This window comes from Sphaeramia orbicularis, chromosome 24 (assembly GCF_902148855.1).
Source record: "Sphaeramia orbicularis chromosome 24, fSphaOr1.1, whole genome shotgun sequence".
In the NCBI taxonomy this organism is placed as follows: domain Eukaryota; kingdom Metazoa; phylum Chordata; class Actinopteri; order Kurtiformes; family Apogonidae; genus Sphaeramia; species Sphaeramia orbicularis.
The window spans coordinates 37,357,538-37,934,253 of NC_043979.1; the positions used below are offsets into that span (position 1 = coordinate 37,357,538).

Below are 576,716 nucleotides of genomic sequence, written 5' to 3' on the forward strand. Positions count from 1 at the left end.
AGCTACCCTTCCACCAAGTTTCACAAAACTTGGTGCAGTAGTTTGTGCAGTAGATAGGGGAATGGGTGCAGCTAAGTAATAGACTAACCTCTTAAAGGAGTCATCTTTTTTTTTTTGTTTGTTTGGAAGCAGGATTACACAGAAAATACTATTTTCACAAATTTGGTGGAAGTATGAGGCCACGCCCCCTTGATGCTGATTGGTCCAGAGTGTTTTCTCATATGGCGGCTATTCACAGAAGCTTGATCTCTGGAAACTACAGGGATGTGGAGGAAAGGCTTTAGGTGTTCAGAACTTCTGTTACCACTGGCGTGAAACAATGAGCCAAAAAGATTCACTGGTGTTGCTGGTATTAGGACTGCAGAACAAGAGGTGTAAACAAACCTGCTGAGTGATGAGGATGAGGACCTAGTTATCAGAGCTCGATTCCCACACAATGTTCTAGCACAAGTGGACCAGGGCTGTGGGAACACAGAACATAGAGCTGTGGGAACATAGACAGGCTCCCCTCTAAAGTAACATGTAGAAAGTAGCTAATAACTCAGGTTTACACTGATGGACCGTCCCAAATATTACTTTTCATCTCTGCTGCGTTTGTAGTAACAGTTAATCAACAGTATATTTTTTGGGGGTGGGCCCTGGATTGTCCCCACCCCCAAAAAGAGCAGCTAAACACAGCTTCATCAACTTTAACGCCAAAACAAACCATCACCACATCCAAAGCCAATCAAAACCTTCAAACAATAAACTGACCAACAGTGTGTTATTCCTCAAATCCAGGAAATTATAGCAATTTTTTTAACAGAGCATAATATTTACTTGCAGTGGAATATTTACTACAACCGCTGCTGCTGACAAACAATTATGGCGTACTCAGAGGAATGTTCATCGTAAGTCTTGACCTTATATGTGCAAATGTCATGGCATAACTAGTTATAGACGTAACAAATTAAGCAGGAATTAAAACAGGTTGTAGAAATCCACTCGATTTTTGCCAAAATGAATATAAAGATAGCTTTGTAGCACCTGGAGGGTTCAAATTCAAACTTTTGGAACTATTAGGGTCCAAATACACAAATAAATGAACCAAAGACTAATAAAAGTGGGTTTAGCAAAATATGACCCCTTTAAAACACTGGTTGTGTATCTTTACACGGAGTGATATAACAAATAGTTTTAAAGTATTTTTGTGGTCTTTCCATTGAATCCATTACATACATACGTAGGGATTCCCACTCCCCGTCCTAGTTTTTCCACCCCATGTGAAATTATCTAGGTCCACCCCTGTCAGTTGTACTTTATGGCTTTACTCCATCAAACAGTCTAGCTTCAAGGTTCTTTGAGGTGGTTTTTCAGGCTTGTTATGTCACCTGGGTAGACCATCACTCTGTCCTTGTGTTCTCATCAATCACTTAAGGGCTCCCACGCAGCTGAGGGAATTTTAGTTTTCCAGGTCAAGGTGAAATAAAGCCAGATTTGAGTATCACTGCTGTGAAAGAGGGCAGTACAGTTTATAACCTATAGTAACGTACATATTTTACACATTCAACAGTGCAGTTTTTAACAAGAAAAATAGAAAAAGCATTCTGTAGATCACCTTTACTGACTTGATAATAATAGCCTAATAAAATATATATATATATATATATATATATATATATATATATATATATATATATATACATATAATGCAAAGAATCACCTATCTTAATCCAAAAGCAATAAAAAAACAAGGATTTTTCACACCTTCTGAACCCAACCCAAAACCCCTTTTTATTGAGAGCCATTAAAGGATCTGTAAAAGATTAGTAAATAATGTATCAGCCTTTTAAAAGCCATCACTTACAGTATATCAGCCAAAATTTTTATGAATGGTGCCTTAGGAGAAAGACATAGATTTTCACAGTCATATAGTACAGAATAAAAATGGCAGCCAGTTATGAAACTTGGTAGAAAACATGGCATTGTTATTTCTGCTGTTTCCACTCCTCCCTTCCTCTGACAGGGATCAGGAATGAAACTTTTTGTGCTACAGCCAAGGCCGTGGACATCATCTATGGTTCTTAACACACTTTGCAGATTTGGCAGCTTTCACTAAGTATAATATTTATATTTAATGGTGTCAGATCTGTCGTCGTCAAGTTTTGTGCAGTTGTGTTAAACACTTAGGCTAAGTCTTATAATGTGAACATGAATTTTGGTTTAGTTTCATAACATTTACAAGCAAACATTATGAGGACGTAGTAGATTTTACTGGTTTACAAGTTAAATGTACATTTGATTCAGTTCTTTGTTGTGATTCACCTGTAAATTTGATTCACTAATACAGAAAAATCAAGCCAAAATGCTGTTTGGCTGTAGTTTCCAAGATACAGTCTTGGGTCAAAATGTGAAATTGTGAGAATTGATGAGAGAATGGGTTTTAATCAAAAGGAATGTTTGTCTCAGAGCTACCAGATCTACTTCCAAACATTGTCTGCACATTACAATATGTTCACTTTACAGGTTCTTTCTAGTGGAAGATTTATAAATCTGTTTGCATTAATGTGCATAAACCAATATATATGTGTATTCTCTGAGACAGATAATTTGTTAAAAAAAAAAAAAAAAAAAAAAAAAAACATTTCTATACCAGTGAAAGGATATTGTGGAAGTAAATATAGTATAGTTACAGGAAGAATATTGTGTGGTAGCAATATGTTAGTATTTGGTAAAGGGAGTATAATCTACTGAACCCTTTAAGTGCCAATGTTGCAATATTGCAACAAGTAACATCACTGAATAAAACAGACAGCTCTTTGAAATACTGATGTTAAAACTGAATATTAAATTTAAAAAAAAATCCAGTGTCTATAGGGTTGAAACCTCTTTATATATATATTAGTGCTGTCAAACAATTAAAATTTTTAATCATATTAATCACAGGATTGCTGTGGATTAGTTTTGATTAATCACAATTAAATATCATTAATTCTTAATCTATATTAATCACATTTCATTTTGCATGAGCAAACAGACTCAAGAAAGAAGGGAATAAATATGTACTTAATGTGCTTATTAAACACCTTCAACAATTTCAACAAAACAACTTGAAACAAAAGAACTTGGAAAAAAAAGTTCTGTCTTTTTTTTTTTTTTATACTTAAATTTCCCATCCAGAGGGCCTATGTGCTGTTTAGTGTCTTCCATCTTTATGGGTTGGTTCTGCTGCCTGTCACTACCGGATCAACTGTCCATTTGTTTATGCGCAATGCCAACTCCACTTGGACAAACTGCCCAAAATGCGTTGCCGGAGACGTTCAGAGTCATTCTGTGCTGCAGATGGGTTAATTATGGAAAAATTTTTTGTCAGATTAATCATGATGATGGATTAATCTTCGTTAATGTGCTAATTTTGACAGCCATTATTTATTCGTTTGTTTGTTTGTTTGTATCACTTTGTATTTTTGTCATTGAATACTATTGCATTATTTACCTCCCAAAACTGATTAGCTTATAGCTCATAGATCTTGGATTCTTGCAGTTTGTCAAAATATAATACAATAGAAGAAGATGTTTTACTCTGCTGAATGAATACACGTCCTTATTAGTCCAGAGTTACAGACATGATTTTCTGTTCTGCTCCTCAAGCGTGTTCTGCCTCCTGATGGGAAGATGGTGTTCAGGTCTAAATGTTAATTGTAGGTTTAGACGTGTGTTATTTTGTTTGGAATTTTAAAACACACAAATTACAGCCCGGGCTGCTCAAGGCCAAGTTCACACAGGCCTAAAACGACTGCGGTGTAAACCAAATCAAGATGCAAATACACACACACGCCGAACAGAAAAAAACAGAGAAAAACATTAATGAGCGATGACGGCGATCAGATGTTTGGTGGTTTGTGATGAGGGAAGAATAGAAAAACCTGAGCTGAAGCGCTGACCCAAGTCTAGGACAAGTCTAGAGCTTAGACTGAGCAGACAAGGACTTACAGGAAATTACACCCTGTGGCTCCAGACCCTTAGGAGCCACAATTTATTAGACTGAGGGACATTATTGGTTTGTACTTCATACTTCGAGTTAAAACCCTGATGTAAAACTGAGTGAATTTACAGTTTGAATTTGAATTTACATCCACCTCAGTCTTTCATCTGCATGACATTTAAAGTTAATTCTCTCTATTTGCAGAAGTAACTAGGTTTGGATGTTGCACATGAATGTAATCTAATTAAGTACAAGTTAGTGTCATCATGTCCGAGTAACTTAATAGCTGAGAGTTTGCAGCTTTAGACAAATATGTGACGCGCAGTGGCACATGGACTTTCAATGTAAGGGCTGTGTGCACGGAAGTTTTTGTGTTGATGTAACAGCTGACATGAGCAGGTCTCATGTAAACAAGCAGTTCAGTGGTTACGTCTGTATCAGAGGACTTTAACTAAAGTAGCTAGAGGTCCTCGAAGTCAGCCGTCCAAATTAGTACAAACGCACATTTAGTCTTTTTAACCAGTTAAAGTACTGACATTTTTTACTGAACCAAATATAAATGTATTCAGGTTTAAAATAATATGTTTTGGTTTGACATAACTTTTTTTTTTTCTAAGCTTGTCTTGTCCAGCATCATAACAGCAGAATGGTAGCAGCTAAGGGAAACTTCATAAAGCATATGAGGCTCCCCTTGATATTCTACTGTCTTTATTTTGAGTTTCGTTGCACCACATTTCAATGCCGGACCTGACATGAAGGAACAGAGGGAAGGAGAAGAAAAGGAGGGGAAGAGAAAGAAACAGTGAAAGGGGGGAGAAAAAGGAAGGAGAGATGGTGAAAACCCTTACAAGAGAATATCAACAATACTAACAATAACAACCATGGTGATAATTAAAATGGTAACAATAACTAGAACCAGAACTGTGTAAACTGGGCGGAAAAAAAGGAAGAAATTACCATGAAATAAAATAAAAAGACCTATTAAATGAAAGATATACGAAAGGAAAACCTGAACAAACTATCATAAATAAATAATGACAGCACAAATAATACCAGCAAAAAATCCACAGTCCAGGTTTGACATGACTAAACGTTAACACAAGGCATCTGGTTTTGAACAATCCTCTTTTGTCCTGTAGATAGATTTATTTCTGTATATGGTCTACAAGTAAAGTGCCTCCAGACTAAAAGTAGTGAAACTGTACCAAGTAATAAAGAAAAACATAAACTAATATACACGATATGGACAAAAGTATCCAGACATGTTGAATTCAGTTGTCACTTTGCTAACAGGGGTCTGGTCTATAAAACAATAAAGACAAATGTCATAATGTAGTTTTATATTGTGATAAATATGACATGGCATTGGTTAGTTTTGTTTAAATTATGTTTGCTTCCAAAAATGCCTCAGAGATGGTTTTTATTAAATATTCTCTCAACATTGATTTTTTTTATCCATGTCTATGATTTTAAATGTTCTATCTCTGAATTTCTAAAATATTTTTGACATTTTAATTTTTATTTTAGTGATGCACATATTTCCTGTATATAATGGTTATGTCTTTATAGTGAAGCTGAGAATCACATGCGTGGTCATTAGAATTGAAGCAACACAGAATGGTACTTTTTTTTCTTTTTTAATTTAATTTAATTTTGTTTACAATTTTTACTTAATGGTACTGAAACAGTCCTGTACATGTGAATGGACACATGAATGTGATTTATGACATGTTTTCTACCTAAACCCAGTTGGTTTATTCTTCTCTGTTAGTAACTATTCAGGTCAAAGATGTTTTAGCTTCCTTCGAGGATGGAATGTATTTTTACTGACTGAAATTTGGAGAACTGACCCCAGATCAGTCAGTGTATATTAAACTGGTTTTAAAAACACGTCTCATGTTTAACTGATGACTCTTTCCACTGACCTCAGATCAGTAGAGGAGCCTGTGGAGCTCTGTTCTTTGGTGGGAAGTTGCTCCGTGGGCAGTAACAGGTGAGGGGTTTGAGAGGGGGTGGGGGTTACCTGTCAGACCTGAGCAGGTGTTCTGAGGTGAGTCCATGAGGAACACAAACTAAATGTTGAGCAGAGCATGAAATATTACCAAAGAATACAGGGATATACTGTAATTGAAAGTTAATTATCCACTGTCTGCGACCTCAGAACCTATGGAAGAGGATTAGTATGGAAGAGGATTAGGGCCACTGAAGAAAAAAGGTCTGATATATAGTTTTTATTTTTATTATTCTGAAGTAAAAGTCAGAATTCTGAGATTAAAATCAGAATTCTGAGTTTACTACACATAGATTGACCACAATAGAGTCCAGACCAGAACCACATGGAGAATTTTTGGGATGTGATGGAGAAGACTTGACACAGTGGCTTGACTCTCCATCAATACATCTTGGCAAAACATCAAGTGTAACTATCAACAGAAATAAATTTGACTTTGTGTAATGTTAATTAACCCTTTCATGCATGAATTATGAGAACCTTAATCAAGATTTTTTTTTCCTGAGTGTTTTTATTCCTCTTTAGGCATGAAAAAACCCCCAATGTGATTGAATTTTTTTTTTTTTTTAAATCAACCAGTTTTTCATGGAGTTACAAAAATATCCACTCAGCTACACCATGAATTTTATTCTTGAAGCAAAGAAACATGTATTTAAAACCCAATATCATAAAGTAACATGAAAACAATGAAATGAAACCATCTTTAATGCAGCTAATCTGATGTTTTCTCACATTTTAACATATTTTAATACTAGTTATTACTCACTTCATGGAGATAATATGCAAAAAATAAATATTAACAATTGATTTCCACTCAAGAACCAATCAAGAACAGCAAAGTTACAATAATGGTATGAATTGCAGTTTATGAGATGATGCATAAGTGTCCACTGTGTTGGTTGATATGGAACTAAAACAACAAAACCCATGAATATACAAGAGTAAAGCTGTAGAGTAACTGTCCACTGTAGTGACCACTATGCATGAAAGGGTTAAGTGATCCCATGGTAAACCACTGACATAATTAACCCATAAAGACTCAAACAACCACTGCTGATTAAAATCATCTGATGTTTAATAACTTCTGATCCATTAAACCTATTAATCCATGTAAATAATTGGTGTAAAATACAGGTTGTCATCTTTTCATGGTCATCAGATATGACCCATTCAGACGTTCAGAGGCTTCATAGTTACCGTGGAAACACTGTCATTTTCCACAACATTGATTCACCAGTAAAACCCATAAAGATTCATCAGTGACAGCGGATGGAGACACTTGGTTTATGTTCAGTTAATGATAAATTTTGTTGAAAAAGTCATGTTTTCTTCATTTTTCTCTGTTTCTGATATGATAATTAACTTTAATCTGAGCTTTTATGCACATCTCCATGATCAGTGAATTAAATATGGGAAAAGACCTGATTTTTATTGAGGAAACACAAAATACAGAGAATAATATTATAATAAATAGTGATAAATCATTTAAGAAAGGTTAAATAGAGAGAAAAAATCATTTGGGAACTGCTGGAAAAGTAACCCTGGGTATTTATGGGTTAATTTAGATCCACATGAAAACAGAGTAAATTGAAAGATTATTACATCAAAATAGAGAAAACTGAAGAAAAAGTGAATATTAGAGCATAAAAACAAGTGTCTTCACCCACTGTCATTTATCAAACTCACCATGTAAGAAAGGTTAAATAGCGAGAAAATTTCATTTGGGAGTAACACTGGGTCTTTATGGGTTAAAGCTAAAAACAGCCTAACAATATCTTCAAGTTTGTACCTTTTTCTTTTTTTTTTTTTTTTTTGCTGTTGAGTGAACATGACATTGACAGTGGAGTTGTGTTGAAATGCTCTGCTTCTATTTTGTAAGATTTAGGTGAAAAGGTCTAATATTATTTCTTACATAATGCGCACGCACGCACACACACACACACACACACAGAGTTTACCTTTATGACTATTCTTTTAAGTCTACATATTAATAAATAATTGAACTTCCTTGTTGCGTAAGGGACATAAGACACAAAGATTAAAATTCCTGCACCAGCAAATGCTTCCAGAAACATCATGCCTTTGTTTTTGATACTGAATTAGTGAAAATAAGACGGACACAGTGATGTTTACAGGCACTGTGAGTGAATGACCTTCAGCTCTATCAGTATATATGCTGATGTCATCTGAAAGAGCCGGGATGAAGGTGGGGGTGGGGATGGGGGGAGGGGAGGGGAGGTTCTCATTAGATTGAGAGCTTTATCGAACATGTCCAAGTCTTCGTTCAATAAAACAGTAATGTAGGCACACATTAGAAGCACATGCAGAAACACATTAAGGAGAGGAAGGACTGACGATGTTCACAGACTGTGATCTGTGGGTTTTCATTCACAGACTTATTCTTATTTTAAGGGTATCTACTCTATCTTCTTCATTATTATGAGACTAAATACTGAAATAATCTTGTAACTGAAATAAAAAATAATTTGCAACATAGACATTAGAACACAAACTAAACTTTCAGTGGAACTGTAGGTAATAACAGTCACAGAAAAAATTATTACACCATCAAAAGTCATCAAAAACAATGGTTATTCAATCAAGTACATAGTCACAAAGCTGTTTTTATGCAAAAAAAATTAGCGCTTCAGCGTTGTGACAATACAAACATATGATGATCTTAAATATTAAACTACACAGCAGGGTATAAAGTAGCCCCGATGTGCTCAACCATAAACACCCACAGCACAAAAAACAGTATAATGCAACTTTCAACGTAGCATTAAAATGAATCCCCAAACATTAACATAAGAGTTTGTTTTGGGTCTGTTTTGGTTAATAAATATATACAGTCGCGGAAAAAATTGTTAGACCATCAAAAGTCATCAGAAACAATGGTTATACAGGGTGGGGAAGCAAAATTTACAATATTTTGAGGCGGGGATTGAAAGACAGTGTATGACCACTTAGTTTATAGAAAGTCATGAGAATTTATTTGCCACAAGAAAATGTACATAATAGAAAATGTTTTTATTCTATGTGTCCTCCTTCTTTCTCAATAACTGCCTTCACACGCTTCCTGAAACTTGCGCAAGTGTTCCTCAAATATTCGGGTGACAACTTCTCCCATTCTTCTTTAATAGTATCTTCCAGACTTTCTCGTAATAGTTTTGCTCATAGTCATTCTCTTCTTTCCATTATAAACAGTCTTTATGGACACTCCAAGTATTTTTGAAATCTCCTTTGGTGCGACGAGTGCATTCAGCAAATCACACACTCTTTGACGTTTGCTTTCCTGATTACTCATATGGGCAAAAGTTTCTGAAAAGGTATGGATAATAGTGTTAGGTATGATTATGACATCAATATATGTTTGGTTTCAAAACAATTGACGTAGTGCCTGCTGAGAAAAAACAACTAAATGTTCATTGTAAATTTTGCTTCCCCACCCTGTTCCCCACCCTGTACAATCAAGTACTAACTCCTATGTGTATCATGTGACTAAAACAGACAGAAAAGAAAACATGGAATGCCTAAAAGCACTGTTTTTGGAAGTACAATGCCATAGATATAGATGTAAGAACTGAAGTGATTTTGCTATTATCAAGAAAACCATGGAAAATGGCTAGATATCAGCTCTGAAATTAAACTCTTATGAGCTATTTTTTTTTTTTTGTTATCATTATATTTATCCAAACAAATGTACCTTTAGTTGTACCAGGCATTAAAATGAACAAGAAATCAAAGAAAACAAGGGTGGTCTAATTATTTTTTGTGCGATTGTAAAAGCTGATTTCATCATTTCCTCCAATGTTAATGGTTCATGGTGCACATTATGAGAACTCTACTAAACAGTGGTTTTACAAATTATATTTCATACCCTGCAGTGAATCATCTGACCCTTATAAGCACATATAAACTGCAACATTCCTAATAACGTCAGAATACTAACAAAGAGTAAAAACTAAACTGAAACTCGTTACCAGTTACTCAAAATGAAACTGCTTATGCATTCAGAAAAAATAAACTAAAGCAAAAACTGAAAGGTTAAACAAAATCCTATTATTTGTCATCACAACAGCCAGATCCAGATGAAAAAATTTGGAGACTTTGAGTCAGTTTTGCATGGTTACAGATTTTTTGGGTTAAATGTTGTGTTCCTAGTTGAAGAATGTGGCCTGAGGGTTGGTGTCTGGCAGTGGCATCGTGCACATACCGGTACTCGCCAGGCACAACAGGTCAGCACATAAATACTTTGTTGCAAGTATAGAAAGAAGACCACTCCAAAACACAGAGACGGTGCCGTGGCACATATCCCAGGTTTACCGACTGGTGAGAAATACCAGAATGATGCTTCTCTTTCAGTAAGGAAGAAATGTGTCCAGTGTCATCTGACCACCTTCAGTTGTTTTCCTGAAGTTGGACTCACACTGACATTCAACAGGACCTGTCCTTGGTACTGAAATTAGCCAGTCTATTAAGTATGAGTGTTAAAAGATGAGCGCTTAAATAAGTGGAAGAAGGAGCAACAACAACTGGAGGCTTCAGCATAACCAGCCAAAAACTCAACATCAACAACTCCCACTTGACAGAGACGGGATTTTCCAGCACATTACAAAGACATGACGAACCCCCCGCTCATCAACACAGTGTCTTCAAATCTGTCATCAGCTCAAAACAAGAGGTTTCAACTCTCACACACACACAGTAAATATGCTGTTGGAGTACTACTGTATAAATGAGTGCATTCCTGCAGCCTTCACTGTAGTTAAAGTGCCAGATCCAGCCTGGTGAACACAGAATAACAGACTTAGCAGGTGTGGAATGCCAGCTATGACAGGCGCACACATGTGTACACATGTACGTTGGCTCCATGTTGCAAAGCCAAACACCTCATAATGACAGATACTGCACCTCGGGGTGCTGCTGGGGGCCCCGATCACGGGCTCTCAGGCATGCTTCCAATGCAGGTACCGCCCCCCTTTGGGACTAAAGCTGTACTTTGGTTGAAAAAGAGGAAAATTATGAATAATTTAAAGGTTTAGAGGGAGAAAACTTTATTTTTGCTGTCACAAAAATAGCTATATTGAGGTATCTTCACAAGAAACAGGAGGAGGAGTCAAATATTGGATGGAAGAACCCAAGCACACAGTTTTAGAGGAAGGCAGGTTTATTTTAAAATTCAGTTTCTGACAGCATTTAGTGTAAACAGCAAACAAATGTTAGATGCTTGCTATAGAAAAAAGATGGGTTTAGACTCTGAACATTAGAATATTTATTGAATGATTTCAATATTATTAAAATATTGTTAAATGAAAGGTCATGACACAACGTTAACACTGATATTAGATTATTTTAAAAAATCCTGAAGCAAAGTCCAAAGTACCATCACAAGACGTTAATAATAAGACTGTTTCTATGGCTGGAGTTGGCAGTTTTATTACACAAACCTACAGACTTGAACAAAATCAAAGAAATGGCTTAAAGGTATAACAGCAAGGTGTAACAGCAGTTTGGGCATTCAGCAGGGTCTGGTTCAACTGCACTTCAGGAAATTCCTGAATGGTTATTTGTGCATACAACAGCGAATTACTCAAGAAAAAAGACACAAACTGTGCCCTTCACATGTAAAAACAGTAATAAAACCTTTGAGTTTTAACTTTTTTCATGAATTCCAGTAAATAAAATCACATAAAAATGGTTTAAAGAGAGGTCAAAAGCATACAAACATACAGAATATTAAACATGTAAGAGGTTTCTTTTGGCTTATCACATATGTGCAAATGCAGCATCAAGCTTATGCTCAAGTATTTGGTTTTTCCAGGATATGTTATGCAGTGTTAGTGTTTCTGTTATAGAGCTGGGAATCCTGAGGACAGAGCAGAAAGGCTGAAAAAACAACAAAAAAGATGTCATTATTGTGTAGCCTCATAAACAGTACCCAGGTAATGTTCCTTCTAAGTGTAATAGAGTCATATTTTATCCATGTATGTACACAACCATACCTTTATGGAACTATCAGAAGAGCCCAGTGATCTCCTCTGTGACCGGGTCCAGGTCAATGTCGTAAAAACAGGGTCGGGTTGGAAGGCCAGGCATGGTGCTCATCTGATGGAAAAAAATTAAACAAAATTAGGCTTACTATACACACAAAAAAAAAAAGATACAGCTACAAACTTACAGACATGAATCCAACTGGAAACCTATGGAATGTGATTAAGAGGAAGATGAATGGTTACAAACTGTCCAACAAAGCCAATGTTCTTGTGTTTTTGCGTCATGAGTGGCAACAACCATGTAAAATACAAGTGGAGAGGATATCTAGGACTGAAAATCAGGGTTATTCTACCAAATATTGATTTATGAACTCTTTTTCAAAGTTAAAACATTAGTATTGTGCTATTTGAAGATGAATATTAACCTGTTTTCTTTGCATTATGTTAATTACAGACATGTTTAATGTGTTTTGAGTGTTAGAAAATGAATCAGCCTGTATTATATCTAACTAAAATTTTTATAAGCTTTTTCCTGTTCTTAACTATAATTTCATTAACCTGTAAAAATCCACTCTCTTCATACTACAGTGATAATTATATTACTGAATTTCCTCATATAGTGTCCAGGCCTGTATTTATTTTTTATGGTGCAGAAAATACAAGACCTTCATCTGAAGAAGGTTTGTACTACAATCAGGCCTTTACTTCCTAATATCCTGTATTTAATAAGTAGAAATTGGCATAATTAGCGAGTGTTGTTTGGATGCACTCTTGTTTGCAATATTAAAAGTATTATGATGCACACAAATGACGTTTTTTTAACTTATATTTTATTGTTTCACTTTTGAGATTTTACAACACAAACATTTAAAACACAGTGTCAGTTGTCATTCTGTATATTCTCCACTTTTTCCATTGATCTTCACATGTTGCTTGCTGTAGTCTTATGACATAAGCAAGTCTCTCCACGTTGTGAATTTCTTCCACAATATCTCTCCAATTATTTCGGGTAGGGGGGGTCCTCTTCACACCATTTTCATATGATGGCTTTTTTAGATGCTACCGAGAGGATTTTAATCAAGTATTTATCCTTTCTTGGCATGTCTTTTCCTGTTAAATACCCAAATATAGCACAGAACATGTCCTTGATAGTTCATATCCCAATATTTTTCCAAATTCTTTGCTGATATTATTCCAATATTGGGATAATTTTGTACACTGCCAAAAAACATGCGCATGACCCACATCCTGCTCACGGCACAACCTCCAGCAGGGCTTCATTTTGTTGTTATTAAAAATCTCATTATGTTTTTCCAACAAAATATTTTCCAATTTCTGGAATTAGATCACAAATGACACTTTTGATGAAAAAGACACACACCTGCAGTGCCTGACACTTCAGATGAGTCAAGAGTTGAAAACAGACACATTATATTGTCTAATGTATTAAATTAGACCTGTAGAAGTAAACATTGTGCTTAACATCCTGATTTTTTTTTTTTTTTAACCTGGCTTATATTTGACGACTGGCTTTTCATTAGTCAATGTAATCCTCGCCCATATTTTCATGTTTCACAACTTTTACATCTTCACGTCAACAAGTTTGTACTGATGTTTTTTGACGGTGAACACTCTAAAAAACACACAAACTCACTAACTTGTCTATCTAAACTTTACTCAACACATATCAGCATCTTCATATTTGGTCACTGAACACAAAATCAAATAAAGTACAAGCAAAATCTGGATCATAACTAAAACCTTATATTAAAGCTTTCACCATAACACAGCTGTTCTTCACCAAAACAGAATCCACTAAGACTTGGTATCAAAACTTGTGGAAATTAGACAGAGTAACGTCAGCCCCTACAAGTTCAATGACTATAATCATGAGTCATTTAACTCTGGGCAGACAGATGATCAATGTGCTGACAACCTCCACTTTAGCAGTGATGAATTTAGCCCAAGACAACGACTGCTTTGTTCCCACTTCTCTTCTCAAAATACAGATGACAAAAGGATTTCATTTTAGAACCAAAGAGGCTGGGCACAAAGCTGGTCTAATACTGTCGACTGTCTGAGATGAATCGTAATCGAAAGACTTGTTTGTATTCTATAAGTTAATATTTATACAATTTACATGATGAAGGACTCAGGACTGAGACACTGAGTTAGTTTACATGTATTAAAGGGGTCATATTTTGCTAAACCCACTGTTATTAGTCTTTGGTTCATTTATTTGTGTATTTGGACCTCAATAGTTCATGAAGTTTGAATTTGAACCCTCCAGGTGCTGCAAAGCCATCTTTGTATACATTCTGGCAAAAATCGAGTGGATTTCTACAATCCGTTTCAATTCCTGCTTAATTTGTTACGTTTTATAACTAGTTACATCATGACACTTGCAGATATAAGGCTTCATATAAGACTTCCGTCGAACATTTCCGTAATTGTTCGCCAGCAGCAGCGGTTGTTGAAAAAACTGAAAATATGTCCAAACTTTGAGCCGATTACCTAAAATGTTCAATTGTTGGCTGTATTAACGAACACAAGTGGCTGAACAGGACAGAGCAACACCCCCATCAATCTGGAGGGAGCGGGGCATGAAGTGGTGCATTTGCATTTAAAGGGCCAGCGCTCAAAACAACCTTTCTTGTGTCATTACTCAGAAATATTGTTGAAGATGGACCTGTGAAGTTTAATTAATGAAGAATTCAGACCCAAGCATAGCATTTACAGTTTATGTAGACCACAGGGAAATGTTTGAACATACATAATTCCATTTAAAAAAGCAAAATATCACTCCTTTAATATTCCACTCTTATTCATAATACTGTGAATATTCTGAATTAGGAATAAATACAAAACATATTCCGTGTGCACTTCTGAATTAGGTGGGAAATATACAGGATATGATTGTGGTTTTATGTGGATTCTTAGTTTTACTTATTCAGACTACATGCTGTATAGGTACAATACACAAGAATAACAAAAAGTAAAACTCATGAGGATGTCAAGTGTAAAATACAGCACCATCAATAGGCCACAACTGGAGGAGCATTCACAGTGAATATATTGAAAGAGAGATCTCCACAGGAAGCACTGATCTCAAGTTTGTGATTTAGATAATTTATCAGTTCTTAGAAAGCAAAAGCGCCTGTTAATTCTCTTAATTTAAAATACTACTCAGCCCAAACTCACTGTGTTATGGTTACTCTGTCATATCGCTTTATCAGTCATCCGTGAAGCATTCAGAACTCTACTTATCTGTATAGATGTTGCCAAGTCAACAAAGTCTGACTACTTTATGGAAAATAAGGCTTAATTTTCTCTTAACAACAGTAAGCTTGTGTAAAGCTTTGGTAAACAGTGGACTCATTTAAATGTAAACTGGGATATTAGTTGCAAGTTGTAAATCACCACATTTGATCATTTACTTTATTCAAGTGGAACCTTCATGTAAATAAAACCTACTGGCACTCAAGAGACAACACCAAGGTTCAAAAAATTCTTTCAAAATGGAAGCTTTCAAGCTCCAATGTAAAAAACAAACTGTTTAGAGGTGTGTTACCGCCACCAACTGTCACTCTCACACCATGGGGAGATGTATTGAGAAGCCCTGTTACCCAAAAATCACATTACTTGTGAAGTAGATGGATTAGTGAGCTCAGGAGATAAGGCAGCAGTCTAATCCTGATTTACCACTTTACCACACAAATATACAGCACAGACACTAAGGGACTGTTCCCATATTGGAAACCATATATAATCAACAGGACTGGTGGACACATGTGCAGTCATATTGTATGTACTGTCAAGAGGAGGGAGGACTTATGACACTTGCTGCGCACCTCTTCAAAGCGTGCAAGTGCAGATGCTTATGAAACCCTGTTACTGTAATCAGCTGATCAGGGAGAGCCATGTGGAGATGAGACAAATTCAATAAGAGGGAAAAAAAGAAACCGATTGGGGAAACTCTACCTAATGAAATTTGTGATGTGAGCACGAAAGACCATGTGAATGGAGGCTCACGCGTCAACAAGACGATATGTGCTGTGATCAGCAGTGCAGCTAAACACTCTCAGATCTTAGATTTTTAGTATGTGCCAAAAGTAATCTGAGTGTAAAACTTCAACCACTCGACTGATCAAAGACCAGTCTGACTCACTCACAGGGCACTTTCCCTCCTCATAGCTCAGCCACATCATCCCGTTATAAACTGAAAAGTAAATTATCTCACTCATTAAACAGGGAGTGACATTTTTTTTGCATACCTCCCTCCTTTTGACCCACAGCCAGTTTTATGAGCCAATTAGTGAAAATGAGACAAGAGGAAGTGACCGGCCAGTTTCCTGTCTGAGGAAGCATGTTCTGTAAGTGAATGACGGGACATGATGAGGAGTACATCCTAAAAGCCGAACAGAGATTCATATAAACTGCTTGCTGTTATCTGGAGTGATGTCAGCTGATGCTGCTGTTACATGAGGGGCCATCAGTAATAATGCTTTTACCATAGATGAGTCAAACTATGAGTAGATTTACTGGAATTCAATATCTCTGCATTGCATTATAATCTAATGGAATGCATTAAGAACAATGATACTGGGAGCATGACTTCATTTCTTGGGGTTCATATGTTTGTTCATGTCACTATAAAAGATGATTCAACTACATGTGTTTATGACATGACCTTACTGAGCTTAATCAACAGAACATGGGGAGATGTACTAAAGACGAGTGTGTCTGTCAATAGATTAAAACTATAATGCTTGATACATGGTTCCTACATGTTTCTACAAGTTAAACTTAAGACCTTTTTAAGACAACTTAGAACAGAATTTAATGTCCATTTCAAGGCCATACTGGCAAAAATTTGCGACTTCTACAATTTAGGAAAATGAATTTTTTTATGTCAGCAGAGATTGAATATTACATACATATTGTACACAGAACGGAATGTTTTGTGATCATTTCTCACCAGGGGTTGCAAAGTTATTAATAATTGGTTCCTACTTAAATATAAATTGTCAGGTTTGAAGGGGTTGAACTGAGTCAACTAATGTTACTGTCTTAGCAGCTTGGACATTTAACAGACACATTTTAACACAACATAGCAAACAAGTTTATGGAAACAGAACTTAAGACCTACCATATCAAATTTAATACTTTTCAAAGACTTTTTTAAGGTATTAAATGCAGATTTGTAAATTCAAGACTTTTAAGGCTCTTTTAGACCCCGTGGGAACCCTGTTGGTAGTGTACTCTTATTTTTTTTCAGCATGTTGTAATTCAGGTCATCTGATGGGAAATAAGACTCCTACTCATTTCTCTGGACTCTGTTTTCAGACAGGAAACTTGGCAGTTCCAGGTGGTTTTCAGACAGGTAAGGGGTAATATGTGAATCACAGGTGTAACCACAGATTTTAATCAGACTTGATCCTGTTTCTCAACTTCATGATTCTATACTGAAGCTTGCAGCAGCATGAAACAGGATCGGTTTGTCTATTTTTATATTTAGTCTTTTGATTGGGACAGAGTATTCTGGAGTTTTCCCCTCTGATTTTGACTTCTGCTGCTCTGAATATATTTAATAGGATGATGCTCCTTAAATAAGTCTATACTTAAATGGAGTCATCATAACTGAAATCCTGTTATCTGTATTTCATTATGCAATATCATTATGTATTGAGGTTGTTATACAGATTGAATCTGTCTTCAAAATAAATCAAAAGGAGACAAAATAATCAAATAAAAATATTGTAAGAAAATATGGCATTTCACAATCAAGTTGACATTTCCTGTTTAATATGGGCACTAGCCTTATAACTCTAAATAAGGCAACAACCAATGCCCCACAACCAAGGTTATAATAGTTTTGGATTTGTCATTATAGTTTAGTTTTATTTAGTATTGACTTTTTTTCTCTAATTCAGTTAGTTTTAATTAGTTTTTAGGGCAGGTTTCCTAGTTTTTATTAGTTTTCATTTTTTTCTAAATGCTTAGTTTTAGTTTCATCATATCTTTTATCTTCCTCGCCATCGTATTCAAATAAATCCCATACAGGACTCTGGTGCTTTCTCCCAGCTTTCGTCTCCATGTTGACAGGTAGAGTGGGGACGAGAAGCCAACTCTAAATGACAAGTGACGAGAAGTGACAGACCATGAAACGCTGTATGGTGCCGCCAGCTAAAATTGCTCGAGCGAAATAAGTCTGTTTCATATCAATCCAACATTGACAAAGACAAAAAAGGAGGGAACTTAACCATAACTTAAAATGTTTTAGTTAGTTTTGTAAACACACAATACAATTTCAGTTAGTTCTCGCTTTTTCTTTTAATTATAGTTTTTATTTATTTCAGTTAACGAAAATGTTTTTTCAATTCTAGTTTTCATCATTTCGTTAGTTTTTGTTAGCGATAATAACCTTGCCCACAACCCATCAAGACCCCAATCACTCATTGATTGCATAACTGTTAGCTTACAGGTAGATGACAATATAAACAGAAGTAAACAAAAGAAATGCACAGAGGATATAAAAGTAGCTAGATTTAGTTTTCTGCATCTCCTTAGCTTTAAGTATCAGGCTGCACATTTAAATATCAAAAGATGCTAAAATGTGAACTGCCAAGGTTGTGAGAGTAACAAAAGATGTGCTGTTCTGCCCGTCCTCCTCTCTAGCCTGAGAACATGTTGGCACTTGCAAAACAGACAACACTCCGTGGCTAAAGTTGGAAACTCCACTCGGCCAAATCAGTTCCCCCATTATACCCAAACACAATGTGCCTTTGTTGGGGAAAACCCTGGAGGAGACAATCTAACTGGATTTCTACCCCCCACTGATTTGAGAAACGAGACTCAGTCGACAAACAGCATAGTTGATAAAGAACTTTATCACGCTGAATTCAAAGGCAAAAAAACAAGCAAGATCACTAGTGGCAGGAGGACAATTAGAGGGAGGAAAATGTCAAAATTCTGTTATATGTACTAAGTATTTATTTGTATAATAAATACTACTGATCTTAGACTGCAGATGATATTTAAATAGTAAAATTAGTAATGTTTAGTACTTGGAATTATTGACATTATTCATTTCAGTTATTTTTGATTTCTAGGGAGGTCTGTACAAGGGTGCTTCAAAAAGTCTGCAGAAAAAGAACATAGCTCTGACATGGTTTAAATTGCATGGCCCTCAGTTGTACACAGATGGACCGGTATCAACGCTTCATCTAGATGGAGTATATGTTAAAAAATAAACATCATAACTTAAACTGTTTTTTCCAGCTGCCCTTTTTCTACATACTTGCTAAAGCCCCCTCACAGTGTTGCAATGTGATGTAAATCTAAAGAAGCAGGAAACCAGTTAACATACAGTGAGGCAGTGTAAGTTGTTTATCTCTACGTCAGCACTTCTTATCTAACCAATGAAGGACAGATCAGTTTTAAGGATAAAAACATGCCTGGATCACTGAGCTCTAAGCCAATTACACGACTAAATTTACCAAAAATAAATTAAGTTTTACTTTCAACGTGTGCATAAAGCTGCACTCAATGTCCCTGAGCCAATTAATGATGTGTTAAACATCAACCAGTTGTGAACATGTGGAATCCAGCAATCTGGAATCTGGGCTTTCTATAAATCTGAACTGTTTTGAGTTTAACGGGATATGAACCCTACAGAGATCTATTGTTCTGGTTGTGACCCCTCCCTCACATATCTGAAGAGTGACATCAGTCCTTTCCTGATTCTTCACCCTGTAAAGACCCTTAACCCCCTCCCCTTCTCAGGCTCCCCCTCCTTCCACACTCCCATCCTAGACGCTCTAGGTTTTTGACGGTGTGATCTCTCAACCTCTTTAGGGCTAGTTTGAACTGAGGGTTTGCGGATCTCTCGCCTGACAAGACAATCGATAGAGCAGTTCTGTTGTATTCCACCACCCTCATGCAAACTAATTCTCACAGTGAGAGTTTCTTTTATGTTCCCATCTATAAAGCTGAAATTACTCCTGGGGTTTTATGCTCATAGGCGTTTAATTACTGGTCTTGACAAGCACTAGCTGTTTGGTTTTTTACCCTTTCTACCTTTCTGAAATGAATATTTGCTTAAAACAACCTGAGCCAAACATGTAAGAGTGGTGGGACTTGAGCGTTCTACTTTTAAAACTTAGACCAATGGATCAGTCTGGCAGACGGAGACCAAGCAACAAGTTCAAAGAACTAATAGGAAACTCCCTTTGGGTTAGGAGTCACAGTTCAAGGGTTGTCAATGTGCCAGTGGCTCCGCAGGGCCGCTGCAGATCAAAGCCAGGTTTGGGAGACTGGACAGACACCACTCCAAGACACTGCCACCCCTTCCCAGCATGCCCGGTGTTTGACACCTCTGTCTCAGCCTATCAAAGCCCGGCCCTCGGGGCACACTGGTGAAATAGCAGGAGGCAAAACACTCAGGAAGCTGCTTCCTTCCTGCTCACCCCATCATCAACCAACAGGCTCCATGCAGCCCAGCTCGACTCTAACCCACTCAGAAATACGGCTGTTGGGGAACAAATAGCAGAGAGACCAAATATAAAAGTGATTAAGGATGAGGGACAGAGAGCCTGTGAGGACTTCTGGATCCTTAGTGAGTAACAAAGCTGTCAAGACCAGACCTCGTGGACATAAAGCTTTCACATATATTTCCAAACCTCTCTGAATTGGGAAGTACAGTAAATCAAGGGGGAGAATAAATTGCTCCATATGGACTTGAACTACACGGTAAAAAAACATCAAATAGCCTCAGTAGTCACTAAATATAACCAAATTAACTTTTGGATCAGGACCCATAAAGCTAAAAGTGAGCAAATGGAGATAATTGTGATGAAATACAACATTAGTATAAGGTTTTCAAGGTTTCAGATTTGGCAGGTTGTAAACAGAGAAGTTGTAAAATAACACATAAATCTCCAAACCATATGGAATTAAACTATGCTACAGAAGGGTGAGAAATTAAAACGACCCAATTCATGGTGCATTAAGGCTCACTGAGGTGTATCAAGAGTGTGAAAATGATGTGAATTATATGTTATGAATCTCAGTACAGCTGAATACCTATTGCAGATGGAACTGAACACTGAACATGCTCTCATCTTCATGTGTTGGAAGACTGGTGTTTATTGATCCAGTAAAGTTAAGGCACTCAAAGAGTCAAGATCAAGATCCACTGAAGATGGAGACACTTTATGTTGGTATGTCCTTTACTTTGTCAAATGTCTGAATTTGGAACAAAGGTTGTAACTGCAATTATCTTGAAAACTACTTACCGTTCCAACAAGAGGATAGATGAAACCAGCCCCGATGCTAGCACGAACATCTCTGATTGGCAAAATAAATCCAGTCGGTGCCCCCTTTTTGTCGGGCATGTGGGATAGGGACAGGTGGGTCTTGGCCATACAGATGGGCAATGAACCAAAGCCCTGGTTACAGGAAAAACACATGACTGAGGTTTTTGTAGGTGAAGACATGAGCTGTGTGATTCCTGTCAGTATGTGAGACAGTTGTTTTTACAGTAGATTTCAACTCACTTGTTGATTATAGTAGTCAACCTTCGCCTTGGCCTCTGGAGACAGCTCGATATCATCAGCGCCGTAAACTTTTTGGGCAATTGTTCTGATTTTCTCCACAATTGGCATCTATAGGAAAGATAATACATCAGAAATGGGTGAAACCTAGTCAGCATAGTAGTAGAAGCTACATGGGGAAATTAGATTTAGTGAATGTATGGTTTGTATGTGACCTTATCTAAAGACTTGAAAATAATCAAGTAAATTGTCCCATACGCATGACTTTTTGACTCTTTCTAGATAACTGCTCACTCAAGTCAGGGTCTCCCACATTCTGTCTCTGAAATGTACTATTTACTGCATTGTAATGTCAGAAAAAGTGCATCAAGTCTTAGATTCATGTCTGTTAACCACAGACTGACTGCAACTTCCATGTCCAAATGTATAATTCAATGAAGTAGCAACTCTTGAGCTAGAGAACTGACTGAGAACTCATTGAATGCCTGCAACTTTTAATAAAAATATCAACATTTGGCTGAAGCCTTTTAGTAATGTATTCCAAGAAGAAGCAACACAGACTACTCCAATACCTATATTTGGTTCTACTTCCACATCAGTAAGCACAATGTAGGTTATGAGTGTCCTGTGACCCGTTGTTATTCAAGACACCCTTCTTGTCATAGGTTGGAAAAGATGGGGTAGGTATGTTCTTAAAAAGCACTACTGTGTAATATTTACTGAAATCTAGTGGTGAAGTTGTAGAATGCAACCCACTAAATACCTCCCCCAACAGCAGCTGCAAATAAATGTGTTGTTTTGTCTGTTCTGAGCTTTTTAGTTGAGCACACATTCACTTTATTCAACACACACATAACATGATGATAATTAGGTAGGTGCAGCAAAAACTAATTAGTCAGTTGGTAAAAATGGTGAGCATAGTTGGCAATTGATTTTTAAGGATTGGTAGATTTCAGTTTTACATCACAGAGAAGCAGAATGAATTAATGGAATTTATTGAGTGGCGCATGTAAGTAAAGTCTGAAAAAATTGAATTTTATATTGCTGTATACCCACTTCTTGGTTGGTCAATATTTTTATTGTTATTATTTTGGTTTGTATAGAGGGCAGATGTTAAAAATGACATCACAACTAATTGACTTTCAAAAACTTAAATGCAATAAAATGGCTATTCCTATAATAACAATAATAATAATACATTGGTTTTATATAGTGCTTTCTAGGTACTCAAAGATACTTAAATTCCTTAAGGTAATACACCGTAATGTTGGATGTCATCCACTATGAAACAAAAAAAGGTGGAGGAAGTCCATTCGAAGCTACATGGATCTGCAATATGGTGACCTGCTCTATTTGTAGATATAAACAGGAACACAAACACATCGATTGTCATTTTCGCGATTAGACACTAACAAAATTATTAGTATTATAGGCCATTTCTGGAATTAGATTCTCCAAAATCTTGCACACTGGATATCTTTAAAGCTTAATAGAACAATTATACACAACTGACTTCTATTACAAAGCGTTTAACATCCACAAATGTCTCTCGCAATCTAGTTTTCCTCCTGAGACATGTTGGCTCAAATGCTTCTGGGAGCATGCCCAGTGAACTTCTGCCATGTCCTTAAATGTAGTCGGTCCTGTCTACGTAGGAGGAGCTAGTGAAGCCCGTGACAAACAACCTGTGTGTCTTTTTCTCAAAAGTTCTTCCTTATCGTTGAAGTTACCCCCTACTCCATTGCTCCACCAGGCGTCCTGTCCAAAAGCTGGCCATGCTCACTGAACTTTCTACAAACTCTGATCAACCTCTGAATGTGAAGTGGGAACAGCGATAAATAACGTTTTGAGGGGCCAATTTTACTTTGGTCCTTTAAATGTATTAAATTAGTTCTGAACCCATTGTACTCTCATTGTCGAAATCTGGGTCAGTATGCAGCCATGTGGCTACAGTAGACAGACGATCCTAACACACAAACACACGTTAGCATAACAGGATCAGTTAATTTAAGTCACAACTTCCCAACTCACTAACTCAAACCAGCTGATGTTTTTTACATCCACATTCTCTGGTTATCTCCCAAATACAAGCCCACATATTTGCCCAATCACAATGTCCAAACAACTAAAAGATGATTAAAAAGTGAGAATGGAACATGCAATCACTCGTGCAAATAATAGCCAAGAACCAAAAATGGGTCAAAATGTGGTAAGGTTATAATCAGTATATTTTCTTCTACTCCAGTTCACTGAAAATGCAAAAAATTAAATGACTGTTCTCACCTCGATGTTGTAAAGGAACTGGAAGTTGTTGGGTCTGCTGACCGCCTCCTTCACCGCCTTCGCCAGCTCCACAGACCCTCGGCCGCCCTGAGACCAGTGGTGACACGGCACTGCATCAGACGCTCCACACTCTTTTGCAATCTGACAAACAAGGTCAATCTCTGCCAGGGTGTCTGTCCTAAACACATCATCAGCAAGATTACTTTGTAAATACAACACTTTACTGTACATGGACCGATCAGCCATAACATTAGAAGAAGTGATGATAATATTGGTTTCCTTGTAATGACACCTTTCACTGGGTTGAATATATTAGGCAACAAATGAACATTTAGTCCTTGAGGTGAGGTGCTGGAAACAGCAAAATGAGCAACATAAGGAACTGAGTGACTTTGACCAGGTCCATATTGTAACGGTGATGACTCGGTCAGAGCATCTCCACAACTGCGGCTCTTGTTGGGTGTTCCTGCTCTGCAGTGGTCAGTACCCACCAAGGACTAAGAAGGACATTCTCAGGCCAACTGATAATCTGTGGGAGACGCTGGACAAATAAATCTGATCCACTGAGGCCCCACCTCTCTACATCCAGGACTTCATGGATCTGCTGCTAACACTTTGGTCCAGATACCACAGCACACCTTCAGAGGTCTGGTGGGGTCTAGGCCTTGGATCAGAGCTGGTTTGTGGAAATGGGGAACCTACACAATATTAGACAGGTGGAAATAATGTTCTGCTCCTGCAGATGCTGGATTGGTCGAGATCTGGTTGTTGTTCTTTAGATGCTTTTGGTCGGTATGAACCACTTAACAATGGAAATGAACAAGATGTGGAGATGCTCTGACCCAGTGAACACATCAATTTTGAGCTCTACATCTGCTATTACTGCCTAATGACAGGTCATGTTATAATGTGATAACCAAAATGAATACCGCATTGCCTGTCAATGGTCATAATGTTATGGATGACTGATGTACATGGAAACCAAATTAACAAGTGGTGTCAGGCACAACAAACCCCGCCCCTCACACATGTTTCGCCCATTGTAAGTAAATGGGAAAGTTTTAACAATTCATAAAAAATGTGAACTTTGACCTACTGTTCCCAAAATGTAATGAGATCCCTTCTGGGTCAATGGCAATATATAAAGTCAGTTTGGTATGAATTCAACAAGTAGTTTTGCTGCTACAGACATGTGAAATTTCGCCCATTATAAGTAAAAGCGAAAAAATTAAAAAAAAAAAAAAAAAAAATTCATAAAAAATTGGAACTTTGACCTATTGTTCCCAAATGTAATGAGATCTATTCTGGGTCACTGGCAATCTATAAACCAAATTTGGTATGAATTCAACCAATAGTTTTGCTGCTAGAGTGTTAACAAACAAACAAACAAACAAAAACTGAAAAGAACCAAAAACAATACCCCTTGCTTCCCCTTCGGGAGACAGGGTAATTAAACATAAATAGTGCTTCTGTGGGAATCTTTAGAATGGTACATGTATAATATTACAGTATGAGACTAGATGCTTTGTGATTATAACCACAGAAGCATGTATATGAAAACATCTTACTTGAACACATTGAGTGCCACAACAACAGGGACTCCAAACAGTTGCGCAATCTGGATCTGCTTCCTCAGGTTGCTGCGACACCCATCTGCAACCAGGCTTAAATTCTGATGGAGAATACACACAAAAAAAAGAAACAGAGGTGTTCATCAGTTACTGTTAATGAGTTCAAAATTAAGGTTCGGAATCAATTGCTTGTCAACGAACCACATGAGCGACAAAGTCATTCACAGCAACTTGACTTCATTCCAACAGTAAACAGCGAGTAAAGGATGAGAATCTGTCAGTGTGTGTTCATGTGTGAGGAAAGTCCGTAAGATTCTGAATGCCAAACATTTGTTTCAGTCTCAAACACTTAAAAGTGACTGAAATTACTGGCAGGGTTCTTATGCATTTTGTATTTTAAAATCCTTTACTTTTCCAGAATCGAATTGCCGGATTTCTCCAAAGATTTATCATACTACATTTGCCATCTGAGCACAAATATCTAGGGCTTATTGTGCAAGTAAGGGGTTTAAAATCAGTTAATATGTACAATATGTTACAGCCTGTCTGTGTATGCTATTATAGTTGCCAGAAGACTACAGCTAGATATTGTACTTCAGACCTGGATCCCTGAAGTGATGAATATGTGTCCAAAGCAGCAGCAGTGAAATTTGAACTTCTGCCATTTGCCTTGTGTTTTTGCTTGTTTTACTTCTAATTCTTTTTAATGTGATACATTATTAACACTTGTTCTGGTATTGTGCTTCAGAGGGGTAACATGTGGAAGTATCCAAGCTAAAGTTATTCATGATTCATTCTTTTATAGGATATCATGTCAGTTTTGCTCACAGGCAGTCCAGGTTGACCACAGTAATTCAATATTGCGCTGTGTGTTTGTGCACACACACGTGTCCAGCCCCAGGCTCAGGGCAGTACAACTAAACAGGCTCCATAAATTCATTTCCCTGGCTCTGTTTTCCTCAATACTTCTGGTTCTTGTTAAGGGCTTCACAATTAACTTACACTGCTTCATTATTTACTCAGCTGAACCTGCCTGAGAAATGGGATCCCATGTCCACTTCTCTTAGGACCACAGAACTGGAAGCCATATGTAGGTTTATCTGCACTTAACCAAATTAAGAGGATGATGTACATATGCATAGTGGTGTAAATTTAAATGCCAAATGGAATAAATTTGAAGGTTCTGCAGCAGATAGACTGAAAATAATGTAGAACTTCCTATATTATATCAAGCACAAATCAGGGTTTTCCACAAGGATATGGAGCATCAGCCTGTGGGAAACACCCACTGGCCATAAAAGTCTAAGATAACCATTCCATCATATACACAGATCTTAATTGCTGCATATTTGAGCAAATTTGTCTACCAAAGTGTAAATGTGGATTTCATTGGAGCTTATAAATAACTATAAACACAAAAAACCATATCCATTTCAGACCAGATCAGAACCACTTTACCTTCTTTGTACGGTTCATCAAGACATGACCCAAATGATGACCTAGAAACACAAATGCACTCCTATTCAATAAAAATAAAAAGGGTCATTTCAAGGGGAAGCCTTTTTCTGATCATATGTAATGTGGTATATATAATAGTAATACAATTAAATTATTTGGGAAATTACATCATAATTCATTAAAAAAAAAGAACTTGTCCTGGGACATCTGGCATTAGTTTGGGTAAAGGGCCAAATGGTGAAAAAAAAAACAACAACAACAACAAAACAATCAATGCTCTAAAGCATAGAGCAAGGCCACAACACTTGCTGTTTCCTGTTTTAGTGTGTGTTCACAATACATTCATTCATTCAATCAATCATTCATTTAGAAATAAGTAAATGATAAGCTGAGGCCTAATATTGTTAAAATTCACTAATTTTCCGGTTGTTCATGGTTGTTCAGGTTATTCACATTTTCATAGTGGAATTTTACTTTGTTGCAGAGAAAAAAAATGTTGAAGTTGTCATTTATGTGTTATTATGCAATTATTTTACTGATCTGACCCATTGTATGTGGCCCCTGAACTAAAATGAGTTTGACACCCCTGGTTTATACACTAGGCTCATAATTGCAATAATGCATGTCCATGTTGCATCTGTGCACTCACTGCACTTCTCCAATTCATTTATTTCACAAACAAGTCAAACAGTGAGGATAACACATTCATACTGAGCAGGTACAAATGCAGCCGATAAATCAGACACTGACATGCTTTCAGTGTTTTAAAGCAGAGGTTAGTGGTCTTAAAATGCATTACTGAATCTCCACTTCTTGAAAATGATTCTTGTAGAATCAAAAGGTAATATTATGAAGTAGCAGAGTGGATTTAAGAGAGTCATATTTTCCTGAACCCACATTTATTTGTGTATTTGAACCGTAATAGTTTGAATTTGAACCTTCCAGGTGCTGCAAAGCTATCTTTATACTGATTTTGGCAAAAATCGAGTGGATTTCTACAACCTGTTTTAATTTCTTCTTAATTTGTTGTGTCTATAACTAGTTACGTCATGATATTTGCACATATAAGGTCAAGACTTCCAACAAAACATTTCTCCAAGTACGCCATGATTGTCAGCAGCAGCACTTGCAGTCCATACTGAAAATATGTCCAAATTTCAAGCTAAAACATTCAGTTGTAGGTTGTATTAACAAACACAAGTGGCTGAACGGGACAGTGCAGCGTGGTCAACTACCTGGAAGGGGTGGGGCATGAAGTGGCTCATTTGGCTTTAATGGACCAGCGATCAAAAAGACCCTTCTGGTGTCATTACTCAGAAATAGGGTTGAAGATGGACCTGTGGAGTTGAATTAATGAAGAATTCAAACCCAAGCATTGCATTTACAGTTTATGTAGACCACAGGGAGATGTTTTAAAATGCATAATTCCATTTAAAAAAGCAAAATATCACTCCTTTAAGTGAGTAGTTTGTAGTTCGATCTGCAGCCAACACACACGAAAAGCTCTGACAAATTTGTATTAATATGTCAAACGAAAGCTCCAAATCCCCATCTTCATGCATCTGAGAGTGAAAACCACAGATGTCCTTAGAGAATGTCAGGGCTCTGAGGCTCCAACAGTATAACACATACGTAACTCATACCAGGGGCACTAATTAAGCCCCAGAAAGAGGATGCTGTACTGAGACTCACAGCCTGTCATTAGTTAACTCACAAACACAATGCACACGCATACCACCAAATAGTGTTATGTTAATGAGCACATGATTGTTTCATAATGGGAGTCTTGCACTGGCCAATGACTTTAAAAAGGTTTCCTGACAACATCCTGACCTTTACAATTAAATCTAACACAACCGGCTCAGTCATTTATTTTGGCCAGAGTAACAGTGATGTTGCAACCCACCAGCCCCACAGTCGGAAACATTCCTCATCTATCTTTCACAGGTTCTAAATAGGGGCTTTTTTTTATTTGTCTGTGTATGGGTGTATTCATAAAACATACATATTTCTTTGCATTAAATCAGTTCCTACCTCCTCAATGTATTCTTTGGGAAGAGGAGCACCTGCTGACACCTGCACACACAGAAAGACAACCCATTAAAAACACATCTTACCATTGTATTGGACACATTTTTCCACAGAACTATGCTGTTCTAAACGCATTCATTTGTTATGTACGACATCTCTACAGAAACTTATTTTTTAAATGTTTTTGTGGAAAGATCTGCTGCTAAATGCTGACGTAAATGTCGGTGTATCAGAATCAAATCTAGCACATATTTCTCTACTGACACAATTTTTCCTCATTTACTGTATGAAGATGTCACTCGTGTTTATTTGTTCTTCACAGAGGAATACAAACATCAGAGTTTCGTACTCAAACTAGAACTATTTATATGAGAGGATAAAAACATCAATGTACAAAAGTGAAGACGGACGGAAACAGCCAAACCACACAGAAGAGACTCTAGGTTAAGCATTACAAATAACCCTTGGTCCGACTGTGGGTTAAAGTGAATGGGAAGACTGTAGCGTATACACTGTCTGTACTGTTGACTGACTATATAAAAAGTATTGTTCATCAATGCTGATTGAGTTACCTCTCTAGAGTATTGGCAGTTCTTTTCATAGCCAGGGAAAAGCACGTTACCGTTCCTTTGGGGTAGTCACGTGCTAATTTAGCTCGTTTAAGACATTAATGCCATTGATTATTTAACACAGAACAGACTGTACATGGAAAATCTGCAAAACAAATACAAGTACTGGATGACAGGCCTGTGTGATATGAGAAAAAGCTGTGATGTGTTATAACAGTGCTCAATGTGGTTATGACGGTATGTTGTGCAATGAAGATATAAACACTGAAGTGCATAGATTAGTTATACAGGATGAAAGTGAAGCCAAATGGTGGAAATGTATAATCCAAGGATCAAGTGCTCCATCTGATTGGTCAAGTATTTGCATGCATACATGGGTGTGTATACAATTTATTTATTATATTAAACTTTATTTAACATGGACAAAAAATGACTAGTTGAAATGAAAAATCGCTTTTGCAAGAGTGTCCTGGCCAAGAAAACAGCAGAAGTTACAGAAAATAGATATTTCAGCCATATATCCACACTAAAAATAGGCATAAAACACAGTATTTATTCCAATTCAGATAGTCTTGAGATGTGTGTTGAAAATATAACTCATCAGTCATCACTAGAAGTCACCGTGATCAAGTAAAAACAGACAGTAGAATGTGAGGTGACAGAGTATATATATATATATATATATATATATATATATATATATATATATATATATATATATATATATATATACATATATATATACATATATACATACATATCTCACTGTTTTGACTATGGCTTTTTTGTTGACTTTGCCGTCTTATATAACCTGTTATGTGTTGAAATAACTTACGTTTGGGCCTCCACCGTGCATCTTCAGGGCTCGGACGGTTGCAACCAGCACCACCACATTAGGCCTCAGTCCTGAAGCCCGACATTTAATGTTAAAGAACTTCTCCATTCCGATGTCTGCTCCAAAACCAGCTTCAGTCACTGCAAGGTAAGGTTTACATTTAAGGACGTAACGGAAAGCAAAACAAAAATGATTTCAATATGCATTTAATGTTACTGATGTTTAACTGAGTATGACCTTAAGACCTTTTAATGTATGTATGCACGTTCAATGAGACGATGTTAAAGAATCATTGGAGGCAAGTTCAGCTGTGTTTCTGTGTAAACAGTAACACCGTGATGAGTAATGGGTTCACTGTAAGGGCTCTAGAAGAGACAGAGGGCCTCTAATACAGACGGTCCTACACACAGGCCTCTTGAACAGGATCCAAACAAAGCAAATAGTCCATCTGGAGTGACGGCCTTGTTAAGATAAGGTTTCCTGTTACTTGTTGTGTGTATGTGTGTGGGACTGTCCACATGTGCAGGTACAGGCCCATTCTCTGTGGCACATTTTGCATGTTGAATCCAGGTGACAAAAGAACAGAACACCACCATGCAAACTAGAAATCGACTGAAGGATAAATGTTTCCGTCTCTTGTTGCGTTTCCTTCCTGTTGCTAGTTGCCAGTCAGTATTTATCAAGAGTCCAGTTGGGACATTACATTTTGTGACTTGATGAAAAGGCCAATAAAGCACTGAAGTGCAGCGTGACCTTCTGTGAGTCACAGGAAGGGAGTTTGATCTGATTTTATCACAGTAGTCTGACTAGACATTGACATGCCATTAAAATCCTCCTCCAATAAAAATTAATTCAAAACTCAAATTGTTTTAGTATGTTATCATTAAAATGCCAAAAAAAAAAAAAAAAAAAAATCTGATGATGCTCACTAGTTACCTTTCTGCTGTTTGGGGGAAAAACATTATTCCTTGAGTCTCCACATACCATATCTTAAATGAGTGTAAAGCTACAAATATTACAGGTATTGACATAAGTATATGATTGAAAATATCAACTGAGATAAAGGACGCAGCTCATTTTCTGTGCAGCCTGCAGGTCGGACATAATCAACTGCTAACACACTTAACATTTAATTTAATTAAAAGGTTAACATGAAATAATACTAGGAAGCATGACAAGAAGCAAATATAATTAAGGTAATAAATTATGTGCCTATGTTTCATGTGTGCATGTGTGGGTGTGGGCTCAGATTTGATCTATGAACTAAAGGCAGTTAAACTGTCACAGCTATAACAATACCAATCCCTTAGCAAAAATCAATGATACTACGCTGTAGGCACATGGAAAAGTATTTAACTGTAGTTTGATGAGATATAGTGCTTGAAAAATAAATGACTAAGAAAGTCAACAGAAAAGAATTAGTAATAAGGGCATTAAGGGCTTGAGCAGATGTCTCTAAGGTTTTCTGCTTCGGCGAAGGGAAGCATTTCAATGAAGAAAAGAATCATCCTTTGTTGGTAATAGAGAATAGCCAGAAGGAGTGAAATAAAGAATGTGAAAAAGAAAGAAGAAAAAGTAAAGGGCACATAGGATTTAACAGGTTAAGGGAATAGAAAAAATAGAGAAAAGGAGAAAAGAAAACACAAATCCTGAGAGCAATGGATGATGATGATTATGATGAACATTATTTTGAACATAAGTAGGAACAAAATGCAAAGGTGAATGATATTCAGACAAAAAAAAAATCATCAAAAATACTGAAGATACTTCGCATGAAATAACAGTAAGTATGACAAGACTTCCACAACCACATTACAACGAGCAGGAGCTTGACCCCAAAGGATGTCATGAGGAAACACTTGCATACTTCCTGTTCTGTGGGACAACCTTGAACTGCCCAGAGCACAGGCTGTTTTTCAGTGAAAAGGGAGCTGGATGAGATTATTGCCAGTGAAAGCATTTGTATTGGCACCTCTGCCAATCTAAATATCAACATAAGCGGTTGAAAAGTAGGCTACATCAACACTACATACTACTTCTGTGCATACTTCTCATAATAATATATGATCTGTTTTGGAAAAAAGGTAAAAACCCTTGTTCATCAATTTCACAGTTTAATTTCACAGATAATGAAAGTGATTAACAGCAGAAAAACAGATAAATCTTCACATTTAAAGGTCTTTTTAGTTGGTGGTTAAAAAAAAAAAAAAAAAAAAACAACAACATTGTTTTACATGGTCAGTGTGTAGTCATTTCTAAGTAGCCACTTCTCTACAACAGGAATGTTTGGCTGCTCTAGTTTGGGGAGGCATTGCGGCGAAGGAAATCATATGGTAAGCTAGTATCAGGGGTTATCTGCGTTTAGTACTCCAGACTGGTAATGATACAGGAATCCCTCACATCTGGTATGTGGAATTCAGCAGCCCCTTCCAAAAGCAGCATTTCTCCATTTTGAGTCCAGATTCCAAAAACCCCACAATAATATAGAGCATGATGAAGCACGGCCATGAGTATGTTCATACACACCCTACACCCCTGGCTGAGTTCACAAAGAGTTCACTGACTTTATTTGAGCAGAGCTTGAAAAGAGAATTAAACACTATATTAATAAAAAAAGACAGTGATGTGGGGACAACAAATAAATTATAAATCAGATGACCAAAACTTTGGGGGATTGTTTAACACTTTATCATTCCTTTGAGAATACACTGGAATGAAGCCAAGTACAGCACATGCCATGTGGACGTTTATTACATATCGTAGGCCTCCCTCTCCCCTTGTTTCCTGCCTGTCGCCTATAAAAGGCAAGACTGCACAAAATTATTAAAACAGTTGTAAATTAACAAGGCAGAGCCCTAACAGCTTTCAAATAAAGCCAATTTTACATGGATGCACAGGTAACTGATGGCTGAAATTGCTATCAGCAAATAATTTATATGCTGTGTTATCTTATAGGTTGTTTCATACAGTCGCGGAGAAAATTACTAGATCTCTACTAGATTTCTTCAATTTCTTGTTCATTTTAATGCCTGGTACAATTAAAGATACATTTGTTTGGACAAATATAATGATAACAAAAATATCTCATAAGAGTTTAATTTCAGAGCTGATATCTAGGCATTTTCCATGTTTTCTTGATAACCTAAATCACTTCAGTTCTTGCAGAACATCAATATCTATGGCACTGTACTGCCAAAAACAGTGCTTTTAGGCATTCCATGTTTTCTTTTCTGTCTGTTTTAGTCACATGATACACACAGGAGTTAGTACTTGATTCCATAACCATTGTTTTTTATGACTTTGCATGGTCTAATAATTTTTTCTGTGACTGTAAGTGCTCATTCAAAGACATTATGATGAAAATTTTAAAGACTCTGAGAGAAAAGGACAAAAAATATCAAAAGGAAAATGATATTATACGGTTATTGGCCAATTTTTCCACTTTAAGCATCTGTATCAGTTCCAAATTTTGGAAATAAAAATTAGAACATTGTTAGTTACTTTGCCTTGTAAAGACATTCTCCTACTTTAGTCAGTTAGTGCATTAGGGCTGAACAATTTGCAAAAAAAAAAAAAACATATATAAAAGCAGTTACATGAGCTGTGAATAATAAGTGATGTGATCTTGGTGGGTCTGCACCAAACAACCTGTTCCCTTATGTTTGGAGAATATGATGAACCACCTCTGTGTCATCTATGCTTCTTTCATAATATGTTAAGACAAATCTAACATTAATCAAAATCACAGGTGCTGTGATTTCAATATTACATTTCACCATATTGTCATTTTGATCATATTTCTATATTAGTTGTGTAGCCCTTCTGTGCATACTCAAATTACTACATGGTTATGGAACTACATTTTTTGGTTTCAGCTCCACATAAAGCAGATCTAATAATGTCACCAAATAGCTAGTTTTCTAACCTGACTGAACTCTCCCAGCTGATTTCTTGCCAAAGAACACAGCAAACCTATGACAAGACCAGATCACACAAACAGCTGAGTTGTTGTGTCATTCTGTCAGAATTAGCTGTCATGTTTTTGCCCTTTCGACTAGTTTGGAGCAAAGCTGGTAGCATCTGGGAAAGGAGCTGAAGGGGAGCTGAGTGGTGGTGGTAGTGGTAGTGGGGGGGCAATACATGCATCCCAGCTGCTGAGGGGAGGAAAAGGAGGGAGGCTGAGTTCCTGGCATACCTGGGAGTCAGGTAACAAACACACAAGTCAAGGGAGGGAACAGACAGATGGAAAACAAGCAGGGTAGAGAGGTGAGGGAATAAAACACACATGAGCCTCTCTGTTTCTCTGCTCCGGTGTTGTGAAACCCAACTCTGCCCATGCTGCCTACACATACACCCAGGTCACAGATGTTGGCTTGTGTACATGTTCAATGTGCTCCAACATCTAACCTTTCACTTCTACTTGTTACTGCCATTAAAAGTCCCAGATCAGATTTACATTTACACAGACACACAGTGATATAAGCCAGGAAAGAACAAAAACTATGAAGGACCGCACCTGACAAGCTCCGATGAACTCGGAACACACAAAACAAAACACACACACACACAAATTCCAAACATTTTTCTGCAGGCAAAGTAAATGAAGATGGAGAGAGAGCAGCAGGATAGATAGACAGATAAAAATTGAAATACTCAAGTATGCTTTGACGTTCAGGGATTAGTGTGGTTTACTCTAAAGCATTCCAGTGGCTCTTAAGATTATCAATCTACTTCCTTCCTTTCTCCTGTGTGTTTTATGCAATACGTCTACCAGTTTTCCTAGAAAGTTACACAGTAGACTGACGCCAAAGTAGTACAGCAGCTGACCAGAGGCAGAAGTAAAACTAGGAGAAAAGTGAGCCAAAGGTTGGAAAGTAATCTTAAGATCATGACAGCAAGAAATGTAAATGAATGTTTAATGTGTCCCGAAAACGTTTAGATCCTAAATTTGTGATTCAAACTGTACACTTAATGGCTTTTCATATGCAAAGTTTTGGTGTGTGTGCATCTTTGTTGTATTGTGTGTGTGATCTGTATGCATAGGCCGGGTGCTCTTACCCACAAACCCGTCTCGTCCAACCAACTTCAAAGCCAGCTTGTCTGCTAGCACCGAGGAGTTGCCATGGGCGATGTTGGCAAAAGGCCCAGCGTGGACAAACACTGGTGTACCCTGGGACAATTAGAGGGGCACACAAAAACACAGGATGAGCTGCGAGAAGTGTGTAGCCCACAACAACTCACCCAACCGAAAATAAATGAGGGCTAAACACTTCTTTGATACTGATCCACTTTATGTAAATACAACACCTTTTATTCAACTTCCAGGGATAAATATTCAAGTGCGGTTGTTTTTGTCAAAACATTAGGAGTAAGTTAAGAGGTACTTGATGTGCGTGCCAGTCTGAACCACATGAAAAAAAAAGCACTACTGATTAAACTTTGTGCATCCCACTGACAAGTAGAACAGATTGTACACTGTATATACAAAACATGATAAATCTGACACTGAGCTCGTTTATATGACCATAAAAATCCAATAACTGGGAGGATTCAGATGTGTTTACATGGACTTCAGAAATGCGATAATCGAAAAAGCCCTGGTTTAGACATTTCGGTCCATTATTGGATTTCTTTCGAAGTATGTACGCACATAGCGATAGTGGACTCCAATGTCCTATCATCGTGTTCTACTCATGTTTGACAACATCACTTCAGCTTTCCACGATTACACTGTTTTGGCATGTGCAGATGTAAAAGAACTAAATAAATCAGATTAACAGGTCTACATGCATGAAGACGTTGGAGTTTTGGGAAGAAATCCATCCATGTCCATCTGATTTCTCATAACCAGATTACTGCTGTTATCCTATAAAAATGTATCAGATGATGCTGTTGACATGATCACTTGAATAATTTGATAACTCCAGAAATCAGATAAAGATTGGAGTATTAGTGTGCATGTAAATGGGCTCAATGAAAACACAATATTGACAACAAAAATACAGAAACAGTACGCTCAGTTAGTACAGGGTAGCTCTGAGAAGCAGGTTCATTGTTTCAGGTTTTGCTTAACTTACACTGAACTGTTCATATCTACAGAGGAAGCAGGTTGAATTCACATGTCGCCTGTGATATGCTGTTATGTTTCTACAGTAGCGCAGACCACGTCGTGGTGTCTCAATCTTAGTGTATTAAGCAATGTGATCACATCACTCAGGATGCAGGCTAATGCTAGCTCTAAACCGGGCCAAGATTATATTGGACTAAATTCAGCTGATTTTTTTCACCCCCTCAGTGGGATGAAACCGAGCTGCTCCTGCTCCGACTCCCCACTGCTGGCCTTCAAGAAGTAACGGCACTCCAACCTCAGTTATGAATTGTCCAAATATATTCTGTGGGGTGTACCCAGTTCACAAAAGACAGGAAATCAAATAATATGGTTGCCTAGGCAAGGTCTACTCCTCAAGATCACAATCCTTCCGCTGCGCTTATAACAGACTTAAAAAGGGAAATCACTGTGAAAACCGGTCAAGAAGAAAACTGGGGAAAGCAGAGCGAGCCATTGTTACGCTGCATGTGAATTCTGTGAGACGGAGGAAAAAGGAAGGATGGGAAGGCCTTGCACAATTTTCTAAGCTTTTGTTTGCATACCTCTTTCTGCCTACATAAACAACCTTCCCTCAGAGGAGTTAACAAGGTCCTGACAAATGGTGCATTGGTCTTTGTAAACTGTGATCTTAGAGATCAAGCAAAAATCTAACCGCATGTTGACATTAATTGGTTAAAACAGAAACCAACATCAAGTAAAGGAAAGGAAGACCGACTGTCACTTTGGTGGTAAAAAATGTAAGTGTCAAAAGCACTTTTACCTCCGGATTCTTATGTAAACTCCATTCACGTCACGCATTACGTGGATTAACATGGATTACGTGTGTGCTTAAACTGGGTCAAGTTGAAGTTCAAGAGTTTTCAGTTTTAACACATAAAGGAAAAGTGATTCAGGAAATAAATTAGCCACAATACGTTGACTAAAGTGGAAATAAATGAGAAGTTTGTGAAGTGAAGGAAAAGAAGTGAACAAAAACAGGAAGATGGATATCATGTCACCATTTCCTCTTTTGGTGAATCTCAAATATTATCTAATATCCCAGCTGCAAAACAGTGCTCAACCCTATATATCAGCCTAGATATTCAACCAGAATGAGGATCTAAGTCATTTTAGTTCAGGGGCCACATATAGCCCCATATGAACTCAAGTGGGTCAGACCAGTGAAAAAAAAAAAGCAAAAATACATTATGTAAATGTTTATATCTACAAAGTATCCTTCACAAAATGGGAATAACATGAACAACCATGAAAAACCTGTGATTTATTAAGTAAAATAAGACCAATTTTAACAATATTATGCCTTTGCTTATCATTTGCACATGTGCATTACAACTTAGAGATCACAGTGGCTCTACAAAGACACAAAACATTTAGTAAGAGGCAAAATATTACTAAAATTGCACTTACTTCTCTTAAGACATTCCATGTTGTTGATATTTGTTCAAGTTATTCACTTTTTTAATCAAAAGATGGTTTATAAGTGTAAACATTTTTACGTAATTTAAGTTTTTTACACTGAAACACAGTAAGAAAAATTGGAGTTATCATTATTTACAGGTTATTATCTTAGTATTTTACTGGTCTGACCCACTTGAGATTAAACTGGGATGTATGTGGCTCCTGAACTAAAATGATCTGAACACTCTTAATTGTTAATATCATCAGTGTACTTTTCGGATTTTACAAATTCATCCCACGGGCCATACTGGACCCTTTGATGGGCCAGTTTTAGTCCACAGGCCGTATGTTTGACACCCCCGATCCAAGATTTAATAAATGGAGCCACAGGTCTGTCTATGCTATGGTCTGTGTCTCTGTTCAGGAAAGATGCATGGAGTCGACTCTGTGGGACTCCACGTAGACAGGATGTCAGGAAAAACACACAGAGACTGGGGTCTGGATAATAGGCACGTACATTTCTTTTCCTCTTATGCTATGGCTCATCTAGACCTAAACCCATCTGAAACAACACAGAAATGGAAGATCTAATACAAAAACATTTCACCTTCCACATGGCAGCTTTATTCTCATGTGTATGCCTGTATTGAAAACATACAATCACAAATGAAGAGGCCACAGAGGGCACCAATGGTCAACCTTGATGGAAAATTCTCATCGAGCTCTGAGGTCTGGACAGTCCCGATACCAGCTCCCCGACCAGAATCACAGGAAAACCACACAGGAAGCAGTTTCACACAACAGGGCCACAATGTTTCCTCTGAAAAAAACTGAGAGTAACCAAATCTCTGCTGCATACAACACTCCACTCCCTCTACAACCTTAAAAACACCCAACGTGGGAGTCTGTGTTTATTTTCCCCACCCATAAACCACATAATCAAGCTTTCTGTTCTAACCAACAGAGAGCACACAAACACAAAGTATTTCTTTGAGAAAAAGAGAAACACAAAGCTCTTATCGGGAACGTGACTGCTAACATTGTGCATTTTGTAAACTTCATTCAAATCAATCCAACAAAAGGTATGCACTGAACTGTCAATGCAAATGAAGAATTTCAAGGAACTTTTCAAGAAAGTTCCAGGAAGTATGACAAAAAACATTTAAATATCTAACTGTGTTGAAATAAAACATAACCGCTCATATTTGTAGACAGAAACCACCAATTCCAGGGCAACAAAAACACAATTGGCATTTTTTGTGACTATACACCAGGGTTTCTTTTTTTTTTTTTTTTTTTGGGGGGGGGGGGGGGGGGGGGGGGGGGGGGGGCTACGTAATTCTAAAAGTAATGTGACAGATCTGTATGAGGAGGACATGGTGGGTTATATAGCTCTATAGATAGAGCTGTGAGAAAGTCAAGATCAAAGTGTGCTCCACTCACCTTGTCATTGACTACCTGTGCCCCTGCCACCCTCCCGTTAGTAACAACACTAGTCGCTAACGCAACCAGATGCACGTACGACAATGCAAACTTAATTACATAAATCTTACTCAACAGACCTTTACGTATGCATTCATGTGTATAGTTTTCCTAGTTTTATGCTTCATTGTGGTTTTGGCACAGTGTTTATTGGGTTTTTTTTAAAACATGTATTTGACATTTTCTTCTATTAACCAAGAGAACAAGTTACAAACAAATAAGGCACATAAAGAGTATATACGTATGTAAAAATACACACAAAAAAAACAACAACTAATAATATTAAAAGGAGAAAAAAAAAAACAATGTTTATTCTAGTTTTAAGAAATCTAACTATTGTAAGATGTCTTCGCTTAAGAAAAAAAATGGCTACAAGAATATTTGCCTTCATTCTCATTGAGCTATGCCTTCACTGCACAAACAACTCCGAGTGTCAAGATTAGCATCATTACCATTTAAGATAAAGCATATAATGGGTGTATTTATGTGCACGTAAGAATAGTTTATGTGCCTGTGTGATCTTATATCTCTTCGTCTTACAGTAATGCATTAAAAGCTAAATGAAAGCCAGATGTTGTGAGAGGAGAAATTATGGTAAAAGTCGTTAAACACAAATTAAACTGTTTTTTCACTGCTGTTGGCCAAGATGGTATGAATCTGGACCACACTGTTTCCTGTCAGAGCGCTCCACCTGTCCTCAACTCGCTGCTCAACTGCTATTAAGATAAAGAGCCATGGGAGGAAAAGGTCAATCTATCATGCTTTTTTAAAAGCTCTCAAAGGAGCGCTCTTTATCATTCTTTCTTTTCACTGACAGCGGAGGTAGAGGAAGGTCTAAGTGTGCAGTTTGGATGTCCCGGTGGAGATCTATTTGCTCCAGCACATATTTACACTCAGTTCAGCAGAGTAATGACGTCTTAAGAGGGGGCTGCGTTCATGTCTCACCTCAAGGGTCTGCATCAACGTAGGTTTGATGGCATCTTTCATTAACACAGCCAGAGCTCCACTCACACCCTGACAAGACAAGAGACAGAAACATTTGGGGGATTAGCAAGAAAAGGTTAACAAGAAAATAAGCCATCTTTCTAATACCGAAAACTATACTAATGCTGATCTACATTGTGGTCATCTGTTGTATTATAGATGCTAAAAAGCATTATAGTCCATTTGCAGTCCTTGCTCTTTTATACTTTACCACTACAGGGTGTGCTTCCTACAATAAGCTGTGTCAGCAATCTGGGAAAAACTAACATATAGTATATACGCGCAGTAACACACTCTATCCCCTCTGGGGCTGCCTTAAGGGGTGGTGATGTTATTGCATCCTGGCTAATCAGAAAGACTAATGTAACTTTATAGGGGATCCTCCTTTTCAGCTCTGAAACAACGCAGGCTGCAGTCCTCTGTGGGAAACCAGAGCAGCTGACCCTGCACAGGGATCAGGTGAGAGGTGCAAAATCTCTGCTTTACATCTTAATACCTGGTTACACCTCAAATAGACATGTTAAGATGAGCTGGAATGCAAACATTTCTCTGCTGCAACTCAAAGACATATCAAACCACAATATTTTTTATCTTAATGGGGTCATATTCTGCTAAAGTCACTTTTATTAGTCTTTGGTTCATTTATTTGGGTATTTAGGGCCCCTAATAGTTCCAAAAGTTTGAATTTGAACCCTCCAGGTGCTGCAAAGCTATCTTTATATTCATTTTGTCAAAAATTAAGTGGATTTCTACAACCTGTTTCAATTCCTGCTTAACTTGTTAAGTCTATAACTAGTTACGTCACGACATTTGCACATATAAGGTCAAGACTTCCAAAGAACATTTCTCCGAGTACACCAAAATTGTCAGTTTATTGTAGTCCATACTGAAAATATGTCCAAACTTCAAGCCAATTACCTAAAATGTTCAGTTGTTGGTTGAACGGGAAAGAGCAGCACAGCCAACAACCTGGAGGGGGTGGGGCATGAAGTGGCTCATTTGCATTTAAAGGACCAGCACTCAAAATGACCTTTCTGGTGTTATTATTCAGAAATAGGGTTGAAGATGGGCCTGTGGAGTTTAATTAATGAATTCAGACCCAAACATAGGATTTACAGTTTATGTAGACCACAGGGAAATGTTTTAAAATGCATAATTCCATTTTAAAAAAGCAAAATATCACTCCTTTAAGTAGCACAAAAAAAGCAGTTATCAAAAAGTCAATCTGGATGCATCCTTGATTAAAATATATCTACTCAAACCATGGGAAACACTAACTGGTTCAAAAGATGTAACCAAGATCCCAAGAACCCTGAACAGACCTGGTCCAAGAACCACAACTAATTTGGTGGAAAGGGCCTGACAGTAACACTCACCAGATCCTCTGCAGTGACAGGCTGTCCACGGCGACTGGTCCCCACCACCATACGTGCCAGTCTGTTTTTCATGTCCTCTAGACTGTCTGCCAGAGCCAGGATGGCCATGATCTCACTGGCCACCGCAATGTCAAATCCAGTCTACAAAAATCAGTCACAACATTAAGCACAATGGCAACACATTAACACTGTCATTCTATAGAGATTGAAGCTGGTGGATCTTAGGATTTTTCCAGCTGCTTCAAATACATGTCAAACATAAAATTCTTTATTACTATAGTTCATTAACCAGGAATGTTCAAGGATGCATGACCTTATTGAAAAAAGTGTTTCATTTTTCAGTTGTTTGAAATGGTGGCCAACAGAACTCAACACACTGCATCTTAAGAAAACACATAAATATCTCCATCAAATTGACAACACATGCACAACAAATACTCACTATACAAGTATTTAGGGTACACGCGCTGTCAAAATGATAAATAGGTTTTTAAAATCTGCTTCTTTCTGTCTGTTTGCATATGTTTTAAGTTGTAGTGCACTGAGATCTTTTGGTAACAATAATTTGATTTCATTTGCATAAGTATTTTGTTTTCAGAAGCTTTTAGGATGATTTTTGTAGCAAAAAAAATTTAAGACAGAATGAAATGCCTTGATCATATGATTATTGGAGCCACATGGAAAATCTATGTAAAACTTAGAAACTGTTTAGCTAATATCTATGTGTGGTAACGTAAAAGAAACAGACAGGGAGGAAGAGAGAAGGAATGAGTACGGAAACCCAAAGTAGTCTTCATTTCACGTAACAAAAAGAGAAACATATCTGAAACCGCATCAATCCACCAGGGAACACAACATTTCGATTCCCACTCCCAGTGATAATACCCTGAGGAGGTATAGTGTATCCTGCACTGGAGGAAAGTGGAGGGCAGAGAAAAGAAAGGGAAACAGAATGGATGGACTGATGGCCATAAATGTAAGCATATGCTGAATTAGCTTAGAGGCCATTCCAGGTGTGTGTGTGTGTGTGTGTGTGTGTGTGTGTGTGTATGGGTGGGTCATTTTCCCCTTTCTTTAAACATTTGCTTTCACTTAAGTCCTCTTGCTTCCCATTGAGGTGAAGTGTTTATTTACAGGATTTCATTTAGCTGTCATTACTACAGACATATGGGTGAAATACATCTGGGCTTTATCATGGACAGAGGAGAAGGGAGTGAAGGGGGGGGGGGGGTCTGTGTGTGCATGAGAAACTCAACTGCAAGAGTGACTTGGTGAGTGGGTGGGTTATACTGTCTGAGCACATAAAAACACAGGCATTACAAAAATGTTCACTCATGTAGATGACACTCCTCCCTCAGAACCTACGCAATGGAAACACTCACAAAAAACGCACAGAACAAGAAAATATTTGCACTGAATAGAAACGTGACCCATTGTGACTTGCGGATTCATCAGGTCAATACAGAAAAAAGTGCTTAAATTTTGGTAAAATATCTGAAAAGATGAAGTAAAAGGTACAAACATACCTCTCTGATCTGCCCTTTCTCAGTGCTTGCTTGGCCAACTGTGATCTTCCTCAAGAAACGGTCATTGGTATCAACAACTAGAAAAAAAAAAGTTTAATATTCAACAACAGTTTTCATATGACTTCCGACTAAATCAGACAATCATGAATGACTCTATCATTCCTATATTGACTGTCTGGAGAAATAAATTTTGTTAAATACGAGTCAGATGTCAGTCAGATGGAGCATACATTATCAAATAAACATAAACTGATACAAGCATAAACCTCCGGAAATAGCATAAATATTGTCATTTCAAGGGGATTTTCTCCCATTATAGACCATTGTGAGTCTGACCATAGCATGTGATTAATTTGTCTCATCTTTATTTTTTTCTGGCTTCTGTTTAGTTTTTATAAAGACAGCCTTAGCCCCTTTTCCACCAACATTCCCAGAAACTTTTATAACAGGAATTTATTTACCTGGATAAAAAAAATTCATGGTAATCTGTGTTGTTTGCGTTTCCACCGCATCTCAAAGTTCCAGACTCAAAGTCCCACTGAATTAATTTTAAGCATATTCGACAAATACGTTTGACAACATCCAGGCTCTTTTGAGTGTATTCAAATGGACAAATGATTGCAATGCACTTGTAGGAGCAAGAATGCACTCAGAAGAGCGTATTTGGCAAATGAACCTTGTCATCTACCCACTTGTTGTAGCTTCTCCTCTTTGGCTCCATTTTCCAAATTATCAAAACACATACGAATTGAAGCATGTTCTTAGTGGGTGAATGGAAATAGTTGCAAGTGTTTTCCACAAATCAGCATTCTTAAGCACACAGCCCCACCCCTCAAGAATTCTGGGGAATCTGAAAAGTCGTACCCCTCTACTAGGAACTTTTTCAAGGAAAGTTTGGCGTCGACTGAAAATTTTTCACCTGGGTCATTTCGGTGGTAACACATCAAGGCTTTTCAAGATCACAGGTAAAGTTAAAGTTCTCGGCAAAGTTGATGACAAACAAGAAGAAAACTCCAAGGCACTAAAATGCCTTTATTCTCACAGCATGGTCATATATAGGCCTTAAAAAACACTTCAAGCCTTCATCACTTTTTGACTTCCTACTTGAAGCTGAAACGCGTTGAAGTGTTTTGTAAGGTCTATATATGACCATGCCGTCAGAATAAAGGCATTTTAATGCTTAAAGAGAGTGCCTTGGAGTTTTCGTCCTGTTTGTCATCTACTTTATGAACCCCTTTGTCCAAAGAGCCCCTCGAACAAACACTTTTTTGGGTCCTAGAAGCATTCCTTTCCATGATTTTTCTCAGTAAAGTTATTACTGTGAAAAAGGGGCTCTGGTGTCATTTCTTGCAATTCTAAAGCCCAAACTATCAAGTGTTTTCATGCTGTTGATGAACTAAATATTTGTTCAGTTTCAACCAGTCCAAGATCAGCTCTTTTGGTTGGACATAAGACCGGCTGTTTGGTTTGAACCAGTTTCACACCTGCAAATCTGGTTCTGATAAAGTTGCAAAGTCCACAGTCCATGGTGTGAAAGCCCCTTTAACTTACTGATTGGAATTCTTGTGCTTTCAACAGCTTTAGAACGACACAAAATATGGGCATTGGGAAAGAGAGTAAGGGATTTATATGCAGTGAGCTTTGCATCTAACTAGGAGTCAAACCAGGACTCGCTGCTCAGGGCATTTGGGCCCATGTGGTATGAGCTTCTACCACTCAGCTATCAGGTCAACATAAAGAAAGATTCTAATCTCTCATTGTTAGTGAAAGTGAAAAACATAATATGTTTCATTAACAGTCACACCCACATAACATGAGCTGGAAAATGTGTTTTTAATCTTCAGGGTTGGTCTCTTAAGAATGCCCTCTGAAGCCACTGGAGTAAATATCCCATCAGTCATAGCAGCACCCAGCTGGTTGTTCTCACTGACAGCTTTTAAACCAACACAGCAACCACTGTGGTAGCTATTCACTCCTACTACTCACACATTTATTCTCCCTGATTGATGACCGCATCACTTTATGTTAGTGGTGGACGAACAAAAGGTCCAGATCTGACAGAACCAGTTTTGAGAAATGATAAACCCACTGTTCTGCAGGGAATAATACTTTTACAATTCGGTATCTTAAATAAAGGAAAACATCTTCTAATTAAAGACTTCATGTGACATACTTATGCCACAATGGAAGAGTGCATTTATACCACGGGATGTTTGTCGAAACTTCTTTCAAGAAAATTAAATTTGTGTGATAGTCAGCATATTGGGTTTAATGCTTTGCAAAAAAAAAACAAAACACTAGTTGATTTGAAACAATACTAATGTTTCTTTATGAGATATAAGTGTAAAAACAAAGTAGAAAATAAAACACTTTGTTATTTGACTTGGGAAACAGTAACATCACATTAATGCAAAATTTCACTCATATTTTCCATCATGTCAGCCAAGCTGGATGGAAAATGTAACCAGAAAAGAGGTGAAACTAATTTCCTACACTTGTAGTGATACCTCTCTGCCAGGTGATCTTTGACGGGTCAAGGTCCAGACGCACAAATCTGCTGACCTCCTGTGGTGAAAGCGATGTGGGTTCCGTTTTATTGATGCCAAGACGCTGAAATGAAAGGAAAAAAGAGGAAGAAAAAAAATTAGCCATTCCTCTGTCAATGTTTTGAAGAAGTGATGGTTGCTTGAGATTCTTGGCTTTGGCTCCATGTGTATACAGATGTTCCCTGATTGTTTCAAAAGAGACAAACACTGAGTTGACTTATGTTCCATCATCTCCCTCCTCCATTTCCATAATGTGCATTCTTTAATACGTCATAAAGTTCCATTACTCATGTCATTTAAAACATAAGGGCCTCATATGGCATTAAGACACATGATGAGGCAAAGGCAGAGAATAACCTTTCAAGACATGCTAAATGAGGACCCCTGGTGGAGAAATCTAGCTTTGAGAGCCCAAGTCAAGCCTTTTTGGCCAGTAATTGCTGTTCCCATTAGTGATTCTGTAGTGTTTAGACTTACCTGTAGCCTGGAAATCTGGATGGGGGAAAATTTCCTGACTCCATTCACAGACGGGACCAGTCTATTGAACAGGGCCTATGGAAGTATGACATAAAACTCATGAAGCACTGCTCATTGCAAGGATACTCAACTGAGTTTACATTCTGAATGGTGCACTGATCATTTTGCAATACACAGTGAACATAATTTGATTAACCCAAGGATTTTTTGGTTGAAATGTAACAAACGAATTTATAACTGCAATGCAATTAGAGTAAAACATCTGATTTCTTAGCCGTATATGAAATGTGGCAAATCTTTTCCCTAGTTAATTTTAAAACACATAAAAAATGTCAAAAAAGACAATCAGCCCATCTGTTTATTAATTTCATCTAACCAGTTTTGTATATTTACTAAATGGCCACCTTTGTCAAGTCATTTTTGCGTGGCCTCTAATTGTTTAAAAAGATTTCACTTTTCTTAAAAAACTATTTTGACACATCTGGGGTGTATCCTGTTTACATCTGTCTACACAATACAGCTCTCTTCAGACAAGTAATTTGGAGAATTAATGATGATCATATTTTCAAACTTAAAATATCATTAATTTCAAGATTTCAGCTACATACAGTACACGCATTGACATAATCTATGCTAAATTAGTACCATTAACATCTTAAAACATAGATATTCCATTATTATCAATAAATTATTACTGTGTTACATAATAAAATGGTCACCTTGTCCGACTGAGTTGCCTCATGAAGCATCCTGGCATCGACAGCTGCTGCCACCAGGTTATTCGCTGCTGTGATGGCATGAATATCACCAGTCAGATGGAGGTTGAACTGAAGGTCACAGAAATATGTGGACAAAAGAAGAAGCAGTGAAATGCTTAGATCAAACACACTAAGGTATGAGCAATCAGAGTAATGGAGTCATACTGATGGGTCAGATGAGGGTAAAGAAACAGATTCAAATGTTTAGATAATAATCCACTGACATTCTACAAAAGTCTTTAAATATATTATGACATTTATTTTCTTTCTGTATAGCACTGTTTATGTAATGTTAATGTATTAATGAGAAGAAATGGTTTTTGTTTGCTTCCTTGTGTAACCTGTGTGTTGAACTTCTATCATCCGTGTTATGCCACAGCTCCAGGGGTTGTGTGCATGTGGGAATTTTTGTGCAAACTGGTTTGAGTTTATACACCTCTAAGATCTTTGAAGCTGGAGCTCGTCCTGTTAGGACTCATTAAGCATATGTCTGTGTAGCTTACCTCCTCCATGGGGATGACCTGGGCATATCCCCCTCCAGCGGCTCCCCCTATGCACACAGAAGAGGTGGCGCAGTTAGCGGCTGACAGACACACACAGACACACAAAGGAGCAGTGCTGTGCACTGGACTCTGAGTGAACCTCTCCACCCCAACACAAAATGTAGGAGGGGTATGAAATGCTAGCCCCATGCTGACAATGACAGCAAATTACAAAGTTACTTGATACATTCCCAAGTTCTGGTTTGGTCAGTGGCCTTTGTCTTTGAATTCTTGCTCAATGTATTCAATAGGAAGCAAAACAAAATCAACATTATTATTTCAAAATAAAATGCTCCATTTGAAACACTCGGGAGTTGTCTTGCATGAAAACACGTCATCTATTACAAAAGTTATTTGGTGTCAGTTTTCTTACAAAACACTGTTTCAATGTGAAATATCAATCTTCTTCTATAAAACAAGACATCACCATGCAGTCATGGACACTTGGGACGCATGAAGAGGTTAAAAAACATAAGTAGGACACACACTTGAACATGCTGTATACAATGAACAGGTCTAAGTTAGTCATCCTGACCTTTGACCCCAAAGGTGGGTCCCTGGGAAGGCTGTCGCAGACAAGCAAAGGAGTTGAGCTTCAGATGAGCAGAGAAAGCTTGAACCAGGCCAATGGTCACGGTGCTTTTACCTTCTCCCAATGGGGTCGGAGTAATGCTAAAAGAAGAGAAGTGGAGAAAATACTTGAAGTGTTCTGTTGGCATATTTATTTCTGTCCTTAAACTAATCTCTATGGGACACATTTAAATAAACAAATGGAAAAACATGTTTAAAAGACATAAATAAAAGATTACAATCTACTCAAATCAATACATATGAAATAATATACTATTAACATCTCTAGTTTGATTTTTCTCTTGCACAATGAATACATACGAACTCTAATATACTCAATGATAGAGGTCAGTTAGATATCGTTTATGAAAATACACTTCCTATTTAGTTGGAACAATTTGTTTTCAAACACATTCTTCTTTTAATTCCAATTTATATACATTAATCATTAACTTTGACCAGGTGCAATGATTATACGCTGAGTCTACTTACACTTTATCAAGAATAAATCACATTATCACAATCATTTCATGAGAAGGGGTAAAAATATTTTTTCCAGCTTTATGGGCAACAGTGTACATTACCAATCTACACAATTCTATAGTTACATGTACTTTTCCACTGTCAAAACAATGTTGAGTGTAATGCATTTTGCATCCGAATCTCAGATCAAAATAGCAAGATAATGTCAATCACCTCAAACACTGACAAGTCGTGTTAGCAAAAGGAAGCAACACACAATCACCAACAGACACAAGAAATAAACTACTGAAAATGATAGCACGAATAAACACACCATTGAAACATTTTTTGAAAATCTGTTTTTATGTAGTTTTTACCTTTTTACATTGTAATGTAATTTTTATTGTATTGCATCTTTTAGGCCATTTTCAGGATAGGGCATCTCTTAGGTATTTTTTGTCTCACAACTCATTTTCTGTTGCTTTTGTCTTAGCTGACACCTCTCCTCAGAATTTAACATGGATTTTGTGTGAACGAAATGTGTCACTTCCTCCAGATATTTGAAACTCATTACAACTACATTTAGCAACTGGACACACTCACCCAGCGACCAGTACGTAGTTCCCATCGGGCTGTGTGTGGAGGCGGTCCAACAGGGACAGACGAACTTTGGCTTTGTTTCTGCCATAGGCTTCGAGTTCCCCTGGCAGTAAACCGATCTCCTCTGCCAGCTGTGTGACTGGTTTAGGTGTTTGAGCTCTGGAGATTTCTATATCACTGACATAGAACACACACAAATCTTTTTTTTTTTTTTTTTTGTTTTTAAACCTATGCAGTGACAAGCCACTACGGGCAGAGTTAGCCTGATCTTCAGATGCAGATCAAAGTGTCATGCAGGGTTCGTACACATTTTCAATTTGTCATTTCAAGCACTTTTAAGGGTCATTTTTAATTTTTTTACAGCACAGAACCTTATTGCTGGGGTAAAATACATATCTACATGAAGACATATACTCATAATTATTTTTTTCACTTCTTATCTTAATGATATATATTGTATTATACAATAAACATCTAAAACTATGTTTTACAATAGCAAAAAATTTAGAAATTAAAAAGGAGAACAAAAACAAACATCCAAAAAAGGGAAGCCACCTGGTGTTCTTCAGACACACTCGCACTGAGACAAAGATTAAGATAAAAATTTACCCGGAGTCTATCTCATAGCACCCGCTAATTTTCTTTTTTGACATAAAGTTTTATTTTTCAAAATGTATCACCTCTTTGTAAGTAGCTTTGGCTTGCAATCTAACCTGGCAGAGTTAATATTAAAAATTAATAAATAAAATCACATCACAGAGTTATAATTGCAAGCACTTTCAAGCACTTAAACTAAAATTCAAGCACCTTTCAGACCTTGAAAACATAGTGTTTTTAAGGATTTCAAGCACGTGTGCGAACCCTGGACATGACGGTGCAGATTTCCCGTTCAGAGATCGATTAGTACTGGTATTAGTGAGTACCTTGGTACAGGGGTGAGGGTCTGCAGTTTGAGGCTCCTCAGCTGCCAGGGTCTGTACTGCTGCTCCTGGAGCCACCGACTGCTGCTACGCACTGCATTCTAAGATAAATAGTAAGAACAAGCAGAAGAAATTGAGAAAATGCACCAACAACTTCGGCATCCAGATAATAAGAACAAATAAACAGAGACGAACCTGTATTCTGTACGCTGCAGTGAGATATCTTAAGCCCAACTTTGCGGATGTCTCCATTTCATCTTCACCTTATAAATAAATAAATAAATACATACAGTTAATATATGATGAATAAAGTGTGCATAATCAAACATTTTATGAGAGTGGAGACAGACTGATAAAGTGCATTGATCACTACTGCCTTCAAGACCGATTCAGTAGAGGAAGCCAGAAATGAATCTATAGAGACTCACAGATCTATTCTCCACTTAAAGCTTACTTACACAGCAAAGTCTTAATTAATGCACTAGAGGTCAATAGAGAGTAAAGATGGACTGATTCATCTGTATCAATAAGACATTATGCAAAATCCCTGGCTCTGATAGTGATAGATGACTAATGTTTAATATCAGAATCCACAACTGGATTTACTGACTTTGAGGGAAAGTATGAGTTCACACCTAAGACAAGCTATTCTAATTTGATTTACAGCTTTAGAGATTTATTTATTTAGGCATGTGTTACTTGAATTGGCAACTGATTGATTAATTACCCATCAGGTTTTTCTGCTCCACACTATTATTATTCTTACAGTCTTTAAAAATCCACAATTGCTAAACTGCTGATAGAGATCAGGGCTGGGATTAAATAATTATAGAAATGGAAACATTTAATATGCAAACAGCACTCCATAACAAAACAATGAAGCAATGAATCATCCATCATCTGTGCTTCACCCTCTAACATCTATACAATCTGTGACAGTCATGATATATGACATATTCATAGGACTATATACTTAGGATACATAGGTCTGCAGGGTGAGCTTACAGCGAATGACAGCAGCCCCTGGTCGAACCCAGGTGGGCGGGACATCAATATCCCCTTCTCCTAACAGCACCACAGCATTGGCTTCCATCACCTGGAAAATGAGGAAAGCATTGAACATACACTCATAAAGCAAAACAGAAAAAGAAGTGCAGATGTTGTAGCTCTACTTTTGACATTCATTATTTTTCATTAGAAATAAGCAGAGACTGCCCCCATGTGGTGAACTAATCAAACTGCATGTTTGGTAGAACTCAATAGTAATGAAATGTGATGCGACTAATGAAGACAAATTTAATAAACTGTTCAGGAAAAAAACCTCTACAGTGAATGTGTATGGTGAGAAAATAATCACCTGTCTTTGTAAGCTTGCTGAGCTCCACTGACTCTTGAGTGCTACCATTCCACTTCCCTCTATCAGGCACTGAAGGGCAAACCCCAGGGGTCCTTCAGATCCAACCAACAGCACAGTTTTCCCTTCCAAAGGAGCATCTAAAGAAACATTCAGAATTCAACATCATGACATGACACTTTATCCGTCAAGTGCCCTGTTTTAAGAGAGACCCACTGGTTACATGTTAAGACATGATCATGAATACAGTCCCAGAGTCTTCAGCTTTTTCATAGCTGCAAATGGGTAATAACAATAATATTCAAGATATGTTGTGTGTTGGAACTTTGCAAGAGGTGTTAGGGAATCTCTGGTTCCATTAGTGAAACTAGAATAGCTGTGACCTCCTGTACATCTCCCCTTTGACCCCTGCCCTCTGAACCAGAGGTTGTACCTAAAGATGGTCCCTGTTTCATCAGCCATTCTGTTGGTGTGCCTCATAGAGCCATTCACACTAAGCAAATCTTGATTTTTTTTTTTTTTTTAAATCTAAAAGCAGTGAGATTATTAGCTCCCCTTTTTCATAGAAAATGTTCTAACTTACCATAATCAAGAATCTGTGAAAAAAAAGTTTTTCTTTATTTTTATATAGCATATAAAAAATAAATATATGCATATGCAGTATATCATCTTTTGGCATTTATGCTAAAATTGTCTAGTACTATAAAAAAGTAAACCACTTTCATTTCTTGCATACTACCTGCCAAAATAATAAATTACAAAGATTATTACATGAGCTGTAGGAAATTGATAGAAATAGCGCACAAATTTCATTAACCACTGCTCTGTGAAGCTCTGTTAACAATTTACGTACAGCTTCTTAAACTTACTCAGATACAGCCATTTCCATATAAATAAAAAGACTGTCTCCATAGACATGTGACAGGATTTTCCCTGGCATTACACGTAAAGCACACGTGTTTTTGTCACAACATCTGAGCCAAATAAAAACACATTTTGCTACCATTTATGGGTGTACTGGAAATACTGCTTACTTTACCAACATCACAGATTTGTTTCCAGTTAAAGATTATTATACAGAAACCATATTTAGTTACATTTAAAACATAAATGAATTGGAATTAATCATTTTAATGGTCCAAAATGAATGGAATTTGTTGTCAAATTACAGCAAACCCAATCTCAACCAAAGCACTGAAGTCTCTCTAAAACAAGGAAAACCCAGTTTGAGTACTGCTGCAGCTGTACAATTGCATTTTCTGGAGTAACAATGATATCTGTAGTAATATCAACTTCTGTCTGATTTAATTTTCCAGAAACTCACCATGTTTCTCCAGCAGATCTACAACAGCACTGGCTACCGGAGGCACAAAGCCTTTACTAAAGTCTCCTCGTACCAGACGGCCCATGTTCAGGTCTGTTATCCTGGTGATAAAACAAAAATAGACCTGAGTAAAATTTCACCACTGGAAACAGGTTCATCACCAAAAATAAGTCAGAAATTTACATTATTACAATACATAAAGTGTAACCACAAAGAAGAAAATGTTTTGTGAATTTCTTTTAGTTGATTTGTCCTTGAATGAACTGATCCTACTTGATTAATGTTGATTATGAAGGTTGCTGCAGCAATTTGTACCTTCACGAAAAGGTCACACGATGCATTTACTTCATCCTAATTATTTCCATCTGACTTTAGCCCAAATCAGAGACAGAGAAACACGTGAGGACTTTAAATGCATTAATCTCTGATGGGGCTCCAAAGCTCTCCACAGAGCTGGGTGCTGTATATAAATGTTCTTAGATGGATGATTCATTCATTCATTCATTTTCTGAACCCGCTTTATCCTCACTAGGGTCACGGGGGTCGCTTGGAGCCTATCCCAGCTACATAGGGGCGAAGGCGGGGTACACCCTGGACAAGTCGCCAGTTCATCGCAGGGCTGAACATATAGAGACAAACAATCACTCTCACATTCACACCTATGGGCAATTTAGATTAACCAATTAACCTATTAGTGCATGTCTTTGGATGGTGGGAGGAAGCCGGAGTACCCGGAGAGAACCCACGCAGACACGGGGAGAACATGCAAACTCCACACAGAAAGGTTCCACCCCCCGTCGAATGGTGTTGGAATCGAACCCAGGACCTTCTTGCTGTGAGGCACGAGTGCTAACCACTGCACCACCGTGTCGCCCATTAGATGGATGATGTTCAGTAGAAATATTGACATTTCAGTCCAGGAACAAGCTGCATAATAAATTAATACGTGCTGTTTGGAGAGGATAAGGTCTTAACTAGTGTGTCTTTATGCGTAAAATATAAGGTCAGCAGTTTGAATTCCACTTCTGCAAGATTCCTTTTTATTTTACCCATCTACGTCTTTCTCAGGTTTGAGTGCGTTGGCCACTCGACTGGTGAGGACAGAAGAGGGGAGTTGGAGGCAAACACCATGCACCCCGGGGTCCTCATTCAGCTTCAGCACTTCCTCCACAATCTACATACAGACACAAAGACATATTAACCCGTAAAGATCCATACAGGCGCTGACGACCAAAACCATCTACTGATCTAAAATGTTTAATACCTGTTGATCCACTAATCCTATCAATACATGTTATTCATCTTTTCATGGTTATCAGATATGACCCATTTGGACGTTCAGAGGCTCCCTAGTGAACGTGGAAACACTGTCATCTTCTGCAACACTAATTCACCAGTAAAACCCATGGAGTTGGATCAATGACAGTGGATGGACATACTGGGTTTATGTTAAGTGACTGATATATTCTGCACAAAGTCTGTTTTTTTCAGTTTTCCCTGTTTCTGATATAATAACCATCAACTATAATCTGAGCTTTTATGAACATCTAGATGATCAGTGAATTAGACAGAGGAAAATACCTGATTTTTACTGTTATACTAAATGGTGAAAAATCACTTAAGAAAAGTTAAATATAGAGAAAAAAACAATTTTGGAATTGCCACATAAGTAGCACTGGGTCTTTATGAGTTAAAACAGTGGGAGACACAGATGGAAACAAACGTATGAGCTGCAAAAGATGATATGGAGATACCTAGAATTCCCAGATGAAACATGACATTGCTGTTAGCAGAGTACAAGAGAAAGAGCAGAGGTCAAAGCTTTACAAAAAAAGGGCTAAAGATGGCAGTCCCACAAGGAGAGAAAAGTGAAGGTGATTTTTTAAAAGAGGAAAGTAGAGCAGTGGATCAGTAAAGCTGCGAAGTCGCCATAAGGGACTGTAAGATGAATCATCTACTATCAGCAGAAGTGACACTTGGCTAATCCCTGAGGCTTCCCTCTTAAATATACAGGCTCAAGAGTTATATACTGGTCCATGAGATAAAGAGCCCCCCCATGAAAGATGAAGTATGGGCTTTAATCATTTAGTATAGTTCTTTAGGTTTTTTTTTTTGTTATTTATTCTTAATTTTCAACAGTCTGATTTAATTTTAATATAAAACATAAGTACTGCAATTCATTCACAAGTTCTGGCATGGCGAATGATGAGTAAAGTCCTCATATCCCTTGCGTCCTTAATAGAAATGGACAGATTTATGGTTAAGTAACATGTTAATAAAATAAAACCTTGACTCAGCTATTGACTCATTACACTATCATCACAATCCCTACACAGACAAACGGCCAAAGGGATGGTAAATCATGCACTAGCTTGCTAAACAATGCTGGGGGAGGGAGAGCTTGTGTGCATGCATTTTTTTCTACAGAGGGATCTTAACTACACTTTACTTACCTCATCTTCACTACACTCTTTTGTCAGGTAGATGTGAGTAATGTTCAAACCAACCTGTAAACACACATGAAAAGCAGAAAATAAAAGTAAATGATCATAGACGTCTCTGATAAAGCCAAGAAAAACACTGTGAAAGAAGTAGAGAATTACCATTCCAGCTACTTTTTGATTGATTTCCAATGCGCTGTCATCTTCATCTGCCTTTGAAGTAAATTATAGAATTAGCACAAGAATGTGGACTCAGCAAAAGATGATAACGTTGGGGTCAGGGGTAAAGTCAGGTAGAACAGATTACATGTCAGTGAAATGTGCAAACATCAGACTACTTCATGCTTAAAGCAATCTGCAAGCTGTTACTTTGTGTTTTGGCTTTCAATACCTGTATAATGGCCAGGACAGGTTTGATGGTTGGGTTTCTTCTAAGCAGAGTCACCATTGCCTCCCTGGTGCTCTGAACCACCTCCCTATGAGAACAAATGATCTAGTAAGCAATATTTATCAGTGAACAACAACAAGCTGTTGATGTTTTACTGCAAATTAAACTGAAGAGTAACTTTGGTCCATTTCTTCCAGGTAACAGGATACAATCCTAGCTGCAACAAGGAATTAAACAAAGCAGCAACTATTAACCAACTAAACAAACTTACTTCACAGCTAATAAATTGGTCCTTTGAATGACATTTTTAACTATTTAATTTCAGTGTTTTTTTTCTGTCTGTCTTTCATGTTTCTTGACATTTGTCTCTGCATTTCTTCTTTATGTATTGAATGCCTTGACTTGTGTGGCAGGGGTAGAAAGCCAAGGTACATTTTCCAACACTGCAGGAAAATAAAGTGAATCTCATATACAAATTAATCAGCAACTATTTTGACAACCAGTAGTTTTTGGTTTAAGACAAAAAAGTCACAATTTTCTGAATCCAGCTTCTTGAGCAGGGATATTGTCCAGTATCTTACATCTTCTGTGAGAATAAACTGAATATCTTTGTATCTTTGTGGCAAATTATGACATTTGAGGACATTATGCTAGTCTTTGCTCAAATCTATTCTCCATTGTCTGACATTTGATAGACTAAATCATTATTTGATTAATCAAAAGGCATCACTAAAGGTGAATACTATAAATTCAGACAAAGATGGTGGGGTCTTTTGGGCCCTGTTGCATACATCCGATGTGGGAGGAGCCAATGTGTCCAACACTGAACAATGAGTGGACTTAACACACTGACCTATATATTGAGACAAATGTAAACAGTGTGAATTCCATAAAAAATCCAACTCACTCAGTTAACTCTTTTAACTATAGTGGTCTGTAGTGATAAAATGGACATTATTAACTTTGACATCCCCCTCAATATACTTTAATTCATTCATATTAAATGCAGGAAATTGCATAAAAGCACATTCATGCAAAACCAGGGAGGGTACTGAAGTTATTACAGTAAATAAGTAGCATCACCAAATAAATCACTCTTAGTTCTGTTTAGTGTTCATGTAGGAACTGGCATCGTGTTTGGCAACAATGGAGAAAAGTTACATCAGCTGACAGGATTACTGAGATACACGTGCAGAACTGGCTGCTAGCCAACATCCAAATCGCCATGAGACAGGAAATACTAATAAAATAAAATAATTAAAATAAATATCATTCATTATCGGCCAAAACAGTACAAAACACAAGCTAATGCTAGCTTAAAACAGGTTATACACTTTAGCATACTGACCTCAGAGACCTATCGCACTCGGGTACATCTTCTTTAAGTGAATGTTTTCCGAAATTGGAGGCTAATTTCGGGTTGGTGCCACCGCCGGTTGTAGCGGCCGCTCCTCTGAGAAACAACCGGCCGGTGGGAGGACCGACCGGCGGAAGGCATCTCGGAGACAAGCCGGTGACCCTGCGTCCCGGACCCGCCGCTGGATGAACCCGAAGGACGCCCCACACTCCTCCGCGGAATGTACTCAACTTCATGGCTGCTGTTCGTATAGTGTTTTCGATCGTGCCTGCTGGAAGTTCTTCAGTTTTAGTTTTCTCACGGTGGGTACCGAGAAAAGTTCGTTCAACCACCGGAAAAAGAAGAAGAAGGAAAGAAAGAAAGAACAAGCGACAGGGTCCTGATGAAGGTACGATTAGTTCAAGGACTGTCGGAAATTTAGACGTCGGCGCACCTGAAGTAGACACAATCCAATCCCAATCCAATCTAACTTTATCTAATTCGTAAATAATAGCGTAGTAACGTAAAAATAATTACAGTAATAGTTATTTCTTTACTGTTATGGCCAGATATGAAATCAAATTGGGCTGTACACGGCCCCTGAACACCCTAGACTGTTGATGTATTCAGTGTAATTTTTGCAATTTGCAAATTCATCCCACTGACTATATTGAACCATTTGGTGGGACGGGTAAAGCACAAGAAAAATATCCAACAGGCGATGTCAAATCGAAGAGTTAATAAGATAGATAAGATATTGAAATTGATAATATCCGAGGAACACTGAACGCAACAGGCTCATGAAGTTTAAAAAAAAAAAAAAAAAAAAAAATCTTCCGAACTCGAGAGTTCTCATGTGCGCGTGGACCCTGAACCATGGGGAAAGGTCAGACCGGTTCAACATGAGGGATCACCCAAGGACAGGCCCACAAACACAGAAAAATAAATAAATAAATAAAGAAATAAATAACTGAGGGTATATCCACTGTGGCTTCATAAAAGATGACCAGGTCTCATATGTGACTAAACTTGAACACTAGAAACAATGAATGTTGTGTGTGAGCTTCTACAGACTTCACCTTAAACATACGGAAAACAATGGAAAAGAATAATTATATATAGCTTTTAGCACTTTATTACTCTGTACTTCCTGAAAAAAAAAAAACAACAAAACAAAACAAAACAAAAAAAACAACCCCAAAACAAAACAAAACAAACAGATTTTAAAAATACCAGTATAGCCAACACAATAACCTGGGATTCACTGGAGGTACAGGAATAATGCTTTAAAGAGTAGTGTCCAAAATAAAAATAAAAAAAAAGAAAAAAAAAAAGAAAAGAAAAGAGGCTGGGGTGAATCAATACTTACCAAATAAATAAAAGCAACAACTAGACCTATAGCAAAATGTAATATAGTAAATATATCGTTTCAACAAATAACAAATTATACTGTAACCACTTCACTTGAAAATAATCTACTGACTTGTCAAAAATGAAAAAGAGAATGTATTTTGCTAATTTAAAGTTTGCACAAATTCTGTATTTCTTAAATATTCGTTGTCCTACAAATGACTCTCCCCATTTACCGTCATTTTGACAGTAATTACTGCCACTATTATTATCATTATTATTATTATTATTATTATTATTATTATTATTATTATCATCAAATCTACAATTTATTAGATGTTTAAAGATAACAGATACATAGCCTATCCGGGGAGTTTGATTAATTATATGAATTTTTGTAAATCTCAAAAAAATGTGATTAAATTCTAACTATTTTCTACAGCCCACTTGATTAACTTGAAAAAACAAAACAAAAAAAAACAAACAAACAAACAAAAAATTCAAATCTATTTATCTATTTAATCTCCACTCAATTGCTTTTTACAAAGAGGATTAGGGCCACTGGGGGAAAAAATTCAGGTCCAATATATTTTTCATATTATTATAATATATTTTTATTATTATTATTATTATTATTATGAGAAAAAAGTCAGAATTATGAGATTACAGTCAGAATTCTGAGTTTAAAACCAGAATTCTGAGATTAAAGTTAGAATTCTGAGGGCAAAAAAGTCGGAATTCTGAGATTAAAGTCAGAATTCTAAGTTTAAAGTCAGAATTCTGAGTTTAAAGTAAGAATTCTGAGTTTAAAGTCAGAATGCTGAAATTAAAGTCAGAATTCTGAGGGGGAAAAAAAACTCAGAATTCAAAGTTTAAAGTCAGAATTCTGAGTTTAAAGTAGGAATTCTGAGTTAAAAGTCAGAATTCTGAGTTTTTTTCTCAGAATAATAAAAATAAAAACATGTATTGGACCTTTTTTTTTTTTCCCAGTGGCCCTAATCCTCTTCCGTACTCTTCTCATTCTATTGAACTGAATCCATTGTACTACTACTGCGTTGTTTGACAGTTTTATTTTGACAGTCCATTTATGCCAATAAAGTCCATCCTATTGACCTGACTGAATTCAAATTAATTGACTTGAACTGATTCGAAGGAGGGAGGAGTCGTTCTGACCTCAGATGGTCTGTCACCTCCGAAAGTTTTCAGGAAATACCATCTTCATTTCAGGGTACATACAGACACGATGATCAATAACATCATCCTACGTGTGAATTTCCCACCGTTTAAAGGTCGCTCGTGGGTGCGCACTGATCCATGTCCCAGCCTTTTTGGAAACAGGCCTTCAGACCCTCCTCACACACTCCTGACTCTCCACGTCACTTCACAGACAAACTAACCGGACTTCATTCCTGCGTGTGTCTCATCGTTGCAGGTTTATGGCGTGGCACGAACACATCCGTCTAAACTGAGTCTCTGCACATGTTTGAGCTCCAAAGATAGCAGCATTACGCACCAAGGGCCCTTTGTTTCAGCTCATAACCATCAGTCCACTCCAGAAGTGATGGTGCTGTGGCACCGTGGACAACTATCACAGGAGAAAGTTTAATATCTGAGAACTGAACAAAGGTAAGGCAATACTACTGCAAGAACACTTATTATTTTAATGATGGCATTCAGCCTATGCAGGAATAATCCATTAAAATTATTCTTAACTCACCTCTTGAGGCCTCTATGTAAAACACTGAGGCACTGAACAGTACATTTACATCTGTGGTTTCTTCTTCAAACTATCACTAAATTATATTATTTTACATTGTTTATGAGCGTACACTGAATTTACCTCCTATATGCTTGTAATCAGTTAGTCAGGTATGTTTTTACTTTCAAATGATCCAAATATTTCCTTGAATACATTAGACTTTGTAGTATTTAATTAAATATCTTGCTAAAATAAGTGCTTTGACAAAGATTCCTTTCTTTTTTTTTTTTTTTGCTTAAATCATCAAATACTCAAATTCTGGTTGAATTTTTTGTGCTTCCTTAAAAAAAAAAAAATGACGGGCAAATATTTTAGGAAGGTGATGATATTGTCACTGAGAGTAAGGGTCTTCTCCTGACTTGTGTCCGTAATAATATATCATTTTCAAAAACTTCCTGTCAATTTAATCATGGTTAAGAACAACTCTTTTGTGTGTGTGTGGTTTTTTTTTTTAAATTCTGGCAGGAATCTGGAAACCACAATTTCAGTATGCATAAGAGTTTGTGATAGTTTTGAAACTTCATTATGTAGCTGTCTAAGCACCTTCCAATGTAGACATGGACGTCTGACAATGTTCAACTTAAATTCCAAAGTGTAAGATATTCAGTTTTGGTGCATCTGATGCTCTACTTCGATTACAAGTCAACATGAATGTCTGGAAACTATACGTCAGACAGATCACAAGTTAAAAGAACTTGTTTGGTGAGCAGCTGCGCCTTCCACTATTCTCCAGAACCTGTTGTACCAGTAAAAGGTGAAGGAAGAAGGAACATGCTTTTGACCAGACGTGACATTTTCAGTCACTGGGTGTGTTTAACTTTGCAGATTAAAGGATAGTTTAGTACTGTGTGGATAGATATGAGCAGCATGTCCTGACATTTAGCTTTTTGAACCCATAAACGACCCAAACAGCCACAGCCAGAGACGACCAAAACCATCTATTACTGATCTAAAATGTTTAATAAATTCTGATCCACTCATCCTATCAATACATGTAAATAATTGGTGTAAAATGCAGTTTGTCATCTTTTCATGGTCATCAGATATGACCCATTTGGACGGTCAAAGGCTCCATAGTGAACGAGGAAACACCGTCATCTTCTACAACACTGATTCACCAGTAAAACCCATGGAGTTGGATCAATGACAGTGGATGGACACACTGGGTTTATGTTCAGTTAATGATACATTTTGCTGAATTAGCCACATTTTCTTCAGTTTTCTCCATTTCTTATATAATTACCCTCAACTTTAATCTGAGCTTTTATGAACATCTACATGATCAGGGAATTAAATATAGGAAAATACCTGATGTTCACTGAAAAAATGCAAAATACAGAGGATAATGTCAGAATAAATGGTGATGATTCACTTAAGAACAGTTAAATACAGAGAAAAAAATGTGAAACTGCCACAAAAGTAGCACTGGGTCTATATAGGTTAAGTGTTATTGCATCTCAGAGCTTCGTGTCTAACATATTCTCACTGTTTAGAAGCAACTGAGTCACCTGTACAAATACAGTAATGGGGGAAAAAGTGTTTAGGCACCCTTAATTATACACAGTCTGAAATGTTATGGAATACTTGGGGGAAAATCTTCCTTGTGTTTCAAAAGGTGTGGCTGCATCAAACAGACACAAACAAATGCAAATTATTATTAGCTTACGTAACAAGACAAAATAACAACACTAAATTCTTGACAGTTTGAACATGTTGTGCCCTGGATGTGTTTCACTATCTTACTGAGACATCCATTTTTTGTTTGTTTTTTTCTAGTTTTATTGATCATCAAGGTCAAACATTGATCACATACAATCATGAACACTCCTTGACAACAAAGTTCATTTAACAATGTTAGTTACTGTAGCAGTTAGTTTCCAAGTAGGAAAGGAAGAAAATCAAGTGCACAAGTCAAAGCTAAAGAGGGGAAGAAAAAACCCTAAACTAAACTAAAAAAACTCAAAACAAACAAAAAAACTAGACTAGAAAAGCACTTGGTGAGCGCAGACCTCCACCAAGGCACATCTGCCCCCCCCATATCGCCTCAAAATTTAATCATTTGTTCCTTGTGCCAGTATCAACATTTCCTGAAAATTTCATCAAAATCTGTCCGTCCGCTCCCCCCCAGTCATCACCAAAATTTAATCATTTATTCCTTGTGCCATTATCAACATTTCCTGAAAATTTCCTTAAAATCCTTCTATAACTTTTGCTAATAGACTGACAACCCCCCCCCCCATCACCACCAAAATTTACTCATTTGTTCCTTGTGCCAGTATCAACATTTCCTGAAAATTTCATCCAAATCTGTTCATAACTTTTTGAGTTATGTTGCTAACAGTCAAACAAACCCCAATGAAAACAAAACAAAAGGTAATAACAACAAAACAAAAACATATTGACCCCCCCCCCCACCAAAAACAAAAAAACAAAAAACAAAATCCCATCTAGATATTCTGCTGTCTCAATAGATATTGTGATATAGATGTCCATTTGCGCATAAAAATATCCTTTTTCAGCTGCAACTGTGCCGCCATTTCTTTGATTATGTACATTTGTCTCAGTCTTTCAGTCCATTGTTGTACAGGGGAGGGGGTTCTTCTTCCAAGCAACCTTTATCATTTTCTTTGCAAGCAAAGTTTATTTATGTAGCACCTTTCACAGACAAGAGAAGTCACAAAGTGTTTCACAAAAGACAGTAAAATACAAATGGAAAACACAGATAAAATTACAATCACAAAAAGGTATAAATTAATACTCTTCAAATATACAGATTGTCTCGATACAACATGTCTTTTGGTATGCCATGCGGTGTTTCCACAGTAACTACAGAGCCTCTGAACGTCCAAATGGGTCATATCTGATGACCATGAAAAGCTTAGAAACTGCATTTTACTTTAATTATTTACACGTATTGATAGGATTAATGGATCAACAGGTATTAAACATATTAGATCAGTTGATGCTTTTGGTTGGTGATGGGTGTTTGGGTCTTTATGGGTTAAAAGTGATTCTTAATGCAATATATCAGAAAGGCATGGGGTGTCCAAAAAGGTTTTTCCACCACTGTGTTTGTCAATGGAGAAACCATCCTGAGTAAATTATGACTATTTTCTAGAGCACACTAGATTAACTTAAAAAGCACTGTTAGTATCTAGCTAGCTAGCTATCAACAGTCACGGAAAATATCATTAGATCATCCTTGTTCTCTTCAGTTTCTTGTTCATTTTAATGCCTGGTACAACTCAAGGTACATTTGTTTGGACAAATATAATGCTAATAACAAAAATAGCTCATGAGAGTTTAATTTCAGAGCTGATATCTATCCATTTTCCATGGTTTACTTGATAATAACTAAAATCACTTCAGTTATTACATCAATATCTATGGCATTATACTGCCAAAAACAGTGCTTTTAGACAATCCATGTTTTCTTTTCTGTCTGTTTTAGTCACATGATACACACAGGAGTTAGTACTTGATTGCATAACCATTGTTTAACCATTGACTTTTGATGGTCTAATAATTTTGTCCGAGACTGTATCTATCTTTTCTACTCATTTGCTTTTTGCCCTCGGCGTGGGGAATTGCCATCAGTTTGTTGTTTGTCTGTCCGTCCATCCGTATGTGCAAAAACTTTGGCATGAACTGAAGGCAGAGGGTTTTCAAGTGCGGACATGTTATGGTCTTATTTTGCTTTTATTTATTTATTTATTTGTAGTGATACAGTTAACAAGACATAGTGGACAGAAAAAAAACAACAAATAACCAAAAGAAAAATCAAGCAAATGAACAAACAAAGAACAACATTCTGTCTTACTGAATTCAATGGAGAAACCATCCTGACCTCCTATTTTCCAGAGCAGCCATGAGGGACCGACTGAGCCACCTGCAGGAAATGTCCAATGGGTCCGTGGAACCGATGGAATATGCCGAGTCCACAGTGTCCGACACGTTCAGTAATGTGGACCTGGAAGAGGAGCTGCCCCATGAGGCCATCGTGTTCGACAACAGCCCCGTTCTGGCCGAGGTCTTCTCCCAGTCACAGGAGATCCACAGAGAGGTCCAGCTCATCCGCCTGGAGGTGAAGAGGCTTCGTGAGCAGAACTCCCGCATGCTCCAGGGCACTACCACCATGAGCACTATCAAAAGGGACTCCAATGCCATCGGTGCTGACATCAAGTCCAGGGCTGAGGGTGTGTTGTCTCGCCTGAAGGACATGGACGGCACCGCTCATAAGCTAGAAGAAGTCCACGGCTCTAATTCTGCCATCACACGGATCGCCAGAACCCAGTACGCTTGCCTCAGCAATGGTTTCCGCGATGCCATGTTTGACTATAATGAAGCTGAGATGAGCCACCGGGAAAACTGTAAAGCCCAGATCCAGAGGCAGATGGAGATAGTAGGGCGTGAGGTGACGGGGGAGGAGGTGGAGGAGATGATCGAAACGGGTCAGTGGAACACCTTCGCTGACAACATTACGACTGAGGGGAAAACGGCGCGATCGGCTTTGACCCAGATCGAGAAGCGGCATCAGGAGTTGCTGGACCTGGAGAACCGGATCAAAGGCATCCATGAGATCTTCCTGGACATTGCCCTGCTGGTGGAGGAGCAGGGGCCCATGCTGACCTCCATCCAAACCAACGTACAGAAAACTGACGAACACTTGCAGGACGCCCTCGTCAAACTGGGCAAGGCCAAGCGTCACGACAAGAACAACCCTTTTAAGAAGATGTTCTGCAGCTGCTTCCCCTGCTACAACTAAAGAACGCATTAATTAAACTATCGCAAAGCATGAAAGTGGACAATCCTCAGCACAGAGAACCTTTTTAGTATGTCATTGTATGTGGTTTTTAATGTGACAAAGCATCTGTAAGCACAACCTGATGAGTCAGAAACAGGCATCTCGTATCAAATTTTAGTCCCCCATGAATGATGTGTACTGTAGTTTTTGGATTTTTTTTTTCTTTTATCCAGTTGAGTTTTTACATCAGAGGGGATTTATGGAATAAACAGTGTGGTTACTGACAGAAGCATTAAACTGCAGACAGTTCTATGAAAGACGAGACACATATTTATCCTTCTAATGAGAGTAAACTGTCCTGGTAGGTATCGAAATAATACATGGTGCAATATGGAAATTTAACCATCCATTAAGTTATTTTTCAGTGTTTAATTCTAAGTCATTCTGGTAAAATAAAACACTGTCGGAGATGTCACTAAGATGAGGCTGTACAGTGTAATTCTTAGGGATAAAACTGTAAATGTTTCCTTGATGATGTTCACCGTGCCTTTGTTTTAATCATAATATTACACATGGATTATGTAGCTGATGTGTATTTTATGAGTGCATTGGATTGATAATGGCATGTTTTTGTCTTGCCTGCTGTGGTGTCATGTATATTACATAAAACAACCTAATTAAAATACAGCATGATTGTTGGTTTTTTGACACTGAATTTGAAATATACACATTAATGTGTAGAAGTAAAGATTTTAGATGTAAAAAAAAAACCCAAAACAAAACAAAAAAACAGTTAGGAAAAAGAGCATTTTAGCACTTGTAGGTATGTGTTTGAGTAAAATTATTGTTTTTGTTTATAATAGAAACCACTCAAAATCCTTCAAAATGATAAAATCAAATATATCATCATTTAGAGCACTGATTTCCCATGATGAATAATGCAAATAAGACCATATGTATTTATTTTTAACTCTTAAAGACATAGAACTAGTTTTGTGTTGCATTCCAAACTTTTAAACCTTTAAAAGATAAAAGTTTGGATTACATGAATAACCTAATTAAAATACAGCATGGGTGTTGGTTTATTGACACTGAATCAGAAATGTACACATTAATGTGTACAAGTAAAGATTTTAGATGGAAAAAAAAGTTGGAGAAAAGAGCCTTTTAGCACTTATAGGAATGTGTTTGAGTAAAATTATTGTTTTTGTGTATTATAGAAACCATTCAAAATCCTTTGAAATGACAAAATTAAATTATACATCATCATTTAGAGCATTAATTTGGTCAAAAAAAAAAAAAAAAATTTCCCATGATGAATAATGCAAATATTGTATTAATTTTTAACCCTTAAAGATATAGAGCTAGTTTTGTGTTGCATTCCAAACTTTTAACCTTTTAAGCCTTTAAAAGATTAAAGAAAAGCTTGGAATGATCATTTATTCAAATGAACAGGAAAATAGATATGTTAGAAGCTTTCAAAGGAAACAAGTTTAACTAAAATTGTTGAAATGTAATTCTTAAAGACTTAGAACTAGTTTTGTGGTGATTTCCAAATGCATTTTTCTCTACATCTAACCTTTCTTAAGTGACTTATCACTGATAACTTTTAGTATTATCCTCTGTAGTTTGTATTTTTTCAGTGAAAATCACATATTTTCTTATATTTACTGATTGTGTAGGTATTCATAAGTAGCTTAGAGTAAATTTAGAGGTTATTGTCAAAATGTATTTTTTTACATATAAAATATATCCAAACACAGAAAATGGAAGAAAAAGTGACATTTTTTCAGCAAAATATGTCATTAACTGAACATAAAACAAGTGTCTACATCCACTATCATTTATCAAACTACATAGGTTTTACTGGTGAATCAATGTTGTAGAAGATGATGGTGTTTTCATGTTCACTATGGAGCCTTTGAACGTCCAAACAGTCCATATATAGTAGTATATAATAATAATAGTCCAGATGACATTGAAAAACTGAGAAACTGCATTTTACCTGTATTATTTACATGTATTGATAGAATTAGAGGTCCAACACTTATTAAACATTTTAGGTCAGTCGATGGTGTGTAGGTCTTTGAGGATTAACCCATGAAGACATAAACATCCATCACCGACCAAAACCATCTACTGATCTAAAATGTTCAATCCCTGTTGATCCACTAATTCTATCAATACATGGAAATATTTGGTGTAAAATGCAGTTTGTCATCTTTTCATGGTCATCAGATATGACCCATTTGGACATTTAGAGGCTTCATAGTGAATGTGGAAACACCATCATCTTCTACAACATTGAATCACCAAGAAAACCCACGGAGTTTGATCAATGACAGTGGATGGAGACACTTGCATTAAATTCAGTTGATGATAAATTTGGCTGAAAAAGTTATGTTTTTCCTGTTTTCTCTGATTTTAATATAACCTTCAACTTTAATCTGAGCTTTTATGAACATCTTCATGATAGATAGATAGATAGATAGATAGATAGATAGATAGATAGATAGATAGATAGATAGATAGATAGATAGATAGATAGATAGACTTTATTAATCTCCAAGGGGAAATTCAAAATATGGTCACCGCTCCACAGAAACAGTTACTAGCACAGCAACAATAAATACAGAATGTAAATAGCTAAAAAAATAAGTTAGATCACAGAGAAAAATAAGATTAAAAAGACAAGGTATGTGTTATATCTAACACATAAAACATAAAACCCCCGAGGACAGAAGTGTTCTGGCGCTTCTGCCTGGTGCTTGATGATCAGTAAATTAAATACAGGAAAATACCTGATTTATATTGAAAAAATACAAAATACTGAGGATAATATTAAAAATAAATGGTGTTAAATCACTTAAAAAAGGTTAAATATAGAGAAAATTTAATTTGGGAATGAACATAAAAGTAGAGCTGGGTCTCTATGGGTTAAACAACACAATATTTGTGTTAACTTAAACAGTCAGTATTTGGTTGAAAAACACCATTTTTCTTTCTCATTGTAGTTGGTTACTTTATGTTAATCCTGATTTTAAAAAAAGAAATGTGTGTAATGATGTATGGCCATCCGGATTCTTCTTGAATATAATGCATTTTTTTTTTTCCATTTTTTGTAACCTGAGCTCTATAACGCATGTTTCAGATCTAAGCTTCATTCATGGCTGCTAAACACACCCACACAGACAGGTGTCATTAAGACAAACTCATGGCAGCTTGGTGTATTTAATTAGTGCAGAACTTTGTCTCTTCAGCCTGTAGTAGCATATTCCTAATGTACGTCCCATAAAAGTCAATATTTGTGCAGTAGTTATGCATTTTTACTGAACGATGAGGATTTGCTTCCTGAAATCGGACTTAAAAGCAAACAACAAGCATAGTCTTTCAAGGAAGTACTTGGTGCAGTGGGAAGGCCCATGTCCGTCAGCTGGGGCGGGGGTGGCATCCTCAGACACGCGAACAAACAGCAAAGACAGAGAATTTCCTTCAACAGAAGTAAAAGATGCTCTCAAATGCCTCGGACCCACACCTGATGCAGACTGAACTGGTTTACTGAAACTCTGATACAGTAGCAACTCATCAAAACAGGTAAGTTAGATTTTCTTGGCTGATCTTTGCAGCAGAACCACTTGATATTTTCTGGGTTTCTGTCTGCTTTATGAGTGCTGAGCTTATTTCTGTTAGAATGACTTAAGTGTTATCATGAAGACAGTGTTTGAAGATGTCTGATAGCTTTTTACATGAACTCGTGGATTTTGAATAGTGAATAACATATGAGGAAATTAACATTTTTTGTGAAGACAAAAAAAAAAAAAGAAAGTTGTATAATTTTTAGAGTTTCATGCCTTAAGTGACCCTCAAAATGAACATTCAAAAAAATACAGACGGGAACACAATCTTTTGTCATGACACTTTTCAAAGGTAATATGTTTGTTTTTTTTTTTTTTTTTTTACTAAACTATTCTTGGCCTTCCTTGTTCCTGGTTTAAATGAAGACATTCCAACATGCCACTGACACGTAAAAGCTTGCATTGTTGTTCAATGAAAAGAAAACTTCCTGACAATGAGCTGAATAGTTCCTAGTTTTATAGTAGTTTCCCAATATACAAGCTTTTGCATTGATCTTTAATTCTCTAGGTATTGGATTTGTTTCTCTTTCTGCACAAAAATATATAAATGTATGTGTTTTTCTATTTCTTAGTTAATGTATTATTAAGATACTTAAAGTTGCACTAGTAGGGCCCCACTGTAATTTTAAGTGTTCAATATTGATACCACAGTGTGTCTGTGGGGGTTAGTGACACCACAGGTTTATCTGAATGGTTAAACAAGTTACTTTTCTCATAGAATAACTATTGCTAGTTCTTGCAAATTATATATTATAATATGTGATGATTGTTGTCCTTATTTATTGCTTTAACTACAGACATTTCTAATTCTCAATTCAGCTTCCATCTATATGCAATGTTCCTTTAACCCATAAAGACCCAAACATCCACTGGAGACCAAAACCATCTACTGATTTAAACTGTTTAATACATGTTGATCCTCTAATCCTATCAATACATGAAAATGATCGGTGTAAAATGCAGTTTGTCTTTTCATGGTCATTATATGCTGAGTAGACCTCAGCCACACTGTTTACCTCTATTTATCTATTTATTACCACTGTTTTGTACATTTTGCAGATATATATTTACATATTTATACTGCCTTCTTTTCTTCTTTTGACCTATTCTTTTTAAAAATTCTTTTATGATGTTCATCTAATTGTTTTTATTGTGGCCAAATGCATCGTAATTTTGTTCTGCAGTGCACCTCTGATGTAATGTCCAAATAACAATAAAGAAATCTGAATCTGAATTTGAATCAGATATGACCCATTTGAATGTTCAGAGACTCCGTAGTGAACGTGGAAACACCATCATAAGTCACTTTTTTCTTCTATTTTTCTTTGATATTAATGTAATATCCCTCAACTTTAATCTGAGCTTTTATGAACATCTACATGATCAGTGAATGAAATATAGAAAAATACCAGATTTCACTGAAAAAAAAAAAAAAATACAGACGTTAATAGTATAATAAATGGTGATAAATCCCTTAAGAAAGGTTAAATACAGAGAAAAAAAATCATTCGGGAACTGCCACAAAAGTAGCACTGGGTCTTTATGGGTTAAGGCTATACTTCCAAAATAGTCAGGTATGTTGGTGATTTCCTTGTGTCACTGCATGCGTACGAAGTGTGTGGACATGCAGGTCTAAATTTGGTGGATTTCTGGTGATTATTGTCACTGTGAAATGTTGCCTTATGATTGACTTTTGTTAAAACTTCAGTGACGGTACACAGGTATACAGTTGTGGAAAAAATTATTAGACCACCCTTGTTTTCTTCAATTTCTTGTTCATTTTAATGTCTGGTACAACTAAAGGTACATTTGTTTGGACAAATACAATGGTAACAATAAAAATAGCTCATAAGAGTTAAATTTCAGAGTTGATATCTATCCATTTTCCATGGTTTTCTTGATAATAACCAAAATAATTTTAGTTCTTGCATCAATAGCTATGACATATTGCCAAAAACAGTGCTTTTAGGCATTCCATGTTTTCTTTTCTGTCTGTTTTAGTCACATGATACACACAGGAGTTAGTACTTGATTGCATAACCATTGTTTTTGATGACTTGATGATCTAATAATTTTTTCTGCAACTGTATGTACATTAAAGTTTAAAGCCAAAAGCTGCGGTGTACTGAAATTAATAATAATAATGATGATGATGATGATGATGATGATAATAATAATAATAATAATAATAATAATAATAATAATAATAATAATAATAATTTTTTTTTTACAATCTCAGGCAGAATGCGGGACATGCTGGAGAGGTTGCAGACCATTAGTGAAGAGCATGAGGACTTGGAGTCAGAGTTTTATGGACCTGAGTGTGACATAGACAAGATAACTTTGACCCAAGAGGCGGTGGTGTTTGAGAACTCCTCAGCCATCGACAACATCCTAAAAGAGGCCTATGCCATACGCAAGGAGATTTCTTTGCTCCACTTAGAGGTGGAGCGCCTGGGTGTCCACAATGAGCGCTTTCGCACCTCAATGCGCCGCTTTACTCTACTCAAAAAGGACTCTGACTCCATCGCCAGGGGGATCCACCAGCGTGGGGAGGCTCTGTATAGATGCCTTCAGGCCCTGGGTAATGAAAGCAGGCGGTTGGAGCAGAGTGAAGGCCCACACTCTGCTGTTAGTCGTGTTGCCAAAGTCCAGTACGACACATTGATCCTAGCCTTCCATGACACCATGAGTGATTACAATAAGGCTGAGGAGCTGCAGAGGAGCACATGCAGAGGGCGAATCCAGAGACAGGCCTCCATCATAGGGACTGAAATCACAGACGAGCAGCTGGATGTGCTGGTAGATAAAGGAGGTGAAGGATGGGCAGAGCTGTCCCAGAGCCTGCAGACAACAGGTGGGCGCACATCTCGCTATGCGCTCTGTGAGATTAAAGGCAGACACAAGGAGCTGGTGGAGCTGGAGGCCAGGCTGAAGGAGGTCCATGAACTGTTCCTGCACATGGCTGTGTTGGTGGAAGACCAGGGGTTTGTGATGAACAACATTCAGGCTAATATCCGTAGCACTCAGGAATATGTTGAGAAAATTAACGTCGACATCAAGAGGGCATTACAGTACAAGAGGAAAAATCCCTTTGGTCAGTGCTGTCCCTGTCTACCATGTTGGAAATTCAACCAAACTTTTTAGCTTTTCTGGAGTTCATTATGTTTCATAACTTTTACTTGTGTCAAATGCTAAGAACATCTTGAAGTATAATGTACTACACTCAGGTCAAGTATTAACTTTATCCTAACATCCGTGAGCACAAAGTCTCAAAGTGTTTTCACAAATAACCATATTTCTCTAAGTGATACGTAATACAATATACAGTTTTTGCACCTAAGAGTTGTATGATACACAGTAATATAGATCTTTCTGTTATTTGAACTGGAAAATGATCAGTTGCGGGTGTGTTTAGCAGATGGTGTTTACATGTAAAAATATGGTAATTTAATTTTTATTAAACATTCCAAGTACTCTGTGATATTAAAAACAAATACTGCTTAATGGAATAAATGAAAGAGAATTCATTTACTGTTGTCATTGACTGATCATTGGTAGAGGGAGTCATGTTAGTAGCTTTAAAAAAATCTGTAGTGGTAACAAATGACTGCAGTTATGCAAAGGTGAGTCACCAAAGTCACCGATAAGGTAATTTACTGTTGCATGCGATTACGCCTCTGCAGAAAATGGATTATATTGTTAGTGGTATGAGATTGATGTAAAAAAAAGAGAGTGATGCAGTCATAAGTCTTACATTTAAATATGACCGCATGTTTGGTTGATGCATTGAATGATGGATGTCTACAATTTTCTTCTGAAGAGGGAGGGATACAGAATACATAAAGTGGAACACACACATACAGTGGTGGAAAAAGGTTTTTGGACATCTGTAATATATTGCATTAAGATTCACTCTTAAGTCATTGAACTCTGCCAGGTATACAGACTTATAAACAAGGCCCTGGAGACCAGGGATCTCATACTCTAGGGGTCACCAACACGGTGCCCGCGGGCACCAGGCCGCCTGCAGGGACCACGCCAGTCACCCACAGGCCTGTTCTAAAAACAGAACTAGTCCAGGTGTCTCCAACACGTCGCTCACAATCTACCGGTGGCGCGCCAAGGGTCAATAATATAATGACACAAGTTGATACGGCATTTGGTTCAACCAATTTGGTTTCCACCCAATCAACATTTCATGCCGCCGACCCCCCCGACATGAAACGGTCAACTAGCTGTCAATCAAACTTTAGCGCTGGCTTACTCTCTGTGATTAGAGAGGGGCGGGGCCCAGGAGGAGCAGGATGAGCCAGGCATCAGGCAGGTAGTGGGTTCAGCCCAGCAACGGTGTGGGCCGAATTTGGTTAGGGAGTTATTTTCACCAACAATGAGACACGGACTCCTGTCAGACAAATGTGAATGACAAGTGTGAGTGTGTGTGTGTGTGTGTGCGTGTGTGTGTGTGTGTGTGTGTGTGTGAGAGAGACCTGTGGCGCGAGCCTGGCAGTCGGTAAAAGATGTAAAGTGGAGTGGAATTTCACCAAAGTTCACAGTAACTTTTCCGGAGATTTTGGGAATCAGCCTCCGTAAAGAGAAGGTAAGTGCTGAAAACTAAAGTCCATAAACAACAGTCTATGTTCGCTAAACTGACCAAGGCCAGCGTTTCAACTGAGGCTTCATTAAACTGGTTCACATCCTGGACAAGCGCAAACATGTGCGCTATCTGCGCATGCGCTCAGACAGCTGGAAGCAGACCTGAACTGGTGCCTTTGCGTTTGACTCCAGCGTGATGACTCTGTAGAAGTGACAGGGGGATGGTGGATTTATGTGCACAAAGTTTTGTTTTTAATTGATATGTTCTGACAGCATATGTGAATTTAGAAAAGGTCAAATTCTCCAGAAATACAGCAGCACATGCTGGTGAAGTTTTATTGTGTGAGTGTCAACGTTCCTTTTCACAATTTCGAAGTATAAAAAAAAAAAATGCACATACAGGTGTGTATTATTTGTTTTGAATAATTCTATAAAAATATGCACGATTGTTCCATTTCACAATTTTTGATATAGTATTAAAATATTTAGGAATACAGCATGCAAATGCTTGTATTTGCTTTTTTCTACTTTTGATTTTCTTAATAAAAGTAAAATAATAGTTTCATATTAACACTTTTTAAGTATTGTAAATGTTAAAACAAAGAAATATTAATAGATAAAATAATAAATAAAGAACACATTGTCACAAACATGTTATACAAAATATGTGTATGTATGAAAATTAGCTATGTAAATAAATGTTGCTAAATTAGAGTAGCCCTCCGGCAACCTAATTATGTAAAAGTAGCTCACAGAAGAGAAAAGGTTGGTGACCCCTGAAGGTAGACCAGTGGCTTTGGGGACCTGGGACTCTGGAACAATAGTAGCCTACACTGTAAGTTACATGTTGTCCTTATTATTATCCAAAAATGTATTTCTTTCAAGTGACTAGTTAAAATTAAAGACAAGCAACCTGCTGATAAAGTGAGTTGTACCAACATGCCATCTAAAGCAGGGGTATCAAAGATAAGGCCTGTGGACCACAGCCACCATGCCAAAGGGTCCAATCTGGCCCATAGGACGAATTTGAACAGTACAAAAATTACCCTTAAGATATTAACAGTCAAGAGTGTTCAGGGGCTACATGCAGCTCAATTTTGATCTCCGGCTGGACCAGTGAACTAGTAGCATAAACCTACAGGCAATTTACTGTTTTTCTCAAAATTCATACAGTAAAAATGAATAATTCTGAGTGTGTGAGTAGTCAGAGATGTACTCTACGCAGATACATCAATCATTGCCAGAAATTATGGAGCAATTTGCTTTTACAGTGTTGGAAAAATGAGAAATATAACAATTTCAAAGTACAAATATTGGACTTTTAATGTGAAATTTCTTAATGATGATACAGTAAAAATAAACAATTCTGAGTGTGTGAGTAGTCAGAGATGTCCTCTACTCATGTACATCAAGCATTGCCAGAAATTATGGAGAAATCTGGATTTACAGTATCACAAAGGTGAGAAATATAACTGTCAAAGTACACATGTAGGACTTTTAATGTGAAATTTCTCAATATTGGTACAGTAAAAATAAACACTTCTGAGTGTGTGAGTAGTCAGAGATGTCCTCTACTCATATACATCAAGCATTGCCAGAAATTATGGCGCAATCTGGATTTACAGTATCACAAAGGTGAGAAATGCAACTGTCAAAGTACACATGTAGGACTTTTAATGTGAAATTTCTCAATATTGGTACAATAAAAATAAATACTTCTGAGTGTGTGAGTAGTCAGAAATGTCATCTACCCAGATACATCAAGCATTGCCAGAAATTTTAATGACTTTTAATGTGAAATTTCTCAATATTGGTACAATAAAAATAAATACTTCTGAGTGTGTGAGTAGTCAGAAATGTCATCTACCCAGATACATCAAGCATTGCCAGAAATTATGGAGCAATTTGCTTTTACAGTGTCAGAAAAATGAGAAATGTGACTATGTCAAAGTACAAATGTGGGGCCTTTAATGTGAAATTTCTCAGTAATGATACAGTAAAAATGAATAATTCCAAGTGTGTGAGTAGCCAGAGATGTCTTCTACTCAAATACATTAAGCATTGCCAGAAATTATGGGTCAGTCACGTGTATTGTCATAACATTTGGATATCTCATATCTTCATTTACTGCTTCTAACATCTTATTTTGAAAACCGGAAGTCATACTGCCTGTTCGCTCGTTCGAGATCGTTTGAATGCATTTACCTTAATGTAGTGATGGGAATTCTGGCTCTTTTTAGAGCACCGGCTCTTTTGGCTCGGTTCACTAGTGGCTCTTAAGATTTTTTGGTGCTTAAATTAATTTATTACCAACAATAATGAAAAGTTATACGCAATATGAATTACTAATGTAAAAAAAAAAACATGCACTATATCAAATGTTTATGTAAATACAGTACACCTTTATTTATACACTCTACAGAGTGATTAAAAATAAATAAATTAGAAAGTGCAAAAAGAAATGCTTAACTATATACAAATGACCTTTACTAACTTTTGACTATTTTAAACTTTTAGCTTTCACAGTGATGCTGTAGATACTGTAGTAGCAGCAGCAGTTGCAGTAGACACAATGGCACCTTCATTAACATCACATTCACTTACTTGTCTTTTTTCTTCCAGTTGGACTGATGAATGAACAGTTCTTATATGTCTGTGCAGGTTGTTTATGGAACCAGCTCTATATGAGACTTTTGTCTTGCACACTCTACATTCTGCCTTATGCCGCGTTTGCACTACGTGGAACCAGCTCAGCTCGACTCGACTCGGCATTCCTGGAGACCGTTTCCATGACAAGATACTACCGACTTTACAGAACCTGGTCGTCATAGTGATGCGGTGCGTTACTTCCGTGTCGTCTGCTCAGAGAATCGCTGATAAACTCGCTGGTTGCGTGTTGTCTCGTCGGAATTTTTACGTCGGCCACCAAAGACTGAATCTCCTCGACCGAGCATGGTGTAGTTTTGGGCTGTTATTATGTGAATTAATGTACCGCTTTATTTACTTTCCACTTCCGCATCGGTTTTTTGTAAAACGGCGGGTCACGGAGAAAACTCTCTGACCAATCAGTGGTCTGCAGTGCTTTACGTCACGGTTTAGTACCTGGTCCCCGGTCCTGGAACCTCGGCGGAGGTGATACCATAAAAGTAGTACCGGGTACCAGATTCCACGTCCTTCTTCGTCATGGAAACGCAAAAAGGCCGAGTCGAGTCGATACCACGTAGTGGAAACGGGGCGTTAGTTTGGTAAATGTAACTGAAATGTGTCCAGATTTTGCTGCGTTTCCTGTTGTCACTCATTTTCTCAACTTTTTATTTTATTTTATTTTTTTTACTTTCCAGTCCGTTTGCGTTGTGGTCTCTCTCTCTCTCTCTCTCCTGTTCGTAGCTTGCTGTGTGTGTAACTCCGCCCCTCTCCCGTCTGGTCGGGGGGGAGAGACAAACGAACGAACGGGACAAAGCGGCTCCCAGTCAGGATCCGGCTCCCGTCGTTCACGTCAAAGAGCTGGCTCTCAGAGCCGTTTAGTTCGCGACCGACACATCACTACCGTAATGCTTCGGACACGCGGTTGCGCTAATTTTAGTGTCTGCTGGTTTGACCGCAGTGTTAGGGGACCGGGGAGTCTGGGATAATAGTATGCTGGAAGTTGTACATTATTATTATTATTATTATTATTATTATTATCCGAAAAATTATTTATACATCGCATGTTTACTTAAAATTAAGAACAAATCCCCTGCTGATAGAGTGGGTGGCACCGACATGCCATCTAAAACAGGCACAGAAACACCCATGACTATCCCTGTGACTCAGGCTGGTCTCTAAAGTTTCAGCTGACTTTATTTGGAAACTTCTTCCGCACGACTTCGTAAATGACGTTAGAAGTTCCTTTATGTGTTTTCGCTTGCACTGCTAAATCGTTTGGTCACTGTGTGTGCGTCGACCATAGCTTCAAGCTTCACCATGTGTGACTGAAATGAAAAACTTCTTATATTTCTGCTCCGCTACCGTATATTGCTAGTTGTGTGCATGCTAGCACATGCTAACATGCGTAGCCGCAGTTCAGGTTAGTTAAATTAGCTAGCGGCTAGCGGTATTTTGCGAAAGCAGAGGTCTGGAGGATAATAATAACACGTGATATGCCTCTTGTAGTGTCAGTCTACATTTTCTACTTTAATTATAGACTTGTTAACCTGCTGGGTTTGCAGTAAATCTGCTCTTAAAAACGAGCTTTGCATTAGCATGCTCATTCTAGCCTGGTGTAACGTAGTTTCAAGGAAGCCGGTAACGCTAGCTACTAACACCGCATGAGTCATGACATTACCATGTGTGGCATTAGTGGAGCTCAACTATTTTAATCTGAACATGCATTACATTATAGGTTAGTGTTTGAAACATGGTAACAAACACTTTTGTATAAGAATGTATAGTCAATTTTTGTAGTCGTGCGGTGCTCGTGTATGGTGTATACACCAGGATGGCCGAGTGGTTAAGGCGTTGGACTTAAGATCCAATGGACATATGTCCGCGTGGGTTCGAACCCCACTCCTGGTAGAAAGCCTTTTGTTGTATCATCCTTAGGTTGTACAGGATAGAACAGAGTCAAGTAAACCTTGACATTAAGCGAAAAGTGTCTGTAATTTAAATGTATCACGTTCACATAAGGGCTTTTTGTAGCCATGGATGAGGCAACAACCATGTTTCCCATCAGCTGTCCCAAACATGGCAGATCTGCCCTTAATCCACTTACATCAAACACGTGGGATGCAAAGAAATCCGAGATATTTAACTTGACCAAATGCACAGCCAATGTCTTAGATAAATACATTTTAAAGTTAAAAGTAATGCAGTGCAATGTATTTTAGTTGCAGTTACACCAATACACCAGCAGAGGGCGCTCTAAATCTTCCCATATAGTTGGGAGTGCAGTCCAGTATTTTGTCCACCCTACATCCTCTCATCCCTATAATTTCACTGCATGGGCGATGCCTTGGTGTCAGGACAACCTACTCATCTGCACCTACCGCAGAAAAATAACTCCACTAGTTCTAATTTTGTATTTTAAGAGTTTGCTGTAGTCATTTGTAGACAGTTTGTAGATGAGTTTCAAGATGAAATGAGTTTTGCAGATACAAAATGTTCATTGTTTTTTTTTCTCATCAGAAAACTGCCCACAAATATACATCTAAGTACAACTGTGTACAGGCTTTATATTGTTCCTCTATTATGCCCAGTTAATCACAATGTGTAAAAGTCTGTTGCCAACTGCATTCCTACAAATCAAAATATTTTCGAATCCAACATGTGCGAACTTGTCACTGAACTTAGGGGTGAGAACTTCTGGTTGTCCCCTCACCACCAAACAAATATGCTGTTACTTGATAGGTGTTCAAGACCTAACACAGCACTAATTTGTGAAACTGAGCTGCTTCTTTGAGCTGTGTGAGGAAGCATCCACAAAAGAGTCGTGACAACTGAGAAGAGGGAGGGAGAGGGACGGAGCTCTACAATGGGAGATCAACATCTCTGCATCCCTGAAGTAAAGAGACTTTTTCCATCCACTCTGATCCATTATTCACTTTCTTTCTGTGCTGGAAATGTGCTTTTCATCCCCATATCAGATTCAGTGTCATTAAAAGAAACACAAGAAACAGAAACTTTCTGATGCACTGATGCTGAATACATTCACTTTTATTTAATTGCAGGAGTTTTGCTCTTTCATTATTATTAAAAAGTATTCTCGCACTGACTTCTTGACGGAAATAGTCCGTTAGTTGTGCAAGAAGTTCAGATGTCAAGTAAAACCATTGACTAGACTGTAATGTAAAAACACTAAATACTGCAAATGTAAAAACAATTAACAAAAATACAGTATTCATGGAAAAATATGTGTAAAAGTGGTTGTTTGACAGGACTTTTGTGTTACAGTGTGTTAATATTGTAACTCTTGGAGGTGGAACTGATATGATCTACAGTACTTTATATGTAAAGATACCAGACAAATCTCAGGAGTCTTCACATGAAGGTCTAATGCACAGTTGTTTTCAGTTTTAAGGATTTTTTTTTTTTTTTTACCCCCTAATCTTTAATTTCCTACATTTAGTTAAATTACACTATGTGAACACTTAGAGAGAATTAATATTATTTGATAGAATCCATAGACAGTTTCAATTTGCAGTGCTTTTTGGTGGAAATTGGAAACTAAAAAGACTGGAAACCACTTGTTTAATCTTAAACATCATCTTATTAATAACTAGTAAGCAGTACTAAGAGTGGCACAGAAAATACATTATTTCCCTCTGAAAAAGTAATGTAGTGAAAGTATACAGTAACATCAACCTCAAAATTATAGCTTACTTAAGTGCAGTACTTGTACTTTCCACCAGTAGTTTCTATTACACATTTATTACAACAAAGGTTTTTGACCAAATGTAATAAAAGTCAGTGATCTACAGTCAACGTCATGTCTAAAAGATTAGATATCTTTGGCTAAATAAATTAGTTATTTGTGGTTTCAATGGGGATCACTGGTTGCTTTGGTCACGTGATAACCACCGCGCCATGTTTCCATCTCCGCGTCAGGAAAACTTTTACAGCCAGAGGCAAAACCTCCAGACCACTGTCAGCACCACAGAGTAAGAACAGAGGATCCGGTCACCACTTTCAAAATAAAACCAACAGCGTAGCACAGAGGTGACAGGTGACTACATCTGACTATATTCTACCGTGTATATGTCGGTCTACTCATAATTAATAACTCAGATAATTTATTTATTCTCAGAAATATGTTTAATCCAGCTTCAAAACCTTCTATTTCTACCCTGTAAATGTCAACGCTTTTACTTTGAAAGACAGAGTAGAGAATTTCCGGTGCACATGGCTAACTGTATCCACTTTAACATCGGTGTAAGTCGCAAGGAGAAAGAGTCAAGTAAAGCAACAGGAACAAAGTTGTGGGACCTGGTTCCACACTATCGCGGAGTTCACCCGTAATATGTATTAACCATCTCTACATTTACTTAGACAGAGCCTTTTTTTTTCGCTGGTATCTTAGTCTGCATTGCGTTGCAAAAAATCGTCTCTTTAAGCTGTTTTTTTTGCGGAGACTGGATGCGCTTTAGGACGGATCTCTAAGTTATAGCTTGAAGGAGCAGCTTTAAACTCGTTTAAAATGCCTTAAACCAACCGAACTGGTGCACTTTGTAATTTTTTAGCTTTTGTAGCGTTTTTTCCTTGACTGTTGTGGACTTGTTTTGAGGGAACACGTCTCCTGACCCCTCGGTGACAGCAGAGGTGAGTAAGTGTTGGGTTTGGGTCCATGTAATGTCTCAGGTCATCAATGAATCAATAAAAACAAACAAACAAAAGAAAAACAATACTGAAGTAGGAAGTGGTGTGTTACATCTCTAGCAGTAGATAAGATGTTAAAAATAAAAGTCATGGGGAAAAATGTGCAAAAATTCATTGTTGCAGAGATTACAAGCTGATGTCCATTCACTTTATGGAAAGTCATCCAACTCTTGTGAAACCTACAGGTAGAATATTAACCAATGTCGTGTTTAATTCAAGTCCCCATTGGTTTTCTATCATAGTTTGCATTTTTTTCCCCTCAGGAACACTAATCTCCTCAGGTTTTAAGTGATTAAACAGAAGGCACTGAGACTTTCTACTCCTGCACACATACATTGTTGAAAGCACTGCTCATACCTTCTGCAACAAACAGTTCTTCAAAGTGAGATAAAACTAACTAAATCAACCCTTTTCCTTGTTTTGTGTTGTTGTCAAAACTACTCACACCTTCAGCGGAATTGAAATTGCAAAGCCACCACTATCTTGATAGATGGGGCTGCCTTTTCCTTCATTTCCTAGTTGTTATTTTTGGCTCTTGCATCATCACTAAAGAACTGTAACTGGCCATACACCGCAAGACAAAAAAGCTCTCATAAACTCCTTTCATGGTAAAAGCAATCTATTTTAGGACTGGACATGATTTTCAAAATGAGAGAGCACCTCATTGTAAATCTTAGCAGTTTGTTAGAAAAACAATCTGTGCAACATTATACTCATGCAGCAGATGACCTGTTCGTGTAAAGGTCAAACTTAACACTTGGAGAAGGAAACTGAACACAATTATCATGCTCCATTGAGAGTTGCATGGGAAACACATAAGGAAGTAACAGTGTCTTTATTATTGTCATAACACAAGCACATGACAACATATACAGTCATTATAAGATTTAATTAATACCATGCAGGAAAGGCTTTGTAGCTGATATGATCCCAAGGGAATAAATTAAATAACTGAATGGAAATACACTCAAACAGATCAGTTTTTTCATCCCTAGGGTATTTAAACGCACATCACAGTGTTCCAATATTAGTTTTTGTCAACGTATATGTTTAATATAGATGACACTTCTAGTTTCCAGTCTAGTTTACAATTCCAGTCTAACTTAGTAACTTATTATTTACTTTCAGGTGCAGAGAGAGGGGTTTGCACTGTGTGTCTGGTACTGTTTCGCACCATTTCCCAATAAGGAAAACATTGGATTAATTGGCAACCATGGCAACACATGGTGACATCGCAGAGGGAGGGACCAATGAAGAGTTCAACGACATTATCAAGTGGAGATCTGGTATGTTTTTGATACTTTTGACACCCATTCAGCTATTGTTTGGGATGTGTGATGCATCATATGGGGGACGTAGCATGCCGAGTCTGTATACATGTGGGTAGACAGAGTTAAATCTGTGTGTTTTCAAGAAAATGACAGATTATCACATTGTTGAAAAGAGAGGACGTTTTGTTGTACGTGCATAAAAGCAGCCACAGAAAGGAAACTCTGACAGAGCCAGAAATCCTGTTGTGCATGGTTAACCTCAGTTCCCATGGAGGCAAGGGAAGGGAGACAGAGGCAAAGCAAGCAACAAAGGCATAAAGAGAACCGGAGATGGTTGATTGTAACACATTGGCTAGGAGAGAGAGAAAGTAACTGAAAAGGTGACCAATGACAGGAGAGAATGCGGAAAGACAAGAATGTAGGGATGGGTTTAAAGAGCCACACCCTGTCATCCTTTTCTCAGCAGGTCATTCCACTCAGTAGGTTAATCTTTTGTAGACACTACCCTCACAGTGAGACAAGTTGGTGATCTAGCAATTTATGACATGAGTGCTGACATTCCAGATTAGCTCAACATGAAGCGTATTTATCTTTTTTTATGATCTAAACTCTACCCAAAGATGTAGATACTTGAAGCCCTTGCAATAATTTTGGAAGCGATCGAATAGAAATGCATGGAATCGAATCAATGTGTGTGTAGGTTTTTCGAGCCTATGATATATTCAGTCCATGTGCCAGTTTTCCTTGCTCGCCCAAGCCTCAGAGAGCTGGCAGGTTCCGTGCCAGGAATTCCACTGTGCCGATGGAGTTTGTAATTTACAACGCTTGTCTCCAGACCACAATGCTTTTCTTACAAAGATCCAGGTTACCTAGCAACCCCAAAAGTAATGATTTCTTTTAAGGGGAAAATTTAGCACGTAGCTTAGCTGCACACTTAAAAACATTCAAAGAAATATAGCAGGGCATATTTATGTTGACCTAACCTGTGGGTCGTGGTTCCGCTGAGCTCACATACATGAGGCTAAATTAAGGTGTTCACTTTTATGATTTAGAGTGACTGAACTGTAGAGATTGAGAAGCTTCTAAAAACTTTATTGTCCTCCAGAGCATATGCAATATACATTTGTCCATCCCCACCCAGCAGACACTTGTGTACATGCTCTTATTTCCATCTTCACACACTTAATGGCTTTGCAAAACAAAAATGCTTTTAGGCACTGAGCCTTTTATAAACTGTAGAGATTTATTCTTAACAGCGATTCTTGGACAGCTAAACAAACCGTCTTTTGTTTACTGAGGTGTCTGGTGTCAGAAGTTGAGACAGGAAGATAGATGGCGAGAAAGAGAAAGATTTGTCGGGTACACGGAGCTGAAACGCAGGCTTTGAGAAGTGACTGAGAAGCAGGTGAATGTGTGTGTGTGGTGAGCAGGTGGAAGGATGTTTTCACAGCTGAAATGAGCCTTTTGAGAAAACCATTAGTGCGCTTGTTCATGTGATCTCTGCTGCCATGGGGGGTGAGTTTGATGGATTGAAGGATTTATTCACATCACTAGTGTGTATCGAACATAATTCTCTCTTTTTTGTCTTCATTAGGCTTCAGCAGAAACTTCTCGCTGGTTGTTGCGGAGATGCTGATGTTTTGTGTTGTTGAAGTGCGGTTGTTTCAGCTGGTGTGTGTTCCAGTTGTAAAGTCACACTACAGTGACCTGGTATGGGAGCAGAGGTGTGTGTGTTGTCGCTCTGCTTCTTGTGATGGAGTTCAGCAAGCTAAACAGCCTGTCTTTTTCACAGACATATGCGCACTCATGCCCGTTGAGTGGCATGTGTGGTTGGGGGGGGGCGTGGCTCATGTTGTCCAGCGTGTCAAGTTGTTATGTAAGCCCACAATGGACCAAGAAGGCAGAGAAAAAAATGTTGAGCAAAGGAAAGAGTGTGCAGGGTAGAGCTGGGCGAAGCTGCCAAAAGCAGACAGCACCTGGGAAAAATGACGGAGAGTTAAAGCAGTACACGTTGGCAACATCATACTCAACTTTCCAAGGCCTTAAAATGTCTTAAATAATGATTTTGACAAGTCTTTAAAGCTTGAATTGTTTTAGTGCTTGGTTGAAGCCTCTTTAACCCATGAAGACCCAAACATCCACCACTGACCACATTATCTACTAATGAAAACTGTTAATCCACTAATTATATCAATACATGTAAATAATTGTTGTAGAATGCAGTGATTCACCTTTTCATGGTCATCAGATTTGACCCATTTGGACATTCAGAGGCTCCGTAGTGAATGTAGAAACATCGTCATCTTCTACAACATTGATTCACCAGTAAAACCCATGGAGTTGGATCAATGACAGCGGATGGAGACACAATTTATGTTTAGTTAATGAGGGATTTTGCTGAAAAAGTCAGTTTTTCTTCAGTTTTCTCTGTTTCTGATATACTAACCCTCAACTATAATCTCAGCTTTTACGAACATCTACATAATTAGTGAATTAAATTTAAGAAAATACCTGATTTACACTGAGAAACGCAGAATACAGAGGATAATATTGTAATAAATGGTGATAAATCGTTTAAGAAATTTATTTAGGAACTGCCACAACAGTAGCACTGGGTCTTTATGGGTTAAAATAATGGATTTGAAGTCTGCTGCGCCTTGTGTATGGAAATGCTCAAAATTGGATAGAGTGATGGGACTAGAGGAGCAGGAGAAGTCTGAAAAAACATGGAGATTCCTTAAAAACCACCTGCATTTGCTGGTCAGTCCCCATTATTTTCATGTATTAACACTTGGAAGCATCACTGAGGTCCAGATGCAACCTGATGTACGCCTTTAAATGCATAATTTTTCCTTCCAAAATGATCATGTGTACCATACCTTCAAGAGGTTCAAGCTTAATACAACAAACACATTTTAAGATTTAGAGTTCCAATTATATGATTAAAGACATTTATGATATTACGATTGTATGACAGATGATTTTACTGTCACTTTTTCAAACCAACACTTCTTCAGTAAAGCAAAATAAGGCAAAATACTTTGTCACTTATTTCCTCACGAAACTAAAAAAATCATTGTAATGCAAGAGAGTTTAAAGGCGTCCTTTCTGTACAGAAAGAGTAATATATCTAAATTGGTTAAAAAATGAGTACTGATGAAGCTGCAACTGCATTAACAGAGGACAGAAAATCACTGAATGAAAGGCTTTGTTATTCAAAATGACTGATAGTGTCTATTATGGCACATATATGAAAAACTGTGAAAATGTATGAACAGTATTCTGTAAAAAGGTCTTTGAAAGTAAATGTTTTGGAATGTTGAATGGAAATTTGGAGAATGGGGGTGTGAAAGGTGACTTTTTAATAACATGTGATGGTTGAAACACATGTTAAGAAGTAGTGACATAGATCTGGTTGGTTGAGCTTTTATCCCCACAGCTGTATCTCCATATCTCCCCTCCCTCCTCTTATGCATTCAAGAGTAGAGACGAATGTGAAAGGTCAAATATCATCCACAGGGTTTGGGCTGTTGTTTAACAGTCGTGACACAAAAACGCACACTCACCTGACCTTTTTTCCCTCTGTGTTTATTTGTCACTTGAGAGCCCTTTCGTGGAAGAACCTTCTCGGAAACTCACTCTGGTTACCCGACCTGGCCTTATTCTTCTCCATCGTTCTACTTTCACCCTGTGACACACCTCCTTATATGAAAAATAACAGAGATTTGATATGTCTCTTATAGCTCATAGCATGTGGAACTCAGAATTGTGACATGGATGATGGTTTTCTAGGTGCTGCCTTTGATTATGTCTCATGTATAAGGATCTTTTGCTGAAGAGGTTTAGGGAAGAGGGTTGATGTTAACTCTGATGACACTGGAGAATATTGGGGCAGCACATTAAGGTGGGATGGAGTCTAGTATAGGTGGCTTGGCTAATATGTAATGGAATACATGTATATATTATATATACTGTATGTATACAAAGTAGGGCTTTCAAAATTAACACTTTAATGTGAATTAATCCATCATCATGATTAATCTGATTAAAAATTTTAACACAATTAACCCATCTTCAGGGTAGAATGACTCTGAATGTCTCTGGATGCATTCTTAATTTATTTTTATGTCCTTTGCAGTAGACGGCATTTTTGTAAGAAAAGCTGTGAAAGAAAGAAATTATCAGTACAATGAATAAGAAAAATAGAAAAAAATATATATAAATCCCTAAATATACATAAGAAAACACACTATTAAGACACATTATATGTATTGATTGATTAAGACAAATGTTGTATTAATATAGATTTAGTTTTTATGTGGTATTGTAATAAAAGGGGGGGATTAAATGAGTGTTTGCTTCTTCCCATTCTTTTTCAGATGTGCAAATGACACTAAAATTGCAGTATTTCTTTTGTATAGTAGTATTCATTCATTCATTCATTCATGCAGTAGATACATCACCATCAACCCCTCTTCATTAGGTGTGAATTGTCTGGACAATTCCCTGCACATTTTTGTTTAATCTTGAATAAATGCGCTCACTCATGCAGTGCCTGGACTTTGCACCAGGATGCGGAGACAACAGTATCTGAGTCGACTTTCGCAGACATCTCCCAGACCTGCATGTTCACACATACCATACATAGAACAGGTCCAGAAGGAGAGCATATGCGTTGTTTAGTTACACACTGACTGCTTACTCTTTGCCTTTGGGTTTGATACAGAGGCATAAATAGACATAATAGAGAAAGTTACTGCGACTTAAGAAATATCAGGAATGTGAATGTCATCAAACTGAGGGTGTGGAGGGTGGGGTGAGATTTCTCAAACGATTTGTCACCCTACAAGCTCAGCTACATGTCATTTAGCTTTAATTGAGTCTTGGCATTTTGTATTAGGGTGGACTGAATACTTGGAAATATTCCAGCTGGTGTGTTTGTGCAGATACAAAAAGAGATTAGATAGCCAGTGAAGCAATAACTGGACAAAACATGCTTGCTTAACCAACCCACGTAGACCTAAATAGCTGCCAGCAAACAAGAGCATCTGCTGATGTAAAATGTTTAATAAGTTCTAAACCTTTAATCCTATCAAAACATTTAAATAATTACCTTAAAATGCAGTTTCTCTGCTTTTTAGTGGCATCACATGTGTTTTATTTGGACGTTTTGGGCCTCTTAAGTGAACATGTAAACACTGTCTTGTAGTTTGACAAAGGATAGTGGTTGTAGACGCTTGTTTTTACATTGAGTTAATGATATATTTTGTTGAAAATGTAACTTTTTCTTAAGTTTTCGCTGTTTTTACATTTTAAACTTTGATTTTACTCTGACCTTTGGTTGACATCTACATAATCAGTCGGGATGCACCGATCCTGATACCAGTATTGAGTATCGGTCCAATACTGAGCGTGTGTGCTTCTACTCGTACTCGTAAAAGTCCTCTTATACAAACACCACTTTACAGCAGCGTGACATTCACAGTTAAGTGCGGCAGGTACGTGGCAGAGGAATAATGTCAGCAGTGTGGAGATTTTTCAAAATAAACGACGATGAGAAAACTAACGGTGACTGAAAGTTGCGTTAAAGACACAGACAGATACGGATGGAGCCTTCTGTCCGTCCTCTGCCTACATTCTGTACGTAATTCTGTCCGTTTTCCGGGTGCTCGCAGATGCGTACCCAGACGGAGAATACGGAGCAGTACCACCAGGAACTGTGGAGGTAGCGGAACTTTTCAAAGAGCGACTGTATGAGTTGGTGAAAAACTACTGACATATTTATGACAACTACCCTCATCAATATCAACAATAGCATCTACATTAGTATTACCTCCTCTGTCGTCGCCATGTTTGTTTTTACTGACTTTCTTTTTCTTCGCCTCAAAAAACTTTACTCTTCTTCGTGATATTCGTCCAGTATGGTTAATTAAGCGTGTGCCCTCTGGTGGATGGGTTGAGAAACGCTCATTCCAATGCATTAAATGTCAGTAGCAGCACTTTGTTATAGTCAGACTAATGACAACGATAATAAAGCACATTTTCAAAAGTAACTAAGAACTGTTATGGTTTTATTAAGTACTCATATTGGTACTCGGTATTGGCAAGTAATCAAATGTAAGTACTTGTACTTGTACTCGGTCTGGAAAAAAGTGGTATTGGTGCATCCCTAATTAACAGTATGTTAAATGTAGGAAAATGTACAGAAAATTACAAAAGCCAGAAGAAAATACCATAATAAATGGTGATGTATGACTAAGGAGAAGGTTAAGCGAGAGAAAAATTCATTTGGAAGTTGCCATAATAATATTTATAAGTCTTTAAGGGTTAAAGGAGTGAAATCTGCCTCTTCACGACACATGTTACTAATAATGATTGTGTATCTGCTTGTGTGTGCATCATGGAAGACAAATCAAAACAGAAGCTCTTTCACCATTACCACCACTTCATCTTGTTGTCATGACCTCAGTTTTTATTTTTTTTGCTCTGATGAAACCTTCACTGTCTTCTGCGGGCCTACAGTCAGTAAAAGTTCTCATGACTGTAGGCTATTTTGACTTTACGAAAAGGGAAATTTGTCCATAGGGAATGCAGCTGGACGTGTCTCGTACGGTAAAATATAGTATGCACAAGCGTCCGTGTGTTTGTGTTAGTCTCTTTTCTCGTTGCTGAATCTGGTCGCTCTGGGAAGTGGGAGGAAACCGGCTCTGCAAAAATCCTGGCTGGAAATTTGGGAATGGAAGCACCGGCCAAAAAACATCTCCCCTGGGTGCGGCTGTGTGTGGGACTCTTGCGTCTTAGCTCCGTGAACGTACGCGCATTGGTCCAATATAACGATACACCACCCAGCCCAGATGACATTTAAACTCCTCTCCATGCTGGAAATGGCAGAAAATGATCAGTCTCGAATGTTCCTGTGGTTGGTGAACACATACAAAACTAGGCTCCACCTTTTTTGTGAATCTCTGAATGTGAACCCTGCCAGTCTAAACCCCCCCACCCTCCTCCACCCCCTGTCTGCCCCCTCATTAAGGCTACAAAGCAATGTTGCCCAATCTGCCTTCTGACCTCTCGCATGACGGGATTTACTAAAACAAAAAATAGGCTGAGGCCCAGAAAGAGTTCAGATTAACCCTTTCAAGCTATCGTGGTATTTCACTACTAAGTAAATAACTCCAAGGGATTGGATTACACCCTAATGAAATGCCTGAAAAGTTTTTGTCCTTCGGTCATTGTTACAAGTCTGTGCTGCCTGTTAGAAATGGTGTCAGTCATATGATCATGATCATAATACCTCTCTTTTCAAAGAAATTCTGGTTATGGTACATAGGAAATGTTGCGTGTAAAAATGGATATATACAGAGAAAAACAAGAACTGATCCACTAGAACAGGGGTGTCAAATTCATTTTTTTTTAGTTCAGGGGCCACATTCAGTCCAATATGATCTCAAGTGGGCCGAACCAATTAAATAATTAAAGTGAAAAAAATAAAATTACATTATGAAAATGTTTACATCTACAAACTATCCTTTAAAAATGTGAATAACATGAAAAACCTGAAATGTCTTAAGAAAAATACATGCAATTTTAATAATATTGTATCTCAGTTTATACAACTTATAGATCACAGTAGATCTACAAATACACAAAACATTTAATAATAGGCAGAATATTCATAAAAATGCACTTAAAACATTTCAGATTGTTCATATGTATACAGGTTATTCACATTTTTTGTGAAAAGATAGTTTATAAATGTCAACATCTTCATGTAATTTTACTTTTCTTTTTTTACACTAAAACAAATTAAAAAAATGTGACATTGTCAATATTGTAGCTTATTATGATAGCATTTTACTGGTCTGATCCACTTTAGATCATATTGGTCTGTATATCCTTGATTGTTAATATCTTCATTGTAATTTTTGCATTTCACAAATTCTTTTCGCGGGCCTGATTGGACCCTTTGGCGGGCCGGTTTTGGCCCGTGGGTTGCATGTTTGGCACCTGCGCACTAGATAGTCCCTTGTTGAACTTACACTGAAGATACAGCACTTTCATTTCAAGCCCCTAAAACAGTTTATATGCTTCGACATGGGAATATGCTCTTTCCAAGGCTCTGGACAGAGGTCTGCGGCATTATGGGTAAGTGCGTTTTCCATCCCCTTCTCTTGGATGTAGGCGAGACCACCGACATGATCGCTGCTTCCTTTAAACATGAACATTGTTTGGCTTCTTCCAGTTTTATTTGGACAAATGCAGAAAAAAAAGACGGAGGCAGGAAGAGGAGAGGCAGGTTAATCTCTCGGAGAGGATGAGTCATTTTCTGAAATAAGTTAACCATGCACGTATGGTGGTGGAAAAAAAGTTTTTGGACACCCCATTCATTTGTGATATATTACATTAAGAATCACGGTTAAGTCATTGAAGTCTGCCAAGGATTGTTCCATCCTCCAAACCCACATGTTCCCTTCTGCACGTGCTCAGTTCCATCGAGGTCAAAACTGGGTGTTTCAGCAAAATAATGAAACGCATCCAGAGCATGTTGAAACTGTCAAGAATTTAGTTTTATTTTTTCTAGTTAACAATAAACTTAAAAAAAAATTGCACTTGTTTGTGTCTGCCTGATGCAGCCACACCTTTGGAAACACAAAAAAGTTGTTTTCCACAAATATTTCATGATAATATTTGAGCTTGTGGAAGATTTTAAGGGTGTTGGAAAACTCTTTTCCATTACTGTATTTGTACAGATGACTCTGTTGCTTCCAAACAGTGGGAATAGGTTAGATTCATAGCTCAGAGATGCAATAATTAAAAAAAAAAAAAAAAAAAAAAGAACTGTAAATGAAGCTAAATGTCAAGAGATGTCTCCAAATCCATTATATACACATCATTTTTTTCCTCCATCTAGAGCAGCTGCACCACCTCACGACTTCAATGTTTCTTCAGTGTTTTAATTCCATCTTAAATACACGAGAATGTTTGAAATTTATATATGAAATTTTGATAAAATAGCTAACATAGCTGAATGTTTTTAGTCTATTTGCGTTGCATTTACTTGCATTAATTTACAACATTAATACAGTTAAATGGAGATCTGAGTGACACGGATCAAATATTTGTGTCTGTTATTAAACATGTATTAATCCTCATTATTGTTCCATATCAGTATTTTGCCATTGTGCAATAGAGGTCGATGAATATGGGTTTTTCTAAGGCCGATGCCGATTTTTAGAAATTTAGTCAGCAGATGGCCGATATCCACAGCCAATTTTTTAGGCTGTTATTTAAGGGTGTTTTTTTTTTTTTTTTTTAAAAGCATATTGACCGTAAAATACAATTGAAACCCTCAGATAATTAAGATTTTTATGCAGCAATATGAATGAAATTATTAATACACATACACATAGTACTCTTAACATTTACTGAATTTCAAATGCAGTTAAGACAGGTGCCTGATCAAATATCTTATAACATTTTTACTACTGATCAAATATTGGCTTTCGAAAAACAATTAAGGCTGATGGCCGATATTGAAAAAAATCTATATATTGGCCAACCTCTATTGTGTGTTATTGATGTTCCGGTACAATTAGAAGCATGCATGGATTGTTTTATTTTTGCAAGTTTTCCTTCATACCTCGTCTGGTCTGAGCCACTGTTTATAGCCATAGTCCATTAAAAGCAGACGTGTGCATTTTTCAAGTGAACCAGAGCAGAGAAGCAGTTCCATATTAGGAAAATCTACAATGCGTCATATTGCGATTACAGTATGACATACGTGTATACAGGTCTGATTTAACAGGTCCACTGCTCAAACTGCTAACCACAACCATTTGACTTATTTTACACAGTACACTGTATTTGTATCTTCTGTAAAAGAATCCCACATAGCAGACAAAGACATGTTCTTTTTTTGTCTCCTTCCTCATTGTACTAGCTGACATCGCAGTCGCCACCAAGGTGATTAATCTGAGGGTGGTTGATAGCTGGCGGAGGTTTCATCTGACAGGTCAACTGTGTGCAAAATTAACCCTTAAAGACCCAAACAGCCACTGGCAACCAAAAGCATCCACTGATTTAAAATGTTTAATACCTGTCGATCCACTAATCCTATCAATCCATGTAAATAATTCAGATTAAATGTAGTTTCTGAGCTTTTCATGGTCATCAGATATGACCCATTTGGACAATTTTCGTGAACATGAAAACGCTGTCATTTTCTGCAACATTGATTCACCAGTACAGCATATGTATTTGACAAATGACTGCAGTCAGAGACACTTGTTTTTATATTCAGTTATTGATGTATTTGCTGAAAAAGTCAGTTTTACTTCAGTTTTCTCTGTTTTGATATAACCTTTGAATTTACTCCGAGTTTTCATGAATATTTACATGATAGTTGAATTATATATAGTAACCACATACAGTCGTGGAAAAAATATTAGACCATCAAAAGTCATCAAAAGCAATGGTTATGCAATCAAGTACTAACTCCTGTGTGTATCATGTGACTAAAACAGACAGAAAAGAAAACATGGAATGCCTAAAAGCACTGTTTTTGTCAGTACAATGCCATAGCTATTGATGCAAAAACGTAAGTGATTTTGATTATCAAAAAAAAAAAAAAAACGTGGAAAATGAATAGATATCAGCTCTGAAATTAAACCATTATGAGCTATTTTTGTTGTTATCATTATATTTGTCCAAACAAATGTACCTTTAGTTGTACCAGGCATTAAAATGAACAAGAAGTTGACGAAAACAAGGGTGGTCTAATAATTTTTTCTGCGATTGTATATATATATATATATGGCACCCATTATATATAGTTACCACTTTATTTTGTTTATGTTGCTTCTGTACATACACCACCACTTTAAGCTGTTGCTGCTAATGCATATTGTGCAATATTGTCCAGATTTAGAGGATTTTATATTTATTTTAGTGGTTTTTATGGTAGTTCACATTCTATTCCATTGTTCTTACCTAGTTTTATCCAGTTATACCTATTGCTATTTATTTATTTGTATTTATGCTGCACACAACACCTGGGAAACTGTTTTGTTCTGATCATGTCTGTGATGGAATGATAATAAAGCAGAGTCTGAGTCTAAAATGCATGATTTACACGTAAAAATGCCAAATACAGAGAATAATATTATAATAAATGGTGATAAATCACTTAAGAAAGGTTAAAAGGAGAGAAAAATTCCTTTGTGAACTGCAACAAAAGTAGCACTGGGTCTTTATGGGTTAAAAATGAAGCGTCTTTGTCATCATCTTTTGAAATAGAAATTTTAATATAGTGGCGATGATATGTACTTATCAGCACTGAGATCAGCTTGATAGATTAGTGTATGTAAGTTTGCGGAAGATATTAATAAAATATTTTCTTTTTAATGATAGGTTAGAGAGTTGGATTTGAAGATGGGATCATATGTAGGCCAAACGTGTATTTATGTCTCACGCACACGCACACGCACACACACACACACACACACACACACACACACACACACACACACACACATACACACACATACATACACACAGAGCTTTATCCTGGTGTATATGCACTTGCACAGTTTCATTCAAGCAGCTCGGTGATGGATGCTCTCTGGGTATGAGTGCACGAGTATGAAATGATAGAGGGGGACGCCTGTCTCCGGACTCATGACTGATGCGGTTCTGTGGAAAGTCCCTTCTGGTCTGTGATTCCTTCAGCCATCGCCAAGACCGGCCTCACCCAGCGTCACCCAGCGTCACCCAGCCCAGTTCATTCCTCTGAGTTGTAACTAGAGCAGCTGCACGACAGGAAGCTTCATTCACTCAGACGTTGGAAGTCAATCTCGGGTGGGCCGGGAGGGTATTCCTCCTCTACTTCCTTTATGTGAAGGAAAGGAAAAGGGGAAACAAAACACAGGAAAATTAACTTTCTCTCTCTTTCCCTTTTTTTCTGTGTGTGTGTGTGTGTGTGCGTGCGTGTGTGTGTGTGTGTGTGTGTGGGAGGATGGAATTGTTTATTCCACTGGCCGTCATTGACTGGATTTGTCAATGACCAAATGGACTGTGTTCCCATGTTCCACTGCGCTGTTGTTTGAGTCTATATATGTTTTTAGGGCAGAATTGGCTTCTTTTGCAGCAAATGTGGATCACACACATTCACGTCTTTCTATCTTTTTACATAATATGTTCCCTCGCCCTTTACCTGAACACCATTTTTCTCTGTTTAACCTTTACTTAAGTGATTTATCACCATTTATTACAATATTATCCTCTATATTTTGTACGTTTTACTGTAAATCACTTTTTTTTTTTTTTACTTTACCCATAAAGATCCAACCACTGGCGACCAAAATCACCTACCAATATAAAATGTTTAATAACTTCTGATCCATTAAACCTATCAATCCATATAAGTAATTGGTGTAAAATGCAGTTTGTCATCTTTTCATGACCATCAGATATGACCCATTTGGATGTGTAGAGGCTCTGTAGTTACCATGGAAACACCATCATCTTCTGCAACATTGATTCACCAGTAAAACCCATGGAGTTGGATCAATGACAGTGGATGGAGACGCTTGACTTATGTTCAGTTAATGATACATTTTGTTGAAAAAGTCACATTTTCTTAATTTTTCTGTTTCTGGTGTTCTGACAGTTAACTTTAATCTGAGCTTTTATGAACAGCTACATGATCAGTGAATTAAATATGGGAAAATACCTGATTTTTATTGAAGAAACGCAAAATACAGAGGATAATATAATGAATAGTGATAAATCACTTAAGAAAGGTTAAATAGAGAGAAAAATTCATTTGGGAACTGCCGGAAAAGTAACTCTGGGTCTTTATGGGTTAATTTAGATCCACATGAAAAAGAGTAAATTCAAAGATTATTACATCAGAATACATCAAAATAGAGAAAACTGAAGAAAAATTAAATTTTTGAGCATAAAAACAAGTGTTTTCACCCATTGTCATTTATCCAACTCACCATGTATGAATCACCATGTATTGTAGTATTACCTTCTGTAATTTTGCATTTTTTCAGTAAAAATCCATTATTTTCCTATATTTAATTTACTGATCATGTAGATGTTCATAAAAGTGCAGAAAAAAATCCAAACGTTATACATCAAAACAGAAAAACTAAAGAAAAAAGTGACTTTTGCAGTAAAATATAGCATTAACTGGGTGTGAAAGCAAGTGTCTACAACCAGTCATTTATTAAACTCTGTAGGTTTTACTGGTGAATCAGTGTTGTAGAAAATAGATCATATCTGATGACCGTGAAAAGATGACAAACTGCATTTTACACCAGTTCTGTTCATGTATTGATAGGATTAGTGGATCAACGGGTATTAAACATTTTAGATCAGAAGATTATTTGGGTCTTCAGCGGATGTTTGGGTCTTTATCGGTTAAACCAAGTCATGCCTCCCCCCCCCCCCCCCCCCCCCCCCGAAAAAAAAAAAAAAAAAAAAAAAAAAACTAACAAAATAAACACTTAAAGCTGTGAATAGTGTCCCAAATGCCCCCCACACACAAACCACCTGTCACTGACCTCTTAATTGATGCTGAAACAGTCAGTTTTCTCGTCCGTCACTTTTCTCACCCCCCTGCTGAGTGTGTGCATGTGCGTGACATCACAACAACACACACACACACACACACACACACACACACACACACACACACACACACACAAGCCCAGTACCCCAAATAAGCCCACACCCGGTGTAAAAACCTCTCACACCTCTTTACTTCCTCTTTATCTTTTGTGCCGCTCTCTCTCTCACTTCACCTCACCACCATCTTTTCTTCCTGTTCCGTGTTTGTTGTTTATATTTCTTTTCATTCGGTTTTTGTAAAGACTTAACTCACCATCATGAATTTGAATAAGTGGATGTCGTGGAGAAAACGTAACTTCTTTAGGAGGAAAAGGAAACAAGATAATAGTCTCGTTTTAGGTAAGTGGATGAGAACAAAGTGTGTGTACATCTGTTGAGTTTAACATTGATTGAATGTGATCATTACAGGAAATAAGCTGTTAATGTTATTTGTAAAAAGTGATGAGGCAATTCATCTTGTTTTATAGTTGAAAGGGCTGCTAAAAACCAAACTACGCATCCAGATCACGGTCTGGTAGGCCGCAATTAGTCTTAAAATCAAAACAACACAGCAGTTGACTCATTTTTGTGCCCACAGCAGTAAATCCAGACTCTTCGCTCTAGCAGACTTTATTTCAGGCAGATTTGTGCAGGACAGTGTTTTACTTTGCGTGTGTTTGTGTTGCTTTTAGACACATATTGGATGTTTGTATTGATGTGCTTTTAACATCTGCATCTGTGTGGCTCGCTGCCTCTGCTGCAACCAGTTAACCATCAAATAACTCGCATGTGTGCAGATCAAGGACTATTGTTTTGTGCTAAACTGAGCTTCCCCTAGAGTTAGTATGTCTTCTTGCATACCTAATTGGATGGTTAGTTAGTTAGTTAAGTTTTATTTCGAGCACATAAAATCTCCAGATGACAAAGAACCATACAACGTGGTCAAACAAAATTTTCGGGACTTGAAAAGGAGTAGGAAGAAGTGTAACTTATAGACTCCTCCCCCTTTTTACAAACTAATAATTAAATTAATTCCACTTCCTTTACTTTAACACACTTTTTTTTCTACATATTTTTTACAGTAACACAAAACATCCGTACAAACCATTCACATACACTTTTTTAGTCACCTCACACACAATCAGATTTGCATAATCAACCTTTTTTTAATACAAACTATAATATTTATATGCACTTCAAATATTTACTACAAATACAATCATTAATAAATGTGATATTATCTCCTAATCATGATGGTCTGTATTAATTAATTAATTACAAATAGGCAAGTAGATAGAGAGTAAGTAGACAGTATTTATTTTTTATGCATTATTGTATATTATATTATATTCACTTATTCAGATAATGTTCTATATTTTGTTATTATACTGGATTTATACATCCTCTTAAATGCACAAATTGAAGAATACATTTTAAAGTTTCGTTCCAGATTTGGTTAGGATGGTTAATGCTTAGACCAGAAGTGAGTTTACCAAAATTGAATACTGGCTCATCTAAAGGCCTTAACACACTAGGAACATGATGGAAATAAACACCACAAAAGTCAAAATTATTCATATCAGCGACGATGGGAGTATATGATAGTTGCGATACTTGTTCAATAAAAGATCTGAATATAATCGTGCCAGGCCGTTGGACAAAATGAGTAAAGATTCAACATCACCTGGAGCCTCATCTCCACCTCTGTTCTTCAGTGTCGGGGGGGAAAAAGTCGCACATGATACAAACTATATTTGATTTATATGACCTTTACGTTACAGAAACTCCTCACCAGACTGTCTGGGGTGTCAAAGATATGGAACATGGGCTAAGAACAGCCCACCAAAGGGTCCAATCCAGCCCATGGCATGAATTTATTAAATAAAATTTACACTGATGATATTAACAACAATGATGTTAAAATAGTTTTACTTCAGGGGCCACATATAGACTAATATGATCTCAACTGGACCAGATCAGTAAAATACTGTCATAATAACTTATAAATAATGACAAGTCCAAACTCTGTGTTATTGTAAAATTATATGAACATTTGTACATTTCACAAAAAATGTGAATAACCTGTACAAGTATGAACAAGCTGAAATGTCTTATGAGACGTGCAATTTTGCCAATATCCTGCCTGTTACTAAATGTATTGTGTATTTGTAGATCCACTGTGATCTGTTGTAATGTACATGTGTAAATTATAAGCTTAATAAATTGCACTTAAGAAATTTTAGGTTGTTCACGTTACTCACATTTTTTTTAGAGGATAGTTTGTAGATGTAAACATTTATGGAATGGAATGGAATTTTACTTTTATCATTCTAAAACATAGAGAAAAGTTTGAAGTTGACATTATTTATAGATTATTATGTTATTATTTTACTGGTCCAGACCACTTGAGATCATATGGACCCATATGGGTGTCTTATGGAAGCTGATCAGGTGATTGATGGAGACACATGATTGGTCCTTATGTCCGCAGCACATTAAAGGGCAGGTGCACGGGACCTGACCCAACCCCCCCCTCATGAAAAAAGAGGCCGACTCAGGGTCTTAACAGACTAATATCAAGGAGCCTTTTTATTTCACAACAACTATTTTACAGTCATGTATCTGTGTTGTGTTTCTCATCCACTGATTGATTTTTACATGTGGATTTGAATAGAAAGAGCAACAAAAACCTAAAGGATGACACATTAAAAGTCAGATTTATAACATATAACAAGAAAACACAACAAAGCGCAAGACATTTAACCTGTTAAGACCTGGGCCATTTGTTTCCAGCGGGAATCATGTCAACATAACACAAAACAATGGATTAACTGAGAGATAAATATATAAAACCAAGTTATAGTCAGAAAACAGCAAAGGTGAGGCTTATTGCAACCCTTATTTTTGCTCTTTTTAGTCTTGTGTTGTGAGTTTTTAGCAGCAGAGAAATACTGTTGGATCTGTCAAGGGTTAGCTTCAGGCTTCAAAGTGTCTCATTGTCCTGTTTTAATGAATTATTCATGATATACATTGACTGTTAGCTTGTTTTAGATATTTGCTCCTTTTAGTGCTTGTTGTTTGAGTTTTGTTCTGTTGTCTGACAGTTGGTTTCACTAGTTGCTTTTCCACTGACCCTCAAATTGTGCGAATATAACTTGTGCATAAAAATGTACCTAATGGAAAAACTACAATTTCGCCAAAACTCTCGTTTTTCCATGAAAAGTTTTTGCGCTGGCACGAGGTGGTTTTTCAGGCAAATCGCAATTGGTATATTATGCAAAACTGCAATGGAAAGACCTTTTTCCGTAAAACTAGAGTCACATGAATAAAAAAAATGGATGTTGATGGATGTTACAACAAGTAAAGAAGAAGAATTTTAAAAGACACATGGCACAGTAAGTGTGGACACACCAGGAAAATGAAATTTTTTTAATTAAATTTAGTACGAGACAGAGGGGTAATATGTAATAATAATAATGGACTGGATTTTATATAGCACTTTTCTAGACACCCAGAGCGCTTTATATTATTGATCCATTATTCATTCACTCTCACATTCTCCGTCTGGTGGTGGTAAACTAAATATGTAGCCACAGTTGCCCTGGGGCAGACTGATGGAAGCATGGCTGCCAATTTGTACCTACGGTCCTTCCGACCACCACCAAACATTCATACGCATTCATACACCAGTGTGAGTGGCACTGTAGGGAAGGAGGGTGAAGTCTCTTGCCCAAGGACACAGTGGACTGACTAGGATAGAGCGGGATTCGAACTGCCAACCCTTCGGTTATTGGACAACCCGCTCTACCATCTGAGCCATGGCCGCTCCAATAACAAATAAAGCACTGGGAGAGCGCAGACCTCCGCCAAGAGAGATGTGCCCCCCTCCCACCACCACCAAAATTTAATAATTTCTTCCTTGTGCCAGTATCAACATTTCCTGAAAATTTCATGGAAATCCATCCATAACTTTTTGAGTTATCTTGCTAACTAACAAAGAAACAAACAAACACACACACACACACACACACACACACACACACAAAACAAAGTGATCACAATACCTCCTGGCAGAGGTAATAATGAATATATCTGTAAATAAACATGATATTTATGTTTGTTGCCATGTTTATGGAATGACTTCTCATTTCGTCTCGTGATAATAAATAAACAAATCATCACATTTGTGATTTAATGGAAAAACGGACATGACGCACTTCTGTTTTTTCAACATTTAGTCAGTATTGGTAAAGTTTTGCACAGATGTCCAATGGAAAAGTGACTATTGAGATGCTATACTGATGTTCTTCTGGTTAGATGGATCTAAAGAAGGTGTATAGACACACACACACACACACACACACACACACACACACACACACACACACACACGCACACACAGAGCCACAAGTTAATTAATAAAAATAACTCTCATATAAAAAAGTTCTTTTTGCATTTAAGGGATTTTTCTTGACATTTGGAGCGTAGTATCTGATTTAGGTGGGTGTGAGAAGTTTTCAGTTGGGTGGAAGTGGGTGCACCCCCGCCTCTTCGACCCTCCCGTGTTGTGTCTGTGTTTGTGCGTTGATCTCTGACTGATATGCCCATCTCTACCATCTTACGATGTTCCTCGCATTCTGTCCTGTTGCACGCTGGGATGGCGCAGAACAGTGTTTGAGTGTTTATTGCCGCTCATCCCCTATCTGACCGTGCATTATGTCTCCACGCCCCGGTCTCGCCCTTGTCCTGTCCTGTCCCGTCCTGCTCTGCACCCACTGTGTTTTCCCTTTCACTGGCACTGTCCCTCTTTCCCTCCCCTCTCTCTGCTGCTGCATTCTTCTGATCTTTTCCTCCCGCTCTGGTCAAGGAGCCACAGAAGCAGAGGAGAGAGGAGGACGCAGGAATGTCAACTTCTGCTCTCGCTGCTCATACTCTTGGACTATTATTCTCTGCTGCTCTTTGTGCTTTTACTGTTTCCACGACTTGCAGCGTTGAAGCAGATTTGATTGAAAGATGGCAGAGTTTGGACTGAAACTCAGAGGTAGGAATGATTGACAGGTGGCTTGATAGGTGCCACAGGTGGAGCCGTAAAGTAGATGGAAATCAGTGGTGCATTTTGTTAGTTTTTATAGTTATGAAATGTGGCAAGTTTCTATTTATTAGTCTTTTGGTTTAGTTCACTTTGCCTGAGCAGCTTTAGACGTATTTTTATTTACATCTAGGGCAGTACATTGATTTCATTTGATTAATTCAGGTGAAAATTATGAAAAAAAAAAAAAAAAAATTGTAATACTGATATTGTTTCCCAGCAGACTTGACTTTCTGTGTTTTGTCATTAAAATTAATTATGAATGTTTATCTCCAGTTGTGTGTAGCATTTGGGAGCATTTCTGAATCATGTTTTGTTTTGTGTTGACATAGTCAGGAAACAAGGGGTTAAAATTGTGAATCGTTCATAACATTGAGGGAAAAAAATGTTTTGTTGAGCTCTAGATTGATGCTGATTTGAGTTTTTCAGTACTTAGTAGTAAATGGATTGTTTTGAAGTGGCCGAAGTTGGATGAAACATTACATTTACTATGATTTAAGGGTTTTGTAGTCGGAAAAGTTATTTAATACTTCATATGTTTTATGTATTAATACATCATGATTGTGTTTTTGAAGCCTTTTTTATTTTTATGACACTTAAAATGCTAGTTTTAGTCGTCTTTTTTAATACTCTATACTTTTTTTTTTGCAGTCTTTGGATAAATAAGGAACTTGTTATCAATATAAGGCAAGTGGATATAAAACTGGGTGGAAATGAAGTGTTTCTACAGAGAGATGTTGTCTACAAGGACGTGTATAACACCAGAACATGCAGGTGATACCAAAAAATGATTTTGTGAGGAGCGGCTCAGGAAGACGTGAAACTGGGGAAACTTTTTTTTTTTTGCCATAACTTTCCACTTTGATGTTCTTGCTTTTAACTCATCTCATTTACAAGCTGCAGCGGTGATTTAAAGTTAACTTGTGTCATGTCAGGTTTGCAGAGTGACCTGAGCTGAGTCGCTGCGCACCGTCCATCAGCATCAGCCTCGCTCTGACATTACTACTTTCATTACCCCTCGCTGTTTTCTTCTCAGCTAATTACAGTAATACACACACCTACAGTATGTGCACCATAGGGGTGTTTTTCATGCTGCTAAGTGGGGATGTGGGCTAATCTCTTTGGACGTTTGGAGTGTTTTCCTAACAAATTCCCAGATCTTGGCGAGCGAAGAGTGTCAACAAGGCTGTGCCGGCTGGGACAAGCTTAGACAAGTGACCGCTGGAGGGAGGAGGGAGGAATGCCTGGGAAATTATAGGAATTCTATGCATTCCTCGCAGCCTTCAAAGTGAAACAAATGCTTCTGATTGAATTAAATTTATTAAGTATCGCCGTACATGAAGGAAAGAGAGATGTGAGTTTAAATAGAAGATAATGGCTGCCTTTAATGCTCCATCATGAGTGTGGTGGTGTTGGTGTGGGTTGTGTAGTTGTGTAGTTGTAAGTGGCCTGCAGTGGGCTGTGGGTGGTGCTTTCCTTTACTGAATGACAAGACAGACAACTGCTGAGCCTCTTCCAGACCGGCCATCAAGGTGAAGTTTACCCTAGGAAAACTTTTAACAAGCACAGGCTGAGTTGTTTCATAGCTATAGACACCGTCCAGTCAGTGTGTCATCGCCAGTGAGCCGACAAAAGCAAGCGTCTCACAAAAACACTTCTTTTCTTTCGGTGACAGCTCGCAAATACACTCCCCTCTTGGTATTTACTGAGTGATCTTTTAGATATTTTACCTGATATTCAGTCTAAATTGAAGCGTCTCAAACTAAGGTGCAAAATTCAGTCCAGATTCTTTTCTATTTTACATCATTATTGCCTGTTGAGGACAAAACATGACTCTCGAGTAGTTTTATTTATCAAAACTATTCACCATGTGTAAAAGTTTCATGCCAACATTAAGTTTGTTGATTTTAAATTCTAATGACCACACATATGCATTTCTCTATTAAAATCAAATCTGGATATATGTGAAGTACACTACGAACAAAAAGTTAAGGATATTTTACATTTTTGGGCTATTTTTTTCAGTTGGGATTCTTGCACAGCACTTTTTACTTTTTTATGTGTGAATTGAATTGAAACACATTTTTTTAATGACTAGACATAGTTTACATGACGTGTTTTTTTACACGCTGGAGAGACTATGTCTCTCGGCTGGCCTGGGAATGCCTCGGGGTCCCCCCAGAAGAGCTGGAGGAAGTGTCTGGGGAGAGGGAAGTCTGGGGATCCCTGATTAGACTGTTACCCCCGCGACCCGGCCCCGGATAAGCGGTGGATAATGGATGGATGGACATAGTTTTATTTACAAATGGCAAAAATGACCAAAAAAATGACCAAAAAAATAAATTTAATATCCTTAACTTTTTGTTTGTAGTGTATGTACAACAGTAAAAATGTGTCATTGTTTAGTTTTACCTCCCTTTTTACTTAACGCTTTTATTCAGACAATAATTTTCTGATGTTTTGCACCAGATTTCTTTCAACACATGGCAGATGTTTCGAATTGTTTGTGCTGTGTCTCGTCATGGGGTCAGAGGTCACACTAAATAATGACTTTAACCTTTAGAACCTATTTAGTTCAGTTTTTTGTGTGTCTTTTAAGGCATTACACACATTTCCTACATTTTCTTGTTGTCTCTTAAGAACAGAGAATGAGAAATAAATATGTATGATCATTTTAACTTTGGAAAATCAACAAATCTAAAGGTGACCTAAGACTTTTGCACAGTACTATATCAAAAATAAGAACCGCAAACAGGTTCTATTCAATGAGCATTAGTCTTAAAGTATGTCTTAAAATTTAGCACACTAGTATAGCTGATCAAAAAATGTAATCTTATTTTTTTTTTCTTGGTTTGTTTGCCTAAAACTATACAACCCGTGTTATATAAATAAACTGCAACAAGTTACAATGAGCATTATTCGTTAAGAACGTCAATAAAATACCAAACCACTATATACATACATTTTTGCCCAGTATGAAACATTTTTGCTCATTTCACAAACAAATACGTGATTAAATGACTGATTCAGCCGACAGGTATGCATTTAATAGTCTCCGTAAAACAAGGATCAGGAGAATTTAGAGCAAAAGTTACATTTTAGCTGCTAAGTACAAGTTGGCAGAAAGTAGCTGGTGCTCAGTAGTGCGGCTAAACTTTGTAAATATCGGTGTTTGTCTAAGCGCTGAGCTCTGATGTTTACAGTGTGATGTCGCCGTGGTAACCCTCATGGTTTGTTTGCTTTTCACCTCAGTGCCTCCCCCCATTTCCCACTTGTCCCTACTGTGTGGTCACAGCCTCTCTCCACCTGTGAGAGATATATTAGGAGACCGGGGCTGTATATTTCATACGAGTGTCTGCCTTGTGTTCCCAGCTGGCTGATTCGAGTTACATGTGTGTCAGGGCTTTTTTTTTTTTCTTCCTCTGTTTTTTCATGTTCTTGGGATTATTTGCGGTTTGTTTTGCTCAGTGTTAAGTCTTGCTTATGTAATGCTGGTCAGCACCGGGTCAGGGGAACGGGAACAGCCTGGCAGTTTGGTAAATCTCGGTCAAGTTTCTGACAAATAAACTTCTGTCAGAATTTTTTTGTTTTTGTTTTTCAGATTTATTGCCCGGAGTGTTTTTCAATCCATTCATCTTTTTAAACCCTTAAGAACTACCATTATAACAGGCCGCCTAGATTTCGTAATGTTGTTTTTGCAATAAAAGTGTCAGAAGATATATTTTTGACAATTCTTTTGCACCTTTTTTCAGGAAGAACTTAACTTTCAATATCTGGCCATGAATTATCATTAGTATATGTCATAAATGCTTAAAACAGTGTCTTAGTAGTGAAGATAAAAAGCACTGATTTCTTTTTAAAAAGAATCATATTTATTATTAAAAAAACAACTATAAATGTGCGTAATGAAACTTTAGGAGATTATACCAATAAACTTTCAACTATATGTGCTCAAACATTGTTGTTTGTCTAGACCAGTGATACTCAAAGTGTGGTCTTAAAAAAAGTCAAATTTATATCAGTGTTTCTCAAATCACCCTCATCTGACTTCCAAAGCAAAGTTACAGGTGCAGATAATTGTTTTCTAAATTAAAAGCAAATCAAATGTAGCCTAAATAAGCCTAAGAGTAGACTTTAATAGAATTTGTCAATGCAAACCAACGTTTTGTGTTGCTGTCCCTATACAGTTAGGTTACTTAGGTTGCCTATTGTCATATCAAAGACCTCTCATGACTTGTGAATTGTGATGGAAATGAAGTAGAAGAGCTAACAAATCAAAAACGAAGAGTGAAATAAAACAAAACGAAGAGTGACTTGAACAGTTCTAAAATGCAACAATGGATCAGTGACTGAAGAGATAGTCTGAAGAAATGACAACTAATGTTACCAACAAGGTGCAAAGACATTCTGTTAGCGTAGAGCTGTTAGCATCATTTGTAATATACTGCAGACTTAATTTGTAATATTCAAAGTATAAGACTGTTTAAAAAAGTTATTTTTTTAGAGTGGGAGTGGGAAACTGGCTGGCTGGTTAGGTGGTCCGTGATTTAAAAAAAAAAATTGTGATAAAATGGTCCTTGGTGTGAAAAACTTTGAGAACCCCTGGTTGAGACCATTCTGTGTCCCTGTTACTGCTTCTTATTTTTTGTTATTTCTATGCATTTCCTCACTAAAATGTTGCTAAAAGTAATAACAATCTTTAACCATCTCTCTTTCACCAACTGCACTCTACTGCTCTCTGCTCTGCCCACTTCCACTCCCCCCCCTCAGCCAATGCAGACCTCTACCGTAATGCAGCAATAGCAGTCGAAAGCTCCCAATCTCAGCTTTCAGATGATGTTTCAATTCTGTCAATAGTGCAAACACTTCAGGAGTTACGGCAGTGTTTCCCAACCTTTTTTGGCTTGTGACCCCATTTTAACATCACAAATTTCTGGCGACCCCAAGACATTTTTGGCTAAAATTAATTTGTTTTTGATTATGTAATATTTTGCTATACTGTGTTGCAAATAAATGTTAATTTTAGACGACATTTAGGCTATATAATGCACCTGTTCGGTGTCTGCTTCTCAGTTTGGAGTTGTCTTAACGGGGCCAGGCGGAAATCTTTCCACTCTCCATTTGGTCCGATTTCCTGACTGCGACTGTGTCCGGGCAGGTTGAAGCGTAGTAATACACACGGTTACATGATTGGGTCAATCAAGATATGCCCTCTCAGATATTATATCCTGCATTTTATTTATACTTCATTTTTATTGGAAAAGTGTGTGGTGTTTTAATTATAATGAAATATATATTGAATCATTCAAAAATATTTTTTATTAGAATTTTTTTTTTTTTCCGTCAATTACTAGAAATTTCAGGTGACCCCATTTGAATGTCAGGTGTCCCCAAGGTGGAAAAACACTGAGTTACGGTCATTTGAATATAAAAATGTGGCACCGGAGACACAATCGTCCTAAAAGGGTTAATCCTCCCAAGTAGCTGGAGCCGATATGAACATGTTGGAAGTCGTGGCACTTTCATTTATTGACAAAAAAAAAAAAAAAAAGGATAATTCCTCCTTTGGTGCAGCACTGTAATCTTCACATAGTGGTGTGAATGCTCATATATGGATGCTTTGTGTGCTCACTGAGCTGTGAGAAGACACCAGTGGGATTACTCTTCCTGATGTAATCACAACTTCCTGTTTGGTTTTTGAGGAAGTGAAACCCATGTCTCCAGTGCACTGTACATGACTCTGCACCATCTGGACGTAAATACCTTTGTCTTCTTTCTGCTTCCACCAGTGTGTGTCACAGTTTAATCGTTTCCACTTTACTTGGCTGATAGGATATATTTATCATATGACCAAGTGACCCACAAAGTCTGCTTGCCAGTTTGTGCCGGCCTCTGTTTCCAGATCAGTCGGGCCTGGTTCTGAAAGAGCAGTGTTTTCGTTTTGATTCGTTGCAGGAAAAAAAGTGAGATTGCATGCAACTGACTTCCTTTTTAATAATCGTCGTTCCTGTTAAAGGAATTTGGGGATTTCTTTTTTTAGTGCCTCTGTTAGAAATATACACTAGGCCTTTAATAAACCAAAATAAACTGCGGTTGATGGAAAATCTTGAACTGAAATCAAATTAAGTACCAGATGGAGAAAAATATTCAGATCCTTTACATGAGCTAAAGCTGTAATAGCAGATGGAAAGTGCTGTCACAGTTGAAAATACTTCAATTATGTAAGTTACTTAAATAAAAGTATGCAAGTTTGTTAGAAAAAATTCACTTCAGTTATTAAAACTGAAAGTACTCAATGCAGAAAAAAATACTTAATATATCATCAGGTAATTATTACTTGTAAAAGCATTATTTTATTGTTGGCTGAGATGGAACCCATTTTGATCGATTTTGTATCCATGTGTAATCAATTATATTTTCTTTATGGGTTAATCACCTGATTATTTTCTCCATTAACTGATTGAGTGTTGAATTTATTGTAAAACTGATAAAAGTAGTCGCTGTTACAAAGCTCTAAATAATGAGTAGTTACCAATTTTCTGCAATTTGACTAGCTGTGGGTTAGTCTGATTTAAAACAAAAGTTCATATTTTATAAAGATTTTATGTTTTGTGTAAAGAATCCTAATTTGATCAGTAACTAGTAACTAAAGCTAATAGTATGGCAGCAAAAAGTAGTAGTAGTATGTCTTTATTTGGTGTAGTTGAGTAAAAATGGAGAGTAGCAACAAAATAGTAGAGTAAAAATATCTGTAATATCTACTTGACTACACTGTTTGAGTAAATGTACTTGTTTATTTTACCATTATTTGCTCTGGATATAACTACTTGTGCAAAATAAGGTAAAGGTGGACTAAAAGCAAACCAGAGCTGTAGATATTTAACGTGTTTTGATGGCAAATAATGACTTTTTTTTCATCACCAACTCAAAGCATAGAATTTAGACATTCAAACACATCTTTTTCCTCTATTTTTTCTCTTATCTATTGATGAGATGGCAAATATTTGGTGTAGTTGAGTAGAAATGGAGAGTAGCAACAAAAGAAAAGACTCAAATGAAGTAAAAATATCTCTAATATATATTTAATTACAACACTTGTTTATTTTACCAGTGTTAGATTATCCCTTGATATAAATAATTGCGCAAAATAGGGTAAAGGTGGGCTAATAGCAAAGAACTGTAGATATTTAGCGAACAATACCATGGTTATTGAGTTTATTTCATTGTACCTCTGCATTTCCAGTGTATTGAGATTTTGTGGAAGTTTGGTACGACCGTTCATATCTAAGTGTCTTTCAAACTTTGGAAGAAGAATCTTTATTTGTCCGTATATTGTACATATCGACATGCAACACATAATGAAACTGACCCTCTGCATTTAACCCGTCACCAGCTGAATTATGTCATCTGCATCGACCCAGTTGAAATAAATACATTCACATTCAGTCGACAGGAATTACATCATGTGGACTGGCTGAACTCATGGTGGTGTCATATTTTTGCCTTTCCTACTACAGTTTTCTAAACAGTGTTACTCTCTACCCTCATCATCATGAAGCTTATGCATTCAAGTGAAACCGAACGTGAAGCGTGAAGCGCCTTAGGTGAGCTCTGGTTATTGAAAAGCTAAGGAACACATAATACACCTCCCGCCGGTCACACAAACATGAGCGTAGGCCCGCAGCTCATTCAACGATCTGTTTACAGTGTAGGTGTGTGTATATTTTAATTTCCTTCACACAAACGTCAGTGTAAGTGGGATGTATTGCATACATAGCCGGAGTGCCCGTGTGTACAGATGTAAATAGTCATAAGTGCGCTGACATAAGAGGACATGTGTAATGGTTTGCTGAGGTGAAGGTGTTTTTGTTATTTTGCTGGTACTCCCACAGCTGTGCCACTGCTTTGATCCATCCAGCAGTAATACATTCCTGGGCTGTGGTGAGTAGGAGCAGCAGACAGATCCAGGGGGAGCAGCGTCTATGAATTAGGTGCATTGTGCTGTGGAGGTGGTAAGGTGCAGAGCCCAGGAGACCTGAGCCTACAGGGACCCTCTCCTCAGGGGCCTCAGAGGCCCTCCACAGGGTGCCGATAAGGCTGTAAGGACGGGGGGGGGGGGGGGGGGGGGTGAGCTTTTTATAAAGAGGGAAACTGATATTGTGTTGAAAGCAAACATGTACTATACCTGCCCGCCTCTTATGCTAGACCTGGAGCTGGTTTCTGAATGATTTCACCCTGCATCTATGTATCTGCACAGTTTCACCTTTATTTTCTTCATATTTTTTTTTCCATTTTTTTCATAAGGTCTGCCTGTTGTTCTGTCTTTTTCTCTTCTTTTCTGTCAAGACTTGTCCTATCATTCCACCTGTGGTTATTCACTGCTGATTGCTTTTAGTTATTTGGCCCCAGTTATAGCAGGTAGCCTTGTCAAGTGCAGTTTTTTTTTTCACCTTGAATCATCCTATAGCTCAGGTGTGTCAAACATACAGCCAGTGGGCTAAAACCAGCCCACCAAAGTGTGCAATCTGGCCCTTCAGTGCAAAAACTACCCTGAAATTATTAACAGTTAAGTGTGTTGAACTGGTTTTAGTTCAGGGGTCACATACAGCCCAATGTGATCTCAAGTGAATTAATACCTATAAATAATTACAGCTCCAAATTTTATTATTCTGCTTTGTCCAATTCAATTCAGTTCAATTCAGTTCAGTTCAATTAAATTCAAATTCTTAGTATAATGTGGAAAAAAGAAAAATACATTAGGAAAATATTTACAATTACAAACTATCTTTTCACAATAAAATGTAAATAACCAGAACAAATATGAACCACCTAAAATGTCTTAAGAATATTAAGTGCAATTTTAACAATATCACGCCTTTCATTAAATATTTCCTGCATTTGCAGATCCACTGTGATCTGTAAATTGTGTTGATATTAAGCTGAGACATAATATTGTTGAAACTTTACTTATTTTTCTTGAGACATTTCAGGTGGTACATGGTTGTTCAGGTTATTAACATTTTCATAATGTAATTTACTTTTTTCCACACTAAACAAAGAAAAAAATGGATTTTTTAATAGGTTATTATGTTATGATTTTACTTATCTGGCCCACTTGAGATCACATTGGACTGACTATGGCCCCTGAACTAAAATGAATTCGAGCTCTTTATTATTACTACATATAAAAACATATTGTACAGGACAATACTCAGATTTGAGGGAGCAATTTGAGTATTAGCTTTTTGTCAAAGAGAATGCACATGTATTTCTTCCAACTCAAACATACAAACATAAACTAGCATTAAAAAAAAAACAGAAACGTTGAAGAAATATAAATTTAGCTACTTTCATATTGTGTACTTCATACATAGCCACTGTCTGCTCAGTGTCAGTGAATCTAAAATATCAGTGGACACACACTTGTCCTGTAAATTACAGCCTTTGGTGATATAATTGCACAGGCCTACGTATGTTGCAGTTGAAATTGTGATTCCGTTGTGCAGCTCTAGTCCTTATAGTCTGCATAAAATGGCTGTGTAACTGTCTAGAAAATGTCAGGCATACTGCTGAAATGTTGCAAAAAAAGAAAATGCAAATGTGATGCGTTACTATCTAGTGATTTGGAGAAAATGAACCAGGTTGTGTGTTTTCGTAATGTGGTTGTAGATACACATGGCTGGAATAAACAGTAGAAATAGAGGGCCATGGCTGTAGAATGACCATGTGATGTTTTTCTATGGATAAGACCATATGAATTATTGCTTGTGTAATCAATCTACATGTGCATATTTTTACTGCAACTCATGCTTTCATGGGTTATGGGAAAACCCTGAAAGACGCCAGAGGATTGACTGATCATGTCACCGGTTGTGTAAGTTAAACAGAATTTATTTGGAAAAAGTGTTTCCATCCCCCATTGAGTGCATTGGCTCTCAGCCCAAGCAGGTGTAAGAACTCTATAATAATCTGACTGATTTACTCCAGGTATTGTATATTAATCAGACTATTATGCACCAACCAATTTAATATTTTGTGTTTTACATGCTTTAACTCATCACTTGGTTGATTTTTAAACTGCACAGATAAGCACAAAATAATACACTTCCAACAAGTTAAGGACAAATACTGTACAAAATGAAAGAGGTACATCTGTCATAGGAACTGAGGATGTGTGACTCAAAATACTCCTTAAAAATGTGAATATATAAAGTGATGAGCAAGTATAAAACTGATGTATGATCGCAAAGTATGTCTGTTGCATGAAATCCTTAAATATGCTGTTTTTGTATTTTCTTTTGCTCACTAATTATGAAATTGTAAAAAAGCTAGGTTTTAAATAAGTTAAAGGTGTCCCGCCACATGTATTTCACTACTTTTGTGGTAATTTCTGAAGGTCTACCATGTAGTTGAGTAGAAATAGCTATAGTAGAAAATATTAGAAAAGCTCTAAATGATAAGTAGTTACCAATTTTCTGTCAATGGACTAGCTGTGGGTTAGTCTGATTTATAACAAAATTTCATATTTTATACATTTTGTATGTTTTGTGTGAGGAATCCTAATTTGATCAATAACTAGTAGCTAAAGCTAATAATATTGCAGCAAAAAAGTAGTAGTGGTATGTCTTAATTTGATGTAGTTGAGTAGAAATGGAGAGTAGCAGCAAAACAAGACTCAAATAAAATATCTCTAATGTCTACGTAATTACAATGTTTGAGTAAATTTACTTGTTTATTTTATCATTATTTGCAATTAATATAAATTGTTATGCAGAATCTTAATTTGATCAGTGACTAGCATCTAAAGCTAATAGTATCGCTGCAAAAAGTAGTAATAGTATGTCTTAATTTGGTGTGGTTGTGTAGAAATAGAGTAGCAACAGAAGAGAAGACTCCAGTAAAGTAAAAATATCTGTAATATTTACTTAATTACAATGCTTGAATAAATGTATTGTTGTACTGTTGATATAAATTCTTGTGCAAAATGAGGTAAAGGTGGACTAATGGCAAACCAGAGTTGTAGATATTTAACATGTTTTGATGTCAAATAATGAGAATTTTTTTCGTCACAAACTCATACCATAGAATTTAGACCTTAAACACACATCTTTTCCTCTATTTTTTTTCTCTTATCTACTGATGAGATAACAAATATTTGGTGTAGTTGAGTAGAAATGGAGAGTAGCAACAAAAGTAAAGACTCAAGTGAAGTAAAAATATCTCTAATATCGACTTAATTACAATGCTTGAGTAAATTTACTTGTTTATTTTACCATTATTTGCTGTTGATGTAAATTCTTGTGCAAAATAAGGTAAAGGTGGACTAATGGAAAACCAGAGCTGTAAATATTTAACATGTTTTGATGTCAAATAATGAGAATTTTTTTCATCACAAACTCAAAGCATTGAATTTAGACCTTAAAAACACGTCTTTTCCCTCTATTTTTTTCTCTTATCTATTGTCTCATCCTCTCACCTCTTCACCTCTCTCACCCCCACCTCTGGCCTCCGCTTAGAGTACATTCTTGTTTTTATGCCCCTTCTCACCCGGCCAGCGGCTGCACATGCACATACAACATACACCCAACACACACCCCCAAACAATGCAGCAGAAGACCGCTGAGGCCGGTGATCATAACCTTTGACCTATTGTTCAGTTCATGGTGCTTTACACAGCAGTTAGTTGAATGACAGTGGCAGTTTAACATGCATACACACATATACTTTAGCGCGTCTCCGCCCCCAGACCCAAGTCGTGGTGCTTAGAAGCAGATGTGAATGCATTCATTTTTTTGACCCATTCCCTCAGGTGAACAGTTCTGACGCAGACTGACATCTTAATGAGGTGGTAATTTATGAGGCCTCAGGGGCAACAACTAAACCTGCACAATATTACTGCACTTTAGTGACTCATTGATGTACAGTATTTAGGGTGTAGGTTTTATGATTCTGCAAATAACGTTAGTATTTTACTGCGGAGGATCATAATGATGCTCAACAACGTGTTATGAACTCAATCTTTATTTTATTCACTAATCTGGAGTTTAATAAAGAATTTATTGATAATTTTTGGTTGTTTACTTGTCTTGTTACTGCCTCAAAGTCACGTCGCACTCATGATTATTAAATCATCTTCCGTTTTTAGGAAAATAACCATGAACCACCTTTAAAACTGCATAATGTGAAAACAGTTGTGAGCTTATGTTAAGTTTGTGTTTGAAGCATCTTGACTCTTTAAAAGGCACTCATTGAAATACTCTAAAATTCAAGATTTCGCCCTTAGTGTGTTAGTCTCCCTCATCTTGCCATAAAACACCCGAGCAGCACTTGCTAAAAAGTAAACACATGCAATAAAATGACTGTTAGGTCATAAATTGATAAAAATCACTTATATTCACTATTTACAGCATCAAAATGCCTATAAAATCTCTCTGAATCACTGTAGTATTATAAAAACCAAAATGCTTCTTGACCTCTCTAGTTGCTTTTCCATTGACCCTCTAATTGCATGAATATAACTTGCGCACAAAAAATTGCCTTTTGGAAAAACGACAATTTTGCCAAAACTCTTGTTTTTCGATGAAAAGTTTTTGCGCTGGCAAGAGGTGGTTTTTCAGGCGTAGTGAAATTGGTATATCTTGCAAAACTGCAATGAAAAGACCTTTTTCTGCAACTAGCTGGAGTCAGGTGAACAATAAAAACGGATGTTGACGATTGACGAATGAACAAGAGTTTTAAAAGAAAATAAATGAATAAATCCCTCTCCCACCTCTCATTTATACAACATAACACATTACTTTTGCTTGCTTAATGATAAAGTTACATCTGTTTAGAGTCCTAATAATGTAAATAACAGAGAATAAACCGATCATGACACATGGGACACTGAACTCAGTTTGTGGGAAATGTTGGAAAAATCAGAGTGAATTTTGTAGTTGGCCATATATTGATAAATTGACTACATATGTGAAGTTTTAACTATATTCTCGCCTCTGAAAATCTCAATCTAGGGTTTTATAGCTGCAGTCACACTGATGATAATGCCACAAGTGTCTATGTTGTGTTGCTATGACAACCTGTTCCGTTCAGAAAGTATTGGACCCACAGTGAAAATACAATGTTTTCATGCCAAAACAGAGTCAAAACCTGTGCTGAGTTGAGGCAAGTTGAGCTGAAACCAATGTTGGAAAAGTAGTATTATGGTATGTAGTGTATACAAATGGTAATGACTTGTCTGCCACGTTTCCACTACGTGGAACGGGCTCGGCTCAACTTGGCTCAACTTGGGTACCAGATACTATTCCTGGAGACAGTTTCCATTGCAGGATACTACTGACTTTAGGGTACCTGGACGTCATAGTGGTGCGTAACTTCCGTGATGTCTCCTCAGAGAGTTGCTGATAAACTCACTCGTGTGGTGTCCTGTCAAGCTCACGTTGAATTTTTTTGTCGGCCACCAAGGACAGAAATTCATGAACCTCCTCGACCGACTAAGGTGTAGTTTTGCGGGCTGCCATCATATGGACTAACCTACCGGAATATTTATTATAAACTTCCGAATCTGTTTTTTTAAGATGACGGGTCGCACATTGAAGACGCAATGACGCAGAGACAACTCTCTGATCAGTCAGTGGTCTGCAGTGTTTACACGTCACGTTTTAGTATCTCTTCCCCTGTTTTGGAACCTCGGCGGAACAGATACCAAAAAAAACTTGTACCAGGTACCAGATTCCAGGTCTGTTTACGTAATTGACATGCAAAAATGCCGAGTCAAGTCGAGTCGATACCACATAGTGGAAACGCGGCATTAATGTGCATGAGTCAAAGTCATATGAAAAACTTTGTGAAACCAGATCAAACTCATAGTTATGCTTTATTTAGGAAAGTACTATTACTTTTTCTAGTTTTGAGAATTCAAAACGAATGGCTCTCCTCAATATTTTTCTAAATTGTGGGCGAAGTATTTTTCCAAGTGGAGTCCAAGGCTTTTTGTTGCTACTCTGATCCATTACAGGAGCCAGGCATCGCCCTGGCACATCAAAGCTGCTGACCCTCTGCCTGACACACAATGAGGCCTTATTAGAGAGCATGTTGGAGAGAATAAAGGAGGAACAGGGAGGGATTCAAGTGGGCAGAGAATGTGAAATATTTGTACATTTGGACTCAAGGACCAGGAGAACATTATAAACTGGCGAAAAAGCTCTCGACAGTGTCTCAAGTTACCTTTAAGACTCTGATGCGGCACTTCGTTTGACAGCCATACACCCCATCTAAATGACCTCTCACTTATATTTTTGTTCATATTTGGATGATATCTGTGATTTTACGACGTTCCAGCCGCAGTAATCACGATGCTTTTAGGCTGCCGCAAACTGTAATTACCATTCTCTAGTCTGTTAGTGTGAGAGCGCGAGTTGAAACCTGAAATAAACAAACAACAATGAACTATGACTGTGTAACGCTTATGCTCAGTTCCTGTCATGAACGTGTTCATCTTTTAATCCCTCTTCTTTTTTTTTTTTTCCAATAGATGAACATGATGCAGTACAAAAGAAGACGTTCACCAAATGGTTAAATGCACAGTTCACAAAGGTACACTGCATCACACTATCTGTCTGTCTGTCTGTCTGTCTGTCTGTCTGTCTGTCTGTCTGTCTGTCTGTCTGTCTATCTATCTATCTATCTATCTATCTATCTATCTATCTATCTATCTATCTATCTATCTATCTATCTATCTATCTATCTATCTATCTATCTATCTATCTATCTATCTATCTATCTATCTATCTATCTATCTATCTATCATATTATTATTATATGTTCTTTAAATCATGATGACTTCATAGTTTTATTTTGTTGCTTTTAAACCTCTACCTCTCTTAATCTCCTTTTGTGTCAGTTCCCAAATATTTTTTCTTTATATTTAACCTTTCTTAAGTGATTTATCCCCAATTATTATAATATTCACCTCCTTATTTTGCATTTTTTAAGTGTAAATTTTGTATTTTCCTATATTTAATTCACTGATCATGTAGATGTTCATAAAAGCTCAGGTTAAAGTTGGGGATTATTGTATCAAAAACAGAGAAAACTGAAGAAAAAGTGACTTTTTCAGCAAAACATATCATTAACTGAACATAAAAACAAGTGCCCATCCACTGTCATTAATCCAACTCCATAGGTTTTACTGGTGAATCAATGTTGTAGAAGATGACGGAGTTTCCATGTTCACTATAGAGCCTCATAACATCCAAATGGGTCATATCTGATGACCATGAAAGGATGACAAACTGTATTTTACACCAATTATTTACATGGATTGATAGGATTAGTGGATCAAAAGGTATTTAACAGTTTAGATCAGTAGATGATTTTGGTCGATGTTGGATATTTGCGTCTTTATGGGTTAAATAACACTAAAATTCATCTCATGTCATAGCTGCATCTGTATATGTTAAAACATTGCATTGCATTGCATTGTTAAGTGAATGAGTTTCAATGATGACAATGAAGATTAACATACTTAGAAATGGGATGTAACACCAATTGTTGTTTGTCTCTGATACACTACATTGTAAAAGAAACTACATCTCCATTATCTGTCATACATTTTTTGATTGCAAACATCATGCCTTAAAATTCTTGACAAAACCACCCATTTTCCCCCCAATCAGACGGGAAAGACGACCATCAAAGACATGTTCTCCGATCTGAGGGATGGGAGGAAGCTGCTGGACCTGCTGGAGGGCCTCACTGGCACCGTCCTGGTCAGTATTTAAGCTTTATTTGCCTTTTTCACTTTCACTCACAGTGTCTTAATTGAGTAACAGTCTTTCCAAATGGGAACTTGAGGTTGGGTTGGCCAACATAGGTAAACACTGATTATCCATTGGATTATTATTAAATCTATCGACACTGAAGCTTGATAAGTTAAGGGCAGTTTTAATGATACCTGTAAATGTTTTACCTATGATTAACTGCATATGATCTTCGTTAGTAACTCGTAGAATTTTTATTCATCTTCAGCTGTCTTTTTTATATATTATTCCTGTTTATTTGCATCTTTATCCCTTCCCCAGACAAGTGTTTTCTAGTACTTGCCAGGCTCGCATTATTAATAAGTAACTGTTCTAACGTCTTGGCTGCTAAAATGCATAGCAATGTATGCAAATGTCATATATTTTACAAAAGCCATTGCAAGCCAAATTACATTCTCACTTAAAGGGGTAATATTTTGCTAAACCCACTTTTATTAGTCTTTGTTACATTTATTTGTGTATTTGGACCCTAATAGTTCATACAGTTTGAATTTGAACCCTCCAGGTGCTGCAAAGCTATCTTTATATTCATTTTGGCAAAAATTGACTGGATTTTTACAACCTGTTTTAATTCCTGCTTAATTTGTTACGTCTATAACTAGTTACGTCATGACATGTGCACATATAAGGTCAAGACTTCCTACGAACATTTCTCCGAGTACACCATAATTGTTTGTCAGCAGCAGCGGTTGTAGTAAAAACTGAAAATATGTCCAAACTTAGAGCTGATTACCTAAAATGTTCAGTTGTTGGTTGAACAGGACAGAGCAGCACAGTCAACAACCTGGAGGGGGCGGGATGTGAAGTGGCTCATTTACATTTAAAGGGCCTCAAAACGACCTTTCTGGTGTCATTACTCAGAAATAGGGTTGAAGATGGACCTGTGGAGTTGAATTAAAGAAGAATTCAGACCCAAGCATAGCATTTACAGTTTATGTAGACCACAGGGAAATGTTTTAAAATGTATAATTCCATTTAAAAAAAGCAAAATATCACTCCTTTAATTAGTTTTTCAAATTGTCACATCACAGGTATTGGTGTCTATTTCTTATGTTTGCATACTTTTAATAACCAGCTCCCTTAAAAGATTAGCAGGTGCATTAAGTCTCAGCTGTAACCATGAAATATATTTATCAAAATCATACTGACAGCGTGATAATGTATAGTATGTGCCACATGTACACTGTCACCCTTTCAGAAAAGTATCCGCTTTCTAGCACCTGCAGCTGTTTCTCTGCCATACATGCAAGTGTGCACATGTGAAAACTGTCCATTTGATACCAGAATACTAATCTATAATTAGGCGCTAATAAGAGGTCGAGGTATGTGAGGACTTTAAAGAGATTCACTGTTGGCAACCACTCACCCTGCCATTCTTTCCATACATTGGCCTGTGGTTTCTGCTGATAGGTTAATGGTTGTGATGAATGTAAGGTGAGAAACATTCTGTTGAGTGATAGTAAACCTATTCTTGGTGTCGCTATGACTCCCAAGAATACATTTTACTCCTTTGTACGATATGTGAGTAAGTTACAGTGTATTCAACGTTGAATAAATGAACCTGCCATAGAGTCCATTTCCCTTTTGTTAAAAACCAGCTCCACCACATAAGGGAAGCATTATGAAAGATTTAATGAACTGCTCAAACTAAAAATAAATACTGAAATATACGTCATTATCTACTTGCTGTATCCTTATGGTTGGAGAGTGAACATTGTCAGCTGTTTTACACTATGTTTTGTTTCCTGTTCCTCAGACCAAAGAGCGAGGCTCCACCAGAGTGCACGCTCTCAACAATGTCAACAAAGTGCTTCAAGTCCTGCATCAAAATAACGTGAGTACTTTGCTTTTTCTTGCTGTGTTTTTGTCGTATCAGATGCACATCCATAACCACGCACCATTAGATTCAGTGCGTGCGCATTTTAGCCACATGTTGATCATCTAACCATTGTCCGCAGAAAGGGAACTACAATGAACTTGAACAAAAACAACTACTTTTATATTGTTGTGACGTAAAAGCCTTCATATGATTGTATATTTCTGGCACAGGTTACACTGATAATACTTCCTGTAACAAGGCAGAACTACAGGGGTTGGACAAAATAATGGAAACACCTTAAAAAATCAACAAAATATAATTTAATATGGTGTAGGTCCGCCTTTTGCAGCAATTACAGCCTCAATTCTCCGAGGTATTGATTCATACAACTTGTGAATTGTTTCCAAAGGAATTTTAAGCCATTCTTCAGTTAGAATACCCTCCAACTCTTTTAGAGACGACGGCGGTGGAAATCGACGTCTTACTTGAATCTCTAAAACTGACCATAAATGCTCAATAATGTTGAGGTCTGGGGACTGTACCGGCCATACGAGATGCTCAACTTCATTAGAATGTTCCTCATGCCATTCTTTAACAATTCTAGCTGTATGGATTGGGGTATTATCATCTTGAGGTGAAGGTGTTTCCATTATTTTGTCCAACCCCTGTACATGTCCTCCCATTGCTTTCTGTCTGAATGTGTTATTTGGTTGCCGTTGTGCTCTGTATTTTCCTTCATCTGTCCTCCTCCGTTGCTCCTTCATTCTTTGTCCCTCCTCTTCTCTGTGCACAATAGTTGGTCTTAATGCCTTGACCTCAGCAGTGGGACCAAAGGGGAAGGGTCAGCTCATGGGAAATAGCTGCTACTGATGTTTTATTGCAAGAGCCGCAGTGTGTCAACTGACAGTGAGGGTCAGGGTAATTAACAGTGAGGATTTGAGAAGAGGTTTTTGACAATAGGTAAATGCAGTGTCATAAAACCACCGTTGAGTTTAAAGGTGAAGTGCAAAAAACACATTTATAATCAGAATGTGCTTCAGTCTCATGTCTTTTCTTGTTGTTTTTCTCTGAACAAAAGCAGCACAATTCAGTCACATTTGCTATGTTGGACTGTGCGATTATATAATTACCAAAAGCTACAGTTGCATTTTGTGCTTTGTGATATTGTTAATTAAGTGCCACGGTGCAGAAAGAGGTACTTTGTAAAACATACAACGTGATCATCACAATGTCGTCCATCGTAATTATACTAATCAGGACTTTTTGTATTGATTACCATGAGTCTAAGGCTTTATATAAAGGGCATGTTGTTTACACTATTGGATATCTAAAACACAAATGGACCTTCCCATTTGGAGAGCTTTACCCAGAAAAAAAAAAAAAAAAGATCAGAAGGCTTTTGTGGGCATGAAAAAAGCATTGAACATCTGTAGAACACACAACACTAATGACCATCAGATCCTACCGCTGCAGCATGCGTGTAAAGTAAATGTGCCCAGTCTCTTTTGGAGTTCGGAGATGCCAAATACTAGAGCATCTGTACGAATGTTTCTGTGAAATCCCAGATGTATTCAGTGACACATAGACTTGATTACCATCTCAGGCAAGTCTGAGACAGTAAGCCTAATACCCGAAAGGCCTGAATTACATTGATAGTAGGGCTGCACGATATTGGGAAAAACTGATATTGTGATTTTTTAAAAACCCTGCGATATATATTGCAATATGAAAAAATACACAGGAGGATATAACAGCTGTGTGGTGCCGACATAAATGGTTAAACAAATTAGTTGTGTTACCTCTCATTGTGGCACCAGGTGCAAGGCACTGTCGACGCAGAACACGTGTTTGAATATAGAATAGAATAGAATAGAATAGAATAGGCGTTATATTCATTGTACTCCAAGTTACAATGAAATTGGTTCAGGATGCCCTTACCAAAGTGCAACAATTAAAATAGCAATAAATATAAAAACAATAAATATAAAAGCACACAGTGTAAAAACAATAAAATACAGTGAAGTGGAAAACTATAAACTCTCTCTCACCTACACATCATTCATATATTATACGCATTACTGTTCAAGACCCTGGTGGACTAGAGGTAAAAAGTGTTTCTGAGTCTATTTGTTCATTGCCTCAAAACCTTGTACCTTCTGCCGGAGGGCAGCAGGTCAAAGAGGCTGTGACCAAATGTGAATATCATCCTTCTTGTAGCTGAAATAATTCCAGAATTTTCTGACGTTGCTTTTCTTTTTGGCACCAAGTCTTCGTTTTTCGTTGAGTTTCTCTTGTTTGTTGCTCATTTTTCAATGTTGTTACCAGCGACTCACTCTATGTGCAGGGGCGTGGTCTGCTTCGAAAAACTGATAAAGAGCAATTGTGATTGGATCACTGTGTGCAGTGTGTGTCAGGTGTCCTTGAAGTTAGATGAGAACACTTTGAGTTCATTTGCCTCCTACACCGCAGGACCTGTGATGTGACTATTGTGCACACATACATTGTGCTGACGATGCTGAAACAATATACTGTGCAGCTGCAATTGATAGCAATAATAGATATTTCATTGGAATGTGTCATAGATGTGAACAGCATGAATATAAATGTCATTGTGAAGAGCTCTGCATTTGTGGATCTCTGCTCATTAAAAATACACATTCTGAGGCTTTTGTGGTTATCATTATGGACTGCTGAAATGTGGAAAAACACCCGAAACACTAGAAACTCCAATGTAAAGCAAGGTTGAGTCACACCCAGATGTATAATTTGATTGTTGTGTTTTTGCGACCATATCACAAGCACAAAAACATTTGTGAATCGGCACTAAAAATTCTACATATTGCAGGTGTCAATGCTGCGTGAACTCCTCTGCAGTTAGCAGACGCAACCCATTCGTCTTACATCAAACCCTTTGTGTTCTTCTTGTATATATCTCGAGTGTTTAATGAGCAGATGTGTGGTTCATGGATGATGTACAGGGTGGGGAAGCAAAATTTACAATATTTTGAGGCAGGGATTGAAAGACAGAGTATGACCAATTAGTTTATTGAAAGTCATGAGAATTTATTTGCCACAAGAAAATGTACATAATAGAAAATGTTTTTATTCTATGTGTCCTCCTTCTTTCTCAATAACTGCCTTCACACGCTTCCTGAAACTTGCACAAGTGTTCCTCAAATATTGGGGTGACAACTTCTCCCATTCTTCTTTAATAGTATCTTCCAGACTTTCTCGTAATAGTTTTGCTCATAGTCATTCTCTTCTTTCCATTATAAACAGTCTATGGACACTCCAAGTATTTTTTAAATCTCCTTCGGTGTGACGAGTGCATTCAGCAAATCACACACTCTTTGACGTTTGCTTTCCTGATTACTCATATGGGCAAAAGTTTCTGAAAAGGTATGGATAATAGTGTTAGGTATGATTATGACATCAATATATGTTTGGTTTCAAAACAATTGACGTAGTGCCTGCTGAGAAAAAACAACTAAATGTTCGTTGTAAATTTTGCTTCCCCACCCTGTAATGATGTTGCTTTCTGTAAATACTCAAAAGTCCCAGATTACAAGAGATGGATATGAAAACACTGCATATCAAAACCAGTGTCTGCACTACAGATGCTTGTATGCTTCTGTACTAGTGTCTATGTTGGGTGTGAGAAACAGACACTGAAGGTAACAGAGACATAAGTGAGTGAGAGGATGAGGCTAATTGGAACTAGCGATGGGTCAGAGGTCACCACAGTGGAAGAAGGAAAGGTTTGACCAGACACTTGACCTCATGTTCCACTCTGTGACTTGATCCTCTAGAAAATATTTATATGTAATCAGTTCACATGTGGCCTCACCTCGTGTGTGTCTGACGCTTGAAGCCCACAGTTGCACATCAGAGTTTGCTAGAACATTGTCAGTATGATACATTGCACTGTTTTGAATATAGTCAGGTTGCAAAATGCTATATTATATACTGTAGACCAGGGGTGTCAAACTCATTTTAGTTCAGGGGCCATATTCAGCCCAATATGATCTCAAGTGGACCAGATCAGTAAAATAATAGTGAAAAAAGGAAAATTACATTATGATAATGTTTACATCTACAACGTTTTCCTTAAAAATCTGAATAACATGAACAACTTTAAATGTCTTTTGAAAAACAAGTGCAATTTTAACAATATTCTACTTCAGTTCATCAGTTTATCATTTACACATGTGCATTACAACTTACATTACAATTTCAAATACACAAAACATTTAGTAACAGGCAGAATATTGGTAAAATTGCATTTACTTCTCTTAAGACATTTTGGGTTGTTCATATTTGTTCAGGTTATTCACAATTTTTGTAAGAGGATAGTTTGTTGATATAAACATTTTCATGTAATTGTACTTTTTTTTGACACTGAAACAAAGATGAAATCTGCAGTTTTCATTATGTATAGGTTATTATGATAATATTTTACTGGTCTGACCCAATTGAGATGTAAATGTTCTGTATGTGGAACCTGAATTAAAATGATTTTTTTACAGCATTGATTGTTAATATCTTCAGTGTAATTTTTGCATTTCACATATTCATCCTACAGGCCAGATTGGACCCTTTGGTGGGCCGGAGTTGGCCCCCAGGCCTTATGTTTGACACCTGTGCTGTAGACCAAGGGTGTCAAACATACGGCCTGTGGGTCAAAACTGGCCTGCCAAAGGGTCCAGATCGGCCCATGGGATGTGTTTGTGAAATGCAAAAATTACAGAGAAGAATATATATTAAATATTATACTAATATATATATAGTTTTCAGTTCCAGATGCCTGTTACAAAATGTTTTGTGTGTTTGTAGATCCACGGTGATCTGTAAGTCGTAATGCACATGTGTAAATGATAAACTGAGGCAAAATACTGTTAAAATTACCTTACTTTTCTTAAATTTGTGTGTGAAAGGATAGTTTGTAAATGTAAGCAGTTTCACAATCTAATTCTACTGTTTTTTCACTAAAAACAAAGAGAAACACTTGATGTTGACATTATTTCTATGTTACTACACTATTATTTTACTGATCTGACCTGTTTGAGATCAGATTGGGTTGTATGTGGCCCCTAAACTAAAATGAGTTTGACACCCCTGCTGTAGATATTTGTTAAGATGTTGGGCATTTTTATTCACTCAATAAGTAAAATTATAACCAGGATGATTACTTTAAGACTGGCAATCAGTAGTAGCTTAATTTTATTATAATTACAATAAACAGAGGGCATTTTCATAGAGAAGACTTTATATTTGGTACAACTAGGATGGATTTCCAATTGAGTTACGTTCAAAACAAGCCAGTTCAACACCTCAGCCCCATGTTTTCATCACTCACAGTGTTTGCTCTGTTTTTCAGGTGGATCTGGTAAACATAGGAGGAACAGATATAGTTGATGGGAACCATAAGCTAACCTTAGGCCTCATCTGGAGTATAATCCTTCACTGGCAGGTGAGCACACATGTCCTCAAACACATAATGCACACGCTGTTTCCTTTCTTTCCACACGTATGCACATTTATGTTTGCTCTGTGAACTCATCATTCACTGGGGACAAAAATACAGGTGATGGAACATTTGCATTAGTTTTTGTTTATGTCACACTTGTTTATCTGTGTTTTTAGTTTTGTGTAGATATGTTTTTCCCTATAGCGAATCCTTTAACTTTGGTTAACATTTGAAACATCTGTTGCAGTCCCATTGGGCATGAACAAAGTACTTCTGTTAATGTGATAAGAGAACATTTAGATGTGGTGAATGCCAGATTGACCAGTTTGGTGGACACTGAAATTTGTGGATATTTCTAATGCAGTCTGTTAGAAAAATAATACGGCCTTCTGTTGATGTTCCTCTGGCATGGGCCTCTGGTAATTAGAAGGCGGAATAATGATCACTTTCCGTAGTGTTTAAACTCATTAACAACCACAATAAAGCAGTAATGCTGTAAAATCACAGCGATTGAATTCCTGGAGACAAACTGAAACTAAATCTCCAAATGTCCTTGTTTTTCATCCTGCTCATTCATTATTATTTATATATATGTTTATGTGTTTCCTCATGTACACGTGCACGTAGGTGAAAGACATCATGAAGGACATCATGTCCAACCTGCATCAGACTAACAGCGAGAAGATTTTACTGAGCTGGGTTCGCCAGTGCACCCGCTCATACCCACAAGTCAATGTGCTGAACTTTACCACCAGCTGGGCCGACGGCCTGGCTGTCAATGGCATCTTACACCACTTCAGGTAATTCCGTAATGGGATCATGAATTATAGGGGGCAGGAAGTGTGCATTTGTACTTCACTGATTTGACTGAACTGAATAGAAGATTCTAACTTACTGTGTCTCATCTTTTAATGTCTCCATCATTGAAAGTACACCGTCTGTGTCATGTGTTGATATATTGTGCTGTGAAGTTCCTCTTCAGCCTCAAGTTGACATCGCATATTTGACATCTGCCCTATGACTCCAAAAGTAAATCACTGAAAGCACAGACAAAGACCTTTAAATAATGTCAAGTAACCAAAGCCTGTAACTTAGAAATGTGTAGCAGTGTTTTTCTATGTGTGTGTGTGTGTGGGGGGGGACGGGGGGACGGGTAGGCGACTCAGGCTGTGTAAGTGGCAGGAGGTCAGGCTGACAGGTCAGGGCCTGCAGGGTGTGTGTACACTGCTTGACTTGTTCTGTTTACGCCTGCCATGTCAGTGTTTGCACACGCTCTCTGTGTGTGTGTGTGTGTGTGTGTCTGAAAGAAAAAGAGCAAGAGAAGCGTAAGGGGTGTTTCCCCCCTTTTCTGTAACCCCTGGTCCATAGCAGTGACACACACACACACATACAAGCCTGTGATCTGTGAGAAAGGCCAGTGTTGGTTTTGACTTGGGCCAGGGTTTAGGTGGATCACTGAACACACACATTCCACACCCAACCGGCTTCAGCACCCCCAGCATAGCCGAGGGGAAAGTCTTACATAGAGGCCACATATAGACCTCAAACATGTGTCATTATTTAATTTGATCCACAGACTTGGATCCCATGTGTAGTAAATGTAAGATTATAAAATGAAGATTATAATGTGAATTGAATTATAATGTGAACAAGCACACCAAAAAAAATCTGACTTTGACAAAAAATCACAATTGAGCATAAAACTCCTTCATATCTTTTTTTTGTTTTTGCCTTCATGAATGTGAATTAGATCTATGATGATTAGATCTATATTATGATTTGCAATCATAATGATCTTCAAAAGCTCTTTAGTAACTTTTTGAAACCTGCAGAAACATGGGGCATGTACAGTAATGTTGAGTATACATAAGCTTTTTTACTGTTTTCTTAACCCTTGGTATCGTCATGTTACCAGTCTCATTGCTAATTTTCTCCATCTTCAGACCAAATGCATTCAGCTGGGATCATATGGTCAAGCTGAGCCCTGTGGAGAGGCTGGACCATGCCTTCACTGTAGCCAAAGACCAGCTGGCTATCGAGAGGCTACTGGATCCTGAAGGTACACTTTAAGCACTTGTTCATACTCGGCTATATTTATGCAAACTGGAATAATTGAGGGAAGGCTTGTGAGGTCACAGCAGAAACACTATCTTTAACAGCCGTTTATAGGACTAAAAAAAATCGAAGAATGAAGTATTTTTTACTGTCCAAGATTCACACATATGAAAACACAGTCTGTGTACAGAAAGCCTCCCTTTATGTTTTGCCAGCACTTGGATGAACTCACGATGGAGCAAATACCTTGAAGTTTTCTTTGGCTGGAGATTTATAAGAAGCTGTGTTTGAACAAAATGTTTTTCCAGTTTCTGTCGAACCTGCAGATGCTCCGTGCGTCCATGCTTGAGTTGTGTATATTTAGAAAAATCTTGTTATGACATGGCTGAGGGGCAGTCACACCTGACCTGAGCCTGCCTGGTTCTTTCACTTTCCCCATTTAATCTCTTTCTGTCACCCCTTACCACTATCACACTTTATCTACCATGCTGCTTTTTTCCGTATATTCCTTTATCCCATACCCTCCTGCTGCTGGTTCTTAATGTGTACCGCTGATCTTTCTGCTCCGCGTCTCCCTCCTTTCAGATGTAGCGGTGCAGTTGCCAGATAAGAAGTCCATCATCATGTACGTGACATCGCTGTTCGCTGTACTGCCCAAAGATGTGAGCATGGAGGCAATCAGAGAAGTGGAAACCCTGCCACGCAAATACAAAGTAGAGGCTGAGGAAGCAGGTCCAGGCCTCAGTGCTCAGGTAAACATTACTCTACATCACAGTATTGAGTTATGATGGCGTTAGGAGCAAATAGGAACACTTGGTTCTATGTCCAAGTAACAACAACAACAACAACAACTTACAAGCGAAACCAGTGTGGAGATATTGTAAAGTGTAATACCACTGATGGCCACTAGGTGCTGTTTCCAAAAGGCCTTGGCTCCCATAGACTTAAATGGAATACTAAGTCAATATTTTTTCTCTCAAATTCTCCTTATTTTTTGTGGTCAGTCTTCAGTTTACTCCTCCGCTCAAAAGTTTTTTTTTTGTCGTGATACCAGTCTTTCATATCTGCTGCGTTTGGCTTTGATTGACAGCTGTAACCAACAGCTCACTACATATTGAATCAGACTCACCTCCTCAATCAAACTTTTGAAGCTTCTGTTTAATCAATAAAAGGTTTATTTCTTGACGGCCGCTTGACTGTAGATAGGATTAATAAGTTACTAAGTGCTAGCATTTAGCATTAGCTCAATCCCAACTCTACCACTTGTAGTTCCAAAAAACCAAGAATCAAAACATAAACACTACCGCTGATTGCGACTAAATGCTAACTCCAAAAAGTCATAGCTTCATTTGGGAGGGAGGAAAACCAAATTCCCTCTCAAGATTCTAAATCAGTAATACTCTGAGTGGTGGTTCTGGTTTCAAGTGGACTTTGATTAACACTTCAGTAATAAAGATCCACAGTCTTTCAGTTTGCCCCAATGAGACCTCACATAGGAAAAAATATGAATGGCGGTCAATGGGGAGAGATAAATAATTTTACAAGCCAAGAAAGTCATGATTTGTGGTAAAAATAGAAAAGAAACATGTAGTTTTGTGTTAAAGTGTTCAGTGGAATGCATTTCTCACCAAAGTGGCTGCTTCCTTGGCACATTTTACCTCAGTCTTTGAAAAAGAGGTAAAAAAAAAAAAGTAAAATGGAGTGAAAATTGTTACAATCTGTTAATGGTGAGGCTGCAGACAAATCTTCAGCAAGTCGGAGCAAAGCATGGAGGGAAACGGTTACAATGATGTCACTCCTGCAACTTTGGAATGTGTAGTCTTTTATATTTGGATATTTTTACAGTATGATAGATCAACAGTTTTACAACAACCTGTGATTTTCTGAACTTGTAGAATCATATTTTTAATAGACAAACATGATATGTGTAAATGATGCGTAATTAAAACAGAATTAAAAATTTACTTGACTCTCCCCATTGAAAGAAATATATTTTTAAGGTTTCAGGGGCCAGAACCGGAAGGGGCGGGACTTTGAATCTCCAGGCAGGCGTGATTGACAGCTTACTACATGATGAATCACATTTTCAGAACTTTCCTTTAATGTATAGAACATTTCCCACCCCAACAAATAGCTTTACTGTTGTGGTTTAGAGATTACACTAACAAGACTGTCAAAACATTTAACCACACAAATGCTTCATGAAGTTCATCCTCATCCAATACCAAAGAGTACTTAGCTGTTAGCATTAAAGGTAGGGTAGGCAATCCTGGAAAAATGGTCTGAGCAAACTACATTTTGAAAATACACAATTCAAAAGTCCAAACCCCTTTCTTCAGACTTCCCTGAAGCCACGCCTCCAGAGTACCAGATTTTACTCACAAAGGGGGGAGGGACAAATGGCAGTTGTGTTTAATAGACATATCACCATTCAATCATTTCGATGGGCTGGTTAAAATTATTGGATGTTATTTTTTGCAGTCCTGTCTGTTCCACAGGTGACTGAAATTTGTTATTTTTGTGTTAGCGCTTTTAAGTATTTGGTTGCAATTGGGGTGTGGAGGGGATTTTACGCAATATAGTAAAAAAATGCTCCAGGAAAGTATCTCCCACCCTACCTTTAATTTAGTCTTGTATTAGATATATAGTCTGTCAGCTAGCGCTAATTAGTGTGTTTATATGATACATGAAGCTGAGGTTGCTGTTGTCAAACACAGCTGTATGTGTTAACATTTAGCAAGTGGCTCAGCATTACTCAGTGGTAACATAATATTTCCTGGTTAGCAGTGTGGTTGTTGTTTTCACAGATGAAGCATTAGCATTAGCCATGCCTATGGTACAGGTGACTTAAAAAAATCTTATCAGGAGACCATGGTTGCATTACGTTTTTTAAAGAATACAGTGTACTCTTTCAGGTGCAAATGTAAAAGAAAAAAGCACAATTGAATTTCCAGGAATTCTTGGTTCAGATGTGTAGAACGCTGTATTTTCTTTAGTTCACATTCGCACTTCTGGTGATATCCAGTTTGAGGCCACCCACTCCATTACGAGCACGAGGCCTGTTGCGAAATTGTGTGTTCCCGGAGAAAATGTGTCACTCCTGCTATGAAAAAAAGCATCCCCTCCATTCTCTCCAGCTCTGCTCATGAAAAGCACAGCAGGCGCAGGCAAATAGGGAGCAGAGCTATGACTCACCCCTCTGACATTAGCCAACAGACGGAGCTGCATGCTTCTGGAAGCACATAGCTGTAAAAGGATCGAGGGAAATGAGGGAATAAATTGGTGAGCACGGGAGTGTGTGTAGAAAGTTGTCAGGCAAGGATATTTGAACAGGAAACCTATCCGTGTACTGCTGCTGGGTGAGTTTAGAACGTGACTGACTCACTCCTACTGACAGTTGTAAGTGTACATGTGATATACTTCTACACAAACACAACAATCTCTGTGTAGTGTTGTTTTGTCTTAATATTCTGTGTTTTCCTTTAATCTCATACACTCACAGGGCAAATAGTCGCAGAGTTTTTTTTTATTCTGAACTCAAAAACTCCCAAAACCACCTCTTAAGTTTTTTATTGCCCGTGGGCACATACTTCACACACCCTGGAAAGAGTGCTGGAAAAGCCTTTTTAAATAGTGCTCAGATTGGTCTAACAAGAGGTTTACTTTCCTGGCACATTTCCTCTCCCCATAGGAAGTGATGCGTAATGCTGCTGGTAGTGAGAGCGGAGGAGAAATAAAGCCTCTTTGTTTTATCCACTGTGTTTGGATTCCACTTAATTCACGCTTCAAAATATTAGGGTGCGATCTGTTCTTTCTTTTTTTTTTTTTTTTTAATTATTATTGGTTTTTTTAGCTTAATTTTTATTTAGTTTTCCTCATACAAATATACCAGACATTTTACATACATAAACATATCTAACCAAACATCCCCATATGACATATATGGGAAAAAAGGATATCTGCAGTAGATAGATAGATAGATAGATAGATAGATAGATAGATAGATAGATAGATAGATAGATAGATAGATAGATAGATAGATAGATAGATAGATAGATAGATAGATAGATAAGCTTTATTACATACTCATGGTCCACATTAAAAAGCAAACAGATAAATACAAACACAATAAAAAAAAACGTCTATACTTTCAAGAGGCAGTCATACTAGTGCTTCCATAACAGAGATGTGTAACATACAGCAATATTGATTACAATTAGTCACAAATTAAACATGAATGACACTATAAAGAGGCAAAAAAACCAAAAACAAAACATACATGTAGATGACTACTTCTGAATGCTTATTGCATTAAAAGGTTAATCATGGGACTCCATCTCTTCATGAATAGCTCTCCCTGAATTCTAAGTACAGAAGTAATTTGCTCCATCTGACAGATTTCCCTCACTTTCTCAATCCAAATGTTATATGTGGGAGGTCCAGGTTTCAGTTATTATTGTTTTTATATAATTGTTCTGTTCAATGCTGACAACTCATATCAGAATGAGATGTAACTGACCTGTATTACCATCAATCAGGTGAAAGTATCCCTGCTGATCAGTGCAAAGCTATAGGCAACACATTACATGCTCCAGAATCACACCAGCAAAAGTGATGAATGCAGGGTTTCAGCTGAGCAAATCATCTGGTGATAATAAAATGTTCTGTTGAGCCAGACCGCAGCTATTTTACAGTCATTCTAGTCAATAAATAGACCAAGACTGCAGCTCCCTCTCTCTCTCTCTGCCTCTCTCTCTCTGTCTCTCCCTCCTTTTTCCTTCTGCTACTGCCACACTTCCAGATCTAACATAATGAGCTTACAGTATTTTGTGACTTATTCCAAATTGTCCTAAAGGTCACTGAATATTTTCGGCAGGTGACCTTTTCCTGCTTTTTCTACACGAATATAACTACTGTGTAGTTTCAGGCTGGAAAACAAAGGTCCATTTGACTTGTTACTGTACCGGCCCCTACTCATTAGTATTTAATTCGTCTTTGGCCTGGCATGAGTGCCACTGCCAAGACTTTATCTCTTGTTCATTTCTCTTCTAAACAGATTCTTACAGTGCATTCTGGGAAAAGTAACTCATATACACATGTAACAACCTCAGCTTTTAATTTATCTCACTGTACACCATCATACACCCAGGACACATTTTGATAGTCAGTGCTATTTCTAGAATGAGGACTGACCTGCCAAACATGGGCACCTCCCAGCATCCCATAATAGGCCTGGAGTTGTTGTGTTTTTTTCTTAACTAAGCAGGGCAGGTCACCCTGCATACACCACAGCAGCACAGGCCCCTCCTAGATGTCTGGTTCTATTTTAGACCCAGCCAGCTGATGTGCACAAATGAAAAGCAGAGTAAAGGACAAATGGCAGATGAGATACGGCTTCATTAAAAAAAAAAAAAACATTTAGCATTGACGGAGTTGCCGCGTCTCAGTATTCTGTCAATGTTGTAATGGGGGCAATATGAATTGGATTAACCCATAAAGACCCAAACTTCCACTGTCGACCAAAAGCATCTATTGATCTCAACTGTTCATCCGCTAATCCTATCAATACATGTAAATATTTGGTGTAAAATACAGTTTGTCAGCTTTTCATAGTCATCAGTTATGACCCATTTGGACGTTCAGAGGCTAAATAACGTGGAAACACTATCATCTTCTACAACATTGATTCACCAGTAAATCACATTGAGTTGGATCAATGACAGTGGATGGAAACACTGGATTTTTGTTCAGTTAATGATATATTTTACTGAAAAAGTCACTATTTCTTAAATTTTTTTCTGTTTTGATACAATAACCTCTGACTTTTCTCTGAGCTTTTATGAAAATCTACATGATCAGTCAATTAAGTATAGGAAAATACACAATTTCCACTGGAGAATATGCAAAATTCAGGGGATGATATTATAATAAATGGTGATAAATCACTTAGGAAAGGTTAAATAGAGAGAAAAATTCATTTGGGAACTACCACAAAAGTCTCACTGGGTCCTTTTGGGTTAATCTGAGAGATCATGTTATATTTTGGTGATGTTTCTGAGAGTACAATCTGATAAATGCTTACTATCACTGATTACTGATTATTAGATAGTAGTTACTGCCAATCATCAACATAAACACTGAAAAACTGGAAACACTGATCCTACAAGCCTCTGAAGTATGGCTGTAAGGAAATAGTGATATTTTTTGAATTTGGAATTACTGTGTGGAGTTTGCATGGGTTCCCTCCAGGTACTCAGACTCAGTTTTATTGTCATTTGATCAATGGTACATGATAGAACCGAATATAGTTACCCAGGTCTTGGTTTGTGGCATAAGAAAGATAAAGAATAAAATATAAAACAGAATATATAAACATAGACGTAGACATATACAGACTTCATTTGTCATTAAGATTTGCATCAAAATGAAATTACGATTAAATGGTAAGTAGGATAGAATAAAAATAGCATATAATATGCAAATAAATAAATGAATAAAAAAAATAGTAAGACAAATTCTTAGTATGTACAACATTTCACAATATGCAGTAACAGTTAAAGTGGTGGAGCATGTAGCAGCAGCATGGGTGGCAGCAACAGTGCATAAACTGGCATTGTTCAAGGTGCATGGTAGACAGTTTATGGGGACAGTATATCCTCCTGAGACCCAGAAACGCATTTTTGTCCTCTGTAGTGGACAAGAGTTTCACAGCTTTACTTAAAAAAAAAAAAAAAAAGAAGTCCACTGAAAAGGACATTATATATATATAAGAAAATGGAAATAAAAAATGTATCTGAAAAAAACTGTTGCATCATGTTATTTCCAATTAAGACAATTATTTAATGTAAAATGTGGAAAATATTTACTTACTGGGTCTCAGGAGGATTTGGGGGGGCTGAGCAGTGAGGTACTTTGGCTTCCTCCCACTGTCTTAAATTGTCAGTATGTGTGAAAGTGAGTCAATGGTTGTTTGTCTGTGTATGTCAGCCCTGTTATGAACTGGTGACATGTTCATAACAGGGCTGTTTGTAGTCAGGATAACCCCAACCCGACCCCCGACCCTCTCAAAAACTAAGCAATTGGGAAAAAGAACGAATATATGACTTACTATGATTTTATTGAGAATCTATTGAATGCAAAAGGAGATGGTTGCATAAAAAGCAAACTAATATTTTTGCTAATTCAACACATATGATAGTGTGTTTCCTAAAGTAACTAAAAAAGCCAAACTATGTCACCTGGCCTACAACATCAGACTATGCTGAATTATAACCAACCATTGTATCATGATGTAAACAGCACTGTAACACCAGGTTCTTGCCATCACACTCTGAACTCTAAAGGAGGGATGAGCAACTTTCTTAGTAGAGATTTTCCTTCATTTGGTGTTTGATGATGGTGATAGAGAGCGCTTTCCCATGGGTTTTCAGTTCGGTTGGGAGGATGAGAGCATATGATTCACATCCATTTTTATGTACATTAAATCAGACTGTGACACTTCATATCCCTTTTGATGTGGGTATTAGACATCTCCAACATGGTTTTCCTTTAATTCGTCATCCTCGCCTCACGTTTCATGTTTTGTGTTACTCAGAATGTACAGATGGAGGAAGCAGGAAGTAGCCCCCGGCCTGAGACCCCCAGCACCCTGACGGAAGCGGAGGGGGAGATGGAGGTCAGCCTGGTGGAGGTCGACCTGGACAGCTACCAGACCACACTGGAGGAGGTTCTCACTTGGCTGCTGTCGGCTGAGGATGCCCTGCAGATTCAGGATGAGGTGTCAGATGATGTGGAAGAAGTCAAAGAGCAGTTTCACACACATGAGGTAGGATATATAAAAGTAGATCCACACTGTTAAAACTGGGTACAATACAGGGTGTCCACTAGTGATCTCCCAATCTGGATTTTTTTTGCCAATACCGATCCGATACAGGCTTTTTACAATGAAATTTTGATTTAAATTTGGAGTCATTATTTATATCTTATAATACTATTATTTTAGTTGAGATCACAACTGGGCTGAATGTAGAACATGAACTAAAACAAGTATGACACCTTTGACTCTTAATAACCTTAGTATAACTTTTGTGCTTTCCAAATTCATACTGTGGGACAAATTAGAACCTTTGGCAAGCTGGTTTTGGCAGTTTGCCACTGCTGTTGTGCATCTACGGACAGGTCCGTTCAGGTATTATATGGAGGTGTGTTCCGTGCCATGTGTTAGTGATGCGTACATCAGCGGCTTACTCGCAGGTCGGGTTGGGGCGGGTCAAAAGAATGTCAGTTTATTTGCAAGGCAGGTTGGGTCGGGCCAAGTAATTCCACAAAAGCCCCACAGGCTGAAAAAAACCTGACTCGCACATCACTCCCGGACCTTAAAGTGAAAGTGAAACTTAAAGACACTTTACTAATTCCTCTAATTCACCCGCTGTTGTTTAGCTAATTTTCCTTTTCCCTACCTTCATAAACTTTAATTTGAGGGGGCAGGACGTTTGTTTACTTTGTGGGACCTTTTGCAATCGAATCACTGGTCCATTTTTCAATTACTACAAATGTTTAACCTTTACCTTTTGACTGAATATGTGTCATCACAACTGGATGACCTTCAGCCAACTATCATTTTCCAGCAAGATGGTGCACCACCACACTGGGGACTGCCTGTTGGTGGGTTTGTATATCAAAGGCACACTGGTGGATTGGAAGGATGGCCCAATTCCCTAGCCTCCTCGTTCACTAGATATCATTCCTCTGGATTTCTTTCTATGGGGTTATGTTAAATATATCGTGTATCGAACAAAGATATAGGACATCAACGCCCTGGAACAAAAGATCACTAATGCCACTGACACCACTGATGAGGCTATGATGCAGCCAACATAGCAATAAATCGAGCATTGTCTTGATGTGCTTCATACAACAACAGTCGCAGAAAAAATTATTATAACATCTGAAGTCATCAAAAACAATGGTTATGCAATCAAGTACTAACTCCTGTGTGTATCATGTGACTAAAACAGACAGAAAAGAAAACGTGGAATGCCTAAAAGCACTGTTTTTGTCAGTACAGTGCCATAGCTATTGATGTAAGAACTGAAGTGATTTTGGTTATTATCAAGAAAACCATGGAAAATGTCTAGATATCAGCTCTGAAATTAAACTCTTACGAGCTATTTTTGTTGTTATCATTATATTTGTCCAAACAAATGTACCTTGAGTTGTACCAGGCATTAAAATGAACAAGAAATTGAAGAAAGCAAAGGTGGCCTAAAAAAATTTTCTGCGACTGTAGAGGTATATTAAATGAGGCAAAAAACGTCTTTTGTAATAATTTCCACAGATTTGTCGATTCATTTGCCTATGTATTACATTTGTTAAACTGTAAAGAGACTTTATGGACACATCCATGCAACTCCGATAGATGATGAATACATGGCCAGTTTGTACTATGATTCTTCATTGAGAGAAATTGGAAGATCACATCCCCAAGATAAATGCCTCTCACAGTTAGTAGTACATGCTCCATACATGTTGGGAATGCCAGGAATTCTTCAGAGAACAGTAGTGCACAGCATCCCACAATGTTTGGCCCAAAGCATGCTTTTTGCTTGAGAAGGCGTAGTTGCAGGGTTTGTGTCTGTGCATGTGTGTGAAGGGGCTTTGGCTGGATTCCCTTGGCTGAAATGTGAATATTTGTGAAGTCTAATGTGTGGAATCCAGGTCAAAGTAGAAAGCTGGTTGTAAGACTGAGAGCAACAAGACCCAAAGCCTCTTTAACAGCCAGGCTTTTCAGCCTCTCTGAAAAATCAATCCTGTTTGTTTCAGCCTAGTTGTTCTTCTACTTACTCCAGATTCTTCACCAAAGCCTCTTCAAACACAATGTGCTCAGAGGTGCAGTCAAAAATGCTTACTCATCCAAAGAGCTCACGAAAACAGACAATAACTCAATTCAATGGCCTTTGTAGCGCTTAGTGCAAGAACAAGCTAAAAGCACATCCTCAGAGAAGTTATAAAGCATCGAACTTATTTTAACTACCTTCAGAAGCTTTTTCTCCCTTTTTCTTTTTTCTGTTTTACAGTTGGTCTTAGTTGGTTGCTTAACAGAATTATCTCTCAAGTTTATTCTCACTGACTCCTTAGACTGTTGCTATAACAGCATTTCTGAACACAAGTGCACAGAAGTGATGTCCAGTGCATTTGAGGTTGTTATTAAGTGCTTTTCCCAGTGAAGTTGGTTAGGAGGGATATATACTGCATCCAGATGTTGGTATGTTGGTGCCAAATGCCAACATGGAAGGATGGGTTATACAGTCGTGGAAAAAATGATTAGACCACCCCTTGTTTTCTTCAATTTCTTGTTCATTTTAATGCCTGGTACAACTAAAGGTACATCTGTTTGGACAAATATAATGATAACAACAAAAATAGCTCATAAGAGTTTAATTTCAGAACTGATATCTTGCCATTTTTCATGTTTTCTTGATAATAACCAAAATTGCTTCAGTTCTTACATCAACAGCTATGGCATTGTACTACCAAAAACAGTGCTTTTAGGCATTCCATGTTTTCTTTTCTGTCTGTTTTAGTCACATGATGCACACAGGAGTTAGTACTTGATTGCATAACCATTGTTTTTTGATGACTTTTGGTGGCCTAATAATTTTTTCTGCGACTGTAGATTCAGAAAACCTTATGAAACTTCTGAAGCCTGACACAAAGTAATTCTGCTTATAAATCTAGTGTCGGTAGAAGTGTTTTATTATGGCACTCGTGTGTAAAGTGTCAGTCTTGGAATTTTAAAGCAATTACTCCTTGCGCTGTCGTTGTCTTACAGTATTTCCTGAATTGAAGCCACACATTGGGCTGTTTCTCTCTCTCTCTCTCTCTCTGCACCGGCTCCTTCGTATTAAAAGTTTCCAGCCATGCACATGCACAGTTTGACTCATGCATCTGCAATGGAAAACATGTAGTCATCGATCAAGCTCTTAACTGGAACCGGTTCTTGCCTCCCATCCCTAGTGATTATATACGATTCCTCCCTTAACTCGACACAGAAACAGCAGGTTTCACTAAGTATATTATTCCATCTGTTACTTACACACATGATTTCATCTACACACACAGCTTGAACTCAAAATTAAAAACAGTGTCAAAGATTTGCTGTTAATTTCCACGCTTCACTTCCCCTCTTTCGCTAAAGGCCTTCATGATGGAGCTGACAGCGCATCAGAGCAGCGTTGGTAATGTCCTGCAAGCGGGTAACCAACTGATCGCTCAGGGAAACCTAACAGAAGAAGAAGAAGATGAAATCCGGGAGCAGATGAGCCTCCTGAACTCACGCTGGGAGAACCTCAGAGTGGCCAGCATGGATCGCCAGGCCAGGTACATACAGAGAGGGAGATTTCAGTATTTTTGCTGTTGTTTTCTTTCTTTCTTTTTTTTTTTTCTTTTACCTTTATTTAACCAGGAAGTCCCATTGAGATTAGGAATCTCTTTTGCAAGGGAGACCTGGCCAAGGTAGCAGCCATACACAGTCCGAACAACATAAAACACATACATGATATGCAATCAACAATAAAACACAATAACAACTATTTACTGTTTATTTGTTTCCAGTATGTTTATTCAGATTTTTTATGTTGATATTGCCTTCTTTTCTTAAAAAAGTGCAATATTAGCCTCTTTTCCACCACAGGAACTTTAACCCATAAAGACCCAGTTGTGTGGCAGCTCCCAAATGCATTTTTGTTTCTATTTAACCTTTATTAAGTGATTGATCACTATTTATTGTAATATTATCTTTTTTATTTTGGTTTTTTGTCATTGTAAATCATGTATTTTACTATATTTAATTTATTGATCATGTAGATATTCATAAAAGCTCAGATGAAAGTTGAGGGTTATATCAGAAACAGAAAACAAAGTAAAAGTGACTTAATTTATTAAAGATATCAATTACTGAACATAAAAAAGTGTGTCCATCCACTGTCACTGATCAAACTCCATGGGTTTTACTGGTGAATCAGTGTTGTAGAAGATGACGGTGTTTCCATGTTCACTACGGAGCCTCTGAATGTCCAAATGGGTCATATCTGATGACCATGAAAAGATGACAAAGTGCATTTTACACCAATTATTTACATGTATTGATAGGATTAGTGGATCAGAAATATCAAACATTTTAGATCAGTGGATACTTTTAGTCAGTGTTGCATGTTTGGGTCTTTATGAGTTAATTTTACCTGGAATTTTGCAAAACCTTAGGGCATTTCCACTGAAAGTATCCAGGTAAAAAACTTTCCCTCGATCCCAAACTTTTCTTGAAAAAAGTTTTATTTTTTTTTAGATTTCCAACAATTCTTGAGGGGCGGGGCTGTGCGCTGAAGAATGCTATTTGGTAGAACACACTTGTAGCGTTTGCACTTATGTTCACCCTCTATCTTTACGTAGTGTGCGGCTGCAGACTTGTTTATTACATTTCTACAGACTTCATTTCATTTGAGTTTTGATTATTTAGAATATGGAGCAAAACAAGTGAAGTTAAGAGAAGTGAAGGGACAATGATTTCTGTTTGCTGAATACGCTCTTTTTAGTGGTTAAAGTCGCTCTTTTGAGCCTGTTCAGCTTCTACAAGTGCATTGCAATCATCTGTCTGTCCATCTGTATACACAAAAGAGCCTGGATTTTATCAAAGGTATTTGCAGAGGACACTCAACATAAATTCAGCAGCACTTAGAGTTGACAGAAACAACTGAACCCCATTTGAATAAATTTCTCAAACCTTTGCAGTGCAGTGGAAACACAAACCACACAGATTACCAGGAATTCTTTTACCCAGTTAAATAAATTACTGGTGATAAGAGATCCTGGGAATGTCAGTAGAAAAGAGGCTTTTGACAAAGTAACACCAACACTTGACATGTGAAGGTCATTTTTTCTCCCTCATTGTCACTTTGTACCTTATTTATTTACGACTTTTGCCTCTGAAGAATGTGCAAGCCTGTAAGCTGTGTGGAGTTGACGACTGATAAGTTTATGATGCTCTGGACACACATACACACACTTGTTCATAAATTGTATTCTTGATGTCTATTAGTGAATGTTTGGAATGTGGTTACCCTCACCATAGGGTATTGTCATCAGTTCATCGTTCGTCCGTCTGTCCGTCTGCATGTGCAAAAACCTTGGCGTGGACTGAAGGCCAGGATTTTCAAGTGTGGGCATGTTATGTTTTTTGACGATATATGTGGTTGTATGTGTCCTGACTTTTTACCTATGGAAATGGTTTACTGCCCAGTCAATCATTATGGTGTATATGTGTCTGTGAGGCTGTAAAATATATGAAAAATGCAATGCTAAACTACATGTTGAGCCTGTTACACTGATTCAGGTTGTTCACCTCTCTACTGTCTTTGCCTCTAGGCTGCATGAAGTTCTGATGGATCTTCAACAGCAGCAGTTACAGCAGCTTTCTGATTGGCTGACGCGGACAGAGGCACGAATCAAAAAGATAGAGACGGAGCCGTTGGCTAAAGACCTGGAGCTTTACAAGGAACAGATAGAGGAGCACAAAGTAAATACGTTATGTCCTTCCTGCATGATTAACCACGGTCACTAAAATGTGGAATCAAATATCTAATGCTAGCAGTTGAATCAAAGGTTATTGTTTAGAAAATATCTCTCTGATCTCATTCTCATACTGTTATGAGACGAATACATGAAATCTTGTGATGATTACTTTGTCACATGTTTTATCCAGTGTCATGAGTCATACATTGTCTCTGTGTCATTATAAAGGAAAAACAGTTTCTCTGCCAGCTCTGTTAATGGATAATGTAATGTGCTGAATTCTTGTTTTTTTGTCTTTGCTCAGGAGCTTCAGAATGACCTGGAGGCGGAGCAGGTGAAGGTGAACTCTCTAACTCATATGGTGGTCGTGGTGGATGAGAACAGTGGTGAGAGCGCCACCGCTGCCCTGGAGGAGCAACTACAAGTAAGGCTGAATGTCAGAATCAGAATCAGCTTTATTGGCCAAGTATGTTAACACATGCAAGGAATTTGGCTTCGGTTTTTCTTTGCTCACAACGCACAATTTCAGCATAAACCCAAACACACTTAAACATAGACCTAATTTAAACAAGCATTCAGCTAGAAACAAGGACAACAATGGGTTGAGAATAGTGTAAGATAAATATGAAAATATATGTTTATGTTTATATTATTTACAGTGAGAATTCATATTGTCAAAATGTACAGATTAGTGCAAATTAGAGTTTTATACAGTGAGTGTCTTGTGAATTAGCTACAGTACTGGAAAAAAGTTTGTGGACACCTCATGCATTTGAGATATATTACATTTAGAATCACTCTTCATCATTAAACTCTGCCAAGTATTGTCCCATTCTCCAAACCCACATGCTCCTTTCTGCACATGCTCTGTTCCATCAAGGTCAAAACTGGCAAGATAATGAAATGCATCCAGGACCTGACATGTTGAAACTAACAAGACTCTAGTTTTGTCATTTTTACCCCGCCCCCTGAAGGGGAGGGAAGGGGTATTGTTTTTGGTTCAGTTTCTTTGTTTGTTTGTTAACACTCTAGCAGCAAAGCTATGGTTGAATTCATACCAAATTTGGTTTATAGATTGCCAGTGACCCAGAATATATGACATTACATTTTGGGATAAGTAGATCAAAGTTTAAATTTTTTTATTAATTTTTAAAATCTTTTTTCTTCTCCCATTTTCTTATAATGGGCAAAATTTCAAATGTCTATAAAAAAACATCTATTTGGTTTCAATTTACTTCAAACTTGGCAAATATACAGAGGCAGCTGACATCCTGACATCACCACATGCATAGACATGATAACATCAGCTGGATCCATGCTAAAATAACCTTCAGTATGTGCAACGGGCGGGATTTGTTGTGCTTGGCACCACTTGTTTCCCTATTAACACTAAACCCCAAAAAAAAAAACATTCGTATTTGTTTGTGTTAAGTCTGATGCTGCCACACCTTTTGAAACACAAAAAAGATTTCCCCCCCAAGTATTTCATGATAATATTTGAGATTGTATAAAATTGTAAGTGTGCCTGAAAACTTTATTGCTACTGTGCATCTGTATTTTTCAGAGAATATCCAAACGTATTGTAATGGTTTTGTTTATTCTTCAGTCTTTGGGTGAACGCTGGGCAGCTGTGTGTCGCTGGACAGAGGAGAGGTGGCACAAGCTGCAGGAAGTCTTCATGGTCTGGCAGCAACTTTTATCAGATCAGGTTTGACAGTTTGCCTCCTCTGTTTCTCTCACTACATATACAGGGTGGGGAAGCAAAATTTACAATGAACATTTAGTTGTTTTTTCTCAGCAGGCACTACGTCAATTGTTTTGAAACCAAACATATATTGATGTCATAATCATACCTAACACTATTATCCATACCTTTTCAGAAACTTTTGCCCATATGAGTAATCAGGAAAGCAAACATCAAAGAGTGTGTGATTTGCTGAATGCACTCGTCACACCAAAGGAGATTTCAAAAATAGTTGGAGTGTCCATAAACACTGTTTATAATGGAAAGAAGAGAATGACTATGAGCAAAACTATTACGAGAAAGTCTGGAAGATACTATTAAAGAAGAATGGGAGAAGTTGTCACCCGAATATTTGAGGAACACTTGCGCAAGTTTCAGGAAGCGTGTGAAGGCAGTCATTGAGAAAGAAGGAGGACACATAGAATAAAAACATTTTCTATTATGTCAGTTTTCTTGTGGCAAATAAATTCTCATGACTTTCAATAAACTAATTGGTCATACACTGTCTTTCAATCCCTGCCTCAAAATATTGTAAATTTTGCTTCCCCACCCTGTGCATCCACATGAATGTGCCTTTTTTTTCCACTTTTGTTTATTTGGAAAAGCAGGTCATTACAAAACTTCTCTTTTGGGTACATTTCAGTAGCCACACATTGAACTGAATGAAAATGCTAATCCAAGTTTTGTATTAGAATATATTGAATATGCCTTTTTACTTAAAAGAGTAGAAGTACAAATGCATAGAAATGAAATATAATTTTTACAGTTTGTTTTTGCTGAAGACAGAACATTAAATTCTTCCCAATGTTTTCAATTCAGTAGCAATGTCCTTCAAAGTGTACTTTTTACGGAACCATGAATGTTTTGTTGTTTAACTCGTAAATAGGCCTGTTATTTAATGTAAGTATCTACCTCTTTGCTGATCTCACATTAAATGTTCTTAATGTGTTTACAAGGCCGTGGACACTGAGACTCTTTGTGAAATGTTTGCTAAGTAATTGAAGTTAAAGTTGTTTTCTTACCTCTTCTGCAGAGTTTGTTTAGAGTGTGGCTGGCAGAGAAAGAAGAGGCCTTGAGTGAAGTGCAGACCAGCAACTTTAAGGACCAAAGTGAAATGAATACTAATGTTCGCCAATTAGCGGTAAGTTGAAGGTTACTGCCGCAATTATAACATTTATCCAGAAATGTGACATGTTGTATATTTAAGTTTAAAACAAGGAGCTGCAAAAACAGTTTCAGTGTTTTGTTTTTTGTTTTTTTTAATTCACCCTGCACCTTCTTTGATTAGTGAGGATAATGATCGATTTGTTATGCGTAGATACTAAAAGAGGATTTAGAAAAGAAGAGGAGGACTCTGGACCAACTGTCTGATGCAGGACAGGATGTGATATCACTACTGAGGAGCCCCGAGGCCGGAGAAAAGATCGAGGCAGACACAGAAGAGCTGACCCACAGATGGGATAATCTGGTGCAGAAGCTGGAGGACTGCTCCTTCCAGGTGGGTGAAGGCGTGTTTTTGTTCAGTCTTTGCATTAAGCTTTAGTTTGCAATTATACAGTCGCAGAAAAAATGATTAGACCTCCCCTTGTTTTCTTCAATTTCTAGTTCATTTTAATTCCTGGTTCAACTAAAGGTACATTTGTTTGGACAAATATAATGATAACAACAAAAATAGCTCATAAGAGTTTACCATACATCCATATAATGTGCAATGTATGTATTATGTATTGTATGTGTTATATTTGCACATTTTCTATACTAATTTTGTGTATATTTTTTGTAATTTTATCTTGTTATATTCCTCTATTTTACACAAACTTCTATTGCAGTTGTGGAAAAAATTATTAGACCACCCCTTGTTTTCTTCGATTTCATGGCCATTTTAATGCCTGGTGCAACTAAAGGTACATTTGTTTGGACAAATATAATGATAACAACAAAAATAGCTCACAAGAGTTTAATTTAAGAGTTGATATCTATCCATTTTTCATGGTTTTCTTGATAATAACCAAAATCACTTAAGTTCTTACATCAATATCTATGGCATTGCACTGATAAAAGCAGTGCTTTTAGGCATTCCGTGTTTTCTTTTCTGTCTGTTTAAGTAACATGATACACACAGGAGTTAGTACTTGATTGCATAACCATTGTTTTTGATGACTTTTGGTGGTCTAATAATTTTTTCTGCGACTGTATACTTTGACAAAACGGCAAATTTCTGTTGAGTTTGACCATTCCATCAAAAATGTTCTGTAATTATCTCAACCTGTAGGTGTTGGTACTAGTCATGATACTTCAAAAGCTGTTGTGTATGATTATTTCTGCCAAACTTTTGCCAAAGAAAGATAAATTTTACTTTTTTTTTTTTGGGTTGAGTATCATGAGAGAAATGGAAAAAATATGAGTATCTGTTTCTATTAATTATGTAAATGCACTGTTATTTATTGTGTTCCCATGTTTTTTTTGAATGGTTAAGGTAATGGAAGCTGTGACTGATGCCAGCATGACTCAGGTGGAGGAACATGTCGTCGTGGATACAGTTGCTGTGGTTGCGGCTGCATCAATCACAGACCAAGAGGTGGCCCCACCTGCTCCCCCAAAGAAACGGCTGGTGGAAACAGACGTAGAAGTCAGACGAGTGTAAGAACCCCAACACACACACCTGGACGAATTCCACCTCCTCTCTAAAAACTAAAATGCATGAAAACACACACCAGTAAATTCATGTTTTGTTTTCTAGGTTTGAAAACAAGCTTGGTGACTTTCTGAGCTGGATGAAAACCTGGAAAACATCAGCTCAGGCACTGGCCTCCACACACCCGGAGACAACAGCTGATAACTCAGACCTGCAGGGCAAACTCACGGTAAAACAGTCCTTCACAGTGCTTCAAAATGTGTAATTTACATGAAGTTAAAGGAAAAATGAGAGAGTAAATATTCTGAAAGGCACACATTATAGCTTAGTCTACACATGTATAATTTTTTAACCCATAAAGACCCAGTGCTACTTTTGTGGCAGTTCCCAAAATCATTTTTTCTCTATTTATTTCTGCCTTAACTGATTTATCACCAATTTTTTAAATAATATTATCCTCTGTATTTTACATTTTTTTGTGTAAATCATGTATTTTCCTACATTTCATTCAGAGATCATGAAGATGTTCATGAAAACTCACAGTGAATTCAAAGTTAATTTTCTCAAAACAGAGAAAAATGAAGTAAAAGTGACTTTTTCAGAAAAGATATTGCTAATTGAGTGTAAAAACAAGTGTTTCCATCCACTGTTACTGATCCAACTCCATGGGTTTTACTGGTGAATTAATTTTGTAGAAGATGACGGTGTTTCCACGGTAACTACGGAGCTTCTGAACACCCAAATGGGTTGTAATTGATGACCATGAAAAGATGACAAACTGTATTTTACACTAATTATTTACATGTATTGATAGGATTAGTGAATCAATAGGTATTAAACAGTTTATATCTGTAGTTAGCTTGTGTCGTTTGTGGCTGTTTGTTTCTAGAGTGGTACTTCTCTGAGACATCCCCAGATTTTCTTCATTGCAACCATCGTCAAACTTAAGGCAATACAGGGGATATACCAGTGGTTCCCAACCTTTTTTGGCTCCTGACCCTATTTTAACATCAAAAATTTGTGGCAACCCCAGACATTCAAAACAGAGACTTTTTTTTTTGTTGCTAAAATTAATTTGTTTTTGATCATGTCATAGTTTGCTACACTATGTTGCAAATAAACGTTAATTTTAGAGGACATTTAGTCTATATAATGCATATTATTATGGATGGAGGCAGTAAAGCCAGGTGTAGATTACTGCACAAAGTGAGAATTTTCTTTTTCTTGGTCACGATATGTACTGTCAGCCCAGCTTGGATTTACAAGGCTGACAATTAATACTGAACAAACAACTGAAATTATGAATTATGAAAGAGCTGCAGCATCTGAAACCAACCACAATGAACATTTGACAGATAAACAGAACCATAGTTCTGCAGTTTCACAACCACAGTTTGTCATGTCTGCTATGGATTGTGATTGGCTCTGTCAACTCACCATATATTTTTTTATTAGTAAGTTTTTTTGTTTTTTTTTTTCAATTACTAGAAATTTCAGGTAACCCCATTTGAACCTCATGTGGGGTTCCGACCCCAAGGTTGAAAAACACTGGGATATACTGTATCGGAAAACAATAGACTGTGGTTGTAAAACTGGTCATGGTTCATTAGAAAAAGATGATACTGACTCACATTATGACGTTAAAAGCATTCAGCACCTGCAGGTCTGTCTTCAGTGACCGAGTTGCATGTTTCCAAGAGGTGGAAACACAGGAAAAAAAAAGTACTCATTTAGAAAATACCCGTTTGCATGTGGACTTGGCTTAAATATGTGTTTACTAACCATTTTAGAGTTTGGAGTCGGAACTTGCAGAAAAAGAAGCCCCAGTTGGTGAGACAATCCAGGAGGGGCGAGGCCTTGTGGACCAACTGGAGAGAGGTACAGAAGAACCTAAAACAGCTCAAGAAGCTCATTTTTGTCAAACATGTTTTGCCAATATTTCTTCTGGCTTCTATGTACTGTGGGAGTGCACCGTTGGCTCTAACAGAATCTTCCACTTCCTTGTTAAATGGTGTTCATCTTGTAAGATTTTACTGCTTTTCCACAGCTGCTTGGTATTTTCTGGGTATTTACAAGCCTAAATTTTTTATTGTTATTCAGTTTAAGATGCCAGTATTCTGTTTGAGTGTGTTTACTGAAAAGAGCAGTAAAAATCTGTCAGCCTGCAGGGTGGCTGACTTTATATAACTGCTCAATGAAATGAAAGAGGCTCTCAGGGTTTTAATGTGTTTGCACTGTTCTGGAGGCAGCGATGGGTAGTGAAGCACCAGCGCTAAGTTGGAGTTGATACGTTAAACACAAGACTTTCCATTAAACCTGATGTGCTTTATTTCTTCATTTTTACTTGTTTTACTCCTTCATCCATGTCGTCTTCTCCCATATTTCTTTTCCACACTTGGTTTTATTTGCGATGTGATACTATAAATTAAACACACACACACGCTAGTACGTTGTGTAAATAAAGAATACATAATTATCGGTTAAGTTGCACTCATTATTATTATCCGTACCTGCCTTTGTCTCTGCAGAGGGTGTGTGTGTTGACTTGCTGAGGGCGGATATCGACCAGATTCAGACGGAGTGGGATGTGTGTGCGCGGGAGCTGCAGGCGGCCAGAGAACGGGTTCACACCCAGAGTCGGTTTAAGGCGGTCTCTGCAGAGCTGGCAGACCTGGACCGGGTCTTGGTGGACCAGGACTGCTGGCTGGACTCGACATCAGTGGTGGAAAAGTGTGATGAGGCCAAACTCCGAAGCCTGAGTGGTGAATCTCAGGTAACGGTCTTCATCTGCCCCAGTCCTGTGTTTTACTGTAGTATTAGGTTTTACCTCTTAACAAGAACACTTCGGTCAACAGGCAGTGGCAACTTAGTCATCTCTCACACCAGATCCAAGAAAGGGGAGGCAACTTTTATTGTATATGCCCCACAAAAATGGAACACCCTGCCTGATACAATTAGACTTGCCACATCAGTAGCCATTTTTCAAAACAGGTTAAAAATGTGCCTTTTTTGGACAGCGTTCTTTTGAGTTGTGTGTGTGCATGTGTGGTTGTGTGGGTATGTGTCCATGTGTGAGTTTAAGTGTGTGTACATATGATTGTTTACTTGTACTTGCGCTCTCTTTTTTATGAATGTTTTTTATGTTATATACATGTTGTGAAGCACATTGAGTCTGCCTTGTGCATGAAATGCGCTTTATAAATAAAGTTGAATTGAATTGAATTAAGCTTAAACCTTTATAGGACACTCATAGAAATACTCTGAAATTCAACATTTCAGCCTCAGTGTGTTATTGAAGGACCTAACAAGACTTTATTACATTTGTGAAAATTTTCAACATTTTTATTGTTATGTAGAAAAATCAAGGTCAGTGAAGTTACCATATTTGGTTCCTTACCTGTAAGTGGCTGGATCAGTCTATCTATCTATCTATCTATCTATCTATCTATCTATCTATCTATCTATCTATCTATCTATCTATCTATCTATCTATCTATCTATCTATCTATCTATCTATCTAAGAAGTAAATATAAAGAATACAAGAAAAACTCATGTAAGGTGAAAGGAGCATGTATTTTAGAACATTAGAACCAACGTTTTTAGAACATTAGACCAACATAAGTGCTGATCCAGACCCCTGTCCACATCCACATTATCCCTTTGAACATCATTCCTTACATTAGTACCATGACTTCATGGTACCTAACAAAGCAGGTACACTCACCGTTCATGCAGAGGTGGACCTTACAGACCCTGTAGACCACATTGGACCTGAGATCACTGTCCTCAACTGTTGCTGTCACTAGTCACTTTTCCATTGACCCTCAAAGTGCACGAATATAACTTGTGCACAAAAATTTACCTGATGGAAAAACGAAAATTTCGCCCAAACTCTTGTTTTTCGATGAAAAGTTTTTCATCTCGTGTCATATCGTGATAATAAACAAACAAATCATCGCATTTGTGATTTATTGGGAAAACTGACATTACGCACTTCTGTTTTTTCGACATTTAGTAAATATTGGTAAAGTTTTGCCACTACTGTCTTGTAATGTATGCAGAAATTACCAAAAATAGTCACTTGCCTGATAAAGGGTTAAAGTGGTCCTCTTTGATTCAATATCTGAATAAAACATGTAGACGTTAAAACATAACACGGAACATATTGAGATCAAAACTGTTCCAGGGCAGTAGGAGTAGTAGAAAAAGTTAGATGTGGTATAAACACACAAGTGGAAGGTGAACAGAGCAACATGGTTCTAATCTTTGTGCTTGTCCTGAAGGGTAGGGTTAGGATTTTTCCATCTGAGAGTAATTCACTCCATGCATGAAGCAGAAAGAAAAGCCTTCTTTCTTTGTGTTAGAAGTTTAAGAGCATGAATCAAGTTAGATAATTCTGACTGTGTTTCATGAAACAATATAAATACAATGCAAGCAAGTAGAGCATATGTAACATAGTATTTGTGAAAATATTCCTGTTAAAGGAATGATATTTTGCTTTTTTCAATGGAATTATGCATTTTAAAACATTTCCCTGTGGTCTACATAAACTGTAAATGCTATGCTTGGGTCTGAATTCTTCATTAATTCAACAACCACAGGTCCATCTTCAAAAATATTTCTGAGTAATGACACCAGAAATGTGTTTGTTTGAAGTTTGGACATATTTTCAGTTTTTACTACAATTGCTGCTGCTGATAAACAATTATGTCGTACTTGGAGAAATGTTCGTAAGAAGTCTTGACCTTCTATGTGCAAATGTCGTGACATAACTAGCTATAGACGTAACAAATTAAGAAGGAATTAAAACAGGTTTGATTTTTACAAAAATTAATATGAAGATAACTTTGCAGCACCTGGAGGGTTCAAATTCAAACTTTTTGAACTTTTAGGGTCCAAATACACAAATAAATAAAGACTAATAAAAGTGGGCTTAGAAAAATATGATCCCTTTTACTAAACTAATAAGATTTTCCCCCCAAAAAATGACAAACTGAAGCATAGTATATTATATGTGTGTCTTCCTGCTAAATCCTACACTAAACCTTTTAAAACAAATACAAACCTAACTGAATTTAAAAGCAGAAAGTCTGAACGAAGTAAAAAAACAAAAGTAATGAAAAATGCATACTTTGATACACCTGAATGAATTAATTAAAGTGTTGTTTCTTGTATTTTCCTCAGACCCGATTGGCCCAAGTCACTGCCCTGAGTCCACAACTGGAGTGTCTGTCTACTGAGGCGGCGTCACTGGGCGCCATGTCATCTCTCAGAGATACTGTTGTGGTCGTATCTGCACATCATGCCTCCACACAGCAGCGGCTACAAAGCACAGAGCAAGTGATCAGTGAAGGTACATACGCTGAACTATATGGAAATGTTCCATTAAACTGACGAATAGCAGCAGTACGAGGTGTTCACGGCTGAATTGGGCTCCGCTTTGAGACACTTTTAAGAAGCATTGTTTTCATCAAAATTATTGGTGGTGTTCTATATGTATTTTTTAGTCTGGTGTTTTATGTATGGTTTTAGCACTGACTTTTACCATGTGTTTTATATGCGATTTTACTGGGGGTACATGGCTGAAATTTCTAGTGTCTGCAACTTATGCTGCTGCTGTCTTGATTTTAAGAGATTTCAATCCCAACAAGTATTTTTTCCTGGTTAAATAAAGGTTAAGAATAGAATAGAATAGAATAGAATAGAATAGAATAGATCCTTATTGTCACTGTTACAGGAACTATGAAAATCAGTTTAGCAGCTCTGTTTTTCTTGTTAAGCGGCAAAAACACTCAAAGTGCAAGAGACTATAAAGCTATCACACACAATTATAATCAAAATATATACTATAAACTATTGATAATATACAAAAAAATCTCTACAAGAAATACTTAGACTCAGCTTTATTTTCATTCGATTAATGGCACATGATAGAACGAAATATAGTTACCCAGGTCTTGGTTTTGTAGCTGAAGAAAGAAAGATAAAAGAATAAAATTTTAAATATGATATATAAAAGGTAAGTAGGGTAGAGTAAAACTACCATATAAAAATAAAATAATAAAATCAATTTTTTTAAAATAATCTTTTTTATTGGGACACATTTTCAGTGTACATTTTCTGTCAGTACAGGAATAAGCATGTCAAGTTTTCCAAAAACCAACTAACAAACAAAAACTTAAACTGAAAAAAAAAGAGAGCCCCCACCACCACCACCCACAATGGTACACATTCACTTAATTAGGAGTGTTATTACTATTCTATTCTGTTATGTTTTCTATAGAATAAAATAGATTCTTAATATACACAAAATTACACAGTGTGCTGCAACAGTACAATTAAAAGCGAACTCTATACTACAGATTAAAGAAATATATACAACATATAAAGATGTATAGATAATGAATAAATAAAACAGCATAGAGGCATCATTGTATTTCAGAGAGCAGCAGGTCAAGAGATTTAAGCCATTTAAGCCTTTCTGAAAACAAACAAAAAACTAAACTCCCATCTTTCTCTACATGTTCCGTCTTCAAAGCGTTGAAGTTTATTTGGAGGCTGAAGACTGATGGCTAAGCTCCGTCTTGCAGGTCTTGTGTAAATTTGACATTAGTTTTATATGAATCCTCGGCCGGCCACACGTAATGGATGATGGCCTTATACGGCCTCCAAAAGCTCGTATACGTGCACGTTCTTAAGATCATAGCTCTGCGCCAATTCCATCTTTACCTGAGGACGTGACTTGGATGTGAAACAGTCCTGAAAATCAGTCACCGTTTTACTTCTGGAATTTACGTGTGCTCCTCTCGGCCAAAAAAACGTGTCTGTAAAGGAGGATGTGAAAGCCCTCTGATCCTGACCTTAGGTGTGTATACGTGTGCGAGTGCGTGTCTGTCTTTTTCGGTGCCTCTTGGGCTTTTATGACTGTGAGGATTTGGATGAGAGCCAAGGAAAACCATTTTGTTTCTGCTTGAGGGCAGCTTGCCTCTTACTGGGGCCCCCTCTCTTCCAGTTACGCTCCATCTCTGCTCTATGTGTATATAAACATAGCTGGATTATGTAAGCAGTAAATCACCTGGTAATTAAAATACTGACGGAGACGAGAAGAGTTGAACATAAGACCACGAGGATAAGCGCAAATAAATATAGAACTCAATGTAAACAAGATATAAGCAGACCTAGATGAGTAAATGCAACAGTTGATGTCTTTATATTAGGGAGTGATGGCACTTCAACCACGATTTTTGTTTGTTCACTAATTACAGATTTGCCTGCTATGATTGAAGTGTTTAAAAGCGGCCAAAAGCACAATTAGACTTAGTCTGTTGAGCAGCCGGTCCAACATGTGGGATCCTCCCTTTGCTTGGAGACACACATGTTCTCGCATATAAACAGATGGGAAACCCCAAAACCATCTTACTGCCCCCTTGTGGTGGAAAAGAGTTAAGAGTTTTGATATCTTAATAACACATTCTACAGGGTGTCCCATAAGTCTCCATACATAGGAAAAATAAAAATGTCTTGACATAAACCATTTTTATTTATATAATATGCTCTATATGACTGCCATTTTGTCAGGAACACATTTCAATGCGTGTCCTCCACTGCTGAAGAACTATAAAGAAGAAATATAAAGAAATACATGTTAGAACCATATATGTATGGAATGTATTATGTCTCCTATGTATGGAGACTTATGGGACACCCTGTATTTAAATCCATCATATCTTCTTTTTGAGCAGTAAACTCAAGTAGATACAGTCAATAAGGTTGTTTTCGTATGTTTTGAGCACAAAGAAGTTATTTTTTTTTCTCCACTTCATCATTACACGTTTGTTTTCATGATAATAATTAATGAACCCAAAAAGACCCAGTGCTACTTATGTGTCAATTCCAATTCAAAAATATTTCACTTTCTTTAGTGATTGATCACCATTTATTACATTATTCTCTGCATTTTGTGTGATTTTTTATGTGAAAATCATATCTTTCCCGTATTTTAATTCACTGATCATGTAGACGTTCATAAAAGCTCAGATTAAAGTTTTTAAAGGTTTTTATATCAGAAACAGAGAAAACTCAAGAAAAAGTGACTTTTTCAGCAAAGATATTAGTAATTGAAAATAAAAACAGGTGTTTCCATCCACTGACATTGATCTAACTCCATGGGTTTTACTGGTGAATCAATGTTGCAGAAGATGACAGTGTTTCCATGGTAACTACAGAGCCTCTGAACGTCCAAATGGATCATATCTGATGACCATAAAAAAATGACAAACTGTATTTTACATGAATTATTTACATGAATTGGTAGGAATGGTGGATCAACAGGTATTAAACAGTTTAGGTCAGTAGATGCAGCTTTTTGGGTTTTTATGGGTTAATTTAAGGGAACTTGAAGTAAAAAACCACCTCATTTTTTGCTTTCTTATTCATTTATCATATTGTCACCTTCCTAAAATATTTGTCTAAGTCATTGTTTCACATTTTTCAGGAAAAAATAAAAAACTTGACCAGAAATTATTTGATTATTTAGGCAAAAAAATAATTTTTGTGGCAATCATTTTATTACAGTTATATAAGACTTAACCAATTATTTTAGGACGGTGACGACATATGTATTATTTGAAGCTGTTAAATGAATAACCTAATAACATGTTCTGTTCATATACTTGATAATATCCTCCAGGAAAAAAGCAAAACAAAAAAGGGAAGTAAATGTGGAGAGATAAAAGCAATTAATAATAAAAATAGAATACACTAATAAAACACAAAAAAATATAAGATTTGCAAATGTACAAATAGATGTTGAATTCACATAACCTGTACTATGTTGTCATGTCTTCCAATTGTCCACTCTTTTCAGCCCTTTTTTTGTGATCTTGTTCCAGCCTTGGCTCAGCTTGAGGTCAGTCAAATACAACCCAGCCCTGTGGAGGCTCTGGAGGCAAGGATGGCCACTCTGAAAGACGGAGTTGTGGACATCCCCACCACAGAGGCAGCAGTGGAACGGGCTCAGGTGAGGATGTCCTGGGTAGATTGTTATGAAAACCATGGTAAACTTTTCATCACACATAAGTTAAATACTTATATCCTGCAGAAAGACCAATAACAAGGACGAAAATGTCACTTTTTATGTATTTTACCTTAATTTAACCAGGAGATACTTAAAACTTTTTTTACTTAAATGTCTGTTTTAACAGAAACGGCACATAACAACGGCAGTCTCTCTGGCGCTGCACTTTGCACTTTACAGCATTCAGATTACTGCAACTCCTGAACATTTTGAGATATCCACAAAATACAAACAGCATCGGAAAGCCGAGATCCTGAGCTTTCCAACAATGTATAGCACTTTACAGCAGCAATGTGGGACTCTATTACAAGTAGAAAGGAATTGTTTCAGAGACTTCCACACAGGCTAAAAAACGCCTGGAAATAACAAAAAATACAAAGCCATAATATGGATACTGAATGTTCAGGAGCAAAAAGCATGTTTGAGCAGATGTAAAATAGTTGAAAGTTTATTTCTACAATCAGAAAAAGTTTCGTTATGGACATTTACAGTTGTTTTTGATAATCAATATGCTAAAAACTTCATGTCTGTTTTTTTCTTTTTTACTGAAACACACCGTGTTAAGCATTTATTACTTATAATAATGATAATTAATGGCCAGATATGGAAAGTTAAATTCTTCCTGAAAACAAAGGTGCAAAAGAATGAGCAAAAAAGACATTTTCTGACACTCAGAGAGTTTTCCTGTCACTGTAGCTTAACTTTAAACATTTATTCATTACTGTATTTGACAGGGACAGTGTTTATTAATGATTAAAAGAACCAAAGCTACCTAACCGGGCTAATTTTCAACTGACTTCATATGATTGTGAATTAAATTGAAACAAAACCTTATAATGAAACAGTGTCCACAGCACAGACTGGTATATTAAGTACTTTTTCAAGTCGAAAAATCAAGCCTATTTAACCATTAAAGACATAAAACTCTTTGTGTGGTGATTTCCAAATGAATAAACTTATTTATGTATGTATGTATGTTTTGTTTTTTTTTTTTTATTTTTATGATCATTTATTATTATTTTTTTTTCCTGCAAAAATCAGTTATATACATTATTTTCCTGTATTTACTGATAATGTAGATGGTCATCAAAGCTCCAAATAATTCAAAGGGTGTAACATCAAAAGTGTTGAAAAAAGTGACCTTTTCAGCAAAACATATCAGTAATGAACAAAAAGTGTCTACAACCAATAGCATTTGTCAAACTATGGGTTTTACTGGTGAATCATTATTATAGAAGATGATGATGTTAATATGTCATGTCTGATAAACTCCAGATAAACCTCAATTATTTGAATGCATTGACAAGATTAGTGGGTCCGCAGTTTTTAAACATTTTATCAGTGGATGCTTTTGGTTATTGGTGACTGTTTAGGTCTTTGAGGGTTAAATAAAACCAAATAATAATAATTAAAAGAACACAGTCACAAATATACCAACATTTTAGACACTTTTTCAGACTTAACATGTACAACACTTGTGCATAAACCATGCCTTAATCATTGCATCTGCATTTTTCTATGAAGTAAAACACAAAACTCCTCCCTTCCCCATATAAACAGTCAATAAAAAAAAACAAAAAAACAAAGCCGACTGTGCTTATCATTTCAACTAATTGACTTACTGATCTACTGATTGGTCGTGCTGGGACAATAATCAGTATAAACTGGTTTTGAATGGTTTATATGGCGACTGTGGCTGATAACAGTGGTGCCCTTTGGCCCCTAAGCCAACAGATTTACAGTTCGAACAGTCACTTTTTTGTTTGAACAATATTCCAGTGTGAGTGTTAATCTGCGTGTGCTGTCAGTTTTTTTTCCATGAGAACACAATGGGCCTTTTTTTTTTTATCAGTTGTTCACTCTCCTCTGCACTGTATCGGCCCTCGCAGTAGGAGGGAAAGGGTGTGTGTGTGTGTGTGTTGTTTTGTGATATTATATCAGTGCGATTAGTGTGTGTGTGTTGCTGTGTGTTTTTTCTCCTCGTCCTCCATCCTTGGTTGGAATGTGGCTCAGTTCAAGCTCTTGTTATTGTGGCAGATAGGGCACGGTGCCGGGGGAGGGGGCAGGGTCTTGGCACATTCTGGGCAGCGTGCCTGGACATGCAGCACGAACCTCGTAACAGCTCAGTCATTCAGCCTGACAACGACAACATACAATTCCATGACCGCATCACTGAGTCCACAGCACTCAGAGACGAACAGAGGAAACATGAGTCCATGAATCATGTGAACACAGTTGTTTAATATAGATGTGTGTCGTATCATACTGTTTATCCTAGTAATGCTAAGAATGCAATTAAGTCATGAATGAAAAGGACGCCTGCCAGACAAACAGGAATGTAAACAGGAATGCCTTAATACATATAAGTACTGTGCAAAAGTCCTTGTCCAACATAAGGTGTTTTTTTTTTTTTTTTTTGCTTAAGTTTTTATTCCACTTTAGTTTTTTTCCACCACCAGGAATGTAAAAAGGAATGCCTTAACTTAATACATATAAAAAAAAGCTACACATACAGTATTGTGCAAAAGTCCTGGTCCAACATCAGATTTGCTGTTTTTTTCACTTAAGTTTTTATTGAAATTTTATGACCACATAGTCACCAAAAACAAACAAAAACAAACAAACAAACAAACAAACAAACCTTGCTTGGGTACACGATACAACACTACCTTCACTTTATTCAGTCCTTACACCATTCTGGGTTCTGTAATCAGTCCATTTATTACCTCCTCCAGGAGGTATTGTGATCACTTTGCTTTGTGTGTTTGTTTGTTTGTTTGTTTGTTTTTTAGCACCTTTACGGGAAAACTATTACAACCATCTTTACCAAATTGTACCCACAGATAGGCCTACGCCCTGGGACCAACCCATTAAATTTTCGGCCAAGTGGGCCAAAGTTCAAGGTCACAGCAAGGTCACAAAATCTCAAATTTTCCCATCTCTCATCATTGAGCAATTTTAGAAAATTCATAAAAAATTCAAAACGACTTCGAGTAGCCTCCAATTTGATCCACCCGTAGCTTATAACAATATCTTGTATCTGTTACAAAATTGTCCACATCCACTGTGGAATGTGGACTCTGTGGACATTTCAATATAACATTGAAAATCCCATTTACGGCACATTTTTCATTATAACTCAACAAATATTGATTGGAATTTAATATAATTTGACATACACATGACTGGTACCAAGCTTCAACTTTTTCTGCTGTATGGAACAACTTTGAAACTGTTTAATTTAGAAAGAAATAGTCGATCCACACATGCACACTTTTCGGGGTGCTTGGCGGAGGTTTGCGTTCTCTGAACACTTGTTCCTTTTTTTGTCGCAGTTTGTGAGTTATTTTTTCATTGTATATATTCTTTCAATAATTGTGATCCATATGTCCTTTGTTGGTGGTTCTGTCTTTCCCCAGTTCCTTGTAATATCTTTTTTGCAAGTCACTAAAAGTGAGGTTTGTTGATGTAGTAAATTTCTAATGACCACACATATGCATTTATCAGTGTCTGTATTAGGAAAAAAAATCTGGATATATATAAAGTAAATACAGCAGGAAAAACAAAAGTTTCAGGGAAAAACAGCCTCTGTAAATCAAAGTGGTCATATTTAGTGTGACCTCTGTTTGCACTTGACATGTCTTTAACCCTTATTGCAGTAATTTTGTGAGGATTTTATAACAGGAGTAAATTAAACAAAAATAAACAAAATGAGTCACAAATAGAAAAAAAATGAAGTGAAACAAAAATGAAAAGAAAACATCAACAAAATGACCAAAAATAATCAGCAAAATGAACAAAATAATTTATTTATTTCATTTATGTACTTTTTTATTCTTCTCTCTGTGTCACCCCAGGGTCTGTGTCTTGAAATTGAACAAACTCAGCAAGCCTCGGATCCAGCAGAACTTCAGAGGTGGAGCCAACTCTCCTCCAGGGCCCGAGAGGAACTGGGGACGCTGCAGTGCATGCTGGGTAGCATGAAGGATAGTCAGGTAAAGACACAGAAGGCCTGACTTTATTTTTTTGCCCTTATTGACCCAAATCTAAATGTTAAAGGAGTGATATTTTGCTTTTTTAAATGGAATTTCGCATTTTAAAACTCTTTCCTGTGGTCTACATAAACTGTAAATGCTATGCTTTGGTCTAAATTCTTCATTAATTCAACTCTACAGGTCCATCTTCAACCCTATTTCTATGTAATGACACCAGAAAGGTTGTTTTGAGCGCTGGCCCTTTAAATAACTAGCTATAAAACGTCACAAATTAAGCAGGAATTAAAACAGGTTGTAGAAATCCACTCGATTTTTGCCAAAATGAATATAAAGATAGCTTTGCAGCACCTGGAGGGTTCAAATTCAGGTTTTGGAACTGTTAGGGTCCAAATACACAAATAAATGCACTAAAGACTAATAAAAGTGGGTTGAGCAAAATATGTCCCTTTTAATACAGTTGTTATTTTTCGGTAGGTGCATACGGTGGAAGTGGAACGTTGGTTGGATGCGGTGCAGGAGCTGTTGTCTCGTGATGCCACAGGGCCGGGAGACTCAGAGAGTTTACAGGAAGAGCTTAACCAGTGCAAGGTCAGAAAAATGCACTAGTTAAATGCTTACAGATGTAGACACTTAGTGAGTAAAGATGTAATTACAGTTACCGCTGGTGAATTGTAAGTGATGAGGTTTCTTTGACCGTCTCTTTTAAAAGGAGCATGTGAATGAGATGGAGTCTGTGGAAAGTTCACTGAAGCAGATGGGAGACGACGTGTGCGCTGTGCAGGCGGCTGCAGTTCCAGGACTGGCCAAGTGGGGGCAGGAAAAGCTGGACGAGTGCCGGAGCAGGTGGGACGCACTCAGCAAACAGGTAAGAAAACTCTTTAGGGGGGTTTTAGCTCGCTTTCTGTTTGCATTTTAGTTTAGTTTAGTTTAGTTTATTGGTTTTTAGACAATCCCAATTAATTAACTGTATCAATAACAGTAAAAAGGGGCAGCTTTAGCCGACATGGTTAGTATCCTGATGTAGTCCACGGCCTGATGACAATAGGCACCCTAAGAAAACAATATATTACAGCACATTAATTAAAAAGAGAGAGTTAAGACAGCTAAGAGACAAGATAAATCAATAAAGATCTGACTTTAGTAAACATAATCTTTGTAATTATACCTATTCATTTGATCAAGTGTCATCTCATTTAACCCGTAAAGACCCAGTGCTACTTTTTGTGGCAGATCCCAAATGAATTTTTCTGTGTACTTAATCATCCGTAAGTGATTTATCAGCATTTTTTTTAATATTATCCTCTGTATTTGTGTTTTTTAGTGAAAATCAAGTATTTTCCTATATTTAATTTTCAGATCATATAGGTGTTCATAAAAGCTCAGATTAAAGTTACTAAATACTAAATATTATTATTATGTTTTGTCACTTTAGCCACTTTAACAAACTTGTTTATATTTTTTTATCTTTTTATTTTTTTATTGTATTGATGCATACTGTCTTGTGCTGCTGTACACACTTGAAGTACAGCTTCAAGTATATCTTATCTTATCTTATCTTATGTTATCTTATCTTATCTTATCTTATCTTATCTTATCTTATATTATGTTATCTTATCTTATATTATCTTATCCCGTTGAAACCCAGCAATACATTTTTGTATTTTATGCAAGTTTCACAGCTTTACTAAAATAAAACAAAACAAAACAAAACAAAATCTGTGCATTGCTACAGACATTTTATTAAAAATCTGTTTGAAAAAACTGTACTATTGCATTATGCTGTTTCCAATCAAGACAGTTATTTAATGTAGAAAAACCAAAACCTTTAGAAGGAAGAGATCAAAAATAGAGAAAACTGAAGAAAAAGTGGCTTCTTCAGCATATATATCATTACTTGAACATAAAAAAGCATCTCCAACCACTGTCATTGATCCAACTCCATGGGTTTTATCGGTGAATCAATGTTGTAGAAGGTGACAGTGTTGCCACGGTAACTACGGAGCCTCTGAACGTCCAAATGGGTCATATCTGATGACCATGAAAAGATGAATAACTGTATTTTACCTGAATCATTTCAACATATGGATAGTTTTAGTGCTTCAGAAGTTATAAGATATTCTAGATCAGTAGATGGTTTTGGTTTCCAGTAGCTGTTTGCGTCTTTAGGGGTTAATGGCTGATGTTTAAAGCTGATAGTGTCTGTTTCCGTCCCTCCAGCTGCTGAACCATCAGGATCGTGTGGCTGAGAGTCAGGAGAAGCAGGTGAATCTGAAGAAAGACTTGGCAGAGATGCAGGAGTGGATGGCTCAAGTCGACGAGGAGTTTCTCATGAGGGACTTTGAATACAAGAGTCCTGAGGAGCTGGAGTCATCACTGGAGGAGATGAAGGTGGGAACAGAGGGGGGGCTGGTGTTTAAAACTGGGATTCCAAACTGAGGGTCGTGACCCAAAAAGGGTGATTTTATTGGGTTGCCAAGAGATAAAGGAAAGTGTATAACAAGAATATGATACAGTCATGGAATAAAATGATTAGACCACCCCTGTTTTCTTCAATTTCTTGTTCATTTTAATGCCTGGTACAACTAAAGGTACATTTGTTTGTCATTTTCTCCTGAATTATCTCTCACAGAGGGCTAAAGAGGACGTGCTACAGAAAGAGGTGAAGGTGAAGATCCTAAAAGACAGCATCAACATGTTGGTGTCCACAACATCGCCCCCTGGTGGAAACAGCAGGCAGGAGCTGACGTCAGAGCTGGAGGGAGTCCTCGCCAACTACCACAAGCTCTGTGACCGCTTCAAGAGCAAGTGTCACACCCTGGAGGTAATGTGGGGGATACTGTATCCTTTGATGGTTGTTTGCAATATATATTATATGTTTCAGTAGGTGTATTTAGAATGTTAAAAAAAAAAATGAAAAAATTAAAGAGTCACAACAATTTTTGTCACAACTTCCAAATTATTTTTTTTGGTCTTTGCTAAGTGATTTACCACCAGTTATTATAATATTATCCTTATGCATTTTTTTTTGTTTTTTTTTCAATTTTTATTTTTCAATTTTTGACAGTACAAAACAGTCTCCTCAGGTTGAGGAGTAGAAAAAAGAAAAAAAAAAAACAGATGAAAAGAACAGCCTGTGATGGTGTCAGAATATTAAGGTCCCTTAATAGATACATTTGTCTCTGAATGTCAGCCACTTTCCCCAGTTTTTCATTAAGAGATTTTCTTTTAACTTCAGTTTATATGTAAGATGTTCCATGACAAGTATATCATCTATGATTGAAATCCATTGTTTATAAGATGGAGCATCAGTCTTCAGCCAGTTCTTTGTTATGGCCTTCTTTCCGGCCACCAGAAGGATCTTGACAACATATCTGTCTTCTTTATGTACTGATTCTTCCAAATGTCCAAAGTACAGAACAAGACAAGAATTTGGGATTGCATATCCCAACACCTCACAGAGAGCTGAGTGAACCTTTCCCCAGAAGGGTTGGATATTTGAGCACTTCCAAAACATGTGTGTGATCTGAATCCCTGTGATTACATAGTCTCCAACATGGCTGTTGAGTATTCATTTGTTTACTTTTAATTTTAGGTGTGATGAAATAACGAATTAGATTTTTCCAATTAAATATCCTTATGCGTTTTTCAATGAAAACCAGGTATTTTGCTGTATGTAATTTACAGATGATGTAGATGTTCATAGAGCTCAGAGTAAATTCACCATTTATTAAATGAAATCAGAAAAAAGTTACTTTTTCTTCTTTTTTTTATCATATAAGTTTTTATTGGTTTTATTGTATTTTCAGTCATTTACAAAAAGGAATGAACAAAGTGAGAAAAACAAAACAAAAAAAGACAAAAAGGAAAACAAAAATCAACACAACCAACATCTTAAAAAGGCAGCCACGACACCCCCCTCCACCACCACCCCACAGTTCTTATACACATACATACATACACATACAGCATGTACATAAACACAAACATATACACATACTGTCAACAAGTGACTTCTTCAACAAAATATATCCTGAACTGAACATATAAACAAGCATCTACAACCACTGTCATCTGTCAAACTATATGGATTTTACTGGTGAATCAATGTTAGAGAAGATGACGGTGTTTCCACGTTGACTGTAGAGACTCTGAACGTCCAAATGGGTCATATCTGATGACCATGAGAAGCTGAGAAACTGCATTTTACCCAAATTATTTATGTTTACTGACTGGATTAGTGGATCAACAGGTATTAAACATTTTAGTGGATGCTTTTGTGGATTTTTGGGTCTGTATGGGTTAGAATCAACCTTACTTCGAAATTATGGAAGTCTCATTATGATACTATTATAAAAATATACTTAAAGGGGGTCATATTTAGCTAAACCCACTTTTATTAGTCTTTGGTTCATTTATTTGTGTATTTGGACTCTAATAGTTCAAAAAGTTTGAAGTTGAACCCTTCAGGCGCTGCAAGGCTATCTTTAACCCTTTCATGCATTGTGGTCACTACAGTGGACAGTTATTCTCCAGCTGTTCTCTTGTATATTCATAGGTTTTGTTGTTTTAGTTCCATATGAGCCAACACAGTAGACACTTATGCGGCATCACATAATCCACTGCAATTCATACCATTACTATAACTTTGCTGTTCTTGATAAACCTGATCTGCAGTAACATGTTTAAGTGTAAATCAGTTGTTATTTGTTAGGCAAAAAGAGTTGTTTTTTTGTATATTATATGAGGTAATAACTAGCATTAGAGTATGTTAAAATGTGAGAAAACATCAAATTAGCAGCCTTAAAAATGTTTTTATTTCATTGTTTTCATTTTACTTTCTGATATTGGGTTTTAAATACATATTTCTTTACTTAAAAAATGAAATGCATGGACATTTTTGTAACTCCATGAAAAAAAAAGACTCGATCGCAACTTTTTTTTTATGCCTAAGGAGGTATAAAAACACTCCAGAAAAAAAAAAAATCTTGACTAAGGTTCTCATAATTCATGCATGAAAGGATTAAATTAATTTAGGTAAAAATCGAGTGGATGTCTACAACCCATTTCAATTCCTTCTTAATTTGTCATGTTTTTTTACATCACGACATTTGCACATATAAGGTCAAGACTTCCAATGAACATTTCTCTGAGTACGCCATAATTGTTTGTCAGGAGCAGCGGTTGTAATATGTCCAAACTTTGAGTCGATTACCTAAAATGTTCAGTTGTTGGTTGAACAGGACAGAGCAGCACAGCCAACAACCTGGAATGAAGTGGCTCATTTGCATTTAAAGGGCCAGAGCTCAAAACGACCTGTCTCGTGTCATAACTCAAAAATATTGTTGAAGATGGACCTGTGGAGTTGAATAATGAAGAATTCAGACCCAAGCATAGCATTTACAGTTTATGTAGACCACAGGGAAATGTTTTAAAATGCATAATTCCATTTAAAAAAGCAAAATATCACTCCTTTAAGAGTAAAATAGAAAGAAAAACCACATTATCTTGAGGACACCATCTATTGCATTGGAGTCTTTCTTCTTACTTGCATGCACTGGCCCACTTTGGCTGTCAACTTCCAGCTTTGTGGTTCAGTGTTAAAATGTCACTTAAGTGTATGCAGTGTGTAATATCCTGGATCCATGCAAAGAGCAAAACAGGCTGGAAGCGAGTACTTGTGTTTGTGTTTTTCAGTGCTAATCTGTGAGTGTAAAGTCACAGTTTGGGGCTCTGTTTTAGATTCCTATCCCCCAGACTCTGCAGGCTAAAGGTCAGCCAAGTTAAGCCTATGCTCGTGCTTACTCTTTGCCTGAAGTATGTTAGTCACCATCCTCTTTTCTGAGTAAAAATGCCTCACTGAGCTGTATTTTCATATTGTCAAAGTAGAGCTGTCACTTCGTAGTAAAATCATTTGTGTTTTCCTGGTTGTGTACAGCTGGAGTTAAATGTTTATGACTTGTTTTTTTTTTTATGTGTTTCGTATGTGTTGTGCAGGAGGTTTGGTCCTGTTGGATGGAGCTGCTTCAGTATCTGGACATGGAGCAAAGCTGGCTGAACACTCTGGAGGAGAAAGTCCAAGCTACTGACAACCTCCCAGAGAGCACTGAAGCTGTGAATGAAGCTCTGGAGGTACACAAAAGCACACACACATCTCATTTTACTGGCTAATTTTCCCCCTGTTCTGCTTCTAACTCCATCTTTTGCATGGAAACTGCTGTAATGAGAAGTTTGTGTTGGAGTCCAGATGAATTCAGGGACATCTGTAAAACCTAGAATCACAACAAGCTTATGCAGAATGATGCGAAGCTGTTTTGTTATGTTTTTACCACCAGATAAAGGACCGCCAAAAAACAATATCTTTTTCAATGGATGCTATAAAAGGATATTTTTGCTGCTCTTTCTCACTGTTGTACAGTTTTTTCCCACCGAATCTGAAGCCCTGAAGTTCCCTTAAACAAAAAGAATTCCCAGCCTGTGTCACTGTGGTGTTTCAATACGTTTTTTTTTAGAGTCAAACCTACAAATGCTCATTAAATAGCTGTTTTTATTCTTTAAGTAAAGTAGTAGTAGATTTAAGAGGTGAATCATTACTTTCCTGCGAATCCAGTGTTTCTGAATAGAGCATTAAAAAGGCTTCAGTTCAACCTGAAGAAGCTAGAAAATGAATGAAATTCAACAGAATCTGACTAAAACACAGGTGGACTGAACACATCTGGTTAGAGGTGGTAACATTATTATAACTATTATTATGTTTAATACAAATGTCATGACTCAAAGTACAGCTCTGACATAAAATGGGTGTTGGCTCAAAAAAGGTTTTCAGATAGAGAGCAGCAAATTGAGGTTTAATCACCTACAAAATACAGATTTGTACATATGTGTCAATATTTATGTGCATTATCACTACATCACTATTGATGCTTTTTGTTGCAGTTTAGTCGTATGATTCTGTTTACAGCTCAAAAAACATTTTTCAGCATTAATATCACTTTAACTTTGACATTTTAGTCAAGTCTTTTTTATCCTGCCTTTATGTACTAGGGGAAATATCGTAAATACTAGTTAGGAAGTCAAAAATTGCACATGAACACCTCCTCGTGTCATATTTTCCCGTGGAGAACCGGGAAACAATGTTGATCCGTGAGATGATGGGATGAAAATAACTTTTGAAATTTTTAACATGGCGGAGAACAATGAGCGATTAATGGCGAATGATAAACTGTTCGTTGTTAGCTGATGATTTTGCACATTTATAGCACAATTTGCAAAAAAAAAAAAAAATCTACAAAAAAAAGTGTAGCAGATGAAATAACACATGCAAAACTGTTTAACCGAAGTAGCAGGTCACAATAAATTGCGTGTCAGCCAATTTTCATTTCGCAACAACAAAAGCACTTGAACGCAACACAATTTGAAATTCATGAGGGGAATGGAACATTTTCCCGATTGCATGTGAAGGCAGCATTAGTCTCCATTCTCCTAATGCTTCTGTGGGTATCTGTCAGACATGGATGGTGTTGATCAGGTGTTTTTACTTTGACTTGATTGACAGGAGTGGGTGGAGTTACATACAGGTGCAGGCTGCAGATCGTTAATAAATGACTCGCGTTGTTTTTGGACTTTTCTACCAGACAAATCCAACTGAAGACTGTCCATTATTCATTTTTTCTTCTGTTTTCTAAAACTGGCGGTGCCTTCCAGTCCTTTTCATCATGGCAGTGTCAACAGTTATCCTCTGTTGTCTTTTGTTTCCCATTAGAAGGTGTGTTTGTAAGTGTTGATTCAGGCTTGATTACCTCAATTACACAAAGTCACATCAGAATAGAAAAGCAAAGAATGTGCACCACCTCCTGACACGACACTGTTGTTGCACCGAACTGTTTAAAGCAGTTCATTTAAGTTGATTCGTCACATCCTTTTAAGAGCATCATGCTTATAAATGCAGGTAATGTGTATTTACTTGGAAAATATGCAAATGTTGGCACTGCTGGGTAACCTTTAGAAAAACTCTTTAAAAATGCACATTTTCATCGTCCATAGCTATAGGCACACTCTAACAGGAAGAATAATTTGTCTGATAACATCTATAGTCTTGTTTATGGTAGAAATTACCCTATGAATATGCAATTAAGAATGAATAATTCAGTAATTGCAGCTTTACATCCTTTAACCGTCATTAAAGTTGCATATGTTTCGACTGTTTGTTAACTCTTACGTACCTATATGGGAGATTTGCTACCTCACACACATTCAGACTTCCTACACAGATGGATAAATAACATCAGCGTCAACACAGAAACTTTCAAGTGTCAAAACTGAAGAGTCTGTTTAATAATAACTAAGTGACTCTGTTAATCATCTCATTGTCTTTGACTTTGTCTTCCAAATTTCTTCTGCTTTGTCTGTTGCTATATCCGTCGAGTGCCTGCAGCGTGACTGTCAAAGTCACTTTAATCACAGCGCTGCTTCTGTTCCATCGCATAGTGATGAGGGAAATTGAAGACCCTTGAAGACAAAGTTTTCCTGTCTCCTCTTTGTCCTTGTGTGTTTTTGGGTGTTTTTTTTTTTTTTTTCCTTCCTTTCTCTCCCCCACATCCTCTTCTATTCCTCCCTGTTATTTTTTTTCCTCTTGTTTTTTTTTTTTTTTACCCTCTCTTCTCACCCATCACCCCTCCAGTGCCCTAATCAGCCTCACCCTTTTGGAGGGAGGGTAGGTTGGTGTTTATGGGGTGGGGGTGGGGGGGGGTTGTCGTTCTCTCTGTCCGTTACCTCCGGGAAGGAAAAGCACATTTAATGACCCTGCATAAACAGTGGCTGTTGGATCCAAATAAGTGCCGTCACTTGGCGAGCGTCTCTCTCTCTTGTCTCTCATTTCTCTTTCAGTTATCATCGTTTTTCGTTTCTCCTGTTTCTGACACACCCAGCTCAGTGATTTCTGTATCTGCACTTCATCTGTTTTCCTTCATTTTATTTCTGGTCTCCTTAATTTTTTTTCAGTTATTTGCCGGATTTCATTTTTGTCTCTGGGGTCCTTTTTTTTTTCTTTTTTTTTTCTTTTTTTTCTTTTTTTTTTTTTGCAAGCTGTAGTTAAAAATTTTCCTCCGTCTTTCTGTTGCAAATTGTTTTGGACTTAAACACTTGCGCTGCCTTTATTTTACTGCTGATTTGTTTTGCTCTCCTGAAACCCTCCGCTTTGTGTTTTTTGGCTCCAATTTGCAGGATTAGCTCCATAACTTTACCACTTTTCTCCATCTCTGCATTCACCAATAGTCCCTGGAGAGCGTGCTTCGACACCCGGGGGAAAACCGAACGCAAATCAGAGAGCTGAGTCAGACGCTGATAGACGGAGGCATTCTGGATGAACTCATTAGCGAAAAACTAGAGGCCTTCAATTCCCGCTATGAACAACTCAATCACCAGGTCAGGACCTCGTCTTTGTGTGTAAGAAAGTGTGTTGTGTGTGGGTGTGTTGTTGTTTGTCACAGGAGATAAAAGACATCCTTGGCAAGTTGTTGAGATTTCATGTCATGTCGTTAGATGTTCAGTATCTCTGCTATAAACATACTCAACACAGTTAGAAGTCCTCTGTAGTGGACATGAGTCTCACAGCTTTACATTAAGATAAAAGAACATAACTGCTGTCCACTAAAAAGGACATTCTGTAAATAAAATGTATCTAAAAAAATTATTGCATCACGGTGTTTCCAATCAAGGCAATTATTGAATGTAAAAAAGCCTAAACTTTTACTTACTGGGTCTGAGGAGGATATAAAGTATATTTCCAACTGCACATTTTCAGTTTTTCACAGCTTAAATGTATTACTCAACACTTCTCATCTCATATGTGTTGGTGTTGATGAATTGGTGATTACAAATATACTGTTAATAGAATAGAATCTATATTATAAAAGCCAAGTGGCCTCTGTGTACGTGTGTGTGGGTGTATGGGTGTGGGTGTGTGGGGATTCACACAAATACTGGAAAGAGCTGACTAAATCTGCAGACGTATTTAGCATATTCTAGTGTATTTTAGTGTATTTCTTGTGTATTTTAGCATAATTTTGTGTATTGTAGCATAGTTTTGTATATTTTAGCCTATTTTATGTATAATTTAGCATATTGTTTATTTTAGTGTGCTATTTGCATATTTTGGTTAATTTTTATGTGTTTTTTAGTGCATTATTTGTGTATGTTGGTGTATAATAACTCCATCAGTCATTCATGGGTGGAGGGGTTCAAGTATGAGCTTTAGCAGTGTTAAACAACTGAATAGACTGCATCTCTTGTAGGCTTTATTTTCATTACACAGGTTGTGCAACAAAATTGCAGCTGGTCTCTGCCAGTGACAGTGCACTTTATGACTATTATGCAACACAATAGAATACAGAAATATATTTGAAAATAAATAAATAAATAAACAGTCACGGAAAAAATTTATTAGACCATCAAAAGGCATCAAAAACAAAGGTTATGCAATCAAGTACAAACTCCTGTGTGTGTCATGTGACTAAAACAGACAGAAAAGAAAACATGGAATGTCTAAAAGCACTGTTTTTGGCAGTACAATGAAACAACTATTGACATAAGAGCTTCAGTAATTTTGGTTATTATCAAGAAAACCATGGAAAATGGCTAGATGTCAGCTCTGAAATTAAACTTTTATGAGCTATTTTTGTTGTTATCATTATATTTGTCCAAACAAATGTACCTTTAGTTGTACCAGGCATTAAAATGAACAAGAAATTGAAAAAAACAAGGGTGGTCTAATATTTTTTTCCACGACTGTACATATATATATATATATATATATATATATATATATATATATATATATATAGTAGTTGCAATAGAAGTTAGTGCAAAATAGAGGCATATAACAAGGTAAAATGCAAAACAAAAAAAATGTAGAAAATGAGTATAGAAAATTTGCAAATATAACACATACAATACATAATACATCCATTGCTCATTATATGGAGGTATGGTGTGTGTTTACAGTCTGCATGGACCAGGGGAAGAAGCTCAGTCAATCTAATTTTATGTATATAGCACTACATTATAACAAAACTTCTCGCATCATTCTTTACATTTACAGCTGGTCTAAACCAAAATCTTAAGCCAATTTACAGAAACCCAACAGAATCCTCCAGGAGCAAACACTTGGTGACAGTGGCGAGGAAAAACTTCCTTTTAACAGGCAGAAACCCGGGGCAGACCCCGGCTCCTGGAGGATGTTCGTCTGCTTTGACCCTGTTAGTAAATCTGCTGGTGTGAGATTTAATTGACCTTAAACGCCTCCTAGAAGGCAGCAGGTCCAGCAGGTGATGGGCAGGGTGGGGGGATCTCCTGTGATGGCTTTGACTCTGCTGAGGCAGCGGGACTGAGATAACAAACATGAAAACTTATGTGAGTTGAATGCAGTGATATTCCCCACTGTGGAAGATTTAACCCTGTGACTCGTCGGCGTCCTCCTCTGCAGGCAGTGAACCGGCAAATCGGTCTGGAGCAGCAGCTGCAGAAGCTGAAGGAGAACGAACAGGCTCTTCAAACACTGCAGGAGTCCCTGAGCCAGCTGGACCACACACTCACCTCCTATCTGACCGACCGCATCGACGCCTTCCAGCTCCCACAGGAGGCGCAGGTACAACACACACCATCAAACTCAGCACTTTGTCCGTTTTCTGCTCATGGTACCAGATCAGATGGGACATGTAACAGTGAAGGAACTGCTCACACTGTGTAGCTTCAACCAACCAATGACCGTCCTTTAGACCAGGGGCAAGAATGACATTCTTTTTATTTTTTTTCCCCCACATAACAAAGTAAACACATTTTACACACTTTTTATTTTATTTTTATTTTATTCGATTAACCTTTAACCAGGAAAATAGACTTGTAGAGATTTCATCCATATATCCACACTAAAAATGTACATAAAACACATAGTAAAACTCAGCTCTAAAACCATACATAAAACACTAAACTAAAAACATGCATATAAAACAAAAAGTACTGAAAGTTTATAACAATGTCCCTTCAAAGCATCTTAAACAGAACCTGATTCAGTCAATTAGAAAAACATCTACATCTGGATTTATCCTTTTCCCATTCATTTAAAATGACTTTGAATGTATTTAAAGAGAGCATCTTGTTTTCATATAGGTATTGATTTGCTTTGAAACTTTTTATTGGGTTTTTAACTTCTTCAGACTTCTTGAAACCAGAGGTATATTTTTTCTCTTGTATCACATTCATTCTTTTATTGACCCATCTCTCTCTCATCTTTTATGTCCTGAGTGGTGGAACTTCGAGCACTTTTATTGTGTCATGTCTATAATCAACTCATGTCGTGGTTTTATCTTACATGTCATTACGTTTTGAGAAATGTCAAAAGGATGTCACCAACTAGCAGCAAAACAAATCTACCTACGGGTATAAATAGAAGAACCTGAACACATTTACATGTAACACATGTATCAAAACAAGTTGTGCCCACCACCCCCCATTTCCACTCTTTGGTTGGGGATGAATTTAAGGAGTTCTACTTTCTTTTACTCCCTTCTATAGAAATTAAAAGAGAACATTTCTGTTGTTGGTCACTGCAGAGGGTCAGTGTTTACACTTCCATCACGTGTCAAGTATATTCCTGTTACGAATTAAACCAAGGGGTCCAAGATCTGATGAAAGTTATGTTGTTGTTAATTTATTGTATAGCTAATTTTCTCTGAATGGAAACTTGCAGATAACTCGGACAACCATCTGCTTTTTCTTGGTCTTCTGATGTTTTTCCAAGAGATGGTTATTACTCTTTTTGCCAACAATATGCTTAAATCTACGAAGATTTGTTGATTCTTTCTAAGCTTCATATTATCTGGGTATAGATCTAATATAAACAGCTGTGGCACTGAGGGTAGTTTATACTGTAAAATGTTTTCGATGCAGTTTTACTTTGTGGGACAATTTTTATTTAATTTTTTTTTTTTTTTTTACACTTAGTTTTTATTAGTTATTTATCATTTTGTTGTGCAGAACGTAAATAATAATCAGCAACAGATAATAGTCACAATCTAATAGTAGTGCGATTTTTTATTTTTATTTATTTATTTATTTATTTTATTCAAGCAGGTAAGTTAGTTGAGACCTTACTCTCATTTTCAATAATGTCTTGGGTATTTTTTATATTTCAGTACAATGCTGAATATAATGGAAAATTGTTCCTTTTTCCTTCATATATTTGGAACAGGTCCTGTCATATCTGCTAGGTTTTTCTGGAGTCATGTACATTCACATCAGTCAGTTATAGTGCAGATGCGAGTTGTTCTTGATTGCGCTTTAGCTCCTGCATTGGGTTGTCTTCATTTAGGTCCTCATTCCACAGATGTCTACACATCCATTTACCAGGCATTTATATAGTTTGGAAATTAAGCCCCTCCCTAATCAATTCATGTCCATTAGTTTCTCTATGGTAGACAGTGGGGGAGGGTGCATAAATATGTTATTTTTTTACTGCAAAGTCATAATAAGGGGTCTCAGTTTGATTGTACAGTATTTACTCATTGTTTGAATAAATGTGTGTTCATCTTTAATTCTTCCTTAGACAATCGGGGCAGAGATCGCAGCCCACGAGGTGACAATAGAAGACATGAGAAGGAGGAACGTCGCCAACTTGCCTCCCCCCTCTGCTGATGGAAAAGCTGCCCGTGGTGGGACCATGCTGGACCAGCTGCAGGTAACACTGACCCCTACTGGACAACATGAAGCACTGCAAGCTGACCTGCTTCTGCTCCACTACTGTTACATAATTACACTGTACCATTATTAGTATATACTGATCAGCTACATAATCAATTAATAAGATGTCAAACCTGGATATTGACATTATATCTGCAGCTTTTCTTTCTTATACTCTTAGTAAATGTATATGACACAAGTAATACCATATACACTCGTGGAAAAAATTATTAGACCACCCTTGTTTTCTTCAATTTTGTGGTCATTTTAGTGCTTGGTACAACTAAAGGTGGATTTGTTTGGACAAATATAATGATAACAACAAAAATAGCTCATAAGAGTTTAATTTCAGAGCTGATATCTATCCATTTTCCATGTTTTCTTGATAATAACCAAAATCACTTCAGTTCTTACATCAATATCTATGGCATTGTACTGACAAAAAGAGTGCTTTTAGGCATTCCATGTTTTCTTTTCTGTCTGTTTTAGTCACATGATACACACAGGAGTTAGTACTTGATTGCATAACCATTGTTTTTCATAATTTTTGATGGTCTAATAATTTTTTCCGTGACTGTATACTGATGAGCGACATAATCAATTAATAAGACATCAAACCTGGACACTGATATTATATCTGCAGCTTCTTTTTCTTATTCTCCTAGTAAATATATATGACACAGCAATACCAAGTTATACACATGACAGGCGAACTTTTATTTTGACAGCCGTATAACTTTGTTTACCATCCCTGTCACTCGCTGCAGAGAAAACTGAGGGAGATCTCCACAAAGTATCAGCTTTTCCAGAAGCCTGCCAACTTCGAGCAGCGAATGGTGGACTGTAAGAGGGTCCTGGATGGAGCTAAAGCTGAGCTGCACATTCTGGATGTGAGGGATGTCGAACCGGAAAAAATACAGTCACATCTCAGCGGCTGCATGGTGAGAAGACGGCTCTAAATCTGATTTATATAAACAGAATTGGGTCAGGTCTTAAATCATTTAAACATAAGATTCAACATGACATGGCAAGGAAATGCAATTTATGAAAAGAGGTGATGACACATCCAGTTGCGAAAAGGTGTGCAGGATCCCGAAAGAAACAGTGGATGAAAGAATTTAGATAAAGTCTGCACAACCTGTGACCTCCCAAAAAATATTTATTCACCACAGTAGTGACGTTTCAGGTATCGGCCCTTCATCACACATGGGATAGGTCATGACACACAGCTAGTTTATTTGTATGTATTTGCATGATCTTAACCCTTAGGGGTCCACAGTCATGGCCCCATAATTGATTCACATGACATTTTCAACATGTTGTAGCATCAGACCTCAGTTACATAGACCACTGGGGATAATTGCATTCGAAAGTGCAGACTTGAAACACTCACCCACTTTTTATTTGATGTTGATAGTGCAAATACAACCGGAGATATGATGGTTTGAGTGAGAAAACCCAAGAAAATACCTATGTACAGATATGCTTTTATGTCAAATATTTGAGTATAGTTTTAATTTATTACAATTTTGATTTTATATACCTAATATTTGGAAACAATATCCACTTTTAAAGTCTTTGAAAAGGTTTGTTAAGCATCTTTGTGTTATTTATGCAATGAATTATATAAATTTTTCAAATCGGTCTTTATATTTTTTCTGTGTTTTTTGGCCTTTTGTGTTGATATAGGAGGTTAAAGTGAAAAAATAATAGGCAGATGAGATAGATGAAGTTGTGCTGAAAAAAAAAGATGCCAAACATGGGTATAGTAAACATTTCTTTATATATTATATAAAGGCAAAATCAAAAGTACTCAAAAATTGCCAAAATAGGCTCCGACCCCTAAGGGTTAAAGTAACTTGATCATTATATTTATATTAATTTAAAGAATTTTGATTATGGTACTTGTATGAATTATTATGTATTTAAAGATGCTTGTATCTATTTAAAAGTTACTGACAACATGAGATAATTTGCATGACCTTACTGTACTCTACATAAACAGCTGTGTGTTCATGTCTGATGAAAGGCCGATACCCAAAACGTCACTACTGTGGTGAATAAATATTTTTTGGGAGCTCACATGTTGTGCGGACCTGATCTGGTTCTTTCATCAACAAAAGGCAATTTATCATTGAGCCAGAAGTGCAATGCAGGAAGTACAGCATATCAATCAATCAAATTTTATTTATATATCCCAAATCATAACAAAAGTTATCTCATGACACTTTACAAATCGAGTTGGTCGAAACTACACTCTAAGCCAATGATACAGTATTAACAATAGCTACACTATGTATAATGGTATAATATATGCGGATGTAAGTGCTATGGACAAATACAGAATGAGTGCAAAGGACGTGAAGTTAAAACAACAGAATCATCATCAGTAGATGGAAGTGGAGACCCTGTGATGTGATAAAAGTGTTCTGTTTGACCTAACCCCTACTCATGTACTGATTTCTCTTTGTTTTAATGTTTAGAAACTGTACAAATTGTTGAGTGAGGTGAAGCTGGAGGTGGAGACGGTGATAAAGACAGGCCGACAGATTGTACAGAAACAACAGACAGAAAACCCCAAAGCTATGGATGAACAGCTGACCGCTCTTAAACTGCTCTACAACGACTTGGGTGCACAGGTATCTGCATTTTTTCACCCCAAAGTACCTCTGTGTTTTCTCTAAAGTATGGAATTTTCTATATTAGATGTAATGTTCATTGTCTGCGTTCATCTTTTTCACAGGTAACGGAGGGAAAACAGGATCTGGAAAAAGCTTTGTCTCTGTCGCAGAAGTTCCAGAAGGAAAGCGCCGCCCTGCAGGAGTGGCTGAACACCAACGAGGCTCAGCTCCAGCAGAAGAACAGCTCTGATGACATGCCGGCCGACATCGACGCCGAGATTGCATGGGCTAATGTGAGCAGCATAAAACATGATAATAAGAAACCAGTCACCTGGCACAGAAAACACTTTTATGTTTTACCCAATAACAATATTTCACATATCGTCACCTTCCTAAAAAATCTTTTTGTCTAAATCAAATACTCAATATCTGGATAAGTTTTTTGTGTTGTCTGAAAAAAAAATCTGACCATTATTTCACAAAGGTGATGATATTAAACAAACTATCTATAATCGGAATTACAGGAGCAAAGAAGTGCTTCTGTTTTTTGCAGACAGATGGAGCACGAAGACAAACTGGTACTTCTGATTCTCACTGAGTGCAAAACATTCTTTTTTTTTTTTTCCAAATATTTTTTATTGAAGAAAAATAGGACACTTCCAATCACAGAATTACAATTTACCTGCCTTTTTTTCTAAGTATAAACATATCTGCATATATACACACATTTACACACACACATATATATACACACACATGCATACAAAAACAACAAATGAAAGAGCAGTCAAGATCATGAAAATGTGCATTAAATTTTGTTTGTCTTTAGATTTCATCAGCACTTGAGTATGATACCATCGGATACACTTAACAAAAATATCATACTTACCCCAAAACAGTATAACTTTAACCCATAAAGACGCCAACATCCACTGTCGACTTAAAGCATCTACTGATCTAAACTGTTTAATACCTGTTGATCCATTAATCCTATCAATACATGGAAATAATTAGTGTAAAATGCAGTTTATTGTCTTTTCATGGTCATTAGATATGAACCATTTGGACGTTCAGAGGCTCCGTAGTGAACCTGGAAACACCGTCATCTTCTACAACATTGATTACCTCCGCCAAGGAGGTTATGTTTTTGCCAGGGTTTGTTTGTTTGTCTGTCTGTCTGTTTGTTTGTTTGTCTGTCCGTTAGTGGGCAACATAACTCAAAAAGTTATGGACAGATTTGGATGAAATTTTCAGGGTTTGTTGGAAATGGGATAAGGAAGAAATGATTAAATTTTGGTGGTGATCGGGGGTGGGGGGCCCACGGGGGGGGGGCGGGGGGGCAGTGATCGTTAGTGTGCAACATAACTCAAAACGTTATGGACAGATTTGGATGAAATTTTCAGGGTTTGTTGGAAATGGGATAAGGAAGAAATGATTAAATTTTGGTGGTGATCGGGGGGAGGGGGGGGGGGGGGGAGGGGGGCGCAGACCAGAAAATTTCATCAAAATCTGTCCATAACTTTTTGAGTTATGTTGCACACTAACGGACAGACAAACAGACAGACAGACAAACAAACCCTGGCAAAAACATAACCTCCTTGGCGTGGGGGGGCCCACGGGGGGGGGCCACTGATCAGCCTTGGCGGAGGTCTGCGCTCTCCGAGTGCTTCTAGTTCACCAGTAAAACCCATGGAGTTGGATCAGTGACAGTGGATGGAGGCACTTGGTTTATGTTCAGTTATTCATATCTTTGCTGAAAAAGTCACTTTTTTTCAGTTTTTGCTATTTCTAATATAATAACCCTCAATTTTAATTTGGGGTTTTATGAACACCCACAGGATCAGTGAATTAAATACAGGAAAATACATGATTTTCACTGGAAAAACGCAAAATAAAGAGGATAATAAAACAATAAATAGTGATAAATTACATAAGAAAGGTTAAATACAGAGAAAATTTATTTGGGAATTGCCACAAAAGTTGCATTGGGTCTTTATGGGTTAAAACGGACATTGCATCTTCCACACAGCTATGGTACCTAGAGTTCCTGAAGGCTTCAACTCGTATACTTCAGTGTAATTCACGCTTTACTTCTTGTGTGTGTTCCCATGAGTGTGCAGCAACACTCAGCTGTAAATATCAGAAACACGGATGTCACCAGGAGCCTGTTTGATATATACTGTGCTGTACGTGTGTTTTAGGGCCTGCTGAAGGAGTCGGAGCGTCGTAAGGCGGAGCTGTCCAGCCTGATGGAGACCAGTGCCGGTCTGCAGACTCTGGTGGAGGGGAGCGAGGCTCAGCTGGAGGACCGGCTCTGTAACCTCAACGAAGCCTGGGACCGGGTCCGTACCTGGACGGAGGACTGGCTCAGCACTGTGTTGGTGAGTGCAAGTTGGTTTGTGTGTTATTGAGCTCATTTAGTCTTCCAGGATTTGGCAGACATGTGCTACATTTTCAACACTCTTTTACTTTGTTGTGTTATACAATTTTTAAGGGGGTTTTAAAGATGTGTTCGTAGTCATTTCTCTCTCTAGCATGAATTCCTGATCTGATAACCATGTAGTGCTGGAATAATTTAAGCAGACACAGAAGTGTTTTTTTTAAGATTACAATGTTTTTTTTCTTTGTAAGATTTATAAGACAAAATAATACATATCCTGAACATACTTTTGCATGCTATAATTGTGATGTTTTATTTTTACCTGCCTAAGGACTCACTTATCCATATAGTTGTGGTAGTGTTTATTATATACTTCCGTAGGTGGTGAATGTTTCTATTATTTGTACTAACTGTTGTGGTAGTAGTAATATATCCACTGTTAATACCTGTACTTGCAGTAGTAGTATTAACAGTTATGGACATTTGTTCTGGTTATTGGTGATTATACTAGCACCAGCTGATCTAATTTTTAACAGTTCAAGTTCAGTTTGCTGTGCATCAGTTGCATCAATGTGTCTCCCCCTACTTTTCCCCCTCTCCCCCAGTCTCTCTCTCTCTTTCTCTTTCTCTTTCTCTTTCTCTTTTTCTCTTTCTTTCTCTCTTTTTCTCCTCCTTTACCCTCTCTCTTTTTTTCAGAATTCAAGACTTTATTGGAGTTTTCACTCGGTACATGACAGTCATACAATGTGGCTTAGTGTTAACAAACAGGGCTTTTATACATAAATGAAAAGTAAAGTATGGAAGTTCTTAAAAAGAAAAAATAAATAAATGAGATAGATAGATAGATAGATAGATACATACATACATACATACATACATACATACATACATACTAACTAACTAACTAACTAACTAACTAACTAACTAACTAAACTAACTAAACGGAAGTAGATCAGCTGTCATACTGCTGACTGGCAGTCATAGTTATGTAAGACCAGAATCGCTCCCAAACTGGTGCTATGGTCCCATCCCTAATGTTAAACTTACACACTCATAAACTTATACACTCATATGAAGCAGTCTTTATCATCATATTTACCCATTCTTTAAACTGTGGGTTTTTAGGGGTTTTCCAGTGTTTAAGAATAATCCTCACTGCCACTCTCTCTTTAACCCCAACTGGTCAAGGCAGATGACCATCTTCTAGGAGTCTGGGTCTGCTCCAGGTTTCTGCCTGTTAAAAGGAAGTTTTTTCTCATCGCTGTCACCAGTCACAAGTGTTTGCTCCTGGAGGATTTTGTTGGGTTTCTGTAAATTGGCTTGAGAGTCTGGTTTAAACCGGCTCTATATGTAAAGTGTCATGAGATAACTTTTGTTATGATTTGGCGCTATATAAGTAGAAGTTGATTGAATGATTGATTGACTGCAGATGCAAATTAGCATTTTCGCTATAATCCAACATATTTGCATCTGATTTTGTTCAATACACATGTTCATTAATGAGCACTGTCCCTACCAAATACACTGATAAATAAATAAATACTACACAAGTCAAGAAAAACAAAGAAATGCAAAACATCAAACAGATTAATGAATATTTCTCCTTTTATTTGCTCACATTAAAAATTGAGTGAACACTGAAATCTTTCCTTTTTGAGATTTTTGTGTATTTCTTTTTCTCTTTGTGTCTGTGCAGAGTCATCAGAATGAGGTGGAGATCTTTGATGAGAACTTGGCTCACATCAGCACTTGGCTCTACCAGACCCAGATCCACCTGGATGAAGCAGAGCGGCTCAGCCCTGCAGAGAGGGAAAAGGTGGTGAAGGTAAAGGACAGAGGGTTTTCACACCGGGACAGAGAAAGTATTAGTAGAGCTTAAGGTAAAACAGCTGTGAAACACCTGATTCATGAGTGAAGTTCACCCGTGGGGTTGTCAGTCTCCTTTTTCCTATTATTACACAGTTAGTCATGCAATTTTTCATTTCATGTCTTAAAAATATGCTGAATATTGTCCTGGCTTGGAGCAGGCCAAGCGTAGACTTCTTTAATAATGGCCTGTTATGTAAATGAATGCTTCAGGCAGCGTTATATAGTCCTTTAAAGTCTAAGAAAACCCTCCTCTTACCTTGTGGGGCAGTAAATTTTTAATGTGTTTTTATTTAGCAGAGTTTTTTCTTATTTTTTATCACCATAACTCAGCCTTAGCATGTAGCACTAAACAGAATAAAGAGTGAAAAGTAGATGATGAAGGTCAAACAAAAGAGGTTTGTTGACATCCTGGAAAGAGAAATGTTGGCTAAATGAGAATCTAGGGAAAGGGGAAATGCCACATAATTTATCTCTCAGTTCTTAAATTCTTAACTTCACCCTTCCTCCGCCTCGACACCTGAAGGTCTGCACTAAATATCAGCTGGTCCGCGGGCCCGCTAACCTTGAACAGGACATGCTGTGCTCAGCTCTCTGGTCCGATCCAAGGCTGCGCTGCCATCCTGCGCTCGAGAGGAAAATGACTGATGGCACAAAAAGGGTAAACAAAAAGATGAATAACTCCGGACTGCGTGGTCTGTTCTTAGCGCATGCTGGATGAGCTGGAGGATATCAGTCTGCGCGTGGACAGCGTCAGGGACCAGGCCATCATCCTCATGACCAGCAGGGGCCCCGCCTGTCGAGACGTGGTGGAGCCCAAACTGGCCGAACTCAACTGTAACTTCGACAAAGTCTCGCAACACATAAAAACTGCCCAGGTACAAAAGCACAAACTGAAATTAAAAGGACATCTAGGAATCGTTGTTATTTTCACCATTACTACTTACTATACTTACTTACTTACTACTATTACTTACTTATAGTCATGGAAAAAATTATTAGACCATCGAAAGCCATCAATAACAATGGTTATGCAATCAAGTACTAACTCCTGTGTGTATCATGTGACTAAAACAGACAGAAAAGAAAACATGGAATGCCTAAAAGCACTGTTTTTGTCAGTACAATGCCATAGATGTTGATGTAAGAACTGAAGTGATTTTGGTTATTATCAAGAAAACCATGGAAAATGGATAGATATCAGCTCTGAAATTAAACTACTATGAGCTATTTTTGTTGTTATTATATTTGTCCAAACAAATGTACCTTTAGTTGTACCAGACATGAAAATGAACAAGAAACTGATGAAAACAAGGGTGGTCTAATAATTTTTTCCGCAACTGTATATTACTTATTACATATAGTTATCATTGTAACGACTACTATTACAGTTGTCACTTTATCATAACTTTTATCCTATGATTATTAAATTATACAGTATACAGGGTGGGGAAGCAACATTTACAATATTTTGAGGCAGGGATTGAAAGACAGTGTATGACCAATTAGTTTATTGAAAGTCATGAGAATTTATTTGCCACAAGAAAATTTACATAATAGAAAATGTTTTTATTCTATGTGTCCTCCTTTCTCAATAACTGCCTTCACACGCTTCCTGAAACTTGCGCAAGTGTTCCTCAAATATTCGGGTGACAACTTCTCCCATTCTTCTTTAATAGTATCTTCCAGACTTTCTTGTAATAGTTTTGCTCATAGTCATTCTCTTCTTTACATTATAAACAGTCTTTATGGACACTCCAACTATTTTTGAAATCTTCTTTGGTGTGATGAGTGCATTCAGCAAATCACACACTCTTTGACGTTTGCTTTCCTGATTACTCATATGGGCAAAAGTTTCTGAAAAGGTATGGATAATAGTGTTAGGTATGATTATGACATCAGTATATGTTTGGTTTCAAAACAATTGACGTAGTGCCTGCTGAGAAAAAACAACTAAATGTTCATTGTAAATTTTGCTTCCCCACCCTGTATATATTTACACACTGCATATTATAATATAACATAATTAGATATTTATTATTGTTATTACTACTTTATTGCTACTACCCTGTTATTTGTTGTTTCTACTAGTACTTTATAATGTGAAATTTCCTGTTTTTATTGTTATTGCTACTTTCTCATAATTTTTTTTATGTGTACATTCGGTGTTGTGTTGCTATTGGAACCGAAATTTCCTGTCAGCTCTGCCCAAGGGATCAATATAGTTCAATCTAACCTAATCTACAGGGTGTCCCATAAGTCTCCATACATAGGAGACATAATACATTCCATACATATATGGTTCTAACATGTATTTCTTTATATTTCTTCTTTATAGTTCTTCAGCAGTGGAGGACACGCACTGAAATGTGTTCCCGACAAAATGGCAGTCATATAGAGCATATTATATAAATAAAAATGGTTTATGTCAAGAAACGTTTATTTTTCCTATGTATGGAGACTTATGGGACACCCTGTAGTCTGATCTAATCAAATAGTCTGAGATGTGTTAAGCAGGGTCCAGTCAGTGATTCTTGTTTTGTGTCCTTTGTTTTCTAGATGTTGACCACTCTGGAGTCCGGTGTCGTTGAGATGCACCAACAAACTCAACAGGTAGAGAAACAACAACCTACTAGAGCAAAGGGAAGAGTAGAATCAGATCTCTAACTAGCCTGATAGAAACTGCTTTGGTTAATAATGTCAAAAAGTAATGACATCACTTAATGTCAAATCAAAATAAATGAAGTTTTGTAAAATTGAGGTTCTTGGCTGGTGAGGCACTGACTCCTTCTCCTTCAGTCAGATTTACAATCATAAGAACCTAAAAGAGAATCTTATTCACTTTTCTCTTTGCCTTCCCTGACTGTACATCACTGTGCTAAACGTAAAATGAATGTTTAATCGGTGGTGGTGAATTATTCCTGATCAAATGAAACAACGGGACTGAGACAAATCGTCTTTTTATGCATCTCATCTTGACTGAACAGTACCGCGTTTCACACCAATGCACAGTTACCACAGAAACCCAACTGTCAACACTCACATATATACAGTATATGTAATGCAATATATTATAATGAATGGTGATAAATACATTTTGAAATTCTTAGTCTTAAAAGCCACAATAGTGCAAAAAAAAAAGAATAAAGCTTCTACTGAATCTCTCATTTCATAGAAACAATTTGACTAAGACGTACACATCCAGCTAGTTACAGAGACAAATCAGTTAGCTTACATTAATCATCATGTCACCGCTATTGGTCAGGAAGTAAAAAAAAAAACAAAACATAACTACATTATTTGAATATTTAAGTGCTGAATATATTGATCAGTCCCAAATATTAACAATTTTATTTTGACCACATGAGGCAAAACCAGTTAAAAATTTAATAAATTAGCAAAAAGGTTAAATATTAAACTTTTTTTATATAATCCACCACATGCTCTCAGCTCAACACCAAAAAGACAAATTTAATGTCTCCCCAGGACCAAACTTCATTATAAACTTCTCTAGAATCTTCATTTGTTTGATTCTTCCATCACCAAGTCAATGTTAAATTGAATTTTTCTAGTGCAGATTTGGAAATTCAAATCTTGAATTTCCAAATCTGCATTTAATACCTTAAAAAAGTCTTTAAAAGGTATTAAATTTAATATGATAGGTCTTCAGTTATGTTGCCATAACCTGTACCTGATCTGGGTGGTCTGTGCTGTGTTTGCTTCCTCTCACCAGGTCGTTCTCAACCAGGAGATCCGAGTTGAGGCCGAGAGCGAAGCCCGTTCTGCCGAGGCTCCGATTCCCACCGAGGTTCAGAACCTTCAGGCAGAACTCCACGACACACTCAGGGCTCTTGAACTGCGACAACAGGATGCAGCAAACACCCTGGACGATGACAAAGTACACAGCAACACCTTTATTTACTTGTTTTTTTTAAGCACCTGTCATTCGGTTTTATAATAAGATAAGCAGTGATAATGTGAACGGACTGAAAAGACATGATTATGTGTAGAATTGCCGCCTCTTTCCAGGGTTTTGATCAACATTTTCATGAACTTAACAGCCCCCTGGTAATTGTTCTAAGGAATTTAAAAACATACAGTCACAGAAAATCGTCCAGGGTTGCCTATTTTTCTCTTTTTGTCTCCTCGGGCGTGCAGTTTTATTGGATTTTCTATGATGAATTTGTTGGTCCACGGGCTATATAAAGCTGTCACTTGATAAGACCAGCTTTGATTGGGCACTTTCAAGGCCTAGCAGGTCTGGAGCTGAATCTGTGTTATCAAGGTTTATGACGTTAAACACACTGACTGAACAAACCTAACCAATCCAGAGCAAGGTCAGTGTTCGAGTTGGGAAGCCTTTTATTGTATTTTAAAACAGTATTTTCGAAGAAGTGTCTACAGCTTCTGCAATCTTGCTGCTTGTTTTGCAAAGGAGTTATTTAATCTTTCTTTTTGGTATGTAAGTTTTTCTTCAAGGTTGATTGTTCCAGTGGGATTGGAATTGCAGGATGTTGAATTCTTCTATGTTTTTACTTTGTTTTTTTGTTTTTTTTACCTGTGACCCTGCACCAGATGGATGAGGAGAAAGCCAGTGTTGAAGACTTGCTCCGAAGAGGAGAAGAACTGCAGCAGCAAACTTCAGATGAGGGTCAGAAGGAGGAGTTGAGGCTTTTATTGCTCCGACTGCAAAGCCAATACCGGGTAAGACGCATGAATACGATTTCTGAAAAGGTAATAACTCTGGCGTTCTTTCTGCACAGTCTGTGTATGTATGCACATGTGATTACTTCAAGAATGTGCAATAACCCTGTAAAATTGTAAAGTATGTCCAATAAGTCATGCAGCACTCCTCTGTTCTTACAGTAACAATATTTATTCAATACTTATTCAAATACAAGTGCACTATTTTTATAGACTTTACACACTGTTCATATTGCTGATTTTCTTAAATATGCATACTGTTAATAGTGTAAATATTGTGTCTAATCATATTTTATATCTATTTAATTTCATGTAAATTTCATGTAAATTTTATGTTTTACTTTTTTGTTTAATAATTTCATATTTGTCCTATTCTTATTTTCTAACATATGTTTTTTTATTCATTGAACACACAATTACAGTGGAGTCTATTCTATTCTGTTCTATTCTATTCTATTCTATTCTATTCTATTCTATTCTATTCTATTCTATTCTATTCTATTCTGTGCTATTCTATTCTATGCTATGCTATGCTATTCTTGTCTATGCGATGCTGTTCTAGTCTGTGTAATACTGTTCTATTGTATGTTATGCTATGTTATGCTATTCTAGTCTATGCTATTCTATGCTATGCTATGTTATGTTATTCTAGTCTATGCGGTGCTGTTGTATTCTATGTGATGCTATGCTATTCTATTCTATGCTGTGCTATTCTAGTTTATGTGTGCTGTTCTATTCTATCCTGTGTGATGCTATGCTATTCTAGTCTATTCTATTGTATTCTATGCTATGCTATTCTAGTCCATGCAATGCTATTCTATTCTATTCTGTTCTATTCTATTCTATTCTATGCGATGCTATTCTATTTTATTGTATTTTATTCTATTCTATTCTATTCTGTGCTATGCTGTTCCATTCTATTCTATTCTATGCTATACTATGCTATGCTATTCTGTTTGATTCCAAGACCAGGTCATAGTGGGGGATGTGCTTTTTTTTGACTTGTGGGAATGTATTTCTCTGGTTTGGCCAACATCTGTGTGTTTATGTTTAATTTAGGAGCTGTGGGTGCTACGCTCCAGGCAGGCCGAAGTGTGTGTGGACGCTTCAATCTCTCACACATCCATCGAGCACAGAACAGAGTTTTCAACAGAGGTGAGAGACTGACTCATGCATGAGCATGTGGATTATACACAGGAGTCACCTTCCACTCTGGGAACTTTTACCAGTAACTGCAAACCTTTGGATGAACTCAGAGCGTTTCCGCCGCAGGGAACGGGCTCTAATTTTAGATGTAGGGGATTTTATTTACACCCCCCCAAAAAAGTCTCTGCTTGGTTTGCTGTCAAGGTCCCCGTGGATCCTTGAAGTCTTAAAACCTCTTAAACTTTTTTGATATTCAAGGTCAAAAAAATGTCTGCAATTTTACGATGGGAGGAATTAAATTTTATTTTGGGGAAGAATGAATGAGCCTCACTATGTTTCATTCAGTTTTTATGTTTTATTTTACTGGTATTTTTACGTCCCACAACAACGAGCATTTCTGTTTGGCTGTAAAAATGATTTGTCGGTTGCGAATGTGTCCGCTTTGGCAAAGTCTTCAGACCTCGGTGCATGTCATCTGGTGTCATTGAGCACATTTTATCTGACAGCCATGTTGAAGCCAGTAGAGCCGGGGGTTTGGCATAGGAGTTGACATCATGTATAGACTGCAAATGATGGCATCCACACAGTCTTCAGTAGATAACTCCTGTCATCTGTTTTGTTTTGTTGCTGTAATGGTATGTTTTTTTTCCTCTTAAGGCTTTTGAAATGGAAAGTAAATTTGCACTGCACTGATAATTATTAAGTCATGAAATTAAAACTACCATCACTTTTTCACATGTTTGCACCTTCAAACATCCTCAGACCACTCTGGAAACATGGACAGTCTAAAGCAGGGGTGTCAAACATACAGCTCGTGGGCCAAAACCAGCCCTCCAAAGAGTCTAATCTGGCCCGTGGGATGAATTTGTGACGTACAGAAATGACATTGCAGATATTAACAATCGAGGATGTGAAAATCCTTGTAGTTCAGGGGCCACATACAGACCAGTTCAATCTCAAGTGGATCAGACCAGTTAAATACTATTGTAATAACCTATAAATAATGGTAACTCCAAGTTTTTCCCTTTGTTTTAATGTAAAAAAGGAAAACTACCGTACTTTCCGGGCTATAAGGCACACCGGAATATAAGCTGCACCTGACTATAAGCTGCGGCTGACTTTAAGTCCCACCTGACTATAAGCCACAGGTGTCCACATTGTGACATGAGATATTTACACAGAAAGATGTTAAACAGAAAGATTATTTAAATATTTATTTGCATACCTTAACTGCTTTTTTCCAAACAGTGCCTGTAACAAGGCAGTAAAATGGCAGGAACATAGCTTTTTAAAAAACCCAGAAAAGTCATTGATCTGTATCTTCATCTTCCTTCTGCCCATTAAACCACTGCAGTCGTCTTCTTCGGTGTTGGAGTTGAACAGCCTCAGCTCCGTCACACTCCTTTTTACGTTTCTCCTCTGTTGTTGCTCAGTGGCACTTCCGTGCTGCAGCTCTATTTCCTTCTTAGACAGACGCATCAATTGGTTTTAACTTCAAAGCTGCATCATATGCATTTCTTCGTGTGTTTTCCATGATGAGGGTTTGTGCATTGTTAAAAGTTAAGATTAAAACTTCTCCTGTCCGCATCACCTCTTCCACCTGTCTGTCTCGCTTTTGTGCTTCCTGCTAGAGCGACCCCTGGTGGTCATTAGCTCATATTAATCTATACTCGAGCTGCATCGTTGTATAAGCCGCGGGGTTCAAAACGAGAAAAAAGTAGCGGCTTATAGTCCGGAAAGTACGGTACATGAGAATGTTTGCATTTATAAACTATCTGTTTACAAAAAATGTGAATAAATTGAAATGTCTTAAAGGAGTGATGTTTTGCTTTTAAAAAAAATGGAATTGCATTTTAAAACATTTTCCTGTGGTCTACATAAACTGTAAATGCTATACTGGGGTCTGAAGTCTTCATTAATTCAACTCCACCGGTCCATCTTCAACCCTATTTCTGAGTAATGACACCAGAAAGGTCGTTTTGAGCGCTGGCCCTTTAAATGCAAATGAGCCACTTCACACCCCACTCTCTCCAGGTTGTTGGCTGTGCTGCTCTGTCCTGTTCAGCCAACAACTGAACATTTTAGGTAATCGGCGTGAAGTTTACGCATATCTTCAATATGGACTACAACCGCTGCTGCTGATAAACAATTATGCCGTACTCAGAGAAATGTTCGTTGGAAGTCTTGACCTTATGTGCAAATGTTGTGATGTAACTAGTTATAGACGTAACAAATTAAAAAGGAATTAAAACAGGTTGTAGAAATCCACTCGATTTTTGCCTAAATGAATGTGAAGATAGTTTTGCAGCACCTGGAGGGTTCAAATTCAAACTTAATGAACTATTAGGGTCCAAATACACAAATAAATGAACCAAAGACTAATAAAAGTGGGTTTAGCTAAATCTGACCCCTTTAAGAGAAGTCTGCCTGTTATTAAATGTTTTGTGTATTTGTAGATCCACTGTGATCTGTACATTGTGATGCATGTGTGTAAATGATAGTATTGTTCAAATTACACTCTGTTAAAATTATACACTCATGTTATTTACGTTTTTAAAGGACACTTTGTAGATTTAAACATTTTCATAATTGAACTTTACTTTGTTCGCTGTCATTATTTTGCTGGTCCGATCCACAAGCATTTCTATTCTTGGGAGCTCAGGACAAAATTCTTGGTCCTTTTGGTAGTAACACATCTACAAATGGAAGTCATCAGAACATCAGTGCATGCCTGGTTTAATTGATGATTATGGCGTTAGTCCAGAACAGTTTAATATTTTCTATTATTATGAGGTTTTAGTGAAATGATTGACCATTTCTCTCTTATCCTTGTACTTTTTTCCCTCAATGCAGGAGATGTCATCAGTGGAGCGTACAGTCACTCCTTCACGAAGTCCATCTGACTACCTTCTGGAGATCAACAAGGTTCTCCTCGCCATGGCCGACAACGAACTGCTATTGAACTCGTCTGAGCTCAGCGGGGGTCTCTATGAAGATTTCTCCAGCCAGGAGGACACTCTTAAGGTGACTTGATTTACTTCAAATAATCCTTCTTAAAGTAGTAGTCTTTTTTTTTTTCTTTCTTGTGCGTCTTACTTTTTGTCTTTCTCTGTAGAATATCAAAGAGAATCTGGAGCGTCTAGGTGATCAGGTGACAGCGATCCACGAGCGCCAGCCGGACGCCATCCAGAACGCATCTACTGCTGAAGTGGCCCAGATCGGAGACGCCCTCACGCAGCTCAACGCCGAGTGGGACCGACTCAACCGCATGTACAACCACCGCAAAGGGTGGGTCTATGAACATACTCAATACATAACAAACAAGTGTCATAATAAAGACCTAATGGAGTGTGAACATAATACTCAAACATACACAACATACTTAGATTACTTATGTACTACTATTACTGTTATCACTTTATTATAACTTTTATTCTGTGATTTTTAAATTATGTGTATCTATCTATCTGGGTGCTTCTATGAAACTGGTCCCTAAAAACAGGACATGGGGGGTAAAATTCAAACCAGATGTAGACTAATGTTATGAAGTAAGTTTAGAAGCACTTTGGGTCTATTTTAAAAATAAATACTTGCTGATATAAAAGAGAAACTATTTTTCAGATGAAACACATTTTTATATTTTACATTATATTTAATACAAAAATCCACATGTAACACAGTCAAAAGGACACGAAAATTATGTGCTACTATTTTTTTTAAATACCTTTTTATTCTCTCACAGGTACATTTTGGGAATTGAACTAATTATGCAAGGGAGAGTGTTTCACAAAAATGGCCACTGTTGCAAAATCATTTGCGATTTATTAGTGTTTAAGTGGGCAGGTTCTGTATGTAACGCAAGTGGACACGATGGGTTACACACAAAACTTGGAATGAGACTGAGATTCATGGAAAACCCACGTCTGGATTAGAAAAAACACCAGGATCATCAAATTTAACACTGTCTTTAGTTATAGTGGTATATAAGACCATTTCAAGCCATGTTTTCAAAATAAAACGCACTGACACCTAGGTAGTTTTTCATGTCACAATTTTGGTCCTATTTTTGGCCCTAATATTTGATAAAAAATTCATTAATTTTGGGATGGCACAGAGTCGGAGTATAATTTTTTTTTGCATTTATCTGAGGTCATCATTAGGTACATCCTGGAGGGAAATATGTCTAAATTTCTCTTTTATTATTGGGTCTAAAAAGCTGGCAAAGTGGCAGATACCAAAATAAACCCAGAAGCATCTATCTGTCTATCTATCTATCTATCTATCTATCTATCTATCTATCTATCTATCTATCTATCTATCTATCTATCTATCTATCTATCTATCTATCTATCTATCTATCTATCTATCTATCTATCTATCTATCTATCTATCTATCTATCTATCTATCTATCTATCTATCTATCTATCTATCTATCTATCTATCTCTCTATCTCATGTTATAATATTGTAACATAATTATTTATTTATTATTATTATTACTACTACTCTGTCATTTGTTGCTTCTTCTAGCACGTTTCCAATGTGCAATTGCCCATTTTATCACTAATATTTTTATAGTTATTGCTATTACTATTTTCTAACAGTATTTGTTATATGGGTACATTCTGTGTTGTGCTGCTGTTGGAACCTCAGTTTCTTGAGGGCTCTGCTCAAGGGATCAATAAAGTTCAGTCTAATCTAGTCTAGTCTAGTCTAATCTAAAAAGGTGAGTTACAGATGAGAGAAGCAAACAAGTCACTACTGTGAATGTGTTTGAGTTAGTGTCAGGATGTGTGAAGCTGCAGGAACATTAAATCCAAGCTGTCTGTTAGTTAGGAACAGATAAATAAATGGATCAGGACACACAAATCAAACACACACACACACTGACCTTGATTACAATCAAAATAATTCCGTGGGCATAAACAATCTCATGCCTGTTCACATATTCACTCACTCACATTTACACCCATACGTGGTGACCTTGATTACCATCAGCGCTAGTCCTTGGGCATAAGCAGTCTTCATTTGCTGAGTCTAGTCTGTGCACAGACCAGAATAAACTCGTAAGCTAATTTTGAAGATTGCGCACAAATGCTGAACCACTCCATCTGCAATCACTATAACCTCTGGGTATCATTAAAACCCTGTGATTGAGCATATTTGTAAAACTGCTCGTCCGAAACTCATTTCCTCACCTTGTCTCTCTGATCAGATTCATTCTGCTCGAAGCGGTACTCTGTGAGGAAATGGCCTTCATGCAGACCATCAACACGATACAGATCTGGTTTTTGTATTAGGCATTTAAAGTAATCAGCCTCTCGGTCAACGCTGATTATTCAGCCGCGTCACCGTGAACTTTTCAGTATTGTCAGGGTTCCTGTTATGACATTTTCTTATTCTTAATAGAGGTCAAACATTCCATTTTTCCTTATCACAAACTGTGGAATTTCCCAGTGAGTGAACTTGGTTCTACCCGAAGAGCAGAATTTATTCTTTTTTTTTTTTTTTTTTTAATATTCCGTTCTGTGTTAAGTTCACTCAGTTCACAATGAGACCAAAGAAGCAAAGAAAACATTTCAGAGAGTAATCAAAACTGGATTCCACCATAATTAATGCAATCTATTAACTCACTTTTAAGTTTAAAGACGTTATTATTGTGGTAATTGCTTTCCACTCGAACTAGACGTTGACCATGTAGAGCTTTGCAGTTGTATATTTGATGATTAATGGGGTTTAAAAGGCTGTTCTGTGTACAGTTGGAAGCAGAGTTATTAAACCCCCATGCAAATGTAAGACACTAAAGAACTTTTAATGATTCAAAACACTCAGAAACAGATGAAAGCCTTTATTCCAGCACATAAAACAAAACAAAAAAAAAAAATACATAAAAACTTTCGAATGACATTAGCAACTGTATCTCTAGGTACATTTAAAGTCTCTGCAATGGTCTTGTAGCCTTTCCTTTCCTTGTGGAATTCAGTTATCACTCTTCTGAACTCTAATGACACTTCCTTTGACTTAGGCATTATAGCAATATGCACCGAAATGAACTGAACTGAAGAAAGATGCTTAAATAGGGCAAGGATTAATTATGAGTTGTAAGCTATATTGGCAAACAATCGTTTAAGGCTGGCAATGTTTCAAAAAGGTCAGATATTCAGTAAATTTTTTTTTTTTTTTTCTGTTTTTTTCTGGCGGGAGGGGGTTCTATAATTCTGCAGGTGGATGATTTAGAATAATTTTAAAGAAGTTGACAAGTTTTGATGAAATACCTTGTTTCAGTACAAAGTAGTATTGGAATAAGTGGTCTTTAAATGATGGGATGATTTGAAATGGGTTTTTTATTGCTAGTCTTTGTCATTTAGTGACATTTGTTTGAGGTTCAATAATTCTGCTTCCAACCGTATATCAAGTATTTAACCTTTAAGTAGAAAATTAATACCAACATCCGCACATACAGATTATGTCATGGTTATTTTAAATACAGGACACTGGGTAACATGTCACCCTTACAGTTTTTTTTTTTATTTTAGGCATCTCACACTGTTTAATATCATGATTCCTCCCTTTTTTTTTGTAATTTTTTATTTATTTCCCATTTTTATCAGTATAATACAATCCAATCTCCTCTGGTTGAGGATCAAGAAAAGAAACACAAGTACAGAAAACAAACAAATGAAAAGAACAGCCTGCGTTTTTGTCAGAATATGTTTAGGTCCCTTAATAGACATATTTTTCCCTGAATATCAGCCATTTTCCCCAGTTTTTCATAAAGAGGTTTTCTTTCAACTTCAGTTTATGTGTAAGATGTTCCATGACAAGTAAATCATCTATGATTGAAAGCCATTGTTTGTAAGACAGAGCATCAGTCTTTGTTATGGCCTTCTTCCCGGCCACCAGGAGGATCTTGACAAGATATCTGTCTTCTTTTTGCACCGATTCTTCCAAATGCCCAAGGTAAGGAACAAGATAAGAATTTGGGATTGCATATCCCAACACATCAAACAGTGGAGTGAACCTTCCCCCAGAAGGGTTGAAAATATGTGCATTTCCAAAAAGCATGTGTATGATCTGAATCCATGCGATTACAAAGTCTCCAACATGGCTGTTGAGTATTCATCTGTTTACGTTTAATTTTAGGTGTGATGAAATAACAAATTAGATTTTTCCAATTAAATTCATAAATTATGCTTTTAATTTACTTAGGTTTATCAGAAGCACTAACTGAACTGAATATTATATTTGTGGTTCCTCTGAAGTGAGACGTGTTGTGTGTGTTTTCATGTTGTGCTACAGGAGTTTTGACCGAGCCATAGAGGAGTGGAGGCAGTTCCACTGTGACATGAATGACATGAGTCAGTGGTTGACAGACACTGAGACGCTGCTCTCTGAAAGCATTGGCCCTGAGGGACAACTGGACCTGGACTCTGCACGACAGCATCAAGGGGTCAGTGGAAGATTCATGTGGCGTTGTGTGTGTGTGTGTGTGCGTGCGTGCGTGTGTGTGTGTGTGTGTAACTAATAAACTGTAGTAGAGAATAGATACAGATGGGTGACAAATACAGGGAAAAGCATGTGAGCTGCATGAACTGCTTCAGTGTGCACTTGTGGAAAAAATGATTAGACCATCAAAAGTCACCAAAAACAATGGTTATACAATCAAGTTCTAACTCCTGTGTATATCATGTGACTAAAACAGACAGAAAAGAAAACATGGAATGCCTAAAAACACTGTTTTTGGCAGGTACGATGCCGTAGATATTGATGTAAGAACTGAAGTGATTTTGGTTATTATCAGGAAAACATGGAAAATGGATAGATATCAGCTCTGAAATTAAACTCTTATGACTTATTTTTGTTGTTATCATTATATTAGTCAAAACAAATGTACCTTTAGTTGTACCAGGCATTAAAATGAACAAGAAATTGAAGAAAACAAGGGTGGTCTAAAAATTGTTTTCACGACTGTATATTAGCATCGATTTTAAGAGTCATTTTTCTCTGCTGGAGGGATGAAGTCTCTTAGGACAATATCAGGAAATAGATGGGTTCCAACATGTTAGCATAGCAGAACATACATTCAATAAAGTGTCCAAAATGCATCAGAGTCCAAGTAAGCACATAAACATCAAACACAGCACAAATACTTTTTGTGTCTTTTGAACCATGTGCAGAATTGACACTGTACTGGATCCATTATGCTTCTGACCATATCCATTTTGGGGTTTACCCAAAATGCCTCAGTGGTGCCCATTTCTGCTCTGGTCATGTGATCCACATAACTGGTACATTCACATTACTGCACCTCAGTCACTTTCACACCTGTATGTATATAGTGTATATTTACTTCCATTTGTCCGTTTCCATTTGTAAATCTTGTATTTTTTCTGCTTTATTAGTGTATTCAGTTTATATTTATTGCGTTTATCTCTTCACACTTACTTTCCTTTTTTGCTTTTTGGCTAGTGTTTTTGTCTGCAACTGAGCTATTGTGACCAAGTAATTTCCCGTGTGGATCAGTGAAGTTTGTCTAAGTCTATACAATGAAATTAAAACACAAGGAATACATTTTAAAACCCAAAATTGTTTTACAGATTGAGAAAAAAACCTCATGTTACCAAATTTAATGTTGTCATAATGTTATTTGTGACATTAGCATGAATATTACATGACTTTATGAACTTAAAACATTAATTATAAGAAACACATAACATAACTTCATCACTAGAAACTTTTTTTATAGTCCTTCAAATCATTTTCATTACAGCCACATTGATTATTGCCAGATTTTCAGCTTTCTCACTATGTTTATTTTTATTTTTATTTTATTTTTTATTTTTTCTCTTCGTGTCTGTAGTCAACACACTGGTCTGGAGTGCTACACCCCACAGCACCGTTTGATTGATTGCATGTGACAAGTAACAACTCATCAACACTTAAATGAGACGAAGGCATCTATTTATTTATTTCCTAGAACTGCTTATTATAATCCTTCCAGCTCATCATCAAAACTCACTATAAATATTGTTGAAATATCATTTAATTGAACTTGTCAGTATAAAGCTGTAATTTGTCATGCTGGGGTAGACCACTCCCATCAGGTTTTCTCTTTAATTTGTCTCCATCATCTATATTTTTATGCAAATACCTTTAGAAATTCTAGAAACATTCACGGCATGCTGGCATATTAGGATCAGAAGCTAATTAATCAGATACAGACTTGTAATATCCTTTATGTGTCTAAGCGTTATGTTCCCAGGAAGCTGTAGTAATATGTTTAAGATATGATCAGCGAGATGGATGGAGTGTTTGACCCTAGATAATTACGTTTTTATTGCCAAGAGGGAAAAAGGCTGCATTACTGTACCTGATAAACAAAAACTCTGCACATCTGTGGATTCATTATGGAAAGCGAAATGGAGTGTTATAGACTGAAGAGAAAGATGAGTAGGGGTTTCTAATTTCACTTTGTTTCATAATTACAGCACCAATTTAATTTCCAAAGGGATTTAACTTGTCTGGAACCAGTGCATTATCACTTGCTGCTTCATCATTAACACCTCTATCTCCGTGATTTGCATCTGTCAAGAGTTTCCACTTGTTTTCACAGCTACTGAGGGTGAGACGGAGGATCAAGCAGATGGGAATTGAGAGATCAATTAGCGGACTTAAACTTTAGCCGACTTTGTAATCAGTTTCTCCACGGGTCTCTCTTGACAAGTTCAATCTCTGTTGGTCCAAGTAGAGACTTAGCAGCTTAATTCTTGATTTACCACAAATCATGGCCATGTGTCAATTTGTGATTTGTCTGGAAAGATGGACCTGAGCCGGGGATTTGGCCCTGAGTGAATCGGATTATGTTGTTTGATTGATCCAAAAGTCTTTTTTTTTTTTTCTTTCCTCTGTCCCTTACACGCTCTCATACTTTGATGTGTATTTCAGGAGCTTGAAGAAGGTCTCGCCAGCCACCAGCCGGTCCTGGTTGTACTAAATCGCACCGGGGAGCAGATAATTGAGCAGTTGTCATCCCCTGATGGATCCCTCCTCGAAGAAAAGCTACAAATCCTGGGTCAGCGTTGGAGAGCTGTCAACCGGCAAGTCCTAGACAGACAACGCAGGTAATCTGTTTACTGTAAAAGAAAAGACACGGAATCATGGTTCTTTTATTGTCATTCATCCAATGTAGCACACGAAGAACAAAATGTGTACTCAGGTAGCAGTTATAAGATAATAATGATGAAAAATAGTAAAAATATCTAAAAAAAAAACCAGCCACATAAAAACACATACTTACTTAACTGATTTTCTACTGCACAGAGACTTTGTTATAATGTTCTTGTTCCTGCTGTTGCCCCTTCTCGGAGGGCCTTGGGGTTGGTTGGAGGAAAAACGACATAAAAGGCAATGTAATGTATGCACTGTAATTCCACTTCTTTGGATGTACTGTTACATTGCTCAAAAAAAAACAACAACAAAAAAACCCCACATACTTAACCCTGTAAAGCGTGAACCAATAAATAATTGACAGAAAATTCCAGTTCTTTGAAACTGGAGCCTTTTTTGGTCCTTCAGTTTCCATGTATGAGTTTCAATTTTGTGTCATATTTGATACATTGGGTCTCAATGCTCAAATAGTATTATTTTTGGACAAGTAAAAACATGATATAACACGAACATGTCGAACAAATTGGTAATTCCTTTTCAAAATTGGCAAAGTTCTGCCTTCTTCCTCATTAATAACGATCTTATAGTGTCACTGGAAAGGCCTCCGGTGAACAAATTTCTCCCCCCGATGAATTATTTACATTAACATTTATGCATTTGTCAGATGCTTTTTTCCAAAACGACTTACAGGGGAAGATTAACAATTAAAGCTATACCTACCGATGTGGCATTTCTCACAGCACTTAGTAAAAGTTTGAACATGAACAACCCGCCTCCCTCCAAAGCCCCGCCCACTTCCCCTAGCCTGAGCTCTGATGCTCGCCTCCTCTCACCTGATGCGTGCGGAGGAAGCGGAGGGGCAGGTCCGGTCCACTTCGGTGTGTCCACAGACCCCTCCCTCAGTAATCAGATGCATCATCCACCTGCCACGGCCCGCGGCCCCTGTTCCATCAGTAGACCCTGTATTTAAGGGTCTGGTCTGTGCAGAGCTGGGTCAGTGTCTTCACTGCACCACGGAGATGAGATGCCCAGGCGACGGGGGCGCGCACTGTGAACGCGCGGCCTCCACGAATTTTCCGTGGACATTTGAGTTTTCATAGTTCATACATTTATCATCCTACATAATCCTACACTGTGTGACACTATGTACATGTACCTGTATGAGTCCCACGGTCATAAAAGCTGAGCTTTATGCAGACCTGTTCAGTCCAGTTCAGCTGACTTCCAGACTTTTATCTCCATCCTTCATTCATCGGACTCCTGTTTGTTCTCCTTAGTTGTTGTTTCTGTTAATAAATCCGTTTATTCCCTTCCACATGAGCATTTGAGTTCTATCCATACACATCCTAGAAAGACTGTGGTCAGTGACAGGAGAAGCAGCGCGAGTGATGCGTCAGATTCAGAGGTACCCGTATAGGATGTGAGACGGCGATAATGGATCGGATGCTGGACGGCCGTAATAGATGATTGACAGGAGGCTCAGCCAGGTTCGGCCAATTATTTTATTCGGACCGAATAAAATGATTGGTCAGACTTTTATCAGAAATGTACGAGAATTAAACATTTTTTGAGTTTCAATACCTGGTGGATTTCTTTTACATTTTAGTTTGACACACGCTTATTAGGAGCATTTTAAGATGGCAAAAGAAAAGTATAAAAATGCCACATCATACTGTATAGCTTTAAGCTCTCACTCTCTCTACTTCTTTTGTAAAGCACTTTAAAAATAACCACAGTGGGCCAAAGTACTGTACAGAGGAATAAATAAAAAACAAAATAAAAGAATAAAATACAAGAATAGATTAAAGACATAAAACAGCTGTACAACTAAAATTTGTGTTGTACAGAAGAATAGAAAAGCAAAATGAGACTAAAATAAATTATTCGTGTATTGCATGTATCTAATTGTGTACATCAGGTTTTTAGAGAAAAAAATATCACACTGATCATGTAGAGGACTTCAAAAGTCATTTATCAAATATGATATGTTTGGTATTATAGGGTTAAGTAAAACACTTTCACCATTTATAAGGCATTCCCTTACAGCAGAGCAGAATAAAGTGCTTATTAAAGTGCAGATGCATGTATGACAAAGTGCAGCTTAGTGATTTATTTGAGGTAGGGAGGGTGATGATGACATGATGCCATGTAAGGGAATCATTGAGCTTGTTTACATGACCATAAAAATCTGATAACTGGGAGTAAGCAGATAGTTGTAATAATCAGATCTGACGTGTTTACATGCACTTCAGAAATGCAATCATCGAAAACCCCTGCCTTACATGTTTCAGGCCAGTATCAGATTTACTTACATAACATACATACACTCAAACTTCCCATTATTATCTTCTGCTCACATTTGACTACACTGCTGTTTTCTACAGTTTTTAATTGTTTTTGTACATGTACAGATGGAAAAGAATTAAATAAATCATATTAATGGGGAATACATGCATGACATCAGAGCAGGGGTGTTAAACTTATGTCAGTTCAGGGGCCACATTCAGCCCAATACGATCTGAACTGGGCCGGACCAGTAAAATAACAGTGAAAAAAGTAACATTACATTATGGAAATGCTAACATCTACAAAGTTTGATTAAAAAAAAATGTGATTAATATAAACAACCTGAAATTTCTTAAGAAAAATAAGTGCAATTTTAACAATATTATGCCTCAGTTTAACATTTACACATGTGCATTACAACTTACAGATCACAGTAGATCTACAAATACACAAAACATTTAGTTACAGGCAGAATATTGGAAAAACAGCACTTAATTTACTTTTAACATTTTAGGTTGATATTTGTTCAGGTTATTCAGATTTTGTCTGAAAAGATTGTTTGTAAATGTGAACATTTTCATGGAATTAACTTTTTTACACTAAAACAAAAGAGAAAATTGTGTAGTTGTCATTATTTATAGGTTATTGTGAAAGAATTTTACTGGTCTGATCCACTTTAGATCATATTGTTCTGTATGTGGAACCTGAACTAAAAAGATTTTAACACCCCTGATCGTTAATGTCTTCAGTGTAATTTTTGCATTTTAAAAATTCATCCCACGGGCCAGATCAGACCCTTTGGCGGGCCAGTTTTGGCTCACAGACCGTATCTTTACCACATGTGCATCAAAGTATAGGGAGAAATCCATGTGTGTCCATTCGATTTCTGGAAAAGCACATCAGATTAAGATGTTTACATGACCACTTGAATAATCTGATAACTACAGAAATCAGATTATGATGGAAGTATTAGTGTACATGTAAATGGGCTCAGTATAGTTCAGAAATGGGTGCTTCTATGAAACTGGTCCCAAAAAACAGGACACTGGGGCTAAAAATTCAAACCAGATGTAGACTAATGTTATGAAGCACTTCGGGTCTATTTTAAAAATAAATATTTACTGAGATAAAAGAGAAACTATTTTTCAGATAAAACACATTTTTATATATTTTTTATATTATTTATGCAAAAATCCGCATCTAGCACAGTAAAAAGGACACAAACATTTTGTGCTACTCTTTTTTTAAAATATCATTTTATTCTCTCGTAGGTACATTTTGGGAATCGAACTAATTATGCAAGGCAGAGTGTTTCACAAAAATGACCAATGTTGCAAAATCACTTGCGATTTATTTGTGTTTAAATGGGCAGGTTCTGCATGTAACGCAAGTGGACACGATGGGTTACACAGGCAACCTGGAAGGAGACTGAGATTCATGGAAAACCCACATGTCTGGATTAGAAAAACCACTGGGATTGTGAAATTTAACAGTGTCTTTATTTATAGCGGTATATAAGACCATTTACAGCCATGTTTTCAGATCAAATGCGCTGACACCCAGGTAGCTTTTCATGTCCCAATTTTAGTCCTATTTTTGGCCCCAATATTTGATTAAAAATTCATTCATTCTGGGATGGTTCAGAACAAGAGTGTAATTTTTTTTTGCATTTATCTGAGGTCATCATTAGGTACATCCTGGGGGGGAAATATGTCTAAATTTCTCTTTTATTATTGGGTCTAAAAAGCTGGAAAAGTGGCAGATACCAAAATGAACCCAGTTTCATAGAAGCAACCACATATTAAAGGAACATGTCACTTGCATTTTGACCAAAAATGAGTTCTTGATGTTTTTTCATTCCATTCAATACAGTAACTGACTTTACTGTGCAGTTAAACACAGAGGTTAGCCTTCCCTCTCCATCCCTGAGACATTTTCTGTCTTTATCAGTGTCAGGCAGGTTAACATTATCAGTGTGGTCAGTCTACAGCAGTAATTTACATGTACATTTTAGGATTAGGCCTGCAACCTGGGGAAATGAAGATCCTAATCTGAGTGTACAATGTGTGTGTGTGTGTGTGTGTGTGTGTGTGTGTGTGTGTGTGTAGACTGACTGGAGGAGATCCAGCCCTGTCAGACCTGGTGAGGAGAAGCGGGGAGCTGGCTTTATGGCTGGAACAGGCCGAAAACGCAGTCAGTTCTCTATCCGTCACTGCCACGGACAAAAACCTCAAAGAACTCAAGGTACAGTGAACCCTGAAATAAGCCCATAGAAGTTTGAGACTCAGCTGATGCTTCATTTAAGGACAGATTTCTATTCTCCTTCTACTCCGTTATGGCTGAATTACTGCAAGTCGGGGTCGGCTCTCACTTGTTTTCTCTTTCTTTTATACTTTAAATCCCACCTCCTCCACCATATCCACAAGTAGATTTCTGTATAGAGCTCACTGGAATATTCTGTACCAAACTGGTCACAGAACACGCACAGAACATCAGCTTCTTTTCTAACCTTTCCCTAAAGAAAACACATTGTTTAATAGCTTGTCGGCTCATTCTACTTAAATGGAAAGACAGAAATCCACCGACATTCAACCTTTGAATTAAAGGCCTTATGATCTATCTGGCATTAGAGAAAATAAGATATACCACAAGAGACAATGCAGCCGTATTCTATGCAATTTATTTTGTTTTGTTTTGTCTCATTTTTTTTGTCTCATATATATATATATATATATATATATATATATATATATATAATATATATATAAGTATATATATATAGATATATATAATATATTGTATGGATATATATATATATATATAGTATGTATGTATGTATATATATATTATATATATGATATATATATATATATATAGTGTATGTATATATGTATTATATATATGTATATATGTATATATGTATATATATATATATGGATATATGTATATATGTAGATATATATATGTATGTATATTATATATGTATATATATGTATACATACATATATATATATATATATAATATATATATATATATATATATATATATATATATATATATGTATATATATATATCATATATGTAGATATATATATGTATATATTATATATGTGTATATAAAATATAAAAATTCAATAAAACAATTTTTGGAAGAAAAAAAAGAAACACATTGTATTAATCATTAGACATAACATAACAGACGTAACACGAACTAACAAGATCCACTGTTCTCATGCTTATATGGCAATGCTGAAATTAAATAAATAAAAGTGCAATTCAGATATAACAGAAATTTGGAGATCAAGTGTCTCAGTAAAACCACACAAAAAACTAAATACAAAAGAGTATAAGCCAAAAAAAAAAAATCTTAATTTGACCTCCTAAGACCCACTGTCCACATTTGTGGACAAGAGCTTCACAATTTTATACACAAAAAAAAAAGAAAACTGTCCACCACAAAGGACATTCCATAAAAATTTTAAAAATTGCATCTGATAAAAACTGTTGCATCATGATGTTTCCAATATAGGCACTTATTTAATCAAAAACTAAAAAGCTTGTACTTTGCTGACATGTCCTGGGTCTTAGGAGGTTAAAATACATAATACAAAAGACAATCCCCACAGCTGGGACTAGTATCACGTAGCACTTAACCTAATGTTTGCTAAGCACTAAATGATTTAATTTTTAGAGTCATTAACTCAGCAACTAAACACACTATACATTAGATTCCTTTAAACCATTTGAAAAGCATTGACTCCTGCAGTCACAAATATTCTACTCACACTATTCCACTGAGGTCTATTCAGTAATAATCTCATAGCATCATTATGGGCTACATTAGTTCTCTATAAGATAATACGATTGTAATTCAACCACATGTGTGCAATAGAGGTAAGTGTACAAGGAACACAGACCCTTCACAGTATCTGCACATGCGCAAAAACATGGCTGACAGAATTTTAGCTTGTACATACAGTTGCGTAAAAAAAATATTAGACCATCGAAAGTTATCAAAAACAATGGTTATGCAATCCAGTACTAACTCCTGTGTGTATCATGTGACTAAAACAGACAGAAAAGAAAACATGGAATGCCTAAAAGCACTGTTTTTGGCAGTACAATGCCATAGATATTGATGTACGAACTTATTGATTTTGGGATGCTCTTATTTTATTTTTATTTTTTGTCGTTTTTAACCTCAGTGAGACTTCCATGGTTAATTTTTTTTTTTTTTTCAAGAAAGAAAAAACTGTGTACAGCACTGTGCAAGTTTTTGGCCACATTTAGCTTAGATTTTTCAGGGTTGAAATGAGCATACATGTTTATTTCATTTATTTTCATTCTCTTTCTTTGTACACGACAAGAAAATACAGTAAATTTGTGCACAGCCTTAAAAAAACACAAAAACTGAACTAAATGGCTTCTAAACATTAATTTAAAAGGTTATTTAGTGTGACCTCTGACCTCATGACAAGAAGCAGCACAAATAATTAGAAACATCTGACATGTGTTGAATGAAACCTGGTGTAAAAAAATCAGAAAATTTAGGCTTTACATCTCATGTTGTCTGAACAAAAGAGTTAAAGACATGTTAAGTGCAAAGAGAGGTCACTCTAAATATGACCACTTTGATTTTTCCCTGAAACTTTTGTTTTACAGCTGTACATACCTCACATACAGTTGCAGAAAAAATTATTAGACCGTCAAAAGTCATCAGAAACAATGGTTATGCAATCAAGTACAAACTCCTGTGTGTATCATGTGACTAAAACATGCAGAAAAGAAAACATGGAATGCCTAAAAGCACTGTTTTTGTCAGTATAATACCTTAGATATTGGTGTAAGAACTGAAGTGATTTTGGTTTTTATCAAGAAAACCATGGAAAATGGACAGATATCAGCTCTGAAATTAAACTCTTATGAGCTGTGTTTTTGTTGTTATCATTATATTTGTCCAAACAAATGTACCTTTACTTGCACCAGACATTAAAATGAACAAGAAATTGAAGAAAACGAGGGCGATCTAATACTTTTTTCCATGACTGTATAACAGACAGGGACATCTAAATATCGTCATCCTCTGTCAGTTACTCTGATAAAATGTCCCAGTTATTTGACCTTATTATACACAGCGAGATTATTATCCAGCCACTAAAAATCAGTACATTTTAAATATTTATCCTCTGCCCGCTCTCTACAGATCAATACTGTATTCACACCCAGAAAATACATTTATAGCACATCCACATTTTAGAAGAATGTAGACTTCTTGCTAAAATGTGACACCCCTGTTGAGTACATTACAATTGTGATGCACTCTCAGCTCATTTCCTCAGAGAAAACAGAATTAAATGTTATCCTGCGTTCTACTTCTGAACCTCACTCTTGTTTATATTTATTTTCACATAATCAATGTTTCTTCGTGGATTTAAGGGTCACTGGTTTTTTTCCCTGCAGGCTTTAGCTGAGGAAATGGATGCACAAAACGAACGTCTCGGCTGGTTGAACAAACACGCCCCTCAGGTCCTGGCCAATCCGAGTGTGAGCCCTCAGACCAGAGACCTACATGTTTCCAAACTAAGGGCCATCAACCTCAACTGGAGCAAAGTAAGGGTCGGACCGCTTCTGCTAACAAGTCCATAATGTAGCTTTTAACAGGTTTAGTGGCCTTTTTTTTATTTCTGGAGTAGACTGTCCGTGGCTTTTTGTCTGAAAAAACACTGATCTAACATCGTCTTTTACCTCTTCCTTCTTGTCATTTATACACTTTTGTTTTATCTGTTTATATCTATTTACCGTACTTTCCGGACTATAAGCCGCACTCACCCAGTCTCCAACGTCTCTCCATCGATTCATTGATGCCAAGCTTACGTGCAGCATCTTTATTTCCTTCTTCGTCAGCCCGATCAATTGTTAGCCCAGAAAACATAAATTAGCCGCATCGTTTTAGAGCTGCGGGTTCACAGTGTGTGGGAAAAAAGTAGCGGCTTATAGACCAGAAAGTACGGTAACTGTTTTTTTTTTCTCATGACTATACTTTTTATTGCTTCCCTGCTATAATGCTTTAAATGTTTTATGTCACAGGTGTCAAACATGCGGCCCGGGGGCCAAATTTGGCCCGCCAAAGGTTCCATTCCGGCCCACAGGATGAAAGTGCAAAAATGAACCTGAACAGTCAAGGTTGTCAAAATCATTTTGGTTCAGGTTTCACATACAGACCAATGTGATCTACAGTAAAAAATAACAACACAATAACCCATAAATAATGACAACTACAAATCTTCTTTGTGAAAAATTATGTGGAAAAAATTTAAGTGAAAAAAAATAGCATTACACTATGAAAATATTTACATTACAAAAACTATTCTTTCACAATAAAACACAAATAAATACATAAATAAAAACAAAGATGAGCAACCCAAAATGTGCAATTTGAACAATATTCTGCCTGTTACTAAATGTTTTGTGCATTTATGGATCCACTGTGATCTGTAGTTGTGTTAATAATAAGAGATGGAACATTGTAGAAATTGTTCAAATTTCAGTTCCGAACTCCAAAATTTTGACAATATTCTGCCTGTTACCAAATGTTTATGTAACATTGTGTGTGAATGTACATGTATAAATAATAAGTCGAGGCATAATATTGTTAAAGTTGCACAAATTTTTCAAATGAAATTTCTGTTTTTTCAGGTTATTCACATCTTTTTTTGTAAAATGTAAATATTTTCATAATTTAATTGTTTGTTTTTTTTTTTGTACTAAAACAAAAGAAAAACTTGGATTTGTCATTATTTATAGGTTATTAAGTCATTATTTTACTGGTCTGGCCCGCTTGAGATGAGATTGGGCTTAATATGGCCCCTGGACCAAAATGAGTTTGACACCCCTGTTTTATGTAAAGCACTTTGAATGGTCTTGTATATGAAATGTGCTATATAAATAAACCTGCCTTGCCTTTATTTTTTTAATTTAATTTTATTTTTTGTTTTAATTTAGTTTATTTTGAATATGCAACAAAACAAAGTAATCTTACTTAGCCCTTATAAATTAAACAGATTATAAGAAAACAAACAAACAAAAAACAACACCTATACATAATGAAAAAGTATGTCTTCATTTGCACATCCAGAAAGGAGTGGGAGGAAATATAACTTATTTAATTCCACCCCTTCTCCCCAAAACAGTCTATCGTTTAAATTCCTATCAGCGTAATATGTGAAAAATCACGTCCTTTGTATCAGTTAACCTCACGTATCATTTTCTCATACACACCTATATTGACATACCAGAAAAGCACAAAAAAAAAAAAAAAAAAGTTCACACGGGAAGAAATACACTTAACATCTGCCTCATTTTTTAGTGCAAAAGTTTACAATTCTGGGTCAAATGACTCTACAGTAGCTCTGATTGGCACAGATAGAACATCTTTTGTGGTGCAGTCATATGATGCGCAGCATGTTAGTAACCACAGAGAATGTGAACAGGAATATTTATTGTTTTTTTATACAGTCACAAAATGTCAAACAGTTTTCTTTGTATTGTGCAAGATGCAAAATTGGCAGGACAGTGAGGTGAGAAAGCCTTTTCTAATTTGAGGAGAATCTATTGTTCCTTGTTTTTTGGCTGCTCTGTGAAACTCCGCAAAAAAACAGAAAGAAAACCTTGTATGCTGGCGTTGTGGAAGGAGTCAGTTGCTTGTTTTTAATGGGTTTATCCCTGTTGAGAAGGAACATACATAACTGTGTCTTAGGCCAACATTTGGTTTGTTATTTTGGCTGGTTGGTAATGAACATACATATTTATCAGTTGTTTTTCTTTCATATGCTACAAAAATATTCAGTAAATATGTGCACAGTATATTAAACTCACAAACAGAACTTAATGGCTTCTAAGGGGTAGAGTCAGTATTTAGTGAGGCATGCACGCTCATAACAAATAAACAAAAAAAATGAATAGAATAAATCTTTTATTGTGTAGGAAAAATAGTTAAAGATGTGTTTAGTGTAAAAAGGTTGTTGAAACTCCTGATTTTATCTTAAGACAGAAACCTAGAATTGCATATGTGTGGTCATTATAACATTACTAAAACAAATCTAAACTTATACACACTACTCTATGTGTCATTTCTGCATATAATCATCTCATTCTACTTCCCTTTTTTCCTTTAGGTGACCCATGAGTTGTTGGACAAGGTGGGGGAGGTGGAGTCTAACCTGCAGAGCCACGCCCAGTTCCAGGACAGAATGAACCGGCTGACGGACTGGGTCGTCGTTACACACCAGACAATCACCACCAGAGGCCTGAGCCCCGGCCACGCACAGGTAGACCCATACCCTAAACCAGGGGTAGGCAACCTGTGGCTCTGGGGTCACATTTGGCTCTTTGGCCCTTTTCTTGTGGCTCCGTGTGGCTTTGTCAAAAAACATATGGAAATGAATAACACTAAGGCTATATTTATTTATTGACTTTTTTTTTTAATGTATTTTGTTATTATTGTTGAGACCATAAAGTCAGTCTGATGTTATGCAGCTGTAAAAATGTTGACTGTACTCCATATTAATCTAAAAATAGAAGCAGTAGAAGAAGTAATATATATATTTTTTTTAATTTTATTTATTTGCACATCATAAACAGCAAGAGAAAAAAAAAAACATAAAAAACAACATTCAAGCAACATAATTGTGCAGGAGAGGATCAAAGCCAAAAAAGGTGTATGTGAATACCTCCCCAGAAATAAACAATACACAGGACGAAGAAAAGACAAAAACAAACAAACAAAAAAAAATTTAAAATACGATATAACTAAAATAATAATTTAAAGTAAAAGCAATAGAAATACAAATCAAATCATATACAGCCTTACATTTTTTCATAAATTAGAGTCCTTTTCAGATGCTTTTTAAATAATGATAAAGAAGATGTTGATTGAAGTTCAGGTCGTAGATTATTCCAAAGATGTGGTCCATGATATTTTAGAGAATACTGACTGACAGAAGTTTGGCAGTACAGAAGATAAAATTTGCTTGAGTGTCATGTAAGATAGAAGACAACATAAAGAAGTTCTGGGAAACTTTGGGAAGGATATGAGTTATAGTTATAGAATAGCAGAGTACTTTCTTTTTTTATAGTTTATTTTTATTGTTTGATTTATGAAGAATACAAAACAAACATAAGTGACATTTGCGATACATTGACCATAATAAACCTTTGTGACTAACAATTGGTTTTAGTAATGTGACGTTGAAAGGAAAATTTTCCATTTCTTCCATTTATCATGACACTGTTTTTCTTGAGTCCTCAGTCTATGGGTCAGAATCTCCATCTCAAATATTCCATTCACAGTTTGTATCCAATTGTTAGTTGTAGGAGGTTCTAATCTGCACCATTTTTTGATAGTAGCCTTTTTACAGGCTGCTAATACTATTTTAAACAAATATCTATCATTTTTTCTTACATTATTACCAATAATGCATCCGAAATACATTACTAAACATGTTTTAAGGATTGCATAACCCAATATCTTAACAATTGTTGAATATACATCATCCCAAAATGATGCAAGTTTAGCACATAACCAAAAGACGTGTGCACGATTTACATTGACATTTCCACATTCTCTCGAACAAGGTTGAACTCTGGACACATATTTAGCTGTAATTTTAGGTGTTATAAAAAAACAAATTATATATGTTTTATTTATTTTATTGATTTGCACATCAAAAAACAGCAAGAGAAAAAAAGCCAAAAAAAAAAAACCAAGATCATTCAAACAAGGAACATCATTGTGCAGGAGAGGATAGAAACCAAAAACGGCTTATGTGAATACCTCCCCGAAAATAAACAATACACAGGAAGAAGAAAAGAAAGACAAAAAAGAATTAAAAATACAATATAACTGAAATAATAATCTAAAGTAAAAACAATAAAAATACAAATCAAAATAGAAAATCATCAAATACAAGTCAAATTTTTCTAGCAATGTTCCTTCCATGTTTTGGAAGAAGTGATTGACTGTTGAGTTCTCCAGATATTGATCCATTCCTCCTCTGAGACACAAGTAGAGTACTTTTTATTTTATGACACTGTATCTGTATTTTCATCTGTGCTCTCCATTGCAAAGAAAGCATTCTTATACCAGTACATTTTTGCTGCAAAACACAATAATGGCATTTTCTTTAGTATAGTTCTGTAATTTCTTTGTTGTTCTGTAAATGCACCAAAACTTTGATTTATTCTCCACATATTCCATGCAAACTATTCCAAAAGAGCTTCTTTATCAGTCACCACTTTGAGGTAAAACAGTTAGGGATATGTTTTGGCTCAAGACAATTTAGTTTTTCTATTTCTCTTCGAAAATAGCTCTTTTGATAGCAAAAGTTGCCGACCTATGCCCTAAATGTATCACCACAACTCAAACACCTAAACCGGTTATAGCAGCAGTCGCCTTGTATCACAAAAATCTTGTACCTAAAATGAGTTTTTTGCGTTGCAGGCTCTGGAGGCATCCATGAGAGACCGAAAGAAGGACCTGGAGGACCTGTTGGCTCATTCCATAGAACTACAGAGACGGCAGCAGCTGTTGCCTCAGGAAAAGGTCCTGGTTTCCATTGTGATTTAATTTAATTAAGAAACACCTTGGTTTTATTTTATAATTGTTGTGTATTGCTTAAGGGCAATTCTATTACTTTAATTAATGATGAACTTGAGATGCACTGTGCATTGGCTGTTGTGTTAAACTCTGGATGCACTCGCTTCTTGTCCTCTAGTATTTTGCGCTAAGTAATCATTTGTATGCATTCGTGTGTATAGAGTAAAGTAGAGCAGCTGGCGTCCGATTGGAAGGCTCTGGATGGACGACTGAGGGAATCTCTCCAGCCACCTGTCTCTCCGTGGACACAGCACCAGCTCGTCGTCCAGCACCAGCAACTGGGTAAAAATATCTGAAGAATTAATGATTGAAAAAGAAAAAAAAAAAAAAAAAAATCAGTCTCAAGAGCATAGAGAAAGCGAGGAAGAATAAGGTCCCCCGTGAGGTATTATATTCTTAACAAGGCACAGAAATCATTCACGGGAAAGGACAAACAAATATTTATTTGCATAAAGATAATTAGTACGCAGGTGACATGTTTCAAATCCCTTATTGGCTCCTTATTATGGTGCATGAAAATGCATGATGAAATAATCAATGAGAGGGGAGCAACAAATTTCTGGTTGTGTAACGCTGAAACAAGCCCCGATGCCTCATTCATCATGATTTAGAGTGTTGCCACTATCCTCTGAGGGCCATTTGACAACGCCTCCTTTCTCGCTCTAACATCTTAAATGCTCATTGCATCATTTCCTTTTAAAGACCCTCTATATGTCAACATTACTCTCCTTGAGTTCCCTGCCTTTTTCCCGTGCCCTCCTTCAGTGTCTGCAGTCCCGTCCGCCGTGCAGATGGCCAGCCTGGTGAGCGAGGACCCCCACCACCAAACCCCACACACGCCAGAGTCCGTGGCGCCCACCGACCTGAACAAGACGGCCACTGAACTGGCAGACTGGCTTCTGCTCATTACCCAGATGCTGAAGTCTAACATTGTCACTGTGGGGGACGTGGATGAGATCAGGACCACCATGGGACGTCTACAGGTGAGAAGTCAGAAACACAGGAAGGAAGTAGTGGATTAAATAATTATTAGACAGACGGACAGACAGAGGGAACTTTATTGATCTGGTTGAATTCACTGGTCAAGGTAGCAACAGGATAGAGTGCAAGAAAATGTGAATATATAAAGTAGTGCAAAAAAAAAATACAAAAACTAACAGTAATAAGTAATAAAATTCTACAGACTAAGTAATCATTTACGTATGTCTGTAATGGGAAACTGCTAAAAAGGTTTGTCATTATATATATATTTTTTAAACTTTTATTCAGGTGTGTTATTACTGCTTGTGTTTTGTCCTGGTAGGTGACAAAGACTGACCTGGAGCAGCGTCACCCACAACTCGAGGACATTTTCACCTTGGCTCAAAACATCAAAAACAAGACCTCGAATGTGGACGTTCGCACATCCATCACTGAAAAACGTAAGTACATAACGAGATTATTTAGTACAAAAACTTACCAGCCTATGCGTGAGTGACATGACATTTGGTAGAACTATATTATCTGCTTTAAAGACGAGAGTAAAGATCAGATTTTTTTCTGGATGTGCACAGGTTGTTTTTCTTCTGTAACTGGGTTGGTTTTATGAGGCTAATTCTGAATGACAATATCACTCTTGATGTGTCTGTATGTAGTGGAGAAGGTACGCAGCCAGTGGGACAGCACTCAGTACGGTGTTGAGGCGCGGCTCCAGCAGCTGGACAACATGATTGGCCACAGCAACCAGTGGGAGGAGCAAAGAAAGGAAGTGACGGCCCTTATTGGCAGCAACGAAGGACGTTTCCACAACATGCTCCAGCAGTCCAGAGACCCTCTGACTAAACAGCTCGCTGTCAACAAGGTTAGAGAAAAGTTTCACTTCTCAACTTTGTTTCAATGTCCCCAGGGTTCCCAATGCCTGTCCTTCCTGAGGTCATTTGCGCTCATTCTGTATCCATGTCATTATAGTAGACTGGAAGGCACTCCGGGGACTTTGTTCACTTCTGTAATAGAGAGGAAAAAATCTTAGACCAAACAACTTTACTTTATAGTTAGTGTTAGAGGTCCTTTCCACAGTTTATAAGTCTGAACAAGGTGAGGCTGAATAAATCACCCACTGCAGTATCACTATGAACCTTAATAACATTCATACACCCATATCATCCATCATTTTAATTTGAGATGATGACTGAGGTGAGACTTGGGAACAAATTCACAGGCGACTGGATGCATTACCGGAGCTGAACACTAGAGGGCAACTGAGTGTAATACAATTCAGCAGGCGAGATACACACTTCGATTTATTTTGCCCAGTATGGATGAATAATTGTCCATTTAAAACTGTGCAGTGCACCTTTTGTTTAAAGAATGAAAGGCTGGGAGGTCATACATGGATGACTTGTTTGCTGATACAAAATTAAAAATAATGATACTGTTTTATGAATAACAGTAGGGTCTTATGTAACCTGCTTGATTAAGTAGAGGTTAAACTAACAACGTCAGATAGCCAGGCAGAGGAATAACAAATTTCTTTGGGTTTTTAATTCCTCAAGTTTAATTGCATTTTGTTATGTTTGGAGAACAGGTCATTAATATACCTGCACAGCAATTTGTCTTACCAAGAGCAGATATCCAACCACAGCCTTATATAGACAGCAGTGCATGCCCATACATAATATAAAAAATAGATTAGTGCCAGCAGGGATGACATTTGATTCACATCCATCAATCCACAATGTCCTAATGACCCTTTCACCGCTACGTTCATTGTTTTACAGGCTTTTCTCCAAGACCTGGGCCAAGGCCAAGCGATAGTAGCGACCTTCAATGAGCTGTCCAATCATCTTTTGCGAGAGTATTCCACTGACGACACCAGGAGGATCAAAGAGGTCACGGATAAACACAATACGGCCTGGAACAGCATCAACAATAGGTGCGTACTCCAATTGTTTACCTGGAAGTACCATGACATATAAGAGCTGACGTGCTGAAATCACACACCTTACCAGTAGCTGCATGTAAAACCCAGTCGCTCACAGTTCCATCTGTGTTGCCATGGCAATGCTATATGTGGGTTGTAGCAATATACATAATCTATACATCCAGGTAACCAATAGAACATCAGCTTAACGCACAACAAAACCAACTGTGGGATCAAACAACAAGTATCTCAAACAAGCTCTGACATTCTGAGACCAGCGTGTATTATGAATGATTTAATTAAACAACAGACCCGTGAGGCTAACTCTGCAGCGCTAAGCTAACACTAAGCAGATCCAATAGTGCAAGTATTATTTCTGTACTGCTAAAACTCACTGACTGCGACAAAGAAAAGCAAAACTAAACTCTTGCATTATGATGCGATGATTATGAATTTTGTCTCATCTTTGCTGTTTTCTGGTCCTTACTTGGTTTAACCCATAAAGACCCAAACATCCACTGGCGACCAAAATCATTTACTGCTATAAAAGGTTAAACACCTGTTGATCCACTAATCCTATCAATACATGTAAATACATGTATAATTGGTATAAAATACAGTTATTCATCTTTCCATGGTCATCAGATATGACCACATTTAGACGTTCAGAGGCTCTGTAGTTACCGTGGAAACAATGTCATCCTCTACAACATTGATTCACCAGTAAAACCCATAGAGTGGGATCAATGACAGTGGATGGAGATGCTTGGTATATGTTAAGCTAATGATATATTTTACTGAAAAAGTCACTTTTTCCTCCTTTTCCTCAACTTTCAATTTGAACTTTTGTGGATATCAATCATGATCAGTAAGTTAAATGTAGGAAAATACCTCATTTTCACTTGAGAATGCAAAATACTGAGCATAATATTAGAATAAATGATGATAAATTGCCTTTTTTATGTTCAAGTAATGATAGATATGCTGAAGAAGCCACTTTTTCTTGTATGCAACTGTCAGTGCTTTGATCTCCTTGTCCTAAAGGTTTTGGCTTTTTTACATTAAATAATTGTCTTGATTGGAAACAGCATAATACAATAGGGCAGTTTATTCAGACATTTTTTTTAAATAAAATGCCCATAGCGGTGGAAAGCTTTTTTTTTCCTTTTTTTTAAAATTTTTTTTAGTATAACTGTGAAACTCATACAAAAATGTACAAGATATAGTAACCCTCAACTTTAATCTGAGCTTGTATGAACATCTTTATGATCAGGGAATTAAGTATAGGAAAATATTTGATTTTCACTGAGAAACACAAATACAAAGGATAATATTTTAATAAACACTGATAAATCACTTAAGAATGATTAAATAGGACCAGCTCCACTCTTGTTGTCTTTTTGTTTAATTATTTATGCCTGATGAGTGCCACACCTACTGATATTATTGCCTCTATTTGTTTTCTTTCTTTATTTATTTATTTAATCTTAGATGGGAGTTTGTAGGGTGGGGGGAGGGATGGGGTGTGTATTGTGTTTTTTGTTATGTAGAAAATCCAAAAGTATTGTTTTTTTCTTGTATGACTGCCGACCTTGACTCCAATAAAAAGAATGTCGAATGATTAAATAGACAGAAAAAATCATTTGGGAACTGCCACAAAAGTAGCACTGGGTCTTTATGGTTTAAATGAATGAAGCCTCTGCTATCGGCTAATCCAATATTTTGTATTACACGGAAACAAATGGCCCAGGCTTTAACAGGTTAACGTCCATATGTTGGCCCGTGCTAACGTCTCAATACTGACTTTCAGGGCGAGTGATCGGCAGGCTCAGCTGGACACTGAGCTGAAGGGCCTGCAGATGTCCCTCCGAGAGCTCGAGTCCTTCCTGAAGTGGCTCCAGGAGGCGGAGACGACGGTCAACGTGCTGGCCGACGCCTCGCAAAGGGAAGACCTGTCTCAGGACTCTGCCCACGTGAAGGAACTGAGGCGACAACTAGAGGTAGGACAGAAAAAAGAGAGTTTGTGTAGAATCTATGTGCAGGTGTTTGGTATTATCCCAGCGTCAGCCTTCATTAACACACTTCTCTGTGTTGATGCGCCCACATGGATTCCACTGGTTAAAGGTGCACAGATGAGATGGCACCCAGAGGCGTTGTGGACGCCATTTGGCTCATATGCCTTCTTGTCCTGTGCTGCTAAGGAATTCTGTGTGTTTGCAAATCCCCGCTCACAGACTTGTCATTTACCCAGACCTTCCCTCAGGGGTCTCCTGACACACACCATCTTATGCTTGATGGAACATTTTAGAAACCAAATCGCTACTGCTGACTCTTACAACAAATAAAGTAGCTACTAAGTTTTTTTTTCCTCCCCTGATGCTGTAAAAGTTTCTCCATTTTCCAACATTAATCAGTCTGAGCTTTTGCATTTGTAACGTGCATTATTCTTTTTTAGACATGATCATTGATTCAGTGTGCGAAAAGATGTCGAAGTTTCCTCTTGATCTTACGATAAGCGTCTTGTACTTTGACAAAGGAGGCAGAAATGCTGCTGTTTCACACCTTTTCTTTTTACAACAAAAAGCTTCAGTGCAGTAATTACAGTCTTGGTTTTACTGTCTTGAATACCATAACATTATTACTCTTATTTCCAGTGCAGATTATTATCTTTTTTTTCCCTTAATGGGCCAAGGTTATAAAGCAAAGTGACACTGAATCTTTGCATGAACAGCTATAATGACATCTCAGATTCATTAACTTGGTGTTCGTGCTCTGCCTTAGACTTCTGGGGCTCATTGTGGAGTCCGGGCTGGTCTAGTAAAATTCTGTCAACTGGAGGGGAAATGGAAATGGGTATTATTATCACATTTATTTGCCCTTTCTAGTGATCTGTACTTGTTGTATCCAACACAATGCATCATGTATCTGTCGAAGACTCCGATAGGTCATAGATTTCATACTGTTGAGTCCTATTGATTAAAAACAAGGTCTAGTTATGAGGAAAACTGTGATGTGTAGGATGCAATTTGTTGAGGGGATGGGGGCGATCAACCCCCCGTCTGGTTTTTACATCCCTACTTCTGCTCAATGAATTTCATCCTCGGGGGAGGGGGGCACAACCAACCAATAAATAAAAATAACACTGATGTACAATTTTTTAGAAATGATTTGCTTCAGACATTAAATGTTCTAAATGTTACGTATTTTAATAAGATTAATTGGAAAATAAATGACAAAAGTGCCGGTTTGCTGATGTTTTCAAGGTATATGATTAAGTGTTATTACACATATATATTGGTGTATGTACATTTATATAATAGTTTTATAAATCTTCCACTAAATAGAACCTGTAAAGTGAATGCATTCTAATGTGCAGACAGTGTTTTGAAGTAGATCTTGTAGCTCTGAGACAAATATTCCTTTTGAGTCAAACCCATTCTCTCGTTAATTCTTGAATTTCACATTTTGACCCAAGGCTGTATCTTGGAAAGTTCAGCCAACCAGCATTTTTTACTTGATTTTTCTTTATCAGTGACTCTCATGTGGTAAAATTTCATTACTTTTATTCTGGAAGCATTTTCCTTGTAGACCAGTCTAACAAGCAGGTTGTGACTGAGTTTTCTTCCACCTATATCCTACATTACTGGCGCTGGCGTTCACCTGAACCAAACTGTCGGCAGTCTCAGAATTCACAAATATGTGGGGGGCCCATAGAGCGGTGGAGGGGGTCCAGTGGATACAGGTTAGAAGTTGTGAAAATTTCGTGTATAGTAGAGGAATAGAACCCGGGAGTTGGACATTGAAAGTATGTAAAGTTTCACATTTGTTTCACACCAGCGTTACGTTAGTTATGGACCTCACCTCCGCGTATATAACTGCCCCCCCCCCCCCCCCCCCCCCCGTTTTTCTGGACAAATCGCACCCTGGTGATGTGTGATGACATTCAAATTCATTCAGCATTACGATAATAATATGACGTACAATAACTAAACTAACCTTCCAATCACCATAAAATTGATGGTTACAGATGGACAGTGGCGGCTTCGTCTAATAGGTCACATTTTAAACACTGCTGCATGGTCTGTAAAAGTCATTGTAATGTCAAAAACGAAGCTGATGCACCAGTCAGATGTGATTGTCCTGAGACAGAAATACCAGGACTATCATTTCATTCCAGTTTTTAGTCTGCTGTGGTTTTTTCCAGCCCTGTGTATTCTGCTCATGTCCATCTTTGTGCCACTCAGTTGTACAGTCAAAGTCAAAACTGATGGATGGTACTCAAGTCCAGAAAGTAGGTTAATGAAACAGAAACAGACTCAGAACCTTAGAGGACGAGTGTTGTCATAGAGAGCCGTCCCCTCAGCCCTTTCATTAACTCACACTGACTGCTCTGCCACTGTCGAGTGTCGACTTACTTTAATCACAATTTGTGGCTACGGGCCATTGTCACTCTGACTGCTGATTTCATATTAGGTTCACAGTTGGTTGGTGGACAAGAGCGGCGACAAATACAAATGAAGTACATCGACCGCAATTGCCAGAAATTTCAGAGGTTGAATTTAATAGGAGTGAAGAGTAACTTAAAAGCTCTGACATGCACTAATGACACGGAAACCAGCTGAACATAGAACGGCAGAACAGTGTTATTATGTTAAAAAGTAAATTGGACATTTCTGGAAACGAGGTTATTTTCATTTTCTTCTCTTAAGTCAAACTTCTAGGTTCTGTGATATAATTGAAAGTACCAAGAAAGGCTCAGACTGTGATGGCTGTTGTTGTTTGACTGAAACCTGTGCATATTTATCTAGCAAATGAATAATGGATCAATAATGTAAAGTGCTTTTGGTGCCTTGAAAGGCGCTATAGAAATCTAATCTATTATTATTATCATTATTATTATTATTATTGGATTTATATGTGAAAAAAAATCAGTCTAATATTTAAACTTTTTTAATTACAAGGTGCATAAACACGGTATGCTATGTAGTGAAATTTAATATTTTTTGTTTTCAGTCTCTGTTAACCTTTTATAACCTAGAACTATTTTTGTGGCAACATTTAACCTCTCCTAAGTAATTTATCACTATTCATTATAATAGTATTGGCTGCATTTTGCGTTATTTTTGGTGAAAAGCAGGTATTTTCCGATAATAAACTCACGGATTCATAAAGGCTCAGTGCAAATTCAGAGGTTAGTATAACAAAACAGAGAAAACAAGAGAAAAAGTGACTTTTGCAGCAAAATATATTATTAACTTAACATAAAAGTGTCTACAACTACTGCTATTTGTGAAACTACATGGGTGTTTCTATATTTGCCGTGGAACCTCTGAACATCCAAATGCCTCATATCTGATACCGCTGAAAAGCTGAGAAACTGCATTTTGTCTGAATTATTTAAATATGGGTGCTTCTATGAAACTGGGTTCATTTTGGTACCAGCTTTTTAAACCCAATAATAAAAGAGAAATTTAGACATATTTCCCACCGGGATGTACATCATGATGACCTCAGATAAATACAAAAAAATTATACTCTTGCTCTGAGCCATCCCAAAATTAATGAATTTTTCATGAAATATTGAGGCCAAAAATAGGACCAAAATTGGGAGATGAAAAACTACCAAGGTGTCAGAGCATTTGATCTGGAAAACATGGCTTGAATTGTCTTATATACCGCTATAAATAAAGACACTGTTAAACTTGTTGATCCTAGTGGTTTTTTTAATCCAGACATGGGTTTTTTTCATGAATCGGCAGTCTCATTCAAGGTTTCGCGTGTAACTCATCGTGTCCACTCACATTACATACAGAACCTGCCCATTTAAACACAAATAAATCGTGAGTGATTTTGCAACAGCGGCCATTTTTGTGAAACACTCTGCCTTGCAAAATTGGTTCGATTCCCAAAATGTACCTGTGAGAGAATAAAAAGATATTCTAAAAAATAGTAGCACGTAATTTTCGTGTCCTTTTTACTGTGTTACATGCGAATTCTTGTATAAAAATAATATAAAGATGTGTTTTATCTGAAAAATTGTTTCTGTTTTATCTCGGTAAGCATTTATTTTTAAAATAGACCCAAAGTGCTTCCAAACTTGCTCCATAACATTAGTCTACATCTGGTTTGAATTTTTAGCCCCCATGTCCTATTTTTAGGGACCAGTTTCATCGAAGCACCCATATATTAATAGGACCGGATCAGCAGATGCTTTTAGTTGTTTTTTGAGGGTTGACATGTTTTCAGTCTTTACGCTATGCTAAGCTAATGGTCTCCTCCTCAAGGGCAGCGTGAATGCGTTTTGATTTTTATACGTTTGTGATATCCTGAACACTTCTAACCATGTAAATCAAGTCTCGTTAGCGGTTTTTCATGCGGTACTGTTTCACTGTTGGCAATGGAGCATCAGATGCGTGATAATGACCAAGCCCTTTCGGTATATTGTGATTTCACAGTTGGGAAATTTTATCGACAATATACTGTTGACTCAACGGTGCCATAAATCTGTCCTGCTTGTTTTTTATTTGTATTGCCGCCTGCATGTTAGCTCGAAAGGAAGCACAGTAATATCTCCTGCCAGATGCATTTCCTTTTTATCCCCACATCATATACTGTCACTTTGCTCAACTCTGAATAGAAGCCGGTTTGTGATGTATCACACCTCAGCACATACACACAGTACAGAAAGTGGCTTTAATAGCATCCAGGAGAGAGGAGTAAAGGGGCACACAGCTGGAACAGATGCTTTTATCACTCTCCCCCTTGGCTGTGGGTATTATAACTCTATGTGTGTGTGAATGTGTGTGTGTGTTATAGAGTTCTGGGAACATGTGGGACAGACTCTCCTGCCTTAGTATAACCTCTTAGTTACCTGGTCTTGTCAGTGCTAATAACACAGAGGCAACTAAACACTGAGTCTCCTTGTAATTCTCTGTGAAGCGGAGTCGATATTCCGTGGAATGACTGAAACGGACGTCATAGCCGGTTAAAGCTCGTCTAAACGCCAAGCTCATTACGATCCTTTCGCCGTCAACTGTCCATAAATCTGTGCAATAGCCTGTCGGTAAACTCTGATTACCTTGACTGGATGTGGAACTGAACAGCCTGTTTTAGATATGTCTGTGCCTGTTTATTTCTTGGTGTTGCATCTTCTTTCTCCTGTATAAACTGCTCAAACAAACAAACAAACAAACAAAAAAAGACTAAGTGCTGTAATGCATCTCATGGCGCTCCACTTGTATCACATCTGTGTCCGTCGGTGCTCATTCTAAACGTATGAGTCATAGTTATGGGCAGTGGTTGGCGTCTCCGATCTCCGTGCTGCTCTCGGGGCGATTCAGTGTTTTTCATCCTCACTTCAAATAAACGCCTCTTGTCTTGCGTTCGGGAGAAAGAACGTGTTCTCCAACGCACTTCAACTGAAAGTCAAAAGGAAAGAACATGAATAGGCGTCAGATACCTGTGTGGTCAGAGTGGGTTCTCTTTGATAATCTCTACTTTCTCCCAACTCTTTTTTTTTTTTTTTTTTTCCTTCTCCTGATATCGCTCTTTCCAGTACCAATGTGTTTTTTCCCATAAAGCCATTTTCTGTATCGATAAAAGATACTTAAAAGCCTTTTATCGTCTCTTGACCTTGCACTGCTGCCTTCTCTCCTCCAGCTCCACTCGCCTCCCACTTTATTTTCCCCCCTCATTCATTCCTCTTTTATCTGTTTTCCAGTAAAGCCTCCTGTTTTTTTTTTTTTCTCTCTCCCTTTCACTTAATCTTTTGAAAGCGGCATTAAGACCACACAAACACAACACACAGTAATGACAATAACGTGTTCTTCCTCTCACCCACACACACAGACACGCACAAACACAAACACACATCATCTTTGCCACCAATTTGCAAAGTAGGCGGAGGTGCTTCTGGTGCTTATTCACATTTTGTCAAGATGTTTTAGGATTAAAGTCATGATATTACAGCCAACTAAGCAAATTTAGTGACACCAAATGTGCATAAGGATCCTATAGAATAAGCTTTTTCATTGAATCTACATCACACGCTGTGGAGGACAGTGAGCTGCGAGTGAAAGCTGCAGGAAGACGATAACAAGAGGGCATATCTGAGATTTGTTTGTTAAACCTATGTTTCCGACCTGTCACTGGCAAATCGCGTTTATTTTCCTCCACGGCAGATGGCTCTAAATACGACAGCGTCCCATGAGCCTTAGCTGTCAGGAAAGATCCAGTCAAAGCAAGAGCAATTAGAAAGAAAAACACGAAAACTATCGCGCCGTGTTTGCGGAGTTTCACCAGAACTGATCCAGAATCTGAAGAGGGACTGATTTTAGACGGCGTTAACAGGTTCCTCCAAAGCCTAGTCCTCTGGGAGTTTGTCTGTTGACTCCAATCTGTTGTTTTTTATTGCACACCAGCTTGGATTTTCTTTTTTTTTTTTTTTTTTTTGTAGAATGAAATGATAAACAGACACGGTTTAATGTAGATTATGTTAGTGCTTCTCCAACAAACACTGTGCAAACATGAAAAGGAACAGTTACAGTTCAGGAACCAGGAGGCACTGAAATGAGTCCTCCTCCTTCTGTTATGTATGTGCATCTCATTTGAGGCTTGAGTTGTCGTTTTGACCGTCTCTCCATCACTCTCTCTCTCGCTCTCTCTCTCTCCTCTCTCTCTCTCTCTCTTTGTCTGCCTCGGTCTCGCTCATTGATCTGTTGGTTGCCTTGCGTAATGTCATTCTCCCTCCAACAGCGGAGCCAGTGTTTGCTGTCCCTTAACACTGCTGCTTTTGATCTCTCTCTCTCTCTCTCTCTCTCTCTCTCTCTCTCTCTCTCTCTTGCTCTTTCTCTACCTCTCTTTTTACCTTTCCTCTTTCCTCTCTCTCTCTCTGTTTCACTCACCCTCTCTCTTTTCCTCTCTCTGATTCAGTAGCGGTAAAAAAGTGGGCTGCGTACGACCGGCTTCACTTCTCGTCCAGTGCAACTCGTGCCTTTCTCTTCTCTTCTTTTTTTTTTTTTTTAATTTAAATTTTTTTGTCGTCTTTCCTCCCTGCTTGCTGGCACTTTTCTTTCGTCTTCATCATCTTCTTCTACTACTTCATTTCCTTTTACCTCCATCACCCTTCTCTGAGTCTGCAGGGTGCCGTCACAAGTGATTTGTTTGGTTCTCTTCTGGCTCTGCGGTCGGAGTGCGCGTGTGAATGTCCGCGTGGAGGAGAAAGTGAGTGTCTCGTCTTGCCCTGCTCGCCTGCATCATCACGCTTCTCCGTGTGTGTGTGTATGAGAGGGTTTGAGTGTGTGTGCATGCTCAGAGCTGTACGAGAGTGACTGTTTATAAAGAGAGAGAGAGAGCGCTCACTGAGGCTGCGCTCACTGTGTGTAGCGTGTGTGTGTGTATATGTGACGAAACGTGGGGGCATGCTGAGCTGAGTACGCTAAGTGTGTGTGTCTTTTTTTTTCTTGTTTTTTTTTTTTTTTGTTGTTGTTCTGTGTGTGCATGTGTGTGTGTGCGCGCATCACGTCAGCTTGGCTGGGGTCTGGTCGGCTGGCTAGGGAGAGGGAGAGGGAGAGGGAGAGGGAGAACAATATGAGTGGGGTAGGGCAGTGCTAGCATGCGGACCAGGAGCAGGCTGCTGCAGACTTGTAGCAGTCTTAAGATGATGGCCATGGTCCGGACCTCCCTCCAGAAAGTGGTGGTCTTCCTACACAGGCTCCAGAGGATGGCCATCTCCTCGCCGCGCTACCAGAAACTCTGCAAGGTACGTCAACTCCAGGAGAGGGAGACGGATGGAGAGTTTTTGTTTTGGTTTTCCCCTTTTTTCTTTCTTTTTTTAGTTCGGATGGAAATTTACTAAAACTTGCGTGTGAAAGTTTTTATCATCTTGTATGTTTTTTGTTTTTTTTAATATGGTTGTGATTCAATATTGTCACCTTTGTAAAATAAGTACTTTTTTGAGGAAACACAAAAAAAAGAGTATTTGATGATTTATTTTGTTTTTTTGCTTTTTTAAAGGATGTTTAGCTAAAAGCAGACAGCCACAAAACTTTATTCTGGCTATATGATTGTTATTTATTTTAATGATGGTTCACCAACTAGTAGTTTCTCCTCCACTTTCTTTACTTTTTTCATTATTATTATTATTCATGAGTCTTTTGGTAGTCGAGACATTCTGTTCCAGCCGACTGTTGTTTTGTGAATCCTGTCACAGTCACAGTATGTCGTTGGAGGGATATGTACTGTATATATGAGTTTTGGACTTTTTCCTGCACAACAAATAATGACTCCGTCTGCATCCTGTTGTGGCGTGAGTGTGTGTGCTTTATATTCTTGTGTACTGTCAGTTTTGAAGTGACTTTTTTGTGGTGCAGGCATAAACAAACTAACAAGGAGGAATGTGTTGTTGTCGAGTCAGAATGTATACCGTATTCGATGTGTGTGAGTTATTTTTTATTTTATTTTTTTTTATGAAGTTACAGAGTTGGTATATTAATGAAAAGATTTCAGTTTGTGGGATTGATGAGAGAATTTGCTTCTTGATGGCTCTTTTATGACAAATCAGCCTCACTCTATTTTTTAAGTCTGGATTTCATACAACTAAACAGAACAGTCTGTTTACCTGTTGTCACATTAAAAAACAGGCAGTTATGTACTTTAATCTTCTTATCCTGTCACATCCGTTTGTCAGTCGTATCGATTCGGGACATCATTGCTCATCGTTGATCTTCATTGCCGTCGCCATCCTGTTGCACAACGCTGACCCGCTCTCCGTCAGAGGGCAGAGGGGACCAGCTGTTGAGATTTGACAGCACTGAGCGTGCTCAGAGGGAAACACTAATGCGCCAGACCACTTTGTGATTACTTGCCAGCTTCAACCCTGCCTCATACCATGCAGCTGTTGAACTTAATCCACCCCCAATCCATAAATCCATAGCTCTTTAGTGCTCCGCCCTTTCTGCTTGCATTTGCTGGTCTGTCAGTGATTGTGAGTAAGACTATATGTAGTGTTTTGCACTTTTTGTTTGTCCAGAAGCCTACCCAATAAAAAACAAATGAGTAAAAAAAAAAACAAAAAAAACAGCCTGGGCGCAAAACAAAGCACAGAGATAAACCAAGCTCAGATGACTAATATTTGTCATGCTCTTTATATGTTGTTTATCATGCTGTGGTTGCTCGGGCTTGTTCAACCAGTTCTGAGAAAAGCAGGTGAATTCAGAGCATTTCTATAGCACATGTACAGTAAGTGCACAGCCATCGCCGGGGCTTGGACTGTGTCTCTGCCGGTGGGATGCATCAGTCATTCCACACTCAATTACGTTCCCCTGGGTTGTATCAGTCATTCCAGCTTTGTTTGGCCTTCCCTTAGGGGAATCAGTAATGCCGGGGTTGTCCTGTCTCCCCAGGGTGCGTTCACCGGCCGCTAGGCTGGAACAGTGACTTTTCTATGATGGATTTGCTCGGGGCTCATACTCTATGGCCAGCCATTTTTGTCGGTTTCAGACCAGCACTGATCCCTATGCAGCCCACCTGCCTATGAGTCAGAATTAAATCAGCACGGAAGCCTCTGCTAACCTGCCTTTAACACTTTTAAAGGGAATAATACCAAATTTGACAACTTCACAGCAGCGATAAACTGTATTCACACTATTAAATAGCTGAAAGAATTAGCATTTTACTCTTTTTCAGCTGATCTGACTGAGCAGGTAAAACATTTTCCTTGGCAGTAACATGCAGTTCCATTACACATAGACGTATGAGTGAGCTGCAAAGCAAGACTTGGCTTCTTAAAGCACACTGACCTCCATCATATTGTTGCTCTTTGACACAATTTCAGTTTTATTTCACAAGTCACAAATTTTCCTCAATTGGCTATAAATTCTCTATAATATATAACACTCTCTGTCCTCTTGATGCTCAGTTCGACTAACAAAAAAAGAGCCAAGATGAGTATTGGGTCTGCAGAAATTAGCACAAATGATATATGTACAGAAAATGCACATGTTGTACATTATGCACAGCAAATTTATACTAGGAGTGTAGGAGGAACAGTGATAAGTAGATTTCCTTTACAGTTAATAGACCAGACCTGGCCCTCACACCTTGGGCGGTGGAGACCCAGACAAATGGATGGAATTTCCAGACACCGAATATGTCCTGTAGTTGCAGGATGGATTATAGTAGCTACTACACCAGCTCACAAAATGTAGAAATAATTTGAAGTTTACAAAGCCTACTGAGTCATGACCCTTATGTCATCCTTTTCTTTTAATCATACACTGATGCTAACATTTCAGTGTTTGTATTGTGTGCTTTTTTTGTGTGTGTGTTTTGTAATGGTACTCATTATGTTGATGTATAATACTGAGATTTGCAGTCTTTGCAAACAGAATCCATTTAACTCGAACTGTTTTTAGAATAGCTTCTGTTATTTGGTGCATAAATTTTCTTTTTCCACTTCTCGATTCAGAGCAATAATGTTTAATGAGGTTGTACACTATTAAAGATATTTTACATCCATACAATGTTCTCTAAGGCTTTGTTAATGTGCTGCTGTACAGTGCATTTGTCTTTCACACAGAATTGCCCACCGTTGTGAATCTCAGCTATGTGAACTAAATGTGAATATAATCTGAACTAAATCCATAGAAGGCCCTCACTCTTTCTTTCCACTTTCCTCTGGCCTTGCTCTCTAACACTCTTTACACTCATCCTTTCTTTCATCTTTGCTTGAGAGCTTGTGGAAAAAGTATTTTATTGGTAAAGAGTACCTGTGAGTACCATGCTTGGTTAGTTTATAGTGAAGCGTTCAGAGAGACCCTGGCGGTTCATTTCAGCTCATCACTTTTGCTCTGCCCTGTCTTTGAGTGTAATCACTAACTCAGAATTGGCTGAAGGGCCCACCTCTCTCCTGAGGAGTGTCCTCCTATTCTCATTACTGTCACACTGGTTCCTACTGTGTGCGTTTTAGCCAAAGCCTGCTTCAGTAGCGAGCCTTAAAGCAGCGACGTGACGCCATGTTTCGCCCGCTGTTTGTTTGGCAAATACTTTGGCCTTTGGGCACAACGGTCCATCCACCTTTGCACCTGGCTCACTTTTACCCCAGGACAGGTGACTCAGGCGCAGGCATCGAGCCCAGCTGTCTGACCTCTCTGTCCTTGAGCTCCAGCAGGGTCCTCTGGGTCATTATCAAGTGTTAGCATTAGCAGTTACAGCCTCAGGTGTAGCAGATAACCCCCCCACCCCACCCCTCCACCCTGCCCTGCATTTCCTCCTGTGACCTGGCTCGGACTCAAGTCATGGATATTTCCTCTCATGCATGCTTAGACACGTTTAGTTTCTGGACACACACACACATGCAGTCACGGAAAAAATTGTTAGACCCTCAAAAACAATGGTTATGCAATCAAGTACTAACTCCTGTGTGTGTCATGTGACTAAAACAGACAGAAAAGAAAACATGGAATGCCTGAATGCCCTGAAACTTGTTTTTACAGCTGTACATACTTCACATTTATCAGATTGGATCTAAATACTGGAGTTGAGAAATGCATATGTGTGGTCACTAGAACTGTAATAAACCAACAAACCTAATGCTGGACTAGGACTTTTGCACAGTACTGTAAATAAACCAGATTAATGTGTTCCATATAGACGCATTATGATCAAAACCAGCCTCTAACTATTATTCTTATGATATAAACATAGACATCCTCCCAGTCCGTCGTCTTCCGTCATTCCTTTCCTTTTCTACCCTTGCACCAACACATTCTCATCTACAGTTGTGGAAAACAATATTAGACCATTAAAAGTCATCAGAATCAATGGTTACGCAATCAAGTACTAACTCCTGTGTGTATCATGTGACTAAAACAGACAGAAAAGAAAACATGGAATGCCTAAAAGCACTGTTTTTGTCAGTACAGTGCCATAGATTTTAATTTAAGAACTTAAGTCATTTTGGTTATTATCAAGAAAACCATGGAAAATGACTAGATATCAGCTCTGAAATTAAACTCTTATGAGCTATTTTTTTTTTGTTATCATTATATTTGTCCAAACAAATGTACTTTTAGTCGTACCAGGCATTAAAATGAACAAGAAATTAAAGAAAACAAGGGCGGTTTAATAATTTTTTCTGCAACTGTACACCGCACACACCGCTTTGTTTGCTGTCGCACACCAGTATACACACACCTTCACACACACTCACTGTACAGTTACCCTGAGTGATGAGACACAGGCGGGAGACTCGTATAGCAACAGATTCATAAATGCGGCTCGTTTAAATTCATCAAGATGTTATTGGGAGAGCAGGGACAATAAAAGAAAATGGAGATGGGATTCCGCTCCCAATCAGCATTACATGTAAATGACCGCAGATGGACTTCTTACTGGCAGTAGTGGTGATTTGAAAGAGCACTTAAATCACTGATACAGCCCAGAGTGGAGCCGCTCTCAGTCACTGTGACTGCATCGAGTGACCATTTGATTATGATGAGCTGAGGAACTCGCTAAGTAACTGACAAACGCCGTTCATAAACTGCATGTAATGTTATTAAATGCAAAGTAAATGGAAAAAAAAAAAGCCCGTCAACCTATTTCCCCTTCTTGTTCTCTCTGCATCTACACACTGAAAACATCCTACTTTGGCTCCCCCACTTCCCGTAAACCAATTTATTGAGCTAGTAATGCATGGCTTTGTGTTTTGTTCACTATAGCCATGGATTATGTGTGTGCATCCATTAGTGGCTTTTAGGCCAGGCTCCACAGAAAGCCAAACCTGCTGATGCCGATGTGTGGTTTATCGTTAGATGGGCTCCATGATGCAGGGAAGCTTTGTAACTACTCTCCCTGTTAACATGTGATAGTCAGGATCAAAGAAGGAAAAAGAAGAATTTGTGTCTCTTTGAAAAGTAGGTAAACATATGGTTGGTTGCTTCACTCTATTTATTCACATCTTTTGAAGACTGTGGATTGAATTTAAATTTTTTCATAAAAGTGCAAGTTTGTACCAAGATATTCCTTTTTAACTCAGATGTTAAGGAATATATGTCTTTAACCCTGTAACAACAGCAATCTCTCGGCACATTTTGCACTTTATAACATTCAAATTACTGTAACTCCTGATGTTCAAGACCAAAAAACATGTTTGAGTAGATGTGAAATAGTTGAAACTGTATTTCTGCTATCTCAAAAAGTTTCATTATGGAGATTTGCAGTTGTTTCTGATAATAAATGTATTAAAACTTCAAGTCCGTTTTTTTCTTTTTGAGAAAACACAGTAAGTGGTCAGTACTTATATAGCTCTTTTTTTGACACTTTTATGATGCCCAGAGCACGTTACAAGGCACCAAAGTCATAAAAATTTTTGGAGTTTTCATTATAGTTTTGTTTTATTTATTATTTATTATTATCATTTGTACATGTGCATTACAGATGAGATCTACAAAGACACAAAACATTTAGTAACAAGCAAAATATTGTTAAAATTCCACTTAATTTTCTTGAGACATTTCAGGTTATTCCTATTTGTTCAGGTTATTCACATTTTATTGTTAAAAGATAGTTTGTTAATGTAAACATTTTCATAATTTAATGTCTTTTGCACTAAATCAAAGAGAAAAAATTGGTGTTGTTATTATTTATAGGTTTTTATGATACTATTTTTGAGTTTGATCCCCTTACTTGCACTTGCAAATTCATCCTGCAGGCCAGATTGGAACCTTTGGCAGGCCGATTTTGGCCCCCAGGCTGCATGTTTGACACCTGTGCTATAAAGCATACAAAGCATTTATTATTTATAATAATGATAACTAATGGCCAGATATTGAAAGTTAAGATGTTCTTGAAAGCAAAGGTACAAAAGAATTGGCAATAAAGACATCTTCTGACACTTTTATTGCAAAGAAAACCTGAAGACATCTAGGTCTTAAAAGGGTTAACTCTTCTAAATATATATGTTTTTGTTCATTCAGTGAGATAAACCATTCTCCTAACACAAGCAAATGTTACGTTTTAGCAAAGTTATGCCTCAAAATGATGAGAATATAATAGAATCTGAACCCAGGATGATGCCCAGTGCTCCAGGGTATTCAAGACAGGGCTGTTTGTTTGCAGAAACAGCTTGAACACTTACCTGACATCATGATCTATGGCTGGCCAAAACTTCCCGAGCCAAATCTCACAAAGTCAGGAAACTGCAATTTACCGCAGGCTGGTGGACAAAAGGCATATGCCACATATTCAGGCATCTTCAGATGTTTGACCTTTACTTTTATCCATGCTTTGTATCATGACCGTCTCTCCCTTGAATGGCAAATGTGCCCCCCCCCCCAAAAAAAATAGTCTTTGAAATAAAGGAGTGGAAAAAGTGACAAATTGACCCGGAGGCGTTGGGAGGTAACAGGCAGGATTTTTTTGTTGCCGGCTTCAAGTCTGTGTGACCTTCGAGCTCCCGTACACCCTCCCCTCACTGTCACCCACACTGTTTGCCAGACCGAGTCAGGGTGTAATCCAACGGGGTGACCTAAGTGGAGGAAATAAAATGAGGGGTGCAATCATTTTTCCTTTGCTGCTCCTTCTATTCTTGGGCTGACAATCAATCTGCAGGGACAAGGCCTGAGCTGTGCACCCTGCCAATATCTACGGTAAGCACACACTGCTGACTCACAGTCCATATTGTGTTGTGTGTGTGTACGTGAGCCGCTTTACCTCTGTGGTGTTGACAAATATCACAGTCCCAGATTGAAGGAACGATTACACTTTGTAATCCTCACTCAGACTCAGTGGCCATAACTGACTGAAACACACACACACACACAATGGATAATATTAGACCAGACTAATGATCAGAGGCAGAGAAGTGAGCGATGCATTTTATTTATTTCTTGCTCCTTTTTTTTTTTTTTTTTTTTTTTTTACGATTGCATTCTGGTTCTTCTGTCCTTTTTTTGTCCTCTATCCATCTTTTCCCTCTTGAATGCATACTTTGTTTCTCCTCCGTGAACTTCTCCTACCTTTGACCGCGTTTGCGTCTTCTGTCAAGGGTAATTAATTCTTTAAAAACAAGTAGCGCATTTTGCAGCAAGATAACGTCTGCTTCCGCTACGTTTCGGTGAACATTCGGGGTTTTATTTTCGTGGTGCATTGAGCCCAAATGGTTTTATATTTCATCTGTTTTCAGGAAGATGCAGTGCACATAGTGATTTATCACTGTGCATCTTTTATTCACATCTGAGCGGGTGTCTCTGCTTTGCTTTCATTCCTGTTCTGAATGTTGCCCTTTCTGTAGACAAGTTTTTCTTTGATCAATTAACAAGCCGTGTAGTCTTCTCTGATAATCACAGAAAAGGGGATATATAAAGTTTTTGCTCAGCTCAGTCAAAGCAAATGAAATCTCCTATTTCATCTCCCTTTTCTTCTCCCTCTCCTGTCATCACTTCTCCACCACCAATTTCCTTAATACCACCCCTCAGTAAGCCAGAGAGGGAGCATATGCTATGCCTTATATCATCTCTGTTTCTGTTTATGCCGTCATCTGCTTTTATGCATGCCAGTCTTAAATCATTCATGCTTTCCCTCTTTTCCTCCCATCCTCCTAAAACCTCCTGCCCATCTTTTCCTCAAGTCTTAGACAGATGGCTTACATGCAACTTGAGCCGGTCTTGATACCACACTTTTCAAGGAAATCATTAACATGCTGCTAAATCATTGATCAAACGCTTTTATGTCACGGGGTCAGCTCCGTAGAGCCTCAAATGTTTAGCAAGTTTGATCCACCCAGATTTCAGTCAAGACCTTACAAGGAACGAGCTGAAAAGTTACCTTATTAAAATGTTACAGTGTCGATATGTGATGGACAGATTTCTAACCTGAGGCCACGATAAGTGAAGAGGATATGAGTTGGAAAAACAGTAGCAAGGATAAAAAGAAAGTGAAGGATGACATGTTAGCAGATAAAGCAGGAAATGGTAGAAAGCTGAAGGAAACGGCAGGTTTTTTTCAGTTGGAGGAGGATAGCGTTGTGAGTATGCCCTTAGAGGTAAACACAAAAGGCGAAAACAAAGAGCTGCTGAAAATGTTTCCCCGGTTATATCACAGGAAGATTAAAGATAAATCTTGCTATATATAGTATATAATCTGCAGCCTGCTAGAAGAGGCTGAGTCAGATGCCACTGTAAAAACACAGAGAAAAAAAAAAACATGTTAGATGAAAAAAACAGTTTGATGGGTTTTTTTTTTACAATCACTTTACAAAATTATTGAGCAGAGTTTGTTGAGATTTCTAACTCTAACCCCTCTGGAGTTTCTGCTTTTGGCATGTAGTTTCCCCACTGAGAAGCTTTTTGCTAAAACTAAAAAGAAGCATCAAATCTAAAATGTCCTTTTCACACAACGCGGTTAAAAGATTAGCAATAGGAGAGCTCCATCAAATACACAATATGCCAGAAAGTTGCGAGTGGGGATCAGAAAGTGACAGGAGAGGACCACTGCAAGAAATGGAAATGTTTGTGAGAGACAGCCCACCATAAGATTTACCTCCCCTTGAGTGGTACCTTCACACATCGGACCGTAGACATCAAAGGCGTTTCAGAGCGCTTGGCTGCAGAGAGGAATCCAATTAGATTTACTACAGTGCTGCATGTGTGGGTGTCCATCGGTTCAGCATATTTCATAGTTATCATCCAAATGTCTGAAAAGAGGGACATTTTCACTCATCATCCCTGAGGAGATGAGGCTAGTTTCCTCAAAAAGAAAGCAAGGAGGGCGACTCGAAGACGAAAAAAAACACGGAGTGATCGGGAGCAAAATGGCTGCCGAGCGAACATGCGTTATCTAGGAGGATATAGATGGGAATGTGTTGGTGCGAGGGTAGGAAAGGGAAGACGGAATAAGACGGACTGGCAGGATGTCTAATTTTATATCATAAGAATAGTAATTATGAGGCTGGTTTTGATCATAATGCGTCTACATGGAACACGGTAATCTGCTTTACAGTATTTTGCAAAAGTCCTAGTCCAGCATAAGGTTTGTTGGTTTATTAAAGTTCTAGTGACCACACATATGCATTTCACAGTTCCTGTATTTAGATCCAAGCTGATATACAGTCACGGAAAAAAATATTATTAAAAAAAACCCATATATACAGTATATAAAATTATTATATCAAACTGAGGAAAATGGAAGAAAACATGACATTTTCAGCAAAATATATCATTGACTGAACATAAAAACAAGTGTCTACATCCTGTGTAAACGTCAAGCTGTATAAGTTTTACAGGTGAATCACTGTTAGAGAATATACCATATAGCAGAATATATCCGAAACAGAAATCTGATGTTGCTGAGAAGCTGACAAACTGCATTTTACCTCAGCTTTTTACATGTATTTACTGGTTCAACAGTTATTAGCAATTTAGATGAGTAAATGATTTTGTGTGTTTAAGGGTTAAAATTCGCATACAGTTGCAGAAAAAGTCATTAGACCCCCCATTTTGTCTTCAGTTTCTTGTTCATTTTAATGCCTGGTACAACTCAAGGTACATTTGTTTGGACAAATATAATGATAACAACAAAAATAGCTCAGAATAGTTTAGTTTCAGAGCTGATATCTATCCATTTTCCATGTTTTCTTGATAATAACCAAAATGACTTAAGTTCTTAAATTAAAATCTATGGCATTGTACTGACAAAAACAGTGCTTTTAGGTGTGTTGTTTTCTTTTCTGTCTGTTTTAGTCACATGATACACACAGGAGTTAGTACTGGATTGCATAACCATTGTTTTTCATGTCTTTTATTGGTCTAATGATTTTTTCCATGACTGTAGATAGGAATGTGTTGATATAAGGGTAGAAAAGGAAAGGAATGACAGAAGAAGACGGACTGGGAGGATGTCTGTGTTTACATCATAAGAATAGTAGTTATGAGGCTGGTTTTGATCAAAATGTGTCTACATGGAACACGATGATCTGGTTTATTTATAGTACTGTGCAAAAGTCCTAGTCCAACATTGGTTTATTAAAGTTCTAGTGACCACACATATGTATTTCTCAGTTCCTGTATTTACATCCAATCTGATATACAGTTGTGGAAAAAATTGTTAGACCACCCTTGTTTTCTTCAATTTCTTGTTCATTTTAATGCCTGGTACAACTCAAGGTACATTTGTTTGGACAAATATAATGATAACAACAAAAATAGCTCATAATAGTTTAATTTCAGAGCTGATATCTGTCCGTTTTCCATGGTTTTCTTGATAATAACCAAAATCACTTCAGTTCTTACATCAATATCTATGGCATTGTACTGCCAAAAACAGTGATTTTAGGCATTCCATGTTTTCTTTTCTGTCTGTTTTAGTCACATGATACACACAGGAGTTAGCACTTGATTGCATAACCATTGTTTTTGATGACTTTTGATGGTCTAATGATTTTTTCCGCGACTGTATGTGAGGTATGTACAGCTGTAAAAACAAAAGTTTCAGGGAAAAATCAAAGCGGTCGTATTAAGTGTGACCTCACTTTGCACTTAACGTGTCTTTGACCCTTTTGTTCAGACAATATGAGATTTATAGCATTAATTTTCTGATGTTTTATACCAGGTTTCATTCAACACGTCAGATGTTTCTAATTGTTTGTGCTGCTTTTTGTCATGGGGTCACACTAAATAGTGACTTTAACCTTCGGAACCCATTTAGTTCAGTTTATTTGTGTATCTTTTAAGGCTTTTCACATATTTACTGTATTTTTTTGTTGCGTATAAAGAAAAGAGAATGAGAAATAAATATGTATGCTCATTACAAGCCTGAAAAATCAAAGCTAAATGTGGCCAAAGACCTTTGCACAGTCCTTTTTTTTCTTTTTCAATTCAACCAAGAGGTTAAAAATGTCTTTTAAAAGGGTATCCTGGCCCAGTAACAAACAGAACAACCCAACATACATGTACATAAACATCATATGAAATACAAGGAAAGTATAAAATAAGTACAAAGAGGGAAGGTTGAGTGTTAAATAAATTATGCAGATCATCTACAGCAGCGTGTTTCTTCATTTATGGTAGTTAAAATCCCTTTAAAGGTGTTCAGTGAGACCGGCTCCTTAAGTTTAAGGTCATTTTGTAATTGATTCCAAGCAGAAGGAGCAGCAGATTTAAAGGCCTATCCTCTAGTTTTCAGTGTGGAGCTTTGGAAAAGACAGACAGAATAAATCCCGAGAATGAAGACTGTCACAACCAGAGCTGTTTTGACCGATGTAGATGTTTACATTGGTGCCTGTAATGTCAACATGAACTGGCAATTTCATCTAGTGCTCTTCTGTTGGCATAAATGTACAGTGTAACAGTTGTGGTGTGTCCATGTTAGCGCCGGCAGTGATAGATGGGAATGATGGGAAATATTAACCACACACCTCATTTTGACCATAGCTTTTAGAATAGACTTCTGAACTGATTAGATCAGAATTTTAATGCTTCCTCTAAAGTACAAAGTATGTTTAATTCTTTGATTCTTTGAAGTCCATTTCTTCATCATCCCACAAGTGAGACTCTTTCGTCTCACTTACATTTTTTCTCTTTCTTGACTTGTCTGATGCTCTGCAGGTGGTCAGAAGTCAGAATGAGAACATGTGCAGTGGTCACATTCAATGTAAACGATGCAAATTAAACCAAATATGTTATGCTATGCTTTTATGCCGCGTGACTGAAAAGAAAAACATGCACGGTTCTCATTTTCTATTGCAAAGATTTCTCCATTAACATTATTTACTCTGAGTTAAGGATTCTTGGATGCACAGAGTTTATTTTTTGTGTGGATAATGCAGACTAGAAAGTCAGCTTTTTAGATCCCAGTCATTCCAATCATGAATTCTTTCCAAATAGAGGGATTTTTCTATGGAAGAGGATTAGGGCCACTGGAAAAAAAAATAAAAATAAGGTCCAATATATTTATTTTTTTATTATTATAATTCTGACATTTTTTTCTCAGAATTCTGACTTTTTTCTTAGAATTCTGACTTTAATTTCAGAATTCTGACTTGGTTTTTTTCCAGAATTCTGACTTGTTTTTCTTAGAATTCTGACTTTAATCTCAGAATTCTGATTTGTTTTTCTCAGAATTCTGACTTTTTTCCCCAGAATTCTGACTTTAAACTCAAAATTCTGCCTTTTTTTCTTAGAATTCTGGCTTTAATCTAATAGTATTAAAAAAAAATACTGGACCTTAGTTTTGTATTTTTTTTCCCAGTGGCCCTAATGCTCTTCCATATTTTTCAGTATGTGTGTGTGTGTGTGTGTATATGTATGTGTGTGTATATGTATGTGTGTGTGTATATATATATATATATATATATATATATATATATATATATATATATATTTTTTTTTTTTTTTTTAATATTGCAGGAACTTTTTTTTCTTTTTTTTTTCAGGGACTGTGCAGCCCTTGTAAACTCAAGCCATGTATTCAGTTAATGTAATTGCATATTACAAAGCTGGGATAAGGACTTGAATTCCCAGAATCTGGACATGTTTACCAACACAAATGGGTTGATATGTTAGTTAAAAACCAGATTAAAACTAGAATCCTCTGCGATTAATCAACTTAGTGGACATAATCAACCATGAAAATTAGTCGACAGCAGTTTTTTTAGTTGACGCGTCGTTTTACTAGTGACCGCCTATTTATTTTTAGAGAGAGAGAGAGAGAGATCTTATAAACACCCTAAGTTTCATTCCCCCGCTCTTATGGTTGACCTGCAGATCCATGTGTACCCGTTCACCCCCCTTGAGCTGTATTCAAAGTAAAACGGACACAACAAAATAACAAACACTTGATTTTTTAAAGAAAAATTAAGATTTGTCAATTAATCGTTAGTAAATTAGTCGTTAACTACTCAAGTCCATTTAAACACCCATAGAGGAAGGAAGAGAATGAAACACCAGAGAGAAAGAGGGCGAGGAAGTGAAGAAGACAGAAGAAAAAAAGGTCGATAGAGGACGAGTACATTGCTTTTCCCATCTTCAAGGTTTGCAGGGCCTGTTTGAGGGTCACAGGAGACACACACACACACACACACACACACACACATACACACCCTTACTCACACTGTCCAGAATCGATCTCGGTGCTCATTTTCAGTCTAAGGGATATTCTCAGATTGAGCACGGGGTGAAATTTCATTTATTGGCTCCGTATTGGAATGACTTCATTTTCACTGCCTTCCTTGCTTCCTGCTGTGGTCAACAGAGAAATACCAACAAAGCCTCTTACACATTTGTCCAGTTTACATGCCGGTAGCTGTTGTCGAGCGTCTCCCTCTTTTAGCCTGTGTCCTCTCTTCAGTGTCTGTGCCTGCATATGTGTGCGTGCCAGTTTGTGCCTGCTAAATATCATTGGGATTAGCGCCGGGGGCTTAATTAAAAAGCAATTACCTTTGGTCGCTGCGGGCAACGCTTGGCGGAGAGTAGCTCGACTAATCTGGTGAACGGTGTGAGGGACCCTGAGCATCCAACAAACACACATGTAAATGATGCAAACGTCGGCAGAATTAAAGATGGATTAAAACAATTGTTAATTAGTGACGAGGTAGAGGAGGTCCACGGTCTGCGTTCCCTTATACAGCTAATGGCTTCTGAATGTTTGTTTATGAGGTTAAAGGGGTAAACGATAGACCCTCTTGGAAAATCCTTTCGCTCTGATCGGCTACTGTTCATGCTCCATCTGTTCCTCTCTGCTTTTTCTCATCCCCTTCCCATTAGTTTTGTTCTCTTTTGCTTTCTGGAAACCCGAAAATAGGTTATCACCGTTATTGGCACAACTAATCTTTTAATTTTAAAGCTCCAATTAGATGCTGCTAATGACAGTAATTAGATCATCTCTCACAGACTCGCTGCCAGTTGCCCTTTAAGTGCTGCACACAATGGAAAAGACTCATCTTTGCCTGTGGGTCGGAAACCTTTGTGTCACGTTAAGATTTGTCCATGAGGGTTTGAGGGATTTGACCTGAGCCGATGTTCAGGTAAAGATTACAGGAGTTACATTTGTCAGTTAAAGGTAAAGGACAGGATGTTAATTGCAAGGTGCTTAGTCAGTCAGATAAATTTGCATATTTATTTAATCCATAAAGACCCAGTGCTATTTTTGTGGCAGCTCCCAAGTTAAATTTTTCTCCATATCTAAGCTTTAAGTGATATTTCACCATTTATTGTATTATTATCCTCTTTATTTTGAGTTTTTTTTCAGTGTAAATCATTTGTTTTCCTATTTTTAATTCACCGATAATGTAGATGTTCATTAAAACTCATTGTAAATTCAAAGGTTATAAGATCAGAAACAGGGAAAACAGAAGAAAAAGTGACTTTTTTGGTAAAATCTATCATTAACTGAACATAAACCAAGTGTGTCCATCCACTGTCGTTGATCCAACTCCATGGGTTTTACTGGTGAATCAATGTTGTAGAAGATGATGGTGTTTCCATAGTAACTTCGGAGCCTCTGAACATTCAAACGAGTCATATCTAATGACCATGAATTTGCATTTTTCGCCAATTATTTACATGTATTGATAGGTTTAGTGGATCAACAGGTATTAAACAGTTTAGATCAGCAGATGCTTTAGGTCACCAGTGGCTGTTTGGGTCTTTATGGGTTAAAACCGGTTAAAGACCCATTGAGATCAAGCTCTCCTTTACAAGCGCAACCTGGCCAAGACACACATCATAAATACAGTTTAAAAGACAGATTAACAACAAATTAAAATATATACACACTAACGCATGAAGACCCTGATCTATTGTTTGTGGTGACATCCAAATCAGTTTCTCTCTACATTTAAACATTACTAAGTGACATCACCACTTACTACAATATAATCCTTAGCATTTTTCAGTAAAAATCAGGTGTTTTCCAATATTTGATTTCCATTTACTGACTGTAGGTGTTATCAAAGCTCAGTAAATCCAGAGCTTATTCTATCAAATTGGATAAAGCAGAAGAAAGCATGACATTTTCAGCAAAAAATATCATTAACCGAACATAAAAACAAGTGCCTACATCCTCTGATATGTCAAACTACATGGGCTTTACAGGTGAATCGATGTTAGAGAATGTAACATATAACACAATATATCTGAAAAAGATATCTGATGTTGCTGAAAAGCTGACAAACTGCATTTTACCACAGTTATTTACATGTGTTGATAGTGGTTCGGCAGTTGTTAACATTTTAGATCAGTACAGAATTTTGTGTGTTTAAGGGTTAAAATTCACATACAGTCGCGGAAAAAATTATTAGACCCCCCTTGTTTTCTTCAATTTCTTTTTCATTTTAATGCCTGGTACAACTAAAGGTACATTCGTTTGGACAAATATGATGATAACAACAAAAATAGCTCATAAGAGTTTAATTTCAGAGCTGATATCTAGCCATTTTCCATGGTTTTCTTGATAATAACCAAAATCACTTCAGTTCTTACATCAATATCTATGGCATTGTACTGACAAAAACAGTGCTTTTAGACATTCCGTGCTTTCTTTTCTGTCTGTTTTAGTCACATGATGCACACAGATGTTAGTACTTGATTGCATAACCATTGTATTTGATGAATTTTGATGGTCTAATGATTTTTTTCTGTGACTGTACATATACACTACAAAAGGATATTTTAAATTTTTGGGCTATTTTTTTCAGTTGGGATTCTTGCACAGCTCTTTTTACTTTTTTTTATGTGTGAATTGAATTGAAACATATTTTTTTAATGACCAGACATAGTTTTATTTACAAATGGCAAAAATGACCGAAAAATGACAAAAAAGAAAAAAAGAAATATCATTAACGTTTTGTTTGTAGTGTATGTAGGCGTAGTGGTGATAAATCACACATGTGACTTCAAATCATTTTTCCTCCTGTATTGTTTGTCATTTAATTGTACATTCAGGATTGCCTCTGTGTTTTGGGTCACATCTAACAAGGTTAGGGTGAGTCCCTGAGTCTGTGGTTAGAAAATAGAGTTGGAGTCTAAATGAATTTTTGGTCCTCGTAAAGGTAGACTGACAAATTGCGCGTCTGTGTTTGTGTGTAAGCTGTGTTTGGCCTCAGGTTCGTCGATTTGCGGTAGTTCATCAAGATCTAATTTTGGATTGATGCTTTTCATTCCAGAGAGAGACCATTAATTACCCCTAACCTCTCTGGGACACACACACACACACATACCCACACATACCCACACACACACACACACACACACACACACACACACAGAGGATCACACCTCTACCCCTGGCTGATGTATCATAATTGTCCTCTGTCCTCTTTCCATCCTGCTGTGCTCTATTTATAGCCCATTGTAGGCCCCGCCTCGCCAGACGGTGCCATAGCAACTAAATGATTGACAGGGCAATTGTCCCGGATGCTAGATTCATCCGACTGGCTCCCTCCTCCTGTTGACCTTCCGTCTGACGTCGCCTCTGTCTGACTGTCTAGTTTTCACTCTCTACCGTCTGAGTGTGTGATCATAAGTCACTTTGTACGTCCGCACGTCCCGCTGCGAGACGTCCAGCTTCACGCAGAGACAAACGACCGTCTCAAAGGGGAAGGGAGGGAGCATTAAACACCAACTTTACTGTACAATCCCACTGTTTCAGCAGCAACAACAGTGTTTTATTGAATAAGTCTTTGAAAAAACAAGTACCATGATATTATAGGCAAATGTCAAGGGGAATATAACTATAATATATACTTTAAAGAGAATGTAAAAAGAGACTAAATAATAAGGATGTAACGGTTGTGAAACAGAGACTGAATGCATAGTACAAACACTTACAGCCCTGAGTTTCCACCTCTCGTTACTCCATATCAAACCTAATATATTCATGTAGTTCTTTAACATAATAGCGCATGTAAATAATGAAAATATTATTGTCTTACATTAGATCAAGCTAAAACTTAATATTACACATGCACAATAGTGGAAAAAAGTTTTCGCATACGCTTAAAATTTTACACAATCCTAAATATTATCATGAAATATTTGTGGAAAAGTCTTTTTTTGTGTTTCAGAAGATGTGGCTTTTTTGGTTTATTGTTAACAAGAAAAAAACAATAAAACTAAACTAAAAACTCAACAGTTTCAACATGTCCTGTCTTGGATGGGTTTTGTTACCTCGCTGAAACATCCAGTTTTGACCTCGATGGAACTGAGCATGTGCAGAAGGGAGCATGTGGGTTTGGAGAATGGAACAATACTTGGCAGAGTTCAACAACTTAATGGTTCTTAATGCAGTACATCACAAATGCATCACTGTATTGTTTACCTCCTGCATGGGTCATATGACTAGTTTTGGTCATGCGACACATACAACAGGTCTTAACCCTTTATAGGGCACTTGTAGAAATACTCTGAAATTCCAAAAAATTCAACCTTAGTGTGTTATTTGAGGACCTAACAAGACTAAATTACTTGGGTGAAATCTTTCAAAATGTTTTATTATTATGTAGAAAATCAAGGTTAATGATGTTACCATATTTGGTTCCTTACCCATAAGTGGCAAAAAAATAAATAAATCCAAGAAATATATTTACAAAATTCAAGAAAAATATGTGTAAGGTGAAAAGAACATGTATTTTAGAACATTAGACCAACATAAGTGCTGATCCAGACCCCTGTCCACATCCACATTCTCCCTTTGAACATCATTCCTTACATTAGTACCGTTACTTCATGGTACTTAAAAAGTAGGGACACTCACTGTTAATGCAGAGGTGGACCTTACAGACCCTGGAGACCACATTGGACCTCACTGTCCTTGCTGGAACTGTTGTTGCTGTCAGTGTCTTGTAACGTGTGCAGAAATTACCAAAAATAGTCACTTGCCTGATAAAGGGTTGAAGGTATCTATTTTTTTTTTTTGTTTTTATTAATTTAGATTGCACTTATTTATTCAGTTTGTTCATGTTATTCACATTGTTTTAAAGGATAGTTTGTAGATGTAATCATTTTCATAATGTAATTTTCCTGGTTTCGCTCTAAAACATAGAAGAAAATTTGGAGTTGACATTATTTATATATTATTATGTTATTGTTTTACTGGTTCTGCCCACTGCAGATCAAATTTAGCTGAATCTGGCCCCTGAAATAAAATGAGTTTGACACCCCTGTTCAAAGTCATAATTGTAGGCTAATTATCCAGAATTATTTCCTCGTTTTAGTTCTCTTTCCACCCTACAAAGCAAATAAACAAAAAAAAAAGTTTCAAAACTGGCTGAAAAATCAAGATCTGAACCGATTCTCGAATTAGGGGATCGTTACATCCCATGGCGGCTTCCTTTTGACAGCGTCACTGTTTTCTGTGTGACAGGAAGATGCATTAGTGCTCTGGGGTTCGGTGGCATTCACAGTTGACTCTCCTGCGATGGTTCCGCTTCTGTTCGCACTACAAAGATATTAATTCTTAACTTTATAATGTTTGATGACAGCACGGGGAGATTAATGTCTAGAGATCAGCCTAAGCACCGTCTGACAGAGTGACAAGTCCCGAATTTTGCGTCACGATTATTTCCAAGTACATGCTTTCAGAGTGGGGCTGATAAAATATACATAGTTTCTGCTTAGCTGCATCTCTGTTTTTTCTTTCAGTCATATCCAACAGCTTCCTTTCAGGGTGTTATAGTGTTTTTCTAAATGTTTTTTTTTTCCTTTTCTCTGTGCTCAGGCAGTTTAGGGCAGGCTTTGAACAACCTTTTTTTCCCATGTGGGTTAAAAAAGTATGGCTTACCAAGAAGAAAAATCCTCTATCTGTACATCCACATCTCACGTAGGTCAGATGGGATATTGTATGTAATCTTATCAAATGCAATCTGTCTGATGTCTCCTCCCAGTTGGAAATACCTCTCGGAATATGTACTAAGCCAAGGTGTGTGTTACAACCCCAATTCCAGTGAAGCTGGGGCATAAAAAAAACAAAAAAAACAAAAACAGAGTACAATGACTTTCAAATCTTTTGCCCTATTCTGTTACAGGAATCAAATACAAAATGAGTGAATTGAATATTTGCAAAAAACAAAAAAGTTTATCAGTTTGAGGATTAAACATCATGTCATTGTAGGATGTTCAATTAAATATAGGTCAAAAAAGATTTAAAAATCATTGTATTTTGTTTTTATTCACACAATTTCCCAACTTCACTGGAATTTGGGTTGTAGTTTACTTCTGTTAACACTAAAGTGGTTGTGCCCTGTCACTAATATTTTCACCAATATGAGCCAGAACTCTTCCCATAAAGACCCAGTGACACTTTTATGGCAACTTCTAAATGGATTTTTCTCTCTTTTTAACCTTTCTTGAAGGGGTCATATTTTATTAAACCCACTTTTATTAGTCTTTGGTTCATTTATTTGTGTATTTGGACCCTAATAGTTCATAAAGTTTGAATTTGAACCCTCCAGGTGCTGCAAAGCTATCTTTATATTTATTTTGGCAAAAATTGAGTAGATTTCTTTGACCTGTTTTAATTCCTGCTTAATTTGTTACATTTTGTAAGGAGTTATGTCCCAACATTTGCACATATAAGGTCAAGACTTTCGACGAACATTTCTCCAAGTACGCCATAATTGTTTATCAGCAGCAGCGGTTGTAGTCCCAGTAACCTGGAGGGGGTGGGGTGTGAGGTGGCTCATTTGCATTTAAAGGGCCAGCGCTCAAAACGACCTTTCTGGTGTCATTACTCAAAAATAGGGTTGAAGATGGACCTGTGGAGTTGAATTAATGAAGAATTCAGACCCAAGCAGAGCATTTACAGTTTATGTAGACCACAGGAAGATGTTTTAAAATGCATAATTCTATTTTTTAAAAAAAAGCAAAATTTCACTCCTTTAAGTGATTCATCACCATTTATTGTGACATTATCCTATGTATTTTACATTATTCAGTGTAAATAATGTATTTTCCCCTTTTTTTAATTAACTGATCATGTAGATGCTCATGAAAACTCAGAGCAGATTCAAAGGATATTATATAAAAACAGAAAACTGAAGAAAAAGGGACTTTTTCAGCAAAGATATCAATAACTGAATGTAAAAACAAGTGTCTCCATCCACTGTCATTGATCCAAGTCCATGGGTTTTACAGTGATTCAATGTTATAGAAGATGACAGTGTTTCCACGTTCACTACGGAGCCTCTGAACGTCCAAATGGGTCATATCTGATGGCAAACTGTATTTTACACCAATTATTTACATGTATTGATAGGATTAGTGGATCAGCAGGTATTAGACATTAGAGATGAGTAGATGCTTTTGGTCACAGGTGGCTTTGTGGGTCTTTATGGGTTAAAACAGTTCTGTTTGTCTCTGTAACTGTTAAGGTTTAGATGTAAACTCACTGAGAAGTCTGAACATAAATCGACTGTCATTAAGAAGCTTTGGCATTGAACTATTTCCGTGTGTGAGTCAGGTTTATCATCTGCGTGGCGTCGCATCTTGCCAATGAGTGAGTGAGTGAATGAGTGAGTGAGTGAGCTCACATTCACGTATCTGCCAGGGAGAAGCTGCTCTTTTTCACTGCCACATATAATATTTCATGGTTTTCTTATGAAAACGGTGCGTGGACAATGTGTAAGCTTTATTGTGTGAAGGTCACAATATTGCACAGCCAATCCGCCGATTACCGTTGCCATGACAATGACAGTAGCAGCCAATTGGAACAGGAAAGGAAACAAAATATAACGAAGAGACAGGAAATGTCAACTTAACCTGCAAATACAGCAGAAATGTATTTTAGAAGTTTGGCTACATTTAAAGACGTGCCAGAGCCAGTTTGTGTAAAGGTTACACTGTCACAACGGGCAACAGGAACACAAGTGGGCACACAAAACAGTTCTGACGCAAGCTGTGCTCCTTGTCACCTCAACACTGCTACATGACCCATGTTCACCTCCACACTCTCCTCAGGCCTCATGTCCTCACATTCTTCAGCACACTGTGTAAATTCACCTGTTTTGTTTGGGTTAACAAAGGTTACGCTCGCTTAGACACCTGCGTACTGTAAATGTCAACCAGTATGATGCACCGGGGAAAGGTCAGTATCAAAAGTGGGCAAGAAAACATCTGAAATATGTGTAAGACGAACAGCAACAGCCAAGAAGTCCAGGAAAGTAATGACCCAAGTACATAATGTCGATCAAGGGCAAGCAATTTCCAAGCTCTGATAGGAACAGTTCCATTTTTGTGACAAATGCCAGTCAAGTTAAAACGAGCCCGACTCCCTTTAAAGACTCTCAGACGTAAGAGACGGTGTTCACGCTCATTTATAGTCTGCCTTCAAGAGGCTGTTCATTGTTCATTCCCAGCGATTGAAATCTCTGCTACTGATACTTTGACGGCTTCAATTGTGATAAAACTGGCTTGCGCTTAATGGAATGCATTAGAGTAATTGAGTCTGGCACCGGTGGAACTTTCTTTGGGTGTGATCCTGAGATTTTTATGAAAAACATGCTCGTGTCAAGAGTTTTAGACAACATATTGTCTGCAGGTCCAGACTGTTGTGCACACATACACACAACAGTTGGACCTGTCTGTCTTGTGGGTTGTAAGATAAATGGCCAGAAGCTGCTTCGAGTTCGTCTTTGATCCAAATAAATAAAACAGAATTGCTTCCCTGTAATATAAATACAATAATACAAAGAGAGAAAAACAGAGCAGAGATGTAATACACTTAGCTTTGAGTGAGAATTTACACTGAATTGAAATGGCCAGACAAAGCTCTCCTGGGCATTGTGCGTTGTATTGCTGCCACAATGCCATTTCATCATATGAAACACTTGTAAGTGTGATTGGATGGCTCCCAAACTCTGAATTGTATTTTCTCTGTAGTATGAAGGGTATTGGGCCGATGTGCTGTGATGCTGAATTGCTTTCGGATACCGCATGTATAAAGGTACTGAATTGGAAGGGACAAATAGTCAAAGTAATTGAAGATGGCCTTAGGCACTGTCTGTGCAATAACTCAGTTTTTCCAGCCTAATGTGGGTTTTATTCACTTCTGTTCACCCAGTCTAGTACATCGCAATTATTGGAGAGAGTGTAGCTTCCCCCCCCCCCACGATATTTTTCTGGGGTATTGAAGTTTTACAATGAAAGGTAAATAATAATATATATAAAGAACATGAATCAAAATAACACAAACACCCATTCACACCAGTGAATAGTGAGTAATATACGAGGGCTGTTCAATAAGTTCATGGCCTCACCCAGAAATACTGGTTGTTATAATACAGGATGTTACATTCTTTCGTGATGGGATAGTGATGCTTGAACATCGATGGACCAAGTGCATTGCTGTAAATGGAGATTATGTTGAAAAATAATGTCAAAAAATGTATATGTATATATCATACAAGTGGCTGAAATCTCGCTTCATCGTGTCAGAAATGCTCATTTCTTCTAAACTGCCCCTCATCAGAGCCATTTATTTTATTCCTCTGTAGAATTTATGTAGCTCTACCCCATAAATGTCATTGCCTGTACTGTATCCAATGGTACGGCCAATAAATCAATCATGAAAGAATATGACATGCTTTTTTCATGAAGTATAAAAACAATATTTAGCTTTTATTCTTATAGACCCTATTGAAAGAGAAATTCAGGTTCTCAGGTAAATCGGCGCTTATCAATTAATCGTTAATTGATCGATAAGGTCAACCAACTAATGATTAATGAATTAATCGATAATTTGAATCCCTAATTCTTATGGACATGTATACATATACGTAGAAATGAAATTAAAATACAGCAATCATAATAATAAAAAATAAAGCTGTAATAATTTGGATGTTATGTCCCTATTTTCCAGATACCATAATGTTCGTATAAGGTTCCCATTGTTGGACAAATTCCCTCATTTTTCCTTTGGTAATAGAAGTCAGTCTTTCCAGTCCGGTGCACTCTGATAGTTCTATTATCCATTGCTTTATAGACGGTGCTCCAATGCTCTTCCAGGTCAAAACGATAACTCTCCTGGCACCCAACAGTCTAAAGTCCAACACTTTAGTTTGTTTCTTATTATGTGTAAAATCCTCAGGATATGTTCCCAGTATACAAAGTTTGGCACACAATGGAATCTTGATGTTAAATACCTAAGACATACAATTGATGACCTCCTTCCAGAATCTTTATATCTTTTAATATTCCCATACACAGTGAATAAGAGTTCCTTTATTATCTTGGCGTTTAGTACAGCAAATCATATCAAATCAAAGTTTATTTCTATAGCACTTTACAAGAACATAACGAAGCCCAAAGTGCTTTACATCTAAAAGCATGATTAAATTATAAGATAAAAACAGGTTAATCAAGTACCATAAATATGCATAAAACAATAGGATGCGACACACATTAATAAAAGAGACCACAGATTCAAACCTAATAATGTCTCACTGCTAAGGGTTAAAAGTCAGTCTCAACAGGTGAGTCTTTAACCTGAACTTGAACATGGCAACGAGTTCCACAGTTTTGGAGCAGCAACAGCAAATGAACGATCACCCCACTGTTTATATCGGGACCTGGGGACATCCAAAACCATCTGGGAGGATGATTGGAGGGCTCTGCTGGGGCGGTGAACTGTTAAAATCTCAGATAAATATGGAGGAGCCAGACCATTTAAAGCCTGTATCTGCATGTGCCTGGAATATACATCCCCTGTGCAAGGAGTGCTTCCACAGGTCATTCCTCCCCACAGCCATCAGACCGTATAACAGTACACAGTAACCCTCCACCACCCCCAAATCATATCACGTATTTGTGCTATCACTATGTAAATACTTTAAAAGAACTTTTTACTTAAATGTTTATATTTTTAATTCCCCATGGTGGGATCAGTAAAGTCTTATCTTATCTTATCTTATCTTATCTTATCTTATCTTATCTTATCTTATCTTATCTTATCTTATCTTATCTTAGCTTAGCTTAGCTTAGCTTATCTTATCTTATCTTATCTTATCTTATCTTATCTTATCTTATCTTAGCTTATCTTAGCTTAGCTTAGCTTAGCTTAGCTTATCTTATCTTATCTTATCGTCTCTTAATATGACTCAACATACAATGGAGTTTTTCAGAGGTTATATAAACCCTTGTTAACCATGAAACTGTAGCTTTTCTCTGTTTAATCTCTGTATTTTTCATTGTAGTTTTTTTTTGGACTCTACCTGATGTACTTGGGTGAACACACGCTGCTGAACCCACTTGTTTTAGTTTATACACTTAGACTGACAGGCGTGGGCCTTTAGCAGCTGGTGAATCAATGTAAGGCTCCAACCTCTCCATAGATGTGCCACTCATCACTTAATGGCTCAGTTCACCAGTTTACTTTAATTAACTAACACACACGCTCACTCCGGCTCCTATAGCAGCTGCGTCGCTCTTTTTTTGTGTTTCTGAGAGCAGCAGAGATTGATAAATGGCTTTTACACTCAAGGTGCTGACTTGTCTTTGCGATCTAACGCCGATTGGGCGAGCAGTTAAGACGTCACATGTCCTCTGTCTCTACCTCTTATTTCCATCTTTTTTCTCTCCTGCCCCCCCCCCCCCCTTCCTCCTCCTCCTCCTCAGTCTTTCTGTCTGCAGTGGACAGAGTGTACTGAGCGCCTTGTTAATGCTTGACTGACATTTATAAGTGACTGCTTCTTTCATAATGATTAAGTTGTTTCAGGCCATGATGTACTGGAAAGCCTAAATTGCCAATTACATTCTATATATCAGTGGCTTCCACTGCTTTCTACACAGTTTTCTATTCCCTTTATTTCTTCGACTGAAGTAAAATAGTGAGTAAAATGAGTAAAGCTCATTTTGTCATTGAAGTCAAGCTACTTAATGATCAAAATGTTTTCTTTTTAATGCGTGACGTCTGTTTCTCAGTGATATGCTGCATGTATTTGAAAAAAAATTCAATAAATAAATGCATCTAGAATTTAATACAGCATGCAACATGTGAGTCGTGTGTGCTTAAAAATTGCACATCGCTTTAACTTTCATGGAAATCGTTTTGGAAAGAAAGCAACACCCACAGCTACCCCACTAGCACAAATCTGAAATTAGCCCGAGGAACCAGAAAGTCGAATATTTAGCCGTATCTTCATGGTCTGACACTGCTTTGATCTCTGAAAATAGACCTGTTACAGTAGAAATACACTGGTGAAGGGAAAGATAAGCATTAATTCTTGGCTGACAAGTTTCTTTGCTGTACATCAGTTGGTTTGTGTGAGTTTTTCACTTGGCAGTAAATAGGATGACTCAGTGTTGGCTCATTGTTGCAGCACTCCTACGACAGAATGAACAAAGCACGTTTACACTATACAGGCGTACAGTGTATAACAAGACCCATTTTTCCTGCTACAGATTACAGTATTATTCTAAACGTGGCTGCCCTACTCTCCTATTCAAGGACTAACCTTCCAGCTACAGATGACGTCCCTTTCTCCTTTTTATTCTCTCCTCATTGTTTCCATGTCTGCTGCTGTAAATGTTGTATCAAAGAGGGGAGAAAAAAAATCTGAATTGATCTTGTATTGTTTTCCATTCCAGCCTTGGGCATTTCACATTTTTTTTATTGATGTTGAAGGTTGAGTCTGTTGGGATTGTTTGTCATGCTGCCTTTCTGTGGCATTTTGTTTTATTGATGCGGTCTAGTTTTATGGGACGACCTTTATGATAATATTATGTGCTGTATATTTCTGCCGGCAGGTTACTCGCTACCTTGTGATTTTCATATTTTCAGACGAATTAAAGGATCACTTGCTTACTCTTCTTCTTCTCTCATTAAACTGTTTTCTTGGTTTAATATTAATTGATTTCCAACAAGCCGATACTCGAAATATTGCAGATTTAGTTTAACGAACCTGAGAATTTAAGGCTTTGACTCAGTCCTATTAGATCCCCCAGGTGCCTTAGCCGAAGAACTTTATTTCTTAGAAACTACAAGCATTTTGCAGCACATGAAACAAACACAAAAACAAATCTGAGCTCACATTATTTACACACTCCTGTCAAAGTTCTGCACATCACCGCTGTCAGCCAGAAACCTCATAAGTCTATGGTTGGCTTTTTTTTTTTTTTTTGTCATAAAACAATTCTATTGATTTGTCTTGACAGTTTTACAAATATTTAACCAATGAAAAGTGTTGAAAACAGCTTCTGCCTACATTTCTTGACTCCATTTATTTGTTTAGAATATACATCGTTTTTCCAGTTTCCTGAAAGATAACTGTTGTGGACTTAAATGAGCAATATTTTGCTTTTTTAAATGAAACTATGCATTTTAAAACATTTCTCTATGGTCTACATAAACTGTAATTGCTATGCTTGGGTCTGAATTCTTGATTAATTCAACTCCACAGGCCCATCTTCAACCCTATTTCTGAGTAATGGCACCAGAAAGGTCGTTTTAAGCACTGGCCCTTTAAATGCACATGACCACACCCCCTCCAGGTTGTTAACTGTCCCGTTCAGCCATTTGTATTCGTTAATACAACCAACTACTGAACATTTTAGGTAATCGGCTTGAAGTTTGGACATATTTTCAGCATGGACTACAACCGCTACTGCTGACAAACAATCATGACAAATGTTCGTCGGAAGTCTTGACCTTAGATGTGCAAATGTTATGACGTAACTAGTTATAAAACGTAACAAATTAAGATGGAATTAAAACAGGTTGTAGAAATCCACTTGATTTTTAGCCAAACTGAATATGAAGATAGTTTTGCAGCACCTGGAGGGTTCAAATTCGAACTTTTTAAACTATTAGTGTCCAAATACACAAATAAATGAACCAAAGACTAATAAAAGTGGGTTTAGCAAAACATGACCCCTTTAAGAGGTTTCCGACGATATGTACTTGACAGGTTTTCTATTCTTTTAATGCAAAAGAATGCAGTGATACACGCAGATGTTATGAAAACACTGCGTCAGCGTGTCATGTGACGGGCACAGATGTTGCCCTGTCAGACATTCGACGGGCATATGCCTCGTGTCTGCACTGCAGCGCGGTGATATAACCACCAAACTTTCTCTGACCCAGGAGACTTTGTTCAGACTGCAAGCGTTTATGTGCATAAGTCACATCTGGGCTCATCTCAAAGTCTCAGTGACCGAGGGTTGTAGTGTTACACAAACTCATCTAATACTATACTCCATATATAAGAGACACTCTTTATGCATAAAGAACAGTGGATTCAGACCTTTTTTTTTTTTTGCTAATTTGCTTTACATGTTTTTTTTTTTCCCCTTGTGTTGTGTTCTTGTCTTTTGTACATGGAGGTTGTTAAGAGGTTGTGGCATCATCAGTTCCTATTCATTGAATTTTCATGTTTTCTGTATGCCACAAATGATACTGGACCTATTGTCAACCTGGACGATTAACAGATACGATATTCAGCAGTTTTACAATTAGCGAGCAAAGCCATACATGGTGTTTAATAGCCTATCAGCACTGGAAAAAGAAAAGATGGACTATTTACTGTCCCTTTGGTCCAATGTGAAGAAAGATAGATAGATAGATAGATAGATAGATAGATAGATAGATAGATAGATAGATAGATAGATAGATAGATAGATAGATAGATAGATAGATAGATAGATAGATAGATAGATAGATAGATAGATAGATTATTATTATTATTAGATAGATAGATTATTATTATTAGACCAAATTTATGTTATTTTTACCCTAAATTTGTATGTTTATATATTTACTTGGTCAAAAATACATTGCAGTACCATTAAATTACCTTGTTTGTTCAATATAAACAAAGGAGCAAGCATGTGTCTCCCAAAAACAGTAAAAGACTAGATGCTTCCAAACGTTTGAAAAGGCATTTTTTTCTGTAATTGTATTGTGTTATTTTCATATAAACACATAATAGAATTAAACCTATCTAGGGCACAAGAGGAAAAGGTAAATACAGTCATGGAAAAAATTATTAGACCATGAAAACTCATCAAAAGCAATGGTTATGCAATCAAGCACTAACTCTTGTGTGTATCATGTGACTAAAACAGACAGAAAAGAAAACATGGAATGCCTGAAAGCACTGTTTTTGTCAGTACAATGCCATAGATATTGATGTAAGAACTGAAATGATTTTGGTTATTAAGAAAACCATGGAAAATGGATAGATATCAGCTCTGACATTAAACTCTTATGAGCTATTTTTATTGTTATCATTATATTTGTCCAAACAAGTGTATCTTTTGTTGTACCAGGCATTAAAATGAACAAGAATTGGAAGAAAACAAGGGTGGTCTAATAATTTTTTCTGCGACTGTATGTGTTTCTGTTAAGTTTTGTGTCAAACTTAAACTGAGGTTTGATGTCAAGATTTTTTATTTTAATATTTACTTTGAATCTCCCTTGATTACTAATAGCTGGTATCAGTATTTAGCTTGTCACATTTTTTGCATAATCACAATGATTGGATTGCTAATTGCAGTTATTTTACTCCACTCTAATAATCGTCTCCTTTGAGTTGCATAAATGCAGCAGAATGAAAATGCTGTGTTTCATCACAATTGCCTCGTCATTTTCTATACCAGTCATTTTTTGTCTTTGAATTGGTAGCTGCAGGAACTGATATCAGAAGGAAGAAAATGAGTCACATTCAGGTCACATCTCACAGGATCTGATCAGTGATTGGTAGTTACACCTGTCAATCACTTATTTAACCACTAGCCTGGGTGAAAATGCCTGTGATATGACCAAAATCTGCAGTTGGGGTTGATTTTTCTACAGTCCTGAAACCAAACAGTAGATGCAGAAGTCTCCTGTCCTTGCAAACCACTTGAATTACAATGTGATGAGAAGCAATTGTGGAATTTTTGCCCAGTGATGCTAAAAATCTATCAAGAACCGCAGCTTTGTGCAATGAGCTTAAAGGGTCCATTCATTTAAGAGTCATGCAGGTTATAAAAGTCAAACACACTTGAAAAAAAGTCAAAATCTTACCAAGTGCATTTTTCTCATTTCTACTCCAAATATCTCATCACACTTAAAATAAGACATAATCACCTGAAGAGTAACTTTTCAGTGAGAAGTAAGAACTTAGTTTTAGACAATAGATCTTGAAAATCTTTAAGAAATATTACCAAGATAATTTTCACTTGTTCCATTGGCAGATTTTTGTTTGAATTAAGCAAAAAAATGTTGATTGTGTCTTATTTGAAGTGTGATGAGATATTTTGACTAGAAATGAGAAAAATACACTTGGTAAGATATTGATTATTTTGTAGTGCATGTCCTGCGTAGTTATTGTTTACAGAGCCTAAAAACATGCAAAAATAGTTTTTATTACCTTGCCCCCCAAAGGGGAGGCAAGAGGTATTGTTTTTGGTTCGGTTTGTTTGTTTGTTTGCTTGTTGTTAACACTCTAGCAGCAAAACTATTGGTTGAATTCATACCAAATTTGGTTTATAGATTGCCAGTGACCCAGAATAGATCTCAATGTATTTTGGGAACAGTAGGTCAAAGTTAATTTTTTATGAATTTTTAAATTATTTTTTTCCCCATTTACTTATAATGGGTGAAATTTCACATGTCTGTAGTAGCAAAACTGTTGATTGAATTCATACCAAATTTGGTTTATAGATTGCCAGTGACCCAGAATAGATGTGATGAAAGTTTGGGCGAAATAGGTCAAAGTTCAAATTTTTTATGAATTTTTTAAAATCTTTTTTCCCCCCCATTTACTCATAATGGGCGAAATTTCACAGTGTCTATAAAAAACATCAGTTTCACTTTACTTCAGACTTGACACATATATAGAGGCAATTGATAGGCTGACATCAGCACATGCATAGACATGATGACATCAGCTGGATTGATGCTAAAATAAGCGACAATATGTGTGAGGGGCAGGATTTGTTGTGCCTGGAACCACTTGTTATTTTTATGTTTAATGCCAGTAAATGACACTTCCTCTTCATTAGATGCGCTATATGTGTATAAATAAAATATCATTGGGGTTATACTGTACTAGACATGCTATACTAACTTGACAGTTGGTAAAATTTAATGTAACAGAAGAAACCCTCGAAATATGCCATCTCATTTTTTAGGGGCTCCCAACAAATATCACAAACTAAAAAAAAAACAAATGAAACAATCTTTATATCTACATTAATAACACTGGAAAACTACAACCACAACTAATAAATAATTAATCTCTAGTCATTCTGTGACAGTGAATCATCAACTTAAATGAATTTGGCCTAAAAGTCCTAATCAGTGTCTTCCTGAAAACTGATACAAAGTAATAGTGCACCATTATCTCTAAGTTTCATTGTCTGGTGGCAGAAAAGTAAACACCCACTAAAGTAAAAGACACTGACAGTGTTTACCCTGCCATCATATTTTTCTTCCAAATTTCTACCTATGGATAGAAATTGGAGGCTGTTATTTTCACCCCAGTTTGTGACAGAGCCGGATGTTTCCCTCCCCGTTTAGGACCACAATATGTAGAAACGGTATACAAGTAAACAAGTGGAGAGAGATGAGCCTCACCACGCTTGTCCTAAAGCTTTTAGAGCGCCTCTTTAGGATCCGAATCAATACTGGCTTCCCTGGCAGAGAACTTTTGTAATTCCCACAATTACTCTGGACCATTTCACATCGTACATTTAGTTTGTATAAAATGTGAGTGTTTGTTTGTGTTGTGTTCGTGTGTATAGGGAAAAGACAGCACTACTGTCATGAGCTTCCGTCGTGATATCAGTGTTTAACCCATAAAGACCCAGAGCTTCTTTTGTGTCAGTTCCTAAAAGGATTTTTCTCTCTATTTAATCTTTCTTCAATGATTTATCACCATTTATTATAATATTATCTGATGTATTTTGGATTTTTTTGTGAAAATCAAATTTTTTTTATGTTTAATTCACTGACCATGTAGATATTTTTAAAAGCTCAGATTAAAGTTGAGGGTCATTATATCAAAAACTCAGAAAACTATAGAAAAAGTGAATTTTTCAGCAAAGATATCATTAACTGAACATAAAATCAAGTGTCTCCAAGTGTAATTCCCACAATTACTCTGGACCATTTCACATCATACATTTAGTTTGTATAAAATGTGAGCATGTGTTTGTGTTGTGTTCATGTGTATAGGGAAAAGACAGCACACTTGCCATGAACTTCCATCATGATATCAATATTTAACCCTTAAAGACCTAGGGCTTCTTTTGTGTCAGTTCCCAAATGAATTTTTCTCCCTATTTAATCTTTCTTAAATGATTTGTCACCATTTATTACACTATTATCCTCTGTATTTTGTGTTTCTTTAATAAAAATGAGGTATTTTCCCATATTTAATTCACTGATCATGTAGATGTTCTCAAAAGCTAAGAATAAAAGTGAATTGTCATATTAGAAACAGAGAAAAATGAAAAAAATGTGACTTTTTCAGCAAAATATATCATTAATTGAGCATAAACCAAGTGTTTCCATCCATTGTCAATGATCCAACTCCATGGGTTTTATTGGTGAATCAATGTTGTAGAAGATGACTGTGTTTCTCCGTTCACTACAGAGCCTCTGAAAATCCAAATGGGTCATATCTGATGACCATGAAAAGATGACAAATTGTATTTGACACGAATTATTTACACGGATTGATAGGATTAATGGATGAAAAGTTATTGAATATTTTATATTGGTAGATGATTTTGGTTGCCAGTGATTGTTTGGGTCTTTATGGGTTAAAGTTGAGGATTATTATATCAAAAACAGAAAAAACTGAAGAAAAAATGACTTTTTCTGGCAAATATATCAATAACTGAATGTAAATTTGAGTGTCTCCATCCACTGTCATTGATCCAACTCCATGGATTTTCTGGTGAATCAATGTTGTAGAAGATGACTGTGTTTCTATGTTCACTACGGAACCTCTGAACATCCAAATGGGTCATATCTGATGACCATGAAAAGATGGCAAACTGCACTTTACACCAATTATTTACATGTATTGATAGGATTTATGATGCAGAATTAACTAAACACTCTAGATCAGTAGATGCTTTTGGTTGGCGGTGGATGTTTAAGTCTGTATGGGTTAAACCTCGGAGCATCCTAATGTGTCTGAAGAGTGCAGTATCATGGACAAGTGGTCACGGGGAAGGAAGAAATGATTGCGAGATTATGTGTAAATACGGTGTGTTTGTGTTTCTGTGTGTGTGTATATGTGTCTAAGACGCCTGCTACGTGATTTAGAGGTTGGGCTTCAAGTCAAGCCAATTACTACATCACGAGTCTCCCAGCCAGGGTTAAGTGGACTAACAGAGAGGCATAAGGTGTAAATCACACCCCACTGTCAGAGTCCATGTGGGTTTGATGACTGTCGCAGTGCTGCTGGAGGGGATAATGGAAAAACTAAGTGCAAAGAGTTGTAGCATCAAATTTGGTTATAAAAATATAATCCAGTAATGCACTTTTTTTCCCCGTGACGCTTCATCCAATCAGATTGAGTGCAAATAGCCTCTGTGTCAATGTTAACTCAGTTGTGTTTTGTTTTTCCTTCGCTTTTTTTTTTTTTTTCACTCCAGACTCTCACCTGGCTCTTTGTGCTTTAAACTGACTCGGACAAGGCCATCAGTACACTGAAAAAAAGTCAAAAAGTGTATGCTCGTAGCATTCAGGATGGTAAACATCTATCACCAGGATGTCCTGGATTCTTCAAAGCGTTTTATTATTTCATTATTTTTAGTCTGGGAAGAAAAAAAAAAAAGGATCTCACATCCACATACTGGCTTCAATTACACAGGTGGCTATCATCGGGGAGGGCGGCTCAGCAGTTCAGGCTTCATTAAAAACCAAGAACCATATTATTATTTTTAAGTTCTGCCAGATAGAAGCATGCATATGTTAATTTACAGTACACATTTGCACAAGGAGCTGTGCTGCTGTTTCAGCCGCATGAAAACTGACCCTTAATGAATATACAAATCCAATTAATTTTAGGTTTCACTTTATGTAATTTACATGCAATGTTTCAATTAATTTCATGCCAAGTGGATTTTAACACCTTCATTTCCTCAGCGATAGCATACAGTGGGAGGATATCTTGAGGAAACGCGCCAGTGACGGCAAATCAGCTGGTAATTTGATCAAATTTCTCCGTTTGAAACATTTCTTCCCTTCCTCCTCTACCTCGGCGATGATGTGTGTGTGATAAAATGAGTTTTAACAGGCTCCAGTTGAACCATTTCAGCCTCAGATTCATAACAGCAATGACACTTTTACATTGTTGTTATTTTCATCCTCTTTTTTACAGTATGTGCGCAGACACTATAAAATTATTCTTTCACCTTCAGCTAGTTTCTGTTGTCTTTAGACTTCTTCTTCCGGCTACTGAATCTGTCAAGTCAACAAACACAAAATAAAGTAGTTTCTAAGTTTGAAGCAGCCAATGCACACTTTTACTGTTTCACTTGTGCTGAAGGTACAGCGGGTCATATGGGGGTTAATTGGGTATCATAAGGTGAGAAACCACTGACAGCTCTCATACCAATGTGCACTAAATAGATGCAAATCACTGGCATAGAAATGGATCTTAGCGGTCATCTTGCACTTACCCCAGGCTGATAGTGGTGCCGCTTAAAGGGTCTGCATTAAACACTCTGATGCATTTCTTAGTGTGTTTGACATTAAAGAGCTTATCATCGCTGTGTGAAATGATGGGTGACATGAAAGGTTACTTCATTTATGGTGTTTTATTCCCCTAGACGAGCTCGCGCTTTATCTGACAGTATGTCTTTAAATGGAAGACACACAGTAGAATTAGAGAAAATGACAGAAGTGAATGTGCCTTTCACAGTAAAAGTAAACTATGACACATTATATGCTGCATTGATATAACAATTTAATACGTCATCACCAGGTGGACTTTGGTGGAGACTTGAGTAGAGTTTTCAGGTATATTTACACAGCAAATCCCTGTCTTATCTGTTCTTTACCATTTCAAAACATGCACATTATGTTGTTTTATGAAATTGTCTATGGTTTTCCCAACATCACAACCAACTTCAACCCATAGGGAAGGGACCATAACAAATAAAATAAAAATAGGATCTATCTGTGAATAAGATAACAAGATGTCAAAGACAAAACAGACATGAAAGGGAGACATGAGTGCAGAGAAAAGGCACATTGTTTTTCAGTTTGTTTGTTTACACGGAAAACTGATTTACATGATGATCTGAAGTTGTTGTTATTGTTGGTATTTTCTTTATTTTTAACATTAAAGCAAAGTGAGATTCAGTTAACGCAGAAATCCTTCAAGAAGTGGAATGAATACTTCTACTTTTACCATATTTTTCTTTTTGGAAATACAGTCGCAGGGAAAAAATAAATAAAAAATAAATAAAGAAAGAATAATAAAAATACATCGGTTTTATATAGTGCTTTTCTAAATACTCAAAGATGCAATTTGCATAAAAAAAACAAAAAAAAAACATTTTACCCAAAAAAGGCATATATAGTCTCCAGAAGAAATTATTAGACCATCAAAAGTCATCAGAAACAATGGTTATGCAATCAGGTACTAACTCCTGTGTGTATCATGTGACTAAAAACAGACAGAAAAGAAAACATGGAATGTCTAAAAGCACTGTTTTTGTCAGTACAATGCCATAGATATTGATGGAAGAACTGAAGTGATTTTGGTTATTATCAAGAAAACCATGGAAAATAGCTAGATATCAGCTCTGAAATTAAACTCTTATGAGCTATTTTTGTTGTTATCATTATATTTGTCCAAACAAATGTACCTTTAGTTGTACCAGGCATTAAAATGAACAAGAAATTGAAGGAAATAAGGGTGGTTTAATATTTTTTTTCCACAACTGTATTGACCTTTTCCTCTTGGCCTCAATAGGTTTAATTCTGTTTTGTGTTTATATGAAAAGAATGCCATACAATTATAGAAAAAAAAAAAACATATAGAGTGCCTTTTCAAAAGTTTGGAAACATCTAGTGTTTTGCTTTTTTGGGGAGACACATGCTTGTTTCTTTATTTGTATTGAACCAACAAGGTAATTTGAGGATATCACAATGTATTTTTGACCAAGTAAATGTATAAACATACAAATTTAGGTTAAAAAATAACAGATACTTTTAATTTCCCTCAAAAATTCCTTCCTTAATGGCAAGAGTTATACCCACTGTAACATCTGGCATCTGAACAGTCAGTTTCTCCAAACATTCCGCTCAAATTCTCTGCCATTCCTCTTGTAAAACTTGCCAGAGGTCTTCTTGTCTCGATGGATATTTCTTTCTGACCTTGCAGCCAGTTCAATAGGATTTAGGTGAGGTGACTGGGCAGGCCATTCCATGACAGATAACACTCCAGCTGAGTGTTCTCTCTATAAAATAAGCCTAGCAGAGCTTCAGTGTCTGTTTTGGGTCATTGTCTTGTTGTAGGTGAAGTTAGTGTTGATGTTTAGAGCTGTATAAACGTTGAACCATCACTGGGTTTGAACGTTTTTCTTGCATCAATGTACTCAATCACAGTCTATAGCACAGGTGTCAAACATGCAGCCTGGGGCCCAAATCCGGCCCTCCAAAGGGTCCAGTCCAGCCCCTGGGATGAATTTGTGAAATGCAAAAATTACACATTAAGATATGAACAATCCTTTCAGGTCAGTTCCACATTCAGACCAGTTCAATCTCAAGTGGGCAGGACCAGTAAAATACTATCATAATAACATATACATAATGACTTCAAATGTTTCTCTTTGTAAATGTAAATATTTTCATGTATTTACACTAAAACAAAGTACAATTTAGCAAAAAATGTGAAAAACCTGAAATGTCTTAAGAGAAGTAAGTGCAATTTTAACAATACTCTGCCTGTTATCAAATGTTTTGTGTATTTGTAGATCCACAGTGATCTGTGAGTTATAATGTACCTGTGTAAATGATAAACTGAGGCAGAATATTGTTAAAATTATACTTTGAAAGGATAGTTTGTAGATGTAAACCTTTTCATAATATAAATTAACTTTTCACTCTAAAACACAGAGAAAAGTTTGGAGTTGACATTATTTATATATTATTATGTTATTATTTTACTGGTTCGGCCCACTGCATATCAAATTTAGCTGAATCTGGTCCCTGAACTAAAATGAGTTTGACACCCCTGGTCTATAGGATATTTAACCTGCATGTATCTAATACGTCAATGTGTTCACCAAACCTGTGGTCAAAACAAACTTGGGAACACAGCCACAAGTGTTTCATCCAAAGTCTACTGTCATTGCCCGAGTTTACAGTTTTGATATGTTGAACACTGTTGTGAAATAGACAGAGATTATCATTAATGTGTCTAATATTTTTGTTGTAATATATTGTTTAGAATTTATTTTGATGTGTAGTATTTTTTTAAGGTACTTTGAGGAGCTGATATGGGACTTTGTGATCAGTAGAAAAAGATGGAGTTAGGGGGTGGGAGTATATAAGCAGTACTTCATCCTGCTCCTTTTTTTTTTGTTTTTTTTCTACTTTTTTCAAACTTTTTTTTTCTCCTTGTTTTTGACTTCTTTGATATTCAAAATAAATTAACCCATAAAGACCCAAACAGCCACCGGTGACCAAAAGCATCGACTGATCTAAAATGTTTAATAACTTCTGATCCACTAATCCTGTCAATCCATGTAAATAATTGGTGTAAAATGCAGTTTGTCGTCTTTTCATGGTCATCAGATATGACCCATTTGGACGTTCAGAGGCTCCATAGTTACCGTGGAAACACTGTCATCTTCTACAACATTGATTCCCCAGTAAAACCCATGGAGTTGGATCAATGACAGTGGATGGACACACTTTATTTATGCTCAGTTAATGATATATTTTGCTGAAAGTCACTTTTTTCTTCAGTTTTTTCTGTTTTTGATATAATAACCCTCAACTTCAATCTGAGTTTTTATGAACATCAACATTATCATTAAATTAACTATAGGAAAATACCTGATGTTCACTGAATGAACACAAAATACAGAGGATAATGTCAGAATTAATGGTGATAAATCACTTAAGAAAGGTTAAATATAGAGAAAAAGTATACTTTGGAACTGTCACAAAAGTAGCTCCGGGTCTTTATGGGTTAAATTAAAAAATAAAATCTAGTCATACTAAGTACTGTTGTTTTGGCTCCACTTAAAGTGTCAGTATGTTACAGCTGTCGTAGCAGCAGACTCGATGATTACACGAGCCACCGAAACAAAGTGTAAAATTGATGTCAAACATATGAGTAATCCAAAGAAAACCGTTCACACAAACAATGCACTCAAATTGAGCATAAAATTGACGCCACGCTTGCAAGAAAAGAACTAAGTCCAATGTACATCAGAGGCACGATTCAGTCTTTGTAAGAGGTTGTGTCTGTACATCAACATGTTCTGGTCATTTACATCGTGGCAGATATGAGTGAGCATTACCATGGAGATAAGAGATTGGTGTGTAATAACGTATATAGAGGAACACTGTTACGCCATGAAATGCTGGATCAAGCGCTTTATTTCTTTGTAAAATACTAAATTAAGATTCTTGCTCCGTATCTTTAAATCAGCTTTTTTTTTTCGCGGTCCAAACGTACTTAATGATGTGTCAGATTTCGCCCTCAACCCCATGTGAATGATGAACAGTATTAAGTTACATGTCGATGCTGTAGATGTGTTGGTGTATGTGCTTTTCGCAGCGTAACAAACTAATGTGTACAAGTGTTTATGAACAACTGCATCGCTTTAGTTCACCATAATTGGACAGCTCTTTCATCTTCCGCTCATGCTGCTTCTGAATATGCGTTTCCTCATTGAGGCAGATCAAAAGCAGCACTTACAGATTCAAAAGAAGACAGTATAAATATGTGAGTGTGTGTGTGTGTGCATCATGTATGTGTGCCGTGTCTGAATACCCATCACTGACTGAAGATCTGAGGGAAAACTGATATCAGCCCCCGCGCTGCTGTGTTTATCACTTTTTATCTGTTTGTCGTAATCCTTATCGAACTTTACAGCCAAGCAACCAACTCTATTTGTGACATTTAAAACACTCATTTTTACAATAAGCGTCGCCTTCCTTAAAGCTGGAAAAAAAAGCAATTTTTGACCTAGACGCTGCAGAAACTAGGCTCAGACGACTCGCAGCAATATCGCAACGGAATTAGCTCATCATGTTATTGCAGGAATGTATAGTCTGGCTGGCAGGAAGTCTTCTGCAGGAATAAGGGTGAATATATCTGAAGTGCAGAGTCAGGATTGTCAGTCTCCTTCCTGGGTGTAATTGCTTCAAAAGCCTGCCTCGTTACGCGAAACAGCAAAAAACTTGACCGTGAAAATGTCAAGTTTTAACAAAAGCTGTATTTGGACCGGACTTTTCCTGCCTGGTGATCTCTGGTAATTTCTAATAATAGCGGAGGTTGCCTGTGATCTTTTGCTGCCTTCACATGCTATTGGAAAGATGATTCTTTCCACTTGTAAATTCAAAATGACCAGTGCGTTGCGTTCAACGGCTTTTGTTGTCGTATCGAAATGAAAAATGACTGACGCACAATTTATGGTGACTTACAACTAGGGTAAAAGAGTTTTGGATGTGTTAATTCATCTACTACAGCATTTTTTATTTTTATTTTTTCATTAATTCATTCATTCGTCTTCTGAATTTTATCCTCGACAGGGTTGAAGGGACATACAGTTGCGGAAAAAATTTAGACCATCAAAAATCATCAAAAACAATGGTTATGCAATCAAGTACTAACTCCTGTGTGTATCATGTGACTAAAACGGACCGAAAAGAAAACATGGAATGCCTAAAACCACTGTTTTTGGCAGTACAGTGGCATAGATATTGATGTAAGAACTGAAGTGATTCTGGTTATTATCAAGAAAACATGGAAAATGGGTAGATATCAGCTCTGAAATTAAACTCTTATGAGCTATTTTTGTTATTATTATATTTGTCCAAACAAATGTACCTTTAGTCGTACCAGGCATTAAAATGAACAAGAAATTGAAGAAAACAAGGGTGGTCTGATCATTTTTCCCACCACTGTATGTACACTGACAGAGATGAACAACTAATCATTCTCACATTCACGCCTATGGGCAATTTAGCTTAAACAATTGGCCAATTAACAATCAATGTAAGGCTATTTTTCCTGATAAAAGAAGAAATTTGGATAAATTGGGTGGGTTATAAGAGAGATATTATTACAGGTAGATAAATTAGGCCTTTATCTAGTCTTTTTTTTTATCTGTTGGATGTGAAATATAGTATATACACTCACCGGCCACTTTATTAGGTACACTTTATTAGCATTGGGTGATCCTATTATAGGGGCATCATCGAACCAGTCGGGGCATTCTCCTCTGATCTCACATTAACAAGGCATTTTCTTCAAGAGAACTACAGCTCACTGACTGTTTAACCTATTCAGACCATTCTCTGTAAACATTAGAGATAGTTGTGGGTGGAAATCCCAGTAGATCAATGGTTTCTGAAATACTCAGCCCATCCTGCCAGGCACGGACAACCGTGCCATGTTCAGAGTCACTTAAATCAAGTTTCTCTCCATTCTATTACCTGGTTTGAACTTCAGCAGATCGTTTTTACCATGTCTACGTGCCTTTTTTTTTTTTGTAAAGTGTTTTTTTTTTGTGCAAATTGTGTATACTATAAATATGTGAAAATAGGAGCTAACAGCAACAGAATGATTTTTTTCCCAGCTCCCCAGTGGAAAATACCACATGAAGAGGTGTTCATGTGCAATTTTTTGAGTTCATAAGTAGTATTTACCATAATTCCCATAGCACATGAATGCACCCATGGAATCCACTATGTTTGTGATTTGTAAATTTAGAATCCCACCGTAAATGACCTACCCTATTATAGTTATATTAATCCTGTGCAGATCAACATCTCTGCGACATATTTTCTTTCCTCTGTGCACTTTTGACAGCCTATTTCCTCATCACAGACTATGGAGGTTGCGCTGGTGATAAGTGAAAGCTTGAAAAGTGTTTTAGGTGGAAATTCAGGGGGTTCATGTTGTGATAAAACATGGATATTCACTGAAAGAGGAGACATAAATCCTTCAGAAGAACAACATTCCAAAGATGAGATGGATGACATGCATGACACCTGCTGTAAGGAATATTCTTCTTTCTTTCCAGTCAATTTGAGCAAAAAATAGACTATCCCTATCTCATGCAAATACTCCTTGTGAAACACAGATGCGGGAAGTGAGTTTGCAAATCGTTTGAGGTCCACAAGTTATACCAGTCTCATGCAAACAGAGCTAAAGACACATATCTTAGTGTGTCATTTTGTTTTGTAAAGATCATGCATACTTGTTCCACCAAACAACTTCTCTTCTAACTATTTTACAAATGCACTGTCATAGCATCCTGCCAACAAACCCAGATAACTTTCACCCCTGTTCCAGAGCAGTAGTGGAGGTGCCAGATGTATCCACAGCTCTGTGCAGATGAAGTTTGGCTATGTGAGACTATGCAATTTATGACATTTATTGATGATTAATAGTCACACATAAAATGACAATTAGTGAATGATTGGTCTTTTTCTGTTCATTACACAAGTCACACATACACATACATATACACACATACAGTCATTGACTTTGAGCACTGGAGCGTGTGAATAAAACCTGCTTTCTGTTGCCTTTTAAGCTCTGGTGGAAAGAAGTGTCCATATCTGATATAAATAAGTTAAATATTCAAAGCCTTCAGGATACCGACAAAAGTAAGAGAACCAGTAACATCTCAAATGGTGGGAAATTATGTGGAACCAGTGATGCAAATATCAGATTTGTGAGTTTCATCCAGCTGTTTTTATAGAGGTAAAGGGAACAGGTTATCATGAGTTTGCACAATAATTGCAGTTAGTTTTGTGTAACACTTCATTAGCCTCATAGCGTAATTGCCTAAGTTATATTTTTAGCCCGCAGTAATGCGGACGCTAAACCAGTCTGTTGTGGTGCAGATAGAGCTAAGCCGAAAGGGCAAGCTCTCAATTTACCGGTTGATCTATGTTCCGACCCTGCACCTATGGTCATGAGTTCTGGTCATGACCGAAAGAATGAGGTTGCAGGTACAAGCAGCTGAAATGAGTTCAGCCTTAGAGATAGAGTGAGGAGCTCGGACATCCGGGAGGGACTCGGAGTAGAGCCACTGCTCCTCCACATCGAGAGGAGCCAGTTGAGGTAGTCTGGGCATCTAGTGAGGATGCCTCCTGGACGCCTCCCTGGGGTGGTGTTTCGGGCATGTCCGTCCTGGAAGAGGTCTCGGGGCCGACCCAGAATATGCTGGAGGGATTATATCTCTCGGCTGACCTGGGAACGCCTTGGTATGGACTCTATGCACAGCCCCACTACTTCCTGAACTTCAGGTGGGTCCTTTATTTCCTGTCTTTCACTATTAGACACACAATTAATCTAGGTGTGCCTGCTACTTCTTGTTGGGACTACTGATTAATTAGGCACACCTGGATTAATCAGTGTGTCTAATAATGAAAGACAGGAAATAAAGAACCCACCTGAAGTTCAGGAAGTAGTGAGGCTGTGCATAGAGTCCCCCAGAAGACCTGGTGGAGGTGGCTGGAGAGATTTCTGTCTGGGCTTCTTTGCTGAGGCTGCTGCCCCTGCGACCCGGACCCGGATAGGCAGATGAAAACAGACGGATATTTTTAGCCAAATTGTGATATCTGCATAAAATGAAGTAGCAGTGTTAGGAGAGTAAGGTTACAGTTATCACAATTTGGCCAAAAATACAGGGTTATTCAAAAAGAATGAATCGATTTCATGACACATCGCTTCGGTTCTCAAGCATCGTTATGGAATGAGTCAGTGACCATTTAAAAGAGGAGTTTTCTAAGGTGTGAATGGCTGCTTTGATGACCTTAAACGTCAAATAACAACAGTGATCAACTCAGTGGATGGTGACATGCTGATACGCGTCTGGGAGGAATTCTCTTATCGCATTGATGTTGCCCGTGCTGCAGGTGGTGGCCACATTGAACACTTGTAAGACAGGAAGTAAAAGTTGATTGTGAGTAGAATACTTGTGACTTGGTTGGAGTTTTATTAAAATATTGCGTAATGAAATTGGTGCATTCTTTTTGAATAATCCCGTATGACTTAGGCAATTATCCTTTGAGGCTAATGACTTAAAAGAGGACTAGGATCGAATCTACCCCAGACTTTTTGCTTTTTCTTTTGCATCTCTCCACTATAACTATCAAACACTACAAAGCAGAAGAAAGCCAGAAAGATCAAAGCCTTGAAAAAGACGAAAAAAAAAAAACAAACAAGATGTGTACCCATGTAGGAGTACCACTGTGTTTTTGTTGTTCATCAGCCGCTCAAGAGATTCAAGACCGCCACTCATTTCAGACCTAAGTGTCTCACAAGGACAGTCCTCCTCGTAGGTGACTCAGCACCACCAGCCCGCCTTTCACAGTAGCCTCAGCCCCAGCCTCCTCCAGTGATGAACACAGTTTAAAAGCTTCCATTCACTAGTCCTTCACTTGTAATGTGGATTTTTATAATACTCAAAATACAGGAAAAGATGAATCAAATCACAAAGGTAAAGCAAAAAAAACTATGGGAGGACTCTTGTTAGTGGAGGGATAGGTTGCTTGGTAACAGACACAGTGTTTTTTTTACACATAAATGGAGATGTAACCCCGGTACTTTAATGTGACACCAGTTTACTAGCAGAAGGAAAAACCAGTGGACCAGAGGATGTTTGAAAGGCGAAGCCCATGAAAGCGATTGTAATATTCACTGACATCTTTTGTGCTAATTGTCAGGTGTTAAGTAGAAGTGAACACTGACACTTAATAAGGCTCTGTCGCCTCTGATCTTAATTGTCTGCAGCTTTATCTAATTCTATTAGATTTCTGTAGGTTGTGGTGGATTCGCCTTTTTGTCAACACTCACAAGCTGTCCAACAGGCCGGCAATAACACAAAATCAATTTTAGTTCAGATGCAATAACGATCTCAAAGTGCCTGCTGCTGCATTTATTAGCGGATTGTTCCCAGCTTCTGGGAAACTGACCAAGAACATTAGCCTAAGCGATGACTAATGGTCAGAAGTGTGGATATGGAACATGTTAATGTTATTTTTCCTGATAAAAAAGAAATCTGGACAAATTGGGTGGGCTGTGAGAGAGATGTTATTACAGATAGACACATAAAGTCTTTATCTAGTCTATTTTTTTTCTGTTGGGTGTGAAATATAGTATATACACTCACCGGCCACTTTATTAGGTACACCTTATTAGCTCTGGCTGTTCCTAATAAAGGGGCGCAATGGAACCAGTCTGGTCATTCTCGTTATTATCAAGAAAACCATGGAAAATGGATAGATATCAGCTCTTAAATTAAACTCATATGAGCTGTTTTAGTTGTTATCATTATATTTGTCCAAACAAATGTACCTTTAGTTGTACCAGGCATTAAAAGGAGCAAGAAGTTGAAGAAAACAAGAGGGGTCTAATAATTTTTTCCATGACTGTATATACACTGACATATATAAACAACTAATCATTCTCACATTCACACCTATGGGCAACGTAGCTTAACCAATTAACTAATTAACAATCAATGTTAATGCTAAATTTCCTGATAAAAAAGAAATCTGGACTAATTAGGTGGGCTGTGAGAGAGATGTTATTACAGATAGACAAATTAGGTCTTTATCTAGTCTATTTTTTATCTGTTTAGTGTGAAATATAGTACATACACCACCCACTTTATTAGGTACATTTTATTAGCTCTCTGTGTTCCTAATAAAGGGGTGTAATTGAACCAGTCTGGTCATTCTCCTCTGATCTCACATCAACAAGGCATTTTCTTCAAGAGAACTACAGCTCACTGGTTGTTTAACCTTTTCAGACCATTCTCTTTAAACATTAGAGATAGTTGTGGGTGGAAATCCCAGTAGATCAACGGTTTCTGAAATACTCAACCCATCCTGCCAGGCACGGACAACCATGCCATGTTCAGAGTCACTTAAATCAACTTTATTCCCCATTCTATTACCTGGTTTGAACTTCACTAGACCATCTTTATTATGTCAACACACCTAAATGCATTGAGTTGCTGCTGTTTGATTGACCTGTTGGAATTGGAGTAGAAGTTCAACATTTGTACCTAATAAACTGGCCGGTCACTGAATATAGAGAGCCAAACTCCCACCCCCGCCATTTATGCTACTGGGGTTTAACTAGAAAAAAAAATTGCATTATAGCCAATTGAAAGAGGCAAGTTATTTTTGGATCCTTCATTTACATATATGATGTTTGTCAATTTAAAAGATAAGTTTACAAGTCAAGGAAGTATCAGACAATGAAAATATGTAAAAATAAAGGCTACACACCTGACAGTCGTGAAGGTGGTGTCATTTTAACTGTCTCTCTGGCTTGTGGTGATTTTCACTTGCTTTTTAATACTTTTTTTTTTTTTTGGCTCACTCTCAAGGGCTAAGGTAAAATGTGCTAAAGCAATGATGGTTTTGGTACTCTTGACATGTTTCGTATATGATGAGAGATGCAGTCCATTGCGCTCTTTACTCTTGTGCTAACTAGATGTTTCTTTACCATCTTTACCACAAACAGACTTTTTTGTAAACTTATACTTCTAAAGGAGTGATATTTTGCTTTTTTAAATGGAATTCTGCATTTTAAAACATTTCCCTGTGGTCTCCATAAACTGTAAATACTATGCTTGGGTCTGAATTCTTCATTAATTCAACTCCACAGGTCCATCTTCAACCCTATTTCTGAGTAGTGACACCAGAAAGGTCTTTTGAGCACTGGCCCTTTAAATGCAAATGAGCCACTTCATGCCCCACCCCTTTCAGGTTGTTGGCTCAAACTTTTGGAAGTATTGGGGTCCAAATACACAAATAAATGTACCAAAGACTAATAAAAGTGGAAAAAGACAAAAATCCAGGCACTCACTTGTAAAAAGTCTTTATTTCATGAGGGCCTGTAGATTAATTCTTTGGGGCTGGAGTTAAAAACATGCCAACGTGTGTCGGCATGCGCCTTCTTCAAGGTGTTACAAAGAAAGAGGAAGACATTAATTTATACTCATGGACTGCAGGTGTGGCAACAAAAAGTTTAGTAAAAGTCGATTTAGCAAAATATGACCCCTTTAAATTGATTGATGAACATCATAGGTGTAAATGATGGCACAGTGGTGGTCTCTCTCCGTTGACCGCTTGTTTTCTCATATTCTTTCCAAAGTTACTGTAAATCTTTGGCTCTTTACTACAAGACTAGAGACACTAAATTACCCCCGACAATTGACATTCTGTTTGACACTTTGCAATGGCACAGACCGACTGATTTTTTTTTTTTTTTAACACAACTTTATTGATCATTTCACCATATCAACAACATTGACATCATTAAAGCATTTCTTACAAAAGAACTTGCCACCCCCCCATCCAGGTGGCATCCCCACAAATACAAGACGGACTGATTTTAAACATTCATCTTATTTATTTATTTATTTCGAACATGCAAAGAAACAAAATAAAACGAAGCAAATTAAGACAAAAACAAAATAACATTTAAATGAACAGAATCTATCTTCAAGTACATACAAGTCTGAATTTTGCATTGTCGAAAAGGAGTAGGAAGAAGTATAAACTTATTTAATCCTACCCCTCAAGTGCTTTTACACCTTTATTACTAACTTAATACAACAATCAAACAATACATTTTTCCTCATTTTAGCATTGAACCACAACAAATACATAATACAGTAATTGAATAATTGAATAATGGCATCAAGAAAAACAATGACATTCCTCCTTCACTGCATTCTCCATGATATGTTTAAAACAACATTGACATCCTTAAAGCTCTTTTTTTTTTTTTTTTTTAATATACAAAAGTTGTGAACTTGCCCCCCCCCCCCCAAATCCAGGTGGCATCCCCACAAATAAAAGACAGACTGATTTTAAACATGAGTTCCCTCATCTGTGAATCACAAGCAGTACTTATGTAATATATGTTTCTGCTTCAGTGCTGTTGGGGTAACCTCCACAGGGCTGGCCCACTCTATGTGTGGATTCGCCGCTGTTCTCGCCCCCTACCTGCCCCGACTCATCTTCATTTGAGTTGCTGAGCCGTGGCAGACGCCGCAGAGACCCAGAAGAGCTCAGGCTTAGCTCCGTCTTTTTTCCCCTCATTTTCGTCCCACTCCTCATGCTGCTGCTCCTCGGTGACGGAGGCAGCTGTTGTTTGTTCATTAACTTCTTTAAGGTAGTGCACATATCCCTTTGTGTTGGCTTTAAGTAGCATGCCTGGCAATCGCACACTGCCAGAACACATGCTGCACAAAAGCACCTGGTTTTACTTTTAACACTCCTTCAGTCAGCGCTTTGTTTGTGCGTGTTGGTGTAATTAGACTAATTGAGTTTTCTGTGAATAGTCAAACTCCTCTCACAGCACCGCTTATGAGAATGTTGCTTTTGTCTGGAGAAGAAGAGATGGTGTAAGACGGATCAGGCTGAGGATGTACAGGCTCAAAATGATTTCCCTGTGTGTGTGAATCAATGCAAAAAAAAAAAAAAAGGAAATGTCAGGGTTTTCAGGCCACACACACTGTCTCTGATCTTTACTTCCCTCTCCACACTCCCCCTGCCCCTCTTGCAGATTCATTTGAATAACTCTCTGGTGTACTTGTAAGTGCAAGTTCAAAGCTGTGTCACCATGTCCTCTCCTGGTATATTTGATTGAAAGCGGATTGCATTTGCCCCGATTTCCACAGTGAGGTCATGTTAGTGTAATGCGTAGAGAAACAAAGTTAAAACGGGTGATGTTTCCAGCCCTTCCGCTCAGTTTGCTTGGCAGGATGTCTTCTAAAGTTCCGTGTGGATCTGCACAAAGTTGTTTTCAAATAAGAAAGGAGGTGTCTTGTCTCATTGATTGGACAGAGGGGTGTGAGCGGGGAGGTGTGGAATGGAACAGATTTTTATATCACCATTAATCTTTGTGTGCCTATACACAGAAGAGACAAAATCTATATCTGGGACTGTCAAACATTTTTTCTGAAATCTGGGGCTGTTTTCTGTGCATTCCTCACTGATGGATGTTATGAAATATACTAGTTTTAGAATTACAGTCCTGTGCATGATGGACTGTTTCACATAGAAGATAAGAAAATAGTAACAAGTGGTGCCAGGCACAACAAACCCACCCTTGTGCATATTTTAGCTTGTTTTAGCATAGATCCAGCAGATGTCATCATGTTTACACTACCAGGCAAAAGTTTGGACTCACCTGGTTTTTCTTTATTTTTAAGACTATTTTCATTGTAGATTCTCACTGAAGGCATCAAAACTATGAATGAACACATATGGAATTATGTAGTTTAAAAAGGTGTGACAAAACTCAAAGCATGTTTTATATTTTAGATTATTCAAAATAGCCACATTTTGCTTTTATTACTGCTTTGTGCATTCTTGGCATTCTCTTGATGAGCTTCATGACGTAATCACCTGAAATGTTTTCCAAAAGTCTGGAAGGAGTTCCAAATGATGCTGTGCTCTTGTTGGCCATCTGTGGTCCATCTCATGTCATTTAAATAAGAAGGTGAGTCCAAACTTTTGCCTGGTAGTGTATGTGGCGTGTGGTAATGGCAGCATATCACTTGTCTCTCTCTCTCTCTCTCTCTACACACACACACATATATATATATATATATATATATATATATATATATATATATATATATATATATATATATATATATATATATATGTATATGTATGTATATATGTATATGTATATGTATGTATATATGTATATGTATATGTATGTATATATGTATATGTATATGTATGTATATATGTATATGTATATGTATGTATGTATGTGTATGTATATGTATGTATGTATGTATATGTATATATATATATATATATATATATATATATATATATATATATATATATATATATATATATATATATATATATATATATATATATATGTATATATATATATATATATGTATATGTATGTATATATGTGTATGTATATGTATGTATGTATGTATATGTATATATATATGTATATATGTATGTGTATATATATATGTATGTGTATATATATATATATGTATATGTATATATATATATATATATATATATATATATATATATATATATATATATATGTGTGTGTGTGTGTGTGTGTGTCAAGTTTCAAGTAAATTGAAACAAAATCGATGATTTTTTTACACATATGAAATTTCACCCACTATAAGTGAATAGGGGGAAAAAAACCATTGAAAAATTCATTAAAACTTTGAACTTTGACCTACTTTCCCCAAAATGTAACCACATCTATTCTGGGTCACTTGCAATCCATAAATCAAATTTGGTTTGAATTCAACCAACAATTTTGCTGCTACAGATGTACAAAATTTTACCCATTATAAGTAAATGGGGAAAAAAAAAGATTTTAAAAATTCATAAAACATTTGAGCTTTGATCTATGTTTCCCAAAATGTAATGACATCTATTCTGTGTTAATGGCAATCTATAAACCTAATTTGGTATGAATTCTACCAATAGTTTAGCTGCTACAGACATTTGAAATTTCCCCTCATTATAAGTAAATGGGAAAAAAAAAGATTTTGAAAATTCATAAAATATTGGAACTTTGACCTACTGTTCCCAAAATGTAATGGCATGTATTCCGTGTCACAGGCAATCTATAAACCAAATTTGGTATGAATTCAACCAATAGTTTTGCTGCTACAGTCATGTGAAATTTCGCCCATTATAAGTAAATGGGGAGAAAAAAAAAAGATATAAAAAAATTCATAAAAAATTGAAACTTTGATCTACGTTTCCCAAAATGTAATTATATCTTTTCTGAGTCACTAGCAATCTATTGTCCCAATTTGGTATGAATTCAAACTAGAGTTTTGCTGCTACAGACATTTGATATTTCACCCATTATAAGTAAATGGGGAAAAAAAAAAAAATAATTTTTAGCTTGGACCTACTGTTCCCAAAATGTAATGAGATCTACTTTGGGTCTCTGGCAATCTATAAACCCAATTTGGTATGAATTCAACTAATAGTTTTGCGGCTAGAGTGTTAACAAACAAAGAAACTGAACCAAAAACAATACCCCTTGCCTCCCCTTCAGGTGGGCCTTGGTAATTATCTTAAAAAAGCGATGAGTAAATGTTGAACAAACACATATTACTTCTTCTAAAAGGTAGTTTTTTTCACTCTCAGTTTCATCACAATTATGCATCATTGCTCCTTTGTGTTTTATGACACTGGAAGTACTTTGTTTGATGTGCAATCAAAGCTGGAAACCCTTAAAAAAATCTGTTTCTTTAGGATTTCAGCGATGACAAATGGCCGTAAAGGCACCCATATCGCAGATGACATATTCTGGCAGATGCTTTTTGCACCACAGCCCATCATTTCAAGGAGTAATGTGTTGAATATATTCATGCTTTCATATTGATTTGACATCTGTTGTGTATATCTGCACCGCCCTCGTGTCCTCAGCAACTCTGAGTGACCCCACAGCAAAGAGAAGGATTTCAGTTTGATTATGACGCACGTCCACTGTCCTGTCATTGTCGGACATGACAAAGTGTCTGAGTGTGTTACAGTTGTTATATCTATGAAAGATAATATGGCAGTGTACAGAATAGTGGATGACACCTGTATATTTCCTTCAAAGCTTTCAAAGAGCAGCGGAGATGAACAGTGAAGCAGATGTGGGATGAGACAAACATTTGACCAATAAACTGATGACAGTTACATAAACCTGCAGTATATCAGCACAGATAGCAGCTGCCTCTGTCAACTTTGACATTTATGTGAAGTTTTATTTCTAATTGTACCTTGTTTCTGCCATTTCATCAATGAGTTAATGGTCTATCAAAACTGACTGATTGTCAAATTAACAATAGAGCTGTCTGAGACTTTGAGGCGGATCTTTTCCTTAATAAATCTCAGTGATCCTTAGCAATGTGCAGTACAGAGTTCTCTTCATTTCCCTGACTAGTCAGCATTAGTCACTGTGTTGACTTAATACTGAGGGTTTTTCCAGCTCGAGAAAACGTTAAAAACTGAATTTGTGCCTCTTTTAGAGTCTGACAGAATATGTCTCATTAGTAGCAGTAAGAGGCTCAACATGGACTCAACTTTATGGCTAATTGTGATGATGAATCACTACTTGAATTCCTTGTTAAAACTTATGTGAGTGTATTTGTAATAGTTACTTGCAGAAAGATATATCGGCAAGAATTGTTCATTTAATAGGGCTGCACAATATTGGAAAAAACTGATATTGCGATTTTTTTGTTTTTTTTAACCCTTCGATATGAAAAAATACTCAGGAGTATATAATAGCTGCGTGGTGCCAACGTAAATGGTCAAACTAATTAGCTGTGTTACCTCTTGTTGTGGCAACAGGTGAAAGGCACGATCGACACAGAACACATGTTTCAGTATCATCCTTCTTGTAGCCGAAATAATTCCAGATCACTGACGTTGCTTTTCTTTTTAGCACCAAGTCTTCATTCACAGTGATTTTCTTTTGTTTGTTGCTCATTTTTCAATATTGTTACCACACTGCAAAAATCAAACTCTTACCAAGTGTACTTTTCTCATTTCTAGTCAGAATATCTCATCACACTTAAAATAAGACATAATCACCTAAAGAGTATCTTTTCAGTGAGATATAAGAACTTATTTTTAGACAATAGATCTTGAAAATCTTATTTCAAGAAATCTTATCAAGATAATTTTCACTTGTTCCATTGGCACTTTTTTTTTTTTTTTTTGCTAAATTCAAGATTTTTTTTTTTTTTTTGCTTAATTCAAGCAAAAAAAGTGAAAATTATCTTGGTAAGATTTCTTGAAATAAGATTTTCAAGATCTATTCGTCTAAAAATAAGTTCTTATATCTCACTGAAAAGTTACTCTTTAGGTGATTATGGCTAAAGACGTTCATTTTGTCTTCTGTTTATGTAAATATAGTATTTTCTTTTGTTCAGACAAGGAATAGTTTTTAGATGTTACCTGCTTGACAGTTTCGACTGTGACTCCAGTCTTCCTCAGAAGAGACTACGTTAGGTGATTATGTCTTACTTTTAGTGTGATGAGATATTTAGACCAGAAATGAGAAAAATACACTGGTAAGATTTAGATTTTTGCAGTGCAGTGACTCACTCCAAACTGCTTAAGAACGATTGATTGGTGGATTGCTGCGTGCAGTGTGTGTCAGGTACCCTTGAAATTGGATAAGAACACATTGAGTTAATTTGCTACCTACAATGCAGGACCTGTGATGTGACTATTGCAAACGTACATCATGATGACGATGGTCAAAAGACATATTGTGCAGCTCTAACATTTAATATCATATGCGTCACCCTGAATCTCAGTCAGACCAAATGAAGCTCTAATAGTTTTTGCACTGAAGAATTATTGCTTTTACTAAACATAACGTACCTTAGTAAGTGGCCAGTCAGTTTAATTGACAGCTCTGGAAATCCACCATGTCGTCATATTACACTTCTACACCGCTAGTTTAGAAACACACTGTCAAAAAACATTTTGCTTGTTGGCATTTACAAATGGTGGGAGCACTGGAAAAACTGCTACGGTGCTCGCCATCGGTGACAGCACAGCCCCCAGGCAGCCGGTGCCGGTTGTTGGCTCCAGCAGAGGTGTGCAAGTTGAAAAGTGAAATGTACCAAGTGGAAAAAGTTCTTTTAAATGGTCCAGATTTCTCCTCTGGAGGGAGTTGTAGTACAAGCAAGTTTCCAGGAGGGAGCTGTCTGGACTTGTGGGTTCACCATTACAGAGCTTGGACCCGATCCCTGGAGAGGAACCTGTTAACGTCATGAAGACACAGAATATTATCTAAGCTGGCACTGTTCCCTGACTCATAGGCAGGACCCACTCCTCTATGTTCTCTCTCTGTGGCAGTCAACAGGGGACGACTGAGAGATGTTTTCCTGAAAATGGGCAAATAGATTCATTTCAGGACACGACTCATGGCGACGACAAGAGAACATTACTTTTTTGGCTGATGGAAAGAAGACGTGTGCGTCTGGAGATTAAGACCCCTGAGACAGAAACTACTGGGATAACAGGACACACTCTGTAGTTTCAATTTACTTATATTCACCTTACGCCCAGTGGAGAGGGGGGAGAAAAAAAAGAAGCTTGTCCTATAGGAGAAAAATTGCTGCGATTTAGTCCACGTCATGTGGCCCGGGGGCCAAATCCGGCCCACCAAAGGGTCCAATCCGGCCCCTGGGATGAATTTGTGAAATGCAAAAAAATCATTAATTTTGATTCAGGTTCCATATACAGACTAATAAGATGTCAATTGGGTCAGAACAGTAAAATATTATTACAATAACCTATAAACAATGACTGCAGAAAAAAGTAAAATTACATGAAAATGTTTATATTAACAAACCATCATTTTACAAAAAAATGTGAATAACTTGAATATGAACATCCTGAAATGTCCAAGAGAAGTACATGCAATTTTACCAATATTAAACCTGGTACTATATGATTCGTGTATTTGTAATTGTCATGTAAGTTGTAATATATGTGTAAATTTTAAATTGAGGCTGAATATTGTTCAAATTGCACTGTTTTTTCTTAAGACATTTCAAGTTTTTCATGTGATTCAGATTTTTAAGGAAACGTTGTAGATGTAAACATTATCATAATGTAATTTTACTTTTTTCATTGTTCTTATTTTACCGGTCAGGCCCACTCGACATCATAATGGAGTGAATGTGGCCCCTGAACTAAAATGAGTTTGACACCCCTGTGCTAAGTTGTTGCACTTTGCGAGCTATCTTCGGGGAGCAAAATGCTGGACGCTGATGAAATTCATCAAAACTCATAATGGATTCACAGCTTGAGATTGGATCAGACAGTCCAGGCTTGTTCATAAGGGTCGGATCAGTTTAAAACAGGGGAAATCTGAGCTCCTGCTGAGATGACATGAAGTGAAATCTATTCTAAATCTGATGGGTGCACTGAATATCAGGGGGGCGGTGAATTTACACACCATAAAATGAGTTATTTCAGTCAAGAATAGCAAATGCGCTCGGAAATATCGGCATGCAGCGAGTCCTAAGACAGTAACATAAATAGGGAGTAATAGATGGAGAGGCGAGCTGAAAGAAACAGTGGGGAGGAAAGGGAGGAGGACAAGTGAAGACATAGACTCAAACCAAATCCGTGCATGAGTGATGGGTAAAGTAATTTAACACAGCATGACATGGAACAGTGCAACGCTATAGGCCGAGACAGCTCCCCTACAGTAAACACTACAGGAAGTAATAAGCCGACCGATGTGGAGGCAGGCTTGGAGGGAGGGCGACCTGTGGAGGTTAGATAGCTCACTCACCTTCCCTGGGCAATAAACTAAAAAGGAGGGGGAGTCTGGGAAAAAAAAAAAGATGAGTAGGATTATATAGAGGTGCTGAAAGTGAGAGATAGAGGGGGGTGAAAGGGGAGTTGGAATTAACAGGAGCAGTGGAGGAAGACAAATATGACTAAGAGAAGGGAAGAAAGGTTTATATGAGGAGTAGGAGAGAACAGAAGCAGTGTGTGGGGAGCATACGGAGCTATATAACCACAAAACTGCAGTGCAATAAAAAGAACCCATCATACCCTTATGCGCCCACTATGTCAGTGTCATCTCTTCCTCTTCAATGCCTCATATCCTCAACACAGGTATCCCAAACTCTGCGTCGTGTATCCACAGAACATCAGCGGTTTTGTTTTCCTTCGCCGCACTAGCATGGGTGTAATAGTGTTTTTTGCAAAATAGACTTGTTGGTTTTTGTTTGAAACTCCCTGAGGTTTGACTTATAAAATAAAGAAATGATCACAGTAAAAGACTGGAACGAAGAAGAAGCCGGCGTATTTTTATTTTTATTTTTATGTTTTTTTTAAAGCAACAAACCATTACAGTGCGGTCGATTCAGACTCTTAAATACATAAACTTCAAGATGTTGTGCCGCCACCAGCAGTGTTTGAGAGTAATTCGTTACATGTAATGGAGCTACATTAATTCCCCGTCTGCAGTAAACAGAGATTTTCTTCCTTACGTTTCTTATGAAATATCGCCGTCCACATGTTAGCACAAAAACGACTACAAATCACTACGAACCCTCAGACAAGTCATTGTTTCTGCTGGACTTACAGGGGTTGGACAAAATAATGGAAACACCTTCACCTCAAGATGATAATGCCCCAATCCATACAGCTAGAATTGTTCAAGAATGGCATGAGGAACATTCTAATGAAGTTGAGCATCTCGTATGGCCGGCACAGTCCCCAGACCTCAACATTATTGAGCATTTATGGTCAGTTTTAGAGATTCAAGTAAGACGTCGATTTCCACCGCCATTGTCTCTAAAAGAGTTGGAGGGTATTCTAACTGAAGAATGGCTTAAAATTCCTTTGGAAACAATTCACAAGTTGTATGAATCAATACCTCGGAGAATTGAGGCTATAATTGCCGCAAAAGGCGGACCTACACCATATTAAATTATATTTTGTTGATGTTTTAAGGTGTTTCCATTATTTTGTCCAACCCCTGTAAGTGTGAGCGATACTGGATGCAGCAGAAACAAGACGCTTTAATTTGTCATGAAGGTGCACAACATATTCAGTTATAAACGTGTGTTTTCTTTACGTGATGTGGATTTGTCCATGCCTCCCAAAGGTATCCCTGCTGAACTCCATCTACTGCAGGTCATACACTAGAGGTGAAATGGTACAGAAAATTTTCGGTTCGGTACCTTTTTTTGGTACAGGGGTCTTCTGTTCAATACATTTTCGTTACGTTTTCGATACTGCGTGTGTGTGGTGGTGGTGGTGGTGGGGGCACGCTCTGTACCTACAAGTGGGACCCAGGACATTTCTACAAAATATTGTTCAGTCCTTTGTACATTAACAGGCACCCCACATGTTATGCACTTTTGAATGTTAGATGTTCGTTTACGGCAAACACTGTAATTTACTGAGTGTTTTTGAACACCTCACGGTATTCCCTAAGGTGCTGTGAACGTGACCTCACAGTAACACTGCAACAGAGGCACGGTGACAGAGAAGAGGAGCAGGTGCACTTGATTTTTCCAACTTGAGTTAAAAAATAAAAACCTTTTTACTATAGAGGAACCTGTGGACTCTTTTGCGCCACAAAGCTACAAAATACCGATAACCAAAAGTAACTTAACATGCTTCGAACACCCAACCCGGCTTCTGTGCCTCTGTTATACTCTCTGTTGTCATGTTTTGGGTTTTTTCACTGCTGCTGAATGTATATAGAAGAAACCCTGCACATGGGTTCTGCTTGTGGTCACCCCTTCTTCTTCTTCACATAGGCTACATGTATTTGTTTGGTACACCTCCATATTGTAGCAAAAGCCCTGAACTGAAGTGGTTTGGTACAAACAAGTGCACCATTACACCCCATCATACACTGATTTATCTATCCATCCATTTTCTCAAACGCTTAGTCCCAGTGAGGGTTGCGGGGGTGGCCGAGCCTATCCCAGCTACCAACATTTGAAGGCGGCATACATCCTGGATGCATCACCAGTTCATTACAGGGCTAACATAACCATTTCACACCTACAGGCAATTTAGATCGACCAATTAACCTTTTAAAGTGCATGTCTCCACACAAAAAGGTCCACGCCGTATGTAGTTATAGGTAATTAAAACACGCCCATACACTGATTTATTCCGCTGGATTTGATGATTAAGGGGAAAGTTCATTACATAAAGCGATAATAGATATGAGCAAAATAGGGTGTGATGCTGTCGTTTGCAATTGTTTTCCATGTCTACACGGGTACAAACAAACTGGAATTTAGAAAAAACTTAATTTTTGAATGTGTCCACTTTTGTGAACTCAAAAAAGGATGGAAAATATGAACGAAAGGAATTAAAAATGTCCACATTAGTGTCAACGGGGCATCAGTTACAAAGTAAATATTATTGTAACATAACAGAAAAATGTTAGTTATTACAAGGGGTTACAACAGAATCAGTGTATTTTCTATTATTTAAGATGATAGAAGATAAAGAAATGGTAAAACCCTCCTGAGATTTCTGCGCCACTACAAACAGAAACACTACCTCATTAGTTTGAGTAGACGGTGTTTAAAAGAATGTTTTTTTCTTGCGCCTGGCTGTCTATTATTTGCTAGATTAGATTTGTGTCTTCACTTTATCAGTAAGTACATCTGTTTCAAGTATAGTTTTCTTTCAGATTGTGAAAATACAGTTTAAAAAAGCCACCACAGCACCTGAACTCTACACAAATATAGCTTATATATAGTTATTCTTCTGTATTTTTATTTATTTATTTATTTTTTATTTAATTTTTTTTTACAGTTGTTCTATGTCTTTTAATCTATTCTTGTATTTTACTCTGCTTTTTTTTTTTTTTTTTTTTTTTTTTTTGTACAGCACTTTGGTCCACTGTGTTTGTTTTAAAGTGCTTTACAAATAAAGTTGGATTGGATTGGACCACACTTAGATTATTGCTGTAGGGGTGGAAGTACAACACTTCAACTCTAGAATCACAAAAGGGCTCTAACAATGTTGAACGTTATTGCTTTATATTAACTTTTTGGGGCTTTTACAGCTTTATTGTCCCAAAAAACAACATAGAGAAGTGCTTGAAAAGTAAATGTACTGACATACATTTGTTCTATTACTCTCAGGATTACATTTTAAGAAGCTAAACTTGTACTTTTCAAAGGTAACCTTCACAACACCGGCCTCCGGGGTATCAGTATATACAGCGCAGTGCTCCATGTGTCCTTACATACTTCTACGCCTCATCCTTCCTCCCCTTTATTGGACAGCGGCTCAGTGCACACCAAGGATTTGTGCGCTGTTTTGATTCTTATGACATCTTGTTACAGCCACTTCCTTGTACAGTAGCTCACTCGAAATTGCTTCGATCAATCAAGTCTCCGAAAGTGACTCTTCCCCTTCTTGATGCTTTTTTTTTTGCCTCGTAATCAAAACTTCAAGTATGGTGTTTCCTTCTTAAACCCATCCTCATTGCCCTTTGTGTCTCTTAAACAATAAAAACAAAACGTTAAAAAAAAAAGCAGTCAAGCAGCCAGACTTTTAATGAGCATCTTGTGCATGTCAGTCTGAGGTGACGAATATCAAAATTTCTCATTTCTACTCGTTTTGCATTCTAGACATGTAAAAAAAACACAAAAAAAACGCCCTCGACAGATTACCCAGGGTGCTGTGTGTTTGTTAAAATGATAGAAGCAGTAGTTATGGGAGTAGCTGACTGTCTGCCTCATATTTATGAAGGAAAAAGATAAGCAGCTGTAATAGTTTTTTTTTTTTATGTTATTTTCTGTTGGAACCCTCAGGTCCTTATCTCTCCCATGAAGTGCAGCAGTGTTATAGGTCCCACCCTCGGCGTCATCCCCCAGGGGCCGGACAGGAAGTGTAGCTCATCAGACACACCCTTACGCCATGTAATTTGCAGTCATGGAAATGTGCATCTGTTATCGTCACATCACCGCTGCCTGTTCCCTTGTTGTCTCTATCCAGCACTGTTTTTGTCACAGAATTGAGACTGACACAGAATGGAGTGGAGTGCGGGTTGTGGTCATCGATTCCAACAACGTCCAATCAAAGAGAACAGCATTTTATATAGATTTTTAACTGTAATGAATTATTCCCATCCAGCCATCATCACAGAATTCCAGCTGTGCTTTCTGTGAGATCGATAGTGCAGTTATTTGACGTTGCACGGGTGCTGTCAGATTATTTCATCTCTACAAGCTGGAAACAGGACCCCAACTGGCGCAGCCAATCATAGACCTCGGTTGCACTTGGGGAAAGTCTTCCTCTCCACTGAACAGTGTGAAGTCTACATAAATCGTCTCTGACAATGGAATGTAAATGTCATGCAAAAGCTTAACAGCATGGCCCCGAGCTACAGTAAAACGCTGTTAAAAACGATATGCGAAGAGTAGGTCAGTCTTTACGAGTTCACTCTGTTCCAGGTTTATCTGTGGTGTTTTTGTTTTTCTTCAGTTTAGAACTCGAAGGCAGATAATGTTTTGAAGCTGAGGGTGAGATGCAGGACAGAATTAATATTTCTATATATTTTTTCAGTCATGTATACTGTATATGGGTGCTTCTGTGAAACAGGACAGAGGGGCTAAAAATTCAAACCAGTTGTAGACTAATGTTATGAAGCAAGTTTGGAAGCACTTTGGGTCCATTTTAAAAATAAATACTTACTGAGATAAAAAACAAACTATTTTTCCAGATAAGACACATTTTTATATTATTTTACATTATTTTTTAAACAAAAATATGCACGTAACACGGTCAAAAGGACACAAAAATTACACGCCACTATTTTTTGAATATCTCTTACATTTTGAGAATTGAACTAATTATGCAAGGGAGAGTGTTTCACAAAAATGACCACTGTTGCAAAATCATTCACGATTAATACGCGTTTAAATGGGCAGGTTCTGCTTGTAACGCGAGTCGACACAATGGGTTACACACGAAACCTGGAATGAGACTGAGATTCATGAAAAACCCACATGTCTGGATTAGAAAAACCATTAGGATCAACAAATTTAACACAGTGTCTTTATTTCTAGCGGTATATAAGACCATTTCAAGCCATGTTTTCAAAATAAAACGCACTGACACCTAGGAAGTTTTTATTATTTTTATACAAAAATCTGCATGTAACACAGTCAAAAGGACACGGAAATTACACACTACTTTTTTTTAAATATGTCTTTTTATTCTCTCACAGGTACATTTTGGGAATTGAACTAATTATGCAAGGGGGAGTCTTTCACAAAAATGGCCGCTGTTGCAAAATCATTCACGATTAATATGCATTTAAATGGGCAGGTTCCGCATGTAACACAAGTGGACACGATGGGTTACATACGAAACCTGGAATGAGACTGAGATTCATGAAAAACCCACATCTGGATTAGAAAATCCACAAGGATAGACAAATTTAACACTGTGTCTTTATTTATAGCGGTGTGTAAGACCATTTACAGCCATGTTTTTCACATCAAATGCACTGACACCTAGGTAGCTTTTCATGTCCCAATTTTGGTCCTATTTTTGGCCCCAAAATTTGATAAAAAATTCATTATTTTGGGATGGCTCAGAATGAGAGTATCATTTATTTTGTATTTATCTGAGGTCATCATTAGGTACATCCTGGGGGGACATGTGTCTAAATTTCTCTTTTTGTTACTGGGTCTAAAAAGCTGGTACCAAAATAAACCCAGTTCCGTAGAAGCACCCATATAAAGCAAGTACAGTTGGTGTGGGGTTGTGCTAATGAGGATCTGGAGGTGGTTTATGTGACTATATTGGAAAGTATGATTGCTAGTTGGGTTTTGGCTTTTGTCAGAAACTTTGGAGAAATGTATTTATTTATTTTTTTTGGTGAGGACAGGTTTTCCCACGCTTCCTGTTATTCATATCTGTTATGGTTCCGGAACAAACACAGGAAATGATTGAAAAATAACCTAAGGTAATCCCGTCATGCCTTCATAACTTAATGCTCCTCATGCTGCACATTTGTCTTTATTGGTGCTTTCTTGAGGCTGTACCAATAATGCCATCTGCTCCTTCTCTGGTACCCGTGGTTTTTTTTGTTTTTTTTTCTCTTTTTGAAATTTCTTTCTTCTCACGTTTTCTTTTTGATTCATTTAACCACGTACTAATTCATCATCGTCTCCCTCCGTTTATCTCTTCTTCGCATATTTTGTCTTGCTTCGAGCCGCCCACAGGCCATGAGCCATCTGCTGTTAATATATCGTAATGATGCCAGTCATTTTTTTTTTTCCCCGCTGTAAGCCACTGGAGACTTTCGGAGTGTTTGAAACTGTCTTAGTCATTGTATATAGTAAAGTTGCATGTATAGTTTCTTTCCTTTCATGAAACTCGAAGTTGAACTCTTCCTCTCCAGCTGAGACGTCGAAGTTATGAAGGATGACGGTCCATTATTTTGACATGAGCTCCATATCTGCCCTGTGTTTTTGTTCATACAGTGATCCGTCACAACAGGGAGCAACACTTTATTAGCCAAACACACTAATTGGTCCAGTCACCTGACCTTTGGAGACTCCTTCATTCCCCTCCAAACCCAGCAGGTGTTTGCCTCTTGCATTAATTGCGCTTTCAATCTCAGCTTTACGGAGGCAACTGCACCATCAGAAGCAATCACATCTTTTTTTTTTTCTTTTTTTTTGCCGGAGCTATGTTGTCGAGAGACCACCCACTATGGTCAGATCTCAAGTTCCCAGGAGGCAGAGCACTTCAAATAGTGGCGAGTTGGAGAGAGAAAAAGTGGAAGAGATGCCTTGATGAAGCCAAGCAGCTACAAAAAAAAACCCAAAGGAATTTCAGTGCCAGCGAGAAAGAAGGTGATAAGAGGTTGAAGAGTCCTCAGTATGCCTCTGGTTTTAAAGTGCAGTCAATTCAGCCAGTTGATTTCCTTCAGAATTCGATGACTGTAAATCTCTTTGCCTGAAAAGCTCTTTTATCCCATAATAATTAGTTCACACTGTAATGGTCTGAGTTAAATGAGAGTGGATCAAACCCTGCACTGAAGGTCATGCATAAAAAAAAAAACAAAAAAAAAACTCAGTGTGTGTATGTTTTCTCCCACAGACATTCAACAGGAAGAAGTAGCAACATCGGAATTTGGTATGGGCTTTGGTTTGTATAGGTAATGAAAACTAAGACTGAGAGTAGCAGTGGTAAAATAGTTTTGTTAACTGAAAAAAGTAAAAACAGTATTTTTCAAGAACGTAAAGACGTATCATTTTATCAGTCAATAATTGCGGATATTAATTTCACCAATAGTGGCAGGTGTTTGTGCTTTTAATCCGTAAATTTGTATGAGTGAAGATAAATTCGGTTTGAGATGAAGCAATGATTGACTGAAAGACTTTAAATTTTCACAATAGCCTACTTTTATATATATATATATGATGAATATTTTTTTGTTTTTCTCGCATAAAAAGGAGGAAAATAACAACAAAAACAAAACAAACAAACCTAAAACAAGTGGTGCCAGGCACAACAAACCCCGCCCCTCACATGTATTGTAGCTTATTTTGGCATCGATCCAGCTGATGTCATCATGTCTATGCGTGTAGTGATGTCAGCATATCAATTGCCTCTATATATGTGCCAAGTTTGAAGTAAATTGAAACAAAATTGATGTTTTATAGACATTTGAAATTTCGCCCACTATAAGTAAATGGGAGAAAAATAAAGAAATTTTAAAAATCATAAATTTTAACTTTGACCTTCTTTTCCCAAAATGAAACCACATCTATCCTGGATCACTGGTAATCTATAAACCAAATTTGGTATGAATTCAACCAATAGTTTTGCTGCTACAGACATGTGAAATTTCACCCAGTGTAAGTGAATTGGAAACTAACTAACTAACTAACTAAATAACTAAATAAATAAATAAATAAAATATTTAACTTGGACCTACTTTTCCCAAAATGAAACCACTTCTATTCTGGATCACTGGCAATATATAAACCCAGTTTGGTATGAATTCAACTAGTGGTTTTGCTGCTACAGACATTTGAAATCTTGCCCATTATAAGTAACTGCGGAAAAAAAAAAGATTTCAAAAGTTCATAAAAAATTTTAACTTTTGACCTGTTGTTCCCAAAATGTCATCAGATGTATTTTGGGCCACTGGCAATCAATAAACCAAATTTGGTGTGAATTGAAGCAATAGTTTTGCTATTAGAGTGTTGATAAACATCAGCAGTCAGCCCATAATTTTGCAATCGCTTCATCCTAAAAATAAAATAAAGAATAAAATGAATAAAACACATAATATACCTTTGATACGCAGTGGTTTAACTCATATTTGAAGTCATGTAGTCTTTCATCTCACCTTTTTCAGTTTCAACACATCGTGATAACACCTACAAAAAATAAAATCACACCACTAAAACTGAAAGAAAGCGAAAAGAAAACCAATCAGTGTCTAGAACTGCTTCTGCACTCATAAACCAACTAAAACTGATCTGAAATAAAGAAAAAAACCAACTGTACTTCCCAAAACTGTGATAACTCTGATGTGGGCATAAGGTGCAGCACCCCCCACATGCACCCTCCAGCACCTCATCGCTTCTGCACTAATCGCAAACATGAGGATTAGCAGCTAAGAACCTCTACAATCTCGAGGTCATCTCCCAAGTGGCTTTCTAGACACAAAAACACAAAAGGCCCGGCGCAATCAATAGCTGATTATCAGGCAGCCGTGTGCTGCACCCCCCCCCAATCAATTTCAATTTCTCTGTTTAAGAGCTTGCGTAAGATTTCCGGGATGTCCTTTTTCTTTCTTATGACTACAAGGACGCGAGGCGAGATCCACTATCGAGTCCCTGGAATAAGTTATTAGTATTCTGTGTGACCTTTGACTCCACTTGTGTCTCTAATGGTAGCTCTCTCACATTAGCGGGGGTCAATTGAGTGGCGGACAGTGGCTTTGTAATGTGCACATTAACAGTTCACAGATTCAGGGAGACGCTTTATCACCCGACTTGGCCCTTCATTTATATTTATTTTCGGAGTTAACTTGGCTTTGATCTGGATGTTAAGTGCAGCCGTTGTACTTGACATAAGATACTGGTAATCTATACGAACAGTGCAGTGCCAAAGTCATATTCCACCTCTAGGTTTGTTGAAATGAGCAGACATATTTAGGTCTCATTCTCTGTTTTTCAGATCCAACAAGAAAATACAGAGAATATGTGAACAGCCTTAAAAAAACACACAGAAACTGAACTAAATGGGTTCTAAAGGTTAAAAATCACTATTTAATATGACCTTTGACCCCTTGATAAAAAGCAGCACATACAATTAAAAACATCTGACGTGTTGAATAAAACCTGGAATAAAACGCCAGAAAATGAATGGGATAAATCTCATATTATCTGAACAAAATGTTTGAAGATGTTAAGCGCAAATGGAGGTCACATTAAATCCTACCACTTTACTTTAGAGAAGCTGTTTTTTCTATGGAACTTGTGTTTTTACAGCTGTACATACTTCACTATATACAGATTGAATCTTAATACAGAGATTGACAAATGCAAATGTGCGGTCATGAGAACTTTACTAAACCAGTTGGACTCGGAGTTTTGTACAGTATCTATGTTGCAATTGTAATGCATGCAATAGTCAGCACCAATAGAAGCTTTTACAAACTACTGCTTAAAGGTTTTTTTTTTTTTTTTACAAGATCAGGCTTCTATGCATCAATAACTGAATGTGAAAGGAAATGATTGTCCCAAAAAGAAAGAACATAAATTATATCTACACACGCATAAACTTTTCAGTTCTAGATTATCAACCTTGATATGTTTAGGTGTTATATATGATATATATGATCACCATGTTTTTCCTGGCATGGAAAAAAATAAATAAATAAGTAATGAGAAATCCAATTTACGGTGCAACACAAAGGAAAATGAAGTAGAATTGCAGTTGAAAGTTTTGTACAACAGGAAATAAATGTTCTAGAAAAAAAATTTGCACATTTTTCACAGATTTTTCAATTCCTGACTTTAATTCAGATGTAAAGTTCAACACCTATCTAATTTATGTAAGGTTTTTTTTTTGTTTGTTTGTTTTGTTTTTTTGCAAAGATGTGTTTATTAGGTAATATACAGCATGGAAACATACTATGCATGATATCAACCCATTCCATTTTTCAGTTTTAAGACAAAAAAAGATCAATAATACTAACCACACACTCCCCCCAACACCCCTACCCAGGTAGTCACTAAATAATTCATTGAGAATCATTATATAGTAACACATGGCAATAAATCTAAATAGATGTTCTGCAAAGTAATGAAATCCAGAGGTTAAGGATTAGATTAATCATTGCAGCTCAATAATGGATAGACATTCATAGATGTTGGGGTGGGTGTTACAGAGTGATCTGCTGTTTCTGTTCTTTAGATTTCTAGTTTTTAATAATGCACAAGATAAAAAATACTTGTGATGTCATGTTCAATACGCTAAGAATCCAAATTATAGGATCAGTCAGTATCAGCCAATTAATCTGCTATTATTGGCTGTTTTTCTTTCCCAAACTACTGTTCTTATATTAAATGGTTCAGTCTGAGACGATCTCTAGTCTCCTCTGAGTCATATTAACTCAATCACAGCCTGAAAAAGAATGAAGAACTGGAGCAAAATGCAGAAAAGGAACATTTGGTTGCCAAAAACAGCAACATCAGAAACATGGAATAATGTCAGCTACAGTTTGGATGATACTAACCAAGAGCTGTTACTTTGTTCAAAGCCCTTTTATGATGCGTCAACCTGTGTATCAAACAACCTAATTTCAGAAATGGAGCTTTTTTTTTTTTTAAGCTTTTCAGATGTATTATTTTTACTTTCTAAGTAGATGCAATAGATGCTAGAGTGATTCAGTCTTTTCAAGTGTAGATATCGAAGTTCTCTGCTGAAAACTTTTTTTTTTTTTAAATATTGCTCTATATACAAGGTGTCCCAAAAAATTTGACATCATTTGAGATGTCCATATCGGAGTGACTACATGGTCAGGAGAAATGATACTTAATTCACTAGAAAAAAAATCAAAATCTTACCAAGTATATTTTTCTCATTTCTAGTCCAAATATCTCATCACACTTAAAATAAGACATAATCACCTAAAGAGTAACTTTTCAGTGAGATGTAAAAGCTTATTTTTAGACAATAGATCTTGAAAATCTTATTTCAAGAAATCTTACCAAGATCATTTTCACTTGTTCCATAGGCAGATTTTTTTTTTTTTTTTTTTTTGCTTGAATTAAGTAAAAAAATCTTGAATTAAATCTTGAATTGTTTTAACCCTTTAAGATCTGCAATCTCTCCGGCGCTGCATTTTGGACTTTACAGCATTAATGTTTCTGTAATTCCTGAACCGCTTGTGCTATCCACAAAATTCAAACAGCATTGGAAAGCTGAGATTCTGATCTTTCTGACCCTATATAACACTTTATGACAATGTGGGACTCTTATTACAAGAAGAGAGGAACTGTTTCAGACAGGCTACAAAAACTCCTGACAATAACAAAAAATATGAAGCCATAATATAGATACTGAATGTTCAAGAGCAAAAAGCATGTTTGAGCAGATGTAAAATAGTTGAAAGTTTTTCTGCAATCTCAAAAAGTTTTGTTATGGACGTTTACAGTTGTTTCTGATCAAAAATATGCTAAAAACTTTGTCAGTTTTTTTCTTTTTTTACTAAAATACACTGTTTTAAGCATTTATTATTTATAATAATTATAATTAATGGCCAGATATTGAAAGTTCAGCTCTTCCTGAAAACAAAAGTGCTAAAGAACTGGCAAAAAAGACATTTTCTGACACTTTTATTGCAAAGAAACCATGAAGACACCTAGGTGGCCTCTTATAACGGCAGTCTCCATATTCATACCTTCAATGCCTGATATTTTTTAATTAAACAGCCCACTTAAATTGTGACTTCCCTATTAAGAGATAACAAAGGCAAAGTACACTTTGATTGCCGGGGCTTTTTTAAATTTTTGTGATAACATTCTTAAAGAAAGTACAAGATTTTATTAATGAGTGTTAGAGCAATGACCTTCAAGTACAAACCTGAGTTACAGAATTAATTGTAATGATATTCAGTACATCTTCGAACCCACAGGGAGCTTCTTTTATCTTCATGAACCCTCTGACAGGTTTGTTATATAACAAATGAGAAGCGCAATAGGACTTTTTTTGTCTACCAATAACGCACTCATGTACATATACAGTAGACATACATCAGGATCTAGATGTTCCCTGATGGGTGCTGCCCTCATAACAGGAAAGACTGTCGGTGATAACCAGAACGCAGGAAGTGACCTCAGTGGAATGGGCTTATTTTCGAGCAGGGATGTCAAACTCATTTTAGTTCAGGGGCCACATTCAGCCCAATATGATCTCAAATAGGTCAGACCAGCAAAAAAAATTAACAGTGAAAAAAGTAAAATCTAGTTTTTTGTAACTCACTTTTTATTGTTTTTTCTTTCTTTTCACCCATTTAACATTTTATAGTGATTATACCAGGCTGAAATTGTAAGAAAATAAGTATAATATAGAAAAATAGGAAAATCAAGTTTAAAAAAAACAAACAAACAAAAAAACGCACACACACAAATACAAAAACAATAGAGTACTGTCAATTTTATTTTACAGGATATGTTACATTCTAAATCTTTTCAGGTGAGATAAGGCCTAGGCCAGGGTAATAAAACGTTTACCATAATACATTGTGTACAAAAATCTAGATGGAAAAAAAGTAAAATCTACAAATTATCCTTTTAAAAGTGAATAACATGAACTATGAACAATCCAAAATTTCTCAAGAAAAATAAGTGCAATTCAATAATATTATGCCATTTTTGGTCCCTGGGACACATGTTTGAGACTCTGCTGTACATATTACAATATAAATCCACTGTAAATCTCAACCCATTGTTGTCCTCGTCTCTAGTTGAATGTTCGTTGATATTAGGCCTATGTTTAAGTGTGTTTGGGTTCATGTTGAAATTGTATGTCGTGAGCAAAGAAAAAACGAAGCCAAATTCCTTGTATGTGTTAACATACTTGGCCAATAAAGCTGATTCTGATTCTATTTTACTGGTCTGACCTATTTGAGATCATATTGGTTGCATGTGGAACCTGAACTAAAATTAATTCGACACCTTTAATTGTTTGTTTCTTCAGCGTAATTGTTGCATTTCATTAATTCAGCCTATGATCCACATTGCACCCATTGGCAGGCCGGTTTTGGCTCCTGGGCCGCATGTTTGAGACTCCTGCTGTACATATTACAACTTAAATCCACTGTAAATCTCAACCCATTGTTGTCCTTGTCTCTAGTCAAAAGTTTGTTTATATTAGGCCTATGTTTAAGTGTGATTGGGTTCATGTTGAAATTGTACATCGTGAGCAAAGAAAACCAAAGCCAAATTCCTTGTTTGTATTCACAGATTTGGCCAATGAAGCTGATTCAGATTATTTTAGTGTTCTGACCCACTTGAGATCATATTGGTTGTACGTGGAACCTGAACTAAAATGAATTCAACATCTTTAATTGTTTGTTTTTTCAGCGTAATTTTTGCATTTCACTAATTCAACCTATGATCCAGATTGGACTCTTTGGCGGGCCGGTTTTTTGCCCATGGGCTGCATGTTTGAGACCCCTGTTTTACATATTATTATATAAATCCACTGTAAATCTCAACCCATTGTTGTCCTCGTCTCTAGTCGAATGTTCGTTGATATTAGGCCTATGTTTAAGTGTGATTTGGTTCATGTTGAAATTGTACGTCGTGAGCAAAGAAAACCAAAGCCAAATTCCTTGTTTGTATTCACATATTTGGCCAATAAAGCTGATTCTGATTATTTTAGTGTTCTGACCCGCTTGAGATCATATTGGTTGTATGTGGACCCTGAACTAAAATGAATTGGACGCCTTTAATTGTTTGTTTCTTCAGTGTAATTTTTGCATTCACTAATTCAACCTGTGATCCAGATTGGACCTTTTGGCAGGCCGGGTTTGGCCCACGGGCCTTATGTTTGACCCCCCCGTTTTAGTGGCTGGGAACGCTGCAGCTTTATCGATTTTTGCCTCGTGCTTTTCCATTGTAGAAGCAGAAAGCCCAGATGAGTCTTTGATGGTTGGAATGGGAGTAGCTCCTGAGCTGATCCGTGATAGAAAGGTCCGCTTCTGTTTATGTGTGTGTGTTTATGTGTGTGTTTGTTTAAGCCAATGTTGGTTTGTTCTGTCTGTGATCCGTGGATATGGTTGTCCAACTTTATTTAGTTGTTACGCCCTCAGCCCGCTTTGACATCATCTGAGAGAGCAAACTGTGCAGCTTCTGACTTCTCTCTTTTAGCAGTCGATCTTTGACTCGTTCACATTTCCCCCCTCTGGCAGTCTCTGTTCTCTCGCTTTTATTTTTAACTACACAGATTTTTAGGCAAAAATTAGCCGCATTTCTTTGAGAAGTTGATCAAAGATTTTTATATTTAATTTCATGGATGGAGTTCTAGTGATATTCAGGGCAGATAACAATGTTGTTTTCTGCTTATTTTGCTGTTTATCACCTTTTTTTTTGGCTAGGGGAATGAAGAAATCTTCCCCCGAAACCATTTCCATGATCAAATTTAATCAGAGAAATCTTATCTGCCGTGAACTATCTCTTTTGTTCTTCAAAATGTGTTTTTTTATTGTGATTTCCATTAGGTTCCCCTGCATAACATTTCCCAGAGACGTTTTTCCATCTTTTTATGATTATTTTTTTTAATCTTGACCTTAAACTCACCGGGCACCAGAAAAACCTCTTATATCTATTTTTTATTTCTATCCAGTCTGATTTTCTTTCTTTCTGTCTATCTCCTGTCTAGTTTCTCTCAAGGTTTTATTACATTATCATTATTTATTATTGTGTTTTTGTCCTCTTCCAAGTGTGTTCCTCTGAAGTTTAGTGTTTCTCATATTTTTTCAGCAAACTTTATGCCACTCCACTTTTCTTTTTGCCTTGAGAGAGCTGAAAAAGTTACGTTCTTACCCACGTAATGGTCGTAATCCGCTTAATTTAGTAACGTAGCCCAATAATAACCCCATAACCTCCTGCCTTAAGCACTATATGAGTGAATGTTTGAAAGTTTAGAGAGTTTTTTTTTCCCCAGAACATTTGGTAAGCTAAAACCGTTAAGCAGGCTTCACAAAAAAAAAAAGCTTGCCTGATCTCTCTCTTTTCCATTTAATCTCAGTTTTGACTTATTTTAGAATTCGTTCCGCTTGTCAAAAGTACCAGTCCTCACTGCTTAATTTTACATCCTTCAACTTGTACGCCCTCAACAGGATATATTCGTCGGCATACATCAAAAATGTTGTTTAGGGGCCTGGAGTCGTATATAAATATTTTTAATTAGCTAAGCACACTTCAAAGTCCCTCCCTTATGAATATGGAGCATTGCATTGTATTTTTTCTTATTTTCTACTTGACAGCCATCTGTCTGTGCGGCTTTGATGCACACCACATGTCTGCCCTTCTGTTCCAAATGCCAACACACATTCACACCAAGAGACGCTCGCACAAACAGTGTCACATCCTGGTTTAATATATGGGATGCATATATTATACCTGCGACTAGTTTACATAACTCTAAAGACTACAGCTACACTCCAAACATGTTACACTCGCACACATTTCTAGACTCCAAAGTCTTTGTTCTATATAGTAGGAGTTTCCAACCCCCTGCTGGCTGATGGTATTGAAATTGTGGGAGCTGAACTGTAACAGGTTTAATTCAGAAGTTCTATGAGTTTATATTTAAATGTGAGCAGTACAGGCAAAGTGTTGTTCATTGATTAAAATGCATGAGTAAGTTTCACTCTGAAGTTGATGATTTCGGCTCTGTACCCGCTACTCCACCTCCCCCCAGCTACCGCCGCTTTCTTGTTCTCTTGCTTTCCACACCAGCCTTCCATTGTTTCTATTTGTGCAGGTAGAAATCTCTGCCAGTGCAGCTTTGTAGCGTTTAACCCTCCTAACCATCCTCCCTCGTTTGATTCCCACAGTCATTGTGAGCTTCTTTCTTTCATACTTTCACATTTCTTAGGCTTATTCATAGTGAGAACAAATCTATGCGGCTCAAACGAAAATCCTACCTTGCTCTGAAACTCTGCTCACTCTGCCCTACTGTGTGCCCGTGGCAGGCCCACAGGAAGTGGGTGTGTGATATGTAGAGTTAGTTTAGGGGAGAGAGAGGGTGAGGTAGAGAGAGGAGGGGAAAGGGAGGATACTGATTAAAATAATAAACAGCTGTGTGAAAGAGTGGGGCCAGTGGCCAGAGAGACCAAGAGCTACAGAGGAAGAGGGAGATGGGATACCAGCTGAGGTGTTTGCATGACCCCTGAAGGAACAGGAAACAAAGAGGAAAGAAAAAGTTTGTACTTAACTTTCCTCATCCCAGAGGGGAGACATGACAAGGCGACGAGCAGATCAACCTCTCATCCTTCACCGTCTCAACTGGGAAAGAGATAATCATCAGAGCTGCGACTCAAGGAGGCCGGCAAGTTAAAGTCCTTGACTGGGATTGAGAGCCGTGAGGCAACACGTGGCCCAGAGCTCCAGAAAAAGAAGAAGGCATTCTTTGACTAAGTGGCCGAGTCATGGCAGTGATTAGGAGGGTGTGATAGAGCGAGACCAGACCAGAGCTGGAGACCCACGGGGCGGGTAGGAGGGCAGACACCGCGGTGACTCTTTGAGCCTGTGTTACCTTTCTCAAGGGACAGAGAGGGTAAACCATGCGCTTCTTTGTGCCGCTGACTTTCCTCTTCAAGTGTGTCGGGTTGTGTGACTGGCAGGGATAGAGAGCTTTTTATCGGAGTAATTGAGAGCAAACGCTCGACCCTGCCCTGGGTTTGACTGCCGGACACTCTGTAAACAGCCTCCTTCATGCCCAGAGGGTACGTGGAGAAAGAGAAACAGCAAAGTTGAAGCAAAGTGCCAAACCTGTCTGGAGTCCACTGTTTGGTTTCCATCAGCCTGCTTGTCCTTCAAGACACCGTCGGCTATCTCCATTTTGCAGACCTCCACCTAAGATTTGTTGGGGTTCATTCCCAGATTCAGCGTTCCACTTTTGGCCAGAGGAGCTGTGCCACCAGCCTTCCAGCCTCCACTTTGTCAAACCTCCAGTGGCACCATTCGTCCTGTTAATCCCAGCTCCAGCTCTGAAGCATGACTGCAGGCTAGCTGTCAGCCCCTCTCAGCCTGGCTACCTTTCCAAAGAGGATGCTACGAACATGTGGTGGGATTGGGCGAGGACACACACCGGCATGCATGCACAAGTGCAGCCTGGGGGTGTGCGAAGTGTCTAAATCGCCTGTGTTGAGACTACAACCTGGAGTCCACCCTATTGTTTGTGAGATTCTTCATAAAGTTTGGTTTTTCTGCAGTCAGATTCAAGATTGCTCAAACTTTGGATTAATTATTGACCAGCGCCTTTGCTTTGAAGGAAGCGTTTTTGACCGTAACCACTGGAGGACTTACACATCTGTCCTGAGCCCTTACCATCTTTCAAACTGTATAACAGAGAGAATGTAGGGAGGAGCAAGATCACCAAAACCCCGAATATGATTGGTCTGAATTTCAGCTTGCAGGAGCTGCTCAGAAGGTTTGAACAGGTACACAATATCTCCACTCATCTGGAAAATGTCTTTGCATGAAATCTGTTGAAGAAAAAAGCTTCTTTGCAGTATGAATACAAACACAGGCACCACTTATTGTATTTTGCCCCTTGTATTTGTAGTCGTGGGCCTAACGTAGGCAGCTTTATGAGGTCTGAGCAGTCATTATTGGACTCATTAAAATGGAATAATTGGTTCTGGCCTGCTTTGCTAGTTATTAGTGCGCGCTACCATGCAGAGCGAGAATTAGTATAGAATGAGACCCGGAGCATCGAATTGGGCGTAATTTGTCAAAGCAAACCTTTGGGTAATTGTGTTATTAAGGGCTAAAGACAACATGGCTTAACATACTAAGGGTCATTGTTGTTGATCATTGAGAAACACAGGTTTAGCTGAACTTCTCAAGCTTTCATCAGTCATAAAGTGGCTTTAACACAAGTTTCAATGAGACATTCTGCTACGTCCTGGACTCCCAACAGCCAGACGCCAGAAAATCACTACCACTTATTAGATTTCACCTGACATCCAGACACCATTAACCTTTAATTTACCTTTTTACCCACCCTTACATCTCTGGGTATGTTTGTGTGGGGTTTAAAAGTTTGATAAATAAGTTTAATCAAGATTATATATGTGATTTTACCTTGAGGACATTTTCTGCCACTGTTACTTTCTTATTTAACCTAAAACTAAAGGCTTTTATGATTGTTTGTGCACTGAAGTGTGTGTTTGTTGATGTATTGGAGTTAAAGGGCCAAATCTGAGACTTTATCCAGGACTGAAAATGCCATATTGACTTAATTTTCTTCAAGAATCCATAAATAAAAACTAAGGGATGGCAAACAGAGGGTTTTTTGTAGCTGACATGGTGACCTGCAGCACAGTAAATTTTCTGTGTATGTGTGTGTGATAGAGGGCAGTCAGTCCCATAAGGGAAGTACCTCAAGATTCATATTGACATGTGTAAACCACGGGCTCAAAGTGGTCTTTCAGTGGGTGAAATGAAGTTTAAAGGGTTCTTTTGTAAATGAATATTTGTACTTGTAGATGGCCACACAGACTGAGATGTGTGTGTGTGTGTGTGTGTGTGTATATGTGTGTGTGTGCGTGTGCGTGTGTGTGTGTGCAGTCAGTGTTGCGTCCAGTGGAAGTAAAAGTGCTAAAGAAAAATAAAAGAGAAGCACTTGGGTAATGGCTTGAATCACAGCCAGCTGGCTCAGTGACTGAATGACTCCCTGTCTTTCACTCTGTGTGTGTCTTTCATTCTTTCCCTTCACTCTGTCTTTGTTCTTCTGCCTGTCTCTCTCTGTCCGTCCGCTCATCTCTTTTGCACTTTCTCTTTTTTTATGACCTTTATGAGCCATTTGATTTGTGTCAAAAGGTGGTGGGTGATTATCCCTGCAGATCACAGTGGAGGGATTCGTCTCATCCTTTGTGAAACATCTATTGGCATTCTGTAAATTGCAGCACTCTGCCACGCATGCCTGTGCAAATTGATAGTTGTTTAGTGCATAGACTTGCAGACGGACCATATTTTGCTTGCATTGCCATGACAGCAGTTTTGAGAGTACAGTAGCTGACCTGTTGTCACATGTGCCTTTTGCCGCAACATGTGCTTTCAAGTGCACATGACACTTATCTGAATAGCATCTCCTATACATTACACGTGTTACTTATGTATGCTGGTGTGTCTATATATATATATCTCTATGCAGTATGTTTTCTACTTAAAGTATATACCTACAGTCACCTGCATACAGGAGCTGTTCTCAGTCAGAGTCCCAGTACAACCTTAGGGGGACCAGTATGTACAAGAAAACAAAGGCAAGGACCAACACAAAAGGCCAATGCATATCTGTAATTGGAGTAAAATTATGGAACAACCCAAATAAAGAATTAAAAACATGCACATCAGTCTCCACATTTAAAAGGACGTTTAAAACTAAGGTATTCAATAAATGTAAAATATTAGGATAAAGTAAGCTGATTATCAGTATGAATCTAAGATTTTGCTCATATTATATTATTTGTTTTATCTATATTATTGTTTAAAACTGTCCCATCTTGTTATCTTGTTTTGTTTGTAAATAGGGTAGGCATAAATAAGCTGTAGCTTCTGCCTATGCCTTTTCACCCATGTTTAATATAGAAATCCAAACCGTATGTATGTATATATCCTGTTATATTAAATGGACGAATAAATTACTACTACTTACTACTATGTACCTACAGTCATGGAAAAAATTATTTGACCACCCTTGTTTTCTTCAATTTCTTGTTCATTTTAATGCCTGGTACAACTAAAAATACATTTGTTTGGACAAATATAATGATAACAACAAAAATAGCTCATAAGAGTTTAATTTCAGAGCTGATATCTAGCTATTTTTTGTGTTTTCTTGATAATAACCACTTAATAATCACTTCAGTTCTTACATCAATATCTATGGCATTGTACTGACAAAAACAGTGCTTTTAGGCATTCCATGTTTTCTTTTCTGTCTGTTTTAGTCACATGATACACACAGGAATTAGTACTTGATTGCATAACCATTGTTTTTGATGACTTTTGATGGTCTAATAATTTTTTCCGCAACTATATATGCCTTTTTTTGGTAAAATGTTTTTTTTTGTGTGTGCAAATTGTGTCTTTGAGTACTTAGAAAAGCACTATATAAAACGGTTGTATTTTTATTTATTTTATTTTTTTATTTTTTTATTTTTTTTCCGTGACTGTATATCCAAAAAGAAAAATATGGTAAAAGTAGAAGTATTCATTCCACTTATTGAAGCCATTTTTCGTGTTTTCTTGATAACCACTTAATAATCACTTCAGTTCTTACATCAATAACTATCGCATTGTACTGCTAAAAACAGTGCTTTTATGCATTCCTTGTTTTCTTTTCTGTCTGTTTTAGTCACATGATACACACAGGAGTCACTACTTGATTGCATAACCATTGTTTTTGATAATTTAATCATTTGTGTATACTATAACTACATGTGACATATGATTTAGCTGTGGTCAAACTTTGAACTCAAGCACTTTTAACTTACAAAATTACAATTAATGCATCAAGAGTAATTCTATGCTCACAGCTAATAACCTATTTTTGTAATTGTTACTTTATTTCATTAATGCAATGAGTATAATCAGACACAGTACAACCACATTAATTGCATTTTCCTAGATAAGCTAGTTTACAGTAATTGTATAGTGAAACTTTTGTTAATAGCGTCATTTCCATTCTCTAATGGCACAAAGAAAGAAGAATACACAAGCAACTCGAGGCGCTGAAGATGGGTCATTTCACACTCAATGACCAAAATTATTTTTTATTACCATACTCTTGTAGGCTATAGGTCTCATTACACTTTGCTTATCTTCACTAATTTCGTCCCATTTGCAAGTCTGTCTGTACGCTGCAGGCACTTTTACAGACACCCATATGGCATTGGAGTCTCTTCTTTATCTGCAGTAGAAATTGGCTGAACTAAGGGGAGTCCCAGTAGAGTGAGAGAAAGAGAGAGAGAGAGAAGAAAATGGAGCAGTTTTACACATCTAAAAATAAAACATTTGACAGGATCCTCTGCTTGCGTCAGGCCCCCTTGTGGTTCAAGCCTCACACACTAACACACACACACACACACACACAGCCTTTGAGATGTACTTGTGTAATAGAGACGCCTTGTTAAGGACACTCACACACTTGGAAAAATTGTGCTTCGTCACAGTATTGAAGTAAAAGGCCTGTGGAAGCAACACTGGTGCTGTTGCAATAGCATGAATTACATTTGTATTGCATACTGTATGGCAGAATAAAACGGTACATCGTGCTGTGCTGTAGCCCTGGTATTACCTAATTCCGCATCAGTACGGAAGCAGACGTTGCTGAGGGAATTATTCCTGGTTGGGGTGGCTTTACAAGTCATGCAAGGGTAAAAGTTGAAATCGTTGCAGTCAAAAAGTACATTGAGGACATTAAATGAAAATCGAAACTTCTCTGCCCTCTGGAAATGTTGTGTTCGTCGTGCCGTGAACTCCCTCTAGAATACCCTTTGCGGCAAAATACAGCACTGCATTTGGTCCATAAATAATCAGCTAAAAGACCACGATGTCCATATTTTGTTGTTTGTGATATAAATGTGATTACTTTGCTTTTGTCTTTGATCCAGTTTTACTTTCCCATCAGGAGTCACCTTTACAATTTGTCTGTTTGTAGGACATCCAGGCTGAGATCGATGCCCACAATGACATCTACAAGAGTGTGGATGGAAACAAGTCGAAGATGGTCAAAGCTCTGGGCAGCTCAGACGAAGCCGTGTTCCTCCAGCACAGACTGGACGACATGAATCAACGCTGGAGCGACCTAAAGACCAAGTCAGCCAACATTCGGTGAGTAAAACTTGGAGGATTCTTTGTTTGCTTTGCTTAAAGTTGCAGTTCTTGATCCTGCTGGTGATGCAGCGACATGTCTGCCTCTGTTTACTGTGTTAATAAAACAGAGACTTGTATCTGGCAAAAGTTGGTCTCCTAGAAAATAGGATTGTCACATATGGAGGAAATAAATAAATAACATATCTACTCATGAATTCAAGGGTGTAAAAAAGTGAATCCTACACACAGATTCTAATCCGTGTATCATTCGTTGTTTTCATATTCAATTGAGAATCCACAGTCGGAAAATGAAAAAATGACTTATTTCATTATTCATGTACAAATAAAAAAACGAGTTTGTCATTCTTTTGATTGTATGCACAAATTAACTCTTTACAGGGCACTCATAGAAATACGCTGAAATTCTAAATTTCAACCTTAGTGTGTTGTTGTGAGATCTTTCAAAAATATTTTATTGTTATGTAGAGAATCAAGGCCAGTGAAGTTAACATATTTGGTTACTTACCTGTAAGTGGCAAAAAAATAAATGAAATCCAAGAACTACATATATAAAAAATAAAATATACAAATAAAATGTATTTTAGAACATTAGACCATCACTTTTAGGACATTACAACAACATAAGTGCTGATCCAGACCCCTGTCCACATCCACATTATCCCTTTGAACATCATTCCTTACATTAGTACCATTACTTCATGGTACCTAACGAAGCAGGTACACTCACTGTTCATGCAGAGGTGGACCTTACAGACCCTGGAGACCACATTGGACCTGAGATTGTTGACTCACTGTAACTGTTGCTGTCACTGTCTTCTAATGTGTGTTGGAATTACCAAAAATAGTCACTTGCCCGATAAAGGGTTAAAAATTGGAAATGTCGGGTTTCATGTTGACATTTTTGATATCCAATTTGGTGTGACTTGGAGGTTATTGATGTCTTCGTGTGTTACTTGAAGTGGCTTCTACTTAAATTGGCTACCATTGGCTGCACTATATTAGACAAAACAACAATACCTGGAAGATCCTGCTGATTTTTTTTCAGTTGTCATGTCGTCGTCCTCAAGAGTAACGTGTTTGCTGCCTTTGAATAACATGAAATTCTCCATTATCGCAGAATGCATTAGACAGCATACTAACAAACCCACGATTGTCCAGAATCTGTGTATCATTCATTCTTTTTGTATTCAATATAGAATCCATAATTGGAAAATGAAAAAATTAGTTATTTCATTATTCATGTACAAATCAAAAATTTAAAAATGAGTTGTTTTTCATTCTTTCGATTGTATGCACAAATTAAAAATTGGAAATAAGCAAATGGACCAAATATCAGGTTTCATGTTGACATTTTTGATATCCGATTTGGTATGATCCGAAAGTTACAGACTTCTTCATGTGTTACTTGAAGTGGCTTCTACTTAGACTGACTACCATTGGCTGCACTGCATCAGACAAAACAACAATACCTGGAAGATCCTGACAATTTTTTCAGTTGTCATGTCATCATCCTTGAGAATACCGCATTTGCTGCCTCTGAATAACACAAAATTCTCCATTACCACAGAATGCATTAGACAGAATACTAGCAAACCCACGATTGTCCACAATCCGTGCATCATTCATTCTTTTCGTATTCAACTGAGAATCCACAATCGGAAAATGAAAAAATTAGGCGTTATTTCATTATTCATGTACAAATCAAAAATTAAAAAATGAGTTGTTTTTCATTCTTTCGATTGTATGGACAAATTAAAAACTGGAAAGCAAATGGACCAAATGTCGGGTTTCATGTTGACGTTTTTGATATCCGATTTGGTGTGACCCGGAAGTTGCTGACTTCTCGTGTGTTGAGCTGGACAATCATGGATTTGCTAGTATTCTGGCTAATGCATTCTGTGGTAATGGAGAATGTTGTGTTATTCAGAGGCAGCAAACGCAAAAACTGTTTTGTCTAATACAGTGCGGCCATGGTAGCTTATCTAAGTAGAAGCCACTTCGCATAACACACGAAGAAGTCAGTAACTCCCGGGTCATACCAAATCAGATATCAAAGATGTCAACATGAAACCCAACATTTGGTCCATTTGTTTATTTCCATTTTTTAATTTGTGCATACAATCGAAAGAATGAAAAACAACTTGTTTTTGATTTTTCATGTGTGCATGAATAATGAAATAATGAGTCTTTTTTTTGTTCTTTTTTATTTTTTATTTCAAAGTTTGAGACAAATAAATGAACAAATAAATAAAATATAAATGTTTTTGTTTTCCCATTGTGGATTCTCAATTGAATATGAAAAGAACAAATGATACACAGGTCAATTCTCCACCAGACCGTGCCCATTTCTACTTATTGGAATTAAACTTCTTTGCCAAGGCCACTAAATTCTTTAACACTGTGCAGCTTCCTTGAAGGTGTACACATTATATTACCCACTCGACTGGGATATGAAAGGAAACGCTTTCGTATTCATGATGGAACATGAGTCACACGTCTTCAACTGATTACTAGAACATGACTCACATATGCTGCGTCGGAATCGAAAATCACATGTGACACCTGGTAAAATATGTATATGTTTGTTATCGTCTGAGGGTAAAAAGTAGGTCTTGCATTTAACATTTCTGCCATGTCAAAAGGACCCCAGAGTCACATAACTTCTGAGGACACAGACAGTGCCATGTCAGCCACAAGCCCGGCATTAATAAATAAGGCTGGGCGAATCTCTGGGGGATGAAAAGGATGAAGAAAGTAAAGGTGCAAGTGAAGCTGACAGGCCCAGATGGAGATGTTCAAAGACAAAGACGAGTAGGAACAGAGCACAGCAAAGCTCACACTGAAGGGGGGGGGGGGGGGGGGTTAGAGATGCTGAAGACGAACATTACAGCGGGGAAAATAGAAAAGGTCTAGGGAATGTTTCTACGTTGAAAAGAGCACGCATTTAGGAGAAAGGAATAAATAGGAGTGAGTTAAGGTCACGCAGTGCAGCCGTGATAAACTACACTTTTTCCACCGGTAGACATGTCGGAGAAAAATAGACGGAGAGACTGAGTGAGATGGGTCTGTGTGGGAGGGGGGGTGGTCTCTGCATGTTGATTGCATACAGCCCATTATGCCTTAATTGTAGTACATGTGTAATTAAGGCTAACTCTGTAAGCAGCGATGGGAGGTCTCTGTACACTGTGCTCAGATGCATTATGCCCACAGGAGAGCAGACAAACAAAAGTGCTTATCAACACATATTGTATGCACGCTGCCACCCACACAATTAGCAACCAACTGTCTTCCCTTTTGCAAATATTATCTGCTCCAGTCGCGCACAAACTTCTCTTCTAAGGTCAGTGATCTGCTGTTTAAGGGGTTTTCTTTTAGTAGAAACAAGTTGTTAGTCTCATGTCATACGCTATATAGATAAAAGTATTGGGACACGTTGAGTTCAGGTGTTTATTTTCCAACAGGAGTCTGGGATACGTAACAATAACGACATGTCATAATATAGTTTTATATTGTGATAAAAATTATATTACGTATTTATGTATTTATTAAATCTGTCACCACCCGCCCTCTTCGGAGGACAAATTTATCTTTAAATACAGCTTGTGTTTAAGTAACAATCTCAAACTTTATATTCACATGTTCATTCATTCCTTGCTTGTATACATACAGGGTGGGGAAGCAAAATTTACAATATTTTGAGGCAGGGATTGAAAGACAGTGTATGACCAATTAGTTTATTGAAAGTCATGAGAATTTATTTGCCACAAGAAAATTGACATAATAGAAAATGTTTTTATTCTATGTGTCCTCCTTCTTTCTCAATAACTGCCTTCACACGCTTCCTGAAACTTGTGCAAGTGTTCCTCAAATATTCAGGTGACAACTTCTCCCATTCTTCTTTAATAGTATCTTCCAGACTTTCTCGTAATAGTTTTGCTCATAGTCATTCTCTTCTTTCCATTATAAACAGTCTTTATGGACACTCCAACTATTTTTGAAATCTCCTTTGGTGTGACGAGTGCATTCAGCAAATCACACACTCTCTGACGTTTGCTTTCCTGATTACTCATATGGGCAAAAGTTTCTGAAAAGGTATGGATAATAGTGTTAGGTATCATTATGACATCAATATATGTTTGGTTTCAAAGCAATTGACGTAGTGCCTGCTGAGAAAAAACAACTAAATGTTCATTGTAAATTTTGCTTCCCCACCCTGTATACATAGAGGGAGGGCTCATATAGACAAAAGTGTGCAGGGACAGCACGAGACAAGACAGTGGGCTACAGTGGGACAATAGTTCCCAAATGATTTCTTCTTTATTTTTTTTTATCTTTTACCTTTTGATTTGTTACCATTTATTGTAATATGATGCCCTGTATTTTGCAGTTTTAAGTGAAAATTGCCTATTTCCCCATATTTAATGTATTGATCATGTAGATGTCCATTAAAACTTAGATTACACTTGAGGGTTATTATATCAGAAACAGAGAAAACTGAAGTAAAAAGTGACTAATTCAGTAAAATATATCATTAACTGAACATAAACCAAGTGTCTCCATCCACTGACATTGATCCGACTCCATGGGTTTTAATGGTGAATCGATGATGTAGAAGATGACAGTGTTTCCACGGTAACTGCTGAGCCTCTGAACGTCCAAATGGGTCATATCTGATGACCATGAAAAGACAACAAACTGCATTTTACAACAATTATTTACATGTATTGATAGAATTAGTGGATCAACAGATATTAAACACTTTATATCAGTAAATAATTTGGGACGCCAGCAGATGTTTGGGTCTTTATGGGTTAAACATAACCAACCAGTGCAATGATGTTTATCACAATATAAAACTATATTATGTCATTTGTCATTATTGTTTTGTATCCCAGACCCGTTACAAAAAAAAAACACCTGAATTCAACATGTCCCAATACTTTTGTCCATTATGCAATTACGCTATGAAGCTAACGAAACATTTGTTGCAATTTATAAAATATTTAGCTACGTTTGTGAGAGTTGACGATGCACACTGTTTCGATGACGGTACATATAGTCATGGCTAACTGAATGGTACATTTCGGCAGAGCTCATCTGGAGGCGAGTGCTGAGCGCTGGTCTCGTCTGCTGGGTCTCCTGGAGGAGCTGTGGAGGTGGATCTGCATGAAGGACGAGGAGCTGGCCAAGCAGATGCCTATTGGAGGAGATGTGCCCACCCTTCTACAGCAGCAAAACCACTGCACGGTACGTTCTGTCGCCGCAGGCTGTGTTCCCGCCACACTCGACAAGATTTATCAAACTTTGTCCTTCACCGTTCTCTTCAGCTGTCACATAAAGTTAAGTTGAGCTCAAAAGTTTATCTGTTTATGAAGCAGCGGGTAGCGACAGCCGGTAACCAATCACACCTGATGTACTGTTTTATGTCATGGCTACATGTATTCATCCATTATTTCTAGGGTTGAGAACCCTCCAGGTGCTGCAAAGCTGTTTTCATATTCATTTTGGCAAAAATCAAGTGGATTTCTACAACCTGTTTTAATTCCTGCTTAATTTGTTACATCTATAACTAGTTACATCACGACATTTGCACATATAAGGTCAAGGCTTCAGATGAACATGTTTCCAAGTACGCCATAATTATTTTTCAGCAGCAACTGTTGTAGTCCATACTGAAAATATGTCCAAAATTTGAGATGATCACCTAATGGGACAGAGAAACACAGCCAACAACCTGGAGGGGGCGGGGCCTGAAGTGGCTCATTTCTGGTGTCATTACTCAGAAATAGGGTTGAAGATGGACCTGTGGAGTTGAATTAATGAAGACTTCAGACCCAAGCATAGCATTTACAGTTTATGTAGATCACAGGGAAATGTTTGAAAATGTATAATTCCATTTTGAAAAAAGCTAAGTATCACTCCTTTAATATGAGATGCCAATGAAGTGTTCCATTCAGCACAACACTTGACATTTTGGCTTCTTTTATGTGATCTTATTATTATCTATGTTGCTTGAAGCTTGAAACATGAAGTCAAAGGAGTTACTTATAATTTTAACTCAAGCATCATCCTGAAGTATCTCTCTACCCAACATTTCAAGGATTCAAAGCGTTTTATGTACTTACTTTGCCACCCACACTGAATGGCAAGAGAATTTAATATGCCTAAAAATTTAAATAGAGTAATTTAACGAGGAAATTGAAACAAACAAAACAAAGTGTTATTTAAATATGGCATGCAAAACAAAATGAGCACAAAAAATATATATTACTATTACTAAGAGAAAAATATATATTTACATAAATGTGCAACATCTGTCAGAGGTAAATGACATTTAACATGTGCACAACTGAGATAAATATGTTAAAAACTGTCAGATAAACAATATGGCGTGTGTATACAGCCCTAGAAAAAATTATTAGACCACCCTTGTTTTCTTTAATTTCTTGTTCATTTTAAGGCCTGGTACAACTAAAGGTACATTTGTTTGGACAAATATAATGATAACAACAAAAATAGCTCATAAGAGTTTAATTTCAGAGCTGATATCTATCCATTTTCCATGGTTTTCTTGATAATAACCAAAATAACTTCAGTTCATACATCAATATCTATGGCATTGTACTGCCAAAAACAGTGCTTTTAGACATTCCATGTTTTCTTTTCTATCTGTTTTAATCAAATGATACACACAGGAGTTAGTACTTGATTGCATAACCACTGTTTTTGATGACTTGATGGTCTAATATTTTTTTCTGCGACTGTATATGTTGCACATAGGCAGAACTTCCAGGAATATCATGTATTTGACGGTCACACAGAAGGTCAACATCCTATATCTTTATAACAGAAGCACCACTCATATAGTCTTAGTAGAATATTTCCTTACAGATTAAAAAAGCCTAATTGAGAAAAAAAAAAAAAGCGCTGCTAGACTTACTTTTTTCCTCACAGAAAACTAATAAGGACTCTGTAGTGGAATCAATAAAGAATTAAACAATAAGCAAATGTGACGATGACATTTGTACCAATAATCTTATTAGTTACTATCCCTAATGACAATATACAGCTGAAAATTGGATGAATATTTGGCAGTGAAACCACAAGGAGCTCCGCTGACTGTAGCAGCAATCATTCAGATGTTATTAAGGGCCAGGCCTTTAAGCGCTGTGGCTATGGTCAGTTTATAAAAATTAGCGAATACAACAGTCAACCATAACCGCAGCATGATGTTTTATTATTGTTTTCCATCGCCTAATTACTTATTATAGTCACTCAGCTGTAAACATAAATAAGACTTGTACCCGTACAGAGTAAGAGACCAATATTAAAATTGCCACAGTGCAGTCACTATGGCCCGTCCATCTATTTCCCTCTAAGTATTATTGTTATTTGTCAGATTGTATTTATTCCAGCAAGCCATCGATACCATCATTGTGTCGACCCATTCACACCTTTTTCGTTGCAATTTGTCATCTGTGTTCTCCACTGTATTATTTATTGTAACCACTGGTTATTATGATGGCGCATCGGCATGTAATTGCTTTCAGATAGATGACTCACCCCGTGGCTACTGTTTACTCCCAGTCCATTGGCCGCCGCTGCCGTTGATGTTGCTCTTGACACCATAATGCGTTTCCACGCAGCCGGTTCACCACAACATTATTTTACTCCCCGAAACGCCTTGAGAGTAAACACGTGCAGTCATGCGTGGGTGCGGGATCACAGACACACCGAGACAGATCAACAGACGCCCTCCAGGATAAAAGACAGACACACACATAGACACATGTGTTTGAAGCTATGTATGCTTGTGTGTGCACCTGTACTTAATGGATGTAGTTTTTTGAGCAATTTTTTTTTTTTGCTTGGAATTATTATTATTATTTTTGTAGCTGTAGAAGATTCAAAAAGCTGCAGCGAGTATATAATCATGTCCTTTTTTTCAGGACACCTCTACACTCAAGATCTGGCAAGATCAGGTTTTGCTTTATTGCACTGATTTCCAACCTTTTTTGGTTCGTGACCCCATTTTAACGTCACAAATTTCTGGCGACCCCAGACATTGATCATGCAATAGTTTGCTATACTATGTTGCAAATAAACATTAATTTTTGACGATGTTTAGTCTACATAATGTGTATTATTATGGACGGAGGCAGAAAAGCCAGGTGTAGATTACTGCACTAAGTGAGAATTTTAATTTACTTGGTCAGGAAATGTACAGTCAGTCCAGCTTGGATTTACAAAGCTGACAATTAATAGTGAACAAACAAGAACTCAAACTATGAATTATGAAAGAGCTGCAGCATCTGAAACCGACCATAATGACCATTTGACAGATAAACAGTACCACATGGCCTGATCACAGTCAAGGGTACCAGAAAGGGTGCACATATAAATAAAAAATAATACTGCTCTATCAAAAAATCAGACAGGCCATTTTATTTATCTGATATTTCTCTTTTTAAATCCAAAATATTTTTGTATTATATTATGGTGTCTACAAAAAATTTCGCAGGCTTGTACCCCTGTCAAATCAGAAATTATTTGGTGTACGGACACTACAGCCTAATAGCCTCCATATTTAATGCCTCCAAAGATATACAAATGTTTCAGCACTCAGGATAATCATGCATTGTTTATTGCATAGATGTCATGTCCAAAGCATGCGTGCTGAAAAATTCCATATATTGACAGAAACAATAAAATTAGACCCACATATTTTGACATGGTGTACGGACTCTACAAGATTGGAATGAAAATCTGGCTTACCGCATGGTCGCATCTCTGTTAGGTCTTTAACTGAGTCTTACTGGTACAGGAGTAAATAAACATTTGTGAACAAGTTATAACAATATATCTATTAGGCATATACGCCATATTATTGATGGAAGTATATTGGTGTACGGACACTTCATGAATTTTGGTGAACAACGCGCCATTGAAAACATGCGGTTCGACGTAAACATCCGTTTGCCACAGTTAGCAAATTTTCTGCAGCCAGGGAGCAGACCAAAATCTGTCTAGTTGTGCATATTTAGTCATAATAATACTTAAATTACAGGTTCCCATTCTATTATTACAATTAAAGGGCTGTAAAAGAAGGGTTTTCAGAACAAAATGGTTGATTGTCTTAATACTGAAAATAAGAATTGATAATCAAACAGCTATTCAACAAAAATGATCAATAAATGAAAAGCAATGTGATGTCTGTATTTTGTAATAAAAAAGACACAGGAGTTGAGTAGTAATTATTTATTGTGTTACAAAACATTATGTACAATAATTTTGCTTTCTTATAACAATAAAATTGTGCACATTTTCATGCTCATTGGGTCACCATTTTATCAGTTTTTATCCGATTTTCTTCAAATTTGGAGGATTGCAAGATCTAGTAATAAGATGGCCAAAGAAACATTTTGGGAATGGTTTTGGGGATATCTTTTTGCAATACTGATTAATAACGGATTGCAAATATACTTGTTCACCTTGATTGTGATCAGGCCGACAGTGCTTCAGTTTCAGCTTCACAGCTTGTCATGTCTTTTATGTTTTGTGATTGTCTCTCTCAACTCACCATATATTTTTTATTAGTAAGAGTTTTTACATTTTTATCAATTACTAGAAATTTCAGGTGACACCATTTGAATTGCAGGTGACCCATGGTTGAAAAACACTGCTTTACTGTGTGTTTTAGGTGTAATAACAGTGGAATAACAGTGCAATAACAGACAAAAACAAAAAAAACATAATTTAATTTTTATAGGTTTTTACTGAATAAATCAACTTATCTTTTCTACATTGCATTATGGATCAGATCCACAAAGGCACAAAACATTTAAAAACAGGCAGAGTATTGTTAAAATTGCACTTAATTTCATTTAGACATCGCAGGTTCATATTTATTCAGGTTATTCACATTTAATTGTTTTGTTTTGATTTTTCAACTCCATATATTTTTTATTACTAAGTTGTTGGTTTTTTGAGCAACTTTTTATGTTTCCTTTACAGATGTAGTCTTAACTTTTCATATAATGAAATGAAAGAAAAAAATGCACACAGGGATTCAGTTATTTCCCAGAAACTCGGCTCGGTACTAATATATTTCCCCCTAAAAATCAAGTAATGAGAAGAAATGAGAATAAAGAAATTAAGTTACAAGGAAATGAAGAACATATGAAAAAAACTAAAAATAACATCATCATAATACTACAAAAGAACTCACTTCCTAATCCCAACAACAGCAGGGTCACTTACAGCCGCAACATGTTTGTTGCTTGTCGGGTGCAAACTTCTGGCTGTTAATTCAAAGACAAAATATGGAGAAGGGCAGATAACTGATCTACTGTAGCGATGCCATGGGACTCCACTGGCAGACAATCAATTTCCTGGCTGCTGTAATGTTTGCTAAGTGTAGTCATTTAATGATTTAATGAAGAATCATCATTCAAAAGCAGAACACACTGTGAAAGCAAGTAGGTTTCCTCAAGATTGTCACTAAAAATAGAATATTACTGGCAGAGCAAAGCAAAATCATTTACATGCGCTGATTCAAGGCCAAAAACGCATATAAAACATTGACAGATATACTGTATATTACTGCCAAGGAGTCCAGTCTTAGTTGTATAAAATTAGGAAACCACAAATTATGATTATGATTTTTGTTTCCCTCTTTTTTTTGTCATTCAGCATCTATTTCTAAATTTAGTGATAAACAACTCTACCCTCTGTCCATTTTAATAGATGGGTTCCTCTCCGCATGATAAGCTCTGATGTTATTTATGTTTCTGGGTCAACTTCTGCTTATTTGTTTCTCTGAGTCCGTAAAACCTATCCAGTTTGTCTTCCTTCCTCTTACTTTTTGATGAGATTGACAACAATACAGTCCCAGAAAAAAATATTAGACCATCAAAAGTCATCAAAAACAGTGGTTATGCAATCAAGTACTAACTCCTGTGTGTATCATGTGACTAAAACAGACAGAAAAGAAAACATGGAATGCCTAAAAAGCACTGTTTTTGTCTGTACAATGCCATAGATATTGATGGAAGAACTTAAATGATTTTGGTTATTATAAAAAAAACATGTAAAATGGATAGATATCAGCTCTGAAATCAAACTCTTATGAGCTATTTTTGTTGTTATCATTATATTTGTCCAAACAAATATACCTTTAGTTGTACCAGGCATTAAAATGAACAAGAAATTGAAGAAAACAAGGGTGGTCTAATAATTTTTTCTACGACTCTAGGTAGTCTTAAATGAATGAGTTAAAATTGTAAAACGTAAACACATTAGCTCACCAGCATTAATTCCCACTGCATCTGCCAAACCTGATCTTTATGGATTACCTTGATATAGAGCGCAACATTTATGAGGAGTTTTGCATCTTTATTTTCATTCACACCAACATTTTTCATTTGTCAGCCCTTAGTCGTGCTATCCAGTATCAGGGGAAGGAAAAATAATCTCAACACGGCCTTATTTAAGGGACAGACACAGCTGAGGATGAAGTGAAACAATCCAATTGTTAAAGGTAGGGTAGGGGAACCTGGAAACACCGTTCGAGCAAACTACAGGGTGTCCCATAAGTCTCCATACATAGGAGACATAATACATTCCATACATATATGGTTCTAACATGTATTTCTTTATATTTCTTTATAGTTCTTCAGCAGACACGCATTGAAATGTGTTCCCGACAAAATGGCAGTCATATAGAGCATATTATATAAATAAAAATGGTTTATGTCAAGAAATGTTTATTTTTCCTATGTATGGAGACTTATGGGACACCCTGTACTTTTTGAAAATACACAATTCAAAAGTCCAAACCCCTTTCTTCAGACTTACCTTTGAAGCCACACCTCTAGAATACTGGAATGCGCAATGGTTGTTCCCGAGGTTCATGAGTGCTGCACAGCATCAATTACCCCCCAGCTCTTAAAATTCACCCCCCTTTGCAGATCCTTGCGTACCTCTGAATTCAGGTCTGTTCATCAGTATGTTAGATTAGAAGTTGGACTTTTCACTTGCTGTTTTGATACGTGTTGTAAGTTATCTCGGTCTAGCAAGAACAGCTGATTGCAGTAAGACTGATGTCAAGCTAGCAGCCCACTTAAGTTTCCTTTGAACGCTGTAATCTGTACATTTCACCATTATGTTTGTCGGCAGAACAGCCCCAATACATACCTATCTGACTAACGTTACATTTCCTAGCGATTTATGTTAGTGACAAAACAGCTTACCGGTGAACTTTACATCCTAATATAGCTAATATAGCCAAGCTCTGGCTCTGGCTTTGTTTCCTGTACAAGTGCTCCAAGCCTCTGAGAACGCTTGATTTGTGCAACAAATGGCAGTTGAGTTTGATGGATATATCACCATTCAATCATTTCGATGGGCCACTTTAAATGATTGGATGGTGTTTTTTCAGGCCTGTCCGTTCCACATGTGACTAAAATTTTTAATTTTTTTATTAGATAATTTAATTAATTGGTTGCACTCAGGGTGTGAAGGGGATTTTTAGTAATATAGTAAAAAAAAAAAAAAATGCTCCAAGAAAACATCTCCTACCCTACCCTTAAGTCAGTGTTTCTCAAACTGTGGGGCGGGCCCCCCTGGGGGTGTGTGAAGGCTTTCCAGGGGGGGCATAGGATCATTCCTAGGTGTTTTGTTTTTTTTCTTCAGGTTAGAACATGTAGCAGGTGGAACTAATGTTTTAGCGTTGGAGCACCCTGGACTCATTTTAGGGACGTACAACAAACAAATCTACTGACATAGTGATCTGTCACTAGACTAGACCAAGAGTTGAGGTTTGGACAATGGACAAGGATTGGACTGGAAAAGAAAAATGTGCAATGTTTCTGGTTTTGCACAGTTTGTACAGGTTGCACTTTAATGTTCTGAGATGTGCAACGGGAACAGGCTCATTGCAGCCACGGATATTGTTAAAATGTTCATCTTTGGTACCAAAATTTGTTTGTTGTTCTACAAAAAAATTTACCTTATTGTCATAGTTGTAAGATAATTACACATTTCCTATTTTTGATTGGAAAAATAATGTCTCAGGGAGCAGTTTTGTTGAGGTCATTTATATTGTTCAATCAAAAAATCAAAGTTATTTTTAATTTGCACAACAAATTATTCAAGGAAAAGCAAAAAGTATTCTAACGATATTGATGTTTCTTTCAATAAAAGTTATAATTGCACCACAGGTACAATGTTGTTGGGGTTGAGGGGGGCTTGGAGATTTTTCGTGGTCCAAAGGGGGGCCCGGCAGAAAAAGTTTGAGAACCACTGCCTTAAGTGGAGACATCACTTCCTACTTCTGGGTCCAAACCTGTTCATTCATCTCTATTCAATCTCCTCCAGTACTGTCCATAAAACACATCCACTTTTCTTTCTACCACTTTACATTTGGTGATAAAGAGCAGGGAAAGTCAATGAAGTAAATATGTAAAGTTACAAGTCTGAATGAAGGAAAGTAAAAAGAAGTTTGGCGCTAGCTACTGTTGACGCGTCAGCAAACTAACATTATTTTCCACTGTTTCTCTCAAACCACATATTTACGGATTCTCCTGATATAGAATAAGGCTCTTATGAAGTATTTTACGTCTTCACTCTGTTTGTCAGCCCTTTATCAGTGCTCTCCAGCTCGGGGGAAGATACAGTAAATAGCTGAGCATAAAGTGAAGGCATGCACTGCTGTAAAAGGACGAGGAGATGAAACACACACTTAAGACACTTAAAAACTTGATCTGCTGCAGGTAAAGCACTGACTATGGAGAACTGCACTAATACTTGTATTTGATTTAAATAAATTATTTTAACCTCTTCTGCACCTGAATTGACGCCTCATTAAAGAAAGAAGCTATAGTAAAGGAGCACAAGGTTCTGCCGGTCATTGAATGTTTGATGTGATGTTTCGATGAATGCTCTAAGTAGTTTAAGAACTTTAACCCATTAACCGTCGACCAAATTCATCTACTGATCTAAACTGTTTAATACCTGTTGATCCACTAATCCTATCAATACATGTAAATAATTGGCGTAAAATACAATTTGTCATCTTTTCATGGTCATCAGGTATGGCTCATTTGGACGTTCAGAGGCTCCGTAGTTACCGTGGAAACACTGTCATCTTCTACAGCATTGATTTCATCAGTAAAACCCATGGAGTTTAATAAATGACAGTGGATGGAAACTCTTGGTTTATGTTCAGTTAATTATGTATTTTATTGAAAAAGTCACATTTTTCTTCAGTTTTCTCTGTTTTGATATAATAACCTTCAACTTTAATCTGAGCTTTTATGAACATCTCCATGATGTGTGAATTAAATATAGGGAAATACATTATTCACACTGAAAAAACACAAAATAAAGAGGAAAATGTAATAATAAATGGTAGTAAATCAAAAAATAAAGGTTAAACATAAGGGTCAAAACATGGTATTCAAAATCTCTGACGGGACATTTTAGAGACAGTTTGACAGATTAGTGTTGGTACATGACCCACATTTTTACTTTTAAATTCATTTTTGCTGTAGTTGGACCATAAGGAATTATCCAAAACAGGGAGCTTATTGAAATAAATGTTGGAATGGCAATCAATTAAAGTTCACTCTCTGACGGGACATTACAAGAAAAAAATACGGGTCATGGATTTAAAAAAAATAAAATCAATGTTGAGAGAAATTTAGTAAAAACTATCATGCATTTTGGATGCAAAGATAACAATTTAAACAAAACTAGCCAATGCAATGACATTTATCACAATATAAAACTACATTATGACATTTTTGATTATTGTTTTGTATCCCAGACCCCTGTTAGAAAAGAAACACCTGAATTCAATGCGTCCCAATACCTTTGTCCATCCTATATTATGAAAGGGAAGTGGACTCTGTGTGTCTCGGGCATCACACAAAATCTGGAAAAAGCTGACTGCTGCAGTTTGGCATACTTGTGTATTTTTGGCCAAAGAAGACACTAGCGAAAATGGCAAGTTAATCGGACCAATGGTTTCGGAAATATTAGTAATTTTGGAATACGATGGCCTCCCAATGGCCAATCACGTTGCTATGCCCAGAATCATAGAATCATCATTGAAGTGGGTTACCTAGCAACAGGTAAACAATAGAGCCACATTGCCATGGTGTCAAATTTCATGTGCAGAAACAGACATGCCAGCTTAGAGGTTATTCAACTGAAAATACCAGTGGAATTTATCAAGAAAGTAAAGAAATGAACTGGATTAGAGGATCTAGAACGCGCTAGTATAGTGGATATGTTATGTATAGCATTTACATAAAAAAACAAGAAAAAACAGCAAAATATCAGGCTCTTGTCCTTGTCCATGCCCTTCTTATCCACCAAGTGTCATGACGTTCAGCACAAGGACAGACAGACGCGAGTTGTCACATAACCTTGTAGGTGATCATTGGTATTATGAACAACACAGAGTGTGGATGTGTTTTCTATCTGTGCTAAGAGCTACGAGTTAGTCAACTGTTGTCCAGGTTAATACCGTGTGTCATCTTAGGTCAGACGGTGCAAAAAAAAAAAGCAGCATGTTTACCAGGGCAGCAGCTGCAGCTTTATTTTCCCATCAGTGTCTGTACCAGGCGCTTTCAGGCAGTCCTGCGTGAGGTCACCTGAGTTAATAAAAAAAACACGGCGTTCTTTTTATATGAAACTGGAGATGAGATAACAAATTTTTATTAGTAGAGTTTGTGTGCAAAATATAAATTGAAAAGCACCCTTGTTCATTGATAAGAAAAATTAATTAATCGTCGTTAATGAATAAATGAACCTTTGATCAACAAAAAATAATTACTTAATGAGGAAAATAAAGTAATCTTGAATAATATAAAATAGGAATGTTCTTAAAGTGTTGTCAAAGTTTGGGGGGGGCTCTTAGTTTTTAAAAATACTGAAATGAAATAAGGTCAGGAGTGTCAGTTTTATTATGTGAATGTATTTAATGTGCTTTCTATTTCAGCATTAACCCATAAAGACCCAAACAACCATCACTGACCAAATTCATCTACTGATCTAAAATGTTTAATACCTGTTGATCCACTAATCCTATCAGTACATGCAAATAATTGGTGTAAAATACAGTTTGTCATCTTTTCACGGTCATCAGATATGACCCATTTGGACGTTCAGAGGCTCTGTAGTTACCATGGAAACACTGTGATCTTCTACAACATTGACTCACCAGTAAAACCCATGGTGTTGGATCAATGACAGTGCATGGACACATTTGATTTATGTTCAGTTAATGCTCTATTTTACTCAAAAGGTCACCTTGTCTTCAGTTTTTTTCCGATTTGACTTCACTCTGAGCTTGTATAAACATCTTTATGATCACTCAATTAAACACTGGAAAATAGATGATTTTCACTGGGGAAAAAAGCAAAATTCAGAGGATAATATAATAATAAGTGGAGATAAATCACTTAGGAAAGGTTAAATAGAGAAAAGTATTCATTTGGGAGCTACCACAAAAGTCACACTGGGTTTTTATGGGTTAATTATCAGATTTAAGGACAATTAAGGACTTACTGTAGGACAGTCATATTTAGGGACTTTTTCAGGATCTGCGGACAACCTGTAAGAGTTTAGTCACTGACAATATTTACTAGTGCATGTTTCATCGGCATGACCAGTTAATTGTTTTGTTTAACTGTTGAGTGTTCTTAAGAAGGAAATATAAGGGTGAATCACATTGTTTTTATGCTTGGAAATGGATACTGTATGTCTGTTTGGAATGGGAGGACCCCAGGAAGAGTAGTTGATGTACTGCATCAGCTAATGGGGATCCTAATAGATAGATAGATGGATGGATGGATACAGGATGGGGAAGCAAAATTTACAATATTTTGAGGCAGGGATTGAAAGACAGTGTATGACCAATTAGTTTATTGAAAGTCATGAGAATTTATTTGCCACAAGAAAATTGACATAATAGAAAATGTTTTATTCTATGTGTCCTCCTTCTTTCTCAATAACTGCCTTCACACGCTTCCTGAAACTTGCGCAAGTGCTCCTCAAATATTCAGGTGACAACTTCTCCCATTCTTCTTTAATAGTATCTTCCAGACTTTCTCGTAATAGTTTTGCTCATAGTCATTCTCTTCTTTCCATTATAAACAGTCTTTATGGACACTCCCAACTATTTTTGAAATCTCCTTTGGTATGACGAGTGCATTCAGCAAATCACACACTCTTTGACGTTTGCTTTCCTGATTACTCATATGGGCAAAAGTTTCTGAAAAGGTATGGATAATAGTGTTAGGTATGATTATGACATCAATATATGTTTGGTTTCAAAACAATTGACGTAGTGCCTGCTGAGAAAAAACAACTAAATGTTCATTGTAAATTTTGCTTCCCCACCCTATAGATAGATAGATAGATAGATAGATAGATAGAAAGAAAGAAAGAAAGAAAGAATGAATGAATATCGGAAAATACCTGATTAACACAAAAAAAACATGAAATACAGAGGATAATATAATAAATGGTGATAAATCACCTAAGAAAGGTTCAGACAGAGAGAAAAAAATCATTTGGGAACTGCCACAAAGGTAGCGCTGGGCCTTTATGGATTATTTGTCTTTTTTTAAAATTTTGTATTCAGTACATGATGGCTTATTGATTGTATTTTACCCCCTGGGCTTCTTCCAAGTACCCCTGGGGGTGCACGTACCCCTATTTGAGAGACTAAGATAAGGGATGGGGCTGAGGACACTGTAACGGCAGTAGAATACCACCCTTCTGTATCTCTGTTTTCACCTTGCTTTCCTCATTACCTGCATTCCGCTCCTCTGTTTACCTCTTTGTCATTCTCAGAAGTATCCATCCTCCTGTCTGTTTACCATCCATGTCCTTCTCTTTTCGCCTTGTTTTCTCTTTGTCTCGACTCGCTATTTGTCACTGTATCCTCTGTTTGTTCCCTTGTTCATCCCCCGGTTTTTGGAAAACACATAGTAAAATAATATAACAGGAGCTGAAAGTGAGAAAAGCTCACTTTTCATTTTGGCTCTTATGTGTTTCCGTCCCTGCCTTCCCCTTCTGTATTCTTAATAGATTGGCCTGGAGGTCTTGGCGACCCTGAGAGGGATGAGGAGGCTGAGCAGCACAAAAAGCTGGGGCTTTGAACACGTCATGCTCTATTACTTGCTTACACTGACAAATGCACACACACTTGCAAGTCCCCTGTGTTCATGAAAGCGTACACACACTCTCCTCCTCCCAAATACACCCAGGCATGCAGTGATATGCACACACCAGCTGTTATGTCAGAGTGATAGGGCTGATGTGTACAGCTATATGGAAATAGGTGTCTGTGAGGTAGGAAGGGCTTAGAGGGGCTAAGTGGAAAAACCTGTCTTTTTCCAACCTTTTTTTCTGGTCGACTCGGAGAGATAAAAGAGGTAAGCTAAGCCACTTAGCCTAACAGAGAGCAACAGATATAAGCAGTTATTAAAGAATCAGAGGGAAGAAAAATACGAAGGAGTGGCGGTCCACAGTCGCAGAGGAAAGTGACGGACAGGAAGCGTCGCACATAAAATTAGATCAAAAGAAAATAGAGAGGATGATGATTGGAAGAGGATTACACGAAGAGGAAGGGAGTGCAGTAGAGCTACAGTGGTGTGCAAAAATATTAGAACACTTGTCAAATCTTAAAAAAACTGGAGATTTATTTGTTCCCAGAGCCTGAATTTCACTTTTTTGGCATTGGAAAAGGTAAAGACAAAGATACTGAGAATATTTCACCTACAAATTTATCAGTCCAGTCCTTGTTTTTTTACGATTACTCTAATATTTAGTGTGGCCTCCCCTTGGTAACAATCTAAGGAAACTCTAAGGCAGGGGTGTCAAACTCATTTTAGTTCAGGGGCCACATTCAGCTAAATTTGATCTGAAGTGGGCCGGACTAGTAAAATAATAATATAATATGGAAATAAGGTCAACTCCAAACTTTTCTTTTAGTTTTACAGTAAAAAAAAAAAAAAAAAAGTAAAATTACATTATGAAAAGGTTTACATCTACAAACTATCCTTTCAAACAATGTGAATAACATGAACAAACTGAAAAAAAAGGAATTTTAACACTATTCTGTCTCAGTTTATCATTTCCACATATACTTTATAACTTACAGATCACAGTGGATCTACAGATACACAAAATATTTAGTAACAGGTGGAATTTTATTAAAATTATACTTCTCTTAAGACATTTCAGGTTGTTCATATTTGTTCAGGTTATTCAGATTTTTTCCAAAATTATACTTTGTTTTAGTCTAAATACATGAAAACATTTACATTTACAAAGAGAAAATTTAAAGTTGAGAGTATTTATAGGTTATTATGAGACTGAATTGGTCTGAATGTGGAACCTGAAATAAAATGATTGTTAATATCTTAGTGTAAGTTTTGTATTTCACAAATTCATCCCAGGGGCCAGACTGGACCCTTTGGCGGGCCAGATTTGGCCCCTGGGCTGCATGTTTGACACCTGTGCTCTAAGGAAACTCTCTGGAATGAGCTTCTGAGAGCGTGGAATGACATTGGGGTTGAAACTCTCAGAAAATACATCGACACAATACCAGAAAGATACACTGCTGTGATTTTTGCCAAGGGGGGGCCACACTAAATATTAGAGTAAAATGTAAAAAAAAAAAAAAAAAAAAAGGACTGGACGGATAAATTTGTAGGTGAAATATTCTCAGTACCTTTGCCTTTACCTTTTGCAATGGCAAAAAAGTGAAATTCAGGCTCTGGGAACAAATAAACCACCAGTTTCTTCAGATTTGACAAGTGTTCCAATATTATTGCACACCACTAGGGGTGTAAGAAAATATCGGTTCAGCAATATATAGCGATATTTAATTTCACAATACTGTATTGATACTTTTAGGTATTTATTCAAATGCAGATATTGTGGAGGTTCATTTTTGTTTTTCCTTTTTTGCTTATATTTTATTCATTATTTAACTCTCTTTTATTAAATAATGTTAGTTCCTTTATTGGGATTGCACAAAAATAATGTTATGATGTTAGCTATGAACTAATAGAATATGAACATTTGAACAGGGTCTTAAACTGTAATGTCTGTAAAACATAATTTAAGTTTTAACAGGAAAATGTTGTGATATAGCATTAGATCCTGTTCTGATCAAATAAAAATGTGTTAAGTATTTGTGCATATTTCTGGTGTGATTCAATTCTTCAAGGAAATAATCAATTAAAAAAAGAAACAGACAAAAAAAATTGCCTTTTTAACAGTATCATGATATATCGTGATATATCGTATCGCGATCCTAGTATTGTGATTTGTATCATATTGCCAGATTCTTGCCAATACACACCCCTACACACCACTGTATAAAACAGTCGCAGGTTAGAAAATGAAAGTTTCTCGTGTCCCTTATCGCAACTGTTGCACTGGGCTCTTCAAAGTAGTCATTAATTTGGAAATCCACTAAAAAAAAGTGCGAGTGTAACTTGAATGACTCCCAGCTCCCTCTTCTACGTATCGATCTGCGTCTGTGTTTTCCTCCGCTAAAACAGCCATAACGGCATTTAATAATCGCGCATTCAATTATCCAATAAAAAGGCTTTCATCAGCATCCAGCTGATTAAACTCATCAGTCTGCACTATTAAATGAACAGTTTGGATCAAGGAGACGGAACAAGAGGGCAGGTGCTTGTGGGCATTTTTAATGACTCTTATCTTTCAGCACCAGTCGGCCTTTTGTCTTCAGTGGAACGACAGTCCACCGTGGTCATTTCGGGAAGTCCTCTGAATGTTTCCGATAGAGAAGACAAACGGGCAACGCTGTTCGTTATTTCAATTAAAATTCATGTAATTTGGTTTTCCCAGCAGTCCCAATATGCTAAAGTAGCACCCAATTACCCCACCCAAAGCACGGTAAATGTAATAACCCAGTACAGAACAGCATGTTAATCATCGCGTCCGCATGATTGATCAGCACCATTTGTACCTGAATGGACAGGTCATAAAGGAGACTGGAATGGATTAAAATGCTGCGCTGGACCTTACCTTATCTCTCAGGGAAGGACTTTCTTTTACAACCCACAATTGTCAATCTTAGAGTAACTTTTAATTGTTTTGTCTGCCGTCTTTGCACTTGTTGGCAGCAGTTTCCTAACAGTCAATCACACCAGTTAATACAGTTTGGCTTTAACCCTTTAACAGCAATCTCTCCGGCGCTGCATTTTACTTTGACTGTAACTCCTGAACCGTTTGCACTATCCACAAAATTCAAATGTCATCTGAAAGCTGAGATCCTGAGCTTTCCGACACTATATAACACTTTGTGGGACGCTATTACAAGTAGAAAGGAACTGTTTCAGAGACTCCCACACAGGCTAAAAACAACCACTTGGAAATAAAAAATACAAAGCTATAATATGGGTACTGAATGTTCAAGACCAAAAAGCATGATTGAGCAGATGTAAAATAGTTTGAAAGTTTATTTCTGCAATCTCAAAAAGTTTCATTATGGACATTTACAGTTGTTTCTGATAATAAATATGCTAAAAACTTCCAGTTTGCTTTTTTCTTTTTCACTAAGACCCACTTTTTTAAGCATTTATTTATTTAATAATGGTAATTAACGGCCAGATATTGAAAGTTAATTTCTTCCTGAAAACAAAGGGGCAAAAGAATTGGCAAAAAAGACATTTTCTGTCACTTTTATTGCAAAGAAAACATGAAGACACCTACGTGGCCTGTTATAGTGGCAGACTCCATATTCATACCTTCAATGTTATGCGTAGCCTCATATTTTTATAATTATATAGCCTCCTTTAATAGTGATTTCCTTCCTTATTGTTAAGTTCTTCCTGAAAATAAAGGTGCAAAAGAATTGGCAAAAAAGACGTTCTAACACTTTTATTGCAAAGAAAAGGTGACGTTTTATAATGGCAGTCTTAAAAGGGTTAATTGAGTCAACTGTGTGCCTTACAAAACAATAGAACTACAGTGATCAACCACGAAAAATGTAGTTCTACATGCAATGTTTTGTTGGATTGCCTTAAGCTTTGATTACAGGACGCGTTTATTAATCGCTTTTCCATTGGACATATGCACAAAACTTTACCGATATTTACTAAATGTCAAAATAACAAAAGTGCGTAAAGTCGGTTTGTCAATTAAATCACAAATACGATGATTTGTTTATTTATTATCACGAAATGCCATGAGAAGTCATTCCATAAACATTGCGATGAACACAAATATCTGTTGTTTTGAATCTAGAATGCTCATTACCCCTCTGCCCCGTACTAAATTATAAAATGTTTTGGTTTCCTCGTGTGTCCACAAATACCGGACCAGCCATGTTTGTTTTAAAACTCTTCTTCTTTTCTTGTTTTAACCTCCATCAACATCCTTTTTTTTTTTTTGTTCATGTTACTCTAGTTGTGCAAAAAGGTCTTTCCATTGCAGTTTTGTGTGACATACCAATTTCATTAATGCCTGAAAAACCATCTCTTGCAAGTACTAAAACTTTTCATCGAAAAACAAATTTTGGTAAAATCATTTTTCCATCAGGCAAATTTTTATGCTCAAGTTGTATTCACTTTGAGGGTCAATGGAAAAGCAACTACTGTGACATTCAACACTTATGCAGTGTCATAATAAATATCACAACGCTTTTTACTTTCAGAGTTGTGAACATTTTTCACCAAGACATTGCATTAATGATGGAGAGTCAGATCACTGTGTGAAGTCTTCTCCAGCACATCCCAAAATTCTCAGTGGGGTTCAGGTCTAGACTCTGCAACGTCCAATCCATGCGTGAAAATCGCCCCATGCTCCCTGAACCACTTTTTCACCAAGTGAGCCCCATGAATCCTGGTATTATCCCATCTTTAAGCTCTCTTTCAAATTGATGGTTATTTAAGAAATGAGAAACCACTCACTGCATCAGTTTGAGTAAAAGAACGTGTTGCAGCTAAAATATATTAATCAGTGCTCTAATTATCCAATGGAAAGCTCAAATCTATTTGCTTGGTTAAATACAGACCTTTTGTATGCACTGTTCCGACTCCAGCAAAACCTAATTTAACACTCAGACTTTAACTATCAGCTTAATTTAAGTGAGATGCATTGCTATCAAATGCATAACAGTCACTGTAATAACATTAATGTTAAGGAAAATGATAAAATACTTTGTTTACCAACCTCTGACCAAACCGTGTCTTCATTAGCTGCAAATAGTCACAAGTTACCAGTTAATCTTAACAGGGGTTTTGCGGCCTGTTGTGGATCTCTGTACTATTTTCAGAACTAAAAGTAGCAGCACATTAATTACATTACATTAAAGAATACTATTCAACAACAGCTACCTGTCAGTGGTGTTTAAATTTGCCGAGTACTAAAGACCAATTACATTTTCAGCTTCTGTCTGAATCTCTTTCATGAATCAGCTGCAAAATTTAATTTACCTCAGACACGTTCAGACTTTTTCCTTGACCAAAAACACCTCATGAATATCCACATATCATGTTGTATTTCTTCTTTGTAAGTAATGGTGAGCCATAATGAAATTTGAGAGTGAGGTTTTTATTTTGTTTTGCAAGGCCTCCTAGAGTATGTTGAGCACTTCTCTGATTTTGATTTCCCCCCCCCGAAGGGGAGGCAAGGAGTATGGTTTGTTAACACTCTAGCAACAAAACTATTTCTTGAATTCGTACCAAATTGGGTTTATTGATTGCCAGTGACCCAGAATAGATCTCATTACATTTTGGGGAAAATAGGTCAAAGTTCACATTTTTATGAATTTTTAAAATCTTTTTTTTTTCTTTTTCTCATTTACTTATAATGGGCAAAATTTCACATGTCTGTAGCAGCAAAACTATTGGTTGAATTCATACCAAATTTGTTTTATAGATTGCCAGTGACCCAGAATAGATGTCATTACATTTTGGGAACAGTAGGTCAAAGTTCACATTTTTTATGAATTTTTAAAATCTTTTTTTTCCCCATTTACTTATAATGGGTGAAATTTTAAGTGTCTGTAGCAGTAAAACTATTAGTTGGATTCCTACCAAATTTGGTTTATAGATTGCCAGTGACCCAAAGTAGATGTGATTACATTTTGGGAAAAGTAGATCAAAGTTCAAAATTTTAAAGATTTTTTTTTTACAAATTTTTTCCCCCATTTACTTATAATGGGCAAAATTTCACGTCTGCAGCAGCAAAACTATTGGTTGAATTCATACCAAATTTGGTTTATAGATTTGCCTGTGACCCAGAATAGATGCTATTGCATTTTGGGGTAGTAGGCCACAGTTCAAATTTTTTATGAATTTTTAAAATTTTATTTCTTCTCCCATTTACTTACAATGGACAAAATCAATTTAGTTTCAATTTACTTCAAACTTGGCACATATATAGAGGCAATTAATATTCTGAACATCAGCACATGCATAGACATGATGACATCAGCTGGATCAATGCCAAAATAAGCTACAATACGTGTGAGGGGCGGGGTTTGTTGTGCCTGGCACCACTTGTTTTGGTAAGTTTTTTCCTGGAAGAAGATGAGGGGTGCGGTAATATTGAAGAGGCACAGATAGCAGGGTTTTGAGAGCGGGAAGAGGGGTATTTGGCAGAGCTTTGAAAGTAGCTGTGTTGTGATGTTATCTTATCACTGATGCAGCACAGGGCACATGGTGATAAGGGTTTGCCGGGCGGCAATGGCCACACACAAAGTCAGACACAACAATCCATATACCAAAATACACATACGCACAACTGTACTGCAAGGTCACAGTCACTCATAGCTACAAGGTATACGGATTGTAAAATTGACAAGAGTTCAGTCTTTGCCCTATCTTCGCAAATCACAGAAAGCTAGATCATATTCTTATATGCTAGAGCTAGTGCTGAAAAATATTAAAAAGAATAGCTAACCACAGACCCTGAGCGTTTTATCTATGACATAGACAGCCATGTCTTATCACTCATAGGCCAGCTGGGATTCGGCTGAACCTTTTTGCTTAACCTGAAAGCACTACATTGGTTTGATATTTACCTCTCATGCTCCCCCTATCCCTTTGTGACACTCTGATAATGTGTTGGAGGTTCACCAGAAAGGCTTGTTTGAGTGTTGAGGGGGAAAAAGGTCTTTGGTTTTGTGGTCTGTCTGAAGTGCCAGTACACCCAGTGGCTCGGTGACAGGCTTTTTCCAACAAGGGACATCACTTGGCAGTACTTGTGTTGTCATCGCTACAACCTGCTGTGGTTTGGTTTGTCTCTTTGCAGCCAATTTGCATACAGGGACATGGTTGCAGGGACACGACTGGTTTACATTTCAGTGTAATTCACTTAGAATGTAGATTAGAGAGAGGTAATATTTTTTTAATCTAAACATGTTATAAAGGAATCGACAGATAAAGCCTCACCATATGATGAATGTATCCAGAACAATGGAACTGACACTCAAATGGATGAGCTTGGGCTTTAGGGAGCTGAATATTTTTCAACACAGTGATTGATGAGTTAATTTAAAAGGATTTTCGGGTGATTTGGTGACTAAAAAGTCCAAATTGTCTCATTCGTCTCCTCTTAGGCCTTTAAAGTGTCTTAAATATGATTTCTTTTTTAAAGCTGAAGCTAAAATCATGTTTAAAAAGTCAATTTGTCCTAATTCATCAACCATTAAACATATATTAAAAGATATTTACCAGTGAATATATATGACACTACTCTATATTAAAAACATGTCAGTGCATCTCATGTTGGTTTGTCTGAATTTATTAGCAAAACTAATTAGCCCCATGAAGCCTGAACCATTAAATCATTAACAGAAAATTCCAGTTCTTTAAAACTGGAGTCTTTATTGGTCCTTCTGAACAACCAAAAACGTTTTTGTTTTTTTTTTCCAAATATCAGTTTCCATGTATGAGTTTCAATTTTGTATCATATTTGATACATCGGGTCTCAATGCTCAAATATTATTATTTTTGAACAAACAAAAACATAATATAACACAAACATGTCTAACAAATTGGTAATTCCTTTTCAAAACTGTCAAAGTTCTGCCTCCTTCCTCATTAATGACAGGCTTATAGTGTCACTGGAAAGGCCTCTGGTGGACAAATTCCTCCCCCCTGGTGGATTATCTGTGTACTGCGTGTATCTAATTGTATACATCAGGTTTTAGAGAAAAAGAGTATCACACTGATCACGTAGAGGGCTTCAAAACTCATGTATCAAATATGATACGTTTAGCATTAAAGGGTTAATGTCACAATGTGATTTGAGTCAACATGGCGTCCCCTCTACTATCTACTTGTATCTAATACAATCTCTATCTAGATATCTTATATCTAATACCTGCATTTAGAAGTAATACAATAAAAAAGTAGTAGTAAAAATAAGTTCAGTTGGATCTGGGTCAAACACCACATACCAAATAAATTCAATTTACTTTGCAAAATCATTTATGGTTTGTTATTCTCATTTGAATCATGTGTACTATTCCTGTTGTGGGTAGGAAATAGTTCTTAAATTGCATTCATTATGGTCTTAAAAGAGTCTCAAGTTTAAGTTGAAGTCTGCAGAAAGCCCACTTTCATCACCCACTTGGTCATAGCCCAGTAATTCCCTGTAATTTGAAAACCAATTTTACACACAAAACACAGCCAGGCTTTGTGAAAACACGGGCCGTGTGTTTTCATCTTACATAAGCTCATAAGTAATTTGCTGTCTTACCGATCTCCTTAATTGTAAGAAATAATTACCGTACTCATACATTTAAATCGATGTTCCCTGACTATGGGAATTTGATCTCAAAGTAGAGACGACTGGCATGATTTTACATGTGCTCATTATCAGGCCTGTGTTTTATCCAATCAGGATAAAGCCACTGGGGTGTTCTGTTCACTGTGAGCTTCTCTTTGCTGCGTTACGTAACTGATTTCAGAATATGTCCCTTTTTTTGCAGCAGTATGCAAAGTGTACTTGTGAATAAACAACCTTTTCACTGTCAGCTCAATCCTTTCCAAAGCCTTTTCTGAGCCGCTACCAACTCTGCAAGCGCAAAACAAAAAAAACCAAAAAAAAAAAAAAAAAAAAAACAGATGAAGAAATACGAAGAAGTTGGATTCTACGGGTAGTTCTCATCACAGCTTAGCTCCGCACCTTCTTTTTCTTATCTCTGTTTCCCATACTCTCCTCTTTTCCGTTTCCTCAATCACCTCTCATTTAGTTTCTATCTCTCAAGGTCCCTTCTCGGAACTACCTGCCCATTATGTTTCCCCCACGCGCGCCGGGAGGAAATCATTGGAACGGAGCAAACCATTTATTAGCAGGGGTGATTTAATTTGTGTTCAGCAGGATGCTTCGTTTCCAGCATGAGGGTACATTTGTCCGCAGGAGGCAGTGTGAAATTGTCATTGCAGTGGTCTGAACTTCACTTTTACTGAAACTTATTCCTGGAAATTAGTTTTTATGTTATTGCAAAACTAGAACAAAAAAAGAAAAGCTGCACATCTCAAGGTCTGTGAGCAGAATGTTATTTCCCATCATCCCCTTTCCTTTTCAACTCTTTAAATCATCCCGCAGTTCGTTGCCACTGAGCCCAGCATGCTGTCATCTGCTGCTCAGTCAGTATCGGGCGCTGCTTGTGTGAGTGAAAAGCAGAATTTTAAGCCATCTTGTTTTATTTTATTTTATTTTATTTTATTTTATTTTATTTTTTTTACTGCACATCTCGGCTTTGATAAGTGTGATCAGGGAGAGCCTTTATCCAAACCATCCCATCTAATCAACTTGCCTCATATCGTCTTAAACTACATCGTCCCATCACAAAGTAATAACACAGTCGGATAGGCAACGGAGTCCTCCAGGGTCACACTTATATTAAAACCAGAATAATTATGCTGTTACATGTCATGCTCACTCCCTCTATCTAGTTTTATCGCTTACTGTGTGCTGTGCCGAGGATGACTAGTTGACACGAGGTTAAGGAAATGGTTCTCAAAAGGGCTTTATGTGGACAATTGTGTGTGTCTCTATGGTAACTTGTCTATCGCTTTTGTTGTAAATTCACCTCAGTATTCAATGTACATATGTTTCCGGGTTATCTCAACGTTCTTTTTATTGGAATCAAGGTTAAAAAAAATTACAATCATACAAGAAAGACGGATCCTTTTGGATTTTCCATATAATAATGATGATAGATAGATAGATAGATAGATAGATAGATAGATAGATAGATAGATAGATAGATAGATAGATAGATAGATAGATAGATAGATAGATAGATAGATAGATAGATAGATAGATAGATAGATAGATAGATAGTGCTTGATTTGATTGGCCAGTCAATTAGTTGTGGAAAAAATTATTAGACCAAATTTATGTTATTTTTACCCTAAATAGATATAAAATAAATAAAGTAAATAAAATAGATAGTTAGTTAGTTAGTTAGTTAGTTAGTTAGTTAGTTAGTTAGTTAGTTAGTTAGTTAGTTAGTTAGTTTGTTTGTTTGTTAGTTTGTTAGTTTGTTTATTGATCCCCGGGGGGAAATTCAAGTATTCAGAAGCTTACATATAACACAAAAGTGGGTTAGTACCAGGTTAACGAAAAGGTTAGTATATACACTCTATTAATAATAATAATAATAATAATAATAATAATAATAATAATAATAACTAGAAGCACTCAGAGAGCGCAGACCTCCGCCAAGGCTGATCAGTGGCCCCCCCCGTGGGCCCCCCCACCCCCGATCACCACCAAAATTTCATCATTTCTTCCTTTCCCCTTTCCAACAAACCCTGACAATTTCATCCAAATCTGTCCATAACTTTTTGAGTTATGTTGCACACTAACGGACAAACAAACAAACAGACAAACAAACAAACAAACCCTGGCAAAAACATAACCTCTTTGGCGGAGGTAATAATAATGATAATAATAATAATACAGTTTTATATAGCGCTTTTCTAGGTACTCAAAGACACTACAATAAGTAGCCAAGGGACAAACACACAACAAACAGACAAAGGCAGTTATGGAACAGATACAGATACATAAATACAATACCCACCCCATCCCACCCCCCACCCTACATAGTCCAAATAGAAGCAATAATATTAGTAGGTAAGACACTCATAAGGCATAAATAATTGATAATAATAATAATGGATTGGATTTATATAGCACCTTTCTAGACACCCAAAAGCGCTTTACATTATTGACCCATTATTCATTCGCTCTCACATTCTCCCTCTGGTGGTGGTAAACAAAAAGAGAGAGCAAATGAGGTTGTGTTGGGAAATTTCAATGAAAACTACAAACTACTGGTTGGATTCATTTCACATTGTTTATGTAGCTTCCTTGGGACAATGTCTACAAAGCTTATTCATAGTTTTGAGAAATTTTGATTTTTGATTTTTTGACAGTTTTTTTTAATATTAGAAAATCTGCATTATAATCGTATAATGAGTAAAATAATCTACATACCTGATAATTATGCCAAATAGTGTCACTAATCCACTAATCATAGGCGCCTGCAGGTGTACGTCTGTATGGCTTGTATAGAGACAGAGAGAGAGAGAGAGAGAGAGAGAGAGAGAGAGAGAGAGAGAGAGAGAACTTATGGAGAACTCTCTCCACCCACTCTTACGAATTATCCCCCACTCTCAAATATTATTTCCTCACTTTAGTCCCCCCCCCCCCCCCCTTCCCTTACGATTCTTAGAGGCTGGGGCGCTGTAAAGTTCTGGCCCCTACAGAAATTAACTATCTTCTTCATTTGTCAGACCTGTGTGTGTGTGTGTGTGTGTGTTGGGGGGGGCGTTGTACGTGGGGGTGCGGTCCATACACAATGTTACTTATGATACTGTGAAAATAAAAAGGAAACTTAACCTGCTTTCAGCGTTTTTTACACCTTTTTTATCCACTGGGCCACCTCCACTGCCCCATGAATTTGTTATGTTTACCACCCCACCCCCCACCCCCACCCTTTTCGGCACCCCAGTTCAGGGGGCCCAGTGGATATAGTTTAGAAGTTGTGAAAATTTCATGTATGCTCCGAAGTAAAAGAGAGGCAGAGAAGCCGGGATTCGGACGTCAAAAGTTCAGTTTTTCTTTCATTTTCATGCCAGTTGCGGTTGTTACGGCACTTATGAAACGCACCACTATACCTCCAGTCCTTACACTACGCCCCCCACCCCCCCACTCTGACGACACATTTCCGGTATTTTCTGAAGGGTCCACAACGTTTACCTTACATGGGGTCCACAAATCGATGCAGCGCCCCAGCTGAGAGGAATTAGTAAGTTTTACTTTTACGGTCATATGTGAGGCTCACCCCTATGTCTTATGATTCACCCCCCCACCCCCAATCAATGTGTACCTCAGAATTCAGGTCTGCAGACGCACCTGCTACTAATATGCGTCATAGTTATTATAGATGCAATGGTCAAATAAACAATCTCCACTTAATTTAGCATCCACGTCACAGCAACAACACAAATTTATATTTTTTTCTGTAATTGTAGATGCATTTAGGCGCTATGGGGATATTAACTGCTGTGCTAGACGATGAAGAAGGATATGTTCTCTTGATGGCTGGTTGTGTAATGATAGTTCCTGCAGGGTTATATCGGCAAGCGGCTCACTTTATTCTGTGGATCGTTTGGCTTATTTCACACCGACCCCGAGGAAATGCCCACTTTGACCTCATTCTCTTGCCTTCAATCACTGCTCTGCTCTCAGCGCTCTCAACTCCTGTTCTAATCGCCGCCCCCTCCTCTTCCTCTTCCTCTTTTTCCTCGCCTCTTTCCTCTTAATAAAGCGAGATCAAGCAGAGAGAGAGTTTTGTTAGGCAGAAATCACTTAATTAGCCGTTGAGAGCGCGGTTTATCTCATCCATAAGCTTAACGTAAACATCTGCTCTCGTTCCTAAGCTCGTTTGAGAGCAAGTCAAAGCACGTGTCTCGGTGTCATTTACTTTTAAGCGAATCCTTCATAACATAATGAGAGAGGCAGCTGAGTTAAACAGAGCTCAATGATTAGTGGGTGTTTCTGTGGGTGGAGTAGCAAACCTAAGACATAACCCCTTCTAAAAAAATATAGGGTTCAGTAGAAGTTCAGCGACACAGACAACATCAGGGTCATGCACATACCTGCAGGGGAAATGAATTAATTATGACTTTTTTCCCATAATTACAAAAATATGAGATGCTTTGTTCTTTATTAACCTGTGGAAAATCTTTACTGTCTTTCCACATTTAAAGGCATCGCTAAGGCAGGCTGATCACCTCCATGCCACACCACATTGATGCAGTAATTAATGTAAAAGGAGGCCCAACTAAGTCTTGAGTACATAGAAATGAACATACTTTTCAGAGGCCTGACATTTCTGTTTAAAATATCCATTTTTTATTGATTTTATGCAATAGTCAAATTTTCTGAGACACAGAATTTTGGGTTTTCATTATCTGTAAGCCATAAACATAAAAATTTCAAGAAATAAGGCTTGAAATATTTCACTCTATGTCTAATGAGTCTATATTATATATGGGTTTCATTTTCTGAAATGAGTGACCAAAAAATATTGAACTTTTTCATGATATTCAAATTTTTTGAGATGTACTTGTGTTTGCTTTAGAAATCTTCGTAAAGTGTGTTTTGCATTGCAGTATTATAGAGATGAGAGTCGGGCGGAGCCACCAGTGGTCATTCATGGGTGGACGGATGCATGTGTGAGCTTTGGCAGCTTGAATGTTCATAGCAAAAACATCAGTGATAGAGAAATGGGAATATAATGCTAGTGGAATTTGAATATGGTGGAGGAAATAACTATGAGGCCTGTTGTACTGTTGTTTTTGTGAAAGTAAGGTCTCAAATTTGACCAAAAATGCCTTGAAAATGTCTTAAGAAGTCATAAATTCAGGTTCCTCAAACTTGCAGATACCCCGTGATACTACTGTCATTCTTGACTCGACTTATATTGTATTGATTCCCTTATCATTTCCTGATCAGTTCTCTATGTACTGCCCTGCACAGGTTTTTAGCATCAATGCAACCGCTTTAGTATCTGCACATAAGCTCTATTATCTAGTCTGTAAACACTCCAAACATTGACCTTTGGCGCCGCTGATCCGTAATGAGGCTACTCCTCCCAAGTTTACACAATTAGCTTTGACTCTACAGTGTTAACACAACCTAATAGGACACGGTTTCTGCTATAGGCCTTAAATTATTCACATAAAACCTCTGCAGCTGGGTGATTAGCTTTTAGCAAGTTGGAGCAAGTTTCATTTTGTGCATATTAATGAATGCTCATATGTCATCTCCTCTGAGCTGGAGTGTAAACACTGTCGCTCACTGGTGTTTGCTAAATATGATCAACCTTGGAGTTTCACTCTGTCTCTGAGTCCTGGAAGCAGCTGGGCAGAAAGAAAGACAGACAGACCAATACATTATGTTCACACTGTAGATCTTAAAGGAGTGATATTTTGCTTTTTAAAATTGAATTATGGATTTTGAAACATTTCCCTGTGATCTACATAAACCGTAAATGCTCTGCTTGGGTCTGAATTTTTCATTAATTCAACTCCACAGGTCCATCTTCAACACTATTTCTAAGTAATGACACCAGAAAGGTTGTTTTGAGCGCTGGCCCTTTAAATGCAAATGAGCCACCTCGTACCCCACCCCCTCCAGGTTGTTGACTGTGCTTTCTGTCCCGTTCAACCACTTCTGTTCGTTAATACAACCAACAACTGAACATTTTAGGGAATCGGCTCAAAGTTTGGACATATTTTCAGTTTTTACCACAACCGCTGCTGCTGATGAACACTTATGTCGTACTCAGAGAAATGTTCATCGGAAGTCCTGACCTTATATGTGCAAATGTCATGATGTGACTAGTTATAAAATGTAACAAATTAAGCAGGAATTAAAACAGGTTGTAGAAATCTACTAAATTTTTGCCAGAATGAATATAAAGATACTTTTGCAGCACCTGGAGGGTTCAAATTCAAACTTTCTGAACTATTAGGGTCCAAATACACAAATAAATGAACCAAAGACTAATAAAAGTGGGTTTAGCTAAATATGACCCCTTTAAGGTGCAACTGTTAGACCAGAACCGTTAAACTAGGACTATTAGACCAGAACCGTTAGACCAGAACAGGTAAACCAGAACCATTAATCTAGAACCCTTAGACAGGAACCGTTAAACAAGAACGATTAGACCAGAACCAGTAGACAAGAACCATTAGACCAGAACCGTTAAGCTAGAACTGTTAGACCAGAACCATTAGACCAGAACCATTAGACAAGAACCGTTAGACCAGAACCATGAGACAAGAACCATTAGACAAGAACCGTTAGACCAGAACCATTAGACCAGAACCATTAGACCAGAACCGTTAGACAAGAACCGTTAGACCAGAAACGTTAGACAAGAACCGTTAGACCAGAACCATTAGACAAGAACCGTTAAACTAGAACTGTTAGACCAGAATCATTAGACCAGAACCATTATACAAGAACAGTTAGACCGGAACCGTTAGACCAGAACCATTAGACAAGAACCATTAAACTAGAACTGTTAGACCAGAATCATTAGACCAGAACCATTATACAAGAACCGTTAGACCAGAACCATTAGACAAGAACCGTTAGACCAGAACCGTTAAACTAGAACTGTTAGACCAGAATCATTAGACCAGAACCATTATACAAGAACCGTTAGACCAGAACCATTAGACAAGAACCGTTGGACCAGAACCATTAGACCAGAACCGTTAGACCAGAACCATTAAACAACACTGTTAAACCAGCACCGTTAAACAAGAACCATTAGACCAGAACCATTAAAAAGAAGCATTAGACCAGAAACCTTAAATCAGACCCATTAGACCAGAACCATTTGGGATCATTAAAATCTCGTCTAACCTGTTGTTCTGTTTGACCTGCAGGCGATACGGTCAGAACTAAAGGAGCGCGAACACTTGGTGATCACCACTTTGGACCAAGCCCGGACGTTTCTCGCTGACCAGCCTATCGAGGGTCCCGGAGAACCACGCAAGAACCTGCAGCCAAAGACCGGTTTGTTCACATGATCCATTAAAGTCCTCTTTTTTTAACATAAGCTGTCACTTGGGGGGGCAGTTTCAGTCCATCTGAACTTCTTACAGCTTTGGCTTCATTATTACAGATATGTCTTGCAAAGTAAGAGCTCATATTGCACTAATCCTCAGGTGGCCCAGTCTTAAGTAATAGCATATTTGAAGAGGTCTTTTAGAGGTTTCTGAGTCTACCATTATATCTTATTCTTACAGTCCCTAAGAGTCCAATTTCAAGGTAAAAAAGACATAATAAGTCTTATAACCTTTGACTCAATAGTTAGTCCATGACCGTGAGAAAATTTTGGATTTTTGGGGGTATTGTTTTGCTCATTTGCTACAGTACCAGAGGTGGCAAAAGTACGCACATTCTGCACTTAAGTAGAAGTACAGCTACTTGGGTGAAAAACTACTCTCGAAAAAGTAGAAGTACTGATTCAACTCCTTTACTTAAGTAAAAGTAAAAAAGTATAACTTCTCAATTGTAATAAAGTACAAAAGTAAAAAATAAAACTGCATTTTTTGCCATGAATGAAACAATACTTATTTAACCAGGCAAAATCATATAGAGAATCATATAATCATATAAGAATTTTCACGGGTACGAGCACAGGTAAAATTAAACAAAATGCAGGCAGGTAGCGGGCAAGGAAGTGAAAAAATTAAAAAAAATTTTAAAGGATGAAAATAATTTTCAGGACATTTAATGATGATGATCATCTAATTTGACCGTGGTTGATCCACAGCCAGTTTGTTTTATTTTGAAGTTAGTTTCACCTCTGTTTATATACGGTTAAAGGCATCATTGAGCAGCACATATTAGAGATTTAATGATTACGTGCGTTTTAGCCTAAAATAAAGCCCTTAAAAGTGAATTACTGTAGACCAGTGTTTTTTAACCTCGGGTTCGGGACCCCATGTGGGTTGCCGGAAATTCAAATGGGGTCACCTGAAATTTCTAGTAATTGTTAAAAAAAAAGTAGTAAAAACTTGCTAAAAAAAAAGAAATAGAGAGTTGAGAGAGACAATCACAATACATAAAAGACATGACAAACTCTGAGGCTGAAACTGAAGCACTATGGTACTGTTTATCTTTCAAATTTTCATTGTGGTCAGTTTAAGATGCTGCAGCTCTTTCATAATTCATAGTTTGCAGTAATCTCAACCTGGCTTTTCTGCCTCCGTCCATAATAATATACATTATATAGACTAAATGTCATCTAAAATTAACATTTATTTACAACATAATATAGCAAGCTATTACATGATCAAAAACTAATTAATTTTAGCAAAAAAAAAAAAAAGTCTCCGTTTTGAATGTCTGGGGTTGCCAGAAATTTGTGAAAATGGGTTCATGAGCCAAAAATGGTTGGGAACCACTGCTGTAGACAATGCATTTAATCATGGGTCGGGTCACTGTACTCAGCTTTGTGGGTAGGGGTGGAAAAATTTGGAAAAAGTGGACCCGTGTAGGACTCTGGTACTGACCCCATGCAGGACTCTGGTACTGACCCTGTGCAGGACTCTGGTACTGACCCCGTGCAGGACTCTAGTACTTACCCCATGCAGGACTCTGGTACTGACCCTGTGCAGGACTGATACTGATACCGCGCAGCACTCTGGTACCGACCCCGTGCAGGACTGAACTCTGGTACCGACCCCTTTGCAGGACTCTGGTACTGACCCTGTGCAGGACTGAACTCTGGTACCGACCCCTTTGCAGGACTCTGGTACTGACCCTGTGCAGGACTGAACTCTGGTATCGACCCTGTGCAGGACTCTGGTACCGACCCCTTTGCAGGACTCTGGTACCGACCCTGTGCAGGACTGAACTCTGGTACCGACCCTGTGCAGGACTCTGGTACTGACCCCTTGCAGGACTCTGGTACCGACCCCGTACAGGACTCTGGTACCGACCCCGTACAGGATGCTGGTACCAACCCTGTGCAGGACTTTGGTACCGACCCTGTGCAGGTTTCTGGTACTGATCCTGTGCAGGTTTCTGATACTGACCCTGGTCACAGCCTGTGCACCTTCTCTCCTCCACTGATTTTCCCTCTGAAGTGACGTATTTTACAGTCACATCCGTTTAGTTTGAAAAAGCAACAAGCCTATTCTGAGAATATAAGGAGTATGAAGTACAGATATTTCTGCAAAAATGTAGGGAGTAAAAGTAAAAAGTTGCCAGAAAAATGAATACTAAAGTAAAGTACAGATACCTAAAAAATCTACTAAAGTACTTATACTCTGTTACTTCCCACCTCTGTACAGTACACGTCTGACAGGTCCGATTCATTGAGGTATTTCATACAGGATGGAGTGCCTGTTCTGTTCCGTCAGAGTTAAGTGCCCTTGAAAAGCCACCCACGAACACCTAAACTGGTGGCAATAGTGATTCAACAGAGCAGCTGCGAATCAGAGAAGGACCGACTCATTCAGAATTCTTTCTCTGTGCCTCCCTTGGATGCAGCAAGGAAGTCTGGGTTATGTCAGCACATTTCCCTTCAAACTCAAACCCTACTGTGTAAATAATTAAAGCAACCCAAGGGGCTGCGCAGGGGTGTGGCAAGACTTCAGAGCACCAGCCGATAGTGTTGTTGTCTGTGATCTTTGATACGGAAATCAAAGCATGGTCTCATTGTATAAATAGATAAAAAGCTCATATAAGATCCAAGGCTGTGTTTGCTGTTTAATTATGGGAGCAGGATTTTCTCAAAGTGACACGACAGTAAGATTTTAACAGTATGAATTGTCTTGTGTCTTTTTTTTTTAAATGCTAGTAAATGATTTGATGGCTTTGTTTGTATATGACATGTTCCATCCGTTCCAAAACTCTGTAGATCTCTGCATGAAGTTCCACCTGCGGCAGGTTTCACAGATGTCTGACTTGAGCGTATGCGTAGAGGGAAGTTTTTTAAAAAAAAGCCAAAATGAAAGAGATTGCAATAGCGCAACAGGTGAAGATGGTAATTCACTTTCTACCCTTGAGATGAGACCTTCAAGTTCATAAAAGCAGTGCATATTTCTTTATACTTAAATCGAGTAGTTCAAGAGCAGGTTTTCTCCTCTGCCGTCTACTCTATTTCCTTTTTGTATGTAGTTTTCTGATATGTTAGAATTATCTTCCTAGCCTTCCTGAAACTATCACATTTCTTTCTTTTGGTCACTTACAACCTGAACTACTACTTTCCCCGTTCTTTTTTATTTCTTCCAATTTACATCCTTCTCATCTTTACCACTTGTATCTTTTCCCAGCTGCTCCATCTTCAATGAATTATACGCTATGCTCTTCTTTGTTTTTTTGCTTGCTGAGTGTTTCTCCTCTTCTTTGCTTTCAGTTTTTTACTTATTTTCTGGAGTTAAAATCAGCTACACCACATATAAACACTAGAAAAGCACTCCTTTTCAAATATGCAAATGAAGGCATACTTTGTTTTTATGTATATGTACAGGTTTTTGCTTTTTTTTAATAATCTGTTTCATTTATACACAGGAAAAATTACTGAGCTTTTTTTCCAGAGTCAAAAGTATTTTCCTCAAAAAAATACATTTTGCTCTATATTCTATATTGAGTAAATTTGGCTCTAAATTGAGTTTGGAGAGCTGTACCCAAAGAATAACTTTTATTCTTTATAGAGAGGGACCAAATGTTATCTGAGTAGAGTACAATTTTCTTCAATTTGAGTAAATTTAAATTTCCTGTATAAAGGCTAAGTAGGATTACTTTTTGTTGTATATTCGATATAAACAAACTTGAAATTAGAAAAGCACTCGGAGAGCGCAGACCTCCACCAAGGCAGATCAGTCCCCCCCCCCCACCCCTCGATCACCATCAAAATGTTATCATTTGTTCCTTGTTCCAGTATCAACATTTCCTGAAAATTTCATCAAAATCCCTCCAAAACTTTTTGAGTTATCTTGCTAACAGACAGACAGACCAACAAACTCCAATGAAAACATAACCTCCACCCTTCCTTGGCGGAGGTAACAAGCTTGCGTGAAGAGGTGGAAAGTCCAAGTGCAGATCGTTTTGAACCTCAGCTAGAATATTACAGAGCAACACACAGTTTTGTGGATAAATGAAAGTTTATGAAAGTTTTTTTCTTTTTTCCTCCCTCCAGACCTCACCCCTGAGGAGAAAGCCCGAGGGTTGGCCCGGGCCATTCGCAAACAGACCGGCGAAGTGCGGGAGCGATGGGAGCGTCTGAAGGGTCACGTGGGCGGCTGGCAGAGTCAGGTGGAGCGAGCCTTAGAGAGACTCCAGGAGCTGCAGAGCTCCATGGACCAGCTCGACCTGAGGCTGACTCAGGCGGAGGAGGCCAAGGCCACCTGGCAGCCTGTGGGAGACCTGCTGATCGACTCTCTGCAGGACCACATTGACAAGACCATGGTGAGACAGCAACTTTTAATGTTCCCTATCACTAAGAGTTGCAGTCCCCAGCACATCACATCTAGAACAGATGTTGTCTCACTGCATTTCATTATACCCCAGAATCTTTTCAGCAAGTTTAGCAAAATCTGCAATTTCTGCCATTTCCAACTTTTATGGATTTAATGATTTTGAAAAGGCATGCAAATTTGAAGCCATATAATGGGAGCTGTTTACTTTTATGGGGTAATATTTAGTGAAGTTGCAGATTTTGACCAACAGAAAACCCCCTCCACCTATGCCTAAGATGGTTAAAAAAAAAAATTGTGAGCGGCCCTCGTTCAAGACAGTGAGTCTGTTTATATGACGATAAGAATCTAATAACTGGGAATAATGATCTGTGTTTATATGCACTTTAATCTATCAAATTCAATTAAATTGTATTTATATAGCGCCAAATCAGAGCAAAAGTTATCTCATGACACTTTATATATAGAGCTTCATAAATATTATAATAAAAAAAAACGTTTAGATGTTTTAGTCCATCATTGGATTTCTTTTGGATTACATACGTAGGTAGCGATGGTAGACTCAAACTTTCTATTATTGTCTTCTGCTCACGTTTGACTACATCACTTCTGGGTTTTTTTTTTTGTTTGTTTTTGTTTTGTTTTTTTTTTACATATACACAGACATAAAAGAACTAAATAAATCAGATTAACGGCTATACATGCATGAAGACATAGGAGTATTAGAAAGCAATCTAGGTGTGTTAATCCAGTTCTTCATAATCAGATTACTGCCATTATCTGATAACGCACATCACATTATGCTGTTAACATGATCACTTAAATAATCTGATAACTCCAGAAATCGGGTAATGATTGGAGTACTAGTGTGCATGTAAATGGACTTAGTGTTCAGTTTATTTAGGGCATTTATGTTCATGGGATATTCATTCTGGTGATCTACACTACCTTAATGATGGACAAGACCTGCCAACAGAAAAAAAAGACCTCTCATGTATTGGCAAATTTGTATTCTTAAGCTTCATTTTACTTTAGTATTTCCAAACTTTAGCTGTTTTCTCTGTCAAACACACTAGTCGTGCAACCTCTGCACTTGCCATCTTTAATGAGCTAACACTAAAAAACAGAGAGAAGGCAATGCTGGGAGCAGTGTCTTGTTTGTGTGGAGACTAGAGCGGTAACAGTTTAGATTCAGGACGGATTAGCATTGAAAAATCGATATTTTTGATAACACCAGTCTAAATCCACGAGGTAATGTCAGCGAACTTTTGCACTGTTAAAAACAAAACAGTACAGTGAGTGATGCACTCCATCAGATAATGATTCTGTGTCATTTGGAAACTTGCGCGAAAGCCGAGTTGCCAAGGCAGAGGCTGGGAAACAGGCAATACATTTAATAAACAAGCAGACAAATGACAGTGTTTCCTAATTAAAAGTAAACAATAAATGAGAGAGTAATGAAGGGGAAAGGAGTGTCACCGAAATTTTAATTCAAAAAGTCATGGTTCACAAGTTTCAGGAGGAAAAGCACCACTTTCAGTATTACATCAGTTGAGCTGTCTGTTACACCACCCTCCATCCACCCACCATCTCCTCTCTGCCTCCACGCAGCGTGACTTCATGCAAACTGCCTGGCCAATTAAATCTCATGAAATCCATGTCATGTAGAGCCACTTGAGGGACAGTAATCTATAAATAGATTACATTACAGCCTCGGAAGCTCTCCTCTCTACTGTGTGACAAACATAGTATAGATATTGAGTGTTTATTGGCAGGCTCGGCGACGAATTTTAATTAAAATTCAAGCACAACAAAGCTCAATTTAAAAACTTGATTTATTTCCACTTAGAGTTTATGAGGTCAGCACAGTAAACAGGAAGGAGATAAACAGCAGTTAAGATGAAACAGAGAATAACCCATGCTCTGAGCAGCAGGAAGTCACTTATTCTTAATGAAAGTACAAACAATTAAGATTAAGCATGATTAAGTGATTATTCAATCAAAGTTTAGAATCGTATTAGCAGAACAACGTGAGTTTCTCAACCCTTCGACTGTGTGGAACTTTCCCCGCAGGCCTTCAGAGAGGAGGTTGCACCGTTGCGTCAGGATGTGAGGATCGTCAATGAGCTCTCTGCGGAGCTGACACCGCTGGACATCCAGTTGTCGTCCACTGCCTCCAGGCAACTGGACCAGCTCAACATGAGGTGGAAACTACTACAGGTACGATAAGACGAGATAAGATTTCATTTCATTTATTTCGTTCATGGTTGTGCATTTCATCAGCAGACATTCAATAATCACCAGGTGAACAAATATGTACACACCCATGCTCGAAAAGGAGCGGGATGAAGAAAATCTTATGTTTCCATTATCCTTAATGGTTAGCTAGACACAACTAGCTATAAAGTCATGCTGTATAACGTCAGACAAATCAATCAAAATACATCCAAAGATAATACAAAATGAATACAAAACCAAGTGCAAAACTACATATCCAGGAAGTACAAAACAAACAAAACACAGGTAAATATACACCTGAATAAATGATGCAAAACCATTACGATACCAGACCAAAATAAGTAAATAAACATATCACAAGATGCAAAACAAATACGAAGCAAAATATAAAAACATAACTTTTCATAGAATCTCATTGTTCTGTCTTTATACACTTTTTTTCAGATAAAGGATAGAATAAGATAAGATAAGGTAAAATAAGGTAAGGTAAAGTAAGGTTTATTGATTCCCCAAGGGAGAAATTCAAACGTACAGCAACACTAGACAATATGCATCAAATACAATAGAAAAAAGCTATAAAAATGTGTTAAAGTGACTAAAAATGACCAAAAAAATACCACTGCTGGTAATAGTAAATAAAGTAACTAGTGTGCAGTAGGTGACATTGACAGATCACCACAACCATGTTCTGTCACTGCTTACTTTCTTTTTCTATCTCTAGTATCTCGTCCACCTTGACTAACTTTGAATCTTTAATTTATTTTGGTCCTTTTGTCTCTCCTCATGCCTACCAGAGCCCGTTTTTTCTCTGTGTTTTTACTCTGTCACCTTCTCTGACGGTGCGCATGTTGATTTTAGTTCATGTCAGCCCAAAGCACACTGAGAATTGTCCCTCTATGTGTGTGTACCAGTTTTATTTGAACACACCTTTGTTCTCACTTTCCTAAATACATCAATGGGCATTTTTATGTCCTCCCAGCACACCAGTCACATTCATTTTTCCTTACTCAGTCGAATGTTTGGGTCTGATCCGCTGAGTGCTTCTCTGAATGGAGTCTTTCGTAACCCCCAGAAGCAAAGTCACACAGAAGTGTTGTATGTCTCAAGAAAGAATTATAAGAGAGAGGATTTGAAGAGTGACTAGAGGAATTTAATTCACCACTGTGGGTTTGTATGCTCAAGGAAAATATCGTCGCTGTCGGGTGGAAACCTCATTAGTTCATTTTTTGTCAATTTTGTTTTTAGTCATACAATGATTTTTGGTCAGTTTTCACATTTGGCCTGAGAGTTTTAGAAATATTTAACCAATGAAAAGTGTTGAAAACGGCTTGTGAGTACATCTCTTAACCCTTTAAAGCCTGAACCATTAAATCATCGACAGAAAATTCCAGTTCTTTAAAACTGGAGCCTTTATTGGTCCTTCTGAACAACCAAAAAATGTTGTTTTCAAATATCAATTTCCATGTATGAGTTTCAGTTTTGTATCATATTTGATACATCGGGTCTCAGTGCTCAAATATTAGTATTTTTGAACAAACAAAAACATAATATAACACAAACATGTCTAACAAATTGGTAATTCCTTTTTAAAATTGGCAAAGTTCTGCCTCCTTCCTCATTAATGACAATCTTGTAGTGTCACTGGAAAGGCCTCTGGTGAATGAATTCCTCCCCCCTGGTGGATTATATTGTACACATTTAGATAAAAAAAAATCACACTGATCATGTAGAGGGCTTCAAAACTCATGTATCAAATATGATGCGTTACAGGGTTAACTCCCTTGGATTTGTTTTTCTACGCTTCTCTAAGAACAATGAACACCTGAAAATATAGTCATTTCATCTGAAAATATATATTTTTTAAGAAAACTTTGCCAACTTTATCGGCTATCTTAAATATTAGTCTCTTATAAAACCAAGGAGAATATACAGGGTTCCCACGAGGTCTTAAAAATCTTAAATTTTTGTAATTTACAATTTTGCATTTAATACCATTAAAAAGTCTTTAAAAGGTATTAAATTTGATATGGTAGGTCTTAAGTTATGTTGCTATAAATGTGTTCACTGTATTCTGTTTAAATGTGTCTGCAAAATGCCCAAACTAGACAGAGAGTAATATTAGTCGACTCAGTTCCACTCGTTCCACCTCAGTTCCATTCGTGAAAGAATGAATGAATGGTTTATTTTTAGTTCGCACAGTCACAATCGCCACACATAGTACAACAACCACAATGCATGCAAAATCAAAAACAGGAATAGGCTAGAAGCAAAAGCTTATTTTTTGCCTATCCTCCTTGAAATCCTAGAATTATATCCTTAATATCCTTGAAATTAGGAACCAATTATTGCTAACTTTGCAGCCCCCATTAAGAAATGATTACTGAACATTCAGTTCTCTGTACTGTATGTACAGTCGTGGAAAAAATTATTTAGACCACCCTTGTTTTCTTCAATGTTTTGTTCATTTTAACGCCTGGTACAACTAAAGGTACGTCTGTTTGGACAAATATGATGATAACAACAAAAATAGCTCGTAATAGTTTAATTTCAGAGCTGATATCTGTCCATTTTCCATGGTTTTCTTGATAATAACCAAAATCACTTCAGTTCTTACATCCATATCTATGACATTGTACTGCCAAAAACAGTGCTTTTAGGCATTCCATGTTTTCTTTTCTGTCTGTTTTAGTCACATGATACACACAGGCATTTGTACTTGATTGCATAACCATTGTTTTTGATGACTTTTGATGGTCTAATACTTTTTTCCGTGACTGTATGTAATATTCAATCTCTGCTGATGTAAATAAATACATTTTCCTAAATTCTAGGAGTCACACATTTTTGCCAGTGTAGCAGTGAAATGGGCGTTAAATTCTGCTCTAAGTGGTCTTCAAAAGTCTTAAATTTAACTTGTTGAAACCTGTAGGAACACCCATACACATCATTTTTCCAATTTCCTTGGACATAAGAGGTTTCCTCCTGACAGCAGCAATATACTAGCCAGTGAATATATGAGGTCCCCTTTTTAGAGGGACAGTATTTCATACATAAAAAGGATATTTTCCCTTTGATGTCTTATTTTGACATCAGGCAGCCACATATGGACACTGATTTCCAAAACTCTTTCATGTAAACGTGTATTTTGACAAATTTATCTGCAGTCATACAGCATTGTTACTCTAGATAAATAAATGAGTTGGGGATGGCTGCCGGCAAAAAAAAATGTGTGTGGGCAGAAAAAAAAGCAGGAAAGATGTTGCTGAGAAACAGCGAAATCTAGAAACACAACCTAAAGCCATCCTTTTATAAGTGTGACACTGCTGCAGAGTGAAACTGGGAAGCTGGGCTAATTTGTAGCCTGGTGATATTTCCAGTCTACAGATACCCACTAATAGTCTTTCAGCCCGGAGAATGACCATAACTCAAATCCAGAGTCAGAGGAGTGCAGAGTTCCAGTGTACTGCACAGCTCTTTTATTTCTCTTAGTGTGCAGGAAGGTGACAGCTTCACTAATAAGCCACATCTCACTGTGCAGTTTGATGGTTTGGTTTTCATGCAGACATCTCTCATCATCGTCACAGTGGGACGCTGACCATATTATCCATTAGTTGTCCAAGAGAAACGGCGCAAGTGACCTTTCCATACCTGTTTCGAGGATCCCCCATGTAGACAGCTGGTGATCTGGTAGCTATAAAACCAGAGATATTCACGTGTGTGTGTATGTGGGTGCTTCTATGAAACTGGGTTCAGCCTTTTAGACCCAATAATAAAAGAGAAATTTAGACACATTTCCCCCCAGGATGTACCTAATGATAACCTCAGATAAAAGATGAATGTTTTGACTCTTGCAATCTAAGTTGCCGTAAAGATAAACATTTAAAGGTTTTAAGGTTTATGTGTTGAGATGAAATGCTCAGCTTGCTGATGATGACAATGAATTGTAAACTTGTTTTTATTTATGAATGTATTTTGTTACTGTATTTGTATTTTAACGGACCCCAGGAAGAATAGCAAGCAATAGGGCCGAAGCTAATGAGGATCCGTTTACACAATAAACAGTAAACCTCAGATAAATGCAAAAAGAAATTATACTCTTGCTCTGAGCCATCCGAAAATTAATACATTTTTAATAAAATACTGGGGCCAAAAATAGGACCTAAAATTGGGACATGAAAAGCTATCTAGTTGCCAGTGTATTTTATCTTTAAAACATGGCTGGAAATGGTCTTATATACCACTATAAATAAAGACGCTGTGTTAAATTTGAGGATCCTAGTGGTTTTTCTTATCCAGACATGTGGGTTTTTCATGAATCGCCAGTCTCATTCCAGGTTTCGCATGTAACCCATCGTGTCCACTTGTGTTACATGCGGAACCAGCCCATTTAACCCATAAAGACCCAAACAGCCACTGGTGACACAAAGCACCTACTGATACAAATGTTTAATACCTGTTGATCCACTAATCCTATCAATACATGGAAATATTTTGTGTAAAACACAGTTGGTCATCTTTTCATGGTCATCAGACATGACCTATTTGGACGTTCAGAGGCTCTGTAGTGAATGTGGAAACACAGTCATCTTCTACAACATTGATTCACCAGTAAAACCCAAGGAGTTGCATAAATGATAGTGGATGGAAATGGTTGTTTTATGTTCAGTTAATGATAGATTTGACTGAAAAAGTCACTTTTTCTGCCGTTTTCTCTGCTTTTGACGCAATAACCCTCAACTTTAATCTGAGCTTTAATGAACATCTTCATGATCAGTGAATTAAATACAGGAAAATAGCAGAGCTATACTGATGAAATACAAAATACAGAGAATAATACAACAGATAAATGAAAGGTTAGATATGGAGAGAATTTCATTTGGGAACTGACATAAAAGTAGCGCTGGGTCTTTATGGGTTAAACACATAAATCGGAAGTGATTTTGCAACAGTGGTCACTTCCGTGAAACACTCTGCCTTGCATAATTACTTCGATTCCCAAAATGTACCTGAGAGAATAAAAAGCTATTAGAAAAAATACTAGCGCGTAATTTTCGTGTCCTTTTTACCGTGTTACATGCAGATTTTTGTATAAAAAATAATATAAAAATGTGTTTTATCTGAAAAATTGTTTGTTTTATCTCAGTAAATAGTTCTTTTTAAAATAGACCCAAAGTGCTTCCAAACTTGCATCATAACAATAGTCTACATGTGGTTTGAATTTTTAGCCCCTTTGTCCTGTTTTTAAGTACCAGTTTCGTATATATATATATATATATATGTGTGTGTGTGTGTGTGTGTGTGTGTGTGTGTGTGTGTGTGTATATCTGTATTACGAGCTGCCAGTGCTGCTCTGGTGGAACACAGCAGCCTCGCCATTACTAGTGGCACAGGTGGACTGCCCCGAGAGGACAATAACACTTTAAAGATTGAACATGTTTGTGATTGATAACACCACTCTATCCAAAAGTGAGCAGATGCACTTTATGAGGTCCAAAAGACTGTCCCTTTTGGCTTGTTTGATTTTCAGCGCATTAATACAGTATGTGTGTGTGAGCCCCTGTCTGGGTTCTGTGGCCATACGTCACATCCCACCCACACCATTGGCTGTTGTGGTGAAGGATTAGACCAATGCAACAGTCACATGTTCCAATCTGTATTAAAAGTCGGGCTAAGGTGCCAATTAGTGCAGCTATGACTCGCAGTACCTCACTGCGTCTCTTAGTTCTGTATTCAGTCGACTGATTAGTGAAGTGAAAGTGATTAACTTTGCACATTTTGTTTGCTTGTTAGTTGTCATTAGCAAAGCACATGGAGACTAGACCAGACTGTAGGATTTATATATTTAACTTTTATTTAACCAGGAAGTCCCTTGAGATAAAATCTGTTTTTCGAGGGAGACCTGACCAAAGGCACATCAGTCCAATACAAATGAACTAACAGAGTATACAGTTAGATGCAATTAAGACAACTTACATACTATTAAGACAACATAAAATGGCTAAAAACATAAACATATTTTAAAATGTATTTTACACCACAATAGGTGTTCCTCTTTCATCAAGTTTTGACTAAATTTTCACAAAAATGAATATTGTACTTTCCGGGCTATAAGGCACACTGGAATATAAGTCGCACCTGACTATAAGCCGCAGGTGTCCACGTTGTGACATGATATATTTACACAGAAAGATGGTAAACAGAAAGATTATTTAAGTATTTATTTCCATACCTTAATTGCTTTTTTCCAAACAGTACCTGCAACACGTCAGTAAAACGGCAGGAACACGACTGGTTCAAAACCCAGAAAAGTCATTGGTCTCTATCTTCATCGTCCTTCTGCTCATTGAAACCACTGCAGTCGTCTTCTTCAGTGTTGGAGTTGAACAGCCTCAAATTCTCCGTCACACTCTTTCTCAATCTCTCCTCCGTTGTTGCTCAATGGCGCTGCAGCTGCAGCTCTATTTCCTTCTTAGACAGACGCATCGATTACTTTTAACTTAAAAGCTGCAAAATATGCATTTCTTTGTGTGTTTTCCATGATGAGGGTTTGTGCATGACACGCAAAATGACTGTTAAAAGTTAAGATTAAAACTTCTCCTCTCCGCATCACCTTTTCCACCTGTCTCTCACTTTTGCGCTTCCTGCTAGAGCGCCCCCTGGTGGTCATTAGCCTGTATAAATCTATACTCGAGCTGCATCGCTGTATAAGCCGCGGGGTTCAAAATGAGAAAAAAGTAGCGGCTTATAGTCCGGAAAGTACGGTAGACAGATCAGTGGTTCTCAGCCTTTTTTGAACAAAATGTCATCACGAGCCTCCTTGTCGCATCCACCCCCCCTCTGAAACAAGTTGTGGAGCGAGGGGGGGCATAGCTCAATAAGTGCCGTGACATAACTTACTGCGGTGGGGGGGGATTCAACAGTGACATAACATGCTGCTTGATATTGATACTGACTAACAGACTAACGCCCCCTTTTTGGTCTCATCACCCCCCCCTCTCAGCTGTCTCATTCCGAACGCCCCCTGGTGGATGGTACCACCCCCATTGAGAAACACTTAGACACTTTATTGTCTTTGCACATGATTATACAATATAAATGTCTTTGCTAGCAATCCCTGTCACATCAGATAAAAGTATAAATGCGAACAAAATAGACTCAAAGTGTAAAAATATAATTACATAAATAAGTAAAGAAAAAAAATACAAAGGATGCAACAGAACATATAGGTGTCTGGAAGTCATGCAGTACAGTATGATGTAGTATACAGTTCCAATGAGCCTATATAATACTATGTTTACACTGCAGGTATAAAGGCACAATTCCAACTTTTTGCTGAAATCCTTTTTTTTTTTTTGCTTTTTGTTAAAATCAAATTATAATTCAAATGCAATTGCTATCAGACCCAGGGGTGAACAGTCTACGGTTCTGAAGTGACCTCGCATGTACAGAAGATGTGACATCAAATGCAGCACACTGTGTTTATGGAAGTCAATAAAGATCTTGCCAGGTCCCGCCTCCTCCAGCACAGAATTGTCACATCTGTCACATTTCAATGATGTAAAAGTCGGACTGGAATGCGAGACGACCGTTCAGACTAAAGACAGTGCAAAACATGAGATATTTGTCCGATTTAGGACCACATATGAAAGTGATTTGAACAGAATGGACTGGTGCTGTTCAGGTAGAAATGAGATCTGACTCACATATGGGCAACAAATTCAGATTTAGGCCAATTTTACCTGCTTTAGTGTCACTTGTCATATAAATTTTTCATTTTCCATTCGTTCCAGTTTTTGTGAAAGTGTCCTCTTTGGTTCTCAGCATAAAAGTTAACTTCTCCAGAGCAAAAATATCTCAAACAATTTCCAGCCACTGATGCGGCTTTGGAGTGTCCTCAAACTCCGCATTGTATTTCTGATTGGATATGTCGAGCACAGGGATTGTAGTAAGTGACTTTTTTTTTTTTTTTTTTAGTTTGTCAGTTTTCGAATAAACCACAGTGTTTCTTCGGCTCTGAGTCTGGAATCCCCTTTTGGGTATATTTGTTTTGAAATAGCATCTGTTGGTTCTTTTGCTTTTCGCCTCGCTCTCTCATTCTGTTATTGATTCATTTGAACATCATACTCATTAAATAATATAACTTTGCTTGCACCAATTCTTTTATTTTATTGTTTTTATCATTTGCTAGTTCAGATCATCCTTTCTTGCAACTACAAATGAAGACATATGCTTCCACACTATTTTCTTGTTATTTTTGTTTGGGGTTGTGAGTCGTGACTATAATGTAGCACCGACTAGATCTGGTGTAGACGCTGAGGGAATTCACGTCCACCTGGCCTCTTGCAACACAGTTTGTGAAAGCAGACTTTAACCAGGATTCTGGTGTGTGTGTGTGTGTGTGTGTGTGTGTGCTGTAGAAGTTGTAGTTGGTTTATAGCAGGCATGTCCAAAGTCCGGCCCGGGGGCCAATCATGGCCCACGGTCAGATTTTAGACGGCCCACAGCTTGGGTTTTAGAATGTATTATTTATGGCCCGCTTGGACTGTTGAACTGAGTACATGAATCACAAAAGGTTCAAAATGCAGTGTCTCCTTTCGCCTCATGGTGGCAGCACCACTCTAACTCTATCTGGCTCTGTGACTTTGCCGTGAACCCTTCTCACTAATTTCTAACCATGGCGCCTGTAAATAAAAAAATGGAAGTTGACAGTGAGGGCCGCCGCTTCCAGGAGAGATGGGAATTACAATTTTTTTTTTTCACTGAAAATCGAGGCGATTGTATTTGCCTAATTTGTCAAGAGACTGTTGCCTTGTTTAAGGAATTCAATGTAAAGACACACTAGCAGACAAAACAAGCTAACACATACAACAAGCTAGCAGGGAGTGAGCGTTCCGAAAAAGTGAAGCAAATTCAAGCTGCTTTAAACTCACAACAGTGACTCTTCATGTGAACCTGGGAGTTCAATGAATTCACCACCAAGGCAAGCTACCAAGTTGCCAGGTTAGTTGCCTATAATTGCTGGTGTTATGTACTTGTAGATGTGACACAAAATATTACTTTCTGAATGATTTTGTGAAAGACAAGAGTAAAAGTCATATGTTTTCATCTGAAATGTTAACAGACTTTGCATTACTGAGTAATATATGAGTAATGATTACTTATATAAGTCATGTTTAAAATGAATGTGGGGTTAAGATTTTTTATCAACTTGGAAGTTTAAGATACTCCATACAGTTTGTTCTATGTTATCTGACTCCAGATGTGAAAGGAAGGCAGAAATTTTTTTTTTTTTGTTTTTTTTTTAAAATTGGTTCACACCTGAGTGGCTTAGATTTGGTTACATTGCCATTTAAAAAAATGATATTGTGACAATGAAAATAAAATTGTTGTAGAACAGCGCATTTATATGTAATTTTTACGGTTTAAAAAATGTCCAAAGGGACCACTGGCCCCTGGCAATGTCCACATTATCAGATCTGGCCCTCTTGAAAAAAAGTTTGGACACCCCTGGTTTATAGGATACAATCAGAAGAAAATATGTGTGGAAATTCACTTCTGGTTCGTCAGTTGTTTTTTTTGTTTTTTTGTTTTTTTTACCTCTGTTAAGGAACGCCGGAGGTTATGTTTTCATCATGGTTTGTCAGGAAATGTTGATACTGGCACAATGAACAAATTATTACATTTTGGTGGTGATTTGGGGGGGGGGGGGGGCGTTGTTTGTTTATCTGTTAGCAAGATAACTCAAAAAGTTATCGACCGATTTGGATCAAATTTTCAGGAAATGTTGATACTGGCACAAGGAACAAATGATTACATTTTGGTGGTGATTTGGGGGGGGGGGCTGATCTGCCTTGGTGGAGGTCTGCGCTCTTCAAGTGCTTTTCCAGTTTACCTTTGTTTGTTTGTTTGTTAGCAAGATAACTCAAAGAGTTATGCAAGGATTAAATGAAATTTTCAGGAAATGTTGATACTAGCACAAAGAGCAAATGATAAAATTTTGGTGTGTGGGGGGGGGGGGGTCTGCCTTGGCGGAGGTCTGTGCTCTCTGAGTGCTTTTCTAGTTTGTTTGTTTGTTTGTTTGTCTGTTAGCAAGATACCTTAAAAAGTTATGGAGGGATTTTGATGAAATTTTCAGGAAATGTTGATACTGGAACAAGGAACAAATGATTACATTTTGGTGGTGATTGGGAGGGGGGCTTATCTGCCTTGGCGGAGGTCTACGCTCTCCGAGTGCTTTTCTAGTTTTAAGTTTTATTTCGAATATGCAACAAAGCAAAGTAATCCTGCTTAGTCTTTCCACAGGAAATTTGCCTGAGTAAAATTTACTCAAATTGAAGAAAATTGTACTCTACTCAGATAACATTTGGTCCCTCTCTCAAAAGAATAAAAGTTTCTCTTTGGGTAGAGCTCTCCAAACTCAATTTAGAGCCAAATTTACTCGGTATAGAGCAAAATGTATTGTTTTTGAGGAAAATACTTTTGACTCTGGAAAAAATGCTCAGTTTATTCCTGTGTACAAATGGAACAGATTATAAGAAACAAACAAAAACCAAAAACATGTGCATAGACAGGATGTCCCATAAGTCTCCATACATAGGAAAAATAAACATTTCTTGACATAAACCATTTTTATTTATATAATATGCTCTATATGACTGCCATTTTGTCGGGAACACATTTCAATGCATGCCCTCCACTGCTGAAGAACTATAAAGAAGAAATATAAAGAAATACATGTTAGAAGCATATGTATTATGTCTCCTATGTATGGAGACTTATGGGACACCCTGTACATAAAAACCAAGTATGACTTCATTTGCACATTTGAAAAGGAGTAGGAAGAAGTATAACTTATTTAATCCTACCTCTTCTCCACAAAACAGTCTATCATTTAGCTTCCTATCAGCATATTATATTAAAAATCAAGTCCCTTGGATCATTTAACCTCATTTAGCTTCTTCACATCCACACACACCTAGACTGACATACCAGAAAGTAATTCTAAATTCTAACTCATAAGCACTGATATAGAATTTCTGAAAAGTACAATACACATGGGTGCCAGCTGGTGTTAAATTACCTCATATATTTTAACTGTATTTCCATTTCAGATGCGATACTGTGTATATTTCTATCTCTCGCTAAGAAAAGAGTTCCTCGAGCTTAGGGTTTCACAGCAAATCCACCTCTAACTTAATTGCACTGAAATTGAAATCATTCCAACCTTGACGCCGCCTTCATCCTCCTGTAAAGCTGTGTGTGTGTGTGTGTGTGTGTGTGCGTGCGTGCGTGCGTGTGTGTGTGGAAGTACAACTTCCAGGCCCACGGCTGACTGTCTGCTTTCCCCATCTGTCTGGTCATCTTGCAGGTGGCAGTGGACGATCGACTGAAGCTCCTTCAAGAAGCCCACCGAGACTTTGGCCCCTCCTCGCAACATTTCCTCTCCAGTGAGTACAGAGCCACGCACCATTCGTAGGAAATTGGAAACATTTTTAGGGAAGCTTAGTTTGTTTCCACTCAGTTACACTGATTCACACCTTTAATTTTTTTCATTTCCAATCTTCTTTTATAATCTTTTTTTATTAAGACACATTTTCAGTATACATATCTTCTCAGCACAGGTATCAGCATGTTCAGTTTTTCCGCCTAACAACAACAAACAAAAACTTAAAAAAAAAAAAAAAAAAAAAGGGAAAAGTAGTGCACCTCAATACTCACACTTACTCACAGTTTGCAGATGAGACACTTTATTCCTGAATAATACAAAGCTTAAAGGTGCGGGAGACTTTCGTGACCAATTTTTCATCAAATCTGTAAAACTTCAGTCATAGCCTAAGTATCACAAATCTGTAAGTCTTTCTGTGATTACTCACCTGAATCTCTTGCATTACAGTGAACAATTTCTTAGTGCCATCCACCATAAACAAACCATGTGTTTACAAACAGAGCCAGTAGGTCACTTGGGCATCTTTGGAATTTTGTTGCGATGTGCATTGTGGGAAATGGAGGTTCGTGCAGCTGCCTGACAGCGGCAGCGCAACCATATATTATATGGATGAAACAAACACGAGGCGGAAACGGCTGGAGGGATATGCATAGAGGGAAGGAAGCTCCTGCCGTTTCCGCGTTGTGTCTTTAGCAGCTGCGCGGAACTCCATTTCCCACAATGCACATCGCGACAAAATGCCAAAGAGGCCCAAGTTACTTCCCGGCTCTGTTTGTAAACACATGGTTTGTTTATGGTGGATGGCACTAAGAAATTGTTCACCGTAATGCAAGAGATTCAGGTGAGTAACCACAGAAAGACTTGCAGATTTGTGATACTTAGGCTATGACTGAGGTTTTACAGATTTGATGAAAAACTGGTCACGAAAGTCTCCCACACTTTTAATTACAGCTCTCTACTGACTAGAAAGAAAACCCTAAAAACAAAAATGAGCCTCTGCCATATCTACCTAAAAATATTGATACAGTACTTTTTAATATCGGTACAGTATTGTGAAATGAAATATCGCGATATATTGCAGAACCGATGTTTTCTAATTTCCTAAGCAGGACCAAAAGGTATGGGCAAGGTAGGATGGGACAGAGGCACATCTGTTACATGCCATTACTAGGGATGCACTATACCTAATACTGGTATCAGTATCGGTGTATCCCTAGCCTTTTCCCATCTTTTAATCTTCAGTTTTGGTGAAATACGCTTCACAGTGGGTGCTCCCCAATACTCAGTCTGACACACAGTTTGCAGACGAGGCACTTTATTCCTGAATAATACAAAGCTTAATTACAGCTCTCCACCGACTACATCCTCTTCTTCCACTTTAGAGTGGTCATTAGCCGAGAGAGTCGGACGGAGCATCAGAGACAAAGCTGCAGAGAAAAGACAAATGCGTGAGCTTGAACATTAAACAAAGCAGCCGGTCTGTCGCTCTCTTTCTACTGAGTCTCTCTCTTTTGTAATCATACAGCCATTAGACGTGTTTTCGGCCGCACCTGATTTGCTTTGCCGACTGTCAGACTGAGACAAAATGGGCGTCGTGTGAGTCAGAGCAGGTGGTGAACTCAAACTCCGACAGGCGTCAATTTGCCAAAGTAAACCTGCAGAGAGATCAGCAGACAAAACACCACTCTGTCTCTTCTTTCATCTTCCTAACCCTTATGACACTATCGCCTCCATCACACGTTGGCTCTCATTACACCAGTAGCTTAATATTCCCTCCGGGATCAATAAAATACTATGTTCTTATCGTGCCCTATCCATCTAGTATATCTCCCAATCTCGTTAATCTCTTTCTCTTACTGTCTTTTCATCTCTCTATCTGTGCGTAGAGCTGTGTCGAGGAGGAGGGGAAGTGGGAGGGCAATAAATCAAGCAACATTTCTGTTCCATATTGCTCTTGAGAGATTTTCACATCTTATATTCGTGCGGTTGTAACACTGCAACAGCTAGTAATCATTGAAATGTACTTTTCCATCTGTATCTACTGTAATTTTTATGGTCATAATCCATACATTATGTACATCTATATGCATCTAAAGCACAGCGCATACATATTTTTGCATCATTTCACTTCACTTTCTAGTAAAAAACAATACCAATTTCTTGATTTATTCTGGATTTTTGCCTAATTTCATGCACATACCTATGTTGACAGTGTTATTAATGAAGTGTTAGATGTTCCAATTATTTCCATCTGTATCTTCTGTCATTTTTATGGTCAAAATCCATACATTATACACATTTATATGTACCTAAAGCACAGCGCATACATATTTTGCATCATTTCACCTCATTTTCTACTAAAAAAAACATACCCATTTCCTCATTTATTAATTTTTTTTGCTCAAATTCATGTACATACCTATCTTGACAGTGCTATTCCAATTATTTCCATCTATATCTTCTGTAATTTTTATGGTCAAAATCCATACATTATATACATCTATATGTATCTAAAGAACAGAACATACACATTTTGCATCATGTATGGCCACAGGTGTTATTTCACTTAATTTTCTACTAAAAAAAACAATGACATTTTTTCATTTATTTATTATTTTTGCTTAATTTTATTCACATGCCTATCTTGACAGTGTTATTATGGAAGTGTTAGATGTTCTAATCATTTCCATCTATGTCTACTGTAATTTTTATGGTCAAAATCCATACATTATATACATCTATATGTATCTAAAGAACAGAACATACACATTTTGCATCATGTATGGCCACAGGTGTCATTTCACTTCCTTTTCTACTAAAAAAACAATGCCATTTTTTCATTTATTTACTATTTTTGCTTAATTGTATTCACATGCCTATCTTGACAGTGTTATTATGGAAGTGTTAGATATTCTAATTATTTCCATCTATGTCTACTGTAATTTTTATGGTCAAAATCCATAGATTAAATACATCAATGTGTATCTAAAGCACAGCACATGCACATTTTGCATCATTTCACTTCACATTCTACTAAAAAACAATACCCATTTCCTCACTTATTTATTATTTTTGCTTAATTTCATGCACATACATATCTTGACAGCGTTATTATGGAAGTGTTAGATGTTCCAATTATTTTCATCTATATCTACTGTAATTTTTATGGTCAAAATCCATACATTATACACATTTATATGTACCTAAAGCACAGCGCATACACATTTTGCATAATTTCACTTCATTTTCTACTAAAAAAACAATACCCAGGTCTTCATTTATTTATTATTTTTGCTCAATTTCATGCACATACCTATCTTGACAGCGTTATTATGGAAGTGTTAGATGTTCCAATTATTTCAAGTCAGGCTCCACACACTAACAGGATTACGGTGGTGCATGATAACATTGTGTTTATTAAGACGGTGTTTCGATTTTCACAGCATGACGTCTTGTCTCTGTTTTTGCGCCCCCCCCCCCCCCCATCTCTCCCTCTCTCTCTCCAGCTTCTGTACAGCTCCCCTGGCAGCGTGCAGTTTCTCAGAATAAGGTTCCATATTATATCAAGTAAGTGGCGAGAATCTGCTTCGATAACCATCTCTCTGCTTTTGCATAAATTGTACACATTCATGCGTCACTGTGCAATAGATGATCGCTATGATGCGTTCAGGTTATCAAGACAATGCAATCAAGGTATGGTGTTTTCCGTGGGACGCTGTTCTTTTAGAAGTACCTTTAATTTGCATTTGGTGTACGGGTTTTTGACGTTTCCCATCTTTGACCCCTTAATACAGACCTGTTTATTTGGTTCATTTCCATGCGCTGAAAAGGCTGAAAGACCTCATCATAATTTTCTGCATTTCTTTGCCATTTATACCGTAGTGTCCCAGAATTCTCTCTGCTTACAAATGGCAGTCTAGACAGTATGGCGGGCATGAAGTTTAATTTGTTTCTAAATTTGACCTGTAAAAACACTGGCAAAATAAGGGCCCACTTTTGTATCCTCCAGGCGGTTTAATAATCAAATCTTTTCAGTTTTTCTCTCGCGTTAGAGCTGTGACCTTTGTCGGCTCTCGCATACTTCACAGACAGCTATTCAGGCAGCTATTGTTACATATACAACATTTTTTTGCAGCTAATTAGTAGCTTATGTTAGAATTCAAGTCATTTCCTGTGCATATTTTGTTATTCAGTCCTGCATTGCTCCTCCTTTTGAATAGATAATACCTCGCCGATTCCCATAACAATTTTTCCTTTCTGTTCTAATGATAACTCTAACAACTTTAGTTTGACAGCTCGCGTCACATTGTAATTCTACCCAAATCAAGCCAAATAGTAAGTTTCCGTTTAAACATGCAGAAAAGAAACACTTTGGTAGGAACCAGACAGCTTTTCGCCTATTCAGGAAGTATGATTTCATAAAGTTTTGAAGGACCTCATTATCTCGAAATCATGTAACCTTATGTCAGTGAGCTGCTGAATGCGCCCTTATTTTTGACTGATGGGGCTCCACGTGGTTAGAAAAAAATCTTTGGATAGCAATTTTAGTTATCATTTGTCAGTCCTGCTTTTTTCACCATCTCATTTTTCATTGGGACACAGCTGCAGTCAGACTTGGTGATTTAGGAAGATAAAATGGGTGGATTCTCCAGATCTGCCACCCCAAATTGCCCCATGCCCCGAGCTGAAATGTCACTGTTTCACTTAAAATGTCAAATGGACATTTTTTTATTTTATTTTTTTTAAGCTTCGATGCCGCTGTTCACAGAAAAACCCACTGTTAAAGCTTCAGCTCGAACGATTTAGAAGTGGAGTCTTATCTCAGTGGTAGGTTCACATAAAAAAAAACAATAACAAAAGAAAAATAATATAGTTATTTATTGTCATGCTGGGTTCAGTTCATCGTCACTTTTCAGTTCCACAGTTGGTATTGTCTTACTTGGTTGCGTTCATAGGTCAAAGTGAAGACAATGCTGAAGTATGTTGAAGCTGTTTTATGCTGGGATTGGCTCCAAAAAGCTCTGGCTCATATAGACTAAAATTTCTCTCTAAGAATACTAAGTCGGTGTTTTGTTTTTTTTTTCCTGGTCTCATTACTTTTATTTGGAGCCTTTAAATGTGTTGTGGTGGTCCATCTTACAATGATTCCCTCATTAGTAAGATTTTAGAGCGAATGCAAGACTTAATGTGGAAGGCTTTGATTGACAGTTGTGATTAATGGCTTGTTCATGTGCCATGTTGGATTTTGGAGATTTTGCCGATCAAATCAAACACTTTTTTCGCGACAAGTAGACTAAACTTGTAAAAAAAAAAACAAAAAAAAAAACAGTGAAATGGCCTTTCTGTGAGCTAGTGTTAGCATTAGCTCCTCTGTCATCCTTCACTTTCCTCCAACTCCACACTTTGGCCCAAATATGGAAAAACTATAAAACATATTTTGTAAGTATATATGGCTTTCCTCCAAGTCCTTAGGTTTCCCCTGTCATTAAGAACAGCAGAGTTCGTGCAGGTGCTTGAAATCCTTGAAAATGCTTGAATTTTAATGTTGTGTTTTCAAGGTCTGAAAAGTGCTTGAATTTTAGGTAAAGTGCTTGTAATTATAACTGTGATGTGATTTATGTATTTATTTTTAATATCAACTCTACCAGGTAAGATGGCAAGCCAAAGTGATGTACAGAGAAATGATACATTTTGAAAAATAAAACTTTGTCAACTCCAGTTCAACTCGGTGCGAGTGTGCCTCAAGAACATGAAGTGGCTTCCCTTTTTTGGATAAAACTTTGTGTTATTTTTAAATTTCTAAACTTTTTGCTATTATGAAACATAATTTTGGACGTTTATAGCATAAAACAACATACGTAATTTTGATAAAAAATGAAAAAACAAATAATCATAAGTACATGTATTCCTGTAGACATGTCTTTTACCCCAGTGATAAGTTGCTGTGCTGGAAAAATTAGAAAATGACCCATAAAAGTGCTTGAATTTGACCTTGAAAAATGTGTATGAACCTTGAAACAGGTACACTGTAAGCCCGGATAAGGTTACTTTACTTTAAAAAAAATTTAGAGGTTGGCTTAAAAAAATAAAGTAATGATTAATGAACTTTTGCAAAGTTATTACACTTAATTAAGTTCAATGCACTAAATTCCAAGTTGATTTAACTAAAAATATTTAATAATAATAACCATGCAAAGCAGCTGATATTACAAAAAAATTTAAGTTAAATGGACTTAAAAAGTCCATTAATCATTACCTAATTTTTTAAGGCAACCATTTCTCTCAATTTTTTAAATAAACCTAACTTATCCAGGCCTACAGTGTAGATATACGTTAATTCTCCTGTTAATAGCTTTGACCGTGGTGCTGATGGAGATCTGAAGTTGGTCCCTGAGGGCCATGAATGGCAGCTCACTGCTTCTAATGCTCACTGCTTCTAATATGTGTGCTAAGTGCTAATGGTAGTGTGTATTAGGATGGGAAAATGTAGAGACTGAATTTCTCTACAGTGATGATAAAGCAAGTTAATTTAACTATTATATATATTTTTTTTAAAGTATATCAGGTGAAAAGGATAGGCAAAAAAGTAAGCTTTTGCTTCTAGCCTATTCCTTTTTTGGTTTTTATGTTTATTATAGTTTTTGTACTGAGTGCAATGATTAATGTACAAACCAAAAATAAATAAATTCATTCATTCATTCATTCAAAAATGTGAAACGTCACATTGGCTGTGTCTACTTGTATTCAGGTGCTTCAGGGGATATCAATAAAAGACTGAAATCAGAATTTTTGCTATGAAAACATTAACCCTTTCATGCATGAATTATGAGAACCTTAATCATGATTTCCCCCCCTTTTTTATTCCTCTTTAGGCATGAAAAAAAACAAAAAACAATGCAATTGACAGCTTTTTATGAACCTATTTTTCATGGAGTTGCAAAAATGTCCACTCAAATGGATACGATGCGTTTAATTTTTGAAACCAAGAAACGTGTATTTACTGATATACTGTGAAAACTCTGAAATAAAAACACTTTTAATGCTGCTAATCTGATGTTTTCTCATATTTAAACATACTCTAATACTAGTTATTACTCACTTCATGGAGATACTATACAAAAAAAAAAAATTTGTTCAAGAAAAAATTATAATTACAGTCTAATGGCCATTGATTTACACTCAGATATGTTACTGCAGATCAGGTTTATCAAGAACAGCAAAGTTACATGATGCGTAAGTGTCCACTGTGTTGGCTGATATGGAACTAAAACAACAAAACCCATGAATATAAAGGAGAACAGCTGTAGAATAACTGTCCGCTGTAGTGACCACTGTGCATGAAAGGGTTAAAGAAAGAGTCAGGGTAAAGTGTATCAGAGTCCGACAAAACCAGAGGATTTAGACGGGGAAAGGGGAGGACACCTGAGCTCTGTCTGGACCCCCATCTTGACACTAAAACGGCTCAGAGATGTAAGCCAGAGACAATCGGAGGACAGGCGTATAACTTCAGCTTCATCAACAGCCTGCGATCACACATGTGCCCGGCCGATGAACCTGTATCCACCCACTTGCACCAACAGAAACACATGTACAAGGACATTCGCACAAACTGATGCTCACACCCACGCCGACAACATGTGCATGAACTCCCAGTCTAAACCAAACACACATGAAAACCCACTATGAACACACACCATATGTTCACTGGATGCCTCAAGGTACGACCGTGTTTTCCTTTTCTATGACTGCGCACTCACATTAACCCCAGGGAGCCTTTTAGAAACAGCCAGGCAATAATGTCACCTTTTACTCTGCAGTCAATGCATTTTACTAAGGCAAGCACAGAGAAACTACAGCTAAAATAAAATAAACAGAAAAACCTTCATTATTATCCATCAACCCATAAATCGAATAGTACCTTGAATTAATGTCTCGAGGAACTGACTGTCTACTTTAATAAGCATATCATTGTCTCTCATCTCTTTTTATTTCTTTCTTGTAGTTCTTTTGTGTTTATCTACTCATTTTGAATATTGCTTGGTGTAAGCACACAGCAATTTGCAATAATTTACTATACATTTTCTTGGTAAAAACACAGGTTTACCCTTAAAGGAGTCATATATTGCTTTTTTTAAAATAGAATTAGGCATTTTAAAACATTTCCCTGTGGTCTACATAAACTGTAAATGCTATGCTTGGGTCTGAATTCTTCATTAAAGGGGTCATCTTTTGCTAAACCCACTTTTATTAGTCTTTGGTACATTTATTTGTGTTTTTGGACCCTAATAGTTCATAAAGTTTGAATTTGAACCCTCCAGGTGCTGCAAAGTTGGCTTTATATTCATTTTGGCAAAAATCGAGTGGATTTCTACAACCCGTTTCAATTCCTGCTTAATTTGTCACGTTTTATAACTAGCTATGTCATGACATTTGCGCATATAAGGTCAAGACTTCCGACGATCACTTCTCCGAGTACGACATAATTGTGTGGTTGTAGTAAAAACTGAAAATATGTCTAAACTGCGAGCCGATTACCTAAAATGTTCAGTTGTTGGTTGAACAGGACAGAGCAGCACAGCCAACAACCTGGAGGGGGCGGGGTGTAAAGTGGCTCATTTGCATTTAAAGGGCCAGAGCTCAAAGTGACCTTCGTCATGTCAGAAATAGGGTTGAAGATGGACATGTTGAGTTGAATTAATGATTTCAGACCCAAGCATAGCATTTACAGTTTATGTAGACCACAGGGAAATGTTTTAAAATGCATAATTCCATTTAAAAAAAGCAAAATGTCCCTCCTTTAGTTGAACTCCACAGACCCATTTTCAACCCTGTTTCGGAGTAATGACACCAGAAAGGTCGTTTTAGGTCGAAATAGAATATTTTACTAGTTAGCATTTGTGAGGTAGAATAAAATATGAAACTGACTGAGCATGGAAGGTTTTTTTGCCTGTTACTTATAATATGTACTTTTAATTTCAGTATGACGTGTGATGAAGCACTTAAAGATGAACTTGGATCAGGTGGCAAATTACAGTTTATTTTTGCACTTTACTGATTAGATTAGATTAGATAGAGCTTTATTGATCCTTTGAGCAGAGCCCTCAGGAAATTGATCCTGAAGGAAGTGATCCTGTTTGTCCAGTTCTTTTTTTATCCTTCTAATTTATTTTGTGTAGTGGGTTTGCTCTTTCATTCTATTTTTACTCTTATATTCTATTTTTACTGTTTGTCATGCTGCTCCGGCTGCTGCTGCTGCACTACAATTTCCCAGTTTGGGATCAATTAAGTATATCTATCTATCTACAGCCATGGAAACAAATCATTAGACCATCAACAGTCATCAAAAACAATGGTTTTGCAATCAGGCACTAACTCCTGTGTGTATCATGTGACTAAACCCGACAGAAAAGAAAACACAGAATGCCTAAAAGCACTGTTTTTGTCAGTACAATGCCATAGATATTGATGTAAGAACTGAAGTGATTTTGGTTATTATCAAGAAAACATGGAAAATAGCTAGATATCAGCTCTGAAATTAAAGTCTTATGAGCTATTTTTGTTGTTATCATTATATTCGTCCAAACAAATGTACCTTTAGTTGTACCAGGCATTAAAACATGAACATGAAATTGAAGAAAACAAGGGCGGTCTAATAATTTTTTCCGTGACTGTATCTATACAAGCGTACATCCTAGGACTACACCTGAGGCACTTGTCACATCAGATATCTTTAAAATTCAATAATATGGTTCTGTTATTATGACAATGAAAACATCTCTGCCCTAAGCCATAGTTTACCATAGTTTAATATATATATAGCTTTTTTACCCAAAGCTACTGGGTATTGTAAGCTGTGATACTGCATGACTCCCCTCTCCTCTGTGCACATGCAGGCTGACACACACTCATGAAAACCCACTTAATTTGGAACTTGAAAAGTGAACTCCAAATCCATCTCCAGGACTAATCATAGGTCGCTTTCAGAGCGGCGACATTCATGGGACACTCTTGTCTCGTCTTTGACACATTCATTTCCCCCCAAAAAAAACGCATCCTCGGATCCTCTTCCATCTCTCTCTCATGCTCTGCCTCTTTTCTCCGGGCTGACAAAAGGACTCTGATTAAAACCCTGCCTTGTCCACCCCCCCGTAGCGAGGAGTTGCGGCGACATATTGGGTATCATCAAACGGCTTCATGTGAGTTCAGTGCCAGGAGTCTCACGCTGGCAGGCTCACATGGTGCCCCATTTCACCCATTCTGCTATTTAAGGACAAGAGTGTGTTTGCCCCGTGAGCTTTCAGAGAGTAAATGAAAGCGAGATTGCGTCCCTTTATAGACGAGTGTACGCATTTTCTTCTTGTACAAATTCTTTTCTGATGAACCTTTGTGTCTAAGTTTATGCCAGGAAGTATTTGTCAGTGGAAAATTGTAAAAGTGGTTGTTTGTGTCCCATCCTCAGGTGGCCATCGGGCTTGTGCTTTTTAGGATTTCTGGTAGGGCTGCACGATATTGGAAAAAACTGACGTTGTGATTTTTTTTTTATTAGATTCAGATTCAGAAAACTTTATTTTCCCCATACGGGTAATTCATTTGCAGCTTACCACAGACATCAGCCCACATCCAAAGTGCAATGTGGCAAATATAAATAAATCAGTGTACAAATACAAGATCATTGGAAGCAACTTTGAATAAATGCATTTAAATAATCAACAATAGATAATCAATAAATACCAATGCAGGCTAAAAGACCCTGTTGGTTCTGCTAACATAAAAAAAGAAATCTCATTTAAAATGACTAAAATGGCTAAAATGGCCCTTCGATATAAATTGTGATATGAAAAAATACTCAGGAAGATATAATAGCTATGTGGTGCCGACATAAATGGTCAAACAAATTAGTTGTTACCTCTCGTGGCAGCAGGTGCAAGGCACTGTCAACACAGAACACGTTTCAGTATCATCCTTCTTGTAGCCGAAATAATTCCAGTTAACTGAAATTGCTTTTCTTTTTGGCACCGAGTCTTCGTTTTCGGTGATTTTCTCTTAATCTTTGCTCAATTTTCAGTGTTGTTACCAGCGACTCACCCAGTCATACACAGCTTTATTATTACTTTTTGCTCAGGCAAAGGCCCGCAACCCACTGGAAACGGGTTTGCATACCACTTTTGGGTCACAACCCCCCAGTTGAGAATCACTGATCCAAAATCATTCATCCATTTCATTCATTTATTTGTTTTGAGCAGAAGAAAAAAAAACAAACATCTTTTGTGTACAAGGAACTAATGGCAGAGTAAATACATTCATAAACTAGAAAAGCACTCGGCGAGCACAGACCTCCACCAAGATAGATGCCCCCCCCCCGATCATCACCAAAATTTAATCATTTCTTCCTTGTGCCAGTATCAACATTTCCTGGAAATATCATGAAAATTCACCCCTAACTTTTTGAGTTATCTTGCTAACAAACAAACACGCAAACAAACTAGGGATGCACCGATACCACTTTTATCCAGACTGAGTACGAGTACTTACATGTGAGTACTTGCCGATACTAAGTACCGATACAAGTGCTTAATAATCCCATTCCAGTTCTCAGTTCCTTTTGTAAATGTCCTTTATTGTCGTTGTCATTAGTCTGACTGGAAAAAAGTGCTGCTACTGACATTTAATGTGTTGGAATGAGCGTTTGTCAATTAATCCACCAGGGGGCGCCACTCTGAATTAACCATACTGGACAAATACCACGAAGAAGAAAGTCAGTAATAACAAACATGGAGATGACAGAGACCGCTCCGTACTCCCGCTGGTATTCTCATTCTGTTTACGCATCTGCCAGCACCTGGTAAATGGATAGAATGTACGCAGAAGACGGACAGAGCGCTGCGTCCATATCTGTCTTTGTCTTTAACGTTACTTGCAGTCAGCGTTACTTTTATCACCATCATTTATTTTGAAAAATCTCCACACTCTTCACACTCCACACACATTATTCCACTGCCGCGTACCTGCTGCACTGAACTGTGAATGTCACACGGCCGTAAGTGGTATCGGTGCATTTGTATCGGATGTCTTTTACGAGTACGAGTACGCACACTGAGTATTGGAGCCGATGCCGATACTCGTATCGGTATCGGTGCATCCCTAAAACAAACAAACGCAAACAAACACACAAAGCAAAGCGATCACAATACCTCGTGGTGGAGGTAACAAAGGTGATCAAGACAAAATAGCAATTGCCATGTACACTAGTAATAAAGTAAATTCAATATGTACAGCTCAAAAAGGAGTGGGAAGAACAAAACTTATTAAATCCCACCCCCATCTCACATTTGTACAACATAACACATTACTTTTGCTTCCTTAACAATATAATAACATCTGTTTAGAGTCCTAATAATGTAAATAACAGATAGAAAACAGATTAGGAAAACTGAAGTATATTACACTTAGTAACTATCTAAATGATATTCTCCAGAACTTATAATACAAGATATTTCAACAATAATCACATACTAACACTGGTAATGGAAGTGACACATACCAGCATGGTAAACAACGACAAGCACATGGCAACAAAGGTAAGAAAGAGCCAAGAATGGAATGATTGGATCTCAGTGAAAAAAAAAAGTCCAAGCTGGTTCAGACTGGGTTCATCTATATGTGTGAATAGGAGGGAGAGGAGGAGGGGGCGATGTCAGCTGGTTGAATTCCAACACTTATCACCTGTCACAGTCGCTTCATGATAAGTCTTGGCAGGATGCTGTCACCAAAAAATAAAAGTTCCCTAAATCTCTTGCTTTGCTTACTCAGATATTTGACTAATTCTGTCTCTTTGGATACGCAGATAAGCAAGTCATCATTCATCTGCAGACTCATTGCTATTCATGACACCCTCTTAGCCTGACAGTGACAAAACTCTCAGCAGCGAAATGTGGGTTGGAGCCAATGGTTTGATGGGATACATTTACCTCTTGCCCCTTTTGATCTGTATTGAACAAAAGATTCCTGAAAGTTTTTTTTTTGTCATTGACCTTTTTACATCCTCTGCAAACCAGAGCTTTTGAAAGGGATGAGTTAGAGGTGAGGATTCATTATTGTGTTCTTGTAGGACGTGCAGACAGACGAGCACAGTCACCATAAGTGGGAAAATTGGTATTCTGGGTAATTATGAAGCATCAGAAGAAAAGTGAGTAATTAGCAAAAGGCGTTAACCTTCCATTGGATTCCTTTGTAGCACTAGAAATAGCAACACTAAACAGAACATACCAGAGAAACGGCAATTTTTTCTGATAAGCCTAATTGTTATTGTGTTGTGTTCTGCCTTCGAGGGTCAGACGACTTGCCTCTGCTTAAAGCTTTCAGCCGCCTCCCCGTGCCTTTTTTTGTGTTTTCAGACAGAAACCCCATAAAAACGTCTTGTAAAGGGTTAATCGCCTGCTCACAGTCCCTTTGTGGTAACATAAATTTCATCCTCCCTCTGCCTTCCATCGTATCCCCTTCTGTGATCCCATTTTGATTTGTTAGCGCTTACTCCGAGATGCCATTTAATGATGTTTATGAAGGAAAATGTCACATGTATCACGCCTCAATCCACAAGACCCGAGTGGTTTTGTCCTCAGACGCCAGGTTGGAAAATTAGCTTTTGTTTGGTGTTGACAAGGAGATATTTCCTATCAAAGATGTACGTACATGCACAAGAACATAGCGCAGATACCGTGGCGGTGTTATATTTCTCCAGATGAAATTATCATTTATATTACATTTTCAAGTCTAATAATCAGTATCAATCCGCACTCCGCACGGTGAATCTGGCCTCAACGTTAATAGGGACACTTATTTTTGAGAGCAGTTTTAAATATTGAGTGTTGAGTGAATGGGATCTTATAAAACCAGCTTGTTGTGATTTGATGTAAGATCAAATATGTTGACTGTCAAGGGCTATATTTGCAGCCGCACTTCAAATGCCGAATGCTCTTAATAATTCTTTAATTCACAAACCATGATTTATAATTAAAACCTCACCTGAAAACCCTGAAGATGCTCAGTCTGTTTCCTGCTCTGCTTCTCGAGCCGCTCCCGCATTTTCTGAATACAAAATAACTCATTAACAGTGTCATTTTCACGGGATTATAGACTGAAATTCATCTCGTAATGTGATACATCCTGTTATAAATGTTGACGCCTGCTGGAAACCTGACTCACAGCCTAGAGAGGACAGAAGCCAGGGGTGTGTTGCCAGTTAACACTAGCTAACACTGTTCACTAACACCAGTTGGCGTTGCACAGTGGGAAGACTGGTGACAGTAGGTGCAGTAGTTAGCAGGTTTTCATTTGAGTCATTTTAACAGTGGGGGGTGGAAAATATCCTGATTTCCCTGCTTTTTTTTTTTTTTTTGGTCATGGTATGAGAAAGTACAAAATGTGTTTATATAGAGAAGGTTTTCCAGCCACTGGATGTAACTCCAGTTGTATGAAGGATAGTGAAGCCCTTAAAAGTGAAAATACTAGAAGATGGATGGATGGATGGATGGATGGAACGATGGATGGATGGATGGATGGATGGAACGATGGATGAAACGATGGAATGATGGATGGACAGTTCAGTTTCACAGTCTCCAGTGGAAAGACTGGTGACAGTAGGTGCAATAGTTAGCAGGTTTTCATTAGAGTCATTTAAACAGTGGGGGATGGAAAATATCCTGATTTCCCTGCGTTTTTTTTTTTTTTTTTTGGTCATGGTATGAGATAGTACAAAATATGTTTATATAGAGAAGGATTTCCAGCCACTGGATGTAACTCCAGTTGTATGAAGGATAGTGAAGCCCTTAAAAGTGAAAATACTAGAAGATGGATGGATGGATGGATGGATGGATGGATGGATGGATGGATGGATGGATGGATGGATGGATGGATGGATGGACGGATGGATGGATGGATACGTGGATGGATGGATGGATGGATGATGGATAGAACAATCTACAGAACGATGGATGGATGGATACATGGATGATGGATAGAACGATGGATAGATGGATGGATGGATGGAAGAATGGATGGATGGAACAATGTATAGAACGATGGATGGATGGATGGATGGATGGAACGATGGATACATGGATGGATGGATGGATGGATGGATACATGGATGATGGATAGAACGATGGATGGATGGATGGATGGATGGATGGATGGATGGGCAGTTCAGTTTTACAGTCTCCAGTTTTGGTTCAGGAAGTGAATCATTATTACAATAAACAATACAAGTGGTGCCAGGCACAACAAACCCCACCCCTCATACGTATTTTGCCAGTTATAAGTAAATGGGAAGATTTTTAAAAATCATACAAAATTTGAACATTGACCTACCTTTCCTAAAATGTGATCAGATCTATTCTGGGTCACTGGCATTCTAAAAACGCAGTTTGGTATGAATTCCACCAATAGTTTTGCTGCTAAAGTGTTAAACATAGAAACAAACAAACCGAACCAAAACCAATACCCCTTTCCTCCCCTTCAGGCGTGGGATAATAAGCAATAAACCATCAACCATCAACCATTTCAGTCATACATCACAGAGTGAGAGCAGCTTATGAAAACACAGCTGAGTGAGTCAACAGACCCATAGAGCTTGTTCAAAAGCAATTACACATTGACTCATTTTGTAGCCTAATGGCAGAGGGAATAAATGAGTTTCAGGATCTGTTTTTGTTCTGAAGTACATAATAACGTCAACCTGAAGGCATTGACGTAAATCTGTCTTTAAGAACATGGGCGGGTTGGGTTAAGATGCTTCTGGCTTTCTGCGCTGTCTGTTTCTTCCACAGAGAATTCAGATTTATTTGGACTCCTACAATTTTAGAGCAAACTTTAATGATGCTGCTGAGACTGACGGCCCATTATAAAAGAAAAGAAATAAAAAAGGTTAAAAGACTTTCAATAAAAAAATGATAATAAGTACATAAAATAGGTTTAGAAACACTAAAAGAGTTCAGCTTTGGCAGCAGGTGGATTTTTTGGGGGGTTTTTTGACCAGTGATTCTAAATCCTAAAAAAAAAAAAAATCTTAAAATCTTTCTAAATCTTTATATTTATTGTCATTGCACCAACATACAATACACTAAAAATAGAAAATATGCACGGAATAAAGTCTGCAATCTACAATACGAGCAAACATAGGCACAAATGCAAAATAAACAATGTGTAAATGTCTATTTCTAATGTCCTACTGTCAAAAAGAAAAGCAGCTGAACAGTCCAGACTCAGTATATGTTCAGTGATTTGGACCAGGGGCGCCTATAAGAGGGGGGGTAAAATTGACAAATTCATGGGGCCCAGCATTTGTGGTGGGGGGGCGGGGGGGGGGCATAGAACAGTGGAGGGGCTCCAGTGGATACAGGTTAGAAGCTGTGAAAATTTCGTGTAAGATCCGCTATATAATAGAGGAATGGAAGTCGGGAGTCAGACGTTGAAAGCATGTTAAGTTTCAGTTTCATTTTCACGCTAGCGTAAGTGACGTCATGCATGGACGACCCCCACCATCCCCCTGCTCTGACAGATCGACAAGATACTGAATTTTATGGAAGGGTCCATAACTTTTACCTTTCATGGGGCCCACAATTGGTAGTGGCGGCCCTGATTTGGACTATTGCCCTGTTGGAAAAAAGTGTTTTTGTTGAACCTGAGCTAAATATCAGAAATCTACTTACTAGCTAAAACAGACAATTTTATTTTTAATAATAAATGAGTTGTTGTTCGAATTGATGATAAAATTGTCAATTCATTTTCAGTCCGTCATCTTTTCCGGAGCAGTTTTTTCAGAACATGCCAATACTTACAAAAAAAATGTAGCGGCCAGCTGTGCAGTTCTTTGAAGCCTTCCGTCTCATTCTCTAAACTCTAACACCTTTGTAGTAAATGTGTCATCATCACCTTATTCTTCGTGAAGGACAACAAAAAGACTGTTCGAACATAACAAAGGGAAAGCGCTGATTGGAAAACGGTGAGGATAGTTGAACCTGACAACGTATTCATCCTCATTATGGTGTTCACAAGCTGCAGATGTGCACACACGCTGTTTAATCTGTGTGTTGCCTGCACATAAATGTGACGCCCATTTCTGCACGGACTGGATTGATTGTGTATTGTGTTGAAGTAGTAGGTGCCATATCATTCACATTCATTGATACCGTCCGTGGCCCAGTCGTGGCCTCAGTAATTGGTATTCTCGTTGCTAGTTGTGTATTTGGGAGCAGCAAATATCAGCAAATCCCCCGACTTGGATCCTGTGAAACTCTTTTGCCGATTCACGTAAGTTCTTTGACTGTCTAAATAAAACACCAGCACATCTTTAGAAGGGGATATTTTGGGCTTTATCAGTGTCTGTGCAGGTGTGAAAGGGATGAGTGGTCTACATGGCATCTGAAAAGTGATGTTCATCTGCAGACAAAGAGCTGTGTTTTTGTCCTATACTTCAGTTCACTGTCGGCGATCGACTTTCCGTTGAGGATGGGAACAGCAACACACACACATTCAACACTAGGGATGGGAATTAAGAATTTAGTGATTCCGGTTCCATTACAGATATAATTTAACGATTCGATTGCCATTGAAGGAGAATAAACTACAGTACAAAAGGCTCTAGATATATAGGAAGAAAACTCCAAGGTGCTCTTTGTAAGCATAAAAAGGCCTTTATTCTCAAGGCATGGTCATGTGTAGACCTTCAAAAACACTTCAACGCGTGTCGGCTTCAAGCCTTTAACAGGATGTAGAAATGGCTTTGTTTGCAGAATCTTCAATGTCAAATATGTACTGACATTTAATGTTAATATTTAATGTTAGCGGCTGTGACAGTCAGTGCCCACTTCACATAGCAGCCAATTAGATTAGATTAGGTTAGATTAGACTTTATTGATCCCACAACAGGGAATCTCACGGGTCAAGGCAGCAACAGAGTAAAGTGCAAGAAAAATGTACATAAATAAAGATAGTGCAAAAGACAAATAATTTAAAAATAGTAGTGCTGTCAAACAATTAAAATTTTTAATCAGATTTATCACAAGGTTGCTGTGGATTTGATTTTGATTAATCATGATTAAATATCATTCCTTTTTAATCTATATTAACCCTATAATGCCAAAAGTATCATATTTGATGCATGAGTCTTGAAGCCCTCTACATGATCAGTGTGATATTTTTTTCTTGAAAAACCTGATGAATACAATTAGATACATGCAATACACAGATAATCCACCAGGGGGGAGAAATTCATTCACCAGAGGTCTTTCCAGTGACACTACAAGACTGTCATTAATGAGGAAGGAGGCAGAATGTGAGACCTGACCAGCATTGAGACCTGATGTATCAAATATGATACAAAATTGAAACTCATACATGGAAATTGATATTTGGAAAAAAAAAAAAAAAAAACGTTTTTTGGTTGTTCAGAAGGACCAATAAAGGCTCCAGTTTCAAAGAACTGGAATTTTCTGCCAATGATTTAATGGTTCAAGCTTTACAGGATTAACCGCGTTCCATTTTGCATGAACAAACAGACTCAAGAAAAAAGGGACTATATATGCACTTAACATGTTTATTAAACACCTTCAACAGTTTCAACAAAACAACTAGAAACAACTGTTCTGTCTTGGGTTTTTTTTCGTACTCATATTTCCATCCAGAGGGCCAATGAGGTGTTGAGCATCGTTTCAGCAATTGTCATGAATCTTTCTAGAGAGTATTGTTCTGTTTCCTGTTTTGTATTTGTATTTCACGCTAGGAGAGAACAGGAAGAGAAGGAGAAAGGTTCTACACAGGTGCTTGGTCTTGGTGGTGGTGATGCCACCTAACCACCTGGTGTGCATACTGCATCGATAAACAGGAAATTCACACATCTTTGCATGTCTGTCTGCATGCAGATTTTCCCCCCAAATCACAGGTCTAAATGCAGAATTAAAAGTGAGAACACAACGCTGCTTTTGCATTTTCTGTTCAGATCGTTACCGTCTAAACGTAGCCTTAGAATATACGTAGTTTTTCCACTTTCCTGAAAAATAACCATTTTGGATATAAGAGGTTTCTGCCTGACAGTGACGAAATGATGCGTTTGACTTGATGCCATTGCAGAACTGATAAGCAGAATTGTTAACCAGTTGTCACTTCCCATCAAGTCATCACAAAATCCGTGAAACACTCTACATCAGTGGTTCCCAACCTTTTTTGGCTCATGACCCCATTTTAACATCACAAACTTCTGACGACCCCAGACATTCAAAATGGAGACTTTTTTTCTTTTTTTTTGCTAAAATTAATTTGTTTTTGATCGTGTAATAATTTGCTATACTATGTTGCAAATAAGCATTAATTTTAGATGACATTTAGTCTATATAATGTATATTATTATGGACGGAGGCAGAAAAGCCAGGTGTAGATTACTGCACAAAGTGAGAATTTTATTTTTCTTGGTCAGGATATATACAGTCAGTTTAAACGTGGAATTAAAAGTGAGAACACAACTCCACTTTTGCATTTTCGGTTCAGATCATTACTGTCTAAATGTAGCCGTAGACTATACATTGTTTTTCCAGTTTCCTGAAAAAAACAACCATTTTGGACATATGAGGTTTCCACCCGTCAGTGACATAACGGACATGACGTGTGATGCATTTGACTTGATGCCATCGCTGAACCGCTAAGCGTAATCATTAAGCAAACAGGCTAATGATTCCAAGCATTGGAGCTACTGGGAACCAGTTCAGAACAAGAACCAGTTCTCCATTCCCGTCACCCGTCACCTGGGACCAAGTCACCGCAAAATCCGTGAGACACTCTACAGTCAAAAACTTTTTTACAGAAGTCTCCTCAGACTCTTTTTGACGCAGATCTGATGACGATTCCTGACAGCGAAGACGTCTCCTTGAAGAACGGCGTCATACCCCGACATCACGTCCAGCTGCAGTCGCACAGACGCGCTGATCGGCAGCTGCATCTTGAGAAAAGGCTTTGCCGTCCCGCGTGTGAAGGCAGCCTTGTTTGATCTGCATTATTTTATTTATTTGGGAGAGTGTTGGATTTCTGTAGACTTAGGTTTCGCCTGTTCGCGAGGCTTCTGTCTCAAATATAAACAAGGAGTCGAGACTTGGTCCGCTCATATTTATATCCCACGGTGTTTGAAGAGACAGATCCAAGGGTGATGAGAGGGATTCACAGTATACGAAATCTGTTTGGGTCTGTTTTCTCGCTGTCTGATTCTGAAAGCTTTGAGGACTTCTGTAAGTGATGTATCATTTGTGGAGGAATGTCTATCCTCTGTCCTCAATTCCGGGTGCCGTATGAACAGTTGGCAGTAAAGCTGCTGACAGTGTTTATCAAACAGTGATGATAATAGTGATGTTGACAATGTATTTTCACCACTTATTTTTTTGTCATTGTGGGTATTTTGTGTGTGGGACTAACAATGAATGTGTTTTTAGTTTATATATTTTTTATGTGTTTTTCACTCCTATTCTATGTGTTTTTCCTTTTTGTATATTTTGCTCTAATGATCTTCCACTGTTTTTGTGTTTTTCAGTCACCAGACACAGACAACATGCTGGGATCACCCAAAGATGACGGAGCTTTACCAGTCTCTAGGTATGAAACACACACAGTCACAAATGTCTATGTCTTCAGGTTTTTGACAAGTGTCTTCCTGTATATTTCCTAAACTTATAGCCTGGGGGTGTTGTCAGGAAGATGCTTCATCTAAAAAAAAAAAAAAAAAAAAAAAGGGAAGAAAAATAGTAACCACCCTGAAAAATCCACCTACATTGTCAGAATGTGCAGAGATCCTGGTTCAACCTCAGTATTCACAAGTTTAAAGTTTTCATGCATTGGTTTAAAGACTGAAATGTTTAAGTTGAAATTAAAAAAAATGAGAAGAAACTCATGTTGTAATACAGATTCCAGTAAAACATAAATAAAAACAGAATACAATGATTTTTAAATTCTTTTTGACCTACAGGGTGGGGAAGCAAAATTTACAATATTTTGAGGCAGGGATTGAAAGACAGTGTATGACCAATTAGTTTATTGAAAGTCATGAGAATTTATTTGCCACAAGAAAATTTACACAATAGAAAATGTTTTGATTCTATGTGTCCTCCTTCTTTCTCAATAACTGCCTTCACATGCTTCCTGAAACTTGCGCAAGTGTTCCTCAAATATTCGGGTGACAACTTCTCCCATTCTTCTTTAATAGTATCTTCCAGACTTTCTCATAATAGTTTTGCTCATAGTCATTCTCTTCTTTCCATTATCAACAGTCTTTATGGACACTCCAACTATTTTTGAAATCTCCTTTGGTGTGACGAGTGCATTCAGCAAATCACACACTCTTTGACGTTTGCTTTCCTGATTACTCATATGGGCAAAAGTTTCTGAAAAGCTATGGATAATAGTGTTAGGTATGATTATGACGTCAATATATGTTTGGTTTCAAAACAATTGACATAATGCCTGCTGAGAAAAAACAACTAAATGTTCATTGTAAATTTTGCTTCCCCACCCTGTATATCCCTTTTAGACCCAGCAATGCATGTTTGTCCTCTGTTGGAGACGAGTTTCACAGTTTTACTTTTTAAATACATAAAAGCAAAAGCTGTCTATTGTAAAGAACCTTCCATTAAAAGAAAACCAAAATGTGTCTGAAGAAACTGTTGTATTATTCCATTTCCAGTCAAGACTATTAGTTAATGTAAAAGAAAAAAACTTTGACTTTCCTGGGTCTGAGGAGGATATTCAGTTAAATACACTGCAACAATTACAAGATATTTAATGTTCAAACTGAATGAATGCGTGAACATTTGCAAAAAATGATCAAGTTTAGCAATTTCAACATTAAATATCTTGACATTGTAGTGCATTCGACTGAAAATCATTGTATTTCGTATTGTATAATGGAGGTTGTCAGGGGCGCCGCTACCAATTGTGGGCCCCGTAAAAGCTAAACGTTGTGGGCCCTTTCATAAAATTCAGTATCTTGTTGATCTGTCTGGGGGGGAGTCATACATAACATCACTTGTGCTAGCGTGATAACGAAACTGAAACTTAACATGTTTTCAACGTCCAATTCCTGACATCTATGGCTCTCTTATACAGCGGATATTATACGAAATTTTCACAACTTTTAGCCTGTATCCACTGGACCACCTCCTCTGCTCTATGGGCCCCCCACAAATGCTGGGCTCCATGAATTTGTCATGTTTTTACCCCCCCTTACGGGCACCCCAGGGAGTTGTACATCATCACCTTCATAATATAATTGTCAGAGTAATTTTTTTTCCCGAAAATGAATTTCTTGCCTAAAGTGGGGTACACACATAAAGATAATCGGGCTGTTTTTGTATTGACTTTCCCTTTTCCCAACCAAGGACAGCAAAAACCAGATTATCTTACGTTTTATAAGATTATCCTATAAGATTATCTTGTGGTCTGAGGTGTGTTAAGAGTGAATTTGTCCCGATAATCGGCTCTGAAAAGGGTCGGAGCCGATAATTGTAAATATTAAACTTGTTCAATATTTACGACCAAAAATCTTCATGACCGTGAATTGTGACGTGGAAGGGAATGTAGCCAATCAAGAAGCGAGCTGACCGAGGAACAAGGAAGCAGGCGTAAATAAAAACAAGCATGGCCGACCTGAAACATAAAGTTCAGTGGACCTCAGAAATGGAGGACCAGCTCAAGAAGCTGCCAAGTCGTCAAGCCGCCAAGTCGTACCACAACCGAAAACAACATGTTGCGTGTTGTGTTTTCTGGTTGTTGCTATTGTTTAGTTTGATAGATTTACTTTATTAATCCCCAAGGGGAAATTCAAAATATGGTCACCGCTCCACAGAAACAGTCACAATCACAGAAACAATAAATACAAAGTGTAAATAGCTAAAAACAGGTTAGATTAAAAAGAAAAGTAGAATTAAAAAGACAAAGTATGTGTTCTACCTAACACATAAAACATAGAACCCAGAATCTTCTCTATTTTTGTTAGATCACGTTTGATCATGCGAGATTTCTGTCTTGGAGGACTAGATTCTAGATCAGTGGTGGGACAGAATCATTCTGTGTACAGTACGATCAAAACTGTTCAGTGTCTGATTTTCTATCTTCATGTGTGGGGTCTGTAACAGATAAAAAATCTCTTCAGATGTAAAATCCTCATGTGTGTACCCCACTTAAACCATCAAATACTCAATCCTTAAAAATCTGACAAAATGATTTTTATTTTACAAAGTTGACGATATTTAGTTGAACAAACTCTTGTTTTTGATGCCTAATAAGTTCACTCTTTTCGTGCACCTGATGAAACATGTGCCCTGAACTACTCATTCTGCCCCACTTCATGCTAATATCCATATGCACGTGTCTGTCCCCGAGGGTTGAAGAAGCATGACTGTTCTTTAATGAGCAGCAGGATAAGTAATAAGCTGTGAAACTTTGGGAGCGTTTTCTGTAGGCCAGCAGCTCGACAAATAGCAACCAGCCCCAGTGAGACAGAGCTCACTAACCTAATTACACAATCCATGTTAACCCCTCTTTTTGGTCATCTCCATAGACAGTAACTAACACCAAGTCAACTCTTCACTGAGCACCCAGTGCCCAGTAGACAGATTTCCACTGCACTTTGTTTTCTCACTTTCTGCCTCTGTTTCCTTTTTGTCCACCTACCTTTCATCTCCTGCCTGTAGCGGACTTGAACAATGTGAGATTCTCCGCATACAGAACAGCCATGAAGATTCGCAGACTACAGAAAGCACTGTGCTGTAAGTAAAACACACACACCATCACACATGCACACAGTAATACCTACAGTCGAGGTCTGGTTCTTTTGAAGTCGGGGTGCGATGGGGGAGATGCAGTAATGATTTGAAGTCTTGCCAGATGCTGAACAACACAGGAGCCAGGGATATTTTGGCTTTAAAAATGGAGCATATTTTGTGTCTGGGTGCGTCTGAGGGCTCGATTTTGTCCAAACACAGTCGTAGTATTAAGCCTGTTGAGCGTAGCATCATTTGGTGTGTACGGGTGGGACTATTTTAGCCTTTTTTAAGCAATTTTCTCAATACGAGCTGCTTTTTTTCCAGCTGTATTGGCAGCTTTTTTTTTTTTTTTTTTACAATTTTAATTATCTTATAAGCATATTTTTCAATGGACTGAAATACATTAATTACACAGGTCATTATCCCCCCATCCCACCCCCTCCCTCCTCCAGGTGGTACTCACATAAACACAAAGGACATCTGACAAACAACACAACAATAATAATAATAATAATAATAATAATAGTAACAAAAGTAGTGATCAAAAACAAAGAAGAAAAAAAAAGATAAAAAATACTCGCATATGAAACGATCCAAATGACAAGCTGCATCAATAGTTGCTTTTCCATTGACCCTCAAATTGTGCGAATATAACTTGCGCATAAAAATTTACCTAATGGAAAAATGACAATTTCGCCAAAACTCAAATTTTTCAATTCAAAGTTTTTGTACTGGCAAGAGGTGGTTTTTCGGCCGTAGCGCAGTTGGTATATTATGCAAAACTGCAATGGAAAGACCTTTTTCCGCAACTAGAGTCACGTGATTAAAAAAAAACAGATGTTGACAGATGTTGCAACAAGCGAAGAAGAAGAGATTTAAAAGAAACATGGTGCAGTATGTGTGGACACAACAGGAAATTGACAAATTGTTTAATTTCGTACGGGATAGAGGGGTAGTATATAATATTAATCAACACATCTGTAAATCAATATGATATTTACATTTGTCACCATGTTTATGGAACGACTTCTCGTGTCATCTCGTGATAATAAATAGACAAATCATCGCATTTGTGATTTAATGGAAAAACCAACATTACACACTTCTGTTTTTTTGACATTTAGCAAATATCGGTACAGTTTTGCACAGATGTCCAATGGAAAAGCAACTAGTGGCTCAAACTGAAACTAGGCACGACATTCACAGCACTGACATCCCACATGCAATGCCTCCGGTCACTCCAAACACAACCTCCTACATTTTAAATTCCCCCCACCCCCCATGTCAGGTCCGGCATCAAAATGTGGTTCAACAAACTCATAATAAACACAGTAGAATATCAAAGGGCGCTTCATATACTTTATGAAGTTACCTTGGCAAAGCAAATTTGTTCAGCACTGGGAGGAACCAGACTACCATTCTGCTGTTAAAACGCTGGACAAGACAAGTAGAAAAAAATAAATAAATAAATTCAGCCGAAGAACGTCCACATGAGATCAGGTCAAAGAAAGTCTTTTAATATATGCAATAAAGGATGACCAGGTTTTATGATACTTATCTTCTGGTCCACTCGTTAAATATCGTATGCCGCGTTTCCACTACATGGAACCGACTCGACTCGGCTCGACTCAACCCGATACCTGATACTATTCCTGGAGACCGTTTCCACTACACGATACTACCGATTTTAGAGTATCTGGACGTCATAGCGATGCAGCGCGTTACTTCCGTGTCATCTGCTCAGAGAGTTGCTGATAAACTCGCTCGTTGCGTGTTGTCTCGTTAAGCTCATGCTGAATTTTTACATCGGCCACCAAAGACTGAATCTCCTCGACCGACCGTGGTGTAGTTTTGCGGGCTGTCATCATGTGGATTAACCTATCACTATATTTACTGTAAACTTCCGCATCTGTTTTTTGTATAACAGCAGGTCACGGAGACAACTCTCTGACCAATCAGTGGTCTGCAGTGTTTACACGTCATGTTTTAGTATCTGGTCCCCAGGCAGAGGTGATACCAAAAAACTAGTACTGGGTACCAGATTCCAGGTCCTTTTTTTGTAATGGAAATGCAAAAAGGCCGAGTCAAGCCGGTACCACGTAGTGGAAACACAATAGCTGGTGATCTACAGCACCTTAATGATGGACAAGACCCGCCAACAGAAAAAAAAAAAGACCTCAGTAACACTTATATATTTATACATGCAAGTTTGGTAGCGGTGCTCACCTTTGTATTGGCTCACTTGTATCCTTAAGCTTCACTTTACTTTAGTATTTCCATCCTTTTTCATAATGGAAAAACAAAAAGGCCGAGTCAAGTCAAGCCGGTACTACGTAGTGGAAGCGTGGGATAAGTTTTTTGAGCTCCAATCCCAGCAGCTTAGATAAAGGCAGGTATTACCTACAGTCTCAGATGTCTATCAAGTCTACTGAAACATACACACACACACTCTGCAGGTGCATTCAGACTCCCCCCTTGTGAGGTTTCAACCAGCATGGCAGCAGCCACTTGTGCTCAGTACAGTGTAATAATGGTGACAAATGTTAACTATTATCCAGCTGTTGACATTATTACCGCAGCCCATACTGTGAACCCACACTGCTCATTTACATCCTGCTGTGTGTAGGAAGTTTGAGAGCGAAACTGATAAAATACACTCATGTGGGTGTTTTTGTGTGTGTGCAGCTTTGGACCCGTACACCTGAATAATCTAAGCTATCAAAGTATGTTATTGTATTTGTTGGTTGTTAATGAGTTTCAATGATTCAGGCACTTTAGTTTGCTATCTGGCACTGCTTTTCTGATCGCATGCGTGTGTTTGTGACGGGAATGCATTAGCCTGAGTGATTTCCACTCGGGGCACTGCAATTCAATTTCATCCAGTAGATTAGAACGGCCACAGTGCACAAACACACACACTCACACACGGGGGTGGGGGGGTGGGCCCACGTAGGATCAGTAGTTATTAGTTATGAAGAATCTCTTTGCTCGGAGATGTGTGTGTCAGTTGTGTAAACACTCATACATGCACACACACATGACGGGGACACTATTAAACAGCTAATTGGGTTAATTCTGTGCCAGGGGGGCTAGAGAGGCACAAATGAGCTTGCGTGGCATCCCGCTAATGCAGCGCACTTTCTCTGCGCTGAAGGAGCTGCAGTGGAGGAAAAGTTTTGGCCGCCCTGCCGCGCTCGCTCCACGCAGATACACCCAAGTAATTAGTGCCGTCTGGGGACACGGGGGTAACATAAGGCATGGAGTCATGGAGCAGGGGGAGGAGGGGTGACGATGCAGATGCAGGAACGACGGGGCGAATGAGGAGAGTTAAAAGACGGGAGGTTTTGAGGGGAAAAGGTTAGGGGAGTGAGGGGAGCAGGAGAGTGAGGAGAGTTTTAAATGGTGTGTGGAAAAGTGCCAGTAGGGCTGAGATGAATACAGAACAGTAGATGACTTTGCTCAATATTTGCCACGCTCTGATTTATGAGACAAAAGTTATTCAACCTTGTAGATATTAGCATTCTATTAAATCAAAAGTAATGTGTTTGGAAATTGATTACCTTGTTAATACTTTTCAGTAGAAATAACAGACAAATGGGCCACTTTGGCTGATACAGATACAGATGAACTTTATTGATCCCCACGAGGAATTCCACTTTTTTTTCATCAGCTCAGGAAGAAAAACAGAGATAACGGGCCTACATTTCAAGATGTGCATTCTCATATATTCCTTTGTAAACTAGGACTGTTGTTATCGTCTTTTTTTTTTCTTTTTTATTTAAAAGTATACATTTACATAAACATGTACTTAAAAAAAAAAAAAATTTACCTTTATTTAACCAGGAAGTCCTATTGAGATTAGGAATCTCTTTTGCAAGGGAGACCTGGCCAAGGTAGAAGCCATACAAAGTCCAAAAAACATGAAACAAATACGTGATACACAATTAACAATAAAACACAATAACAACTATTCAACCATAAGGGCATCAAGAAAAACAGTGACATTCTTCCTTCACTGCATTCTCCATGATACTTTGAAAATCATTAACAGAAATGAATGTATGCAGTTTTACAATTTTTTGAAGATTATTCCATGACCATGATGCATGGTAGGAAAATGCTGTTTTTCCAAAGTCTGTCAGAACTCAGGGAACAGTCATAGTCATGACAGTTAGGAAGGATATAAACAGTACCACAGTGCTTCAGCTTCAGAGTTTGTCTTATGTGTTGTGATTGTCTCTCTCAACTCACCATATATTTTTTATTAGTACGGGGTTTTTTTTCTTTTCTTTTTTTTTATCAATTACTTGAAATTTCAGGCGACCCCATTTGAATTCCAGGTGACCCCACGTGGGGTCCCGACCCCAAGGTTGAAAACCCCTGCTTTAAAAGAACACTGCTAGTGGACCTCGAATCCAGCAGAAATGTAATGGGCGAAGTGTCTTCATTCACCACCTACAGACTGCATATCCCTGTCTTTGTTTTCCTGCCAACTATTGCCTGCATTAGATGGAGTTACCAGCTTAGTCTTCAGTGGACCTTGAATAACTCACTAATTATGGGTCCTTTAGAGCTGAGAGTGTCATTTATAGAGCTGGAAATTAAAATTTAAAATCAGTCCCTAATGCATACTATCTGTTTTGGTTTAAAGTTCTCCCTCTCTTTCTGCTCTTTATCCATCCAGAAACATAGAGCATGATGCCAATGTAACTGATATATTGACATAAATATAACATTCTCTTTCGATTAGTCATTTGGAATGTAGTTAACATATTAAATTTCAAAGAACTGCTCTAAATCTGACTGTTGAATTTTTTCTCCCCTCGTTTGTCGGTTTTTTGTTCCGATTTCCGTCACGCATTAATATTTTAAAACAAGCATCCATCTGTTCTCCATCTTCTGCTCCCAGCAGTCTCACACAGTTGGATGTTTTGAACTATTTTGGACAAAATATCAGTCAAGTCTGCAGTTTTGAAGTGTCTCTATGAATAGTCTGTGCCATTTTCAGCTCCTTGTCCTTTTCCAATTTGCTGGCAATTTTAGAAAAATCCGAGCCGCTGCTGAAAGCTCATTGAACAAGAGGGAAAGGTTACGAATGGGTCTTTCTGTTTCCATCTCTCCTCATGGCTTTATACTTTTTTTCTGTCCTGCTTCGTCTTCATTATTTTTGTTCTTTCTCTGTTTTCCTTCATCCTCTTTTCTATATTGGTACTTCTATGAAACTGGGTTCATTTTGGTACCTGCCACTTTAAACCCAATAATAAAAGACAAATTTAGACATTTTTCCCCCCAGGATGTACCTTATGATGACCTCAGATAAATGCAAAAAAATTATACTCTTGGTCTGAGCCATCCCAAAATTAATGAATTTTCAATAAAATATTGGGACCAAAATTGGGACATGAAAAGCTACCTAGGTGTTGGTGCATTTGATCTGGAAAACGTCACTTGAAATGGTCTTATATACCACTATAAATAAAGACACTGTGTTAAACTTGATGATCCTAGTGGTTTTTCTAATCCAATCATATGGGTTTTTCATGAATCTCCGTCTCATTCCAGGTTTCGTGTGTAACCCATCGTGTCCACTCATGTTACATGCGAAACCTGCCCATTTAACCCATAAAGACCCAAACAGCCACCAGTGACACAAACCATCTACAGATATAAACTGTTTAATCCCTGTTGATCCACTAATCCTATTAATCCATGTAAATAATTGGTGTAAATACAGTTGGTCATCTTTTCATGGTCATCAGATATGACCCATTTGGACATTCAGAGGCTCTGTAGTGAACGTGGAAACACCGTCATCTTCTACAACATTAATTCACTAGTAAACCCATGGAGTTGGATCAATGACAGTGGATGGAGATGCTTGTTTTTATGTTCAGTTAATAATATATTTGACTGAAAAAGTCACTTTTTCTGCTGTTTTTTCTGCTTTTGATATAATAACCCTCAACTTTAATCTGAGCTTTAATAAACATTTTTATGATCAGTGAATTAAATATATGAAAATACCTGATTTATACCAATAAAATACAAAATACAGAGGATAATATAACAAATAAACGGTGATAAATCACTTAAAGGTTAGATATGGAGAAAATTTCATTTGGGAACTGACATAAAAGTAGCACAGGATCTTTATGGGTTAAACACATGTAAATCGCAAGTGATTTTGCAACAGCGGTCCTTTTTGTGAAACACTTTGTCTTGCATAATTAGTTTGATTCCCAAAATGTATCTGTGAGAGAATAGAAGGATATCTGAAAAAATAGTAGCACGTAATTTTTGTGTCCTTTTTACTGTGTTACATGCGGATTTTTGTATAGAAATAATATAAAAATGTGTTTTATCTGAAAAATAGTTTCTCTTTTATCTCAGTAAATATTTATTTTTAAAATAGACCTCCAAACTTGCTTCATAACATTAGTCTACATTAGCCCCTCTGTCCTGTTTTCAGGGACTAGTTTCATAGAAGCACACATATCTTCTTTTTTTCAATCCTACTCTCCATTTGTGTATTTTTAACCTCGTCTCCTGTCATTCTCTTTTCCTCCTTGTTCATTTCCAGTGGACCTGTTGGATCTCAACGTGGCCCAGAACACCTTCGAGCAGCACAAACTAACCAACAACAATCAACTGCTGTCCGTCCCTGACGTCATCAACTGCCTGACGTCCATCTACGACGGCCTGGAGCAGGAGCACAAAGACCTGGTCAACGTGCCCCTCTGCGTTGACATGTGTCTTAACTGGCTGCTCAATGTTTACGACACGTACGTACAACATCTGTTCGAGGATGATCACTTTTTTTTTTTTTCTTTGTGGCTCATTTGTAAAAGATTTGAATGAAACTGTGAACTGGGTTTTCATCAACTGCTGCTTGACTTTTTGGAAATACACCTGATTAATGCAAATGAGAGGTATTATCTTGTTACTGCCTGTGGTTGTTTACGGTGAATCAAACATCTCCAATCAGCTGCGATGAAAGCGACATTTTATCATCGAGCCCGTTTACATGAGCATAAAAATCTGATAACTGGGAGTAATCAGATAATTGCAATAATCAGATCTAACACATTAACATGCACTTCAGAAATGCGATAATCAAAAAACCCTGGTTTCTTTCGGAGTACATACGAACGTAGTGACAGTAGACTTATTGTCTTCAGAATTAGAATACGGTATTAATCCTAGGGGGAAATTATTGGGTGTTACAGTCGTTCCATTCAAGTATAGAAAAAAGTAGCAGAAAGGAAATTATCAACACAACTGAAAAAGAAAAAAATATATATACATATAAAGCTCTAAATATACAGTCATAGAAAAAATTATTAGACCATCAAAAATCATCAAAAACAATGGTTATGCAATCAAGTACTAATTCCTGTGTGACTAAAACAGAAAAGAAAACATGGAATGCCTAAAAGCACTGTTTTTGTCAGCACAATCCCATAGATATTGATGTAAGAACTGAAGTGATTTTGGTTATCAAGAAAACCATGGAAAATGGATAGATATTAGCTCTGAAATTAAACTCTGATGAGCTATTTGTGTTGTCATTATAATTGTCCAAACAAATATGTACCTTTAGTTGTACCAGACATTAAAATGAACAAGAAACTGAAGAAAACAAGGATGGTCACCCATAGGTAGCTGGGGTAGGCTCCAGCACCCCCGCAACTCTCTTGAGGATAAAGCGATTCTGAAGATGAACTAATGTACTAGACCAGGGGTCTCAAACATGCGGCCCGGGGGCCAAATGCAGTCCGCCAACGGTTCCAATCCGGCCCGTGGGATGAATTTGCAAGTGCAAAATTTCCACAGTCAAGGCTGTTGAACTCATTTTAGTTCAAGTTCCACATACAGACCAATATGATCTACAGTAAAATAACAGCATAATAACCTACAAGAAATAATGACTCTACATCTACATGGGGCGCCCATGGCTCAGTTGGTAGAGTGGGTCGTCCAATAACCGAAGGGTTGGCGGTTCGAATCCCGCTCTGTCCTAGTCAGTCCGTTGACTGACTTGACCTTGGGCAAGACACTTCACCCTCCTTGCCTCCAGTGCCACTCACACTGGTGTATGAATGTTTGGTGGTGGTCGGAGGGGTCGGAGGCGCAAAATGGCAGCCACACTTCTGTCAGCCTGCTCCAGGGCAGCTGTGGCTACAGATGTAGTTTACCACCACCAGAGGGAGAATGTGAGCGCGAATGAATAATGGGTCAATAATGTAAAGCACTTTGGGTGTCTAGAAGGGCGCTATATAAATCCAATCCATTATTATTATTATTATTACATTTTCTTCTGGGTTGATGTGAAAAAAATTATATTACACTATGTCTATAAATAATGACAACTTCAAATTTTTGTCTTTATTTTAGTGCAAAAAATAACATTAAATTATGAAAATATTTACATTTACAAACTATCCTCTAACAATAAAATGTGAATAATCTGAACAAATATGAACAACCTGAAATGACTAAAGAAAATTAAGCACAATTTTCACAATTTTCTGCCTGTTACCAAGTGTTTAGTGTCTTTGTAGATCCGATCCAAATTGCACTTGTAGAAATGATGAGTTGAGGCATAATATTGTTAAAATTGCACTTATTTTTCTTAAGAAATTTCAGTTTTTTCAGGTCATTTAAATTTTTTTTGTTTGGATAGTTTATAAAAGTAAGTACCTTCATAATTTAATGGAGGGGTTTTGCACTAAAACAAAGACAAAAATTTAGTTGTCACTATTTATAGGTTATTATGTTATTATTTTACTGGTCCGGCCCACTGGAGATCAAATCAGGCTGAATGTGGCCCTTGAAAGACAATGAGTTTGAAACCCCTGTACTAGACAATATATTATCAATAGGATAATTAAAGAGATATACATAATAAGTGTCCAAACATACTGTTGTATGTGGTTATAATGTGGAGTTAAACCGTTTGACGGCTACAGGCAGGAATGGTTTCCTGTGTGCTTCAGTGGTGCATTTGGGTGGAATCAGTCTCCCACTGAAAAGGCTCCTGTGAATGGAGTTGTCCAATATTGTCTTGCTTTTGGTTAACATCTTCCTCTCTGACACCACCGTCAGATAGTCTTGTGCTCACATTTGACCAAATCACTTCTGTTTTCTACTATTTCTTTTTTCTTGCACATGCACAGATGTAAAAGAACAAAATAAATCAGATTAACGGGTATATATGCATGAAGACGTCAGAATATTGGGTAGAAATCCAGGTGTATTAATCTGATTCTTCAATCAGATTATGTTTATGTGAATAATCTGATAACTCTATAAATCAGATAATTATCGGAGTATTAATATGCATGTAAACAGGCTCAGTATCTAGTATACGTTTGTAAATCCCCCATTTTTATCATCCTATTTTACACATATGTACACTTGCTTGTATTCTACACACTTTCAACATGTTACCTGCACTATCTATTGCCTTAGTTAATATGCAAATGACCACAACACTGGATTTGTTCAGAGCCGACATGCCACTCCAACTGTCCAAATATGCATACTGCCCGTGTTGTATAACCACGCGTGTATTCACTTGCTGTAAATCAACACGCTAATTGGACTAAACATTGTTTGTGGGTGTGCTGAAAAAGCAATTAGAAGCTCATCCTCTAGCTGTCACAGTGACAGTCGAACGCACATACACATACGTTACTGCACATCAGGAATCTTCTTTTTTCCATGTAGGTATTGATTTTCTGTCACTGCATGTTTGCTGTTGCATGGAATTCATGTTATATGAGCCAAACCCACCTGCGAAATTCTATATTTATATCACACAAACACACATTAAAGTGAGTCAGTGTCTGATATATATGTATGTGTGTGTGTGTTTGGTGTGTTTGTGTTTGCGTGGGCTTTTGCAGTGGCCGCAGTGGGAAAATCCGCGTGCTCTCCATGAAGATTGGCTTACTGTCTCTCTCAAAGGGACACCTCGAGGAGAAATACAAATGTAAGTGGCAGCGAGTAGGTAAGATATCAGCTGATGTACACATGCTCTTAAACGCTGCCGTCCCGCCTCCCGCACAGCTCGGACTGTACTGAGCCAAAGCCATGCCGCTGTAATCCCAGCAGTATTAATCAAACTCACAGAGAAAGACTGAGAGGGAGAGAGGAGGGGGGGGGGGGGGGGGTGAGCCAGAGAACGGGAAGTCTAATTGGATGAGAGACCTCCTACGCATTCCCCCCTGTTCTTTATTTAATTTTCTATTCTGATTTATTTGGGAGGATTAGAGAGTGTGAATATAAGCTTGCTGCACAGGGAGGAAACTATCATTTTGGCGTCAAGCTCTTTGTTTCTGCTGCTTTATCGCTCTCTGTCTATCTTCCTCCGCTGTCACCGCTCTCAGTATTGTTCATCCATCTAACAGTGCCACTTTGTCTTTCATCCTCTCCTGCTAACTTACATCCTCCCTCCCTCCTTCTCCTTCTCCTCCTGCTCCCCTTCTTCCTCCTTTCCTCTCGCCATGGCATGGACTCTATCCCTGAGCCTATTCGTTCCACTGGCAGTTTCTATTAGCCCGAGAAGGCTATCAAGCACGCCTGATTGCATGCTTCCCACTCTACTCCTTTAGAGTCTCATTGGCTGTCAGCCCTATACATATAGCTACACAAGCAACACACACCGACACACACTCACCTTGACAGCCATATTGCCATTCAACACCAGGGATGGGAACTGACAAGAATTTAGCTATTCCGGTTCCATTATCGACGTCACTTATCGATTGTCATTGGGTTAACAGGTTTGTTTGCATTGACTCTTTAATGTCAAATGTGCTCGAGCATTTTGCATTCGAGTCAAACAGACCTCATAAATGGTTCTAAAGGGGTAATTAAAGGAGGGTGAGATCTACTGACTGCAGCCTCGGAGCCTCGTCATCATCTAAATGTTATTATAGGACATGGAGATTATTCATGAACAATAGTGAAAGCAGGTTGACTCAGTGAAATGGTGCTAACATTAAAGGTGGGATGCGAGATGTTTTCCTGGCGCATTTTTTACTATATTGCTTAAAATCCCCTTCACACTCCGATTACAACCAATTAATTAAATGCTCAAACACAAAAATAAAAAAATGTAGTCACCTGTGGAACGGACAGGACTGAAAAAAAACACCATCTAAAGGTTTTTAGCACCCAATCGAAATGATGGAACAGTGATATGTCTATCAAACTCAACTGCCATTTGTCCCCCCCACCCCCTCTGCACGTACTCCTCTTTGTTTCTAAGATCTCCTACCCCACCTTTAACAGTATCAATGGATCCTGGAGGAGTTGAATATTAGAGGCTGCAACACAGGACACCTTGTTTGTGCCAGAGTCCCCGCCCCTTTGCTAAGCAACCAATCAAAGATGTTACATTTGAGCGCTGTGACTGCTGCTAATGGCCCCAGTGTCGTCTTTACTGGTGAAATACAACCATAGTTGAGAGGCTTCTGAACCAAAACACGGAAATGACATGATGACACATTTGACTTGATGACATTGCGGAATCGAAGTGGAGTTGTTAAGCAAGTAGACTAACATATTCTAAGGAATTAAGATACTGGGAACCGGTTCTCAACCCCCAACATCATGCCAGGTGTGTGTGCTTTAGATTAGATTAGATTAGATTAGATTAGATTAGGTCAAATTAGGTTTGATTAGATTAGGTTAAATCAGGTTAGATTAAATTAGGTTAAATTAGATTAGATTGGATTAGATTAGGTTAGGTTAAATTAGGTTAGGTTAGATCAGGTTAAATTATATTAGATTAGACTGGATTAGATTATATTAGGTTAAATTAGATTAGATTAGGTTAAATTAGGTTAGATTAGATTAGATTAGATAAAATAGAACTTTATTGATCCTTTGGGCAAAGCCCTCAGGAACCCAACAGTAGTACAACACCAGATATAAACACAAGAAATACTGCAAAAAAAAAAAATAGCAAAACAGTTACTCAAAACTTAAGAGAAAAAGAATTTTGAAAAAATACATGCAATTGCACATTGGAAAGTACTAGTAGAAACAACAAGTAGAAAGGTAATAATAATAATAATAATAATATAGTTAATAGTAATGTATGTGTGTTTATAATGTATGTATGTATAGTTTAATGATCACAGGATAAAAGTTATATTAAGGTAATAACAGTAATAGTTATAATGATATATTACACTACAACTACTACTACTACTACTACTACTAATAATAATAATAATAATAATAAGCAGCAGCGGTAAGAAAACTAAATTACCGTCACCAAAACCCCCAACCACTGCAGACTGTGAACATACATGGTTGTTGTGTCGGCCTGTTCTACTCCCATACATAACAGGAGCTGGCAGTAGGGCCAGGCCTCACCCTGAGATCAAAGCCAACTGTAAGCAGAGCAGAAAGACCTGTCATGGCCGTGGTTTCCCCCTCTCCCTCCTCTCTGTCTCCGGATTACCCTCGCTGCTCTTTTTTCACTCAGTTTGTGCATGAGCTCCGGAGACACTTATAACTTCATCAAAAATACATCAGCGTCCCCATCCAAGCCCGCTTGTCACCGGGCAGGCATCCACATCCAGCATCGCTCTGTCGATCTGTGGGAGAGAGCGGCTGAGGGTTAACAGCAGGGATGGAGAGATTAAAGTAGAAAGAGCTCGACGCCAAAGTAGAAGTAAGACAGAAAGACATGAAGAATGCATTTTCCCTGTTTGCTTTGCGTCCCTGCCCACTAACACTTTCCCTCCCACTCTGCGCTATATCATCACTCTCTCCCATTCCGCATCTATTTTTAAATAACGTCTTTTGTGTAAAATACCACCCATATGCTCTGCCTCCTCCGCTCACTCCCCTTTTTCTCTCTCATCTATTTCTCTGCTTTCCACCTCCCTCTCACCACCACCGCCTCTCCCTCCTCCCAGACCTCTTCAGCCAGGTGGCGTCGGCGGGTGACACGTGCGACCAGAGGCAGCTGGGTCTGCTGCTTCACGAAGCCATCCAGATCCCGAGGCAGCTGGGGGAGGTGGCGGCTTTCGGAGGCTCCAACATCGAACCCAGTGTCCGAAGCTGCTTCCAACATGTACGTCCACGCACAAACACACACCAACATACGTCAGTGTGTCGCATATACAGGGTGTCAGGCCTTAATTATCCTAGAAACTGCTCATTAATCCATAAATTCCCCAGGCGCTATAAATGATATTGCTATATTTGCTCTGGAAATATTTGCAAAGAATTCATTAAAGGGTGGAGGGGTTCAGGTAGGAGCTTTAGCAACTTGAACATCAGTAGGAAAATGGAAGTGTAACATTAGCTGCATTAAAACATGAGTAAATTGGTTCAACACAATAACTATGAGGCCCTTGTTGTGAATGTAGGGTCTGAAATTTAACCAAAGACACCTTGAAAAATATCTTTAAAAATCATACATTTAGCGTTATCCAACCTGTAGAGACTTTGTTTCTGTATTTAGCATATTTTTTGTGCATTTTTCTGGGTATTATAGTGCATTTTTGTGTATTTTATGTTTATTTTCATATATTTGTGTGTATTTTAGTATTATTTATTGTATTATAGTATATTTTTTCAGAGTATTTTAATGTATTTCTTGCGCATGTAGCTCTAAAATTACTCCAACAATCATTAAAGGGTGGAGGGGTTCAGGTAGGAGCTTTAGCAGCTTGAACATCAGTAGGAAAATGGAAGTGTAACATCAGCTGCATTAAAACATGAGTAGATTGGTTCAACACAATAACTATGAGGCCCCTTTGTACTGTTATTGTTTTGAATGTAGGGTCTGAAATTTAACCAAAGACACCTTGAAAAATATCTTTAAAAATCATACATTTAGCGTTATCCAACCTGTAGAGACTTTGTTTCCGTATTTAGCATATTTTTTGTGCATTTTTCTGGGTATTATAGTGCATTTTTGTGTATTTTATGTTTATTTTCATATATTTGTGTGTATTTTAGTATTATTTATTGTATTATAGTATATTTTTTCAGAGTATTTTAATGTATTTCTTGCGCATGTAGCTCTAAAATTACTCCAACAATCATTAAAGGGTGGAGGGGTTCAGGTAGGAGCTTTAGCAGCTTGAACATCAGTACGAAAATGGAACTATAATGTTAGCTGCATTGAAACATGGGTAAATTGGCTCAACACAATAACTATGAGACCCATTGTGCTGTTATTGTTGTGAATGTAGGGTCTGAAAAATATCTTTAAAAATCATACATTCAGCTTAATCCAACCTGCAGAGATTCTTTTTTTGTATTTAGCAGGTTTTTGGTGCATTTGACTGTATTTTTCTGTGTATCGCAGTGTATTTTCATGTTTATTTTCATATATTTTCGTGTATTTTAGTATCATTTAGTGCATTGTAGTATATTTTTGTGTCTTTTAATACATTTACTGTGTTTTTTAGAGTATTTTAATGTATTTTTTGTGCATGTTGGTCTATAATAACTCCAACAGACATTCATTGGTGAGGGGGTTTGGGTATGAGCTTTAGCAGCTCGAACATCTGTTGTAAAAACATTAGTCATGTAACCTTAGCTGCATTGAAACATGGGTGAATTGGTTTAACACAATAACTATGAGACCCATTGTACTGTTATTGTTGTGAATTTAACCAAAGACACCTTGAAAAATATCTTAAAAAGTCATACATTCAGCTTAACCCAACCTGCAGAGACCCTATCTGTGCATTTAGCATGTTTTTGGTGCGTTTTAGTGTATTTTTTGTGTATTGTAGTGCATTTTAGTGTAATTAATGTTTATTTTTCATATGTTTATGTGTATTTAAGTGTGTTTTTAGCCTCATTTACTGTATTGTAGCATATTTCTATGTCTCTTTATACATTTACTGTGTTTTTTTTTTAGAGTATTTTAATGTATTTTTTGCATGTGGTCTGTAATAATTCCAACAATCAATCATCGGAGGAGGGGTTCAGGCATGAGCTTTAGCAGCCTTAATGTCAGTAGCAGAAACATTAGTCATGGAGAAATGGAAATGTAACATTAGCTGGATTGAAACATAGTAGACCTGTTCAACACATCAACTATGAGACTTGTACTGTTATTTATGTGAATATAGAATCTGAAATTTGACCAAAGACGCCTTGAAAAATATTGTACATAGTCATAGTCTTTTTTTGTTTTGTTATTTTAGTGCATTTTAGTGTATTTTTTTGTATATTGAAGTGCATTTTACTGTGTTTATGTATTTTATGTTTATTATAGTGTATTTTAGCATATTTTATTGAATTTTTGTGCGTTTTGTGGCGTTTTTTTAGTGTATTTTAGTGTATTTTTTGGGCAATAATCATTCATAGGTGGAGGGGTTCAGGTGTTAGCTTTAGCTGCTTGAACATCGGTAGCAGAAACATTACGCATGGAGAAATAGAAATATAATTTTAGCTGCATTTAATTGGTTCAAGCCAATAAGCATGAGTCCCTTTGTACTGAACAGAACTATCAGGTCTGTTCTGTTATTTATCTGATTGTAGGGTCTGAAATTTGACCAAAAACGCCTTGAAAAATATTGTACGTAGTCAGAAAGTCTTTTTTATGGTTGTATTTTCGTTTATTTTTTGTTTATTGAACTGCATTTTGCTGTGTTTTTGTGTATTTGATGTTTATTATAGTATATTTTAGTGTAGTTTTGCATATTTTGTTGTGTTGTAGCATATCTTTGTGCATTTTTTGGTGTTTTTTAGTGTATTTCAGTGTATTTTTTGTGCATCGGTAAGAACTCTAATAACCATTCATAGGTGGAAGGGTTCAGGTGTTAGCTGTAGCTGCTTGAACATCAGTAGCAGAAACATTACTCATAGAGAAACAGAAATATAACTTTAGCTGCATTTAGCTGGTTCAAGCCAATAAGTATGAGTCCCTTTATGCTGAACAGAACTATCAGGTCCTGTTCTGTTATTTATGTGAATGTAGGGTCTGAAATTTGACCAAAGACGCCTTGAAAAATATTGTACGTAGTCAGAAAGTCTTTTTTTGTTGTTGTATTTTCGTGTATTTTTTGTTTATTGAACCGCATTTTGCTGTGTTTTTGTGTATTTTATGTTTATTATAGTATATTTTAGTGTAGTTTTGCATATTTTGTTGTGTTGCAGCATATTTTTGTGCATTTTTTTAGTGTATTTCAGTGTATTTTTTGTGCATCGGTAATAACTCCAATAATCATTCATAGGTGCATGAGTCCAGGTATTAGCTTTAGCTGCTTGAACATCAGTAGCAGAAACATTAGTCATGGAGAAATGGAAATATAAGTCCCTTCTGTCATTTATTATTTATGTGAATGTCAGGTCTGAAATTTGACCAAAGATGTCTTGAAAAGTATCTTACAAATTCATAAATTCAGCTTCATCAAACCAGATACCCTGAGGTTTCCAGAGATAATAGAATTAAGAATTTATTATGGTATTTAACAGAATATTACATACATTTTCATCATTATGAAACCTTTTTTCAGTATAAACAGGCTCCTACTTTTTATGAAGACTCCACCACTAGCAGGGATTTTGTTCTGGTGGGATGCAGATGCTAAACATAGATTAGAATCATATCAACTACTAAAAGATAGGAATGTTTCGGCATTCCCATAGTGATCAGTTATTCACACTGTTCTGAGCACCTAACCTATCCTGCAGTTGTTTATTGCTGTCAGGGTCACGGACATTTTGTGTCTGTCGCCAGCAATATGAATGACAACCATCTGTTGTAGTTAGAGAACTGTAAATTATAACTGATTTTGTACAGAGCCAGAACATGTGTGTTTTATGGGCTCCAGACTGTGGCATGAATCAGCAGTAATCTGATTAAGTTTTGAAAAATGTGACCATTACATGCTGAGATAATATAAATTCTCACCCTTAATCCTCTTTTTTTTTATTTGTTGCCACTGAATATTCATCTACACGTTAGTCCGAGTAATTGGTGAAAGTCGTTTGTTTATGTCACGGGTGTCAAACATACGGCTCGCGGGCCAAAACTGGGCCGCCAAAGGGTCAAAACCGGCCCCTTGGATTTATTTGTTTATTTATTTACAACATGCAAAAAACAAAATAATGTTTAAATGAACATAATCTGTCTTGAAGTACAAACAAGTCTAAATTTGCACGGTCAAAAAGGAGTAGGAAGAAGTATAAGGATAAGGATAAATTTGAAATGCGAAAATTACACTGAAGATATTAACCCTATAACGCCGAACGTATCATATTTGATACATGAGTTTTGAAGCCCTCTACATGATCAGTATATTTTTTTTCTTGAAAAACCTGACGTAAACAATTAGATACATGCAATACATGGATAATCCACCGGGGGGAGGAATTCGCTCACCAGAGTGCTTTCCAGTGACACTACAAGACTGTCATTAATGAGGAAGGAAGTAGAACTTTGCCAGTTTTGAAAATGAATCACCAATTTGTTAGACATGTTTGTGTTATATTATGTTTTTGTTTGTTCAAAAATAATATTTGACCATTGAGACCCGATGCATCAAATATGATACAAAATTGAAATTCATATATGGAAATTGATATTTGGAAAAAAAAAAAAAATTTTGGTTGTTCAGAAGGACCAATAAATGCTCCAGTTTCAAAGAACTGAAATTTTCTGTTAATGATTTAATGGTTCAGGCTTTATAGGGTTAATCATTTTAGTTCAGGAACCACATTCGGCCCAATTCAATCTCAAGTGGGTCAGTCATTAAAATACTATCATAATAATCTACAGATAATGTCAACTCCAAATGTTTCTCTTTGTTTAGTGTAAAAAAAAAAAGTAAAATTACTTGAAAATGTTTACATTTACGTAGTATCCTTTCACAAAAAAATTGAGTAACCTGAACAAATATCAATAATCTGAAATGTTTTAGAGATTTAGGTTAAATTTTACTAATATTCTGCCTGTTATTAAATAGATCCACTGTGATCTGTAAGTTGTAATGTATACAGGGTTTCTGCAGGTCATTAAAAAGCATTAAATTCTATAATTCTATGTCCAGAGACATTAAAAAATTAAATACACTTGATGGAAGAAAAAGCATTGTTATTCACAATTTATTTTGATTATATAAACATTTAATAATTTTGATCAGAAGTAGTGTGATGATTGACAGGCCGAAGCCACAACACCAGATGCATGGGAATATTAGCAAATGTCGGAAAAATAGGAAAATGCGAGTTTCAGCAGAAGTGATTGGAGGAGGAACTATTCAGAACCTGGTTAAAGCCTGTTGATGGTAAACTGTCATGAAACTATATAAAACTGTATCTGCAGTTGGACGTGGGCATTACATTTGTTGAAAGTGGCATTAGAAAGAGCATTAAAAAGCATTAGATTAGATTTGCTCATACCTGCAGAAACCCTGGTATATATATTAATGAGAAGATGAGGCATATTTTTGTTAATTTACACTATTTTTTCATAATATATTTGGGTGCTTCTATGAAACCGGTCCTAAAAACAGGACATAGGGGCTAAAAATTCAAACCAGATGTAGGCAAATGTTATGAAACAAGTTTGGAAGCACTTTGGGTCTATTTTGAAAACAATTATTTACTAAGATAGAAGAGGAACTATTTTTCAGATATAACACATTTTTTTTTTATAATTTTTTTATACAAAAATCCACGTGTGACACAGTAAAAAGGACACGAAAATTATACGCTATTATTTTTTCGAATATCTTTTTGTTCTCTCAGATACATTTTAGGAATTGAAGTAAATAAGTGTTTCACAAAAATGACCACTGTTGCAAAATCACTCACAATCTATGTGTTTGAAAGGGCAGGTTCTGTGTGTAACACAAGTGGACGCAATTGGTTCCACGCGAAACCTGGAATGAGACTGCAGATTCATGAAAAACCTGCATGTCTGGATTAGAAAAACCACTAGGATCATCAAATTTAGTACAATGTCTTTATTTATAGCGGTATATAAGACCATTTACAGCCATGGTTTCCAGATCAAATGCACTGACACCAAGGTAGCTTTTCATGTCCCAATTTTGGTCCTATTTTTGGCCCCAGTATTTTATTAAAAATTCATTAATTTTGGGATGCCTCAGAGCAAATTAAATTTTTTTTGCATTTATCTGAGGTCATCATTAGGTGCATCCTGGAGGGAAATATGTCTAAATTTCTCTGTTATTATTGGGTCTAAAAAGCTGGAAAGGTGCCAAAATATTCCCAGTTTCATCGAAGCACCCATTTCAGTTTGTGCATAGTTCATATTGTCCACATGTTTTAAAAGGATAATATGTAGATGTAAACATTTTCATTATTTAATTTTACTTTTTTCACTCTAAAACATAGAGAAACATTCGGAATTGACATTATTTATATATTATTATGTTATTATTTGACTGGTCCGGCCCTCTTCAGATTGTATTGGGCTGAATGTGGCCTCTGAACTAGAATTAGTTTGACAGCCCTGGTTTATGTGGATTCAGTAAAAGTATTTGGTTGTAATTAGCATTGGAAGAGCTTCTGTTTTGATTGATGCATCTCCCCTGAATTCAGCTGGCATTACCCACCTTCATCTCGCGCACATATCTCATCCACCTCAAAGATGCCTCTCTCAATCCTCTTAAAGTGCCTCAGTATTTAAGCTCTGCTGACCAACCATGAAGCCTCAAATGGCCTCCGGTCTTCTGCTGGCTGTCCTCTAGTGTTTTACTGCAGCCAGCTAGCCACTTTTCCAGGTTTATCTCTGGATGTTACTGGCATTTAATGATGTCTTCATCCCCCGGGATCACTGTTTCATTTTTCTCCCTTACTCCCCTGGCCCTAGCTTCAGTACCCATAAATGTGAGCCCAACATTAAAATTAGAAAGCTATAAATTTCACTGATTTCCTGCGCTGCAACTCCAAAAATATCAGAGTGCAGGAGTTTGGAACTGTCTATGTCTATTCCTTCTCGAAATAATACAAAATCAAGGCAGAAAATGGTTGTCATACTCCTGTGATAACATATTAACCCTGTCATGCATAAATTACACTGGTCAACAACAAATTTATTGTTTAAGTTTTTTGAGCTGATTTAGGATAATTTTGGTGTGCTGAATCCAAAAATCACATTAATTTTGCTCAGTCAGGTCAACTTTCTGAACTATGCTGCATATTGGCTTTTTAACATTTTTGCTTACATTTATGGGCATTTTCAAATCATATGATACAAAATTCTTTCATATTTCTTGCAATAAACGAGTTCTGAAGATTTTACTTTTGCCAATTTATGATTAATGTTTTTTTTAATATTACAGGTGAATGAAATGGCTTCGACTAGAAGATCTTGCAAAAATAAGCCTGACGTATTCTGCTACAGTTTGTAATACTTAATAAATACATCCTGTTAGAAAATGATTTTTTTTCTCTTAAAACCTATTTTGGGTGAGAACTATATTAAAAAATCAACTGATAAAATCACAAAAATGTCATCAATTTTGTGAGAAGATCAAATTTTTCCAAATCAAATTAGCAAAAAAACCTGACCTGATTGAGAAAAACAGATGTCATTTTTTGATTTAGCGGTGCAAAATGGTCCTAATTCAGTTGAAAAAACCTAGACAACTTGCAAAAAACATTTTTTTTGTAACCCAGTGTGATGAGAACCTTAGTCAAGATATTTTTCCCTTAGTGTTTTTATTCCACTTAAGACATGAAAAAAACAATGCAATCAAGTTTTGTTTTTGTTGTTGTTTTTTTAAAGGAATTACAAAAATGTCCACTTAGCCGGACACCATGCATTTAATTTTTGAAGCACAGAAACATGGATTTAAAACCACAGAAAGTGATATGGAAAATATTTTTAATGGTGCTAATCAGATGTTTTCCCACATTAACATACTCTAATGCTAGTTAGTATTCACTTTACTTAATGATATGCAAAACAAAAATCTGTGTTGTTTGTTGAGTTACACTAAAACATGTCAGATCAGGTTTATCAAGAACAGCATAGTTACAGTAACAGTATGACTTATTTTTTATGTCTTTTTTTTTAATCTATTCTTGTATTTTAGCCTATCATTTAGTTTTTTTATTTTTCTATACAACACTGTTTTTAATTGTACAGCTGTTTTATGTCTTTAATCTGTTCTTTTATTTTATTCTTCTATTTTTGTTTTTCTCCTGTAAGTCGCTTTGGGAAAAAAGCATCTGCCAAATGCATAAATAAAAAAATGTAGCCAAATAATTCCAGATAACTGACGTTGCTTTTCTTTTTGGCGCCAAGTCTTCGTTTACGGTGATTTTCTCTGGTTCGTTGCTCATTTTTCAATGTTATTTACCAGCGACTCACTCCAAACTGATTAAGAACGATTGTGATTGGTGGATCGCTGACGTGTAATGTGTGTCACATACCCTTGAAATTAGATGAGAACATGTTGAGTTCAGCTCTCTAAGAGTTAAACTGACACTGTTTTTTACTGTGTAGTATTATACACACCAAGGTTATTATCGTTAACGAAAACTAACAAAATGACGAAAACTAGAATTGAAAAAAAAAAGTTTAACTATAATAAATAAAAACTATAATTCAAAGAAAAAATGATAACTAACTGAAACTGTATTGCGCGCTTACACAACTAACTAAAACGTATAAAAATTATAGATAAAATTCCCTTCTTTTTTGTCTTTGTCAATGTCGGATTGATATGAAATCGATTTATTTCGCTGGAGCAATTTTAGCTAGCGGCACCAAAGGACACTTCACGGTCCGTCACTTCTCGTCACTTGTTGTTTAGAGTCAGAGACTAAAGTTGGGAGAAAGCAACAGAGACCTGTTTGGGATTTATTTGAATATGACGGCGAGGAAGGTAAAAGATATGAAAAAACTTAAACTAATACTAAAACTAAACTAAAACTAAGCATTTAGAAAGAAACAAAAACTAATAAAAATTAGCAAACCTGCTGTAAAAACTAATTAAAGCTAACTGAATTAGGGGGGAAAAAAGTTAAAACTAAATAAAACTAAACTATAATGAAAAATCTCAAACTATTATAACCTTGATACACACACACACACACACACACAAATTGCTGAAACCAGCCTCAGTCCAGTTGCTCATTACACTAGTCAACAACAAATTTATTGTTTATTTATTTATTTCCATTGGACATCTGCACAAAACTTTACTGATACTTACTAAATGTCGAAAAAACAGAAGTGCGCAATGTCGGTTTTTCCATGAAATCACAAATGCGATGATTTGTTTATTTATTATTGCGAGATGACATGAGAAGTCATTCCATAAACATGGCGACGAACATAAATATCATGTTGATTTACAGATATATTCATTATTACACTGGTCAACAACAAATTTATTGTTTAAGTTTTTTGAGCTGATTTAGGATCATTTTGGTGTGCTGAATCCAAAAATCGCATTAATTTTGCTCAATCAGGTCAACTTTCTGAACTATGCTACGTATTGGCTTTTTAACATTTTTGCTTACATTTATGGGCATTTTCACATCAGATGATACAAAATTCTTTCATATTTCGTGCAATAAACAAGTTCTGAAGATTTTACTTTTGCCAGTTTACGATTAATGGTTTTTTTAATATTACAGGTGAATGAAATGGCTTCGACTAGAAAATCTTGCAAAAATAAGCCTGACGTATTCTGCCACATCTGCGGTGAATACACCATTGTACCTAACAGGAATCCTGTTAGAAAATGATTTTTTTTCTCTTAAAACCTATTTTGGGTGAGAACTATATAAAAAAAAATCAACTGATAAAGTCACAAAAATGTAATCAATTTTGTAAGAAGATCAAATTTTTCCAAATCAAATTAGCAAAAAACCCTGACCTGATTGAGAAAAACAGATGTCATTTTTGGATTTAGCGGTGCAAAATGGTCCTAATTCAGTTGAAAAAACCTAGACAACTTGCAAAAAACATTTTTTTGTAACCCAGTGTTAATTATTCAGTCATGACCGGTTTGGTTGTGGAAACTTGGCTGGCACTCATGCACATACACATGCAACTACTTTCTCATTTACACACTCACATACTGAACAAAGTCATGTGACCCTGTGTGTGTGTGTGTGTGTGTGTGTGTGTGTGTGTGTGTGTGTGCGTGCGTGCGTGTGCGTATGTGTGTCAGTGCGCCCTGCCAGTGACAGTGCAGTCATCCAGTCCATTTGGTTTAATAGGTCTGTGATGAATGAGTTGCGCCGCCATAAATACGACCTATTTCACTGTTCCTTTGTCACTCTCCTTCATTTACCCATCCATCCTTCTATCCGGTGAGCCTCTCAGCCATCTCTGCCTCACAGTAATTAATCTGTAAGTGCTATAATTCTGTCGTTAGATGACTAAGAGGAGGGACGGGGGGGGGGGGGTGGCAAAGATGGGACTCATGTATAGGAAAGGAGAGACTTGAGAGGTGCTTGGATTGTTCAGAGGGAAGGTCAGATGGAAGTTTGAAGGGTTTAAAGATGATTTTAGACGTCATCATGATCTCAGCTGTACTTGGCAGCGTTGGCACTTTTTCATCAAAAATCCCAAGAGTTGTTCAATCATTTCAATCATAAAAAAAAAAAAAAAAAAATCACATTTAGTCATTCTTCTGTGGCTTTCAGAAATGGACAGCCGTTTAAGTAATTTTTGACAAATCCCATCATTATCTTGTCTTTTCTATAATTTATTTGTCCAGGTGACTCACAGAGAAAATAGGCCTGAATTTGTCATTTACAGACTTTACTTTAGTGCATAAAACTCTTTCATGCACCGAACTTTTCAGTATCCAGCTATAATGTCAGACATGTGACATTTCTAAATACCACATATCAGTGTGGGAGGGGTCGTCTCAAGAAGTTACTGCCAATTTCAAATGCAAATCGACAGCCCCTGATTTAATTTTAAAGGAACATGAGATTCTGTTGTATTTGGTTTCTTTGCATAAATTTATTTTGAGAAGGATATGCTAATAAAATTGAGTGACTCTATCGTCTTCAACCCAATAAGCCTTGGGAAGGGATCAGCAACACACGCACACACAAGCACACACACACGCACACATACTCTTGATTAGTCCATCTTTTTATTTCAAATATATTCTGCCCTTTGCTGCATTTGCTGCCCTTTTTGTGGTTCAGGGATGATGGAAAGGTCGTCTTTGATTTGTTTAGCACTAACAGCCACCGTGGCAAATCTTTTCACCCACAGTTCGTTTATCCAATCAACTCATCACGGGCAAACATTGAGCAAACATTACTGAAATATTTTTTTGGGAATACTTAAGCGGCAGTTCACAAACACCTCAGCTGAATGAACGCAGTGTCTGTTTTTCCTAATTCCAGTCACTTCATTTCAACATGAATATTCAGTTAGACCAGCTACTTAGTTTTGTTTATATGGAATTTATCATTGAATATTGATGGAGAGATGTTTTAATATCAACTTTTATTTATCTGAACACATTTTCAGGGGGTTGGAAGTTAATATGCAGTTTTTTAATATTGGTGAGATTACCTTTATTTTATTTTATTAATTATTTTTTATTTCGAATGTCAAAAAAAGCAAGGAAAAAGTGTCAAATAAAAAAAAAAAAGTCAAATAAATTCTAAACAATCCTGCACAAAACGGAAAAAATATTATATATGTCAAAAATAAACCTTTAAATTGTGAAATTTAAAGGAAACATTTGGGATATCCTTCCTATCTAGTTGTATACATCAGGTTTTTCAAGGAAAAAAAATATCACACTGATCATGATTTGTTACGTTTGCGGTTTATTATGTTTGTGGGGTTAACACAATCTTTCCATGTTCATTTCAGAGCCTCTGAAGGTCCAAAATGTTTTATATCTGATGATAATGAAACAGTCTTTTACCTGAATTATTTCAGTTTATTTATAGGATTAATGGTTTTTGAATTGCTTAACATTTATATCAGCAGATGGTTTTGGTTGCTGGCGGCTGTTAAGCTTTTTGAGGGTCACATCGTATTATTACCATTATGCAGATATACTTATCATTCCACTGCACAAAGATCCATTATTGCATCATCAGAACCAATGAATAGGGTTCAGTGAACTAACAGAAGGAATATGTAGTGAAATGTACTTTTCAGAATTGTGAAAACCTTGAATGCTATTATCCAAAGTGTATATAGACCTGAGTTCAACTACATTGGCTGCTCTGTGTGATGGTCCTTGGTTTTAAAAGAGACTAATTTTTAAGATAGCTGATAAAGTTGGTGAAGTTTTCTTCAAAAACTATATTTTCAGATGAAAAGATTAGATTTTCAGGTGTTCATTGATCTTAGAGAAGCGCAGAAAAACAAATCCAAGGGAGCTAACCCTATATAACGCCAAATGTATCATATTTGACACATGAGTTTTGAAGCCCTCTACATGATCAGTGTGATATTTTTTGTCCTGAAAAACATAATGTATACAATTAAATACATGCAATACACAGATAATCCACCAGGGGGGAGGAATTTATTCACCAGAGGCTTTTTCAGTAGTTGCTTTTCCTTTGGACATATGCGCAAATCTTTACCGATATTTACTAAATGATGAAAAAACAGAAGTGTGTAATGTCAGTTTTTCCATTAAATCACAAATGCGATGATTTGTTTATTTATTATCGCAAGATGATACAAGAAGTCATTCCATAAACATGACGACGAACATAAATATCTGTTGTTTTGAATCTAGAATGCTCGTTACCCCTCTATTCCACACTAAATTAAAAAAAAAAAAAAAAAAAAGATTCGGTGTCCATGCATACCGCTGCTTGTTGTAACATCCATCAACATCTGTTTTTTTGTTCATGTCATTCTAGTTGCGCAAAATGTCTTTCCATTGCGGTTTTGTAAATTTTGCTACACCCGAAAAAAACATCTCTTACAAGCGCAAAAATTTTCTTTGAAAGACAAGAGTTTTGGCGAAATTGTCATTTTTCCAATGGGCAAATTTTTAAGCACAAGTTATATTCGTGCAATTTGAGGGTCAATGGAAAAGCGATTAATGACACTACAAGATTGTCATTAATAAGGAAGGAGGTAGAACTTGACCAATTTTGAAAAGGAATTACCAATTCGTTAGACATGTTTGTGTTATATTATGTTTTTGTTTGTTCAAAAATAATATTTGAGCATTGAGACCCGATGTATCAAATATGATACAAAATTGAACGTCATACGTGGAAATTGATATTTGAAACTGACATTTTGACTTTTTTTTTTTTTTGGTTGTTAGGCTCCAGTTTCAAAGAACTGGAATTTTCCGTCAGTTATTTAACAGTTCAGGCCTTACAGGGTTAATATTCTGCAAAAGCCAGAGCAGAAAAGTCCTAAATACATACAGATACACAGCCAAAAGTTTAGAACAGCAGTAAAAGTCGGTGTTGGGAACGCTCTTCACAGCTATTTACACACAGCATTCGGGCTGTTAGCTAACTGCACGGCTATGAGCGTGTAGGACAAGGACAGAGCGGATGTTAAAATCAATCACTGTTTATTGTTAGATATTTTCAACCAATAAAGTTGAATAAGGAGCTTGTAAAAGTTATTTAGTCTTGTCCACAACTCAAGGCCATAATGCGCCTGAGGGAACTGTCACTTTAATATGTATGATGATCTTAAATTTGTCTGCATGTTTATTAGCCTTCGGGTAACAACCAAAGAGTTACAGCCTCGTTATTAATTCCTGCAATGGATGTTATGTATGTTTCTATATCATGTTGCCCAATGTCTGGTGCAGTTTATTAGCCCCGCGCGTTGAACTTTTATAGAAACTGTAAATTTTAGTTGGTTTGTAACTTTCTGATTTAAAATACTCCAAAATACTTCACCCAGGTAACCAATAAGGTGGAGCTGGAGCCGAGGCAGTTCGTGGACTGGATGCGTCTGGAGCCCCAGTCCATGGTTTGGCTTCCCGTCCTGCACAGAGTCGCCGCTGCTGAAACAGCGAAACATCAGGCCAAGTGTAACATCTGCAAGGAGTGTCCTATCGTCGGCTTCAGGTAAATACAGACCAGCTTAAGGGTAGAGTTTGACCCATGAAGACCCACTGCTACTACTGTGGCAGTTCCAAAGCAATTTTTCTCTATATTTAATCTTTTTTAAGTGATTTATCACCATTTATTATAATATTATCCTCTGTATTTTGTGTTTTTTCAATGAAAGTCCGGTATTTTTCTATATTTAATTTACTGACCATGTAGATGTTCATAAAACCTCAGATTAAAATTGAGGGTTATTATATCAGAAACAGAGGAAACTTACCAAACGTTTGTGTGACATTGTGTGTAATGCACATGTACAAATAATCAGGGTGCGATTTGTCAAAAAAACAGAGGAGGATATGTTTTTTTGGTTTATTTTATCAGGGGGGAGGCAGTTATATGCAGTAATATATGTGGGGGTGTGGTCCATAACTAGCGCTGGCGTGAAATGAAAGTGAAACTTTGCAAACTTTCAACGTCCAACTCCCAGGTTCTATTCCTCTATTATACAGCGGATCCTACACAAAATTTTCACAACTTCTAACCTGTATCCACCAAGGTTATTATCATTAACGAAAACTAATGAAATGATGAAAACTAGAATTGTTAAAACATTTTCCTTAACTGAAATAAATAAAAACTATAATTAAAAGAGAAAAGATAACTAACTGAAACTGTATTGTGTGTTTACAAAAATAACTAAAACGTATAAAAATTATGGGTAAAATTCCCTTTGTTTTTGTCTTTGTCAATGTTGGATTGATACGAAAGCAATTTATTTCGCTCTAGCAATTTTAGCTAGCGGCACCATGTGACACTTCACAGTCCGTCACTTGTGGTTTACAGCCGTATTCTGGTCCGAACTCTACCTGGAAACATGGAGACTAAAGTTGGGAGAAAACAGCAGAGTCCTGTCTGGGATTTATTTGAATACAATGGTAAAGATATGAACAAATAAAAGTAAACTAAAACAAAGCATTTACAAGTAAATGAAAACTAATAAAAACTTGCAAACCTGCTCCAAAAACTAATTAAAACTAACTGAATGAGAGAAAAAAAAAAGTCAAAACTCAATAAAACTAAACTATAATGAAAAATCCAAAACTATTATAACCTTGGCATCCACTGGACACACAAATGCTGGGCCACATGAATTTATCACATATACCCCCCCTTTATGGCGCCCCAGTGCATGGGGACATTTGCGAATTCTGAGACTGCTGACAGTTCGGTTCAGGTGAACGTTAGTGGCAGTGATGTAGGATATAGGTGGAAGAAAACTGTCACAACTTGCCTGTTATTTCACTTGGTTGGTTGTCCCCCCTGAGGATGAAATTCATTGAGCAGAAGTAGGGATGTAAAAACCAGAGGAGGGGTTGATCCCCCCCATCCCCCCTAACAAATCGCAATAAGTTGTGGCATAATATAAAAAATTGCAGTTGTTTTTCTTAAGAATTTTTTTTTTTTTCTTGTTATTCACATCTTTTTTGTGAAAGGATAGTTTGTAGATGTAAATATTTTCAGAATTTAATGTTTTTGTTACACTAAAAGAAAGAGAAAAAGTTGGAGTTGTCATTATGTATAGGTTATTATGCTATTACTTTAATGCATAGGCGTCAACCATGTGGCCCGGGGGCCAAATCCGTCCCGCCAAAGGGTCTAATCTGGCCCGTTGGATGAATTTGAGAAATGCAAAAATTACACTGAAGATATTAACAATCACTAGTGTACAAATCATTTTATTTCAGGTTCCATACATACACATATAAACCAATTAGATCTCATTTGGGTCAGACCAGAAAAACACTGTCATTTAACCTATAAATAGTGACAACTGCAGATTTTGTCTTTGTTTTAGTGTAAAAAAAGTACAATTGCATGAAAATGTTTACATTAACAAACAATCCTTTTACAAAATAATGTGAATAACCTGAAGAAATATGAACAGCGTGAAATGTTTTTAGAAACGTAAATGCAATTTTATCAGTTTTATACCTGTTACTCAATGTTTTGTGTATTTGTAATCGTAGTGTAAGTTGTAGTGCACATGTGTAAATGATAAACTGATAAACTGAGGCAGAATATTGTTGAAACTGCACTTGTTTTTCTTAAGACATTTCAAGTTGTTCACGTTATTCAGATTTTTAAGGAAACGACGTAGATATAAACATTATCATAATGTAATTTTACTTTTTTCACTGGTATTATTTTACTGGTCCGGCCCACTTGAGACCGTGTCGGGGTGAGAGTGGCCCCTGAACTAAAATGAGTTTGACACCCCTGCTTTAATGGTTTGGCCCACTTCAGATTGAATTGGGCTGAATGTGGCCCCTTAACTAAAATGAGTTTGAGACCCCTGGTAGAAGTGGAGATCTGAAGCACACGCAAAAAGAAAGGGGACAAAAGTGCAATATGTAACAGGTCAGACGCACCCAAATACAGAATGTGGCACTGTTCTGCGTTGTTTTCTCCTGCTTGAGTATAAAGGGCAGATCTGCTCTGGAGGGCAGGCATTTATCTAAATGTCAGCAGCTGATACACCACTGACTAAATACCATCCAGAGGTTTGCAGTGAAACGTACACACAACAACATGTTCGCACACACAAACCTGCTGCACACCGCCACATTCACAAAGTTCAGCTAGAGCCCAAACAATCCATAACAGAACCCCCTCTGATCCTGCCCAGACCAGTAAATACCCAAATACACACAAATATAATATAGGCGTATGCGAAATGTGGACCCCGTGGAAGGTAAACGTTGTGGGCCCTTCAGAAAATACATTATCTGGAAATGTTTCGTCGGAGTGGAGGTATAGCGGTGCGTTTCATGAGTGCCGAAACACAAAAACAAATGTAAAACTTAACTTTAGATGTCCAACTGTTCGCTTCTATGCCTCTTTTTACCTGCACAGCTTACACGAAATTCTCACAACTTCTAACCTACATCCACTGGGCCCCATGAATTTGTCATATCCCCCCCCTTTTACGGCACCCCAGGGCATATGCACACAAACACACTCTAAAAGCAGCCTTAACCCTCAGGGGTCCACAGTCATGGCTCTGTGACTGAGTCACCTGACATTTTCAACACGTTCTAGCATCGGAAGTTGGGAATTGCATCCGAAAGTGCGGACTTAAAACACTCTCCCTCTTTTTATTTGATGTTGATAGAGCGAATACAACCAGAGATAGGACGGTTGGAACTCGGAGCAAACAAATGTGAATAAAAGTATGAAAATGAGGTGGGCGGGCATTAGATTCTAACCATAACCTTGTCATTTTTTGTCCTTTTTCAAAACGGAAAAAAACTGGCTGAATCTGCGGATTCTAATCCACAGACTGCATTAGCATTACAGGTAAGGGTGAGAATGACCCCCGCCTGAACTGGGTGCGGAACCCGGGAGGACCAGGGGTGGGAGTGGAACTGAGAAAATAGCAGAAAGCGCCTATGTTGTGCCAAATATTTGAGTATAGTTTTAATTTATTGCAATTTTAATTTTATATATCTAATATTTGGAACCAATTTTCACTTTAAAAGTCGTTGATAAGGTTCGTTAAGCATCTTTGTGTTATTTATGCAATAAATTATATACATTTTTTCAAAACCAATTTTATAGTTTTTGTGTGTTTTTTGGCCTTTTGTGTTGATATAGTAGGCTAAAGTGAAAAAATAATAGGCAGATGAGATAGATGAAGTTGTGCTGCAAAAAAAGATACCAAACATGGGTATAATAAACATTTCTTTATATAGTATATAAAGACAAAGTACTCAAAAATGGCCAGAATAGGCTCAGACCCCTAAGGGTTGACTTGTACTGTTTCTTGGCCGTTTACACACATCTTGCAGCAGCAAGGAAAGAAAGATTTTCTGTCCCATCCCTTGCTAACAACTTCAGTCAAGTTATCGCAAAAAATCTGATTTCCACTGACCAGCCTAGCAGGAAAAAGCCATTTCTGAAGGCAGGGAAAGTGTAACAACCTGCTACACAAATGCGGGCGGCAGGATTGTCCCCCCTCAGATGCCTTGCTTTGCCAGCAGAAAGAGAAATACAGTCAGACATTTGATGAAGCACATGTCGCCCAAGTTGTGTCATTGATCGATGAGAAGGAGCGGAGGAGGGAGGGGAAGGCTGGGGGAAAGGGGAAGAAAAATGCATAGCAGACATTTTGTGTGGTCTTGAGACATGACACCAACTGTGTTATAACAAGATGTCATTTTCAGTAGTAGATTTGAAACTATCATGGTTAAACAGCAGTAAAGGATGCTTTAACCCTTTCATGCATGAATTATGAGAAACTTAGTCAAGCTTTTTTTTTTCCTTGAGTGTTTTTATTCCTTTTTAGGCATGAAAAAAACAATGTGATTGAAATTTTCTATGAATCTGTTTTTCATTTGCGATTATAATTCAATTGTAGTTAACTGTTTTTTTAAATCAAAAAATTATTATTATTTTGTATATTATTTCTATGAGGTGAGTAATAACTAGTATTAGAGTATATTAAAATGTGAGAAAACATCAGATTAACTGCATGAAAAAATTTTTTTTTATTTATTTATTTTTTTTTCATAGTTTTCACACAGTACATCACTTTCTGATATTGTGTTTTAAATACATGTTTCTTTGGTTCAAAAATTAAACGTATGGTGTGTAGCTGAGTGGACACTTTTGCAACTCCATGAAAAATAGGTTCAAAAAAATTTCGATTGCATTGTTTTTTTCATGCCTAAAGAGGAAAAAAACACTGAGAAAAATTTTTTTGACTAAGTTTCTCATGTTTCTTTGAACCAAAGAAAATTCCAAATGTTTCTCTATGTTTTAGAGTGAAAATTTTAAATTCCATTATGAAAATGTTTACTTCTACAAACTCTCCTTTAAAAAATGTGAATAACTTGAACAAGCTGAAATTTCCTAAGAAAAATAAGTGCAATTTTAACAATATTCTGCCTCAACATCTGCTTTACAACGAACAGATCTCAGTGGATCTACAAAGACACAAAATATTTGGTAATAGGCAGAATATTGTTAAAATTGCACCTACTTTTCTGAAGACATTTCAGGTTATTTACATTTTTTGGGTGAAAAGATGGTTTTAAAATGTCAACATTTTCATTTAATTTTGCGTTTTTTTTTTTTCCACTAAAACACAAAGAAAACTTCAGAGTTGTCATTATTTCTAGGTTAATTTGATAGTATTTTACTGGTCTGACCCACTTGAGATCATATTCCGTGACTGTACGATCCCTTCATCAGACCAGTAGTACAAGTGTCATAATTAACCAAAGCTGTTAGAAGATAAACTGATTAATTAGGAGGTAAATCACACCCCCTACTGTGAAGGTGAATTAACGCCCCCTCTTCTCAGTAATATGCTGCATGTCAGCGCGTAATGGTGCATTTGACTTGGTGGTGTCATGTCTAATGTTGTGTCCTTTGATATATGGCGTTCTCTCGTAGCTCATCAGTCAGCTAACCTTGGATGAACCGGAGAGGAGAGAAAGATAAAAGACTTAAGCTATTACGTCTGAATGGCTTCTGTCTCAATTTCGTTGTTAAATGGCCTTCAGGCTGCAGCAGCTGAGGACAACATCCTGACAGTAGTTGTCACGTTGTTGTGTTTTGGTGGAAATCCAAAAATGTCTGTCACTCTGTCGACAAGTGTGCGTGCGCGAGTGAGCTTGTACATGTAGGAAGGAGGAAATGTGCGATACCGGAGAGTGACAGCGCGACTTGACAGCTCTGCAGGAGACTCGGTGTAGCCTGGAGATGAGTCATGTTACGGAGCTACATGTTAGCTCACACACACGTATACAGATGCCCGGAGGACTTGAAAGTGACATCCACAAACACCCTTCCCATACTCAACTTATCTCACTTTTCACCTCCTTTCCCCTCCTCTCCTCTCTTCTCTAGGTATCGCAGTCTGAAGCATTTCAACTACGATGTGTGTCAGAGCTGCTTCTTTTCCGGGCGCACAGCCAAGGGCCACAAGTTGAACTACCCCATGGTGGAATACTGCACACCGGTAACACACACACATACCGCCACATATACAGACACAACTCATCTCCTATCTCTTTTCCACACGCTCACACACTCCACTCATCCATCTCATGAAAACACACATTCACACTTAAGCACTTCAGTTTTACTTTCTACTATTTCATCTGTCATTGAGTTATTTCATCTCCTAATATGAAATAAATGACTAAGTCCGTCGCATCCAATCTCCTGAATATTCATTCCACACAGGAAGTATCGTAATGGAGTCTGAGGCGACGGACGTAGAATGAAATAACTCTTCAAAGCCTTTACGTAACATCTTAAGTCAGGGGTGTCAAACATGCGGCCCGGGGGCCAAATGCAGCCCGCCAAAGGGTCCTGTTCGGCCCCTGGGATGTTTTTGCCAAGCGCAAAAATTCCACAGTCTTGAATTGAATTAAGCAAAAAAAAATGTAGCTTGAATTAAGGAAAAAAATCTTGAATTGAGCCAAAAAAAAATCTTGAATAAAGTAAAAAAAAAATCTTCAATTAAGTAAAAAAAATCTTCAATTAAGCCAAAAAAAATCTCAAATTTAGCAAAAAAAATTTCAATAAAGCCAAAAAAATCTCAAATTTAGCAAAAAATCTTCAATTAAGCCAAAAAAAAATCTTTAAGTAAAAAAAAATCTCCAATTAAGCCAAAAAAAATCTAGAATTAACAACTTAATTTGTTTTTGTTTTAGTGCAAAAAATAACATTAAGTTATGAAAATATTTACATTTACAAACTATCCTGAAACAATTAAATGTGAATAACCTGAACAAATATGAACAACCTGAAATGTTAATCCTATTTATCTGATTTCATCACTGCTTTTATTGCTAGTATAAAATTTGAAATAATGAAATTTGGCTCAACATTTATTTTATTTATTCAAACTTGAGCTGTTTTCACTTAGGTTACACTTGATTTTCTTGCAGACTATTATCTGATTCAAACAGAATGGAATCATTTATTTAGATGTGTGAGTTTATATATTTTGGTTGGAGTATGAGGTGCATCAGGGTTGGGGTTACATAACTCTCTTGTAATATATTATGTATATTCAGTTGTACAGTTATGATTATAATAATATAAAAAAAACTTTGGAGAAAAAAACACAAAGGAATCTCCCTAAACTGTTGCCCCATATAGAGTCGAGGTTTTCCATCAGCAGAGCAACTTTACTCAAAACATAAAAAACTTGCCCTTTGTGTTATTTTGTTCATCTGTTCTTTTATATGTTTATAAAAAATGTACTACTTTATATATTGTATTGGTTTATAAGTTTGAAGGAAACTCAATAAAAACACATGAAAAAAAAAGCATAAAAAACTGCACAGATGGAAAATATGCAGAGTTGTGTTGACAAATACAAGTGTTCGACCTAAACTCTAGTGGTGGCAGTCTATCAAAACCAAACTAAGCATACTAAATTAGCCTTAATTAAATCACAGGCTTTAGCTCTGCCGCTACAGCCTGGTTTAGCTTTTGGGGACCTGCTTTTTATCTACAAACAGGATTTAGTTGTCCCTAATGTAATTGTGCAAACAGATGTTTTCCTCTCCTTATGATTAATCCGGGCTGACGTTATTCTTACACCTTTCCTCTTTACATATCCTAGGCTCCGTGCAGTCGTCCTGACAGACCTTTCACGTAATTTGATTTCGCACGAACAAATGGTAAAATACTCATGACTCTTCAAGGTCTTTCTTTCTGCTTGAAAGTAATATTTCGCTTTACTACTGCGCAGAGAGAAGAATATTAGAAAAGGGAGAGCTCGGTGAAATTGAACATTGCTCTCTTTCTCATTTAGCATCTCTCACTCCCCAACTCGTTTCAATATCGCTTAATGTCAAAATTTGATTGACTGGAGTGAAGACGTTTCTCATTTCTGTCTTTTAATTTGCTTTTTCAATTTTGCAAATGGGATAGATATTGACTTTAGTGGAGCTGCTGTAAGGAGCAGTGATCATTCTTCTGTGAGTTAAGATGCCCAGCAGCTGTCTGCCACAACTTTGGAAAAAACGCTATCTTACTTTCAGCTGTGCTGCAGCAACAAACATTTGAAGTGTTGGTTAAAGATTATCACTCAGCTACAGGGTGTGTTACTCACACAGGAGTTCACCGGTCTCCAATCTCATCAGATAGGACTGGAACAATGCATCAGAGAGGATTTCCACTTGGATGTGTCTTATATTTAATAGCATCGCATCTAAGTGAGATTTATTTCTATTATTGCACATATGTCCCTAAGATAACTGCATAGGACCTCAAATGATTTATAGATATTTGCATGGACTGTTCATACTTTTATCGCATTCTCTGGCAACTAGTTGTGCAGGAAAGATGTCTTTAACAAATAGGCTCTACTGCTGTGTTTACATTGCAGGTAAAAATGGCCCAAATCTGACTTTTTATCATCATGTGACCTATATATGATTTTTTTTTTTAACCCATAAAGATCCAGTGCTAATTTTATGGTAGTTCCCAAATGAATTTTTCTCTCTATTTAACCTTTCTTAAGTGATTTATCATCATTTAGTATACTATTATTCTCTGTATTTTGTGTTTCTTCAGTGAAAATCATGTATTTTCCCATATTGAATGGACTGATCATGTAGATTTTCATTAAAAGCTCAGATTAAAGTTTAGGGTTATTATATCAGAAACCGAGAAAACTGAAGAAAAAGTGACTTTTACGGCTAATATATCAATAACTGAATGTAAAATCAAGTGTTTCCATCCACTGTCATTGATGCAACTCCATGGGTTTAATGTTGTAGAAGATAACAGTGTTTCCATGTTCACTATAGAGCCTCTGAACATCCAAATGGGTCAAATGGGACTGTAAGAGCAGTGGGAATAAAACTTAAGATGCTTATAAGATGGGGATCTCTCTCTCTCTGAGGTACAGCTGCAGGTGCCAATGCTGGCATGGATTCCCGGGCAGTCAATAGTAAAATGACTCTTCGCAGCAGCACTAAAACTCTTTTCTAAATAGTCTTTAAAGGTGCTGGAGACTTTCGTGACCAATTTTTCATCAAATCTGTAAAACTTCATGAATCTGTAAGTCTTTCTATGATTACTCACCTGAATCTTTTGCATTACGGTGAACAATTTCTTAGTGCCATCCACCATAAACAAACCATGTGTTTACAAACCGACCCGGGACATCACTCGGGCATCTTCGGAATTTTGTCGCGACATGCATTGTGGGAAACGGAGGTCCGCACAGCCACCTGACAGCAGCAGCAGCAGCGCAACCATATGGCATTAGATGGATGAAACAAACACACGGAAACGGCTGGAGGAATATGCATAGAAGGAAGGGAGTTCCTGCCGTTTCCGATCGTGTCTGTTCCAGCTGCTGCTGTAAGGTGGCTGCACGAGTCTTCGCTTCCCACAATGCATGTCGCGACAAAATTCCGAAGATGCCCGAGTGACCTCCCGGCTCGTTTGTAAACACATGGACTGTTTATGGTGGATGGCACCTCGAAATTGTTCACCATAATGCAAGAGATTCAGGTGAGTAATCACAGAAAGACTTACAGATTCATGATACTGAGGATATAACTGAGGTTTTACAGATCTGATGAAAAATTGGTCATGAAAGTCTCCAGCACCTTTAAAAAGTCTTAAATTTAACGTGTAGAAGCCTGTAGGAGGGTGGTGCAGTGGTTAGCACTCGTGCCTCACAGCAAGAAGGTCATGGGTTCGATTCCAACACCAGTCGACGGGGGGTGGGACCTTTCTGTGTGGAGTTTGCATGTTCTCCCCGTGTCTGCGTGGGTTCTCTCCGGGTACTCCAGCTTCCTCCCACCATCCAAAGACATGCACCAATAGGTTAATTGGTTAATCTAAATTGCCCATAGGTGTGAATGTTAGAGTGATTGTTTGTCTCTATATGTTCAGCCCTGAGATGAACTGGCGACTCATCCAGGGTGTACCCCGCCTTCGCCCCTATGTAGCTGGGATAGGCTCCAAGCGACCCCTGTGGGGATAAAGCGGGTTCAGAAAATGAATGAATGAATGAAGCCTGTAGGAACCCTGCTCCACAAACACAGTGTGAAGTCATGTCTTTTTCTGTACATGTGGGTCACTTCAGGACCATAGTCTGTTCACACGAGTCAGTGTGAATTATAATGTCAACAACCACGCAAACAAATCAGAACTGAGCCTTAAGACCTGCAGTGTGAACGTACTGTAACATGTGGTCATGGAACCAACCTGAGCAGTAAAGCAAGACAGACTTTGTTTCTGCAAGGTTGGGAACTTAAACCAGTACAAAAAAGTTAAAAAAAAAAATGTAAAAAAAAAAAAACTGCTGTGGCAGCAGATTTCACTACAAGGAGTATAATCAGTGAAGCAGAGATTGTCTCACGCCAGCAGCATAGACAGTGCAGAAAACTTGTAAAAGACTGAGAGCATAAGACAAAAGATTGTATGCAGTGATTAAATGAATATTTGAACTTATCAGTGATAATGTTAAGCTCTGTTTCTGCCAGAGGCCTGTCGCAACTTATCACTGACAACTACTGAAAAAAAAAAAGGCTGTGACAGCAGCGTAGTGTCGAGAGGCTTTTCAGCAAAAAACAAATGGAAGAGGTGAGGATGAAGGCTGGAATGATTCGAGACAAATTCGAGTAAATTATTGAAGGAAACTTGTTTTTGCGCTGGCAAACATGTTAGAGTGGTGCAACAGTTTCAGTTGTGCCTAAAGCGTACTTCCAGATCAATATTGGGATAGCTTTAGAGTAAAAAAGTAGAGAAAACCTTGAGAAGTAAACTTGAATCTTGCTGAAAAGCTGTAAAATGACAAAGATTCCTGTTCTTCGGCTGTAGATCTACACCTTAAAAGAACTTTATTGGATTGTGTTGAAAAAAAACCAAATGTCAGCTCTTCTGAATCAGCTCCGGTGTCATTTTGATCCTTGCATTTCAGCCCATATTTTGACACTTTTGAATCACTGCGTTGTTGTTTATTTCTCCTCCCAAAAAAATACAAAACTAAGGCATAATTCTATTTAGATTTTCCTTTATGCCCCAACCAAATTGTATTTCAGTTTTATACCTTTGAAAATATCAGCTTGATATTGAATAATGAAGCCAGGCAGATGCTTTAAAAAAAAAAAAAAAAAAAGAAAAACAGAATTTGCGGAGTTAAAGATTGATAGTAGCTTTTGAGAAACCCAGAGTGGCCATTTAATGAGATTCTTTCACTCATCTTTATCTTGATGTGTGTTTTATAGCCACAATATTGCTTTTTTATTAGGTTTTGATTTTATGGAAGAGGCATTTTCAGAATTCCAATGGGCTTTGTCAGTAATATCGGACTAGCGCGCTTTTGTATTGATTACTGTAATTTTAATGTTTGATACTTTTTCCTACTTTTGCGTTCGAGGTCTGACTGAGTCTGTGGCGGTGAGTTGTTGTAAACAGGAAAGCAGTGGAAATTTTACACCTCCTGTGTGAAACCTGGTGGGCTAAAGGTTCAGGTATAGAACAGATGGATATAAATGTTTGATTCATACACACTCTGTCCAGTTACACTTGTTTTCTGACGAGTTGTCATATTTTGCTAAACCCACTTTTATTAGTCTTTGGTTCATTTATTTGTGTATTTGGACCCTAATAGTTCATAAAGGTTGAATTTGAACCCTCCAGGTGCTGCAAAGCTCTCTTCATATTCATTCCGGCAAAAATCCAATGGATTTCTACAACCCGTTTCAATTCCTGCTTAATTTGTTACGTTTTATAACTAGTTGCGTCACAACATTTGCACATATAAGGTCAAGACTTCCGATGAACATTTCAACCGAGTACGCCACACCGGAAAAAATCTAAATCTTACCAAGTGTATTTTTCTCATTTCTAGTCAAAATATCTCATCACACTTAAAATAAGACATAATAACAAGAGTAACTATAAGAACTTATTTTTAGACAATAGATCTTGAAAATCTTATTACAAGAAATCTTACCAAGGTAATTTTCATTTGTTCCATTGGCGGATTTTTTTTTTTTTTTTTTTTTGCTTAATTCAAGATTTTTTTTAGCTTAATTCAAGTTTTTTTTTGCTTTATTCAATTTTTTTGTACTTAATTTAAGATTGACTTTACTTAAAGATGTTTTTGCTTAATTTAAGATTTTTTGCTTAATGAAATTTTTTTTTTTTTGCTTAATTTAAGATTTTTTAGCTTAATTTATTTTTTTTTTTGCTTAATTTAAGATTTTTTTTGCTTAATTTAAGATTTTTTTTGCTTAATTTAAGATTTTTTTTGCTTAATTTAAGATTTTTTTGCTTAATTTAATTTAAGATTTTTTTCTTAATTCAAGATTTTTTGCTTAATATAAGATTTTTTTGCTTAATTCAAGAATTTTAATGCTTAATTTAAGATTTTTTGCTTAATTCAAGATTTTTTTTTTGCTTAATTCAAGAATTTTTTGCTTAATTCAAGATTTTTTTTTTTTTTTTTTGCTCAATTTAAGATTTTTTTGCTTAATTCAAGCAAAAAAAAAATCTGCCAATGGAACAAGTGAAAATTATCTTGATAAGATTTCTTGAAATAAGATTTTCAAGATCTATTGTCTAAAAATGAGTTACTCTTCAGGTGATTGTGTCTTATTTTAAGTGCGACGAGATATTTTGACTAGAAATGAGAAAAATACACTTGGTAAGATTTAGATTTTTTCCAGTGTATAAATGTTTATCAGCAGCAGCGGTTGTAGTAAAAACTGAAAATATGTCCAAATTTCGAGCCAATTACCTAAAATGTTCAGCTGTTGGTTGAACAGGACATAGCACACAGTCAACAACCTGGAAGGGGTGGGGTCATGTGCATTTAAAGGGCCAGCGCTCAAAACGACCTTTCTGCTGTCATTACTCAAAAACAGGGTTGAAGATGGACCTGTGGAGTTGAATTAATGAAGAATTGAGACCCAAGCAGAGCATTTACAGTTTATGTAGACCACAGAAATGTTTGAAAATGCATAATTCCATTTAAAAAAAGCAAAATATCACTCCTTTAATTAAAGTCCTTTTTCCCCCCTTTTTTTAAGTCTTAACACACACATACACCCACATAAAAACTCTCTTGCAGCATCAGTGTAATTGTTCTGTAATTGCTGTTGGTTTGCTCAAGCTACCATCTTAAATTGCATGGATTAGTCAATAAGCCAAGCGAACTCAATGGAGTCTGTTCATTTACCATAGCATATCTGTCAGCTGTGGGAATTGTGTATTTGTCTGTGGGTGTGTGTGCGAGCTTGTTTAGTGGTGGTTGTGTGAATCCTCTGCAAAGGGATTTTCTCCCCCTCTGGTCAGGCTGTTGTGGTAATTTGTTGTTTGCGAGCGAGACAGAAACCACTTCTACGGGAGAAACACCTTTGCTAAGTACCTAATTAACAAAACACATTCTTTTCCACACAAATGCGTACACTGCCTCCACATGCACACGAGACCATAGAAATGCATTCCATCAAAAACACTGGAAAAATGCAAGAAAACATTAACAGTAAAGCGCTCATTCTCTCTCTCTCTCTTTCTCTCTCTCTCCCTTAGACCACATCAGGTGAAGACATGCGAGATTTCACCAAAGTGCTGAAGAACAAATTCCGATCGAAGAAGTACTTTGCCAAGCATCCTCGGTTAGGGTACCTGCCAGTCCAGACGGTTCTGGAGGGCGACAACATGGAAACGTAAGTAACCATTAAGCAATACATTACATTATGAACGTTCAGGGTCCACATTTAACTACAGTCATGGAAAAAATTATTAGACCACCCCTTGTTTTCTTCAATTTCTTGTTCATTTTAACGCCTGGTACAACTAAAGGTACATTTGTTTGGACAAATATAATGATAACAAAAATAGCTCAAAAGAGTTTCATTTCAGAGCTGATATCTGTCCATTTTCTATGTTTTCTTGATAATAACCAAAATCACTTAAGTTCTTTTCAACTCATTCCTGCTCACTTTAACCTATAGGGTGGAGCAATATGGCTAAAAAAGTCATAATCAATCAACTTGATAATGATCACACACATGTCAAATCATTATTTCTTTCCAGTTTAAGGCAGGTTTGTTGTTCTGAGTGAGGGGAAAAAGCCAAATGATTACTTGTAGATTATTTGACACAGAGCAAACACATCAGAAATCTACAGTAAAACATTCTAAATAATTATCATGATAATAAAACTTTTTTTTCCAACATCTGAAAATACAGTCAAAACACTGAAAATGTTTCATTTGACAGTTTAAACCAAATAAACCCTTAACACAAAAAATAACCCATAAAGACCCAAATATACACCAGTGACCAAAGTATATACTGATCTAAAATGTTTAATAACTTTAGAGAAACTAATTCTATCAATACATGTAAATAATTGGTGTAAAATACAGTTTGTCATCTTTTCACGGTCATCAAATATGACCCATTTGGACGTTCAGAGGCTCCGTAGTTACCATGGAAACACTGTCATCTTCTACAACATTGATTCACCAGTAAAACCCATGGAGGTGGATCAATGACAGTGGATGGAGACACTTGGTTTATGTTCAGTTAATGATAGATTTTACTGAAAAAGTCACTTTTTCTCAAGTTTTCTCTGTTTTTGGTATAATAAGCCTGAAATGGAGTCGCAGCATGACGATTAAAGCACATGATCAGTAAAACGAATACAGGAAAATACTTGATTTTCACTGAAAAAAATGCAAAAATGGAGAATATTATGTTATGATAAATGGTGATATATCACTTAACCCTTAGGGGTCTGAGCCTATTTTGGTCGTTTTTGAGTACTTTTGATTTTGCCTTTATATACTATATAAAGAAATGTTTACTGTACCCTTGTTTGGTATCTATTTTTTCAGCACAACTTCATCTATCTCATCTGCCTATTATTTTTTTCACTTTAACCTACTATATCAACACAAAAGGCCAAAGAACACACAAAAAATATAAAATCCGATTTGAAAAATGTATATAATTTATTGCATAAATTACACAAAGATGCTCAACAAACCTTTTCAAAGACTGAAAAAGTGAATATTGGTTCCAAATATTAGGTATATAAAATCAAAATTGGAATAAATTAAAGCTATCCTCAAATATTTGACATAAAAGCATATCTTTACACAGGCGTTTCCTCCAGTTTTCCCACCCCCCCGGTCCTCCCGGTTTCCACATCCGGTTCAGGTGGGGGTCATTCTCACCCTTACCTGTAATGCTAATGCAGTCTGTGGATTAGAATCTGCAGATTTGGCCAGTTTTTTTCCGTTTTGAAAAAGGACAAAAAATGACGACGATATGGTCAGGAATATAACACCCCCCCACCTCTTTTTCATACTTTCATTCACGTTTGTTTGCTCCAGGTTCAAACTGTCATATCTCTGGTTGTATTTGCTCTGTCAACATCAAATAAAAACTGGGAGAGTGTTTCAGGTCTGCACTTTCGAATGCAATTTCCCCCATTGGACTACGTGACCAACTTCTGATGCTACGATGTGTTGAAAATGTCATTTGTTTGAGTCACGGTGCAGTGACCGTGGACCCCTAAGGGTTAAGAAAGGTTAAATAGAGAGGAAAAATTCATTTGGGAACTGACACAAAAGTAGCTCTGTATGTATAGTATGATATAAAAGTGACATAGCAGTGTATTAATGATATAAAACTATATGATGTTAATTATCATTTTTGCTTATCCTTACTCGTGACCTTTGCTGCTTTGACCCATAAAACTATTTTTTAAAGAGTATTTAATTATCAGATCCCTTATTCGTAAAGTTTGTCAAAGGGCAGTGAACAAATGAAGTTCCCCGTCTGACACTCTGCACACTCACTACCTCACCTACTTATCTACTTACCTGTTAATTTCCCACTCGGTGTGTGTTTATTTTCCCACCGGCCCCATCTGTAGCAGGTGTCGGCGCTACACTACGTCTTCTGTCTGCAGCCACTGAGCCTCCGTCTGATTTATGTCCTACTACTGCAGCTGTAAATCCCCCTGGAGAGCCGTTTAGATAGACCCACATTATGCAGATACCCCCGGCAGGCGCTCGGTCCTCCCCACTGGAGTGTGTCTTGAGTTTTAGCTGTTTCGAATACCGATTTTTGCACGCGATTTCACTGTAATCATTCGGGGTTTTCTCTGCACTTTATATAGTCTTTTTTTTTTTCTGTGCCTACAGAGATAGGAAGTGTTAAGATTCTGGTTCCATTATCGATTCTCTTATTGATTCTCATTGGATTAGGGAATAAACTATAGTTGAAATGGCTTTGTTTACATCGTTTGCAGCTCTTTAATGTAAAATACACATTAGCATTTTGCATTTGACTGGAATTAAACTCAGTTAAAGGAGTGTGAGATCTACCTGCTGTAGTCTTAGAGCCTCATCATCATCTAAATGGAATTCTAGGACATGGAGATTCTTCATAAACTAGCGAAAGCAGGTTGACGCAGTGAAATGACGCCAACATTAACAGTATCGTTAGAATCCAGAGGAGTTTAACCCTTTAACAAGAACAATCTCTCCGGCGCTGCATTTTGCACTTTACAGCATTTAAATTACTGTAACTCCTGAACCGTTTATGCTATCCACAAAATTCAAATGGCATCAAAAAGCTGAGATCCCGAGCTTTTCAACACTGTATGACACTTTACAGCAGCAATGTAGGACTCTATTCCAAGTAGAAAGAAACTCTTTCAGAGACTTCCACACAGGCAAAAAAATAACAAAATAACAAAAAATATGAAGCCATAATATTGATAGTGAATGTTCGAGACCAAAAAGCATGTTTGAGCAGATGTAAAATAGTTGTAAGTTTATTTCTACACTCTCAAAAAGTTTCATTTACAGGTGTTTCTGATAATAAATACGCTAAAAACTTCAAGTCAGTTTTTTTTCTTTTTTACTAACACTGTTTTAAGCATTTATTCATTCTAATAATGATAATTAATGGCCAGATACTGAAAGTTAAGTTCTTCCTGGAAACAAAGGTGCAAAAGAATTGGCAAAAAAGCCATTTTCCAACACTTTTATTATAAAGAAAACATGAAGACACCTAGGCAGCCTGTTATAATGACAATATTAAGCCATAAAGTCCCCAATATCCACTGGGGACCAAAACCATCTACTGATCTAAAATGTTTAATAACTTTAAAAACCACTAATCCTGTTAATATGTTGAAATAATTGGCATAAAATACAGTTTGTCATCTTTTCATAGTCATCAGATATGACCCATTTGGATGTTCAGAGGCTCCGTAGTAACCATGGAAACACCATCATCTTCCACAACATTGATTCACTAGTAAAACCCATGGAGTTGGATTAACAGTGGATGGAGACACTTGATTTATGTTCAGTTAATGATAGATTTGCCTGAAAGTCACTTTTTTCTTAAATTTCGTCTGTTTTTGATAGAATTACCATCAAATGTAATCTCAACATGATCATTAAGGTACATGAACAGGAAATTAAATGTTGGAAAATACCAGATTTTCACTGAAAAAACACAAAGTATAGAGGATCATAAGAGAAAAATTCATTTGAGAACTGCCACAAAAGTAGCACTGGGTCTTTATGGGTTAAAAGAGTTAACGTTACCGCTCTTCGCTAAGTGGCCAATCAAAGGCATTCTGTTGGTGTAGTTTAATTGGATGCCGTGGTTAAATTTTTGTGCATGTTGGAGGTATTTCCCCCTTTGTCATAGTGGAAGCTCTGCAACAAGTTGCTGCAAAAGGCCCTAGTGTTGTTTTTACTGGTGAAATACAACCGTACTTTAGACAACCTTTTCTATCTAAAGAGCGATTTTAGGTAAGAAATAGAAAAGTCTGCAGTCTCAGAATTCGTCCCCGTGCAGTAGAGCGCCATAAAGGGGAGGGTAAACGTGACAAATTCATGGGGCCCAGCATTTGTGGGGGGCCCATAGAGCAGTGGAGGGGGTCCAGTGGATGCAGGTTAGAAGTTGTGAAAATTTCGTGTAAGATCCGCTGTATAATAGAGGAATAGAACCCGTCATCGTTAGTTACGTTAGTATGGACCGCACCCCGCACATACCCCCCCCCGCTCCGTCAAAAAAAAAACCAAAAACGCGCACACACCCCCTCTGTTTTTTTAACAAATCACACCCTGCCTATAAGTATTGTCAGGTATTTTTTATTTTTCCATTACACCACTCTGTCTTCCCTGTTTTCCCACTCATACTCTTACTTCAGAACTCTGCTGTTTTGTATCATGTAAGCACCAAGAACTCTTAGATGTTCATGCACAACCCGTAATGACTTACCTGTTCACTTGGAATAGATTTTCTCCCGACACCCGGTTGCACACAGTCGCCTCTCAGATGGATCGCACTCCCTCTTTCACCCATCCACCTCCTCACCTCCCACCTCGCCTCCACTCCCACTCTCCCTTCCCCTCTGAAAAATGACTCCCGCACAGCTGCCTGCCTGATAAATGCCTCTAAAAGGCAAAAGGGATTGTGGCAAAATGCAGAGATCTGTTCCAAATATGACAGAAGGGAATGGAGACTTAGAGAAATGTAGGCATCATTGTGGGTCCGTGCAGTACGACTCCCATCCACATGTTGCCACGGGCTCATGTGCACTAAAGGCGGCTTTATGTGCAGAAAGAAGCATTTATCTGCGATTTTTCAGCTTTCGGATTGCATTGAAAATCTGGTTCAAACATAGCATCGGTGTGAAGAAATTCTCAGCATACTGCGTTTATTTTAGACATACGCTGTGACGGTTTAGTGGCTTTTGCCATCATCATGTCGCTGAAATGAATACCGGGATGTTAATTGAAATGGATTTTTCTTCAGTAATGGATTAAGGTTTAGGTTTCTGCTGTAAAAGAGGGATTATGTAGATTTAGTAAACATCAACAACATTTGCTGGCATGTTGGATATAATAAGCATATGATCGCTTCTATTATTTTACATAATGTAATACATGACATCAACACAAGTAACTAAAACTTTTTTTTATGTAAAATGATGTGAGGGTATTTTTAAGACTCCAAGGTACTTTTGTTGTTTGGTTTTGTCTTTCATCTTTTTTTATTCTGTTTTTTGTCTATTGTATGATTTTTTTTTTTTTTTTTTGCTGTTAAGTCTCCTTGCTTTCTGTCTTTTGTCTTCTAACGTATGTGTGTGTGTAAGTATGTATATTTTGTCGATTATCTTTTTTTTTTTGTTCTATTTTGTTTTTTTCTTGTGATTTTTGTCTATTGCCTTGGCTTTTGTCTATTGTCATCTATTAGTGTTTTTTTGTTTTTCCCTCATGGCTATTGTCTTTATTTTTGTTTGTTTTGGTTTTTGCTTATTGTTTTTTTTTTTTATTTATTTCTGGTAACTTGTAGTCTCTTGTTGGGATTTATTTATTTATTTTTATTTTGTTTTTGTTTTTGTTTTGTTTTTTGTTTTTTTTTCAAATACAAGTACATTTCAAACAAGGTACAATGAAATGCATATGTGTATACTATAAGTTTCTGAAACACACATAACATATGCACCAAACAAGACAAGACAAAACAAAGTAATAGGAGAGAAAAAAGAAAAAAAAAAACATAGAGAATGTTATATGCTCTTTGTTTTTTTTTTGTTTTTTTTTTGTTTTCATCTATTCATGATGGCTTATTTTTAATATAATAGTCAATGGACGGTTGCCATGTTGAATAAAATATGCCATCTTTGTCCTTCAGGGAGTATTGTATTTTTTCAAGCTACAAGTGCCCCACAACGTCATTGAGTAAAGCTTGATGAACTGAAGGGTTTTTATGTTTCCAGCTGAGCAAAATTAACCTTCTTGCCAACAGTGTCACAAAGCATATCAAGTTTTTATGGTTCCTTGAGAGAGCAAGCTCCTGTGCTGCAGATCCAGCCCCAAATATAGCAAGGATTGGGTCTGATGTTAAGGGTTTTTTGATCATCTCTGATAACACTGGTCTACATTTTTTTAGAAATGATTTGCTTCAGACATTAAATGTGCTAAATGTTACGTATTTTAATAAGATTTATTGGAAAATAAATGACAAAAGTGCTGGTTTGCTAATGTTTTCAAGGTATATGATTAAGTGTTATTACACATATATATTGGTTTATGTACATTTATATAATAGTTTTATAAATCTTCCACTAAATAGAACCTGTAAAGTGAATGTATTCTAATGTGCAGACAGTGTTTTGAAGTAGACCTTGTCGCTCTGAGACAAATATTCCTTTTGAGTCAAACCCATTCTCTCGTTAATTCTTGAGTTTCACATTTTGACCCAAAGCTGTATTTTGGAAAGTTCAGCCAACCAGCATTTTTGACTTAATTTTTCTTTATCAGAGACTCTCATGTGGTAAAATTTCATTACTTTTATTCTGGAAGCATTTTCCTTGCAGACCAGTGTAATATTTGGAATATCTTAGCCCAGTTTGTAGTGATGTTTGGGCAGGACCACAACATGTGTGCTAAAGAAGCTGGAGTCTGACCACAACGGTCATAGGATGGGGTTGTTGGGATTTTGTAAGTAAAAATAGAGAAAAAAAAGTAACTAAAACAAATCAGACAGATGAGTAAATTACAGCTACCCCTGAATATTATGGAGTATTGAGTAGATGTCTTGCTGCATAAAAAAATTAAACCAGAAATGCATTTTTTAAAATATCACTTCAGACTTTGTTAATGCATTTTAAAGCTCCATTGGTCATCCAACACTGGAAAGTTAAAGTAATGTTGCAGTCGGAGGGGAAATTAGATTGTCTGCTGTATAATTGCCCTTTCTAATGCACTCACTGTCTCTCCTTTCCACTCTTCTATTATCATTTCTCTCTTTTTTTTTATTCCACCCACCGTGCTTCTCTCCACCTTAAGAGCGCAAAACACCACCTACTCTCACCTCCCACTTCTATCTTTGCTGCGGTTCATGGTAGATAGGATTTTTGATTCGTCATAGCTATATTTGATAATGTGAAAAGAACAGTTCTAATGGTTTCCCACTCACTGTTGGTTTGTGCTTTTTAACCTACGGAACCAGATGGAGTAGCGTTGCACTGAGGTTAATGGGTTTGAATGTGAATAAGAAATAGACGGTGCCGTGGACAAGTGGAAAATGCACTTAAATGGTCAAAAAAACACAGTCGTAGATGTTTGTTTTAAAGGTTCAACATGTAAGATTTGCATACGCTCGAGTGCTTTCGTTGGAGTTTTTGTTGTGTTATTCATGTTAGCTAACTGTCATTTTAAAACACTCAGAGGACGCCTCGTATTCTTTTACTTACTTTTGCTCAACCTTTCATTTTTCTTTTATTATAATAGTTAAATAAATTATAAATGGTATAAATAAATAAATAAATGTTCTACCTGTACATTCCTGAAATATTTATAATTTTCTCTCACTCAGGACAAAAAAAAATAAAAAATCAGCCTTCCCACTTCAAAGAAATATTGACTTACATTTATTAAAATAATCATTGAAAATAACTCGCATGAACATTTTTATTGTGATATTTCAAATCAAAATGAACTTGTAGTTCTGCAATCTGTTGTGTTCAAATACTTTGGTTCACATATTGTATGTTTGCAAGTATAAAATGTCAATGAGGCTTTAAAAATATGTTTTCTCATACCCTGAAGATGCTGATGAATAGACTTAACCTTTGCTCCTCAGTTCTTGTATAATCTTGTGGCAGCAAAAGATGTAGATTTTCACCATTGAACTTTTAAAGATCTGTGAATGTTTGCTGTGTGGAGACATCTGGTCTCTGCTCATTTATTCAGAATCTTCCTTTAACCCATAAAGACCCAGTACTAGTTTTGTGGTGGTTCCCATATTAATTTTTCTCTCTATTTAACTTTTCTTAAACAATTAATCACCATTTATTACAATATTATCTTGTGTTTTTTTTACATTTTCCAGTGAAAATCCAGCATTTTCTTATATTTAATTTGTTTGTTTGTTTGGTTTTGTTTATTTTGAATTTGCATTAAAACAAAAACAACAAAAGGATTATATAAAAGAAAGTCCAACATTGGAAAAGGAGCGGGATGAAGTTTAATTTATAATTTCCAATCCCGTTACCCCATCCGTCAACCTACCCTAAATTCCTACACAAAACACAAAATTGCTGTACATATCAAGGGATAGACTGTCCATTTTGCAGCAGCATTTCACATCGAAGCAAACTCTGTCCTTTTTTGTAGTAGTAATAGTGCACATATCAGAAACAAAAATAAACTCTGTCCATTTCATAACAATACACATATCAAAAACAAAAATAAACTGTCCATTCCATAACAATAATATACATATCAAAACAAAAATAAACTCTGTCCATTTCATAACAATAATACACATTAAAAAACAAAAAATAAACTCTGTCCATTTCATAATAATATTACTTTTATCAAAAACAGAAGTAAACTAAACTATTATATTTAATTCACTGATCATGTAGATGATCATAGAAGCTCGGATTAAAGTTGAGGGTTATTATATCAGAATTGGAGAAAACTGAAGAAAAAGTGACTTTTTAAGCAAAAATATTAATAAGTGAACATAAAACCAAGTGTCTCCATCCTCTGTCATTGATCCAACTCCATGGGTTTTACTGGTGAATCAGTGTTGTAGAAGATGTCGGTGTTTCCATGGTAACTACGGAGCCTCTGAACGTCCAAATGAGTCATATCTGATGACCATGAAAAGATGACAAACTGCATTTTATGCCAGTAATTTTAACATATTGGTAGGATTAATGGCTTTTAAAGTTATTAAACATTTTAGAGCAGTAGATCATTTTGGTCCATGGTGGATATTTGGGTCTTTTTGGGTCAGTATAACAGGTGTCTTCATGTTTTCTTTGTGATAAAAGTGTCAGAAAATGGCTTTTTTGCCAATTCTTTTGGACCTATGTTTCCAGGAAGAACATAACTTTCAGTATCTGGTCATTATTATCATTATTATAAATAATAAATGCTTAAACAGTATGTTTTATTAAAAAAAATATCAAAACCGACTTGAAGTTTTTCGCATATTTATTATCAGGAAATAACTGTAAATGTTCATAACGAAACCTTTTGTGATTGTAGAAATAAACTTTCAACTATTTAACATCTGCTCAAAAAGGCTTTTTGGTCTCGAACATTCAGTATCCATATTATGGCTTCTTTTTTTTTTTTTTTTTTTTTTTTTTAACCTGTGTGGAAGTCTCTCCTGGAAGTTCCTTTTTACTTTTTTTTATTTTTACACTAATTATTTACATGTATTGATAGAATTAGTCAATCAACAGGCATTTAATTGTTTACATAAGTAGATTCTTTTAGTCTCCAGTGGCTGTTTGGGTCGTTATGGGTTAATTTGTCTGGTCTCTGAATGGGGAAAAAAAAAGAAAAAGAAGGAAGGTACAGAAATATGGCTAATAATTACTTTAAACCTGCCCTTTTCCTAGTGTCGCAGAAATCTAGAGGTATTGTCTCTGTCTCTGTATCCGTCTCGCAGCGATGCACACACGTTTCTATTTGCAGCCATCATCTGACAGACAGGTGACAGGTGTTCAGATGGTCTTTTACCCCTGACAGATACAAACGCAGCAGAGAGAAGTGGCGCTAACTGTGACGGAGCGACTACCACAGCGTGATGGACTAAATTGATTTTCATGAAGCCTTTCTGGGCATTCCAGAAGAACACCTGTGAAATCCTACTGTATGATTTTGACAAACACAGCGCAATGACAAAAGACATATTCTCTTTTAGGGTTTTTTTTTTTTTTTGCCTTTTCTCCCTGTCAGCACTTTTAGCCTTTTTTAAAGTAGCCGATTTGAGACACAGCACAGAAGGTCTAGGGATATTATTTGTGTAAGCTCCTCCAAAAAAACCCAAAAAAACACACCTGTCTATGTGGATTTCACAGCTTGTGAGTAAGCGGATTTATTTCTCACCTGAGGTCCAGCATTGTTTGTTTACCTTGAGCTAAACACTCAGCCTACTGGCAAGACATTGGCCTTTTTCTTTTTTTTTTTTGTTTAAACTTTGCTCAAATGTCACAGCGATGGCATGTTTAGAATTTGGAGTCTGATTGCGTGTGGACTCATTCACCTCGGCAATATATCAAAAAGCCCTGGAGGAGTTGTCGTTGTGATGAATAACACCGCTTTTTTAGTATTTTGAGCAAACCTACAGATTGAATAAAGGCCTCTCTCTACATTTTTACATTCCGTACAATAGAATAAAAACAGCCATCAATGACTGACTCATTGTCACTGTTATGAATTCATTTTTAGTTTTAGGCTCAGTGTAGTCGTCGTTTAGCGTTGCTGTGGAAAGTAAACACAGTGTTCTGATCTGCAGTCTGTAACGGTTTTCCACCCGACAGACCGACCTTCTCGTTTAAATACATTCCACACTCAAGCAACTACAGTTGACAGATCCCAACTTTTCCCAAGAGTTTCTCCTTCACTCCGTTCTCTTTTGGTCCACTTTCAATTTCCTGTTTCTCTTACGGTAGCTTGTTTCACCTTCGAGGTTTTTGGTTTTTTTTTTACATCTTTAAATCTATCAATTTTAGCTGCTTTTATTTGTATTTTTATGTTGCTTTAATGTGTGATGTACAGACTGGACAGGACTTGTTACAATGACAATAAAGACATTATTCTGCTCTGTTCTGTTCTATTCTGCTCTGTTCTGTTCTATTCTGTTCTGTTCTATTCTGTTCTGTTCTACTCTATTCTGTTCTGTTCTGTTGTGTTGTATTCTCTTCTATTCTATTCTATTCTGTTGTATTCTGTTCTATTCTATTCTGTTCTATTCTGTTGTATTCTATTCTGTTCTGTTCTATTATATCTATTCTGTTCTATTCTATTCTATTCTATTCTGTTGTATTCTATCTATTCTGTTCTGTTCTACTCTATTCTATTCTGTTCTATTCTATTCTGTTGTATTCTATCTGTTCTGTTCTATTCCATTCTGTTCTATTCCATTCTGTTCTATTCCATTCTATTCTATTGTATTCTATTCTGTTCTGGTCTATTCTATTCTTTTCTGTTCTACTCTATTCTGTTGAATTCTGTTCTATTCTATTCTGTTCTGTTCTATTCCAATCTTTTCTATTCCATTCTATTCTGTTGTATTCTATTCTGTTCTGTTCTATTATATCTGTTCTGTTCTACTCTATTCTATTCTGTTCTGTTCTACTCTATTCTATTCTGTTCTATTCTCTTCTGTTCTATTCTATCTATTCTGTTCTGTTCTACTCTATTCTATTCTGTTCTATTCTATTCTGTTGTATTCTATCTGTTCTGTTCTATTCCATTCTGTTCTATTCCATTCTATTCTATTGTATTCTATTCTGTTCTGGTCTATTCTATTCTTTTCTGTTCTACTCTATTCTGTTGAATTCTGTTCTATTCTATTCTGTTCTGTTCTATTCCAATCTTTTCTATTCCATTCTATTCTGTTGTATTCTGTTCTGTTCTGGTCTATTCTATTCTTTTCTGTTCTCTTCTATTCTGTTGTATTCTATTATATTCTGTTCTTTTCTATTCTGTTGCATTCTGTTGTTTTCTATTCTATTCTGTTCTATTCTATCAAAGTGAACCCATCTGTACATTAAATCCCTACCGTCATCATCGTACTACTCTGTATCTGGATCAGAAATTGTGGCAAAAAATAAGCTACAGTTTATCAAATCAAGATGTTTCCATTGTAAAAAAAAAAAAAAGAAAAAAAAAGAAAAAAAAAATTCACGCTGACTGTTGCTTCTGGCATCAGTCTCAGCAGGGATCCTAAATGCAGCAGCATCAGCTCTCAGTAGTAGTATCCAGTAGACCTTGGTCTCCCCCCAACCCCCCTCCCCCTTGTTGCTGTCTCTCTTTTGTTTTTCCATCTGAATCTGCACTCTGAATTTTCCTCGCAGCTACAAAGTGGGACCACATCATCCGCCCCACTGTGAGAAACACAACTACCACGCCCTGAATCTCCTTTTTGAATTTCCTCACTTTAATGTGAGGGCAAAAGCGAAAAATGTAAATGTCAACAGTTGTGTTTTCACTTCTGACCGCGGAAATTCATGGAAACGATACATTTTAAAAGATAAGATAAGCCCCTTGTTGTTTTCCAGGCTAATTTCTTTTACTCGTCTTTATGCAGAACACTAATAAAAACAACAACATTCAACCGGAAACTTTCAAGCTGCTCTAATCATTTTTTTTTAATACTATTCATAAACCGAGTGATGACTTAAGAGTGTTTGATTACCGCCCAACTCTGCTGAGCTTGATTCTGCTTCTGCATCTGACAGACCGAAGCATTTAAACCACATGTCCCAAAAAAATTACAATCGGACTTTCTGCAATGACAGCTTTAAAAATAGTGAATCAAAATGCAATTTCAGGGCATGAAACAATAACTTAGTACCTACCTGTGCTTGCGCTAGGAAAATGAAAGATACAGCCACTGTGGCTACATTAGTAGAAATGAGTGTAGCCACAAAAAGCCACAGCCAGTCTGGGTCCCTGCAGTGGGGTGTGTAGCGGACTGCAGTGACAAGCATAGCACCCCCAGGAAATTTTGGGAAAAATGAAGTCTTTTTCCTGCATTCTGGTGCATTTTGAGCTTAAAAATCTGTTCAATCTGGCTTCAGTTTCATACAAAAACATCATAAAAAAATTAACTTAAGTCAACATTTTCATCTAAACTATTTTTATTTCTAATCTAATGTTTAACAAAACAATAAATGATAGACCTATAAATACAATTATTCTGACCACTGATGTTCGTGAGATTCAATATGAGATTCAATATGAGATTCAATATAAAATAAATTTACCAGTGGAATGAGCGTTTCTCAATTAATCCACCAGGGGGCGCCGCTCTTAATTAATCATACTGGACAAATACCACAAAGAAGAGTAAAGTTTTTTGAGAAGAAGAAAGTCAGTAATAACAAACATGGACACAACACTACTGTGATACTAATATTGCAGTGTTTTCGCTGGTAAAGTTTGAAAGTGAAGCTTCAGCAGGTAGAGAACAGAGAAATGAGCCAGAAGTTTTGTTTTCACTTCCGCTGGTGGCGGTCCGCACCGCTCCACACCGCTGATGGTATTCTCCATCTGTGTACGCATCCGCCAGCACCTGGAAAACGGATGGAATGTACGCAGAGGACGGACAGAATGCTCCGTCCGTATCCGTCTGTGTCTGTAACGTTACTTGTAGTCAGCGTTACTTTTATCACCGTCATTTATTTTGAAAAATCTCCACACTGCTGACATTACTCTTCCACAGCGAACCTGCTGCACTTAACTGTGAATGTCACACAGCCAGAAGTGGTAAAATTCCTTCGCCACTGTGGCTACACGGGTTGAAAACAACTTCGCCAACCAGGAAAATGCATCGCCAATGGCAATGTGGCGACAGGCTAGCACAAGCCTAGCCTCCATCTTGCAGAAAACCCCATTTGATTTGCTTCAGTGGTCACAGACAAATGTGGATCTTTGGAAAGCATTTCAGAAGTCCCTTCCCTCCAAGTTTTGTAAGGAGACGTGTTGTTCATTTTGTTCACGCCGTACAAATATGAAGTTGTTCATTGTGTTCTCACACAAAAATATAAAAGTAACAAGGAGATTTATGTGCAATATTATACAATATTTACATTTACATTAAATCATCATAATGTAGTGCTGTTTTTTTTGTTTGTTTGGTTTTCATTTGAGCAATTAAATTATGGGCCAAATGTGTTGTAATGCAAGCGCTATTGAACATGTACAGAGTAAAGTATTACTGAAAATTGATTAGTAATGCCTTACGCTACTGTGTTACAGCAAAAAATAATCTGTTACTGTAATGCATTCCTTTTGGAATACATTACTCCCAACACTGTATATCAGCATCAGTGTTCTGGTCAATCATCTTATTTCCAGAAACTGTAATAACCAATAGCTTGGTTTACTGGTTCCTGACTCTGTTCCCATGCTCCCATTATAACATAATGGATTCACATGGAGATTAATTTCAATGGGGTTCCATATATGTTTCTATTTCCGTAAATCCCACAGAAAATAAATGAGAAAATGGCAGAAAATTTGGGTCATTTCATTTCGTATGCAGGAGGAATTGTAAGGCCAATTTAATGAAAAAATGACATGTTCAGCTTATTTACTTTTCAGCTTTCACACAAACACACAAAGCTGCTGTATATATTACATATACTGGGTGTGCCGACAGGTCAAAACACCCATTTGACATTCAGAACTGATTCTCCACCTACAATTTTCTGTGTCACAGGCTGGTTTTATGATAAAGCCACAGGGAATTTAAAAAAAGCACCTGCGGGTTATATCGCTGACTTTACCACTCGGTCTTGCTGTTGTGACTTCCACTATTTCCTCCTCCTGCTGTGTTTTTGTCTGACCCACTGAGTTTATATGACCCTTAAAATGTTTTGTGGTACCTTTGCCCCCCCTCCTTCCCCCCTCCCCCCCCTTCCAATTCTCTTACAGTCCCGTCACCCTCATCAGCATGTGTCCGGAGCAGTATGAGTGAGTATCTACGCCACCAGAAACATCTCCAGACTGGAATGCCTTTAAAGCCACACCCCCCCTTTTACTCCCCTCTCTCCTCACTCACCTTCCTCAGCCCCCTCCCCTCAGCTTTATGTCACATTTTTTGGTTTTTATCCTCAAACTTCTTGGGATCGTGTTGGAAATAAGCACCTTCACTTTAACACGTCACGCCTCGGATTTTGTTTTGTTTGTGATCTAAAAGCACATCCCATAATAGACCAGAGCCATTACTGCCCTGCATGTTGCCCTGCCTGCCTGCCTGCCTCACCCGCTGCATCCTCACCATCTTCTCTAAAGCATCCACCTAGCGTTCAGTTGCTCATCCCAGCGGCGGCTGTCAGAAACCATCCGGCAGTTCCGTAGATCATCCCCGCTCTCCTATTTCTCTTTCTAGGATCATCAGATTTGTTTTCTAGGTGATGTTATGAAGGGCCATTACGGCGTGCGCCTGTGTGAGCGAGTGTGTGCATGCGCCCGTGAACCTCGCCGTGTTAATGAGGCTGTGTGGGAATGTGCCGAATCTCATTCATCTCCATTACCCCATTCATTTTCAGGCTGTCCCAGTCACCTCAGCTCTCTCATGATGACACCCATTCCAGGATAGAGCAGTATGCCAGCAGGTACGCACCGCATCCTCCAGTCAGACGCCACACACCGGACACGCTGCGTGAAGGATGCTTTTAAAGGCTGCCTATTAAACAAACACTTTATGAGCTTCTTCGCAGAACAGGAATGCCACTTTGAAAGGGCAACACTATTAAAAGGATGCAAATTTAGTATAAATGATGATGCTCAGCCAAATTAGCTTTGTACATTAATTCAGTTGCATAGTCAATGAATGGAAACCCTTCCAGGCTTTAAACGTAGTTAAATTCACATTAAAATAATACCAGATTGATTGATTTGATCTTATTATTGTTGCATGCATACAAAATTCCCCCTGAAAAGACAGCATTAATCACTAAACAAAGCCGAGCCAGTTCCGCAGCATGAATTACAACAAAAACTACACAAACAAGTGGTTCCAAACACAACAAACCCTGCCCCTCGCACCTATTGTAGCATTTTTCGACATCGATCCAGCTGATGTCATCATATCTATGCATGTGCTGATGTCAGCGTGTCAGTTGCCTCTATATATGTGCCAAGTCTGAAGTAAATTGTAACAAAATTTACATTTTTATAGACGTGAAATTTTGACCATTATAAGTAAATGGGAGAGGAAAAAAGATTTTAAAAATTCATAAAAAATTTAAACTATGACCTACTTTTTTCCAAAATGTAATTACATCTATTCTGGATCACTGGCAATCTATAAACCCAATTTGGTATAATTTCAACCAACAGTTTTGCTGCTACAGATGGGAATTTGTGCCCATTATGAGTCAATGGGAGAAGAAAAAATTTTAAAATTCATTAAAAAACTTAACTTTAACCTACTGTTCCCAAAGTGTATTCACCTCTATTCTGAATTACTGGCAATCTATAATCCAAATTTGGTATGAATTCAACCAATAGTTATGCACCTACAGACATTTGAAATTTCGGCCATTATAAGTAAATGGGAAAAAAAGATTTTAAAAATTCATTTAAAAAGAATTAATTTTGACCTACTTTCCCCAGAAAGTAATCACATCTATTCAGGGTCACTGGTAATTTATAAACCCAATTTGGTATGAATTCAACCAATAGTTTTGCTGCTACATGCATGAGTTTTTTCCCATTATAAATAAATGGGGGTAAAAAAGATTTTAAAAATTCATAAAAATTGAACTTTGACCTACTTCTCCCAAGATATAACTGCATTTATTATGGGTCACTGACAATCTATAAACCCAATTTGGTATGAATACAACCAATAGTTTTGCAGCTACAGACATTTGAAAGTAAATGGGAAAAAAAAGATTGAAAATTAATTCAACTAAATAGTTTTGCTGCTAGAGTGTTAACAAACAAACTGAACCAAAAACAATACCTCTTGCTTCCCCTTCGTGCGGGGTAATAAAACATCCTGATGTGTTTCCCATGCCTTCGAAACAAAGGCAGACACATTTAACAGTCAATCTATTCTATCATCATCAATGGACCAAAACATTTTCACATTCCAGACAGTTCATTAAATATTCTTCAGTTGTCAGACTAATGATGACGCAAAAGAAAATGGGATTCTGGGAACTCCTCATGCTTCTTGTAATTTGCATTATTCACACAACCTGTCATCCTCCTGGATGTTCTTAAATCTGACAGCCACAAGAGCCATGATATGCATTCCCGTTCTATAGAGCTGTGAGACTATAACTTGATGAATATGTAACTCGTCATGGCTGTAATCATGCCTGATCTGAATACATGTTTAGGTTTTAACAAGATGAGTCATAGTAAATTATCTTACTGTAATTGTGTTCACGCTGCATGAAAAATGATTATTGCAATTCCACTTCCTCTAAAATAGTCTGCATCTCTTTAGCAGTGCCCTATATAGAACATCATACTGTACGCAAAGTACAGTTGCAGAAAAGTTATTAGACCACCCTTGTTTTCTTCAGTTTCTTGTTCATTTTAATGCCTAGTACAACTAAAGGTACTTTTATTTGGACAAATATTATGATAACAAACACAGCTCATAATAGTTTAATTTCAGAGCTGATATCTATCCATTTTCCATGGTTTTCTTGATAATAACCAAAATCACTTCAGTTCTTATATCAGTATCTTTGGCATTGTACTGACAAAAACAGTGCTTTTAGGCATTCCATGTTTTCTTTTCTGTCTGTTTTAGTCACATGATACACACAGGAGTTAGTATATGATTGCATAACCATTGATTTTGATAACTTTTGATGGTCTAATAATTTTTTCCGCGACTATATGTGATTTACTCTAAACAGATTAACAATAAACAAATGAAAAGCTGTACTGACATATCAGTGCAGTTCAAATGTTTTAATTTATGTGTTGTAAAACCTTAGTTTCTCCAGCACGGATTCAATTACACATACTAGCAGTTTCACGAAATGATGAAACACAAAAATATTAGATTTTAGCTACAAAACAAACATGATTTGCCAATCAATTGAATTCAGTTTTATTTGTAGAGCCCAATATCCCAACAAGATCGCCTCGCAGGACTTTACAGAATTAGTTAAATATGAAAATAAACAGTCAAATAAACAGTCAGTGAAGGAAATGGATTAATGTCACGGGCATTCTTAATCCTTAGACCCTCTTTCTCGGCTAGGAAAAACTCCAAAAACCCATTAGGAAAAGAGAAGCACAGTGAAGGAGAGATCCAGGACTGATGGACATCCATTTGCATATTTTGGGAACATGCTGTATTGTGCCAAACCATTAGAGCATAATCTGCACGGGCTAAAAATAATCTTACAACGTCAATCATGTGTCTGAAGAAAAATTCGCCACTGGCGTCAGAGCATCTGACTTCTCCTCTGGCTGCGATCCATACAAAATGTTGAGTGTGTCATAAACTTGGGTCTTAACTTTTTAATAAATGCACAGTTTTGTAATTTCATAAACCCTGACTCAAGTGGGGAAAATGCTGTTGCGGCATAAGAATAACTGTCAGTATATTTTAACAGGATATACTTTTTTTATTTTGTTTGCTGTCGATGAATATACATCGAGTATAAAATAAACTTTCGAGCGCTGTATCTGCCAATTCCGCACAGTGTACACATATATTAAATGTCAAATGTCTGTCAAGTATTTGCAGTGACTGTGTCGAAAACATGCAGCCACCCACTGTTTAGACCGGCGACATTATGGATTTCCTGCAGAGATCAGAGTAGCGGAGCAGGAGATCGGCCCGATAGCTGTTTTTAGCGTCTTATTCCGAAGCGATCCCGCTGTTCGCATCAACACACGCCCTGGAGGAGTGACGCACCAGCCGCCGTTAATCACAACTTACATCAGAGGTGTCAAACTCATTTTAGTTCAGGGGGCCACATTCACCCCAATATGATCTCAAGTGGGCTGGACCAGTACAATAATACCAGTGAAAAAAGTAAAATTACATTATGATAATGTTTACATTTACAACGTTTCCTTAAAAATCTGATGAACAAAGATGAACAACTTTAAATGTCTTAAATGAAATTTTAACAATATTCTGCCTCATTTTATCATTTACACATATGCATTACAACTTACATTACAATTACAAATACACAAAACATTTAGTAACAGGCAGAATATTGGAAAAATTGCAATTACTTCTCTTAAGACGTTTCGGGTTGTTCATATTTGGTCAGGTTATTCACATTTTTTGTAAGAGGGTAGTTTGTTGATATAAACATTCTCATGTAATTGTATTTTTTTTTACACTAAAACAAAGATAAAATCTGCAGTTTTTATAATTTATAGGTTATTATAATAATATTTTACTGGTCTGACCCAATTGAGATGTAATTTTTCTGTATGTGGAACCTGAATTAAAATGATTTTTACCCCATTGATTGTTAATATCTTCAGTGTAATTTTTGCATTTCACAAATTCATCCTACGGGCCAGATTGGACCCTTTGGCGAGCCGGATTTGGCCCCCGGGCTGCATGTTTAACACCTGTGACTTACATCACCAGACTAATGTTCCTCCGCACATAGATTGAAATTCTGTCATGTTTGATTTTAAGATAAGTCTAAATATTAAAGATCCACAAATACAACGCTTCCACCAATCCCTTCTCAGGCCGCGGACGAGTCTGGGATCGGTCCCGAGCTTATCGTTCCGCGGGGGGGATACTTGTGTCAAAACAGAACCCTGTCTTGTCCTTTCACACTGAGCTATAATCATAAAGACTCCTGATGCAGCTCTGCTCTGTCTGGCCTGTAACCTTCCATTGGTCACACACCATTAACCTCTGCTCAGTGTCTCAGGCTGCAGTGTTTTATCAGCGCTGACACAGACATGAGCTCTGTGAAATAGCATTTTAGCCCAAATGCACATGCAGACACCGATACTGCTGATTAGAATGCAGCTTATGGATTTGCATGGGAAAATGTTCCCAATTAAGAGACATGACCCACAAAATTGTTAATTTAACACTCCTTCGCTCCCTCTCTCCCCCTATATTCTACTATTGTTCGCTGTCCATCCTCAAGACTAGTGTGTGACTCATGTCCAGCTGCTGCTCTATTACGGAGACGAGTAAATGAAGGCTTTGATCTGGGGAACCGGTCCTATTAATATGGCCGGTTTTTCTGAAGCTACAACCACAAAATGTGCTGTGGGTGCGTTATAACATATAGAACATACTGGGCTGGATCTACTAAAGGTTTAGAATAGAATAGAATAGAATAGAATAGAACGGAATGCCTTTATTGTCATTATACATACACTACAAATAAAAACGTAAGGATATTTCAGAGGTTTTTTTGGTCTTTTTTGTCGTTTTTGCCATTTGTAAATAAAACTATGTCTGGTCATTAAAAAATGTTTCAATTTACACACAAAAAAGTAAAAAGCGAGAAATGCAAGAATCCCAAATGAAAAAAATAGCCCAAAAATTTAAAACATCCTTAACTTTTTGTTTGTAGTATATGTACAAGGAAATTAAAAGAGACAACTCTCTTGTGGTGCGTAGTGCAAAACAATTTAAAAGAAAAAAAAAAAGTGTAAATATATATACAAAATAAAAACAAGCATGTCAACCAACCAAGAAACGCTAGAGATAAATATATATTGCACTTTCACCCTGGCTGGACACTGAGGATATATGTTAAATGTATGTCCTTATTCGCATGTATAAAAACATGTGCAAACTCATTGCACACACAAAAAAATGTACAAACTGATTTACTAACAGTGCGCACTAAGGGTTGCGTCTTTCAAAGATGCAAAATAGCGCATCTGCATCCAGTTAGAACAATGAATATGGAATATGGGGTGTTTACACACATTTGTGCATGTGCTGGGAGGAGAAAATGTACACTGGAAAAAATCAAAATCTTACCAAGTGTATTTTTCTCATTTCTAGTCAAAATATCTCATCACACTTAAAATAAGACATAATCACCTAAAGAGTAACTTTTCACTTGCTCCATTGGCAGATTTTTTTTGTTTGAATTAAACAAAAAAATCTTGAATTAAGCAAAAAAAATCTTGAATTAAGCAAAAAATTACTGAATTAAGCAAAAAAAAAAAATCTTGAATTAAGCAAAAAATTCTTGAATTAAGTAAAAAAAAAATCTCGAACAAGAAAAGCACTCAGAGAGCGCAGACCTCCGCCGAGACAGATCTGTCCCACCCCCCACCCCAATCACCACCAAAATGTTATCATTTCTTCCTTGTGCCAGTATCAACATTTCCTGAAAATTTCATGAAAATCCGTCCATAACTTTTTCAGTTATCTTGCTAACAAACAAACATGCATGCACGTAAACACACAAAGCAAAGTGATCACAATACCGCCTGGCAGAGGTAATTAAGCAAAAAAAAAACTTGAGTTAAGCAAAAAATTCTTGAATTAAGCAAAAAAAAGTTCTTGAATTAAGCAAAAAAAAAAATCTTGAATTAAGCAAAAAAAAAACTTGAGTTAAGCAAAAAATTCTTGAATTAAGCAAAAAAAAAAATCTTAAATTAAGTAAAAAAAATTATCTTGGTAAGATTTCTTGAAATAAGTTTTTCAAGATCTATTGTCTAAAAATAACTTCTTATATCTCACTGAAAAGTTACGCTTTATGTGATAATGTCTTATTTTAAGTGTGATGAGATATTTTAACTACAAATGACAAAAATACACTTAGGTAAGATTTAGACTTTTACAGTGTAAGTTCATTAAAGTATTGGTGTTGCATTGAAACCCTCATTCGTTCTCATCCATTTTCTAAACATAAACAGGCTTTAAAAGTGCTTCCATACTGGTATTTGAATTTTACGTCACTAATGGTAGTTTCTTCTTCAGGTTGGCCCAGATGGAACGCTCCAACGGATCTCTGCCCACAGACAGCAGCTCAGCCACAGGAAGCATGTAAGTCACATTTGTACAACTCCGACAACACAACGCAACTACACAACCACACATCCAATACTTCTCTACATTCTGCAGTTGTAATAGGATAAGATGAGATGAAAGTTCTTACATGGTGCTGGCTTCAAAAACATGGCCCTATTGTGGACACTTATAAATATTTTGAATCAGGTACATCAGATGGAACAGATCACTGATAATCTGAGGCTACAAAAAGAATGTAGAAGGAGGACATTGGAAAAAGTAGACCCTCTTCTTAGCTCAGTAACTTTGAAAAATGCTACCTGCTTAAACCTGCTCAATTAGGTGTAACTTATATACACATTTACACTGTGTGAGAATGCATATTTATTTCTGTACTCATTTTTTATTATTTTTCCTATGTAAGTTGCAACTCCCTGATCCTGCTGTTTGTGTTATTTATGTTTAATCGTGTTTGTAGTAAAATAAGGAAAATAAGGTAAAAAAAAAATAAAAAATAAGATAAGGTATGGTAGTCCTTTATTAGTCCCACAAGGGGAGATTCCAAATTCACAGCAACAATCGTGAAGTACAAACAAAGCACACAAGAGCGAAAAGGAGCCAAATCAAAAATAAAGACAAATCAAAAAATGCTATAAATACTATTTACAGCTGTGCAGTTTATTGCACTGTAACAAACATCTGTGTGTATGTTTCTTTATAGAGCTTCAGGAAATACACTTCGCCCATAAATTGGCAATAAAATATTTTTTTAACCTCTTTTCATGAAGCTATTGTGACAATGCAATTAGTAGTTGTTGTTGTTTTTTTTTTTTTTTTTTGACACGTTTTGTTTGTAAACATTTTAATTTTGCAAAACAAGAACAAGACAGCGAGGTCTGGGGATGACAGTTATAACATGAACATGCATACAAGATCAGTTGTTTTTAATTACCTCTGCCTGGAGGTATGGTGATCACTTTGCTTTGTGTGTTTGTTTGTTTGTTTGTGTGTTTATTTGTTTGTTTGTTTGTTTGTTAGCAACTTTACGGGAAAACTATTTCAACCATCTTTACCAGATTGTACCCACAGATAGACCTAGGCCCTGGGACGAACCCATTAAATTTTGGGCCAAGTAGGCCAAAGTTCAAGGTCACAGCAAGGTCACAAAATCAACAATTTTCCTATCTCTCATCATTGAGCAATTTTCGAAAATTCATAAAAAATTCAAAACGACTCCGATTAGCCTCCATTTGCGTCCACCCCTAGCTTATAACAATATCTTGTATCTGGCACAAAATTGTCCACATCCACTGTGGAATGTGGAGTCTGTGGACATTTCAATTTAACATTGAAAATCCCATTTACCACACATTTTTCATTGTAACTCAACAAATATTGATTGGAATTTAACCCTTTCATGCACTAATTATGTGAAATTTAGTCAAGATATTTTTCTGCAGTGTTTTTCTTCCTCTTTAGACACAAAAAAAACAAAAAAATAAAGCAATCGATTTAAAAAAAAAAAAATGTTACAAAAATTTCCACTCGGCTGGACACCATGTATTTAATTTTTGAAGCAAAGAAACATGTATTTAAAATCTAATATCAGAAAATTATATGGAAAACTATGCAATAAAAACATTTTTAATGCTGCTAATTAGATGTTTTCTCACATTTGAACATACTCTAATACCAGTTATTATTCACTGCATGGAGATAGTATGCAAAAAAAAAAAAAAAGTTAAAAAAAAAAATATACCTGTGAATTACAGTCTAATAAAAATTAGCAATTGATTTACACTAAAACATGTCACTGCAGATCAGGTTTATCAAGAACAGCAAAGTTACGGTAATGGTCTGAATGTCAGTGTATTATGGGATGGTGCATAAGTGTCCATTGTGTTGGCTGATATGGAACTAAAACAACCAAAACCCTGAATATACAAGAGAACAGCTGGAGAAGAACTGTCCACTGGAGTGACCACTGTGCATGAAAGGGTTAATATAATTTGACATACACATGACTGGTACCAAGCTTCAACTTTTTCTCCTGTATGGAACAACCTTGAAACTGTGTAATTTAAAAAGAAATCGTCGATCCACACATGCACATTATTCGGCGTGCTTGGCGGAGGTTTGCGTTCTCTGAACACTTGTTAGTACTGTCACCGTTTGTAGAGATGGTCCATTTTCTCCAGTGCCTTTTTCCCAGCTGCTCCTGGAGCCGCAGTCTGAAAATCATGCATTCCATCATTCTGTTTTCTATAATTGAAATGAAAAGGCCCATTGTGGGTGGTTCCTTCTGTAGCCAACATTTAATGCGACTAATTCTTGATAAGTAAAGTGTAACTGGGATCAGTACGTGATCAATACACTTAGTCAAAGGTGATTGCTGATGTGTAGAAAGAGGAATGTGTCTGAAAACAAAATTATTCCAACCTTAGATGAAGAAAAGAAGATCAGTTTGCATGTTTCTTGTTCATATTTGTTCCTTGTTCAGTCATACCAACCACAGCAACACCAGTGTGTCTTCTTTCGGCTCCGTTAGAGCAGCAGATGAGTGGAATGAGTTGAAAAGGACAAAGAGTTGTGGTTTTGTTTGACAGGGCGGACAGGACTGGAGACGAAATGTAATGGATGAGAGTGTCAACAATAAGACACCAGAGTGATCGTTTTCAGGATCTGTAACAGCAGCCGGTTATCTTTGATCAAAAGAGACGAGGACAAAAAGGGAAAAGCAGATGAGAACAGGTGCTGAAGTTCCCGTTTGTGTGTTTGTGTGCGTGTGTGTAGTCGTCGAGTGTGTGTCGACTGCAGGCCATTCTAGCTGAAGGACGTATTAGTGACTTTTTCCAACTGAGAGATCCTAATCAGGGGAATGAGCTCTTGAGGTTTCAAACGTCCTCTGAGTTCGAGCGTGTTAAAACAGAAACACACACACAACCACACACTTGTCAGTGTTGTTTTTGTGTCTTTTGGAGTGAGTTGCTTTTCATTTTGTCTCATCACCCTGATAAGACTCTTGTAGATTTCCCAGATCGCACATCATCGTCATCGTAAATTTGAAAATTAGCAACGTCTGGAATGGATTTGTGCAGGAAAATGTTGGAGATACAGAGACAGCATGGAGGATTTTTTTTTTTTTTTTAAACCCATAAAGTCCCAGTGCCCTGAGCTCAAGTCCTTGGCCTTACCACCCCAAAAACAAAAGTCAATTAATGTATATTATAGAAATCTAGAAAACTGCAGTGAAGATAACAATAATGATAATAAGAAAAAAGGAAGATTTGTGTCTAGTCTTTGGAAGACACTAGTCGCTTTTCCATTGACCCTCAAATTGTGCGAATATAACTTGCACATAAAAATTTGCCTAATGGAAAAAAATGACATTCTCGCCAACCCAATCATTTTTTAATTTAGTACAGGATAGAGAGGTAACGGTCATTCTAGATTCAAAACATATTTACATTCGTCGCCATGTTTATGGGATGACTTCTCACTTCATCTCATGATAATAAATAAACAAAATATCACATTTGTGATTTAATGAAAGAACCGACATTGCACACTTCTGTTTTTTTGACATTTAGTAAATATCGGTAAAATTTTGCGTATATGTCCAATGGAAAAGCGACTACTGAAAAGGTCTCTGGTGAGCAAATTCCTCCCCCCTGGTGGATTATCTGTGTATTGCTTATATCTAATTATATTCATCAGGTTTTTCAAGAAAAAAAACACCACACTGATCATGTAGAGGGCTTCAAAACTCATGTTTCAAATGTGATATGTTTGGTTTTATAGTGTTAATTCCCTTGGATTTGTTTTTCTACACTTCTCGAAGAACAACAAACACCTGAAAATCTAATCTTTTCATCTGAAAATATAGTTTTTTAAGAAAACTTCACCAACTTTATTGGCTATCTTAAACATTAGTCTCTTTTAAAACCAAGGACCATCACACAAAGCAGCCAATGTAGTTGAATTCAGGTCTACATGCACTTTGGATTGTATTTGTGATTTAGTGGAAAAACCGATATTGCACACTTCTGTTTTTTCGACATTTATAAACATCGGTAAAATTTAGCATTTATGTCCAATGGAAAAGCGACTATTGTTTTGTTGAGTGAAAAACAAAAAATAGCAATAAAAACAATGGGAAAAAAAAAGAAAAAGGAAGAGAAAGAGGGGAGACTGTCACTAATACTGTATATGAGATTATTGATTTTGCTGGGGTTTTTTTTCTTTTTTTTCCCTTAAGCTTCTTTTTATACTATTATTTAAATCCCTTTACTGATTTCTCGCTTTTGTATACTCACATCTTTTGACCCTTGTACTTATTATTAGACTGTCAATTTTGTTTGCATTCCTTCTTCTGTCTCCACCTGAATATGCTCAACCCGTATAAAATAATCATAAATAATCCCACATATACACACACACACACACAACTGCACCTGTAAATAGCCCTCTGTATGCGCCTGTCTTTGTTTTGCTTAATGTCTATGTTTTGTTTGTTTGTATGTTTGTGTTACCCCATCACAATATTTGTCTAGCACTAAAACAAAAAAAAAAGACCCAGTGCTACTTTTGTGGCACTTCCCAACTTAATTTTTTCTCTAATTAACCACCATTTAACATTTAACTTCTCTATTATCTTCTCTATTTTGCATTTTTTTCAGTAAAAACCTGATATTTCCCTATATTAAATTTACTGATCACGTACTTTAATCATCATGCTGAGATTATTGGCATCCCACTGACGGACCTGAGCTCCCTTTGGAAGAAACAGGTGGTCCAGAAAGCTCGTCAGGTCATGAGTCGACCTGATCATGCCCTGGTTCAAGAATTTTGTTTTAATGCCCTCAGGAATGCGCTACCTCGCTCCACCGAAGACAACAAACAGATACGCCTGCTCTTTTATTCCCTCTGCCATCAGGCTTCTTAAATCTGTTGATGGTCAAACATTGTGACCACAATATGTATCTGCTGCTCATCTTTGTATTTTTTTATTTATTTATTTATTCTGGTCCCTGATGGTCCATGCACTTGACCTATGCTGAGCTTGTTCCTGCATTTCAATTGCACTGAAAGGCTGTCCATGTTATCTTGTTTTGTTTGTGTATGTGTGTAGAATCCTGTGTATCATTCATTCTTTTCATATTCGATTGAGAATCCACTATCAGAAAATGAAAAAATGACTCATTTAACCTGACTGAATTAACTTTCTTAAGTGAATACAGGGTGGGGAAGCAAAATTTACAATATTTTGAGGCAGGGATTGAAAGACAGTGTATGACCAATTAGTTTATTGAAAGTCATGAGAATTTATTTGCCACAAGAAAATTGACATCATAGAAAATGTTTTTATTCTATGTGTCCTCCTTCTTTCTCAATAACTGCCTTCACACGCTTCCTGAAACTTGCGCAAGTGTTCCTCAAATATTGGGGTGACAACTTCTCCCATTCTTCTTTAATAGTATCTTCCAGACTTTCTCGTAATAGTTTTGCTCATAGTCATTCTCTTCTTTCCATTATAAACAGTCTTTATGGACACTCCAAGTATTTTTGAAATCTCCTTTGGTGTGACAAGTGCATTCAGCAAATCACACACTCTTTGACGTTTGCTTTCCTGATTACTCATATGGGCAAAAGTTTCTGAAAAGGTATGGATAATAGTGTTAGGTATGATTATGACATCAATATATGTTTGGTTTCAAAACAATTGACGTAGTGCCTGCTGAGAAAAAACAACTAAATGTTCATTGTAAATTTTGCTTCCCCACCCTGTTATCACCATCTATAGTAATATTATCATCTGTATTTTGCATTTTTTTCAGTGAAAATCATTTATTTCTCTATATTTAATTCACTGATCATGTAGATGTTCATAGAAGCTCAGAGTAAATTCAAAGGTTATTAAAAACTGAAGAAGTGACTTTTTCAGCAAAGATTATCATTAACTGATATAAAAACAAGTGTGCCCATCCACTGTCATTGATCAAACTCCTACCTATTGTTTACCTGTTGCTAGGTAACCCACTTCAATGTTGATTCTATGATTCTGGGCATAGCAATGTGATTGGCCATTGGGAGGCCATTATATTCCAAAATTACTAATATTTCCTAAAATATCGGTCCTATTGACTTGTCGTTTTCGCTAGTCTCTTCCTTGACCAAAAATGCATAAGTACGACAAACTGCAGCAGTCAGCTCTTTCTGGATTTTGTGTGATGCCCGAGACACACGGAGTCCACTTCCCTTTCATAATATAGGATGGACAAAAGTATTGGGACATGTTGAATTCAGGTGTTTTTTTTCTAATAGAGGTCTGGGATACAAAACAATAGTAACAAATCTCATAATGTAGTTTTATAGTGCGATAAATATCATTGCATTGGTTAGTTTTGTTTAAATTGTTATCTTTGCATCCAAAATGCCTCAGAAATGGTTTTTACTTTCTCTCAACATTGATTTAATTTTTTTTATCCATGACCCATAATTTTTTTCTCTATATTTGACCTTTATTATTTGATTTACTACCATGTATTATAACATCTTCCTCTTTATTTTGTGTTTTTTCAGTGAGAATAATGTATTTCCCTATATTTAATTCACAGATCATGCAGATGTTCATAAAAGCTCAGATTAAATTTGAGGGTTATTATGGCAAAAACTGAGAAAACTGAAGAAAAAGTGACTTTTTCAGGAAAGATATTAACTGAACATGAACCAAGTGTCTCTCTCCACTGTCATTGATCCAACTCCACTGGTTTTACTGATGAATCAATGTTGTAGAAGATGACGGTGTTTCCATGTTCACTTACAGAGCCTCTGAACGTCCAAATGGGTCATATCTAATGACCATGAAAAGATGACAAACTACATTTTACACCAATTATTTACATGTATTGATAGAATTAATGGATCAACAGTTCTTAAACATTTTAAATCAGTAGATGCTTTTGGTCGCTGGTGGACATTTGGGTCTTTATGGGTTAAACTCAGCAGCAGTTTCAAGCAGCACTGATAAAAAAAAAAAAAATCGACTTTCTGTCACTGGTGCTCTTATAGAAATTTTGAAAAGCGAGCACCTGGAGATTCTTCTTTCTCTTACAGAAAAGGAGATAAGTTTTGGATTTCTAAGAAAAGAACCTACATACAGAGGGAAATTAGAGCTCAGCGGTGGAAATGCATGGGGGGGGAGCAGTGAAGCCTTTAAGGATGATGAGTGAAGATGAATCCTGTTGAAAGCTGCATCTCCTGCTGCTGTGGATGCATGGTGTGGGCCACTGTTCCCACTCTTCACCTTCATCTGACCCTGCTGCAGAATATAGGAGGTGTACAACTGAAGCTTCATTTCTCCACTTTTGCTGCTTTTCAACTGATCAATAGAAAGACGGAACAATACAGAGGCAAAAAAAAAAAAAAAAAAGAAAGAAAAGTGCCAGTGAGTGGGGAGAAGATGGGAACAGTGGTGGATTTATTTTCCTCTCAGAGCTTTTGTAATTTGGGACAAACACATTATCCCCACTCCTCCTCGCTGTTTTGTGCTTTGTTCTCAGACTATTTTTCTTTTTTTTTCTTTTTTTTTTCTTTTAAGAGAACAAGCTATTATCTTTGCCAGCTCTGCACCACCACTCACACTCACATTCAGAAAAGTGTTGGCCACTAATGAGCTGAGGAAGATGATGGTTTCATGAAGGCTAATGAGTTTAACAGCAGAGAGAAAAAATAACACCCACCCAATTTTAGTGCTTCCAGTCTGCTCTCACTCACGTTTGCATCATTTCTGTAAGATTTTTTTTTTTTATCTATTTATTTATTTTTATAGTTTTATTTTTTTCCATTTGGAGAAATACTTTACAACAGACATCCGAACACATCTGTATACCGTATCTGAAAAATCAACAATGGTAAAACATGAAATTCAACATAAACATGTATATAAGTTCTCTGTTTAGAGAAAAAACACAAAAAAAACAAAACAAAAAAAAAAACATCTGATGTAAGTCTTCCCCATTTTTTTGATATACTTAATTTTATTTTTTTATATACACTACAAACAAAAAGTTAAGAATATTTTACATTTTTGGGGTATTTTTTTTCAGTTGGGATTCTTGCACAGCACTTTTTACTCTTTTGTGTGTAAACTGAATTGAAACAGTTTTTTTTTAATGACCAGACATAGTTTTATTTACAAATGGCAAAAATGACCAAAAAAATTACCAAAAAAAAATTAAATATCCTTAACTTTTTGTTTGTAGTGTATATATTTTTTTAAACATACCTTAGAACAAAATAGATGTTTCCCTTATTTTCATTATTCTTATTCCAAAAACCACACAAGTTTCAGCTTCAGTACATTCAAGCAGTTCAATTATAACTTGTCATTTCCAGTTAAGTTAAATCTGGCCTCAATGAGGTGATATATACAATCCATTTCAACCACATTTCCATAAATTTAGGAATGAATGAATTTATTTGGGTTTTTACATCAATCATTGCACTCAGTTCATTAATCATAGGGTCTGTCCATGCTATCTGCATTACATTTTGGTGTCCCCGTTACGCGGTAACATGTTGACAAAATACATGTTACCACGTTACGGGGACACCAAAATGTAATGCAGATAGCACGGACAAACCCCATAATAAACAGAAGCAAAAGAAGCAAAAGCTTTTTTTTTTTTGCCTATCCTTTTCACCTAATACACTGCTTACATCAACTTAAATGTGTACAGCATGGAGCATTCACACCATAATAAAAAAAAAAATCAACAACAAAAACATATCTACCATCTCAATTCAATATTTCTAAATAATTTTAAACTTAAGGCTAGGGATGTAAACGACTAATCGACTATCGATTAATTGTCGATGAGAATTTGCTCGATGAAATTATTAATTGTCGGTTAATTGCCTTTGTCCACCTGTCCACACCTGTCCGAAGGCTGCCAGTTTGTCCGCACTGCAATGCCGCGGCTGGGATAGCCAGCCATCGAACCGGATCATGGCGCTGATGAGTTAGAATGGCTTTAGGGACATGGTGGAGCCAAACACAGACCGACCGGTCAGTTTGTAGGAGCAGTGCACCCCCGACTAAATACACGCACAAATGCAGGGTCGGTGTCAGATCGGAGCCTTTTCCCTGGAGGTTGGTGTAGTCCACAGTCAGTGAGACTGGGGCGGCCATGGCTCAGTTGGTAGAGCAGGTCGTTCAGTAACTGAAGGGTTGGCGGTTCGAATCCCGCTCTGTCCATGCGCTGTTGTGTCCTTGGGCAAGACACTTCACCCCCCTTGCCTCCAGTGCTGCTACTCACACTGGTGTATGAATGTGTGTGAATGTTTGGTGGTCGTCGGAGGGGCTGTAGGCGCAGATTGGCAGCCACGCTTCCGTCAGTCTGCCCCAGGGCAGCTGTGGATACAGATGTAGTTTACCACCACCAGAGGGAGGATGTGAGAGCGAATGAATAATGGATCCACTGTGTGCGCTTTGAGTATGCGTTCACAGAAAAGCGCTATATAAATCTAATCCATTATTATTATTATTCCACAGTTGGTGAGACAGAAGTTGAAAACATCCTCCTGGCTCCTGCAGTCACCCCGGTGGACACAGGGAAAAAAAAAAAAGGGGGGGGGGTTATTATACATACATATAATATATAATAGTCCAAGACAAACATCCTGCCCCCTAAAATTAAAGTTTGCGAAGCTTCAGGAGGTAGGGAAAAGATAAATGAGCAAGAAGTTTCACTTCTGCGGGGGCACGGACTGCACTGCCCTGTACCCCCATAGTATCAGAAGTAGGACGGAAAGTGACGCACGCATACGCACGGTTACCATCCTGAGGTATGTGTCCGAAGAACATAGTCTTACTCTCGAAGGGTATTTTGCATTTAAAGATAACTATTTCTGTAAGATTTGCAAAAAAAAAAGGCTATCCTGTCACAGAACACAGAAGATATACGATCCAAAGAAAACAAAAGCCTAAACCATAAACAATAACTTGGACTGGATGCTAGTACAAGTCTTTGACAAGATGTTTTTTTACTCACTTTATCAGCATAACACACAATATAGCACCTGTCTGCATTATGACACTTTCAACTTTAAGAAGAAAACAAACACTATTGTCCAAGCTCATATTTTATACCGTGTATATCTCATGTACAGTTTTATAAAGCGTCGGACAGCTACTTTTGTCTGCTACTGTGCATAAAATGAATAAGACTTAATAGGGAGCGTTCAGATCAGAAAATTCAACATGAATTGTAATATTTTGCCGTTTTAATGTCACTGCTAATTGGGAAGAAACATTAAAAACATCCAGCTTGTCTAGCGGATTAGCATTGGCAGCTTTGTAAAGAATAATGAACATATTTAAAAGGAGTCTCCACATTTAGGCTCTTCGTCTTGACTAAAAGCTAAATAAAGCTTCAATACTTTAAAGAAAACTGTCATTCATCTTTATAGCAGCTTAAGTTATACACTTATCGTAGCGCAAAGGAACTTTTCTTCTTTTTCTCCAAGTCTGTCCCATGAATGTGATAACACTGACTTAAAGGAGTGATATTTAGCTTTTTTAAATGGGATTATGCATTTTAAAACATTTCCCTGTGGTCTACATAAACTGTAAATGCTATGTTTGGGTCTGAATTCTTCATTATTTCAACTCCACAGGTCCATCTTCAACACTATTTTTGGGTAATGACACCAGACAGGTTGTTATGAGCGCTGGCCCTTTAAATGCACATGACCCCACCCCCTCCAGGTTGTTCACTGTGCTGCTCTGTCCTGTTCAGCCGCTTGAGTTTATTAATACAACCAACAACTGAACATTTTAGGTAATCGGCTCGAAGTTTGGACATATTTTCAGTTTGTACTACAACCGCTGCTGCTGGTAAACAATTATGTCGTACTCGGAGAAATGTTCATCCGAAGTGTTGACCGTATACGTGCAAATGTCATGACGTAACTAGTAGACCCTGACCGACGGGCCACGGACCACCATCCACCCCACTCTGACAAGGATGCCCCCCCCCCCCCCCCACGATAATCATGGAGTGCTACCCCCTGCTCCGAAGATGGACGCCTCCCCCCCCCACCCCCATGAGCTATTCACCCCCGTCCGTGCATTTCCTGTGTGTTAACACTGTATATTAATTGTCGCTTACATTTTAAAAAATGATTTACCAAACAGTTTTTATTTCACTACTTGTAAAATATAGACTCACATCTTTTCCCAAAATTCTGCTCTCCCCATCTTAAAAACTATCACGTCTACCACCTGTGGTTCCATGGGTCACATACTACCGTACTTTCCGGGCTATAAAGTGCACCGGAATATGAGCCACACCTGACTATAAACCGCGGCTGACTTTAAGCGGCACCGGACTATAAGCCGCAGGTGTCCACATTGTAACGAGATATTTACACAGAAAGATGGTAAACAGAAAGATTATTTAAGTATTTATTTCCATACCTTAACTGCTTTTTTCTAAACAGTGCCTGTAAAACGGCAGGAACATGGCTGGTTCAAAAACCCAGAAAAGTCGTTGATCTGTATCTTCATCTTCCTTCTGCTCATTAAACCACTACAGTCGTCTTCTTCAGTGTTGGAGTTGAACAGCCTCAAATTCTCCGTCACACTCCTTCTCAGTCTCTCCTCCGTTGTTGCTCAATGGCACTTCCGTGCTACAGCTCTGTTTCCTTCTTAGACAGATGCATCGATTACTTTTAACTTAAAAGCTGCAAAATATGCATTTCTTTGTGTGTTTTCCATGATGAGGGTTTGTGCATGACATGCAAAATGACTGTTAAAAGTTAAGATTAAAACTTCTCCTCTCCGCATCACCTCTTCCACCTGTCTGTCTCACTTTTGCGCTTCCTGCTAGAGCGCCCCCAGGTGGCTGTTAGCCCGTATAAATCTATACTCGAGCTGCATCGCTGTATAAGCCCCGGGGTTCAAAACGAGAAAAAAGTAGCGGCTTATAGTCCGGAAAGTACGGTGGTCTAATAGAAGACTATTATGCAGTGTTGTAAAGTTGTGTCAATTACCTGTGTGAGATAAACAAATACTTATACAACTGTTGATCCACATGTCCACCATTATCTAATATAAGACTATTATACCCTGTGTGTATCAATGTTCTTATTCAATATGTTGATTATCGGCTGATATATGGGATATCTGCTTTTTTTTAGGCACCAATATCGGCATCGGCATTGGTTCCAAAAATCCCATATCAGTCGTGCTCTTGTAACTAGTTGTAAACTTAACAAATTAAGAAGGAATTGAAACAGGTTGTAGAAATCCACTCGATTTTTGCCAGAATTAATATAAAGATAACTTTGCAGCACCTGGAGGGTTCAAATTCAAACTTTATGAACTATTAGGGTCCAAATACACAAATAAATGAACCAAAGACTAATAAAAGTGGATTTAACTAAATATGACCCTTTTAAATGTTATTACGCTGATATAAAGTGTCATTCACATCGTTGTGAATCAAGTGTGGGATGTTTTCAAAAGGCACAAAGCAGCTAATAACCCTGTATTTATACCACGGAATGTCCATCAAGCACAACTTAAAGGAACAAAGTAACATTGAAATCTCATTATAAAATAATAATGTTTCTTTACAGAAAACCAGCCCAGTCAGCCGTTCTCATTTCTAAACCTTCATAAAGCTGTGCATTGTGCGGTCACATTGTTCAGCTGCAAAATGAGCCTCACTTCCTCTCCTTTGGTTTAAAGTGGTTCATTGTCTTTTAAGCTTTATTCTCTCGTTTCGCCTCCAGTTGATTTCACCAACATCTGTGCACACACAAGGTGTCTTATTGGCAGTGTGTGTCAGTTTATGAAAACAAGCATAGTGGAACATGGATGACTGAGTTTGCCAATTACATGCATGTTTGGGTTCTGGCGTGTATTTTCAGATCATTCAAAGGCTGCAAACACTGATTCGGACTCGCTTCCAGCTGTGCAGAGATATCAGTAATTACTGTGTGTGTGGGTGTGTGTGTGTGTGAGAGAGAGAGAGAAAGTGTTTTTATCTCTTGATGATGTGTGTGTGGCTTCAGCGCCTCCATCATCCCTGTCCTGCACTGCTTTTATCTCAAAGGGAATCCTTAACCCGTAAAGACCCAGTGCTACTGTTCTGACTGTAATGAAATGAATTTTTTTCTAGATTTAACCTTCCTTCAGTGAATAATTATCATTTATAGTAATATTATCATCTGTATTTTGTGTTTTTTTTCAGTGGAAATCAGGTATTTTCCTATATTTCACTGACTGATCTTATAGATGTTCATAGAAGTTCAGAGTGAATTCAAAGGTTATTCAATCAGAAATAGAGAAAACTGAAGAAAAAGTGACTTTTTCAGCAAAGATTATCATTAACTAAACATAAACCCAGTGTGTCCATCCACTGTCATTGATCCAACTCCATGGGTTTTACTGGTGAATCAATGTTGTAGAAGATGACAGTGTTTCCACGGTAACTACGGAGCTTCTGAACATCCAAATGGGTCATATCTGATGACCATGAAAAGATGACAAACTGTATTTTACACTAATTATTTACATGTATTGATAGGATTAGTGGATCAACAGGTATTAAACATTTATATCAGTAGGTGCTTTTGGTCAGTGGTGGCTGCTTGGGTCTTAATTTGGTTAATTAGGAAGTGGGTGCTTCTATGAAACTGGTCCCTAAAAACAGGACATGGGGGCTAAAAATTCAAACCAGATGTAGACTAATGTTATGAAGCAAGTTTGGGTCTATTTTAAAAATAAATACTTACTGAGATAAAAGAGAAACTATTTTTCAGATAAAACACATTTTTATATTATTTTTTTATACACAAATCTGCATGTAACATGGTAAAAAGGACACAAAAATTTTGTGCTCCTATTTTTTCGAATATCTTTTTATTCTGTCGCAGGTACATTTTGGGAATTGAACTAAATATGCAAGGCAGAGTGTTTCACAAAAATGACCGCTGTTGCAAAGTCACTCACAATTTCTCTGTTTAAATGGGCAGGTTCTGCATGTAACGCAAGTGGACCCGATGTGTTACATACGAAACCTGGAATGAGACTGAGATTCATGAAAAACCCACATGTCTGGAAAAGAAAAACCCCTACGATGAACAAATTTAACACTGTCTTTATTTGTAGCGGTATATAAGACGATTTGCAGACATGTTTTTCAGATTTAATGCACTGACACCTAAGTAGCTTTTCCTGTCCCAATTTTGGTCCTATTTTTGGCCCCAATATTGGATTAAAAAGTCATTATTTTTGGGATGGCTCAGAGCAAGAGTAATTTTTTTTTTTTCTATTTATCTGAGGTCATCATTAGGTACATCCTGGGGGGAAATATGTCTAAATTTCTCTTTTATTATTGGCTCTAAAAAGCTGGTACAAAAATGAACCCAGTTTCATAGAAGCACCCAAGTCCGTGTTGCCTGTTTCCTCGGACCTCCAGTCACCGAACAGCAAGACATCCCACTTCCCTCTTGTTTTTTTTTTTTACTTTTTTGTCTGGTTATCTCTTGGATTCCAGTCTTTTCCCCAGTGCCGTCAATATTTCACGTCTTTCATATTCATTCATTCATGTCCCTCTTCCTTTAATTTCTTTTAACCCTGCTTTCATCATACTCTCCTTCTCCTCGTCCTTTCACCATGTTAGTTATAGTCTAATCATGTTTTACCTTTGGGCCCAGACAGCCTTCAGATCAAACGCCTAAACACAAAGGTAAACTAATACATGCCTTTAATGCCTAACATCCAAAACAATGCATTTCCTCTTGTCGTCTTCCAGCTTTAAAAAAAAAAAAAACGACTCACTTTCCTTCTGTTTCTCCTTCATCATCCCTCTTTGTCTTTTCATACCGGCTGATAATATTCTTCTTGAAAGGATCTGATCTCCTGGCTTTGTGATATGTTAGCTCGGACGTTATTGTCATGAGGTAAACAATGTAAAAGCCCCCCCCCCCCCCAGCTTTGTCCTCCTCTTACCCTCTTCAAACGCTCATATTCACAATGCATCGCAGCCGGTAGCCTTGCCATTCATCACCATTATTCGTATTCAATACTTCTCCCACACTGATGCTCTCCTCCCCTATCAGCCCTTTCTTCTCTTTGTCCCTTCATTAATTTTTACCCCCACACTCCCCGAACCTCCAGTCATTTCACTCCACTTCCTCTCTCTACCAATCTGACAGGGCACGTAGTGTAGAAGCCAGCTCTACCCCCCTGTGGTCCCCCATTTCCACACATATAATGATCCCGTCCTGCTGTTCTCGGTGTTTGTCCTGCCAGCTACCCTCTAATGCCCGGCTGCAGCTTCCTGTTGCCAGGGACCGGGCTAATTGGTCACCGCGTTACTGCAGATCTCCAATTTTTAGCCCCCATCCGACGCTTTTTGTCACCAATTTTCAGGTTTCTCTGCAAGAGCTCATCTTGTCTTCGATGCCTCGATGTCTCATGTGACAGCATACCTGTATTTCAAAGAAACATAGACTATATGTATATATATATATATATATATATATATATATATATATATATATGTGTGTGTGTGTGTGTGTGCATGTCGGTTGTTAGTATTCAGCCTTATTTCAGTCTTATTTCAGTATGTTGTCAGTCATTTCAGAGCTAGATTGATTAATAACTGCAAGCCCTGAGGGTAGACACATGTTTTCTTAAAGGCAAAAGAAGTGGATTGATGAATAAAGAAAAACCTGCATAATGATGTGAAGCATTAGTGGTTACAGATGAAAAGGCACTAGATATTGCTTCTTTTTTTAAATTAAGAGTGTATAAAGCTTAATTTCTAAACCAAAATTACTATTTTTCCAAACACTCGTATCTTCTCCTTCAAATTACACCTCGAGCTCAGAATAATAAATGATAAAAAACATGGAAAGCGACTGGCACGGCATGTACAGTATTTTCTTTTTTATGTGCAAAGAGAATGCCTCATTGTTTGTACTTTAAATTAGCTATCACTCCTTGGTCTTAGTTTGTGAAATGGTATAATTACTGTCACCTCTGAGAAAGAAAAAGCCTCGTGTTCTTAACCTCTGTCATTATGCCTGTGGAGATGGCATCCACAGTGTTTGCTCCATACTCATTGTTCTTCCCCTACAGTGCAATTCAAGGTTGTCTTATGTAAAACATTTCAGTTTGCTGCCGTGCTCTGCGGAGCCGTTTTGATTAACTTACTCATTATAGTCGAGGATTATGCACTAGGTTATGGTCTGGCCTTGATAAGAGTGTGTGAACGCAGTTTATAGGCAATCACCAAAAAAAAAAAGGAGTAAAGACTCTGAGTGATTAAGGTGCAGCCAGAGTTTTAATGTCATTGAAGACTGTGATATGGGCTTTGAAGCAGATTGGACTAAACCTGAGCTAAACTGAATTCAAAAACTTGGAATTACACTACCAGTCAAAAGTTTGGACACACCTGTTTTTTCTTTGTTACCCCCCCCCCACCCCGATGGGGAGGCAAGGGGTATTGTTACCTCCGCCAAGGAACGGTGGAGGTTATGTTTTCACCAGTGTTTGTTTGTCTGTTAGCAAGATAACTCCAAAAGTTATGGAAGGATTTTGATGAAATTTTCAGGAAATGTTGATACTGGCACAAGGAACAAATTATTGAAGTTTGGTGGTGATCGAAGGTGGGCTTGGTGGAGGTCTGCGCTCTCTAGTGCTTTTCTAGTTTGTTTCTTTGTTTGTTAACACTCCAGCAGCAAAACTCTTGGTTGAATTCATACCAAATTGAGTTTATAGATTGCCAGTGACCCAGAATAGATGTCATTACATTTCGGGAAAAGTAGGTCAAAGTTTTTATGAACTTTTTACATTTTTCCCCTTTTTTTTTTTTTTTTTTTTTTTTTTAACATTTGTCAGCGGTCTTTCTTAACTGATTTATCACCATTTTTTTTATAATATTATCCTCTGTATTTTGCATTTTTTTGGTGTAAATCATGTATTTTCCTATATTTAATTCACAGATCAGGTAGATGTTTATAAAAACTCAAAGTTAACTAGAAAAGCACTTGGAGAGCACAGACCTCCATCAAGTCAGATCAGTCACCCCCCCCTCCCAATCACCACCAAAATTTAATCATTTGTTCCTTGTGCCAGTATCAACATTTCCTGACAATTTCATCCAAATCTGTCCGTAACTTTATGAGTTATTTTGCTAACAGACAAACCCCGATGAAAACATAACCTCCGCCCTTCCTTGGCTGGGATAATTATATCAAAACAGAGACAAATGGAGAAAAATATTTACTTTTTCAGTAAAAATATTAACTGAATGTAAAAATAACTGTCATCGTTGATCCAATTCCATGGGTTTTACTGGTGAATTAATATTGCAGAAGATAATGTTGTTTCCACGGTAACTACGGAGCCTCTGAACATCCAAATGGGTCATATCTGATGAATATGAAAAGATGAATGACTGTATTTTACACCAATTATTGACATGTATTGATGGGATTAGTGGATCAACAGGTATTAAACAGTTTATATCTGTAGATGGTGTGTGTCACTGGTGGTTATTTGGATCTTTATGGGTTAATCTTTTCATCTTAACAATTACAAATGTGGTGAATTTTTCTTTATAATCACCGTACATATTGTGGAAGTAAGACTCTATACTTAGTGCATTTTTTGGCTTTATGTTGAATCAGATTTTACAATGTTACATAACCACAGAGTATTAACATCACTGTTTGACAGCCTGGGCAGCAGAATACATTTGGATCAGCTGGATGGATCCCAAAGAAATGCCCGAATAGAGTCAGCAGTGGATTGAAATCCACACATGGAGACAGTGTGCCACTGAAGTTTCTCAGCCAAACTCCTTTTCAAGCTGTCAAACTGGCTCCAGAAACGTCACTTTAGCACTGGAACGGACTTTTAAATAATAGCCTGCCATCTTTGTGTGTATGCATGTGTGGTTGTCACGTTTTAAGTCTTGAAGCTCTCAGGTGTGTTTCAGAGTGAAGGTGACAGCTGGGCTTTGGTGAGACCTGCCATCGCCCCCTTTCAGATCGCTGAGATTGCACATGAGACGGACATGTGCTCACACACAGATAGACAACAACACACACACCTTCCTCCTTCTACATCATTCCATCTGTCTGCAGCCTTTCTCCTCCCTGTCTCCTCCGTCTCCTCACCGTCCTCCCTCATCCCCGTTATCGGATAGTTCATACTGACACATCTGTGTTCCACCTGGGTCTGTTTACAATGTGGCACACACACACAATACCTGAAGGTCTTTTATATCTTCACAGCTACCACCGTCAGTTAAGATTTGGTGCAAAGAGACTCTTTTCTAACAAGCAAATTTATGACCCATTTATGATTCTTGAAGTTAAAAGTTTTATTAACCCTTTCATGCATAGTGGTCACTCCAGTGGACAGTTACTGTACAGCTTTACTCTTGTATATTCACGGGTTTTGTTGTTTTAGTTCCATATCAACCAACACAGTGGGCACTTACGCGTCATCTCATAAACTGTAATTCATACCATTATTGTAACTTTGCTGTTCTTGAGTGGAAATCAATTTTTAATATTTATTTTTTGCATATTATCTCTATGAAGTGAGCAATAACTAGTATTAGAATATGTTAAAATGTGAGAAAACATCAGATTAGCTGCATTAAACATGGTTTCATTTCACTATGTTTAGATCACTTTATGATATTGGGTTTTAAATACATACTTCTTTGCTTCAAGAATAAAATTCATGGTGTAGCTGAGTGGACATTTCTGTAACTCCATGAAAAACAGGTTGATTTTTTTTTTTTAAATTCAGTCACGTTATTTTTTTTTTTTTCATGCCTGAAGAGGAATAAAAACACTCAGGAAAAAAAAATCTTGATTCAGGTTCTCCTAATTCATGCATGAAAGGGTTAAAGAAGTAAGAAAACAATAAGATGACAGATTGAGGTTTTTTGCATCATGTTTACTGAATGTATATTTACATTATCATTTGATTTTTGATGGATTTGATTTGATTTCCGGTTCAACTAAAGCAATGCTCCAGTAATATACAACAGTTTAAATCAAAATATAAGGAAAAGGTCTTAAAATAATATAGAGATGAAGGGCTTTGAAGGCTATTTAGTGTCTTTTTTGTCTTCTTTTTTTTTTTGTCTTCTTTGTCTTCTTGTTCTTCTTCTTCTTCCATGTATGTATGTTGCCAACTAATTTCTCTGATATAATTGCAACTTTTCGATGTAAAAGTGAAACTGGGGGTAGGAGTAAATAAGTTTTACTTCTTCTCACTCCCTTTTGGGCTACTAGGGGTGTATATTAATAGCGAATTATTGTATATATGTTTATTGTGTACACATAATGATGTGGATTTATATTATTTCCATCTTATTGTGGAATTGAAACACTGTACGTAGAGTGCACAAGCTCAAAATAACCCAAGCAATCTCAATTACAGTGAAAAAACACAAGAAACGTAAATGTTAATTTTAGCTTAACAAAGGGGGATGTAAGACTATCAACAGGCACCAAATGAAAATGAACATTTCAGTTAATGAGTTACAGATTTCTCTAAATATTTGTATTTGTACTTATTTAAGGGACAACACATATTAATGCACATACATATGTAAATCCATAAGATTATAGCAAAAGCCATTTGCACAACACAGTGCATACAGTACAATTTAAAAAAATACAACAGTCAATACACAATACAATATATAATACAATATAAAATGACAAATAACAGTTAGGCTGTACACACACACACACACACACACACACGCACGCACTATGATCACAATTGGAAATGTTTGACAGAATAACAAGAGTCAGTTTTTAATCTGTAAATACTGCACCCTGTTGGTTTAGCTGTTTTTATTTCCTAGAAACATGTTTCCTGTGAATAGCGACCACAGCTCTTTAAATGACAAATGTGTGGTAAAATCAGCATAATTTGTGTTTTCCTGCTGAATTTTCTCCGTGGTTGCTCTCCCACTTTGTAATAAAACATGATCTGAATGAAGATGACACAGTAATGGACTTGTTACACTTTTTTGTAAATCATATTTGATGTCTCATATTCGTTCATCCTACCTTTGTCAGCTGCTATAAATCAAGGCTGTTCTCATAAAACCTGAAAAACTCCCCATCACCAAAACTAAGAGCTGAAGTGAAACTAATCAACTCCCAGATATAAAAGAAACATTAAATCGGCAGCTAAAGCCAAACTGAAATGAAAAAACAAAGCAATAAAAATACAATCTAATGAACATTTTAATAATAATAACATATCTCAGATTCTCACTGTAACCCTTAACTGTGCTGTATTCAGTCAAAAGCATCTCCTCTCCACTCACCTTCCACTCATGTCCACAGGGATGATGAGCATGCCCTGATCCTGCAGTACTGCCAGACACTGGGGGGGGAAGGCTCCCCCTGTAGTCAGCCCCAGAGTCCTGCCCAGATCCTTCAGGCCGTGGAGAGGGAGGAGCGAGGCGAGCTGGAGCGGATCATAGCTCGCCTGGAGGAGGAGCAGAGGTGAGTTATCAGACATTACAAACGTTCACCTCCAGAAGTTCAACCTCTCAAACTGCTGCAACGTTGCATATGCAGATTCCCGAGAACTTTTGTCACGAGGACCTTATGTTGCCTTCATGTGCTATGAGAATTATGGTAAATACTACTAACAAACTCAAAAATTGCACATGAACACCGCTTCATGTTGTGTTTTCCACTGGGGAATTGGGCAAAAAAATGTTGATACACCAGTTGTTGTGACGAAAATAACCTTTAAGTGGGTAAGTGTGGAAGGCTGCAGGTGTGTTCCACTAATCAGCGTTCTTCAGCACATAACCCCGCCCCCGAGAATCTGGGGTAATCTGAGAAGTCCTAGCCCCCTACCTGGAACTATTGTCAGGGAAAGGTTAGGGTTCAGGAAAAGTTTTTTGTGCCCGGATGATTTTAGTTTTTGTTCAGTATTAATTGTCAACCTTGTAAATCCAAGCTGGACTGACTGTACATATCCTGACCGAGGAAAATAAAATTGTCACTTTGTGCCGTAATCTACACCTGGCTTTTCTGCCTCCGTCCATAATAATATACATTATATAGACTAAATGGCGTCTAAAATTAACATTAATTTGCAGCATAGTATAGCAAACTATTACATGATCAGAAACAAATTAATTTTAGCAGAAAAAAAAAAAAGTCTCAGTTTTGAATGTCTGGAGTCGCCAGAAATTTGTGACGTTAAAATGGGGTCACAAGCCTAAAAAAGGTCGTTAACCATTGCTATAGTGGGTTAATGGAAGTGTGGAAGGCTCCAGGTGTGTTCCACCAATCAGCGTTCTTCAACACATAGCCCCGCCCCCAAGAATCTGGGGAAATCTGAAAAGTCCTAACCTCCTACAGGGTGGGGAAGCAAAATTTACAATATTTTGAGGCAGGGATTGAAAGACAGTGTATGACCAATTAGTTTATTGAAAGTCATGAGAATTTATTTGCCACAAGAAAATTGACATCATAGAAAATGTTTTTATTCTATGTGTCCTCCTTCTTTCTCAATAACTGCCTTCACACGCTTCCTGAAACTTGCGCAAGTGTTCCTCAAATATTGGGGTGACAACTTCTCCCATTCTTCTTTAATAGTATCTTCCAGACTTTCTCGTAATAGTTTTGCTCATAGTCATTCTCTTCTTTCCATTATAAACAGTCTTTATGGACACTCCAAGTATTTTTGAAATCTCCTTTGGTGTGACGAGTGCATTCAGCAAATCACACACTCTTTGACGTTTGCTTTCCTGATTACTCATATGGGCAAAAGTTTCTGAAAAGGTATGGATAATAGTGTTAGGTATGATTATGACATCAATATATGTTTGGTTTCAAAACAGTTGACGTAGTGCCTGCTGAGAAAAAAACACTAAATGTTCATTGTAAATTTTGCTTCCCCACCCTGTATCAGGAACTTTTAGGGTTCAGGGGAAGTTTTTTTACTTGGATGATTTTAGCGGAAAAGCAGCAAGGTTTTTCAAAGTTCCTGCTGTGGAAAAGGGTCTTTTTTTAATTATTTCTCATTTTTATCAGTATAATACAATACAATCTCCTTAGGTTGAGGAGCAGTGAAAAAAACAAAAGAACAGAAAACAACCGAATGAAAAGAACAGCCTGTGTTTGTGTCAGAATATATTTAGGTTCCTTAATAGACACATCTGTCCCTGAATGTCAGCCATTTTCCCCAGTTTTTTATGAAGAGATTTTCTTTCAACTTCAGTTTCTATGTGAGATGTTCCATGACAAGTATGTCATCTATGATTGAAAGCCATTGTTTGTAAGACGGAGCATCAGTCTTAAGCCAGTTCTTTGTTATGGCCTTCTTCCCGGCCACCAGGAGGATCTTGACAAGATATCTGTCTTCTTTATGCACCGTTTCTTCCAAATGTCCGAGGTACAGAACAAGACAAGAATTTGGGATTGCATATCCCAACACATCACAGAGAGCCGAGAAAAAGGGGCTTTTTAGCCTTTTTATAAAACCCACGCTAGTGTTGGAAGAACATATGGAAAAATTACTATAAACAGGTTCATGGAGAAGAAAATCCAAAATATCTAAAACCTGTTTATTTTGCTGTTGCACTGTATATTCACAGCTTATTTGTACCTACTGACACACGGTAGTTCTTAATACATATACATGCACATTTCCCGTATCCCTCACCTGTCTCACCTGCCAAGCCTTTCCCCAACTCGATTAAAAACTGGAGACAGCTTAGACCAGGCATGTCCAAAGTCCGGCCCGGGGGCCAATCACGGCCCGCGGTCAGATTTTATACGGCCCACAGCTTGGGTTTTATATTGTATTATTTATGGCCCGCTTGGACTGTTGAACCGAGTACATGAATCATAAAAGGTTCAAAATGCAGTTTCTCCTTTCACCTCATGGTGGCAGCACCACTCTAACTCTATCAGGCTCTGTGACCTTGCTGTGAACCTTTTTCGCTAATTTCTAACCACGGCACCTGTAAATAAAAAAGCGAAAGTTGACAGTGAGGGCCGCCGCTTCCAGGAGAGATAGGAATTACAATTTTTTTTTCACTGAAAATCGAGGCAATTATGTTTGCCTAATTTGTCAAGAGACTGTTGCCTTGTTTAAGGAATTCAATGTAAAGACACACGAGCAGACAAAACATGCTAACGCATACGACAAGCTAGCAGGGAGTGAGCACTCCGAAAAAGTGAAGTAAATTCAAGCTGCTTTAAACTCACAACAGTGACTCTTCATGTGAACCTGGGAGTTCAGTGAATTCACCACCAAGGCAGGCTACCAAGTTGCCAGGTTAGTTGCCTGTAACTGCTGGTGTTATGTACTTGTAGATGTGACACAGAATATTACTTTCTGAATGATTTTGTGAAAGACAAGAGTAAGAGTCATATGTTTTCATCTTAAATGTTAACAGACTTTGCATTACTGAGTAATATATGAGTAATGATTACTCATATAAGTCATGTTTAAAATGAATGTGGGGTTAAGATTTTTATCAACTTGGAAGTTTAAGATACTCTATACAGTTTGTTCTATGTTATCTGACTCCAGATGTGAAAGGAAGGCAGAATTGTTTTTTGTTTTTTTTTTATTTGTTCACACCTGAGTGGCTTAGATTTGGTTACATTGCCATTTAAAGAAATGATATTGTGACAATGAAAATAAAATTGTTGTAGAGCAGCGCATTTATATGTAATTTTTACTGTTTAAAAAATGTCTGAAGGGACCACTGGCCCCTGGCAATGTCCACATTATCACATCTGGCCCTCTTGAAAAAAAGTTTGGACACCCTTGGCTTAGAGGCAGAGTCACTGTGGGGTCTATTGTTGTGGAGATGCAGCCACTGACTCCACCGGAGTGATTTAACACTGATTACACACATACACAGACGGCGGTGGGAGAGCGAGTTTCACCGCCGGGCTCATAAATGCTAACCTGAGTAAAGCACCGCAGCTTATGGTGCTGAACTGAGAGAAGGGACGAGGAGGCTGTGAGGCGAGAGATTTGGCAGGAGGTCTTTTATGTTGTCTATCCACTTCAAATAGGATTTCACTCAGAAAGCAGAGGTAAACATGAGTACGGTGTTTCTGAGTAGCACCCCCACTGTATGGTTCAGGAGGAGGTTGTTGTGAACTCGGAGTCTTTCTAGGGGATTAATAGTAAACCATCCCCAGAGCACGATAATAATTATTTTTCACCAGTTAAAGCATTTAAATATTAACTGCATATCTTTTATTTAGGTACAGTAATAAAAGCACAAGGTGAAGATGATTCTAAGGGAAGTTTCATAACCTTACATAGTTAAAGTATTCAGCAAAATGTACTTAAAGTATGAACATTTAAAGTAGTTATTATGCAGTAAAATAAAATGGTCATGTCAGTGCTTTACTGTTACCCCAAGTAAGATAAAGTTTCATTGGCGTAGCATGGTGGTGCAACAGTTCACAACAAGGGGGTCCTGGGTTTAGTTTGGCTTAGTGACATTTGCATTTTTCAGCTAAGAACAATTTACATGTGTTTATTTAGTCTAAGGAAGATTTTCTCAACCTATGAAGGAATGTGAAGGTGAAATTTTACTAAAACTGCCACTGCAAAGGCTGTCATAGTACTATATGTAGTGATACAGTCTATTAGAAACTGTAATTATGTGTATATGTATGTACGTGTATGTAAACTGTAGTATAAATGTATAATGTGTTTCACTTGTCTGTTGAATGAGTGCACTGGATTGGGCTGTTTTATATGAACTATGTTGTTTTATGTAGGGACTAAAGATGGAAATTACCTTGCCTATAATCTTCAAATATAAAAAACTTCACATATAAAGCTGCCTAAATTGGAAATACTCAAGTAAAGTAAAATTATCTCAAATGTATCCAAATATGCAGCACTATTTATCTGGATCTGGATTTTTTTACTTTTGATTCGATTTTTTTAATGATTAGTTTTGCCGATATTGATGCGATACCGATACTTTTTACGATGAAATTTTGATTTAAATTTGGAGTCATTACTTATAGGTTATTATACTATTATTTTACTTTAAGTCACAATTGGGCTGAATATGGAACCTGAACTGAAACAAGTAGGACACCTTTGACTCTTAATAACTTAAGTATAATTTTTGCACTTTCCAAATTCATTCTGTGAAGCAAATTAGAACCTTTGGTCGGCTGGTTTTGGCCCACGGGCTGTATGTTTGCCACTTCTGCTATAGCGCGTCTATGGACAGGTCCATCCGGGGATTATATGGGGGTGTGTTCCATGCCGTACGACCATACAACTGTACAAAGTGAAAATGAAACTTAAGATGCTTTGCTATTTCCTCTAAGTCTCCCACTGTTGTGCAGCTCATTTTCCTTTTCCCTACCTTCGGAAACTTTAATTTGAGATAGGACGTTTGTTTAAGGGGGCATTGACCCCTCTTGACCTCCCCAGAACCAGGCCCAAATCAGTTCGATTTTATGACTAAATCTGATCCAATCTTCTAAAAAATGCCAGATTGGCAGCCGATAACAGTCTTTAGATCGGAGCGGGACTTCCCTAGTAGTTATAGTGTAGATAAAAGTGTGACAGTTTTTGTTTTTTTCCTCACCCAGGACTCTGCAGAGGGAGTACGATCAGCTAAAAGAGCAGCACAGCCAGCGGGGGGCCCCTAGCGGGAGTCACTGGGAGTCAGAAGGCTCCTCATCCCACCCCGACGAAGCCGATCTTCTCGCCGAAGCCAAGCTGCTGCGTCAACACAAGGGCCGACTGGAGGCTCGCATGCACATCCTGGAGGAACACAACAAACAGCTGGAGTCTCAGCTCCACCGCCTCCGACAGCTTCTGCACCAGGTGACGGAACACTGTGTTTATAGACGAGCTCATCCCAAAGCCACAGGTTATGTTATGTCTGAGAGCAGGCTGACAGAGGCTCATATTCCTGGATGCGTATGCTGTATTTGGCTGGTTTTTTTTTAATCTTTTTTTGAACTCATTGAATTCCAGTCAGGCTGGAGCTATGAAAAACAAACAAAACAAAAAAAAACGCTGGCGTGGTCATGCAGACTATGGACGACATGCATTTTGAAAACTTCCCTCAGTCAATATTATGTGATATTAAAGGAACAATATGCACTTTAAAATATTCAAATAAGATCTGTACTAGATCACTAGAGCACTAGAGTGCTCTGAATATAGAGTCAACAACATTATTTTAGAGATATGAACTGAATTTACTTGCACTGATGGTCTGGATTTATGTGACCACTAGAGGGAGTAGTGAGTTGAGGATGAGAACTATTAAGAATCAACTGTCAAAGACGAGAAGTGATAAAAAAAGAGGTCATTAATTTCACCACTGGATACATTTATGAATGAAAAGAATGTTTGATGCTGAAATGGCAGTGTGAGTTTGATTTGGAGGCTTATGAAGGTATAAAGTTATTATGGGATGTTTTTATCTTTGCTAAGTTACCATTTGTTGATCCACAGTTCAAACTAAAGTGTGACAGTTCTGACCTTAGATATTTAGTTCAACTATTGACAACACAAACCGTAGTGAAAACAGAGGTGTTTTGTTGTTTTACTGTGGCTGTTTTCTAAGCTAAGCTAACAGAGCTAAGCTAATGGAGATATAATGTAAACTGAGTCGATGTAGCACATGAAGATGATCAGACACTGTGTTATTTTGAGTTTTTTATTTCAAGGAAAACAAATGGACAACACCATGGCGCAGATATGTGTAAACAGTAAGCTTTATAATTAATTCAGTGAGTCGTACAGTCTGTTGATACATACAGAAGCTTTAATTTGTTGGTGGTTTTTCCTTCTGGTGCATGCCTTCCCCCTACTGGTGAGAGCTTGGAATATACATTCTACATATAGGCGTCATCTGCTAAAAATTTAAAAATTTAAGCTGGACAAAAAAAGTGATTTGATTTATATCATGATACATGTCGATATCATCTGATATGAAAAAGATTATCGTGATATTTTTTTTCCCATATCACCCAGCCCTAATTACAGGTAATATTTCTCCCATATGTTAACATTAATTTGACTCAATAGGCTTAGATTTAAAGGACACGTTTATGGCATTGATAAATAGTAATAACAGACATAAGCTGACACCACCAGAGTGTCACTGACTGATTAACACAATGGTTCCCAGCCTTTTTTGGCTCGTGATCCCATTTTAACATCACAAATTTCTGGCAACCCCAGACATTCAAAACGAAAACATTTTTTTGTTTTTTTGTTTGTTTATTTATTTGTTTTTGATCATGTAATAGTTTGCTATACTATGTTGCAAATAAACGTTAATTTTAGAGGACATTTAGTCTATATAATGTTTATTATTATGGACGGAGGCAGAAAAAACAGGTATAGATTACTGCACAAAGTGAGAGTTTTATTATCCTTGGTCAGGATATGTACAGTCAGTCCAGCTTGGATTCACAAGGCTGACAATTAATACTGAGCAAACAAGAACTCAAACTATGAATTATGAAAGAGCTGCAGCATCTGAAACCGACCACAGTGAACATTTGACAGATAAACAGAACCACAGTGCTTCAGTTTCAGCCTCAGAGTTTGTCATGACTTTTGTATATTTGGATTGTCTCTGTCAACTCACCATATATTTTTTTATTCGTAAGCTTTTTATTTTTTTAATTTTATCAATTATTAGAAATTTCAGGTGACTCCATTTGAATTCCAGGCAACCCCACGTGGGGTCCCGACCCCAGGGTTGAAAAACACTGGATCAACGGTTTTCTAATGTCTTTGCTTTCTTTGCCTTTGCTGTTTTTCCAACATTTACGCTTCAGAATGAAACTCAGTAAAGCCACTAAGTCTTTCAGCATTTGTAAATACATCTGTGATTTCCGAATCTAATTCCTCTCCTAAGTCATCTGTTCTTTTAGTTCATTAGGTTTGTTGTTGAGGAGCAGCAGGGAAGCAATCACAGTTTTCAGACCCTCTCGAACATACCAGCTGGCAGGGCTGCTCTCTGGAACTTGTGAAAAAGCCTCCCGATAAAGTAACTCAAAGTTATCTAAATAACAAAAACAAAATGAACTATTAATCCTTCGCTCCACGCCCAAACATGCAAACATGCTAAGCAGTTTAGTTAGTTTGCCGAGCCTTTGCATATGAAAACGAGCTCGACAATACTTTGATTAGATCCTAATCGCATCATTACCATTCCATCCAGGAGTCCGGCGTCCATCTCCAACCCCTCTATCAATAACTTCCAGATTTGTTTATGCTCGGCCTAATTGCTCACTGAGGTTAGATTGTTTGTGCCAAGTGAGAAATGCACAACCCTAAAGCCAAACAAACAGCAGACCCAACAAATCAGATTGAGCAAACACTCAGGCAGGTATTGGCTCTCTTCTAACTCCAGAGCTGGAAGCACAGTAATAACTCAGAACAAATATGGCTGGAGGAAGGCAGCTGATGTGACTCGGCAGATTTTTAATGGCTGAATATTAACATTTTGACAGGAAAAAGGTTTCAGCGGGTGTGTGTGGATCCAGCCTGCACCAAACTGGAGATTTACTCGATACTGTACGGCAGTGGGTATAGACTGTAGCTGTTACAAAACTGATTGAGTCGGCAAATACTCCTTAATCTAATATTACACAAAGCTGAAGTAGAAAAACCGCAGCTTAAAATAATCCATTTAGAAGTAGCCGTTATCATGCAGTTTTTAATGGTGTTGCCGGTTCAGGCCTAAATTGACTGTTATTTTTTAAGGCAACATTTTTTATTTGAAGTTTATTTAAGCAGACATGTCCTTAAGAACCAATTCTATTTAACAATGGAAGCCTGGAAAAAGGTAGAGCCTCTTCAGGGAACATTATGTGTGGACAGAAACTAGTGAAGTAAATGCAGGGTGTCTACAAGTCCTTAAAAAGCCTTTAGAAGCATCAAATGCAATATATGTTATTTTAAGATGTAATTCTTAATCTTACATTTTAATTTGAGGGCTTACTTTCCACACTGTTTTGCATCTTTAATTTTCAAACTTTTCTGTGTGAAAGTCCACATTTCTTGTCTCAAATTTCTAACCCTTAAAGACCTAGAACTATTTTTGTAGTGACTTTCAAATAAGTTTTTCTTTCCAAAGGGATTTATCACTAGTTTTTGTTTTATCATACGTATTGTTCAGTGAGAATCATCTATTTTCCTAGAATTAATTTTGTGTTTGTGAGTAAATACTAAGGTTATTATATCAAAACAGACACAACTCAAGAAAAAGTGACACTTCCTGCAAAAAATGTTCACTTTTTTTTTTTTTTTTCAAGGTCTTTTTTATTTTCAATTTTTAAATGTACAAGAAACATACAAGTTGAACATGAAACTGTTGTATCCAGTTCCTATCCAACTGCCCCACCCCCCACCCCAAGTACTGGACCTTTACTAAGTTTATATACAGCCAGACATAATATACTTACATACAAAAACATATAGACCCTCTTCAAATGTATGTACTTACACATACATATATATGTACACATATACACACATGCATATTTGTTCACATACATATAAATAAATAAATGGGGGAAAGAAAAAAATAAAGTAAAAAAGTACAAAAAAGAGAACTTTTTAATTAAAAAACTGTTACGATCACTGTCATTTTTCAAAATACATGAGTTTTACTGGTGAATCAAATGTTGCAGATGACAGCATTTCAACTTTCATAACAAAGCCTCTGAACATCGAAATAAGACACATCTGATGGTTTTGAAAAGCTGAGAAACTACATTTTCCCTGAATTATTTCAGCATATTGATAGGATTAGTGGATCAAAAAGAATTTAACATTTTAGATCAGTAGATGCTTTTTTGTCTCTGGTGGATGTTTAGGTCTTTAAGGGTTAAACCTATCACAGAAACTACAACTGTTACTTGCACTTACCTGCTAGTAAAATGTAGACTAACCTAACTTAACTCATTTTTAAACCTTCAACCAATAACTGATCATTTTAGGTAATCGGCTCGAAGTTTGGACATATTTTCAGTATGGACTACAACCACTGCTGCTGACAAACAATTATGTCTTACTCTGAGAAATGTTTGTTGGAAGTCTTGACCTTATATGTGCAAATGTCTGGATGTAACTAGTAGAGCCCGACCGATTAATTGGTCCACCTATCACATATTACTGATTAATCAACATCGACAATATGCTTTTTTGCCCCCCCCCCGAACTACTCATCCCCGTCCGTGCACTTCCTGTGTATCTCACTGTTTCATTCTGCAGGTGCGCCTGGGTATTAATACTGTATATTAATTGTCGCTTACATTTTAAAAAAGGATTTACCAAACAGTTTTTATGTCACTACTTATACAATATAGACTCACATCTTTCCCCAAAAGTCTGCTCTCCCCAGCTTAAAAACTATCACATCTACAACCTGTGGTTCCATGGGTCACATACCAGTTTAATATAAGACTATTATACAGTGTTTTAAAGTTGTGTCAATTATCTTTGTGAGATAAACAAAGACTTATGCAACTGTTGATCCACATGTCCACCATTATCTAATATAAGACTATTATACCCTGTGTGTATCAGTGTTCTTATTCAATATGTCAGATATTGGCTCTTTTTAGGCCCCAATATCAGCATTGGCCCCAAAAATCCCGCCTCGGTCCAGCTCTAGTAATCAGTTGTAAACATAACAAATCAAGAAGGAATTGAAACAGGTTGTAGAAATCCACTCGATTTTTGTCAAAATGAATATAAAGATAGCTTTGCAGCACCTGGAGGGTTCAAATTCAAACTGTATGAAGTATTAGGGTCCAAACACACAAATAAATGAACCACAGACTAATAAAAGTGGGTTTAGCTAAATATGACCCCTTTAAGTCTCCACGTTAGGCATGTGATTAAATTTTCCTGCACTAGCGCCATCGTGTCTGTGATAAAATTACATGATTTTGATACTAATGTGAATAGACAAAAATGCAAACTCCTCCAAAACCATGAAGAACTCACCTGCATGCACACAAACGTCACAGGGCTAAATGAGAACTTCTGCTTCCTGACATTTCGGTCCCTGGAGTCCTGACGATCCGTCAACATGTCTTTCTGTCAACTGCAGAGTTACTGCCAGGCTGCAGCATAACAAAGCAGCTGCTCTGATGGCCCGTATTAAATTCACACTCCTGAAGGCTGACCAAAACCCTAACCCTAGCTATTCTAAGACCTGCCGCAAGATGTTGACTGCGCCGTGATGTTTCCAACATGTTGGCCTTTACTGGATCCGGAGGCACCAAGAGATGAAGAAGAAAAAGAAGAGGGTGAAGAGGGACAGCAGGGAGGGAACACTGATTTGTTTTCTAGCAGCTGAAAGCTTAAATGGAATATGGGATTATGCTGTAAATGTCACTGGACTTCAAGTGTTCCGTTGAGTGAAGCTGAAAGTGTTTTCAGCTGTGGTTCACAGACGTTTGGACACATTCCACATATTTTATTGATAAATGTCAACTGTCTGTGTTGAAGTTTTTTAATGTTAATCTGATGTTCTGATATCAGAGACTTGGCACAGATCAGCTTGGTTTGGTCCAACACACTGTATTTCCACTGCAGGTAAAGTACTTCCTGGTGGCAGCTGGTCGTCATAGAAACGCAGTATAAACAAATGAGATGCAGTCTTATTTTTTTTTGTTCCCAACTTATTTTGTTGTGTTTTTTCAGTCACAGGTTACATGTATACAACACACCTCTGTATGTAAAAGCATATCAAGTCAATAACCTAAGTGACAGTAATGTATAAAAACAAAATAAAACAACCACAACAAAGAACAAACAGACAAAAAAACAAACAGTACCTCGACATTAAAAAATACAATTTTACGATCCTATGTAAGTCAATCAGTGTAAACATGGTCCATCTCAGTGTTTAAGGTGTGATGCAATCTTCAGTGCTAATGCAGCTACAAGTGAGGTGGCAGTGGAGGATGGTGAAACTTCAAACTCTTAAATTATCATTTAACCCTTTATACACTACAAGCAAAAAGTTAAGGATATTTCTTTTTTTTGTCTTTTTTTGGTCATTTTTGCTATTTGTAAATAAGACTATGTCTGGTTGTTTAAAAAAAATGTGTTTCAATTTAATTCACACACAAAAAAGTAAAAAGCGCTGTGCAAGAATCCCAACTGAAAAAAAATAGCCCGAAAAGTAAAAATATCCTTAGCTTTTTGTTTGTTGTGTCGTTCACTCATAGAAATACTCTGAAATTCAAGACTTCAACCTTACTGTGTTATTGAAGGACCTAACAAGACTTGATTACTTTTGTGAAATTTTTCAAAAAATGTTTTTTGCTATGTAGAAAATTGAGGTCAATGACGTTACCATATTTGGTTCCTTACCTGGAAGTGGCAAAAATAAACAAATGAATAAAAAATCCAAGAAGTTAATATAAAAAAATACAAGAAAAACACATGTAAAGTCAAAAGAACATGTATTTTAGAATCATTGCTGTCTTTTCCATTGACCCTCAAACTGTGCGAATATAACTTGCACATGAAAAATTTACTGAATGGAAAAATGACAATTTCACCAAAACTCTCGTTTTTAAATTAAAAGTTTTTGCGCTGGCAAGAGGTGTTTTTTTGGGCAGTGCACAAATGGTATATCACACAAAACTGCAATGGAAAGACCTTTTTCTGCAGCTAGAATCATGTGAATAAAAAACCAGATGTTGACAGACATTACAACAAGCGAAGAAAAAGAGTTTTAAAAGAAACATGGTGTGGTATGTGTGGACACACCAGGAAACTGAATCATTTTTTAATTTAGGACAGGATAGAGGGGCAGTATATTATAATAATGAATATATCTGTAAATCAACACGATATTTACATTCGTCGCCAGGTTTATGTAATGACTTCTCCTGTCATCTTGCGATAAACAAATCATTGCATTTGTGATTTAATGGAAAAACCGACATTACACACTTCTGTTTTTTGACATTTACTAAATATCGGTAAAGTTTTGTGCTGATGTCCCATGGAAGAGCGACTGCTGTCTTGTAATGTACGCGGAAATTACCAAAAATAGTCACTTGCCCGATATTGTCACTGTAATAACTCTCCATGTGTTATAATTCTCACTTCTTTGACATCTTCAAACACGAACAGCGGTGCATTAAACTCCCGCTGGTGTCAGAAATGTTTCAGTTCCATGTCTGCATCACTGGGTCGCCCTCTGGTCTTCTCCTGCCTCCGCCTACACTTGTGACAAACTATGCAAATATCAAGTGGAATAATGAGGTTGTAATCATTCTTTTTGTCTGTTCTCTCTCAGCCGGAGGTGGACTTGAGGGTAAATGGAGTGTCGTCTCCTAGCGCGCAAGATCGAGGACCACTTACTGAAAACTCAGGTGAGATTTGAGTTCAGAAAGACTGGTTGATGTCGACATAAACACACACACACACACACAGCTGTTGATCTCACTGATCTGTCCTCTGGATGCATTTATAGTCATAGCAGCGTTCAGCATCAGTGTCAGTTTGATCAGAGTATAGAGAAGGATAAGGATCACAAAGCCTTTTATGCACTGAGGTATCATAGTGGGTCTGTGATAACTTAAATCCCACTTCTTTGGTGTGTGTGCGTGTGTGTGTGTGTGTGTGTGTGTGTGTGTGTGTGTGTGTGTGTGTTCAGATGAGCTGCTGGACTCCAACAACAGCAGCTCTGACCTGGCAGATGTAATGGAGCAGATTAACAACTCCTTCCCTGCATGCAGTCGTAAGTTTCCCACTCCTCCTCCTCCTCCTCCTCCTCACTCTTCTTCTCCTCTCTCCCACTGTGTCTCCTCTGACTCCCATGAGGCATTTGTGTTTCAGGTCGCTGGTCAGCAGAAAAATAGCACGTCCCTCCAAATGTTCATATTTTATATTTGAACAGGACCAAACGTGCGCAGCATACAAAGCGTTAATGTGAATTAGTCTGAACAGTTTAGACCAGGGGTGTCAAACTCATTTTAGTTCAGGGGCCACATACAGCCGAATATGATATAAAGTCGGCCAGACCAGTGAAATAATATAAATAATAGGATAAGACATTTTGAGTGAAAAAAGTAAATTCCATAATGAAAATGTTTACATCTACCAATTGTACTTGAACATAACACGAACAAATATGAACAACCCGAAAATTTGTTAGTAAAATAGGTGCAATGTTAACAATATTATGCCTTAGGTTATCATTTATACATGTGAATCACAACTTAGAGATCACAGTGGAGCTACAAATACACAAAACATTAAATAACAGTGAGAATATTATTAAAATTCCACAAACTTCTCGGAAGACGTTTCAGATATTCACTTTTTTGTAAAAGGATAGTCTGTACAGGGTGGGGAAGCAAAATTTACAATATTTTGAGGCAGGGATTGAAAGACAGTGTATGACCAATTAGTTTATTGAAAGTCATGAGAATTTATTTGCCACAAGAAAATTAACATAATAGAAAATGTTTTTATTCTATGTGTCCTCCTTCTTTCTCCATAACTGCCTTCACATGCTTCCTGAAACTTGTGCAAGTGTTCCTCAAATATTGGGGTGACAACTTCTCCCATTCTTCTTTAATAGTATCTTCCAGACTTTCTCGTAATAGTTTTGCTCATAGTCATTCTCTTCTTTCCATTATAAACAGTCTTTATGGACACTCCAACTATTTTTGAAATCTCCTTTGGTGTGACGAGTGCATTCAGCAAATCACACACTCTTTGACGTTTGCTTTCCTGGTTACTCATATGGGCAAAAGTTTCTGAAAAGGTATGGATAATAGTGTTAGGTATGATTATGACATCAATATATGTTTGGTTTCAAAACAATTGACGTAGTGCCTGCTGAGAAAAAACAACTAAATGTTCATTGTAAATTTTGCTTCCCCACCCTGTAAATGTAAACATTTTTGTGTAATTTTACTTTTTTTACACTCAAACAAAGACAAATTTACAGTTTTCATTATTCATAGGTTATGATAGAATTTTACTGATCTGATCCACTTTAGATTGAAATGACCTAAAATGATTTTAACGTCCTTCATTATTAATATCTTCAGTGTAATTTTTGCATTTCACAAATTCATCCCAGGGGCTGGATTGAACTGGATTTGGCCCCCGGGCCGCATGTTTGACACCTGTGGTTTAGACGCTCCAGTCTTTTACCGGATTTCTTTCGGAGTGCTTGCGTACGTAGTGATGGTCGAATCAAACTTCCTGTTATTGTCTTTTGCTCATGTTTGGGTACAAAACTTCCATTCTCTACGATTTTAATTGTTTACACGTGCTCAGACGTAAACGAACAAAATAAATCAGATTAACAAGTATACATGCAGGAAGACATCAGAGTATTGGGGAGAAACCTGGGTGTTTTAATCTGATTTCTCATAATCAGATTACTGCTGTTATCTGATAAGGCATATCAGATTATACTATTTTTTCTGTTATTCGATTTTTTTATTTTTGTTTTGTTTTTTCCCTATGTTTTGTATTATGTTTGTGTCTGAAATAAACTGAACTAACTGTTTACATGGTCACTTGAATAACTGGATAACTCATGGAATCAGATAATGACGGTGTTTATGTAAATGAGCCACTATTCCACCTTCTGACTGTTTATATGACACTTGTCCTTCTGTCCTCGTCCTCACCTTCCTCTTTCTTTGTCCTGCATTTGTCCTTTCTGTCTGCCTCACAGTCCTATTTGTGTGTTTGTGTAGCTGTATATACCTTTCAGAAATCACTACTTGAGTGAACAGACTCCCAACAATGCAGGTTTGATTGTTACCTCATGGACGATTTTAAGCACAGCCTTGAAGGATTTTTTTATTTATTTTTTATTACCATTATAATTTGGTATTTGATACGATCAGGAAAACTTCATGATTCTTTATAGCGGAGTTTGAGTGGTTATCTACCTCAGGGGATGTTAATCAAATAAAAGAATAAAAGGCATCTTCGAACGGCGACTCGGAGCCGACCGACTTCAGATTGCATTCACTTTTTTTTAGCGTGAAAACTCCTATGAGGGCTTTAGTTAAAAATCCATTCTAATCTGGCAGACGCTCCAGTGTTATTAGCATTTGGTAAGTGCACAGCTCCAAGGCTGCGAGACGGAGTGAGCGCAGGAATACGTGGGAGGCTCCCAGAGGCTCCAAATTTATTGTACACTTACAAAAAAAAAAAATAGATGAACAGAGGAATTGAAGTGCTTAACTATTCTGTTGTCTTTCTTGGCTCTCCCACAGCCTCGAGCCTCTCCTCCAGACCACAGGTAAGCCAACGCTCCTCACACACTCTTTTATCTTTGTATATTTGGACCTTAAACTCCCTGATTTTCCCTTTTTTTTCCTCTTCTGTGCATGCTTTAATTTCTTAGCCCTTAACATATTTTTTTCCCACATTCTTTTTTTTTTTTTGATCAATTTTTTAATTTATTTTCACTGTGCATCTCAGAAATAATATACAAAAGAAAAAGATAGAAATTCACATTTCATGATATAAGATTTTGTGATACACAAAGTATAACCCCCCCCCAAGAACTAATGGCAACCCCCATACCAACCCAACCTGGATCTCAGAATGCAAAAACCAACTGATAAAAAAAAATACATGTGTATAGATTAGGGAAGTAACGATTACCAGTGTAATGATAAACTGCAGTAAAATTGCAGATGGTTAGTATTACCGTTTAAATTCTGATTATCATAATAACCGTGTGTGATTACCACACTTTTCCGGAGAAAACGCCTATGTAAAGATATGCTTTTATGTCAAATATTTGAGTATGGTTTTAATTTATTATAATTTTAATTTTATATACCTAATATTTGGAACCAATATTCACTTTTAAAGTCTTTGAAAAGGTCATCTGTGTGTTATTTATGCAATAAATTATATACATTTTTCAAATTGGATTTTTTGTTTTTTTTTTGTCCTTTTATGTTGATATAGTAGGTTAAAGTGAAAAAATAATGGACAGATGATATAGATGAAGTTGTGCTGAAAAAAAAGATCACAAACATGGGTATAGTAAACATTTGTTTATATAGTATATAAAGGCAAAATCAAAAGAACTGAAAAACAGCCAAAATAGGCTCAGACCACCAAGGGTTAATATTTGAATGTTTCTGCAACATAAGGTACATTGTGACTATTATTTTATTTCTTTTTATTTTATTTTTTTAAATACAACTTGGTTAAATTATTTCAGTGTGTGCATAAGTACTTTTTGAACATTTTGAGCACAATTTCAACAATACCGCAATAATAATGATAACCGTGATAATTTTGGTCACAATAACCATGATATGAAATTTTCATATCGTTACATCCCTTGTATAGATGAAAGAGAATATAATTTACAGATATAACCAGAATAGTGATCAGGAAAGTCATAATTATGTTGCACTCTTTCTTTAACCATAATATAAACACCATCCCACATACTAAGCATTTTTCCCACATTCTTTTTATTGAGGTCAAGGTAAACCAAAGTGGCAGTCATACAAGAAAAAAACAAGGCTTTTAGATTTTCCACACAGCAAAAAAACACAATACCCTCCCCATCCCTACCCCCATGCTACAAAGTCCCGGGCCAATGCATCCCCATCTAAGATTAAATAAATAAATAAGAAAAAAAAAGGAGAAAAACATTTTTGAGGTTATTACAGCTCCCTCCATAAGAGTAGTTTGTTTCCCTCATGTAAACCCCCTCCCCATGGGCCTTCGGGTGACCTGAGAGCAAAAAAGCCCATTAATGGATCTGGAGGGAGCGCCATTAGCACTGCTTCACATTCTCTCTGTCTCAGGCCAAGGTGCATTATGGGACAGAGGCGTTGTTGCACAGGGTTCCCAAGGAGTCTTAAAAAGTCTGAAACTTCTTGAATTTACAAATCTGAATTTAATACCTTAAAAAAGTCTTTAAAAGGTATTAAATTTGATATGGTAGGTCTTCAGTTCTGTTGCCATAAACTTGTTCATTGTATTGTTTAAATGTGTCTGTAAAATGTCCGAGCTGCAAAGAAAGTAGTGTTCGTCTACTCAGTTCCACCCATACAAACTAGATAATTTATATTAGGAACCGATTACACTGGTCGACAAGTAAAATGCTTCCAGAATCAAAGTAGGGAAATTTTACCACATGTGAGTCACTGATAAAGAAAAATCCAGTCATAAATGCTGGTTGGCTGAAGTTTCCAAGATACAGTCTTGGGTTAAAATGTGAAATTCGAGAATTAACGAATGAATGGGTTTGATTCAAAAGGAATATTTGTCTCAGAGCTACAGATCTACTTCAAAACACTGTCTGCACATGACGATACATTCATTTTACAGGTTCTATCTAGTGGAAGATTTATGAATCTACCGTATAAATGTACATAAACCAATATATGTGTAATAACACTTTATCATATACCTTGAAAACATCAGCAAACCAGCACTTTTGCCATTTGTTTTCCAATTAATCATATTAAAACATGGTTGTTGTTTTTTTCATAAATATATTTATTGTCCATTTTCATTGTTTTATAAGAACAAACAAAAAAAAACATTAAAAAAAAAAAAAAAACACATCAAAACAATCCCTACCACCCCCCACCCACACAATAGCATCCACTCTCAGCGCAATAAAACATACTTGACAGACACAACTGAATTGACTATACAGACAGGTCCTTTAAAATTGCAAAAAGGGTGTCCAAATCTTATAAAAGTCTTTGATCTTTCCTTTAGCCTGGTACGTCAGCTTTTCCATTGCCAGTTTAGAAGACATTTCTTTAATCCATTGGTTCGTTGTGGGTCCTTGAATATCTTTCCATCTCAAAGAAATGACTTGTTTGGCTTGTAATAAACAAAAATTTAAAAGTTTCCTTTTTCCTCCAATTACTTGAAACTGCTAAGGGAACATGTGCAAAATACAACATTTTGGATCCACAGGAATAACACATTCTGTAAATCTATAAATTAAATTAAGAGTCTCTTTCCAAAAATTCTGAAGTTTCTCACAGGTCCACATACAATGAAACAAAAGTGCCTATTTCCTTATTACACTTAGTACAAATGTCAGGAATGTTAAGATTAAAGCGGTGTAGTTTTACAGGGGTGACATATGTTCCAAATAACCATTTGTACTGTAATAATCTTATTAAGATATGTAACATTTAGCACATTTAATCACTGAGGCAGATCATTTCTTAAAAAACAAAACAAAACTTGCAGGTCTAAATGCCATCTTAAACATACTCCAAGGGCAAAATTTTAGTTAAAATATTTTCAATTGAATAATAACTACTGTGTCACAGATGGACAAAAAATTTACATTTATTTTTTGCAAGAATTACAAAGTTCTCAAAAGTGAAGTTCCTATGGCATTTATTCAGTGTATACCTTAAACCCTTTATTTTATAACCTAATAATTGGTTAGAGGAAAAAAAATTTTGATCATACCTAAATAGCAAGAGATTTGACAAATGGCAACGTCATGGATGGACGACAAAAGTAAATATCAAATTAAACATTTTTTAATGTCAATTATCAATATATACATTTTTTTTTACAATATACATAATTTGCATATTAACGTAATATTCAAATGTATTTTGCATGGATATATGCGTTTATTAATTTTAAACATTGTGTGTTTAGATTATAACATAAATAATATAATAGTCAAATATCAATGTATGTGAAATAAATTTAGTTTATTTATGAGATAAATATTATAAAATGAACCCAGAATGATGGCAGAAAACTGTCACTTTCCAAATATTAACACTCATAAAACTGGTCAAAAAAAACATTTTTTTCATAATTTTTTTCTCATTTCAAAATATTTTTTCCTGAAAATAGAAGTAATTACCTAGCCAAAAATATAAATTTAGTGTAGATTATTGTAATTACATTTTTTTTGACTAGATGTGAGTGGCTGTTTTTAAAGCAACTCCATGTTCTTCTTTACTCTGATTGTTACTGTTGAATTCTGGGTAATCAGCTTCATTTCACACTGTAGAACGTAAAGCAAGTTCATCATGACCTGTACAGTATCTGATACAAACAGGACTGGAGGAAGTGTTCAGATCTTTGGGTGAAAGTAAAAGACGTAAATGTTTTGCATTAAAAGTCTTACTTCATTAAACATTATCAGAAAACAAAGTGCATTAAAATGGTTTCTGTCTGTTTTTTGGTTAATATATGATGATTTGGATCCATTTTGCAGCTATATTCATGTGTATATTGCATTTTACTGCAGTAGATGTTTAAGGATATGCTCATTTTATCTTTCAATGCAACATATTCTAAAAGATCACCATATGCTTCTAGCGGTGGTATCCCTTGACAACCACATATCTGTTAAACATCAACGTGAGGTGCATCTCTTCACCCTGAGGCCTTATGGGGGGGTCTGGGTTTTAATCCGACCTTCATCCATTCCATGCATATACTGTTTCTACCTGTATTTTCTGTGTCTTCAAACCCCAAAAGCAAATGTTGAATTCATTTAAAGGGTTTGTTGGGCTTACGTGTGCCCCGTTACAGGGGATTTAAGTGAATATAATTGTAGAAATGGAATATTAATATTTGAATTTTCCTCTGCGTATAATAAGTTTTGTGTTTTCATGACCTTTGAAAGAGCCATTTATATTCACAGAGGAGTGGAGCTCAGAATTTTTCCAGTTACTGGTAGTTAATTCCATGAACTAATGAGGCAGAAGAGACAAAACTAACACTAATGAGGGATATGCAGTCTGCAACTTCACCACTAGGTGTCACTAAATATCACACATTGAAGCTTTAAAAATTAGAACTGTCATGTCTTAGATGTCATGGAGTAGAAGTATGAAGCTGAATAATGTAGAAATACTCAGGTGATGCATGCAAGTACCTCGAAATACTCAAACTGAATAAGTACTTGTCCTTTTAACCCTTTTTTACTCAGTTTTTACTCCATCCTTACTCACCTTCTTCTCGCTCTTCTGTAGCTTCGAACACTAACCTTAAACCATTCAATATCTGTTCGCTTTTACTCAGTCATTGGTGAATTAATCGGTAATTCCACTTCTGAGAAGGCGGCTCCATTTTGTAAAATCTCCCCTGAATCCTCCTCCTCTTCCTCCTCTTCCTCCTCGCTCCCTTCCTAATGGTCTGTAACAGGCTTAAGGGCCTGCGGTGCATTTACCAGCCCTTAAAGCCCTTCTCTTTGTTTAGACCTTGTATTTCCACACTGCGAGTTATGAATGAAAATACAGAGATACTTGTTTTGTTGAGCACATACACAAAGTCATGGGTTTTCGTGAGCATTTTTTTTCTCTTACCTTTACTGGAGATTTATCACTTTAACAGTGTTTTTCAACCTTGGGGTCGGGACCCCATGTGGGGTCAACTGGAATTCAAATGGGGTCACCTGAAATTTCTAGTAATTGAAAAAAAAAAAAAAAAAAAAACACCTTACTGATTAAAAAAAAAAAAGTACATGGTGAGCTGAGAGAGACAGTCACAATACATAAAAGACAAACTCTGAAGCTGAAACTGAAGCACTGTGGTACTGTTTATCTGTCAAATGTTCATTGTGGTCAGTTTCAGATGCTGCAGCTCTTTCATAATTCATAGTTTGAGTTATTTGCAACATAGTATATAGTCATACAGTATACAGTCATATCTAGACCCAAAAATCACTTCCAACACGTTTCGCTTCAAGCCTTCATCAGGATCTGACCAATGATAGATCAGATCTATATAGGAACCTGCAGCTTTCCAGGCTCCTGTTTGACTTCCTGATGAAGGCTTGAAGCCGAAACATGTAGGAAGTGTTTTTTGGGTCTAGATATGACTGTGCCATGTTAATAAAGGCATTTTAGTGTTTAAAGAGAGTGCCTTGGATTTTCCTTAATTTTTTATGTTGGATTTTTCAACAAAATATATTCATTTTTAACAGTGCCTCTGTGCTCTTTCTTCAAATTCTATGATGACAGGAAACTGTGAGCAAAAGATGAACAGCAGCACAAAAACAGCAACAACGAACATATGATGACCAGGGTGCTTGTGCAGGTCTTGAAAGTCTTTATAAAAGACCTTGAAAAGTCTGGAATTTTTTTGTGAAAGAAAAAAAGTTTCTCTCATTGTTGAATTTTAGAGTATGCCCAAAGGCACATAATCTTGTAAGATAAGAAATAGATGAGAAAAATATATTAAAAAAAAAAAACAAACATATACTTGATATGATTTCACTAACCAGTCACTTCTGGAATGATTCAAATGGAAATTGTTTATATGATCTCCATGCGCTTTTGTGATTTTCATAGGTTTTGAAAATGTTTCTGTCAGTAAAACATAATTAACTGCAAATTATTTATTCATTCATTCTTTCATACATTTATTAAAATGAACTTTTCTACTACAAACAACAGGGACAGTCTCAACCAAAAAAGTAGCCACACAAGTATAAAAGTACATAAATTCAAGGTGTTGTGGGGAAATAGCAGTTTAGAAAACTCTGGAATGTTTATTAGGATAAAGAGCAAACATCCAGTATGACTGTATATCGACAGCTGACAGGTATATTTAACGTACAACGTAACAGAAACATTTAGTGATAAGTTAACATGATAAATCTCCAGTAAAAGCAGGAGAAAAAATACACAGAAAAACCCACAATTTTCATATGTGCTGTTTTATTATTTTTATTTTTACATATTTTCCAGACTAACCTGGGCTGATTTGATGCTTGTGTTTTGCAGGTGATGTGAGAATCGTCACCACAGAGGACGGCGTGTGTGTTTAGTAACTGTCTGATGTAATCGGACCACTCCCCAACAAACCAACCCCCCCGACTCTGAAGCCCAAAGACGCACAGGACCAGACAACCGAACTACTTTGACCACCTTGTCTTGTACTATGCAAACTGTACGTTTTATGGACAGTAGATTGTACCTGAACTCGGTTCAACATTTGTCAGTGATTTTTGTTTAGAATTGTGGACACGGGGCTTTGTATAGCGACATACGCCTTTTGTTTTTTTCTGAAAGTGGTTTGGGATTTTGTGTTTTGTTTTTGTTAAGTTCTGCCTTCACTGGGAATCGAACTGTTACATTTTTATTTTTTTTTGTCATTCCACTGCTTCGGACCATCCGGCCCCCAGTTGCTACAGTGTCGTTTGTCAGTAGAAGTAGCCACAGAACATGTTCCAGCTTCGGGAACGTTCCTGAGATAAAAACATTTAGTGGCAGAAAAGGATCGTCTGTTTTGTTCTGAAGAGTTATCTCGTAGCATGCTCGATGTCAAGTTCCCCTTTAAAGCGTTGATATGCCGGCACACTTTGTGTCGACTGCGATTTGTTATGTAAACTCTTTCCCTTCTGTGCCTATACAGTTTGTCATTCCACATGTGGAAGACAGAGACGGTGAGACGACGAATTCAAACGGGATTGTGTATAAAGAGAGAAGTTTTGGAAAATATAGATTTAAAACTAAAGTCGATCTGAATTTGGGTTTGTAAGAGGCCCGCAGTCATTACTTAGAATATTTTTTTTAATATTTGTTCAAAAATCAGAGGAAAGCCATGATTGCCTTGCTACCTCAGACTCATAGACACAGTTTTTGTTTTTGTGGTTCGTAAACTTGTTTAAGACACTTGTGATCATTTACAGAACATAAACAACCTGGTTTAGCATTCCGAGCTTTAGCTTACTGTATTGGTGTACACTGCAATGAGGAGATACCAAGTAAAAAAAAAAAAAAAAGAACTATTACTGTATCACAATGGGTCTGTGGCCTGCTGAAGCTAGCCTCCCGTTCTGACGAGTATTTACTTTTGTTGGTTTTTCCACTGGCCTTCGAGCACTGGTCCCTCACGCCGTTGTGTTGTTGTGCTATATGCTATCCTGTAAAACTTGTGAGACTGAACAACACTACTATAACCTCCTCTGACTGTAGACCGATGATGATGATGATGATGATGATGGTGGGGATGATGATGTTGGTGATGATTTTGATGATTACAATCATGATGAACCGTACCATGGCAGAACTGTGTCGTTTCTCCTGAGGTATGTAAAATAGATTGACCACACTACGTGTAATATGGCTACGTTGTTTTATTCTAAATAAAATTTTTATAACAATTATGGATCTACTCTGCTGTTGTTTTTTTGCTCACGTCTCCAACATAGGAAAAATTACTGGACATTTTTTCCAAGGTCAAAAGTATTTTCCTCAAAAAGAGTAAATTTGGCTCTATATTGAGATTAGAGAGCTCTACCCAAAGAGTAACTTTTACTCTTTTTGGAGAGGGACCAAATGTTATCTGAGAAGAGCAGTGCTTTTCAACCTTGGGGGCAGGACCCCACATGGGGTTGCCTGGAATTTCTAGCAATTGATAAAAATAAAAAACTTACTAATAATAAATATATGGTGAGTTGACAGAGACAATCATATACATAAAAGACATGACAAACTGAAGCTGAAACTGAAGCACTGTGGTTCTGTTTATCTGTCAAATGTTCATTGTGATCAGTTTCAGATGCTGCAGCTCTTTCATAATTCATAGTTTGAGTTCTTGTTTGTTCAGTATTAATTGTAAATCCAAGCTGGACTGACTGTACATATCCTGACCAAGGTTATTATCGTTAACGAAAACTAACAAAATGACAAAAACTAGAACTAGAAGCACTCGGAGAGCGCAGACCTCCGCCAAGGCTGATCAGTGGCCCCCCCTGTGGGCCCCCCCACCCCCGATCACCACCAAAATTTAATCATTTCTTCCTTATCCCATTTCCAACAAACCCTGAAAATTTCATCCAAATCTGTCCATAACTTTTTGAGTTATGTTGCACACTAATGGACAGACAAACAAACAAACCCTGGCAAAAACATAACCTCCTTGGCGGAGGTAATAATTAAAGAAACATTTTCGTCAACTGAAATAAATAAAAACTAGAATTAAAAGAAAAAAATAACTAACTGAAACTGTATTGTGTGCTTACAAAACTAACTGAAACGTATAATAATTATGGATAAAATTCTCTTCGTTTTCGTCTTTGTCAATGTCGGATTGATACGAAAACGATTTATTTCGCTCTAGCAATTGTAGCTAGCGGCACCATACGGTACTTCACTGTCCAGCACTTCTTGTCACTTGTGGTTTAGAGTCGGTTTCTCATCCTCACTCTGCCTGGAAACATACAGACTAAAGTTGGGAGAAAGCCGCAGAGTTTTGTCTGGGATTTATTTGAATACGAAGGAGAAGAGGATAAAAGATACGACAAAACTAAAATTATTACTAAAACTAAACTAAAACTAAGCATTTAGAAAAAAATGAAAACTAATAAAAAGTAGCAAACCTGCTCTACAAACTAATTAAAATGAACTGAATTAGAGAAAAAAAGTCAAAACTGAATAAAACTAAACTATAATGAAAAATCCAAAACTATTATAACTTTCATCCTGACCAAGGAAAATAAAATTCTCCCTTGAATGAATGAATGAATGAATGAATGAATGAAATCTTTATTTCGAACATGTAGACAGTGAAATCAAAACAAAAATCAACCAACAAAATATATGTACTGGTACATAAATGATTGATAAGCAAACAAACAACACAATGGATAATAATAATAATAATAATAATAATAATAATAATAATAATAATAATAATAATAAAACAAATGAAATGAAATGAAATTATACATGCTTGAAAAGGAGTAGGAAGAAGTAAAAACTTATGTACTCCTACCCCCAATTTCTATTCCTTCTGATCATTATATAGTAATTATTTTGTATGAATTTAATAATAATAATAGTATAACAATATCACACATCCTTTTACCTATGTACACTAATATAATAATACCCATTTACAATTTTTCCTACCAGATATTAATACCAGATATTAATAAAAACTAAAAAGAACAAAAACCCTCCAACAAAACCACATATACATACATACTATAAATACATATAATATTCTATATTGTCCTATATAGTAATAATATATTCATATATCCATACTTAAACTAGATATTATCAGCGCATATATGTCAAAGCCCCACTATGAAAATGCCCTCTGTGCAGTAATCTACACCTGGCTTTTCTGCCTCCGTCCATAATAATATACATTATATAGACTAAATGTCGTCAAAAATTAACGTTTATTTGCAACATAGTATAGCAAACTATTACATGGTCAAAAACAAATTCATTTTAGTAATTGAATGTCTGGGGTCGCCAGAAATTTGTGATGTTAAAACGGGGTCAAAAAAGGTTGGAACCACTGGGTTAAAGGGTTAAAAAGGGGTCAGATTGTCCAAAGGCAGAGGTTCTTTCAGGGTCTCCTCAGTCCCATGGAGCTGTTTACCCGACACTCTGGTCATTTGTTCTCAGCAGAGTTGAATAAATGTTTTTGAGGATGTGCATCAGCTGTCATGTCCAAATAATGTTCCAGTGGGTGCGTTAATAACGGCCTGTCCTAACACTGATTTTACCACAAAAAAAAATCACTGAAAGTCGTGACACTTGGAATTGTCTGCATCAACTCTCAACATTTCATTACCTCCGACAGCTGCACAAAAGCTTTAAACGAACCTATTACTTATTCCCCCGAAAAACAGTACATTTTTAATACAACTTTTAAATTGGTATAATTCTTCTTTTTTTCAGATAACCTCTGGCAATTTACCGCTCGCATTTGTTCCGTTCACAGGTCATTCACTGGAGCAGAACTGCATAAATTTCAATAAAAGTGGACAAATTGTTTTAAAAAAAAAAAAGTAATGAGTTAACAATGGCAACTTTTCTGCAAGTTTATTCCCTGAATTAAGACCAGAAAGTAGATAGAACCTAAAGACTAGTTTCATAACAGACATTTTTTAGTGTCTCTTAGTGGATGACAATAATATTAATGACTGATCTGTTCCATTTAATGTCCCAGAAAGCGAAGTTAGTGAAGCAGAAGACTCAAACTAAAACCCTGGCACAGATGTAGTAGCATTATAAGCATGAATGTTTGTTTTGTCGAGTACTTATGAACCCTGTGTCTGTGTAACAGCAGCGTTAGGATGGTACGACGACCCCCCGAAGCGTTATTTGGACAGTATTCAACTGCAGTTTGTGTAGAAACTGTGTTCAAAGTAATATACTGCCTTCATAAGAGGGAGAAAAGTCCATTTTACAAAGGAAGACAGGTTATTATACAGTTATGGAAAAAATGATAGCCCATCAAAAGTCATCAAAAACAATGGTTATGGAATCAAGTGCTAACTCCTGTGTGTATCATGTGACTAAAACAGACAGAAAAGAAAGCATGGAATGCCTAAAAGCACTGTTTTTGTTATGACAATGCCATAAAATGACTTTTAATCATAATTTATTAAAAGTTTTAATCGTTTGACTGCACTATTTTTAATACTTCTGCATCTTTCTGCATCTTTAATTTGCATTTTCCAGTATTTTCCAGCTATTTAATACTTGTTATATGCTTTTTAGTACCTTTTAAAATAATGGGGGTGTTTTATATGTATTTTCTTATTTTAGTGTTTTATGTATAGTTTTAGATCTGACTTTTATTGTGTTTTACAAATATTTTTACTCAATGAGCTTTTTTCCTGGTTAAATAAAGGTTCTAATGATAATAATTTAGGTAATAAAGAATAAAAAGGATACTGTACTCAGATACAAATGTAAGAAGTACTTTACTGTTCCATTTTTGTTTTATTTATTATTCCATATACAGTCACGGAAAAAATTATTAGACCATCAAAAGTCATCAAAAACAATGGTTATGCAATCCAGTACTAACTCCTGTGTGTATCATGTGACTAAAACAGACAGAAAAGAAAACATGGAATGCCTAAAAGCACTGTTTTTGTCAGTACAATGCCATAGCTATTGATGTAAGAACTGAAGTGATTTTGGTTATTATCAAGAAAACCATCAAAAATGGATAGATATCAGCTCTGACGTTAAAAATACTATGAGCTATTTTTGTTGTTATCATTATATTTTGTCCAAACAAATGTACCTTTAGTTGTACCAGGCATTAAAATGAACAAGAAATCAAAGAAAACAAGGGTGATCAAATATTTTTTTCCGTGACTGTAACTCTTTAAACTGTAGGTTGTGTATAGATGCATCATTATATGGATATATTTCTGTTCACAGCCTTTATAGTAACACTATGGATGAAATTTACCATATTTTCAACGTGTTACATGAATATGTGTGTCTTCTTGAGCCATATGAGTAAATCCAGGAATCCAAAAATTCCAGGTATGTATTAAATATATTATGTATCTTCTTGCACTATTTAAACTGCAAGAATGTATATTAGCAACTAAATATTTATATTATCACTATCAGATATATTGAAATTAGAAGCCAAATAGATGTTATAGAATTTCTTTTGATATGGAGCCTTGATGTCATATCACTGGCAGTACTATGTTAGAATGATATAAATATTATTTTATTGTAAAAAATTACATTGACAATATACCTTGACTTGTATCTACACAGGTGCCCATAAAGTTGTAATAACTTTAAAAGGGTTGAAATGAGCATATTTATTTATTTCACATTGTCTTTTCTTCAGATACAACAAGAACATATAGTAAATTTGTGAAAAACTTTAAAAGACACAAAAAAACAACTAAATGGGTTCTAAATGTTAAGGTCACTATTCAGTGTGACGTCTGACCCCGTGACAAAAAGCAGCACAAACTATTAGAAACATCTGACGTGTTGAATGAAACCTGGTATAAAACATCAGAAAACTAGAAAAGCACTCGGAGAGCGCAGACCTCCGCCAAGCGCAAAAATTCCCCACATAATTGGTGATACAAATCCTACATTTATTTTTTAAAATAAAATCCGCCTTCTGGATCAGATCCGGATCAGCCTTTGAAATGTGATAGAGGACCCCATTGTCAATTCCTGAGTTAAATTTCATGAGTTTTGGTCAATAATTAAGCGAGATATTGGGAAACGAAAATTTTGGCCCCATTTACCACAATGTTAACGAAAATTTCAAAGTGATCCAGAATCCAGGATTTCTTCCGGATCACCCCCAAAAGTTAATCATTTCTTCCTTATCCCATTTCCAACAAACCCTGAAAATTTCAGCCAAATCTGTCCATAACTTTTTGAGTTATGTTGCACTCTAACGGACAGACAAACAAACAGACAGACAAACAAACCCTGGCAAAAACATAACCTCCTTGGCGGAGGTAATTAATGGAATAAATCTCATATTGTCTGAACAATACGTTAAAGACATGTTAAGGGCGAATGGAGGTCACACTAAATACAAGCACTTTAGTTTATAGAAGCAGATGAGTGAAACATTTTTTTCATTTTTGTTCAATTTGTTCTTTATTTTGTTCATTTTGTTGAACATTTTGGTCATTTTGCTGATGTTTTCTGTTAATTTTTGCTTCATTTTTATTAGTTTTTTCAGTTTGTGGCTCATTTTGCTCATATTTTTTTTAATAAAAATATGTTTCTGGTATAAATCCTTACACTATTAATGCTATAAATCTCATATTGTCTGAACCAAATGGTGGGAGGTCACACTAAATAAGTACCACCACTTTGGTTTACAGAGGCTATTGAATGAAAGATGGGTTTTTTTTGTCAGTTTTGTTCATTTTGTGAATTATTTTGGCCATTTTTATCATGTTTTCTGTTCATTTTTGCTTCATGTTTATTATTCACGTTTTCAATCTGTGTTATGTTAAGTGCAAAGGGAGGTCACACTAAATACGACCACTTTGGTTTAAAGAAGCAGTTGATTGACATGTCTTTTCATTTTTGTTCAATTTGTTGTTTATTTTGTTAATTTTGTTTAACATTTTGGTCATTTCGCTGATGTTTTCTGTTCATTTTTATTAGTTTTTCCATTTGTGGCTCATTTTGCTCATATTTTTTTTAAATAAAAATATGTAACTGGCATAAATCCTCACACAATTATCTCTTGTTGTCTGAACAGAAGGGGAAAATACATGTAAAGTACAAAGGGAGGTCACACTAAATAAATACTACCACTTTGGTTTAGAGAGGCTGTTGAATGAAACCTGTTTTTTGTTTTTTTTGTTTGTTTTTTTTCAGTTTTGTTCCTTTTGTTAATTACTTTGGGTGTTTTAATCATGTTTTCTGTTCGTTTTTGCTTCATGTTTATTCAGTTTTTTCAATTTGTGTCACATTAAGTGGAAAGGGAGGTCACACCTAATAAATACTTCCACTCTGATTTATGGAAAATATTTTTTTGATGATGGTTGTGTTTTTTCTGCTGTACATACTTCACATTTATCCAGATTGGATCTAAATACAGAGATTGATAAATACATACTTACACACTTTGGTTTATAGAAGCAGTTGTATAAAATGTTTTTTTCATTTTTGTTCAATTTGTTGTTTATTTGGTTGATTTTGTTGAACATTTTTGGTCATGTTGCTGATGTTTTCTGTTCATTTTTCCTTCATTTTTATTAGTTTTTTCAATTTGTGGCACATTTTGCTCATATATTTTTTTTAAGAACAATATGTTACTGGTATAAATCCTCTCACAATTAATACTATAAATCTCATATTGTGTGATTTTTCAGTTTTGTTTATTTGTTATTCGCCCATTTAACAGAACATGATACATACAGTTTGGATTTCTATATTAAACATGGGCGAAAAGGCGTCGGCTGAAGCAACATTTTATTTATGCCTACTCTATTTACAAGAAGGAAAGCTGCAGAAACAAAACAAGATAACAAGATGGCTCAGTTTTAACCCTTTAATGCACCAATTATGAGAACCTTAATCAAATTTTTTTTCCTGAGAGTTTTTATTCCTCTTTAGGCATGAAAAAAACAATGTGATTGAAAATTTTATTCTGAAAAAAAAAATAAAAATTATTTTTGGAATAATTTAAAAAATGTAAAAATAAAATACATTACAAAAATAATAATAATAAAAAAAATCTTATGAACCTATTTTTCTTGAAGTTGCAAAAATGTCCACTCAGCTGGACACCGCACGTTTAATTTTTTGACACACAGAAACGTGTATTTACTGACAAACTGTGTGAAAACTATGGGGAAGTCTTGTGATTCTGGGGGTTTATGCTCAGGAGAGATCTACATAATGTTACCAATTCATGTCAGAAAAGATATGTAGTGCCTTAAAACTTTAATAAAGATATGTGTAAAAAAACAAACAAAAAAACAACGAAAAGAACAACAAAATCCATGATTACATAAGAGAACAGCTGTAGAATAGCTGTCCACTGGAGTGACCAGTATGCATGAAACGGTTAAACAATAATATCGATAAAACAAATAATAGAATCTGAGCAAAATCTTATATTTATACTGATAATTGGCTGATAATGGGTAGATGAATCCCACCACAGACTTCACATCTCACATGCACTGAAGTACTTCCTTCCACAGTTTTAAGGTGTTTTTATCCTGTTTCAGCCCTTTTACGCTCCTACATCTGCAGGTTTCATCTCCCGTCTGCCACCCACCCAGGAACGTGGCATTATTATTTATCACAGGAATTGATCGCGCAGTGTGTGGCTCTTATCATTATTACGCGTTAGCATTGAACGAGCCGGGCTGGAAGGAGACTCCAGTGAATGATGGAAGGAATTATCCTCCTTTGCCTCTTAGCTTCAGCCGCTAGTACTTGTATTTTTTTTTTTTTACATTTTATCAGAGTGAGTCACCCGTGGCTGTGCATTCATTATCCCACCATTCTTAAAGGTTCTCTGATGTTCAATTAACCCATAAGGACCCAGTGGTACTTTTGTGTCACTTCCCAAATGATTTTTTTTCTCTTTTTTCAAGCTTTCTTAAGTGATTTGTCACCATTTATTAGAATGTTATCATCTATGTTTTGCATTTTTTCAGTCAAAATCAGGTATTATTTTCCTATATGTAATTAACTGATCACGTAGATGTTCATAAAAGCTCAGATTAAAGTTAAAGGCGGGGTAGGGGATGTTTTCCTGGAGCATTTTTTTTACTATGTTGCTTAAAATCCCCTTTACACCCCGATTACAACCAATTAATTAAATGCTCGAGCACAGAAATAAAACATTTTAGTCACATGTGGAACGGACAGGACTGAAAAAACACCATCCAATCATTTTAACCGACCCATTGAAATGATTGAACGGTGATATGTCTGTCAAATTCAACTGCCATTTGTCCCTCCCCCCTATGCGAGTACAATCCAGTACTCTGGAGGTGTGGCTTCGGTGGGGGGGGTCTGAGGAAAGGGGTTTGGGCTGTTGAATTGTGTATTTTCAAAATGTAGCTTGCTCAAACCTTTCCTCCAGGATCTCCTACCCTACCTTTAAGGGTCATCATATCATTATTATTATTATTATTATTATTATTATTAGTAGTAGTAGTAGTAGTAGTAGTAGTAGTAGTAGTAGTTAATTTTGAGCACATAGAATCATCAGATAACAAATAATCATACAAAAAAAAAAAAAAATTAATTTTCTGCACTCGAAAAGGAGTGGGAAGAAGTATAACTTGTTGACTGCCACCCCCTTTTTTTACAAACTAATAATCAAACTAGATCCGTTTCCTTTGCTTTGTTAGCACATATTTTCCTCTGTATATTTTTACGATAACACAAAATATCCATAGAAACCATTCATATACACTTTTTAGTCACCTCACACACAATCAGATTTGCATAATCAACTGTTTTTAATATAAACTATAATATTTATATGCACTTTAAATATTTACTCCAAATACAGTGATCAATAAACATGATAGTATTGCTGATAGTAGTGTTAATTAAAAACAAAGAAAACTGAAAGAAAAGTGACTTTTTCAGTAAAATATATCATTAACTAATATTTCTTTTGTTTGTTTGTCTTTTGTTTTGTTGAATGTTTTTTTTGGCTGTTTTTTCTTGTTTCTTTTTTACATTGCATTTTCATATTTTTATTGATATATTTTCTTGTAACTATATCCTGTTGGATTACTGTAAAATGTTTAATGGGTGAAAAGAAAGAAAAACAAAAACAATAAAAAGTGAATTACAAAAAAATATAGCATTAACTGAACATAAACCCAGTGTTTCCATCCACTGTCATTGATCCAACTCCATGGGTTTTACTGGTGAATCAATGTTGTAGAAGATGACAGTGTTTCCACAGTAACTACAGAGCCTCTGAACGTCCAAATGGCTCATATCTGATGACTATGAAAAGATGAAGAACTGTTTTTTACGTGAATTATTCATATATACTGTTAGGATTAATGGATCAACAGGTATTAATCATTTAAGATCAGTGGATATTTGGGTCTTTATGGGTTAAATCCATTTACCTTGGTCTTGCTCTGCTGTTCTAGCCCCTGTTAGTGGTTATAAATCACATCTGACTGCACAAGTGACTTCATGGTGTAAAATCTGATAATTTTAGCAACCTGTCAGATCACATTTGGTCTCAACAGGAAATTATCTGTACACTTAACGCTGTAGTTATTAATCCGTGACGAGCTAAATTTGGTTCCTTCCGTCCTCTAACTGCTCCTTCCTGACTTTACTTCTTAAAGACTTTACAGCAGAGGTGTCAAACATGCAGCCCAGGGGCCAAATCCAGCCCCCCAAAGGGCCCAATCCGGCCCGTGGGATGAATGTGTGAAATGCAAAAATTATTATTATTATTATTATTATTATTATTATTATTATTAATAATAATAATAATAATAATAATAATAATAATAATAATAATAATAATAATAATAATAATAAGATATTTTATTTATAGGCGCTTTTCAGGACACTCAAGGTCACCATATAAGTTGTTAAAAATAAATAAAACGCAAGTAAAATTACACACATTACACAATTACACAAGTTATTAATCATTTTGTTGAGTGCATAAGGAACAGCACCACCACCACCCCTTTTTTTTATGTGTGTGTTTTTTGTTTTTTGGGGTTTTTTGTTTGTTTTGTTTTTGGGTTGTTTTTTTGGGGGTGGGGGGAGAGTTGTTACTGCACTGTAAAAGTGATTTAAAAAATGTGAATAAAAAATTTAAAAAAAAAATAAAGAAAGAAAAAAGATAATCATTTTCAGTCAGGTTCCACATACAGACCAATTTAATCTCAAGTGGGTCAGATCAGTAAAACACTATCATAATAACCTATAAATACTCACAACTCCAACTTTTCTCTTTGTAAATGTAAATATTTTCATGTCATTTTACTGTATTTACACTAAAACAAACTATTATTTCACAAAAACATGAATGCCTGTTGTTAAATGTTTGGTGTATTTGTAGATCCACTGTGATCTGTAAGTTGTAATTTACATGTGGAAATGAAATACATTGATAATAATAATAATAATAATAATAATAATAATAATAATAATAATAATAATAATAATAATAATAATAATAATAATAATAAACTGAGACATAATATTGTTAAAATTCCGCTTATTTTTCTTAAGAAATTTCAGTTTGTTCATGTTATTTACATTGTTTTCATGGATAGTTGGTAGATGTAAACATTTTACACTCGAGGAACGTTTGGAGTTGACATTATTTCTATATTATTATGTCATTATTTTACTGGTCCGGCCCACTTCAGATCAAATTTGGCTTCATGTGACTCTCCTGCTTTACATGCTGGACTGTTTCTCACTTCACTTGTCTTTGGTTCAGCGTTTCCTTTTACACACTTCAATAAAGCAGCAGTAGGCGAGTGGTAAAGCGCACTAATTGGATTTGTGTCTCCTGTACATATTTTCACTCCTATAGACCCAGCTCCCATCTTTTATTCTCCCTGAGTCATTTTAATTAGTTCTACCGCTTCCATTTCTGTTAAAGCACTGCAGGAATTAACTTGTTTGTGAAGGCGAATAAGTTTGCAACTAACAAACTAACTAGCGTACAAAAAGAAGCTTACTCTTTCTTCACTGAATCCTATTAGATAATGAGTTGTGTTGGCATTGTTATTAATATTAATGCAGCAATTACATGTGTAGGCGTGTTTAATTGCTGTAACAATTTAATGTGAAACTTAAGCAAAGCAAGATTGAATTTGTTATCGACAATCTTTCCAGAGGACTTTAATCCAGCTCAGATGCAGCTTACTGTGACTTAGCGCATTAGACTGTCAGGCTCCAGCGAGGTGCTTTCAACGCCGAGTGAAGATTTGCATTCTGCAGAACAACAAACGCACACAACTCCTCAGCGGATGTTTTAATATTTATACAATAACAATGGAAGTCAAATTGTCCGACCGCTCCAAATGGCGTGAACTGACTGGGAGGAAATATATTGAACTGACAAACATGCTGCCAGCCATGTCCTTAATCAGTAAAAATGAAAAAAAAAAAAAAAAGTCTAATTAAAGCCCACCACTGTAAACCCCATGAGGCTGCATCGGTCATTACACATGAGGAAAAAGGGACTCAATAGGCAGTAATGTAGGATAAAAGTCAATTAAAACCACAGAAACAATACGAAAAACAGTGAGAAAAAGATGCTTTTGGATTTTCTACAAAACATAAATAAAATACCCACCTCATCACTCCCCCCACCCTACAAATTCCCAGGTAATGCATCCCAATCTGGAAATAAATAAATAGAAGCAAGAAAGTATGAAAACTCAATTAATACTACAGAAACTATACCAAAAAGACAGTGAGAAAAGTAAAAAAAAAAAAAAAAAAGTGTGCATATAACTCTAAATAACATTAAAACATTGAACTTTGACAATTACTTCACCTAAAATTAAGAAGGAAAAGTACAAACGTCTAATTAAAGTACACTACTATAAATGCAACAAGGCTGCATCGCTCATTACATGAGGAAAAACTGACTGAAAAGGCAATAATATCAGCTAAAAGTCAATTAATACAACAGAAACAATATGAAAAACAGAGAGAAAAAGAGCAAAAGTACACACGTAACTCCTAAATAACATTAAAATATTGAACTTTAACTATTACTGAATCTGAAATTAAGGAGGAAAAGTAAAAAAAAAAGTCTAATTAAAGCCCAACACTATAAACCTTATGAGGCTGCATCGGTCATTACACATGAGGAAAAAGGGACTCAATAGGCAGTAATGTCAACAAAAGTCAATTAAAACCACAGAAACAATACGAAAAACAGTGAGAAAAAGATGCTTTTGGATTTTCTACAAAACATAAATAAAACACCCACCTCATCACTCCCCCCACCCTACAAATTCCCAGGTAATGCATCCCAATCTGGAAATAAATAAATAGAAGCAAGAAAGTATGAAAAGTCCATTATTACCACAGAAACTATACCAAAAAGACAGTGAGAAAAGTAAAAAAAAAAAAAAAAAAAGTGTGCATATAACTCTAAATAACATTAAAACATTGAACTTTGACAATTACTTCATCCAAAATTAAGAAGGAAAAGTACAAACGTCTAATTAAAGTACACTACTATAAATGCAACAAGGCTGCATCGCTCATTACACGAGGAAAAAGTGACTGAAAAGGCAATAATGTAGGATAAAAGCCAATTAATACCACAGACACAATATGAAAAACAGAGAGAAAAGGAGCAAAAGTGCACACGTAACTCCAAAATAACATTAAAATATTGAACTTTAACTATTACTGAATCTGAAATTAAGGAGGAAAAGTAAAAAAAAAAGTCTAATTAAAGCCCAACACTATAAACCTTATGAGGCTGCATCGGTCATTACACATGAGGAAAAAGGGACTGAATAAGCAATAATGTCAACAAAAGTCAATTAATACCACAGGAACTATATAAAAAAACAGTGAGAAAAAGAGCAAAAGCGCACACATAGTTCCAAAATAACATTAAAATATTGAACTTTAAGGAGGAAAAGTAAAAAAGTCTAATTAAAGCCCAGTATTATAAACCTTATGAGGCTGCATTGGTCATTATACATGACAAAAAAGAGATTAAATAGGCACTAATGTCAGCTAAAAGTCAATTAATACCACAGAAACAATATAAAAACAGTGAGAAAAAGAGCAAAAGTGCACATATCATTCCAAAGTAACATTAAAATATTGAACTTTAACTATTATTTAATCCAAAATTAAGGAAGGAAAGTAAAAAAGTCTAATTAAAGCCCACTACTATAAACCTTATGAGGCTGCATCAGTAATTATACATGAGGAAAAAGTGATTAAATAGGCAATAATGTCAACAAAAGTCAATTAATACCACAGAAACAATATAAAAACAGTGAGAAAAAGAGCAAAAGTGCACATATAATTCCAAAATAACATTAAAATATTGAACTTTAACTATTACTGAATCTGAAATTAAGGAGGAAAAGTAAAAAAGTCTAATTAAAGCCCACTATTATAAACCTTATGAGGCTGCATCGGTCATTACACATGAGGAAAAAGTGATTAAATAGGCAAAAATGTAGGATAAAAGTCAATTAATACCACAGACACAATATAAAAAACAGTGAGAAAAAGAGCAAAAGTGCACACATAATTCTAAATAACATTAAAATATTGAACTTTAACTATTATTTAACCCATAAAAACCCAAACAGCGACCAAAACCATCTACTGATCTGAACTGTTTAATCCCTGTTGATACATTAATCCTATCAATACATGTAAATAATTGGTGTAAAATACAGTTTTTCATCTTTTCCTGGTCATCAGATATGACCCACTTGGACGTTCAGAGGCTCCATAGTTACCATGGAAACACCATCATCTTCTACAACATTGATTCACCAGTAAAACCCATGGAGTTGGATCAATGACCGTGGATGAACACACTCGTTTTTACATTCAGTTAATGATAGATTTTTACTGAAAAACACACTTTTCCCTCAATTTTATCCATTTCTGATATAATAACCATTGAATTTACTCTGAGCTTTAATGAACATCTACATGATCAGTGAATTAAATATAAGAAAATAAATGATTTTGCCTGAAAAAAAAAAAAAAACTCAAAATAAAAAGGATAATATTACAATAAATAGTGATAAAACACTTAAGATAGGTTAAATATAGAGAAAAAAATCATTTGGGAACTGCCACAAAAGTAGCACTAGGTCTTCATGGGTTAATTAAAAATTAAGGAGGAAAAGTAAAAGAAAAAAAAAAAAAAAAAAAGTTTAATAGCCCACCACTATAAACCTTCTGAGACTGCTTTCCTCATTACACATAAAGAAAAAGTGACTGAACAGGCAATAATGTCAGCTAAAAGTCAATTAATACCAAAAAAGTGAGAAAAAGAGCAAAAGTGCACACGTAATTCCAAAACAACATTTAAATATTGAACTTTGACGATTACTGAATCTAAAATCAGGGTTATTTGCATTCCTCAAGAGACAGCATGTTTTTATAGATAATAAATTGTTCAAAACACAACACAGAACACAGTTACATTTGGAAAACTTTACATAGTACAAGCCTCATAATTGTAATATTTGCCAAAGACCAATTTATCCAAACTATTCCTTTCAACATTTTATTCTGTCGACTCTGAACAATAAGACTACGCTTTCACTGAGGATGTGACTTTAGTGGAAATTCAATGAAAGCAAATTATAAGAATGTGGAATGTAGATGCTCTTTATTACTGATTCTTTTATTAATGTTAGGAGGTGGTATGGGATTTTTATTTTTTTAAGCGAGTCAGAACAGCTTAACCCTAGAGAACTACTTTAATTTCGACTTCCACATGAACTTTTCTCTACGTTTCTCAACAATATCACCATTAACCCTTTAGCTCCTATGACATTATTCCAGGTAAACGTGCTGCTGTGAATTTGCGTCTGCCTCAGTAATTTGTTTTTTTGTATATTTTTATTTAGTTACAGGACAGTGTGTATTGGTGTTAGTTGCAAAGAACAAGATGCGTGCACCAGATTTAGCAGAGAAGCTAATTTTGATCTGTTGTTCTGGACAAACGACGAACATAATAAAACATCGCATAGATTACGAAGTACGGATATACTGGAGGAAAACCGTCAAACATGACAGATAGATAGATAGATAGATAGATAGATAGATAGATAGATAGATAGATAGATAGATAGATAGATAGATAGATAGATAGATAGATAGATAGATAGATAGATAGATAGATAGACAGACAGACTCAGTTACTTGATTCATCAGTGGATTGAAAGCATGCTGGATGTTTTTTTCATGTCATTTTGATAAGTGTTCATTTACTTTTTTTGTTTTCTTTTTTTTTTTTTTTTTGGACTGGATTTGTTGATTGTTATTACTATAAAAAGTCAAGAACACAATTTACCGTGGTCACCTTTTGAGAGCAAGGGGAGAGAATATTCAGGGAGGAAAACAGAAAAAATACACTTATTATTAATTTGGTATAGGCCTATTTTGCTATATTTTGTTCATTATTCTGACTCGAAGTTAAACGACAGGAGTATTTATAAGTTATTATGTTAAGTTACTTGAAGATGAGAAAGGGGGTGGGATTAAATACATTTTTCTTCTTCCCACTCCTTTTGGAGTATAAATGAATGATTTTTTTTTTTTTTTTTTTTTTAATTTTGAATTTGCATGTATTCCATGAATGCTCGAAATAAACAATCAAATCACAGGAATTAGCATTAGCATTAGTTTCCTGTTTATTTGAAGTTACCGTTCCTCTCTAGATTATGCAGTTGCAGCAAAAATTATCAAACCCCCCTTGTTTTCTTCAATTTCTTGTTCATTTTAATGCCTGGTACAACTAAAGATACATTTGTTTGGATAAATATAATGGTAACAACAAAAATAGCTCATAAGAGTTTAACTTCAGAGCTGATATCCAGCCATTTTCCATAGTTTTCTTGATAATAACCAAAATTATTTACAAACGTTTTATTTCTAACTTCTATATTGTAGAGTGAAAAATGTAAAATTATATTGCGAAAATGTTTACATCTATAAACTAAAATTTATTAAGAAAAATATGCACCTCAGCTTCTCATTTGCACATGTTCATTACAACTTACAGATCACAGTGGATCTACAAATACTCAAAACATTTAGTAACAGGCAGAATAGTGTTAAAATTACACTTACTTCTCTTAAGAGATAGATAGATAGATAGATAGATAGATAGATAGATAGATAGATAGATAGATAGATAGATAGATAGATAGATAGATAGATAGATAGATAGATAGATAGATAGATAGATAGATAGATAGATAGATAGTTTATTCATCCCATAGGGTGGGGGTGTCAAACTCATTTTCTTCCCGGGGCCACATTCAACCCAATTTAACCTGAAGTGGGCTGGACCAGTCCAATAATAGCATGATAGCCAATAAATAATGACAACTCCAAATTGTTTTAGTGCAAAAAATAACATTAAATTATGCCAATATTTACATTTACAAACAGTGGTGACTTCTCATAGACTGCAAGGGAAGCCCGGCTTCCCCTAAAATTACGAAAATTAAATGGTTAAATATGTTCGGTTGTGTTGACATTTCATTGACTCCAAATGTGTTAGAACACGTTCATCTCACTGACGAGTTCGTTCAGAATCAGCTTTATCACAAATCAACAGACTCCATGTTGTTCACTTCTCATACATTCCCGTTGCGCTGTTTTCTCATTCGATCTCTGCTCAGTGCATTTGTCTGTAGACGCTCAGCGTCCATGCACTTCAATGGGACTGAGTGGAACAGTTTTTTTCATTGCCTCAAAACTGGACGGTAATTGGATAAATGTCACGATGTTGTCCCGCCCCTGGACGCCCGGCGTCTCTGGGGGTGAATGGAGCTGTGGGCGGAGCTCGGTCGGGCTGGACGCCAGGCTTCCACGTGTTGACTGGAGGATCAGTCGAAAGGCTGAATCCCGTTTGATTGACAGCTGTTTTCAGATCTACTCCTTCACTGACACAGTTCAGTTTAATACCGTCGCACATTCTGCTGTGAAAATCCAGAGAGAAACCACTACAAAATTACTCGTTCATTTCTTGCACTGTAAATAAAACACACTCATTGTACTTCCTTGTTTCAATTTAACATAATTTCAACGTTTTCTTATTTCAGTTACATAATTTAATCATTTCTTGTTCAAGTTTAATATCGTTTTGTAGATAGTTAAATCATTCATACTGTCGGCTAGGTTGGAGTGAAAGGAGCATCTCTAGTTTAAAAAGGCTGAAGTCTTACACCCACAACACAACGGGCCAAGGCCGTCTGAGCAGCCTAGCTCTGCTGGACATTCAGAGGACACTGGTCCAGTCCCTGGAAAAGACACCTACTTGGTACGATAAGGTCACTGACTATTTTCTTAAAAAGGAACGGTGGGCCGAATTTATGTTTAAATAACTTGACAAATTTTTTTTTTTTATGTAAGCCGACAATGAGCTTCCCCTGTCTGAAAGACAAGCAGCCGCCACTGTTTACAAACTATCCAAATAAAAAGGATGTGAATACCCTGAAAAAAATGGAATTTGTTAAGAAATATAAGTAAAATTTTATCAGTATTATGCCTCAATTTATCATTTATACATATGCATTACAGTCAGATCTACAAAGGCACAAAACATTTAGTAACAGGCAGAATATTGTTAAAATTGCGCTTAATTTTCCTCAGACATTTCAGGTTGTTTATATTTGTTCAAGTTATTCAGATTTTAAAGGATAGTTTACTAATGTAAACATTTTCATAATTTAATGTTTTTTACACTAAATCAAAGAGAAAAAAAATTGGTGTTGTCATTATGGTATTATTTTTGAGTTTGATGCGCTAACTTGCACTTGCAAATTCATCCTACGGGCCGGATTGGAACCTTTTTCAGGCTGGTTTTGGCCCCCGGGCTGCATGTTTGACATCTGTGCCATAGGGAAATTTTATATAAGGGGCTTACATTAAATTAAATAAGTTATACTTCTTGCCACCCCTTTTCGGGCATGTAAATGGAATTATTGTGCTTTACTTCTGACTAAGATTGTTATGATTCTTGATATTTTGTATTATTATGTATGTTTTGCAAGTGCATATATGTTAAATTTCATTGCATGTTCGGAATAAATCACTAAATCACAAAAAAAAAAAAAATCACATTCTAAAAATACAGTGACATTTCCTAGAATAAGGATACGAAATAAAAGAATTGAAAAAGGAGAGAATAAGAAAGATGAGGAAAAAAAGAGAGAAGAATAAATAATTAAATGAATAAATAGGCTAATTGTACAATAGCAAACCAGAAGTGGAAAACAGTAAAAACTATTGAGCTAAAAACTTCAGGGTCATAAAAGCTGCTGTGAGTATGTGCTTGTGTTCCTTTTCTTCAGTGGTTTTGTTTTGCTGTGTGTTTTAAGGTCAAAACAGGTGGAATAACAGAAAAGGTTTGACAGGTTTTTACTAAATAAGGCACTCAACGTACATCAATAACAGATTTAGGATGTTGAACATAAACTGTGAACTGGAACACACTGAACAACAAGTACTTGAATTTTGGCCCAGTAGTTTTGGTTTTGGTTTTTTTTTTTCTAAATCAGTCCAGCTACTTTTTGGCACATGGTTGAACTTCAATAAGCAGTTACATGGTAAAAACACAGTTAAAAAAAAAAAAGTAAAATCAACACAACACTGCAAACAGCAGTTGGAACCTTCATCCTTTGTTCTCAACTCTAGTGCTGGGTTGGAGTGACAGGGTGGAGCATAGGCTTTGGCCTGCTAGCCTAGCAGGTCTAGTTTTGTTTGTTCCTAGTAATCTTATTGACATCATTTTTGGGAAATATTTACAAACTGGGCCTGCAGATCAGAATACATTTTGAGTATCCTAGTCTGTTTCTTTTGTTCATTGTTACCCAAATGTTTGATGCTCCACTCCATGTTCACTCCATCTCATCAGCAGGTTCCAGGCCTGTCAGTCAAACAGGAAGAAGGAGGTTCTCAAACCTTTTATAGCAGAAGGCATCAGAACGTACCAAGTATGGCAGAACTCAGAGGGGAGTTTTATGAGTTGGACAGATATTAACCTTTAAAATGCCCTGAACTGTGTCTGATCTGTTTTGAGACTTTTTGGGGGAGTAGTAAATAAAAGTACTATAATAAGGTTTAAGTATGGATTCAAGTATATTCACAGTAAAGGGGAACTGTAAGGGAAAAGTAACATTCATGGATGATTTGATCGTGTGGGAGGGACATCGGGTATATAAGGCCTGAAGTAGATGTTCCATGAGAGTGAACTGTGGCTCTGCTTGTGTGGAACAGACTGATGAAGCTGGTTGGGCTGAGCTTTAGTCTTTGCTGTTGATATCTGAGTTTCCTTATGTTCTGTTGAGCTTATTTTCATCAGTTCGTTTCATTTTTTTTGGTTGTTTTTTTTGCATTAACACAGCTCTAACGCCTATGTTTCTTGGACGATCACTGTGAATAAATTATACCACAGTGAAGATCCTTCCAGCCTCCTGGTGTGTTTCCTCCTCCACTCGGCCAATCGTCACATGTGGTGTCAGAAGTAAAGTCAAGGATGACTCCCAGGAAGCAGCAGCAACAGACAGGTGACACTGTGGAGGAAGTTACCACTAGAGGTGTTGTGGAGAATGACCCCCCCAACTACCACCACCACCAGGACTCACCTCCAGTATGTCGGTTGAATCAAGTTTTATCACGTTGGCTAAAATGTTTGAGATCTTCATGCAAGTTCAGATGGAAAGAGACAGAAGGAGCAGAAGTTCAGCGCCCTGTTTCACCAGATCTCAAAACTCCAGTCAGACCTGGAAGCCACCAGAATGGGTGAACTATTGGCACAGTCTCGGGGAGTACCAGCTAGAGAACCCAAGTTACAGAGGTTGGAAGATTCTGATGACATTGAACACTATCTCACCACCTTTGAAAGACTGGCAGAAGTTTATGGCTGGTCGCGACAACAGTGGGTTGTTCGACTGATTCGTCTTTTGACTGGGAACGCCAGAAGTGCTTTTGTAGCAACGAACCCTGCAGATCCAAAAAAGTATGACATGTTAAAGACTGCTGAGCTGAAAAAGTATGAGACTAACAGAGACATTTATCAGAAGTTTCGCTCCTACGACACACCTGCTGAAGAATCCCCCAAAGAACTGTGTACACGTCTTAAAGATTTATTTAAAAATGGGATCAGTATGACACATGCACCAAGGAGGAAATGATGGAGAAGATGATCCTGGAACAATACCTGAACAGACATGAAGGCTTGGGTCAAAGAACATAACCCAGACATGGCGGGGGAGGCTGCTGGCCTGGTCGACACCTATGTGACTGCTCATAAGGGACCAGGAGGCTACCGCTACGCTAGCCAGCTCAGACCATGGGGGGTAAGTTTGAGGGGTTTGGGAAAGGTGGTGGTTCAGCGAATTATCTCTTAGGTCAGACTAGCTTCAGAAAAATTATAAACTCACCCAACCGTAAACCTCAATCAGCCAATAAAACTGATGTTATGTGTCACAACTGTAGGGAGGCAGGCCATACTCGTCCTTTTTGCCCAGTTAAAAAAACCAAGAAGTGCAAATTTGTGTCATGTTCCGAGACCTGAAGTGTTATTTTCTGAAGGTGCTTCATCTTTGTCACTGGTAGCTAATGTACTGATAAATGGTACATCACTCTCTGCATTACTAGATACAGGTTGGATCCAGTCTGTAGTATAGGCTAAACAGATTTCGAGGGAGTTATGGGATGTAGAAAACTCCGTGCCAGTTGAGTGTGTGCATGGTCATAGTTCTGAAGTACCGACTGCTGAGGTCTACATAGAGGGGAATAACATAGTCATAGCTTATGAAAATGGGTGTAGCTCCTGAGTTGCCATTTCCTGTTTTATTGGGGACAGACTTGCCTGTCTGGTTAGATCTTATCCTTGAGAGCAAAGGTAAGTCCTATGGGGTCTTCACCAGAGCTAGAGCAAGGCAGTCTGTGGTACCGATAGCAGGTGAAGAACCACAGTTGATGCTGTCAGACCCTGCAGTTTGCTACACCTGATCCTGTATTGCCTCTTCCGGAACTGATGTGGGCAGTATGTGCCGAAAGTGCACATGCAACGGGTACAGCAACTTGTGAAAGAATGGCAACAGTTGCACCAAATGCTCCGCCTCGTCTAATGGACAAAAAAGGGGCCAAAAGTCATGTGTGGAAGTATTTCAGTAGACGACCACGACGTGGTTATTGACACGCAAAAGCTACTGTGTAAACGCTGCTACTGTGGAATTCAAATGAAGGGGGGGGGGGGACCACGAACCTAGCAAAGCACCTTCGAGACAGGGAGCCAGACCTCTTTAAATAATTCAAGGTGAGTTCCATTATTCAGTATTAAACATTTGACATGTGATGCCATCAGGGCCACATTGGCACTGGTCTGATGGTCTGACACAGTTTTTACAACCTGGGCCATTCAGGCCACCACCGATATGAAATGCTGACAACAAGAAACTATATCAGCAGTCGTTTACAGGTGGACCGTGATCCAGGTACGGACCCAGAAGCCGTCCTATATGGACCCGTACCTATAGCCTGTGGTGGAATGCTTGTAATTGTACCAGCGCAGCTTACAGTAGAGTAGATGAAGAAACGCACAGACCGATTGCATGCATGTAGAGCCATCCCATGTGATACCACTCAGCCAATCACATCTGTGCATTCAAAACAGTAAACAGTGACTGACAGTGCAACAGGTGAGAGTTAGAGACAAATATGCAAATACTTAAAATATTTCTTGTTTAAGTTTATGGGTTCTTATGATTCTTTTTTTTTAAAACCATGGTATTGACTTTGGTATCGAGAATCATGTGATTTTAGTGGTATCAGTATCGACTACTGAATTTGTGGTATCGTAACATCCCTGCACTGAGCATGCTCAGATGTCCATGGAAAACACAAGGTCTATTCTATCAGCATGTTTACAAATCTTTCCTATTGAGCAAACAGTTGAATTTTTCAGAATATTTAAAATAAATCATACATTCAGAACGCTCACCACAGGCATGTCAAAGGTTAAAGGGTTAAATATAATATTATCCTGTGCATTTGTTTTTTCAGTGTCAGTCAAGTTTTTTCCTATATCTAGCTTATATCATAACTCACTTACAATAAATAGTGACTGGGGGTTAATGGGTTAACACATTATACTGTTGGTCAGGACCAAATGTTAATAAAAAAAAAAAAAAAAAAGTTAAATTAAAACAAAATCTAAAGAGAGTTAAAGGTGAAAGAAGGTTTTTGTGGCAATTTTAGGCTGTTGGTTTATACCTCAAGCTTCAAATGAAGTCCTGTCCTACATTCTTTGTCTGATTTTGGTGATAAACTCCATTTTGATATTCCTGTCCAAAAGAATGCTCCTGCAGCTAGAAGAGTCAGTGGGGTCACATGATCTCAGCCTCCAGCCGCTTCTGTAAAGTGTCATCCATCACAGCTCCACAGCCCTGCAATTCAATCAAAATCCTTATCTCACAGAGTCAGAGGAAGTGGAAAAGCTGGATCTTTTCAAAATGGGATGAATTTGTCCTTGACCCATACTCTGCCCTTCCTCAAAGTTTCAGGAAAACCACTTTGGTAATTCTTGCATAACAACAGGCAGAAAAAACAAGCAAACGGTAACATGAACTTACCCTCCTGGGTGGATTTAACCCATAATGACCCAAACATCCACAAAATCATCTATTGATCTAAAATGTTTAATACCTGTTGATCCACTTAGTCTATCAATACATGTAAATAATTGGTGTAAAATGCATTTTGTCATCTTTTCATGGTCATCAGATATGACCCATTTGAATGTTCAGAGGCTCCGAAGTTACTGTGGAAACACTATCATCTTCTACAACTTTGATTCACCAGTAAAACCCATGGAGTTGGATCAATGATTGTGGATGAAAACATTTTGTTTATATTCAGTTAATGATGGATTTGCTGAAAATGTCACTTTTTCTTCAATTTTCTCAGTTTCTGATATAATAACCCTCAACTTTACTCTGAGCTTTTATGAACATCTACATCATCAATAAATTCAATTTAGGCAAACACCTGATTTTCACAGAAAAAAAAAATCAAAATAAAGAAAATAATATTACAATAAAGTGCAATAAATCAATTATGAAACATTAATAGAGAGAAAAAAAATTCATTTGCCTCAAAAGTAGCGCAAGGTCTTTATGGGTTAAAAAAAGATTCTACACTGGAAAAAATTTTACCAAGTGTGTTTTTTTCACTTCTAGTCAAAATATTTCATCACACTTAAAATAAGACATAATCACGTAAAGAGTAACTTTTCAGTGAGATATAAGAACTTATTTTTAGACATCAGATCTTGAAAATCTCATCTCAAGAAATCTTACCAAGATAATTTTCACTTGTTCCATTGGCAGATTTTTGTGCTTGAATTAAGCTAAAAAATTCTTGAATTAAGCAAAAAAAAAAAAGAAAAAAGAAAAAAATCTTGAATTAAGCAAAAAAAAAAAAAAAAAAAAAAAAATCTTGAATTAAGCAAAAAAAAAAAAAAAAAACATCTTGAATTAAGCAAAAAATCTTAAATTAAGCACACAAAAAAAAATTTGGAATTAAGCAAAAAAAGTCTTGATTTAGCAAAAAATCTTAAATCATGCAAAGAAAAATATCTTGAATTAAGCAAAAAAAATCTAGAATTAAGAAAAAAAAATCTTGAATTAAGCAAAAAAAATTTCTTGAATTAAGAAAAAAAAAAATTTAAATTAAGCAAAAAAATCTTGAATTAAGTGAAAAAATTCTTGAATTAGCAAAAAATCTTAAATTATGCAAAAAAAATTTTTCTTGAATTAAGCAAAAAATCCTAAACTAATCAACAAAAGTCTTAAATTAAGTAAAAAAAAATATTGAATTAAGCAAAAAAAAAATCTGCCAATGGAACAGGTGAAAATTATCTTGGTAAGATATCTTGAAATAAGAATTTCAAGGTCTGTTGTCTAAAAATAAGTTCTTATATCTCACTGAAACGTTACTCTTTAGGTGATTATGTCTTATTTTAAGTGTGATGAGATATTTTGACTAGAAATGAGAGAAATACAACTGGTACGATTTAGATATGTTCCAGTGTACTGTCATTTTTGCAGAGACCACCCACTTCAGATCAGCTGTTTTCGAGAAACAACTGACAAGTAAGTAACTAACAGACTAAATCAATGTATCACCACCATATCCACCTCCTGAATGACTCGGAGGCGTCCATGTTTTGCGTATTGATGACCTCAGTGTTAATCAGACCCTGCTCTGTGTGGACTTAATCTGCCCCTCAGGTCCACTCTGTGAATGGGAGCCACTCATGGGACACCAGACAATATCTAATCTATTTAATTTGCTTGTTCTCTTGTCCCTGTATTCCTCTGAGCATCACCATCTGTGATCGTTCTTTCCTCTTTTGGTTGCTAATATCCCTGCAGGCTTTGGCTGTACAACCTCATCTGTCCACCTGTGGGCCACGGCTGCCCACAGATCTGGACGGGATGTTGTTTCTGATGGTTTGGATGTTTATTTTTCATTCCGCCCGTGCCTGTTTTTCACTCATGCAGCTACAGTGGCTGGCATGCAGATTCTTTCGACAGCTGTCCCCTTTGATCAGTCGCTTGGCAGGCGGTGCCGATGGTATGGGCGTGTTGGAGGGTTGTTGCCCCTGGCACAAGACGAGGACGGGGAACAGATGTTGAGGTGGGACCCGGTGGGACATATGAGGAATATGGGATGCGATTCGCTCCCTGGAGAGATGGGAGTCGGGGAAAGGATCAGTACAAGCAAAACACATCAGGAGTGCATCCAGATTCAGTTTTTATAATTACCATTAAGTTAGCAGCTGAATCTCTGTTATGCTGACACAGGGGCCCTCCATGTAGCGGTCCAGCTCACCAAACCCAGTTCAGCCTGAGCCCTAATGAACCTCTCAGCTTTAACAGTTCCCTTGTAGTACTTATCTGCGGTGGTTTTATTGTCCTCAGTGCTCTTTAGATCTCCAGAATTTGCTGAGTCCACATAGTGAGTTAGCTTTAGTTCCATATTACAGCTCTCTTTGACTATTAATTTTGAATTGCTAACAACTCCCGACCTCATGGGGCGTGGATGGAGAGTTAGCATTTTGGACGCTTTAGAGAATATCCTGGGCTTTTTTCTCATATTAACACTGTCTTCTGTGGGCCTTAAAAGAAATAGATATTAAGCACAAAACTTCATATATCACATATTATTCTGAACACTTTCAGAGCACTTTGGGTACATAAAGGCTCCCACACACTGTGCAATTTTAACAATCTTATAAGTTCACAGCAAGCCACACTGTACGACATGAAGTTCGAAAAAGTGTGAATCCTGATTTTTTTGCTTAGATGGGAGATCACGATTCTCTGGCACGATTTTTTTTCACAAAATGTTCATTACACTGATGAACTTTAACAAATAAAAACAAAATTCAAATGGTCATTCAAGTACAGCAGTGGTTCTTCACTGGGGGGCGCGGACACTGTCCTGTGGGAGTGTAAGCACGTGGGGGGTGGCAGTAGTGTAGTGGTCCATGGAGAAGTGGGTATACTCTAAATTTCTACCGCCGCCAAGGATGTTACGTTTTTGTCGGTGCTGGTTTGTCTGTCTGTCTGTGTGCAAGATAACTCAAAAACTTATGGACGGATTTGGATGAAAATTTCAGGAAATGTTGATACTGGCACAAGGAACAAATGAGTAAATTTTGGTGGTGTTCAGGGGTGTGTGGGGGGGGCACTGATCTGCCTTGGCAGAGGTCTGCGCTCTGAGTGCTTTTCTTGAAAAGAGAGCGCATACCTCTCAAGGCAGATCAGTGCGCCCCCCCCAATCACCACCAAAATTTAATAATTTGTTCCTTGTGCCAGTATCAACATTTCCTGAAATTTTCATCCAAATCTGTCCAAAACTTTATGAGTTATCTTGCAGACAGACAGACAGACAAACATGGGGGGGACTGATCTGCCTTGGCAGAGGTCTGTGCTCTCCGAGTGCTTCTAGTCGGCTTCTTTTTTTTTTTTTTTTATTAAGTTCTGTTACTACTATATACAGTATCTTATATTTTCTAATATATATCTGTATCTTATTGTGTTATTTAGATGCAAGTGCAGTGTTGCTGGCTGCAATTTTGGTGCACAACTGATGTGATGACAAAAAGTCTATTCTATTCTGTTCTGTTCTGTTCTGTTCTATACACCAATTTCACCATTTTTTTCCCAAAATGTGACAAGCTTTCTACGACTGTTTCACATCCTGCCCTCTCTTTGTTCCAGTCCCATTCACGGTCCGTGGTCAGAACCAGGACTAATGAGTGGAGACAGAGTGAAATCGGTGTGTCTGAAACGGGAGCAGTGGGAGGTTTGCAGGGAATCAGTCAGTACCTTCCGACTTTAATTACACCATGCACCATTAGCTGGAGGCAGGCCATCGACATTCCTGCTCACTGTGTTTAGAGCCCTGCTGCCACGGCGCCACAACGAACCAATCAGGCCACTTGTAAACACACAAGACCACACGATAATAAAGCTTGACTGACATTCGGTGTCGGCTGTATGGAGCTTACGGATAGAATCCCAGGGAAAGCACAAACTAGAGCTTTGTCGCACTTTCCAATCGGAGAAAAAAATGATAAACACAGTAGCTATCTCCATTTTATTCACAACTCTAGTATTATAATTAGCATATCCCCGCATGTAGTTTCCCAGGTGTGTTTCTCACACCCTTTACTTTCACAACAAACCATCTGCCAGAGGCAAATCTACAGCTTATCACACCTCTGTGGCTGACTGCTTCAGCTTGATGCAGATTGTGACTGAGAAATATTGTGAATTATTAAAAGATTCCTTTTGGTCATTTGTGCTGCGAGGTGAGTTTCCACCACAGCGGCATGTTGATGAGTCTGATCAAGCCAAATCAACAATCGGTAAAGTTTGAGATGAGTGTTCAGAAAAGCAAAGAGAGGCGAGGGAACTCTAAAGCTACAAAATACATAAATAAATAAATAAATAAATAAATGAAAAACTGTGGCGTAGGAGGTGCTGTGATTTTTAATGACTTGCATAATGAGAGTTGTTTGGTATGCAGATGATGCTGTGGTGTTTAAATGGGGCTGAACTTCCTAAATGTGCTCACAGGTGTTGTGCTCATTGTAATTTTCAGAAAATGCCCCCAAACAGGGAGCTCTTTACTCGATGTTCTTGATGTTTTGGAAAATGAAGTGTGTCTGCCAGTAGCAAATGAAGTCCTGATTACACCTCCACGCAAGACGAGTTCAGCTACAAGCGTCCAATTAGCCTTCGGATGTTGACGGGAAATTACATCAGTCTGTCTGATCGGCTGTAGTTAAACACATGTTACCAAAGGTTTGGAGAAGCATCCGCACATACATTTATAGATACAAACACCAAAGAAGAAGCAGCAGTAAATCTAAGAAAAAGAGGAGTGACATTAAAATTTCCTGAACACATCATATTTAATGTTTTGTCCAATAACTTTTTTATTCAATTTTTTTTATTTATTCATTTGCACATCATAAAGCAGTAAGAGAAAAATTTTAAAACACAACAACAACATTCAAACAAGTAACATCATTGTGCAGAAAGGATAGGAGCAAAAATGGCTTATGTGAATACCTCCCCTGAAATAAACAATACACAGGAAAAAAAACAAACAAAAAACTTCACTTAACTTAAATAAAACTTACTTAACTTAATTTCTTTTGTACAGTAAATAACATTTTTAATATTACTGCATTATCTTTAATTTGTATTTTCCATTGTTTTCCAACTATTTAGTATTTGTCGTATACTTTTACTACCTTTTAAAATAATGGTGGTGTTTTATATGTATGTTCTTATTTCAGTGAGTTTTATTGTGTTTTACATATAATTTTTACTAGGGCTGTCAAAATTAACGCGTTGACACAGATTTGAGCTGTTTGTTTGTTTTGATGATGCCTATGTCATCACTATGTGTATTTTTACTTTTTTTTTTTATTTATAGTGAATGAGTGATGTATTAATGTTGGCTGTTTTATGTTTTGTTTTTGTCACCTGTCTCTAGGACTGCAGATGAAAAGTATTTATTTTTACGAATTCTGGCATATTTACGTGGGTGTATTTTTTATACAGCAATGTTCATAAACATGCATGGTCCCTATTAAATAAACCAATAAAATAAAATAGATTAATCCATCCTGCCAACGCATTTTGGGTCAGTATGTCCAAGTAGAGTTAGCGTCATGCATGATCAAATGTGCAGTTGATCCGGTAGTGACAGGCAGCAGAACCAACCCATAAAGATAGAAGACGATAAACAGCACTATTTTTAATATTTCTGCATTATCTTTAATTTGCATTTTCCATTCTTTCCCAACTATTTAGTATTTGTTGTGTACTTTTTAGTACCTTTTAAAATAGTGGTGGTGTTTTTATATGTATTTTCTTATTTTAGTGTTTTATGTATGGTTTTAGAACTGGCTTTTATTGTGCTTTACGTATATTTGTAACTCAATGAACTTTTTTCCTGGTTAAATAAAGGTTCTAATAATAATAATTTAGGTAATGAATAACAAAAAGGATTATTTTACTGTGAGTATTGTCCTTGGATACAAATGTAAGCAGTACTTTACTGTTCCATTTTTATTTTTACTTATTTTATTTATGCTGTGATTGTGAAGCTGATCAATGCAATAAACAGTGATTAAATGAGCTACAGAACTTTAAGATAAAAGTTAAAGTTCGGTTTTTTTGTCCCTGAAGGGATATTCATCCTCAGTATTTAGCTCATCCTAGTGCCGAGGGACCAGCTCCAGATCTATGCCAGTGCTTTGCTCAAGGGCACTGAACATACATGTCTTTGATCGTGGGAAAAGATAGAGAATCCTGAGAAAACCTGCACAGTGTACATGTTGCGCTCTCTGTCTGGACGTTCCAGGGAGATGGCTATGTTGTATGTGTTATGAAATGACCATGGACTCGCTACGTGTCTTCACTCATCCGTGATGTGTTCAGCAGCCACCATTACAACAACCAACTCAACGACGCACATATGTACAACAACTTCCTTCTAGACAGTATGAATCAATCAGGCATGAAACATTGAACTAAACAGTGTATCGCTGGTTTTAAATAAAACCTTTGTAAATGCATTTGATTTTTAAACAAAATATGTAACGATTTTAATAACAATAATTTTAAATGTAAAATTAAATTTATATAAATCCATATTTTCCCTGATTAACTAAACATAAATGTAACCATACTGCACCCGTGTACGTCAGTACCAGTACATACAAATCTATAATAATACCTGAGAACAAATAAACGTCTTAATAACCCATTAAGAACATGTCAAAGAAATAATGTGCTTTTTAAGTTACAAAAAAATAAGGCATTTTAACCTGTCACATACATACAAACTCCACACAGCTGGGCTATCCATAGTCGGTCATCCTCCACTTTAATATAGTTCTATGTAGTATTGATGTTCCAAACTCTCAATAGCAACTCATAGCTGTTTAATGTGGCAGTTGGTCAAATTAGCACTGTTGTATAATCTTCATGTGTGATGTCAGCTGATAGTTTACATTAGGGGTGTCAATGGGGGGAGGTCGATACAGCATAGTATTGCAATATTTCAAGTGGCGATATTGCATTGATACACAGATGCCGAATATCGATCTTTTACTAGGCTCTGAAATTGCAAATATGTAATGAGCTTTTTGTGCACTAGACAACTAAAATATTCTACCTTTTTAAATCCACTAGATGGTGCTGTTGTGAGGTCAGCAGAGATGAATATCAAGGTGTGGGTAAAACAAAGATGGAGTCACTGGAGAATGAGATCAGGAATGCGCCATGAGCGTGTAAATCCAACGTATGGTCTTATTGCGGATTTTTAAACTAGAAGGGGACAAAGGAAATGGATATGACCCACGTGGTTCACAAAAAGTGTCATATGAAAGTAAAATACTCTGGGAATACTACGAACATGGGGGCTCACCGCACACTCCACCATCCACAAGCAGCGTTAGCCGAGGATGACAAAGCTAATGCTAAATCAGCTAAACCGAAAAACCAACCCATGCTAGCTTAGCTTGACAAAGCTACCACCCAATTCGGAATGGCCTGAGAAAATAACACAATCCGTCACTTACTTACTATGCTATGCTACTTACTATGCATACTTACTCTACTTACTATAGACCTGTGCCCATACTGTCGAGGAAAAGAAAAGCTTTCGGTACATGCTCAAGACACTGGATCCCAGGGATGTTACGCCGTAGCGGTGTTTTTTCACGGACACAGCCATACATACCCAAATTCTACCAAGAAGTAAAGAAGGAAGTGGTAGAAAGTTTGAGAGCAGCAGAAAGGGTTGCATTAACCTTCAGACAGAAGAAGAGTTTCCTTTGTGGACATAATTTGTAGCTGTGAAAATTGCAATATATCGCAATACAGATTTTTGACAATATTCAACATATACATCAAAAATTGCAATAAAATTGTATTGCCACCCGTGTATCGTGATAATATCGTATTGTGCAGTCTTTGGTGATTCCAACTGCTAGTAACTATCTGAACAGGAGCATCTGAACATCCAAATGGGTCATATCTGATGACTATGAAAAGATGACAAACTGTATTTTACACCAATTATTTACATGTATTGATAGGATTTGTGGATCAACAGGTATTAAATATTTTAGATCAGTAGATGGCTTCTGTCACCAGTTGTTCTTTTGGTCTTTATGGGTTAATGCTTTAAAGTAGAAATACTACAAACAGCCACTTTAACTTTTGGTGTCCTGTATTTAAATGTAACCATGCTTTGAATGCAGAGATTCTTCCATGGTGATTTAGTACTCTTCCTTTATTTTAGTTAAATAGACGATGTGAATGGTTGCTGATAATCAGTCTGTTTCAGCCTGAGGACAGGTTGGCCGAGCTGCTGCTCAGCTGTCACTCTGTCAGAGACAGAGCTCCTTACATATGTATACACAAGCTCACAAATTGATGAGACAGAAGAGCAACAGCCCTCATTAACTGGAGACATTGGCACTTTTTCTCAGGAGATGAAATGTAATGGCGTTAATAAAAATTAATGGTGGCTGAATTTCATTTAGCCGCCCTGGTGCATGGTGGCTCACCGTCACACTGGTCTAGTTTTCTGGGACACCTAATCCTGGAATTGGTAGTAAAAAGAGAAAATATTCAACAATTACATTATATCATAGCCCTGGATGTAAAATATATTTAAAAATTATTAGTGGATTAGTAGAGATTTATCAGGATTTCCTACAATTCCTGTGTTTAACCCATTGTCGACCAACAGCATCTACTGATCTAAACTCTTGATCCACTAATCTTATCAATACATGTAAATAATTGGTGTAAAATACAGTTTTTCATCTTTTCATGGTCATCAGATATGACCCAGTTGGATGTTCAGAGGCTCTGTAGTTACCATGGAAACACAGTCATCTTCTGCAACATTGATTCACCAGTAAAACCCATGGAGTTGGATCAATGACAGTGGATGAACACACTGAGTTTATGTTCAGTTAATGACAGATTTTATAGAAAATGTCACCTTTTCTTCAATTTTTTTCTCTTTTGATATAATAAACTTTGGATTTATTCTGCGCTTTTATTAACATCTACATGATCACTGAATTAAAGATAGGAAAATAGATGATTTTCAGTGGAAAAATGTTAAATTCAGAGGGTAATATAATAAATGCTGATAAATTACTTAGGAAAGGTTAAAAAGAGGGAAAAATTCATTTGAGAACTGCCACAAGTCATACTGGGTCCTTTTGGGTTAACTCTACCATTCATTAACTCTTTAAAACCTGACGTATCATCGCTGACACACCCTGCGCATATGCAGTTTGAATGGCTGTAACTTTCACTCTTTGTGCAATTCGAAAAATTCCAACGGTTTCTGAAACCTGAGATATTGTGCTTTATAGGTTTTATTGGGTCATTACGGGAATTTCGCTCACAGCTGTACTAGAAGCTGGAGAATAAGCCATTTTATTAGCATTATAACATGCAGTAAATTGTAAATGACTGCTAGATTTTGAAAGATTGGGGAAAAAAACAAAAGGTGTGCAAACGGAGTCAATCACAGCATATTTTCTAACCTTTCAGTTTGTCAAAATAAGACAAAAAGTCCAGGTGGACCATTTTAGGTTTAGGATTTAAAGCAGAGGTCTCAAACATGCAGCCCGGGGGCCAAATCTGGCCCGCCAAAGGGTCCAGTCTGGGCCCTTGGGATGAATTTGTGAAATGCAAAAATTACACTGAAGATATTTATCATTTTAGTTCAGGTTCCACATACAGACCAATATAATCTCCAGTGGGTCGGATCAGTAAAATACTATCATAATAACCTATAAATACTAACATCTTCAATTGTTTTCTCTTTTCTCAAAAATTACACTTAAGATGTTGGTCATTTTGTTGAGTGCATAAGGAACAGCATCCCCCCTTGATGTAATATGTGTTTTTTTTCCTGTTTCTTCTTTTTTTTTTGTTTTTACCTCTGCCAGGAAGTATTGTGATCACTTTGCTTTGTGTGTTTGTGTGCGTGTGTGTTTTTGTTTGTTAGCAAGATAACTCAAAAAGTTATAGACGGATTTTCATGAAATTTTCAGGAAATGTTGATACTGGAACAAGGAAGAAATTATTAAATTTTGGTGGTGATCGGGGGGGCAGATCTGTCTTGGCAGAGGCCTGTGCTCTCCGTGTGCTTTTCTTGTTTTTGTTTTTTTTGTTTGTTTTGTTTTTGTTACTGCATTGTAAGTGATTTAAAAAATTCTAATAAAAAGTGGAAAAAAAAAAAAGATAATCATTTTAGTTCAGGTTCCACGTACAGACCAATTTAATCTCCAGTGGGTCGGATCAGTAAAATACTATCGTAATAACCTATACATACTAACATCTTCAAATTTTTCTCTTTGTAAATGTAAACATTTTCATGTCATTTTACTGTATTTACAACTAAAACAAATTATCATTTCACAAAAATGCGAATAACCTGAACAAATATGAACATTTTGAAATGTCTGAAGTGCAGGTTTACCAATATTCTGCCTGTTATTAAATGTTTTGTGCATTTGTTGATCCACTGGGATCTGTACATTGTAATTAACAAGTTGTAATTTACATGTGTAAATGATAAACTGAGACATAATATTGTTAAAAATGTACTTAGTTTTTGTAAGAAATTTCAGTTTGTTCATGTTATTCACATTGTTTTAAAGGTTGGTTGGTAGATGTAAACATTTTCATCCCATATTTTAACTTGTTTTCACTCTAAAACATGGAAGAAAGTTTGGAGTTGCCACTATTTGTATATTTTTACGTTATTATTTCACTGGTCTGGCCCATTTCAGATCAAATTTGGCTTAATGTGGCCCCTGAACTAAAATGAGTTTAACACCCCTGGTTTAAAGGGTTAATAAACAGATGTTGTGGAAATAAGCAGTAATATTTGCATATATTGTCTTCTTGCATGTGGAAAGTGTGGAGGCGCAAAAACATCTGAGTAGTTATTATCAGATACTGACGCTGAAAATAAAGAGGTTTTTTTTTTATTCCCAAGCATAAGCAGAAAACTTCCTCAGAAGAGCTTGCACGGGTACATCTTTTTCTTACGTTCTTATACTATACAGACTCTTTTTTTGACAAATGGAGCGCTAATGATCAAAACACAACTCACCGAGGCCTTTAGCGAGTGTCAAAGTCAGCAGACGAGTCGACTGAAAGATGGGGAGTCGTCATGTGTCAAAGGAACAGGTAACTGCGCTACCAGATAAAGAAAAAAAATCCAAAAAACACAGACGATGTCAGTGAATAATGTGCGTGGGAGTTTGGGATGAGTGGTTTGATTTATGCTCATTTGACTCGTGACGAAAATATGTGTTTGTGTGTGTGTTTTGTTTTGCATTTCTGGCTTTTAATTACGGTGCTGTGATCTTAAATCAAGTGAATCATGAAACTGCAGCGTTAAAAAAAAAAAAAGAGTAAAAAAACAACAAAGTGGGAGTAATTTTACAGTATAAGCAGAAGTAGCAGATCCATGTTAAGAGGATATGACGCTGACAGCCGGTGGAAGCCACTTCAGATTCAACCATCTTAATCAGCTCTACTGTGAATATCTGAATACCGAATCACTTTGATTCAAATTCTTCCCTCATATTCCTGACTTTGTTATTCAGTACGTGAGCTGAGAATAACTTCAGAATAATAACTGAACAAGTAATGCTTTCAATTATGTGCAGCGAATGCAGGAGTGATCCATCACTCGGCCTTCGTTGTTCTCATTTTGCCTAATTGGCGTTTCCAGGGTCTGCTGCTTATAGGTGATCCCATCTAGTCGTGCAGCTTCGGGTGCTAAGCCTCTCGCTGCTTGGTTTTCCTTCATGTTTTTATGGATTATTTTCCCCCTATTCTTCTCTTTTCCAGTGCTTTCTCTCTTCCAAACTTCCTGTGTTCATAGTTACCGTTTAATCTGCTTTCATAACCCGCTGCATCTTTCCTTTAACCCTATAACGGCAAACATATCCTATGATACATGAGTTTTGAAGCCCTCTACATGATCAGTGTGATATTTTTTGTCTTGAAAAACCTGATGTATACAATTAGATACATGCAATACACAGATAATCCACCAGGGGGGAGGAATTCGTTCAAAAGAGGCCTTTCCAGTGACACTAAAAGACTGTCATTAATGAGGAAGGAGACAGAACTTTGACAATTTTGAAAAGGAATTACCAATGTGTTAGACACATTTATGTTACATTATTTTTTTTCTTGTTCCAAAATAATAACATTTGCACAAATGCACTAATATGGTAAAAAAAAAAAACACATTTGTAGATGTTTGTTTTAAAGGTTCAATATGGAAGACTTGCATATGCTTGAGTGCTTTTGTTGGAGTGTTTGTTGTGTTATTCATGTTTGCTAACTGTCATTTAAAAACACTCAGAGGATGCCTCATATGATTTTACTTACTTTTGTTCAACCTTTCATTTTTCTTTTATTATATTAATTAGGTAAATTATAAATGATATGTATGAATAAATAAATGTTCTCCCTCTAGATTTCTGAAATATTTGTAATTTTCTCACCAGAAACCACATGTAATCTGGTTTTTTCAACTCTCACTCAGGACAAAAAAAAAAAAAAAAAAAAATCAGCCTTTACACTTCAAAGAAATATTTATTTACATTTATTAACCGTAAAATGCTGAACTTATATTTATTTCATGAGTTTTGAAGCCCTCTACATGATCAGTGTGATATTTTTTGTCTTGAAAAACCTGATGTGTACAATTAGATACATGCAATACACAGATAATCCATCAGGGGGAGGAATTCGCTCACCAGAGGCCTTTCCAGTGACACTACAAGACTGTCATTAATGAGGAAGGAGGCAGAACTTTGACAATTTTGAAAAGGAATTACCAATTTGTTAAACATGTTTGTGTTATATTCTGATCCAGACACCTGTCAATATACACACAAAATTTTTCACAACTTTTTATTGTTTTGTAGAAAATAAAGGTCAATGAAGTTACCATACTTGGTTCCTTACCCATAAGTGGCATTAAAAGAAACATAAATACAAGAAGTATATATAAAAATACAAGAAAAACACATGTAAGGTGAAAGGAACATGTATTTTTAAACATTAGACCAACATAAGTGCTGATCCAGACCCCTGTCCACATCCACATTCTCCCTTTGAACATCATTCCTTACATTAGTACCATTACTTCATGGTACCCAACAAAGCAGGTACGCTCACTGTTCATGCAGAGGTGGACCTTACAGACCCTGGAGACCACATTAGACCTGAGATTGTTGACTCACTGTCCTCACTGTAACTGTTGCTGTCACTGTCTTATAATGTATGAGGAAATGACCAAAAATAGTCGCTTGCCCAATAAAGCGTTTCCTCAACTTAAATAAGTGTCTCCACCCACTGCCATTGGCATTTACTGGTGATTATAGAAGATGACGCCATTTCCATGTTCAGTATGGAGACTGTGAACGCTGAGAAACTGCATTTATCTGAATTATTTACGTTTTGATCGAGTTAGTGGCTGAAAAGTTATGACACATTTAAAATCAGAAGATGCTTTTGTTTGCCAGTGACTGTCAGGGTCATTGAGGGTTAAGGTTGAACTCATTTTACACTGTTGACTTATTCATCATGACTGTGTTGCATTTTTCATGTAATCTTACAGAACTTTTAAAGATTTTATTGTCCTTAAGAAGCAGGAACATTCCTCACATCTTTGTTTATCACACACATTCAAAATCAACATGCAAGGACGAGAAGGAAATGAACATAGTAATCTGAAAATCTGGTGGAATAAAAAGCATCATATTTATCCCTGAGATGCAGAAGTATAAAGGTACATGTACAAGTACCATAAAATTTTACTTTATTCCATAGAGTTCAGTACAAGAAAACAACAAAGTGGCATTAGTTGCCTTTCCATGGATCCTCAAATTGCGCAAATATAACTTGTGCGTAAAAATTTACCTAATGGAAAAATGACAATTTCGCCAAAACTCTTGTTTTTCGATTAAAAGTTTTTGTGCTGGCAAGAGGCGGTTTTTCAGGTGTAGCGCAATTGGTATATCACACACAAGTGCAATGGAAAGACCTTTTTCCGCAACTAGTCACATGAATTAAAAAAAAAAAAAAGAAATGTTAATGGACGGTACAACAAGCGAAGAAGAGTTTTAAAAGAAACACCAGGAAACCAAATCATTTTTTAATTTAGAATGGGATAGAGGGGTAATATATAATAACACTGGGTTACAAAAAAATGTTTTTTGCAAGTTGTCTTGGTTTTTTCAACTGAATTAGGACCATTTTGCACCGCTAAATCCAAAAATGACATCTGTTTTTCTCAATCAGGTCAGATTTTTTTGCTAATTTGATTTTGAAAAATTTGATCTTCTCACAAAATTGATTACATTTTTGTGACTTTATCACTTGATTTTTTTTATATAGTTCTCACCCAAAATAGGTTTTAAGTGAAAAAAAAATCATTTGATCACTTGATTCCTGTTAGGTACAATGGTGTATTCACCGCAGATGTAGCAGAATACGTCAGGCTTATTTTTGCAAGATCTTCTAGTCGAAGCCATTTCATTCACTTGTAATATTAAAAAAAAACATTAATCATAAATTGGCAAAAGTAAAATCTTCAGAACTCATTTATTGCAAGAAAAATGAAATAATTTTGTATCATATGATGTGAAAATCCCCATAAATGTAAGTAAAAATGTTAAAAAGCCAATATGTAGCATAGTTCAGAAAGTTGACCTGATTGAGCAAAATTAATGTGATTTTTGGATTCAGCACACCAAAATGATCCTAAATCAGCTCAAAAAACTTAAACAATAAATTTGTTGTTGACCAGTGTAATAATGAATAGATCTGTAAATCAACATGATATTTATGTTCGTTGCCATGTTTATGGAATGACTTCTCGTGTCATCTCGCGATAATAAATGAACAAATCATCGCATTTGTGATTTAATAGAAACACCGACAGTGCGCACTTCTTTTTTTTTCAACATTTAGTAAATATCGGTAAAGTTTTGTGCAGATGTCCAATGGAAAAGTGACTATTCTAGCACTGATTTTCCTCACACGCTCTACTGTATTTCATCTTTAATGGAATATCAATCCAAAGCAACTGCTCATATGTAGTTTTTGTCTCTAGGAGGAACAATTACTAGATGAAACTCTCAGAGCTCTATGGGTATTTTCTTTATTTCTACACATTTCCTTAAATTCCTACTTGCAAGTAACACAAAACCCAAACATTTCGTATCAAAACGTTCAGGACAATCTCAGCTTTATGTACACTTTTTTTTTTGTCCTAGGCCTGTTTTTGTCCTCTAGCAGTGTAGAAAGAAGTCATTCAGCCAGAGTAATGAAAATCTGAAATCAGATTAGTGAAAATTTCCAAATCTCTTGTGAAAACACACCTTTACTCATGTGAACCAAGTGTTTTGATGCTTGAAATAGGTTTATTAAAGTCTTGACCTCACAGAAGTAATGACTGAAATGACCGCTACCTAAATGTTTCTCACCTTGTTCTTCAAGAGGGGCATGAAAAAGTACTAAAAGAAGAAAAAACTGATTCAAGTCTGGTCGTATTGAAGCTGCAGAGACATCTACAAAAACTCAGAACAGATCGTGGAAAGACAAAGTTATGATGATGCAACTTTTAGGTGTATAATGTTCCTGTTTATGGATTTTTACTGTCTTGTAGTTCAACAGTTTTACATCAACCTGTGACATTAATGTGCAAAAATAATCTTTAAAACCAACAACTATCATACTGTATGTCAAGGTCAACTTTATTTCTATAGCACATTTAAAACAACACAAGCTGCCCAAAATACTGTACAGATATATAAATAAAATACATAATAATGATTGACTGATTGATTGATTGTTTATTTTATTTCAACTATAACATTATAACATTGGTTAGCACTCGTGCCTCACAGCAAGAAGGTCCTGGGTTCGATTCCAACACCAGTTGACGGGGGTGGGACCTTTCTGTGTGGAGTTTGCGTGTTCTCCCCGTGTCTGCGTGAGTTCTCTACGAGTACTCCGGCTTCCTCCCGCCATCCAAACACATGCACTGATAGGTTAATCAGTTAATCTAAATTGCCCATGGGTGTGAATGTGTGAATGATTGTTTGTCTCTATATGTTCAGCCCTACAATGAACTGGTGACTTGTCCAGAGTGTACCCCGCCTTCGCCCCTATGTAGCTGGGATAGGCTCCTGTGGCCCTAGTGAGGATAAAGCAGGTTCAGAAAATGAATGAATAACATTAAAACCAAAACAACAAAAATTAATATAAAAGAAAACATATTCGAAAAGGAGTGGGATGAAGTTTAACTTATATACTCCCACCTAGGGATGGGAATCAAGAACCAGTTCTCAAAAAGAACCGGTTCCCAGTAGCTCGATTCCTTGGAATCGTTTGTCTGCCTGCTTAACGATTCTGCTTATTGATTCCACCTTCGTTGTGCATGCGCGATGACGTCACACGTACGCTGCATTGTTTTGGTCAAAACGTAGCCAACATGGTGTTGAGGCAGAAACGGTCTAAACAGACGACACCAGGTCCACTTACTTGGAACACTGTCAAAGTTTCCATGTCTTCAAAAGGGTGGAATCCCTCCAATATCCTCAAACATTTGTCCACAGCCTGTGAATCATTTACAGGAATGTCACATATTTGATACTCTACTTAGCGGCGCTTGTGAATGTAGCGGCAGAGTGAACACCGGGCCGGTTCCGGTGCGGGCAACAAACGTCGTAACTCCTCAAATACAAGTTTCCGAAGGTAAGAAGGGAAAGGAAATGAGGTGCACAACAACGGGAGACCGAGCTGAGTTGAACCGGTTCCACTTAGTACAAATGCGGCAATAGAGGAGTTAGTAAAGTGTCTTTAGTTTCACTTTCAATGCACCCCCACCCCACCCCCCCGAACCAGCCCGGCGTCATCTGTTATTATTATTTGTCCATACTTTATATGTTATATTTTCTGTGCAGATGGGAATATAAAAGACAGTTAATGCAAACACACCCGTTTGTACTCTTTTATTCCCTCACCCAATGAGAATCGTTAAGGAATCGGATCGATAAGCAATATCGATAATGGAATCGGAATCGTTAAATTCTTAACAATTCCCATCCCTACTCCCACCCCCTTACCCCATCCCTCTACCTACCCTAAATTCTAGGGATGCACTGATACCGATACAAGTATCGTGTTCGATACTCAGTGTGTGTACTTGTACTTGTACTCGTAAAAGTACTTCAATGCAACTGCACCGATACCACTTACACCAGCGTGACATTCACAGTTCAGTGCAGCAGGTACGCGGCGGAGGAGTAATGTCAGCAGTGTGGAGATTTTTCAAAATAAATGACGGTGACAAAAGTAACGTTAAAGACACAGACAGATACGGACGGAGTGTTCTGTTCGTCCTCTGCGTACATTCCATCCGTTTTCCAGGTGCTCGCGGGTGCGTACCCAGACGGAGAATAGCATAGGGAACCGTGGAGGTAGAGGATCTGTTCAAAGAGCGACTGTGAGTTAGAGAAAAACTACTGACACATTTATGACAGCTACCCTCATCAATATCAACATCAACATTAGTGTCCACATTAGTGTTACCGCCGTCGTCTCCATGTTTATTATTACTGACTTTCTTCTTCTCAAAAAAACTTTACCTTTCTTCATGATATTCAGACAGTATGGTTAAGAGCGGCGCCCCCTGGTAGACTCATTGAGAAATGCTCATTTCAATGCATTAAATGTCGGTAGCAGCACTTTGTTCCTGTCTGACTAATGACAACGACAATAAAGCACATTTTCAAAAGGAACTAAGAACTGTAATGGTATTATTAAGTACTCATATCTTTACTTGGTATCGGCAAGTACTCAAATGTAAGTACTTGTACTCTGAAAAAAAGTGGTATTGATGCATCCCTACTAAATTCCCATGTCAGATCCCATAAGTAACTCAACAAATCCTACACATATCAGACTACATTCTAAGCACAAAACACAAAAATGCTATACATATCAAAAATATACTGTCCATTTCCAAACAGCATAACACATCAAAATAAACTCTGTCCCCTTCATAGCAGTAATTCACATTTAAAAAATATGGTAAAATAATAAAAAATTAAAAATATATATGCTAAAGCTGATAAAAACACATACAAAATAATAGGATAAATGGATAAAAACATTAAAAAAAAAACACTGAAATGAGGTCTCATGGGAGACAACAAACTCTACAAGGATGTGGATTAAAAACCTCAGCTCATGATCAGGTCATATAATCTGGTTCAGGTGTTTTATAGATCATTTTCGGCTCTAATCTGCAGTGCTTAGGTCTTTGACAGGTCCATTAGGTCATTATTACGCTGTATAATTTACGACCTCAGACGCAGAGACTTATGAAAATTAACCGGCCTTTAAAATAAAACGAAACTCTCAGGGCTGTAATCTCACTTTCTCAATTTCACCCTCTTTCTCCTGCTACATGTCTGTATTCCATTATTCATGGATGACAAGCCTTGCCAGGGAAAGTGTTGCCCCACTTTTTCCTCCTCACCCGCCTCCCGTTGCCTCTCAAAATACGTCGAAGCAAAGCTGAAACCAATCCGGCTTAAGGCCCCTCTCTGTGTGTCCTCGTAGCGCCTCTCCGTCGCCGTAGTCCCAAGAAGGAGAATTAGGGATGGGGAAGGTACGCGATACAGACTGCAGCTGGAAAACAGGTTATCCTTTCACACAGGCTGGGGATGACACGACACAACACCTTGTTTTTGTTCCCAAATCCGCAGGTGAACAATAGAGGCTGTGCACTGGCATCGGCTCAACCGGAGCTCCCAGGCCCGTCTTTTCTGCACACTCTATTTTCTGCTGACGGGGGACAAACCAAAGTGCAAAAGTGGAGCAAACAGCTAAATATAAAAACTGTTTACTGCCTGATGAACTGCAGTGTGCCCGTGCAAGTGCATGATGCCATTATCCAACCTCTGTGTGCAGATGTGCGTGGTTGTACTTGTATGAATAATGTGGACGCTCCTGCTTATATTCATTGTATGTTTTGTCTGTGAAAAGACTCGGGGCTTTGTTTATCTCTCGCTGCAGTTTTGGGCCTGAATGATATTTAGGTGTATTCCAAGGCTGGAGCTTTGGGGGTTTGTGAGTTCTTCTCTGGGAGTGATTTGTTCAGTCTTTCCATTAACTATTGAAAACAACATCTGCTTTGGAGACTTCCTTGTCAAACTCTGGATCTTGAAGGAGCGAAGGGTTTTGAGGAAAAAGCATTCAATGTGCGTTGCTACAGTGACTAAACTGTATAAGTGTATAAGTGACGGCATTTGGAGTTTACAAAAACGCCACATGTTTTTGGTGCCAGGAGATTTTTTATTTGTCTAAATATTTTTTTATTAAGCTTAGATTTTTACAGGTAGAGTCAGTTAAATATTCAGGGCTCGTTTTTCGAAGTTACACAATTGTGCATACAGTGTTGGAGACATTTGAGTTTGAATATAGTTTTGAGCGCACAAATTATATTTATTTTAAGAATAAAAGACTTTATTACCCCACCCCGTGAAGGGGAGGCAAGGGGTGTTGATTTTGGTTTGGTTTGTTTCTTTGTTTGTTTGTTAACACTCTAGCACACAGGTGTCAAACATGCGGCCCGGGGGCTGAATCCACCCCGCCAAAGGGTCCAATCCGGTCCGTGAGATGAATTTGTGAAATGCAGAAATTACACTGAAGATATTAATAATCAATGGTGTCAAAATCATTTTAATTCAGGTTCCACATACAGACCACTTAGATTTCAAGTGGGTCAGACCAGTAAAATATTACCACAATAACCTATAAATAATAACAACCCCAAATTTTCTTTGTTTTTTGGTGTTAAAAAAAGTAAAATTACATGAAAATGATTACATTACCAAACTATACTTTACAAATATGAACAAACGGAAATGTCTTACGAAAAGTAAATGCAATTTTACCAATATTCTGCCTGTTACTAAATGTTTTGTCCGATTGTAATGAACATGTGTAAATGATAAACTGATAAACAGAGGCATAATATTGTTAAAATTGTGCTTGTTTTTCTTAAGACAATTCAAGTTGTTCATGTTATTCAGATTTCTAAGGAAACTTTGTAGATGTAAACCTGATCATAATATAATTTTACTTTTTTCCACTGTTATTTTTTTTACTGGTCTGGCCCACTTGAGATCAAATTTGGGCAAATGTGGCCCCTGAACTAAAATGAGTTTGACACCCCCGCTCTAGCAGCAAAACTATTGACTGAATTCATACCAGATTTGGTTTATAGATTACCAGTGACCCAGAATAGATCTCATTACGTTTTGGGAACAATAGGTCAAAGTTCAAATATTTTATGAAATTTTAAAATCTTTTTTTCCCCATTTACTTATAATAGGTGAAATTTCAAATGTCTGTAGCAGCAAAACTATTAGTTGAATTAATACCAAATTTGGGTTATCAATTGCCAGTGACCCAGAACAGATGTGGTTATATTTTGGGGAAAAAAATTAGGTTAAAGTTCACATTTTTTATGAATTTTTAAAATGTTTTGCTTCTCTCATTTACTTATAATGGGCAAAATTTCACATGTCTATAAAAAACATCAATTTTGTTTCCATTTATTTCAAACTTGGCACATATTTAGAGGCAATTGATATGCTGACATCAGCACACACTTAGACATGATGACATCAGCTGGATCAATGCCAAAATAAACTACAATATGTGTGAGGGGCGGGGTTTGTTGTGACTGGCACCACTTATTGTCACTGTATTTTCATACAATGAAATTTGAATGCACCTCCACAAAAGACACTCCAAAAAACATTCATGCATACATATAAAACACACAAGGCCCAATACATTTGTAAGGCTCAGAAGTTAAAATAATTTATGTTGAAGGAATGTAAGGTTTAACAATGGAATAATTTACAGGGAATGAGTTAATTCAGGTATTTGTTAAAAAAATATGTTGACAGTGTTTACACAAATAACTATTTACATTTATGTTGTAGAATAACACTGGTCTACAATTTTTTAGAAATGATTTGCTTCAGACATTAAATGTGTTAAATGTTACGTATTTTCATAAGATTAATTGGAAAATAAATAACAAAAGTGCCGGTTTGCTCATGTTTTCAAGGTATATGATAAAGTGTTATTACACATATATATTGGTTTATGGACATTTATATAATAGTTTTATAAATCTTCCACTAAATAGAACCTGTAAAGTGAATGTATTCTAATGTGCAGACAGTGTTTTGAAGTAGATCTTGTAGCTCTGAGACAAATATTCCTTTTGAGTCAAACCCATTCTCTCGTTAATTCTTGAATTTCACATTTTGACCCAAGGCTGTATCTTGGAAACTTCAGCCAACCAGCATTTTTGACTTGACTTTTCTTTATCAGTGACTCTCATGTGGTAAAATCTCATTACTTTTATTCTGGAAGCATTTTCCTTGGAGACCAGTGTAATTATTTACACATATACACATTTAATTATTTTCTTTTGTTGTATATAAGCAGCTAAAATAACTTGTTGAATGTGCCTTTTCTAAATCACTTACATTTACCGATCTAGGTACTGTTAGTTCCTGATTGGCTGGTTCGGTCATGTGAGATGATGTTTCGGGAAGTGTTGTGGTAGCTGTTACGATATCTGAAAAGTAAAGCACTGTGGTAAGAAGAAATCCGTCTCCATCCTGGAGTCTCATTTTTATAAAGAATGAACTATTAACCACCAACAAACCCTCACGTTACACATTTTCTCAATTGGTCAGTTAAAAAGTAAACAGAAATATTTAAAAAAATAAAAAACAAAATACCACAACATAGGTAGAACAACAATAGACTAATAATACACACACACACACACACACCAGTGGGGACCTCTCTCTCTTCGACTTGTACCAGGAGATTTTAAAAGAAAAGTCTGAAGTTTGTCTTTCTTTTTTTTTTTTTTTGGAGCAAAATGAAGCTAAAAAGTGTGGACAGATTCAATTTTCACTTTAGCTGATAGCGCACAAGGGAGAGCTCAGATATAGATTTCTAGGGAGGGTTCTCTGTACATGATTTCAGCTTTGTAATTAAAATTTCATCAAGTAATGAAGCGGACTAGAGGCTAAATGAGCATAAAGGTTAATCATCTGTTCAATAGCTAGAAGGTCAGACTTTGTGTACTTTGGATTATAGGAGATATTAAGTCTGTGCGGGCTGCAAATATTGGGCTGTGCTGTGACATGAAACTAACGGACATGTTAAGTGTGGACTCTAACAAGTACTGTCGATGAAAGGTTAACTGTTAATTATCACAGCGTGTAAAAGAAACACCAGTAGAACGGCGGGAAGGAAGCAACAAAAAAAATGTTTATGACCTTGAATGTGAGAGTAAAAGGCTCAGAGGGGGAAGAGTGATGAGCGTCTTTAGTCTTTGTGTGCGGACGTGTCCTTGCATATTTTCAGGCGGACTGCAGATTAACTGTGTCCAAACCGTACGTACCAAACTGTACGGTAAATAATAGCAGGTGAATTAGTCTTTTTCTTCTTCTCCAGGACCGATGCAGTAATCAGCTAATGGCCCATATCCATTATATTCACTGGGTTAATAAATGAATCTCCTTTTCCTTTTCACCCTCCGCTGCCTTTAAGACCTGTATGTCTTCTGCTCAAATTGTATTAATGCAAACTCCTAATTTTTCTGATTCCCTTGCTATTGATTTTATGTGATTTTTTTTTTTTTTTTTTTGCCTTTTCTTTCATTACACCACTCTCTAATATTTCTGCCTCTTCTTGGCTTGTAAGTAGAAAAGGGAAGTTCTGATTTCTGTGTAAAAATCATCTTGAGACTCCCAATGTTCCATAATGTTAATTTCAACGTCTGTTTGGTGTTTTACAAAGATCTGCTGCATCATGATCTGAAAAGCCAAGTAATTAAAAGAGAACATTTTGTCTATAGGCCTACAGCACCTTTCATAACTGCAAAACAAAGTGTTTTACAAGACAATAAAAGCACATAAGAAAAATAAAAAAAACTCAAAACAAAAGACAAAGAGGTGGAAAACAACACTTAAGTCAAAGAATAGAATAGAATAGAATAGAATAGAATAGAATAGAATAGAATAGAATAGCCTTTATTGTCATTGTGTGTTCAGATCTACCTTGGCGGAGGTCTGCGCTTTCTGAGTGCTTTTCTAGTTTTTTCTTTTATTACTTTGGGCATGGGGTTTTTAAAGGGTTGTAGTTCTGGTTAATTAAAGTTAAAAAAAAAAAAAAAAAAAAAAAAAGAGTAAAAAAAACAACAACAAAGAATGAAACAAAAGAAATGTAAGAAAATAAACATGTTTTTTGAATGATACTCTTTGACTGTTGTGTCCTTTTTACTCCAGGTCGTAACAATAAACCATGAAAACAGTATGTATACCTATAAACCAAGTCTATATAAAAATTGTGCATTTATATTTTGATAAATATTGACTAAATATTGCATTGTTATTGTAGAGCAGAAGATTATTGCACAACTTATTGTACATAGTTTCACATTTGTAAAATTATTGCACATTATAGGAAGCAGTTTTTGAGCATACATTGAGGGAAGTGGTTGAACTGGAGGGAAACACCATACAAAACACTTTTTTTTTTAAAACCATGCAGTTTCATTTATTCCTAAACTAGATGCACTGGAATGAATTCTACATTTGTCAAGACTGATGCGGTCGTTCATAAGTTCTGTTGGTCACAGATATAGTTCACAGGCACCCAATGGTTAATGTAGTGCAAAAGAATCCGGATTCCACTTATAAAGCCACATGAGCACAGACTTCCCCATGAGACAGGCTCCTGAAAGGGCAGGATGACCTGTATAAGAGGAGGGTGTATACACTCGTATGGTGAAGGAAGGATGCACCATCAGCAGATTGTTCACTGAAGTACACAGTGATGCTGAGCCCTTTAGTCACAGTCGGTGGCTCAAAGTCGAGACCCAGTTCTAGCATAATGACAAACTGTAAAATGAACAACACTGAAACATCTTTAACATCCTTCACATTCACATCCAGGTCAGTGGACTGTGTTTCATATCACATGAGATATAAACAACAACATCTAAATAGCCATGACTTCTGTGTTTTTAAACTCGTTCTTTGAGACGGACATGGAAAAGAATTAAAGGAGGAAAAAAAAAAAGAATGATCAATGGCAAGAGGCAAATAACACTGGTCTACATTTCATTATCTGTTTTAGAGATTAAAGTGATTAATTGCTCTTACTTTAATCAGATTAATTGGAAAACAAATAACAAAAATGCTGGTTTGCTGATGTTTTCAATGCATATGATAAAGTGTTATTACACATACAGGGTGGGGAAGCAAAATTTACAATATTTTGAGGCAGGGATTGAAAGAGAGTGTATGACCAATTAGATTATTGAAGGTCATGAGAATTTAAATCTTCAAATCATATTTTACTGCATTTCTAACGGTCTTGTTGTCTACCTCAAGTTCAGTTGCCATTTTTCTCATGGATTTGGTTGGATCCTTTAGGATTTTGGATTTGAGAGCTTTAATAAAAGCTTTGGTGCGTTTTTTGTTGCTTCCTCCACTTCCAGACTTTCTCATAATAGTTTTGCTCATAGTCATTCTCTTCTTTCCATTATAAACAGTCTTTATGGACACTCCAACTATTTTTGAAATCTCCTTTGGTGTGACGAGTGCATTCAGCAAATCACACACTCTTTGACGTTTGCTTTCCGGATTACTCATATGGGCAAAAGTTTCTGAAAAGGTATGGATAATAGTGTTAGGTATGATTATGACATCAATATATGTTTGGTTTCAAAACAATTGACGTAGTGCCTGCTGAGAAAAAACAACTAAATGTTCATTGTAAATTTTGCTTCCCCACCCTGTATATGGGTATATTTTGGTTTACGCACTTTTATACAATAGATTTATAAATATTCCACTATAAGAACCTGTAAAGTGAATGTATTGTAATGTGCAGACAGAGTTTTGAAGTAGATCTGGTAGCTCTAAGACATTCCTTTGAAGTAAAACCTGTTTTCTTATTAATCCTCAGAATTTCACATTTTGACCAAAGACTGTATCTGGGAAACTACAGCCAACCAGCATTTTTTCAAACTTAAATTTTCTTTATTAGTGACTGAAACTTGGGAAAGTTTCACTGCTTTTGTTCTAGAGGCATTTCAGTTTACTAATTTAGATCAGTGTAATGAGGTATACGCAGTCTGCAACTTCACTACTAGATGTCACTAAATATCTCACATCGAACCTTTAAAAAGGAGAACTTTGTGGTGTGACAAGGAACTAAAGATGTCAGACAAATGTAGTGAGTAACAAGTAAAATATTTGTTTTGGAGATGTCATGGGATGGAAGTGTGAAGCTGAATAAAATGGAAATACTGTAGTAATGTATATAAGCATCTCAAAGTTGTTCTACACACAGCCAATCAACATTTATGACTTAATTTTTCTTTATTAATGACTCAAATTTGGTAAAGTTCCATTACTTTTATTCCTGAGGAGTTTTTTTTTTTTTTTTTTTTTAAACTTGTTGACCAGTTTAGTTTTTTGATCCCATTTGAGTTGTGCCTCGATTCACACACAGTAATAGAAACATGTTTTTGGAAATTTTTTTTGGGGAAAATTTGACACAATCTCAAGTATTATCACAAAATATTTGTGTAAAAGGTTCGAAAAGGTGTGGCTGCATCAGACAGACACGAAATAATGCAAATGTTGAAATGCAAAATTTTAAATTGAATAAAAAAAAAAAAAAAAAAAAGATGTGTTTTCAAGGGGCATATTCTATAGAATTATATTTGTGCCAGTTTCTTGAGCGAGCAATGATAGATTCTGAGCACACAATTAGAGATTTTGAGTACATAAAAATATATTTTGCAAGCACATCAATTATATTTCAAAAAGAAATTACACTTAAGCAAACAAAAATTGATTTTGTACTTCATAAATGTGTTTTGCATGTTAGCTTTACTCATAACGTTCTCTCACAAATTCTTTCCATGGCGCACAAACAGACCGCTGCGCTCGCTCACTTTCCCCTTCCCTCTCTCGCTCAACCTCCCTCTCCCTGCGCGCTCAGGTTGTCGTGTCCGCACGCTCAACTTGACACACACGTTACAATTGTGCCACAAAACCAACCAATCGGAGAGCTTGCGGAAGTACACTCTGATTGGCTGTTCGCTGTCCAATTAGCTCGCTAGTTACATTTACCCAAAAAAAAAGGCACTCGATGAGACAGACACAGATCGGAAGAGGAGGAATTGATTCTACACAAACTTCGGTCAGTATTTATTATTATTATGATTATTGTCTCGGGTAAATGTAACTAGCGAGCTAATTGGAGAGCGAACAGCCAATCAGAGTGTACTTCCGCAAGCTCTCCGATTGGTTGGTTTTGTGGCACAGTTGTAACGTGTGTGTCAAGTTGAGCGTGCGGACACGACAACCTGAGCGCGCAGGGAGAGGGAGGTTGAGCGAGAGAGGGAAGGGGAAAGTGAGCGAGCGCAGCGGTCTGTTTGTGTGCCATGGAAAGAATTTGTGAGAGAACGTTATGAGTAAAACTAACATGCAAACGTATTTATGGAGTACAATATCAATTTTTGTTTGCTCAAGCGTAATTTCTTTTTGAAATATAATTGATGTGCTTGCAAAATATATTTTTATGCACTCAAAATCTCTAATTGTGTGCTCAGAATCTATCATTGCTCGCTCAAGAAACTGGCACAAATATAATTCCATAATTATCTTGCTGAAACAACCAGTTTTGACTTCGACAGAACAGAGTGTGTGCAGAAGGGAACATGTTCAGAGTGATTCTTAACGCAGTTTATCACAAATGCATGAGGTCGCTATAAACTTTTTTCCTTTTATGTGATGTTTGCCATTTTAAAAAATTATTCTTTGAGCCAAGAAAGTTGGAATTTGTGGCACAGATATGAAAGAAACCTCCAGTTTTGTGTAAATCAGCTTAACATAGTCAATGCAAAGACTTTAATCTGTCATGAAGGTGAGCCGGACAAGTTATAAATTCAATTTACCACAAGTGTTGGTTGGGTTTGTCGAATGAATTCTGTACATGATGTGGATTTGTCTATAATGCCAGTCTGATCCATGTCCTGAAGGTATCCATGCTGACCTCGATCTGCTGCAGGTCATACACTGACTTATACACATGGATTTGATAGTTCAGGTGCAGGTTCATCACACAAAGCAGTAAAAGACATGAACAAAACAGGACGTGACACACACACACACACACACACAGATGCACACGAACCTGAGTTTTGAAAAATCTAAATCTTTTAACTAAACAGTGTTGTGCAAGTTACTTCCAAACTGTAATCCATTACAGATAAAGATACTGCTATTTTAACCCTTTCATGCATGAATTATGGGAACCTTAGTCAAGATTTTTTTCCCCGTAGTGTTTTTATTCCTATTTAGGCATGAAAAAAAAAAAAAAAATGCGATTGAAATTTTCTTCAGTTAAAGTCATTCCTTACCTATTACACTGGTCAACAACAAATTTATTGTTGAAGTTTTTTGAGCTGATTTAGGATAATTTTGGTGTGCTGAATCCAAAAATCACATTAATTTTGCTCAATCAGGTCAACTTTCTGAACTATGCTACATATTGGCTTTTTAACATTTTTGCTTACATTTACGGGCATTTTCACATCATATGATACAAAATTCTTCCATATTTCTTGTAATAAACGAGTTCTGAAGATATTACTTTTGCCAATTTATGATTAGTGTTTTTTTTAATATTACAGGTGAATGAAATGGCTTCGACTAGAAGATCTTGCAAAAATAAGCCTGACGTATTCTGCTACATCTGCGGTGAATACACCATTGTACCTAACAGGAATCAAGTCACAAGTTTCATAAAGCGTGCTTACCAATCTTATTTTGGTATTAATTATTATATTTTGTGAGAAGATCAAATTTTTCAAAATCAAATTTGCAAAAAAAACCTGACCTGATTGAGAAAAACATGTCATTTTTGGATTTAGCAGTGCAAAATGGTCCTAATTCAGTTGAAAAAACCTAGACAACTTGCAAAAAACATTTCATTTCAAATTTTATTTTTTTCAGGTTATTCACATCCTTTTTGTTTGGATGGTTTGTAAATGTAAATATTGGCATAATTGAATGTTATTTTTTGCACTAAAACCATTTGGAGTTGTTATTATTTATTGGCTATTATGTTATTATTGGACTGGTCTGGCCCACTTCAGATTAAATTGGGCTGAATGTGGCCCCCGGAAGAAAATGAGTTTGACACCCCTGCTGTAATGCATTACTTTTGTAATGTGTTACTCCCAACACTGGAAATAAAACACAATTTACATGTGGATAAGAAGCCCAAATGTAGAGGAAAATACTCATTTGGCCTTAGTGTGGATGAGGCATCAGTGGCTGATTCACTGACCCAACAGGGACGCTATGCATTATGGGTGAAATTCCTGCTCAGGATGATTAATGCAAAACTGTAGACCAGTTACAAAAAACTTTGAAGTCATTAAAAACTGGCATTTAGCTGCAAACTTTGAAAAGTTTCCTGGCTGAATATGAGTGAACATGAGTGAAAACAAGACCCTTTTCGCCTTCCGAGTGCAGGGTAAAAAGCTCCCCAGAGAGTTAGCTGACATGTAACCCACAGGGATATTATTCCACAGTGTGAGAGCACAAAAAGCACAGTCTGCTCATGTTCTCAGTCCACAGGGAGGTCTAACTAGTAACTACCCAGAGGACCGCAGGGCCCGAGCAGAGAGACCAAGCAGTTCCTCTAACATACTTTATATTTCAGAGGCTAATTCTCCTCAATTTCAAGAGCAGTCGTCACGATTGGCAAGTTCATTCATTCGTCCTCATTTTGTTTCATCAGATTCTCACTGAGTTGAAGTGAAGCAGGAAATGTTTAACACTCAAAGACCTACAACTACATTTTGTAAGTAAAATTTTCCTCTACATTTAACCTAAACCTAAATCTAACTTAAATTCAATGACTTGTTTAACAAAGGTCACTCCCAGACTCTGTTCAAAAGTTATTTTGTTACAAGAAAGCAGGTTTGATTTCAGAGGGGTTTGTATGTTTACTGTACAAAACATATATTTCTGTTATTGGGGTTAAATTATGGAATGACAAATAAAAATTTAAAGATGTGCAATTCATTAATGCTTTTCAAAACATTGGTTTGGAAAGATATTTTCAAAGAATATTTTGTTCGTTGTTCTGGCTTGAAGTCTAAGGACAGGAGCGAGTATTTATAACATTATTACGTTAAGTTTTTTGATGATGAGAATGGGGGTGGGATTAAATAAATGTTTCTTCTTCCCACTCCTTTTCCAGTGTAGATGAATGATTTTGAAATTTTCAATTTGCATGTATTCTGTAAATGCTTGGAATAAACAAATAAAAAATGAAGGGACACAAGCAGGAATGATTTTTGCTGTTTTGATTGGAAGCCTAAACCTGATTTAGAGTCTGCCTAAGCCTGTTCAGTCTGAACATAATTCACAGTCGGTTGACTTAATCATCCTCATTGTGTGTATTTCCTGTATTATGGTTGACTGAATAAACATAAATCTAAACCTAATTTATCACCATTTACTGTAACAATATCATCTGTGTTTAGCATTTCTGGTATTTTTCTATATTTAATTTACTGACCATGTGGATGTTCATAAAATCTCACAGTAAATTCAAAGGTTATTATATCAAAACAGAGAAAATTGATGAAAAAAGTGCCATTTTCAGCCAAATATATCATTAACTTGACTTAGAACAAGTGTCTACAAATGCTGTCATTTATCCAACTTCATGGGTTTTACTGGTGAGTCAATGTTGTAGAAGATGACGGTGTTTCCATGTTCACTATGAAGCCTCTAAACGTCCAAAGAAGACAAATCTGATGTTGCTGCAAAGCTGACAAAATCCATTTATCATTCATTCTTTTCATATTCAACTGAGAATTCCTCAATCGGAAAGTGAAAAAATGACTTGCTTTTTCATTATTCATGTACAAATCAAAAATCAAAAAATGAATTTTTCATTCTTTCGATTGTACGCACAAATTAAAAACTGGAATTTGAAAGTGTGTCCATGTTCACTATGGAGTCTCTGGACATCCAAAAAAGACGAATGTGATCAAAACTGCATTTTACTTTAAATATTTTTGATAGAATTAGTAGTTGAAAACTTATTAAGCATTTTATATCAGTAGATGCTTGTGTTTGCTGTCGACTGTTTAGGTCTCTTGGGGTTAACTGAGACATTTTAAGCCGTCTTGGAGCTATAATGTTTGAAGTAAAGATGAATCAAAATCAGTTGGAAGACTTTAATCAGTGTGACAGAATGTGACTGCTTCCACTCCGTAACCTGATTTGCTCCCAAATAACCCACAGATTTGTATTTAAGCTCATTCTTGTCTGTGATTTCAAAGCCGCACCTCGGTGTATATATGCCCACAGACCGCTCTGTGGGGTAGATAGCGCTCGCAGTGTGGGGTCATTATTGATTTAGGCTAATCCATCCCAAAGTACAGGATTATGTGTGTCTGACACTGTACAAACCACTGTTCACCAAAGACAACAGAATGGATCAGTAAACCCAGCTGAATTCAATCAGACCAGCAGGAAACACTGATCCCTGCTAATCCAGCCAATGACGGGGTCCGTTGGTGCACGTTGTCATGGTGACACCTTGATATTCTGGGATTCTAGGGGTTGGTTTTTGTTTGAAGGGAAGACTAGCTGTGTGCAGATAATGATTCCAGGCCTTTTCTGTATTCACTTCCAGCAGCCTCCTGATTACTTGCAGGACTGTGGGGAAATTATTAAAGATTTCCTGCAAAACAATACAACTTAGACCACAGAAAAATGTAGTTTGCACATGGGAAGACGTGTGTTCACAGATGGAAATATATGTGATTGTTTTCATTCTCATATTAACCCTTTCATGCATCGTGGTTACTCCAGTGGACAGCTATTCCACAGCTGTTCTTCTTGTATATTCACGGGTATTGTTGTTTTTGTTGCATAATCAGCCAACACAGTGGATGCATATTTATTACCTCCGCCAAGGAGGTTATGTTTTTGCCAGGGTTTGTTTGTCTGTCTGTTTGTTTGTCTGTCCGTTAGTGTGCAACATAACTCAAAAAGTTATGGACAGATTTTGATGAAATTTTCAGGGTTTGTTGGAAATGGGATAAGGAAGAAATGATTAACTTTTGGGGGTGATCCGGAAGAAATCCTCGATTCTGGATCACTTTGAAATTTTCGTTAACATTGTGGTAAATGGGGCCAAAATTTTCGTTTCCCAATATCTCGCTTAATTATTGACCAAAACTCATGAAATTTAACTCAGGAATTGACAATGGGGTCCTCTATCACATTTCAAAGGCTGATCCGGATCTGATCCAGAAGGCGGATTTTATTTTTAAAAATAAATGTAGGATTTGTATCACCGATTATGTGGGGAATTTTTGCACTTGGCGGAGGTCTGCGCTCTCCGAGTGCTTTTCTAGTTTATTTATTATTTTATTTATTTGCTTATTTAGCAGGGACAGTACGCATTAATGAACATTTCTGAAAATGTGCCAGTATTAGCAAAAAAGCTATTTTTCAACTGTCTTCCCTGGGTAAGATTTAAAGTGCTAGCATTCATAAAATTAGAAACATTTAAGAAATTAAGGCTCCACCCACACATTACATAGCATTAGTTCACATATACAGTATACACAGTTAACCTTTAAGTATTAGTACAAACACCTGGAGAGACATTGGCGCCATCCCATACACTGTGATTCATACCATTACTGTAACTCTGCTGTTTTAGTTAAACCTGATCTACAGTAACATATTTGAGTGTAAATACATTGTTAATTGTTAGACTGTAATTAACTTTTTTTTTTGTTGCATATTATGTCCATGAAGTGAGTAATAACTAGTATTACAATTTGTTAAATTGTGAGAAAACATCAGATTAGCAGCATTAAAAATGTTTTTATTTCATTTTTTCCATATAACTCTCTGATATTCTGTTTTAAATACATGTTTCTTTGCTTCAAGAATAAAATGCATGGTATAGCTGAGTGGACATTTTGTAAATCCATGAAAAAAAAAAGCTCGATTGCATTGTTTATTTCATGCCTAAAGAGGAATAAAAACACTCATGAAAAAATCTTGACTAAGGTTCTCATAATTCATGCATGAAAGGGTTAAAAAAAATGACACAAAAATGCACAAATGAAGACCGTGACGTGAATATAAACATCTTTTCGGAGCACATACCTTTTGTTTTTTCTCATTCCAGCCACAGCTAATTGATAAATTGTTGTGTTTTTTGTCGTCTTATCAGCTCCTAAACAAGCTGCCCTTCCTTGCTCAGGTGTGTGCATGACTTTACATTGTGTGGAACCTGGTGTGGTGTTAAACCCGGGGCTTGCATGTGAGCTGTTTTTGTTTTCCAGCCAAGTTGAGTGGAGTAACATGGGATTGCGCCCAGTGAGAGGTGTGTGCTGGGAGGCAGGAAACCAACTGCTCATTTGGATGTTTTCATGTTATTGTATCTGGCTCAGACCTCTCCTTGGCTCGTTTTAGTGGGAAAAATGAATTGATGTTACATATTCCTCTGCTCTCCCAACTAAATGGACTCTGTACACTAATTAGTTGATGTTTAGCTTCCTTTGTGTTTGTGATTATGCTGCGTGAGTGGGTGGATGCATGTTAGGTTGTGGCTTGTGTGTTCGTTTATGCGCGTCTGATTTGGTTTGAAGTAGTGTTGAGGGCAGTAAAAAAACTTCATTCTGCTTCATTATAGAGAAGAAGGTAGAAGGTTTGGCTAATATGCAGCGGAACACGTGCATATATTATATATTTTAAATATTCTATTTATTCTCCTGAGACCCAGCAATGCATTTTTGTCCTCTGTAGGAAACAGTTTTACTAGGAAAAAGAGGACATTCCATTAAAAAAAAAAGTGTATGTATGCGTTTCAAATCAAGATACCCCCACCCCACCCAAAAAAAAAAAAAAATTACTTTCTTGAGTCTCAAGAGGATATATAAACTAATACAGTTGTGGATTTTACAAAACAAACAAACAAACAAACACACACACAAAAACAAGCAAAATTGAAATCATATATACACAGTCATATATACTATAAATTACTTTTTTAACATTTGGAAAAAATTGTGTATAAGTATAAATTATAATCAAATATATATTGTATTTATATGGGTTTGTATTTAGTACATATGTAGTGGACTATGATTTTGATGTATGATTATAAGATAAGATAAGATTTTATTGATTGCTCCATGGGGAAATTTCACAGTTGACAGCAGCAACATACAATACAGCAGTGCAAGAGAAAGACAGGCAGAAGAAAACAAAACAAAAAAACCATACATGAGAATGAAATATAGAGGAAAATAACAAATTTGGTATTTATATAAATAGAGAATTACAAGTAAACATTCTTAAAATTTTTAATTCAAATGGTATTTACATACTTTATTACATTGTAGTTGCACATGTACATGGTGTGATATGGGGCTAAGGGAGGGTTACTGTGAACTGTTATGATAATCATTATATTGACAGACAGACTGACTGACTGACTGACTGACTGACTGACTGACTGACTGACAAAAGTTTGGACTCACCTGGTTTTTCTTTATTTTTAAGACTATTTTCATTGTAGATTCTCACTGAAGGCATCAAAACTATGAATGAACACATATGGAATTATGTTGTTTAAAAAGGTGTGACAAAACTCAAAGCATGTTTTATATTTTAGATTCTTCAAAATAGCCACATTTTGCTTTTATTACTGCTTTGTGCATTCTTGGCATTCTCTTGATGAGCTTCATGACGTAATCACCTGAAATGTTTTCCAAAAGTCTGGAAGGAGTTCCAAATGATGCTGTGCTCTTGTTGGCCATCTGTGGTCCATCTCATGTCATTTAAATAAGAAGGTGAGTCTAAACTTTTGCCTGGTAGTGTGTGTGTGTGTATATATATATATGAGAGAGAGAGAGAGAGAGAGAGAGAGAGAGAGAGAATTTGATTAATCATGATTAAATATCATTCATTTTTAATTCATATAAATCACATTTCATTTTGCATGAGCAAACAGACTCAAGAAAGAAGGGAATAAATATGCACTTAACATGTTTATTAAACACCTTCAACAGTTTCAACAAACAACTTGAAAGAACTGTTCCATCATGGTTTTTTTGTAGGCATACTCATATTTCCATCCAAAGGGCCAATGTACTGTTTATCATTTTCCATCTTTATGGGTTGGTTCTGCAGATTATCACTACTGGATCAACTGTCCATTTGTTCACGCGCGACACTGACTCTACTTGGACAAACTGACCCAAATGCGTTGCCAGAGACGTTCAGAGTCATTCTGTGCTGCAGATTGGTTAATTACATTAAAATTTTTCATCACATTAATCATGAAGTTGGATTAATCGCCGTTAATGTGTTCATTTTGACAATATATATATTTAGTTTGGGTGTGGTATTATAATATCGTAGTGAGATAAATGTTTACTTCTTCACACTCGTTTTCAGATTTGTAATTAACTCATTCTTTTCTATAATAGTATACATTTCTGTTTTTGGTTGTCATATGCTGTTAATTTGCTTCGGGCATTTGCTTTTGTTGGTTGTTGTGTTGTGCTCTAACAGAAACATTACCTCATTCAATCATTTCCTAAACATGTATATTACAGTTTTTGTTTGCATGGTTGCAGCAGTCAACCCACTGATGTCGATTTGCTGTAATAACGCTACATTCTGTCTGTCTAATGATGTAGAAGATGGGCCCCCACCAAGGACACATTACACCAGATATTTCATGTAGAGTGGCACCGCTGTATTGACTTCAGCTTCTACTGCCTGGTCGGGAAAAGATTAAATACTATCTGGTTTTGACATAAAAGAGAGAACTGAGAAAATGACAAATTGCCAATTTGGGTTGGAATTTCTATGACTATAAATCAGTCCGACTGATACGATATAAAACCTGAATTATCCAACACATACCTGTGTTTCCAGGCCTTTCTTTCTCCTGCTTGGTTTTCATCTCAGGTTGCGGCACAGTTTGCTAGATCTCCCCTGATTTAGCGTCTGAGCCTTCCAGATACCTACATGACCAAATCCATTTCATCTTCATATTTCTACACACACAGACTGGAGGCAGAGTCGTACTGAATGCCCTTTTCTTTGCTCTCCCAAGATTACCTGTCAGACTCGTCATGCTTGGATGACGTGGACATTGTTTCAATTGTTTCTTTGAATGTGATGCGTATGTGTGTTTAAACACGTGTGTGTGCAGCCGCCGCCACCATCACCACTAGGCGACATTCTTTATCTACATCTTCAGTGCCTTGAAGCTCCCTTGGTTACGGAGCATGAACAGATGCTATCGCAGGGAAGCTGAGGCTGGCAGCGTCACACAGCAGCAGAGATTTCCTGAGACTGGAACACTGGAAAATATTCATGGATTCCCACTGCTGTTTATGCCTCATGCTTGAATGCAGAGAAACATGCAAATCCACTCAAACAGATGAACTTTAATGCTCAACTTAACCCTTTCAAAACTGACATTATAACAGGTCGCCTAGGTGTCTTCATGTTTTCTTTGCAATAAAAGTGTCAGAAATTTTTTTTTTTTTTAAATTCTTTTGCACCTTTGTTTTCAGGAAGAACTTAACTTTCAATATCTGGCCATTAATTATCATTATTATAAATAATAAATGCTTAACCCATAAAGACCCAAACAGCTACTGGTGACCAAAATCATCTACTGATCTAAAATATTCAATAACGTCTGATCCACTAAATCTATCAATATGTTGAAATATTTCAGGTAAAATACAGTTTATCATCTTTTCATGGTCATCAGATATGACCCATTTGGACGTTCAGAGGTGCTGCAGTGAACGTGTAAACACTAGTCGCTTTTCCATTGGAGATATATGCAAAACTTTACCAATATTGAGCACCTGAACTGGACTGATATTCAATTAAAGATGAAATACAGTACAGTGTGTAAGGAAAATCAGTGCTAGAGTAGTCACCTTTCCATTGGACATCTGCGCAAAACTTTACCGATATTTACTAAATGTCGAAAAAACCAGAAATGCGTAATATCTGTTTTTCCACTAAATTACAAATGTGATGATTTGCTTATTTTTCATTGCAAGATGATATGAGAAGTCATTCCATAAACATGATGACAAATATAAATATGGTGTTGATTTACAGATATATTAATTATTATTATTATTATATATTACCCCTCTATCTCGTACTAAATTAAAAAATGATTGGGTTTCCTGGTGTGTCCACACATACCGCAACATGTTTCTTTTAAAACTCTTCTTCTTCACTTCTTGTAACATACGTCAAAAAACGTTTTTTTAATTCACATGACTCTAGTTGCGGAAAAAGGTCTTTCCGTTGCAGTTTTGTGTGTTATACCAATTGTGCTACACCGAAAAAACCACCTCTTACCAGCGCAAAAACTATTAATTGAAAAACGAGAGTTTTGGCAAAATTGTTTTTCCACTAGACAAATTTTTATGTGCAAGTTATATTCACGCAATTTGAGGGTCAATGGAAAGGCGAATAGTGTCACTTTGTTCTTTCCTTGTACTGAACTCTATGGAATAAAGTTACATTTTGAGGTACTTGTACGTGTACCTTTATACTTCTACTCCACTGCATCTCAGGTATAAATATGATGCTTTTTATTCCACCAGATTTTCAGATTACGATGTTCATTACGTTCTCACCAAGTATCTCCATGCATGTTGATTTTAAATGAGTGTGATAAACAAAGATGTGAGAAATGTTCCCTGCTTCTTAAGGTCAATAAAATTTTGAAAAGTTCTGTAAGATTACATGAAAAATGCAACACAGCCAAGATGAATAAGTCATCAGTGTAAAACGAGTTCAACCTTAACCCTCAAACACTTAGACAGTCGCTGGCAAACAAAAGCATCTTCTGATCTAAAATTTGTTACATTTTTATGCACAAGTTATATTCGTGCAATTTGAGGGTCAATGGAAAAGCGACTGTCTTCTTCTACAATAGCCAACTTTACACGGAGATCCCCGAAAAAAAAGCGAGATCGTGATCCCACTTTTTTTCCACCATTGACTGATTTCCACAGCTGAGCAAAAGGTGTAGCAGAGGTGAGATGGGCTGGACTTTTACACAGCGGACCTGCGTTCTGGAATTAAAGGGGCGGTGACGTAGCGGTCATTTTTAACCCCCCCCCCCCCAGTGCGGGAGAGACAGCGGATGCATTCATGCCCAGCACCGGCTTCGTGTCTGTCACGGCTGGCTTCGTGCTTTAATGAACATCTATATTGAGTTGTCTGTGTGTGGGTTGTTTTTACTAAAATAAGGACTCCATATATTGTAGTCTCTGAACATTTACTCTAAAGATGCATGTTGGTATGTTACAGGCGGACACATGTCAGGCTCTTCGACAACCAGGAACTACCCAGCATTCACCTGTCTTTCACATCATCATATCAACCAATACCATTACACCACTATTTACATGATCAATGAAATAAATGTAGGAAAATGCCTCATTTTCTCTGAAAAAAATGCAAAATTACAGAAGATAATATTATAATAAATGGTGATAAATCACTTAAGAAAGGTTAAATAGAGACAAAAACTCATTTAGGAGCTGCCACAGAAGTACCACTGGGTCTTTATGGGTTAAAACAGTGTGTTTTAGTAAAAAAGAAAAAAAAACAGACTTGAAGTTTTTAGCATATTTATTATCACAAACAACTGTAAATGTCCACAACACATTTTTTTAGGTTGCAGAAATAAACTTTCAACTATTTTGCATCTGCTCAAACATGCTTTTTAGTCTTAAACATTCAGTATCCATATTATGGCTTCATATTTTTTGTTATTTCCAGGCGTTTTTTTTTTTTTGGCTTGTTTGGAAGTCTCTGAAACAGTTCCTTTCTACTTGTAATAGTCCCACATTCCTGCTGTAAAGTGTGCCATTTGAATTTTGTAGTTTCATGGCACAAACGGTTCAGGAGTTACCTTATTTGAATGCTGTAAAGTGCAAAATGCAGCACTGGAGAGATCACCGTTGTTCTTAAAATGTGCTGTTTTTGTTGTTGGAGCGTCCCCAGGCTTTAACCTCTAACCAAACACCCCAGTTAAAAGGGAGCAGGTCAGGAACACTTATGGTCTGAGGAGAAATTCTCTTTCACACAAGCTTTACTGTATTAAAATTAAAGGTTGCAAGGCGAAAAAATTAAAACTCTTCCTTGCCTTCAGTGAAAGTGAATCTCAGTGGAAGATCTGTAGAATGAAGCGAAAGCCCAAGGCACCGGCTTGTTTTAACAGACCAATTTATTACCATGGAATTGGGCCAAAATACATCATTGCCTCTTATTTCCTGTTCTGCATGTGTCTTCTTTTGGATTCCCTAGCTCTTCCCTGTAATGAACAATTTATCCACAAGGTAGCAGTTGCACACTTTATTGATACTGGGTTACTATTTGATATGAAAATGAAAAAAAAAAAAATCCATAATGTAACCTTCTTGGCTGGCATCTTTATTTACATATGAGATATTTTATTTTTGGCCAGACAGGAGAGCAGAAGCCCATTAAAAAAACAGAGTTCAGTTCTTCATGCGTGTTCAATTTAAGCTTAAAACAACTTGAAAAAACCTTGAAATATTGCAAAAAAAAAAAAAAAAGTTTGAATGCTTCAGAGAGGTGAAAATGCTGGCGTGTGGATAAAAAGATAAGTGTAAATAAGTGCTTTGTAAACAGATTTAGTGAATAATTGCGAGTGTCAGCATGTGTGGAAAAATGAGGAGACTGCAATTTTGTCTGAATAAACAAAGAGAAATTCCAAAACGGAGTGAAAGCAGCAATGAAACAACGCCATGTATGAAGAGCTGCACAGAAATGTTAGATAAAAGCTTTGACAAATTATGGAAGAGTGGTTGATGTTCAGTTTGGTTTGGATGGAAAAGCTGTCAGCCAACTTCAGGTTTTTACCCAAAAACCTCTTATTTCTAATTATTCTTAACACAGTTCAGCTCAGGTTGTATATTGAGTTTTTTCATTATAAATCATGTATTTTTCTATATTTAATTCACTGATCATGTAGATGTTCATAAAAGCTCAGAGTAAAGTTGAGGGTTATGTCAGAAACAGAGAAAAGTGAAGAAAAAGTGGATTTTTTCAGCAAATCTATCATTGACTGAACATAAATTGTCTCCATCCACTGTCATTGATCCAACTCCATAGGTTTTACCGGTGAATCAATGTTGTAGAAGATGACGGTGTTTCCACGTTCACTACGGAGCCTCTGAACATCCAAATGGGTCATATCTGATGACCATGAAAAGATGAAAAACTGTATTTTGCACCAATCATTTACATGTATTGATAGGATAAATGGTTGGGAAGTTCTTAAACATTTTAGACCAATAGATGGTTTCGGTCGCTGGTGGCTGTTTGGGTCTTTATGGGTTAATGTGTGAAACAAAAGATTTCACATAATGGACAAACTTTTAAACCATGATGAAAAGTATTCCAGTGGTTGGAATACAAACAAGTGGTACCAGGCACAACAAACCCCACCCCTCCCACATATTGTAACTTATTTTGGCATCGATCCAGCTGATGTCATAATGTCTATGTTTGTGCTGATGTCATCATATCAATTGCCTCTATATATGTGCTGAGTTTGAAGTAAGTTGAAACAAAATTGATGTTTTTATAGACATGTGAAATGTTGACCATTATAAGTAAATGGGAGAAGAAAAAAAAGAGTAAAAAATTCATAAAAGATATTATAATTTTGACCTACTTTTCCCAAAATGTAATCACATCCATTCTGGGTCACTGGCAATCTATAAACCCAATTTGATATGAATTCAACCAATAGTTTTACTGCTACAGACATTTGAAATTTCACCCATTATAAGTAAATGTAGAAAAAAAAGTATTTAAAAATTCATAACAATTTTTTAACTTTGACCTACTGTTTCCAAAATGCAATGACATCTATTCTGGATCACTGGTAATATATAAACCAAATCTGGTGATAATTCAGCCAGTAGTTTCTCTGCTATAGTAGGTAGGTAGGTAGGTAGGTAGGTAGGTAGGTAGGAAGGAAGGAAGGAAGGAACCCTTGCTTCACCTTCAGGGGTAATTACCATTTTCTTTTACTGACTTCCTTAAAATTCAACTAAAATTGCTCTGTATTCTGATTGAAACCCAACTATTGAGCTGAACCTAGAAAGCTTCCCACTTTTCTCACTATTAACATGTAAAACTGAAAATGAACGTTCATCCATTTCATAAAAGCATAAAAAAAAACCCTGAAAAGCAAGAACTGTATTAATGATCCTCCCACTCAATGAAAACAGAAGTACAGGTTCAGTTCAAGCACAGCTCTAAGGTCAAGCTGCTGCCCGTGCTTTTGTTGAAATCTTTTTTTTTTTTTTTTTTTTTTTTTGAAGATTTGTTTGAGGAGTAAATAGTACAGTGCAGCTTGTTTTCCTGATGCTTTAAGGACTGTCATCTGTCAGTCATCTGTTGTGCTTGTTCCGTTGGATGTGTTGTTTTGACACACAGACCCCAAGTGGCCAGTGAAGGTACTGCAGGTTCTGACACTTAATCATTTCCTTCACTTTTCTGCCCTGGAGGACGCTGCTTGGTTTGTACTTTTGCTAGAGGCGTTCATGTTTGGACTGTGGTTATTTTTGTAGATACAGTGTTGGCTGCTCTGTTGTTTGCTTTTCCTCATTACAGTGTGATTCTATGAGGATGAACTCTGTACAATGTTATTCTGGTATTCATGGCTTCTGCATGGTCCATACTGGGCAGTCAGCTGATGATGTTGCTGTGTGGGCTGTTTGTTATCTGCACTTTAATCTGTATGTGCATTCATTCCATGTGCACCTAAAAATCTGATTGTGCCTTGAGCACAGGGCTAGAAGTAGTTGTAGTAGTAGTAGTAGTAGTAGTAGTTTATTCGGTCATTAATTACTTTAAACAACAAACAAAAACAACATATCCATTGTTCCATATACAAAGCATTAAGGCTGAAGTTGAGACTTAATTTTACCTAACTCTACACTGTAAAAAACAAACAAAACAAACAAACAAAAAATGGTAATATTCCGGCAGCAGGGGTGCCGAAAAATATTGTAAAATAACAGAAAATAACCATCTCATAAAAATACAGTAATTTTCCATAATTAAAATACAGTTTTTTGCCCTAACTTTACATAAGATTTTGCTTTTTTTTTTTTTTTTTTTTTTTTTTAACTTTTTAATGTTTAATAAAGAATATTTACATGTATTAAAACAATCAAATTACCTCTAAATATATATAAATAATTTTCAGTGAGACTAAGTTGTACAATCCACTGATAAAAACTGTATTTGGACAGTTTATCAGTGCTTATACATGTTATACATTCACAAAAATAAATTTATTCAACATTTTTGTTGTGAAACCTCCCATAATTACACAAGATATTTGTCAATTAACAAACAAGTCTTGTTAAACTTACAGAACTTCTTGAACGGTTAACATTCAGTAATTTTATCTCATTTTATTATTTTTTTTACAGTATTAAATTTTAAATTAACAATTTAATCTCATAAATAGAAAATAAATCTGTGAAATTATGATACATTTGCGAATGTATTTTAACTGTATTTTTCTGTGAAAAAAGAAAACATTTCTTTTAAAAAATGGAAATTTTATGGTTATTCACAGTTAGTTTTTTCATGTTATTTTACATTTGACGTGTAAAATCACAGTCTATTTTTGTCATTTCATTGATATTTTCCTGTTTCTTAAAATTACAGGAAAAATCTGTAAAATAAACAGTGAAAATTCTGTTAAATTACAGATTTTTTTATTTACAGTGTATTTACAATTAACACAATGTTTCCACGTGAAAACAAACAAAAAAAAAATTCATTGTAATCATTGCTAAATATACAACAGAAGAGAATACATATTTAATTTTAGTCAGGTAAATCATGTCCTTATTCCAACTACCAATATTGATCCTAGTCTTTCAAACAAGTATTTTCTTGTCACTAAAATGCTAAAACTTTCTTATCACTAAAATGCCGATATAAAACCTGTAAAAAGCATGATTAAAAACATCATGATATAATGATACAATATAATATGAGGTAGATAAATAAATGATAAATAAGTGAAGACCACATTAAAATAAGCCAGGACCCAAAAATTAAAACAAAGCGAGGTGCAAACTAGAAAACCACTTGAAGAGCGCAGACCTCCGCTAAGGCACATCAACACCCCCCCCCCCCCTACCACCACCACCACCACCACCAATCACCACTAAAATTTAATCATTTGTTCCTTGTGCCAGTATCAACATTTCTTGAAAATTTCATCACTCCCCCCCCACCGCACACACACACACACACACACACACACAATCACCACCAAAATTAAATCATTTGTTTCTTGTGCCAGTATCAACATTTCATGAAAATTTCATCCAAATCTGTCCATAAATTTTTGAGTTATCTTGCTAACAGACAAACAAACAAACAGGAAAAACCCAGATGAAAACATAACGGTGGAGGTAATAAAAGATAAAAAAGCAAACTAAAATAAATAAAAGTCATCAAATATTATTAAAAATGCCAATATAAAACCTGTAAAAAACATGATAAAAACATCACGATATAATAATGATACAATATAATACAAGTATAATACAGTCGATAAATAAATGATAAATAAGTTAAGACTACATTAAAATCAGCCAGGACCCAAGAATTTGAACAAAGCGAGCTACAAATAAATGAACCAAAGACTAATAAAAGTGGGTTTAACTAAATATGACCCCTGAAGAAAGGTTATTTGGGAATTGCCATAAAAGTAGCACCACTGGGTTTGTATGGGTTAAATGCATTGTTGAGGCTGGGTTTGACTAATGGATTTGCCCTCGATGCTAATTGATTAGCTCATTGATTATGGCGGCTGCGTATCTGTTCACAGTCTGGGGGTCACTAATATGCTTTACTACACAGATGTGTGACTAACAACACCCAGTCACATTCAAGCAGGTGTTCAGTGCACACATTTGAAGCTACTATCTCTGCCATTCTGACCCCCACCCCCCTTCCCCCTTATCCAACCCCCTCTTTATGTGGTGCTTTATGTTATTGTTGCTGTAATGATGACTTTATGTTCACTTACAGTATGTTTATTATGCGGATACGCTCTTTCAGCCAAATCGGACTCACTGAAAGCTCACTTAAACAACAAAGCCATTTTCCGCCAAATATAATCGTAAACATTTACTATAAACGGTCAGTTCTTCGCACATAAGTGTCTTGGACTGAAATAGCACTATTTGCTCCGTTATGGCCAAAATATATTGCTTGTGACAGGACCCGTATAAAGGGTATAATTCCGTCTCGTACACACACCATCTTTTTAATGATCGATATTGCTTTAACAATCTGGACCCACAACGTAAAATACTCTATCTATATGAAATCGAATACCATTTAGGGAATGTTTTTTTGTTTTATATGCCTCATAGGCTGTGCACTCTTTTACTGTTAAAGGATCCAAAGCACTGTGTTTCATGCAGACAGATAAAGCATTGTGTACTAAGTACATTCAGTCCCTTTTGTGGAACTTTCATCCACTAAATCAAATAATATGTAATTTTTCAGCATGAAAGTGTGTTTTTTTTTTCCAACTTAAATGGCTTCAGTGCCTATTTTCTTGTCCTGTCCTTTGTAAATGCCCTTTCCTGTTATTTAGAGGCTTAACAAAATAGGCAGTGGATAATTGCGAACAAAAAGCCAGCGTGTAATGTGTCTACGTGCACAAATTACTTGAAGCTTAAACACAACTTGATGCAAACAAAACAAAAAAATAATAATAATAGAGAAGTGGCCGGATAAAAAGGTTGGTTCGATGTGTTTTATTGCCTTTAAATGCTGTAATTTTTACCTGGTTATGATAGAGCACATCCATTAAATTACATAAATGTCATTTGTATTTGTAGCTACAACAGCAGATATTGAAAAAAACAGCAATGATGGTAAAGTTTTTTTTTTTTTTTTCCCTCTTTACTTTTCTTTAGCAAATGAACAAAGAAATAACATTACCCCAATCCTGGCAGAAAAATACAAATCCACACATACAGAAAATACATACCTAAAAGTAATTACCATAAAATTGAGTAGGGCTGGGACTATCGATCTAGATATCGATAGTATTGATACCAAGGTGAGTATCGGTATCATATTGATACTAGTGCAAACAGCCCACCTTTCTATTGTTGACACTGTTATATTTATATTTTTGTTACGTTTATTGCTTTTTGTATTGCAGTAGTGATTTTTTCTTAAACAATTGTGTGTAGTAAAAGGTAAAATGGGAATTATTTTATTATTTTTACACTGTTAAATTGTTTTATATTGTAGCTAGTTAATAAAAAAACATATTTATTTGCCTAAAATCTTTCTCCTGTGTTTTATCATAATTATAATCAACCAACTAAAGGCAAAGTCACAAAATTATTCAATGATCATGACATTTCAAGTAAAAAGTATCAGTATGGGTGGTACTAACCTTGTATTTACTTAGTATCAGATCAGTACCAAAATTCCCAGTATCACCCACCCTTAAAATTGAGGATTTTCTAGATAAATAGAAATAATAAAAATAAATAAACGTAACTAAATAAAATAAGATAACAATACAATGATTAGAATTATAAAACCAGACCATAATAGTGTACAACTGTAGCATAGAATAGGAAATCAAGTTATACAGAGCCATATATGCCATATATGGACAATAAAGCCATATATGGACGATATTAAAGTTTTTACTGTACACTCTACATTTTATTTAATTGTTGACAGTATTTATTGTGTGTTCTAAGTTGTTTTGCTGGTCGCTTTCATTCCTGTCATTGGAGACTGTAATGAGTTGAGACAAGGGCAATTTAAGGCTAGTAATGACTTAAAATAATGAAATAAATGTGTTATTTGAAACGGTTGGTTTGAGCAGGAGATTACAATTATTAATTTAGTGCAGAAGCAGCATCCAGGAAGAGTTTAGGTCCTTTAGGAGCAAAGACGGGCTGGAAATGTTGAGGTTGTCGACAAATCTGACAAAAATGATTGAGATGTTTAACCCATAAAGACCCAAATATACAGCGTCGACCAAAACCAGCTACTGATGTAAAATGTTTCATAACTTGTGAACCACTAATCTTATCAATGCACGGAATTAATTGATGTAAAATGCAGTTTGTCGTCTTTTCATGGTCGTCAGATATGACCCATTTGGACGTTCAGAGGCTCTGTAGTGAACGTGGAAACACTGTCATCTTCTACAACACTGGGTACGGTTAAATGATGTTTTTTTTTTAAAATCCAATTTATTTTTCCAGAAGAAGTTAATTCGGAACTAAAGTATTTTCTCTTCTGTTTACATAGAAATGTTAAACCCGAATAAAGGTTTACATGAGGTATTAATGAGGCAGATAAGTGAGCAAAAGGGTTTGGGCTGCAGTGCTCACGTTGCCTTGTTCTCGCAGCCCTTCTTTTAGCTTAGCTTAGCATAGTCACTGCATTTCCATGGTCACACGTAGCCAGTTTTTTAAAGGTGATTTGTAGTCTTTTGTAAGTGATTTTGTGAAATCCGAGTCTCCCTAATTATTTCTTTAGATCTGCGACTTACTGCACTCATACAATCTTAGGACTGTTGTGCTGACGGAAGTTTGAAAATCTTTTTGTTGGAAGGGATGCATGTGCTAAATTAGCTTTGCATTAGTTTTTATTTCCCAAGATTTTATTCGTGCAGTAAGTCACATCGCCATGATTTGAGCCTCAATTTGTGATCATATTGACCCCACCGGACTAAAGTAATGATTAGGGAGAACTGAATTTCACAAAATCACTCATAAAATACTACAAATCACCTATAAAAGCCTGGCTACATCTGATTTGTGACTTTCAGATTTGTGATACTGAGGTTATGACTCGGTTTTTACAGATTTGATGAAAAATTTGTGATGAAAGTCATACGCAGCTTTAAGTACAGTAAACACTACATACTTAAAGACTTTAAAGGGGTCATATTTTGCTAAACCTGCTTTTATTAGTGTTTGGTTCATTTATTTGTGTATTTGGACCCTAATAGTTCATAAAGTTTGAATTTGAACCCTCCAGCTGCTGCAAAGCTATCTTTACAGGGTGGGGAAGCAAAATTTACAATGAACATTTAGTTGTTTTTTCTCAGCAGGCACTATGTCAATTGTTTTGAAACCAAACACATATAGATTTCATAATCATACCTAACACTATTATCCATACCTTTTCAGAAACATTTGCCCATATGAGTAATCAGGAAAGCAAACGTCAAAGAGTGTGTGATTTGCTGAATGCACTCGTCACACCAAAGGAGATTTCAAAAATAGTTGGAGTGTCCATAAAGACTGTTTATAATGGAAAGAAGAGAATGACTATGAGCAAAACTATTACGAGAAAGTCTGGAAGATACTATTAAAGAAGAATGGGAGAAGTTGTCACCCCAATATTTGAGGAACACTTGCGCAAGTTTCAGGAAGCGTGTGAAGGCAGTTATTGAGAAAGAAGGAGGACACATAGAATAAAAACATTTTCTATTATGTCAATTTTCTTGTGGCAAATAAATTCTCATGACTTTCAATAAACTAATTGGTCATACACTGTCTTTCAATCCCTGCCTCAAAATATTGTAAATTTTGCTTCCCCACCCTGTATATTAATTCCAGCAAAAATCAAGTGGATTTCTACAACCTGTTTCAATTCCTGCTTAATTTGTTACGTTTTATAACTAGTTACATCATGACATTTGCGCATATAAGGTCGAGACTTCCGACAAACATTTCTCTGAGTACGACATAAGTATTTGTCAGCAGCAGCGGTCGTGGTAAAAACTGAAAATATGTCCAAACTTTGAGACGATTACCTAAAATGTTCAGTTGTTGGTTGTATTAACGAACACAAGTGGTTGAACAGGACAGAGCAGCACGGTCAACGACCTGGAGGGGGCGGGGCTTGAAGTACCTAATGTCTCTTTTGGACAATTTAATAATTTTTTTCAGTTTTAGCCTAATATGACCAACCATAACAATCTCTAAACCAGACCCTTCGTATCTGAGTTGAAAGGAAGCGAGCTGAGAAAACGTCTGGTAAAGGTTTCACAAATGTAATGGAACATTTTCACGGTGAAGTGGAGCCAGTGGTTAGAGCCTTAAATTACAATGCCAAGCTCAGCTCTAACAAAGTACTCTCATCTTCACAGTGTCCTTTTGTCTGTCTCTAAATAAAGTCGGTTCCACTCACTGTATGAATCATTTTAGGGATGCTTTCACACCTGCTGATCCGTATCGTGCTGAAACAGTCGTGTGGTAAATGATGCGAGAGCAACACAAAATGCCAAAAGCAGTGGCCGACACAGAACACCAAAGTGTCAGAGTCAGTGATGGACTAAGCTGTGGGATGGGAAGTGACACAAGTCAGGTGGGATTTGTCAAAAAACACGGACATGGACGCTTTGTCATAAACACTGAAGCAACTGAGAGGAGCATAAGACATATGAGGAAATATAAGAGTGTCATCTGCTGAATGAGAGGTCAACAAAAAGTCACGTCACACTGCAGAAGTGAAGCACACACATTGATAATTTTATCATGTTACTTATCTCTATCTATCAAATATTACAATAATAAAGCAATATTTATTCAATATTTATCAAAACATAAATGCACTATTATATATAGTTATATAGGCTTGAGTTCATATACTGTTTCACTGATTCGACATACTGTTTCATAGATAATACATACTGTTAAAATTGTGTGTATCTATCTATCTATCTATCTATCTATCTATCTATCTATCTATCTATCTATCTATCTATCTATCTATCTATCTATCTATCTATCTATCTATCTATCTATCTATCTATATGCTGTGCTCTGATTGGCTGACGTTCTGTGACGCTGCGCTCTGATTGGCTGGTGTTCTGTGACACTGCATTCTCATTGGCTGGCGTTCTCATTGGCTGGCGTTCTGTGACGCTGCGTTCTTATTGGCTGGCGTTCTGTGACGCTGCGTTCTTATTGGCTGGCGTTCTGTGACGCTGCATTCTTATTGGCTGGCGTTCTGTGACGCTGCGCTCTGATTGGCTGGCGTTCTGTGATGCTGCGCTCTGATTGGCTGGCGTTCTGTGACGCTGCGTTCTCATTGGCTGGCGTTCGGTGACGCTGCGTTCTTATTGGCTGGCGTTCTGTGACGCTGCATTCTTATTGGCTGGCGTTCTGTGACGCTGCGCTCTGATTGGCTGGCGTTCTGCGACGCTGCGTTCTCATTGGCTGGCGTTCTGCGGTGCTGCGTTCTCATTGGCTGGCATTCTGCAACACTGTGATCTCACTGGCTGGCGTTCTGTGATGATGCGCTCAGATTGGCTGGCGTTCTGTGACGCTCCGCTCTGATTGGCTGGCGTTCTGTGATGCTGCGCTCTGATTGGCTGATGTTCATTGACGCTATGTTCTCATTGGCTTGCGTTCTGTGACGCTGCACTCTGTTTGGCTGACGTTCTGTGACGCTGCGTTCTCATTGGCTGGCGTTCTGTGACGCTGTGCTCTGATTGGCTGACGTTCTGGGACGCTGCCCTCTGATTGGCTGACGTTCTGTGACACTGCACTCTCATTGGCTGGCGTTATGTGATGCTGCGCTCTGATTGGCTGACGTTCTTTGACGCTGCGTTCTGATTTGCTGGCATTCTTTGATGCTGCGCTCTGATTGGCTGATGTTCTGGGACGCTGTGCTGTGATTGGCTGACATTCTGTGACGCTGCATAATTTCATTTAAAAAAAGTAAAATATGACCCCTTTAAGGTACGCTGCTGCCTTTCAAATCCAACTAATAGTTTTTCTAATTCCATACTGTGTGTTTGTTAGTTAGTTTGTGTTTTTTTCATTGTCGCTTTTACTGTGTTTTCTGGAAAATAAGCACAACAGGAAGCAAAGTAAATGTGTGTTCAATAGTGGCTGACATCAGCACACTTGCCTATTGTCGGGCAGGGGGTTGATCCACTACAGAACATGGCATGTACTGAGTTTTCGTCCAAATTTGGATTTAAAACCAGGAAATAGAAGGTTTTATATTTATTTTGACCCAAGAGCATAGTGTTCCAGTGTGTGACACATACTCCTATACAGAAGGCGGTGTATGCGTCTGCTTTTCCACACATATTGTTCCCGCTTACCTGCACAAAAATTGCCTCGCTGCCCAAAGTTCATGTTTACCTGCTGAAGGGAAGTCGACACAGAAGTTAAAGTGGGAGTTAGAGTTCACTTTATTGCAGGAACTGTTGACTTTTTTGGTCCTTTTTGGATGTTAAAGGTCATTTTAGGACGAGGATGGCTATTGAATTGTGCTGAACTTTGTCTCTTTCTTTTTTTAGTCACACAAACACAACCCTCCAGTGAAAGAATACACACTATTTTGTCCACACTGAAAGCCCGGAATTTGTATTTACTAAAATGCTTTAATTACAATGTACTTAAATGATTTGAGTTTTATGACATTACTATAAAATGTTAAGTATATTCTACAAATTTGTAGAACTCAACTTATCCGGACTTACAGTGCAGCGCAAGTTACACCGGTGTATGCTCACACTGATAAAATGTCAGCGTTTAGTCTTGAATCTGGCTTTTCTGCTCATAAATATAAACACAGACGAGTGCAGGTAGTAGACCTGGGGGTTAGCACTGATATCCTGAGTCAATTCACAAGACCCCAATGAGATTTTCAATATGATTACATTCAAAATTGACACGTAGTAGAAGGATATTTAATTTTCAATATCACTCTTTCTTTTGTCTTTGGAAGAACCGGGTGAAATAATGTTTTAAATTATAAGGAGCCCTGTAGCCCTCTGCATTATTAAAATACGAATGTGTACAATAAGCTCTGACCCCAGAGCAGTTACATTTATGTAACAAGTGTCTTCTTTAGTGTTGAGGTGACTGAGGGCTCATGCATCTGCAGCCGCACGTTATGATATGGAAATAATTAACTAGTATGAAGACTGTGCAATGATCGCATTTACTGAATATCAGGTTAAGGAAGGTAAATCAATGCTTCTATAAAACTGGGTTCATTAGGGTACCAGCTTTTTAGACCCAATAATAAAAGAGAAATTTAGACATATTTCCCCCCAGGATGTACCTAATGATGACCTCAGATTAATGCAAAAAACATTATACTCTTGCTCTGAGCCATCCCAAAATTAATGAATTTTTAATAAAGTACTGGGGACAAAAATAGGACCAAAATTAGGACATGAAAAGTGCATTTTATCTGGAAAACATGGATGCAAATGATCTTATATACCACTATAAATAAAGACACTGTGTTAAACTGGATGATCCTAGTGGTTTTTCTAATCCAGACATCTGGGGTTTTTCATGAATCTCAGTCTCATTCCAGGTTTCGTGTGTAACCCATTGTGTCCACTTCCGTTACATGCAGAACCTGCCCATTTAAACACATATAAATCGCGAATGATTTTGCAACAGCGGCCATTTTAGTCAAACACTCTGCCTTGCATAATTAGTTCAATTTCCAAAATGTACTTGTGAAAGAATAAAAAGATATTCAAAAAAATTGCAGCGTGTAATTTTCGTGTCCTTTTGACTGTGAAAAATAGTTTCTCTTTTATCTCAGTAAATATTTATTTTTAAAACAGACCAAAAGTGCTTTCGAACTTGCTTCATAACATGAGTTTGCATCTAGTTTGGATTTTTAGCCCCCATATCCTCTTTTTAGAGACCAGTTTCATAGAAGCACCCATATATACACCAACGAACTGCACAATAATGCTAATGATAACGCTTTTACAACAGTGGTGTTTATATTTACACTGTTACCCATACAACTGGAATGTAATACTTTTTACCTCTTCTCATGAAATGATTGTGACAGTATGATTTATTCTTGATTGATGAAGTGTAATTGGGACTGAGCTGTACTTTCATACCTCTCTGCTGCTATTATTTACACATGATATTGCACATATATTGCATTCCACTGTACTTACTGTTTTTACCAGTGCTGTCAAACCAGTGTGTGTGTGTGTTTTTTTTTTTTTTTTTTGGCTGATTCAGATTTTTTATGGACAACAGTGCATAATAAACCCTCCTATTTTGGGGGTTAAACAAGAATGAGCACCTGGTTATAACTCCAGATAAGAGGACAATTTGCCAAAAAAATTTTAGCTTCGTAAACTTGTGCATTGATCATTTCTTGCAGACTTCCAGTTTGCAGTAGGTTGTTACAGCTTCACTAGATTTCTGCCACTGTCACAATTTCGTCTCAGGCGATGTTTGGTCACAAGACCGGGTCAATGGTTGTCTGTGAACCTCCCTCAAGGGGCGATGGAAGACCTTTTTTTTTTTTTTTTCCTTTAATACCCAGACCTGTCTGGAAGTGCAGTGATGAGCACAAAATCTGAGAAATTGAGGAAAACTTTTCAAGCAGAAAGTGGCTGGAGGTGTCGATTATGCAGAGGAGAGCAGGTCTGAGTCTCCATCACTACATCAGGGTTAGAAAGTAAAGCCCTGAAGGGAGTACAGCCATGAAGAAATAGGACTGCATTTGTTATGTTACACACTGCCTGGCTGACAAAAAAAAAAAAAAAAAAATTGCATACAGTATTTCGCTGCCTTGTACACGACGTCTCATCCTCCCTGGAACCAGTTTTGTACAAATTGGATGATCTCTTAATCATCAGGGAAGGAAAAATCATCAAATCTGGTCATTCAGTGTATTCAGTATATCCAGCTGACCTTGTTTTTTTTAATACATAACATTATGAAGACCTGACCAACTGAAACAACTCCAGATGATAACACTGCCCCCGAAGGCGTATACTGCAGGTACTAGGCATGATGGGCAATCACTTTATCCACCTCTTTTCTCACTCCAATACTCTGTAACAGGGTTAATGTGGACTCAGATTCATTTTTTTCTCATTAAAACACAATCTAATCTTTATTTTCTACAAACTGATGGTTGTTTAAACTATAAAGACTCACTGCTACTTTTGTGTCAGTTCCCAAATGACTTTCTCTATATTTAAGTGATTTATCACCACTGATTGTAATATTATCCTCCTTATTTTGTGTTTCTCACTGTAAATCGTGTATTTTCCTATATTTAACCCTTTCATGCATGAATTATGAGAACCTTAATCAAGATTTTTTTCCTGAGTGTTTTTATTCCTCTTTAGGCATGAAAAAAAAAAAAACGTGATTGATTTTTTTTTTTTTTTTTTTTAAATCAACCTGTTTTTCATGGAGTTACAAAAATGTCCACTCAGCTACACCATGAATTTTATTCTTGAAGCAAAGAAACATGTATTTAAAACCAAATATCATAAAGTGATATGAAAACAGTGAAATGAAACCATCTTTAATGCAGCTAATCTGATGTTTTCTCACATTTTAACATATTCTAATACTAGTTATTACTCACTTCATGGAGATAATATGCAAAAAATAAATATTAACAATTGATTTCCACTCAAGAACCAATCAAGAACAGCAAAGTTACAATAATGGTATGAATTGCAGTTTATGAGATGATGCATAAGCGTCCACTGTGTTGGTTGATATGGAACTAAAACAACAAAACCCATGAATATACAAGAGAACAGCTGTAGAGTAACTGTCCACTGTAGTGACCACTGTTCATGAAAGGGTTAATTAACAGATCATGTAGATGTTCATTAAAGCTCAGATTAAAGTTGAGGGTTATTATATCAGAAACTGAAAGAACTGAAGAAAAGGTGACTTTTCAAAGAGATCATTAACTGAACATAAACCAAGTGTGTCCATCCACTGTCACTGATCCAAGCGCATTGGTTTTACTTGTGAATCAATGTTCTAGGACACAGGTGTCAAAAATGCGGCCCAGGGCCCAAATCCAGCCCGCCAAAGGGTCCCTTGGGATGAATTTGTGAAATACAAAAATTACACTAAGATATTAACAGTTATTTTAGTTCAGGCTCCACACTCAGACCAATTTAATCTCAAGTGGGTCAGACCAGTAAAATACAATCGTAATAACAAAGAAATAATGACAATTCCAGTTTTTTCTCTTTGTAAATGTAAATATTTTCATGTATTTACACTAAAACAAAGATTAATTTAGCAAAAAATGTGAATAACCTGAAAAAATATGAACCTGAAATGTCTTAAGAGAAGTACAATTTTAACAATATTCTGTCTGCTATTAAATGTTTTGTGTATTTGCAGATCCAATGTGGTCTGTAAGTTATAATGTACATGTGTAAATGATAAACTGAGGCAAAATATTGTTAAAATTACACTTATTTTTTCAGTTTGTTCATGTTATTCACATCTTTTGAAAGGATAGTTTGTAGATGTAAACCTTGACATAGTGTAAATTTATTTTTTTGGCTCTAAAATATTGAGAAAAGTTTGGAGTTGACATTATTTATATATTATAATGTTATTATTTCACTGGTTCGGCCCACTGCAGATCAAATTTAGCTGAATGTGGCCCCTGAACTAAAATGAGTTTGACACCCGTTCTAGGACATAACAGTGTTTTCATGTTCACTACGGAGCCTCTGAATGTGCAAATGGGTCATGAAAAGTTGACAAACTGCATTTTACACCAATTATTTACATGGATTGATCAGATTAATGGACCAACAGGTATTATTTTTCAGTGTAAATCACGTATTTTCCTATAATTAATTCACTAATCACATAAATGTTCATAAAAGCTCAGAGGAAATTAAAAAGTTATGATATCAAAATGGAGAAAGCTGAAGAAAAAGCGACTTTTTCAGTAAAATACATCATTAACTAAACGTAAAAACATGTTTTTCCATCCACTGTCATTGATCCAACTCCATGGGTTTTACTGGTGAATTAATGTTGTGGAAGATGACAGCGTTTCCATGGTAACTACAGAGCCTCTGAACGTCCAAATGGGTCATATCTGATGACCATGAAAAGATGACAAACTATTTTACACCAATTATTTGCATGTATTAATAGGATTAATCGACCAACAGGTATTAAACATTTAATAACAGTGAATAATTTTGGTCGCCGATGGATATTGGGGTCTTAAGGGTTAAGGCACACAAATTCCCAGGAATTCTTTTACTCTGGTAATTAAGTTCCTGGTAAGAAAAGTTCCTGGGAATCTGGTGTAAAAGGGTCTATTGCAGCTCCTGCTCTCTCTTTCCCTCGCTCTATTCTAACCCTGTACCCCCCCCGATGCCTATAAAGATGTGTAAAGGGGATAACCTCTGCTCTGCCAGTGAGCCTGGTTTCCACAGCGTATCTGCTCTTAATGAACACAGCTCCTTGTTCATTCCTGACAAATGGGCATCAGGTCACACAGAGCCACATCTACAAACTACACATGTATACACCAGCGTATGATAATAGGACACAGGCTTTAATGAGGGTCGTTTAACGTCTTAGAAAACATCACACTAAATCTGTTGCCTGGTGCATTATTCATAACAAGGCTTCAACTGCACCCGCTCCCTGTTCCTACAAACTGTTTTTTTTTATTTTTTTTATTTATTTATTTTTTTTAATATATATATAAATATGGGTGCTTCTATGAAACTGGGTTCATTTTGGTACCAGCTTTTAAGACCCAATAATAAAAGAGAAATTTAGACATATTTTCCCCCAGGATGTACCTAATGATGACCTCAGATAAATGCAAAAAAAATATACTCTTGCTCCAAGCCATCCTAAAAATAATGCATTTTTAATCAAATATTGGGAACCAAAATTGGGACATGAAAAGCTACGTAAGTGTCAGTGCATTTGATTTGGAAAACATGGCTGTAAATGGGCTTATATACCGCTATAAATAGACACTGTGTTAAATTTGTTAATCCTAGTGGTTTTTCTAATCCAGACATGTGGGTTTTTCATGAATCTCAGTCTCATTCCAGGTTTCGTGTATAACCCATCGTGTCCACTCGCGTTACATGCGGAACCTGGCCATTTAAACAAAAACTAGAAAAGCACTCGGAGAGCGCAGACTTCTGCCAAGGCAGATCAGTCCACCCCCCCCACCCCCTGATCACCACCAAAATGTAATCATTTATTCCTTGTGCAAGTATGAAGACTTCTTGAAAATTTCATCAAAATCCTTCCAAAACTTTTTGAGTTATCTTGCTAACAGACAAACCCTAATGAAAACAAAACCTCCTTGGCGGAGGTAATAAATCGCAAATTCCATTAAATTTAGTTTTATTTGTAGAGCCCTATATCACAACAAGGTTGCCTCACAGGGCTTTATAGAATTAGTTCGATATGAAAACAAAGGACAGTCAAAAATTATTTTGCAACAGCAGAAATTTTTGTGAAACACCATGCCTTACATAATTAGTTTGATTCCCAAAATGTACATGTGAGAGAATAAAATAGTAGCACGTAATTTTCACGTCCTTTTGATTGTGTTACATGCAGATTTTGTATAAAAATAACTACTGCTGGGCAGCGATTTAAAAATTTTAATCACATGGATTTCTGCGATTAATCACAATTAATCACATAGTAATATGGGGGGGTTGCCGCCATCAACAGCGTGTATTGCCTTTAAGTGATATTTCAGACTCGAAGTACTCCGGTGATAAAAAAATAATTCCACATTTCAGTGCTTACAAACAACTTTGTCCTTCTCAACCCCACCATCTGAAGACATTTAAAATGAACATGTCCATGGAAAAGATCACTACTTTTCACCATGTTTATGTCCCCACCAATTTATTTCCACTTGTGAGTGATTGACAGGAGTCTTAAACCCTTAAGTACTACTACCAATAAGCCCAATAATATGTGATGTTCAGTTGTTAAAAGCAAGCAAAGGGGGCCCTCTAGTGGTCGGAATAACTTGCACTAACGTATGTTTCGTACTTACGGTGTTCCCGTAGCCAGTTCGGACATAAGAAGGAACTAACAGACACGTTTCTTTCACTCTGTTTGTATGGCCCCAAAAAACATTTGCCTGTGAGTATTTTATGTTCAGTTGTTGTAAGAATGAATAGTATCAAATATCTCTGATGTGAACCTTTTGTTACTGGATAAAAAGATGTTGTAAATCTTAAATTAATCTGTAAATGCTAATCATTAGCGTGTCTATGGATTTTCCCATTCAAGTTAGCATCGAGCTAGCGATCTTTTTCCCATTCATTTAAATGTATAATGCCATGTAAATGTACTAAGGCAATGAACAGAACTGAGACATATTTTGTTTGTATGTTGCAGTTTTACAGTGAGTCTCAAGTAAAAGATTTGGAGAGAAGTTTTGGGCGTCTGGCTTTTCTTGGGAAACCTGTTGTCTATCTGCCGAGCTAATCGCTTCACGCACACAAGCAGAGGCAGAAGAATATGAGTTATAATAAAATGGCATTAACGTGAGATAAAAAAAATTGTCGGCATTATTTAAAGAATGCGTTAACGTGGTAATAACGCCTTAACTTGCCCAGCCCTAAAAATAACATAAAAATGTGTTTTATCTGAAAAATAGTTTCTCTTTTAGCTCAGGAAATATTTATTTTTAAAACAGACCCAAAGTGCTTCCAAACTTGCTTCACAACATTAGTCTACAACTGGTTTGAATTTTGAGCCCCCATGTCCTGTTTTCATATTAGCACATATACAAGTACTACAGTGTGCTGCTCTGTTTTTCAGTATTCTCTCCTTAATATGACTTCAATGGCTGTTTGAGAAAAGTCAAATGGACCATGCTGATGTAACAGGATAGAATAGGTTCAATTACTGCATGAGATGCTCCAGCTGAATACTAAAAAGGCAGCTATTCAAGAGAAATGTGAGAAGCACTCCCAGAGTAAGAAAAATCAATGTATGTCATTTCTATCCAGACCAAGGCCCAGACGGGATCGCTGTATGCAGCATTTCCAAATGAACCAATATTCCCCGATGCTTGAAACTGAAGTCAAACCTGCATGTCGAACCATTTTCTAACTCTTTTCCTCCACACAGAGCTTTGACCTGCACAATTATTCAAGGTGGAATGGATTCAAATAGCCTTCTGATGAAAGTGGCACAGGCTTTAAGCAGAGGGGGCAATCATAGGCACAGAATGAGAAATCCAAGTAGGGCAGGAGCTGGGTGCAAAGAGAACAGGATCCAAGCGGAATAAAGAGATCCTGGTGTGGGCCTGAGGGTGAGAGCAGAGCCACTGTCCTGGAACAGAGGGGCGCTATCAGGACACCAGCAGGCCCACTGGTGCTTTCATCACACTATAGGTGGAAACAGGGGTCAGGGCATGTGGATTCAGACACCTATGAGCCGATTAGCCCATAAAGACCCAGAGATACGTTTGGGACAGTTCCCAGATAAATTTGTCTCTATATTTTACCTTTAGTGAGTGATTTATCACCATTTATTATAATATTATCCTGTGTATTTTGTGCTTTTTCAGTGAAAGTAAGGTATTTTCCTGTATTCAGTTCGCTGATCATGAAGATGTTCATCAAAGCTCAGATTAAAGTTGAGGGTTATTATATCAAAAACAGAGAAAACTGAAGAAAACGTGACTTTTTAGATTTTTTTTTTTTAGCAAAATCTATCATTAACCCTTTGAAATCAGTTCCCACATGAAATTTTCTCTATATCTTACCTTTCTTAAGTAATTTATCACCATTTATTAAAAACATTATCCTCTGTATTTTGTCAGTATAAATCAGGTATTTTCCTGTATTTAATTTACTGATCATGTAGATGTTCATTAAAGCTCAGATTAAAGTTGAGAGTTATATCAAAAACAGAGAAAACTGGACAAAATGTGACTCTTTTTTTTTTTTTTTTTTTTTAGCAAAATCTACCATTAATCCATAAAGACCCAGCACTACTTTTAAGTCAGTCCCCAAATTAATTTGTCTGTATATTTAATTTTTACTTAGTGATTTATTACCATTTATTGTAATATTATCCTCTGTATTTTGTGCTTTTTCAGTGAAAATCAGGTATTTTCCTGTATTTAATTCACTGATTATGTAGATGTTCATAAAAGCTCAGATTAAAGTTGAGGGTTATTATATCAAAAACAGACATAACTGAGGGAAAAGTAACTTTTTCAGCAAAGATATCAATAATTGAACATAATATCTTTGCTGAAAAAGTCACTTTTTTCTTAACTTTTCTCAGTTTTGATATAATAACCTTTAAATTTACTCTGAGCTTTCATGAACATCTTCATGGTCTGTGAATTAATTTTTGGAAAATACACAATTTACAGTGGAAAAATGCAAATAAAAGAGAATGAAAAGACTAAATAGAGAGAAAAATGAATTTGGGAACTACCACAATAGTAGTATCGGGTCTTCATGGGTTGAGATAGGGCTGCTGTAGAAAGAAGCTTTAAGTGAGAAGTTATGGGTTGGGGGAGAGGAATAGGATGTGAGGGATATTATGGGTTGGAATAGGCAACAGGACCATCAGTGGTTCAGATTATTAAGAAGATTAGTAGAAGACCCTTTTGTAACACTTCTTTCTCTTCTTATTCATGCCATTTTCATCATCTATTCCAGTGTTTTTCAACCTTGGGGTCGGGACCCCACGTGGGGTTGCCTGAAGTTCAAATGAGGTCACCTGAAATTTCTACTAATTGATAAAAATAATGTTAAAAAATTACTAATTATTCAATATATATTTCAGTATAATTAAAACAACACACACTTTTCCTAATGAAAATCAAGTTCAAATAAAATGCAGGATATAATATCTGAGATTGCATATCTTGATTGACCTGATCATGTGACTGCATGCGTTACTACGCTTCAACCTGCCTGGACACAGTCGCAGTCAGAAAACTGGACCGAACAGAGTATATATATATATATATATGTACATTATACATTATATAGCCTAAATGTTGTCTAAAATTAACATTTATTTACAACATAGTATAGCAAACTATAATATGATAAAAAAAAAAAATAATTTTAGCAAAAAAATGTCTGTTTTGAATGTCTGGGATCGCCAAAGACTTGTAATGTCAAATTGAGGTCACGAGCAAAAAGAAGATTGGGAACCACTGGTCTATTCTGTCCATCAAGCTGTCCTCAGTCTGTTTCTAGTCCTTCTTTCTCCTGCAGAGTCCACTTAACATCTTCTCGTGGCTTAAGGAAGCAGTTTTGCCTCTGTCTTCCCGGTGGTTCAGCTCCTGCTCAGCTTGTCTTAAAACTCATGAGTTCCTCTCTCTCATGTACGCTCTTTGAGATGCACCTTGTGTGAAGTTTTCAGGTTTTCCACATCTTTCAAGAGCAGTACCTTCTCTTCCTTCTGACTGATGTGAGCTCAACTCCAGCTGCTTGTCAGACATACCCAGAGCGGCTCAGAAGGTCTCAATCTCAAGAACCTTTTAGGCAACTTCTGATATTTTCTGCTACTCACAGTGACACAGGCATGAAACACCCGCATACTTTTACAGCAAAAACTTCAAATACGTCTGACCAAAAGTTTTTCCTTCAATAAAAATCACTCCAAGTGCATTTATAGAAGCCCAGAGTTTCCCAGGCTCATTGAATTTTAATGTCATATTAATAATTCAGGTATCACAGATAGCAGCTCATATTGTACATCCTCCCTAAATAATCCACTCTCCATCAGTGATAATAACAAATCATTATCCTTTTAAAAGATCCTTGAAAGGGGTTTTATGTAGTATTGGTATTGCAAACTCTCAAAAACAGGCTACCAAAATCACCAAAAAAATCAACGTTATACATCCACAGACTGTATCAATCACTGAATAAAGTATAAAGCTCATCTGTATTATAGTAGTTGCTTTTCTATTGACCCTCAAATTACACAAATATAACTTGCGCATAAAAATTAGCCTCATGGAAAAATGACAATTTCGCCAAAACTTCTGTTATTCAATGAAAAGGTTTTTGTGCTGGCAAGAGGTGGTTTTTTGGTTCTAGCACAAATGGTATATCATGCAAAACTGCAATGGAAAGACCTTTTCCACAACTAGAGTCACGTGAATAAAAAAACCCGGATGTTGACGGACGTTACAACAAGCAAAGAAGAAGAGTTTTAAAAGAAACATGGTGCGGTATGTGTGGACACACCAGGAAACCCAATCATTTTTTAATTTAGTACGAGATAGAGGGGTAATATATAATAATAATGAATAGATCTGTAAATCAACATTATATTTACGTTTGTTGTCATGTTTGTGGAATGACTTCTCGTGTCATCTCGCGGCACTAAATAAACAATGAATGAAATTTATGAAAAAACTGACATTACGCACTTCTGTTTTTTCGATATTTAGTAAATATCTGTAAAGTTTTGTGCAGATGTCCAGTGGAAAAGTGACTCGTGTCATCAACTTTTGTTCTCCAAACAAAAAAATCATAACTGGTTATTTTGAAAGTTGGTCAAAATAATACTGTCCTGTAATCTTCATGTGCTGCATCAGTTGATAGTTTACATTATATCTCTGTTAGCTTAGCTCTATTTTTAGACAGAAAACAGCCACAGTAAAACCAGAAATCACCTCCATTTTCTGTATGCTTTGTGTTGTCAATAGCTGTACTAAAGATCTGTTTGGAATCATCCAAACAAGGTCAGAACTGTCACAGTTTAGTCTGAACTGCGGATTAACAAACACCCAATTTAGCAGAGATAATAACATCACATAAGAACTTCATACCTTCATACTCAAGGTCACCCGAAGAAACGCTGCCATTTCAGCATCAAATTCCATTCTTTTCATTTAGAGCTGAGTCCAGTGGTAAAAACAACAACAGTACTTCTAGCTTTTATCACTTTTGCCGCATTTCCACTAAGTGGTACTGGCTCGACTCCACTCGACTCAGCCTTTTTGTGTTTCCCTCATGTAAAAGAACCTGGAATCTGGTACCTGGTACTACTCTTTTAGTCCTTCCTCGGTTGAGATTCCAAACCTGAAGCGATACTAAACTGTCATGTGTAAACACTGCAGACCAGTGATTAGTCAGAGCATTGTCTCGGTGTCATTGTGTCATCAATGAGCAACACGCCATTAAAAAAAAAAAAAAAACAGATTTGGAAGTTTACAGTAAATATATTAGTAGGTCAATCCATGATGACATCCCGCAAAACGACACTGTGGTTGATCGAGGAGGTTCAGACATTTCTGTTCTTGGTGGACAATGCAAAGATTCAGCCTGAGCTTGACGTCCAGGTACTCTAAAGTCGGTAGTATCCTGTAATGCAGTGGTGTCAAACTCATTTTAGTTCAGGGGCCACATTTAGCTAAATTTGATCTGCAGTGGGCTGGACCAGTCAAATAATAACACAATAATATAGAAATAATGTCAACTCCAAACTTTTCTCTATATTTTACAGTGAAAAATGTAAAATTAAACAATGAAAATGTTGATATCTACAAACTATCCTTTCAAACAATGTGAATTACTTGAACAAACTGAAAGAATAAGTGTAATTTTAACAATATTCTGCCTTAGTTTATCATTTACACATGTTAATTATAACTTAAAGATCACAATGGATCTACAAACACACAAAACATTTAATATCATGCAGAATATTGTTAAAATTGCACTTACTTTTCTTAAGATATTTCAGGTTCTTCATATTTGTTTAGGTTATTCACATTTTTTGTGAAATTATACTTTGTTTTAGTGTAAATACATGAAAATATTTACATTTACAAAGAGAAACATTTGGAGTGGTGAGTATTTATAGATTATTAGGATATAATTTTACTGGTCTGACCCACTGGAGATTGAATTGGTCTGCATGTGGAATCTGAACTAAAATGATTGTTAATTTCTTAATATCTATTTTTGCATTTCATAAATTCATCCCAAGGGCCAGACTGGACCCTTTGGTGGGCCGGATTTGGCCCCCAGGCCACATGTTTGACACTTGTGCTGTAATGGAAACGGTCTCCAGGAATAGTACCTGGTACCCGAGTCGAGTCGAGGCAAGTTGAGCCGGTACCCCATAGTAGAAACGTGGCATTAGTCACTTCTTTGACTCTAAAAGTTGTTTCTTAGTGGTTCTCATTAGAGCCTGCGATTACAGCATGTGTCAATGTTCTTAGCTGATATATCAGCTGATATATCGAATATCGGCCGATATATCAGGTATCAGCTTTTTTTAGCCCCCAATATCGATATCGGCATTGGCCCCAAAAATCCCATATCGGTCGGGTTCTAGTTCTCATCCCATCTGGTCATCTTCTGATGCTTTGGTTAAAGGTTTTGTGGTATTAGTTTTCCTCAACATGGGAGTGACTGTGCTGCTGGGGGTGCAGGGGGTTGTGTGTGGGGTCGATGGTGTCCTCCCCTCCTCGGGCTCTGCATGCTGGGCTCTACCCCCACTCCATAGCCATATTAATTTAAATTGATTCATATAAACTCAAAACAGATAGTAACTGATACAAATATTTATTACAAATTTTAAATTATTTAACTCATTGTTGTATTGTGACTACCTCCGCTGCTACCACCGCCACAATAATACTAGCAAACAGGGCTACTGGTATTATTATTATTATTATATATTTTTGTATTATTACAGCAATTACTATTTTCTCACTTTCATTCACACCCCTCTCTTCCCCTTTTCCCTTTCGCCCCTAACCAAGCTATATTGTTTAGTTGCTATTTACATTTATGATCTTTTTTATTGAAATATGATGTTGTCGTTGTTGTTTGTCAATACTCTGTTGTTGTTGTTTTTGGTTTGTTTGTTTGATTTTCCCTTTGTTTATGTGTTGTTTTCCTGTCCACATTGTCCTGTTAACTATCACTAATAAAAAACAAACAAACAAACAAACATGGGGGTAACTCACTACTCCCTCTAGTGGTCACATGAATTTGTTGGACCGTTGGTGTAAATATATTCAGTTCACATCTCTACAATGCAATACCATGGCATCTTTTGCATAACATAGTTACCTCCGCCAAGGAGGTTATGTTTTTGCCAGGGTTTGTTTGTTTGTCTGTCCGTTAGTGTGCAACATAACTCAAAAAGTTATGGACAGATTTGGATGAAATTTTCAGGGTTTGTTGGAAATGGGATAAGGAAGAAATGATTAAATTTTGGTGGTGATTGGGGGTGGGGGGGCCCACGGGGGGGCCACTGATCAGCCTTGGCGGAGGTCTGCGCTCTCCGAGTGCTTCTAGTTCTTTATTTTAACAATCTATTGATAAAATTTGTTACAGTCAATCAGATTATCTGCTTTCTAGGTTAAAATTCTGTTTCTGTTTTTATCTGCATTCACTGTTTTGATGCAAAGACATCTTTTGATTTTAGTCTTTTATTCAGCAGCATCCAGCATCAGTTCCTGGAGCATATTTGGATTTGGGACTGATTCTTCCCTTGGAAAATATAAAATATGATTTCCGTATCTGTTTATTTCTCTCTTACTCTGTTTGCTGCAGAAAATGATGGAGTATTTAAGAAGCCTGGGGGAAAACAATAGGCTTGACAAAGACGTCAGGAATATGCATTACAGCAGAGCTCTGACTGATAGGATGCACCAGAGGGTGATTTGTCGTGGGTGCCAAGATTGGACTGTGTGCCGTAAAAAATGCATGTCATATCTTTTAGACTGTAGATATAGAATAAAACAGTGAAATCAGCTGCATGTCGTAGCACCGATACATTTACTTCCTTGTGTATCTGACGACCACACACCTCCGTCTGAAATGACTGAAAAATGGCATCTTTAACTTTGAAGATACATTCTTTTTTCTCAAAGCAATTTTGATTAAAATTCTTGGCAGTTTCTTTGGTCTTTTACACACTATTACTCCAGAGACAAAGGAACAAAACGCTCGTCCTTTTTTTTCTCTGAACATTACTTGTTCTCATCCAAGCTGCTGCCTAGTCTCAATTATTGTTTCTCTGTCAAACCTCATCTCCTGTCTCTCATACTCACAATATGTCATTCTGTCTGCAAAAACAAATTCAGGAAGCAGTTCATTCAACTATTAACACTCATTTATTAAAATAGAAATTAGATATCTGTCAATCTGTCTGTTTTTATTGGGCTATTTCTCAAACATCACACTATTTTTGTGTTTTTTTTTTAACCCATAAAAACCCAGTGTTACTTTTGTGTCAGTTCCCAAATGAAGTTTTCTCTGTTTAACCTTTCTTAGGTGATTTATCACCAGTTATTGTAATATCATCTTCTTTGTTTTGCGTTTTTCACAAAAAAATCTGGTATTTTTTACAGAGCCCCTTTGGTGACATGTGAGAAAGAAAAAAGTGTAGCCATGCATTACTAACTCGTGGACATGAGTTACTATTAATACGTGGCCACAAGACAATTCCCCTACGAGATTGCTGTATAGCGTAACACACCGATTTGATGCTCTAACCAATGTGGAACACCTCAATTTGATGTCATTTTATTTTCCCCTTGATATGAACTACTATGATATCCTTCAAACACTTAAGGAAAGGCATGGGGTTTTAGTATGGGGCATTAGTAACTCATGGCCACACATTCCTAAGTTGTGACTGTGCGTTACTTATCTCGTTAGCAATGCGTGGCCATGACATAAGTGACGCGTGGCCACAAGTTAGCAAAGCATGGCCATGAGATAAGTAACATGTTGCCATGAGATAAGTGGCATTGCTTTCTCATGGCCAAGCGTTACTTATCTTGTGGCCACCTATTATTTATCTTGTAACCACGCATTAGTCACTTGTGGCCACGCATTAGTAACTCGTGGCCATGCATTACTTATCTCGTGGCCATGCATTAGTAACTTGTGGCCACATGTTACTTTTCTCATGGCCATGCATTGGTAACTCATGGCCATGAATTAGTAACTCGTGGCCACACATTACTTATGTCTTGGCCACGCGTTAGTAACTTATGGCCATGCGTTACTTATCTCGTGGCAATGCATTATTAATTCATGGTCACGCATTAGTAACTCATGGCCACACATTAGTAACTTCTGGCCACGCATTACTTATCTCTTGGCCACGCATTAGTAACTTGTGGCCACGCATTACTTATCTCTTGGCCACGCATTAGTAACTTGTGGCCATGCGTTACTTATCTCGTGGCCATACATTACTAACTCATGGCCACGCATTACTAACTTGTGGCCATGCATTAGCAACTCGTGGGCATGCATTACTTATCTTTTGGCCACGCATTAGTAACTTGTGGCCACACGTTACTTTTCTCTTGGCCATGCATTAGTAACTCGTGGCCATGAATTAGTAACTCGTGGCCATGCATTACTTATCTCTTGGCCAAGCATTAGTAACTTGCGGCCACATGTTACTTATCACTTGGCCACACATTAGTAACTTGCAGCCACGCGTTACTTATCTCGTGGCCATGCATTACTAACTCATGGCCACACATTAGTAACTTGTGGCCACGGATTACTTATCTCATGGCCACCCATTACTATTTTTTTCCTCACCTGTCACCAAAGGGGCTCCGTAATTTTCCTATGTTTAATTCACTGATCATATTGATGTTCATAAAACCTACAATTAAAATTGAAGGTTATTATATCAAAACAGAAAACTGGAGAAAAAGTGACTTTTCTTTTTTAGCAAGTCTATCATTAACTGAACATAAACCCAGTGTCTCCATCCACTGTCATTTATGAAAGTCCATGGGTTTTACTGGTGAATCAATGTTGTAGAAGATGGCAGTGTTTCCATGGTAACTACGGAGCCTCTGAACATCCAAATGGGTCATATCTGATGACCATGAAAAGATGACAAACTGTATTTTACACCAAATGTTTATATGTATTGATAGGATTAGTGGATCAACAGGTATTAAACAGTTTAGATCAGTAGATGGTTTTGGTCATTGGTGGATGTTTGGGTCTTTATGGATTAAACATTCACTGTGAAGTTTTTTCAGAATCTGTCCTTATTTTTATTCCTCTATGCATTATTTAAAGTTTGGATGTGTTGCAGGAAGCGTCTTCCTCTTATAGGAAATAGAAACAGATGGGTGATCTTTTGTCCTTTTTAGCACAGTCAAGAAGAAAGATTTAATAAGAGGGATCATACTCAGTCTATGTTTCTGCTAATTATTTTCTTAGATATGTTTTGAGTGGTTAAAAATCCCCTGAGGTTGACTTTTTTGTGTGCATGTGTAGTGTATCAGCTTACCAGTGTATTTGTGTGTGTTTATGCATACTTCAGCAATAACTTGATTATTCGTATTTCTGCTTATGAGGATATTTTGGGTCTTTCTCACCAATACACTGACTAATTGATTAGAGGCGGGTGATGACACACTCCAGTTATTCTTTAATATTTAATTACGGGACTTTTTCCACAATTATACTTCACCTATATTTTTATTGTTGTTTAATGCATGATGCTTTTAACTCATACCTCACATTTACTGTAGCTGTGTTCTCTGTGTTACATGATGGATTTCCTCCCATTTAAATTCAGCGCACACTGACTTTTCCTCTTTGCCAGAAAACTTTGACTCCGCTTTTCAGTGTTTTCACCCAGAGCAGATCACAGTCCTGGCAGAACCAATAAAAGCAGAAAATTCAGTATGTTATAAAAAGATAAGGCCTAATGTTAGCGAAGATTTGGAGAAGTGTGTGATTGAATTTTAAGTGGAATGAACGTGGGTTAGAAGTAGTTTTTTTTACAATAATGGTTTCAATGTAAACTAATCATAATTCACTCACACTAAACTGAATAAGTAGGACTTTGCAACATCTGAACCTCAGTGAAGTTCTGACATGTAAGCAATATATTGTGTGTGCAATCACTGGATTTATTTTTTTTTTATTTTTTGGGTGCAAGGGAGTAGCGCCGCATTATGTAATAATGGTGCAATATGTAATAATGTAAGAATTTTTCACCTCATTTTGTGATAAAATGCTGCATTTTGTAATAAAATTCTTGAACGTATTTTGTATTAACATTACATATTGCAACAGGTTTTTTTTGTTTTTTTTTTAAGAAAATGCAGTAATTTAGATTAGATTAAGATCCTTTATTGTCAGTATACAGTAAATGAAATGTAAATGTAACTTCTACTTTTAAACCATCACTAGAACGTGGTGCGTTATGTAATAAACCGTCAAAATTGATGCCTTAATTGGAAAAACCATCATACGAGTAAAACATTAATCATTCCAGCTTAGTTATAATTCATTAAAAAAAAATAGTAGGATGTTTCATTTATCAAACCTAAATCAAATGTAATTGTATTCATTATAATCGATAATGTGTTTCCAAACTTGAATCAAAAGCTGCACTAATTAAGTTTAACTGACAAGAAACTGAAATGTGGAAGACACAATACGTCATAAGTTATTACAAAATGTGGCAAAGTTTATTATAAAATGCGTTGAAGAATTTTATTACAAAATGCGGCTTATTATTACAAAATGCAGTGTTATTACATAATGATGTGAAAAATTATTGTATTATTACATATTGCATCATTATTACATAATGTGGTGCTACAAGGGGGTTCCTCTTAAAACTGACGTCATGAAAAAAAATAAAAATGACATCATGAACATTGCACCTTCTGATAACACTGGTCAACAACAAATTTATTGTTTAAGTTTTTTGAGCTGATTTAGGATCATTTTGGTGTGCTGAATCCAAAAATCACATTAATTTTGCTCAATCAGATCAACTTTCTGAACTATGCTACATATTGGCTTTTTAACATTTTTGCTTACATTTATGGGCATTTTCACATCATATGATACAAAATTCTTTCATATTTCTTGCAATAAACGAGTTCTGAACATTTTACTTTTGTCAATTTATGATTAATGTTTTTTTTTAATATCACAGGTGAATGAAATGGCTTTGACTAGAAGATCTTGCAAAAATAAGCCTGATGTATTCTGCTACATTTGCGGTGAATACACCATTGTACCTAACAGGAATCAAGTGATCAAATGATATTTTTTTCTCTTAAAACCTATTTTGGGTGAGAACTATATAAAAAAATCAACTGATAAAGTCACAAAAAGGTAATCAATTTTGTGAGAAGATCAAATTTTTCAAAATCAAATTAGCAAAAAAACCTGACCTGATTGAGAAAAACAGATGTCATTTTTGGATTTAGCGGTGCAAAATGGTCCTAATTCAGTTGAAAAAACCTAGACAACTTGCAAAAAACCTTTTTTTTGTAACCTAGTGTAATAACACTGAAAAATATGACCAATGGCCCTGTAGCTTACCAGCACTTCCTATCTCTTATAATGGGGAAATTTTTCAAAGTCGCACCAAATGCAGAATCAGATCCGGATCCAAATAATTGTGCTAATTTTTGTTGACATATAAAGAAGCTGTATACCAAGTTTGAAGTCAATCGCAATTGTAGTTTGGGAGAAGAAGACAATTGAAATTTTTGTAATGGACGACAGTCGACAGACAACAACAGACGACAGACGATGACAGACGACAACGCCGGACACCGCATGACGACAATAGCTTACAGCCTATTGGCCGGTAAGCTAAAAGGGCTGTATCATTACTCAAAGCAGTTCTTTATAAATAAAAAAAAAAAAAAATAGAAACAGCATCTTTTGCTCAAACTTTACTGTAGAAAACACATTTCTTTAATGTTTAACATATTCCCAAAACATAGACATGTGTAACATCAAGATTAGCAGCTTCTATAAAATTATTAAGTTTAGTTTTTGATTGATGTGAGTCATAAGATAAAGAAAAGAAAAAAGATAAAGCTAGTTTTATTTGCCATTTGTACTCATTCAGATACATAGGAATTATTATGCAGAGGTCTCTCAGAGTGCAAGTGTTAAAGATTAAAATATACTGTCAAAATAAAAGTAATATAAGCAGTATAAAAGTATAATAAAAGAATAAAAGCAGTGTTAAAACAATTAAAAGACAGTAGCTTGTAATACATATAAATATAAACAATCAATGCAAAATGCTCATCTACATTAAATTGTGGTTTTTCCTCCACATAAATATGACATGTAGGACATACACTCCTGGTCTACCCGGTCCACTTGAGTCTACCACTGGACTTTTTTGTTCCGTAACCCTCTGGTTCTTTAAAGAAATTCCAAATGACTGTCTTTTACTGTGTCCAACCTCAGCAGCGATGGCGCGGTGCCAGAGGCTTTGCTTATGCAGCTCAACAATCCGACCACGTTCAAAGAGAGAAAGCTTTTTTGCCTTTGCCATCAGGAGGTCATGACAGTGTGAATACCGACAGAAAATGACTTAGAATCCACATTTTTGGCTTTTAAAGGCTGTGGTCTTGAACTTCTGATCGGCAGATGAACAGCCTATTTCACTTTAATTGTTGTTTTCAATTAACTGCAACTCAATTTTTTTTTTCTTCCTTTTGCATTTTGAAACTCTACTTAGAACCTTCCTAAAATCCAACCGTGCAAAATGTAAATTCATGCGATTTTTTTAACTGGTCTTAAAATTTTGATCAGGACTGTATTATGCTTTAACCCTTTCATGCATAGTGGTCACTACAGTGGACAGTTATTCTACAGCTGTTCTCTTGTATATTCATGGATTTTGTTGTTTTACTTGCACATCAGCCAACACAGTGGATACTTATACACCATCCCATAATACACTGCTGACTGTAACATTCCTGTTCTTGATAAACCTGATCTGCAGCAACAAATTTGAGTGTAAATCAATTGCTAATTGTTATTAGACTGTAATTAACAGTTGTTGTTTTTTTTTTAAGTTGTTCTGTTTTGTTGTTTTTTGCATATTATTTGAGTGAGTAATAACTACTATTATAGTATGTTAAAATGTGAGAAAACATCAGATTAGCAACATTAAAAAAAACATTTATTTCATAGTTTTCACACAGTATGACAGTAAATGCATGTTTCTTTGCTGCAAAAATTAAATGCATGGTGTCCAGCTGAGTGGACATTTTGTAACTCCATGAAAAATAGGTTCATTAACCCTTTCATGCATGAATTATGAGAACCTTAATCATGATTTTCCCCCTGTTTTAATTCCTCTTTAGGCAAGAAAAACAAACAAACAATGCAATTGACAGCTTTTTACGAACCCATTTTTCATGGAGTTGGAAAAATGTCCACTCAAATGGATATGATGTGTTTCATTTTTGAAGCCAAGAAATGTGTATTTACTGGTATACTGTGAAAACTATGAAATAAAAACACTTTTAATGCTGCTAATCTGATGTTTTCTCATATTTAAACATACTCTAATACTAGTTATTACTCACTTCATGGGGATAATATGCAAAAATACCCATTTAGTTAAAGAAAAAATGATAATTACAGTCTAATAACAAATGATTTACACTCAAACGTGTTACTGCAGATCAGGTTTATCAAGAACAGCAAAGTTACATGATGCATAAGTGTCCACTGTGTGGAACTAAAACAGCAAAATCCATGAATATACAAGAGAAGAGCAGTAGAATAGCTGTCCACTTTAGTGACCACTATGCATGAATGGGTTAAAAATAAATAAATAAATTCAATCACAATTCAATTTTTTTCATGCCTAAAGAGGAATAAAAACACTCAGGAAAAAAATCTTGATTAAGGTTCTAATAATTCATGCATGAAAGGGTTAAACTAATTGACACAAATCACCAGAATTCCTGAAATGAAGTGTCAGACAATGAGAATTTTCAGAGGGCGAAGTATTAGACCTTTGTTTAATGTCAGGTTTTCAGTACAGTTTATATATTTGGTTGACTCCGTTTTATTTTCACACATCTTTGGGATCAGATTAACATATCCTGCTGTCATCATCTATGTGCAAATTCTTAATACGACACATTTTTTATTTCTCCTAGTTTTTCTTGTTTTTAGTTTTTGACAAGGATAGCCTGGCATAACTTCATGTGATTTGTCTGAAAGTCTGGACTATTAAAAAAAAAAAAAAAAAAAAAAAAAGGAAAGTCCAAACCTTTGGACCAGATGAGATAGATACACTTATATTTACACTTATACTTATAGGCATACTTACTCTTATACTGTATGTCCCCCCAAAAAAAAATTACAATTGGACTTTCCGCATTGATGACTTTCAAAATAATCAAACAATCTAAATGCTATTTCAGGGTATGAAACTACAACTTGTTACCTACATCTTGCAGAAAAACCCATTTAATTTGGTTCAGTGCACATGGAGAAATGTGGATCTTTGTAAAGCATGTCATGGGTTTGTTTCTTCCAAGTTTGGCATCCATAAGAATGAAAATATTTTGCTCACAACTGACAGGGCAACTAACAAATGAATTCAAATTCTGTGCATAACATTATATCAATGGTGTGACTAGTGTGAGGTTTTGTTGAAAGATGTATTGATTTCTCAATTACCATTTTGCATTCATTCCCTAAGAAGTTACCATCTGCTGACCAAGGTTATTATTGTTAATGAAAACTAACGAAATGACAAAAACTAGAATTGTCACAACATTTTCGTTAACTGAAATAAATAAAAACTATAATTAAAAGAAAAAAATGACAACTGAAACTGTATTGTGTGTTTACAAAACTAACTGAAACATGTAAAAATTATGGATCAAATTCCCTTAGTTTTCGTCTTTGTCAATGTCGGATTGATATGAAATCAATTTATTTCCCTCAAGCAATTTTAGCTGCTGGCACCATATGATATTTAACGGTCCGTCACTTCTCATCACTTGTGGTTTAGAGTCAGCTTTTCATTCCCACTCTACCTGGAAACATGGAGACTAAAGTCGGGAGGAAGCAGCAGAGTCCTGTCTGGGATTTATACGAATTTGACGGTGAAGAAGATAAAAGATATAAAAAAAACTCAACCAAAACTATGCATTTAGAAAATAATGAAAACTAATAAAAACTAGCAAATCTGCTCTAAAAACTTATTAAAACTACCTGTATTAGAGAAAAAAAAGTCAAAACTAAATAAAACTACACTATAATGAAAAATCCAAAACTATTATAACCTTGTTGTTGACAAGCATTTCACTTTGATTCTTACCTATCCAATTCTCAAACTGCAAATTTATTATGGTTGGTTGGCAACTAACTACTGCTCAGACAGCATTCATTGTGTTACTAATAATTTAATATCTTTCTTTAATTATGCATGTTCGCACCTTACCAACGTTTGCAAATCTCAGACACCTGCTTTCTTTTTGATGTATTTCATTATTCATTTCATTAGTTGAAAATGAAAAGAAACAAGCAGTCAATTTTTCAAAAGAGACATTTTTGTGCGAGAACACAATGAACAACTTTGTATTTGTAAGGTGTGAACACAATGGACAACACATCTCCTTATAAGATTTGGAGGGAAGGGTCTTCTGACATGCTTTACAAAGATCCACATTTGTCCGTGACCAGTGAAGCAAATCAAATGGGGTTTTTCTGCAAGATGTAGGTAAGAAGTTATAGTTTCATGCCCTGAAATTGAATTTTGATTGATTCCCTATTTTTGAAGTTATCATTGCGGAAAGTCTGATCGTAATTTTTTTTTGGGACATACTGTACTTTTAGGCCTAATTATACTTACACTTATAGGCCCACTTATACTTACACTTATAGGCCTACTTATACATATACTTATACTTTATTATAGGCCTACTTATGCATATACTTACACATATACTCATACATATACTTATACTTACACTTATAGGCCTACTTATACATATACTTACACTTTATTATAGGCCTACTTATGCATATACTTACACATATACTCACACATATACTTATACTTACACTTATAGGCCTACTTATACATATACTTGTACATATACTTATAGGCCTACTTATACATATACTTATACTTTATTATAGGCCTACTTATGCATATACTTACACATATACTCATACATATACTTATACTTACACTTATAGGCCTACTTATACATATAGTTACACTTTATTATAGGACTACTTATGCATATACTTACACATATACTCATACATATACTTACATTTATAGGCCTACTTATACATATACTTACACTTTATTATAGGCCTACTTATGCATATACTTACACATATACTCTCACATATACTTATACTTACACTTATAGGCCTACTTATACATATACTTATACATATGCTTACACGTACAGGCCTACTTATACACATACTTATACCTACACTTATGGGCCTACTCATGCATATACTTACACATATACTCATACATATACTTACACTTATAGGCATACTTATAGACATACTTATACTTACACTTATAGGCCTATTTATACATATACATATAGTTATAGTTATACTTACACTTATAGACCTACTTATGCATATACTTACACATATACTTATACACATACTTATACTTACACGTATAGGCCTACTTATACATATACTTATACATATAGTTACACTCAAACTTATAGGCCTACTTATGCATATACTCACACATGTACTCATACATATACTTATACTTATAGGCCTACTTATACTTATACACATACTTATACTTACACTTATAGGCCTATTTATACATATACTTATAGGCCGACTTATACTTACACATATACAGTATGTATACTTACACTTATAGGCCTACTTATACATATACTTATTGGCCTACTTATACTTACACATACGAGGGCCGTTCAATAAGTTCATGGCCTCACCCAGAACAGAACAACACAGACTGATAATTTATATTTTATTTTTCAACATAATCTCCATTTACAGCAATGCACTTGGTCCATCGATGTTCAAGCATCACTATCCCATCACGAAAGAATGTAACATCCTGTATTATAACAACCAGTATTTCTGGGTGAGGCCATGAACTTATTGAACAGCCCTCGTATACTTGTAGGCCTGCTTATGCTTACACATATACTTATACGTATACTTACACAGACACTTATACTTTTTTTTTTAATCTGTGTACTGTTTCTGCATCTCTGTTTCAGTCAGTATAATATCTGTCAATATTCACCACACACTGTGTCTGTCTGTCTGTCAGTCTGTGCAGAGGATGTGACCTTCCTCAAAGCAACAGATGTTGGCAGGATTATAGAATAGATTTCTTTCTCTTTTGTGTATTCTCTGTTGACTTGAAGATACTGAGGGAAAACATTATTAAAAGGATTTTACGTGCAACAGTCAAAAAAACGTCCCAATTCCTTGTTCTCTGTCATCTATAATTTTGTGTGAAATGAAATCTGTTGCATTCCACTGTCATTTTTTCCCCCTTTAGATCACTGCTTCTAACGCTGAATCACACAAATTAACTCGTTTAATTTAGTTGATGGGGGTCACAGCAGAATCTGTGTTTTTTCATTTGCTTATTTATTTATTTATTTACTTACTTATTTGCCCTGAAAGTGAAATTCAGACATGCAATTAACCATTGTCTGTGAGCATTATTTAGAGTCAGACAAACCATACAATTATTTGGGATTAAGTAGCAATTAGCAGGCAGTGTTGGCAGAAACGGCCTCATCACTGGAATAGCAAATCTGATTGTTCACAGCAGGATTTGATTTCCACCACATATACACATACTCTGACTACACACTCCAGAGACTACCCAGATCCCCAAAATATCACTGCTGTAGCAGGAACACACTACAATAGAATTGGTAGACCATGGAGGAAGTATTGAAAATTGGCTTCAGGCTGCTGAGGGAATGGACGAGAATGACTTTTCTGCAGCTATTTCCTTATTTATCAGTATTGTGGACCTGCAGCTGGTTAGTCTTTCTTAATAATTAAAAAAACAGATATTAACTCGTAAAATACATCATGTTTTTGTACTGTTTAATATGCAACTTGACATACTATTGACAGAAAAAACATTAAAGATAAATGAAAACCTGTTTTATTAAAAGGCAGTTCTCTATTAATATTTTATTAAGTACAATAGTGAAGAATCCATGTTTAAAAACTATATTTGATCATTGTCTGGGAAATCTATCAAACCGGCTCCAGTTCATTCGTCACTAATCAGCACATTACCAGGCAATCAGATATTACTATTACCACTCATGTCTACTCTGCTTATATAGAGTAATATTCCAGTGGAGAACATGAGGGTAATTTGCAGATAATGTGTTGCTTCATAGTCAGAGAGAGATTTCATGGTTTTCAAATTACTGGAGACTGGATTTAACCCATCACACATTAGACAAGCCTTAGGCAATACGATTTAACATCCAATATTTATTACATATTTCTTGCACGTTTTAACCCTGTAAAACCTGAACCATTAAATCACTGACAGAAAATTCCAGTTCTTTGAAAGTGGAGCTTTTATTGGTCCTTCTGAAAAGCCCAATTTATTTATTTATTTATTTTTCAAATATCAATTTCCATGTATGAGTTTCCATTTTGTATCATATTTGATACATCAGGTCTCAATGCTCAAATATTATTATTTTTGAACAAATATGAACATAATATAACACAAACATGTCTAACAAATTGGTAATTCCTAGGGATGGGAATCGATAAGAATTTAACGTTTCCAACTCCATTATTGATTTTGCTTATTGATCAGATTCCTTATCGATTCTCTTATTGATTCTCGTTAGGTGAGGGAATAAAAAAGTACAAACGGGTTTGTTTGCATTAACTGTCTTATATATTTCCATCTCTGCACAGAAAATATAACATATACAGTATGCACAAATGATAACAAATGACGCCAGGCCCGGTTCGCAGGGGACCGTACAGTGAAACTTAAACTTAAGACACTTTACTAATTCCTCTATTGCCGCGTTTCCACTACGTGGTATTGGCTCGACTCGACTCGAACTTTTTGCGTTTCCACTACAAAAAAGGACCTGGAATCTGGTACCCGGTGTTACTTTTTTAGTATCACCTCCTCTGAGGTTCCAGGACTGGGGACCAGATACTAAAACGTGACGTATAAACACTGCAGACCACTGATTGGTCAGAGAGTCGTCTCTGTGACCTGCCATTTTACAAAAAACAGATGCAGAAGTTTACAGTAAATATAGCGGTAGGTTAATCCACATGATGACAGCCCGGAAAACTACACCATGGTTTGTCGAGGAGGTTCAGATGTAAAAATTCAGCATGAGCTTGACGAGACAACACAAAATGAGCGAGTTTATCAGCAACTCTCTGAGCAGACGACACGGAAGTAACGCGCTGCATCGCTATGATGTTCAGGTACTGTAAAGTCGGTAGTATCCTGTAATGGAAAGGGTCTCCAGGAATAGGACCTGGTGCCTGAGTCGAGTCGAGCCAGTTCCACGTAATGGAAACGCGGCATTAGTCTCCCGTTGTTGTGCATCTCATTTCCTTTTCCCTACTTTCATAAACTTTCATTTAAGGGGGCAGGACGTTTGTTGCCTGCACCAGAACCGGTGTTCTGTCGAGCTGAGCAGCTCCGTCGAAGTGAGCTACCAGTAACTCATATCGACAGCGACATATATCGATTGACACTACCCTATCAAAATATGCTACCTTACGTTTCGACACGCCTATTTGAAAATGAAATAATGCTTCGACTGTAGAAAAACACCAGTATTTACTTATTCATCTGAATATGGGTAGAGGAAGCTCATTTCG

At 36.9% G+C, this 576,716-nt stretch overlaps 4 protein-coding genes and 1 non-coding gene across 11 annotated transcripts; 4 read left to right on the plus strand and 1 right to left on the minus strand.

Annotated features, from left to right (window-relative positions):
* Positions 1-11,133: 11,133 nt before the first annotated feature.
* On the minus strand, positions 11,134-57,281 carry mthfd1l (methylenetetrahydrofolate dehydrogenase (NADP+ dependent) 1 like). The gene is made up of 28 exons (XM_030129220.1): positions 56,878-57,281; positions 55,533-55,617; positions 55,304-55,354; positions 55,154-55,207; positions 53,750-53,874; positions 52,701-52,801; positions 51,380-51,516; positions 51,028-51,118; positions 50,218-50,285; positions 50,026-50,123; positions 49,106-49,279; positions 48,006-48,142; positions 47,432-47,478; positions 46,890-46,997; positions 46,171-46,245; positions 45,655-45,757; positions 43,148-43,224; positions 41,622-41,762; positions 40,207-40,275; positions 35,331-35,442; positions 30,273-30,412; positions 28,872-28,913; positions 25,377-25,480; positions 23,809-23,986; positions 21,529-21,636; positions 21,268-21,420; positions 11,981-12,083; positions 11,134-11,864 (listed from the first exon to the last, which is right to left on the minus strand). The coding sequence occupies exons 1-27, from the start codon at positions 57,120-57,122 to the stop codon at positions 11,994-11,996; spliced, it is 2,913 nt and encodes a 970-aa protein (XP_029985080.1). The 5' UTR covers positions 57,123-57,281; the 3' UTR covers positions 11,134-11,864; positions 11,981-11,993.
* A 2,197-nt stretch (positions 57,282-59,478) lies between these two features.
* stx11b.1 (syntaxin 11b, tandem duplicate 1) lies at positions 59,479-65,405 on the plus strand. Of its 2 annotated transcripts, none has more exons than XM_030129224.1 (2): positions 59,479-59,841; positions 63,841-65,405. In XM_030129224.1, the coding sequence occupies exon 2, from the start codon at positions 63,843-63,845 to the stop codon at positions 64,737-64,739; it is 897 nt and encodes a 298-aa protein (XP_029985084.1). In that variant the 5' UTR covers positions 59,479-59,841; positions 63,841-63,842; the 3' UTR covers positions 64,740-65,405. The 2 variants fall into 2 exon arrangements, with proteins under 2 accessions (XP_029985084.1, XP_029985082.1); XM_030129222.1 differs by having other exon boundaries at positions 59,485-59,841; positions 63,836-65,405.
* Positions 65,406-68,178: 2,773 nt separating this feature from the next.
* Positions 68,179-71,873, plus strand: LOC115415594 (syntaxin-11-like). The gene is made up of 2 exons (XM_030129221.1): positions 68,179-68,312; positions 70,593-71,873. Exon 2 carries the CDS (start codon positions 70,598-70,600, stop codon positions 71,498-71,500), a length of 903 nt encoding a protein of 300 aa, XP_029985081.1. The 5' UTR covers positions 68,179-68,312; positions 70,593-70,597; the 3' UTR covers positions 71,501-71,873.
* Positions 71,874-77,420: 5,547 nt separating this feature from the next.
* trnal-uaa (transfer RNA leucine (anticodon UAA)) lies at positions 77,421-77,503 on the plus strand. The gene has a single exon. It is a non-coding gene; the product is annotated as a tRNA-Leu (tRNA).
* Positions 77,504-79,881: 2,378 nt separating this feature from the next.
* utrn (utrophin) lies at positions 79,882-477,461 on the plus strand. Of its 6 annotated transcripts, XM_030127978.1 has the most exons (79): positions 79,882-80,242; positions 81,428-81,585; positions 114,807-114,868; positions 115,951-116,043; positions 117,851-117,928; positions 123,291-123,383; positions 124,008-124,180; positions 125,324-125,439; positions 126,021-126,187; positions 133,030-133,260; positions 136,633-136,814; positions 138,855-139,005; positions 139,306-139,425; positions 140,608-140,709; positions 141,779-141,886; positions 142,064-142,243; positions 143,222-143,385; positions 143,486-143,609; positions 145,171-145,258; positions 145,909-146,153; positions 148,566-148,734; positions 152,273-152,400; positions 156,315-156,452; positions 156,927-157,040; positions 157,162-157,317; positions 158,670-158,840; positions 159,082-159,273; positions 162,447-162,581; positions 165,723-165,872; positions 167,932-168,093; positions 170,050-170,181; positions 170,951-171,124; positions 172,667-172,822; positions 172,927-173,097; positions 175,006-175,185; positions 176,881-177,009; positions 177,758-177,928; positions 179,610-179,663; positions 180,784-180,948; positions 181,626-181,754; positions 182,814-182,909; positions 185,754-185,924; positions 186,016-186,188; positions 190,200-190,350; positions 192,846-193,021; positions 197,462-197,597; positions 200,815-200,964; positions 203,529-203,681; positions 205,853-205,954; positions 206,170-206,290; positions 206,774-206,991; positions 207,312-207,429; positions 207,643-207,848; positions 208,765-208,919; positions 210,718-210,907; positions 294,531-294,703; positions 299,797-299,953; positions 328,699-328,828; positions 332,967-333,235; positions 335,317-335,463; positions 346,850-346,928; positions 350,434-350,494; positions 367,497-367,558; positions 370,651-370,725; positions 377,303-377,504; positions 380,631-380,716; positions 383,661-383,818; positions 397,577-397,743; positions 403,642-403,753; positions 411,313-411,449; positions 426,240-426,278; positions 426,857-426,922; positions 433,222-433,287; positions 453,661-453,822; positions 458,926-459,163; positions 466,635-466,710; positions 466,995-467,078; positions 469,588-469,613; positions 476,077-477,461. In XM_030127978.1, exons 2-79 carry the CDS (start codon positions 81,513-81,515, stop codon positions 476,083-476,085), a joined length of 10,623 nt encoding a protein of 3,540 aa, XP_029983838.1. In that variant the 5' UTR covers positions 79,882-80,242; positions 81,428-81,512; the 3' UTR covers positions 476,086-477,461. The 6 variants fall into 6 exon arrangements, with proteins under 6 accessions (XP_029983838.1, XP_029983842.1, XP_029983841.1 ...); XM_030127977.1 differs by lacking the exons at positions 79,882-80,242; positions 81,428-81,585 and adding an exon at positions 95,350-95,547; XM_030127980.1 differs by lacking the exons at positions 79,882-80,242; positions 81,428-81,585 and adding an exon at positions 100,081-100,228.
* The last annotated feature ends 99,255 nt before the right edge of the window (positions 477,462-576,716 follow it).

Coding starts and splice junctions, on each gene's coding strand:
- mthfd1l (XM_030129220.1), bottom strand. CDS start 57,122: ATGAAGTTGAGTACATTCCGCGGAGGAGTGTGGGGCGTCCTTCGGGTT. Junction 49,280..50,025: donor ACCCTCACCCCTGTACCAAG/GTACTCACTAAT, acceptor GTTCTATGTCAG/TGATATAGAAATCTCCAGAG. Junction 40,276..41,621: donor CTGTCACTGCAGAGGATCTG/GTGAGTGTTACT, acceptor TTGTCTTGTCAG/GGTGTGAGTGGAGCTCTGGC.
- stx11b.1 (XM_030129224.1), top strand. CDS start 63,843: ATGAGGGACCGACTGAGCCACCTGCAGGAAATGTCCAATGGGTCCGTG.
- LOC115415594 (XM_030129221.1), top strand. CDS start 70,598: ATGCGGGACATGCTGGAGAGGTTGCAGACCATTAGTGAAGAGCATGAG.
- utrn (XM_030127977.1), top strand. CDS start 95,466: ATGAATTTGAATAAGTGGATGTCGTGGAGAAAACGTAACTTCTTTAGG. Junction 139,006..139,305: donor AACAGATAGAGGAGCACAAA/GTAAATACGTTA, acceptor GTCTTTGCTCAG/GAGCTTCAGAATGACCTGGA. Junction 380,717..383,660: donor CCTCGAGGAGAAATACAAAT/GTAAGTGGCAGC, acceptor CCCTCCTCCCAG/ACCTCTTCAGCCAGGTGGCG.